At 50.6% G+C, this 520,803-nt stretch overlaps 6 protein-coding genes and 1 non-coding gene across 13 annotated transcripts; 2 read left to right on the forward strand and 5 right to left on the reverse strand.

The window, feature by feature from the left end:
- Nucleotides 1–6: 6 nt before the first annotated feature.
- SMYD5 (SMYD family member 5) lies at nt 7–13,539 on the reverse strand. Its single transcript, XM_090035120.1, has 13 exons — nt 13,411–13,539; nt 12,104–12,212; nt 10,606–10,745; nt 9,279–9,400; nt 8,271–8,340; nt 7,081–7,185; nt 6,178–6,240; nt 5,225–5,295; nt 4,616–4,722; nt 4,236–4,292; nt 2,238–2,332; nt 1,730–1,800; nt 7–991 (listed from the first exon to the last, which is right to left on the reverse strand). Exons 1-13 carry the CDS (start codon nt 13,504–13,506, stop codon nt 853–855), a joined length of 1,245 nt encoding a protein of 414 aa, XP_089891246.1. The 5' UTR covers nt 13,507–13,539; the 3' UTR covers nt 7–852.
- A 6,071-nt stretch (nt 13,540–19,610) lies between these two features.
- On the reverse strand, nt 19,611–28,255 carry LOC149869851 (homeobox protein notochord-like). The gene is made up of 3 exons (XM_090035121.1): nt 28,009–28,255; nt 24,706–24,914; nt 19,611–22,299 (listed from the first exon to the last, which is right to left on the reverse strand). Exons 1-3 carry the CDS (start codon nt 28,253–28,255, stop codon nt 22,141–22,143), a joined length of 615 nt encoding a protein of 204 aa, XP_089891247.1. The 3' UTR covers nt 19,611–22,140.
- Nucleotides 28,256–138,593: 110,338 nt separating this feature from the next.
- Nucleotides 138,594–216,992, forward strand: RAB11FIP5 (RAB11 family interacting protein 5). Of its 3 annotated transcripts, none has more exons than XM_090035122.1 (6): nt 138,594–139,068; nt 176,724–177,178; nt 178,867–179,584; nt 198,529–201,504; nt 210,035–210,221; nt 212,113–216,992. In XM_090035122.1, the coding sequence occupies exons 1-6, from the start codon at nt 138,710–138,712 to the stop codon at nt 212,323–212,325; spliced, it is 4,908 nt and encodes a 1,635-aa protein (XP_089891248.1). In that variant the 5' UTR covers nt 138,594–138,709; the 3' UTR covers nt 212,326–216,992. The 3 variants fall into 3 exon arrangements, with proteins under 3 accessions (XP_089891248.1, XP_089891249.1, XP_089891250.1); XM_090035123.1 differs by having other exon boundaries at nt 198,796–201,504; XM_090035124.1 differs by lacking the exon at nt 138,594–139,068 and adding an exon at nt 152,528–152,592 and having other exon boundaries at nt 198,796–201,504.
- On the reverse strand, nt 195,774–195,846 carry TRNAR-CCG (transfer RNA arginine (anticodon CCG)). The gene has a single exon. It is a non-coding gene; the product is annotated as a tRNA-Arg (tRNA).
- A 7,959-nt stretch (nt 216,993–224,951) lies between the features above and the next one.
- Nucleotides 224,952–436,222, forward strand: SFXN5 (sideroflexin 5). 5 transcript variants are annotated; one of them, XM_090035125.1, is made up of 16 exons: nt 224,952–225,067; nt 241,783–241,851; nt 265,768–265,845; nt 290,676–290,702; nt 292,758–292,812; nt 294,605–294,630; nt 298,822–298,875; nt 303,386–303,442; nt 305,368–305,433; nt 335,378–335,468; nt 352,962–353,077; nt 354,675–354,760; nt 386,600–386,717; nt 413,900–413,973; nt 429,451–429,586; nt 433,335–436,222. In XM_090035125.1, exons 1-16 carry the CDS (start codon nt 225,011–225,013, stop codon nt 433,572–433,574), a joined length of 1,350 nt encoding a protein of 449 aa, XP_089891251.1. In that variant the 5' UTR covers nt 224,952–225,010; the 3' UTR covers nt 433,575–436,222. The 5 variants fall into 5 exon arrangements, with proteins under 5 accessions (XP_089891251.1, XP_089891252.1, XP_089891254.1 ...); XM_090035126.1 differs by having other exon boundaries at nt 429,451–429,618; nt 433,335–433,510; XM_090035128.1 differs by lacking the exon at nt 433,335–436,222 and adding an exon at nt 431,658–431,844.
- A 2,335-nt stretch (nt 436,223–438,557) lies between these two features.
- EMX1 (empty spiracles homeobox 1) lies at nt 438,558–458,567 on the reverse strand. The gene is made up of 3 exons (XM_090035131.1): nt 458,082–458,567; nt 456,194–456,378; nt 438,558–439,316 (listed from the first exon to the last, which is right to left on the reverse strand). The coding sequence occupies exons 1-3, from the start codon at nt 458,419–458,421 to the stop codon at nt 439,149–439,151; spliced, it is 693 nt and encodes a 230-aa protein (XP_089891257.1). The 5' UTR covers nt 458,422–458,567; the 3' UTR covers nt 438,558–439,148.
- A 32,439-nt stretch (nt 458,568–491,006) lies between these two features.
- Nucleotides 491,007–499,128, reverse strand: SPR (sepiapterin reductase). The gene is made up of 3 exons (XM_090035132.1): nt 498,751–499,128; nt 494,862–495,152; nt 491,007–492,044 (listed from the first exon to the last, which is right to left on the reverse strand). The coding sequence occupies exons 1-3, from the start codon at nt 499,076–499,078 to the stop codon at nt 491,854–491,856; spliced, it is 810 nt and encodes a 269-aa protein (XP_089891258.1). The 5' UTR covers nt 499,079–499,128; the 3' UTR covers nt 491,007–491,853.
- Nucleotides 499,129–520,803: the final 21,675 nt, after the last annotated feature.

Genomic DNA, 520,803 nt, shown 5'->3' on the forward strand with positions numbered 1-520,803 from the left:
CAGCTCATTTCCCACTCAAAAAGCCTAAGCCCTGGGGACACCCAGAGAGCGGCCAAAGCCCTGCCGTGCCCAGCGACTCCCACGGGGCCTCTCAGCCCAGGGTGGGGGTCACCAGCGTGAGCACAGAGCAGGAAGCAGGTGGATCAGAGCCCAGGAGCAGAGACGTCCTTGTCCCCCCCCCCGCATCGCAAAGCTACTCAACCTGTCCCTTGCTGGTGCCCCGACCATCCGCCCCCGAGTGCTGCAGAGCTGGTGTGGCTGTGCACAGACCTCAGCAGCCTGACATCCTCCCTCCCCACCCAGCAAGGCGAGGGAAGCACCATCCTCCACCCATTGCACACAGAGCTGGAGCTAATTGCCCATGCACGTGACTGGTTCTAGCAGCCAGTCACCCCCACCGCTCTGCCTACATCAGTCTCCACAAGGTTAAACCTCTTTCCTCACCCACCCCTGCCCAGACACTCGGTCCCTGCCTCCCTAGTTGTCAGATTATCGTTGCATCAAATAGCGGCTGCTTCTCACTGGATGAGGCCACGTGCAAGGCCCTGCCCCAGCGTGTGGAGCTGCGTGCTCACCAGTGCAGGGGTCCCCCCCGGCCTGCCCCACACGCGGCTGTGATGCTCAGGTGCTGCGGCAATAGTGGCAGGACACTCGCGACCTGTCCAGTGCGTCACGGAGCAGCGGGGCTGATGGCCCAGCGGCATCCGCACCCAGAGCCCAGCCCTGCCTGACCATACGTCCCTCCCACCCCGCCACGACACCAGCACTGGGCAGTGCCAAGGTGTGCTCCCCCCGCCATGCATTCCCAGCCTGCTGGGAGCCCAAGGAGCCCCGCGCCCCCCAGGGCCAGGATCAAACGTCCGTCATCTCATCCTCCAGCTCCGCGTCATCCGTCTCGCCCTCCAGCTCCTCGTCCTCCTCCGATGTCACGTCGGGGTCTTCGGCTTGCGCCAGACACCTGGGGCACGAGCAGGTGAATAGGTAGTTTTCCCTGCGTGGGGTGGGAGGAGAAAGGAAGCCATGTCACAGGCAGCACTAAGAGCTTCCCACTCGAGACAGGGGGCTCCTGCCTCTCCTAGGAGCCGGGAGGGGCCCAGAGAGCAGGGCCAGCCCCGACTCCGTGCAGCATGTGCACGTGCCCATCCTGCTTGAGCACTGTGTGCATGCTGCAGGGGGGTGGTCACAGTGCCTGCCCACATACCAGAGGGCTGCCTGAGCATAAGCACACCCCCTGTACAGGCCTCCTCCTGCCCGTCAGGCTGAGAGCAAAGGCATCACATGCCACACCACAGCAGCCACCCTCTCCCTGTCTGGACACAGCCCTGCTGCCACACTGCATGCCCACTGTGGGTCAAGGCTGGCACAGCTGTGGCAACAGCTGTCCTGCAACACAGACAGGCCTGGAGAGGTGATGGCAGCAGGAAACACTGCGCCCAGGATGGGGATGGCATGGAACAGCTCCTAGCTTTCCCCAGTGCCATGGCCAGCATGGCTGGTCGGGGGAGGGATGTGTGCACACATGTGTGTGCACACGTGTATATGCTAAACCCACTCCGCTTCGCTGGACTGAAGGGCACATGGCTAGAAGATGCAGTTGCATGCAAAGAAAGGGTGAGCTGGTGGACCCTGGAAGAGGCAAGGATGCAGACGGGCATTCAGGAATCCCCCTGCCCCTCCCCATGGCTGCTTCTACCCCGGGGTTTTCTTCCCTGACGGTGCCTGGCCCTACCGGAGTATCTTGTGTCGGCTGTGCCTGCTCCGGTCCCGCTGGCAGCACTCCAAGTAGCTAATGCAGATTTCCTGTGAAGGCAAGGGAGAGGCAGCCCCACCTGAGACATGTCCCGTCAAATAAACGCCTGGTGCAGGACAAAGAGGGTAAAGGGGGCAGGAGGCTCTTTCCAGGACAAACCCAGCCATTCCCTCTGGACAAGGCACCGAGAGAGGACGGAGCCCAGCGGGCCTTTCTGCGAGAGGTGCGATAAGGGGGCAGGACTGCAATCTGTGGGCCCTCGAGCCCCCGTTTTAGTGGGATCAGTCCTCCTGGGCTCCAGGGACAACCACAGCATCCAGCGAGGTCCAGCGACCCCAAGAGGGAATCAGTCCTCAGCTCTGATGCCGACTGCCTGTTGGACCTTGGGCTAGTCACTTCAACTCTTCCTCAGTTTCCCCACCTGGACAGAATGGGCATCACCTCAGGTGGGTCCCGTGGGAGGAGTGGTGCAGGGTTCGGCCCTCACCTCTCCTGCCTTGATGTCCTCCAGGGCGGTGAGGTGGAGGAGGAAGTTGTTGTCCGGGAAGGAGGTCTCGGCATTGGGGATGCAGCTGTGGTTACCTGCCGCGAGGAGGAGACGGGCACAGGAGGAGAAGAGTTAAGAGGCAGTGACGGGAGTGCCCCAGACCTCCCCATCCCCACAGCCCACACGCGCTGAGCCTGGGCACACAGGAGGCGCCAAGTCCAAGCTCACCCACACCACTGCCAAGCCCTACAGTGTGGGTGAGGGGGACGCTGCCTGCTAAGACCTGGGCCACCCCACCCTCCCTTGCACTCAGAGCTACCAGACGGCCGGCAGGCAAGAAATGGCTTCTGTCCCTTCCACGCTGATGCAAAGCTGGGGCAAGAGGCCTTGGATGCTGAACCAGGGATACTTAGCCCATGGCTTCAGAGCTACATACGGCTCCAGCCGGCAGCTCCTGAGTCACCCATGGGTGCTGCAGGTTTCCCTTCAGAGCTGGAGGAGCTCCCGCGGGGCGTGCAGGTTATAGGGGCACCTTGGTTACTGGAGGGTCTGAACCCTGCCTGGGCTCCCCACACAGAGCTGAATGGGATCAGAAAAGATGGGGAACGCATTCCCCTCCTAAACCCCAGCTGCTTTCTCTGCCACAACCCTCTGCACCCTCCTCACTGCACCCCAGCCATGTTCACCCCCTTTTCCCCCCAGAGGGGATAACTTCTCCTGATTCCCTGAAGAGCCCTCTCTGCGCTGCCCCTCCAGAGCTCTGCAACCCCAGGTTGCCTTGCCACCAACACTGCACATCATCCCTGGACGCATCCTGGGGCCATTCAATGCCATTTTTCCCTCACACAAGCTGGCATGAGCCCTTCCCCAGCTTAGACCTAAAACAGCTTCCTCAGCACATTACATCTGCCCCCTGGCCTGCAAGAAAAAGCTAATCTGGGTCCCGAGGGACATCCTGTCCCCAAGGCACCCAGCATACGTCAGGCCCTGAGAGAAACACGATGCTTTGGAGCTCTCTTTAGCTTGAGGTCCCTGATTTGTCCCGTGGGGTCATTTCTAAAGCACTATGTCACGTGCGACAGGCAGCAGGTGAAAGGCTGCAATACCCTATCCGGATCATGGATAGCAGCTCACGAACACTGAGGTTTGGTGTAGCGGGTTGTCAGTTCGTATAACAGTCTTTATTTCCCTGGGGAGCAAATTTGCCCCATTTAACACAACTTGAACATCAGCAACCAAACAAATACAAACAATGAAGGGTTAACTCACACTCCGTGGTCTTTCCCAGACCCTGAGAGAGTATCCTGGCTCAATGCTGTAGTCTGTAGCCATCCCTCTCTCTAGCTTTCTTCCCTGGGAGCTTTTAACTTCCTCTGGGCCAGCCAATTATCCCATCAGCTGGCCCAGTCCTCCTAGGCAGGCCTGTAATCACTTTCTTATCCCCTGCAGCTGGGCTGCAGCCCCTGAGACCTGCAGCCTGTTAGTTAGTTTGTGGGGCTGGAAGTATCAGAGAGCTAGTTTGCAAACAGCAGCCTTCGAAAAATGTCCCAGATACCAGCACAGGTACTTGGATATGAGGAGGTAGATCAGACTGGGGCCAGCCCAGCCAAGGGGCATCTCTAAAACACCCAAATACAGTCAGCTTTCACTGATCCAAGCTCCACAGGACTGCCCCCCGCTCCTATATGCAAAACATCCAAGCATGTGAGCCTTTCATATTATAAACTAGCACCGAGAAAGAGGAACAGAGCCACAGAACAATACAGACCCCTTCTAATAATAACTACACGACAAACCCAGCTGGCTGGTGTCTCTGCATGCACCTCCCCACTCGTACACCTGCGGGCATGCACTTGTGTATGTTCCCGGTGACCAGGCTGGGCATTTACATGGGCTTAGGAACAAAGTGCAGCCCAGCCAGGGTCTGCTATGGCTGAACGCAATTAGCTCAGCCAGGGACATGGGCAGCACTGACCCCTCCCCTGTCCTGGTACTTACAGCAGCTCTGCAGCACGTACAGCCCCGATCCCTCGCAGTTCAGGAAGTCCCCGGTCTCTGCAGCAGAAAGGGGTTGTGATGGCACTGACAGCATTCCCCCCAGGCAAAGCACGGGCATGGGGCTTCGCCACGACACCCGGCACCACTGGGCTTGGAGACCAGAGAGCAGGCCCAGCACTTGGACCACCAGGTGGGACAACCCAGAGAACAACAGGCAACCCAGAAGGCTCCTGGCCCCCTCTGCACCCACAACATGGCATCCAGTATAGCCCATCAACAGCGCTGGTCCATGCAGCCCATGGTGGGGTCACACCCAGGAGCTCACCCCTCAATAGGCCCCCCTGGGAAGGTCGCCAGGGACCCCAGCCAGCAGCCACTACCTTTCTCGATGTCCTTATAGAGCTGGTCTATGAAGGCGTCCAGCTGCTTTCTCTCTTGTAGGGGCAGCTCCAGCGCATCACAGCCATGGACCCACTGACTCAGGGAGCTGGGGAAAACCGAACAAAGCATGGCTGTGCTTCCGGAGGTCCGTGCATGGGAAGGCCACAAAGCCAAGAGCACGGCATGTACTGTGAACACACGCGTCCTTGATAGCACAGGAAGGGATCGTGCCCAGCGGCCTGGACTTTAGCCGTCGCTCACCTTCTTCAGCACAGACCCCACTCAAAGGCCGAGCATCTCCTGCTTCCAGGGCTCAAAAGATTAAACCGTTCGCCAAAGCCACCAGCTTTGAGGCGGCTCACGCCTCCAGGAGGGGTTTGGATGCCAGTCCCAGCCCAGGTTACGGGATGAAGGGTCTTTCAAAGAACCCCAGAGATGCCGAGGGTCTCTTCCCCCTTTTCTATCAGGCAGTGGGGCCCTGCATAATTTCTCCTGATTCCCTGAAGAGCCCTCTAAGTGCTGCCCCCTCCAGAGCTCTGCAACCGCAGGTTGCCTTCTCACCAACACTGCACATCATCCCTGGATGCAACAGGCCTATCATGCCCTACCTGGTCCCGATGCCTTGGCCGTTGGTGCCTACCAGGGCAAAGAGTGACTGAAACCCTTTAGGAGTAAACCACTGTTGGAAAGAGAGACAGACACATGCACCAAGTGAGGCAAGCTGCAAGACTGCTGCCCCCTCGTATGCTACATGCAGTCACTGGCGTTAAGTGGGGGACTGAGGGAGGCGGCCTAGGAACCGTTCACCGATGCTGTTGGGGCTGTTAACAAGGGGTCTTGGCTCCTCTGGGACCTAGTTTCATCATCCTGCCATGGAGGCCTGGATACCACAGGGAGAAGGAACTCCCCAGGAGAGGACTCACCCTGGGGAAACTGAGGCATGGAGCATCACAGCCTCATTTCCAGCAGGGTCTCCAGCAGGAAGAAAGGGTCTTTGGATGCCTAGCCGGCCTAGCTGTAAACTCCCCCAGCAACGAGAAGCTATTCCTCCGGCTCCCGGGGTCAGGAGAGCACTCACACTTGGTCTCCCCTTTTCCTCCCCACATTGCTCTCTCTGCCCCGCCGGCCTTCCCTAGACAACTTCTCCCCGTTCCCAGCATTTGCAGCTGTCTGGGATGGACTGACTGGCTGGTGCCCACCCAGCCCCGGTCTCTCCAGGTCCCGCTGTCGCCAAGGCAGATGCCCATCTTGCTGCATTGCGGCAGGTTGCCTTTGCAACCACGGGGAGGGGGGGATGCCGAGTGTGTTCCACACAGGGGCAGGGCAGGATACCTCTGCGACCCCTCCCCTGAATAATTTATCCCTTTAGGGCTCGGGCCCCTGCTAGCCCAACTGAGGCAAGGCAGCAATGGGCTCTCAGGGGGATTCTCCCTTCTCCTTGCAGCCGGGAAGGAGGGAAGCGGAGCACGGTGCTCATGGGGGGCTGAGGGACAAGGGCAATGAAGGGGCTGTCCCTGCTCTGGGACCCCAAGGGCTCTGCAGAGAGAAGCTCCCCACTCACCCTGCCGAGACGCTCCTCATACAGGGCTTCTGCAAAGAGCGGCCGCAGGAGCTCCAGCTGGCCCTGGGGGGGCAAAGCAGCACAGTCAGGGCAGGGAGGAAGCCCGAAGGGTCCCTTGTCCCACTGCCCCCCCCACCACGCTACCTGGTCTGAGCCCCCCACCCTAGGCCAAGAGACATCCAAGCCCACTTTTGCTGGGCCAGTTGGGTAGGATGCTCTGAGGCTCCAGACCGTGCTGTTGTTGGGTAGCAGATCACGCTTTTGCTGGCTCGCTCCCAGCTGTCCTGGCCTTCCCGTAGCAGGTCAGCACAGGCCAAGCACGGAGCAGCCTCCTGCCACAGGGCATAACAGCCACAACAGCCGGCTATACCCCAAGCAGAACCGGCATTTTCTCCTGGACATCGACTGCTAGAGGCTTGCGCTTTGTTGCGGGGCTGCTGTCTCCCAGCACTGGCCTAATCCCGGACCATGGTGCTGGTGCAGCATGGCAGAGGGCTTGCACGCGTGCGATCTTCCACAGCAATGGGAGAGAAATTCTGGGATCCTCACAAGTTGCCCTCACGCAGCAGGGCTGGGAGGAGCCTCTTCCCGGCAAGTTTCTGGGTCCAGAGGTATTCAGCCTCTATCCCATGGGTCAGATCTGGCTCACGGAGGTGTCATTCAGCCTGCGGGGCTCCCCACCGGTTCTGAAATTTAGCAGGGGTGGGGGTGGACTGACCCCACACCACAACCCTTGCACCTGTAAGGCCAGAAGTTTGGGCACGGTGCCCTCATCCATGCTCCTGCCCGGGGTAGGGGGTGATGCTGTGTGACCTCCTCAGGTCTCCCACTCCCACAGCCCCGTTTATCTAGGATCCCATCCCCCTTAAGGCCCCAAGCACTGAGGGAAAGCACAGCCCTGACCTTAAACTTGTCCCCCAAGAGTTTGTGGATGATCTCCTCCTCTTCATTGGCCGTTTTGCTGCAGAACTGGGAAAAAAGCTTTATCCACCAGTCCTTGTCCTTGGCCTGAAACCAAAGAGCAGAGATTCACAGTCCAGCTCTTCCCTTGCTGGGGGTGGGGGTGGGGGTTAGGAGGGGCTGGGAGAGGTGGGATGGAAGTGATCCAGGGAGCAGGAGATGCAGGTCTGTGGGCAACCCTGACCTGACTGCTGCCATTTCCACAGGGATGTTTTACTCTGGGATTAAGAGAGCATGTGCCAGAGAAAGAAGGGGAGGATGGTGTGGAGATCCAGGTTCAAGTGCTACTGTCCCCATGTGACCCTGGGCAAGCCACTCTGTGCCTCAGTTTCCCCACCTGTAGAACAAGGACTCTTGAGGGGTGCTGCGAGGAGATCTGGGCCACACACTCAGTGCACAGCAACCGGACTATTCAAGAACTGGGCAAAGGAAGCTGGAGGAAGGGGGTACAGAAGCACTGGCAGGACAACAGCTTCTGTTCTGGGCAAATTTGGCCACCCCTTGCAAGGCAGAGGGGAGCCACCAACAAGGCAGCGCTTTGCCCCTCTATGCTTTTGCAACACAAACTCATGGATGCCAGCACTGGGTAGTTCAGCGGCTGCTGAGCACACCCTGGCACCACTGGAAAGATGCCCTGAGCCTGAAGGACGTGTCTCATGAAAACCACCAGAAAGATGCGCCCACCCCAGAAGAGTCTTGGGCTGTCTGCTCGGGGAACTCGCAGGCATGAGGGAGATCAGGGTTCAAATCCTAAGCCAAAACCATGAAGAGCAGGGACCTGAACCAGGGTCTTGCTCAACCCGGGTGCACGTCCGCAACACCAGGCTGCTCTACAATGCGTCTCATCCCAACCAGAGCTCTGTCCAGACTAATCTACCCCCACAGGCAGCTTCAGCATTTTCTGATGCCAAACTCTTTCATCAAAAATATCTCCAACCAACCAAGTCCTTCTCTGCCGCCCCTTTTCTTAGCACATAACAGTTGTGGAGATGGAAAGCAAGCATTGCACCTCATTAACAACAGGGACCTGTCATTCCTGCCCTGGCTGGCAAGCCGCCTTGTTAACTGGGAGAAAAGAGAAAGGAGATATAAAAGTGCACCTAGGTGCACAAGCAGCAAGCGGAGGAACGCACCTGTTTGACTGTAGCCACCATCCTTGCCATCAGCATGATGCTTGAAGTCTCTGGAGGATAATGGATGTTTCTGTAAGGGAAGGGAGAGACGGAGAGAGAGATGAGCCGAGATGTCCTGGCACAGAAAGGAAAAGCTTGATCTCCAGAAGCAGACAAAGGACCCCCACACCCCCACCATTTGTGCTCATGCATTATAGTGACCCAGCCATCCCAAAGATGGGCTGAACCTAATTCAGATATAACAGGTTTATCAGGAGAACGTGCCGAGTCCCTTCCCCTCCTATCCCTTCTCTGTCTTGACTATTTAGCCTGTAACATCTTTATTTTCTGCTACACATCCATGCAGCACCCGGAGTCCAGTTCTGACAGGAGACTGGGTGCAACGAAGGGCAACAGAGAAGGCAGCTGTCTGCGGTGCTTCGGAGAGGGCTGATCCTGTCTGGAGCAGGCGCTGGACTAGCTGCGACCTCCCAAGGGCCCTGCATGTCTATCAAATTTGGCAAGTCCTTGTTGGCTGATGGTAAAGGATGTGACTGGAGTGCAAGAAGTGGGGCTAGGTGCTACCTCTCCCTCCGCCCTGTGCCTCGATTCTTTTGCTTGGAGTCGGGGACAATCCTCCCCATTCTGCCTCACAGGGCCGACATGAAGCTCACTGCAGAAGCCCATGCATGGCCATAGAGAGCTGCTGTGTCTAACAGATGCCCTGCGGGTCCCTGCGGAGGGGATCAGGCCTCCTCCACCATACGTCTCGGCCTCTGTAGACCTGGCAAGGACTCTCCTTCAGCTCCAGCAGTACAGGCTTGGGGACATGGGGAGCAGAGTTGTCCCACGGCCACCATGAGGACAGTGACACTAAGGAGAGGAGAGGTGGCCTGGGGCGTCTTACATCATTACTGCATCGACCGCGGTGGTTGTGGCTCAGCTGTACCCAAGCACCCCTCTCCAAACCCTCCCAGCCCCACTCTTCCCAGGGCAGCCCTGCTCTCCACTCCTTAGTCGTGCCCCTACCTCCAGGCCTCCTGCAGCTTGTTGAGGGGATGCATGGGGTCCTCCCTGGATGGCCCGAGGCACAGGACCTGGTGGTACTGCTCCAAGGCAGACTGCCTGCACGCGGCACTGCAGTACGTCACCTGAAGAGCAACGGTGATAATGACCCACGGTCCCCATCGCAGGCCGTTCTTAAAGGCCAGCCATTTCTAGGGAGGTAGCTGTGGCAGGAAGGAGGGGTGTGAGGAGGGGATTCCTAGGAACAGCGGTGCCTCCGGCCTGTCTGGCTCCCCTTCGTGCAGTGATTCTCAATCGGGGTGCCAGGACACTCCGGGGTGCTTTGAGATCCTTGCTGCAGGGAGCCGCACCATGTTAGCACTGTTAGGTACACAAACATGATTCACACGATCAACCCAGGGACTTCATCTAGGAATCCAGAGCGTTCAAAAACCACGGTGCCCTGGCGCGGTCTTCCCAACTTCTTTGTAACAAAAATGGGATGGGCAAAATATGGCCTGCAGGTTGGATTCAGCCTGCCAAGGTATCTATCCAGCTCATGGCAAGTCCCTTGGACCTGCCCAGCTCGGGCATGGGGGGCAGCCCGGACCATGGTGCTTGTGCCTGGTCCCACTACCCACAGGTGCATGGTGGGGCAGTGGCCAGACTCGGCTCCCGACAGCTCACTCTGCCTGTCTCCATCTCCGCTGCCAGCCCCGCTGCCTGGGTACCCTGACCCATCCACGGCGCTAGATGGAGCAGGTGGGCAGGCAGGGTTTCCCAGGCATCATCCGGACAGATGCAACGGGGCCTCAGGCAAGCGGGGAGGGACTTCCAGGAGCAGGATGAGCGGGTCGGGGCCAGGACTGCAAGGGGGTGACAGCGCGGGGCTAGCACCATGATCCGCTCCCTGCACACCCCTGCAATGGGCACCAGGCCAGGTCAGCACCCCCTACTCCCCAGCCCACAACAGCTCACCAACACTCCTTAAGTGGCCTTCCAGCCCAAATCATTCCCTGTCCCTGCTCTAGGATTTTTCTCTAGTCAAAAAATGAGTGAAAACCAAGAGCCGGCATTTTCCGAGGGGGCTTCGAGTCTATCCAAGGGGGCCTTGAGGCTAAAAAGGTTGAAAACCGCTGCTCTAGTGCAAAGCGTCAAGCCTGGAAGAGCAGGGGCAGCAAAAGCACCCAGGGGACTCCTCCCTCGGACAGAAGCTGAAGGCTGCTACCCTGCGAGGGGGACGTATCCCCAGGCTAAGTGGCCCAGCGGGGTCTTGTCCAGCCAGCTGCTCTCTCAATCAAGAACTTAATGCACCCCCCTGAGAAAGGCAGTGAGGTTACCAGTGCTTTACCTGGCACTGCGGGCACTGCTGATGCAAGTCTTTCCGGATGCCGCACTGCTCCGGGTGAGGCAGCGCCTGGTAGCTCTTCCCCAGCAGCCTCTGCGCGTTCTCCTCCGCCGTCTCCAGGGCCCGCAGGCAGTGATCGCAGGCTGGGGGAGAGAGGACAGACCCAGCGGGCCTGGGCTTAGGGCTTCTCCTTCTAGAAAGCCTGGCTCCAGTAACGGCAGCGGGGACGTCCTGATTGGCAATAGCTCCGAGTCTGGACCGCAAACCCACTGGGCACAAAACAACCCAGCCTGCCCTGCCCCGCGCCTCATCCGGCTCCTGGCTGCGTCCGTGTCGTGGCCCGAATACCGATGTGTTCAGAAACATCCCGACACGCAGAGCCCCTGCTCTCCCAGGCTGCCGACCCCTCTCCCCACCTTCTTGGTTCTTTCTTTTCACTGCAGATCTGAGCTGGAAACCCTTTTTGCCCCAGTGGGAAGCCCCGACAGTCTCTTCTCATCTGTTCTCGTTGTTGTTTAGCCTTGAAAAGCATTCAGGGGCTGCTGGGACAAAAGGCGCCCTGCACAGCCACGCCATGCACCACAACAGGGTTCACTAACATCATCACCCAGACCAGTGAGGGAGTCAACCTTTTTGGTAGGCATGCCATAAATTAGCCACACACCCTCTCCAAGTGCCACTCTGATCCTCCCCCCTGCCTTATCTGCTGCTCTGCTTTCTACTCCCCACCCCAGGCTGCCACATGCCATGTGCTGAGGCCACCTGTGCCACTCGCTGGCCACCCCGATCTAGACAGACCAAAGCAACACGGACTCCCAGCTTCTTTGAGCAGTGATTTTATCCAGCTTTCGAATCACACCAGGGTTCCTGGGATCGGCATTTTTCTCTCTTCTGGTCAGCGGTCGAAGGCCAGAGCTTGGGAACGCTCCCTACTCTGGAAAGCGCTTGCACGGGTCTGGCTGGGGTGGAGGCAAAGGACGGCCAGGAGAGATCAAATCTCAACATCACATCTTCCTGGCCATCACCTTGCTCTTTGCATCCCTCGCTTGATTTCCAGAATGATTTGGAGGAGACATATCATAACCTGCAATACCTACGGAAGGAGGGTTTACACCCCCTCGAAGCTGAGGTGTATGGATGGCATAAAAGCAATTATTTTCAGCACGGACATCTGTCTTTACTGTACAACTCCTGCCCTGAGCAGGAAGGTGGACTCGCTGACCTCCTGAGGTCCCTTCCAGCCCTACCATTACTCTTTTAAACTACCAGCACCTTGCTTAATCTGGACCCAAGGCTGAATACGGCCATATGCAGCCTTCTAGCCCTGATGTGGCCTGTGGGCCGACAGGAAAATATACTTAAGGCTAAATATAAGCAAGAGGACATTCCCCCATGGGCAAGACTAAGGCACAGTCATATCTGGGTCCCTGCTTCCTTCCCTGGCTGCATCACCCCGCTCAGCAAATGGTCCTGGGGGGTTCAAGTCCAGGAGCACCCTTACCTTTGTAGTTGTACCACGCGTTCCAGAGGAACTGGGAAGACACCACGGGCTTCTCCATGAAGATCGTTTCCCCTTTACGGATGTCCCTGGTGGCAAATAAGCCCTTCCCCTTTGGATGGAGACACAAGAGTCAGAAGAGGTCATTTTGTGGGGGTTCCCAGGGCAGCTGCCCCATTGCTCTGGCTTTCTCCAGGTCCCAGGGACACTACTGCCATAGGTCCCCGTACCCACCGCACCAAGGTCTGGTACGCTCAGAGCATCCTACCCACTGCAACTAGCCCCACTATCATCTCGCTCCAAGGCCAGTGCCTGCCCTGAGCTAAATCCCCCCATCCCAAACCTGCGGGGCTTAAAATCCAGCCCCAAATGTGGCTCAAGTCCCTGAGCAACTCGACCCCGAAGTCCACAACAAACATCCCGCTGACCCCAGGAACGCCAGGCTCTGCCCTCCCTAGTGCCAGATGGGCTCTTTCACCCACAAGGACCACAACGTATTTTGCAAGCGAATTATAAAGGCTTGTTCTGTCCACCCTTGGGATGCAGAGACCTGCAGGATGGGATACGGTACTGGGCAGACGAGGCCCCTCCACCAATATTTCAATACACAGAGGATGAAACTTGGGGGACCGTGCACCCCAGTGTCCCAGTTTGGCCTCCATTAGTAAACTGATTTTCCCCTCTGTCTGCAAAAAAAAAAAAGGTCTAGGGCTGTCGTCACTGCAAGGCATTTGCTCTTTTCTTTTATGTTATCGCTGGGGATGCTCCGAGCCGAGAGTCCCTCCTACGCCCCGCAGGAATTCAGCTTGCAGGACCTTCCACCCTGCCTGGACAGGGTGTAAAACGGGGTTTACGCTCCCCTTCCCTGGGGCTGCTCCCAGGTGTAAAGTCATGCAGCACAGCACGGATGCAAAGCATCAGACCCCGCAGTGGCAGCTGGCCCCTGGGCTGAGATCAGCCAGGCAGAGCACAACCCAAATTCATCGCAGCGCAGAGAAGCAACCCCCAGACCCGGTATCAGAGTCCACAACCCCCTGCTAACACGCACCGCAGCCCTGACCCCCCCCTGCTTCCACATCTGGGCTTCACCCTCCCCCCAAATACATGCACAGCTGCAGGAGCGGGACCCCCAGCGCTGCCGAGCTGCAGCGAGGACGCGGGAAGGAGGCGCCCCGAGCCCAGGGGCGGGCAGGCGGCCCTGGGGAGACGCAGGCCGGGGCTGCACCAGCCAGGAAGGCTCCAGCTGCCCAGGGGCAGGGAGAGCGGGCCAGCGGGCTGCAGCCAGCGCAGGGCGGGGAGGCCGGGCCCACCTTGGCATTGTTAATGAACCGCACTTCCACCACCGCCCGGGCTCGGCCGGCCGGATCCACACAAAAGGAGAACATGTCACCCATGGACGCAGCCATCTTGAGCCTGCAACCTCCCAACTCTGACCTGCTGGGGAAGCAGGAAATCCTACCCCCTTCCTCCTCCTCCTCCTCCTCCCTCCCAGCCCCAGGCAATGCAAGCTGGGATGCAGAGGGCCAGGGTGCTCCCCCCCCCCGGGCGGGGACTGACTGCAGCAGCTGCAGGAGGGCCGGGCCTGGGCCTGGGCCTGGGCCTGGGGGGAGATGCAGGAGAGCGGCTGGGGGGGGGGCACAGCCCCAGGTGCTGCAGGCCAGCAACCGGAGGGGGGGGGGGGGCCTTCCTCGCCACACCTGCGGGTCGTCTGACATCTGCATTAATGGGAGCCGGGTTTAAAGGGGAATCGGTTAGGTGCACTAGACCCCGGCTCTTGCTTAGCACTTGCTTGCTCATTCTTTTATATATATATATCTATATAAATAGATATATATATTTATATAAATAAAGCATATATATAACATATGTAAAACTATTACATGTGCATATATAATTATTATGTGTGCGTATGTATAAGTATATATTGCCTAAGTTATGAAATAAAGCATATATATAGCATGTAAAATTATTACATGTGTATATATGTTATTATATGTGCGTATGTATAAGTATATATTGCATAAGTTATGAAATAAAGCATATATAGAGCATGTAAAATTATTACATGTGCATATATAATTATTATATATAATAATGTCCGTATATATTATATAAGTTATTTATGTGATTTAAAGATATATACAGGGGTGTAGGTTGTTGCCGTGTTGGTCTAAGGACACAGGCAGACCAGGTTCTTTGGGTGAATGTGATCTCTTATTAGACCAACTTAAATAGTTGGAAAACAATTTTTAAGCAAGCTTTCGGGTTCAAAAACCCTTTGTCAGACTAAGGAAGTTTCAGCAGTTTATTCTTTCTTTCTTTTATTAAATATATATACACATAGACATGTGTGTATGTGTGTATATGTATGTGTGCGTGCATGCGTGTATGTGTGTACATGTACATGTGTGTATGTGTGCGCGTGCATATGTGTATGTGTGTATGTGCATGTGTGTATATGTGTGCATGTGTGTATGCGTGTGGGTATGTGTATATGGGCATGTATGTATATGTGTGCATGTGTATGTGTGTTTATGCATACGTGTGCATGTGTGTGTATATGCACTTGTGTGTGTAGGTATTATAGAGCTATATAATATGAATGAAGGTGGCCTTAATTTGGTTTAGTTTTCGTTCAGCTGGGAGGGGGGGAGAAGAAAAGGAGATATAGCGATAGATACCAAGGACACCACAATATGCATGTCATTGCCCCAAAATACAATGCCGAGCACACAGGTATTTTGACTAGTAGGCTAAATTCAGCCTAGCTTATTTGACTGGCAAAAGATGGTTTCCTTCCTTTTCTTCTCTCTTCCCCCCCATCCCTAAAGTAAACTAAACCAAATTAAGACCACCTTCATTCTCAGTCAAGCCTGTCCCTGGAAAGCGTTTAATACCATTTATCTCATTCTCTTTACAAGTTCATTCAGATTCATTGCCCTGCCTGCCTCTGTGTGGACAAGCTCCTCCTGCAGAGGAAGAGCCGAGGTGGGGGGAGCTGGTCTCTGTTGGCTATTGCAGGTGTTTCCTGTGTAGACAGGCCCTTACAAGGCTCACCTGCTCTTTCCAAGCACCTGCTCCAAAATGCAGGTTGCTCTGACCCGGGCTGCTCTGCAACATGCAAGCAAAAGCAATACCACAGAAGGGTTACACTGCTGCTAGCTGTGACACCCCTGTCTGCCTCAGTTTGCCCTGCTATAAAATGGGTGTAATGCCTGTTAATTAGGCATTAACAAGCCATCCAGTCCTCCCACTAAGAGAAAGAGACTGCCTTAGCCCTGCAGAGCATGCAGCTTCAGGCTCCCAACTTTGCAACAGCTCGTGTGTACGTTTGCTCCATCCTACGTGCTATTCCAACTTAGCATTCATCATGTGCTAGAGACCTGGCAGGGCTGGGGCTTCGCCTCCAAGTGTGCATGTGGATTCGGGTCTCCACCCGGTTTGACTGGCCAGCATGGCACAAAACAAAGGCTTGTTTGCCATGTCCTCCTCTGTCTCATGGAAAACCTCATCCTGACACAGGGAGGAGTTTAAAAAGTAAAAATGCTGGGAGATGCTAAAGTATCCCGGTGTCCTGGGACTATGCTGCCCTTCTCCGCTCTCACAGGCCCAGGCCACCCCTGACACACATTTGGGTCCTTCCCCTGGAAGGCCCTGGGGCCCTTCTCCTCCATTCAGTATCCAAACCCCAGGCTTCCCAATGCATGAGATTCACTTTAAAATGATGCAGTTAAAAAAATAATCTGTTTGTTGTCTCATTTTGGACCCTGTAGGGTTCCTGTAGCGTCAGCTGTAAGCATTGAAAATCTATGAGTCAACTTCCCCCCTCCATCTACACCCCCCTAAAATCACCACAGGAACTTAAAACTCAGCAGATTGCAATAAATTAATTCTTTTGATCCATGTCTTCTAGTTCCCGATCCTGCCCAGGTTGTATTTCAAGCTTTTGAAGACTAGAAGTTTAGTCTTTTTTTTTTTTTTAAGGACAAGGGAGCGTGCCATGCAATCACGTGACTCTAGGAGCTGGAACTTTAAGGGGAAAAAGCCCCAAATCTTCGAGACTCACAGTGTATCCATTACTGTGCGGCTGGATGTTTTAGCTGTACACGGTGTCCTGTGAGGCACTGCCCGGAAAAGGCAGCGATCATCCCCTTGCTGGGTCTCTGTGGAGCTGTCAAGGGCTATCATGGACCGGATGCTCCAGTGATCATCCCCTTGCTGGAGCACCCGGCCCATGTTGGCAGGCAAGCATGGCTTGGACCCAGTCTGTAGGCACATCCTTTGGGGTCTGCAGAAATGCATCTCTGGGGGGGATGTCCCCTAGTTGTGATGGATTTTTTTTCCAATGGAAACTTGGTGGGGGATGTAGGATATGATCACCCAAGCTGGATTTCATCCAAGGGGCAAGAACTAGTCCCCTCATACTTTGGAAAGAGGCCAGGGACTTGTGAGTGGACATAAGGATGCCTCTCCCTATGGTGCCAATCACTGCACGCCCAAAAATCACTTGGATGCCAGCCAGTTCCCATGCAGTTAATTCAGAGAACCACTTGAAGACAATTAGTTCCTTGCAAACGGTAATTGAAGCATAACTTTCTGCACTGCACACGGGCTGTGTTCGACCTGCGATCACAAGCATCCTTGTGGCGCGCTTTTAAAAGACCTGATTTTCGGATCCTCCCTCCAAGCTGGCTTTGAGCCTAGCAGCCGTTTCTCCTGCCCTCTGATATGCACCGTAAAGAGCTAGTTAGCATGAACGCTCTCTGGCCGCTAGATGCTGCTACAGGCTTTTTTGTTGGGCATAAATGCAGGAAAAAGCCCTGTCATATTATGGCATAACACCAGCAGACTCCCTATGCCTGAATAAGGGCATTCGTGCCAGAAAGCTTGCAAAGAACATTTCCCCCAACTATTTAGTTGGTCTGATAAAAGAAATCACATCTACCCAAAGAATCTCATCTGCCTATGTCCTTCTGTCCAAGGCTACAGCCAACAACCCTGTTATATTAGGGGTGATATAGTAGGTCCTATCAGGCCTCAGCTGGGCAAGGGTTTGAGGCCATTGGCCTTTCTTCACACTAGGCTCATTTTATATCTGCCTTCCTATTGATATTACGTTCCAGTTTATGCTGCTGTTAAGTTCCTACTGCGTGCATTTTGGGTTATGGAGGGGGCGGTGGGGTGGAGCAGGACCATCTAGTGAATACGGCACTGAAAAGGGCTCAGATGGCTAAGTGAAATTCTTGGCTCTGCCACTGCTTTGCCGTGTGGCCCTGGTCATGTCTCTTCTCTCCTTGGGCATAATGCAGTGGTTCTCCGCTTTTTTGAGAGTTGAGACCCCCTCCTGGAAAGTGCCAGCTTCACTCTTTTTTGACCATAGAAATATATTATAGCAATTATTCTGCTGCAAAGAAGTCAGACACAACACGGCAGTGTTTTTGACTCTGAATATGTGAAACTCTGAAATCTCTGGGTTGATCTTGTGAATCATGTTTGCACACCTGGCAGTGCTAAAATGATGTGGCACCATGGGGCACCCTTGAAAAGATCTCAAAGCACCCCAAGGTACCCTGGTACCCTGGCTGAGAAGCACTGGCCACAAGGCTGACTTGCATGATCAAGCCTCTGTCACTATAGCTATGTAGGCAGAACACCAAAAGATAATAATAATAGCATAACGCAAAGAGCATTAAGCTAGCACAGGTTTTATTTCCAGTTTGGCCATACCTTGAACCCACAGAAAACAAGCTCAGCTGTCAAAAGCTCTAACAACAGAGTCAAGTCTGTCCCAGGGGTTTAGCTAGCACAGTTGTTCCTGAGACAAAGTCCATCTCCCCCACCAGATTTCAAGGCATGGGGGAGGTTACAGACTCTTGAAGTAAAGGGACCCACTTTCTTTTTTAATATGGGCAAAACAATATATAACTGTTTGGCTGACGTTTTCCAAAAAGAATAAAAGATCAGCCTCAGACATGGGTAAATTTCTGCCTAAACTTTCAAAATTTTACAAAGGCAGTTTAAAATGGTGGCTTAAAATGAATAGGGTTGGGTAACCTGAGTAGCGATCCATTCGTGGCTGCTGGTAACAGTCACTGGACATGGGTTTTGGAAACCTGGGTTCAAGTTGCCGCTCCTTCATTCAGACACCTGCCCCTTACTGGCATAAAAAAGAGGAAGATCTGGTCCCTAATCTGACTCGGGTCCTTATCGCACCACCTTTACCCTCGCCAGAGTGCTACAAGAATAAATGCATAGAGGATGGTGTCAGGTATCTGGGTTGCAGCTCTACTGCTCTAGTAGGAAAAGCAATCAGGCTTGTGACAGAGATGATATGTTTTATTAGACCAACAAGATTTTTACCAAAAAAAAAATTCTTTAATTGCAAGCTTTTGGGCACAAACACCCTTCGTCAGGCATTGGAGAAATGAAGGTGTTTGTGCCTGAAAGCTTGCAATTCAAGAAATTCTGCAAAAATCCAGTTGGTCTAATAAAAAAAATCACCTCTACCACAAGCCCTAGGAGATGGCATGGTGTCCAGATACCACATGGTGATTTTCATCCAAATATTTTCTTGTTTCAGCGTGGTGCTAACTTGGTGCAATAATTGCCCCAGAGGGAAACAGCTCCATTTGGAGACAGAAATGTATATAAAAAGCCCATAGAACAGACAGTCCCTCTTTCAATCTACAGTTGTGTGTTAAAAGTTCCTCCAAAAAAATCTTTTTTTTTTTCCCAAAAAGAGTTATATCAAAAATTATTTTCTGACTAAGACTTGGAGGGGGACGTTTTTCAAAAGCTAAATTACAATTTTAAACCAAAATATGTTAAAGTCATGGAGGGGAGGAGGGTTCCTTCCACTTTCCAATGCTTTGTTACTGGATTCTGACTGACAAATACCAGGGAAAGTAGTCAAAAGTAGGGAAGAAGCCTATTTTTCATACATGTATAGGCCAGCAGAAGAGTAAAATGTGGGAGAAATGTGGGCATTGTCCTACCTTATCTGCACATCAAAGACCAACTCCCAAAGACTGTCATGGACCAGAAGAACAGTCATCCACTTTCAGCTTCCTCTGTGCAAAAATGAAGTTTATTTTCTACCTATAGAGATTCTTTACCATCTTTCATTTACCCTGAGGAAGGGCATGTGTGCATGCAAGCTTGGAGGAAAAAAAATAAGGTTTTCGGCAATTTCTTAGTTGATCTAATAATAAAAGGCATCATCTCTGAATCAAGCATCCTAGAGTTTGGCTTTCCTTTCTGAGAAATGTGGGAGCCTTTTTCTCAAGCCCGTTCCTCATTAAAAGTTGTGGCTTTGGAACGTAATCAAAAGGACTGAAAGTGGAATTTCTCTTTTTGCCAAATATTTACCCTCACCAACATTTTCTAATAGGGCAAAAATGGGGAGAGGGGCAAGTCAGAAGTGGGAAAAGTGGGGAAATGAAAATTAAAAAAAATTATAGTAGTGTCCGTCATCCATCCCACCCCCCTGCCACCCCCTGCCAAACGTCCCATGAGGAGAAAAAAAAATCCTGCTTTTCAACCAGAGTTTATTTGTAGTGACAGTCTCTTAAAATGCAACGTGGCCCATTTTTCAGGCAATAAGCACATCTACTGCGAGACGACTGCCTTCTTCTGGCTGGACCCTGAACTTCTTGGGAGCATGTCATAGGTGCTCTAGTGCTAACAGTGAATGGAGAGTCTCCTTTATCCTGAGAGCTTCAGAAGCAAATGCATCTGTAGGCATATGGTGCAAAACGAGGCGAGCAAAGGTGGGGCAGGACAGCTGGCTATGCTTCTTGCACCCAGAAAGGAGGCATCTCTTAGCACATTGGGGTGTCTGCCTACCGGCTGAGTCATCTATGCCTGGAACGGGCACCCTGGATCACCAAGCAATCCCATGCTGCGTCGCTTGACCTTCTTGCAATGCTGCAAGCTTTGAGCACATGATCTTTCCTTCTGGATCATCCCAGGATCCCAGGGCCGCTGTGACAGCAGGAAATCTCTGCCTTGGACGTGGGGAAAGCAGCATACAGAATACCGGAGCCTTCTGCAAGGGCTGTGCAGGGCCTCCAGCCTCCATCCAACCTGCCCTGAACCACCCCAAAATGCACGCTTGTAAAGAAAAACACATCTCCATCCATATCCCCCAAGATACTCCCATCTTATTGTCTCTCCTTTAAAATAGACTAGACTTTATTCTGGTACAAAACAAATAAATAAATTACCGTTTCCCCAAATCGGGCTATTCCTAGGATATAAATAACACCAAGTGGCGGACAGGGTTCTGGTCCAAAAAGAGGCACAATAAGTTATCCTGAGACGCGGGGGCAGCCTGCTCACCACCCAACTGGGACAGAGCAGGTCAGACTTGGACAGATCCGGGAGCCTGACACGGTGAGCACCTCCAGGCAATGATGAGTGAGAGGACTGGGGAGCCTGTTATTGCTGGGAGCCAGTTTTCACTGCATTGTTAGGGGAGCAGACCTGAAACTCCCCTGGAATATCTCGGTGCATCCCAGTGACCGAACATCATAATCATAGTGGGAGCCATCACGTTGTATGCACAGATATACAGTTTTCTGATCTGGGTTTTGCAAGCCGAAAGGAAGCAAAGCATGCATGCCCTCAGGCTGCAGGGAGGTGCTCGGCTCCTAAGCTGGTGGCTCTCAGGCTTTCTAGGCTCCAGGCACCACTTGATAGACTGGAGGCACCTCTTGGAAAATGCCAGCTCCTCATTTTAACTCGTTAGTTTGCCTACAGGAAAATAATAGAGCAAGTCTTCTGTTGCAAGGAACCCAGGAAGACCACAGGCGTTCTGGGTGTCTTTAACGGTAAAAATTCCTGTTTGAAATCTCTGGGTTGGTACATCATGTTTGAAATGCAAAAATCTAGGACTCTTGGTTCAGAGATAATCCCTTTTATTTGACCAATTGAGAAATGGCAACAAAAAAATGATCTTTTTCTGCAATTTTTTTGCAATTTCTCAGCTGGTCTAATAAAAGGGATCATCTCTGAACCACAAGTTCTAGATTTTTGCATTTCTTTTGGTCTCAGAGCAACACGGCTACCAAATACATCCCTAAATCATGTTTGCCCACCCATCAGTGGCACCCTTGAAAGGGTCTCAAGGCACTCTGGTTGAGAACCGCTGCTCTAAGCCCGAGGCACTTACGGCTTTCTGAGAAAATTAATCGCGGCACCAAAAACGCCCTCACTTAGGGCCCGATCCTGCAGTCTCCTGGTGATGGGCCTGATCACAGAAAACTCCTCGAAGGCTGGTGGAGGTACGCCGCTGTAAACAAGGTCAGGATTGGGTCCAGCACAAAAGAGCAGCAGGATTGGGCCTGCGGCAAAGCTCCTGCTGAATCAACCAGGGCCCTGGATTTTGGCCTGCTGCTCCTTCTGCCCGAGCTCTGTCACAGCCCACTTATTTTATTGCAAATTCAGCAAAGCCCTTTTTTGTTTTGGTTTGGGTTTTTTTGAGACCTGAACATCACATGTAGACACGGAGTCAGCCAGGGGGAAAAAAAGTCAGGGAAAATACCATGCTTGATTCCTACTGCCCCCCACCCCCTGCTTCCAGGGCTTTGCTCTCTAGCAGCTCATTGGCATTGATACGACGCAATGGCTTTGCATGCACGGGTGTCCTGATGGGGATTTGAACTCCCCAAGGGGCAGACCCGTTCTCTAGACGTTCTGCGGGAGAGGGTCTGCGCTGTCCTGTTCGGCTGAAAAGAAGACACGCGCTCATGAGTTAGCCAGACTTATCCCCCGCCACCTTGTCACGGGAGCTGGCAATGCAACGGGACAAGCTCCAGGGACGGCCGCGTGAGGCTGCCGGGCAGGGGGCATTGCATACCATGGACTCGTCCCAAACATAACCCTGTATCCGCAGAATTCAGCTCGGCCGTTCAGTGACCCGGAGGAGCACCGAGGCCAGCCGGAGCTCCCTGCGTGCCCCAGTAGCTTCCTCTATCCATCACTCCCTGCACATGGGCATCAACTTCCTCCCACACCATAGCAGGAAGCTTTTGAGTCATTTAAAGCTCAATGTCCACCGCATCCTCCTCGGTGTCCTTGGTGTCCGTCAAGTCAGCGGAGACAGGCGGCGGCGCTCCAAACTGGGACAGCTTCGCTTTCTTCTGCTCCAGGCTCTGCTTCCTCCATTTGATCCTCCGGTTCTGGAACCAGACTTTCACCTAGGAGGGAACAGGCACGAGAGGCGGTGAAAACCCCTCGTTTTGCACCCGCCCCCGTGACCTGGGACTGGGAGTCTCTTGGCAATGGGGACCATGGAGACACTTAGTAATGGGAGCTGGAAGTGAAGGGGCAGTTGCTTTTTTGGGGGGAGGGAGTGGAAGGGGAGGGTCTCTTTACAGACATTGATGCAAGCCTGCACATCCCCAGGGAGGGAAACTGAGTCACACAGTGGTCACGTGGCTTATATTCAGCCAGTGTGGAACGGCGAACTGGGCCTCCAGCATCCAGGTTCCCTGTCCCTGGCTCCAATCACAAAACAACTGCTTCCCCCCAGGCTGCATCCTGCTTGTCCTCTGGTTAAATCCTAGGCTTCAGCACTGAATGAGCGACATCCTTGCCTCATTAAGAGCATGCGCTAAATTCCTGCCTGCTGGCACTTCACTCAGTGGGACTCAAACTCCACTCAGTGGGATTCAAACTCATCTGGAAGATAAGTAAATAGGCAGCCTTGTTGCCCTAGCTGAGGCATCTGGGTGCCAAACCTCAGCACCCTGGGGATTTCTTGGGCAACCATGGAACAAGGGGATACCTCCAAGGACAGGCCTGAGGATAGGCTTGATGTGAGCCAAAAGGTGGAGTAGGACACTGCAGTTAGCAACACGTGGCGTGGGAGTGACTGGATCCTCACTGAAGCCAACTGGAGTTTTGTCAGGATTAAGCCCTGGGACTGGGGCTCATACAGCTTGCTTTCCCCCCTCTCCCTTTTAGCAGTTTCATCCTTTGCCTATGGACCCTTTTCAGCTTCACCACATCAGAGAATCACAGGCAACGAGGGCAGGAAGGGAGCTCGGGAGGTCACATCGAGTCCAACCTCCTGCTCCAAGCAGGACCAGCCCCAACTACATCATCCCAGCCAAGGCTGTGTCTAGCTGGGGCTTAAACACCTCCAAGGATGGAGATGGCACCACCTCTCTGGGGAGCCTGGTCCAGTGCTTCCACCCTCCTAGTGAAACAGTTTTTCCTGATATCCAACCTCAACTTTTCTTGCTGCAACTCGAGACCATTGGTCCTCGTTCTGTCACATCCTTCCTAAATGTGGTGCACAGAGCTAGGCACAGTACTCCAGGTAACCAACACCAGGTAGAGCTGTCCTATCCCCTCTTGTGTCTTGCATACGATTCTGTTAAGGCAGCAGAGCATTGCATTGGCTTTTTATCCTGCCTTTTGGATGCTCTTATTATCCACAGACATTTCTTACCCTGTTTGCAGCCCACCAAGCTCATAGCCTCTTTGGGATCTTGTACAGATAGCTCCACAGGTTGGTGACTATAGGGGCCACGGTCTAGTCCACTGATTAGCAGGGATCCTGGTTTCATCCGATTTAAAATAATCCCCAATTTTCAGTTAAAAAAAAGTAATCCCGAATCCACATTTTTCTATGATTTAAATGAAACACCACTACACATACACACACATGTATAGATATACATACACATATATACATACACACACATATACACACATAGATACACACACACACAGATATATACACATTTGTGGCGTTTCATTTAAATCACAGAAAAATGTGGATTTGGGGTTACTTTTTGTTTTTAATAAAAAATTGAGGACTATTCTAAAATCAGAGAAAACCAGGATCCTTGATGATTAGGCATCTAGGGATTTAAATGCCTTAGCGTGATTAAGTGCCCGGTTCAAGTCCCTGAATATCCATTAGTGCAGCATTTCTCAACCTGCGGGTTACAACCCAAAAGTGGGTTGCAAAAATATATTAAAGAGTTATGAACAATCTTTAAAAATGGAAAATTTTAGAAGAGAAAAATGTGGGAAGCCATGGGTTTTCCCTTGGAGGCTGACAGAGCTCCAGCCTGCAAGGGGCTGCGTGGGGCCCCCCATGCCCCACACACCGGGGAGCTGGGGCCTGGGGGCAGTGGGTCAGGACTGGCCATTGATGTTTATAAATGGGTCCTGGTACAAAAAAAGTTGAGATCCCCAGTATTAGTGCATCTGCTTTTTGCAATACACCCTCCTCTGCCTCTTCAGACAGAGTCACAGAAAGCAGCGTGGTTGGATCCCGTTTTCCAGCGACTCGCGTGAGACGAAAGAGCATCGCACTTAGGCACCTAAACCCACTTGTGCAGCTAACTGGGGGAACGTGATGGGATCTCCTTAGGGAGCTCAGCCCCCGCTGTTCCTAGCTAGAATAAGCTACTTCCATCTGCAAAGGAAACTAGTAAGACCCCTCAGGCTACAGCACAGAGAGGAGGACCGAGACCATTTAGCTTGCCTATCTCTCCCATGGTCCTGCCCAGTGCGGGCAACACAAAGACATCTCTGCTGGAGCTCTGGGACCCCGGCCACATCCCAGCTGGATGCCCATTTCCTACCTGAGTCTCCGTGAGGTGCAGGGTGGCTGCCAGGTCCACGCGTTCTGTGCCCACCATGTACTGCTGCTTGAGAAACTCCTGCTCCAGCCTCTCCAGCTGCTCCGGCTTGAAGACGGTGCGGATCCTCTTCATCTTACAGGGCCCCCCTGACCTCCAAGGCACAGGAGGGCCAAGGGAGCCAGTGCCTACACAGCGAGACAGCTCCAGACCTGTGAGCAAGGGGCAGGTGTCAATAAAGGGGTGGCAGAAGCAACCAGACCCAAAATGCTCGCTCCCTATCCATGCACAGGACAGCACCCTTATTGCACAGCTTGCTGACCCTGGCTGCTCTGTTTCCCCACCTCCACCGAGCCATCAGGCCCTGAGACCACCCGTCATGGCTGGTCTCCAAGCACGGCCATCCTGGGGATGGAGAGGCAGCAGACAGCCACTGCCAGGCGGCACGACTTCAAGACAAAAACCGGATCCTGGTCGCGTAGCCAGCTCCAGAGTATACAAGTAACTAAGTCAGCAGGATCTGGCCTATTCCTAAACCACTCATCCCCAAACTTTGGTTGAGGGGCAACACCTTGCAAACACAGCGATGGGAGATGCTGCTTTCACTAATGAATAATGGAATAAAAATCTCATCAGAGCAGGGGCAACCTGCCCAAGCGCAGACATGACACCTAAGGCTTGATGCTGCCATCACACACACACACACACACACACACACACACACACACACACACACACACACACACAAAATTAACTTTCCTCATGTAAATAACCCCATTCATCCCAGAGGGACAGCTCCTGTATTAGAAGCGACGCCTGCATTTCTTTGCAGAGGAAGTGGGGAATGGACCTTAAAAAAAAATGCAGGCCTTGGTCTAACCAGCCTTGCTCACACAAGCAAGCCTTATTCACAAGGATCAGTCATCGATTTCAGGGATCCGCCGTCTAGAAAAACCGCAGAGCCAAGGCCTCCACTACATAGAAAAATGCAAAGTTAAATGAATAAAAAAGGAGGGTTTTAAGCTAACAATCAGGAGAACACCAAAGCCCTGGGTGCATCTGGATCCAAGGTGTTGATCGTGCCTAGGGGTGAAGACGGAGCTCAGGTTTTTCGGTAGGTTTGGATCTGGCAAGGTTCAATGCGCTGGGAGCACAGGGTTTTCAAGCAGGTTCGTCCACCAGAAAGCACTGCCCCACATCGTCCTGATCCTGCCTGGGTCCAGACACATTATTAGCCCCTTGCTCCTGCTCACAGCCCCACAGATTTCAGAGGGACCCTGCACAAATACAGCCATCGCCTTCATGGACCAGACTTCTGGACCTCACAAGGATGTGATCACCGCCGTCTTGAACGAACCTCCAAGTGTCCGCCCAGCTAGCAAAATGCTGGGCCCCTGAACGCGAGTGTCTTCAAATAAAGACCTTCAAGAACTGACAACAGCAAGCAAGCAATGAGATGCGTTTGCAAAACGATAAGCTGCAGCCTTGCACACACAAGTAGTGTAAGCACAGGGGTCCCTTTTTTCGTTTGTTTTTTTGGAAGTTGAGCGATTGCTCCTGGGTGAACATGTACGTGTGTGCACATGGGTGTACGCACATGCACAAAATCAGGGCCATCGTTTAGCAGCGTTTAGGTGACAATACCTGGCAATGAGGTGTTTGGGGCATAAATACATGCATTACCCAAGTCAGCCAAAGGTCTACCGGAGCCATTGGGTAAGGCGTGCCCACAGAAGAGCAGCGGGGAGTGGAAAACACATATTGCCACCTTTAACCCTCCCTTTGACTCCCAAGCCAAATGACCAAGGACAGCAGGGCTGGCTAGAGAAGACCTGCTCCCATCCAGGCAGGGCTCAGACTCAGGCCTCTGGAGCTGAAGTAACCAACCTGCCTAGGCATTTTACACGTATACACAGCCTGGCATGTGTACCGTACGTTATACATGCACACACATCCACACCGCCCCCCCCGCACCCACACCTGCAATAAAAATATGTAAAACCATCATAGCTATAAAATGATGCAGGGCAAGAATAAATTCCTGATAAAAAACACTCGTCGAGTAAGGCGCGGTACCCGTTTAAAATATTTGCGCTTAGGATGTGTGCAAGTTGTGTGGCCAGTTTTTCAGCTGGTAAATCCACACGGTTCGTTTAACTTAATGGCAGGCTGCTGATTTATACTAGGGGAAACGTATTTGTTCAACAGCAAATTGCACTGAAGTGACTTCGGTGCAGTTACTTGGTCCCCAGTGTTATGCCTTTGTGTCGGGATTTGCTGGATCACAGCTTTTCATTAAAAACGTTAAATTACAGCCATTTATCATTCCGAGTCATTTTTATCACTGGAAACATTTTCACATCAATGAATTCAAGCTCCCCGTGTTTTTGTAACTACATTTTGACCCTTCAGTTGTGTGAGGTATGATTCAGAATGCAAAATAGTGCCTTGCCATCAGTTTGTCCGTGGCCCCCCATATCACCAAGTCATAGCGCACCATATACCATGCGTGTCGCACCTCCTACCGGAGATCCTGCCACGTCCTCCTACGCGGCGTGACACTTCTATAAATATTTAGGCACATAAGCATTGTGCATAGTACTCTGCTCTTCATTATGACTGACTATGGAATACAGTCAGATACCAAATTAAATCACGCATATTAAATGGCTGCAGCAACTCGTCACGGGAGGGGGTTGCAGTGCAGCGGTTATGTCTCAGTCCGACTCTTTTGGGCACGTGGATCAAATCTGACTTCCTGACACGGGCAAAAAAAGTCCTCAGTGCAGAGGGCGCCTTTTGCTAGAGACACGGCTAAGGGACGGGAGGCTTCAGCCAGCTTCCAGAGGCCAGCGCCTGCCTTGTGAGCAAGGCTCTTCCTTGAGCTCGAGGGCTGAGCTACCTAAAAAGCAGCGAGGATTTCTTGGGGGATCTCTTTCCTTAGGGGCATCTCTTTTCTCTGAAGGCTCTCTTTCCCTTCTTCCTCGGGTGGGTTTCTTAGGGGGATCTCTGTCCTCTCTTTCCTAGGGGGTTTCTTAGTGGGCTCTCTTTTCTTCGGGGATGCCCGTCCTTTCTTTCTCAGGGGGAGCGCTGGGCTCCGGGCGATGCCTTTCCTTTTTTTCTTAGGGGCATCTCTTTCCTCTCTTTCCTTCGGGGGCTCTCTCGTCCTGGCGACACCTTTGCCCGCAAGGCGCCCCCCCTCGCGGCCCTGGGGACAGCGCCGCGCTCCCTCCGCCCAAGTGCTCGCGCCCACGCCGACTTCCCCTAGCCCCGCGCCCCCGCCCCCGCCCCCGCGGCGGCACTGACCTGGCGGCGCGGCGCCGGGGCCGGCGCCGGGGCCGGGGCCGGGGCAGAGGCAGAGCGCGGGGCAGGGCAGGACGCAGGCGAGGGGCAGCGCGGCCGCGGGCGCCCAGCGGGGCCAGGCGGGCGGCGGGGCGCGCGGCTCCGGCGCCGACAGCAGCGCCGCGATGCTGAAGGGCGGCGGCGGCGGCGGCGGCGGCACATCTGGAACAGCTGGCGCCGCAGCTGGCGCCGCCGGCCCCCGCCCCAGCATGGCCGAGCGGGCGCGGCGGGCGCGCCGCCCTTTATAGCGCGGCCGGGGGGGCGGGGGGGGGGGGGGCTGCGCGCGCAAGGGCCGCGGGGGGGCGCGCGCGGCACCGGGGCAGGCGCGCGCGCGGGCGGCGACTTGCGCGGGGCGGCGCGCGCCCGCGGACGGACACACGCGTGCAGAGGCACACGCCTGCACGCATGCCTGCACACACGCACGCACACATGTAGACACACGCGCCTACACACATGCACGCGCATGCCTACGCACATGCACACACACATATACACATGTAGACACACACCTACACACATACACTGCCTACACACAGACACGCGCATGCCTACGCACATGCACACACGCATATACACATGTAGACACACACCTACACACATACACTGCCTACACACAGACACGCGCATGCCTACGCACATGCACACACATGCCTATGCACATGCACACATGCATATACACATGTAGACACACACGCCTACACACATACACTGCCTACACACAGGCACACGCATGCCTACGCACATGCACACACACACATATACATGTAGACACACATGCCTACACACATACAAGCACGCATGCGCGCACATATACACACGTAGGCACACATGCATACGCACATACACGCATAGATAGGAAAGTGCCCCCCCCCGTAGATGCTACACACATGCACACACATAGGAAAGTGCCCCCCCTCCCAATGCTCACACCATGTGGCAGGGAAATGCATGCACAAATGTGCACAGATAGATGCACACACACATGCATGCGCAAAGACAGGAAGGTGCACACATATGCAGACACACACAAAGACAGGAAAGTATCCCTCGCCCCAGGCACAGACTTGCACCCTGCAGAGAGGGAAATGTACCCAGAAATGTGCACATAGGTGCACATGCGCACACATGCAAAGAGAGGAAGGAGCACACATACGTGTACACCTGCACACATACACAAAGACAAGAATGTGCCCCCCACCCCCCAGACTTGCGGCTAAGGAAATATACACACAAATGTGCCCAGCTGCACACATAGACACATACACAAAGGCAGGGAGGTACACACACACACAGAGTGGGAAGTGCATGTATGCACACCCCCCACAAAAAGAGAAAAAGGAGGAAGTGCACACATCCCCCTCCGCCCGCCCAAAGGCAGGAAAGTGTACACATACACACACAAGCACACAGAGATAGGAAGATGCAGCCCCCTCCCAGTGACAGGAAAGTACACACACGTAAGTACAACCACTTCCACACCAGAGAAAAGGACCCCCCCCCCCCGATTTCTGCCAGCAAACACGCACACATACGCCCCTGTATGTGCATGCACGTATCTGCAAGCGGGCACACAAAACACACCAACACACACAGGCTCACATATATGTAGTGTCTTACACGGGCACCTCACCATGCTCAAGTCCTTCTGCAAGACGGATTGATCCCCTGGAGCTGAGCTGGAACAAAGACTCAATATTTAAGTTGTAATGTCACTCTGTGTGTGCATGCATGCGTGTGCGTGTGTATTTGTGAGTGTCTCTCCTCCGTTCACATCCAGGATCTGATTTCTATCCCTCTCTCTGCCTGTCTGTCCACACATAAAACGGGGAGCAACAGAGTATGATGCACATAATCCCTTGGAGGCTGGAAGTTTTCAGTCATTTCAAGTATTTTATCCCTTTTCCCCCTTTTCTTTTCCTTCTGTCACTCAGAAGAAAACACACCTTCTGGTGCTGGTGCCCAAATCACCAGTCTTGATAAAGTCTGAGCCTATAAAAGTCTCATTTTGTTTTGTCCAGATATAAAATCGCAGGAAAACACATGAAATTTCTGGCTTTCATTTAAAACTAAAAATGAACTCTAAGTGCGAGTGAGCGTGTGTGCACGTGTAGAGGTGTGCATGTGTGCATAGTAAGAAGCCTTCTTAAACTGACCATACATTTCATTTACACCCATTTTAAAAATCTTTTTGCCTTGGGCCTTTATTGTAAAAGAGAATCCAGTTGCGTGTGCTTTTATACCGTGACTATTTCAGGGCAAATAGACACCATGAAAATACATTGGAATAATATTTATCATCTCATTAGGAAGTATCATGTTGCTGGATGCCCAGACTTGAGCCAAGAGAAAAAGAGAGGCAAAGAAACCCAGGTGAAACAAAAGAGGTGGTCAGATTTTTTTTTTCTTTAAAGCATTTTATTCTCTCTGGGAGCATCCTGACTTCTTTGACAATGTGGTAATAAATAAGTAAATAAATACAGCTGGGATTTATTGCTCCTTATTCAAATACAAGCCCCTAGTCTTGCAATCTTATACATACGTGTTTAATTGAAGTCACATGCTTGTGCTAGGTGTGTTCATAAGTATCTTGCTAAATCAGAGTCTCTGGCCATAAAAAATATACTCCCCAACTTCTCAGAGCTTGATGTTTTCCAGCACTGGTTCTTCTTTGATGTTTTGTAGAGGTCAAAACTCTGTTATTCCCCTGCCCAACTCCTATATGCCATATACTGGAGTGTGTTCTACTTAGTATGCATTACTTTTTATATTTAATAATAGTTAGCAACTACAGGTGTAATTTATGTGCAGTGTGTCATTACAAGGGAAGCATATAGCTTGCCCTAGTTCCTTGCTTTATTATTGTTAAGTATTTTTGCAGTGTGCGGAACAAAATGCATTGAACTCTCTGCAAGAAAAAATCCCAAAATTTGAAAGAATAAAGGAGGATTCTGCCTTTTACAACCTTCAGAGAGGTCCTGGTCATTTCTTTGCACATGTACCTTATTCTATAAACTCATCATTGTGATGCTATTATTATACTCATGATTAGATCCATAAAAGACACATTATATTGCGCTATCTGTTGCCACATGATTATAACTGTTATCCATTATCAATGCTATAAATGGCAGTTAATTAATCATAGAAGATATCATCCCACTGGCTTTTCCCCAGGCCTCCCCATTCATTTCTAACTGAGGATATGTCCGCTAAGTGAAGATGGAGAGGGGTAGGCGGGGATGGGTTGCGAGACGGGAAAAGATCTATAATAGCTTCTTCACACAAGGTGTCAGACAGGTTCTGCTCACATTAGGATAGGACCAGAAATGCAATATGTTGTGTGTGGTGTTACACTGGTATCTTGTACCAGCGAGATGCTGCTAAGGGATATATCAGGCGACTCTCCCAGCAAGCTGTGGATTGTACCGTCAGAGAAAAAACATGCACGCACGCACACCCCTCAAAAACGAAACAAGCTGCTTTGGTAAAGTGGGGTTTTACTGGAAAACTGAATCTAATTCAGTTTGTTTAAGTACCAAGCTTGGGCTGGATTAACCCTTTAGTGGGCCCCAGGCAAACGAACTTGTGGGCCCCTACTTAATACTGTGTATTTATATTGCTTGTATTCACTCAATAATTATAATATATGAAATAAGCAGAGCTGAGTTCCTTCTTCACTTCGGGCCCTAGGCATGGGGCTAGTTTGCCTAGGTGTTAAACCGGCCCTGGGTCTGGGCCCATGACCAGGGTCACCGTCCCTCTACTAGGAGAAGTCTGCGGCCTCAGATGCACAAGTGAAGGCAGAGAAGGCGACAACGGCCAACTAAACGTGGAGTGGCTGCGAGCGTGGACTTGGTGCCATCGCAGTCCGATGCTGAAAACCAGCCACCGAATCGGCTGGGGACAGGATCGGGCCCAACCCGGGGGATCGCTTCAAGTCTCAGGAGAAGACAGGTTCCCAGACAGCGGAGGGGAGCTCCCAGGGGCCAAAAACAGGCATTTGTACCCGAAAGCTTGCAAAGAAGAATGTTTTCCAACTATTTAGTAAAAGAGCTCACATTTACCCAACGACTCTTGTCTGCCTATGGCCCGACACGGTGCCCACCAGCACCCCAAAGGAGGGAGGACCCTGGAAACCCCGCGCAGGCCTGTGCCCCTGCCAGCGCTGTGGGTCCGAAGGTCAGAGCCGGAGGAAGGAAAAGGCTGCGGCGATGGGTGCGCAGGCAACTGGACAGCGCCAGCCGTCGGTGGCCACCCCACCTCCTGCCCCTGCCGGCCTGCAGAGCCAGCTGGCTAATGAGGCATTTTGTCTCCCATTAGCGCCGTGTGCGCTGCTAATGCATTTCTCTGCAGAAGCTGGAAATTTTCACTCGGCGGTGACAACTTGGGAAATGTAGCACCGGCCAGCAAGCAAAACAGGGGGCTTCCCTCCACCCCTCCCCTGCCCCGCAGGCACCTGCCGAGCCCCCGGCCCCCTCCCCACGGCGCTGCCCTGACTCCTGACACACGGCTGCAAGGTTGCGCGCTGGACCGGGGTCTGCTTCCAAACCCCTCCGCTCCCAGGCCAGGCGGCTTTCTGGCAGGGAGCTGGGGATGGGGGAAGATGAAAGCCTGCTCCCTGATCCTCTCTCTTTTTTTGTTGTTGTCCTGTTTTGTTTTTGGGGGCTGGAAGGGGGAGTTCCTTAGCACATTAAAAAAAAAAAAACCCTTTGTAAACATCCCCCCTGAGCAAAGAGAAGAGGGGTGAAAAGCATTTCCTGATAACTCCATTAAAGAAAGAGGCCGCATTAACATTCCAAGCACCTTGTCAAGAGATGAAAGTGGGGAACTTGAGCCCGGCCTCTCCTTGCTCCAGATGTTATTGTGGGCTCCCTGAAAGGGGTCCTTTTTTTTTTTTTGCAAAGAGACAAAGATGCTGCCCACTTCAAACGGGTCTAATTGATGCTAATAACTATTAGATAGAGTGGGAGCCCTTGTTTCTGCCTTGAAAGAGGGAAAGAGAGAGTGCATTTTACAATCCCCCTCGTACAAAGCTGCCCTCCCCTCCAAAGGGGGCTGCTGCCTGCAGAATTTTTGTCTCTTTCTGGCTGTTGATTTTCCCCCCTCCCCATCCCACCCTTTTTTTTTCCACCCTCCCGCTTCTTCTAGACACCCTGCCGCTTTCACTTGTTTGTCCATGAGAAATTTCACACCTAGCCTCTTTGGCTCAGAGGGCCCAGCTACTTTTCCATCCTGCTTGGAATGGCAGCCCTCCCTACAGGCAAAAATGCAGTCCGCTCCCCCCCAAAATGTGATCTGGGCATCTTCAGCTTTTCGTCCAAAGCTTGGATTGACAAAAATGTTCCCTGATCTAGCAGATGTTCTTGCATGGCATTTCCGGCCCCGGGCACCGAGGCAGAACAGACCGAACGGCGCTGATAACCGACAAAGCGGTAATTTTCTGTGTTGCCAAAAGTCCCGTTTGTCCCAAAATGTGTGTGGGGGGGTGCTACTGAAAGATTTCCTTAGAAATCATGATTCCAAGATTGCCTTGGAAAGCATGAGATTTAAAAAGCAAGACTGCTTTCAAAGGTCTTGTAAACTGCTTCCTGTGCACCCAGGTTTCACTCCGGCCCTTATGTCAGGCTTTCCCCTCATCGCAACAAGGACTAGAAACCTCCCGTTTTTGCAAATGGCAGCTGAGTTGCTCACGTCATCACGCGCCTCCAGTTGTGGGCTCCACTGCGCAGTCTTTTCTCAAGCACAACACCCACCTAAATCAGCCAGAAGAGTCAAAATAAGGCTGTATTTTCATTGTCAGACAACAAATATGCATCTTTATCCACGAATCATTAAGAGGTTGGACCCACCCTGCCATAAAGCCCTAATGAAGACAAGGTACTGGCTGCCTTACCACTATTATCATCATTATGATCATTGCTATTTGCATTTCCAAAGCACCTCAGCTTTGAACCAAGATCCTTATGGTACACAGATTGGAAAAGGGGCGCTTGCCCCATACGGTTTACAAACTAAGACTAAGCCAAGGTGGATACGTGGCAACAGTGTCAGTCAACACCTCCCCAGCAGCCCTGGCAGGGTCCATGGGCAGGGTGCGGTGTTGTCTGAGCTTAGCTCCCACTTGGAAACAACCATGGATGGGCTTTCTCCCTGCAGTGGTACAAATCAGGAGCAAATGGGCACGAGGGTGCAGCCGTGCTGGGGAGAGGAGATCTGTTTCCAGGCCAGTTTTGCAGGGCACGGGGCATTTTCCCACGTAACTAACCTAGCAAAACAGTGGTTTTTGGTGCCCTTTCGTGACGTGTGTCTAAGCAATGTGTAATGTGTACAAGTGCCCTGAGACTGCAGGAGAAGCTTCATATCCGATACTGCAGTGCAAATCTTTCAGCGGGGTGGGGGTAGATTTAGCAGCAGATATTATTTCCAGCATTTTATTTGGCTCCCATTTTTCTGCAGAAAAAAAAAAATCCCTTTGACCTCACCTGTCTGCCACGGCCCTGTCAGACCTAACCCCAGCGCTGTGAGGATATGCTCGCGCTGTGCCGGACACCGGACGGCGCTGACGTGGGAATCGGAAAGCCGTCGCCTGCAGCAAATCAGTGGATGCTACAAGTCGGAGCAGCGTCTGGGCGGGTATCAGCAGGGAGGTCAGTAGTGGTGTCAGCTGGCACTAAGGGGCATGGTACTAGCTCCAGCAAAGACAAGGCAAGATTCCCAATGACTTCCAGGAGAGGCAGGGAGGGAAATCTGGCAGGCACTGAAGGTGTCAAGAGTTCTGCCCTTGCCCTCGGTACGGACAGGATCGCAGCTATGGAAAGATGACGGTGCCATTTGAATTGCACCCGATGGCAAAGCAGAGCAAGTGCTGCCCTGCTGTGCTGACTGAGCCGGGGCTTTGGCAGCGCTTGAGTTCAGTAGGGGATACCTGGCCTAGCTCTGCTCTTCTAAGGATACTGGGTCTGCGTCCTGCTGATGATTTTTACCTGCTTCCAGTACAAGCACAGAGCCCTGATGACCTTGATTGCAGCTGCCAGGGCACACGGGATAGAAGCAGCTTGTGCTCACCTCCTTGAGACCCCCCCATAAAGCTCCAGGGGAGGGGGAGGGGGAGGGGGAGGGCAGGGGGGAGTAAGTGGAGGATAGGGAGACAGGTCTATAAGCTAATAGAGCAGTTCCAGGAAGCTTCTGTAGTTTGAGCAAGTTTTGAGGACCAGTCCACAGCCCGAGGAAGGTATATGTAGACCCTCCCGTGCCCTACAGAGGGGTCCTGCAGTGACCAGTAACTTCTGCCACCCAGACGTTTCCTGATGGCACCAGCTGAGGGTATAAAGCACAGACTCATAGTCAAGGAGGGCTGGAAGGGACCTCGGGAGGTCACATCTAGTCCAATCCCTACTCAAAGCAGCACCAGCCCCAGCTACATCATCCCAGCCAAGGCTTTCTCTAGCCGGGTCTTCAACACCTCCAGGGATGGAGACTCCAGCATCTCGCTGGGTGACCTGTCCCAGTGTTTCACCACACTCCTCGTGAGAACGTTCTTCCTAATGTCCAACCTCAACTTTCCTTGCTGCAGCTTGAGCCCATTGCTCCTTGTCCTGTCATCTGTGACTGCTGGGAACAGTCCAGCTACCTGGGTAGACAAGGCTTTGCTGCCTTCACACCCTGGGCCATGCATTTGAAGCTGCAGCTCTTAGGCTGGGTTTACACCTCAGCGGTTTGTTGCCACGGCGTGTCGGTGCTGTGAAAGGAAACCTGCCCGGGACAAACTAAGTCCAGGAAGTTTATAGAACTGCAAGTATACAAAACCATAGTCTGGCCAGGTATCATCCAGGGCAGTCAAACCTGGCTTCTCTCACAAGCCAATGAGATACTGCTACATCATTTGGAAAGGAAGATTTCACGGAACATCTCTGGTGCGCAGTATGATCCCGTAATGCAAGAACGGGGCATAAGGATCCATAATGAGTCACATCCATTGTACAGAGACCCAGGAAATCAGAGCTCATGGCTAGGCCATGTTGAAGGACTGGAACTGATCCAGACACCAAAGCAAGTGCTCCTCGGGGGACCAGAGGGGAGAAGGCTACTTGGACGATGAAGACGGCTAGGTGATGTCGTGTCAGACCTTTGGAAATTAAATATGGATGACTGGAGGACGAAGGCCCACAACAGATGGGACTGGACGAAGACGACAGAGGCAGACAAAGGCCTCTACGGCCTGTAGTGTTAAATTATTATGATTATTGTTGTCGTTTTAGTAGCTGTGTCAGCGTGACTCGGGGTCAGGTCAGGTTTACCCGCTACCGTAATTTCGAGTGGACGGTACTACCTGAAACTATTAACGCAAGTGCTGGGCAGTGGTTAAATAACCTGGAAACCTCTGGGGTGCTAATGGCTTGGGGCAGAAGAGCACCTTAGAGGGGATACTAGTCTTACCCTCGGCAGAGGAAATGCCACGGAAAGGTTGTGGAAATGATAGGGTAGACTGGGCTCTTTAACCCCGGTTGGCGGCCAGTCTAGGAGTGAACCCCAGCAGATGGACAAATGGAGGATCTCCTTTGCCCCGCCGCGAAGCTGGTTTCAAGCATACTGGCACCTACCTTTCCTTTGGGCTAAACCAGTATGGCCAAGTGGGGGAAACTGGTGTGTGGGTAACCCAGTGTCTCCACACACACCGCCCAGGCTTTTGTGTCCTGGAGAGGTCACTCCAGCTTTGCTTTATCTTTCAAGTGCAGATTCAGCATGGGAGGAAGCAAATATGAGTCAGAAGACCAGAGGAGAGGGATGCTACAGGTTGCCTCTGCCAGTGGGAGAGACTATTGTATCTCATGCATCAGCTATTGCCCGCCCAGGGCTGGTCTGCCGGTTTCAGTGGGCGCTTGGAGCTAAGGGAATGCCCCAAAAGCGATTGCACTAGACAAAAAAATTGGTGCAATTCTATTGTCTTGCAAGGTGAACAGAGGCCTGCCGGTCAGTGCAAGTAAGAAAAAAATCCCCGCTCCCCTCACCTGCACAGCCCGGCCAGCAGAAACCCGGCGGGCAAATCACGTGTGCCAGCAACGAGGGTGCATTTTACCACCAGGGCCTTGCTCTCTCCGGACCATCTGAATGAGAGAGGTCTTGAAATGAGGACTGTCTCCCCCCATGCGTGAAAGGAAGTGCAGAAAAGGCTCTGATGCCCCTGGGAGATTTAGTTTGCCCCATATGCAGCCTGTGCCAGCCCGCTCATACTCATCACGTGGTTGAGCGCTCACAGGTGGGCGTTGATGTGAGACCTTGTTGTCCCCGTGGGTTGGGTCATCTCTAGGTGGGAAACTGAGGCACCAATAAATGATGCGACTCGCTCAGGGTGACCTGGGAAACCAGAGCCCAAGGGGCTGGCCTAGATGACCGTGTGAAATCCCTTCCAGCCCTACTTTCCTATGATCACTGCAGATTTATTTGCTGCATCACAACCCAGCGAGTTTTAACCCATAAAATGTTCCCATCTGTCATTTCTGTTGCATGTCTTAGTGAATTTAGGACATTTCTGAATGTTGCAGCTCCTGGAGTCATGTAATGAGAGACTCAGTCTTCAAAAGAAAGAAAAAGAAATTAAGTCAATCTCTGGCCCTCAGAGCCACAGAGAAAAGCCTGAAAATATTACCCAAGGGCAACCTAACAGCTCCAAAACCTGAAAACCATTCAGAAGACCTGCTCTATTTGCTCCCTTTTAGATGTCACATTATTTTAGAGGGCCTGGCTCATGCAGTTTGGATGTGTGTGGTTGGTGATACTGGATGGTGGGTGGCACAATATAGCTCAGTCCTATTCTCCATCCCACTTTCTATACTTCCCTCCACCTCCAAAATCCAGGTTGGGTGTCCCAGGGCTGACAGGACATTTACAGAGCCAGCAAGCCTTGATTTTTGACAGGGACTGAGTGCTGCCTCCCGCAGGCTGTTTGGAAAGTATCCGCCTCCATGGATATGAATCCGCTCCAAATCATCGTCACCCTGTGTTGCAAAATCACCACCTGTTAGCCATGGCTGGAAGCTGCTAATGGCTGCAAGATTATCCCCAATTACTCATCACTCCTTAGTGCCTGTGTCTACATGAGCATCCTTTCTTGCATAATAGACTGATCTACTTCTCAGTAAAGTATCACCATCTACACATGCAGTCAATTGGTCTGCTGCGCAATAAATTTACTGCACGGTGGGCATGTCCACATGAGATGTTTTGTCTCCGTAGCAATGAATTAGCACCATAGCTTATTGCTACAGGGACATAGCATCACTGGGCATGAACTGTGATGGTAACGCTACTTCATGATAGCAATGAGCTTGAGCAAGTACTAAATGACTGCATGGTAACAACTGCACAGTCGGCCACGTGTGTAGATGCACAAAGTAAAGCCCAATAGCATTAATCGCATGTGTAGATGTGCGCAATGTCAAATAGGCATAGTTAAGCATGAGGAAAGCTGCTGATTATTAGTGATATTCAGCCTTTTGGCCCAGGGCTTTTTTTAGTGAATAAGCAGCTTCTCCTTGTGGTTCGTGTCTCTTACCCTGATGCCTAGGTATAAGCTCTGCTACTTAGCATGTATTGCACAAAATTAATGACTTGCCCTTTCATCTAGGTGTGGAAGGATGGTCATGAACTCACAATGAGGGCATATATGCAGAAGGATGTCCCCTCCATACTGAAAACAGACACTGGGTTTCTCTTGGGTCTGATTGTCCCTTGCAGCACAACAGACTGGGACAATTGTATTTGCACACCATGCAGCTTGAATGGTAATTAGCTCAATTTAGCTGCCATTGTCCCCGAGAAAAAGTGTTATCTCGGATACTTCATGGGTACTTCAAGTGGGACAATGGGATTGTACATCTGTCTGCAGGATCCGAGGATAAAAAAGCTTTGTCCAGAGAAAAGTCTGATATCTGCTCTTACCCTCATCAGTGTGATCCTATTCCATGCTGCTCAAGTCCATCGAAAAATGCAAACACAACTACTTCAGTGACATACTATAGTGTCAGCTTTAAAACAAAGCCACAAGAAGCAAAAAAGGAGGAGGCCCCACCCATCCTTTGCATCAACTTCTTTCCAGGACTCAAGCAGGGTGGAATAGACTCACGTTTAGGGGTCTGGCTCCACCGACACACACCTGACCAGTGGAATAAGGAGTGTCTCAGAGAGTTTCAGGTAAAAAAAGGCCATGGTGATGATCTAGTCTTGCTTTCTGCATAACCCAGGCCATAGGAGGTCACCAAGAATAAAGCCTGTGACCTTGGGTTGAGCCAAAGCAGCTCTGAATTATAAAGTAGTAGGGCTGGAAGGGACCTCCACAGGTCATCTAGTGCAACCCCCAATCTTCTAGCAAGGCATTCCCCCAAGTCCCGACGTTCAGCCACTGGTTTAATCTGGAGTGGATTAGTTTGAGATTTGACTCCTTTCAGACCAGTCATTCACACCCTAGGCATAAGTGACAATTAGCCACCTCCAATTAGCCACATTAGATTGCTCAGAGGCAAAATGTTAATTCGGAAACTTCACAGGTAGTTAATGCAGGACAATGGGCTTGTCCTCTGTAAACCTGGGATTTGCTGGGAGAGCAGGAATCAAATCCTTTGTCTGTTTTTAGTCTAAATTTACAGCCTACCTGAATCCAAATGCATGCTCAAGTGTAGACAGCCCCTAACTCTACTTTCCAACCCTCTCATTGGGCAAGGATCGGGTCATAGGTGGCCCATGATCTGGGGCCAGTACCAAGCTCCCTCTGAGACGCTGGGCAAAGTGCTGTCTCTCTCTGCCTCAGTTCCCCTCTGTCAAATGGGGATGCGGCTGCTTCCTTTCCCCTTCCCTTCATCTCCATGAAGCACAGTCCTCTGCATGGACCGTTTCTCCCTGTGCGCCTGGATAGAGCCGAGCAGAGTACGGCCATGACCTGGATGGCAGTTCCTCTGTCTTCAGCGCCAAGCTGCTTTGCATGGCCTGGAGATTACAGCTCAGCGGAGTGCATCTTTTTACTTCCATATTTTTTCTACGCTGGAAGACACAGCCCAAGGGAGACCTCCAACTCCTGGCTTGCAGCCATGTCACTTGCAAAATGCCCAAAGTTATTTTTTCATCACCTTTTGGAGCACGATCCAGGGATGGGCAGATTCCCATTGCCTCCTGCAGCCTTTGGATGAGGCTCCAGAACCGGTGATGATGCTTGGAGACCCGGCATGTGTCAGCTGTGCAGATCAGGTCAGCCCATGCGGCCAGGAAGGCAACACGCTTGATTTCAGGCCCTGGGGCTTGAGCTCCCTTCTCTTTCAAAGTGGACTAATTAAACTCCATCCCCCGGCTGTGTGGCCACTCTCATTCAGCATTCAAGTGGCCTTAATTTGATGTCTCTTAGTTCACTTTGGCAGGAAATTAAGCTAATTGGGGGAGGAAGGCCAACTCTCAGTCCAGATCAGTGTCTGCACAGGGCTTTAATTGCTGTCTAACTATTCTGCTTGGAAAGGGGATTCTGAATCTCTGCTCAGTGGGGCCATGTAGACAAGCCCTGTGAAGACAGAGGGTCCACTCCCAGCCTGTGTAGCTCTGCTTGGGTCTAAGGCTTGGCAGGATCAGGACCTCATTACGCCATAGTGCTTGCTATTCAGCAAGTCCCATGCAAGGCAATTCTCTTGCAGATGCAGGTCTTATGCTGTCACCAGACCCAATCCTGCTCAGTGCTGAGCACTCCTGCCCCCCACCCCCTGAGGCTGCTGGAGCCTCGTGTTCAGGGGATTTTCTAACGCTATTTCAGATGCACCTGGGGCATGAGCCCCGGTTTGGATGAGCTGCCGGTGCTTTTAGCACGGCCCTACCGAGATCAGGTCTGATTGACCCAGTGTTCATCAAGAAATGCAGCTGGTGTTCATGATAGCACCCATGGAGCTGAATCAGCATGAGCTAAGAAAGACACCTGGTGTAGACAGGATCTGGGAGCAGAGGGGATCCAGTCCTTGGGAGACCCCTCTCCATAATCGCTCCTCATCCAGATGGTGTCATGGTCTTCACCCTGCACACCTGAACGTATCTCATTGCAAGACTGGGCCCTTTTCTGTAGCTCTTCTCTTTGCTGGAAGTCAACACCTGAGCGCTGGGAAAGGCGCCAGGGTCACCCTTCTCTGCCCACCAACCCCAGACAGGCAATCCACAAACCGGGCCCGGTTTCAGACACTCCAGGCTCAAGGTGCATTGTCAGGTTAATGCGAGCTAAACGCTCTGGAAAGCCACTTAACCCCCTGGGGCTCTCATTAGCACTCGATAATGTGGTGCATCCTGTAGCTCTCCCTGGAGCACCTACTGCACTCCAGCCGCCCTTGGGCAATGCACCCTTGTCATGGCTCTAAAGACGAGGTTACAACAGGTTGTTATTCTGCAGCCCAGGGTGACCTTGCAAGGTGAGACTCGGCGGGCACAGCTACGCTGAGGTCTGCACTGGAAACAGCCCAGCCGCCCTGGCATGAACCAGCCAAAAAGGGCTTTTCCAGCACAGCTGAGGTCAGTCTCCCAAGGAAAATAAGAGGTACTGAGCGGTGCAGCTTGGCAGTGGCAAAGCTGCATAGCCACGGCTCCAGCTGGCATAGGAGTATCATCACCCTAATTGGCATTGCTGTTTCTGGTGTAGGCTGGAATATAGTCTGCAGTCTGAATACAGACCTTGGACCAAATCCTGCCCTCATTATACCCAGGAAAACTGAAGTGACGCAGGTAAAGGCAACTGATGGATATGTCTGGACTTGAGGCCTTTCTCTTGTCTTCGCTATCCCCAGTGACTACTGGGCATCTCACCTGATGTGATTTAGCATCTCTCGGGTGCAGTTCCTTCTCTCTCTTGCCCCCTCCCGCCCCATGAGGGCCGAGCTGTGCATGCCGTAGGCCATCCCAGTTCAGTGGGGCCTCAGTTTCCTTTTCCAAGTGTCCTCCACATTTCCGGAGAAAGAGCGGTTTGGAGAAGTTGGCCTCATGTGACGAGGAACAAGGCAGTTTAATTGATGCCTTGTCAACTTGAAAAGCATTTCTCTGGTCTAACTCAAGGTGCGATTTCCCACCAGTGCAGCTATCCCAGTACAGCGGACCACAGGGATGCTCGTATTGGGGGATAAACCAAGCTTATTTAAGTGTAGATTAAGTTATTTGGGAATTATGCTGAGCTAACCTGGGATAAACTGCTGTTAAACCGAAATAAGTGCGTCCACACGGGGGTCAGGTATCCAGGTTATAGCTGTATTGGTCTAGACCAGGAGTGGACAATTATTTTGGGCGGAGGGCCACTTACTAAGCCATCAAGGACTGCATGACAGGCAGCCGGGGCAGATAAATATTAATTTTCTAAATATTTAAGGAGCCCCGTGGGCTGGATAGAATGGCCTGGTGGGCCGCATCCGGCCTGTGGGCTGCATTTTGCCCGCCCCTGGTTTAGAGGAAAAAGCAATCAGGGCTCATGGCAGAGGTGATGTCTTTTATTAGACCAACAGGATTTTTGCAAAAAAAAAAAAAAAAAAAATGTAATTGCAAGCTTTTGGACACAAATGCCCTTCATGAGGCATCAGAGAAAAGATTGTAAAAGTTCTCCTGGGTAGAAATTAAAGTTCATATTTCACACAATTTCACAGAGGAGTCTAATAGATGGACAACTCCTCTGGGCAGGCAGCTCTTGTGCCCGAAAGCTTGCAATTAATTTTTTTTTTTTGCAAAAATCCTGTTGGTCTAATAAAAGCTGTCACCTCTCCCGTGAGCCCTAATTGCTTCCACACAGGGGTCTGCACCCCTTAAACTAGATGGGTTTAAAAAGCAGGTGATGTTGAGCTAGCGTATCTCAAGTCACGAAAACGGGACCACATGAAGGGTGCAGCTTTTGGGCATAGGCCAGGTCTGTCGGGATCAAAGCCAACATGAAGCAAGAGTCAAGGAGACTGCATGAATAAGTGGGGAAAGCTCGCGGGTTTGCCAGGCAGGACTCCTCCTCCTTTGGAAATACATTGGGGATGTATTTCGGGACAGCTCAGGCCTGCCGGGTGCCCGGACGCTGCAGAATTTCCCCTGCTCCATAGTCCTGGCACCTGGTGCAAACCCCACAGGCCAGTCCCTGCGTCCTTCCTCTCCGCCGTCACCTCCTGGTCGAGCTGGCCGGGCTGGCTTAGCAGCGAAGCCGGTAACCAGTGTTCCCTGCAGGACAAGGCCCAGGAATCCGGCTCATGGCAAGGGTCAGTGGGAACTTCACCCTGCACAGAGGCTGGTCTTTAATGTCTTCCCAGCGGCTGCTAATCACATTCAGGCCCTGAATAGAGCCGCACTGTATATGAACCTTTCAGCAGACTCTAATAGAGGGTATTAGAGGCGGCAGATAACTTTAAATTTAAAATTAATTGGGAATGATAAACAAAATAACCATTCAGGTAGCATTAGTACAGTCATGAGTGAGCCGCAATCCCAGGGCTGCCTGCCATTCTCTCTCCTCCTACGCATTGTTCCCTCCTCATCGGGATGCTAATGACCACAGGATAGTGGCTAAGTGGTTCCCAGACTCTCCTTGCCTAAGGGAAACAGCCCTCCACAATAGGATCACAAATTGTGGGGAGAAGCTGCAGGCTGATCGCATCAGAAACGGTGGAGGGATTTATCTTGCTGCTGGAACAATGCCGGTACGGTCTGAATCCCCGCTCCAAAGGGACACATAGCAGGGGACCTGTTGGGCTGCATCATTAAAAGCTGGCAGCATCTCTGCTGGGGACTCCGCTTTGTTCATCTTTCATTATCTGAACGCTCCTGCTCCCTTTCTTCCTTTCCCTCTTATTAAATCAATAGATACTGCTGCGGGGAGTGTGGGGCCCAGCCCAGGCCTGATCCTGAAGCTGCCTCCTCATGCCAGAGCTGTCGGTGGGAGACACTGGGCCCTGCAGCCATATATATATACATACATAGCTATATCTATATAGATAGATAGATAGATATAGATATAGAGAGAGAGATAACTGCACCCAGTGACTGCTGACTTGTCTTGGCATAATGGAGAGGGTGGGTTCAGGCCTTGTGTGGGCATCCGGGCAAGTGATGGGACGGGGCCGTCGTCACACCTGGCTTCAAACTGGAGACACGATGCTTGTCGGGTTATTGTTCAGGTTATGGTAACGTTATTGTTCAGGACTGAGTCAGGAATGACTCTGAGCGAACCCTGCACCAACAGCATAGCCCAGATCTGAGGTGGTTTGCTCAGGAATAGCAAAGCCTGGCATTGCTTGACTGTTTGCAGGGGGTCACCCCAACCAAGGGCTTGGGCCCCTGACCACAGTACAGCCTCATCAGGTCACCCCAGCTGAGGCATTTTCCCCATCATCAGCATGAATCCTAATCTTTGATTTGGGCCTGAGGCCAGGGCCATCATCCCCATTTCACAGATGGGGAGACTGAGGCATGGGCCAACTAAATGACTCACCCATGGTCACACCAGGCCAGGACCAGATCCCAGATCTCCTGCCTACTGATTCTGCCCCTTGCAAAAGCACCTCCCCCCACTTTCCTTCCGTAATGACATTACTCATTAATTGCTGTCATTAGGCCTTTGAGTGATACCATCACCAGTGAGTGCCCAGCCTGGGAGCCTGGCAAGCAGATGGACCCCAGCCTAATGGGCCAGCATTGCTGATTAAAGTGCCTCGGGCTGATGCCAGAGCCCTGGGGTCGGGGAGGCAGTGGTGTGACCCAAATGGGGGAGAATCCAGCATTGGGAGCTTTGGGGGCTGCAGCACCGAGGAGGGGAAATCTTGCGGGGTACATCCAATCCCCTATTTAACAGACCGCATAACCATGGAGCCTTGCAATGTGCGGGGCTTCCTCCAACTCCTCAAAGCAGCTGCTCTCATCTTGTTTCAGGAGCACACCTCGTTCATGATCGTAGCACAGCCCAGGCTCACCCCGCAGCGATGGGCAGCTTGTCAGCTGCGTACTGAAGGGTAGAGCATCCCTATGAACCAGACAGGGGACAACACACCTCTGAGCCCTGGAGCAACATCTGGAGAAGCTTTTGGCATCAGCACCCAGCTCTCCAGAGAACAAGGAGATCGCTCGCTCTCTGCAGCTCTGGGCTTACGAGCGCAGCAGGCAGGGAAGAGATGCTCCTGCCCCAGCTTGGAGGGGTGGCAGCTTGGGAAGCCACCAGTGATTTGGGGTCCCCAAGACGAGGCAGTGCGAGGATCTGCAGGAAGCGCAGACTCCCGAACCTTGCCCCACAGGAGAAATCGTGACATGGGCCCTAGGCTTTGTAGAAAACCTTGGTGCTCAGCACTGGGTGTCGCCCTCCTGACCGTGGCCATGGCATCGGAGAGCAGAGATCCCCCAAAAGCCATCCTCCACAAGGCACCGGCGCCACTAATTCACCTTCGTACAGAAGTCGCCGCAGAACAGTCCTGATTCTGAAAGCAATGGGATGTTACGCTGGTTCGTTAATCACATTACTGCAATTCCTACCACTTCAGGCCTGCAGATGTTGTGCCTGGATGATGAGTCTGGTCAGGAGTGTGAATTTTTCCCTGACTAATTCTACAGAACAACCCTCAATGCAGATGCACCTTTTCCAGAGTAAGGTTGTCGTGTACTGGGGCGGCTATAGCATCCTGATACCACTGCTCCTATACGCGGGGGAAGGAGGAGGTGGCTGTTGCCGTTTTTTGGTCTGGCATTGTTGAAGGGGAACAACTTTTGTGCGTAGATGAGGCCCTGCAGTCAATGGCAAAAGGAAAAGAAGAAGGCAGCAAGGCAGATTTGCACTTTATAGATTAGGGAAGATAAAGGACATTCAGTTGCAGGGATTATTGCCTTTGCTGGTAAGCAAATACCCTCCCAGCTGGTAAGGTGATCTCTTATGTAGTTTTAAAGCTCACGGGGTTGGTTTTTTCCCCCCCCTTTAAAATTAAAATCAAGTCCCAGCGGACACAGTTCTCGTGCCAGCGGAAGTTTCTGTTTTCGAGGGACGGCGGTGGACCGCGCTTTGGAGATCAGCAGTCGGAGAGCATTGGGACGCTGCCTGATTCAGGAAAGCAGAGTCTGCTCAGTTGTAAGGGACTCTAGGCGATGGCTTTTATTCCCTATAACTCTTTTTCCTTTCCCCCCCTTCCCCCCCCCCAAGCTCAGGCCAGCTCAAATGAAGAGATCAAATCCTCCTGAGCAGTGTTACAATCAGGAATTAAGAAAAAGAGCTGCCTCACCCTTTAACAAGATTACATGACAAGGAGGAGGCTGGGAACAGGGACGGCTGACCCCTTAACCTCTGTTACACGGATCAAGCCAAGCCCCTTATTTGAACCTTGTCCCCCCCACCCCCCCCAGCAGTCTGTCACCAGCGTTGGGCTGGATTTACAGGCCTCTGAAAGGGCTAATCCCATTTAGAGAAACCGAGCAAGAGGAAACCAGCCAAGGAGTAAGGCTGGGAACACAACCAGCCAGCGGCAGCTCTGATCTCAGATTAGGCACAAAGCTGCCAACAGATAGCAGGAAAGGATGTGGTGGTGGTGGTGGGGGGGGTGTAAAAATGAAGATGCAAAACTTCACGCGTGGGCTCAGACCCCATCCCCGTGACAGCCCCGATGTCCGAGCAGCGGGTATCCTTGTTCGGGGCAAGGAGACGACAGCTCCTCGCTGTGCAAAGGGGGTTGGGGTCTGATCTCAGCACCATCAATGGCTTTCCTCCAGATTGGCACCCCGGAGGGCAGAGGTCCTGAATCTGCACCCTCAAGGTCCAGGGCAAGGGCAGCATGTGCCCACTGGGCAGGTGCATTAGGTGCGGGGACCCGATCCTGACAGGCACTGCGCGGCGACTTGATGTCTAAGGACGTCCAGGGCAAGGGTCCCAGGTGCAGGATTGAACCCCTGCACATAGAAACGTGTGGGATTTAAAAGAGGCCGGAGCTCACCGGCATTATTATTGCCAGTGGGCGGTGTAGATGGGGGGGCAGGGGCTAAGTAGGGTCCTTCGCCCTGGCAATTGTTCTTGCTCTGGTGCTTGGTGATGGGATTAGCTGGTGGAAAGGTCTGGGAATGCAGAACCAGCTCCCCAGCCTGGCCCCGGCCCCGGTCCCCAGCACCCAGCACCCGCAGGGGATTTGGATGCAATCAGAGGGTGGAGAGCAAGCCTTGTCTGCAGAGGTTCAAACAAATTACAGGCAGGGCAGGGGGCTTCCTCTCTCAACCCCGGCTCGGGGCATCCCCCAACGCATTGTCCCAGGTCTTGGCTGGGGGCCCTGTGCCACCCCGGATATCAAGGCAGCCTCTCACCCCTTGTTAACGAAATAGCCTGGGCCAGACCAGGGGCTCCTTACGCACCCCGAGCCGGACTTGTGCTGCCTGCCATGGTGTTGCGGTGCTTGGACCCAGATGTCTGCACCATGCAGCCTTCAGAGCAGGGCTGACCCCGCTCCCCACACCTCCAGCTGGCCCCCGAAGGAAGGAAATCACATACCGACATTGCAGCCCCTTTGGGCACGTGGATAACACACGTCTCCCCCTGGAAGGAGCTGGCTCCAGAGCTCAGGATGGACCAGGCCTGGAGGACTTAACTTTTCAGCTGGGGTTTTCATTTAGCGGCACCATCCTTACTCACCCAAGTAGGAGTGGGCCCAGGAAATAAATCCCTGCAGTTTATTTCCCATGGGATTACCCAAGTCAAGTAATTTGATCTAGCAGTAACTTTCCTCCCAGTCTTTTGCAATCTTTGTACAATCAGTCATTTTTAATCCTGTCCAGTCTTTGATGTTGGTGGTCCAACTTGTCCTAGGTCGTCTTCCTCTTCTTCATCCATCCACAGCAGCCTGCAGCACGGTGTTAGCAAGGGTGCTGGGCCTTCTTGTTACATGTCCAAACCACTGCGTCTTTCTTCTTCTTACGATTTTGAGTAAGGATTCGTATTTGCCAAATAGCTTAGGGGAGCAGAAGTGGGCATGACTGTACCTTAGTGCGCTCTATCTGTCTGTCTGTCTGTCTAGATGCACACAGTTTGATCTATCTATCTATCTATCTATCTATCTATCATGTCAAAAGAGTCCTTTTCTCCCCAGATGCTTTGTTTCCATGCTTGTCTGCAAAGAAGCCACTTGGTACATATAAATAGAGAGATGTATGGGAATTAATAATCTAATTAAGATTAATAATCTAATTAAGATTCTCCTGCAAGATGCTGACCCCAGAGAGGTAGCACAGATGCTGACGAATGATTTATTGATGCCAGAAGGAAGGAAGGAAGACAGGCAAAGAGAAAGAAAGAAGTAATGCAATAGACCAAAATAGTAGCATAGACAGATAGATAGATGCAGAAGACAGAGACAGCAAAGCTCTGTAGATAAATTTCTTTCTTCTTCAAGCTCTTTCCAAACAGTGGTTTTAGCCCAGCTAAGAGCCATACCTAAGCCAACACTGTTACTGTAGACTACATGAAAAACAATTGGGACCCCCCCCAGTTTTCCAGGAGTTACTGAATCAGTCCCAGCTCATGGTGCAGCTGGCACTCAGCACATCTAGGGGCCACCCCTGAGAGCTGGGGTCTACGCCCTTCTACACTGACTCCCATTGACTCTTGATGCCCCAGCCTTGCTCTCCTTAAGCCTGCCCGTGCCTCGTGGAAGGGCCTCAGAGGCTGCTGGAAGTCGCGATCTTCTGTTTCACGCCCCCCAGGCCCTGTGTGCAGAGAGGGGAAACGTGTGCGCTGTAAAATACATGTGCAAATTCCTCCATTCCCAGCAGTTTTATAGCGTCCAAAGGGAACCTTAAATACTATTCCCCTGGGCAGCCGGGAAGTTCATTTCGTGGCAGTCAACAGTACGAATACCTATAATTAGCAACACAGGGAGCAAAGGGAATGGGGGTATTGGATATTGCGGGGCGTGAACCAGCACTGTGCAATCAGTCCCCAATTTCTCCACCTATGCCAACAGACCCCAGTGCAGGATTGGGCCCTATATATAGTCCAGGCCCGCCGCTGCTCTTCTGACTCCCATGAAAACCCCCGTGATTTCCATGGGACTCTGCATAAGACCAGGAGTTTGTTACCCTTGTGAGTAAGGGACTCTTTGCCTGGTGAGGACTGCAGAGCAAGCAAGCGCCTCCTAGGAGGGGTCCCCCAAGCATGGGCGTTTCTAAGCAGAAAGACCGTTCACAGTCCAGCTGGGTTGATGTGGAGGGGTCCCCTCCCATCCGTCCAGCAGCCAAATCGCTGCCCACCAGACTGTCCAGCTGGCGATGTACCAGGCAAGGTGCCAGGGAGCTTTCTCCACCTCCGGCCCCTCGGGCACGGTGACTGTGGCAAGACTCGACTCATTCAAAGCCTCCTGCTGTCTTGGGAGGAAGGATTAGTGCAGCGCAGCTGGGAGAGGTTTGCAAGCTGGCAGGGCGAGCCCCTGCAAGCACGTACAGCCAGGGCCATCCCCCCTTTGGGAATCAAAGTCACAGAGAAGGGGAGCTGAAGGGACCTCCGGAGGTCACATCTAGTCCAACCTCCTGCCTGCAGCAGGATCAGCCCTATCCAAACCATCCGGTATAAGTCCTGGTCTAACTTATTGGTGAAATGACAGTCAGCCCTGACACAACTGCAAGACAAAACACCCGCGCCTGCCACAGGTAAGCAGGGGCACCACGGTGGCCAACGTCCTGCTGCTGCAGAAGTTGTTAAAAGATCCAAGGAAGAGGGCTGTGCCCCCCACGACAGAAGAAGGCAAACCTCCCAGTCCGTACCAGTCTGACCACGGGGTCAAATTTCTTCTTCACCCCAAACATGGTGATTAGAGCAGAAGGGCATTTGAAAACTGTTGTCATGTCCACACTTAAGCGCCTTTTCTGCAAGCTGAATATGCCCAGCTCCTCAACCTCGCCTCGTGTGACGTGCTTTCCAAGCCCTTCATCTTTTTTGTTGCCCACTTCTGGACTAACGCTTCCATGTTCCTTTGAAAATGTGGAGCCCAAAACTGTGTACAATACTCTATATGAGGCCTAACCAGTGCCAAGCAGAGGCACAATCACCTCCCGTGTCTTGCACCTAATGCGTCTATCGATGCATCCCAAATCTGCGTTCACCTTTGGTGCATCACACTGCAGATTCATACGGAGTCTGGGACCCACCAGGACTCCCCAGTCCTTCTCCGTAGTGCTGCCATCCACCCAGGTGTCACCCATTTGTAGCTGTGGTTTTTCATTATTCTTCCTGAGGTCTAGCACTTTGCATTTGTCAGCCTTCCTCCTTGTGAGCTCCAGCCCCACTTTCCAATCTGTCAAGGTCTTTCTGAATTATGCTCCTGTCTGCCAGCGTGTGCCAGTTCTTCCTAGTTTCTTTGCATCGGCATATTCTGACTGTTTTCAGCATGGGGTAGACATGGGCATGCCAGACCTGGGCATGGGCATGGGGTAGACATACCAGGGCAAATCTGAAGCAGCATCACTGAAATCAGGGTATCATGAAATCTGTCCCATTGATTCCTGGATCCGGTCCTCAAGTGTCTTCAGACTATTATAACAGCCCTTGAAGGCCACAGTTGAGGTATAGACCTGAGGTATGTGACTGAGAAACAATCCCTTCATCCCTGCAGAGGCCACAAGCAGGGGCTCAGAAAGGTGGAGTGACTTGCTCAGGGGCACCTGGATGCTCAGTGGCAGAGCTCAGGTGTCCTGAGGGCCTGCCCAGAGCCTGAGCTGCTGGAAGATGCATGCAGCAAGCCCAGCCAAGCAGATACACACACTTAATCAGTACATTTAAAAGAAGCCACCTCTTTCTGCCCCAGAGGAAGCTGATCAGGCCAAATGCTTTGGGAAAGACGAACACGTTTTGGGCTCGAGTTTAAAAATGGGGCCAACCCCCAAGAATCAGTAAGTAGTATTTTTCTAGTGTGGACCAGGCCTGGCATTGTGGGTTAAATTCACAAGGACCTGAATCCAAATTAAGTTTCCCATGTAAGCACTGGGTGCATCCAGTTGCAGGACCGGATCCCAGCTTTTTGCCTTCTGGTGCAGAAAGCCAACAGGGGCTTTTTGGCCTCAGGGGAGTAATAAGGAAGCACTTGATACTAAATGGGCGTAGTATCAAGAGCTTCCTCCTTAACTGACTGCCAAGCAGGAATCACCACTGGTTTCAATGGAAACCCCTACCTAAAAATCAATGGCTGGTTGTTATTGGGCTCCCTGTCTTGCCTGCCTTTGGGATACTCCTTCTCCAGGGGTCAGAGCGCCATCCATCACTGATCGAGGGCCTGACTATCAGCAGTGCTAGGGCAGCCCCACTGATTTCATCTGGAGGGGTGGGAAGTGAGACCCCCACAGTGCTTCCCATGGGTACAATCCTGCTCTCAGGCAAGCCAGAAGGGAATTAGGCTACTGGTGTCACGGCGAGAAGCGCTAGTTAGGCTTCATGGGTGTTGGTTGTAGCTGTGTTGGTCTAAGGACATAGGCAGACATGGGTCTTTGGGTGAAGCTGATCTCTTTTATAAACAATGTATGAGGATCTTTATAGAAGATATACAAGGATCTCTTTATAAAAGAGATCAGCTTCACCTAAAGAACCGTGTCTGTCTACTTAGGCTTCAGCCTTTTCATTCCCACTGGAGCGCCTGGCTTGGACCTGCTCCTGCTCCTGCTCTGTCTCACCTCACCTTGTCCCTGAAGTCTGAGTGGATCTGGATCCTGGATCCCATCCAGGTGTGGCTCCTGGGCCACCCTGCCCTGCCCTGGCTGTGGTCTGGTTTGCATTTGTGATGCATTAAGCGCATGCCTAGCTTGTGCTAAGCTCACACCTGTCTGTACAAGGCCCCAGGTCCAGAGCTGCTGGGCTCTCACTGTCACTGCTGAAGAGTGCTCTTATCTCCAATGGACCTGGGTGTGACAGGGGACAAGAAGCTGAATATGAGCCAACAATATGCCCTTGCTGGGTTTTTTTGTTGTGGAGGGGAGGGGATTTTTCATGTCCCAAGCCCAATCAGCCAAATTAATTCCAAATCTATTAGTCAGAACCATAAATGGCCCTCCTGCCAACAAATATCCTCCACCCCTACCTGGGGCTTCATATGTTTCCAAATCATTTGGAGGGCATCCTGTATGGGTTTGGCTTAGGGTTCGGATGCTCCTGAGTTTCACTTGCCCTCAGCCGTACGGGCGCAGGAGCAAGGTATATGTTGCCTTTGTTGCCAAGAAGGCTAACGGCATCCCGGGCTGCACACGTACATTGGTGACACATAGCGGGTGCACGTGCATCCCCTGAGATCGGCCGTGTACCCCCTGGAAGTGCCAACCGCGAAACCGGAAGTGGCTTGGCGATGCGTCACTGGGGGACCCCCTCCCATCGGCGACCTGGTGCCCTCCCAGATTCGGGAGGCCCCAGTCGCCCGTGCATTGGTAGGATGCTGCCATCCACCCTCCTGTCTGTGATTCTGTGATTCAGTGTCATGGAGAAGGAGCTGAGGAAGCAGGACCTAGGTGCTACATGCCTGAAGCTACCATGGAAGAAGCTACCATGGAAGATATCCAATTCAGCTGTTTGAAATGGAAATTTTTCCAATTATTTGAGTTCGTCTAATAAAAGAGATCAGATTTACCCAAAGTACCTTATCTGCCTGTGTCCTTACAGCAGCACGGCTACAACCGACACCCCTGAAGCTACCAGGGATTTTTACAGGAGCCAAGCTAGAGTCAGTCTGGGGGCTGAGACTGCTGCCTGCCGGTTTGAGGGAGATGCCCTCTAAGTTTCCAGGGGATCCAGAGCCCCATGACTTAAATGGGGCACGTAAGACATTTTCAGGCCCTTTTGACACTCTTGGCAGGAAGGCCCCAGCTGTGGAGCCTCTGAAGCAACAGCGTCCGGCTCCCAATACACCAGTCTTCGCTACTCCAGCTCCAAACCGAACCAAGTGACGACCTGCTCCCTGCTTGCTGGGGGCATTCGCCCCCCCCAGCCACACCAGAGCCGCCCTGCCCTCCTGTCCAGCTTGCATCTGGTGCTCAGAAGCCAGCACTGCTCCGGGCTGTGCTGCAGGGCCGGGCTGGTGGCCCATTACCCTTGCCCACTCTGCAAAATACACTGCCTGCTCACAGTGCTGTGCACAAAGTAAGGGTCCCCATCCTCACTTCAGGGATCCTTTGACTCCCTGCCTCTGGGGGAAGTCAGGAGCTGCAGGTGCTAGTCCCAGCTCTGACTTGCTGCACAAGCTTTGCAAAGTCCTTTCTCTCCTCTTCCAACTTCGTGGGCCTCGGGTTTTAGACCCCAGGCAGCCTTAGGTACAGGGACCAGATGACTTTGCATTCCTACCTAGCCTAATGAGGCGCTGATCACAATACCAATGAGACCAGCTCTGGGAAATACATAGAGAAACGGGTCTGGCAATAGTCTGTTTTAATGAGCTGTTCAAGGGACATTGCACTGGCTGAGGTCCTTCCCCGGCCCGCGGTGGGAAGCCTGTGGAGAAGCTAGCCGTGACTGGGGTCACTGGGTGACATGATGTCAGTCGCACCCAATCAAGCCAAAATGCCCCTCAATTGTCAGAGGAAGACTAGAAGGAACCTAATCCCTCCAAGCCACCTGATAGGATTGTTTAAATGGTGGGTTACAAGGGAATCCACTAACACCTTGGTACCTTGACCGCAATTTCATTACCCTCCTAGCCTTGGGCTGTTCCCCCCACATGGCCCTGCTCATGAGCATCCACCAAGGAGTGAGGAAATAGCTGTTTCATCTGCTTGATTCACTACAGAACGTGGGGATATGAGAGCCATCTGAGAAGCAGCTAGAGACGAAGCAAAAATAGAGACTAATTTTAATTTAAAATTTAATTTATTTTTCTTTAATTTAATAAAATAGAGATTTATTTAATAGAGAAAGGGGTTGGGAGGGAGGTCGCTCAATAAATAAATGCAAAAGGGGACAGAAAAGCTAACGTTTCACCTGGTGCCCAGATAGCAGGGCCTGGCCGGATTGCAGAGAAGCGGGGTTTTATTTAAAAAGCACCAATTGCATAAATTATACTTTTTGCATTGCAAAAATAAATCACTGTTTGGTGCGTAGGCTCCTGGCCAGCTATGAACAGGGGTGGTGGTTGGGAACGTAGCACGGTAGAGTGAGCGGATGAGGGCACATCCTGATTGTCCACAGATGTCTCTTGGGAGCCCCCTTCCCCCTCTTTGCCGTGGCGGGGCTGGGAATCGGGGCTCCCCTGCCTGGCCCGTCTTCACCAGCTTGGCTTGCTGCTTTTCCAAGCTCCTTTTCCTCCACTTGATCCTTCACTTCTGGAACCAGACTTTCACCTATGGAGGGAAGAGAAAGGTTGGCTTTAAAAAAGCTACCCCCCATCCAGGAGCGAGCTAGGCCACGGCAAGCCAGGCACGCGCCGTCTACAATTAAGGGAGGTGCAGCCTCAGAAGATGGGGACAGAGGAGAGCTTCCCCCACCACCACCCACCACCCATCGGCCCGATCCGCTTCCTACCAAAGTCAAAATCCCTTTGAGTTTTGCTTGAGAGCAGGTAAATGGGGTACCACTTGCCTTGTGGCTGCACTAGCCAGATTCAAAAAAAAAAAGGATGAATTCTTGGAGGAAAGGGGCATCGGCACCTGTTGAACATGGGAGCGATGGGCACGGCCTCCGAATCAGACCGTCAATGCTGGAGGCTGCAAGCGAGAGAGGAACGGGGGGAAAACCCTGCTCAGACCCAGTTCACCCTCCCTGTGAGCATCTGTGTTGGGGAAGACCTTCTGCCCAGCGCCCTGCGAGTTTCTGCAGGGACTCGTCCACTATCAATAGCATCCAGTACGATGTGGGGTGTTGCACTGGGACAGCTGGGACTTGGGGAAACAGCACGGGGAAGGGAGGAGAAGAGAGTTAAGCCCAGAAGCAGGCAGGGGTTGAAGGCAAATCCCTGGACTCCACCTCAGGAGAGCTGGGCTCGACCTGTGCTTTCACCAATGTCCGGGCGGCGAGCGGAGAGCAGCTGGGATGGGGTGTGGGGTACCCCAGTGTTGAGACAGGGCCTTCCCCACTGCAGGCTTTCTACGAGAGAACGGGTAACTCATTTCTTTGCCTCCGTTCCCCCACCTGTGAACTATCCCCACCTCCGCCTGCCTTTCAGCTGGAAGCGCTGGTCTCTGTACCCCAACTGAAACCCCCGTGGTATTGAAAATTATCCTCTCTGCTACAGGGAGTCTTGGGACAACCTGTTCTCCTTTGTCACACGCAGCCAGCTGCTGCAGGACCTTCCTCCGCAGCCAGCTACCGGTTTCCGCAGGCTTTGGGGTAGCCCCAGGAAAGGGAGAATCCAGCCCCCAAAACTCAGGGCTGAGCTAAAGGGCCCAGCAGATGTGTCCTCCACCCACGCCCCGCAGGGATCGCAAGGACCCACAACTCCTCTACCTTTGCAGCCGGCGGCTCCCAGCCCCCAGTGCAGAGCGGCTGGAGCTGTGGACCCCCGGTCGGCTCCCCATCCAGCCTGGGCCAGCGCCCAGAGATGCAGCATCCAGCTTCTTCCTCCGCGGGAGGCTCCAGGATGCTATCTGGGGCTCCTTCTTGCAGCCCTCACGCAGGGCGCACATAAAAGCACAGGGATTGCCATTTCTTGGGTCAGACCCTAAACCCATCTTGCCCAGTGCCACACAGGAGCAGAGCTGGCCTGGCCGAGGGCAGATTCCCCTGCTTGCCTGGCTTGAGGACACGCTGCCCAGTCCAAGAGGCTGCCCTGCACCCTGCTGGGAACAGGGTGGGGATCGCAGGACCCCCTCCCCCTTCTCCAAATACACCCCTCACCCCAGCCCCCCCCCCGACAGGGGCTTGTCACCCATCTCTTTGCATGGGGGTTATCTGCTTTTGGGCTGTGCCCCTCATGGCCTGCTTAATAGCTACTGCTGCCCCTTTCCTCCAAGAATTTGCCCTTTTTCAACCTGCCTAAAACCTCTTTGTGAGGGACGGCAATGCTGTTACCCCCGGCTACAGAGAGGGGGAAACCGAGGCAGAGGAGGGCAAAGAGACTTGCCCAAGGTCACAGGGGGAAGTCAGTGGCAGAGCCAGGCATCCAAGCTGCTCGCCCTGGGCTGGGCGCCTCCCCTCACGCCTCCAGCCCTTGTGGCTGCTGCTACCTGCGCCTCGCGGCAGGCTTGGCTGATGGGATTCAGATGGTCATTAGGGTTTGAAATTCTTAAAATTGTACACCTTTTCCTAATGAGCTGGGAAAAGTCACACCTCGGGCCCTGGCCCCTGCGGGGGAGCCAGCCCCAGTCAAAAGCCTCCGACGCGGCTTTCTTTTTATGGGGGAAGGAAACGGGGCTGGAGGGAGAAAGCGAGCCAGGGCCCAGAACATCTGCGGAGCGTTTCCCCACGCGAGGCGGGGAGAAAGACCCCGACGGGTTCCCCTGGCGTCCCCCACTCCGGCCCCCCAGCTTGGGTTTCACTAGGTCCCAGGGACCTGACTGTGGAGGAGAGAGCCCTGCCACTACGGCCGGGCTGAGAAAGTCATTAAGGGGCTCGACGGAGGCTGCGCCTCCTCGGCTCTGCTTTGCTTTGCTTTGTGCTGACACCTGGGGTAAGTGTCCTCTTCCACAGCTGTGCGGGGAATGGGAAACACACACACACACACACACGGATGGCAGGCAGACGTGACAATTTTGGGGAGGGAGCCAGGTTTGCTGCAGCCCTCTGGCTCTTGCAGAAATGCTCAGGATTTCCCCCCTGTCAGAGGTTATAGGGCCAGTGGCTCAATTTGGGGGCATGCAAGGAGCCCAGGTCAGACCCTGATTGCAGAGCCCTCCACTCTGCATTGCAGAGGTAAAATGAGACTCCCTCTCCCCGGTCGTCCCCACCCTGGGCTCCTCGCACCCTGAGCAGGTAGAGCTCATCACCCGGGCTGCATCGACCCCGTTGGGCCGGCCGGCCCTGGAAGTCCCTGCTAACCGATGCCAGCGAAAGGCAGACAGAGCCAGGCCTGCAGCTGCCCGGTGTAGCTGCACATATGTTACTCTGCAAGGCGGCAGCATGGCTGAGACCGGTGGTGGAGCTCGCTGGCACGGGAGGTAGAATCGGCCAGGTTCAAAAAGGGATTCGACAGATTCGTGGAGGGCAGATGTTGAATGGAGCAGCCTGGGACGGGATGTCTCCTCTGAGCCCATGGTGATGGATCCCGGGGAAGGGCTGGATCGCTCGAGAGGCACCTTGTTCAGACTCCCTCTAAAGCACCAGGGGCCGTATTTTGCAGCAGGTGCACACATTAGCCCTGCACCCTCCCTGTCTCTCTGATCTTCTCCAGCCTGATCCGCTGCTCAGCTTTCTGCTCCCTGCCCGATCTGCCCTGTGCTACACACATACCACACAACACCCAAACCAGAGGTTTGCCCAAAAGTACCTGCAATCTGCCACTGCCAGAGACAGGCACCGTGCCAGAGGGACCCCGGGTCTGAGCTAGGATGGCACTGCCCCTGTTTTTAATCACTTGTTTTTTCACTCAGCGAAACGGGTCAGGGCAGAGCACCCGGCAGAGTCTAGCTCTGCTCCTCCACCAGTCAAACGATCCAAGTCTGGATGCGACCGTGGTGGATGGAGACAGGGACGGAGCACGGGTGGCACCATCCTACCTCTGGCGCGTGCTCCCCGGCAGTCATTAATGTCTCAAGGCTGCAGTTGCTGAAGCCATAAATGTTCAGGGTCCCTCCTCCCTCTTGCGGGGTTTCATGTCGTCTTGCATTTTATCGCCGGGGGCGCATCTGCCGGGGGCCAGTGCAGACGCAGGTGGTTGCAAGGGGGATGAAAGGGCAGCCTGGCAGAGCAGATTTGCCACGATTAGTTCTTAATGACGGCCCTGAAAGGCCAGAGATAAAAAGGACCATGGCCTGTTTAAAGGGAGAAGTGGGCCTGCTGGACCCATGCCGTTAGGAAGGACTTTCCCTTTTTTCTAAAGAGTCATTCAAGACAGCTCAGCAAACCCCTCTCCCCTGGAGCCTGTGTTAAACCTGTTCAAACCTCGCTGAGAGCAGGGACTCCCGGCGACCCCCCTCCACCCAACATCCTCTTGCAGAAGCAAAGGGCAAACACAGCCGTGTTTGAGCAGGGTGGGAAGGTGGGGGATGAAGGGAAGCCACATGCAGCCTCATCTGCTTTATTTACAAGAGATGCTTCCCTCTGTGCCCTTCTGACACAGCTCTGGCGCAGCCGGCTCCCGCCTGCCCTTACAAAATGCCCATCTCGCCCGTCCCACTCGGGCTTCTCCTCCTGGGTGTGAGCGGAGAGCTGGCACGTGGGGTTCAGTCTGTGGCCACATATCACCGTTTATCTGAGGCTAGATCCGACCCCCAGACAGCTCCCCTGTGCACTGCTCCACGTCCCAGTCCTACATTGCTCCGATCCGCTACGATACGTGTTTCCGCTAAACGGTTATAGTTCCCCTTGCCTTTCCCCAGCCCCTGCGGCAGGTTGGCATGAGGAACAGAAACTCCCTTTATGCACCTTGCCCTCGTGGACACTGCACCAGCCTGCAACAATTTGGGTCCTGGGCCGTGGAGTTTCTGATTTCTCTCGTCTACTTTCCGCACACGTGCAGGCTCACACGTACACCTCGGACCCCAGCGAGGTGGCACGACATCCCCCCCTTGGTAATAAAGTGCAGAGACATCTGTCTGCTGGCCTGCCCCGCAGAGCAGGACGACTTCCCTGCCTGCCAACCCATTCAGCTGCCTTTTATTGCTGGTTACAGCAAACAAATACAAACCAGGAGAACCAAGGGAAGCACAGAGCTACAAGCAGGGGACATCGGTGGAGAGAATCCAGGGCTGCATGGTGCAACTAGGTAGGAGACCTAGAAATGGCTTTTTGCTGACTCTCCCCCTTCTTTGAGTCTGCCCCGGTCCCGTGTTTGCAGCCTCCTGGGTATGTTTGTCTTGGAGACTGCTTTGGAGTGCCTTGGCTTCGTCTGAATAGGATAGACCATGCTTTAGCTAGGCCACTGGACCTCGCTGCAGGGAACAGGGGATGGGGAACGTATTGGCCTTTTGCAAACCCTGGCCTGAGCCCATCTGATTGACGGGCCTAACATTCATCCCCTAAAACCTTGATGGTTCAAGCAGTTGGGTCCAGAATATTTTCCCCCTCTGCTTCCCCAACGGAGCAGATCTCACCCCCTGGGTGGGCTGTGAAGGCAGACAGGAGCCCTCCCCATGGCCCATGCTAGTCCTCACGGGGCTTGTAATCCACTTGTCACTACAGGAGCCCCGCACTCCCCTCCAGCTGGACTGTGGACCTGCAAATGTTCCTGCACATTTGCTCAAAGGTACAGGGGGGAGGATTGTAGGTCTGCATAGGAAACCTCATTTGCTTGACTGTGGCTTGCTTGTGAGCGGGGCGGTCAGGCCCGGAGTGAGACTGTAACACAAAGGGCAATGCTACCTGCTTCTATTACAGACGCACCTGGAAGCCCTGCTGGTCTCGGTGCCTTACACACAGGCACCACCGTTTCCCTCTCCCAAAGATCCCAACCTAAATAAAGTTAATGCAAAGGGAAACAGGATAGAAGCAACGGTCCCATGGCATGGCAGGGGTAGAAACAGGAGCAAAACCCACATTTTCTGAGTCTTAGCCCAATGCATCACACCAGCTAGCAGGCTGCAGCTCAGTTGCTCAGGGCTTCCACATTTTGCAGGCAAGACCAGTTCCTTGTGCCTCTGGTGGCCCTGTTAGCAATCCCCTGGCCACCCTGTCCCACGTACAGGAGACCTGTATCACCTCTGGTGCCTGGGGCTTGTGTAGCCCATTATAAAACCCTTGAAAGCTGGACAACCCCACCGCTGGCAACCAGCAACTCTTGTGCGGAGCCTGAGCTTTTGGATTGATTGATGGGCAAATCACACAGATGCCTCAGGTAGCAATTTCCTAAGGGAATTAGGAGCCTAAGCATGGTTTCCAAACATGACCTGGGCATTAAGGAGCCCATTGCAAGTGAGGGGATCCCAAATATGGTTGAGCAAATGAGCAATAGGCCCCAGGAATCCCTGAAATTTCTCTCCCCTGTGCCTCAGTTTCCCTCTAAGCCTGGAAGAATGCCCCTTCCCCTCCAGCTTCAGCTTCCTCTGTGCAAAAATTAAGTTTATTTCCTACATATGGGGACTTTTTTTTCCCCCCCTTTTTTCTCTACACTACCTTGAACTTCCCCTGAGCCTGATGAAGCCCGAAAGCTCGCAGAAAAATAACTTGTTTGTTGTTTTTTTCGCAATGTCTCAGTTGGTCTAATAAGAGGTATTATTATTATTTATTTATATTTTAGTAATTTATATTTTATTAATACTTATAACTTATAGATTTTTGCATTTCCTTTTTACTCAGACCAACATGACTCCCAAATACACCCCTCCCTCTCCTTGAACTGCAGGGCTCAGTATGAACTCTCCCTGAAGGGGCCTGATTTCAGGACTTCCACAGCAATTACAATATTACACATCAGCAATTAACAATGACTCCCCCCGACACACACACACACACCTAGTAACAAGTGCAGCTGATGTACAAGAAAGCTTTGCCTAATTTTAACACATGGGAACTACAGTGCTGACACTTACCTCTGTGGATGGGAGTTTGAGGGGGAAGGAAAGGGGCTGCCCACCTCTGGCACTGGCATTGAGAGGGTTAAAGGGCAGAGGTACCCCCAGGTAATGAAGGGAAGTAGATGGACCTCCATTGTTCCCCTTAACAGGTCGGCAATGGCTGGTTTATTTGCCCAGCAATGCAGATCACCTATCAAAGGTGTGGCCGGAGCTGTTTGAATACAGGAGCCCATACCAGGATCAATAGCCCAATTCATTTTATTCAGATGGGGGAGCTTGTCAAAAGCTGCCCCTTCAATAGAAGCTGTCTGGGAGCCTGGCATTTCCCTGCTGTTTGTGTATTAACGGTCTGCTTGGGGCTGGGGAGATGTCCTGAGCCTGCCAGGCTTTGCATCTGGCACCTGGAGGCAGGATGAGACCCGCAGGTCTTGCACGCACTAGAAAGCGCAGGGACTATCCTACAGCAACAGTGCAGCTGGCCCTGCCTGCACCCCTTTGCAAGGCCACTAGGACTGAATCCCCTAGGAGTGGTAAGGGGAAGGGATGGTGCTGCCTAGAGCATGGGACCCTGGAGATCGAGGTGCAACTTCTGCCTCTGCCACCCATTTCTTGTGTGGCTCTGGTCATGTCCCCTCCCTTCCCTGCAAAAGGTGAGCCTTTGCAGTCTAGAGAGATGGGAGTGAGATGTCAGCATCCCTCCGCACTGCAGGAGCGGTGCAGACAAGGGATGTGGGAGAAGGTTTTGCCCAGCCACTGGCCTCAGCACTCAATAAAACAAGGCACCTCTAGAGGCCAGACCCCCAGTCAGTTTTGCAGAGACGGGGACACAGAAGAGCAGGTGCTGTGATCACAGAAAGGCAGCCAGGCCCCAAACTCACCGGAGAGAGGTCTGGAGGGTCAAACCAGCACAGAATCATCCTGACTGAGTCTCCTTGCTTTTCCTAGCTCTGTCCTTAGAAACACTTCCCCAGCTGCTCCCTGCCTCAGTTTCCTTATCTTTCCCTGGAGCATCATACCCTCCCAGGGCGGTGCCCTGAAGATAAATGAATGGATGTTGTTGAATAAGCCAAAAAAGGTGAAAAGTATCATGATTTGATACCAAGCCTCACATGCCCTCTGGTAATCTGGCCATTCAGCTCCTCAGCTGTAGCCTGCCTAATTGTCAGCTGCTGGAGCACTTCCATAATAATCATCATCTCATGACTGAGGCCTCTTCTCTCAGCCAGGGGCTCCCTGCAGACAGCAGCACCTTGGCTCAGCTCCACCCCAGACAGGAGCCTTCATTACTTAACAATTAAGAGTGCAATGGGGCTAATGGGCCCACCTGCTCCTAAGGTGGGGATGGGAGATGAGCTTAATAACAAGGGTGGGCATTAGCAAGCCAATGGCCTTGGGAACACGCCTCAGAAAGGAGCAGGTGAGGTGCTGGCTGCTTTGTGGATTGCCAGTCCAGCTGGGCTGTGCAGGCCAGCTGAGGGGCATCCTTTGCTAGGGGGTGAGGAAGGGGAGATGGAGAAATCGGGTCCTTGGGATGGGGGTTCTTAGGATTTCGGGCCAGTGTCCCCCTGAACCAGAGCTGTGGTAGCTGCCCTACCAGCCACTGGTGTACTGCCCGTGGCACCGCTCCCTGCAGCTGCTCCACACGCCCTGCTGCCGCGTGCATCTATTGCAGCTAGCCCTCCACTGCGCCCACCGCTGCCGGCAGTCGGGACACAGCCACCTACCCACTCAGTGCCCACCCAGGTCCATCCCAGAGCTTCCTCCCTAATAGCGACCTTCAGACCCACTGAGCATTGGGATTATCTTTCAGTAACTGATTATTAAAGAGATCCACGCCCAGCAAACCAAATCTCCCGACCCTATCAATGGGCTGAATGTGCCAATACTTCTACCCCAGGAAAGGGGCTGGTTCTTCTCCCATTGATTGCAGTGCTGAAGGGTCTGATTTTATAAAGCAAGAGAGTTAAATCCATTCAGATCTCACAAATGTGGGATGTGGCGCTCATTGGACAATGTATCAGGGTGGAAAAAAGGGAGAAAAGCACATGCAAGAATCTGCAGCAAGTTTGCCTGTTCCTCCATCATGCAATGGGTTCAATGTTATCCCCTCCTAGGCTCTAGGATGAGCCAAGCAAGCCTTTCTTCCATTCCCATGATTTTCTTTTTTAAAGGGAAAAATCCACAAAGCTTAGTTCAGTGTTTTTCAGCCTCTTTAAACACGAGATGCCCGTCCTGGAGGCTCCCCTTGTCCAACTTGAGCCTTTCCCCCCTGGAAAATGTCAACTCTTGGTTTTTTCACCCATTTTTGGAAGTGGGAAAAAAAGAAGAGAGTAGCTTTTTTTTGCTGCAGAAACTCAGGAAGACCACAGCAGGGCAGAGTGGTTGTAACACTGGGGATCCCTATGAGAAACCTCTGGGTTTATTTGCGAGTCATGTTTGCACACCTCGCATTTCATGGCATCCTATGACACCTGAGGTGCCCCAGGGTGCTGCAGGACCCTGGCTTCATACACCACCGGTTGCTGCCACCCTGGCTCCAGCAGTGATTTCTCCCAGGGTCCCTAGTGTAGACACCGCTCTGCTGCAGGAGTTTTTCTTCCCCCACCTTCCCTGAATGCCTTGGCTGCTTCACTTGCAGGACATGTGCTTTCCACCCCCAGTCCCACCAAGCAAGGGCAGCACAACTCTGCTAGGTAGACAAGACCTGATAAGGTAAAATGCCCAGCTTTCCTCATCCTGGGGGTGCCTGCTCCTGTCCTAACTCAGTGGGGTTGAGCCAGGGGGTGTTTGGCATGTCTGGTATAAACCAGGAGGCTCTGCTCCTGTACCTTTGGTGGCTGCATCCTCCTGGAGCCTTACAAAGTGATGATGATGGGGCCTCTCAGCCCCAGCGGTGAACATTGCGGTGAACATTTACTCTCAGGAATCATCCCATTGAAGTCAATGGTCTCTGTACCCTTGAGGACCTAGGAGAAATTTCCTCAGGGGTTAGTAGGATGTAGCCTGAGCAGAGACGAGCAGCAGGAAGAGTATGATCAGAGGATGCCACTGCCCTGGAGTTATCCAGGCTGCTACGAAGTCTTCGGGCTGGAAGAGACCTTAAACTTAAGGGGTCATCTAGTCCAGCAGCCAAGCAGAGACAGGATCAAAGATACCAAGAGCATCCCTGGCAGACATGCGTCCAAACTGTTCTTACAACCCTCCAACATAAGAGATCCCCCGAGGAAGCAGAGGCTCCCGAGGGAGCCAGTGCATTTCCCACCCCCGCAGCAAGAGAGGTCTTTTGAACCCCAGCCCCACTGTTCCCCTTTGCCCCAGATTAGGTGCTAGGGTTGGACGGGACCTCAAAGCATCGTCGAGTCTGACCCCCTGCCCATGGCAGGGAAAAGTGCTGGGATCGTGTAACCCCAGCCAGGTGCTTGTGCAGTCTCCTCTTGAAGACCCCCCGGGTAGAGGAGAGCACCACCGCCCTTGGGAGCCCATTCCCTAACCCTGAGGAAGTTCTGCCCGATGTCCAACCTCAGTCTACTTTCCATCAGGTTGTGGCCATTGGTTCTGGTTATTTCAAGGGGTGCCCTGGTAAACAGAGCATCTCCTATTCCCTGCTGCCCTCCCCTGATGAAGTTGTATACTGCCACAAGATCCCCCCTCCACCTTCTCTTGTGGAGAATGAAAAGGTCCAGGTCCCTCCGCCCTCTGCCTTTCCTCACAGGGCTTTGCCTGCAGGCCGCTGGCCACACGAGTGGCCTCCTCCGGCCCCTCTCCACGCTGTCCACGTCCCTCCTGAAGTGCGGCGCCCAGACCTGGATGCAGTCCTCCCGCTGCGGCCTGACCAGTGCCGCATAGAGGGGGAGGATCGCCTCCCTGGCCCTGCTCGAGATGCACCAGCTAATGCAAGACAAAGTGCAGTTAGCTCTGCTAATTACTTCATCGCATTGATGACTCGTGTCCATCTCGGAGTCGACAACGAGATCTCTTTCCGTCGCTGTGCTGCCTATCGGCGTGCTGGTGATTCCCTGTCCGCAGGTGCAGCATCCTGCACTTCTCCTCGTTGAACTGCATCCTATTATTCCCTGCCCACTGCTCTAACCTGTCCAGGTCCATCTGGATTTGGTTTCTTCCCAGCAGTGTGTTTGCTTCACCCCATAGTTTGGTGTCGTCTGAGAATTTGGACAGAGTGCTTTCCACGCCCTCATCCAGGTCCCCGATGAAGATGTTGAACAGTGCCCTGGGGGACCCCACTGCCCGCATCCCTCCAGGTCGATACCGACCCCTCCACCACCTCCCTCTGGGTGCGACCCTTAAGCCAGGTTGCCACCCCCATGACTGTGTCGTCGTCTATGGCACAGCCGTTCGATGTGTTTATAAAAATCGGATGGGTTACTATGTCAAGGCCTTCTTAAAGTCCAAGTAGATGACCTCTACCACGACTCCAGCATCTAAGCGTTTAGTGACCTTTCTAAGTCACAGGAAGAAGCAAGGTTAGTCGGGCAGCATCGACCTACTATGAACCCGTGCTGCTTGCATAATATTAGCCACTGGACTCCCACAAATGTGATTTTTTTCAAAGATTTTCCCAAGGATGAAGGTGAGACTGACTGACCTCTGGTTACCCGGATCCTCCTTCCTCTCCATCTTGAAAATAGGGACCACACTGGCCCTTTTTCAGTCCTCTGGGATCTCACCAGGTCACCACGAGCGCTCAAACAGCCGTGCCAGCAGCTCTGCTGTGACGCTGGCTAATTCTTCCAGCACCCGTGGATGGAGCGTGTCCGGTCCCGCTGATTTAAACCCATCCAGGTCCTCCAAGTGTCTCTTTACTAGGTCAGTGCTGACAGTAGGTGGGCTGGTGTTTCTCCTGGTTCCCCGTTTAGCCAGGAGGGTTTCTTGGCCCATTTGCCCCCTTTTCTACACACTGGGATTGCTTCCTTCTGCACCCGGAGGATCGCTCCCCTGAGGAACGACCACCCTTCCTGGGCCCCCACTTCGCCAATGCTCTTGAGCTTTAACACCGCACTGACTAATCTCCTCCAGCCTTTCTGAAGTTTAGCACTTCAGCCCTGCTGGTTACTTTTCCCACCCTTCGCCAGACAGTGAATTCAATCAATCGATGGTCGCTATCCCCTAGGTTGCCTTGTACCTGCGGATTCCTCCCCAGGTCGTCGCCCGTAGCTAACGCCAGGTCCTCCTAGTGGGACCGTATCCCTCCTGCGTCGGGCGCGGGTCGTGTACGCAGGTTAAGGACCTACGTGAGCAGTTCGATTTGGCTGACTGCCCCTCCCAGCAGATGTTCGGGTAGTGTAGGTCACCCAAGACAGCCGTATCTCTTGACCATACGGCCTCTGACAGCTGCCTGGAGACTTGCAGGTCTAGCTCATCCTCCTGGGGTGGCGGTCTGCAGTAGACCCCCACTACCAAGCCCCTTTCCCCTCGACCCCCTTGTATCCTATAGAAGATATATATTGCTCCTTAACGTAGAAAGCAACACCCCCCACCCTTTTTTCCCTACTCCATCCCATCTGTGCAACCTATACCCCTCAGTGCCTACTACCCAATCGTGAGTAGGGTCCCACCAGGTTTCAGTTAGCCCAACCAGGCCAAAGTTGCTGTCTGCAAGCAGGAGTACAAGTTCCTCCTGCTTGTTCCCCACGCTCCTAGCATTAGTGTAGAGATATTTAAGCCCCCCAGTGGGTATCCTTTGTACCCCCATGATTATCAGGCCCCTTAGTGCTGACCTGAGCTGATCCATCACCTGGCTTGTGGCTCTCTGAACCTAGGTTCTCGTTGTCCACTGCATCCCTGTCCCCCAACAAACCTGGTTTAAAGCCCTAATTAAGAAGGGTCCAGGGCTGCTCTGCCTCAACAGCCCCCATGCTCCCAGTTCCCCTGCAGTACTTAAAAGCTATACTGGGACAACTGGGTGTAAATTGCCCCGTTACCTCTGACTGCAGGGTAAGAGGGGCCACATGGACAGCAGCCACGGAGCAACTGAGCCGGGGGGGGGGGGTCCTCACCTTCCCTGACTTGCAAGCACACGAGCCGCAGTAACCGTGCACGTGGGCTCACTTGAAAGTACCTGCTGGAAGCAGGGTTATGAGGACCAGCAAATATCTGGGGACTACTGTCCACCCTACTCAGCCCTCCCCAGCAGACCTGACTTTGCCTGGTTTATACAGGCTGATGAGTTTGGAGCCTGGCCACAGCTGCAGCAGACTCATTACCAAAGCTCGTTAACAGTTTACAGCTTCATCCTGAGACACCTGAGCTGGGGTGAGCTAGAGAGGCTGCGCAGCCTGGGCTGGAGCTGTGTCACCAGTGCATCTGGGGAGATTTGTCCTGGCCACTGGTGCAGTCTGGGACAGCAGCAGCAGGAGTCAGTGAGCCATTTCAGCTGGTCAGGACCCATCCTGGCACTGGAAAAGCCAAGCCGCTAAGGGTGCTTAGCCCTGCTTGAAGCACAGGCCGCTCCCACGGGCAGAAGCCCGCTGCAAACCACCGAGACCACATTGCACGTGTCACACGGGGGAAACAAACACTGCTCAGCTCAGGAAAGCTTGCTGGTGCGGGTGACACTTGTGTCAGACACAAAACAGATACTGTGTATGTGGAGCACAACTTCTGTGCACACCTGTGCATGCAGGGAAGTGTTTCTCTAGTTGTGGTGAAGATGGATGTGTGCATGTATGTGTGTGTGATTGCAGTTAATGCGGCAGAAGCAATATCTTTTATTAGACCTACTAGATAATTGCAAAAAAAAAATGTTTATTTGCAAGCTTTTGGGCTCACGCGCCCTTCCTCAGGCAAAGGAGAATGCAAAGATTGTAAAATTTCTCCCAGGTAGAAATGTGGCAGGGCACAGTGTCTTAGGGTGAAGATGCACGTCACACTCAGCCCAGACTAAATCTGTAGCATGTTAAGCCATGTTAAAGTTAGCATGTGCTCTGAGCAGTCGCATGTTAAGGGTTAATAGCATATTTTGCCTGCTCAGGTCTGACTTGCTGGTGAACAGGGGCATGACTAGCAGCCAGGATACCTGAGCTCTATCCCTGCTCTGGGATCAGTGCATCCTGGGATGCTGGAGGAATGCATATTGTGTTTTATCTCTGTGGAGCCAACTGAAGTTACCCTAACATGAGCTAGGTAGCACCGCCCAGAGTTAACTCTCACCTGAAGCAGCACACATTTTGAGATGCCTAGAGGGCACATAGCATGATTTAACAGCTTTAACATGCAGATGTCTATGTTTTAAGCACCCTTAGTATGGTCCAAGTGAGAAGGAAGGAGCAAAATCTTAGAACAAGAGTCCAAAGGGCTATGCCAGCTGGGAGAGAGGAGTTATTTAGGGGGGGTCCCTGGGCATTGACCCTACTGGCATCATTGTGCCCTCCGGGGGCAAGAAGAGGGGCAGTCAGGTTGATAGACCTGGTGCTGGTGTTGATTTTGTTGGTCAACGTGAGCTGCTGCAGCCATTGCCTGTTTGAAAGCAAGAGCTGGCATGAGGTCTCCACGGAAAAGACGGCTTAGCTGGAGCTGCAGGCTCCAACAGCAAGGATCCCCTTGGGCAGACGTGGCTGGGGATGTGTGAGGAGGTCAGATCAGGGGTGGCACATCACTGGGGGTGGTGCTTCCTGCCAGGGGAAGGGTCCCTGTGGCTCAGGATCCTTCAGGCCAAAGGGAGGGGAGATGCTGCAGGAGTGACCCTATTTTCCGGGGCTCTGGGGCTGCTGCCACTTCCCATAGGATAGGAAGGAGTGGGATCCACCCCTTGTCCCAGCACACCTGGCTGCCTGAGCAATGGTTATGGTGGGAGGGGGCGGGCTTCCTGGTCCATCCCCCACCGCTTTCCATCACTCGCAGATCCTAAACGTGACGTACTGCTCACCCCTGTTTCACCCTCCCAGCTTCCCCTGCACTCAGTCACACGCTGACCTGGCCCCAGCCTCTCCCGGGGTCCAATCCTGCAGGAGCAAAGCTGGGCCGAGGCCTTGCAGGGTTTCTCCAGAGCAGCCCGCCGCCCCTCCTCGCCCCAGGCAGCGTGTTCCCATCCTATAAACACCTCCTCCAGCGCCGCGCTACGCATTCCTCCGGCGCTCCACACAAGTGCTCCTAATTACCTGGCCGGGGGGACAGGACCCGTGCAACCCACGTCAGCTAATGACTTTGCCCTGAGGTTCAGATCTGGATGAGGAGTAGGAACGTGGCGGGGTGGGGGGAACAATTCCCCAACAGCTGGGATTTGCAAATGGTATTTAAAGTAAGGAAAGCTCATGGTCAGGGCCACCCCCCTTCCCCCCCACACATACACACATACACAACCCCCAAGGCACAGCCAGCGTCAACACTTCAAGCTCTCACACCTGGAGCAAGGCCATTACGGGGTCTGTCTCTGGGCTGAGTGTACGCCCCATCTATTGTGGATGCACAAAGTCGACATTGGGCTGGGTTGTATTTTCTGTTGGTAGCTTGCTCCATGCACTGAACTCTTCAGTTCTGTTGTCAAGTGGTAGATGGGGACCGCTTTCAGTAGATGGGTACCCGGGTACCATTGCAAAGTATAGCTTTTTCCCTGCAGGAAGGGGAAACGAGGGCGATGTGATGAGAAGACCCATTCAGGTACAGCGGAGTCGGTCGTGGTACAACTGTTCTGGTGGAAAAATCATCCCTCTAAAGTGTAAGCGATGCATGCTAATGATGTGGCTCAGGACAGTCTGGCTGAGATCCCCCAAAGCTGCAAGGACCAAGTCAGCATTGAGACAGGCGTGGGTCACTGGGGGATGTCTCTGCTGCAGAATGGCTCCCAGGGACCCCAGCCCATGGCTTGTCCCCATATCACACCAGCTCTTTGTAGACTGTGGGCATTTGTACACGTGTTTGCACTGCAGCACTGGGCGCTATGGCACATGCATTTGTATAAATGGCGAAATGCATGAGAAAATGGCAGCAGCACACTTTTGAACTACAACACACCAGCTCGCATGCGGAGCAGACTCGATTAACCGAGTCTGCTCCAACGCCCCGGATCTCCGGCACATCGGAGCAGACAAATGTATGCATATGTGTATACCGTGTGTGTGTAAATGCCAATCAAGCTTGCAATTAAAGACTTTTTTTTTGCAAAAATCTTGTTGGTCTGATAAAAGATATCATTTCTACTACAAGTCCTGATTGCCTGTGTTGTCAGAGCAGTTAGTTTACAGATGAACCGGGACCAGAGGTAGATCCAGGGGGGCAGCAGCGGTGCAGTCGCATCATACTTTGATTCCTGCTCCACACACAGTTTAAAACTAACTGCCTGGCAGTGGCAGCAGCATTTCTATTCAGGCAGCAATGAAGGAGGCAGCTGACTTCATGGCTCATCATAATCTACCTGATACGGTTCTTAAATGACTCACGGATTTGGAATTGATTTGGCTTGGAACACAAAAAATATTCCTTAAAAATAAAAAAATAAAATCTACCTGATTCCTTCTAAACTTTTCACTCCACAGGTGTTAAACGCTCCCCTTTTTAACAGTCTTGCTGTTCCACCAATCGAGCGCTCTTTTATTCTGCAATTCTGCTGCCGAGAGCTGCTCCTCTGAACGCAGCTCCTATTTCACAGCCTGGAAGACTGTTTTTAACTTTAGCTAAATATATTAGGTCAAGTACAGAAGCATTAACTCAGGTGAACATCCATTCAGGTGGAAAAGTACCTTTCAGGGAAGCATTGGGTGCGCTGTCATGATGCTTGAGAAGGCTATATGAATGTGAAAGATGTTCATTTAATTCAAATGACAACAGGACTAAAGAAACAGCATCTTTCAGTCATTTGTTGCCTAGTTTGTTGTGTTTCCATAATAAAACGTGCGGTACAGCTAATGAATGCACAATCCAATGAAGTTACATATTGTTTTGTTTTCATCTCCAATTGAATAATATAGTCCTAGGGCCCTGGCATATTAATAAAGCGTCTAGTTTCTTTTTACCTGGAGGAAAATGTGTGATGTGTTATATGTGATGATGCACCATCCCATCTATTCTCCCTGTTTCAAAATCCTAGATCTGCCCATGAGTGGGCCTGTCTCTTCTACCCTCTGGGATTATGCAGTGCAGACATGGTCACTCCTGCCACAAGACCTGTGAATTGTAGGGTTTTTCTTTTGAGCAAGGGGTTTGCTCCGTTCAATCAGGACGTGCCTGTTGTGGAGGCTATGGTGAGCTCCTGACTACTCCCCTGGCCCCTAAGCATGGCAGGAGGCAGGGTCACCCACATAGTTTCATAGGAGTAGGGTCAAAGGGGATCTGAGCAGATCATCTAGTCTGACCCCCTGCCCTGGGGGTTTTAAACCCCCATGCCCTGTGCCGTGCTGTGTTACTCCTTGTGACCTTCCTTTGTACAGCGTCTTGCCACGTGGGGTTTCGGTCTGTGCCTGGGCTCCTGGGTGCTTCTGTCAGGCCAGCTGCAAATAAAAATTGCTCATAAAAAGGGAGAGTTTAAAGCATGGGTCAGACTGGCGCGGCCTCAGGGGCTCCTCTTTGCTCCAGAGCAGGGGCTTGGTCCTCTTTGATGCTCATCTGAGCATATGCCAGCATAAGAAATGTGGCAGCGAGGGCATTGGTGGTGCCCTTGTCTCCCTGCTCATCATGGGGATAGGGTGTTTCTGCTAGGGTGCTTTGGAGAGGCATCAGTGTTGATTTTTTTGGGGGGGCCACTGGACTTGATGGCTTGGGAGACCTTTTCTTGTGCTCTGCCCATATTCCCAGCAGCTCACAGCCTTCCTTGTCTGGAGCGGGGGCTTGCAGGGGGCTCTGTGTAGACCCAGTGAGACCCCCAATGCAGCCAGCAAGGTCTCGAGCTGGGTCCATCTTCATCTAGACCCCCTGTGCTCCGGGGAGGGACCATCTAAAGCTCTAAAGAAATCCAGCAGATCACAAGGAGTCCAGTCCTGTCGTTCACAGGCCACTGTGAGCCCGTGGGTCCACAGGTGCTTCTAGCCCCACGGGCAGCCTCTCCATACAACCAGCCAGCCCACAGCGTGCAATGGGCAAGGAGCAGAGGCAAAGGTTTTGCCACTTTCCAGGCAGGGAATGCAAAGTTAAAGTAGGTTCAGATGGTCCTTGGAAGAGGGCCGTGCCCCTGACGCCTTGGGAAGCAAAACCCATGCTCCCATCAGTGGTCACTGCCAGTGTGACACGGGAGGGCCGGTTCCTTCCTGACCTCGGCTGGAAAGGGATGCAGAGGGCGATGGATGACACAGCCTTTTTATCAGGACTTGTTCCAAAAACCACGGGGTGGGGAGGACTCTCGGGGTCATCCACTCCAGCCTCTGCCCAGACACAGCGTGCACCGCTCCAGCCCCATCCCAGACAGGTGTCTGTCTGGTCTCATCTGCAGCCCCTTTCCTGCCCAACAACCCCCTAGAAAATCACAGCACTGGGGCTGGAGGCCCAGAAAGGCAAATGGGCTGGCTAAACTGCGTGTCGTGGGGATGGAAGCTGGTGATGTGTTCACTAACTGACCAACGCGTGTTGCCCTCGCCTTATCCCAAAAGGCTGGTGACCGATGGTAGGGATTGCCATGATGCCAGGAGGCAAGGGGTATTCTGCCCTGGAGGAGGACTACTTCTAATCATACAATACTTGAGTCTGTTTTGATTAGGTACTTCAGACAATACAGGATAAAGGAGAAAACTAAATATGAAATGACAGCCTAAAAAAATGCAATCCTGTTAAACGCAGGTTCACCAAAATGAGCTTCACAGCTGCCTGGGGTGAGAGGGCATTGCCCAACATAGGAAAGTAGGGCTGGAAGTGACCTTACCTAGTCCAGCTTCTTGCTCAAGGCAGGCTCATCCCTGTCTAAACCATCCCAGCCAAGTGTCTGTTCAACCTGCTTTAGAAAGTTTCCAAAGATGGAGATTTCACAGCTTCTCCAGGCAATGCCTGACCACCCTCAGAGTCAGAAACTTCCTCCTTTTCTCTAACCTCAGTTTCCCTTGCTGCAATTTGAGACTACTGCTCCTAGTCCTGACCCCTATGACCACAGAGAAGAACCTACCTCCATCCTCTTTATATTCACGCTTCAGGTATTTGAAGACTGCTTTCAAATCCTCCCCCATCAGCCTTCTCTTTTCCAGGCTAAGTAGCCTTCGTTCCTTCATAAGTCTCATCATCTCTCAGGTCCCTCATCCATCATTTTTGTTGCCCCGTGCTGGACTCTTTGCAAACTGTCCACATCCTTCTCCAAGTGCAGCTGTGCGGGGCCCAAAACTGGACACCGAACTCCAGATGTGGCCTCACCAGTGCTGAATAGAGGGGAAGAGTCACTTCCTTTGCCCATCTCTCTTGGGAGATTATCCACCTCCCTCCTTGCCCTAACGAGCTCGGACAAGCCCACGCCAAGGGGCCCCCGCTTCCTTCCCTGCAGGACTCCCACAGCATCCCCTGGCCCTTGAGCAAAGCTCAGAGGTCTGTGCCCGGGGCTGGATTTGGGCATGGGGGCACAGCCTGCCTGAAGAGGGGGCAGGGACGGGGGCATCCTGCTTGGCGAGGACTGGGCACCTCAGGCCAGGGGCAAGGGGAAGGGTCAGGTGCGCTGTCCAGGAGGAGCCACCGCCTCGGCAGCGTGCGGGGCGAGGGGGAAAGTCCAGGTGGCGGGCGGCGGGGGGAGCAGGAAGAGAGGAACGAGCAGGATGAATTGGAGGAAGGCGATGACAATGGCCACATCTCCATGGAGACCGGGGACACAGAGGAAACCACACATCCACCTCAAAGGGACCCTCCGAGCCCTTGGCTGCAGCGAGCCTATTCAGCCTGAAATGTCTCATTAGCAGGCTATGGCCTTTCATGGCCGGCTATAGACCTTGGAGAGCTGCTGAGAAAGGCTGAATTAGTGGGACTAAGTGTGTTATAAGCTTGTCATATTACCGTGGAGGGCAGGGCAGTGGAGACCACACAGCTAGCCCCAAGATACAGGCCTTTTTGGAGACATTGAGCCGGGGGGGGAGGGTTGTGCTGAAGCAGACGCTTGTTAGCGTCTGTATGGCCCACGGTACACGAGCAGCATCTGCAATGAGAGCCGGGGTGGTGGGCATTTGCTTGCTTTCCTCTTCCCGTCGCGAGTCTGGTGGCGCGATGATCTGTTGGGACATCTGCTGGGAAGAGCAGTCAGCCAGGTCTGACCGCTCACTTAGTTCTTGGCCAGAGTGCAGGACCTCCATCGAACCCAGGGGGGGCACAGCCCCACCGGGGAGGACGCCTTGCTGGACCTGGTGCTGGCCACGGGCGACGACCTGGAGCGGGGGCTGCGGGTGCTCGACCCCCTGGGCGACAGCGATCATCGCCCGCTGGGAGTCACCATCCGGCGCAAGGTGGCAAAGGCCTGCAGCAAGGCAGCGGCCCTAGATTTCAGGAGGGCGGACGTCACCGAGCTAAGGAGGATAGTTGGAGAAGCACTGAGGTCCCGGGGGGGAGGGGAGCCGGGTGTCCAAGGAGAGCGGTCGCTCCTTAAGGAGACGATCCTCCAAGCCCAAAGGAAGATAATCCCAACCAGGATCAAAGGGAGCAGGAGAGCACACAAGCCTCCGTGGCTCACCAAAAGCATCCGGGAATGTCTCCTTGCTAAGAAGAAGGCTTACACCCAATGGAAAGAAGGGGTCATCACCAGGGAGGACTATTCTGTAGTTGCTCTGGGATGTAGGGCGGGGGGGTCAGGAAGGCCAAGGCAGAGATGGGACTGGGATTAGCTTCCCAGATTACGGACAATAAGAAGTCCTTTTTTAAATACATAGGGGGTAAAAAGAAGGTCCCGGGTAATGTGGGGCCCTTGCAGGACGCGTTGGGAAACTTGGTCGTCACACCAGACGGCAAAGCTAACATGTTCAACGATTTCTTTGCCTCCGTCTTCCTAAGTAGACACCAGGACAGCCACCTCCCTGCTGGGCCCCCCTCGGGCCCCGGGGCAGGCACACCTGGGCCACGGGTTAGCGAGGATTTAGTTAGGGAGCTTCTGGAGGGGTTGGATGTATTCAAGTCAGCCGGCCCGGATGATCTCCACCCTAGAGTACTAAAGGAACTGGCCGAGGTCATTGCAAGTCCCCTGGCATGGCTTTACGAGCACTCGTGGTGCTCTGGTGAGGTACCGGAGGACTGGAAGAGGGCCAGCGTGGTCCCCATCTTCAAAATAGGCAGGAAGGAGGACCCGGGTAACTATAGGCTGGTTAGTCTTACCTCCATCTTAGGCAAGCTGTTTGAGAAAATTATGCTGGCACACATCCAGGAGGGGCCAGCAGGGGACTGCATGCTTAGGGGCAACCAACACGGGCTCATCAATGGCAGGTCCTGTCAGACCAACGTGGTGGCCTTTTACGATCAGATCACCAGATCATTAGACGCAGGGGTAGCAGTGGACATCGTCTTCCTGGACTTCCGGAAGGCCTTTGACACTGTCTCTCACCCCGTTCTCATTAAGAAACTGGGGGCTGTGGTGTCAACACCCACACAGTCAGATGGGTCGCCAACTGGCCGGAGGGCCGCACCCAGAGGGTGGTAGTGGATGGGTCCTTCTCAACCTGGAGGGACGTGGGCAGTGGGGTCCCGCAGGGCTCGGTCCTCGGGCCCGCACTGTTCAACATCTTCATCAGTGATTTGGACGAGGGGGGTAAAAAGCACCTGCTCAAATCTGCTGATGACACTAAGATGTGGGGGGACGTGGGCATACTGGAAGGAAGCAACAGGCTACAATCAGACCTCGACAGGTTACAAGGGTGGGCAGACGAGATTAGGATGGGCTTCAACACAGACAAGTGCAAGGTGATGCACCTGGGGAGGAACAACCGGCACCATACCTACAGGTTGGGGAACTCCCCTCTTGTCAGCACGGAGGTGGAAAAGAATCTGGGGGTCATCATTGACTCCAAGATGAACATGGGCCGGCAGTGTGGGGACGCGGTCAGGAAGGCCAACCGCACCTTGTCGTGCATCCACAGATGCATCTCGAGCAGGGCCAGGGAGGTGATCCTCCCCCTCTATGCGGCACTGGTCAGGCCGCAGCGGGAGGACTGCGTCCAGTTCTAGGTGCTGCACTTCAAGAGGAATGTCGACAGCATGGAGAGGGTCCAGAGGAGGCCACTCGTATGGTTGGGGGCAGCAGGGCAAACCCTAAGAGGAGAGGCGACAGGACCTGAACCTGTTCAGCCTCCACAAGAGAAGGCTGAGGGGGGATCTTGTGGCCTGTTATAAACTAGTCGGGGGGGACCGGCAGGCGTTGGGGAGTCCCTGTTCCCCCGAGCACCGCCAGGAGTGACCAGGAATAACGGTCACAAGCTGGCAGAGGGGAGATTCAGACTAGACATCAGGAGGTGCGACTTCACGGTCAGGGCGGCTAGGCTCTGGGACCAGCTTCCAAGAGAAGTGGTGCTGGCTCCTGCCCTGGGGGTGTTTAAGACAAGGCTAGACAATCACCTTGCTGGGGTCGTGTGACCCCAGTACTCTTTCCTGCCATGGCAGGGGGTCGGACTAGATGATCTGCTCAGGTCCCTTCCGACCCTAGAAACTGTGAAACTATGAAACTATGGTTTGGGGCCAAGGGAAACTGAAGCAGAAAGAGGCAAAGTGACTTGGCCAAGGTCAGCACTGCAGTAGCGCAACAAGGAATAGGACCCCCTGGCAGCTCTGTTCCCAAGGGGGTGCTGTTGTCACCCTGGGACCCTTGGAGGCAAGGATGACGGGAGCCCCCATCCACACAGAAGGGGAATCACACTTGCTGCCTCGTGGCCTTTCGGTGTAGAGGTAAGTCTGCCTCCCTCCTTGCACTGAGAGGCTGGCAAAGGCCAGGATGGCTTTGCACGCAGGAGAGATCAGTATGGGCAGGATGCTTCCTAGGGAGGGGAGTTCACACGAACTACCAGTTCGTCCCCACCTCTGCTCAGGCAAGGCTTGACATAGGTCGGTGGGAGCAACCCTTTTTGGCAGGCATGACCCAGACTGGCCCCCCACACCCTCCCCAAGTCCCACCCCAAGCCCTTTCCCAATCTGCTGCTCTGCTTACTACTCCCTGCCCAATCTGCTGCTCTGCTTTCTGTCCCCAACCCAATCTGCTCCTATAATTTCTGTTCCCGACCCAGTCTGCGTGGCATGGGGGCATCTTTCAACTGGTCACTGGTTGCCCCGTCCAGTACGGCTGTGTAGAGCTGCACCAAGAGGGTTGGTTCAAGAAAGTGTCTCTGTTTCACTCCATGTGAGTAGCCCACACTCAGCCCTGACTCTCCTCTTCCTACCTGCATGGAAGTGTCTAAGCACCATCAAGTCAACCAGCCATGTCCAGGGCTGTGGTCACAAACAGAGAGTGAAGTTTTATCCCAGGCACTTTTCCTGCCCCGTCTCCGCCACTCCATGGATGTTCCTGAAACCAGGATTTTCCTCTCTGCATATGAAGGTAAAGAAATGGTGGAGGGGCTCTGAGCTAGGGTCTTGCTAGCGGTGGTGGGACAGAGGTCCCTGATAATAATCACTACATTTGGACTTCTCACCTTTGCTGTGGTGGGTGGTCACAATGGTTGTAGTGTCAAGGTCCCGGGGAACCAGTCTCTCGTTCCACCTCTGCAGAAAACCCAAGGTAAGTGCTAGGTTTTCTAGAGCTCCCCAGGGGTCCTCGCCTGCCTTGCCTAGATGTCAAAGCCAGCCCGTGCACCTTCCCTTGCTATAGGACTGTCTTTTCCAGCCAGAAGCTCTGGACCTGCGACCCTGAGCTGGGACAGGGTCCTGTGGGAGACCGACAGCTGGTGGAAAAGCTCACGAGGAATTAACAGGAAATGGATTTTTTTTTTCCCAAAATGTTTTTAAACACATCAATTGACGAAAAACAAGATTTTCCCCTTCCGGGACTTCTACACGTTGGTTATAACACAATTAGAGGAGCGAGAAGGGACCAACCATGTCATCTAGTCTAGGCCTCTGCAATTCTGGCAACCAGGTAATAAACATTTGTCTAACTGGCCTCCAAGGACCCCCGACCTGCACCTTTCCCACACATTACGACCACCAAGTACCCCATAATGAGGATCCTGTGTACAAAGAAACCCTCACCATGTGATGCAGCGAGACAGCTAGAGAGACAAGGGCGCTGGTTTGGCTGCTGTGATGGCAGGGAGTTTGCTGGGTGCAATGGGCTCAGATGCTGAGCAAGGGGCCATGCCTCATGCTGCAGACAAAGGCAAGAATATCCTTCAGGTCTCTGGGGGAAAATTCCTCCCTGACCCCAAGCCTGGTGACAGGGTTGACCCTGCGTGCAAGCCAAGCACCTGGGTGGGGGGTCTCAGTACCACCAGTGTAGCCCAGCCAATGTCCCACCCCCAGCTGTGCCTAACATCCGATGGAGGGAAGAGAAACCCAGGACCTAAGTCATGCATCTAGGGGAGGTGCGGGGAGGATCCTTCCCAGCCCCTACGGGAATCTGCTTTTTAAGAGAATTCCTCCAAAACACTCCTGAATCTCCCCAGAGCCGTCCTCCTTCAGAGGCGGAGCATGAAAACCCCAGGCATCAATTCCCAGATCTTCAAGTAAGCTAGGTGCCTAATTCCCTTAGGAGCATGAATACTTGCGGGGACCTGGGCCAGTTTGATACTGGACCAGTCGCAGACTTCAGCTGGGCACATCAGAGGAGTCAGTTCCAGGCTTTGGCCACCAGGGGGCACTGCTTGACCACTAATAAGGAATTTGGGGGGGGGAGGGGGTTAGGGACCTGGGCTCCCTAATCTGATCCATAAAATCCCTTCCTTGGAAGCCGGGATGCGTCCACCTCTTACGGCTCTGTTATGTGGGACCTGAGCTCCCTCACCCGCTCCGCCAGGGACCGTCTGTCACACAATTCCCCATGCCTCAGTTTCCCCAGAGGGAAAAGTTTTCAGCTAGCAATAATCGCGCCTCATTTGGGCTACGATACTGCCACTGCAAGGGGCCCGATCCTGCACCGTGCAGGGAGCTGGGGGAGAGTCAGACCCCACCACGGTGATGCATCCCTGCTGCGATACGGCTCCATCTCGACCTAGCGGTGCACCTCCCTCACCGTAGCTGCCTGGAAAGCTGCGCAATTCGTCCTTTATGTTGTAGCCGGGACCAGAAGTGCTCCGGGCTGTCCCCAGCCTGAGAAAACCTGATCGTGGCACCCCTTCCCTGGAGGTGAGGCATCTCAGGGCATGGCCCGACCCTCCTCTCCCCCAGCCAGAGGGGTGGGCTCTGCTCTCAGGGTCCCTGGCAGGGTCTGTGCTGTGCGGGCACCCCTCTGCTTATGATGCCAAGCCCCCCGCCAGCATGGCAGCCTGCACCAGATTGACCATCTCCTTCTATTTCCTGGATCAGACCCCTGGCACCCCACAGGGGAGGGGATTTGGGCCTGGGGCGTCCCATATCGCCCACTCTGGAATGAAGGGACTTTGCCTGAGTTTCAAATCAGGATTGTCGGGACCATGGGGCAAGCAGGCCTCTGCTCTTTGAGCTTGGGAAGGAGCCTCCATTGGCTGCTATCCCCTAGTTAATCCTCTTTGCCTGGTGTCTCTCCCAGCACTGCCCCCCTCCCCCCCTTCTACCTTCATATTGAAATCATTCTCCATTTGATCCACTGGTCTGGTCACATCCTTGCACAGCACCTGAGGAAGCGAGCTCTCACTCGCAGACTCTACGTCTCTCTCATTCAGTTAGTTTATAAGGTACAGCTCTGCCCCACCTTACCTGCCAATCTAAGGCACCGACCTGGAGAGGAAAGGTGCGCTGCGGCGTTGCCCGCGGGGTCGCGCTTGCCGCTGGAAGCTGTCCGAGGTCTCTTCCAGGTGCTGGGTAGCTCAGTGAAACCCAGTCACCCTGGCCTGCAAGTGGAGGGGGGATCACTCCTTCGGGGGAGCGATCCCAGCGAAGCAGGGTTACAGGAGCTGCTCGGGGGTCCATCCCCTGCCCAGCCTTCTCCCTAGCACAGGTCACCGTGCCTTCCCCATTGCAGCCTGCAGTGGAGGGATGCCTGAAGCTACGATGGGCCGCTTTGCACTGGACGGCAGCACCTGCGCGGCAGCAAGCGCCCCGAGATGTCTGCACCGTGCCTGCTGCACTGACACCGGGGGCTCGGGGAGCCCGAGCTGCCCTGCTTCCCGCGCACGCGTGGCAGGGTAATTGCCACCAGACATCCCGGACAGGGGCTCATCCATCACCTACATAAGAGAAGCTGCTGCTGATTCACCTCCCCAGGAGATCTTCAAAAGCGAACTGGACGCACACCTTGCTGGGGGTTTTGGACCCCCGCGGTCTTTCCTGCCCGGAGCAGGGGGGCTGGACCCGATGATTTCATGGGGTCCCTTCCAGCCCTAAATGTCTGTGAATCTCCAGAGTCTGAGCACCTTCCCCACCCTGCCTGGCGTGCAGCAGCCGGCCCCCAACCCCCTTTTCCTCCTCCTGATTTACCACCCAGACAGCATTTTCCACTCTGCCGTGCCAGGGGTCTGCCTCGTGCTCCTTCCCTATGGGACCCGGGGTTTGCTTTGTTCCTTTCTTCTCCCGGGCCAGGGGCTGCCATCTGGGCCAGGCGAGCACCCCCGCGAGGAGACGGGGGGCAGGCCCAGCAGCCCCTCCATCTGCCCTGCCCCGCGTGTCAGCGGCAGAGTCATTGCCAAATGCAGAGGCACCTGCTGAATTGATGGCAGAGGATTTCTGAGTTTATTTGTCAACAAGGAGGCTTCCCACCCCCCTTCCTCAGCCCCGAAAGCCCCGTTAATCTCGGCTACAATTGCAGTTTGCTGTGCAAACAGACTTCGGCGCGGCGCGGCGCCTGCATCCGAAATGGGTCATTTAGGAGCGCGCCTGTGGAATGCTGGGTAATCTAGCAAGTGAATCATAGCATCACTAACGCGGGATTGAGGCGATTTGGAAGCAATTGCCCTTCAATAACCCTAATCCTTGGCCGCGAATGGGGTTTTTAACTCCGGACATTATTGTCTATTGATTGACTTTTAGACAGGGGGATAGTGTAAATAGTATTATGTGCTGAAGGATTTTCTGGCCTGATTGCCTCGCTCCAAAGCACTGCCGCTGCTATGGGTGTCCTTCCCCCAACCTTGTATCCTCCTCCATCCCCCAAGCCAGCTGCAGAGGAAGTCCCAGGGCCTTACTCTGCGGGGTCAGGAGGGAGACATGGGCCCACACACAAGCAAAGGAAGGAAGTGGTGCAAGGAGGATGGAGGGCGCAGGGAAATGGCACATCTCGGCTGGAGATGAGCAATGCTGGGAGGGAAGCTGCGCTCTGGCAGCGAAGGGTGAAGAGCGGATCTGGTCTGTGCGGCGCCGGGCGGGATCTCACTGCGGCTCACAGGGAGATGGGTGTCTTGTGTCTGCCTTCATGGGAGCCATGGACAGGCAGGTTATGGGCAATGATGCCCCACATCTTCAGCACGCATTTCAAATGCATGACCATCAGCTCATTGCTCGTGAGCTGTTATTAATGACTCGTCTTTGCACCCTTTCCGCCCTGCTTCCAGTGAGCTGGGCCTTACTGGGAAAGGACATCATGCCAGGCTGTCCGTCACGTGCTTGGGGCTGGCAAGGGACCATGTGCATTATATGGTCTTGCCCTGTATCAGCTCCTCCAGCTATTTTACAGGCCTTGTCTAATAACTATTATATCAGCTCCTATATACAGGTCTTGTATTCTACAGCTAGCATTTCAGCTATTATACAGGTCTTGTTCAGGGTCTTCATAAAGTTATTAAAGTTTACAAGTGCACAAGGACTTTATGAAGACACTGTATAATAACTATAATATCAGCTACTCTACAGGTCTTGTGTTATACAGCTATTATATCAGCTACTCCAGCTATTATACAGGTCTTGACCCGTATCAGCTACTCCATTGTAACCACGTCCTGGTCGAATCCATCCATAAAAGTACCCAGACAACTCTGTTGCACAACTATAAGTCACTATAGCCTGAAGACACCAAAAGTACCCTAACTGGACACGGGGAAAGCAAGGAGATGAAGGCACTGTCAATGCCCCTACCACCATAAGGGTTGTTAAACATAGTCAAGATCCAAGGAAGAGGGGCCATGCCCCCCCCCAGCCAGCACCAATCTGACCATGGGGTAAAATTCCTTCCTGACCCCAAATGTGGGGGTGAGTCCGACCCTGAGCAGAAGGGCGAGACCTCTGGGTTTTAGCTCCCAGCCCTAGGAGAGAGCTGCAGGATCGTTCCCCCTTCCCAACACATGCCCAGAAGGAAGTGCGAGAGGTGAAAGGCTCTTGGTGCAAGGTCCATGAAGGAGCCAGTGTAGGGGCTTGCCTGGAGCGGACTAAGAGGCCTCACAGGGTCCCTAATCTCTGTCCGGGGGATGGCAACGATTGCTCTTCGTCTCCAAGTCCCTGACCAGTCCCCCCAGTTTGCTGCTCCCGTCTGCATCACTTCGGATCACGTGCTCCTCCCCACGCCTCCTCGGCACCTTTCAGCCAGGCACTAACCCATGGGATTAACCAGCCGCGGGTTTGTTCTCTCATTACTTTCCCCGGGGGAAGACCACCGTGGCACGCAGGTACCTAACATACATGTGAACAGGCACATGTGCACATGCAAGCACACAGGTGCAAAAATTAAAAGGCAAGCCCCAAACCACATTTAAAAAAACCCATATGATAGTGGTGGTGTCCATCTTATGATTTGGGGGTATTCTGAGGGAGGGCTAATTCATGATTTTTGAACATTTTGAGCAGGGGGCCAGAGGAGATGATCTCAGTTGTCCCTTCTGCCTTAAGCACCATACAGCTGCGTCTTCATTAGGAGAGGTGCGTTCAAGCCCTCAGGTGACGAGGTGGTCAGCAGGTTGCCCTGAGCTGCCAGGCTGTGTCTGCCCCCAGGCCTCACCAGCATCACTAGCATCATCTGAAAGCCACAGACTGCCTCGTCTCCCCTAGGATTTCTCACCCAGCCATGGATGCACTGCATTTTCCTGGTGAAGGCAGGGCCTACAGGTCTGCAACATCCAGCTGCTCCTCTCTTCTCTGACACTGGCTCACTGGGTGTCCTTAGGCAAGTCACTTAGGCCCGGGTCTGTGAGAGCCCCTGCCGTGTGCCAGGAGAGGCTGGGTGCCCGGTGGTGCCTAGCAAATTCAAACACAGCCTCAGTGTCCCAGACCAGCCCACTCCCTGGCTAAGGTCCCCTCCTGTAAAACCAGGGTGACGGCCAGGGCCACCGCCTACCATCCTTTTACGTTTTATAAACTACAGGCATCAACACCCCTCCCACCAGATCCCTAGCCCTCCTCCCAGTAACACACGGACGGACACCCCTGCTCCCCCAGCCCAGCCTCCCCCAGACAACTGGCCCAACCTCGTCTATCTAAACCCTGCCACCCTTCCTCCCAAAGGGGACCCCTCCTCCCCAAAACCCCCAACCTCCCACCGCAAAATACATCACTCTTCCCACCGAGCCCTCCCAATGGCAAAGTATAAATGAGTGCAATCTAAAACCCCAAATGCTCAAGTGCAAACCCCAACCTTTTTACCCTCAAAAGGGGAAAAGCCTGCCGTGGACACGGGCATCGACGTTACACGGATGACCATCAGCTAACGATGGTGATGGACAGCCACAGCAGATAAATCCCCTCACATCATGTTTCCCCCGTTATGTTTTAATGGTCTGCTGTGCTCAGCACTAATCTATCAGCCCGAGTCAAGGAAACGGTGGGATCTCTTTAAAGGTCAAAAGCAGCCAGTGCCGGAGCAGACAGGGGGAGGAAGCAAGGTTAAGGAGAGGATTTCTTTTTTCTTTCCCTCTTTCTGTAAAATCATAATAATAATACAAAAAATTCTCCTATTTCCTTTCCCGAGATTAATGATAAACGGTCCATCCCCTAAAAGAAACCGATAACACCTCTAATTTTACTGCAAGGCCCAGAAATGCCATTTCTACGCAAAGCAGGGCCCCAATAAGATGAATAGCGGCTCTTTTCGCAGGCGCAGCTTTGATAGAAATTTTTTCCCCCCCTCCCTTTTTGGTTTTAGACTGGAAATGCCCCCTGGAGCTACAAACAATGCACAATAAAGCAAAATAATATTTTAGTCAAAATAGGCAGACACCGCTCGCAGCCAACTTTCAAATTAGCATTTTGAGGGCAAATATGCAGACAATTTGAGATAATGAGGCCTGATTATTCAATCCAATGAATGTTAAATAGGGAGTGAGGGCTCCCGCGCCTTATCTCCCTGGCTTTCGATTTATTTTATTTTATTTTATTTTTAATCGGTTCACATTTGAACTCTCTATTTGTTTCAGCTCCCGCGCCCCCGCTCCGCCGCGTCCTTTCCCGCCTGGGCTTTCTGTGAGCACCGGCAGGAGGTGAACGGCAAAGTGGTGGGGCGGAAAGGGGGGGCGAGGTGTCAGCATTTTGCATAGGGAAATTGCTAGGGACGGGGCCCTCCGGCCATGGGATAAAGCAGCTCCTCACCCTGGCTGGCGATGGCGGTGGGTAGATAGCGTCCCTCCCAAATGAACTGGCATGAGCAGACAGCGGGGCCGTCTGAAAACCAAGCTCCTGCGCTCGTCCCCCCAGCTGTTTTCCTCCGCTTGGGGGGGGAAAAACTTCACGATAACTCTGTGCCCCTCTTCCCAGCCCAGACGGCTCCTGGAGTGAAAAGACCCCCATGTGTTGGGGGCATTGGGAGCGGGTTATGGGGGTCTTCAGCCCCTGCCGAGGGAGGAAGATCGGCCCCAACAGGCACTGCCCGGGGGTGGTGTGGAAGGATGGCTTCAAAAGGGGCCAAAATAATGTTAAAAATTATCCGTGTAAATATAATAATGATGATTTGGGGGTAACTAGGGCATGGGGGAGCCGGCCCCTCTCTGGACCTGGCTGCTTTTCCTTCCCGACACCCCGCTTCAGTCCAAAGAGTGATGGGGAGACACACAGACCATGACGTCCCACCATCCATACCTCCCCCGGCTCGGAGGGAAATCTCGAGCCAGGTCCCAGCTGCGGACATGGCACCCGGTCTGATTTGCTGATCCAGGTCACACCCGGCGGCCTGGTTCCTCCACATCGCAGCCCCGCAGGGGTACCCAGGAGCCTCCGTGCCGAGCGGTGCCTGCTCAGGATGGAGCCCCCCTCCTCCCCGCGTCTCTTGCCAGGCTACGAAGCACGCGGGGAAGGCGGGCGAGACTGTGCCTTCGAGTGAGTGGCACCGTTCAGCTGGCGCCGTCTCCCCGACATGTTTACTTGCAAGCTGTCAGGGAAGTGAGAATCCTCTTCAAAGTATGTTTCACCCAATTAGATAATTAACACCGGGTGTCGCGTTGCATTTTCAACCCGAGACTTCATCCCCCGCGCCCTGCCCGCGTCTTCCCCACCTGCAGACCTCCTCCGCGGCTGCCCCTCTTGCCCGGTGCGGGGGGCTGTGTCTCTCACCACCTGTTTCTGCTCTTGGAGCCTAGTGGGAGCCTTTGGGGGCCTGTGGGTAAACTAACCAGCAGGGCTGAAGTGCTAGACACCAGCAAGGCCAACTTCGGTTTGCTCAGGAGATTAGTTAGTGGGGCGTTAAAGCTCACGAGCATTGCCGAAACGGGGGGCCAGGAAGGGTGGTCGTTCCTCAAGGTGCATGAAGAGACAATCCCATTGTGCAAGAAGGAGGGCAAAGGGGCCAGGAAGCCCTCTTGGCTGAAGGGGGAAGTCCAGGAAAGCCTAAGGGCAAAGAAAGAGGCATACAGGCTGTGGAAACAGGGGGAGCTACCAAGGAGGAGTACAGCTGCCTCGGTCGCACGTGCAGGGAATCGGTTAGGAAGGCCAAAGCAGGATGAGATCCTAGGCTGGCGACAAAAATTAAGGACAACAAAAAGTCTTCCTTCAAAAGGAAGAGCAAAAGGAAGGTGCAGGGCAGCGCAGGACCCTACAGGGCAGACAAGGGCAGCTGGTGACAGAGCGGGGACAAGGCAGAGCTCTTCAGTGAGTTTTTTGCATCTGTATTTCCTAGACACAGACCAAGACAAGTCTCCCAGTTGAATCATAAATGCAGGAGGGACACCCGCGCACCAGCTGTTAGCGCAGACTTAGTGAAGGGGCACTTGGAGGGGCTGGATGTGTTCAAATCAGTGGGGCCGGATGAACTTCACCCGTGGGTGCTGAAGGAAATGGCCGGTGTCATAGCAGAGCCGCTGGCACGCCTGCTCGAGCGCTCGTGGTGCTCCGGTCAGGTCCCGGAGGACTGGAAAAGGGCCAGTGTGGTCCCTATGTTTGAGAAGGGGAGGAGAGAGAAACCAGGAAACTATAGGCCAGTTAGTCTCACCTCTGTCCTTGGGAAAACTCTGGAAAAAATCATTATCACATTTGTGGGAGCCCGGCAGGAGAAATAATGCTGAAAGGAAATCAGCACGGGTTCACTGCAGGGAGATCCTGCCCGACTAACCTTGTTTCTTTTTATGACCAGGTCACAAAATGCTGAGACGCAGGAGTCCAGGTGGATGTCACCTACCTAGACTTTAAGAAGACCTTCGACATGGGTTGCATCCTGTTATCGTAAATAAACCGACAGGCTGAGACGTAGATGAGGACATGGTGCGGCGGGCAGCAAATTGGCTTAGGGGTCGCACCCAGAGAGTGGCGGTGGACGGGTCAGTATTGACCTGGAAGGACGTGGGCAGTGGAGTCCTGCAAGGCTTGGCCCTTGGACCGGTGCTGCTCAATGTCTTCATTGGTGACTTGGATGAGGGTGCAGAGAGCACCGTGTCCAGGTTCGCAGACGATACCAAATTAGGGGGCAAAGTTAACACAGCAGAGGGTAGGGAATGGATCCAGGTGGATCTGGACAGGTTGGAAAAATGCACCGAACAGAATAGGATGCAGTTCAATAAGGACAAGCGCAAGGTGCTGCGTGTAGGGAGAGGGAATCACCAACACACTTCCAGGTGGGGGGCGGCCCTCTCAGCAGCACGGCAGCAGGAAGGGGTCTCGGAGTCATAGCTGACTCCAAGATGAACCTGACTCATCAAGGGGACAAAGGGATCAACAAGGCTAACCACACTTTATCGTGCGGGGGGTGACGCTCCCTCTGTGCAGCACTGGTCAGGCTGCCGTTGCAGTACTGCGTCCAGTTCTGGGCGCCGCACTTCAAGAGGAACACGGACAACCTTGAGAGGGTCCAGAGGAGCCCACTCGTCTGGTCAGAGGCCTGCAGGCAAGGCCGCGCGAGGAGAGACTGACCTTCGCAAGAGAAGGCTGAGAGCTGATCTCGTGGTTGCTATAAATTCATCAGGGAGGGCAGCGGGGAATAGGAGATGCTCTATTTACCACGGCGCCCTTGGAGTACCTAGCAACAAGGGCCACAAACTGGCAGAGAGCAGTTTTAGATTGGACAGAAGGAAGAACTGCTTTATGGTGAGGAGTGCCAAAATCTGGAACGGGGTCCAAGGGAGGACATGCTCTCCCCTACCCGGGGGGACTTCGAGAGGAGACTGGACAAGCACCTGGCTGGGCTCGTCTGACCCCAGTGCTCTTCCTTGCCCAGGGCAGGGGGTCGGACTCGATGACCTATTGAGGTCCCTTCCAACCCTAACGTCTATGAGGGGCTCCAAGTATCAGTGAAACTTGGCCTTTTACCCTTCTTCCCCCCCAGTCTCGGTGTTTTGCTAAAGCTGCTTGACAAACTTTGCAATTCATCTTTCTCAGGCTGGAGAAACTGCGGCACAGGCTCCCTTGGGTGCTACCAGATGAGAATATTGCAATTGCCAGACTGGAGCAGGCCAGGGTCCACCTACCCCACGGGTCTGTCTCTGACCAGCTACAAGCCTTGGAGAAGCTGGCAATGCCTGCAGGGAGCACTCCTTGCAAACTCTGCCAGAGCTGGTTCAGACTCTAAACCAGAAAAGCTTTTATCCCTTTCCAACTCTTCTGTACCTTGCAATGGCAAACAAAGCACCCAACTGCTGCCTGAAAGTTTCCCCTTTAATATCTGCAATGATAAGGACTGCTCTAGACACAGCACTTGCATGGTTGTAGCTGTATTGGCTGAAACCAGCTTAATTAAAGCGACACAGTCCTTGCATGGGGATGGGCTGATATAGCTTCATAGTTGTTAGCGGCTGGCAGGGACCATACAGATCATCAGGTCCAGCCCCCCCTGCACTTGGGCCTTAGGATCAGATGACCCCAGCAAGATGGATATGTGTCTAAAGACCCTTTTTAACAGCGGAGAGCTATACCTTTATAAAAACATCTCTGGACCAGCTGCTGAGAACTTCGCCAGGATCAGAGCAATATGAAAAGAGATGCTTTCAGTCACAGGATGTCTAGTCCACTAAGGGGAAAGCCATCCGAGATGGATCAGCCACTTCCCAGCTAAGAGCAATTAGCTCTGGCTCAGGTGATTATAAAAGGCCATAGCTGTCCCAGACTGTTGCACTGTCCAGCTATGGGAGTCATGGAAGACTCTGGCGCCGCCTTTCTGAATGATGACAAGAAGGGGACCGAACCTGCTCGTGCCTCAGTTTCTTCCCTGTGTCTGGAGGTATGACCTTCATCCCGGGGGCAGGGGCTGCATGCAATGCCTCCATCAAAGCGGAGTAAGGAAACAGAGTTCTTCTGGACAAAATGACCCTTTGGGGCCCCCGGCCCCTAAGTCTGTGCCTCTAACTGGAGACTCCCCCTTAGCAGTAGAAGGCCAATGACATGCAGCTGAGCACCGCAGCCCATCAACGGCAGGATGATGTCGTGATTACGGGGGGGGGTTAGTAAGTCCCCAGCAGCCTGGGGCGTATTTGTCCCTGAAGGAGGAGAGTGGGAGATACTTAACAGGTGTGCCTGTATCACTGAGCATCTCGCGTGTTGCAGTGAGTTCAAGCCTCAGTCCCCCCCCAGGCAAGGGACGGCGCTCTGCCGCTCAGAGGTTTGGGCCTTTGCCGAAGAGCAAGAAGTGCCTTGGCTCTGGTCTCTGTCCACTGAAGCAAGCCTTTGCCTGTGGGGCCCAGTGTACAACACAGCCCTTGTTCCCCTTCAAAGATAGTGTCCCTTTGATGTGTTAATTGGGCAGGGGCAGCCTTGTAAGTAAGGGGCTTGGTCGGAGCGGTGTAATTTGAGCAGCTGCTCCTGCCTTTGCCACTCAGCTGCCACATCTGTCTGTTTGCTGCGGTTGCTCCCAAAATCAAAGGAAGCCCCGGTCCTGCAGCCTGCTCTGAGCCTGGCTTAATGTTTAACTGTACAAATAAATAAAACAGCTTTGCAGCTTGCCCCGGGCAAAGAAAAACCCCAGTGGAAGGGAATATATCAGCTCCCCCTGCCTTCCCACAGCCTGCCCCTTGGAAAGTGTAATTTAATCAGCATGAGAAAATTAAAAAAGCATAATGAATTCATTAGGGCCAGCTTGCCCTCTGAGTCTCCATTGTTAGAGAGGTGCCTGGGTGTGCCTGTCCCGTTGCAATGCTTTGGAGACCGCAGGGCCACCTGCTGAATAACTCGCGGTGTGCTTCCCATCTCTGCTGCCCCTGGGAAGCTTTTGAGGATCCTTCATAGCAGCAGGTTGGGGCAAAGTGGAGAGGCTCTCTGGGGACATGGGTGAGAGCGGGTGGCCTTTCTATTAGGGAATCGGGGACCCTCATCCCCAAAAAACTTCACTTGGCTGTAGGCACCAAAGCAAATGGCTGTGTCCTTTGAAGAAGTCGGCCACTTATTTTAGATGGTAAATGGCCTTTAAAATATTGGCTTGTCACGGAGGATACGCAGCACTTGAGAATCTGGCCTCCCAGTTGCACGCTGGCTTCGGCTTCTGGGAACAGATCACCGACGCTACGTTAGGCAGGCGCTCAGCCACGTCGGGCGTCTTAAACATGGAGGCTAAGGGAAGCCAGGCTGAAGTCTCGCCTCCATTTGGGATGGAAAGGAGTTGGTTATTCTCCTCCTTCCCAGGACTCATGGGGGTTATTTGGCTTTGTCAAACAGGAGAGCTAGCTGAGGTTCCCTCCTGGCTTCGGCATCCATTGGATGGCCGCTCCGGTAGGAAATCCTGCAGGTTCCCCCTGCTATTCCCGTGCATCGCTGCACCGCTGCACACAGGCCTGTAAGGAGAGCGAGCACCTGTCCTGCAGACCCGACAGTCCAAAGAGACAAGACGGCGCAAGAGGGGGAGTGACTTGGCCAGGGCCGCACACAAGGTCAGTGGCAGAGCAGGGGTCGCGCTGTAGCAGAGCTATGCAGCTGCCCATCCGCCACGGTGCTGTGCAAGGGCATGATGCAACCAAGCCTTTCCCCCTTGCCGACCCCAGTGGTTAGTGTCCGGGGCCCGAGGCACCAGATCGTCAGACTCCTTCCTCCCGGGCTGCCACACGGCTCCACTCTTGGCACAACTTTGTGCTGAGGACCTGGGCTGCCTTTGCCAGCTACCCCCAGGTAGGAAAATGTGTGGCCCATTTGGGATACCCAAGCCAGCCAGTCCTCTGGCAAAGACTATTCAACCAGCAGCGTGCAAGTGGGCGTCTTGCCCAGTTAGCGCCGAAAGGCACGTTCTTCCCTTTGGCTTTCCAAGGTGGGGGTACCGGTCTTCTCACCCGGTTGTTTTATAGGCTGGGTGGGTTAGGAGGGACCTCAAGGGTTATCTTATCCAAACCCCAGATCCTGATCCTACAGCACAAAGTTCCCATTGACGCTCGTAAAACCAAAAGTTTGGCTTTTGGTGGTTCTGGGTCTTTCCAAGGCTTGGCCAGATGGTGTGAAGTCACGGGCTCGAGCCCTTAAAGCCAGATATTTTCAGCAATGGTTGTGGCCGCTGCAGCCAGTGGACCTTGCCCCAAAGCTGGGGCTGGTATGAGAGGGGCAAGAGCGAGTTCTGCCCCCTCCATGAGACTTGTGTCCGCAGAGCTGTTTAATTGCAAGTCCCGGGGCTGTTTGCTCAGTCAATCCCGCAGCTGCCGCCTCTGGGGCTCTCCTAGGTGTGGGATCCAGGGGCGCTGCGGCCATCCCCCCTTCTCCTGCCCACATTAGACTTGCAGATCTAATCCGGGCAACGCTGTCTTTGGCAGAGAGCTTATCCCACCCAATCAGGCCAGCACAAGGGCAGGCAGAAGGGGATAAAGCCGGTTCAAAGAGCAGGCAACAAACCAGCAGCTAATCGGAGGGCTTGCGACCTCTACCTTGACGCTGACCCGGGGCTGACCCTAACACTGAGCCCGTGGCCCCGGGGATGGGCATTAATGGACTGGGATAATGCACTCCCAGGGGTAACCAAGGAAACAACCATCGGCTTTACGTGCATCCCTTCCTCTCGTGCTCTTTGCAAATATAATGAGATCGATTTGCAACGCGGGAAGGAGACAAATCATCGCCTTCATGTCGGAGTTGCAGAACTTGGCTGCCTGTTGCGCAGTGCAAGGATTAGCTGTGCGAGACGGTGCTGCGAAGGCTGTGCGGGCACGGTGGGAGGTGTGGCGGCCGGTTCGCCATGGAGCCAAGGCCTCTGGGCAGTTTTACCCTTCCTGCTAGTTTACTAGATGCTGGGAGGGAGCAATGGTCCATCTAGATCGCCCATCTCTGACCGTAGCAAGTAGGAGATGCTGTAGGGGAAAGCACATGGGGCACGTCTAGTATGACTCCCCTCCGGTCATCAGCCACTGTTGGCTTATAGATGTTGGAGGATACATCAGGGAAGAAATTTTGGGCAGGGGCACAGTAGCTAGTGAGGATGCTCATGGTGCACACAAGCCCTGAACCGAGGACAGGCAGGACAGCTCACTATCCTGTCACCGAGCAGTGATGCTTAGGCTCCGATAACATAAGGTGAATGATGACAGGGTGACACTTTCTGTTAAAGTTAAACATCTGGAGGCAAAGGCTGCAATGGAAAGACTTGCTTTACTAGGTGTGTGTCCAGGGCCTAGACACTGGGGCTGGGGTCCCTGATGTTAACTCCTTTCGCTAAAGCAGTGGCAAAATAATAAAGCCTCCAGGAGAGAGCACAGTGTGTGCACCTCTATTTTAGCAAGCTGCTTCTGAACACAGAAGGGCAGCTAGGTTTGCAGCTCAGAGGCAGGTGGAACAATGATTGACTGGGGGAGAGGAGCTGAACCTGTCTACTTAAAGGTGCAAAACAGAGTAAAACCACGCCAAGTGCAGACCAGCTGTGCACCAGAGATGGTACAAACTGCCCAGTTTCTTTGACCACCCTGGATTTACCTGCTGCGACTTGGCCTTTCCTGCGTACCACATGCAGCATCTCAAACGTGGAGCTCTCTTCCCTGCTAATTGCTTGTCTTTCTGCAGAGCTTTAACATCAGTGCCTGTTGGCCTCACAAGTTCATGAACTTGCAGACAGGCCAAAATGCTGCACTCACCAGGCAGCTGTGCTGCTTTGAACACCAGGGATGCAGTGTCCTTTGCTGCTTTGCTGTGGTCTGTGGGGCCGTGGACACACGGGGAAGCCACGCGCCTCCGGGGTAGCCTCCGGGCTGGAGTTTGAAGGATGCGCTCCGTGTCTCTGTGCACTGAGCCTTGAGAGAAGCAGCAACATCCCGATGGAAAACATGTGCCCTGTGAATCCAGGCCACGAGCACAAACTCAATACATCCTCTGTTGAACTAACTGACTCCAGCACTTGGCCAGCTGAAGTGGCCACAGTGTTGTCTTGCCCCCAGAAAACCGCAGGAATTGCTACCCTAGCAGACAAGGGGTTTCAGACTGGAAGATGCCCAGGTGTGTGTTTGGCTTCCACCAGCACCTCTTCGTTGGTACAGACCAGTGCTGATAGGTATGCCCCTACATCCATCCACTGCCAGTTCAGCAATGCCGCACGCGAAGCGCAACTGAGGACTGGGAGGACAACCCAAGCCATGTGATACAGCCCACAAGGAATGGCCCTGCCTGTACGATACGCCTCCTAGTAGTTGCATGAAGGAGTGGTGAGATCTCACCAGGCAAACTTTCTTCAGGGACCAAGGACGCTTGCAGCTGGGAGCTTCGCAATGGCATCCCCCGCCCACTGCAGCAAACACGGCTCACACTGTAAATGCAGACGCGTCGGGAGCACAAGTGACAATCCAGAAGCGAGACCATCTCCGAACCCCCCAACAACAAGCGGATTCACACAACCACCCGCCATATGGCGTAAACAAAGGGAAGAAAAGAAAATGATCCAATTAGCACATGCAATTGCCAACTTTCAGACTACTAATCAGCAAAGCAACTGCCCTAGGTGAGAACCTATAATCAAGGAAGTAGCAAGATCACAACAATATAGAGACGTGCCCGCCTAGACAAGGGCAGATTGCATAAACAGAGGCGGGGATGGGGATTTTTTCCCCCCTCTGCTCTTTAAATCTCCTGGTACCTTTTTATGCAGCAAAGTGATTCAGCCTTTGACTATTGCAAGAAAGGCTCGTTTAGAGAAGGGTTACATGCATACAATGCTGGAGGATGGCATGTGAGTATTTCAGGGATGCCCAAGGTGCCTTTGCTATAGGCAGGAGAGACGTGTCTTGAGGAAGTAATAAAAGTGCCTCACTGGGTCTATGGAAAATGTTTCCTGCTGCTGAAAAGGACCCAACTCCAGAGCCACCCATGACCTCCCCACCGAATACAGGCACCCTGGGCAGTGCTGTGTACCATATTGTGCAGAAATAGCTAGCTAAGATAAGACATCAGAGACTGAATTCAACTGGCCCACCTGTTGTAATGGTGTGGCTGTAGCATCAATCCAGAGAACAGGCAAGAAGCATGTGTATTTTGCGGATATTGAGAGCCAAGTGAGTTCTCACTGGGTTTAACTGTGGTATAGTCCCTTGGTCTCACCTCCTAGCCCAGCCCAATCTGTGCCCAGAGCCCAAATGCCTCTAGGATTGAGGGATTTCATTCTCATGCATTTGGCCCCAGGAAGAAGAGGGCCAAATGTGGCCTGAATGCTCAAAACCAGACTGAGACCTACAAGTCTCCTATTACCCCGAGTGCTTTTCAGTGAGACTGGTCCCCAGCGCTGGTGTTATCACAAGTTCTGCCTGCCAGTCTCCTTCTTCCCCCGAAAGTTTTTTGGTCCACAGCCAGTGCCTGGCAGACCACGGCCATGTTAGCTGCAGGGCTGAGCAGGCAAGAATGGGAAGGGGTGTCGCAGTGAATCTAGCCCACCTCCCCTCTGCAAATGCTTTGTCCTTCTGTGCAGGGCTTTGGTGGAGAGGGAAGAGAGCTGGTGCATGTGTGTGAGAGCTAGAAAGAGAGAAATTCAACGATGGGCAATGACTTCCTGAAGATCAAACTTGCAAAATCAGCTGCCTGGGAAGCGCCATGGGTGGCAGCAGGCACCACACTCAACCTGTTTGTGTGCATGAGGTGTGCCTTCAATCAGCAGCTTCAGAGGGCCACTTTTTTCATCCTGGTCCATCCAAATGAAGCCCGTCCACTCATTCAGCTTCTGAAATCTGGTATTTGCCAGCTGTTTAATCACATCACCTGAGCCTGTGCTACATGTAGTACCTGCAGTTCCTTAGTGGTCCCCCATCCAAGAACCGGCCAGACCTGGGCTTGCTAAGCTTTCAAAGTCAAGCATGTTCAGTCCAGCAGAGTAGTCTGCTCAGTTTGCTGTTCCCCTAGCATTTACCACTCGCTCTCCAAAGTCCCCATTTTTCTCAGGTTCTCTGCAACACCCTTGTGTGCTTGAGGCCGAGGGACATGGAAAAGGTCATATGGAGGTGGGAGTATTGCAGGTTACAGCTAGGGATGTCATCTTTGCTCTCAGTTGTCAGTTTATTCATTTCTAGCAGATTTCCCTTCGAGCTTTGCTTGTTAAAAAAAAACAGGTTTGGTTTTGGGGCTTTTTTTTCCCCCCAAGCAGCCACATATTTCAGGAACAAACCCTGTTTATTCCCAAACCCTTTAATGCAAAGGTGAATGAATGCAAGAAGAAAAGGTGAATAAATGCAAGTGAGAAAACAGGGGAGGGAGGAAATACTTAAAAGCAAAACGTGGAGAGATGCTAAAAGGAAAGAAATACAATTACCGGGACAATAACAGAAGGCGACAAAGAAAAGGAGATACAGAAAGAGAAACGATAATCAGAAGAAAAGGAGAGGGGAAAACAATCAAAGGAAGGAAAAATAAAAGGGAGATCATGAATAAAGATAGACAGGGCAGGCGGGGCTGCACCGGAACTGCATGTATAATTGGATTTTGGTGCGTGCGTGCTGCGATAAGAGATTTCATGTGCTGGTATATTTTTTTTTAAATCTCTCCATTTCATGGCAAGATCTGAATACGGCTGGGCACAAGAGCATCAGGCTGGAAATACCTTGGGACCTGAGCTCACATCTGCTAAAGAGTGCAGCAAAACATCCCTTGGCTCCAGTGGGACAAGACGGGGTCTCACCAAAGTTGTCTGCTCATCTCTAGAAAACCAGTGCTTCCAGCACAACCCAGCAGCGGTGGTGACTAAGCACGGGTCATCCAGCGCTCTTTGGGGTTGTATGGCGGGTGATCTTGGCAAAGCCCCCCATGCTCCATGGCTTCAGCTGTCAGCAAAGATTCAGCTTTCGGACCAAGCCATAAAGTTGCTGAACTGGCATCTTGCTCCCTACTAGCATTTGGAGACTTTAGGGGCTGTCTGCAGTCAATCTACCGCCTCTGTCCTCTCCTTTCATTCACTCATGCAACAGAGTTTCTTTCTGAGCCAAGACGGTGGTCTGAGCTGATTTCTCAGTAATTTGTGCAGCCACGGAGAAGACCCCAGGGCAGCTGCAGGCTTGCAGACCTCCTGGGGACAGAGTAAGTCAGCCAGGGCTTGGGGTCAATGGTGGAAGATTTGGGGTAAAGGTTGAAGAGGATACAATCTGCTTGGAGGCCCGTGAAGCATGGGCCATGGTGTGATGCTGTTGCCCAAAGTCTGCTCATCATTAGGTGACAGGGAGGCACCTACTGCCTTCTTCCTGCTTCCAGTCCCTGGTTTTTGCTGGTTGTTGTCCTAGCACATAGGAGACGCAGGAAACAGGCAGAAGTACAGCTACTGCGGCGTACATGAGAGGGACTTGCCACTCTGTTCTCGTTGTTTCACATTTCTGCTCCCATCCTGCGATATGTGAAGCCAAGCCACAATGATTTATCCTCGAATGAAGCCTCTGAAGAGGCTGCCTGGCTCCTGCATGGAGATGCAGCCCCTCTACTCACCCCTACACCCTGATGCCCTCTACTGCACCATGCTGCCCCTGATCCTGCCCCACTGCCCCCATCCTGGCACGGACCCCCAAAGAAGGCTATCTGTGGCCCAGCAGTATTGGAAACAGCCTGGGGTGTAGCAGCAGCAGCACATGGCTGAGTCAGTGCTCCCCAAAGGATGCTTGGACCCCAGGTAGTCCTGCCGTGCTCCGGTGGAGCTTCAGTCATGCTCTGAGTGCTGAGTAGTTTTACTGAGGGCTAACATTTTTTTTTTTACTTGACTTACAATCACTTTTAGCCTAATATTTTTTTCATTGGCTGTCAGTAAATGTACTGAGCCTTGACGACCCTGACCTGTCTAGTGTACTAAGTAAGGCAGTCACCATCTGCCAGGGACTTGTTCTCAGCCTCTCCCCAAGTGGGGATGCGTATGCACAGGTGTGCTTCAGTTTGGCTTCTGTATCTTGTGCATGCGTGCATGCATGTCTGTGCACACGCTTGAGGCAGCGGGGTCTGTGATGGCCGGGGGTCCATGCAGAGAGTCCCTAGGGAGGTTCTGTCTCCCAACCACATAAGCCATACATGTGGAAAAAGTATTTGTGAGCTGAGGATGTCAGCCATGGTCTCCATCCTGGGGGTGGGGTTTGCATGCTCTGGGCCCTGCCTTGAAGCCTTGAACTTGAGTTGAAGTTTCCTAGGAAGCCAGAATGGGGAGCAAGAGTGTGGGTTTGTTAGGAGCCCACGTGGCTGAGGACACCTAATAGCATCCTTCGCCAGGTGATGGTTCCTGAGCACCGACAGCTTCACGCCCATGTCTTGGTCCACCCAGGAGCCGAGAAAGGTGCAAATTGTGGCGGAGTGCCGGGCTAGCGGCTCCGGCACCGCTTAGGGGAGCCGCGGGCTTTGCGGGGCTGTGCGAGCGCGCGGCTTGTGGGGCGGGATTGAGGTAGCTTTCTAGCCGCCCTCGAGGTTCGCCGAGTTGGCACAAGTAGACGGCTTAGAGTAAGTTGTTAGTTTTCTTTGTAATAAGTCTATAGGGTGTCCTTTGGTTCACGAGGTTGCAGAGCCAGCCCTTGCTCTCCAACAGTGGAGCTGGTCCAGAGCTAGGCGCTGCTGCCGGCCCCGTAGTCCCAGAACTGGTCAACAGCTCATAAATGGGATGTAGAGTACAAAACTGTAACACGGCGAGTCGTTGTCAATTGTCAGGTTTTTGAGGCCTTTGTCTTCGCTGGGGTACGCCCAGACGGGGAGGCTGAGAGCCGGTGTGTAGGATGATCAGGCCTACAGGGGTTTCCAGTTGTCGTCTCTGCCGCTTCCTGCTTCTTTGCCTCTTTTATAGATGTTGGTTGGACTGCCTCTGTGACACTAACTACGATATAAGCTAAGCATACAGAGATAGGATAATTTCTTTTACATAATAGTTATTAGGCAGATTCTCTACATAAGTTTCGTTTCTGCAAAACTGACACTTTTTAGATAAGAAGTAAAATTTACAGAGTACAGGTGTGTGGCCTCCTGCCAGCAGAGAACAGCACCAGGCGCTTGCTTAGACTAACTGTGAAGACTGCAAGGCAGCAGAAAGTGGTACCAGGCGCTTGCTCAGGCTAATGGTGGAGGCCTCAAGGTTACATAAATGTGAGAGTGCCGCGCGGCAGTTATACAGAAAGGGGAAAAGAAAATACTATAAAAATAATATAAAAAGAAAATAACATAAAACAGTTACACAAATAACTAAGGCCAAATCACCGTCTGGGGAAAGACGCCCGGGTGGCGCTATGAAGTGTCACTCGCAGGAGCTGCTTTGGAGGAACCAAGCCTGGGGGAGTATCCAAGTGCGCTGCGATGCTGCAGCCCAAACGGACCAGCAGCGAGTGGGCATCTTCTGCCAAAGAAGACTGCAGTGGGTGGCAAAGTCTTTGATAGGCAGCAGCTCTGCCGCACAGCCACAGCTAGTGATTTTTATGCCCATGCTGACCTCTGTCAGGGACCAGGCCCCGCAGTTGTAAGGACTTGCACAGGTGTGTGTGGAGAAGGGGAGGTGGAACAGCACGTCGCCTTCCCGAGTAGTTCAGTCTGACCATTTCACCCAGCCTGGGTCTTCACCGGGGAGAGAAGTGGGACACAAGAAGTGAGGGGTGGGCTGCTGTCAGGATATCCGTGTCCTTGTTCACTGGTGGAAGAAAAACATGAACAAAGGAGACTACATTGAAAAGTGTCGGGGCATCCAGCGACAACATGCACACTTTCCTGTGCAAATGTAGTGTGTTTGCCAATAATGTTTCACTGAGGAAAATAAGCAGGAGGCATTACTGCCTGACTGAACCTCCTTCTTCCCCTCCTGGCAGTGGAAGGACATGGACAGTGCCCTTGTCCCCCCACCGCCGCTTTGCATGTGATGAGTTAGGCTGGTTTTGATGCTTTGGCCATTGCGCCTGGTCATTGTACAAGGAAGTTGTTCCCAAAGTTTTGAAGAACAGGCAAATGCTTGTCTAAGATGGTCCAGAGAGAGGTAATCAGCCACATTAGTGTGAAGTCAGGCAGAAGACAGGGTAGATTTGCCCCTTTCATACTCATTAAATCAGAGATGTATAACAAGCTTGCATGAGCTTCATCAGACAGGGTTGATTCTGCTTTGTGCACAGGGCTGGGCTAGACCTGACCTCCTGAGGGCCCTGCTAGCCCTACTTTCAATACGGATTTATCCTTTTTCAAAAACACTTTGAGATCGGATGCTGAAAACACTGCATTAAAGAGCAGGGTGTCTTGATGACTGGTGTTGGTAAGATGGCTTGGGGTCTCTAAAAGAAACGAGCTGTAAAAAGGAAAAATATTCCAGGACTAATTTAAGCAAGGAAATAAAATAAGTTATGCGCAGAATTCACCGAGACTCCCCGCTACCGATCCCCCTTCCTTGCAGGAAGCGCACCTGTGCGGGCCCAGGACACGGGATAGTAATACTGTCCCACTCCTCCGAGAAGCAAGGAGAGGCAGAGGTAGCCGGGATTTCCCTTGCACAGAGCGCAGGGGCACCCTAGGGCTGACTTCACGGGGGGGTTGCACTGAGCGATTTTTGCTTTCCTCCTTTCCTGTTTAAGTTCCTCGCCTGGGCGTCCAAGCCTCCCTCTGCTTGGGGCTGTCCCGTGTCTTGTTCAAACATCCTGTATCTCCAGATTGCAGCGAGCTGTTAGCCGGGGGCTTCCTCCCACTCATTAGAGTCCCACCCTGGTCTCATTTGTAGCTCCCTTGTTAACTCCGTGGAGGCCCGAAACCACCCAGCAAGACCAGCCATCAAAGCATCAGGTGGCTCTGCCTGGGGGGTCTTTGAACAGGAGGTGTCAGGTCATTATCGCCCTGCTCGTTAGCATGGAAATGAGTGTGGGGCTGGCAGGGCTTCCTAAATTACAAGGGATACTGCTGCCCCTTGCATGAAAGGCAGGGCCCGTCTGGCTTGGAGGACAATGCCTGAATTACCCACCGCTTTTACTGGCCTGGTGCTTCCAACCCTGCTTGGCCCCGTCCCTCCCAGGCAGGGATTCGTGCCGGCCCAGAGCGGTTCTCCTTGATGTCCAACTGGAAAACTCTTCTTGGCACCACTTGGAGCAAGATCTTTCCATTTTGAGGGGTCTGAAAGTCAGCAAAGCAGCCCAGCCCAGCCCCATGCACCCACCATGCCTGTGCAGCACCGGCTCGGGGGGATAAGCATCCTTGGGCCATTCCCTACAGCATCCCAATGACCCTACCACCTCCATTTGGGTGCCAGCAAGACCCAAGCCTACCTGCCGTCACTCCCAGGGTCCCAGCACGAGATGCTGCAGCTGCTGTGAAGCCCAGAGCTGACCCAGGACTAGAAAGGCATTTGTAAAAACTCGCTGTTCCCTCCATATGGAGCGTAGGCTAGTTTTTGGGGGTGGGGATCCTCACATCCCCGGCTCCATTTCTTACTAGCCTGTGGACTCTGATTCAAAGATGACACTGGCAATGCTAATGTGCGGTATATAGGAATAAGACGGCATCCCTTTAAATAGAGCGTGAGCCCTCCGACGGTGTTTCAGACACCAGAGTTGGAGCCGCGGTAGGTATGCAGCCAGGCCTCACCTGTTTGCTTGCAGCTAGCAAGCCTGGCTAGTCAGGAGGTGGCCGAGCCCCTGTGGAAGTGCATGATGTTGAGTTTTGTAAAGAGCAAAGGATGTGGCAGGGGAAGAAGACAGGACCCCGCGCAGTGCAGTGCAGTGCAGTGTAGTGGGACAGGGACGGCTAAAAGGAAACCACAGGCCGGGGAATGTGAGCAAAGGATTTTGGGGACAGTGTGGGGCTAGCAGGGCTTCCTAAATTACAAGGCCCCTACTTTGTTCAGGCCCCTGGATCAACCCTCTCCCTGATGCTGCTCCGTTGCTCCTGCCTCCCTCCTGTCAGCTGCCCCATCCAGGGCTGGCTCCGCCGTGTGCACAGCTCAGCCTGTGCATTTCCCCTGCAGCCTCTGCCCTCTGCTTGGGCAGCTAGGTAATCCCAGCATGGGTGATGAGGAAACAAGTATAATGTGCAAGGATGAAAACCAGGTGGATGTGGACCCTCCCATGCCTATCTCAGTGCCTCTGACATGCATCGAGTGCAGGAACTGCTCCCTAGAGCACAGCAGTAACCCATCTACTCTGGTGCCACCGCCGAGCCGGCGGCTTTGGAGGAAACCTGGCAGTCTTGGTCACCCAGTGATCTGCCCTGGCCTGTCTCTTGTCAGGGCAGGGGGGTGTCTCGCTGGACAAATGGGTCCAAGGTAGTAATCCAACTCTGTCACTGCATGGCATTAGCCAGGTAAACAGCACTTGGGGTTTGAATGCTGCTGGCTGAGTCCAAAGGCAAACAATGAACGAATGGGTCTGTTCCACCTTTCATCAAAACCTGCAAGAAAAGGACGAAATACAAAGTACCCAAACAGAGTAAAGTAATTTCCCATTCCTTTTAGCAGCAGGGTATATTTCTAAGGGGGAAATTTTCTTTTCCTTTTTTTTTAAATGGGAATTTTTTTCATGTCCCCAGTCAAATCGGCCAAATCAATTCCAAATCCGCATGCATCATTCGAGAACCATACGTGGCCCTGCCACCAGCAAGCATCCTCCATCCCCACCTGGGGCTTCAGATACTTCCAAACCCTTTGGCGGGCGTCCTATGTGCAGGTCCAAGCCCAGAGGCTTGGCGTTTGGATGCCCCTGAGTTTCACTTCCCTCAGCCATATGGCCGCAGGAACAAACTACGGAGGAGTCTCCCATTTCCATAAAGTCCCTTTGGCTCGGATTTGGTTGGTTCTGGTGCTGATTTTTTTTTAACAATTTTTGTAGGCTGTGTGTGCTCCGATTTGGCTCCCAGAGTGTAGCCACTGCAACACGGAGCTCAGCTCGGGCTTACCAGCCTATGTATTCTTCCATCTTTGCAACCCACCCTGGCTGCCACGCCACATTTCTAGCAATGCCCACTTTAACATGCATCAAGCTCGTTATGGTACGGTGCCTGCAGCATGGACCTGCCCCGAGACTCCTGGGAGATGTTGGGAGGAGGCTTCTGCTGCAGACATGAGAGGCAGGCAGATCAGGTGGGTGTGAGGTCTGGTGCTTGGAGCAGGGAAGCCTGGTCCCAGGACTCCTGGGTTTCTTACCTACTGGGTGACGTCACACACGACACTTAGATTATACTCGTTCTGCGCAGCTTTAAATGATGTTGACGTCAGTCACGTGTTAAAGGGTTCTTGTCTGCACAACTCTGATTGGCCACTAGAGGGCAGGTGAGCAGGGGTGTGGCTAGAAACCAAAATACCTGGGACCTATCCCTGCACTGGGGATGGCTGGGGGGCTGGGAGCAGTGCATCCTGGGATGCTGGAGGACTGCAGATTGCTTGTTTGGTCTCTGCAGAGCCGACTGAAGTTACCCTAACACGAGCTGGGTAGCGCAGCCCAGAGTTAACTCTCACTTGAAGTGGTGTAGCTTTGAGAGGACGAGTTTTAACATGTGGATGCCCACATTTTAAGTCCCTTTAGAGTGGTGTAATTGCTTGCTCCTGGGGACTTATGGCTAAGGGCAAGCAAAACTCAGGGGCAGCCAAACCCCAAGCCTCTGGGCTTGGGCCTGCAAATAGGATGCCTGCTTGTTCTGGAAACATCTCAAGCCTCAGGTGCGAGTGGAGGATGTTTGCTGGTAGTAAGGCCACTTATGGTTTTGGATTTGGCATTAATTTTAGCTATTTTGGCCGTGGATACAAATTAAAAAAAAAAAGAGTGTAACATAGGGAGACAAGGTTCTTTGGGTAAATGTGATATCTTTTATTTTTAGACCAACTAGATATTTGGAAAAAAATGTTCTTTGCAAGCTTTTGGGCACAAAGCTTGCAAAGAATGATTTTTTTCCAGCTACTGAGTTGCTCCAATAAAAGATATCACATCTACCCAAAGAACCTCGCCTGCCTACCTCCTTAAACTAACACGGCTATACTCAGCAGCTAGGTGTAACACAAGTCTTCCTACTCGTTCCTGTGACCAACATTAGTATAATGTGAGTCTTTCTACTCATTCTTCTTACCTGTAGACACAGCCCTGGTCTGGCCTGAGATGCTTGTGGCTCTGCCTTCCTTTTTTCCGTGGCAGGCAAACAGTGCTGTGCTGCACATGGGGCATAATCCAAGGAGGCTAACATTCCCCTGGAGCTCTTCCTCATAGGAAAGCTTTGCCCAACAGAGTCCTTGGCTGAAATGGCCTCGTGCATTGTGCTTCACAGCCAGGGCTGCCTGGCCTCCACCCCCGAGGCGGTCGCCTTGCATTGGTGATGTTAGGTCAGTAGCCAAGTGCTCTGTGTCCAAACACAGGAGCCAAAGGCACTGGGATGGGGTGCATTTCTGTTGCATTTGTCACATTTTTTTTTCTTTTTAAGGCACTCTCAGAGGCATTGGGTGTTGGCAGCAGCCAAGGCTGGGGATTGACTGATCTGTGCCAAGGCTCCTGCTGGAATTTAAAACGGGAGGGTCTTGCTCCTCCGCTCCGGGTCAGACCGACGGCAGATCGGTACGCCTGCACTGTGCAGGAGGTCAGAGCAGGTGCTCTGCTGCAGTCTTTTGGCCTTGGAGGCTGTGAAGCCAAAGAAACAAGGACGTCATAACAACTAGCCCTGGGACAGCTCTGCCTGCCAGGTCCCTGCTGCTGCTTTATCCTGAGGCAAAACCCAGGGCCAGGTTCAGAGCTGTAAGCAAGGCCCCTTTCTAGTTCAAGCACATGTTACTTCAGGGCAGCCCTGTAGACTGGCGTACCACTCAGCACGGGCCAGATGATCAGCACAGACTTGCTGGCCTCAACCCATGAATGTGATCCTGTTCCTAGCCTCCAGCCCTGGTGACCGCCTCACTGCCCAGCCAGGCCTGGTCCACTTAAAGCTGCATCAGTTTAGCTGGCAGTGGTGTGCAAGCCAGTGCCAAAGCCAGTGTGTGCTCTGCTTTGGGGCTCAGACTGGCTACTTTTGGTTCCTGAAGAATGCAGCAGAAACTGAAATAATTCTGGTTTAAACCTAAGCCAGTTAGCGTCTGGGTGCAGCTTCCAGGTATGGACAAGCCAAAACACCTGGGATCCATCCCTGCACTGGGGAGGGCAGCGGGGCTGGGAGCAGTGCGACCTGGGATGCTGGAGGACTGCAGTTGGCTTGTTTGATCTCTGCAGAGCCGACTGAAGTTACCCTAACATGAGCTTGGTAGCACTGAGTTATCATCTTAGCCACACAACAGACTCAGATTAGGAGGAGAAATGATTTGCTTGAGTTCGCCCAGCAGGGACGGTCAGGACTGGCACCCAAATGTGGCAAGTCCCAGCCCTCTGGACCGGCTGCTTCTGTAGCCAAGGGTCTGAGCCCTTAGCCTGCTGCTGAGCTGGGTTGGGCCATGGAGCTGAAGAAACCGGTAGCTTTGTGGCATGCTCGATGCATTGCCCCTGTGCAAGCATGGTGCACAGGAGCAAGGGCAGGAGCAAGACCTCAGCAGACACGGAAGCCCCTCGGGGGTGCTGAGCACAGGGCAAGGCCCTACGTGGCCTTTCATCATAACTCAGTCTCCCCCTCCCCTCTCATTGTTTCCCCCTGTCCGGGGCCAGCCAGGCAGGAATCCACCGTGAAATCCTCCCATGGGCCCCCGCGGAGCGACATTCCTCTCCGCTCCGCGGCTTCATCCTCTCCCCGGGGAAGCTGCTCTCGGGAAATTAGCCCCGGATTTGGCTAAGAATCTCCTGGGGCTCCATTCGTCTCTGCTGTATCTGATCAGCTCCTATCCCCACCCCGCTTCCCAATCCCAGCTTGTGGCCTGGGGGCCGAACTGGGAAAGAAAACAGGAAGAAAAAAAGTTTCTTTCATTTCCCTGTAGCTTGAAGATGCCCGATCTTCCCTCGCCTTGTCGGACCCCACCTTCCCCTCTTCTTCCTCCCCGTTCCTTGGCTTCTGCTCTTGTGACCCCAGCAGGGAGACAGGACCCGAATTTCCTGGACACCCTAGACCGGTGGTTTCTTTGGTTTCACGGACCCCAGGGTGTGCATGCATGTGTGTGCATGCATGCGTGTGTGTAGCGATGGTGACAGAGCACTATTCAGTGTTTCATATATATTTGTAGATGCAGTATTTGTAGGTGCAGCATTTCTAACCACTGGCAGGTGAAGTCTTCAACTTCCCGCACGCGCGGTGACAGGTAAACCGAGTCACCCAGCCAGGGTGGGAGCCTGCGCTGGTGCTGCACACACGCTGGGTTGCTTGGAGGGAAACTGCTCTGGCAGGGAAATGCCTTGGGATGAACTGGCATCCCGCCACACCCTGCCGGATGGCTTCAGGTTGGCTCCACCATGTGTCATGGGCCCTCCGGCGATCGACCGATGGAGACCTACCCACAGCTCACAGGGCGGGGGCTCGTGCTTTCAGGGCCGGCGGATCCAGGGTCAGCAGCCAGGACTGCAGCACTCAGGCCAGTCCCTCTGGTGCTAGCTGAGGAAGAAGCCCAGGTCAATGCATCTTTGCGGCTCCTGAAACCGCCGCGCCTCCCTTCTGCAGCATAGGTCCAACCTTGGTGCGAGTCCGTCACGTCTGCCAGCACCGTGCACCCACAGGGCTGAGCCAGACAAAGCCCACGGCGTGTGTGTACTGACGCGTGTGCGGTGACGCCCTCTCACACTCCTGCACAGTCAGGCGCGGAGTAACATGGCGCAAAAGCATTCACGAACTGTCTGTCTGCGCACAGCTGGGCGAGGCCCACGGCTACGTCTCTATCTGATCGGCAGGCAATTTCCTGGCTCGTTACAGTGGGTGAAATGGGTATTTCCTAGGGGCGAGGCGGGGGGGCCTGGCCAAGATGCGGTGATGGCGAGGGCTGTTTCTCAAGGTTGGAAATCAGTGATCTGCGCTCATTAGGCAGCACGTGACCAGTGAGTTCAGCTCTCAGGCTGAGACCACAAGCACAGTGCTACCAAGCGGCCCATCCAGGGCAGGTTTCGGCGTGTTTCTGAGTTTACAGTGGGTGAGGAGAACAGTATCATGGCCAGAGAGCTACTCCTTAGCTTCCACCTGTGCATTGCGGCTGGCAAGGGGCACAGGGATGAATGCATTGCGGCTGGCAAGGGGCACAGGGATGAATGCATTGCGGCTGGCAAGGGACTCGGGGATGAATGCATTGCGGCTGGCAAGGGGCACAGGGATGAATGCATTGCGGCTGGCAAGGGACTCGGGGATGAATGCATTGCGGCTGGCAAGGGACTCAGGGATGAATGCATTGAGGCTGCCAAGGGGCACAGGGATGAATGCATTGCGGCTGGCAAGGGACTCAGGGATGAATGCATTGCGGCTGGCAAGGGACTCGGGGATGAATGCATTGCGGCTGGCAAGGGACTCGGGGATGAATGCATTGCGGCTGGCAAGGGACTCAGGGATGAATGCATTGAGGCTGCCAAGGGGCACAGGGATGAATGCATTGCGGCTGGCAAGGGACTCAGGGATGAATGCATTGCGGCTGGCAAGGGACTCGGGGATGAATGCATTGCGGCTGGCAAGGGGCACAGGGATGAATGCATTGCGGCTGGCAAGGGGCACAGGGATGAATGCACTGCGGCTGGCAAGGGGCACAGGGATGAATGCATTGCGGCTGGCAAGGGGCACAGGGATGAATGCATTGCGGCTGCAAAGGAACTCAGGGATGAATGCATTGGGGCTTCATATGAGTTACCTTCTTGTTCCCAGATGAAGATAATTATAGAATTATCTTCGGGAACCCAACAGGGCGATTGCAGGCTGTTATCAGCCCTACTTGATGGAAGGGGAGACCCAGGTGCGGGTGGATGAAGTGAGGAAGCGCAGGGGAGCGGGGAAAGGACCCCAGGAGTCCTGCAGATGCACCGGCGGGTGACAAGTGACAGAAAGGAATCGCGTAAAGCAAATTGGAGGCCGGACGGGGAGCTGAGGGCTCCTGCCAGGAGGCCGCTGGGTGGCAGGCTGAGCACACACAACGCCCTCGCCGGCGGAGACTGCACCGTGCCGAAGCAAAAACACCCCTGAAGGTCCCAGCACCAGGGCCTATCCCCCCCCCCCGCAAAATCAGTGGTGATCCCTCCCCCTTTGGCTGGTCCTGGATGGTTAGCGGCTGTCTGGACGTATTCAGAAGTGTTTCAGGTCTTCCATTTGTTGAATACTTAGCAAACCCAGAGGGTCCTGGCTAGTTTTGCTCTGGTGAAATAGGGCTGCAAGGACCCTCCAAAGGCCCAATCCGCCCCGTGCTCCACTGTGCAAGGCACTGTGCAAACATACTACAGAGACGCCCGCTACCCCGAGAGCTTCCCCACTGTGCACAGGTGCCTCCGTGCCTGGGCGCCACGTCCCCCCAGCCACCAACCCTCTGCACGTGTGTTTGTGCCAGCATCTGTCTTGTGCCATGCCTTGGAAACACAGTGGGGGCACATGGGTGCACATCGCCCGACTGGGTCAAGTCACGGGTAATCATGGATGACGCATCCTGATGGTACAGGCAGGAGGAGCAAAGCGTACCCACGTCCCTCTGACAACAGCTTCCCCGCCAGTCTCCAGGTAGTTATTTCAGGGCTCCCAAGTGGAACAAACCCTCCTGGCCCTGGAGGGAGAAGGAAAGAACAGGAGGAGGCATTAGACGGAAAATGACCCTGTTTCTATTCCAGTGGGTGAGCCGGGCGAGATGGAGCAGATAAAGCACAGTGTCCCAGCCCCGTCCCATTAGGCAGAGCCAGGCAAACAACTCCTAAACACCCCCTATCTCGTTTGAATCAGCCCATTTTCAAAGCAGCAGGTGCCTTTTTTCCAGGGGGTAGAGATCCCAGCACGATTAGCCGGCCGTGTGGGGGCTGAACATTAGCAAGCGAAATGCCCTATAATGAGCAAAGCCGACGAAGGCCCTGTTGGGAGAGCCCCAGGATCGGGCCTGAGACGGGGCCGCGTGCTGGGAATTTTCCTCTGCTGGGGCCGCAGAGGTTTCAGCTTGACCTTGCTTGGGGCAGGTGGGCAGAGGGGATTGCATCTGGACGTGCGAACGCCGCACCATCAAGGATTTCATTATTTTCATGATGAGGCTCATTGGAGACTTTTTACATTCCTTAATAAGAACGTCCTGGCTGCGCTCGGCTGGCTGCCTTATCGGAGCCGTCGCGCTTGCTTTCCCCCTCCTGTTTGATCTCAAACGGGAAATGCCTCCTGACGTGGAATTTAAAGTGTGGCAGCGCAGGGGGAATTAGACTTGGGCTTTGTTATCCTGATGGGCTGGGCTGGATTGGTGGCGGGGGGAGACAGGGGGTTAGTCTTCCTTCCCCTTCTGCCCCTGTGGGCTTTTGCAAATGAAAATATCACCGATGCACAAGCAGAGAGGAGGGGGACTGGACAGGCTGAGCTGCGTGCGAGATGCAGCCTTTGTGCTGCCCCCAGACACGGGGCTGTGTGTGCATGCGGGAATGTCGCACGCTGCGAGACCTAGGCTTCCTCTGGGCAAAGGGTGAGCGGAGAGGCCGGGAGGGGCAGCGTGGAAGAATCAGGTCCCCCCATGCGTCACAAGATGGCTTGTAGCCTCACGACACCTCTGAGCAGCAGGACCCTGCTGTTGCCACAGGTGGAGAGTAAGTGCCTCGCCCAAGGTCACATAGGGAGTCTGTGGCAGAGGATGAGCTTGAGCCCACGTCTCCCAGTGTGCCCCAAATCGGTGCATTAACCACTGCACCATTGCACAGAGTGTCACAGCTGCCCCCAAAACATGGTGCATCTCCATGCACACTTTTTTGGGGGTCAGGAAGGGATTTTACCCCATGGTCAGACTGGTAGGGACTGGTGTGGGGGACATGGCCCTCTAGCAGGGGTCTGTTGAGCGTCTATCAACAACCTTTTACAGAAGCAGGACATTGGCTGCCGCGGTCCCCCTGCTTTCCCTGGGGCACGTTCAGGTGTGATGTCTCGTGCTGTCGCAGGGTTGATGGTAGTTTCACTAAGAGGTTACACCGTGGATTTGTCTGGGATGGTTTGATTAGGGCTGATCCTGCCTTGGGCAGGGGCTTGCACTAGGTTGGACCTCTGGCAGTCCCTTCCAGCCCCACTTCTCCATGATCCATGATTATAAGCATTGAGTACCTGGTTACCTTGCTAAGCAGATGTTTCATCCCGGAGTGTCGATCAGAGAGTCATTAGGGTCCACGGGACAGTGTATCACCCCCACCGTCTTCAAGGCATGCTCGACTGCTTTCTTTACACCCTTCCCTTTTATTAACTCGCTTACTTCAATGCATTGGCACGCTTCATGAAAATCCCCATACACCTACGGACTTCAGCCTTTACCTGGGCACTTTCTAGGAGGCTTCTTCCGTGCCCGTACAAGGCAATGCTCGTTACACATTTCCCCTCCCCAAATAGGAGTGCGTGGTTTAGTCATCACAAGTTTTAGCCAGGCCTCATCAATAAGGCCCCAATAAGGTTTTGCAACTTGCTGATGACCTCAGCCTTTGCTAATTTTTGTTGAGACAAGAAGTGCAATGAAGTGTCGAGTGCCGGTGAAAAGGCTCCTCTCACCTCTGCTGCCCGGCAGTACGGCGGAGAGGGAAGTGGTCGGGGCTGTCGTCCCAGGAGTCCAGGCGCTGGGTCTTGGAGGACAGCTCCAAGTGCAGAGATGAATGAATGGCAACCCCATGCTGCAGACAGCAAGGAGGAAAGGTCAAGCTTGGTACTGGGAAGGGATGGGAGACCACAGAAATACTTTTGAAGTGGTCTCTGCCTGCCTCCATGTTTCCTGGTACACGTGGTGGGTAGAAAAGGAGAGCCCGGAGTTGCGAGCTGGGATTAGGACAAGGGTTGCTTCCCCTCGTGCCACTCGAGGCCAGCAGTGACACGCCGGTGAAAGCTACGGCTCAGACCAGCACCAAGCCCATCTCCTCCTCCAGAGCAATAGCAGCCCAGGATGCACCGATCGCTCCAGCCCCTGCTACCAGCTCATCCCTCTCCGGGCACTGTCACCTGGCCGCCCCGAAAACCTTGCAGGCTTTCATAGAGTCACAGAAAACAAGGGTTGGGAGGGACCTCAGGAGGTCACATCTAGTCCAGCAGGACCAGCCCCGACTACATCATCCCAGCCGAGGCTTTGTCTACCCGGGTCTTCAACACCGCCGCAGGATCACAGAAAATTAGGGTGACCCTTTGACTGACAAGCCAACTGCCTGGTGCCTGGATAACCAGGGATTTTCCCCTCCAGCCTAATTAAAAACAAGCAGTGACCTCGTTAGCAGTTGCTCCCTTGGTGATTTCACCTCTATTAACCTTTCTCCTGCAAATTAATCAGGTGATGTAACTGAAGCTAGAGGGTGGTGGAGGGCCGGGGAGTAGGTGCCTATTACTGTAACCCCCGTCCACGGTTAGAGCCAGGGGACCAGGGACGAGCCCGCTGCGGCGCGGAGAGAGGAGCCTGGTTCGCCCTAATCCACCTGGATTTTCGGCACTGCTGCTTAATTAACTCTCCTCTCCCGGCTCCAGGCAGCCAGGCCTGCACGGGGCTGCTGCTTCAGAGAGAGCTGGTCCTCTTCTCCCAGAGGGATCAGGGCAGCCGGTCTGTGAACCAACTGCTGCTCAACAATCGGGCCCATTGATGTCTCATGGTGCCTGGAGGACAGGGTGAACGGAGCTGTGCACCAAGCCAGGGGGATGCGATGACGAGACTCCAGGGACTTGCTGCCCGTCCTGCTGGGGAGTGGTCTTTCCTGCCCAAGTGCAGGGGGCTAGACATGATGACCTGTAAGGTCTCATCCAGCCCCTAAGAAACTATGCAAACTATGACTTGTGGGTCCTACCCAGGCCCAGTCGATGGACAAGATGCCTCTGTGGGTAGGAGCAGGGGCGACTGAGGAAGGGCTGCTGGGGTAGAAACCTTCTATAATACTGTAGCCTTGAGCTTGCATCTCCGTCGTGTAGCCCCCAGGCAAACCCCAGGGGAGCAAGGCACTCAGAACCTAACTAGACACAGGAGGTGCATTTCAGCCCAGACAGGCCTAGAGATCAAGGGATGTGACCAAGGTGCCACCAGGAGTCAGTGGCAGAGAGAGGACCTAGCCTCAGGCCTGAGGAATAAGACACCAAGATACCTCTGAAGACACCTTGGCGCGTCTCTTACAAGTTAACCTCCCCTGGCTTTTGCCCCTCTGGAGGCAGGGAGCAGCCCCACACCGGCATGCCCCCCACACCCTGTTCCCCCCATCCTATTCTGTGCTCCAGCCCTCCAGCAGCTCACGGCTCTTCCCAGGCCAGAGCGTCGTCTTCCCCCCGGGCTGGCAGGCCGTTGTGGGCTGGGGATTTGGACAGGAGCCGTGCCAAAAGAGCTGGGATCTCTTGAGTGCGTATTAATGACCGTTTCCAGAAGCAGGACCTCAGTCGTGTGGTCCCCCTCTTTCCCCGCGGCAGGCCCGGGTGAGACGTCCTGCATTGTGCAAGGAGTGACGGTCATTTTACGACGATTTTAGAATATGGACTGGTCTGGGATGGTCTGGATAGGACTGATCCTGCCCCAGGCAGGGGTTGGACCAGATGTGACCTCCGGAGCTCCCTTCCAGCTCCCCTTCCCTACGTTTCCCTATGATACTGTGATGAGTCTGCTTGGCTGCTTTTCAGCCTGAGGAGAAATGCTTTGGGGTCTGACCCCACTCAGGAGGCCAGCGCCCTCCAGAATGAAGGTGTCCGTTCTGTGCCAGGGCGCGATGCGGGTTTCAGGGGCTCGGAAAGCAACCTCCCCAGTACCCAGCAGGACAGAAGACCATAGAAGTCCAATCTGGGACCAGATGGAGATGCTGGTCCTGTCCCTTAACCTCTGCATGCCTCAGTTTCCCTGCGCATGGGTGGGGATAGAGACACTGAGCTCCTCCAGGGTCAAGAGCTGGCAGCACTTCTAGCAAAAGCGCTGTGCTGCCAGGCGATGGATGAATCCGCTTGCATTTGTCCATCAGCTTCCTGCCCCAGCCACGCTTAGGGCCTGTATGCAACCAGAGCAGACCCAGCAAGCAGCAGCCCTCTTGCGGGAACGGCCCCCTGCAAGTGGCCTTGGGTAGTGTTTTACCCGTGCCGTGCTGCTCGGGGCTGGACGGAGAGGAGCAGACACGCCAAAGAAACCTGGCCTTTCCATGCACTTGCTTGCTGGCTCTGAATTGGTCGTGCAGCAGCCCCAAGCCACATGTAGTGTCTGATCAGTGGGAGCAATGGGTGAAATTAACTCCATTTTACACCTGCATCTTAAAAATGAAGCCCCAGAGTGGGTGAGATTAACCCCATTTTACAGATAGGAAAACTGAGGGACAAGCTTGGATTTGGGCATGACTTTGGGCATCTCATTTGTCTCTCTGGATTTCCACCAGTCTAAGGGGGGTTGATTTTTTTCAGGCCATCCCAGAGGCATCAGCCACTGCCTGACTTCCCCAAGGTCACATAGTGAGTTTGTGTTGGGAGATGAGTGCCTGCCCCCCCACCTCCGTCCCCCCGGGGCCTGTACTGCAGGACCCTCAGCTCATCTGGATGTCATTCATCATCAGATGAAGTGGCCACAAGTTGTCTGTACTTGCACAAGTTGTCAGGCACTTTTGTCTGTACAGCGCCTAGCACAGCTGGGCCCTCATTCTCAGGGACTGCACTATGAGCACTCGTGAAAGCTCCTGGAGATGCAGCTGCGGTCCCGGGAAGGCAGAGGTCTTTGCTCACCTGCCTCATACTTGCACAGAGCTTTCTGCTCAGGCCTCCATAGTGACCTGTATTTGCCTGGGTAGCAAAATGCTCTGACAATTTTACAGCTGCCCCCTCCCTTTGATGCAAGGCGCTGCAATGCCTCTGGCTGCGGGGACAGGGAGATCAGCTGCATCGGCTGGGGGGGAGACAGCCTGCTGCCTGCGACGGAGAGGGCATGGTCAAACCAGGGCCAGGAGAGGGTGCTGTCGGCCTTTGCAGGCCAGCTCTGCTCCCAGAAAGCTCCAGTGAAAAGATCTGGGAAAATCCAGGCTGGGCGGAAATAGCGTCACCAGATCAAGTTGGTGTGTGAGCCGCCACCAAGCTGGGCCCAGAGCATCCTTACAAACAGGACACGGAGAACAGCTCGTTCTTCTTCAATGGGAGCAGATACGCCTTGGCTGACATCTGAGAGCGGTTCATAGCATCCGTGGAGTCTGCTCCTGCATAACCCACTGCCAACGAGACAGGAAACTGGGCAAGGTGGACCTGTGGTCTAACCCAGTCAATGGCTGTTCGTATCTTCTTACGTACCCCTTTACATCTATGTATGAACCCCCCTGCATCTATGGGAAAATCTAGGATTTTGAAAAGGAGGCAGAAATAGTGTGGCTCCTCATCACATGTGCCACAACAACTATTTCTCTCCAATTAAAGAGAAACTAGAAGCTTTGCAAACATGCTAGGGGACTGGCGCTATGCTATTCAGTTTAAGATCAAAGCAAAAAGAAATCTAACTCCTGGAATGTGCCCTCATTTCCAAAACCTTGTGTAAACTTTAGAAACACAGCAAACTGGGCCAAAAATAGTTAAGAGACTCAAAAGATGTTGTGTCATTAGTCCTGTGTTCCTTCTAGTTAAGCAAACGTCTCTTATTCAGAGTCATAAAACAAAATCTAGGCTTCTTGAGCCTCTTGACGGCGTCTCCAATACTTCACTGTCAGTCATTTTGACACCTGAGTTGATATGACCACACCGGAGTTAAGGGTTTTTAGCTAGGGGTAAAAGTCTGGGGGGGCTGTGAAAAGAGACATTCCCAGGAAGGGCTGACAGACAGCAACCCTGCAGAAGAAAGGATCGTTTGAATAGTGGAGCATCAAGACCATGAGAAAGGAGGGAGGGTTGTTAACACCTGTGGAGTGGAGAGAGATTAGCAGGAATCAGAGAGGTGATAAGGAGTCCTGAAGTCAGCTGACTCTTTCAGCACCGCCTGAAGAGAAATGCTGCTGTCCCTCCGAGGCAGCTGGCTTTAAAGTTTGGGGAAAGTGGGGGACAAAGGCGGGTGCAACTGCACTGCCCACCTGCCTCGCACACCCCTAGCTGCACCGTGCTGCCTGCTCCTGCACAGTGGCAGACATCGGTTCTCTGCACAGGGATGAGAGGTGCCGTGCGCTGCAGCCCCGGCCTGGGCCAAGGGTGGCACAAAGCACCTGGAGACCCCCCCGCAAGAAGCACTGTATGGCCGGGCCAAGGCTGGAGGTCCGACCTCGCAAACACTTACTGCCAGCATCTGACTTTTCCAGCACAGCCGCTGACTGAATGCGCATGTTACTGGCGGGGAGTTTGCAAGAGCCAGCCCTGTTAGTTGGTATTTCCACTTCAAAGCGACACTAGCTTTGTACATTTTTTGCCCTTAAGGGCAAAAGGAAAATACTGGGGCATTGAGTGGGCAAACACAGCGCTGTTGGGGAGGCAGCACCGCTGGGAAAAGAGAATCATAGAAAATTAGTGGGGGTCACATCTAGTCCACCCTCCTGCTCCAAGCAGGACCAGCCCCAACTACATCATCCCAGCCAAGGCTTTGTCTGCCCGGGTCTTAAACACCTCCAAGGATGGAGATACTACAACCTGTTTCAGTGCTTTAGTGCCCTCCTAGCAAGCAAATTCTTCCTAATATCCAACCTCAGCTTCCCTTGCTGCAGCTTGAGCCCATTGCTCCTTGTCCTGCCATCTGCCCCCACTGAGACCAGCCCAGCTCCATCCTCTGTGCAGCCCCCCTGCAGGGAGGTGGCAGCTGCTCTTCAATCCCCCTCGGTCTTCTCTTCTGCAGACTCAATCAGCCCATTTCCCTCAGCCTCTCCCCACAACTCATGTGCCCTGTAGGGGTGGTTTTGTTTTAATGCTGCACCTCAGCGGTGTGTCTAAGGTAATACATCACATGCTGAAGGACAGGCCCAAGAGAGACGTGAGTGGGGCCCAGAGCATCCCCCAGCTGGTGGGAAGCCCCTGGTTTAGGGCAGGCCTTTCCCTTTCACCTCCTGCCTCCAATTATCGTTTTCACTATCATCACAGCAGCCAGAGGGCTCAGAGGAGCCAGGCCTGTTGTGCTGGCCGCTGCGGCACCAACCCTGCCTGGACACTGCTTACAACCTAAATAGGCAGGACAGCCAAAGCAGGTGGAAACAGGAGGAGTTATCTCCATTTTACAGCCAGGAAAATGGATACCCAGGTTCCCAAGGGGCCTCGCAGCATCCCTGGCAAGGCCAGAAAATAAACCCTGCTCTCTGAAGCCCGATGCACAAGACCCTTTTCCCTTCTTTGCTGGAACCAGGTATAAACACGCCGTGGGATAAAGGGGGTCGGACACGGCTGAGTCGTTAGCTCATGCCCCAGCAGCCTACTTCGAACCTGGGGCCATGGCTGGAGGCCGTCTGGTCCCACCTTGCCTCACCCAGGGCCACCTCCAAGGTGCACCTGGACAGCCAAGGGCTAGACAACCCCCTGGGCACGAGTGAATGAGCTGAGGACTCCAGACGTGGCCTCCCCAGTGCTGAATAGAGGGGAAGCATCACTGCCCTGGACCTGCTCCTACCAACGCAGCCCAGGACACGGGTAGCCTTCTCGGCAACAGGGGTGCACTGCTGGCTCCCGTCCATCTTATTGCCTCTTGCTGGCTCACTCTGAGTGCTTGGACCTGCGTACTCGCAGCAGCTGTGGTCTGCAAGCTGCCTCCTGGAGCCCGGGTATGGAGCAGAAAGGAGGAGGCAGAGTCTGGTTTCAGCAGGAAAAGCACTGAGAGGTTTATTGTCCCTTGGACAGTGCCCCAGTGGGCTGGTTTAACAATCACCCACTTAGCCAGGCTTGCCCGGGGCAGGTAGTAACACAGGGCATCAATCAGTCTCAGGATCATAGAAAATGAGGGTGGGAAGGGACCTCAGGAGGTCACATCTAGTCCAACCCCCTACTCCAAGCACAACCAGCCCTACCTATATCATCCCAGGCAAGGCTTTGTCTACCACCTCCAAAGATGGGGAAAAATAAGTTTCCTTTTGCACCTGGATGGGACACGGGATGCAAGAGGTAAAAATAAAACTGATTATTCTGCTTCAGCCACCACAAGACAAATGTGACCATGCAGGGACTTAAACCCACAGTCGTCTGATCTGAAATCAGGTGCCTTATACATTAAGCAGGCAAAGGTCTTTGGGTAAATGTGATATCTTTTATTAGACCACCTAAATTTAGTCGGCCTAATAAAAGATATCACATTTACCCAAAGAACTCTGTGTGCCATGCCTATGGCCTTAGGCCAGCATGGCTACAACCAACTCCCCTTATCCATTAAGCACATGGCCCCAGTGATGTGCCCTGAGGTTGCTACACAGTCTGGCAACACCCGTATTTATGCCAGCTGTGCCCAGATCGCGTGCCAGCGTTTATCAATGTTTCTGTCGACACATCCCTTTCTACTGCTGTCCTTTGCCAAGTTCACACACCCTCATCTTTGGGATGGATGCAGGGGGTGCACTGGTGTACTTGCACCCCCTCGGATGTGCTTGCACCGGTGTACTTGCACCTCCTTGGATGTACTTGCTCGGGTGTACTTGCACCCCCTTTGATTCTTGCACCACCCACAGCTTAAAACCAACTGCCCGGCAGCAGTAGCAGCATCTCTGGTCAGGCAGCAGTAAGGGAGTCCATTTGGGCTTATTATAATCCACCTGATCCTTTCTAAACTCTTCATTCCTCAGGTGTGAACAAAACCTCTCTCCTTTGTTATGGTCTGGATGATCCCCGAGTCAAGCCAACATTTGCTCTGCAATTCTGCTGTCTGTGGGCTGCTCCTGGTAACCAAGCTCCTATTTCACAGCCCGGCTGATGGTTTATAACTCATTCCAGTGAAGCTCTGTTTCTTTTTGCTTCAATTTGAAGCTGTCCACTCCAGCCCTTGGGTACTTGTAAAGCTTGTAGTTTATTTTTAACTGGAGAAAAATAGGTGGCATTTTATACATGATGATGCCCCTCACTGTCTGCATCATCCATATTGGTTCCCTGTTCCTGCCTCGTTAATAGGTTCTTGCACTCTGGTTTCCTCCTGGAGTCCTCCAGCGACTGCTTCTTTGGGTCGGATCCTTTGCACATTTTTATTTTTCAAATAAAGAATAAATTTCATAGATTTCATAGATTTCATAGACGTCAGGGCTGGAAGGGACCTCGGGAGATCATCGAGTCCAGCCCCCCGCCCCAAGGGAGGAAGTCAGCTGGGGTCATAGGATCCCAGCAAGATAAGCATCCAGTTTACTCTTGAAGGTGTTCAATGTAGGTGCTTGAACCACCTCCGATGTCAGGCTGTTCCAGACCTTGGGGGCTCGGACAGTAAAGAAATTCTTCCTTATGTCCAGCCTGAAACGGTCTCGCAGGAGTTTGTGACCGTTCGACCTCGTCATCCCTTGGGGCGCTCTGCTGAACAGACGTTCCCCCAGATCCTGGTGGTCACCCCTGAGAAACTTATAGGTGGCCATCAGATCACCCCTGAGCCTGCGCTTTTCCAGGCTAAAGAGTCCCATGGCTCTCAGCCTGTCCTCGTAAGGTCTGTTTTCCTGACCTCTGATCATGCGCGTGGCTCTCCTCTGGACTCTCTCCAGCTTCTCCACATCCTTCTTGAATTGTGGAGCCCAAAACTGGGCGCAGTACTCCAGCTGTGGCCTCACCAAGGCCGAGTACAAGGGGAGAATGACATCCCGGGATTTGCTCGAGAAGCATCTATGGATGCACGCCAGCATTTTGGTCACTTTACTAGCTGCAGCATCGCATTGCAGGCTCATGTCCATCTTGTGGTCAATGATGACCCCCAAGTCTTTTTCTTCTGTAGTGCTAACCAGCGTAGCACTGCCGAGCCTGTAAGGGTGCTGCAGGTTTTTCCTCCCAAGGTGGAGAACCTTGCATTTTTCGGTGTTAAACACCATGAGGTTCTCGTCTGCCCATTTGCTGAGCTTGTCCAGGTCAGCCTGGATCACCCGCCTATCTTCTGGCGTGGATGCTTTGCCCCAAAGTTTGGTGTCATCGGCGAACTTGGCCAGTCCACTCCTGCCTCCAATGTCCACATCGTTAATGAAGATGTTGAACAGGATGGGTCCCAGGACAGAGCCTTGAGGGACCCCACTGGTCACAGGGCACCACGATGAGTGACTGCCATCAATCACAACCCTCTGGGTCCGACCACAGAGCCTATTTCCCAGCCAGCGGATCGTGGTGGAGCCAAGGCCACAACTGGGCAGTTTGGCCAAGAGGTGATCATGGGATACCAGATCAAAAGCTTTTTTGAAGTCAAGATATATGACATCAATCTCTTCTCCCTTGTCCAGGTGATAGGTCACCTGGTCGTAGAAGGAAATGAGATTGGTCAAACAAGACCTACCCGCAACAAACCCGTGCTGGCTGTCCCTTAGGATGTTAGCCTGGGCCAGTCCCTCAAGGATGGCCTCCTTAATAAACTTTTCTAAGATCTTCCCCAGGACAGAAGTCAGGCAGATGGGCCTGTAGTTAGCCGGATCCACTCTCCTCCCTTTCCTGAAGATCGGCACCACATTGGCCTTCTCCCAGTCTTCGGGCACGACACCAGAGCGCCAGGAGCTCTCGAAGACCCGTGCCAGGGGCTGGGCTATGACGCTCGCCAGCTCCTTGAGCACCCTGGGGTGCAGGTTGTCAGGGCCGGCTGACTTGAAGGTATCCAGCCTCTCAAGGTGTTCCTTCACGAGGTCAGCATTGATGGAGGGTAGGGGATCCCCCTCACCCAGATTTCCCTGTCCCATAGCAGGCATGGGCATCCCATGTGACTGATGAAAGACTGACGCAAAGTACCTATTTAATAGGTTGGCTTTTTCCTGGGCGTCCGTTGTCAGTTGCCCCATGTGGTTTAGCAGGGGTCCAACATTGCCCTTGCTTTTCCTCCGGCTCCCCACATATCTGAAAAAGGACTTTTTGTTGTCCTTGATGCCTGAAGCTAGTTGGAGTTCAGTTACAGCCTTGGCTTTCCTGGTTTGCTCCCTGCAACGTGTTTTTATTTTTTACCTTTCTTATCAGGTCAGTCAGCGGTCAGGGAGGCTGGCTCTTCCCCATCTCCTTCTCCGAGCCTTATCTTATCTCTAGCTCAGCTTAACCAGCAATCCCAGGCAGACCTCATGGTGGGGGGAGGCAGATACAGCACAAAGGGTCGCACATTTCCCACATGGGTGGAAACTTGATGCAACTCGGACACTCAGAATTGCACCCGTGTGACTGAGGCAGAATCTGGCCCTGGGGACACCGGAGGCTGCAGCAGCATCTCTGCACGAATAAAATCCCTTCCTGCCTCTGGTCTGGTTGCAAGGTAGGGAGGAAGCAGGAGGGAGTCCACAGAGACCCAGTCCAGACCAAAGCTGCTTCCTGCGCAGCACCAGCTGCAGCGACACGGATAGGGCTCGAGCGCCGCCTGATGTTTGCAGCCGCCGCGCCTGGCGCTGCTGTTGGCACTGGAAGCCGTGAGGCTCCTGCAGCCCGGAGCCAGGGGGTGCGGATCAGGCCCTGGCCCCCCGTGCTGGGCTGGCTGGGCCCGTTCAGCAAAACGCCCAGTAACCGTGGTCCTGACGTTGCATCCTTGCACTCCAAGGCGTGCCAGGCTGTCTAGGGACTTAGCAACTGCTCTATCTGAGCTGCCAACAGGGCTCGTGGGCACTGTCGAATAGTCCCAGGACGCTGCTGGCTTCGCTGCTAAGGGAGTAAACGCACAGCAGGAGGCTGCTGCCTGGTCACTGAGAGATGCGATACCTCCAGGGGATCCTTCCGTGGCTGCAGGGCACAGGATGAGGAGCAATGGCTTCAGGCTGCAGCAGGGGAAATTGAGGCTGGAGTTGGGGGGGAACATTTTGACTCTGAGGGTGGTCGGGGATTGGTACAGGCACCCGGAGAAGCGGTGGAGTCTCCATCCCTGGAAGTTTCCGAGAGCAGGTTGCACAGCCCCCTGGCTGGGGTGGTTGAGTCAGGGCTGATCCTGCCTTGAGCAGGGGCCTGGACTGGATGTGGCCTTGTGAGGTCCCTTCACACCTGACTTCCCCATGATGCTACAACAGGCAGTGATAGCTCAGATCAAGAACTAGACAGCGGGAAAGGAGAAGTATAGACCTGCAACAGCAGTGCCTGCCTGTACCCACCAGCCTTTATGAGTGTGAGCAGCTCTTGTGCTTTCTGGTGACTCTCACAGGACTTGGTGCGTCTTGTAAAGTCCCAGCTCTGGGAGTCCCGGGATGGTGTTAGCATCTTTTCTCTCCTGGTAAAGGAAGTGTTGGGCCCTCGTTCTTGTGGGGGACAGCTCTAGCCCGTGAGTATGTCCTAAAGGCTCAGGAGCCACCAGGCAATGAACAAGACCCTGGAGGCAAAGCAAACAAGCCAAAAAAGCTCTCTCTTGATTTTAGACTCCTACTTCGGGAGCGCTTTGGGGGTACGGCAGCACCGCAGAAATGACATGGTGCCGGGTCTGAATCAAGACTGTTAAAGGTGCTGGAGTCTGGAAACAGAGGGACAATCACAGCCTGGGGCCATCCCACTGCCTGGGGTAAGTGGAGCTGGGCTGGATTTGGCAGCTGGACACTTGTTGACTTTGAAGCCCGTGGGCCCATATCTACAAGGAATAAATGAGAGTCGATGTGCAACAAGTCACCCACCTTTCAGTGCTCTGACCCAGTCGGTCTCTAAGGTGCAACCCTGTCCTGCCGTCATCATCAGGTGTGTAGTGAAGCAGGTACACTGTCGGTGCAATCCCTGCCTTCCTCTGCAGGGAGAGATGAACCCTGAACTGGCAGGGAAAATGCTTGGGCCCCTCGGGTCATAAAGTTCAGTGGGATTTAATGTGTGATCCACCCATATTTTGTGGGACAGCTTTGTCACTTATTCTCTTTTTACTGCATCATTCATTGAATGGATGTGTGGCTGGGTTATCACGTGAGGCGTGATTAATGGGTTATCCAGGTTGTAGCCATATTGGACTAGAGGAAAAAACATTCAGGACTCATGGTAGAGGTGATATCTTTTATGAGACCAACTAGATTTGGCAAAAAAAAAAAATCTTTAATTGCAAGCTTTCTGGCACAAGCACCCTTCATCAGGCACTGGAGAAAAGATTGTAAAAGTTCTCCTGGTTAGAAATGAAAGTTCATATTTCATAGGAGATTTGAAGGTGGTAAAATCTCCATTTTATATGAACTTTGCCAGGGAGTCTAATCTGCATATAAAACAAACTTTTCCAAAGGGGAGATTTTACTACCTTCAAATCTCCTATGAAATATAAACTTCCATTTCTACCCAGGAGAACTTTTTCAGTCTTTTCTCTGATGCCTGATGAAGGGTGTTTGCGCCCGTAAGTGTGCAATTAAAGAATATTTTTTCCAAAAATCTAGTTGGTTTAATAAGAGATATCACTTCTACCACGAATCCTGAATGTGTAGCTAGGGCTTACGAGGCCGGTTCTCAGTGAGGCTCCCCAGGTAGCACCCCTGCTCTGTGCTTTCCCGGATGGGGTGGTCAGACCCGTGGAGAGTGCCCCCCTTGGCAGCACCCCCTAGTTTTACCGCGAATGACTTGTGGCCACTGTGCCAAATGACCTGCCATGCTTTAGTGCAGGGGTGTCAAATTTGTCAGGCCCCAAGGTCTGGATAAATGGCATGGGGCCAGTCCAAGGGTCGGATGAGCGGGGTGAGACCGATTCTGCAGGCTGGATCAGACCTGAAGGCTGGTCCTACCTGCTGGATTCAGCAAGCATCTCGGAGCAGCCCACCCCGGCTCCAGTGCATCCCATCCTCACCCCCTCCCCAAATCAACAGGAAAACGATGGGGTCACAAGCAGCAGCCAGTGTGTCCTCAGGTGGCAAAGGGGCTGTCAGGCTGGTCTCAGCCACTTGCTCGTGCCCTTACCTGCTGGCTGGCTCCCTCCAGAAGTTTAGCTCTGTGCCCATCGAACAGACAGCACCGCTCACCCAACGGGGTCCAGCAAAACATGGGAAGAAGTCGGCTAATCGTGGTCAGGAACAACAGCTCCTTGCTGCAATCAGGCACGGCTCCCTGGGCTGCATCCCCTATCCCTCCCTGTCTAGGTGCTGCACTGGGAAGAGGCGGGTCAAGGACTCGCCATCCCCTGCCCAGCTAATGCATCCCTCTGCCTTGTGCCAGGCAGCTCCCGGGGCTCTGCGGTTGCCGGCACGCTGCCAGGACAGGCTCGTGGAGCTCTGGCCTTGGCCACCAAGGTGGACGTCATCAGCAGGAGTCACTGGTGGGGCTTCTTATGCTGCTTGCCCATATCTTAGGGGCCTGGCCTGGCCTGTCATGTCCTTGTGTGTGCACAGCGCCTTGTCTTGCATGTGGCTGTGAGTGGCTCAGGGCAGGGATGCTCAGTCTGTACAGTGCCTGGTCTGGGACTGGGACTTCCTGGCCCTAAGTCTCTAATCAGTGCAAAGGGCTGGAAATGGGCCTCTTGAGAAACCCCGTCCCTCCTTGTGCAGCTGTTGGCAATCAAGACGCAGAATTCCCTTCACCCATAATTATGAGAAACACAGGCCTTGCCTCACTGCCAACCCTGCAGCCACGGGACCTCGCCCTTCCCTTTGCCAATGAGGAGTCCAGGCAGGGATTCTTGCATACAGCGGCACTCGAACTCAGGGCCAGGGAAACAGGCCCTGCTCACCCTCTCCCACTCAGCAAGGAGAGGAGGACCAGCCTGGGGGTCCCTGGGCCAGCTGGAGCCCATGCCCTGATCAAGATGCTCGCTGGTCCTCCCTGCCAGGGCTGCCATGCATGGAGCAGGAGCGGGTGGACACCCCAGGCAGCATAGCCAAGGCAGGCTATATTTCTTTGCATACCACATGCCCCAAACACAACACATGCCTTGTTTTTGGAAAGCCTTGCTTCTGCAGCAAGGTGGAAGGAACTTCTCCCAGCCAAAGCATGAGGTTGCCCCAGAGAAAAGGGCAGCGGATATCCCTCTCACCCCCTGAGACCTGCTCAGCCGCACCCAGGGTCCAGCCACCAGCCACTAACAGGAAGAGGTTTGGGGTTGGTGGGGCCTGGAAATGAGTGTGTCTCCGCCATCTGGCTTCCTGCCCTGCCTTCCTCCTGCAGCTGCTGCTCCAGCCCCGTGGCAGGCACTCGCCAGACAAGGTTCTTTGGGTAGATGTGATATCTTTTATTAGTGCAACTAAATAGTTGGGAAAAGGGTCTTTGCAAGCTTTTGGGCACAAACACCCTTCTTCAGGCATTGTGAGACTCTTGGACCACACAGGGCAAGAGCCAGGGAGTTTTCTGGCCAGCAGCACCCAAGCCAGCTAACCGAGCCGTGCTGCCCTGGGTCCCTTTGCTTGCATTTGTGCTCTACCCGCTATGCCCTCCAGGTACCCATGCACTCCCCTGACCGATGCATTGTGCTGGATTTTGACAGGGGAGTAGGGGTAGGTAAAACTCCTATCACTCGGGGGGAGATGCCCATAAGTCCCCAGGCACGGGTTCCCATCCCAAGCCCCTATAGAGGTCTCTGCCCATCTTTCCATCATTGGGTGAATGCAGGCAAGCGATGTTCCCAGCATCTCACATCACAAGCTGCAGTCAGGCAGGAACAGAGCCCCAAGGCCTGGCTTCTCCTCCCTTTGCAGTGCCAGCCAACACAGGCACTGTTTCTTCCCGGGCAGGTGGGATCGATGCCTGATGGGCAATGGTCTGAAAGCATGGAGCGAGAGGCGAGCTGAAGCGGCGGCAGCATTGATTTCAATGGGCTTGTAAGCAAAGAAGCCAGCTGAGCAAGTGCGAAAACCAACAACTAACTCGGAGGGTTTTGCTCTCCCTGCGGACGTGCGGTGTGTGGTGTCACATCCTTTCCAGAGCAGCGGTGGAGCTGCACACTCAAACAGCAGTGCTTGCCTTTGGGAGCGGGGTGAAGCATTGCCCTACCACCTTTACCGCGGTGTGGGTAGAAAGATGGGCTGGTGGGTAAAACAGACCTGTTTCCTATGCAAAGGGAGCAATGGATCCAGGCCCACCAGGAAACCTAGAAGCCTCCCTTGATTACAGGGAGGCCACCCGATGAAAAACAAGCAATTACTGGGGTCAACAAGTGAAAACCCTGGGATGGGAGTGAAGGGTGATAATGAGCAGGGATGCCACGCAGAGCAGAGCTCGCTGCCCCTTGGACATGTCCCAGGAGCCAGTGGATGTGTGCAGAGGAGTGTAAAGAAGCCAGCCCCAAGCACCCTGGTTTCCCCCAGCGAGGACCTTCTTCCTGGCCTTGTAGGTGAGTTTGGCCAGAAGCAGCAGGAGGTTGACTGGGAGGTCCCAGCACTTAGTAGGGCCACGGATGGGGAGCTAGCAGGGGCTGCAGATGTAGGTGTGGACCCAGGTCTCTCTCTGTTGGCAGCAGGGGCAGGTGTTGCAAGGGTTGACGATGCACGCACCCGACACATGCACCCGACGCACACCCACACAGGTGCCACCAACTTCCTGGTGGCCACAGGATCGGGGCGTTGTAGGTAAAACAGGAACGAGCCCTTGGAGCTGTGGCAACACCATGGGAAGAGCCCAAACATACGCTCTATCGCAGGACATGTTACACTGTGGGCTGGGGCATCACCTGCGCTCACAGGCTCTGTCTGTGCCTGGGACGGGGCTGGTTCTTAGCTTCTTGCCGAGGCATCTGTGCTGCCATGTGCACCGAACACGGACACACCTGCACTGGAGACTGCTGGAAAGGGCTTTTTCCCCCGCAAGGGTATTCTTCCTGAAGCTCAGGCAGGGCACAGCATGGTCTCCACCCTCTGTAGGGACAGTGCCTGACAGTGGCAACACGTCCATGCGTTGGTGGCATGTTGCTCCTTAGCCGCTGTTGCTGCTACAGGGTGTTTTATCTGAGTGCAGGGTGTGGGGAGGGTCCCAGGGAAGATTTGTTGCTCTTAGCAGGTGTTGCTGCAAGCAGGCTTCCACCCTGGAGCCAACCTCCTCAGGGTGCACGTGACACTGGCTGCACCAGCCTCTTCTGGAGGAACAAAGCCAAGATAGCCAGACACAGTAGCAAACTCTTCTGTGGTCCAGTCGTTGCGTCCTGAACCGGGCCGGGGTTATACAGCCTGCTGAGAGCCCTGTGCTCTTGGCTTCCCAGAGAGGCTCATGGCTGCTTGGTCCCCTCCATAGTCAAGGAGGAGAAGGTGCTGTGCTGAGGATGGAAGGGATCCTAGCATCAGGGCTGGATGGGGCCATTGCAAATCATCACTTAGTCCAGCCTCCTGCCCAAAGTCTGGATCAACCTCTACCTAAATATTTGTCTAACCTGCTCTTAAAAATCTCCAACGTGGGAGATCCCGTAGCCTTCCTAGATAACTTAGTCCAGTGCATGACCATCCTTATAGACAGTCAGGTTGCTTAATGTCTAACTTGGCTGCACTTTAAGCCCATGACTGCCTCTTTTATTCCTAGGGAACACAGAGATGCATTTATGTCCTTCTTCTTTACAGCAACTTCTTTACAATCTTGGCTCCAAACCTAATGCTTTCAATATTTCATAGATTTCATAGACATTAGGGCTGGAAGGGACCTCGGGAGATCATTGAGTCCAGCCCCTGCCCAAAGGGCAAGAAGTCAGCTGGGGTCATAGGATCCCAGCAAGATAAGCATCCAATTTGCTCTTGAAGGTGTTCAATGTAGGTGCTTGAACCACCTCCGCTGGCAGACTGTTCCAGACCTTGGGGGCTCGGACAGTAAAGAAATTCTTCCTTATGTCCAGCCTGAAACGGTCTTGCAGGAGTTTGTGACCGTTCGACCTCGTCATCCCTTGGGGCGCTCTGGTGAACAGACGTTCCCCCAGATCCTGGTGGTCACCCCTGAGAAACTTATAGGTGGCCATCAGATCACCAGAGCGCCAGGAGCTCTCGAAGACCCGTGCCAGGGGCTGGGCTATGACGCTCGCCAGCTCCTTGAGTACCCTGGGGTGCAGGTTGTCAGGGCCGGCTGACTTGAAGGTATCCGGCTTCTCAAGGTGTTCCTTCAGGAGGTCAGCATTGATGGAGGGTAGGGGATCCCCCTCACCCGGATTTCCCTGCCCCATAGCAGGCATGGGCGTCCCATGGGACTGATGAAAGACTGATGCAAAGTACGCATTTAATAGGTTGGCTTTTTCCTGGGCGTCAGTTGTCAGTTGCCCCGTCTGGTTCAGCAGGGGTCCAACGTTGCCCTTGCTTTTCCTCCGGCTCCCCACATATCTGAAAAAGGACTTTTTGTTGTCCTTGATGCCTGAAGCTAGTTGGAGTTCAGTTACAGCCTTGGCTTTCCTGGTTTGGTCCCTGCAGGACCAGACCAGCGCGGAGTAATCCTCCTTGGAGGTGAATCCCGTCCTCCATCCTTTGTAGGCTTTCCTTTATAGCCACAGTATGTCCACTAGGTCTCTGGAGAGCCAGGGGGGCTGCTGTGCCTTCCTGCTGCCTTTCCTCCGTGTTGGGATAGATTTAGCTTGTGCACTGAGGATCGCTTCCTTGAGGAGCAACCACTCTTCTTGAACTCCCATCTCCCTGGGGTCATGGTCCCTGAGGGCCTGACTGACAAGCCTCTTGAGCTTGTCAAAGTCAGCTTTTCTGAAGTCAAGGACTTCCGTGTTGCTGACTGACTTGCCAGCTTTACGGCGGATGGTGAAGGTTTCCTCCTGCCTTGTGCTTTCTAGCCCCCTGGGCATGCTATCCCCTGGTCAGGATAGAGTCCAGCCCTTCCTCGAGCTGAGCTGGGGGGACGGATCCAATACGTGTCCTCCACATGACACTCCTGTTTATACAGCCTGACAAGGTGACTGCCTTTGTTTCTGCAACAGTGCCGTGGGTGACTTGCTTGCACTCTTCGGTCCGCTCCAACCCTGAGATCCTTCCCCACAGCCCTGCTCTCCAGCCAGTCCCTTCCTCATCTGATGATTCCCACCCAAGCACCGCGTCACACCTGTCCTTGCTGAGCGGCGTCCTCTTGATTTCAGGCCAGTTCTCCCATTTGCCAAAATCATTTTGAGTTCAAATCCAGTCCTCTGAAGTGCTTGGAACTGCTTTGTGGGGTGATTTCATCTGCATGCCTACTATTTCTTCATCCAGGTCATTCAGGAAAACTTGGCTGATGCCAAATCCAAGAGAGCTGGCAGACCCTGTCTGAATACATCCTTCCAGCCTGACAGCGAGCCACTGATATCTCCCTTATTTGTCACATATTGCTCCCACATTTCCCCCAGAAAGTAGCAATTGTGGGGAGGGTGTCTTAAAAAAGGAAAATGATTCTGACTGGTTTGGTTAAAGGGAGATATCTCTTCATCTTCATCCTGCCTTCCCAAAACAAGACCAACTGGGCCATGTGCGGTCACTTAATGAGTTATCATAGGGAGGCTGGGGTCATGCCAAAAAATTTTTGCAGTCCAAGTCATCAGGCTGAGGATTGAGGCAGTATCATAATCAGGGCAGGTGGAAGATCTCTCCGGGATCCTCTACTCGGGATCGCTTGATCATATATTGACAATATTTCATAGAAACAGGACAGTAGCTGCCGTGGGTCCCCTGCGTTCCCTGGGCAGGTTTAGGTGTGAGGTCTGTGTTGTGTAAGGGTTAATGGTTGTCGTATGTAGGGTTTAGATGTGGTTTGGGTATTTGACCGGTCAAATCAAGTTCTGTCAAATATTTGTCAAAAATTGCCAAATAATACACAGAAAAAGCACAAATTTTCCATTAAAAAAGTGTCAAAAAAATCATATTTCTGCCAAGACAACTCCAAAAAAAATGTAGTTTTTTTTGTAAAAGGGCTATAAACTTTAAGGGGTCAAAAATTATGCATTCAATTGACCAGTCACTTGACAGATGAACTGACTGGTTTGCTATCCATGTGGTTTGCATGGGATAGGTTGGCTAGGGCTGACCCTGCCTCAGGCAGGGGGTTGCACTAGATGATCTCTGGAGATCCCTTCCAGCCCCGCTTCTCTAGGACCCTGTGACTCCAAGATCAGAGCCGGGAGGTCCAAGCAAGGCAAGGGCAGGGACTGTGGCGAGGCTGGGAGCAGGCTGGAGCAAGGCGGAGGTCCCGAAGCACACACAAGTCCCATCAGGAGGAGTTTGATAGTCCCCCCATCAGGGACTCATGGTTCCCATAGGTCCCTCCTGCTCCCCACCAGGGCCCTCACAGATGGGGCTGGGCTGAAGCAGGTGCCTGAGCAGATGCTGCAGATTTTGCCTCAACCTGCTGGCTTGGCTGTTCTGGGTTCGGTTCCAGAACCTGGCTGAGTTGGAGGTGCGCGCTTTGCAGATAAAATACAGTGCTCTTTGAGGGTGTTTATTCAACCAGTTTTCTACCCACCTCACATTAGTCTCATCTAGACCATATTTCCAGAGCTTGCTTAAGAGGACATCATGTGGGACGGTGTCAGAAGCTTTGCTAGAGTCAAGACACATCACATCCGCTCCCACTCCATGAACCACAGCAAAGCCGGGCCTGTTGAGCTGGCCGCTGCGGCACCAACCCTGCCTGGACACTGCTTACAACCTAAATAGGCAGGACAGCCAAAGCAGGTGGAAACAGGAGGAGTTATCTCCATTTTACAGCCAGGAAAATGGATACCCAGGTTCCCAAGGGGCCTCGCAGCATCCCTGGCAAGGCCAGAAAATAAACCCTGCTCTCTGAAGCCCGATGCACAAGACCCTTTTCCCTTCTTTGCTGGAACCAGGTATAAACACGCCATGGGATAAAGGGGGTCGGACACGGCTGAGTCGTTAGCTCATGCCCCAGCAGCCTACTTCAAACCTGGGGCCATGGCTGGAGGCGGTCTGGTCCCACCTTGCCTCACCCAGGGCCACCTCCAAGGTGCACCTGGACAGCCAAGGGCTAGACAACCCCCTGGGCACGAGTGAATCAGCTGAGAATGCAAACCCCAACATTGGGGTTAGGGAAAGGACTGTGGATGGGAGCACGGGTGCACGGACGCATCTATTGTAACGGGCGCATGGGCTTTAAATGTGTTTTAAGGTGTGTGAAGAAAAGCTTATGCTGGATGCTGTCTGTATATAATGACAGCATCCAAAAAAAAAAATTCCTGTTTTTCCAGGCCAGGTCTGAAACCGGCTGTGCAGCATGGGAGCAGGGCACCCAGCAAGGCAGCAGGGAGCAGCTGTGCCCAGGGCTCTGCCTCCTGTCCTCTCCCTCCCATGCCTCCGCCCTTTCTCATTCAAGCTGCCTCTCTCAGGTCTCCCTGGAAGCTCTGTGGAGGCAGAGATCGTCTCACAGGTCTGCTCTCAGGACGGTTCCCAGTGGCGCTGTTAGCAGGGGCTGCTTTCCACGCCGGAGCAACCCCTGCTCAGTCTCAGGGCTGCAGGACCCTATCCCAAGCTTGCAGGGGGAGACGGTGCTACCACTGCATTTCATGCACGGCGGCCTCCCCCAGCCCGGCAAGCGGCCTATGCATTGCCTGCAATGGCCGATTCCTTCCCTGCCCGGCAAAGAGGTATTTCTGGTTCTCGTGCTTGGCCAAAGGGCCCAGAAGAGGAGGTAAAGCTCACTCAGAGGCTTTTGGAGCACGAAGGACCAATGTGCTGATCTGACGTCCTGAAAAACTCAGGGCAGAGATTTTTCCCCAAAACCTCTGCAGTGGAGGGGACTGTTCCCCAGGCTTTTCGCATCATGCACTATCAGCAGAGGCAAGGAGAATGGTTTTACTCCACACGTTCAGTTTCTGCAATCCTGTAACAGGTTTGTAATGAGTTATTCTCAAGCCACGCTCCTCACACACAAACATATACACACCCTCACACACCCGCAGGTACACACACATGCGTGCTTTCAGAGAAGGTTATTTCAGTGCAAGCATAGTAAAGTTGTTCATGCCTTTGCTAACCTTGCAGAAGATTTGTTCCCACTTCACTTTGCAAGATGTGCTGTGCAAAGCATGATGAGGAGTGGCATTGACTTATTCACTATAACACAGTGGCTTGTAGCCCATGTTTTTTTTTCTGCCTTTTAATAATAAACCACCCTATTAGCCAGCTCAGGTACGTCTCACGTATACTAATATCTGCCTCTTCAGTAGCATTCTTCATCAGTAGATTTCCAAGCAGTTTACAAAGGAGGCCATCATTGTTATCTCCATTTTACAGACAGAGGAAGTGAGGCATAGAAGGGGAAGTGATTTGTTCACAGTCAGGCAGCATGGGTTAGTGGCAGAACTAGATATTGGTTGCAAAGAGGATGGAGCTGGACTGGTGTCGGTGGTGGCAGATGGCAGGACAAGGAGCAATGAGCTCAAGGGAAGTTGAGGTTAGACATTGGAAAGACCTTTCTCATGAGGCACCGGAACAGGCTCCGCAGAGAGGTGGTGGATCCTACATCCTTGGAGATTTTTAAGACCAAGTAGACAAAGCGTTGGCTGGGATGAAGTAGTTGGGGCTGGTTCTGCTTGGAGCAGGGGTTTAGACTAGCTGTGACCTCCTGAGGTCCCCTCTAGCCTCATTTTCTATCGAATCAATGCAGCCCAGGATGCTGGTGGGATTCCTTGAGGACCTGCTCCATGATTCTTCCAGGGACTGAAGTGAGGCTGACTGGTCTGCCTTTCCCCTGATCCTCCTTTTTCCCCTTCTTAAATATGGGCACTCTGCTTACCCTTTCCCAGTCATTCAGGACCTCTCCTGATTACCATGAGTTTTCAAAGATGATGGCCAGTGGCTCTGCAGTCTCATTCTCCAGCTCCATCAGCACCCTCATGTGCAAACTATCCGGCCCCGTGGTCTTGTACACGTCCAGCTTTTATAAATAGTCCCTAAGCTGTTTTTTCACCACTGTTAGCTGCTGAACTCCTCCCCAAATGGTGCGGTAGTCTGGGAGCTGACCCTTCTTGTTCCCCTTCACATCCCTTGCCAACTGCAACTCCAATTGCACTTTGGCCTTCCTGACTTCATCCCTGCCTGCCCGAGCAATGCTCGTATACTTCTTCCTAGTTAGTTGTCTAAGTGAATCTATGAACCCAGAGGTCCTGTATTCCAGTCCAGTGTCCTAGCCACTATACTATGCACATACACAACTCTTACCTGTAAACCCACCTCCTTCAACAGCAATGTCCAGAACAAAGATGCCCGCTTTTACCGTGTCTGCCCAACTTTAAGCACAAACCATCATGTCGGTTATGCTGCAACAAGCTCCAGCAGGCAGCATGTCCAGAATGCCGCGGAGGTTGATTGTGCGCCATACGTTAACTAATAAAACCCGTGCACGCCGTCATCCTTCCAGCCTTGCTTCTACTTCCCAGAGGAGAAGCTGTCAGAATAAGGCAGCAAATGAATCCCACTGATGGAGTTAGCCCTCAGTCACGCACCCGGGGAAAGAAACGCAAGAGGTCAGGGCACTGCAAACGGTGCAGTAGTGGTGCTGAAGGGTTCAGGCCAAGTCATGGGTTTTGCTTTACTCAGACGCCTGAACCCCTTGCATGATTACGGCCTAATGGACCCAAGAGATGCCTTTCCAGTCTTCCCCTGCTCTGGGGTCTGGGAAGCTTGGATGCTGAGGAGGATGAAGGGAGAAAGCTGTAAGCACGGACTTTACAAAGCAACAGGAACAATTGCTGTGAGACAGTCGGGGACCTGGAGAGGATATCAGGAGACAGGACACAACGTCAGGCTCAGCATATCCATCGGAGACCTCAGCCTCCTGGGAGCAGCCTGCCAAGGGTTCCCCACCATGACGGCTTGTTTTCCTCCTCCAAGGAGGACAAAGCAAATGTTTCATTAGGAGAAAGGTTTATTAGTTCCTTAATGACCTCCTAGTCTCAGGGGGACACAGGCACTCAGAGGCTCTGCTGAGGAGGGACAGAACTATCTACATCGGTGGTGTTCAATCTATAGTCTGAGGGCTGGATTTAGTCTGCAAAACCATGCCATCCAGCCAGTGAGGATCCTCAAGGGTCTAGAAGAGTGCCTAAGTCACTGGGAAGCAATCGCAAGCCAGACTGTGAACAGGAGGGTACTGGACTACAGCAGTCACAAATTGGGTGTAGAAAATGGGAGATATCACTCATGGGAGGTGCGCAGAGAGGAAGAAAGATGTGCTTCCTTGACACTGGAGAGATGAGATGCTTGTACACATCACGGGGCTTAATCCTTATTGAATTAAATAGGTTTATAAAATTTTAACTTGTTTATTTTGGCACGTCGCATCAGTGTTTGCAAGCGCTAGGTTTTTGAATAAATTAAGCTTTGGAGTGTCGCATCAGTGTTTGCACATACTTAGTTTTCAAACGAATTAAGCCTGGTCCCTGGCCAGCACTGCAGGACAGTGGGATGGTCCCACACTGCTCCCCCAGACCAGAGCCTCCACCCCATGCCCTGTCACGCAGCTGTGGGAGCAGGGAGCCAGCACACAGCACAAGAAAAAAAAAAGTGGAAAATATTCGAAAGCAGCAGCAATTCAAAGGGGTGAACTACAAAAATTTGCAGAGCCATCTGGTGGACAAAGGGCTCATTACATGTCTTTGAGTGCCTTTGTGTTTGCACTCAATGAATCCATGGACGCGATGCTTTAATTCACGATGAGCCAAACTAAACTACGTCTGAGGAGTTTTAGTTTAATGCACCACAAAGAGTTGTAAGGTATGCAGAAAACCCACTCAGGCAAATAGTCATGCCATTGCAGCGCAAGAAAGGGCAAAAAATGTGGCAAGTACAAATGCCCATGGGAACCAAGAGGCCATGAGTGCAAGAGCAATGCTGAAAGAAATTCCCATCAAAGGGCAAGGAGCTCCCTACCAGCGGGATTGAGAGTGGTTTGCATGCCATGCTTCTCCCCATAGGACCCCAGCCCTTCCCAGCAGCGTGGTAGGCGATGGGGATAACATCTGTCACACGGTGTTTGTTGTTTCTGCCTTGGCCCCGTGAACATGCTTTGGTTTTTATGCTTGCTTTCAATATGCAGCTGGTTGTTATGTATTTATGCTAGAGAAGAACAAGGTACAGGAGGGAACGCAGCTAGCCGGCAGAGCAAAAGACCACATGGGTTGTGTGATAGACCTTGGTTGCACTGTCCAGGACCACCTCCAAGTCAGTCCTGCCCAGGGGAGACAGAGCTGTGCACAAAGGCAATGTTGTCCACCCTAGAGTCCCACGTCTGAGGTCCTAGAAAACTTCAAGAGAAGGGCTGAGACCTTGGCAATCAATGGAAAGGCAGTTTTAGAGCCAGGAGCAGGTTTGGACTCCCTGTGTAGGCCAGTTGCTGGAACTGGACAGAGTTATATGATGTGCGCGAAGGTTACACAGAGAACTGGCAAGGCCTCAGAGCCCAGCCCTGTGCCCTTGTTATCATAGGGGTGGGTTCAGGTTGTCTAGCTCTTCCTCTTATAAAGCCTTGCTTTCATTTGCCTATAACTTTGCCAACTTTTAAAGATTTAAGCTGAAATTGTCCATGCTAGATGTCTACCCCATCAGGCTGCGGTGGAGGGCGGTGGGTGCTTAAATGTTGGATAAGACATTTTCTCAGCAGTTTCCCAGAACGAAGCCAGGTTTAAAAAAACATATTTGTTCTCTGAGGTAAAAAAGAAGCACGACTGCTTTCCTGAGAAGCTCTGTGCTTCGGGGCAGGAAATTGCAGGTTCATGAATCACAGATGGAGGGGAGGCCACGCCGGCATCAGGGGCGTGCCTTTTGCTGCGCAGGTGGAAACTGCAGCCTGGTTCGGTCCAGTCTGACACATCCCTGTTTGCAGAGACTGGTTGGAGTTTGCCAAATTCTGCTGTTTTCATTCGCATGGAGCAGCCCAGCCCCTCGGCCAGTGGGTCTGAGGCTGGGCTGCCCCTCGCTGAGCCCCTGAGCATCCTCCACCGCAGGGCTGCAGGGTCTGAGCTGGATTTCCTTCCCCGCCTCTGACCATCAGCTCTTCTTGCTGTCCAAGAAGTTACTCACGAGGCCTTTTGGTGCTGCCCGTCTCCTACTGGGGACTCCTCAAGACTTGGCAGCTCATCTTGGCCCCAGTGCCACCAATGCCCCAGGCCAGCTCTTCACCCCCCCAAGCAGCTGGTCCAAGTCCACATCGCATCTCACAAGTGCCTCTAAGCATCCCTACCGCATGCCACCCTTGTCCTCCTTGCCGTCTTGCACCCTGGCACAAAATGGAGGGCACTCCTGCCCCATGGAGAGTTTGGAGAACCCACGTGGGTTAGTCCTACGTGCCATGGCCCACGGGTGCCAGAAGCTGGTAGCTTGTCCCCAGAGATGTGGGCATGGCTGGGTTGGTATTCGGCTCGCAAGGTCTCTGGATACCTGCCGTGATGGCAGTGAGCAGGGGCCCGGCTGTGTGTCCAGGGCTGTGGGCCCTCCCAGGGCTTCCCCCTCACTGCCTCTGGTTGTGGTGATGCCCTCTGCCCCACGCATCCTTACAACTGCATGCCCCGTCGGGTGCTACCAGAGCCTCAGGGCCTCTTTGCCGTCTTTTTCCAGCAAGGTGGTGACCGCTTGGGTGGGGGGAGATGGATAGTGGGTGCTCTGTGGCAGGAGCCAAGCGGGGCTTACTTCTTGGGCGTTATCCTCTCCCCTCTCCTGGCACAGCTCTCTTGCACGATGCACCCCGGGTCTGGGGGGCCTCTGCTCCAGCTGGGATGGGGGCACAGCTGGGGGAGCTGAGCACAAATAGCCCCTGATCTCTGAACATTTCAGGGGCAGGGGCCTGGGTCATGCCCACTGGCCCCTTGCTGGACACAGCTTCTACATCGGGGGATTATTATTCTTGCCATTATTATTATTATCATTAAGGTATTAATGCTATTGCTGCTGTTATTATTGTAAGAATACTAATGATCACTTTCTGCTGCTTTGTTATTAGAAATGATCTTTAACTTAGTGTTATTGCTATTATTATTAGTATTGTCACTGCCATGAATATTATGATAAGAATACTAATGATCATTCATTTGTTGCTATCATGATTATCATGGCTATGATTATGATTAATAATACTTATTATCATTGTGTTTTAATTAATGTACATTGACTACTATGCATTAAACACATTCACTACAATGCATGCATTAATGAAACATACTATGCAATAATGCTATATAATATAATGTAATTAATGTATTAATGTGTAATATATATCCATTAATATATACATTAGTGCATTGTATAACATATTATAAATAATACATTAATGAATAATATGTAATATATAGTATATATTATATATCATTTATGAATGAATGATATATAAAATATATAGTATATGTAATTTATTGATGTATAGTAATGAGTATATATTTGAGTATATATATATATTATATACATATGTATATATTAGAGAATAATATATATTTTATAAATTAGAGAAAGAACAATGTTTCCAACTATTTATCTGGGCTAATAAAAGAGATCACATCTACCCAAAGAATCTTTGTCTGCTTATGTCCTTAGACCAACATGGCTACAACCAACAACCCCGTATTATATATTACACGTTAATACATATGTTATAGTAATACACACACACATATTATAGTATGTATCTAGTGTGTATAATATATATGTAGTTTGTATAGTATATTTACATATATAATATAATATAAATGTATAATATATGTAAATACATGTTAGATTATAATATTAGATTAGCTATCATATTAGATTATAACACACAGGGTGATAGCTGTGGGGCACGGAAGGAGCCATCTGCCTTGCACGAGAGGGCTGTTGCCTTCCAGGAGCGAGGATCAGAAATGTCGCAGCAGGACTCCCTAAGCTGGTCCGATCCGCCCCACTGACCATTACCCCACGCTCCTTGCCTCAGCTAGACAAGTCCAGGGGCTGGGGACAAGGGTCCACTCCACGAAACCACTACCCACCACAATGCACAGGGGGTGTTCAAAAAATGGACAGCCAGATTGGTAATGGCATCTCGCGACACCAGAGGTGTGTCAGAAAACCCAAGGGGTTTTTAGGAGTTTTCGTGTCTTTATGGGAATGCCAGAGGCATGGGAAACAGGCAGGAGGAACTGGCACGCCTCCTGCTTGAAGAGGATTTTGATCCGCTTGGGTTAACAGAGACATGGTGGGATGAGACACACGACTGGGCAGTGAATATTAAGGGCTATAAGCTTTACAGGCGGGATCAGGTTGGGAAGGGAGGAGGTGCAGTCCTCTACGTCTTTGGCGACGCGTAGGGGGTGCACGTGTGCCCCTTTAGATCGGCCATGCACCCCCTGGAAATACCAGCCACAAAACTGGAAGTGTGCTACTGGTTTTACCGCTGGCTCGGCAATTGGCCGCTGGGGGACCCACCCGGTTGGTGATCAGCTGCTGCCTCCCTCCCCCCAGTTACACATTTGGCTCCCCCAGACTCGGGGGGCACCGGTCACCTGTGCTCGAGACCCTCTCATGGGTCAGGATGCAAGGGAGATCAGGAGACGAAGACCCGATGGTGGGAGTTTACTACAGGCCTCTCTCCCAAGAAGAGGAGCGTGATCAGCAGGGATCCTAGTTAAAATTTGCAAAATTGCAAATTCTCTGATAAAACCCCCCAAATCCGTGCTGGGAGGACAAGGGCAGCAGTGTGAGGACTAACAGCCTCAGACCCCGCTCCTCCCCCTGCCCCTGCAATCAGCCACCAGATGACTTGGGAGTGCACGAATAGAGGTGCTTCCTTAAGGAGGCAATTCTCACAGCTCAAAAACAGGCCATCCCCATGCGGGCAAAAAACGGGAAAGGAGCCAACCAACCAACTTGGCTCAACAGGAATATTAGACAGCTTCTAAAAAAGAAAAAAGAAGCATAGAAACAGTGGAAGGAGGACTTAGGAGCCAGAGAGGAATGCACCTGCATCGCCAGGGCCTGCCGATGCGAGATAAGAAAGCCAAGGCAGGCATGGAGATCAAAGTGGCAACCGGAATAAAAGACAACGCAAAGTCCTTCTACAGATACACAGGGAGTAAGAAAAGATCAGGCTTCACCGGGGGACCCTTACTAAATACTCAAGGGCAGCCCACAGCTGATGCCTGCGAAAAAGCCAAACTCCTAATTGAATATTTAAATTGGTATTCCTGAAATCAAACGTGGGCTCGCCTGATCAGAGGCCCCGGGAGCATAGGGAAGACAACAGACTACACAAAATCAGTCCCGAGCGGGATCTCCTGCAACGCTTGGACGTCTTCAAGTCCTCGGGGCCAGACAACCTGCACCCAAGAGTCCTGAAAGAACCGGCCGAGCTAATAGCAGTGCCCCTGGCCAGGCTGTTTGAAGAGTCGTGGAAACTGGGAGCGGTCCCGGATGACGGGAGGAGGGCCAACGTGGTGCCCATTTTCAGGAGTGGGAAGAGGGATGATGACAGGCCTCGGTCCTGGGTAAAATCTTTGAAAACCTTATTAAGGAGGCCATCATTTGCAAGCTGGAAACGGATGGGGTGTTCAGAAGCAATCAGCACGGCTTTGTCGAGGGTAGATCGTGCTTGAGAAACCCTGTGTCCTTCTATGCCCCGGGAGCAGGCACTTGGATGAGGCACACATGGTGGATGTGACTTCAGCAAAGCCTTCCCACGGGATTCTCTCGAACGAACTTGGTGCCGGACTTGACCAGTCCTCAGCACGGCGGGTGGGCAACGGGCTCCCCGTGCGGGGCGATTAATGGGCCGTCTCCGTGGGGCCCGCCAGGGATCGGTGCTGGGACCCATGCTCTTTAACATAGTCGTCAGTGATCCGGGCGAGGGGTGGAGAGCTCAGTTATGAAGTTTGCGGATGCTACCAAACTGCGGGGAAAGGCGGGCACGCTGGAGGACGGGGGTCTGGGCAGGGGGCACAGCTGGGCGAAGTGGCATCAGTCGGGATAGCACACGGATTAAGTGCACAGTCCTTCACCTCGGTGAGAGGCGCCCTCACCGCGAATGCACGATGGGTGGCACAGCACCGGGGGGAGACTGGGGGGCTGCAATGCCGTGCAATGGGGTTGTGTACCAGGTGATGTATGCCCGGGAGGTGCTCCCAAGGGTGCCCAGAAGGACCCCCCCCCCCTGCCCCGCCAAGGGCCTGTGAGGTGGACTTGGGGAGTCACCCTGAGTGGGGGGCAGCAGGGAGGCAACAAAGGCCCCGGGGGGCGCGGGCCCCTGGCGGACTGGGGGAGTCGCCCCGAGCGGGGGCGGCAGGGAGGCGACACCAGGCCCCGGGGGCGCGGGCCCCTGGCAGACTGGGGGAGTCGCCCCGAGCGGGGGGTGGCTGGGAGGTGACACAAGGCCCCGGGGGCGCGGGCCCCTGGCGGACTGGGGGAGTCGCCCCGAGCGGGGGCGGCAGGGAGGCGACACGAGGCCCCGGGGGCGCGGGCCCCTGGCAGACTGGGGGAGTTGCCCCGAGCGGGGGCGGCAGGGAGGCGACACAAGGCCCCGAGGGGCGCGGGCCCCTGGCGGACTGGGGGAGTCGCCCCGAGCGGGGGGTGGCTGGGAGGCGACACCAGGCCCCGGGGGCGCGGGCCCCTGGCGGACTGGGGGAGTCGCCCCGAGCGGGGGGCGGCTGGGAGGCGACACAAGGCCCCGAGGGGCGCGGGCCCCTGGCGGACTGGGGGAGTCGCCCCGAGCGGGGGCGGCTGGGAGGCGACACGAGGCCCCGAGGGGCGCGGGCCCCTGGCGGACTGGGGGAGTCGCCCCGAGCGGGGGGCGGCAGGGAGGCGACACCAGGCCCCGGGGGCGCGGGCCCCTGGCGGACTGGGGGAGTCGCCCCGAGCGGGGGGCGGCAGGGAGGCGACACGAGGCCCCGGGGGGCGCGGGCCCCTGGCGGACCGGGGGAGTCGCCCCGAGCGGGGGGCGGCAGGGAGGCGACACCAGGCCCCGGGGGCGCGGGCCCGTCGGCGGACTCGGCTGGGGCCCGCGGGAGAGCGCAGGGGCCGCGGGGCTGCGCCTCACGCGCACGCGGCCGCGAGTCGCCCCCGAGCGGGGGGCGGCTGGGAGGCGACACAAGGCCCCGGGGGCGCGGGCCCCTGGCGGACTGGGGGAGTCGCCCCGAGCGGGGGGCGGCTGGGAGGCGACACAAGGCCCCGGGGGCGCGGGCCCCTGGCGGACTGGGGGAGTCGCCCCGAGCGGGGGCGGCAGGGAGGCGACACGAGGCCCCGGGGGCGCGGGCCCCTGGCGGACCGGGGGAGTCGCCCCGAGCTGGGGGCGGCAGGGAGGCGACACGAGGCCCCCGGGGGGCGCGGGCCCCTGGCGGACCGGGGGAGTCGCCCCGAGCGGGGGGCGGCAGGGAGGCGACACCAGGCCCCGGGGGCGCGGGCCCGTCGGCGGACTCGGCCGGGGCCCGCGGGAGAGCGCAGGGGCCGCGGGGCTGCGCCTCACGCGCACGCGGCCGCTCCGACGCTCCCGCCGGTGGGCGGGGCCGGGGCGAGGGGCGGGGCGGGGCGGCGCCGCCCCGCCGCGCTGTGAGGAAAGTTGCCGCGGGGCAGCGGGCCCTGCCGGGCGCTCGGCGGCCGCCGCATTGCACCGCCGCGCGCGTGACACCGCAGAACCGCGCCGCCGCCGCCCCGCCATGGCCGAGCCGGGCCCGGCGCCGCCGCGCTGGCTGCCCACGCACGTCCAGGTGGCCGTGCTGCAGGCGCGGGGCTTGCGGAGCAAGGCGGGCGCCGGCCCCGTCTACGCCGTGCTGCAGCTGGGCCGCGAGAAGTACAGCACGTGCGCGGCGGAGGGCGGCGCGGGCCGGGCGCGCTGGGCCGCCGAGGAGTGCGCCTTCGAGCTGGAGCCGCCGGACTGGGGCGACGGCGGCGGCGGCGGCGGCGAGCTGGTGCTCACGGTGCTGCACCGCGCCCTGCTGGGCATGGACAAGTTCCTGGGCCGCGCCACCCTGCCCCTGGGGCCCGCGCTGCAGGCCGGCCGCGCCCCGCGGGACCAGTGAGTATGCGGGCGCCCCTCTCGCGCAGACCCCCACGCTGGGCAGGGCGGCGCGGCGCCCTTTGGCTTGCACGGGTGGGTGCTCGCGGGCCAGCTTCCCGGGCGGCGCTGGACGCGCCCCATCACCAGCCCCGGGCGCCCTGGGGGCTCCCAGCCGCGTGACCAAGCGAGCTCCGCTGCTCAAGGCGCTCAGTCTGGTTCGGGCAATGTGCTTGGTTTTTGACGCGATACGATACCTTTATTGTGATGCCATCTCGCTCTGCAGCGCGTCTCGTTTCTTGCTAGCAGCTTTTTCGTTGATTAGCTTTGGCCGAGGAACCGGGAACTGGGACGAAGGAATGAAGTTCAGCCTCGTATCGTGCGCATTTTGGTCTGCCGAGGTGCATCTGCCCCTTGAGCCTCCGCTGTGCCGGGCACGAGCGCTTCAGCATGGGGCAGGGATGGGAGGAAGACTGAGGCTTGATGGTAGACACAGATGCAGCCTGGCCTTGCTAAAGGGGTCAGGCAGCGTCATGGTGGGTCCTGTGCCAAACGAAAGCCGGATAGAAGTTCGTTCTCGAGCAGTGTTCTGCATTCTCAGTTTTTATTGGATTTTTTTTTATTGAAGTTATTCCATTTTTACTGATTTACACCCATTTTTCAGTGTGAAGCAGTAAAAACCGATTGGGGGTGGTGGCAGCGGCAGCCGCACGTGGAGCAGGGACAAGGGGAGGGATGGTGGCCACGCGGGGGCTGGAGGAGGGTGGCTGGAGTCACCGCCTGGGGGCATGGGGCTCCTGGCTCTGCCCCCGGGAGGGGTCAGGGGAATCATTCCTGGGGCGGGCAGGTCCCAGTTGCCACCATGTCCTGGGCGCTGGGAGGCAGGACAGCCTGTCCCAGCCCCACTCCCAGAGGTGGGCGCGGCACCTGGCTGCTCTGCACGGGCCGTGGGGCTCCTGGCTCTGACCCCAGGCAGAGTGAGAGGGGCTGGAGCTGAGGTCAGGGTCAGGTCATTCCCCCCCATCATGTCCAGCCGTGTGCCACCCTCCACTTCCCCCAAGGGCCAGGGCAGCCCGGCAATAGGCTGCTGCAGCAGGAGGGAGGGGCGCAGTGCAGTGCATTGGCCACTCCTGGGGCTGCAGCAGGGAGCAAAGTGGGGGGAGCTGTCAGTGGGTACAGGGCACAGCTCTTGCTGCTCCCCCCCCCCCCGGAGGGCTCCAGGCTGAGGAGCTGCGCCAGGCATTTCCTGGGGAGTGTGTGCCCCCAGATCTCTGCGTGGGACTAGAGTAGGCTACCAGTGCTGGCTGGGGTCGGCGGTGGCACCGAGCTGTTCCTGGCACTTGAGGTAGACAGCAGCCTGCTCTCGTCCTGCGTGAGATCCGGGCACATGCACGCGCCCCCTGGGAAGAGCCTGACACAGCTGCACAGCGCTCCCCGGGGGGCATGTAGCAGCAAGGGCTGTGGCCTGCCCCATGCACTCACTGACTGCTTCCCCGCTTTGCTTCCTGGTGCAGCCCTGGTAGTGGCCAGTGGGTAGTCCCAGCCTTACTCCAGCCCCTCCCTCACCACCATGGAACGTATTATTATTTTCCCCAATATAAACCGATTTCTTTTCTTTTCTTCCTTTTATCCCCATTTCAACCTGGTTTTTACGTTTGGAAGATAAACCCTGAAAAATTCCCAGAATTTTTTTTTTTTTTTTTGAAAATAAAAACTGGAAAATGCAGAGCACCACTCTAGAGCTACTACACCTTTTCCAGCACTATCTTTTATGGCTGGTTGGCTCTTTGTAGCTGGATAGCCATTTTTATGGTGCGCTCATTCCTTTGCAGCGTGGCTGGTCTCAATTTATTGTGCAGTTGGCTGGTTAATTGCGTGATAGTTGCTTTGCATATGCGACAATAGTTGTGTTGTGCGATTAACTGTTGAATTGTGTAATCTATGTAATGTAGTGTGACTCCGGCCAGCTCCTGTTTGTCATGGCCCAGCTGGCCGTGGTGGACTTTTTGCTGGCCTAATGTAGGCAGCCCTGGAGGAAGACATGGGGATGCTTAAAAAAAGGGAAGAAGGGTAGGTTCGTCTGGTCTTACTTGCAGGGGGTGTTGGGAAGAGAGAGGAACTCAAAAGAGACCTCGTTAAGGGGCTTAATTCAAGCTTAAGTGCATGGCTAACGTCTTGCCCACGTGGAGGCCAGCTGGAAGGGGGATGAAACCTTGAGGCTGAACTGTTTTGGGGGGCATTTTTTTGCACGTTTGCAGCGCTGTTCGCCCTGATTTGGAGGTCTCGAGGTGCTGCTGTTGGAGTGAGAGGTCTCTGAATGGCACGGGACAGAAGCTGTTCTGGTTTTGGTCCTCTCCGCTGGGGCTGCCCCAAGCTGCACACGCGGCTTTGGGAGGTTTCACATCCGTGGGGTTAACGCGTGTAGACGCCTGTACCAGAAAGCATGGGAGTCTCCAGTGACCGTGAGCAGGATGTGGTCTATGACACATCTCCAAGCCCCTGTTTGCCCTTCTGCTTGCTGTGCCAGACTTGTCCACGTGGCCCTTGGGAGCCAGTGGGTTGGTATGAAATGGTGCAAAGTAATAAAAGTCTGGGGGGGGTGTTACTGGTTCTTCGGGGTCCTCTGCAGAGCAGCTGAAATGGCTTTCAGGGTTTTGGAGATGGGTCACACCCCAGCTTAGTCTTTGCAGATAACTGTGGGAGGTGATCTCCTCTTTCGAGGTACATAGCAGGCCTCTCTCAGACCCGGACATGCATCTTCTGCTGTGTGCCTTCGGGGTTATAGGCTTGCAGAAAATTGGACTGGGAGGGACTGGGAGAGGTCCTCTGGGGCAGGGGATGGAGCAGGCAGGACCACCTCTAGCCAAGTCATTCCTGACTATATGTCCAGCCTGCTCCAAAATCTCACCGGCGATGCAGATATTCACGGTCTCTGCTGATGACTTGTCCCAGGATTTAACTTCTCAGCGAAACTTGGGTCTGGTCCCCTCCGTGCTCCTGCTCCCTTTCGGTGCATCCATGGGACTCTGGTTAAGGTGCTGCAACCCCTGCATCCTTCCTGAGTTGGTGCTTTGCTGGCCGGTGTGCGGGCCTCGTCCCTGGATGCAGAAATGTGGCTGTTGCCCGCGTTTAACGGGATGCTCGAATGGGTCTTGCTTACTCTGAGGCTTATAAGCCCTGTCCCGATGCCGCTGAAGACGGTGGGGATCAGCATCTCCCCTGCATGCCGAGCCTTTTAGAAGCCCTTTGGAAGTGCCGTCCTTTCATGGGGATTCCCCACTGATATCCGCAATCCCCTTAACGCGTGCCGCACCGAGACGCAGCGAAGCTTTTCCTTGTCACCGGCAGGGATTGTGATACCAAGGGAAAGGCCTTCCCAGGGCCATTGCGTCTGCACGGTTCGTCAGCTGGGTCTGTAATCCCCGGGAATGAAATCTGGTTGAGACCTATTTTGTGTAGTCCCGGGTTGAAGCATGCTCTCCGTCAGTCGACTCTCCTGTTTTGCCCAGGATTGCTATTGACTTAACTTGTTTGTAGTCGGCCTGGATCATTATGCTTGTGCTTTTTAAACAGTGATGCGCTGCTCGCCCTCCTCCTGCCTTCTGGAGTCTCCCAGGATTTATGAAACGCTAAATCCAAACGCGCAAAGATCTCTTCTGCCAATTATTTAAGGATTCTTGGTTGTAGATGTATGTGGGTCTTCTGATTTTTTTTTCCTTCACCTAGGAGAGACTGGTCATCCTCTTTAATTGTGGACCACAAAAAGCATTTACTTCGGGTTTATGTAATACAAGCATGTTATCCTAGTCGTTCCTAATGCACAGTGGAAAGTCATTGAGCCTTTTGTGTCTCAGTAGCCGTTTCACCCTCTCCATCTAGTAATGCTAGGATTTCTCTCCTTCCAAGTATATTTAATCGCCCTCCCTTCTGCCCTTCAGGCTACAGACTTTCTGTTCCTGAGTCCCTTCCCTTATCTATTTTCTACCTGAGCCCTAAATCAATCGCAGTTTGCGTCGTCCCATTTTCTCTGTCGCCTTTGTATTTCTAATTGCTGCCTTCATTTTGCTGCAGACAGGCTGCTGGCTAAAGTAGTCCTCGTATTGATCATGGAGCTGTGGCTTTTTGGCCGGGGATCAGGCTCTTCCTTCAGAGTTCCCAGTCATGTTATTTCTGTCTGAATTTTACCTTGCATCTCCCTGTGGTTTAAAGCTGGTGGGCAGGGGGTGTTGGTGAGGACCGGTTGGGGTGCTTATATTGAATATCGTTCGGTCATAATGGCTTGTGTCTAGCGGCACATCCCTGGCCAGCGACTAGATTGTGAAACGCCCCGTACCCTATTGGGTTCAAGACCTTTTTGTGTCAGAAAATGCAAATCTATAATACCTAAAAATTTCCACCTGGAGCCAGTGTCCCTGCTGGGCTCAGCACTTTGTGTGGTCTTGTGATGTGCTTGTCTTCCTGAGCTATCCCTCCTGTCTGCAGGAGGTCGCTTCCTAGACTGGGGGGGCTGCCCTGCGCGGTTGGGGTTCCAGGGCTGGCGTGGGCCCCGTGCAGCCGTGCTGTGCATGCGGCATCCCTGTGGAAAAGGCAGGGAGTTTGCAGCTTGCATCTGGTGCAGAAGCTGTGCAGGTACGTGGCTCCTCTGAGAGCATTGCAGTGCTGGGGCCCAGCCCTAAGGAGGGAAGGCGATGAAGCCAAGAGTGCTAGGGGGTGGAGGGCTTCTCTCCAGAAGCCCACCCAGTCCCTGCATGTGTGGTTGAGGTGGGGAGAAGTAAGCCCCTGCTTGGGATTGCAACGGCAGGACCCTCTGCGCTGCCAGATGAGGTTAGTGCACCCCCCACACACGTTGCATTTAAAGGCCCCAAGAGAGCCTGGTTGTTCGGAGATGTTTCAGCAATGGGACATGTTGTTAGGAGCTCTTGAATGCAAGGGCCTGCCTGCCATGCTCCTCCCCAGAGCTGGCTGCATTTCAGCTTTTGGTGAATCAGTCGACTGGTGTTTTGAAGCGTGTAGGGCTCTCCAGTGCCCCCAGTTTCAGGTGTTCAGTGGTTGAGTTTCGTCTGGGTTGTGGGGAGGGAGTGAGTGGCTTGGAAGAATTTTTCTTCCAAATCTTAAGGTTTTTATAGGGGCTGTTTCTTTGACCCTTTAGATCATAGAATCATAGAAGTTGGGTCGAAGGGACCTTGTAGATCCTCAAGTCCGACCCCCTGCCTGGGCAGGAGAAAAACTGGGCTCAGATGACTCCAGCCAGGTAGGTATCCAGCCTCCTCTTAAAGCCCCCCAGGGTAGGAGCCAATACCACCTCCCTAGGAAGTTGGTTCCAGCTCCTAGCCGCCCTGACCGTGAAGTAGTTCTTGCGGATGTCTAATCTAAACCTCCTCTCCAACAACTTGTGGCCGTTATTCCTTGTTGTGCCAGGGGGTGCTAGGGGAAACAAGGTCTCTCCCAAACCCTTCTGGTCCCCCCTAGTGAGTTTATAGACGGTCACCAGGTCCCCCCTCAGCCTTCGCTTGTGAAGGCTGAACAGGTTCAGGTCCTGCAGTCTCTCCTTGTAGGGTCTGCCCTGCCGCCCCCTGACCATGCGAGTGGCCTCCGCTGGACCCTCTCCATGTTGTCCACATCCCTCCTGAAGTGCGGCGCCCAGACCTGGACGCAGTCCTCCGGCTGCGGCCTGACCAGTGCCGCATAGAGGGGGAGGATCACCTCCCTGGCCCTGCTCAAGATGCATCTGTGGATGCACAACAAGGTGCGGTTAGCCCTGCCAGCCGTGACCTCGCATTGTCAGCCCATGTTCATCTTGGAGTCAGTAATGACTCCGAGATCCCTTTCTGCCTCTGTGCTCTCAAGAAGGGAGCTTCCCATCTTATAAGTGTGCTGCTGGTTACTACTGCCCATGTGCAGCACCCTGCACTTGTCAGTATTGAAACGCATCCTGTTTTTGCTAGCCCACCCCTGTAACCTATCCAGGTCTTGCTGCGTCTTTCCCTCACCTCACCCCAGATTTTGCTATCATCAGCAAATTTAACCAGGTTCCTTTTCACCCTGTTGTCCAAATTGCCGATAAAGAGATTGAACAGTGCGGGCCCGAGGACGGAGCCCTGGGGGACTCCGCTGCCCACTTCTCCCCAGGTTGAATATGACCTGTCCACCATCACCCTCTGAGTGCGACCCTTCAGCCAATCTGCAATCCATCTGACTGTGTAGGCATCAATGCCACAGTCGCCTAGTTTTTTAATGAGGATGGGGTGGGAGATGGTGTCAAAGGCCTTGCTGAAGTCTAGAAAGACTACGTCCACAGTGACACCTGCATCTATTGCCTTTGTGACCTGGTCATAGAAGGCAATCACGTTGGTCTGACATGACCTGCCCCTAATGAAACCGTGCTGGTTGCCCTCGAGCATCATCTCTGAGGCCGGCCCATCGCTGATGTGCTTCATGATGTTCTTCTCAAAGAGTTTCCCTAGGATTGAGGTAAGACTGACGGGCCTATAGTTGCCTGGGTCCTCCCTCCTCCCTTTTTTTAAAGATGAGGACCATGTTGGCTACCTTCCAGTCATCCGGCACCTGGCCCGAGCACCACGAGTGCTCATAAAGCCGTGCCAAGGGCCCTGCAATAACCCCAGCTAGCTCCCTCAGCACCCTGGGGTGGAGAGTATCTGGACCCGCTGATCTGAGCACATCCAGCCCCTCCAGAAGCTCTCTGACCCGGTCCTCCCCAACCTGAGGTCTGGAGGCGTTCCCCTCAAGTCCATCTGGCATCGCGGTGGGGGAGTCCTGGTTCCTGCCCAAGAAAACGGAGATGTAGAATCGGTTAAAGAGGTCTGCTTTCTCCTCTGGCGCAACTGCCAGATTGTCCGGCGTACTTTGCAGGGGCCCCACGTTTCCCGGTGCTTTCTTCATCCTCCCTATATATTTGAAAAGGACTTTTTGTTATCTTTGATTTTGGACGCAAGTCCTAGCTCTATGTCTGCCTTAGCTTTCCTGACAGCCCCTCTACAGGCCCGAGCAGAAGAGGTATACTCCTCTTTGGAGACAGCACCCCCCTTCCACCGGGTGTACGCCGCCTTTTTGGCAATCAGGCATTCCCGGACGCCCTTGGTGAGCCAGGGGGGCTTTCAGGAACTCCTGCCCCCCTTGCTTCTTGTTGGGATGGTCACCCCTTGGGCCCGGAGTGGTCATTCCTTAAGCAGACGATACTCATCTTGGGCACTGAGTTCCCCTGCTCTCGGGACCCCAGCGCCTCTCCCACTAATCTCAACTCGTTGAAGTTGGCCCTCTTGAAGGCTAGGGCTACCGCCTTGCTGCAGGCCCTCGACACCCTGCGCTGGATGGTAAACTCCAGCAAGTGATGATCCCTGTCACCGGGGCGGTCGAGGACCTGGAGGCCCCTGACCAGGTCGTCGTCTGTGGCCAGGACCAGGTCCAACAGGGCATTTCCTCTGGTGGGACTGTGCACCCCTGAATTAAGTGGAGGTCCTGTATCTTGGGCAGGAGCCTCTGGGAATGGTCTGTCTTGGCTGACTGCTCCTCCCAGCAGATGTCATGGGTGACTTCAATTACCCGGACAACTACATCCCTTGCCTTAAGTGCCTCTGCAAGCTGGCCCGAAAATTCCCGGTCCAGCTCCTCCCCTTGGTTGGGGGGTCTGTAGTAGACCCCCACCGTTAAATCCCTCTCCCCACGGCCCCCTTGTATCTTGACCCAGAGCACTGCAGCTTGCCCCTCTGACCCCATTTTGCTGGCAGAGGATGTATATTGCTCCTTGACAGAGTGCCCACCCCCCCTTTCCTTCCTCCTCTATCCTGCCTGTAAAGCCTATAGCCCCCAATGCTAACTGCCCTGTTGTGGGATGATGTCAGGGTCTCAAGCTTTTCTTCCTAGCTGTTAGGGCTGGGGATTATAATGGGTGACGCCTAGTTGGCTCATGAGCCATGTCATGTTAAAAAAAATCATGCTGGGCTATAATAATATATAATTGTATATAAGTCACAGGAAGGGAGTTTTCCACTCTGTTCAGCCTCACCTGTGCATCCAGTTTTGGGCACTGCACTCCAAGAAAGACCCAGGCAAATTGGAAAGAGTCCAGCGAGAGCGACAAGTGATTTAGAGGCCTGGAAGATAGATGAATCTTGTGAGGAAAGATTGGAAGTGTTGGGATGGTTGAGTTTGCAGAAGAGGAGACTGGGGGGGGGATCTGGCGAATGTCCCAATGCAAAGAGGACAGCAATGAGCGCAAGAGACAGGATGATTCCCTGTCATCACATGACTCCAGGAGGTGGGTCTTGCACGAGCCCCGGGCACCGCAAGCCTTGCAATCCCACTGTGGGAGCTGGGCTAGCGTGGGATCCTCAGGGTTAAGAAGGGCTAAGGGGCCCCCGATTTCTGCACAGCTCCTTCCTCTTGCTCGGTGCCCATCGACAAGTGGGGCAACAACCGCTTCCTGCAGCCTGCGGTCGAGCAGCCTTCAGTCTCTCTGCAGCCGAGAGCCTGTGGTTAAATAACCCGGCAGGTTTCTCAGGATGGGGCAGAGCAGCTCTGCTGGCTCCGTGCATGTCTCCCTGCCACTGGTTTTTCTCCCTCCCTTTTCAAAGTGGCTGGAGAGGGAAGGGAGATGACCCACAGAGCTGGCAGGAAAAGGTCCAGCATTGGGACCAATTAGATTTTTGCAAAAAATATTCTTTAATTACGAACTTTCAGGCACAAACGCCCTTTATGAGGCATCAGAGAAAAGATTGAAAAAGTCCTCCTGGGTGGAAAAAAAAGTTCATATTTCGTAGGAGATTTGAAGGTGGTAAAATCTCCTGTTTGGAAAAGTTCATTTTATACGCAGATTAGGCTCCTTGGCAAAGTTCATATAAACCAACTTTCTTTCCCAAGTTTTTGGCTCGGTGCTTGGTTAATTTAGTAAAGGTTGAGAGAAGCAACCAGAAAATCCCCCCAATTGCAACCGCTCAGACCTCCGTTGCTCTGATCCGGGCCTGGTAATGGGCACCTGCCATCGGGGCAGGTTATTCCAGTGCGGTGGGAGGCAGTGTGCGAGAGGGGCGCGTGCCCGGCTGTTGCAGGGAGGAGGGACGTAGATGGGTCAGGACCTCACGCCTCTTGCACAGGGGCTCGTGCAGGCTCCAAGTCCAGCCCGGCACGCGGCCCACTGGGTTATGAGTGGGGTTGCACGAGCTGTCTCCATCTTCGAGCCCCTTCCCAGAGGAGTTGCCAGCAGCCAGGTCTGCTCTGGTCCCTCCTGTCAGACGGCTCTGCCCTTCTTCCCCATGCAGGTCCCACCAGCCAGGGTCTCGTGTCCGTCCCCTGCCGCCTGCCCCCCTCGCCGGGGAAGGTCTTGGCTCGTCCTCGGCCTTTGTATCTCCTTCCTATGGGCAGGTCCAGCTCTCGTCTTCCCTCCTTGGGCCGTTCCTGCCTCCGTGGTGCTTTTGGTGTCCCACCAGGAGTGGACTGCATCCCCCCCTCCCCATTTTTTTTTTTCCCCCTCCAAGATGCATCCTCTGACCCCTTTCTGTGGTCAGGCTTAGGAGGAATAGCCCAGCTCAGCACGTGGGGTTTCGAGGAATAAGAGCCCTCAGCACCAGGGACTCTTCAGAGCATCCCACCCCCACTTCCTACTGACCCCCAGTACGATTGCAGGGTGCACAGAGTGCGGCTGGGGTGGCGACGCACATGAGACTTGCAGTGGGCAGGGGAAACCAGGATCGCTTGGCCTGGTGTAGCCTCCAGGTGAGCCAGCTTCTCCTCTTAGCCTCAGTTTCCTCTGCTCTGGATAGGGGGGAGCATGGGACTGGATAGTCTTTGCAGGGCAGGCTGGGACCGGCGGGGTGGAAAGCAAACTTTCCAAACCTGTCTCCCCAGACCTGCTGGATTGCACTCAACCAGCGTGCTGGCACGGCCCTGGAGGGCTGGTCTTCCTGGGAACCAGACCTAGCTCTGCCCACCCCGCCGCGCATGGGAAATGGGCAGTTGCCACTCCCTATTCTGCATCCCGTTTGCTTCACTTCCCAGCCGGGGCGGTGCCGAAGCCTCTGCCTCGAAGGCACCCGAGGGTGTTATTTTTCGTGAGGACTTGCCCAAGCCAGGAAGTGTCTGGCTGCGTCGAACCCCTGATTAGCCAGCCGGCCCTGTGGGCTTGGGCTTGGTCCCGCTTGGCTCGTCTGGTTCTCGTGCCTGAGACGAGCCCGTGCTCTCTGCAGCCATGCCGTGGACTGGCAGTGCCGGGGGGCTTTGCAAAGCCCGGACCGAGACCCGCCACGTCATCGCTGCTGTTAGCCGGGAATCTGTCGGGGCCAAACGACCTCCTCGCTTGGCATCCCCTGCCCATCCTCCTCCAACCCCGAGCCACCCCCTTGTCCCGTGGCAGGGCAAGCACCCATCTCCCCCCTGCAGATCGGCAAAACCACTCCCTCCCGCTGCCCCAGTGACCCCGTTCCCTGCTCCCGAAGCTGGGCCAGCTCTAATCAGGCATTCAGCCTTGCTCACTGCCTGCGGTGACCTTGCTTTGTTCCCGTCTGGCCTGCCTGGTTGTTTTTCAGCCCTGCTTTCCTCTTCCTCGCTCAGCTGCCAGATGCTGCAAGCCCCGTGACCTTGGGACGGCGCGAAACGCTGCAGGTGCTGCGGGAAACGGCCTTGCATTGCTATGCTCCCGGGCCGTGCGGCACGGGCGCTTCGGGACCGGTCACCTGGGCGAGCGCGAACTCGGGGGAAGGATTTCTCCTTGGCGTGTGGATGGGGCGAGCGCAGGCCCAGTGCAGGGGTGGGATCCAGAGGTGCCCATGGTTTAATCCTGCCATGCTCCCACGGGGGATCAGGATTGAACGCTCCTGGATCTGACACTGTCTTAAAAGGCGACCCCAGCTTCTTCCATCCTGTGGTGAATAGATGGGCAAATCAGCAAGCATCGGGGCATGGCGAGGGCTGTGCTTGCTTGGAAAACAGGGAGGGATCCTTAGGTAGCGATGCTGGTCTGGGTTCAGCCTTAGGGGACCTTCCTGAACCCACTTGGCAGTGCCCTAAACACTCTGCAGTGTTGCATGTGGGGCTGGTGTTGCGGTACGGTCTGGGGCGGGGGCCAGGGCACAGCCTCGCTTCCTCCCTGCGCCACCGCAGCTTCTGCTTCCTCTCCATGTGGGCAGTCCCTCCTCCGGTGCCGTGGGCAGCGTCAACGCAGGGCAGGAGCCGTGCTGCCCCTGCACCAGCCCTTCCGGCAGCACGGGCGTCACCGGGGAGGGACCCTCCCTAGGTCTTGTATGGCTCCAGGGTGGCGCAGCCTGCATGCCTCTACATACAGCGCCTGCACCTTGCATTCGTTTCCTTGCAGCCTGGGCTGTAGACTGAGCCTGCAGCTGGGGGAAGGGTGGAAATCCTGCCTTACCTCTGCACTGCGGTGCATGGTGCAGTACAAAATTGGAAGGATAGCCTCTTCGGAGGCTGCTTCCCAGAAAGGGAATCATGTTGTCTTTGACTTTGAATGAGAGGGGGCCCCTAGAGTCCCTTCTCGTGCCCAGCCGTAGCTGCAAGGACCCATTGTATCGGCATGTTTGATTCGGAGCCAGGCTTGTCAGCACAGGGCTATCCTAAAACTGTCTTTTCTCCGGCTCCCATCATTGCGGTGCAGAGACCCATTGGCCCAGCTCCCTCTTCCTGGATGGTGGCTAGGGGCTGTGTTGGGCCCATCTTCTCCGTCCCCTCCTTGGCACTGCTCTCGTGCCCAGACGCAGCATGGGACTGAACGGGGCTGTACGTGGTGGGCATCCTTGTATGCAACTACATGCTCTATTAAAGCTGGATAGAGACCAGCTACAGACTTGTTACACATTTTCAAGCACTGCCTTTGTAGCTGGTTGGCTGTTTTTATAGCTCGATAGTCATTTTTATGGTCTGCACTTGAGGCCACTCTACTGTTTTTTGCAGTTACCCGGTTAACTGCATGGCAGTTACTTTGCACTTGAGGCTGCTCTAAATGTATTGCACGGTTTACCAGTTCGTTGCGCCGTACAGGTAATGTGCAGCAGGGGCCTGAACGTCAGACCCTCTTCTGTGGGCAGGGTAGCTTTGCTGTTGGGTCCCCTTCGGGCTGCGTTTGCATTTTTTCATTCCCCTCTAAATTGCTCCTCAGATACCCATGGCATTCCCCTCCATTGCAGATGCCCACAGCCCCTTCAGAGCCTGTGTGGCAAGCCCCTTGGACCACGAGCGACCTCAGTGCCGTGCCCCGTCGATGCCGAAGCTCCTGCAGCTGGGGGCCCGCGGGTGCATCCTTTGCCTTGGGGGTTTGCAGGCATGTTGCCATTTGTGTGTCCTGCTGTCCTGGCTCCGGCATGGGGCTGGAGTTAGGAAACCCGAGTTCCTGTTTCAGATATACGGCATGCAACCTTGAACGAGACGTGTCATTACCCCGCCTCGGTTTCCCCCCCAGGATAGAGGGGGGTGATCCAGGTCTTGTCCCAAGGCATCGATCCTGCTTGGCAGTGGGGGCTGGGGGCTGACTGGACCGTACAAGCAATTTGTGCACATCAGAGGCACTAAGCAAACAGTTGTGGGAGGCTCTTTGATCTTGGCTCTGGCAGCTGCTTGCATCAGGGGAGGCAGGGATCTCTGGCAGAACTGGGGCTCTTCATCTTGCGTTTCATTTTGGGCTCTCCGAAGAACCCCCAGGAGCGGGTTTTGCTTGCATGTCTGTCGCTGGGCTCCCACCACAGCTTGGCTTCTGCAGTCCCCGATGCTGCGGAGATCTTCGGCCGGCTGCTGGCTTTAGGCAGGGCGCGGCAGAGACTTGCTGCGTTATCTTTGCAAAGTGCTTCCATGCCAGGAGCCCGGCTTGCATGGGGCCGACGGCCTGTCTGGGCTGGAAAAGCACGGACTGGTCTGTGGGCGTGCAATGCAGTGCTTGTGTCGGCTGTGGGCCTCTTCCAGCTGGCTCAGCTAATTCCCAGCTGCGCTTCCCTCACACACCTACCCGATCCATGCACTTTTCTGCATAAAGGGGCACCCGTCCCAGTTGATTTTGTTACTGAAAACATCAGGGGCAAACCAACCTTGTGCTGCTCTGCTCCCTGCTCTCTTTTCCCTGCCTGCTCTGCTTTCTGCTCCCTGCATTATCCGCTGCTGTGCTGCCTGCCCCCTCTCCAGTCTGCCTGTGCCACGCGTTGCCCATCGCTGGCTTTAAATGCCACCCGCATTGGTACAAGCCTCTTAAGCGCGCTGCATGTTTCAACCCGACCGTCTGCTTCGAGACTTGCCTTCTGGGCAGCTGCATGTAAGGGACTGGATCTGTGTGCTCTGGGCCGAAGTGAACTCCCTTTTGATTGCAGCTGTCAGAGGGCTGCTATTAGCAGCCGGGAAACCATCCAGTTCCTGCTGTTTTCAAGAGCCGCTGTAAGAAGCCTTGAGAAATAAGCTGAGCTAGTTGGGTCCGGGGCTGCTCATACCACAGCACTGGCAGCGGTGGGTGCTTCACGAGCTCGTTCGTGGCTGGGGGCATGCTTTGGGGATGGACATAGTCCTCTTCTTGTCCGTCAAAGGGGGAGCACTTTGGATTTGGTAAGCTCTGTGTGAGTGAGCGGCAGGCAGACAATGCAAAGGTTATTCTAGGCTTAATTGCATGTCGGGGCTGTTCCCTTGATCTCTGGTCCCTGGCCTCTCCATTGCACTGTTTAATGATCCTCGTCTCTTGTGGCATGGCTTGCTGGAAGAGGCTTTCCTGCTCTGTCCCTTGATCTGAGCCTTGGGGAAGTCTTCAGGGCTGCTAAAGCAAACAGGGGGCTTCTGGCCCCTGGAAGGAGGACCATTTAGACCTCGGAGCTGGCTAGGAACAGCCCGGTGTTACCTGGGGTTCTGGGACCCGGGGAAGAAGGGGCATGGCAGGGACGCCAGTCGGTCCCACAGACTTTGAGAGCTGCAGGAGGCTAGACGAGGAGAAATGCCTGCGACGGGATCTGGGGATGGACACTTAGATGAGGCCCAGATACCCCTCCAGTGCTCTGTGTGTTAACAGAAATGCTCTCCTTTCCTTAAAGCATCACCTCTGGTGCTAGGGCTGGAGCAGGCCTCGCTCAAGGCAGAATCATCCTCGACAAAACCATCCCCCCCGTGTGTAACCTGCTCTCGCAGTGTTAAGGGATGGAGACTCTCGGCAGCCTGTTCAGTGTTTTAAACCGCCCTCAAAGTGAGAGAGGTTCTTCCTCATCTCCAACCTCCCGTTTCCTTGGCTGCAGGTTGAGGCTGGTGCTCCAATCCTGTCCCCTCCGGCCACAGGGGAAAGTCTACCTCCATCCTCTCTATAATTGACCTTCAGGTGGTTGGAGACCTGTTGTCAAATCATAGGATCCTAAAAAATGAGGGTTGGGAGGGAGCTCAGGAGGTCCCATCTAGTGCAACCCCTTGCTCCAAGCAGGGCCAGCCCCAACTACATCATCCCAGCCAAGGTTTTGTCTACCTGGGTCTTCAATACCTCCAAGGATGGAGATGCCCTTTCTGGGTAGCCTGTTCCAGTGGTTCACCACACTCCTAATGAGAGAGTTTTCCCTAATATCCAGCCTCAACTTCCCTTGCTGCAGCCTGAGCCCATTGCTCCTTGTCCCGCCATCTGCCCCCACTGAGACCAGCCCAGCTCCAGCCTCTTTGCAGCCCCCCTGCAGGGAGTTAAGGCTGCTATTCAAACCCCCTCGGTCTTCTCTTCCGACACGGATGTGGTGGCAGGCCTGTGTAGGAGTGCTCAATGCCAGGACATGGTGTTGAACCCATGCTCGGTTTCCTCTACAATAACAGAGACCTCATGTGTTGGTGGAGGGGACTGTATTAAAGCCCTTGCCGCCCTCTCCTGTTTGGGGACATGCCGGCGCAGCGTGGTGGCTCTGGTGCTGAGCTGATGGGATGACTCGGGACTGGCACCTGCACCCTGTCATCTGAGCCGTGTTTGTTTGCTACCCGAGACGGCCAGAGCGCCCTGGCAGGGGCTGTTTATCGAGGAGTGGGGCTTTGCTCATCACGGTGGCATCCGGCTCCTTCCCCTGCCAAGGACAATCCAATCCACTGACCTATATCTTTACAGGGCTGGGATGCCTCTGCTGACAAATGCCCCCGTCCTGCCGATGGCCTCTGCGTGAAAGCTGTGCCCCTTACAGTAGCGGGTGCAAAGCTGGGAGGGGGAAGCTGCAGGTGCACCCAGGGGTCTCTTTCCCCCTTGCTGATCTGTAGCAGCAGCAGGGAAAGCACCCAGCCCTCGCGTGGGGCCGGCGGGGTTAGGGAGCGCACCTCCGTGGCGCTCTGCACTATTAGTTTGACAGTGAGCAGGGTGTTTAATGGGAGAAACACTGGTGGCGAGATGAGTTGGAGGCAGCAGGGGAAAGTGCATGGAGGCCTTGGAGGGGAATGGGGCTGGAAGAGAGCATCCTCCCATGCAGCCCCATAGGCTCAGCCCTAGGTAAGCCATCTCAGACCGAGCATTCGTCCAGCCTGCACTTAAGACCTCTGCTGTCTGCTCTCAGCATGACGTTCGTGGGCCAACGCCCGCGTGGGCAACCCTCTGGGGCTGGAGCACATTGCATGCAATCCCGATGCTCTTAAGGCTTCTTCCCCAGCACAAAGGCACCGTGTTGCCTGGGTCTGCAGCCTGCTAGGAGGTGGATTTGAAGGAGTTGCCTGCTGACAGGGAGGAAGCCCCTTTCCCTGGCTGTCTGCCCACCCCATGGTGGGGCTCTGTGGACCCATTGCTCTGGAAAGTTAAGGATTAAACATTCGCCTACTTGGACGCAGTTCCTTAGCTCTGCAAGCGGCTCCTTGAGTTGATGGTGGGCAGGTGTGGCTCTTTCCCCCACGGGAGCAGCGGGCACTAGAGGTCTTTGGGAGAGCTGGCTCAGGCAGCTGCTGGGCCCAGATGCTGACCCTGCAGTGAGACCGCAAGGACAGTCTTTGCCCTCCTCTGTTGTGCTGGGCTCATCTGAAAGTCCCATCCCAAGGCTGTTCCCTGTCTCGGGGCATCAGGTTGTGAAGTAGGGCTGGCTGCACCTCTCGGTTTGGGAAACTGAGGCAGCATCCCTGCAGCTGCGTGTCCTGCCTGGCTTGGGGCTGGAGCAGAGCCCAGCACATCTCTCGGTCCCTCTGCTCCCCAGCGCCCACCTCGCACAGTGCTGTGTGTTAGCTCTCTCCTTACCTGGGACTCGGGGTCTGTAGCTGCTGTATTTATTTGCATAAAACACGCAACCCCAATAAAACACCTGCTTTATTTTTAGGAGGGAGAAAAGGTTATTGCAGTCTTGGCTGGCTGTGACATGGAGCAGGGTAGTGGCCACGCTCCACCCAGCCCGGGGTAAGGGGGTGATGCCAGGTTCTCCCCAGTTCCCGTGCTGGGCACTGGCATGGAGAGCAGGCAGGGGCCAGGGTCTCCCGAGCCCTCTGGTTGTGCCGAGGCAGTCCAGAGGAAGAGCTCTCCGATTTGGGTTCGGAAGGGACAAATATAGGACCAAGGGAAGGGATGGGAGTGGGATGAACAGGCTGAGCTGCCTGGGTCAGGAGGCTGGGGATGAAATGGGGCATGGAGAGTGGAGGTGTGTGGCAGAGACCTGGGGTTCAAGGGCAGGGAAACTGGAGAAGTGGGGAGTGGAGGAGAAAGCACAGGGGAAGGGAGGGATGGGCTGGGAGAAAGGTCTGCGGTGCAGGAGGGCTGCCACTAGACACGTGAGGAGAACGGGACTCTGGAAAGGGACAAGAGGCCCGAGGAGACGATGGGGATGGGGAAGAAGGTGCCAGGTTTGGTAGCCTGGGAGGACAAGCAGACCTCTGCCAGCTAGAGCCCCCTCCCTCCGGAGCCAAGATCTCCAGTTTGAATCATAGACAAGGAGGGTTGGAGGGGACCTCAGGACGTCGCATCCTGACCAAGCAGGACCAGCCCCAACTAAGCCAAGGCTTTATCTAGCCAGGTCTTCAAAACCTCCAAGGATGGAGACTGCACCACCTCTCTGGGTAGCCTGTCCCAGCGCTTCACCGCCCTCCTTGTGAGAGAGTTTTCCCGAATATCCAACCTAAACTTCCCTTGCTGCAGCTTGAGCCCATTGCTCCTTCTGTCATCTGCCTCCACTGAGACCAGTCCAGCTCCATCCTCTTTGCAGCCCCCCTGCAGGGGGGTGAAGGCTGCTATTCAATCCCACCTCGGTCTTCTCTTCTGCAGACTCAGTCGGCCTATTTCCCTCAGCTGCTCCTCACAAGCCTCAGCGCCCCAACCGTTTTTATTGCTCTCCACTTGAGACGCTGCCGTTTGTCCACACGTTCTTGCTGCTCCTTAGCTTTCTGCGGGCAACTCGCTGGTGGTGTGTGCGTGTGCAAGATCTCTGTCTGCTCTTCATGTTTGTAGAGGATGACAACCTACTGCTGCTGTCGGCTACTCCCTTGGCTGAGCTGGCAGAGGTTCTTGGGATATATTGTTTGGGGCCATGCTTGGCAGCCCTGTAGTGATGCCACATCAGAATTTGTTTCTTAAGCTTTCTCCCTTACAAGTGTGCTGCGAAGACGCCCTCTGGACCCCTTAAACCCAGCCCCGGAAAGCTGGGAACAGCATCAGCTCAGTCTCCAGTGAAGACGGGCTCGTGAGTCCTTTTTGTAAGGGCCCTGCCTTGTCTGCTGTGTTTTAACCAGCCCTGGGGATGGGGTAGAGCTGTGGAGCGAAGGACACGGTTCTTTCTTTGCAAAAACTCATGTCTGTGAAGCACCTGGGTAAAATCCTGACGGTGTATTGGTCTGCTGGGCTCATCCTGTGCACTGAATGAGGCAGAGTTCTTGTGGGGAGGGGGCATAGCCTGGTTGGTAATGATGTTATCTCCTATGGGAGAGGGCTCTTGAGGATGCAGGGGTCACCTTCGTTCCAGCTCATCCACGTTCCCTACATGCAAGACTTCTGCATCCCCGTGGAGGATGCGAGCGGGCGTCCCCGTGCAGGGTGCGAATACGAAGGAGCAGCGAACCGGGACGCGGCACCCAGAATCCTTTCTGTGATCTGCGGGGAGTCTGCACCCAGCTGACGTCAGCTTTGGCCGAGCACCGTCGGGCTCTGCACAGCGCTGTCGTCCGTCAGGCTCGGTATTGCTGCGCGCCAGCTTCTTGCAAGCAGCCCACGTCTCATAGAAACTCTCCTGCTTTCGGGAACCGTTCTCCTGGCGGGCAGGAGCCGTCTGTGCGTGCCATGTGGCCATCTTGGACGTGTCTGCTTGGCAGCAAAATTACCTTGGTTTTCCAAAAGCAGCCGGTTACTGAGAGCAGCTTAAACGTGCCCCCTTCCTGCCTCGCTCATCTGAGCTTGTCTCTCCCATGGGTCAGACAGTGACTTGTTTGTGAGTACCACGAGTTTCCCAGGCCTTGTCAGGAGGGGACCAGGCAGCTCCTGTGACTGAGGCTAGCTTTGCTACCTGCTCTCCTCCCATCCCCTTACTCCCTGCCACACCTGTGCTGGGAAAGGGGAAGAGATCCCTGCTGCTTGTGCAGGGGACAGACCAGACCTGGGGCGAGCACAGAGGCCCAGCTTGCCTGCTTTGGTCCATGTGAACATGTTGACAAGCACTAATTGTGGCATTTTTTCCCTCCTGCCCTCACTCAGGGCAGGCAGGGGGAGGTCAGAAAACCCCCAGCATGTCACATGCTGATACCTGATTTTGGGTCTGGCAATATTGGGCTGCATGCTGCTGAGCATGCAGCATACACCCCTGCTGGGAAGCTAGGTCTGATGTGGGTTGTATAGGAAACTGGATGTCGGGCAGGGTTGGCCCAGGTGTCAGTCCTGTCTCTGGCTGGCTGGAGGCTGTAGAAGGTGATGTAGGAAATGCTGAGCAGGACAGAGTGTGGAGCAGCCCGTCTCTCGCAGAGCTTGCACATGCATGTTTTAGCAGGCTTCTGGGGCAGCTCGGCTGGGTATGAGGAGTCCCTGCCATTGGGCGATAGCAGGTCTGGGTGGTTTCCACCCATTATTTGGGTTGAACTCGAGCTGCCTTGCTGAGAAATGGGTCATCCCTGCCAGCTGAGGGTCCTGCCTTGGTGTCCAATACTTGATGCTTTAGGGGGGGAAGTTTCCTGACCTCTTGTGCTGGTCGCTCTCCCCCTAGTAAACCCTGATGTAGACAGTTTTCTGGCGAATGCTGAATTTAAACTTGTTAGCCTTTCTGCAGAGGCAGGGACTTCCACAGGACAGCTTAACTTCGACTGAAATAAAAACGCCCTGTCGGCTCTAGCGTCTTGCCGTTGCTTTCGGGTTAATACACACCGACCGGCTGGAACAAGAGGTGCAACTTTTGCATCTTTTTTTGGAGGATGAGCTTCCAAGGCATTGCTGGCCTTGCATGCATCTCCTCTGAGGCCTTTGGACTGGCCCCGTCCGTCCGATGGAGAGCAACGGCATGTGTGCAGCCGATCCCATTTTAGCTGGAAAGGCAGCCAAAGGGAGGCGTTCATGAAAGGGAATAATTAAGGCATTTCCTCTTGGGCGGCGGGCCACGGCCCTGCTCCACAGCTGTTGCTAGCTCCGACCTGCGCGCCGCTCAGCTGCTCTCGGTCAGGTGGCCGTAGTGTGCCACGTGCGTGATTTACGGCCCAGAGCTGGTTACCGAACGTGCTGATGGGATGAACGAGCAATGGGGCATGCGCCTGCGAGCTGCTTCCTAGCCGAGCAGTTTAGCAAGGCAGCGGCATGTCATGCGGTCCCGTCGACACTCGGCTAAAAAACGACTTGACTTATGTCCGCTGTCCCGCGTGCGGGCCGCAGGAGTCGTGCTCGGCTGGTATCCGAACAGCCAGCGCTCCCCTCCTAGATGCCGTCCCTCCTTGCAGTCATTAAGGTCCGAATGCTTCGCATGCTTTGCATGCTTGTGCAGTGCGGTGCTTTGAACACTAATCTCTTCTTCCCCTTTATTATGTAAGGCTGCTGCAGACTGTAAACGGCTCCCGTGCCGTCCTGCGGCGCTGCTGCAGCGGCCTGGCCTGCTGCTCCGGGTTGGAGCTAAAAACAGATTTCTCTGGGGACAAAGCTTTTCTTCTGGGATCCTACAGAGGTTCAAGCCCGTTTTCCCACTTTTAAGTGTCTGAGATGACACTTCTTTGCCTGGGACAGTCGGGGCTAATTTGAGTTAATTGCCATTTCAAGCTGCTGTGCTGCTGAGCTGCAGCCTGGGACAAATGGGATAAACCCAAGGCTGGATTATTCCCCCCTTGGAGTGCACAGCGAGGCAGGACCCTTGGCTCAGCTAGCTGGGGAACCTGCTGCAGGTTGTGACTTGAAGGGGGAATGGTATGGAGAAAGGCCAGAAGTTTCCCCCCTCCACGGGGTGGATGATCGGGCTCCGTATTCCCTGCGGGGCTCGGTTGCGTGTCGGAGCTACTGAGCAAAAGTCCTGGGTCAGGAATAGGGGACTCTGGGCCATTGTATGCATGTTCAGAGGCAGCCACTGGCACGCCGATCCCAACATTGCTGCTCCAGATGTGCAGCTGCGAGGCAGAGCCCCAAATACCAGCCGCGTTCTGCGCCTTGCCACGGGCAAAACGGAGGAGGCTAAACCTCTGCTTATGCCCTTCCGTTGCGACAGCTGGAAACTCTCGGCTAATACTTCATCTGGTCCTTTCCTATATCGGCAATGGCCAGAAAAGCTGGCACCCCCCCTGCTTATTCAGTGCATCATTTTTTACAGTGGGTTGGAAGTGCTGGGGCTTTTTTTGGTCTCTTCCACTCTCTGCCGTTGTCCGGCAGCAATGCCTGGCGTGGGACTGATAAGGACCAGATGAGCGTTGGGCAAGCCAGGATCTCGCCCTGCCTGCTGTGTGTCCCAGCACCTGCTCTCCCATTACAATTGGGTTAATTAAGCATCGCCTCCCAGATATCAACTGCACTCTTAACAATGGCTTGGCAATAAAGGCTCCTTTCCACGGTGCGTCTTGCACGGCAGCTGGTCACGGTGCCTCCCATCACACTGGTTCAGGGGACTTGCCAAATGCCAGTAGCGTGGCCTTTCCTGCAGTGGCAGGACCCCGCGGTCTCTTCTGCAGCTCAGGGAGCAGGTGGGTGTCTACCGTAAGTTTAGGGGATGTGGTTCCTCCTTCATCCTGCCCCTCCTGCCCCTTCGCACGCAGGCCTTGGCACTGTGGGTCTAGGAAAACTGCTGTGGCAGCCACGGGAGCTTCTGCTGATGCTGGTCCACAGCTGCAAAGGGCAGGGGTTGTTGCCCACGGTGCAAGCTGCTCCAAATGCTGCAGGAAGACATGCAGTCCGGGGGCGCTGCTCGTTGCACCCCCTCCGTTATCTCCTTACACTCAGCCCCATGGAAAAGCCCCAGTGAAATCTTTCCTGGTTACCCCCTTCTTGTGTAACGCCCCAGCACTGGATGCATTCACGCCTGCCCCCAGTCAGTGGTTAGTAAGCACGGGCTGATCCAGCGTACTCTGCCTGGGCCCAGTGGCACCAGCTGTCCCTGCTAGCAGGGGATTGTGTGCTGCGGTTCAGAGTCCCTTGCTGCAAATGTGTCCCCCGAGGGGAGCGAAATGTTAACTCACTCTGCCTTTTTGGCCCCAAACAGACCTTTTTGCCCAGTTCCTTCCTATACAGAATAATCCCACTTCCCCGGCTACTTCTGCTCTGTGTGGGACACGTGGGGATAACCCCCGGCCTCATCAGCGGAGCAGTAGCTTTCCAAGGCAAATGGATGAAGTGGTGTTGCTCGAGTCAAGGCTGTGGTTGCACTATGAGCACACAACGAAGATTTGGGTCTCAAGGCCTGGAGGACCCCGACCCTACCCAGCCTCTGCTTCCCCTCCCCGAGTGGGGATTTTGCATCGCTGTTGTAGGAGACCGTAACTAGATAATGGGTCTCTGGTGAGCCGATGCTGTGGGGTGCCCCCTCCAGAGCTGGACCGACCTTGTCTATTGGCAGCTGCTACCCCCGGCAGCATCCCTCGGGAAGGGTGCCACGTCCTTAATTTGTGGCTGGTTCTCAAGTAAAAGGAGGGGCAGTGCCTTGTTCTGCTTCCTCCTGCTGATGGCTTTTGCCTGCTCGGGGAGCAGCATCCTGGTTGTAAAGGGACCGATATCCAGATGTGCTTCTGTCCGAGGGACCCGGGTCCATTCATAGCCCCGTACCACTCATGCATTGCCCGACCGATAGGTTGGATGCTCGGGTCCCTCGGCACCTGGGCACAGGCGGAGCCAGTGCACCGCTGTGCTCTTGCTGCTGGGTATTTTCTGATGGTTTTTTGGGTGCTGGGGAAATAGCTGCATGCACAGAAGTTGTGGTCTGTCCCCTTCTGGGCCTGAAAGCCCCTGACCCGAGTCATTCTGCAGGGCATTGGCCTCGCCTGGCATTTGCTCAGCCGTGCCGTTGCGAGTGCTGCAGGGAGGTCGGCATCCTGCACGGGATGCCTGCTCCCCATCTGGCCCTTCGGATGATGGAGACAAAAACCCCTGTCTGGGGTTTGGGTTAGTGCAAGGGAGCCGCAGATTCAGGTCTGGAAGTGGGAGTGAATGCTCCAAAACCTGCAGCCCTGGACTGGGTCCTGAGAGCGCGGGGTCTCTTGCCCTTGTTCGCTTGCAAAAAGAAAAAAAAAGGTGAGCCTTAACCTCAAAACCCACAGTGCTGGCTGCGAGGGATGGGGAGAGCCTCTCTGCTAGCTCTCACCCGGTTTGTTTCCCCAGAGTAAAGCAGCACTTCCAATGCGGCCCCTTGCAGCGGAGGGTCTGGCTGCCGTGTCCATCACTTCACCGTGCTGCGGCGGTGGCTGGCCCCTGGCCCCGCGTGCCGTTTGGGAGCAAAGAGCCGTGGTGCGTTCAGAGAGCTGCACCCGGGCCGTCGGATCGGAGCGCGTCTGAATCCAGCTAACGCCCTGCAGAAATGATCCTGTGTAAGCCGTTCTCAAAGGACCGGTCAGGGAGGAAAACCACTTTCCAGCTGGCATTATCTCTCCATTCTTCTCCTATCTGCTGGGAGCAGGCTGTGCTGTGAGGCCGCCTCTATTTATATTCCTCCCAGGCTCTGGGGAGCACAAGGAGCTTGGCTTACAACACATGGGCTTTTAAACCGAAATGAAATAAACCCACAGGCTGGAAAAACTTGCCCACGTTGGAATAACATTGCCTGAAACCAGCCTGTAAAATAAGTGACTTGCTGAGGTGGTTTTTCCATCGCATGCTTTTTAATTTTTTTTTTCTCCCCTCCTGAATAATTCTGGCTCATGTGCTCCTGGTTGCTCCTGTAAGAGGCATGTCACCCTGGTTGCCTCTGAACCAGCCCCTCGATGCTCCCCAGAAATTGGTGGTGGGGAACCAGCTCCCTTCCTCTCCGCATCCCAGGACTTTGTCTTTTGTGGGCTTCTGTTGCAGGCTTGCGGGAGATCCGCTTGGTTTTCCTTCCCTTGCAGTTGCAGTGCCAGGTGGCGAGGGAAATGGTTCCCAAATGGGTCTCTGGCATGTGTGTATTTTTTGGAAGGGGCTTAGGTGCAGAAGGGTTAATAGCACTTACGGAAATTAAGCTTAAAGTTGTGTTTTTGGGGTGGTTTTTTTTTGTTTGTTTGTTTGTTTTTTAACTCTCAAAATCATTAGGCCCTAGTAGGTGAGAGAAAGCGTGGAAGTTTTGATCTTGTGATTACAGATGCTAAAAAGATAGCAGGAGGAAATGTGTGTGTGTGCGCATGTTTTAAGTTTATAACATCATAGGTTTAAAAAGTGAAAGAGCCAAAGTCTGGAGGCCCGGACAAGACTCGAGGCCGCCTCAGTTTCTCCATCTGTGCAGGACAGAGCCCCCAGTGCTTGCTGTGGGGAAGATGCCTGCAGCTGACACTTGGGAACCCCCCTCCTCAAAAACATCCCCCCTGGAGCAATGAGAAGAGCAGTTTCTGTCCAGGCAGCAGCTGCCTCGTGAGCCTGCTATTCTGGGCCGGCGAGGGCCCTGCCAGCTGCACGGTAAAAACAGCTGAGGGTGGTGGTGGTGACTCGCACGGGGATTTTCCATCGCTGGGAGGCTCCGGCCCGTCTCCAGCAGCTCTGTGCAAGCATCACGTGTTGCAGACCCGAGTGGCTTGCAGGCCCGAGAAGCCAGAGCTGGCAGCTGCCAGGGGCAGAGCTGGAGCACATGGGGAGGGTGAGCAGCCCCGGCTGGGGGTCCTGCGGGACCCTAGAAACTTTTTTAGGGCTGCCTCTGTCCTGGCCAGTGGTCTGGAGTCAAAGGGCAGACTTGTCCCACAGCAGATGCAAAGTGGCTGTGCCGTGATGTCCCTGGGGGGTGGCGGGGGCCGTGCCAGCTTTCTCCTTTATCAGAGCATCTTATTCCCTGTCAGTGCTGGATGTAGCCCGGCCGGGCACGGTGAGGGGGTGTGACACCGGGCTGTGATAACACTGACAGGGTGCAAATATTTCCTAAGATCGTGGGTTTGGGGGATGTTGCCTCTCATGCAGCTTCAAGGTGCCTTCGAAGAGGCTTCTTAGAAACAGGGTTTGAGCTATTTTACCTTTGTCTTCTCTCTTCCCCTAAAGCCCTGCGGTAGCTATTCCAGGGGCAGAATGGGGATATAGATACCTATACCCATGCGTAGGTGGAGATAAATCCATATATCGCTATCCCGATTCTGTGTGTATACACTCCCGCCCCAGGGGTACGTAGTCTCGGCTGGTTTGACAGAGGATGTACTGAGTCTTGAGCAGACTTTCTCCTTCTCCAGGCACGGATTAGACCTGGGATTACTTGGGTGTTAAGTGACCCAAAAGTGCGTGTGTGTGCATCTCTATTTTTTTTTTTCTTCAGACTCATTTACTTTGCTCTGATGCTTGCCCTTCTCTTGCTGGGGATGCCGGAGTTGCCTGGTACAGCCGAGATCTGAATTGCTAAGTCTGAGAAACCTGCCCAACCTTCATCATCAGTTAATGAGGAGAGCGAAGGCAGGTGCTCAGTGCCTTTCTTTTTTCTTTTTCTTGTTTGCACGGGGGCTGGATGCACACTCCTGCAGCATTAGGGATGTTGAGAAGGGAGCCGTGAGGCCGAGTTCCTGAGGCGAGGAGCACTACTCAAAGGGCGGTGGTGGGAGCAGCACGCATGGTTTGTGGCTTTTGTGTTGAGCCGGCAGCTCCCCCGTAAAGACAGTCAAGGGGGTGCACCTGGAGATGAGGGGTTGCACCGCCTTGCAGCTCCCCATGGTCACGTTGCTGCCTCCCATCCCTTGGTTTCTACATACTGTGACGAAGGGCCTGAGATGCAGATCCTCAGCCCCTAAAATCAGACCTTCAACGTGTTGGTATCTAAATATTCATCCAGACCTTTCCAGGATTTTGTGGGTCGCCCGAGTCCTCTCTTTACTCCAGTGAGATTGATGGAGCCCTTTTTTGTAGCAGGGGAAACTGAGGCACGGAGGGAAGTGGCTGGCCCTAATTCACCCATGAGGTCAGGAAAGAGGCCCACTTGTCCTGCTTCGCCGTTCTGTGGCGGATGATGCTTCGGCTGGTGACAGGGTCCGTCGTTCCCTGGAAGGTATCGCAGGACCCCAATTTGGGGTCCCAGATGTCAGCAGACGGCCTAGCTGCAAGGGGAAAGCATTGATCTGCAGGCGTCACGCTCCCAGCATGACGATGAGCCTCGTGCTCCTTTCCGTGGCCTTCTTTATCTAGGTCATTCGCGCGCCTCCAAGGTGGCAGAGAGCCAGGCGCTGACCTGGAGCAAAAACTGGTCCCTCAGCATCCTCCCGCAGCCTCGGTTCCCGGACTCGACAGCTTCAGGGCACTTGTTCTGGTGCCAGGTGTTTTCCTTTGTTGGATGCTAGACTCTGCTTCCAGTAACCGCCTGCAAGCACCGCGTGTTATCAGAGCAAGCGCAATGGGGCTAGGGCAGGAGAAGGGAGACTTGCGCTGTCCTGGGGACCAGGAGGATGGAAATCCTTGAGGCTGTTGTAGCAGGTTCGAGGTTATTGCTTCAACTTCACACGGGTCTTTATTTCCTGGGCATGACAGCCTCTCGGGGACACCAGAAGTCAGTCCCACAAACTTAGCATGGTCCATACAGGACGCGCACAGTCCTGAATCTCCTCTAGCCCTGAGAAGCTGCCTCCAGCTCATGGCTGCTCCCTCTGCACTACCGTCCTCCTTCTCCATCTCGCTCCGACTCTGGTCCTCAGTGGTGCAGCTGCTTTGCAGCCTTGGGGATCTTTCCAGACCCCAAGAAGTAGTTTGGATCAGTTCAACCACCACTAGCCTGGTTCCTCTTTCCTCCCTGTCTCTCCCTTCCCTCAGGAGCCTTTTAATTCCCTGTGGGTAGCCAGTTATCTGCACCAGCTGGCCCAGTCCTCCTAGGCATGTTGTAATCACTCCCAGCTGCCTCCTTGTCTCTCTCTTCTGCTGCCCCCAAGGACGCAAGACTGATGAGCAAAGGCTGAAAGAACCAGAGTTATTTAGTTTGGAGAAGAAAAGGCTGATAGGCATTTTGATAAGTCACCAAATACCTGACGGGTGATTATAGAGGGGCTGGAGACGGGCTTTTCTCTGCAGCTGCACGAGACAGGACTAAGAGCAATAGCTCAAGTTGCAACAGATTGGAAATATGGAGGCACTTGCTCTTGTTCCCCAGCCCTCTTCCTGCCACCACCTGCTCCCTTGGCCCCCATGCCATGCATTGCAAGCAAAATCTGCAAGGGAGATCATTGGAGGCAGAACATTTTGGAGGGAGAATAAAGGGCCGGGAAGTTCAAGCTAGTTGGAGGTTGGAAGAGATGGAATCGAAGTGCGGCAATAATGAGAAGCGAACCCGGCAGAGACATCAGAGGTGAGTGACTGATGGCATTCAGACTCCTCGATGCTCAGCACCGGGGTCCCAACACTGCCTATGGCTGTCCTGACTCCGGTCCTGCTCCCTGCGTCCTAGAGCTGGGCGCTGCCTCGCTTGGTCTGCGTGCAGGGCGTGCCAGCCCCGGCAGCTGCTCTCTGCACTGAGCTCTGGCTTGCGATGGCCACGCCGACCTGCCCCGACGCGGCCAGGCAGGAGAGATGCAGAGCCGGGGGTCGATGGCTGAGTCTCCTGCAGTCATCCGAGCATTTCTTTCTCCAAATCCTCTTTGCTTAGGGGGTGGTGGTGGGAGCCCTGCAGGCCGCCAACCCAGGGACCTGCAGGTTACCCCCGCCAAAGAGGCCAGTTCCTCCGGTGAGCACGCTCAGGCCAGCGTTTGCTGGCACAGGTAGACCGTCACATCAGAGGCGTGCGTGGGCGATGCTCTTGGCTGTGACCCCGTCTGCCTGGCCAGGCTCTAGGGCTGCACTTTCTGCATGCCTTGCTCCCTCCCTATGCAGGGCCGTGGGACCGGCCGGCCCCTGTGTCAGGGCAGCGACAGACCTTTGAAGTGGCTTTAACAAGTTTCTGAGCTGCAAAGCTCCTATGGGAGCCAGGTTTTCACTGTGTTTTTGCAGTCCCACGCTAGCAAGGACTGGGGAGCAAATGCCAGCAGCGTCCCCCACGGCAGACCCTGCTGCAGGAGGGGGTCTGGGTTGGGCCCACAAGCTTAGATATGGGCTGTTGTGGAGCGAGCTTGATCCTAAACTCCCATTCCCCGGTGCTGTAGGCAATGCTTTGCCCTTGGAAAGTTTGCAGGCGGTTTTTGGGGGAAGGAGGGCGCAGTGAACGCTGCTGCCTTCCAGGCCATAGCAGGGAGCTCTAGACTGCCAGGCATAAACCTGTCCTCTTCGTCGTAGGGTCTGTGCTTTTCCCCCCCCATCCTCTTCCCCACAGACGGTTGCATCTTCGCTGTCAACTTGCATTGCCGCATTGATAATGTACCGCGTTGCCATTCAGTCTGGGGTGCTGGAGGCAGAGGGTTGTCACCTTCTGCAGCCTGGGTAGCATGAACTTGCCTTGCTTGGAGCCCCATCCTCTCGCTTTGTGTCCTCTCAAGCTTCCCAGTCCCTGCGGGGAGACTATTCTGGGTGTCCAGTCTCTCCTTGGCGGGCTGCAGCACTTGTAAGCCTGGGTCATATTTTCTGCGTAGGGAGTTTCCCTTCTGGCTTTGGCTTGCAGGCATTAGGGTCATGGCTGGATCCAGGAGCAGGAAGGATCGGGTGCAGGGGGCTGCGGGCATTGCCCTGTGCACGGACGTCAGGGGGACCCTCTTGCTGCTGGAAGCTGTGCTGTCCTGTCCTCGAGACAGCGAGGCTGGGAGTCATCCTCTGGGAAGTATGGAAAATAGGGGCAGGGCATCAGAGCTGCTGGCTGAACCTCTGTGGTCAGCTCGTGGCTTGGATCGGAGCCGGAGATGCATCTTCCATAGATCCAGCACTAATGTCTGTGGATATCAACCTCCCAGAGCAGCCTGAGTGCCCAAGGCTGGGGCTCGCTCCATGCTGAGCATGTGGCCCTTGTCCCAGCTTTTCTTGTGGGCACCTCGCCTGGATGGGCCAGGTCGGGGGGGGGGGGGGGCAGGAGGTCACCACGCTGCCTGCCTGGATGGAGCAGGCTGAGAGCCCTGTCTACAAGCACCAGCCTGGATGGAGCAGTCGTGCTAAGACCCCACCTAAGAGCTGGGGTAGAGAAAGGATGATTTAGCTTCCCTTTCGGTCCATGCACAGCTCCTGGCCAGGGATGGAGCTGCCCTTTGGTCCGTGCACAGCCCTGCATCCCCTACCAGGTGGGTACCAATAACTCGGAGTCTCCCCTGTGTCTGTGCACAGCACCACATATGCACGATGCTGCACATAGCCTGTGAGGACTTCTAATCCAAGCCCAAAAAACCCAGTCCTGGGTTGAGCGAGGGAGGATGGGATGTGGAGCATGGCGTGAATGGAGACCTGGCCTCTGTCAGTTCTGGGATGCCGTGATGTTGGGGATCGCTAGGTAAGATGAGGGACGGGAGGTGCAGGTTGGATGTGGTCGGGGTACTTGAAGACGTCCTGGGTCGCTTCGTGCATCGGGAGGGGACAGGGGGAAGACGCAAGAGGAAGATGACCACGGGTGCGTGGTGGCAGGTGGTGGGATGAGTGGAGCACATCTGCAGGTGCATCAAAGTGGGGACCATGGGAGAACAGGATGTAAGGTGTAGGGGGGAAGGAGGAAGGACAAGGTAATAGGAAGAGGAGAGCCCCTGTCATGGTAGGTCCTGAACTCAGTCTTTTTGCAGGGTCTTGCCCCTCGAGCCTGCGAGATTCTCCGGCTCTGTTGGGGAGCAAACGCTGCTTGGGAGCGTTTGCTCTGGAGCTGCTCCCACTGGGTTGCTTTCCAGAAAGGGGTGGAAACATCTGACCCTCCCAAACAGTCATGTGGTGCCCTAAATTTGCAGAGCTCTTGTAACACAGGGGAAGGAGGTCTGATCCAACTGGCATGAGACTAGCCACCATTGTGCAGCGTGCTGCCAAGGCTCCTCACCGAAGCAGGCGCTTGTCTTCCTCTTCGATGCTTTTTCTTTAAAACTGAGCCTGACGTTTGGGCTGTGTTTGTCTTTGCGCTTCCCCTTTTAAATGCAGCTAGTAGACGTGTTATGTTGTAAGCTAGCGTTGGCTTCTGAAACTGCCGGTTTGCTTTCTTATCTCGTATTGCTGGAAATAGTTCTTAGCATGACCTGCACGGATTATATTAGCAACATGCCCCCTTCTTTGATGCTTCTGTCGGCTAAAACCTGCATGTTGTGTCTAAAACAGCTGGAATTACAAAAAAACCCTGCATTAATGCAGCCGAAGAGAACCGTTGCTATCCAGGTATCAAGGCAGTTGATTAAGAGGCAGTTGTGTCTTTTTCTCTCCTTAGACCAGTGATTCTCAACCAGGGTGCCATTAGATCCTTCTCGATCCCAATGTTAGCACTATGAGGTGTGCAGACACTGACGAGAGAAACCCAGGGATTTCAAGCAGGAATCCAGCATGTCCAAAACACGCTGCCCTGCGACAGACTTTCCCAGTTCCTTACAGCAGAAGAATTGCACTTTTTTTGGGTGTTGCCAGGAGTGCCTGGAGCCTAACGAGGGGCGTCCTGAGTGACCCGGTTGAGAACCACGGCGTTGGAGCACAGCGCTGTCCTGCCAGATCGATGCACCCTGCCTCTCTATTACATGGAGATGTTTGCACTTAAAAAAAAGACTGACTTGCATGTCCCACAAGCTGATAGCCTTCCTCTTGCAGTTTGCCACATCCTTTCCATGAGGCCGAGCTCTTTCCAGCTCCTGTTGCAAACTGAGCAACATGCTCATAAAATCCTATTTTCTTTGGCCGCTATTTCCTCCAAACCATGTTGGAAAGATTCGGCGTGACTCACCTGCTGCTGTTTTCCTAATGGCTTCTTGGCACCCGCTGCCTTTGTTTATGTCCAGGGGCTCTGCAGAGGGCCGATCTTTCTCTTTCCCTATGCTTTTTCTCACCCCTGTTTTTTGCTAGCTCACATGGGCTAGGTCAGATGCTGCTCAAATGTAGACATTTTTTAGGCAGTAGAGCGCGCGGAGAGCATTGGGTGCCAGTGGGGAGCTTGCATCCATTGGGGATGGGCATTGCATTGGAGGGAGCCAAAGGGGCGAAGAACAAACGGGGTTAAGGAGCTGGACCGATGGATTTACAGCTGCTGAAATCAAGGGCAGTTTGGTTCTCCCCTGGATCTCAGTGGGATTTCCCTGGGAGAGAGAAAATAACCTCAGTGCTTGTGATGTGGCTGAGTACAGGGATGCAGAGACGTGAGGGCTGGGGCTGGGGCACAGTCGGCGACTGAGCTGGTGCTTTTAAGCGAGACCAGAGAAGAGGTGGGCGACTGAGCCAGGCTGCTCTGAGGAGGCTCCATCCTGCGCTGATCTGCCCGTCTCTGGGTGCTTTATAAAGGGGCTGGCAGAGACGAAGTAACTTCCCAAAGGTTGCACAGTTATTCAGTGGCAGAGCTGGGAAAAGAGCATCCCAGGCAGGCTTCTGCCGCCACTGCCATGGTGCTGTTCCCTTTCCCCTGGGGCAGGCACCCATTTGGGCCATGGGGAGGCTTCAAGAGCTTCATTTGTTCCTACCGTGCCGGAAAGGGTGTCGTCCTCTTTGGAAATTCCCTTTGCAAAGGTACTATCAGTAGGGAAGAGCTATCTCTTGCTCTGTTTCCTCCTGCTGTGGGCTGCCTGGCGCCAACAGACATGGCTGCTGCTCTCCAACTCCGCCTGGCTTGTATCGGGTGCACGAGGATCCTAAAGCCGATGCCGTCCGTGCTGAAGAGCGATGCACCTGATGCATCTCCCAGGGCTGGTGCGGGGCTGTTTCCTTAGGGACTTGATTCTAGGCCTTGTTTGCCCCTGACACAAACCTTGTTGAGCAGGTTCACGGGCAAACTTCAGTCGGAAATCTGACTTTCCTGAGGTCATAGAGTTGGAAACTACGCTTGGCTTAGAAGCAAAACGGACTTCGTGCTCCCGTAGCAGCTGGGAAGCAGTGGGCTCCAGCTGTGCTTCATTCCTGTTACCCACCCCCCAGTCCTGCTCATTTGGAAGGGATCAGCGGACAGCAAAGCGTGTAACCTGGGGTCTTTCCAGCCTGACTTTTCTTTCCACTGGAGCAAGGAACGGCCTTGTGAACGCACCAGAGACAGCAGTAGCCATCCTGGAAGGTGCGCGGGAATTGCTCCTACGTTTTTCCCGGGGTCTGTAGACATACTGGCTTGCAGGAGGCCTTAAAAGACTAATGTTACGGTGGAATGTGTGAGCAGTGATTGTTCACCAAAATAAAACCTCCCATGGGATGAGGCTATTTACTCAGAAAAGGTCCTAGTTAATCCTGCCCTCCTCCTCTTCCTCTATTTAAAAGGACCATCTGCTGTCAGAAAAGCACCCCCAGACCGTAACGCAAGCCTTTGATTGCGACCGACTCCCACGGCCTCCGTGGCAGCTTGTGGGAGTGCTGAACCATCCTCGGCGCGCGAGAGCGCTTCCTAGCATCCCCCCTGCCTTCCTTGGGTACCGCTGCTCTTCTGACCATCACATTGGAGTCGCTCTTTTGTGGCTCCAGTGCATTTCTTGGCTGACTTTTAATTGCTGACAGGTTTGGTGATTGCTCTTCCACATGAAGCCAGCAGATATGTGGGGGAGGAAGGTGGCGAGGCTCAGGGAGGTCAGCACAACTGCAAAAATGACCTCCCTGAACTGGTAAGCTGTGATCTGTTTGCGAGCCCCGTGGGTCTCTGTGCAGCTGTGGCTGAGCTATTGACAAGCTCAAACACAACCACGTGTGGGTTTTGACCCACCCTGGACTTTGGGGGGCCTCAGACACACAAACCACACACTGGCTTTCCTGCTGACGTCCTTTCTGGCTCGGTGCAGCCAGGGGAAGACGGTTTGGAGCCGGGATGGATTTACCCACGGCCGGGGTCTGTCCTATGAGCCCCATCCAGCCCCATGTGGAAGGATCAGGCTTCAGCTACACCATTCCTACGCAGCTGGATTGGGCCCCGGCTGTGCTGGCCTTGCATGCAGGAGTCCAGCCCCAGCTGGGCTAGCACCGCAGGCAGGATTGGGCCCATAGACCAGATCCAGACTGGGGAGTGCTGTGTGCTGCCAATTATAGTCCAGAAAAAAGTGTGCTGGAGGTATCAAAAGTTTGGGAAACATGGGCTCAGCTGGGTAGGGAGAGGGGTGTGCGCGGATGCGTCCAAGCGTCACGTTCCTGGCCAGGCGGGTGGGTTTGCCGTGGAGTCTGCGATCGTGAGGGTGTTGGCTCAGGCGCGTTCCTTGGACAGGTTATGCAAACCTCCTTGCTCTGGGGGACGGGGAGCATGGGGCTGGTTTTCGGGCCAGGCAGGCTCCTTGCGACGGATCCAGTGTGGAGGGCTGGTTTGGGGAGAGCACTGCGTGAGGCGGTGTGACCTATGTGCAAATGGACTGGTTTGGGGCACGCCACTTGTAGCGCATGGGTCTAACCCGGGGTGGGCAATTATTTCAGCCAGAGGGCCACTTAGGGAGTTTTGGTGAACTGTTGCAGGCCCCAGCCCTGTTGCACGGCTGGGGGCAGCGGGACCAGCTGCACCACGCGAGGCCGAGAGACCTGCCGTGGACCGGTGAGGATCCCTGATCTGGCCCATCCCTGGTCTAACCAGAGACCCACAAGCAGCTCTGCAGGCTGGGTGTTGGGGCTCCATGGGCAAGATGTGGCTCATGGACCATATCTTCGACAGCTATTGTAAATCAGTAATACCATGCCGTAGGAGAGCTGGTCGGGGCACTGCCCTTGCGAGGGAGCAGAATTGCAGGTGCTTGACGCACTGGGATAATTGCAAAGCATTGTAAGAAGGGGCTGCAGCCCTCCTTTCCCCTCTCTCCCAGGTCTTTAACCGTGCGGGGGGTGCCTGCTGTAGTAAGGGGATGGTTAGGGGCTGGATCCCTAAGTGACAGGCTTATAAGGGGGCTGCCAGTGGGTCAGAGGTCACTGCCCCCCAGAAACGTGACATCCTTGACTTGCTAGGGAGTAACACCGTTGTATGTGCGACCCCCTCCGTATGCAGTCTGGGGCCTCTTATGGGATGCCCTTCTCAGACAGATGTGGCATGGGCAGTGCTGCCAGTGTCAGGGAAAGCACTGGCACATCTGGACTGCCGATGCCTGTGTGGGAAAGTGCATTGCAGGCAGGTGGAGGTCTGTGAAGGGGGCATGACTTCTCGGCACGCCGGCCCTCGTGACTGCTCTCTGCGGACCTGCTTAATTGTACATTCAGCATAACTCTGAGCTTGAACCTGCTGACCTACCCACTCAGGCAAAGCAGAGCATTTTTGCATTGGGAGAGGAGCCTTAGAAGAAACATCCTGAAGTTTACCCATGTACTAAGCTACGTTGCATTGTCCACTGAGGTGCCTGGCACATCCAGTGCTCTGGCCAGGAGGGAGGCTAGTGTCGGGCACCGTGCGTTTTCCCCCTAGACAAGCCCAGAGGCAGGGACTTCTTGCTTCAGGGTGCCAACCCAACCGTGCTTCCTCTGCAGTCTCCTCCTCAGCAGCGTCCCTGGTTGCTGGAATGCGGCACTTGTACTTTGAGCTTGTCAGCCTGGCTCTCTGGCTCATTGAAATTGCAGTGCAGCTCTGTTCGACTTTCTCTGCAAAGAGAAGTTTAAATTGTGCACATTCACATATTCTAACACCTTAAGAAGTAGGGCTGGGGTGGGAATCTCTGCCCACTTCACACCCGCCGTCCCTCTGAGGGGCAGAGGGGAGTTGCAGCGCTGCTGATATGGAGCCGTTGCTTGGGCAGGATGTGGCAACGTGGCAAGAAGGGGCGAATGCTGCCACCCTCCAGCCAAACCGTGAGAGGGATGGAGCGTGGAGGCTGACCAGGGAGCAACACTCATCACCATCACTTGGGTGATCTCAGCGCACTTCTCTCTCGTGAGAGGCAGGGGCTGGCTGGGCAGTACCCTGCTGAAACGCCGCAGGCCCTGGCCAATGCAGAGGGAAGATTGCAGGCTGCCTAGTTAGCACTGGTTCCATCCAGAATTGCCCTAGCCGGAGCCTATGAGGCCTGATCACGTCACCCGTACTGCTAATGAAGTGGAGAAACACGAATGCCATGGAAGAGCTGACCCCCCTGGGCAAGCAGTGCAGGTGCACATGCCTTAAAAATAAGTGCTTTAGCTGCCTGGGTGCAGATGGTAGCACCAGGCGCAGGGCAGAGATTGCATTTTCTGTTCCTTACATCCTCACCCAGGCCTGGGAGACCCTGGGAAGCTTTGCATTCACTGGCAGGTGCTGCTCAGTGCCTACTGCACATGCTGTTGCCCGCAGCCTCCCTTCAAGTTGGCAGAGTCTGGGGTTTGGAGCCGTTCTCTTCCCTCCCGTGCTGCCGGGACTGTCGCATGGTGCCTGGCAGGACCTGTGTCCCGGGCCTTGCCGGTGCTGTCTGGCCCTGCTGGCTTGTTCTTTTTTCTTTTTAGCTCTCACCTGCACATGAAGCCACGGAGCAGGCAGAGCTGCGGGGAAAGGCGTAGCTGGCTGCAAAGCTGATGGGGAGGGGGGAAGATAGGCTCTGCAGACACCTGTCTGCTTCTGTGTCACATCCTCCCCATCTAGATCACGCTGGTGGCACCCGGAGAGGGAGTCTGATTGGCAGTAGGGGCATCCTCGAGGTGAGGGACCCGGGCCCTTCTCCAGGCGGGGTTACTTGCTTTGTGTAGCAGCTGCCCACACCCGACTCCCATGTGCGACTGAACGTGCGAGCTGCTGCGGAGACATCTCGGGCAGGTCTGCCTTGCATCCCCAGAGCGCACGGCCCTGCCTGTTTCCTGTGCACACCAGAGCTGGAGGCAGTTTCGGGGTGGCCTCGTACCACGGATTTGCAAACACGGAGCTTGAGAGCAGCGTGCTGCATTTCTGGCGTGGGCCGTGCATACTCTTCGGTGGGAGCCTGGCTTGGAGCAGCGAGGGTGTGCGCCCAGCCCGCTCGGCGAGGTGCGTTCCCGCAGAGCCGTTGTGCTTGGAGCTCTCCCAGGAGCAAGACCCCTGCCGTAGGACGCCTTGTTCAGCGCGGCTGGGCTGAGGGCGCGCAGGGCCGGCTGCCATCGAGCTCGGTGGGATTTGGCAGGGTTCAGGCCGTCTTGGGATCACGGCCAGGCATGCCTCCCCCTCCTCCCAGGGAGGGATGCAGCCCTGCGGAGCCGCTGGGCTGGGCGCCGGTCCCTCCCCGAGCAGGCAGTGCCGAGCCGGCCTTGTGAGCTGGAAAAACGAGGGGTTGGCGTCCTCGTTTTCTCTGATGGACTTTTGCTGGTCTGTTCGGGCGTGCTGATTTTTTTTCCCTCCCCTTTGCAATTAATGTATGATAACTAGAAGTTGTCTTATATTTTCCTGATTAGAGTAATGAAGCCCTAATGAGGAAGGATCCTTTGTGAGTCTTAGATAGTCAATCGGATGCACAAAGTGTGATTTTTAAACCATGTTTTGACCAGTCCTTGTTTAAGATGGCAGGGTGGAGGCTGTCTCATAGCCCCCGTAGCTTCGTTACTGAACGGACCTGGAGAACTAAAACCCAGGAAATAACCCTTCAAATGCAGTCCCGGGGCCTGTTGGGAAACGGTGTCTTTTGGTGCTGCCAGCATGCACGTCTCCGAATCTCCGCAGGCGTTTACTACGAGGCACAGGGGTCTGCAACAGGTTTCTTGCTACTTGTAAATCGGACAGAATTTCTGTGGGATGCCTCAGACACACGTGGCATTTCACATGGCACGCCCAGCCACTGTTGGTCCTCGTTTTGCCTGCATCTGCTGGCTCTTGTCTGCTGCCCTTTTGAATCGAAGCTCTTTCGAATCCTAGCTGCCCCCTGCCCGCAGCGGCCAGCTCTTGCTCTTTTGCTCAGGTGACATGGCTCCCAGCCCCGTGCTCCTGCGTGGTCCGGGACTGGGTTTCCCAGAGCGTCTCCATGGAACGAGGAACCTCTGCCCTTAGGGAGCAACATCTGTGTTTCCCTAGAACATCTGGGCTACTCGATGGGTAGCCAGTTAGCAACACATTAACATGTTCCCTTGCTTAGCAGCTGGGCATGGAAAGAATCCCAAGAGGTTTGTAATCAAATCAAGCTCTAGAAATTGGACTTCTCTTTTCTTAAATTTTTTTTTTCCTGTCCTGATTGGCAAAAGAAATCAGGGTAGTGGCGGCTGGGACTGGGGGAGGTGGAGGCACGGGGTGGCGGCGTGAGACTATCTAAGGCAGGTTCTTGAGCAAGGGTGGAAACGAATGTACTATAGCTGGTTGTCCAGAGCATCCTGGTGCAAGAAGAAGCCGTGATATGGATGTGGGGTGGGATATCTCTTGTGAAGAAGTAAGGGTTTCCTCCTCTCCAGCGACTAGGGATAGTGCCTTGTTCTCAACGTGTAGGAGGCCGGGTCCGCCAGCAAGTTGCTATAGGACTTTGAGGCTGTTTCTTCCTCTTTGGGTCTTTGTCCTTACAGGGAATGGGGGTGGATAAAAGTTGTCTCCCCAGCCTGGGGACTGGGAAGATCGATTTGCTTGTCCAAACCCAAGATGGTTGGACTGGTGGTTCCACAGAAGTGCGAGCCTAGCACTATACTTAATTATTTTGAGATTGATGCAACAACAAATATAACTATATATATTATAAATGTATAATATATATGTATTAAAATACTACATAGATGCATTAATATATAGATTTTTTCATAGACATTAGAGCTGGAAGGGATCTTGGAAGATCATTGAGTCCAGCCCCCTGCCCCATAATGCATATAATATAATATAATATAAATGCATTAATTGAGCCCAGCCCCCTGCCCCATAATGCATCTATTATATATCATATGAATCAAGTCCAGCCTCCCGCTCCATAATTCCTACATTATGCATATATTATATTAATGCACACATTATGCATTAGTATATTATGTAATAAACCGGTATACTATATATTGATATGTTATATAAGTATATTAATATGTATGTATTAAAATGTATATAAAACTATTTATAGCGCACTAATTTGCTAGAGTGTGTATACATTTAAAAAAACCCAACAAACTGGGCAAAAAATAGTTGAAAGATAATGTATCGTTAGTCATGTAGTCATTATAGTTAGATGGGCATTGATGTTAGGGGCTGGAAGAGACCTTACAAGATCATCAGGTCTAGCACCTCTGCACTTGGACAGGGGAATACTCTTAGTCGTATTTAAAAACAGAATCTAGCCTTCTTGCTCACTCAGTCACGGTTCGGCAATAACAAGCGGGGGGGTCTTTTCTCTCTCCTCTCAAACTCCAGGTGGTACAAGCTGCACTCCAAGGCCGGGAAGAAGGAGAAGGAGCGAGGAGAGATCCAGGTCACGATCCAGTTCACCCGTAACAACATGACGGCCAGCATGTTCGACTTGTCCATGAAGGACAAGCCGCGGTCGCCCTTCGGCAAGCTGAAGGACAAGATGAAGGGGAAGAAGAAATATGACCTGGAGTCTGCCTCCGCCATCATCCCCAGCAGCATGGGAGCCTTCGACGTGGAGGACTATGACTTTGGGGGCAAGAAATCCAAAACCAAGGGGTTTTTCTTGAAGAACAAGCTCCGCAAGTCGTCCCTCACTCAGTCCAACACATCCCTGGGCTCTGATAGCACCATCTCCTCCGCTAGCAGCAGCTTGGCAAACAACTTCGGCATAAGCATTAACGCTCCCGAGGTAACCAAATCCCCCAGCAGGCACAGCAGTCTGTCCACAGAGCGCTCTGGTAAGAAGATAAAGCTTTTTAGTCACTTTTATTAAAATAACAAAAAAGGGGGGGGCATTAGGACGTACTAGCTAAACACCTGGCTACAGAGAGCGTGTTCTGGATCATGCCTTTTCTCCTGAGGGGCATGCAGGCATGAAGGATGGGGTGCCAGGCGGGGCATGGAGGCACCAGCTATAGAGCTTCTGCAACGGGGCTCTTAGTATTTCGGTTCAGTGCCAGGCTGGAGACACCCGACAAGGTGCAGTAACCGCAAGGCACAGCAGTACACCTGGGGAGGAGGGCTCCTGTCCAGGGCTCAGCACACCAAACTACACTCCCGAACACGGTCCCCAAACCTGAGCTGGGAGAGCAGCACCCTTCCAAAGGAATAATTCTCTTTGTGGGGAGAGCAGGTGTCTGGTGAAGCCCATTTGGAAAGGAAAATGGTGCCATCCTATTATGGTGGAAGTGAGAGGAATGGTGGCCTTATACTATAGGGATGCTGGGTGCTGCAAAGTGATTGCATATAATTAATATATATATAATATAATGTACCCAGTGCCTGGATGTACAAAGCCCCAGGGCTGAACAGTGGTGGCTCTTTTGGGATGGGGTTCCTGCATCGTTTTATTGTCTTTACCTGGGATAAGGATGAGTGTGACAGCAGCTTTGATCCCCACATGCAGCGTATGCCTCTCAGCGGGGAGACCTGTGAATCCTCATTGAATGGGGAGATCGCTCTGATGTGCCTCGTTTCACGCTATGCCGTTCTCCTTTCTGGATTTTCTAATGATAGAAACCTGCTGGGTGTATTCAGCTGCTGCGTGACCTGGAAATAGGAATAAATGCATGGAAAAGTGCCGTCACATTTCCCCATCCCGTGTGGCAGCCTCCTAAAAACCATCACATTCCCGCACCGCAGTGGCGTAATGTATTGTATGGGTCCTAGAGGAACATTTCCCCCCTATTACGTATAACCCACACCTCAGCACAAATCCACTTATGATCCTTTTGGAGAGTTTCTTGCCTCTCTTACTGGGGTTTTATCCTCTTATAAAATCTGCAGTGAGATCATATTGGGAGGAAATGGTGTCACTTGTTTGGCAACGTGCTCATGTCCCAATTGCCGTCATTGTCATAGAAATCATACAGAGATTGGGACCTCCAGAGGTCATCTAGTCCAGCCCCCTGCCAAAGGCAGGATCATGCACAGCTTATGGTGACTTCATTACAATCCAGGGAAGACAGGACTGGAAAGAGGCTCTGTAGCCTTTGAGCACAGTCTCTAGCATTCATAGGCAGCCATTTCTCCAACGAGTCCTAAAAATGATGCCCTCCAGCCCCTTGTATACATTACAGCCACAGAAAAACACCCCATGTAGCAGGTAAAAAGCAGGGGAGATGAAGGCTGCTAGGTTGATATAAGCTCAGAGGATCCTAGGAAGAGGATCATGCCTCTGTGCGCACACACGCAGAGCCAGCCCTGCCAGGCATCAGACTGGTAGGAGAACAACCCTGTACCTTAGTCAAAGCTTAGTCTAGCTGTGTCCGGCATCCAGTTCTTCAGAGGAAGACACAAAACCCCTCCGTCAGGCAGCACAGTGTCCATGGAGGGGGAAAAGTTCCTGCCTGGCCTGGTGATGTTGCTGTTTGGCTCTGCTTCTTCCAGGCAGACAGTCTCATGGGTGCCCCTTTTTCTCTTCCAGTGAAAGACTATCTGCCATCTCCAAAACTGACCCACAAGCGAGCGTTCAGCGATGAAGTCTCCCAGGTCAGCACAGTACCCGAGTCGAAATCCATCCAAAGCCTGAAGCCAAAGAACGAGCCTGTCTCCAGGTCCTCTCTTTGCATCAATGGAAGCCACATTTACAGCGACGAACCCACACCAAAGAGCCCCATGTCTGCCCAGCAAAGCTCCTTGCCTCTGTCCGTGCCTCTACAAAATGTTGCCAAAAGGCCCGAGGAGGGTTTCAGCCCTATCCCCTTCCCCCCTGACTCCCAAGAGCCATCGTGGAGAGGCAGCAGCTTTGAGAAGACGCAGCCGAAGGAAGAGCCCAGGTTCATTCCCTCTCCTCCTAGCTTGGTATTGCAAGAGGAGCTCAAGGTCTCAACCAAAGCCGTCACCCTCAGCAACCACCTCGGCCGAGCCAGGATGGAAGAAGGTGGGCGTATAGAGACCAAGCCTGTGCAGATCGCCACACCGATGGTCTTCTCTGGAGAGCCTGCAAAAGAGGAAGGCAGGAAGGAAGACAAGAAGACAAGAGGTGGCCTCTTCCACCACAGAGGCAAGGCGGATGCAGGGGAGAAGAGCTTGGGGGAGAAGCAGGGAACCACCCAGGCTTCTCAGGTGATGGCTGGAGAAGAGAAGAGCAAGACCAGCTGGTTTAGCTTGAAGGACACCAAAGAGCCTTCTCAGAAACCCAGGTCAGTAGCACTGGGAGCGTGGACTGCACAAGCTGTCCTTATAATCTCACTCCAGGGACCACAGTAGATCTGCAACCAAGCTGTGTCCCCAACTTAGGCATACTTCTAGTCTTGGCTCAGATGACGTGTGGGGTGAAGGGGGAACGGCAGTCCTGTGGCTAAAGCCCAGGACGGGGAGCCCAGTCTGTGGGTCTGGTCTTGCTTGTGCCACAAGCCAACTGACGTAGGTCTGGCAAGTCTGTTCACCCTTCTGGGCTTGTGTCTCCCCGACTCTTTAATGACACTTGCTGTTGTCACTGGGGTGTGGAGGTATAACTCGGTAGCGGTTGTGAAAAGTACGCCGGGAGGTGCTTTGCTGCCCCTGGGTGTGGTGTTTTGGAGCGCATCGATATTTCTGAAGTGTCTCACCCCAGTCTCCCTCCCTGCCCCCTCCCAGTTGTGAATGCCTAATTGCTTTAACTCGTTTGTGATGATCCCTCCCTTCAAACCTGCTACGCTCCTAGCCCAGCACGTGGCACAGAGTGTCGTGGTTGAGCCTCTGATTATGTGGTGGACCTAAAAATCCTGTTCCTCACTTCCTCACACTTCTTAAATGATCCCTGCCCACCTCTGCATGTCTCTTCTGCTCCATTTGGCTGGCAGGTGTGGACACCGGGGTCTCCTAATGCATTTGGTTGGTGCTTTGAGTGTGCTGCGGTTGGTCAAATGTGTCTGTTCGTTGTGACCTTTCCCCTGCGCAGTCTTTTGGGAGCTTCTTGTTCACGTGTCCTCACTCAACCATTCCTAACCCATTCCAGGGAACCTCTCTTTCCTGTGTGCAGAGACTCGCACAGGAGCGTGTTCCTTTCTGATCGATGCATCTTTAGAAAAATAGACCACTCAGAGAGAAAAAAAAGATGCGGGGGCAGCAGTAAAAACAACTGAAAGCTTGGGGAGACCTGTGCAGGAGGAGAGAGTTATGGCTTTTGTCAGAGGTTAGACACTGTATTGGCTTTAACTGCATCTGTTTTGAAAGCAGATTTGGTTAAATCTCAGCAGACTTCTTACGGGGACTTCCTGAGGGGTTTAACAAACCTCATTTCTCCTAAATAAATTCCTTATCGGTATCATCTATGGCACTGGAAGGCACTGGAAGTTACTTTGTAAGGCACCGTCACATCACAGCTATGGCACTGGAAGGCAGGGGTGGCCGACCTGGAAGCATAGTGGCAGGTAGGGCAGGGAGCAGGAAGCGGAGCAGCAGACGGGAAAAGGGATGAGGGTGGTACTTGGGGAGGCTGCAGGATAATTCATAGCATGCCTTGGACCCGTCGCTGTAAGGCACTCTGCAAATTTAATGCAGGCTTGATGTCTGCCAGGTTCACAGAACAGCCCATTGAGCCATCCCGGGAGGGAGGGCTGGTTGCTTTGGACCCTAGCTTGAGGGACCAGGGACCGAAAGTCCCTGGGTTGACTGTAGGCATGCTTTGGCACAAGCGGAGCAAGGCGTCATAACAGCTGTGGCGCAGTCGCTTCAACAAACCCATGGCGCAGTCGCTTCAACAAACCCATGGCCTGTAGCTAAGGAAATGTTTTCAGTGCATGATAAAATACAGGGGTGTGAACATTTCTTACTTGTGGGAGCCACAGCATGGAGCCACGAGGCCAACAGGTGGGTCAGCTGCTGCATTGAATTAACAGGACAGAGGGGGTTATCACTGAACTCCCTTCCTTGCCCCCATTGCAAAGCGTCTGCAAGAACAGGGCTGGCCAAGTGATGGCCTCTGGACTGAATGGTTAAATTACGGCCTGCAGCGCTGGTCTGTGTGGCTGCTGGAGCCCAGGGGGTGAAGCTCACTCCCCTGCCTGCCACCAAATGCAGGGCCTTCATTTGCCTTTGACAACTAAAATCAACAGCAGGATAAACAGGGCTGTGAGCACATCTGGCAGCTGTGCTGGCAAGCTACTGGCTTGCCACCAGAGGTGGCTTGTGCTTCCCATGGGGTGCAGTGAGTTGGATCCCCCTGAGCTACTGTCTGCTGATGCCTCCCTGTTGCTTTTCACCATCCACAAGTGGCCTGGAGCAGTTGCGTCTGCTGGGGAGCACCCTGCCTGTAAGCCCCAGTGCAGACGCACGGACTCGTAAAGAACCAGCTTCTCCATCATGAGCTCCGCTGCATGGTCTGGAGGTTTCCCGGGGGTCTCCCCTTCAAAAAGAAAGCCGGTCAGGTTGGGCTGCAGGAACCACTGACATCCCAGATGAGGGCAACGAAATGCCAGGGCCCCAGGGAACTTTAGGACTATTTTTGGATGAAGCATGCCGGAGGTCCCTCTCTGTAGGAGGCGGAGGGAGACTTCCTTCCACTCATTGCTTGGGCTGCTGGAACCGTGGGGGTGAGTAGCTGCAACAGCTGCTGTGGATCCAGGTCAGGGTCCAGGCTTTTGGATGCAGAGTGAGACGTGAAATGAAATCCTTTGTTGGCGCCTGTTTGATGCCTCTGTGTATCATGTAAGCCCTGCTCATATGGGGGCCATAGATGAGTGCAGGGCAGCAGGCTGGGGCTGGGTATTCAGGATTTGTTTCCAAACCACAGGTCAGGAGGGCTGGTGCGTTTTTGAACTCTGAATTCCCATGTAGGGAGGTTTCTAGTTTTATCCTAACAAAGCCACTGCCTGAATGTTCCCCAGGATGTCACTATAAATAAAAACCCTGTGTATACCTGCTGGGCTTTCGGTTGTTGGCGTGTTGGTCTAAGGACACGGGCAGGCCAGGTTCTTTGGGCAGAGGTGATATCTTTTATTAGACCATTGGTACTGCTAAAGGCAAGAGGATTTGGGTGGGGAAAGGGTTGGCAAACCCTGATGAGTCGTTGGAAAAAAGTTCTTAGCCAGATTTTGGGTGCACTTTTTTCTGACTAATTAAAGATATCACCTCTGCTCAAAGAACTTTGCCTGCCTGTGTATACCTGAGCTTTCGTGCGTTACAGGTAAGCAGGAAAAGCCTGTGGGGCCTGAGTCCAGGTAAGGTGGGCATGATCTCCTTGAGCAGTGAGGGTCAACTGGGCAAATAATCACAGCTACACTTCTTTATTTGGGAAAAGGAGTATGGGCTGTGGTCAGAAAGGGCTTCATCCACCTCCCACAGGAGTCTGTCTTTTGGGGTGGCTGGGGAGAGGGGCAGCTTTTCATCCAACTAAGAGGAAACATGGCCTTGAATAGTCAGGCTGTGTCTTCACTGCAGTTACCCTGGGCTCGTAATCAGGGTTTGCCAACCTTTTCCCCACCCAAATCCTTTTGCCTGGGTTTAGCAGTGCCTTCAGCCTAGGCTAGCAAGCTTGATAAGATGCAGAGCCTGGTCTGCTCTCACTTAGCCTGGTAAACCACCCATGGGGCTGTGAGGATCCACTAAACCACACATGTGGGTAGTCCTCCCACACCTTCCCAAAATGCTGCTCTGTGTGCCTAGGAAGGCAAATACATTCTCCTATAATTCGGTGGGAAGGCATCATAAAGTGGCTCATCTTACACCAGCCCAAAGGATCACTGGATATGCTGCCTGGCATCTGGGTGAGATTACTGTAAGGGGGACTGCGGTGTAGTTGCTCACGCATTGAGGTAGGGCAGGCTGAGCACTGAGGCACGGGCACGACCCACTCGAGTCTAAATATGCAATGAAAAACCCAAGAGATTTGGTTTGTAACAGTCCCAGTTTTGAACCGGGAGCTCCGTTAGAGCTGTACCTGAGCATCTTGCTCTTCTCCCATGTAATGCTCAAAATCGATGACCTTCTACATTATTTTTACTTTCAAGCTTAACCAAGAAAAAAGGAGGTCAGTGAGCACAGATTTGCCGTGGTATGGTGCCAGGCACTGATCTCAACTCTGCTGGACAGACTAGCAAAATGATGGGGAGAAATTAAAATAGGTATATTCAAGGTTGAACCTCCCTTGTGTAGGTCGAGGCAGCCAGTGGCTGGGCCAGCTTTGGAGAAGGGGGTCTCATATTGAAGTGGACAGGATTACTTATAGGTAGTCCTGACGCCCCTCTTGAATGCTGTGTGGACTACTAACGGGAGATTTGATGAGCCCTGGAGAACCACGGGCTGGGATTTAAATGGCATTGCCTCCCCCTGCACATTTCTGTCTTGCCAGCCTGGAAGTAGGCGACTTGCAGATGTCCGGAGAGCTGCAGTGTATTAACCTTTAGCAATTCCCTTTCACCCGTGGCTTCAGATGCCACTCACCTGGAACGAATGAGCAGCTTTGAACACGCTCCATCACGTCTCCTCACAGATTATTTCTCAGCTGTGTTCTTCTGACGCGGCGCAGAACTGGAGGAGAAAATTAACAGGAGCCTCTTAACCAGAGATTCATAAACGCATGTGATGATGCAGTTGGGGCTGGTCCTGGTGACCCCCTGAGGTCTCATCCAACCCTCATTTTCTATGATTCTTTGTGCTGCCAAAACCAGCCTTAACTCTGCCCCTTTGGTGACATCCACCTGCAGCCTTCAATTCTGCATTCCTTACCTAGAGCTTTGTTGTGAATAGGAAAAAAAAAAAACCCTTAATCACTGCATGTTTCCTCTACTTCCCTATTTAATTAAAATCAAGCCCTTGCCTTGCGTCTTCTCCAGAGCAGCCTTATGCAGCTTCTCCACACTGGATCGTCTCCCAGGGGTCATGCTGCAGAGGTGAGATCAGGGCTATGGCAGAGTTGATAAGGTTTGTCTACATCTGCATTAGTTTCACTGAACAGCTACAGGATCAGCGCGTGCTCTGCTGCTGCCCCTGTCTTAAAGGCAAAAAGCACCTTGCTGTTAAGGCATGGGATGTGGATGGAAGCATGTGCAGTGGTAACACGCACAGCAATGGCCATTGCAGTTTTCACTCGGGATCTGAAGTGCGGGTAACCTTTGGCCTGCAGAAGAGAAGAGCCCGGGTCGTGTCCCGCGGGCTCTGCTTCACCGAGTTAGGTAGTTACTTCCTGCCCTCTTGGACCCCACTGTTGAGAAGGTTTGATTCTGGTCCTGGAAGCTCTTGCTCCATTCCCTGCAATAAGTAACTACTGGGATCATATTCCCCTGCCTAGCACCATCCCACTTAGCTGCAGGCCAACAAGACCCGTCTACATGGCATCATAGGAACACCGGAGTGGAGCAGGACCTCCAATCATTCAGGATTCCCCAAAATCACCACTTCAAACCCTCAAGCCCAGTTACAAGGCACAGAGCCAGGGACACCAAGATCCACCCTGCACCCTGCCCCAGGTAACAGCAGGGAAGATGAGGGCACTGCTGGGCTCAGTAGCCATCCCTGCCAGGTTCCCTGGATCAACCTTTCATGGGTTGAAGGCCTGTAATTAGAAAAGGGTTTTAGTTAAGGATTAATGAGCATGCAGCTGAGCAGGGGTCAGGAGGGATTTGCTTCACTCACCTTTCCTTTCTTCGAGCTGCATGGGAGTTTGCAAAAAGGCTTACCGCCATGGGACGTTGGTTGGCCAGCCCGGCCTGCCCCCATAACACACGGCTCTGAGCCCCTTTTCCCCGAATTGGGAGTCCCTGGCCCCCAGCCCCATGGGGCCCTTACCTGAATTTCTACCATGGCAGGGAGGGAGGGCTGGGAAATAGCCGCAGAGTGAGTCTCCAGGCAAAAGCTTCCCGTCTCCATTGCCCCCTCCCTGGGGGCTGGGGCTGGGGTGGGTCAGGCCAGGCTGGGGTGGACCCGGAGCTGCTGCTGCAGCGGGCGCTGGCTCCTCCTGTACTGAGGCACCGGTTTGCAGAGGGGCAGCCAAGGACCGGGGCTGATGATAATTATCTTATGGCTTTTGGAGGAGCTCTGCAGGCCAGGTGGGATCACCTGGTGGGCCAGGGATCGCGTGGCTGGCTCCGCATGCCGTGTTTTTCCTGCTCCTGGTCTGTGGTCTGCTTTGTGCTCTGCTCACTCCCCTACAGCATTGTAATCCAGACAGAAAGGCATGGGCCAATGGACTGGGCATAAGTCTGGGAGCCAGGATCCACGTCTTGCTCCCATGCTAATGACTGATTTCAAATGGATCATGAGGGCATATCCTGTTGCCTTAGCTGGTGCTACCAGAGGCAAACCCATCCACATTGGTGTGAGCTGAGTGTATCATTAAAGGGAGCTATGTTTTTGTGCTAATTGGTTCCATATACCTGCCCTGATGACCTTATCTCAGTAGTTTTCAACCTTTTTAGATGTAGAAAATGCCAGCTTATTTTTTCACTCATTTTTTGACTACAGAAAAGCACTGGAGCAATTTTTCTTTTGCAAAGAACTCAGGAAGACCTCGATAGGTCAGCATGTTTTTAACACTTGGGATTCCTCTTTGAAATCTCTGGGTTTATCTTGTGAATCGTTTTTGCTCATGTAACAGTGCCAGCATTGTGTGGCACCCCTGTAAAAAAAAAAAAAAAAAAAAAAAATCTCCAGGCACCCCAGGGTGCTGCAGCACCCCGCTTGAGAATCATTGCCTTGTTAAGGAAAATGACTAAGTCAGTTGTGTCGTACTGCATCCTCAGCACTAAATGCATCCCGCGTCCTAATTACGTATGTAGTGGTTTAGGTTTGCAACGTGGGATTGAATGGAAACTGGAGGAAGAGGTTGTTTATTTGCTCTCTGCAGACTTAAAAATGAGGATGTTTTGGAAAGAGCCATGGCCCATGGGGTTGGGGTGGTGTGTGAGGGAGAAGCTGGGTCTGGTTTATTTGAGGTACTGAAACAATTGGTTTGAATACCAAAAAAACCTTTCCTACGATGTTATCTAGTAACAGCAGGTTATGCTTCCTGTGCATGGACCTGCCTGATAAAGTCTAGTATGCTTCTAGGCTGGTTTTTAAGAGCGGAAGGGAGCAAGAAAGAAAAAATCCAAATATCTCTTTCCTTTATGGTAGAAAATGGGGTCCTGTTTTCAGTCACAGGAGGCCTTGGTCACAGGGAACCACAGCAAATAGTATGGGAGTGAAATACAAACCCTTTCCAAAAGCAGCCTTTACTTTAAGACTGTTTTTGCTGCCTTCAGTGACCGTGTTAGCAGCTCCAGCTGCTGCTGTCCTGGGACCTGCTGTTCAGTATCTCCCACAGGCTCAGTGCAAGATTAGTTTTTGCTCCCCACTTGTAGTGGATAAAACTTCTCAAGAGTGTCCGAGTGCTGTAGGATCCCATCTCCTGCTCAGTCTATGGGCCCTGGGCTCCCAAATCCTGTTTTGAAGATGGTCCTCAAATCTAGGTTTCGCTTCTCTTGTATATTTAGCAAATAAAACCCAACTGATCGGTGCCTAGTTGATTTTTTTTTTTTTTTTTTAATTTATTTTTTTGACTTCCAGCTTCTCTGTTGCTGCAAACTCGTGAATAAGCTCAGGTTAGAAGTGAAAAGTGGGCTCCAGCCATCCAGGGAGGGATGTTTTGGAGCTGCCTTCACCCGTGAGCTTGGTTGGTTTCTGGAAGGGATTGTATCAAGGGGGTGCCTGCAAAACCGGGGCTGGGACTTGAGCACAGGAGTCCCTCCCAGCCCTGTGTGTCTGGTTCGAGGCCGGCTCCCCATAGCACTGTGTGAACCGAATTTCAGCAACTGTTTGAGATCCCGGGGTAGGGCAGGTGCAGGGACTGGCCCAGGGCTGTGCAGGCAGTCAGTGGCAGACCCTTTCTGCTTCACTTCTAGTTTAGCTTTCTGGTGCTGCAAGCAACGGTGTTCCTTCATTCAGAAACTCACAGGCAGCAAAGGGTAAAGACATATGACTATCTTGCCACAAGGTAAAAAGGGAAAGGGGCTTTATTGCACACCAGCTACTTCACAATAGCTGCCTGCATGCTGGCTCTTGCCCTGTAGTAGCTTTTATGGAGGGCTGATTTACCCCAGATTAGCTCCTACTTACCATGGGGTTAGATTAGCGCGTGCACACGGGCAGTTAATGTGGAGCAACCAGAAGTGGTCAGGTCCCACCTCCTTTTCCCAGTGGTAAGTCATTTTTGTGTCTGTACCCTAAGACGGTTGGATTCATGCTCCTTGAGAGATAGACCCCCCCCACACACACACATATGGGTCTTCCTCCTGAGAGGTGGGCTGGCTATCCTTTCCACATTAACCTTCGATAGTTGGCAGAGAAACAGAGCTTTGCATCGTTATTTTTAACGAGATCAAGGGCATCGTGCATGGATCCTGTTACAAACAACTGTCACATAAGTGTCCCAAAAACTGGTCTTGCTAGTTGAGGACTGGGTATGTCTCTGGCTTACTTCATGGGACGGACCTGAAATATGGTGTAGCAAATGGATTTCAGGGCTGTAGCTGGGGAGCTGGGCTCCTGCAGCATTGCAGCAATTTTGTGCCAGCTGCAGGCAGACGCTCAGGCTTTATTGAATTCAATCAGAAAATTAAATCGCTGCAGGAGCTTCTCAGCTCTGTTTTCAATACCAGACTCGACTTCCTTCACACTAGCCCTGTACTTTCAATTGACAAATGATTCTTGGCTCAGAAGAGTTGTCAGGGGTCAAGCTGGAAATCTCTGTTTCTGTGGGAGTTGTTAGGGGCATTTTGGAGCTGGGAACCTGGGTGGGACAGCTGGCAGCTGTGGGGAATACAACAGCTGGAAAGGGGTTCTGGTTTGTTTTTTTTTGGGGGGGGGGTGGTTGTATTTTTAACAATAAAACTCCCATTCACAGAGCCTGGTAAAATTGTCTTGACAACTTACCAGCCCAGCTATGAAATCCATTCCCCTCCTCTTTGCTTTGATTGTTGCAGGCTATAAGGAGGAAGGAAGCGCATGTTATTCACTGTCAGCTGGTAGAGTTTTGAAGTGCCATTAAGATGGGATTAATGGGTAAATCACAGCTACAGAAACACCCTCATTAGCCTTAAAATGAAGTTGCCTTAAAGACACGGCAGTCTGTATCCTTGGAGAACCATGAACTATGGAGCAGAATCAGTTTGCAAAAGGTCTGGAGGGAGATAGCTGTTGAATAGCCTGGGGTGCAATATATTGTGGGCTGTGCCGGACTCATCAAGGTGTTTAGCCTTTCCCCCTCCAGCTTATTTAGCTAATCTCGGCTGTGCAGAGTGGATGTAAAGGGGGAATACTGCCTTGCTGGCATGTTAAATCTGCCTTGCTTTCTTTTATCCCGGGCGTGGGGAAACAAAATGGTGACGTGCAGGGGGTAGGAGAATTAGGCCCTGCTGTTTTTTCTGGGCCACTGACCCTTCTGTATGGCCAATAAAGCCCAGTGCCAGGTCCTTGAAACAAGATTTCTCAGAGCGCAGGGGGTGGCTCCATGTCCGAGAGCTGAAGCTGGGTGGGGATTACGTTTCCCATCTCCTGGAAGTGAAATAAGTGGGGTATGGCTCCCCCTTTTCAGCTGGGGAAACTGCAGCAAAGAGATCCCGGCCAGTTCTTCAACACCAGCTACTGAGCACAGGCGCCCACTTTTTTGGAGCAACTTGAGGCACCTTTTCAGCCTTTCCCATTTCTGGGGCTACCCTTGTCTTGCTGGACCTGCTGCACTGAGCACCTTCCCAGCTGAAGGTGAGCGAGTGCCCCCGGGAGCCTGACTCGCCCCAACACCAGCCGCCCAGGGGGACATGGCAGTGAGGATGTTGGGATGTAGCAGGGGCAGAGAAAGGGGGGAAGCTGCTTGCTTCACATCGGGGTGCGTGGGAGGGGGAAACCCGTCATGCCCTGTTCCTGGGGCGCCAGTGTGATTTTTTTGGGGGTGCAAAATGGAGCGCCAGAAGCACCCTGTTCCCCAGGGGCACTGAGCGCACAGCAGCCGGTGCATGCCACTTTGCTGGCAGCTCCCCAGAGCCCCAGTGCAACACGGGGGTCTCGTGCTGGGCATTGCATGAGGAGGTAGGGAGACATGACCCCTGTCTGCAAAGAGGTGGCAGCCTGTATGGAGTTGTCCTGACTGCAGCTCCCATGCGGCACCTCCCTTCACACCCATCCCTGCCCCTTAGCAAAGTGATTTCTGTCCTCTTGCTTGGTTTCTTGTCTGGTCCCTTCTCTGTGGGGTTTTCTCCTCTGGTTTAAAAAAAGCTCCCAGGGACATAACACCTGGGGGATGCTTGCTTTTCTCTAGCCAGGCTGGGCGGAAATGCCAGGGACAGCGGGTGTCCGGACAGCCCAGGAACCACCGAGGCCTGGGTGTTTGCTTCATCACCCAGGCTCTTCCCACTCTCACTGTGCCCCACATAATGATGCTCATGGATTCAGGGGCTGGTCCTCTCCATGTCTCTGCATGCACATGGTTGTGGCTTTCTCCATCTCCTTCCATGCAGGTGCTGTGCTCCTGGGGTGACAGCTGCTCTGCCAGGGGGCTGCAGTCATCCTGCAGCACAGCAAGGAGTAGGGGAAATTGGACAGTCGTTACCTGCCGGCTTCACTGTTCAGACCCTCCCACAGAGGGTCTTCAACCTCTTTTATTTATTTTTTTTGGCTCTCGTGACACCGAAATAGGATCTGAAACGATGCTAAAGAAGCAGGACAGAGAGGGACCTGCTGTTTGCTTTGGCTGACGGATCTGTGCCTCCCGTTAAGGGAGCGAGGTCTGAGTCAGCATCTTCAAAGCAATGCAAGCGGCGACTGCGTGTGCACGGCTCCCCCAGGCGTAGTGTGTTTAAGCTATGATCTGAGCGTGTGAAGGAAAAACGTTTCTCACGTGCTAGGGAGAATGGGGCTGCATGCTTTGGACCTTTTTGCGTGAGAGCAGACGTGAGCGTGGGATTACTAAGCGGGGCTCAGCAAGGGGAATCCAGGCCCTCGTGCCCAAGGTGGATGGCCACAGGGGAAGCTGTTTGCAGAGCACTGACCGGTGCTGGGTGCTTTGCAGGGGAAGTTTGGAGTCCCCTAAAAACAAGGGCAGCAGCTCATCCACAGAGAAACGTGGCAATAGTGAAGGGGGCAAAGCAAGCGGGGGATGGACTGAGTTCAAAGGTGTTCATTTTTTTTTTTTAAAGAAGAGGCAGTTTGGAGGAAGGTGATAGTGCTGCTGAACAGCTGCAGAGGAGAGGCAGATGAGTCGATGCCCTTTGCTCGGCTACCGAGGCCTTGAGCGAGTCTCACGTGCCCCAGTTTCCTGGCCTGGAAACAGAAGCTAAAAGATAATGCTCCTTCCCCTCAGCTGGGAGGAGCTCTCGATAAAGCTCCAAGCGCTGCTGTTGCTTCCCGAGTTTGTACTGAGATCGTGGGGCTGTTTCTGATTTCTGATAGGGCAGGGTGGAGTTGAGATATGGGACTTTCCCAAGAGCCTGGGGCTGGAGATAAAGCCATTTGACTGACTGCCAGCCAATTTATGCCGGACTTGCTAATGACCGCCCCATAGGAGCACAGCGAGTCTCGCTGATTTGCACTGTGGTGGTGCCCGGAGGCCTGGGGGAGATCAGGCCCTGCTGTGCTGGCTGGCTGTGCACTCTTAATAAAGAGTATTTTTAGCTCTCTTAATAAAGTGAGTTAGCAAGCAGGCCTGGCAGCTGGCCAGCGGCAGCAAGGAGGGGGCATGGCGGTCCGCAGGGTGCAGGGTCTGGTGATGGAGATCTTAGCGTAAAGCACTTGAGGGCCAGGCCTGGCTGGCACCTTCTCCATCTAGGCATGAGGCTTCGGGTCGGCATCCTGCATGTTCAGCATCCCAAGCTGGCGGTGGCTAGAGATTTACCAAATCCTTATGCCCGTGTGGTACCTTCTAGGAAAGGGGTTGTGCAGAGCATGCCATGCCACGCTGGGGTTTGTTCCTGCAGACAGGCACGTGCCCAGGTCAGGGCTTTCAGCCTCGATCGATAGCATGCTTCGTGCCTCGGTTTCCCCATCTGTGGAACAGGGATCATGTGACTGACGTCCCTTGAGGAGAGCTCTGAGATGTGCTGATGAGACGTGGTATGCAAGAGCAGGCTGGCCTGATCCTGGGGTAAGCATGGGTCATTTGACTGGCAGAGGCTGCCATGAGAGAGGCCCATAGCAAATTTCAAGAAGATGCTTGGAGGCAGGGGTGGATCCAGTTGCAACCCCCCACCTTTCAGACGACACCGGTGGAGTCGCAGTCAGGACTTCCTATTAGTCCCCAAAGCAGGTAAGAGCTCTCCTCCCTTCCCACCGGCTCTGCACCCCTTCCCTTCCCTCTGTGTCCAGCAGCATCTCCCCACCTGGCTGCCCCAGGGGCAGGGGGAGATCTGGAGCTACTCCTGCCCTCTCCACCTGAGCCGGGGACAGCAGCAGGTGGTAGCAATGGGCACACTCCTCCCTGCCAGCTCCAGAGCAGGGCAGGGAGGGAGACCCTGGTTGCCACTGTCCTTGGCTGAGTCCAGCTCCCTACATGGTCAGGTGGAGAGGGGCAGGGACAGTGATGGTGGGCTGGTGTCCTGCACTCAGAGGCGTAAGTAGAGAGACCAGTGAGGGGGAAGGGGTTCTTACCTGCTTCGGGGACTTTAAAAAGGCCCCCAGCTCCTGCTCCTGCAGGATGGGGTGCAGCCACCGCTGCAGCACTGGTCACAGCTCCCATACCCCTCTTTACAACCTCCTGGACCTGCCTCTGCTTGGAGGAGATACTGCATTTTTTTTTTTTTTCTTCCCTGAGCAAAAGTCCCTGATTAACGCCCTGTGGCGTTGGCCTCAGATAAACACCGGGGCTTCTTGGGTGCTCTGAGCAGACCTCCAAGTGCTGTCTAGGAAGCCAGCGTCCCCACCTCATCGACCGCAGCGCTGAGCCAGCCTGAGTGGATAGTAGTTGGCTGCTGGCTCCTCAGTTAGGAGCATAAACAGCATATTTCAAAGCGACTGGAGGCAAGACGGCCCGACCTGAGCTGTCAGGGAGCCAGCAGGTTGGAGCTCAGGCCCCGTTGTGAAGGTCCCCACGTCAGGAGGGGCGAAAGCTTCAGCGTGCTGCAGGTAACGCTCCGATGGGCTCCAGGGATGTGCTCCTACCACTGCCCCTAATTTGGCTACAGGCACCGAGCAGCTGGTTTTTTGCCTGCAAAATTAGCTTGACGGGTGAGTTGGGGTTATAAGACCTTTAAATGTTGGGACTGAAAACACCATGTTGTTTGCTGCTCTTACTAGCTGCACGGGACAATCTCAGGCATAATGTGGCCCCTTTTCCTGCCGGTCCCCGTGAAAGGGGTTGTAGGTCTGAGCAGCCTTTGCACTTTTTCTTCCTCTTCTGAGTGCTGAGAGAGCAGCGTAGAGAGGAAGGACCTTGAGGGAAAAGGGGGAAGGAAAGTTTCCTCCCCAGGACAGAAGGTGACTGAAGTTGCTGGTTTTAATTTAGGGCGGGAGTGAAAAATAGCAGGGTGTGTTCTCCCCTCCCATCCTGGCTTTTCTGGGCTGGATGCTGCTTGGAGCCTGATGTTGCCAGGAATATTCATAGCAACGGTTCTGTATTCACTGTGGGGGGCGGGGAAGATATTAGCAGCATTTCTCACTGGCTTCAGCATTTGCTCCGTCACGTCTAAAGACCCGACTAAGAATAGCATCTAGCTGTCAGGACTCCTGGGTTCTCTTCCTCGCTCTCGTGCTGATTTGTTTCATTTAGCTGGCTGGTGAACCTCGCTTTCTATCCCCATCTGTTATAAAGCTTTTCAGGCTTGAGATTCAAGGTCATTAATGATGTCTTGAGTTCGGGGCTTTGAAAATCCTGTGCCCTCAGCAGAGAGCAGCTTGCCCCGGCAGCGGGGCAGGCTCGCAGTCAGCTGCCTCAGCATCTTTTCTTCGAGCTCAGTCCTTCGGGTTGCGGAGAAACCTTCCCAGTGCGAGCTGAGTGAGTGTGAATTTGGTGGGGAGGGGGAGAGGGCACCGGTTCCCTGTGTCTGCAGATGGCCTTTTGCTGCAAAAGCAAAGCGGATGGCACTCTGCTTGCTTTCACTTCTGCTCTGTAGGACCCATGGAGGCAGAGGTGATGCTTCACCACCTGTCTCTCTCTAGGCAATTGCTCAGAGGACAGCGGCATGCCCCATCTGCCTGATCCCAACCCATGGATACCCCAGTGTGGCTGCTTTGGGGTCATCCCTCGGGCTGCACTTGGGCTTGCTGGAGACACAGGGCTTGAGAGCAGCCCCCGAGGGACGTTACAGGCAGCCTCGCTGCTGCATTTCCACATTTGGGCATGTGGGTGGGAAAGGCTGGCACTGCCCCTTATGGGAAACTGCCCTGTTGTGACATGCCCTTGCTCACTGGCACAGCAGGCCTGGAGGAAGTATTATCCTCCTGTTACAGGTAGGGCTCAAAGGAGGTCGTTGTTGCAGCCAGACTTGCAGCCCAGGTCTCCTGGCTCCCAGGTCAGTGCTCAGACCCTCCGGCTCCAGAGCACTTCAGTCTTCGTGGGAGATGCTTGCACCCAGAGGGTCTGTTTCGACATGGGAGGGAAGCAGGGGACAGCTGCCCACAGGAGAGATAAAATGTGTCTGGGGGAAGCAAGGAAACTTATGGGCGCCAAAGGACCAGGCAGATGTGAAGGTGCTGGGGGGCTGGAAATCATCATCATTCGTGGAGGGGGCATGGGCTTTCCTCAGCCGCGGGCAGGGTAGCTAGTGCATGGGGGCTCAATGATCTGCTCCCAGAAACGGGAGAAGTTATGGGGGTTTTGAATGGAGACGGTTTTCCAGTGTGGCTGTGCAGAGCACACGCTCCCTCTCGTGTCCGACTTGGTGAATGCAGCGGAGGAAATTTCAGCAGGAAATCTGCTTCCTGAGGGGTCCTGGAGAGCATCCATTTCCAAAGAGCTCGGTCCTTCGGCTGGAGAGAGCCCAGCCCAGGTTCAGGGGGTCCCTGGAGCCCAAGGAGCCTGCCTGTCCCGGCTGTGGAGAGAGGTCTAAAGGTACCTTCTCTCCGGGTTGTAGTGCCAGGCCTCCGTGTGTCATGCGGGGAGTAGCGCTGGTCTCAAGTCTGGCCGAAATGTAAATTGTCATCACTCCTGTCTCTCTCAGTTGGCTTTGCATGTTGAAAAACATCTTACGTGGCACTGTTTAGAAATGGATCCTTTCATATCTCTGCCAGAAAGATGCCGGAGGGGCTAGTGGCCATTCATGGGCTGGCTTGTAGAGAGTGAAGGTCTGTGCTCTAGCTCTGGAGGCAACTTAACCCTGTCCATTTTCTAGGCAGGGAGGCTGCAGGTAGAGGTCGGCAGTCCCGTCCGCCCGTGCGCGTAGATCGGCTTCCATGAGTTTCTGCTTTTCCAGGAGAAACGTGATGCTGAGTGCTTTTGGGGAAAAGCTGGCACGGTTTTGGAGGAGTCCGTACTTCAGGGCCATGCGTTTGCTCACTGTGACCTGAGCTGTTTGCAATGCAAAGCTGGCTGGGGCGCGAGGGGTCTGGCTCTGCTCGCACAAGCCGGATGCCATCTCTGTCCCTGCTGCCGTGCTTCTAGGAAGCAGCAGGGGGTGCCGGCGAGCTTCCTTGGCCCCCAGCACCAAAGTGCCAGCCCTGCGCCTGATTTTTAAGTGGAAATCGGGCTTTTCTGGCTTTCTGATTTTTTTTTCACCCATGTTGATCGGGTTCTGCCCCTTGATGAATGTGCCTTGCTGATTGGGAACGACACAACTCATTTTTGCGGCCAGAGAAATGCCATGGTGATGCCAACCCACAAGCAGGACCAGCGAACCAGATTCAACCCTGGGGTAGCAAGCAAAATCCCCCTTACGCCGTGAAGAAACGCTCCACGTGCTCAGTTCTAAAGGGCGATGGAGCTGGGGTGAGATGATGCTTTATAGCAGTTTTGGGGACCTCCTGGGGTGAGAGTAGACATGGCCGTGCTGCATGCTGGTAGAGCTGCTGCTCTGTTTAAGTGCAGAAAAGGGGCTCAGCTGGCGCCAAGGCCCCAAGCGTGAGAGGTCTGGGTTTTCTTGCCCTTTTTGCAGACTCCGTGCGGATGTGGCCGGGTCTCTCCCCACTTGTCCCGGTCCGTGCAGCACGGGCAGCAGGCCTGGTTCTCTGCTCCTCCCGTGTCCTGTGCATGAAAGTGATGCTGATACCGGTGATGAGGTGGATCACCTGTGTCTGAATTTTCCCATTAGGAAAGTAGGGATAAGGGCAGCGGGCATAAGAGAGGCTCTTGCTGTTGAAAGGGATGTCAAGGGCCAGCTATTGCAGCCCCCTGCTCAGATGCAGGGAAGCTGAAGTTACCTCGAAAGCAAAGACTGGCTCTTGGGATGCCTCCAGGCAGCAGTCGCTCTTGTACCCATGCCAATAAGTGGCGCAAAAAATTACTATTTAAATCGACCCAGGTGGGACTTGAACCCACAATCCCCAGCTCCGGAGGCTGATGCCTTATCCATTAGGCCACTGGGCCTGCAGTGGGAAAGTGTGCAGTGATAACTGTGCTGAAGTACAGTGTACTATGACTGTACTAGCTGCACTGGGTACCAGCGGTCTGCGCTGGGATCACCTTTACAGCAGTATAATCCGTGGTGTTTTTGGACACGGGTATAATTTACATTAAGGATCCAGAGGAGACAGACAATGAGCAGCTACTAGGTAGTGAGCTACTGCTATTCTTGGCCACTAAGCAAGGGAGCAAGTAACGGCTTGCGTGGAAAGAGCATTTGGCTGTCCCAAAACAGGAACGGACACACTGCATCTATCCCAGGGGAATTGCACGCTGCGGTAGCTTTACCCCTGACCTTTCCCAGGGTAATTCTCTGCTGGAATAGAGTAGGTTACACCCGGGTAGGGGTCCTGTTCTCTGTCGGGTCCTTCAAACTCGGTGTAGGTTTGTGAACAAACACAGGGACTGTATGCATCCAAGGGATGCTGGTAGCTGGAAACTCAAGATCATGCCTAAAGAAACCTCCCTGGTTCTCAGCCTTGCCCCTCTCCTGCAGTCCTCACCTCTTTTGTTTTTTCTTTAAAAAAAAAAGGCATTTCTCTCCTCTTTTCCTGGCATTTCGTGACAAATGCACGCGAACAGCCAGTGAGACAGGCTGTCCTGGAAGACGAGCTGTGCAGGAGGGCTTCTGCGAGCTCAGAGCTAATCCCACGGGAAATGCATTCAATGTAGTTCCTTCCTCTGAACTTCACCCTATGCACGGAGCATGATGGTTCCTGCGGCCTGTTGTGGCTCTGTCTCCCTCTTTGTGGGGCATGAAATTAGGCTTCATGTAATACACTTTGTCTGGACAACATGGGTATCTGATTCCCCCTGGCATAAGCTTTGATGTGCCCAACTGGGTCCATGCAGATGGATGTTTTGCATGGAGGCCCCTTGCCCTAGCAGTGGTGCTGGGCTGTTCTGTGGAATTGGTGTCCAGATCATTTCCATCTTTAATTGGGCTGGAATTGCTCATTGATGTAAATAGCTGCAAGCCCCAATGCCAGCGGCAGTGCCCCTGTATGCCCATTATTCCCTGTATCCCAACCCAATTCTGGAGTAGGGAACGAGCAACCTCCTGGGAAATGCACCTTCTCTCCCGTCCCCCGCTCTTCAATCACCCACGTGGCTCGGCACTGTTGTGCCCCTATCTGAAGGCTGGTGCTGGTCCCACGTGGGTTGCAGACCTCTCTGCGCACAGAAGCAGTGGGTGCTGCTGTATGGGCATGCCAGGACCTGCCAGCACAATGCTCTTGGGGAATTCAGGCTGTCATGTCCCCACATAGCATCCCAGCCAGAAAGACTCGGCCCCGGCTCCTCTACCACGCTCCAAGCCACCTCAAAGTAGTGTTTGACCGCTTGATTTGTCACACCCCCAGCCAGCTGAGCTGTGAGCAGGTCCTGGTAGGGGCGGTGATGTGCTCTGACATCCCTGGGATCGGGGGCAGTGAAAGTGCCTGTTACCTCCATGGCTGTGGGTGTGTTAGGCTGTTGGGGTGCACAGTCTCAGGCTCTGCATGAGCTATGGAGAGAAGGGACCTCAGGCTCCCACCCTGGTGCCTCTAGCAGTTGGCTGCTGCTGCTGGGTCTTGGCTGGTAAGTAGAGGGAGAAGCAGGCTGCGGTAAAAAAGGCTCTTCTTGTGCCTGATGCAGGGGACCCTAAGTAGTGACAGTGTGCCAAGTCTCTTCTCATCCTTGTGCTTCAGTTTCCCCTTCTGTAATGCACCCAGTGCTGCTGATCTGTGGCCCTTGGGACTCTGAGGCCGTGCTCGGGAGTACGGAAAGTTGGTGTTTGGGTGGAAGGCTCCATAAAGGGGCAAAATGGCCCCTGCCCTTTGTCAAAGCAGGGGATGAAACCTTGTCTCTATGGGCAGAGAGCTGCAGAGAGAGACCGGATTTGCTGAGGGCCTTGCAGTTTACTTGTACTCCTGTGGGATTTGGGAGTGCTCAGCCTCCCTGAGCCTTAGACCAGAACTGCCCTGGCCATGGTGGCATGGGGAGCCAGTGACAAAGCCAGGGCTTGAACCCAAAGCGCCAGTCCTGTGCTCTAGCTAGTTGCCGTCTCATAATAGCAGCCTACGATTCATTATCACGGCTCATTTCCTGACCAGGGAGAAGGGGAGGGAAGGGAAGGGAAGGGAAGGGAAGGGAGTGTGCTGAGAGCATTTGCACTGCTTTTTCAAGGTGAAGCAAAGCAGGCGGTCAGACCCCAGACTCTATCACTAAAGGCTTGCACTGCCACCCCTTAGTAACCTGAGTAAGCCAGGAGCCCTGCTGAACAGAGTGGGACAATCCCAGGCTCAGCAGGGCGTAACCGGCCTCTGATTGCAGACAAGCGAGTGGAGAGTTTGGGCCACAGGAGATGGAGCAAGGGATTTGGGTCTCGATGCTGCCCTGGGTGTCAGAGCTGTATATCATAGAGACAAGCCAAGGGGAGGTCCTAGATCTGCCATGAAACGAGGGCTGCCATTCCTGCGATGTTGGTGCATGCACTACCCATGCATTGATTTCATAGCCATTGCTCTGCTTGACAGGAAAGAAACGGTACATTTGCTCATTGCCAGACTGCATAGCTTGTAACATGCGTGTTTGTACTGTGTGTGGTGTCACGTAGAGCACTGTCATAGCATTAACCAGGAGGACTATTTTGTCTTCCCTCCACAGCCTGGAAGTGTCTCCTAAGGCAGAAACCAGCTCAGACGCTCCTTCTCACTTACCTCCTTGCTTCCCTGTCCGGTTCCCTTGTGCTGCTGTAGTCCATCCTGCCCGCATGCTAAGCACTAACCTTTTTGCAGCTAATGAAGAAAATCAGTTTGGATGCTTGTCCCCCACCAATCCATTCCTCAACTCCCTGCAGAGCAACCCTTTCTTTGAGGACCTCCTCGCTGAGCAGGTACTAAACTCTCCCTCACCTACTCACTTTTTCTCTAGTTTCCCGCCTGGGCCGCAAGCTACCACAGAGGTCGCTGAGAGCCTTTGTTCGTCTGCGGATTCTGGTCCCTCTGGCTCCATAACACCTAAAGACCCACAAAAGGAGTCTTCAGCCCAAAGCACTCGCATCCCAGTTCCAGAAACTGCTCCCACACTGCCAGAAGAGGATCCCACTGCTCCTCCAGCCCTCTCCGAGTGGGATGACACCTTCGATGCCTTTGCAACAAGTAGACTCAAGCCAGAAGTTAAGGAGGAAAGCCTTTTTGGGTCTCTAGCTATGGAGGGCATGGCCTACATCGATGACCTGGATGGGGCAAGCCCGACAGACCGTTGCACTGAACTTGTTCAGGAAAACCAGACTGAGATAACTAATATGGCTGAACCGCAAACTGATGATGAAGTGGCTGTAGGCCTAGAGACCTGGGGAAATGTCACCCTCGTAAAAGGCTCAGAGGTGGGCTTAGCGAATGCGGGTCAGGAAGCTACGCTGACGGAAGAGGTCACGTTGAGTCGTTTGTCCCCAGACGCATTGGTGGAGAGTGGGAAAAACAGCACCTCTCAAGTCTGGTTCTCTAGGTTTGCTCTTCCCTTGGAAATACCAAGGGAAGAGCATGCTTCTCCCCCAGTGACGGCTCAGACTGCTGCCAGAGAGGAATGGTACAGAGAAGACATGCATGGGGAAAAACCAACTGAGATGTACAAGGAGGAACCTACTAGTCCAGGGGAAGATAAAGGGACAACTGTAGGACAAGAGCCATTTCAGTGGCTCTCTGAAAGCGACCGGGACTTAGCTGCAAGTGGACAAAAGGGTCAGGAGAATGAATGCAGACAACGTATGGGGTCAGACAAAGGTGTCTTTCAAGAGGAGAGCAGCTCTCTGAGTGCATCACACATACTGACCAGAAGCGGCTTCGATTTGGAGAAACCTGGCGAGGTGCTTTCTGGCAACAGTGCTGCTGCCGTGCTGCCACCGGGGCGGCCTGAAGATGCAGTGGAGCCGTCGCTGACTGCAAGGGATCACGGCTCTAATAGTAAAGTGGTAATGGTGGGTGCAGTGCCGCCGGCCTGCGGGCTCCCAGCTAGCACACAAGAGGAGGCAGAGGAAAGCAATGTGCAACTACGTCCTGACTCTCCTGAGACACAAGAAGGCTCCTCTCCATGGACTGAGCCCCAGGAGATTGAGACAGAGAGTGACAGGGCATCTGGTTTGGAGCTGCATGTGGGGATGCCACCTCCTAAACCCCCAAGGTGGTTCACACCCTTGGATTTTAGCAAGGAAGATGACCAGGCCCATTCAGACCTGCAGAGGAGCCAGCGAGGGGTCAGAGGTGACAGTGAAAATGGGGAAAGCCCAGTGGGGGAAATGCATCAGCAAAATACTATTGCAAGCAGAGAGAACATGGCCCTGGCAGCACCCATCCCCCCTGCGCTGAGACCAGCAGTAATTGAAGCCAAAGCCGGGAGCATCCCTTTAATGGCTGAGGATGCTAAATCTGCCACTGAGGATCGGGCTGCTAATTTGGAGGCGAAAAATAATGAGTTGACGAAGTGGGACACCTCTTCTGGGGAAAGCCTGTTAGAGATAAATGAGGAGATGACGGGCGAGCAGTTCGAGACTTGCCCTTCGAAACTCTCCCTAGACGAATTAGGTGCCAAAGACGACTCGGACAAATTGGGAGCTGCAAATCCCGACTTCCCTGCTCGTCTAATTGGGGCTGCCCCATCACAACAGATCACCCAGCTCTGCTCCACTGGGCAGGCGGACAGCACAGGGGGGGGCTTGTCAGAAGCGGCACCAGCAGTCCCAGAACTGAAAGAAATCCCCCCTGCAAAGCCACACGCTCCAGGGGACCCTGACGTCTGCCAGCCTGTGCTGTTTTGGACAGCTCTGGAGGAGCAGCCCTCGGCCAGCCACAGCCAGGCTGACCAACCAGAAAGGTTAGGTCTCAGCAAGTCTCCACCTGAGCTGGCATCTAAATCAGCACAGAGAGATAGTGAGGAGCCTTTAGGGCATCAGGAAGGCCCAGGCCAAAGCCCAAAGAACGAAGCAGAAGCCCAGGCATCCCGAAGCGTGGAAGGGTTAGCAGGCTGTCTGTGGGAGCCGGAGCAGGGTAGCTGTTCAGCTAGGGAGGCCAAGCCATTACTGGGTCAGTGGCCTGCCCGCTCAGTAGCTCCAGTGATTGACTTCAAAAAGGCTGACTTCTGGAAGCAAGAGGGAGCAGAGGAAAGCAGTAAGCAGGATGACACCTGTACTTTGGGCAATCCCTTCACTCCCCTAGCTAGCCCTCCTGCCCCAACCAACCCATTTGTGGGAAAGCCACCCAGCACCCTCCCAGCTCCAACCACATCTCCTGAAATGCCTGGCCAGGGAGCTCTCCGCTTCATAGACCCTCACGAGGAGGCTGCTCCTCCGGGCTTCCAGCCCGCTAACTTCCCCGGGGACCGGCTAGTCGAGCATCCTTTCCTGCATGGCAAGCAACCCTTGGCCTTCTCCACACCTTTCCTTGTGGCTGCAACTAACTCTGAACAGTTTGACTTCCCTTCCCCGATCGTGCGCGCTACAACTGGTGGGGTCCCCGCAGTGACCAGCCAGGCAGCAGCCCAGCCCTACCCCTTGCCGCAGCCCGGTGGCCCGAAAGCCTCAACGCTCGTGGTTTTGCCCAAGGAGACACAGCCAGCTGAGAAGGCCTTTTTCCAGCCGACAACCAGGTGAGCACTCTGGGGAAGGCTGTGTGTGTGGTGGTAGAGGTAAAACTTCCCTCCCTTCTGCTTCTGGGCCTCTGTGGGCCCTGCAGATAGCATATCAGTTGGCCAAGGTTGTCCAGTAACTCGTGCGGGAAAGGATGTGGCTCCGGCCGTATGAGACCAGCCGCTACCCTCCTGTGTTTGCTCTGAACTAAAGCAAGGATTTCCCTTCCTGAATGCTCTGCCTAGGCAGAACTGCAAAGGCGAACAGTACTCAATTGGTTATGCCAGTGTCAGTGTCCCACTCTCCTCTCCTTGCCCTCTCCATGCTGCTCTTTCAAAATAGGTCCCTTTTTATACGTGCCCCTTGCGTGGCACTCCCCAGTCTTCCATCCATTAATGCTTTTGTGAAAGCTTCATAGCATGTTTGCAGCTGTTTCTTCCTACATTTAATTCAGCTTTGGTTCCTTTTTTTTTTTTTTAAATTACCATCAAATACTAAAATTCTCTTCTTCCCATAGCTAAAAAATGGCTCCATTCCACTTGCTTGAGTCCTCCAGGGAATCCTGTTGGAAAACAAATTGGATTTGACTCTGAATATGCAGGGAGCGGGGAGAGAGATGTTAGGGCTGGGTTAAAGGAAGGAAGATCCGGGACGGAGCTTGGACAGAGCAGGACAGGCTAGTAATCATGGTGGGTTTCACAGTTATTCCAGTTTTCCTGGAACAAGGAAAAGTCATGGGGATCCATCTATTCAAGGACCAAATTCTGCTCCTGGTTCAGAACGAGTGATGGGAACTGTGAAGGCTTATTGAGACCCTGATCTGCCTTACTTCTGCTATGGATGCAAAAAGGAGCGTCTGGGAGACAGTTCAGTGATTCTGATATTCCTACCAGCCTGAGAGGGTAATGCCTTTTATGCTTGTGAAGAGGTTCAGTAGATGTCTTCCTTTTAGGTCTTGTACTAAGGTGTTTTTTTTCCAAGTGTAAAGCTCACCTGAGTCAGGAGCTCTGCATTCAGATTGTTTCCAGGATTGGTCTCTCTCAGGGGGATTCTTTGTCCATTCGGTGCTTCCATCATGGCTAGATCTTTGGATCACTTCTAATGGGATTATTCTTCCTCTAACAGGTAATTTTGCTCAAAAACGGTTAAAAAAATACTTCTCAGATGATTCCTGCTGTGCTTTATGGAAAGAAATGTGTCCTGGGAAAAGGCTGTGTCCTGCTTATTTAAGAAGGCTGATGCCAGGCAAAAGGAAGTCATTGTATGTACAGCACACACTCATGGTTAATGGCATCTCCAGGTTTCAGACTGGGCCCATCATTCTAGGCTTTAGTTTCTTCTCTGTACAATGCAGATATTTGCTGGAAAGCCGTGACTTTCTAGTAGAGTTTGTTGAGGTTACTAGCTGAGAGAAGGGGTAGAAGAGCATGTGCTGCATGATACAGTGGTAAACTAGCAACCTCCTTTTTTCTGTTGGGCCCCCAACATGTTGTGTTTGGCAAACTGTCACAGGGCTTTGCAGAGTTCAGCAGCAGAAGGGATGGCCCCTTGTTCTAGATGACATGGGGCCTCTAGCCCTCCATTGGGGCATTGGTAGGATGATATTTGGCAGATAAAGAGTAAGATGATGCTAGATGGTGGTAGGATGATGGCTGGCAGATAAAGAAGAGTAGGATGATGGTGGTAGGATTGATGGGTAGGATGATGGCTGGCAGATTAAAGAAGAGTAGGATGATGCTAGATGGTGGTAGGATTGATGGGTAGGATGATGGCTGGCAGATAAAGAAGTGTAGGCAAAGTGACAGGATGGCCTTCAAACCTAGAGTAGGAGTTAAGTAGACCTAACTACTATCCACCAAATAGAGGAACAGAGAGCCTGGTGTCTGCGGAAGTTATCACAGGCCCCTCAGCTGTGGGTTGGGAGGTGGTGTGCGCCCATCCATGAGAAGGTCTGCTCCACCAGAAGTGCGACAGCCTTTTTGGGCAGCATGGCTGCTGGACAGATGGAGCAACTTTCAGCTAGTCACAGCTATAGAGGTGGTTGTTTGAAACAGCAGGGCTATGTGCCGCTGGATGTCTGGCACTGCAGACTAAGCCACTCTTCAGGCCATTTCCATCTATGTAGTAGCAGCAAGGGTATTTAGAAGATAGCTACTCTAGCAGTGAAGATGGAGCTACAACCACAGAGCAGACTTATGCAATATGGCCAGAGTAGAAATGGATATCTTCTCTCTCCAACATTGCTTTGGAGTCGCTCGTGGTTTACAGTGACTTCATGCAGATTCTTAGCAAGATTAGCTTGTTCCTGACTACTGTACCCCATCGTGAGCAAGGGGTGGATAGGCAAACCTGGCAGAACTTCCCCAGTTCTTTTCTACCGGTCCATCTTCTCGGCGCAGGAGTTAAGGTGTCTGCACGGCCCTCTCCCTCAGCAACGGGCATCCCTTTAACCACGGTGGTTCTGCTGCTTAGTGCTGTGCTTGCCAGGGTGGTCGGTAGGATGTGGTAGCAACTGTAGAGGTTCCAGCTGTGGCTTGCTAATTTAATGGTCCACATACTCTACAGTAATGGATGCAAGCAGTAAACAGAAGGAAAGTGGGATGGAGTGAGGAGTCAGTATTGTTAGTACTTAACCCCGGAAAAAAGTTTTGGTCTCCAGGAAAAATCAAGAAACCTTCAGCTGCAAACCTCTGCATGTCGAGTTGTTTTGGCTCTTTCTGGTGATTGCAGTGGAGACTATGATTTCTTTGGGTCCTTGGGTCTTTATTCCAGTTAGGTTGAGACTTATAAAGTCCAGAAGAGGAGCTTTTCACTTAGCTTTCAACTCCCATGTAACACAAACCAGAAAGCTGCAGGCTGTCAATCTTGCCTGTAGACTTCCTTATGAGTGAGCAAGAGGCCATGAGAAGAATCGCCTCCTTATTAATTTTTTGACAAGTGTCCTGCTATGCATTTAATTCTCCACAGCAGCTTCAAGCAGTTTTTTCCACCTCTGTTACTGATTTGTTTTTCTGGAAATATTGAAGCATCAGTGAACTTTCCTAAAAGCTTGTTTCTTGCATGGCAAATCTTTATTTTCCTGTCGATAGAACAAGATCATTAATAGGTTTTCTTTCACTGAAAAGAAAGTGACACCCACTCCTCAAAAGCAGGAAGAGGAGCGTTTCTCACTTTATCTTCTGTCTCCCTGCCCTTTGGAGACGCCCTGGAAATGGGCATCGCCTGTCTGAAGGACAACTCTTGCCTTGCTTCCACAGCCTGGGACATCTCTGGAGCATGTTGCAGACATGAGGTAGTAACGCATGAAATCTATTAGGATCAGAAATTCCTCCTTCTCCTGTGGGTTTGGGAACGTGCCATGTTCTGATGTGTTAAGTAGCCAGAATGCTTTTTGTTAAAGCTCCTGAGTTTCCAGGTCCTTCCCTGGAAAGGTCTGGACTGGTTTTCTTCTTCGTGCTTCAGAGAGGCCATGCTGGGCCCCTGAGAGCTGCTGCTAGAGTGCAGATTGAGAATTTTGCTCTTGGGTTGATATTCATTTTAAATCACTGTTGGGTAACAAGCCCACAGATACTAGAAGGGGCATTATGGCAAGTGTGACAGCTTCTGGACTCTCCTCCATTCAGATTCCTAGCAGCCCTTCCTAGGTCACAAGGTATTAGGAGGAATACAGCGTCCCGCTTCCTGAAGTTTTTGTCTGCCGATGTCCTTAGACCAACATGGCTATAACCTACACCCTTGCACACAAGGAAATGTTTGCCACAACACAAGTCATTGCTTTTACTTAAGTCTTTTATTTCTAGAATGAAGAAATCTTTTTAGAATGACACTGAAGAAGGAAAGCAAACTCTCTTGATCTGAGCACTGCTTCCCTTCACATGCTTCTCGCTCACTGCTTTTTCCCTCGGAGAATGCCTTGCATGCCTTACCATCAGCAGTTAGGACTTCACGGTACCTGTGCGATGGGGGCGGTGAACCCAGTTGCAGTTGAGGATATTGAGACACAGAAACTTTTAGAGATGTGCCCAGAGTTTCATGACCATCAGCACACCGGCCTGAGCTTAGACCTGGGAACATCTGACTTGTGCTCTTTTGGCTGGGCTGTACTCTATGTTGATAGTAGGAAAAAATTGCTGGTTACCAGAAACACTATAGCTGCCACCTTGAAAGGATTTGCAGGTGTCTTTTTAGGAGCGGAAGAAATCCCGACAATGATCCTGTCTGCTTGCCCAAGAAAACAGAGGATGCTGTGACGTGCTTTCTGCGCTCAGAAATCTTTTTGTTTTGAGCAATATCTAATGCTTGAATTTCAAAGCTACAAGTGGAATCATGAGGGAAATTATTCCAGTGGTTTGTTACCTTCAGGGCTGAGTCTGAAAGCTCAGCTGTTTCAAATACCAGTTTGTTTTATCCATAGGTCCAGCGCTTCTGACGTGGGTCAGCTGTGGCAACTAAAACAGGGGCAGCTTCCTAACAACTCCATTGGGAGGTTGGAGACGCTTGCAAGAGGCTGTTTTCTTCCTGATAGTTGGTCTCTTATGCAGAGCATGCTGACATGAAAGTGCCTGGTGGCATGGCGTTTCATGCAGGAATGCCCCTTACTTTTTTGGGTCTTGCTAAGCAAGGAGCCAGGTGGTCGGTTAACTTGGGGGGGGTGCTTACAGCCATAGCCAGAATTCTTCACCAGCAAGTCTGGGAGCTGAGGAAAGATACTGGACAGGGTCAGGGTCCTGCTCAACGCTTCAGCCAGCTCTGTTACTCTCCCCATAAATCCTTCACTAGGGCCATGCTCCAACACATCTCTCGTGCCCTGCCCAGCAGGGGAATCAAGGAACTGGAGAAAGCCTGAGCTGTGGGGAGACAAACTCTTTCCCCACATCCCAAAACATCTGGGAGAAGCCCTTGATCCATCTCAGAGAGGTCTCTGTTTGCATCTGGAGGCTTCTGCAGTCTCCTTCCTCCCTGCACAGCTTTAACAACAGGCCAGAGAAGAATAATGGTTGGGGAAGAGGTTGTGCCTGCTGGTGTGACTCTGCAAGGATCTCTCCTCACGGCATCTGCCCCATCTCTTTCTCGTCCACCCTGGTTTCTTGCTCTTTTGCCAACTGGGGAGAGCGTCATCCATTGCTAGGTGATCGCTGGGAAGTCTTTGACCAGGCTGAGCCCTCATTGAGGACACTAAGGTTTTGGGGCTGCTCATAGTTCTCACTGCCCAGACAGTGAAGCATATCGTCTGTCGTGTCTTGCTCTCCAGGCTAGAAGTCTTGGTCAGGGTGGAGCTGTGGTGTGTAAGACAAAACCCTAGCACCCTAACCTTAATCAGCTGCTGTGCAGTTGGGTAGAAGCATATCCCCGAAGCTCTGGGTTTAGAGCCATGGGCCTGAGCAGCCCCAGTCGTAGCCCAGGATGGCCCAGTCCTAGTTATAAGGCTGTTCTCTCATGCAGCCTGGTCCAACGTCTAGCAGATTGAGCAACGAAGGCTGAGTGCCAGCTCTCCATTACAGACACCCTGCCACCTGGAAGGGTATCAGTGGACTCACTTGGGATGCTAAAAGGATCTCCCTCTTTTTCCCTTTGCCACTCGAAGTCTGGGCAGCCTGGTGTTTGCAGGGTCCTGGCAGGATTTGTTAATGCATTAGCTTTGTAATGTTAGGGGCAGCTGACATTTGTCTCCATGAGAGCTCCTGAGACCAACCTGGCCAAACTACCCTGGACTGCAGATGCAGATTGACTTGGCCAACACCATCCTGAAAGGTGTTGAAAATTTCGGGTCTCTGAAAATTTCTCCCTGGTGCATAGGGAGACCTGCCAGTTATGTCTCCTCCAGTGCTGAGTAGGACTCAGATTACCAATTTTGGCTTCTAAGCTAGCGATCTCTGCTTATCCAGCTCCAAGCAGTGACCATAAGCATTACCAGACTCTACCCTGAGTAGGTGTGCGCTCATGGGACCTGAAATACAAGTAACAAGGAGCCAACTCTGATCCAAAGGACCAGTCTTGGAGGCCTAAGAAAAGGGACACCCTTCTCCTCTGCCCCTGAGTTTTGGGCCTGGGTCCCAGTGCCTCTGAGATGGCTGGCAGGGCAGCTCAGAGTGGTCTTTCAAAGGGCGTGCAGCTCTCATGGCTGATGGCTGAGTCTGATCCCTGAGCTAGAGTGCAGATGTCCATCCCCAAAGCATGTGCAAACTGGAAGGCTCCTTTCTGGGGAATGCTGCCATGTGCGAGATGGATCTGTGCTGGGATTTGAATGATCTGTACTGCTCTGAAAAGGTCACATTCCTCTGCCCTCTCCATTTCTGTTATCGTAGCATCCCTGGCAGCATTGCTTCAGCTGAAGTTTTGGTAGCTTTTGCAGTCCTTTTTTATTGCTAGGGGTAACTCAGTTTGGCTCCTAGAAGCAACTTGGGAGCCTTTTGGAGGAGTGCTTTTCAAATCTGGGATCCCCTGTGCTCTGTTGTCCCTCTCCAGTTTTCACAGCCTTGAAGCTAGATTACAGGCCTGGAGATCAGGAGGAAGAGGTTCCTGTTCCTGGCTCTGCCAGTAACTTTGGGTGCATGTTACTTCCCCTAGATGGGTGTTAGCTATACCATCTCCAAATGGGGAACGTCCTCACTTACCTCACTGGACTGGGCTTTGAACAGATGAATCCTTGCTGAGCACTGGCGCTTCTCTGAGCTGTCAATAATACATGCACATATGTCAGTTGTAGTCATGACTCTTCATAGTGTAGCTGCTGCACTTCCAGTGTAAGTATGCTCCATGGCTTTTTTTTTATCTTGGCTTTCTTTTCCTGGTTCTGATGTCAAACCTGGATAGTTATTGCACCAGCCCCGCTCTGCTCCACTGGAAGCTTGCAGCACAGCTTGCCACAGGACACTTCTCTTCCCGGTAGTTTGGAGGGGGGTCCAGACTACAGCTAGAAGGCCAAACAGATGCTAACCGAGCCCTGAAATGCAGCCTGTATCCACTTCCAGTAACTGCAGAAGAGGCAGGCTTGCTGGCTAAAACGGAGCAATTTTTTCTCATCTGTCAAAGAGTGCAAAGAGGCAATGTTGCTGTGTCCCTGTGCCTTGACTGGGGTGTTTTGGTACAGATGCTGTGGTGCTGAGTTATGTCATAGCCAAGAGCACTGGAAGGAAAAAGTCAGGGACTGTTGTTAGTGCAACTTGAATACCATATTGTCTCACATACAGCATGCTCCTTTCGCTGAAATTGGGGCGCATGTCTTAAGCAGGGAGCTGACTTTCTGCCAGGGGTTGGAAATACCCTGGCTGGATTCCTGCTTCAGAGTGCAGCAGCTGTGGTATTACTGTTCAGGCAGTGGAGGGAGTCATTTGACTTAATAGCTCATTGTTCTTCACTCTGCAAGTGTTAATGAATTGTCTCTCCTTTTTAATGGCCATGATGTTCTATTAATCAATTTAACTTTTGCTGTCAGCTAGCTGCTCCTGGCTTCTCTCTTTCACAGCCTCTTAGTTCTCTTTAGAGTCATAAATCCACCCATGGAAACCAGTTTTCTGCAGCAGCTAGGGAATCAGCTTTAGTTTTGCAGAAACAGAGTGAGTTTAGGCTCTATCCCTGCTCTGCAGCCCTAACTGTAGAAAAATCGTTATTTCTTCATTCAGCCATTCAAAAACAAGGTGCATATTATTTTTGGGCCAGTGTTGTATGTGAGAAAATATGGTATTTAGTGAGGTTTTTTAGTGAAACTTGAGTAGTCACACAGCTGGGGAAAATGTGCAATAGGCAACTTGCAGATTTTGAAGTTTGCAATAGTAACATAGCGCAATGTCTCCTCACTTAAGCAAACCCGTGCAAGGCACAGGACAAAAAGCTGTTTGGATAAGAGAAACGTTGACAATTTGTGATATCATGTGTAAAACCAGACTGCCCTGACCCATACAGACCTTTGCAGCAAAGCTGGAAGGAGAACAGTGATTGTACCATACCAGCAGGTGCAATGTAGTTTAAAAAAAAAAAAAAAAAAGAATTACTGTGTAGGTAATTGAGGGTTTGGATAACCAAAGCTGTCCTGTAATTAATGTAAGCAGTTAATTAGGCTGTCTCAAGGGCACCCAGACTCTGCCACAAAGTCCTTAGCTGTACAAGCAGACGGGAGCCTGCCATTTTTGCACCTGACTTGCACCAAATCTCCCATTGCTTCAGTGCCCCCCAGACCATGGCTTCCAGCACACAATGCTGCCACATTGAGCAGCCTGCAGAGACCATGAGTTCCAGCGTGCTGGGGCTTGATTTCCTTGCATTAAGCTGCAGCGTTGTGTCCTAGAGTCTGTAGTTTCCTTGAGTCCTGCTTTCATCTTGGAGGTCACAAGCTGCATTGGAGAGCACTGTGGGCTGTCTGCCAGTGGGCTGCACTTTGGTCACCCCTGCCCTAGGAGCCAGGATCGTTCAGTGCGGTTCGTTATGGGAGGTCTTGCTGTGTGACTGTAATGACAGCTGTGCAGCTGCCTCCCCCATCTAGGGCATATAAAACTGTTTTCCTCCCCTCAGCCATGTGTGCCATTAACTGTGTGTCTTTCTTGCTTTCCCTAGTCCTCATCCAGTGAAGCCCATAAGTGCTGCGGTGTCAGAGGTCTCCAGTGAGAAAAAACAGCACAGGTCCAGCTTGACTTCTGCCCTGAGCAGTGGCCTGGAGAAGCTGAAGACCGTGACAACGGGCAGCATCCAACCAGTGGCCCCGTCCACGCAACTAGAGAAGGCAGAGCACAAGAAATTAAAGGTAGGTGCATCACCACTGACTCTCATTCTCCTTAACTGCCAGTTTGCTTCTATCATATTAGTACTTAAAGGTGCTTGAAATGGAAGCCGTAGCTATCCCTGAAGTAGGTGATGCTTGTCTGCATGATGCTGTTAGATGGCTGAATCAGCAGAGCTTTGGCTGTTACCCGGTAGTCCTACCTCTAGTCTTGATCCTAAGTGCACGGCAGGATCCTAGCCTGGACAGAGGGAGCATGCAGTCTTTATCCTTCTGCTTCGTGATCAAGCCCCTGATTTCATTGCCTCCTGCTAAGCCGTGATTTACAGTTCACAAGGCTGCTTAGCTGGATGTCTTTAGCAGTGATTCTCAACCAGGCTGCCTTGTCAGCTTGGGGTGCCACAAGTTCCTTCGAAGGGTGTCCCAAGGTGTGAGATAAGCACAAGCTCAGGCTTGTCCCTACTTGGCTGACCCTCTACCCCTACTGCCTGCCCCTCTGCAAAGAGGTAAACTCTGTGCCACTCAGTTCACAAAAGTTATGGAGGGATGCCTCAAGGCCTGTGAGAGATGATTTGAGCGCCAAAAAATTGAACTAGGGTCATGTCTACACAGTAAGCAGACCATGCCAGGCAGCAAGGTCTTCATGTACCACATGCGGCTCCACAGGCACTGACTCCTAAACTGGGAGCATTGGAGCTCTCGGTGGGCTAATTAGCACAGGGGCTAGCTGATTGGTGCTGCCACTTGCCGGGGCTGATTACCTAATCTGGAGAAGGCGCTACATCCAATTCCACGTAGAGAGCTGCCCAAGTGGAGCAGTCACTGTGTTTTGAGGGGGTTGCTGCCAAGCACAGCAGTTCTCCCATCTAGTCAGAGTTGAACACTTTGCAGAGAGGAAGATGTCAGTGATGTGTCGAGTTCACTCTGAATGAAAATCCAAAGGGCTGTGTCTCTCCTGACAGATGCTTCCTGAAGTGTTGTGTGTGCCTTAGTTCTTCATAATGCAGGGCCTGTGAAAATTTGGTGTGGAGATGGGCACGTCGAAAGCCCTTGTGCTGTGTTGTGGATATGCACAAATACATCATCCCAGTGGGATGCTTGCATTTCCTCTCCCCCAGGCTATTGCATTCCCTGCCCCTGGTGTCCTGAGACCTGCTGTGTGTACAGTGTTGCCTGCTCCTCTATTTCACAGGAATACAACCCCTTCAGATGCTGTGCACAAACACCCCTAGCAATGCTCCCTATGTTTCCGGGGGTCTGGCTTACAACCATATCTTCCACCCTTGGTTCTCCGGTCTTTTATGATTCTGCTCCCCTGCATCCAGCTAGCTGCAACTTCCTCTCTCTCCCTTCTCATGATCTCCCCACTGTGGCTGGAAGAGTTACTGCCATCTGGGATGTGCTGCTGATTCTTCCCTATGCTCCGTGTCTGTTCTGCACAGTCTCTTGCATTGCTATTATCCATCCATACAATGGAAGAGTAAAACAATAAAAAAACACCAGTGCAGGAAAGGAACTATTTGGGCTATTAAACATTATTAGCACAAGAATAAATACATACACACTGTCTATAATAATACCTTTAGGATGAGAATTAGAAGGCTTCTTACCATCAGAGAAGGGAGATTATGGAGCAGCTTTCCAGTAGGAGCAGCAGGGGCAAACATTCTGCTTAAACCTAAAAGAGAGTATGATCAGTTTTTTAATAGGATTATAATGTAGCTGCCTGTAAGAGCAGGATACCAGACTCAGTGGTTCAGGTGGTCCCTTCCGCTCCAGTGTGACTGTAAAGTGTTGTAGGATGTTACTACCATAATGGCCTTATGCTGTACCTTGCAGCACACGTAGTCTGCGGTTGTGTTTTGCTAGTCACCTTTCACATCTCACTGGCTTCTCCTGTTTGCTCCTGCCTTAGGATCCTGCTTTGCCAGACCAGTCTGCCAAGTATTATCACCTGACCCATGATGAACTCATCCAGCTGCTGCTGCAGAGGGAGAAGGAGCTGAGCAAGAAGGAGGAGCACATCCAAGAGCTGGAAAACTACATTGACCGGCTGCTGGTGCGCATTATGGAACAGTCTCCCACCCTCCTTCAGATCCCCCTAGAGGAAACCAAGACCAGCAAGTAGCCCTGCTCCTCGGAGATCTCGTCAGCATCACTTGCCTACAGCGCTCCTGGAATAAACATGCAACACCCCCCCCCGACCCTTGCACTTACACCTCCTTTTGCAAGTAAAACACGAGAGAACTGTGGTGGCCTTGGCAAGTTTACAAGAAATTGAGCTGGAAAGATGATCTGCCTCTCCAGAGAAATGCGCTCCACCTCTTCCTGTCAGGCACAGAACCCAGTATTATAATACAGTCACCAATATCCTCCCAAAAAAATAGGCTTCTCCCCAGGGGCCAAGCAACAGCATGGAGAGGCACCATTTTGAGCAGAGTACCAGAGCCTTACGTCACACATGGGACTGAGAGTCTGGATGATGGAAATGTGCCACCTTGCCCTTGTTTTTTAGGCTGCTCCTTCAGCCCTAAACACCTCCATCCTGTCTAAAACAGCGTGTAGTTGCTTATGGAAAGCATTGTGAGCTGTTCCTCCTGCAGCCTCTGAGAAACCTTACCCATGACACTTAAGAGCTCAATGAGGATCTACCCTGTCTTGTTGCTCTTTCAACTGAGTAAGTGAAGTAAGGGACAGCTGTTTTTAGCTCCCTTGTATTATCTGATGGTTCCCTAAAGCAAAGGGTTTCCTTGCCATATAAGACATTCCTGCAAGCCCCGAGTACCCAGACAGATGGCTGATGGGGGCAGGAAACAACTCACAATGGTGAAACTGGATAAGTCTGAAGGACAACACGTGCATTAGGTGGCATATCATGTACCGCGTTTAGATCTGCACTGTGTCCGGCCAGGCTTTCTGCTGTGATGTGACTGTCTTCATTACTCAGCTTGACACACAACTTCACCCTGTATCCTACAGTCCCGGTGAAGAGACATGGTGAATTTTGTGGAGCCCCTAAAACTTCCTTTATGCAAATCTCCCCAACCCATTCCCGGTGGCAATGGCACCATTACATGCTGTGGACACTTGTTTCCATAGATCACTGCTGTGTCCTTTTCCATGCAGTATTATCATATCAGATTTCTCTCTAGTATGTACAGGGAGTGCTTTGAAACCACCATAGCCAGCTGTCTGCCCCTTTGACACAATCTGCTTACTTCTTTGTGTTTTGTGTCTCTTTTTGTTTTTAATGAGATGGAAAAATGCCGTAAGAAACAAAAATGTGTATGCAAATGAATAGATGACTGCCAACCCACCTCTGTACTTGACATCCTACTTGATCAGATGCCTGATGGACACCTTCAGTTGATCTTTGTAGTAGGCTATCAGTTCATTAGTACACGCCGACCATTATCAGCAGTACGACTGCAGCTCCATCACATCTATATAAGTATCCGGCCTCCAACACCCTTGGCCAGTCCCTAGATGTTTCTCTGGACCAACTCTGGGGTTGAACACTTTCAACACTACTTGTTCAGGAGGCGGTTGTTCTCTTAACAAGCTCCTGATCTGCTTGGGTTGTGAGTGATTTGTCCACCTGCAGCAGAAAAGTGCGCAGCAGTTGACTCTGGTGTGCAGTAGTGGTGGGGATGTGGGGAGAAATTAGTGCCATATCTTCTGTTCTTTGGTTTTTATCTCTGTAGGCTTCCTTTTCTCTCTCTGTTAAGGCACTGGGTGGATGGTTTTCCTACCTGTCTTATCGCAACAAGAAGCTAACAGAAGAGCTTAACACCTGGGACTTCCCCCGCCTTGACAAGCCCAAGATGCATTGTTCCTACCTGTCCCTGGAGCGTGTGGCTTTTCCTTCTAAAGTCTTCCTTTCTTTTTACTGTGACCTGCCTCTGTGCACACATGGATTTTACAAGTTGTGCCTTTTGCAACAGAACAAGGCAGTTTCCTCACTAAAAAGATTCTTTAAACTTAATTTTCAGTCTATGCCTCGCCCGACTTGGCAAAGCTTTCCTTGCCAGCTAGGGCGTGGCTTCCTAAAAGTCTTTGTGCTTAAAGCCAAAAACAAGACCTGTCCTAGTAAAAAAGTGGGCGAGTTGCTGTTGGTTGGAACACTTTGCGTTAGTCTGATGTAAATGATGTTGTGATTAATCTACGGATAGTAACGGAGAAGAGTGTACGCCAAGATAGACTGTGGCTGGTAGACCTTCTGGAGGGATACATCAGTAGAAGTTCAGTGGACCTGCTGGTACAATAACAAAGAGTTTGGTGTCCCGATCTAGCCCGTGTTGTATAAGAAGGAGGCTCTGCTGGAAATACTGGCTGTGAGTTCTTACTTGCCTTTGGTTGCAATAGCAAACTGACCCAATCTGAGGTTTTGCACTTACCTGCCTACACTGCTGTATTTGTGCATCTTGGGGAACGTGGGGCTATGTTTATATTGTAAGATTTAGGACTTTAAAAGAGGAATTCCACTTTTTTTTTTTTTTACATTTCTGTATATGAGTTTGAGTACCAACAATTCCTCTTTGCATGTACAATCAAAAAATTCCTCCAGGGAGAGTTGTGATCTCCCTCTGGTTGCATGCCTCTTAGAAAAGGACTTTCTGTTATCTGAATGGTGCGTGCATCCGTGCGTGCCAGGGAGAAGTTGCTTCCAATACAAAGTAAATAAGTAAAACTCTGTATACAAATAAAATGTGTAAGCAAGAAGAGGTAAAAAGGAGGGGCTGATCAAAGTCAGATGTACTGGACTGCAGCGATCTGTGTCAAATGGGGACTATAAAGGAGGGAAGTCTAGTATTTTATATCTGTGAGCATGAATGTGTCTATGTTGGGTCTTAACCAACATGTGCATAAAAGATACTTTCTGCTTTCTATCTGTCCCTTCTTGCTTAGGACCAGAACTGGCCCTCGATGGGAGAAGCCATCTGTTTGCTATTCTTTTCACATACACTGCAGAATACGAGAGACCAAATAAGACTGGGCCTAAACTTTCCTCCTGTTTGGCTTGGTCCCTCCACAGCCTCTTGGCTATTCCTGTAGGATTGTGTGTGAGTGTGTGTTCTCCTCCTGAGGACTCCCACACTGTAGGTGCTTTCCACACACCGCACATATGCTTGTGCATCCGCACACACACAAAGTGCCAGAGTTTTTAAACTTAAGCTTCTCTCTTCCTCTTCCATGATAGTTAAATCACATCTCTAAATCGCTGCCTGCCTTAGTCCGTTCTCTGCCTTTTTTTCCCCGAAGCTTGAGTGTTTTGCACATTCATATATTCATGTCCTCTCAAAGCAGAGCTGCATTGCATAGGACTGCACAGGACTGTGCCCTGTTTAATAGTGTGAGTTTTTTCTCTGACCTTGTCTTCCTTCTCTGTGCATGGTCTAACTCTGTACCCAGAAGACTCTAGTCCGTGAGAAACTCTTCATTCATGCTGGCCATGCTTTAAGAGGATAAAGTAAATGGCATGAAAACGATGACGCCCAAGGAAACATTCAGGATTTGGCAGACAGAGCTGGTTGGGCAACCCAACGTCTGAACTGAAAGTTGGTTCATGAGAGGGGAAGAAGGAATAAGGACAGCAACTGTGGCTGCAGGGAGTGTGCTGCTGCCCTTCCCTGTGCGGACATTGGTGTCACGTACTATTGGGACATTCAAAAGTCAGAGGTGAGGGAAAGACCCTCCTTGCGGATAATTCCTTTTCAATTGGCCTGTTTACTTGTGTTACAGTCAGCTTGTTGTTTTGTCCTCCATTGCTCCACTCCACTGCCCCACAAATCTTCCCCGTGTGATTCTCCTCTGCATAATAGAGCCAGGAATGTTAAACATGCCGTAAGTATCCGGAGACAGATGTTTAAGACCAGCCCGACGATTGAATTAACCTCACCGGTACCAGGAACAAAAATTATTGGATGAACCGATGAGAAGATAGAAGTGTCAGTATTTAAAAAAGGAAGGTGGGGAGGGAGGGGAGAAGAGTAAACAAATGTATTTGTCCTTAAAACTACTGACGCTCTTGTCCTGAATCCATCTCGAGAGATTATTCTGTGGAAACAAGGCATTGAAAGGATATCACCATTCTAATGCTGAAGCCTAAACCAGGAGTCCTCTGGGTGATGGCTGGTCCCTGCAGAAAGGATGATTTGAGTGCATAGGTATCACCTATTACCAACAGCAGTGGTTTTGTTTGCTTGGTTTTCAATAAATCTATTCCCATAAGTTATTTTTCTCTGTCTGATATGTAATCTGGCCCTTCCGTACACAAATGCTTCACAAGTTTCTCCACAGACATGCAGCTGGCCACATCTGTGCAGAGTTTTGTCATCAGCTCACCAGGTGAATAGGTTTTATTTTTATATATATTTTTAAAGGAACTCTGCCAAGCAATTTGATTTTTTTCTTTATTTGCTCTTCTGGCCTCAGGGGTTACAGGGTGTGTATATGTGTGTGATGGGGGGGCTGCCATGAAAGATGCCAAGTGAAGTCCTTAAACTGGAACGAACATGAAGGGCCACGGCTATCGAACAATGCCACGTGAACCCAGTAGAGTTGATCTTGTCTGTAAAGGAGCAGTATGTTCTGCGTTACAAATGTGTGCCCAAAAACAGAAGGTTAGTGTGTTCAAATGCGGGGAGTTGCTGGATTCCCTGTCCTTTATGTATATGGGAAGCGGGTCCTGCATATGTTTCTTTGTTTTAATAGTTGCAGCTAATGTTTATAAAAGAGCTTGTTATTTACATTTTAAGCACTTTAAAAAAATAAAAATTGTTCAAGCTGTTCCTAGACGCTTCTGATTTTTATTGCGGGTCTGTGTCAGTTGGCACTTGGGGAGCGTGGGACTCTAAGCAGATAACTTTTAGTTGGTAAAACAGGGCTAGTTTGCATTGATTCCTTCTTTTAGGAGTGTTGTCTACTTGTTTCTGTTTTATTGAGGCTGAGGGCCCTGCTGTGGAAGAAAGGTGTTTGTACAGGTAGCATTATAAAGGTGTGGGTTGCAAAAGGAAGCAGCAACAATAACACCAGGTGTATGGGGGAGAGCGCAGAGCATCGAGTGACCCAGTCAAGTTTGCTTGGTGGTTCATATAGAACTGAACATGAGACCAAGATGTCCTAGTTCCCTGGCCTTGTTTCCTGTTCTTGGCTCGCCTCTTTCCCACTGCATAGGAGAAAAGCAGGCAAAGCCCAGCCAACCCCTAATGCTTTCTCATGGCCAAAATGCTTTGGAATATGAAGGGGAACTAAAATAACTAAGAGTTGCCCAGCTGAAACCTCCTGCTGCCATCCTTCATATGGCTTGGCTGTGTCTTCACTTCGAACCAGTTCTGGCTCTAACCTGAATGCTGCCACGCTCCACCCTGCTGACCTGCATTTCGTGCTGCTTTAGCTGGAGGAGGTTACGGCTTAGTGCTCAGATGCTGCTTTCATTCAGGCTACCTGCTTTGCTATGAGGGCACAGTTTAAATCACTGGAGTGCCACTAGCTTTCCATTGTCTTCCTATAATTCCTCCCATATGCCCAGAAGAGCAGACGAGTCCTCCCACAGTTCAAGGGGAAAGAATGATGGAGCAGCTCAGCTTACGATGAGTGATGCCGTCAGAGGTACGAAATACCCCGCTGTGTGTTGCTGAGACCAGCCAAGACATTAGTGCAGGTGCACTAATTTGTGCAGGTCAGCTCAGGTGCTGATCAGCAGGGCTAACCACAGAGAAGACCCATCCTCGGAGATAAATGGTGGCTGGATGTTCAGAGCCAAGGGATAATGACAAACCTTTGTCCTTGTTTTCAAGTGTACTAACAATTTTGCTGCCTGTTATTTCAGACCATGTCCACTTCTACTGGGACGGGGTGTCCATGCTCGGACAAATCCCTCCTGCGAACCACCAACCTTACCTCTATATCTTGTTAAAGTGATTTGAATCTCTCTCGTGCCCTTGCTGAGGAACAGGAGGTGGCTTTAGATCAGTTTCTCCGTGCTGTAGTTTGCTAACAAGCCACTTGCCACCTCAGGTCTGTTCAGGGGTGGATTAAAGCAAAATGGGAGCTGGAGCCACTTGCACCACAGAAACCTTAGCTTAAGAGCAGGTTGCCCTTGTGGTCCCTTATTGGCCCTATGAAGCAGCATTTATTACGCTCAAATGAAGCAAGCTCCTTGGAGGTGCTTGTGAGGCAGAGAGTCTAGACCCCAGTAGAGACCTGGTTGTTCTGCCCCTGATCCCACAGCCTCTGCTTTCGTAGTAGAAGGTTGAGAGAGCACAGAAAACATTGGCAAAGCAACTATTTTTAGAGGAGAGGTTTTTTTGATGGAGTGAGAGTTTAATTAAGAACTGCAGGAATGCTATAAAGGGCACTAGCAAGGTCAACGGGTCTTCGGTAGGACGCATGCAGCCTAGCACTTGAGACCATTTATCCCTACGGGAAGAAATCTCTCTTCAGTAGAAGGACAGGATCATTTTTAGTAAGGAAGCTGGCTTGCTTAAAAGCTTCCTGTGGGTTACAGAGCCCATGCTTCAAGTACAGTGTTAAACTAGGGTTGCGATGTGATGAAGTTAGAAGTAGAACAATCTCCACCAAAATGCGAATGTTTAAATGTTTTTTCTGTCTCAGGTGTGTAGCCCACACACTCAATAGCACATTACAGGGCAGGTTATGTACAAGGGATAGCTGAGGAATGCCAAAAAAGTCATGATGCAGAAGATGTCTGCACTGAATATGAAGGACTGTGCAGCTGGGGTCCCAACATTTGCTCATTAAAGACTTAGTCAGTGGAAGTTTTCAGAAGAAAGGGGTAATGTCCTTCCATTTCTAGCCAAACTTAGCGAAGACCTTCTACTCTCCCAAGACCATGCTGTGCTGCTGCATTAATGTGACCCTTAGGAGAAAACAACTGCGTCGGCTCCTTGTTTGCAAGGCCATGTGCAACCAAGGCGAGGAGTGATATTTTTAAACCCTAGGTAACTGGTAAAATCTGCCTTTTTACAGCTGTTACCCCATGCAAACAGACTAGGTCTTCAGAAATCAAGAGAACAGTAATAATTCCTCATAATGGAGGCATGTTATATGTCAGGAGCAAGGGTGAGGCACTGCAGCCTCCATCTTTATGTCCTGGGGAAGGAACAACGGGCTTTTATGTTTCCCTATGTGTTTGTGGCAGGCTGGAGGATGCTACTTAGGGCGAGTCTTTCTTGAAGGAGAGGAAAAGGTGACTGAACCAATAGCTCTTTGGGAAAACAGCTCGAATGCTCTCTCCTGGCTGTCATTCTCAGTAGTAAGTCTGTGTCTGAGCCAGGGTCAGGGTTCAGGGTAAACAGGGATCACAGGACACCTGTGAAAACAGAGGGAGGCTGCAGCCGGGGAAGAGACTGCCCCTGTGAGGCAGCAACATTTACCAGACAAAGAGGGCATTAGAGCAGGGTCCTGCACTGCTTTCAGAGTGACACCCGAGTGTTTGGGCTAAAGCCCGGATGCCATTATTTCAGTCAAAGGCTGAGCTTGCACCAGGTCTCTGCTTTGTCCAGGGCATTTCCCCTCCTGAGCCTTTTCCTACAAGCTTCTTGCTTCTAATCTCGCCCACCTGTTAGGTTATCAATCATCTGTTTTTCTTGCCAAGGCCCTGATTTGTATTCCTCACTTTCTTCTCCTTGCTCTTTAAAACTAGCCTCCTGTTAAGTAAAGGGCTCCTCTGCCTACACCAAGGTGTTTAGTCCTAATCCTAGCGCAATGATCCAAGTGGGATCGTTTTCTGTTTTCTAGCTTGGCACCTGTTTTGATGCATTACATTAGGGCTGCTCAGGAAGCAGTTTTGGAGGAAACATGATTGTTTAGAGTCAAGAGGAGCAGAACTGACCCCATCTTCTCCCCCCCTCCCCCTTTTTAATGAGCGATTAAAAGACCGGCTTAGCTTTCACCTGCCACAGGGTAAGAGCTGCACATAGACAGTTAGTACAGAGCAGCTGAGGCATGGGAAGTCCTCACCTCCTCTGCATTTGCTGTAATTTGTTTGATGCCCTAAATCAGCAGTCCCTGATCTCTTTCAGTGGCAAACCCACTTGGGGTCTGAGTCTGTCTGCTACTCTTGAATTCCTGTGGAACTCATGACTTCATGCATTAAATGTCATAACTCCTTTCGGGGTCACGGGCCCTGATTTGCAAACCACTGCCTTACTTTCAGACCACCTGAAAACACTGGGTAAATCTCGATCTCTCTTGCACCAGGTACAAGATATGCCAGGGGTCATCATACCAGTGGATAAAAGAGCTTATGGCTGAGAAAACTTTTCCATATAAAGCTTCAGAGCCTGGATCCTATAGTCCTTGAGGAACTGAGGAATCTTTCCTTACCTGGCCAATCCTATGGATATTGCTGAAATGACAGTGAGTAAGTAGGTATTGTTGGCTCTTTAGCATGTTTAAAATACCTCTCTTTAATAATCTCGAGTGCTACTTATAGTAGTAGTGATATTTAAAATGCACCATTAGTGTGTGAGGTCCTGGGAAAATGCCAGACTCTTCCCAGAAGAAAGCACAACTCAGCCCTTACTACCCCAAGTAGCACATGATCTAAATGAGATCAACTCAACAATCAGGGGAAGATAAGAGGAAGGTAGAGACTGAGAAGCATATGACAGAGGATACAAACATTGCTAAATGAATTCCTCTACCAGGGAGTTCAAGGAGCGAGCAGGATCGGGCTGCTGAAACTCGGGGAGTGTCTGCCCCAGGGTAGCTTGAGAGTACAGGCAGCTCTGGGCTACCCATGCTCTTCCGCCTTTACACATGGATGTCTATTGCAAAATAGTGGCATAAATGAATACTGCTTCTTGTTGTGGACATAGATTTGGGCTTTTGTGGTGTGGCAAAGGGCATGGAAGTCTACTTGCTTCCACTTTTCTTCCTGCCATAAAAAGTTTTATTTCCTCTGCAACCAAAGTTCCTTCTTAAAAGATCTCTTCATAAAATAGGGCTGGAAGGAGACCTCAGGCAGCAACCCCCTGCTCAAGGCAGCATCGAGCTGTCTAAATCACACTAGACATCTAACTTATTTTTAGGCAGACAAGGTTCTTTGGGTAAATGTGATATCTTTTATTAGTTCAACTGAATAGGTGGGAAAATTGTTCTTTGCAAGCTTTTGGGGACAAACACCCTTCTTCTGGCAGTGCTTTGCTGCTGCTAGTGTTTTGTGTGCTCTCCTGGGTGGAATAGAAGCCAATACACAAAATGCAGGTCTGCAAATGCAGATGCGTGGCAGTGAAGATCCATAACTTATTCTTAAACACTTCATGAACAACCCACTTGCAAAATGCTGAAAATGTCAACTGTTGTTACAGGTAAATCAGGGAGAGGAGGGTACTGACAGTGTCCTGCCATTGCAAGGGAGGAAGCATCTGTTAAATGTGTCTGAGTGATTTGGTGAAGAGGACTGCCTGCTGCTGCAGAGAAAGGCACAGGCCCCCCCTCCCCCCAATCCCTGCCAGTCTGATGGGGTAAAATATTAGATGTGCTCAGCTTTTCTTTGATCTTCCAAAGTAGTATGGGAAGGCTGCCTATAAAGTTAGCAGCAGCATGGAAGAAGTAGGAATAAAGAAAGAGCTAAGATCCATGATGAGGGAGAAGGATGATGGGGACTACTATAATGAATCTATAGATGAGGTTATGATTAATAGAACAGAAGTGAGGGGGAAATGGAGTAAGGACAATGCAACTGTTACCTTGACCTTTTCCCTTTAACTGAACTGCAAGAGAAAGTCAATTCTGCTTTTTTCTTGTGCCACCCAAATGCCATCCCTTCCTTCCCCCTCATCTCACCCACAGCAGGATATTGAGTAACAAGCATGACATTGTCAGCACCAGCTCTCCCTAGCTGGTCATACACTGTGGGCAGGGTCCTTGCTGCGGGGTGTTCATGGGAGCTGTGGCCACCAACACCTTGACCCTTGATATAACTCCGGTAACAGAAGCATCCCGCCCCCCCCCCCCCCCCCCCCCCCCAAAAAAAAAATGACCCCCAGCTTTTAAAAACTAGGAGATTTAAGCAGACGATGCAGAGTTCTTTCATTTGCTTTCTGGGCTTTAAGTGTTTTGGTCCGACATTTTTCAAGACTTTATTTGTAACCATAAGGCCTAGGAACGTGCTCATTTTTGGAAGCTGAGACTCTCACAGAATCACTTCACTGCAGGATAAAAAAAGTTCCCTGTGAAGGTGCATCTGTGTAACCCACACTGTCCTCCAAATCACACATGGTATCATGCTCCAGAGTGCATTATAAAGTAGGATGCTCTTCTAAATCTACTTAACAGTGACCATTAAACATGCTGAGTGGGAAAAGGTTTGGGCTGTTTCCTCTTGTGCTTCTTCATGATGGTTTGAAGGGTTTGCTTGTGTTTTTAATCCTCGTTTTGCTTGTGTTATGCATTTGTTCTTTTTCTACCCTGAAAGTCTATGAAGGCCGGGAGAACTAGTAGAGTTAGGATATATATCCTCCCCCTGCCCCTCAAGTGCTTCATAGGTTTTGTAGTTAAACCAGCGTAAAAAAAGATTAGATTTGTAAATAATTCACTTGAAAAATCCCTTTCTCTGCCAATGACTTGGCTTTTAATCAGAAGTGATGTCATCATTCTTAAGCCAGGGGCTTTTGCTCTCTCCATCTTTCATGTCCCCAGCTGCAAAATAAGGTAATGATCATTCACCTCCCTTTTTACTTGAGAAATAATGGTAAAGAAGAGTTGGTGTCTAAGTGCTATGTCGACTTGATGTTCTGTTGCCAGATTTTGTCAGACCTCGCCTCATTGTCATAGGCTTATGAGAATCGAGCTTGCTTCTGGTCCCGAAGTCTCTCTCGTGCTTGCACGCACAGCAAACAAGTTGTTAGACCAAGCGTTTAAAACTTTGCGTTAAAATGCAAATTTATATTTGAGCTGTAATATTTGAGCCTTGCCTGCTGTACAAAGAATTGCAATACTTCTTCCAAAGAGATATGACTGCTGGGACCCTGTCGATGGATGGATGCCTTTTGTGCCGTCTGGACAGTGGATGATTTTAACGTGAGACGCCCAATTCTGCAAAAGTCACTGGCTGCTTTTTTGTGAAATTTTTGGGGGTTTTCTGGTACTTTTTTTGGATCAAAACCAAAAATGTGAAAACCTCCTGAATCCTGAAATACATGGCTGAAATTGGAAATGTTTCCATTCATCTCCCCTTCCACAGGGACATACAGGAGCTGTAATGTGGCTCCCCCCGACCTGTCTCCACTCCTCAACTGGGTCTTCCCTGACTCGAGCTTGGCACCGGGCTCCTTCACATCGCGGCTTTCCCACCACCGTGAAATGAGACCTCAGTTCGTCACGGGAAATATAAATATAATCCCTGCCCAGAGATCATATAGCACCTGAACTACAACTCCCAGGAGGCATCATTGCAGCGTTGAGCAACTGATTTCCACTCCTCTCCTTTTTCAAAATAGAAGGAAACGGACAAAAACTATGCCATTTTTAATTTTTTTTTTTTTTTTTTTAATCACAGAAAAGCCCATTTTCTGACCCGTTCGATTTTCTTAGTACTCAGCTCTGCTGCTCCTAATTTTTATTTGCTATCCTAGTAGGCGGCTAGCAAAGAAAGATCCCTCTCTACTGGATCTTCATCTCCAAGGTCATTCCTGGCCCGTTACTGCTCTCGGGACACCTGATTTATGTCCTCATTAGTCATTTCTGAATGGATACGTTTCCTTCTCTAGGTTAAAAAGAGCCTCAGGAACACCGCGGTGTGCCTCGCTTCCCCGGGATCCTTGGTGTTATCTCGGTTTGTTCTTAAACGTGGACGTGGTGCGATGGCTCAAAGCAAACCAATGTTGGAAATGCAGATAGGTGTTCCTGTAGCAATGCGCTATAACGAGGCAGCACGCTGTAATATGGCGTTGGCGTCACGGTTTCTGCCAATGGACGCTACAGCGCTGTAGCACGTCACTGCTGCGCCGTGGCCTCAGGGTAGAAAAAGCAGCAGATTTGCCACGCAGGCAGGAAGGTTTTCCCTTTTGCTCCCCTGAGCCACCGGGGGCACGGCCGTCTGAACCCCGCGCCCCGCGGCTCCTGGAAGGTGGGTCGCCACCCGAACGGGGGCCGCAGCAGCAGCAGGTGGGGTCACGGGGTGGGAAACTGTGGGTTGGAAGTGTGGTGCTGTGCTGAGGAAATGGGGCCGTAAGTGGGGTCATGTGGAGGAAACAGGGCCACGAATGGGGTCGTGTGGAGGAAATGGGGCCATGCTGAGGGAACCAAGCCATAAATCTGGTCATGCTGAGGAAATGGGGCTATAAATGGGGTCATATGGAAGAAATGGGAATGTAAATGAGGCCATGTTGAGGACATGGGGCCACAATTGGGGTCATGTTGAGGAAATGGGAACATAAATGGGACCGTGCTGAGGACAAGTTTGGGAAGCACTGCCCTAGCCACCTCCTCAGCCGGAGGGGAGAAACTACATCCCCCACAATGCCCTCGCCTCCCTGCCTACATGTCCCACAATGCAGCACTCCTCCATAGGCGCTTTCCGCCCCGGGACTTCATTTCCCAGCATCCCTTTCCCCCAGGTTCCATCCCCCCCTCGCCCCGCCACAGCCACAGCCACAGCCGGGGGAACTACACATCCCAAGATGCCTCCCTGGCCGGGGGCGCTAGGACTCCATCCCCCAGCATGCCCTGCCGCGGCTGCGGTTGGCCGCGGCCAATAGGAACGTCGCACGGGGACGGGCGGGGCGGGGTCGGACCGGGCGGCGGGGGAGGCCGTTTAAAGTGGCGCTCGCGGCGCGAGGGGGATGGCGGAGCTGTCGGACTACCCGCCCTTCCAGCTGGGGAAGCCCCGCTTCGAGCAGGTAGCGCGGCCGGTGGGGAGGAGAGGGAGCTATCCGGGACCGCCCCCCACCTCCGCCCTGGGGGGACGTAGTGTCACCCCCACTGTGGGGAGCCCCCTGCTCCCTCAGCCCCGATTGGTGGGATTCCCCCACTCTCATTGGCTCCCCGCGGTGTCAATCTTTGCGGTTGCTCTGGAGGCGGCTGGGGATTGGTGCTGCGCCCCCCTAGGGGTGGGTGCGTGTGGGCAGCAGGCATCTCTCCAAGCCCTAGGGGTGGGTGTCTGGAGGAGCCCTGGGGAGTCAGCCTCCACTTGCCTCCCAGGGTCTGGGAAGTGGGTGCAGCCTTGTTTCACATGCAGTTTGCACCTTGCTCCATAGGATAATCCAGTAGCCCCATTCCCATGGTTGAGCAGCATTGCAATGGGATGGGGGTGCTCTCCCCGCCCTGTTCTGAGCCCCCTGGTACATGGGTAGGAGTGTTGGCAGCATATGGAGGGAAGCGGTTCTTCCCCTCTATTCGGCACTGGGGAGGATACATCCGGAGCCCTGCATCCGCTACCAAAAGGATGTGGACACACTGGAGAATTTGCAGTGAAAATGGTTGTGGGGCTGGGGGACGTGAGTTGTGAGGAGAGGCTGAGGGGAATGGGCTGATTGAGTCTGTGGAAGAGAAGACCAAGGGGGATTGAGTAGCAGCCTTCACCTCCCTGCAGGGGGGTTCAAAGAGGATGGAGCTGGACTGGTCTCAGTGGTGGATGACAGGACAAGGAGCAATGGGCTCAAGCTGCAGCAAGGGAAGTTGAGGTTGGATATTAGGAAAAACTTTCTCACTAGGAGGGTGGTGAAGCACCGGAGAGGCGGTGGACTCTCCGTCCTTGGAGGTGTTTAAGCCCCGGGTAGACAAAGCCTTGGCTGGGATGATGTAGTTGAGGCTGGTCCTGCTTGGAGCAGGGGTCGGACTAGATGTGACCTCCTGAGCTCCCTTCCAGACCTTATGGTCTCATCCTGTGCTCTTTGTCGGATGCAGTCCTCTCTCCGCTGCTTGTACTTTTGTGATTAAGATGGCTTGGTAAATCACAGAGAGAACAAGTTTGAGATGTACATGACTTTTCCATCCCATTTTCCAGTCAGAAACAGACATCAGATGACTTCATTTATTTATTTTTTTGGAAAGCAGAAAAGCAGGAGTAGTTATTTTATTGCAGAAGAAACACTTCCAGAAGGAGCAAATGTTGGCATGGTTCTTTTAAGCCCAAACCTAAATATAAGTCTTTAAATGCCAGGAAGAGAGTTTTACCCCATGGTCAGATTGGCGCAGACTGGGGAGGGGGTTGCCTTCCTCTGCAGTGCGGGGCCTGGTCTTCCACTTGGGACCTCCTGAGCGTATATTAATAACGTTTTGTAGAAGCAGGACGGTGGCTGCCGTGGTTCCCCTGTTTTACCTGTGGTGGGTTCAGGTGTGAGGTCTGTGTTGTGCCAGGGTTGATTTATGTAGAGTTTAGATGATGGCTTTGTATGGGATGGTTTGGACAGGTGATCCTGCCTTGGGCAGGGTCGGACTAGATGTAACCCCTGGACATCCCTTCCAGCCCCCACATCTCCATGCTTCTATGCTGATTTTACTAGAATAGAGCTGAGTTTGTTTTCTTCCCTTTGACTTTGAAACAAACGGGCTAATTTTTCCACCAAACGCCTGGGCGGCCTTGTACAGTTCTGTTTGTTCTCTTTTTAAAATGGCTTTGGGTTGAAATTCAGCACAAAGGTGCAATTGGCTGTGTAAGTGTCTGATTTGTAAATTTCTAAGGAATACACCTGTCCAGCCAGGCTGGACCAGAGCAGAAGCTCATCTTGCTCTGTCCTGTTTCTGACCTTGACAAGTTGGAGATGCTGTAGAGGACAAGTATAAGGAAATGAGGCAGAAAGATCTGCCTGTCAGACCCTTAGTAAATCCTCTCTTACTTTAATGGCCCCCAGTAAACCTATTCTCCATATATTTGTGTAATCCCTTTTTTTGCGCCCAGTTATGATTTTGGCCTCCAAAATCATCCTGTGGCAGTGAGTTCCACCTGTTCACTATGGATGGTGTAAGACACTGATGGTTGCAGCAGGCAGGGACTAATGTAAGTAGGGTGGGGTTCCCCCACCTGCCCCCCTGTCACCCAGTCCAGAGCTGGGCTAGGAAGCCCTGTGATAAAAGATGCCAACAGTCTGACCTCAGCCCAGGAGCTGCTTCAGTGCAAGAGCAGGGAGGTTTCTGTGGGAGACTGAGGAGGACCAGCCCCTGGTCTGGTGAAAGCTGGATGATTTTTCTTTTCCTGGATCTCTGCCAGGCTGGGTGGGGAGGATTTTTACCCTCACCCATTATAAAAACCTGTAACTGCTTTGAGGGAGCTGTTCTGGTTCACTGCCTGAAATGGCCACTTAACTATCTAATTGTTTGTTTGCACGATCTCTGTTCTGCCTTGTCAGGTACAGGATTTATGTCTATAAAGGCTCTGTTGATAACCATATGTTGGCTATCCTGATACTGCTTCAGCGCGAACGTGGGAGAGGGACATGCGGAGCATTCAGGAATTTGCAGAAGCATACTGCATGTTGCAGTGCAGGCAGCAGGTTCCTCCATTTCAAATTTTCCCTTCTGGTGGGTGCTAGGTAGGTAGGAAAGTCTGATGCTGACAGACACCGTGGCCTATGTGAAATACGGAGGCAAAGAAAGCTGGTGTTAGTTTTGGAGCTGGGAGGGTTGAGTTGCATTCACAGCTCTGCCATTTTGCTCCTGCAGAGAGACGGGTGGATTTTGTTCTTTGGAATCTCCTCCGGCTCCTGGGTAATATTTGGCCTACAAAAACTTTCTTACATCTCATACAAATCCAAAAAAAGATCACCTGCAAGATTTCTTTCTTCCCTCCTAGACCATCACAGCAACATCCCCTCAATTGCTGTACCATAGACACTTCTTCTTTGGTAACTATAACCATAAATGTTTTATTCTTTGGAGCAGTCAGGATCTTGTGATAGAGGTGATACCCTTTATTATTTGGAGCATGCTCCAGCAATTGCTAGTTTTGTTTTAACAAGCGAACCAAGAGTTAATGACAAGTCTTGCCTATTCCTTTGACTTATCTGTCTCTGCTCCCCTCTCCTCCTAGCTCATTGGGAACTTGTCACTAAGGCCATAAGGCTTCCAGAGACTTTTTTTTTTTTGCTCTCCCATTTTTAATCTGGACAGGATTGCAGTGTGACAGCGAAGTTGCCAACCAGTTGTCTTGCTAATTGCAGATCTCAGCTACCCTGGACTGGGTTTTGGTTTTGAGTATTTCGTGATATCATGCAAAGTTCAGTTGTTTGATGGCCACCTGCTACCAGAATCTGAGAAGCAAACTTACCTTGCTGCTTCCCTGCTTTGTTTCCCAAAGGAAGGGCAGGATGAACCCAAGACAGGGAGGAAGAGGGGTTGGACAGGGAGGCAGGGGGCCCGGGGAGCTACAGCAAGAACCTCGTGTGCAGCAAACGGCGTTTCCACCGTGCCAAGAACCTGCTTGTCTGAATAAACAGCGGGATGTTCAGGGTGACCAGAAAGGCTCTTTAACGTGGGGAAAAGGAGGAGACGCTCCCCAGTCTCCCTTGTAGACACCACAGATGATACCAGGCACACTTGGCAGGCCGTCAGGCACAGAACCAGGCGCATTCTGCTCATTAAGGAGTGATTGTCATTTGCAGCGATGTTTAGCAAAGGATTCAGAAGTGGGTATGGCAGGATGTTAACGATCACGTACGCACTTTAGCAGAGCTGTCCTCGCCTCCCCGGGGCCTGCTGTGAAAGGAGCTGGGTGGGGTTCAGCCACGTGCCAGTGGACGCGTTCCCACGCCAGCAGAAGTTCCCTTGCTGCAGGGCCCTAGGTTAGCAGAAACTGGGCTTGCACTAGGAGTAGAGGTGAACCTCCACCTTCCTCCCCTTTCAACCCCGTTGCAAAGTGACTTGATTCTTGTGGTCCCTGGTATATCTGCTAACCAGTGGCACATGCCTAAGGGGAGGGTACTTGGGTGGTGGTGGGGTGCCCAAGACTGGATGGGCAGAGGGTGTACCCACGCTCGAGCAGAGCTGGGGGCTTGGTGGAGATGACCCTCTGCATGTGAGCACGGATAATGTGCCAATGCTTTACCCGCCGTGTCAGGTAGCCCTGCAGATCTAGGTAAGACGGCAGTTAAAAATCCTAGTGAGAGCGTCCACTTACCAACAGCAGGAAATGCCGTTTTTTAAATCCCCTCTCGGTTCCCTGGACCTACCCAAAAGGATGGTTTTGTGCTATATTTGATGTGGGTTAAGAGTTCCCTGGTGCAGGGGCCTGCTTGGGAAGGGACATATATAAAGCAATAGGGATCATTATGGCCACATAACATTGCCTGGGATCTACACGAAAAACCTACTTCTTTCTGGTGACATTGTTCTGTCTCTTCATAGAGATGCTGGCTAGCAACAAACTTGTGGCCCTTTTTTAAGTGGAAATCTGAATAAAGCTAGAGATACAGTTGAGCTGTATTAAGAATCTGTGTCCTTGAGGCAAAACCCAAGGAAAGACTGCCTGCTAGGCAAAAAACCCTTCAAGTGACGATCTTGCATTTACCGGGGAGTGGTTCATGGGAGATGAGCTGGTTTTGAGCTCCCTGTTCTTTCTCGGAGCTCGGGGAAGGTTGTTGAACACAATTTAGCATAGCTGAGTGCAGCCCGCTGGGCCCATCTGTACCATTGCAAGTGATGAAGCATCCCCCTTTTTCTCCCCACTTTCTTTTCCAGTTCACCTGCTTTACTGGGATCATGAACTCTGCCAAATTTCCTTGTTGGGATTTGTTCGCTGCCTTCAGATCTAGGTTATGTGGCCTCTTGGGCAAAAATGGCCTGCTTCTGAGGTAAATGGAGCCAGAAGGAAGTTAATCATCAGAAGAAGCAACTCTACAGGATATAGTAAAATCTCCCAGCAATTATAGACCCACAGTGAATGGAAGTCCTCTTGAAAGCCCCATGCGGGGGACAAGAGCCAGGGGAGAGGTTGAATGGATCTCCCCCAAATGCCTGAAAGCTTGCAGAGAAGAATGTTTTCCAACTATCTGAGTTGGTCTAAGGACACGGGCAGATAAGGTTCTTTGGGTAAATCTGATATCTTTTATTAGACCAACTCAAATAGCTGGAAAAAATTCTTCTTTGCAAGCTTTTGTGCATTCGGGGGAGACCCTCTCCCCTGGCCCTTCTTCTTCAGGAGGGCTGAAGCATAGTGGCTGTAGTACTCGAGGGGATAGGCAGGAGGGCTGCTCCGCATTTTCAAAGCTCAAGGTCTCCCCACTTAGGGAAAGATTGAGAAGAAGCTGATTTTTAGACAGCCCTCTCCCTGTCCAAAGCTGGTGGTAGTGCTGGGAGGAGTGGGCTGCTCCTGAGTGCTTGGGACAACAAATGAGACAACAGAAGGGCTGTGCATCCAAGGTTTACAGCTTGGGATTGGAGTGGGACCCTAAACACAGGGCCTTGATAGCACCCATGGGAAGTGCTGGACCTGCCTCATTGGGAGCAGACGAGCTTCTCCTCGTTCATGTGGTTTCTCAATCTTTATTCCTTGCAAAGGCAGCTCATTGTCCCTATCTGAAGACGAGTGATGTGTGCAGCCAGGCTCTAGATTGGGTGCAGATTGTTTGCCAGCCAGGAGCACTTTGCCCCATAAAATACTTCATTAAATTTTAAAGCTAGTGTGAAAGTCCAGTTCCCACTCAAGGCCTCCAAGATTAAAGCTTTCCGCTGTAAATGTATGCGGCAAATAAGGCTCCTCCTCTTCCACAGGCATTATGGGGCCAATGCATTCTTGCATTGTTTTGTTTTTTTAAAGCCTATACCACAAATTATATGTGGCTTCTGAATTACTTTGCTTTATATATGCACCTGAGTTTCTATCTTAAAACCATTTTCAGATGCACTTAAACCCGAGTGTAGCAAAAGCGCCTGTCTGCTGTGTGCATCCATGACCAAAGGGTATTAACCTAGTATCTAAAATCTGTTTAAGGTGAAGCTGGCAGGAGGTCAACAGGCCTTTGCTACTGTCATGTCCAAATGTGGCTCTGAACAAACGCAGAAGACAGGACCTGTGTCTAACCTGACTCTGTGCTGCTCGTGTATTGCTGCTAAAATAAGACTTGTTTGCCTGCTCTCCCTGCTCCAGACCTGGGACTGAGGATGTTGCATGGGGACAGGGGATGCCCTTGGAGCAGGGGTGGGCAAAGTACAGCCCATGGGCTGGATCCAGTAGGGGATACATGGAGAGAGTCTCCCTGGTAGGTCAGCCCAAATAATAGCCCACCCCTGCCTTGGAAGGTCCTTGCTGCTGTATTTCGGGTCTGAAGTGTATTGACTAGAGCAGAGTGGGTACGGTTTATTTTCTGGCAGCTGCTTGAAGAGCGTCACCAGAGCCTGATTCACTCTGACCTTGTTGGACTTCAGTTTACTAGCTTAGTTTTGTGTAGCCAGCCCAGCAGATATTGGATGGTGACACCTTTTTATTGCTGCCAACTTGGGCTGGATTTAAACAAGAGAACTACGGGTCTCAGTCTCCTTGGCAGTAGCTCCTAGATGAGGGGTCTTGGCCAGCCTGAATTCATGAATTGCACAGAAATTCAAGGATAGCCAGTAGGGTTGTAAGCCAGGTTAGGGTCACTGGAAGGGGCTGAGAAACACTGTTCTTTGGCCTTGTACCAGTTTAGTTAAGTCGGTGTGAGCCCATGTATGAATTCTTATTTGAGGTTGGAAGTGGTTTATTTTGTTTTGCTTAAGCCTCTTCAGATTTAAACTTCTCTGAAAGAGGTCTGCTTTAAACTCAAGCCTGTCTACTCAGCCTTCTGCACAGGCTTAATTAATTAAATTGGCTTTTAAATAACACCTTCACTTAGGCTGGTGGAACTGCATGTAGGCAAGCTCTGTCTCCTGTTACGTCTCTGCCAAACTAACTGGTTCCCCCCGACTCCGCTTGCCTACCCGAGTCCCAACCCTCCAGCCCACCTTTTGTTGGTGAGCAGGCGATTGGCTTAAAGAGGGTGATAACCAAGTGTTGCAATTGCTCATTTATCCACTTTCCTTCTCCTTCCCCCCTAAATTTCCAGAGCCTGCAAGAAGTGTTTTCCTTCTTGTGCTACTTATCTAGAAGCCAGCTGGATCTCGCATGGCCTATAGCACAGTGACTTAATTGAATCGGAGCTGTAATGCACCCCCTTGCTCCCTATGAACCACTGTGCCACGTCAAGGAATTAATATTCCTAGCCACTTTTCAGACCTAAACTCTGCTTGTGGGTTGGTGAGAACAGATACTAAAATAGGCTCAATTAATCACAGCAAAATTGTGTTGTTCGGGTTTTTATTCTTCCAGTGAACTGTTTACTACAACAGCTGCTAAAAGAATAAGATGGGAACCAGACACTCTGTGCCTTTTCTTCTGGTACCCAACGAGCACTGAAGGTCAAGTAAATCTATTAGCATTGTGGTTTTTAAACTGCTCCTTGCATAGAGCTAAAATTGTGGGCAATTATTTCCTTACTGGAATCTGCAGCAGGCAGAATTTCAGGTCGCTGGAAACGATGTTTGTCGAAGAAGCGTTAGTTAATGACAGTCTGGGGCTGATTGAAACGTGGCACAAGTGTGCGTGGGAGAGTGATTGGAAATGAGAATACAGCAAGCTCCTGGCACTCTGCAGTGGACAGCTCCACAAGACAAAATTGCTACCACTGCGTTGGCTTTCTCTCCCACCAAATTGGTAGCCAAATTCTCATGCAGGATCCTGCAGGGCAGCTTCAGACCTCGGCTCCTGCAGGTAGCCAAGGCAGCAAGAGCAAAGTGAAACAGCCCAGGATTGTCCTCCTTTGGTTTTGCTGTGCTGTGGGGAAGAGCTATCTTTGTTCTGCTGTGTGCAAGTGGTGCTATTTACTGCACCCTGGTTGCACTTCAGGATTTGCTCTGTATTTGCTGGGAGAAAGCAAAAGACAAAGGGTAGTTCCCTATGTGGTCTTTCATCAGCACCTTGGCATTCAGGCCTGGAACAGTGCCTTAAGTTGCTGAGTTATTAGCTACTGAAATTATTGTAGTAGATAGTGGAATTACTGTACTAACACTTATGCTTTTGGATGGCATAAAAGGCCTTTGCATTCCTCTTTCCACATTCCTCTTTCCAGCTGACAGCAGGCTTCTGTGCCTGACTCTGGAGAGAGGCCAGAGAAGGACTCTCCTATTAAAGGGGGCAGAGTGAGAGAGAAACTTGCACAGTCCAGCAGTGGAAGGGCAAAGAAGGAATCGGACAAGCTGGCTGAAAGAGGTTTCCGTAGGTCATCCAGTCTAACCCCCAGCCTAAGGCAGGATCATCCCTATCCAGACCATCCCAAACAAATCCATCATCTAACCTCTTAGCAAAACTACGTGGTCAGCCCAGACTGTTTGCCACTAGGGCTTCTTACCATTGCAAGGGTTTTACAGTGAAGATGTTGAAGTACCAGTGAGTGCATTGGGATAGCTGATCAGTCAGTGTTTCTCTTCTGTTAATTCACCAAGTTCCTAGAGGACTAGTCTGCATCTACCAGTGCAACTGCAGTGCAGAAGTCCAGTTCTACCTGTCTTGAATTCATTCACACCCAAGGCCCATCTGCAGCCACTGATCTCTCCTTTTGCAGCATCAGAGTTGCACCACTTCTGCTGAGCTGAGCCAGACTTGGCAAAGGCAAGTGAAGTGTCCCATACCTATTGGATGCCATGATCCCTTCCGCACCTGCAACCTTCCCAGGGGGTGCTTTGCCTTCTGGGGGCAGAGCTGCTGTATGGATGTCCACAACCACCAGCAGCATGTAGGTATACGCATGCTCTAGGGCAGGGTTTGGCAACCTCTTGCTGGCGTGGGCTGTCCTTTTCAATCTGATTGCTGGAGGTTGCTGACCCATCCTCTAGGACCTTGGGCATAGTGCCTGTCTTCCCCCAGGTGGTCTGGGAGCAGAACCAGAGAAGTGGAGGCACATCCTCACTGTTTAAAAGTGGCATTAGAGTTGGGATGACCAATGCCAAATAGTGTTAGTTGCGAGGTGGAGGGCTGGAGAAGAATAAGGGAAAACTTGTTGAAAACCTTTTCTGATTCATTTGGTCTCAACTGGAGTAAACTATCTTGTCTTATCAATGACAAAACCTTTTGCAGAGATCAAGTATCATTGGGTGTTTTGGGGCTCTAATGCATTGCCCAGTGAAAAAAATACTTGTAACTTCTCAGTTGGTCTAATAAAAGATATCATCTCTGAACCAAGAGTTCTAGATTTTTGCATTTTTATTTATTTATATATATTTTTATTTTTTGGTCCATACAGTCACACCCCCTGCAATGCCACACACATGGCATGAGATGCAATTGTGGGATCGTGCATTAGATCCCATTGCACCTTATTTTTGATGCAGGGAGCCTGGGATCCCTCTGTACCGGTTCCCATGGCTATAAGTCCCGCAGCTGACAGGGCTCCTAGCGGCAGCATCATCCTCCCTACTGCCAGCCCTGCAGCTGATGGGACTCCCTGCCACAGGGGAGCAGCTGGCCACGTGTTCAATTAATGGCGTGATAAGAACAAGCTACCAAGTTACTACACGCTTCTTGTTTTATCACACCATTAATTGTTCGAACGTTTAGCTGTGTCGCAATTTAAGGCATGATTAACTGGTTAATCACGCCTTAAGTATAACGTGTAGTCAGAGCCTATGAGATGCAACGCCTTGTTCAATCACAGCTGAAAACGGTGGCAGAGTGGATCCTTCAGCGAACGCAGCAAGTCAGCAGTTCTAAGTGCCAGCGTATAATTCGGACCAACTCCTTGTAACCTTACTGATGACTTACCTCTTGCTTTTCATGAAGAAGTTCTGCACTGTGCTTGAAGATGACTCAGACTAGATACGTAATGTCGGTATGAGTGGTGGGGCTATATTTATGGCTGAATAGGCACGCTGATTAAAAGTAGGGTGGGAGAGCAAAGCTTAGATCCAATTTGGAGCTGCCCCAGTGCTTGAAGGTCAGGATCTGGTGTCTGATGTGAGCATATCAGTGTAAGCATCCACCCTGATTTGCTTTTACACAGCTTCTTTGCCCAAGAGGCTAAATTGGTGGCATTGGAGCCAGAGGCTGTGCCACTCTTGGAAGGATCTTGCAGGACCCCAGTGAAGAATCACTGGTCTACAGCCTGTAAGACGGTGCTGCTCCCTATTCATGTTCGGAAGGTTCCCTTTGGCCTTGGAGTGTTAGAAATGTAACTTTACTTTTACATGAAAGTTTGCTTTTTGCCCAAACTGAAGACTTTTTACCCCTTGATCTGGCAGGGAAAGCATCCCAGTCACCGAATGTAAAAAGAAGAATTTTCAAGCCCTGCTTTTATTTATTTTATTTTGGTTTAGTTTTTGAAAGAAGTATATATTTTTTTTTTCCTGATCACTAACTCTCTCATGTAAGATGCTCCTGGCTTAGTAGTGCCTTCTGTCCACTTGGTTTTTTCCAGCATTAAGTAGTTAAGTTTTGCAACAAGCCTGTGTAATAGAGACAAGATTCCTTGTACTGAAACCGAGACAAAGGAACGAAGTGACTTTCTCCAAAACTCAGGACTTCTAACACCCGCTCCTATCCTCTAATGATCTAACCTGACTGCAGCTAGGGTGCTTCTCTGCCTGGAGCTACACTTTATTTGACTGAGAAAAGCTTGTTTTGGTTATTTCAGAGGGAGCCAAGTTTGTGTGTATGAGGGGGAAGTGTTTTTCACCAATTACGACTTCTTCAGATGCTTGATTAACAAAGCTGCTCTTTAAAATCTCGGCCTGGATGTGGGAGTGACTGAAGCTGAATGCTATTGCTTTGAAGAAACTTTAGTTTAGAGGCAGCAGGTGTTTGAATAGCTCACCTGTACAGGCAGTACGGTACTAGCCTGAGTCTTAACGCAGCATGGAAGTGGGTCATTCAAATTGACATGTCAGCATGCAAACCCAGCCTGTGCCATTCGTCCATCAGGAAAACCTCCTTTCCACAAAGCAGCAGGTGATCCTGTTTGTTGGAGTCCATGATGAGAGGAGGGACATTCATGAGACCTGGTCTCCGCATTGAGCCTGCCCAGGAAAGCAGCATGTTTGCCTTGCCTTTGGCCAGCAAAGACTGGGCAGGATTCCCACCTCCAAAGCTGATGGAAGAGAGTGCAAGTGGTTAGTGTGAAAAAGCACGTGGTCTTAAAGCAACGTCATCCATCACGCCCCATGAAAGTGTCTTTATGAACTTGGGGGGCAGGTTCTCCACTGCATTGTCCCCTAGCGGGCCCATGAGGAAATGTGGGATTTACGGGAGCTATTGCCAGAGGTCATGACTCCAAGTGGGGTCCCAGTGCTCAGAGAAATTAATTGCAGAAGTCAACATTTGCATGCAAAATGAGGTTGTGAGCCTGCAAGGATTGGAAATTGTTGCATTAAGATTTGTTGGGGTTGGTGTAGACACGCTTCTTCCAGAAACAGGCTTGTGGGACAGCTCTACCTGCCCCACACCAGTTCCCGGGAGATGCCGTGCTGGGTCAGACTGGGAAGGGATGGAGCATAAGCCATCTTTCCTGCCAGCTTTAGGGTTATCGAAGAACCCTAATGAGACATGAGAGCACGCATGTGCTGCAGCCCTTCCCAGCGTAACTGTGCATAATGTGTTTGGAGAAGACTTACTTGCGGGCACCCGGTTGAGAACCATTGAGATAAACTAAAATGGCACAACACTGGTTCTCAAGTGGGAATGCTGCCACATTTGAAGCTGGGGAGGGGTGCCCCAAGTATAAAAAAAAAAAAATTGAGAACCACTAGCATAGAGGTAACAAATGGAAGGGGGTAGCAGAAGGGGTAACGTGGGTGGACTACTTTCAGAGTGAAGGGAACAAATCGGCTGGAGTGGATTCTATGCTCCGTCTAGAAACAAAATTTGAATTCCTTGTAATTTCTTTGTGGCATTTACAGTTACTGGAATGATGGCATATATTGTTTGATATCTGCATTTAACACGCACAGGAGGGCTGAATTATCCCTTGCCTTGCACCTTATCATTTATACCTTCACAATGTGGACATACAGTACTGCCGTTCAGTCCTCTAGCATTTGCACAGACATAAGATGACTCAGGCTCTGGAGAGATTGTGGCCTGGTACTCCTAAAAATCCCCCCACCATTATCTTGTTTAAATCATGCACATTACATTTTGTCTGAATGGCTTTCCTGCTTTTTAAAGCTTTGCTTAACCAACCCAGAAGGAAGAGCAGTGAGAGAAACCCGACAGCAAAATGGTACATGCAGATGAGAGAAAAAGTGACATGACTAATTTCTGTTACATGCGGTTCATTAATGAACAGCTGGGAAGTGCTCAGGTTCTGCGGTGATGAGCGCAGTACAAGAACAACACGTTAAAAATACATTACAATCAAATTACGTTGTAGAGGGAGGGCTATTTTGTCTTTTCTTTTTTGTTTTAATCACCTAATACAAAGCTTTGATTTTTATTTTTATTTTTTTTTAACTATCAGTTTCAGTCTGCTTTGCGGATGGTACTTCAGTTGTTGTTTTCTTTTTAAGGAAAGATTTATGTTCTCACTGATTTGATATTACCCTTCAAAACGCATAGATTTATACCTAAACAGTGCTCTTCCACTAGATTTGGTTCATGTTTTTGTGATCTTGGAGAAGGTGCTGTGACCATATAACTTGTTTAAGGAGTCCTAAGGTGGCATGTTTTTAGACTTTTACTAAGTTTACACTTCTAGTATGATATGGGAATGATATTGGTTATGTGACAGATCATTTTTTGCTCATAGTTTGCAGAAAGTGTTAGTGTGGTAAGTGGGATTTATACACAGAGCAGCAGCATATAAAACTATTTTATGAAACAAAACAAACTTAAATATTTACTGCATTTAAAACATCTCTGATCAAAACGTATTTCTTATTTACAATTAAACAATTCATAGAATAGTGGGGTTAATTCTAGTCAGTGAATTAAATGGATTATTTCAGGTTGGCCTGGGAAAACTTTCAGGTATGCCAACGTGAAAGGGATGGGATCTTAAATTCCCACTTATTTAAAGACCTCAAAAAAGATCCCATCTCCTAGGTTACCTAAGCCATTCTTCAAACTTTCACAACTAGTTGATCTCATCCTCACCCTTGTTTTTATTCAGGCTGAATTTCTGACTCTCAGATTTAGCAAAATAAATGTAAACATTTAAGAAGTTTAAAATAAATATAGGCCTGAGCATAATTTCTTAAATTCAGATTCTTAAAAAAAAAAATCTTGTTCTAAAACAAAAAAATTAAAAAAAATCTTAACTTCTCTTAAAAAAAAAAAAAGCTGGATTATTTTTAAATTGTGTATGGTGAGGGTTTTGTTTTTGTTTAAATCAACTTTGCAAAATGCAAGCTCTCAAAGGAAGTGCCAATTTAATGTTGCCTCTGGAGCCTTACTTTGCCTGCCTTGAATATGTATAGATTGCAATAATCCGTTGAATTTCCAGTCCTTCATGAAAAGTATGGTGGGATTAGACTGTTGCTCATTGAAACAGCTATCTGCATTTTCGTAGCAGGGGTAAATTACCTGGCGTTTCCCTGTTCTCATTCTGTAAAACCCTGAACCTTATGGGCTGAAACAAAAAAGAAAATTCTGCCTGAACACTTGGTGTGGGATGCTTCAGCCCAAGTGACTAAAATTTGGCAAAGTTTTATAGGCAATTGAAAACAGGGTCTTATAATGGAAACTGTTGGGTGACGTTAACTATAGGCAGTGGCAACACCCCTGACTTCAGCAGATGAAAACCAAACTCAGGAAGAATTAGAGTAGTGGTTCTCAACTAGCTTGGAGTTGGGGCACCCCTCCACAACTCCTTTGAATCTGGCAGTACCCATGGTCCAGAGCCACTGTTGTGCTTCCTCCGTTTATCTCCATGCTTCTCAGCTAGGCTGCTCTGAGTGTCCAGGCACTGTAAAGGGCTGCTGCAGGGTCCCATCTGACCCCCTCGGGTGGACAGCACAAAGGCCAGAGCACAGCCTTTCCTGGTCTTGATGCCACGCACTCCTGCTGGGAACAGAGGGGTACAGGACAGTCCCTATTGCTCAATGCACCTGTTTCCATTTGGGGTCGGACTGAGAGAGGCTGTAGGAAGAGTGCAGGCTGCATGCATGACATTTCAGCCTGGCCAATACAGGACTCGCGCTGTGGCACCCCTGGATCGGGTTTGCGGCACCCCATTGAGAACCACGGGACTAGAGCAAATGCTGCTTTTTTCCCTTTTAGATTCCCCTGGTGGGAGGGGGAAAGGGAATGGTTGTTGGTGAGTTCCCCTGTAAAAGCTTTAGCCCTCTGGCTTTTTGCAGTTGTCTGCACTTTCAGCTGAACAAATAGGTAGCCTGTCTGTGCTGGAGGTGCACTTTGACCTGGATTTGACTAGGTCTTTTAAAGCACTGATGTTGGGACTGCTGCTGAATTGTTCAGCACATGCGCACTTCCCAGAGTGTGGCTGACCAGGAACCGGCGTTCAAAGTCCATTTGACTCAATAAACCCTGTGTTTGGGACTGTGGTGTTCTCTGAATAGGAGAGCAGAGCCAGTAGGTCTCCACCTAATTTGGGAGTTAGGGTGCAACAATATGCATAACAAAGTCATGCCAGCTTTTCACTGTGTTTCTTTCCGGCAATGTTTTGTCCTCATTCCCTACCTTTGCTTTTCTGTTTGTCTTTGTATTGCATGCTCTGCAGAGATTTGTCAGCCTGTATGTCTAGCACCCCTCATGGGGCCCTGATCCCTGCTGGGGCATCTGAGTTCACTAATGGAAACATTTCCTGATAACAATTCCCGGCCTACTGCTTTTTGCGGAGACCTACTACTCAGTTTAAGTCTTCCTTGCTTTTAAAACCAGCCATTGGCTCACACAAGTATTTTGAGAGTTTATATATGAATAACTACATTGAGTCTTATGCTATGGTTTTGCATCGTGAGATGTTTGCGGGGGGCTCTGCTAGCCACTGGAGTGCAGGAGCTATTGAATCCAGACATTAAAGAGCAAAAAACCCCCCAAAAACGCTGAACATAATTTTAAGGGCAGCTTGTTCATTCGACAGCAGGAGAACTTATCATAATTATCGCACTGATGTTGTGAGAAGCTTTTCTAATCTCAGGATTTTCATCTCTGCAGGTGTTCATGTCATAGTCCCTGTGAGATGGTGTCTTGTCCTGCACGTGCCACATTTGGGCTTTGAGTAGGTGGCCAGCATGCATTTTTATTGGATGTCCCATTCAAGAACCTAAGGACAAACATGAACAAACTATCCAATTCCACCCACCTTTTACACACGCATTAAGACTGCTTAATTCCTGTTCTTCCTACTGCTCATGTTGGCTAGCACAGTGGGACCCTGTTTTTGTTGGTCTCTTGGCAGTCCTGTAATACACACACAAATACAGGGGCATCTTCCTTCCAGCACATGTACTGTTAAACACCCTTCCTCACCCTTCACATCAGTTAGGAAACCATTTGCTTCTATTAATGTGTTCAGATCTTAGTGTTTGGTATGGAGGTGTGCCCTAGAAGCTACAGGTTTCCATGTAGAATATGTCTGGATAACTATGTCCCAACTGAGCACTGCATTTTCAAGACTTGTAGTCTCTAAAGAGAATGGTGCTGTATGCACTGTTATGATTTTTGATTTCTAGCAATGTGCCAAAATGGTACTTGGTTAAGTTGTTTTGTACACCCTGACCAGCGTTAGTGAAACCTGCAGCCCTGTAAAACCTTTTTAGTACTTTTTGTATTTACTTGCCTACCACGTGCACTGTTTCCCAAAAAGTCAGCCCTCCAAAACCGGAATGCATGCCTGAAGTGGAAAGGCTGATCTCTTTTTCCTTGCTGGAATAGAAAAGCATGGAGACCCTGCTCTCTAACGGCTTTTGGCATGCCTGCTGCTTTGTTCCTGGTGCTTGCTGGGCCAGAGTGGAGTTGTTAAGCTGCTAAGGATTTGGCAGTAGCTTTTTTTATCTTGGTCACCTGAAAGCTAAAAATGAGAGAACTTTAATTAACTTTACCTGTAGTGTGTACTTTGTTTGGTGTGGTCAAGACTGGGCACATCTACACATTCATTAATGCTCCATAATTACAGCGCATTAAATTTTGTACCTGTAATAAATGCGCCATAATCAGCACTACTGCGCATTAGCACAGATAAATGCTTTTTGTGTGATGCTTAATGCCCATTGGACTAATCTACTGCACATTAGCGTGGTTTTTGCCAGCACACTAATGTGCAGTAGAATTAATCCAGTGGGCATTGCGCGTCTCTTATAGATGCGCTCTCTGTCTTGTTTCCTGGTTCTAGTATGTCAGCAAAATGCTTGTCTTTTTAAGTCCCGATCCTGCAAGTCCATTCACATGCAGTCCCTTGCAGATTGGTGCCTTCTAGTTTCAAGCTCCTTTAAGGGACAAGTTGGAGAAAAAGAAACCTGAGAAGAGATCTGCATTAGGTTTGGAGAAAACCCGTACGTTTTGACTTCCTGATAGTGACATGGATGCCAGCTTCAAGGCATGCTATGCAGAACCTCAGAGCCTTTGCTGGGTGACCCGCTCACGCTCATCCCTTCACAGCCTTCCATAATGCCCTGGAGTACCCTTTTCCAACCATGTCTTTCTCTCCCTGTTCTCCAGACTTCGTTTTATGGACGATTCCGGCACTTCTTGGATATCATTGACCCACGCACTCTCTTCGTGTCTGAGGTAATGAATATACACATCTTAGTCTCTGAAAGTACCATTTCTTAGATGGGAACATAGGACCTGGGGGGTGGGGGGACTCCAGGGCCATTGTGTCCTTTGAGTTTGGTTTAAAAGAAAATGCTTAAATGCAAGAGTCAAAATCATAAGTGGTGTTCCCTTAATAAGGGCCCCGTTGTATCAAGTGCTAAGGATGTCATTGGGTGCTTAGCACGATTCAAGATTGTTCCATAATGGCACAAAAGCCAGGAAATTGAATCCAGTTCTTCCTGTCCAGCCAGCTGAAGTAAAAATACTTGTTACATACCTCACCTAGCTATTTAAGGTTCTCCAACAATGAGGGAAGATCTGATGTGACATTCCTGGTGGTTTTAAGGTTAAAAAAATGTAGAAAACTGATTCAAGACGTCTTGCAAGAGGAGCACAAATCCACCTTGATAAAATCTGTTACAGTTATTTGGGAGAAATGCCTGTACAAAATTAATTGTAGTGATCCTTGTCGATCATTTGTGACTCCAGATCCAATTAAATTTGCTTTGAGAGAGAGAAAAAAGCTGTGCTTGCTTTGTCAGTCCCACAGATTCAGCCAGGGATCTGCAACTCAAATGAGGTCTCTGCTGGGTCGTGCATCATTGCCTGAAATAAATGTTCTGCAACTGGAGCTTAGTTAACAGTGCTGCTGATGCTGTGTGAGTCAGAACAGAAAGTAGATCACACCCCTAGTAAAAAAGGTATTTTTTGCCATTCAAGTTAACAGATGTAGCTATGAAGATGCACAGGATCAAATCTTTTTTTGAGTATGAAACTGGCACTTCTACATAGTAATTATCCTGGTTAACTTTTCTGGCTCATGTGTATTTAATTTTATATTGACACGGACTTTTTTGCATATAACATTTCATAAATGTTAATATATTTTTTTCATAAGAAATGTTTCTAATTGGTTTACCTTAAGCAGTGCCGTATGCCACTGTTTAAAGGATGAGACGATGAAAAATGCATACTTTTTTTTTTCAGTGGCAACTACTCTGCTATCCAATACAAGATATAGATGTAGGTATATATTTAATTTTCAGCGCCTGGTACAGGGGTACATTGTACATTAGCAGCTAAACTATCCATTAGTGTCCATGGTGTGCCTTACTTGTTTGTCTTTTTTTCATACCCTGATGAAAACATACCTGGTAGGCTTTTAAATGTTCTTCTAGAATTGATCGGCTTTCTTCAAAAACATGAGGCTAAGATATATTGGAAAGTTCCTCTCCTTTGGATGTTTGCCCAAGAACACCACAGAGAATAATACTGCAGCTCTTGTGCTATAAAATTGAAGATTATAGCTTCACTTATACAAACACAAGTTCAAATGAAATATGAAATCAATTTTCAAAAGTCGATGTTCTCTGTGTGGAATGATGTCTGTGGAAATAGCCTGCTAGAAAGAGAGAGTTTCAGCTCGCATGGAGATTTCTGCAAGCCATTGAACTAGCAAGAGGAAATGGACTGAAAGAGAGGATGACTTGAAAATTCAGTGAAACTTGAGTTGCTGTTTAATGGGAATGTAAGCAGTAGATAAAAACCCCTTCAAATGATGGGGCTGATCCTGTGGCTGTTTTGCACCAAAGTTTGTGTTAATAGATGCAAAGCAATGCATACTGCAAGGATTCCTTTTCCCATGTGCATTTGGGAATGAGTTGGGAATTGTGTGCAAGTTCTGAATTCCAGTTTGACTCTGTGAACTCCTCACATGTGATGGTCTCCACAAGCAAAATGGAGTTTGCAAAGAAAGCACCTTTTCTGCTCTCTTTTTACCTCTCCCATGATGAAATGCTGAGCTGTAGTATTGCAGGGCTAAGCAGTCTTCCCAAATGGATGGGTAGCTGATGGGGTCAGCTGGACTGAAGGGGTCATCTGATCAAGGGGACTGGGCATTTATAAAGAAGAGACTTTCCCATTAGCTGTTTCTTATAGAGGAGGAGACCAGAAGCAGAAGGCATCGTGATCCTTAAGGTCAGCAGAGAGCATCCTCCTGCCCGTACCATCTGTGCACCAAGTTCACGTGGCCAGAGTACATGCAAGGTTGTTCCTGGTACTTGCTCCTCAGCTTTGCAACTTCTTCCTCCTTAAAGCCCACCAGAGCCCAAACCTAGACTTTTTTCATAAGTGGTGTAAGGTGTGGCTCAAGCAGGCTGACCGGGGATATTGTTTGGGAAACTGCTTTCTCATGTGGCTTATCTGTTTTTATAATTCGCTTGTTTTTATTACTCCTGAGCCTTTTCTGGGGATGGTGGCATAGGAATCAAATAAATAAAGGATGTGCAGAAAGAGAAGCTATGAGGGAGACGCGGACTTCAACACCCAAGAGGACTTTATTCAAATCCCAGAGAGTGCTCAAGTGCTAAGGAGAATGAGTCAGGGGTGTTATGTAGGTGTGTGATCATCTTGTCTAGACTTGTATCTTATCTCTCTTGTTCTCTCAAGTAGACCTTGGCAGAGTCTGTGTGCTTCAACTGGCATGTCCCTGGAGTAGTTAGCTGTAGACCAGAGTGCTCATATGGGTATTGCTGTAGGAAATGGCATGCATAAGGAACCAAACTGGGGGAGTATTGGGGGAATCAGCTCTGACTGGGGGGGTAGCCAGAGGCAGAGGAACCATGATGTCCCATTTCTGTGCTGTGGTAACAGTTGATGTCCAAAACTAGTGTTAGACAGGCCAAAGAAAAAGACTGTATAGGAAGTGGAAGAGCCCATGGCTTCAGTGTCCTGGGACTCGGACACAGCAGCCTGGTCCATGCCCAGCTTTGGAAACTCTTGTCAAGTTGGGTCTGAGACCTGTGTTGCTGCATGTGCTTTGGGAAACTCACACTGGGAAGGATTTGGATGAACTAAAAAGACATGTGGCTCCTAATTTGCTTGTCTAAGTAAGACCAGAAATGGACCCAAGAAATCCAACTCCTTCCACCCCTCAAACCATTAAAAAAAAATCCAAAACCTCTCTCTACATCTTGTGTGTGTGTATATAGTATGTAAACTATATATCTCTATATTTCTATGTATCTGAACATACACATAAAAGGAAATTGAATTAAGCTCCCAGCTTTTAGAAAGAAATCCCTAGCAGGAATTATTTCCTTTTACTAGTTATAGCAAGGTCCCCTAATTCCTGCTGTTTAGCGACTAGGAGGGTAGCCTTGGAGAGCTGCAGTGCAGAATAGGCTGCTAAGGAACGGTCAGCTGCAGAGAAAAGCATCAGAGCAGATGCGGAGAAGAGCTTCAGGCAGGTATCTGCAGCAAGATGCCCTTCAGTATGCCACAAAGGCTGTGCTTTGGCAAATGGGTAAGCTAAGAAGGAAATGGATGACAGCTGGGCAGGCTGCAGGAGGAGTAATGGGCTAAACAGAAACCCCTGGATCAGTCTGAGGTCAGGTGCCCAGAAAGGGGTGGAGGCCAGCATGCTTCAAGCCTAGGTTCAGGGCCAGGTGGTCAGTCTGGCCCTGAGCTGGAGAGTGGAAAGCACTCCTGAGGGTTGTTGCGAAGGCAGGGGACCTAGCTAGCCCAGGGATCCAGGGAAGCCGGAGGGAGACTGGAACCTGCTGGGACCTGAAGCCTCAGGAGACCAGAGGTTTGAGTGCACCTGATAAGTGTGGAGACCATGAGTGGGATGCCTGGTGGGGCTTTCCATGTCATAAAGGTCAAAAGCCCCCATAGAGCCCTGCCAGGGTCCTGCATAGGCTACTGTTGAGGTGGGGCCGGGGTCCTGTGCGATGGTGCCGATGCCCAGATGGTGCCCTGCAAGGATCTGGGACCCAGTGGGCTGTGTGTGCTAGAGCCAAGATGGGGCCAGGGGCCCAGTGCATAAGGAGAGAAGGGGCTGAAGCAAAGACACAGCCTTGCTTGGGCCTGGGACCCAGCAGACTGTGGGCTAAAGCCAAGCAGTTCATCGGCTGAGGGTAATAACCCAGAAAGTCAGGGACTTGAGGGCTGAGACCAGGCTAGGGCCAGAGGGGCTGGGGTAGGCAATTATTTGGGTTGAAGGACTACTTAAGGAGTTTTAGTGAACTATTGCAGGCTGGCAGAGGGTGCTGACCCAGCCCTGGACTGGGGTGGGTAGTTGATTCTGCCTGGCCCCAGTCCTGTCTGCTTCACACCCACTGCTGGGGCTGTCAGGCAGGTTTGCATGAAGACTGCCCCAGGACCCCTGCATGCAGGCTGTGTTTGGGTAGGTGGATGGGATGCACCCCCAAGCAGGCGCAAAGCGGAGTCTGGGAATGGGACGGGTGGGTGGGGGTTGGGATCAGGTTGTGGCGACAGTGCAGAGCCGGGTCCCGGGGCAGGGCTGTGATATGCTCCTCTTACGTCCCTGCCTGCAGAACTGGTGCCTATTGCAGGGATGTGTGGGGAGCAGATTGCAAGTTTGCCCTGGGCCCTGGTCCCATGCCGTCACCACTCCGTAATCCCAGCCCTGGCCCCTGCCTACCTGTCCCGCTCCTGGATGCCGCTCCCCATCTGCCTGCCTGCTCCATATGACTGCCATGGTGGTGGATGCAAGGTAGACAGGCCAGGGTGCCCGGGCAGCGGGGTCAGGTCTGGTGGTGGCAGCAGAACTGACAGTGGCACCTGAGGGATCCGCTGTAGGCTGGATCCAGTCCATGTGCCATATTTTGCCCACCTCTCACATAAGGGAATATATGCAAGGCATGGAGTGGCTTTGAGGGAGGTGGGGGCAGGTGGCCACATTTCAAGCCGTTAAGGCAATTAAGGCCAGGACAGCAATGATTGGGGCAAGTAAACCAGTATACAGCTATGTTCCAGAAGAGGCCAGAATCATCTTTAAATCAACCCCCCTTTAACGTCTCTTGCTGTCCAAAGAGTATCCCATCCCTCTCTAAGTCTCCTGAAGTTTGGCCTGCAGGCTGGACTGATTTTAAGTCGATCAGATCTAAATCATTGATTTAGTATGGTGATTTAAAAGCCTGATTAAATTTATTCATTTTTTTTATCAGCTTTCCCTTTGTATTTTTTTTCTTCTTTTAGGGAAAGGTGTATTTTTCATTGATTGCAACAATTTAAAACATGTTGATTTACAACCGGGTAGTTTTTTACAGTAGGTTTGTATACATTTCCTGGGTACACACAAATATTTGGATTTTCAGAAATCCAACATTTTTAATATGCTATAAAATGGTGAAATATATGTGTGTTCATTAGATGATTAACTCTTTTTGCTCATATTTGTGTCAAGCTGCAGTAAATTGGCAACTTGAATGTAATTAAACACACACAACCAATACTTTGAGTTTATTGAACAAAACTTCCATTTAGACATAGAAACTTTTTTTTTTAATCAAAACAGAGTGCACATTTGCAACTAAGTAATCTATTAAACACTAGTATTAACTGTTATAGTATTAGAAGTGTGAACTGTGGTTAGTGGGTTTAAACCAGTTACTCGGGTCACCCTGGGGAAAATTTTCTAGAAATCTTCCCTGCTAACACTTGATTCCTGCTGGTGTAACCCCTTGACTTTGTGTGCTGCAGTATTTTAATTTAGAGACATGGATAGAGCACTTATACACAGATACAAACATTAACTTTATATGCAAAGGGACCAAGAAAGGCCATTTAAATGAATTGGCCAGAATCATTCAGAAGCAGGGGGTTGGTAGTTACTGAGCAGATGGTTGTTTTTCCCTGAGCTGGAGAATAAGCCTCCATTATGGGTACAGAATCATAAACTTTCATAATCTGAGCGCTAAGATAGTCAGAGCTCAGGGTGAGATAATAAAACAGGAATTTGATACTATTCAGGTTGGCTTGGTGGATAACCTTGATCAAGGAGTACACATGATGGTGTCCAGCACCTGTGATGACTTTGGCTGATCCTTTGCATCCAGTAATATAGACCTTGCAGGGTCAGGCCCCTAATGCATGAATATTGCACCATATTTTTAAAGCTTGATCTCAAATTAAGGCCCTCCCCCATTCTTGTATAGAAGAAAATCAGCCTTTAACTCCAGAGTTTTTAAATAGAGGCTCATTGACTCAACATAGTATAACCTATTAAAAATAATAATATATGTATGCTTTAGTCTATGCTGTATTAAATTTTGTTTTAAGATGGCTTATTTTAAAAAAGGAAAACAATTATAATTTAAATAAAAATAAATTAAAAAGCTGATTTTTAAATGAAGAAAAAAATCCCTCTTTAAAAAAAAAAAATCATCATTAAAAATGATCATCGTGGTTTTTAATCCACCATGATGGCTTGTCTGAAGGCTGTGGAACTCCTTGCCACAGGACACAATACTTCCTGCCTATGAGCTTTTAGTTTTATAATATTTTGGTTTTCTTGCATGGTCTTATTCCTGGTTCTTGAGACAGAGCAAAAACTTTTGATGTACCCTGTCCAGCCCATTTAGTTATGCTTTGGCATCTTTTTGTGATTTAGAAGACTTCTTCTTCATATGAAACCTTGTCCATGTCTCTTAATACCCATCACTTTTATTTGTACTCCCCTTTCAAAATCTGGTCTCTTATTTTAAGGTGGGGTGCCAAGCACTGCACTCAAAATGAGAGCAAATCGTTGATTCCTTTATATTTAAAAAACAAACGGACAAAAAAACACACACAATCCACAAACTTTCCTGTATTAATCTCCAGTCCATTCCTTGGCGATCCTAACATTTATCACTTTTTCACTGTGGTATACGTTGATCTATCCATGGTATGGCCAGGTTTCTTCCTAGACCTAATACAGCTGATTTAGAAATACAGGGCTCCTGGCGTGCCTTTGTTTTACAGGTGCAATGGGGTACGATCCCCAGTCCCACACATGCATGGCAGGACAGGGATCAGAAATAAGATCCCAGTTGCACCCTTTCTACTTGCCAGTGCAGGGGGGATCCTGGGATCACAATTCCAAGCTCCGCCTTCATTGGAAATTTTAAGACAGGTGTCCAGAGGTTTGGAGCCGGAGCTGGAATTGGCTGATTTGTTGACCCTGGTCCAGGACCTTCAGGGGCCCTGCTACATGGCATCTTAAATTGAACATGTAAACCAGCCATAAAAAATATTCTGTGTTATACACAGAACCTATATATGGTAGAAGACATAGGAACAGTTGCTTCCTCCCACTTCCACATCCCCCAGTGTATCACTCTGAAATTCAGCACTGATAAATACATCTGCCCTCCAGTCCCTGAGCTTAGATGGAGTCCATTCAAAGTGTCTCAGTCTTCTGTGTGCTAACTATAAACTTTCTACATCACTGTTTGTCCTCATCCTCCGGTTGCTAATATGTCAAGTAGTATTGGACCCAGAACCAAACCTTGAAACATTCAGTTTTTAACCCTTTTTTTCTTCCCCATGATACAAATTGGTAGTTTAGCTGCGTTTCTTTATGCTTTGTTGAAAGTTTTTGATCGACAATACTTGACCCCCTCACCCTCTGAAGTCCTCATCGAACACCTTTTGAAAGGTAAAATAAATTATGCAAATTGACTGACATTCAAAGAAGTCTCATGAATTAATAAGATGTTATTTCCCTCCGAGGAAGCATGCTGGCCAGACCCTATCATATCCCAGCCTTGCAGAGATTCCTTGGCAGATTCCCAGAAAAGGAAAATGCTTTGACCCTTCCTTTAATGTTTTTGGATTGAATTAGATTGAGGCTTTGAGCCATTGGGAGTGCATCATGAAGCCAACACCAACACTTTTCTCCCCTGGGAATCCATCCTGAGAAAACAAGTATTAATAATCATGGATCAGATGAAGTGCTCCTGCATGTACAAAATCTGCTTTGTTGGTCTACCTAGTCACTGCCCTTTATGTGTCTGTTATGCTGCTTTGAAACACTCTGGGTGCAGCTAGGGAAAAGACATTCAGTTCTGTTTTATAGTGTAAGTTGTGTAGGAAATCTAGAAAATAAAAGCTAACGAATACACCATCTATGGAAAGCTCTTCCTGTTGACAGATGGCTGCATCTAGGGCTTGGGGTTCTTCCCAGGTTGCCAGTGGATTGCTGTGTCTTGGAGAAGCCCGCTCTCTGAGGGAGAAAGTGGACAAATGAGCTTTGATTATTATTACATTTTCCTAGTGATTTCAGTCAGCACTTCCCCCCGCCCCCCTTCTCTTCCCCATTTTCTGGACTGTTGAGCAAGTACCACCTGTCAGGTCAGGCCCTTCTTGGTCTGCTATCTGGTACCATGTAAACCAGTGTAGCCTGGTCCATGGTTGGGTTGTCAGCGACTAAACCAGCACCCCCACCTGGGCTTCCCTGGGTGAGGAGGGTGTGTGGACACCCAGCAGGACTAAAAACAAGACCTGCCAAAGGGCGGATGAGCTCCTTGCAAGCCAATGGCCATCCATACCTGAAGAGGAGATGGGCACCACCAGGTCACTCTGCCCACCAGTGATGCACAGCAACTCAACTGGGGGTGCTGCAGCATCTAAGGTGCCCTGACAGTTGCAGTGGCCTCGGGATTGACTTGAGCAACTACCTTGCCATGCTTCTAGATGCAACAGCACTGACCCATGGTTTTGTCCAGCCCACTGATGATTTTTTGAAGAGCTTTAAGCAGAAAGTGACTATGCAGCTACCAAAGCTGCAAGAACATACGTTTCCAGATCACAGCATTGTCGGAATAAATCTGGGCTTCTGAGGATGCAGGTTCTTAATGCTTATTTAGGGTCTTGCTTCTTCAAGGCTTTCAAATAGTTATCTCCCCTGTGAGGCAGGCAATGAGCATTATACGATATGATAACTGCACTTTTAAAGTAGTGAAATGATAACAAGACAGTACCTGGTCCTTGCACAAGAAGTGGCACAGAAGACTTGAGGTTTCTGTTCTCCAATTCTAGACTATGCTGATCTTTAAGTCCAAAACCCACATCGGTTCATTTAAAAATATGGATTTCATAGATTTCATAGACACTTGGGCTGGAAGGGACCCTGGAGGATCATCAAGTGCAGCCTCCTGCCCAGGCATTTAAAGTGGGTGTTTGAACCACCTCTGGTGGCAGTCTATTCCAAACCTTGGAGGCTCAGACAATAAAGAAATTTTTTCTTATGTCCAGCCTGAATCGGTCGTGGTGGAGTTTGTGACTGTTCGATGTTGTCATTCCTTGGGGCGCTCTGGTGAACAGACATGTTCCCTAGATCCTGGTGAACACCCCTAATAAACTTATAGGTGGCCATCAAATCGCCCGAGCCTGCGCTTTTCCAGGTTCAAGAGTCCCATGGCTCTCACCCTCTCGTCATAAGATCTGTTATCCTGATCTCTGATCATGTACGTGGCTCTCCCCTGCACTCTCCATCCTTTTTGAGTTGTGGAGCCCAAAACTGGACGCAGTACTCCAGCTGCAGCCTCACCAAGGCTGAGTACAAGGGGAGAATTATGTCCCAGGATTTGCTTGAGAAGCATCTATAGATGCAAGCCAGCATTTTGGTCGCTTTACTAGCCGCAGCATCGCATTGCAGGCTCATGTTCATCTTGTGGTCAGTCATGACCCACAAGTCCCTTTCATCTGTAGTGCTAACCAACATAGCACTGCCAAGCCTATAAGGATGTTACAGGTTTTTCCTCCCAAGGTGGAGAACCTTGCATTTTTTGGTCTTAAACACCATCAGGTTCTCATCCGCCCATTTCATGAGCCTGTCAAGATCTGCCTGGATCACCCTCCTGTCCTCAGGTGTGGATGCTTTACCCCAGAGTTGGGTGTTGTCGGAGAACTTGGCCAGTCTGCTTCTGACACCAATGTTCACATCATTGATGAAGATGTTAAAAAGTAAAGGCCTTGGGACAGAGCCTTGAGGGACCCCGCTGGTCACAGCACACCATGATGATTAACTTCCGTCAACCACCACCTCTGGGTCCTACCGTGGAGCCAGTTCCCCTGCCAGTGGATCATGGTGAGGTCAACTCCGCAGTTAGCCACTTTTGCCAAGAGGTGATCATGGGATACCAAATTGAAGGCTTTTTTAAAATCCTTGACTTCAGAAAAGCCAACTTCTTTAACAAGCTCAGGAGGCTGGTCAGTGAGGCCCTAAGGAACCATGACCCCAGGGAGAGGGGAGTTCAAGAAGAGTGGTTGCTCCTTAAGGGAGCAATCCTCAGTGCACAAGCTAAGCCTATTCCATTTTGGAGGAAAGGCAGCCAGAGGACACAGCAGCTCCCCTGGCTCTCCAGGGACCTAGCAGACCTCCTGAGGATAAAAAGACAGGCCTACAAAGGTTGGAGGACGGGATTCACCTCCAAGGAGGATTATTCTGCACTGGTCCGGTCCTGCAGGGAGCAAACCAGGAAAGCCAAGGCTGCAACTGAACTCCAACTAGCTTTGAGCATCAAGGACAATAAAAAGTCCTTTTTCAGATATGTGGGGAGCTGGAGGAAAAGCAAGGGCAACATTGGACCCCTGCTGAACCAGACTGCGCAACTGACGCCCGGGGAAAAGCCAACCTATTAAATGGGTACTTTGTGTCGGTCTTTCATCAGTCCCATGGGACGCCCATGCCCGTTATGGGACAGGGAGGTCCGGGTGAGGGAGATCCCCTGCCCTCCATAAATGCTGACCTCCTGAAGGAACATCTTGATACCTTCAAGTCAGCTGGCTCTGACAATCTACACCCCAGGGTACTCAAGGAGCTGGTGAGCGTCATAGCCCAGCCCCTGGCATGGATCTTCGAGAGCTCCTGGCGCTCTGGTGTAGTGCCCAAAGACTGGAAGAAGGCCAATGTGGTGCTGATCTTCAAGAAAGGGAGGAAAGTGGATCCAGCTAACTGTGCCATGTAAACCAGCCTCGCTTCTATCCCAGGGAAGATCTTAGAAAAGTTTATCAAAGAGGCCATCCTTAATGGACTGGCCAATGCCAACATCCTGAGGGATAGCCAGCACCAGTTTGTTGTGGGTAGGTCTTGCTTGACCAATCTCATTTCCTTCTATGACCATGTGACCTATCACCTGGACAAGGGAGAATATATTGATGTCATATATCTTGACTTCAAAAAAGCCTTCGATCTGGTATCCCATGATCACCTCTTGGCGCAACTGGCCAATTGTGGCCTTGGGTCCACCATGATCCGCTGGCTGGGAAATTGGCTCCGTGGTTGGACCCAGAGGGTAGTAATTGATGGCAGTCACTCATCATGGTGTCCTGTGACCAGTGGGGTCCCCCAAGGCTCTGTCCTTGGACCCATATTGTTCAATATCTTCATTAATGATGTGGATGTTGGATTCAGAAACAGACTGGCCAAGTTTGCCAATGACACCAAACTTTGGGGCAAAGCATCCACGTCAGAAGACAGGTGGGTGATCCAGGCTGACCTGGACAGGCTCAGCAAATGGGCGGACGAGAACCTGATGGTGTTTAAGACCAAAAAATGCAAGGTTCTCCAGCTTGGGAGGAAAAACCTGCAGCATCCTTATAGGCTTGGCAGTACTATGCTGGCTAGCACTATGGAAGAAAGAGACTTGTAGGTCATGATTGACCACAAGATGAACATGAGCCTGCAGTGCAATGCTGTGGCTAGTAAAGCGACCAAAACGCTGGCTTGCATCCATAGATGCTTCTCAAGCAAATCCCGGGACGTCATTCTCCCCTTGTACGTGGCCTTAGTGGGGCAACAGCTGGAGTACTGCATCCAGTTTTGGGCTCCACAATTCAAAACGGATGTGGAGAAGCTTGAGATATGACATCAATCTCTTCCCCTTTGTCCAGGCGATAGGTTACCTGGTCATAGAAGGAAATGAGATGTGGGTAAGTCTTGCTTGACCAAACAAACCCATGCTGGGTATCTTTCAGGATATTGCCTTCAGCTAGTCTGTTAAGGATGGCCTCCTTGATAATCTTTTCCAAGACCTTCCCCAGGATAGAGGTCAGGCTGATGGGCCTGTAGTTTGCCGGATCTACTTTCCTCCCTTTCTTGAAGATCGTTTCCCATTGTGCCTATCTAGTAGAGATTTGTGTGTCAGGATTAGCTAACGTTGCAGGTAAGCCTTAAAGAAAAGGGATTCCCTATGTGCTAATTTATTTAATGATTGATATATATATTTATATTTTCTCCCCTGATTAAACTTGTCTTGGCAGCAACACATTTCAAACTTTTCCAATAAGCAGAAAATGTGCTATCACTAAGATTTGAGCCTGCCTAGCTTTCCCTTCTAGGCCATGAGAAACCCCTTGTGGGGTGCTATGCCTATTTTCTGAAAAGTGTGAGGTTAAAATGATTGGAATAATACTTTTAATTGCTATGTAATTAAGCTCCATCGGAGAAGCAGTGGGGATCAGCAGGTATTTTTATAAAGCTGACTTACTCCATGTGACATTAGCCTGGACAGACTGTTAACACACTGCAGGAAGCTCCTTCATTTGGAGAACACCGTGGGTCTTATAACCTGAAGCAGAAATAAAATGAGAATTAAGTCAAGTTGTATTTGCAGCAGCTGTTTTTAAGCTGTCTTCTCCTGAAGAAGAAATCTCTCTCTGGACTAGTAGTCTTTTTAAAGGACTTAATCCTGCACGGTCCAGGGTAGAATTGGGATCAGAGCTATGTAACTGATATGAACAATCCTTTCTTACTCAGCAGATTGCCTGGCTGTGCTTATTCAGCATCACATCTGCTGGCTTTACTTAACAAAAAAGTTTCTGGCTCTATTGCTGTGGATCCAATACAATAGATCCAGATGGATGCAAGTCTGTCTTGTGTCTCATCGTGAAAAATGGGACCTTCAGTAATTTCTGGTTTTCTCAGAGCACAACTGGACTTTCAGGACCCTGGCTGACTGAGAGGTGCTGGCAACTAGGAGCAGCACCTTCCTGCTTGTACCCAGGCCGCTCAGAGCTGAAGCTCACCCCTGCAGAATGCCAGCACAGGGCACAAGCATCACATAAGTCGGGCTTAAACTCGGGGCTTGTTTTGCCAAGCAAAACCAAAGTGGTCCATGCCGTAGGGTGACGTTCACCATGTGAGTGGAGCTAGCATTAGTAACAAGTACGAAACTTGCCATTTTCCTACCTGTAAAGTTCCTCTTCGTATTGACTCCTAATACAGTAACGCTGGAGGGATCTCTCTTTGTGTTGGCTGTAACTGCAGTTCAGGTGTGCCTGTGTGGCTTTTCAGCATGATATGGGTAGCGCTGTACAACAAGAGCTTTCTTTCCAGGAGCTGTAAAATGGATGCTTCAGAGACCCCACGGTGAATTCTCCTGTTAGCTTCACCAGTATAAATCTGAAATGCTTCCCTTGAAACATGCATATGCTCCTCCCCTTCCCCCAGGGGTTTCTCGCCAGGGCTCTTCAAAAATAAATCTTGGTCATGGATGGTCCATCACTGCCTTGGGATAGGAGACAAAGGGACAGGTCTTGGTCTTATGGAAGTCACAGATTCGCAGAAGTTTAGGGCTGGACGGGACCTTGTGAGATCATCAGGTCCAGTCCCCGCTGCTCTGGGCAGGAAAGACTGCTGGGGTCAATAATCATTGCAAGAGCTCTCTTTAGTGGGTATTAGGGGATCTGGATAGTCTGTGTACTAGTACTCTGTACGATGCAAAGCTTGAAGGGCTGTTTAGAGAGATCTCCAAGAGAGCTTCCCAGTGGACACTTATGGCTGCTGGATCTAAAGCACGTTGGAGGTTTGGGCTTCCTAGGCTGCGCCTGGGTAGTGCACTGGCATATGTCTGGGCTACAGATGGTCTTTCCAGCATACCTTTTGAAGTCCTGAAACCTGCAGTCTGAATGCATAGGCCTTGACTGGTGACTCCTCAGTAGCTTAAGCACATGCTTTCTCTGAGATCCAGCCTGGTGGGCACTGCCTTACAGTTTACATACAGGGCACTCTAATTGCACATACGGGCCAAGCACATATTGCTCAGAGGCCGTAATGCATGCCAGTCCATTCACAGCCTGCTGCTTAGGATATAACAGACCTAACTTAACTGCTTTTTGGATAAGTCATAGCACCTTTCAACCTAGTTGGCTCTCTGTACTTTGTTTAACTCCATGATAACCGATCCCAGAAAAGGTGAAGGGGAAGTGTCTGTCAAAAGGCTGCTGTTGGAAGCTTTGATCATAGCCAAAGCCAACCGTACATGTCAATGGATTATTCTGTACCTAACGAGCATCGCAGCTGCTGTTAGAGCTGCGGTACTAGCTGCCCACAACCTGAACGGCTTTCAGCATTTTCGATGTTTCTCATAGCAATTGTGAAACAGGCTGTTAGAAGTCTTGAATAATAAAAGCTGGTCAGTTTGTGGGCAGCTAATACCACAGCAGTGACAGCAATCGTGGTGGGTTGTTCTGTGCTTAATGAGCGTTGCTTGTATTTTAAGTTTGTGTAAATGCCTAAGCATTTTTTTTCACTCCCAAGACTGTACACTTAAAGGGTGTGCACTGAATGCGTGATGTTGAAACACCTAACACAGAGACTTGCATTATCAGAATGAATAAAATGTTCGTGTCTGTACGACAGTAAGTATTTTGTGTGAATCTTTGGTTTCTCTGGTACTCCTTAGTGGTGTTTTTTTGACAGGAATGAAAGGGTCGAGCTGAGTCTCTTGTGTCCACAATCCTTCCTCACCTGTGCATGGCTTCTACTCCAAATGCCAGCTGAGTCTGTGCTGCTTTTTTTTGCACATTTTAAAATGGCCAGTGGGGAACCCTTTCTTTTATAACCTCTGTTTGTCTGATGGCTCCCTGATCAGCATAAACAGGTAATTAGTTGTCAGCAAGCACTTGCTAAGCAACAAGGAATTGGACTGAGGCAGAGGCATCCTTTTGTCAGATATTCAAAGCTTTTGGTCACTGCTGTAATATATAGTGGATCTGGGAGGCTTGGTATTCCTTACTCATTCCTGACCCATCCAGTCCCCTGTGAGTGAGTGGAGCTGTAGCCTGAGCCTAGCTTATTGTTTCATAGCTAATTTTAAGTGTTCTAGCATCCATCTGGCTATTCACGTGGTCTTAAATGGCTGTGCCTTCTGGGGATATATGATCATGAGTGGTCCAAGTGTTGAGACTGTTCAAGTAGGAGATGCCCTAGATCAGGGGTGGACAAAATGCAGCCCATGGGCCAGATGTGGCCTGCCAAGCCATTCTATCCGGCTCGTGGGGCCCCTAAGAAATTTAGAAAAGTAATATGTCATGCAGCCCTCGATGGCTTGCCAAAACTCAGTAAACGGATATCTGCCCAAAATAATTGTCTGCCCCTGCCCTAGATGCAGCCTTCTTCTCCCTCCCCCTCCCCATGGTATAACAGCATTATCTTCAGCATTGTTTTAACATATTCATAAGTTATCTAGATAAAGGGGTGAGCAGTGAAGTGGCCAAATTTGCGGATGATAGAATTAGTCCAAGTGGTCAAGACCAGAGCAGACTGCAAGGAACTACAGAAAGATTTGGCTCTATTGAGTGAATGGGCAACTAAATAGCAGATGAAATTCAGTGTTGATGAGCAAAAATAACCCAGACTATACATACCTATGACAGCTTTACATTTTGCTGTTTCCGCACAGGAAAGAGATCTGGGGGTCATTGTGGGCTGTTCACTAAAAATACCAGCTCAGTGTTCAGTAGCCATCCAGAAGACAAACAAAATGATAGGGATTATGAAGAAGGGACTTGGAAGCAAAACTGAAAGTATCATGATGCCACTTTTATAAATCCATGGTGCATCCAACCTTGAATACTGCGCTCAGTTTTGGTCCCAGTATCTCAGAAAGGATATACAGAAATTTAGAGACTGTGTATATAGAAGAGCAACAAGGATAATTTAGTGGCATGGAGGGGCTTGCATATGGGGAGAGACTAAAGAGGTTGAACCTGTTCAGTTCAGAAAAGAGATGCTTGAGAGGGCGTATGATAAGGGTTTGCAGATGGTGAATGATGAAGAGGAAGTAGAGATTTATTATTTAGGTTGTAAGTTTAAAACGAACAAAAGGAAGTTCTTTTTCACACAGTATGTCATTAAAATGTGGAACTCGTTGCCACCAGATGCTGTGGGAGCTGACAGTTTACTCTGATGCAAAAAGGGATTGGACAGATTCTCGGAGGAAAGGAGCATCAGTAGCTATTGAACATGGGAGTGAGGGGCCCAGCTTTTGAATGGGGACTTCTCAGACCCTAAATGCTGGAGGCTGCGAGTGGGAGAGGAACGGTGGAGAAAACCTGATTGGAAGCAATTCACTCTCCTATTCAGCATCAGGATATTGGCTGAGATAGACTTATGATCTGACCCAAGATGTGGCAGTTCTTATGCTGTTCTTATGATTTATTTGTGTGTGCTCCGATGCCTTTAACTTCTCTGCTGCTGATGCTGCCTCCCAGAACTGACCTCGGTGAGTGTTCACTTCCCAGAAGCAATATTTAAATTTATTCAGTGTAAAAATTGGCTTTATAGGGTGGCTCAAGCCTGTTTTGCAAGCCAGAGAAAATGGCTTACCTGTATGCTGTAGGCCTGAGGCTCAATCACAAGGCAGAAGTCAGCCTGCCGTGAGAGTTAAGTGGCTGGTCCCAGTGATGTGTCAAGACTGATGTACCCAAGCAGCGCATGTATACAGGTGCATGTGTCCTTTGCAGGTTTCTGTGAACGTGCTTGTCGTTGCCCCCTACCTGCTTTGTGCAGGGGCTTGTTCTGAGGCAGAATTTCTGGTTATTTCAGAGCGTGCTTAAATCCAAGTGCATTCGGGAGTATTGTGAAGGAAAATAGCATCGATTTGAAGGGAAGATGAGATTCCAGTAAACAGTGGCATTAGGAGGGTAATGTTGGGTGGTTCGTGCTAATTTCCTGGAACAACAGGCCTGAACGTGATCAAAGCAAAGCCAGCAGCTGGCATTGTCCTCAGCCTTAGCCTGATCAAATGTGTTGCATCAAGTCCTGGGGTAGTTTAGCTATTTCTACCCCATCGTTGCAAATGTATTGCATCAAAAAACACTGAGATCAGGCAGAGCTGTTCTAAGGACTGCTCTGAGGTCAGCAGTAAAACCAATAACCTGCAGAAAAAGAAAGAAACCAAGGGCATACAGCAATAAGTGACTTCAGCTACAAGTGTGGGATACAAATGCTGCCTGGCTGGCATGCATGGCATATACCATAAAGATAAGGTAAAGCTGTGCATTAATTACCATTGGCAGATTCAACAACAAAAGGTAACTGTCGATCCTTTTGTGCATATTCAATACACGTGTATATCTCACACCTAGCAAGTAAATGTAACACAAGGTGTATCTGGGAGAGCTGGCACCCTTGGGTGCTACAGTGGAGGTAGGGGAACTGGAGGTTTTGCCATGGAGAATGGAATGGGAGTAGGATGTTGCAACAGCCAGATGATCGGTCCCCTGGCCATGTGGACTGCAGATTTATGTGTTGAGCAACGATGCAAAGCCCTTAATTCAGCAGTGGCTGCAGGGCCAGGAAGGGTTAACCTGCCTGTCAGTGGGGAAGCAGAGCAGGGGCAGGCATGAGACCCCTGCCTCCATTGCAGCACCCGGCTTTACTGAGTATAATAAGCCCAATGCTATCCCCAACAACCAGCTGTAGGAAAGCTAAACTGGGCAGAAACTACCATAAGTGTCATAAATAATACTGCTATCTCCTATGCAGTGTTTTTTGTAGACTTTCATCCTGGTTGCAATAAAAATCCTGGGGTAGTTTAGCTATTACTACCCCATCATTGCAACGCTTGGGAGCTGGGCTGAAGTGGGTGCCAAGGCGCATGGTTGACAGCTCAGAGACTGAAGTTTGAGGCTATAGCAGATGCACTCACAGGGCAGCTGTGTCAGATCCCAACGAATCTGCTAAATAGCTTGTCACAAGAACACAAAAAAGGAAGGATCGCAATACTTTGCGGATTTAGGGCTGGGATAGAAGTGCGAGTTAGCGTGATTGGGGTGATGCATAGCTTACCTCTACTAGCAACATCCTACTCTGTCTTTTAGGTGCCTAAATATGATCCTCTTCCATCCTGACAACCCATTGACACAAGGTGGGTGAGCCCTCCTCTCCTCACTGTTTTCTTGTGATTTAGTCTTACTGCTAAGATGAGGGCATGTTGCATCCACTTTTGCATTAATAGGATTTCTCAGGGACTCGAGCATGGTGGAACAAGCTTGTACTTGCGTGCCTAATAGGCGGAATGGGATTTGGCCCTCCGTGTCCTGGTTTTCAGAGAGATGAATAATGGATGCTCTCAACATTTAGAAGGGCACGAGGCGTTGCCTGTCCGCCTTAACCCTGCACGAGCAACGTTTTGGGGGCAGTGGATATTTGATTAATACAGTCTGAACAGCTCTAAAGCCAAATGGCTTATGTTTTTTGCTTGTTACATGATGCTCTTCAGTTCTCTTCTGCCTTCTGCAATCTTTAGAAATGTTTGGCAGTTTTGTCCTGGAACACTTTCCTTTAAAGAGGGCCTTTTTTCCCTGCTAAGGCTGCATTTTTTTAGAGCAAAAATTGGGCTTTTTTGTTTCTGTTTGTTACCGTACTAAACAAGATGGGATCTGGCCAGGGTTGTTATAGTAACTACTAAGATTTCCTCAAGAGAAGAGGAAAAAATAGAACACAGGCCCATTCATTTATTACTTTAGGTTTTCATTCAAAGTTGCATGCTGTTCTGTGTAGATAATTTGCAAGGCGCACAGGGTAGGTAACTTCCAGCGACAAAAACACATACGAATAATGAATCTGAATGGCTCTCCACAGTGTTGAGTTTGCAATATGATAGCTTTGGAGGAAACGCTGGTTTTTGTTCAGGTGTTTTTGGTTTTTCACTTTTGGAGCTTGGGTTGCCATGTCATTCTCCTGACATCTTCCTCCTTTATACCCATCATAAATTAGTTGTCTTGGGAAGAAACGAATTGCAGAAGCCAGCTCCTGTAATGGTAAAAACACAAAAGCCGCAACCTTTTTCTAAATGTCTCTGAGCCCCTTTTTCTCAAAAGCTGCTGCCAGTGTTTTTGCATGCACCAAACTGCCCTTTATTTAAAAACAAACAAACCAAAAAACCCCTCAACAACAACCAAAAAACAAATTAATTCTAGTAAGAGAAAATTGGTAACATGAACAGAATATTCATTAAAATTCTCATATTTTGTCTTGTTAGAGTGTGGCATAAATTCCAAAATTATGTGGTTTTAATAACTGTCATTTTTAAAGACTTCATAGGAAAACTCTACAGAACTTTCCACATAGAGTCACAGCCCGTACGTCTCTGGTGATGGGACTCACCAGCATGGCTTTATTAAAAATAAATAAATAAATAAATAATTTCTCTCCTTAAGATTTATAATCAGAACCAGAAGGTCCAGAACAAAAGCAACAAACTTTTCTGCACGTTCCTCTTGTGTAGGTAGTGCTTTTGAGATCTTTGACAAATGACAACTTGTATACATGAGCACTGAAGGGGTCTCGCATCTTAGTATTTAATTGCTGTTATGTGCATTTTTTTAAAGAAATCTGCTCCTTCCAAGGAAAAAAAAACTTCCAGGAAAAGACTCTTGGCCCCTCACTCGTGATTCAAACTGATTGACTATGATGGGCTGACTCTTTGGTTAATGGCGAGAGGAGCATTTTAAAGTATGGGTCTCATCTGTTCCAGCTGTGCCAAGAGTGGTGCACAGCCTGGCTATGGGGGCAGTCCATAGCCTTCAGGACAGGATGCAGTGTGTCCCTCTCCTATTCCTGATGCCCCCTGTACACCTTGCTCCCATGCAATGTAATCGTTAGACACGCTTGTTGTCATGGTGACTTCAGATGACTGCACTAAAACACACTCTAAATACTGCAAAATACGCTCAAAACATGCTGTAAAATACTCCCCTAAAATATGCTCCAGCACGCAACCCAGACTAAAATCATAAGATCTCTAGGATGCTTCTGAATGATCCTGGAGAAAGTGGGCAGGCGCTGGAGAGATTTTACATCTGACTTGTGTTGTCTGGGAGGAGACCAAGGATGACCAGATGGCACGCCTTGAAAACCATACATTAAATAAATATATATTGATTGACTTGAATATCACCTGTGGCTGCTTAGCTTATTTATTAATATTCGAGTAAGCCAAAAGGGGCTGCTAGTAAAAATTAGGTAAAAAGTGGCTGGAGAAAAGATGTCTCTGAGACCAGTGCCTAAAGCCTTGGAGAGAGCAGTGACTGGACTGGTAGTAAGATGTCTCCAGTAAAGTTAACAAGCTTATTTTGCAAAGTAGGAGACCTTAATACTGACAGAAGCTAGAGGAAACATCTTACCTGTTTATAGAGAGAGCCTGGATCAATTGCCAGGAGTTGATCAGGAACAAGCCCAGACGAAGAGAGGTTGTTTGAAGGGGACTATGAAGTGGTTGAGCTGGCCCAGTACCATTAGGGGGAGTGATGAAGGTCTAGGTATGTAAACCTACATATAGACACGTTTTTAAAATCCTCATGCACTTGTACTACACAGTGTTTCTACGGTGAAGAAAAGAATTGCACCTTGTTTTGGAAAGACTGTTTTTCCCGTGTACTTCCCAAGCAGCAAAACTCTCTAGACCTGTTGGATCTGCTCAAGGTTTGCACAGGGCTCTACATCCTTCATCATAGAAACATAGAAAATGAGGGTTGGAAGGGGCCTCGGAGATTGCAGCTAGTCCAACCCCCTGCTCCAAGCAGGACCAGCCGCAACTACATCATCCCAGCCAAGGCTTTGTCTAGCTGGGTCTTAAACACCTCCAAGGATGGAGACTCTACCACCACCTCTCTGTGGAGCCTGCTCCAGTGTTTTACTACCCTCCTCGGGAGAGAGTTTTTCCTAATATCCAAACTCAACTTCCCTACCTGCAACTTGAGCCTATTGCTCCTTGTCCTGCCATCTGCCCCCACTGACAACAGTCCAGCTCCATCCTCTTTGCAGCCCCCCTGCAGGGAGGTGAAGGCTGCTATTCAGTCCTCCTCTGTCTTCTGTTCTGCAGACTCAGCCCATTTCCCTCAGCCTCTCTTCACCAGTTATGTCCCTCAGCCCCTCGACCATTTTTGTTGCCCTCTGCTGGATTCTTTCCAATTTGTCTACATCCTTTACGTAGTGGGGGACCTATAACTGGATTTAAAGATTATGGTCTTGTAAATAGGGGACCCAAAACTGGATTTGTAGATCATGGTCTACAAGTTGGAGAATTGTGTGGTTCTGCCCCAAGAGTGGAAAGCTGTAGGGGTTTGCTCAATGCAGCTAGCTTGGAGACAGCACCCCCCTGGAAAGCATGCGTAAAGAGAAGGTGGCTCCAACAGTCACGTTTCTTTAAGGTTGTTGAAACGTTTCCTGGATTCTTTCTTTCTTCATGTCTTCTGAAATTAAGCCTCATTAGGTTACTTTGCAAAGACTGCCCACTTTTGCGCTTGCTTATTAGCAGCTATTCAACAAGAGCTAGTGAGGTATGTAATACATGTTCACATATTTTTCTCCCCTGGTATAAAATTAGCTTAGCGTATGCAAAAATGGGCAGGAATCCAACCACAACACATTTGCTCTGTAGAGTGGTTGGACTGCCACTTCTTCAAGTGCTTTGTGTACGGCATGTTTTAAAGGCACTAGTCATTCACTTATTGCCAATTGCAGGTTGGCGTAACTGCTGGTATTTCCAAGAAAACAACAACGTATTCTTTGATGTTTGCAATGAAAAGGAGGAAAAATAATCTCCTTGCAATTAGTCTAACCCACAGAAGTCCAAGCTAGGCTGTAATGATACTTGCCTAATTTGCAGGGTTGTTGTGAGTAGCAAGCTCATTAATGGTTGTGAGGTGCTCTGGCACAATGGTGATAAGAGCCCTAAGTACCTACGTAGCTTATAATCAGATTTCATAATATCCAGCAAAAATGTTCTACATTTTCAAGCATTCCAAGCAGTCAGCATAACTGCTCCAACAGCACAGGGCTGTTTATAAGTTACTTAAGGGATTTTAGTCTATCAGCCTTGAATTTCCAGCATGGGTATCCTTCCCGCAGCTAGGCAGTCTCAATGATGTGCCTGTTTTTAAATAATTGTGAAGCACTTCCCATGTCCTGTGACATTTTCTACAGCCTTGCTCCAACTCTGTTTGGATTCTCTGGCCAAGCACTTAGCCACTTAAATCAGCACACGCAGCTTGACTCGTTCTTCGGCAGGTTGGACTAATTAAGAGATTTTTTTTCTCCCCCCCTCCCCTTTTCATTGCCAAGATCAAAAGAATCAGCCTCTGCGTGTCTCATTTCAGAGCTTGAACGATGAGATTATTCTTCCCTTTTTTACTTGGCTATATAATCTGAAAACAAATGGATCTCTCTGCTGGTCTGTCAGCAACGTGCAACTGCCCAGCTGTGCTAATTTGAATACATGAGGTCCCATGAAAGCTGCCTTTTAGGGCAGTCTGAGGAAGTTCCTATTCCACTACATGCATGTTATAGTGGGTGGGCTTTTCAGAAGTCCTTGGTCTAATTCTGCTGTCACTAACTTGCTGATGAAGCTCTCCTTGACTTTGGTGGAAGCAGAATTATGCTAAGAATGTAATTTTTTTTGAGAATCCCACCCAGGTGCATGTATAATAGTCATCATTTAAAATGTTATCATTTGCCAACTGTTCTCCAGAGTGGTTCCTGAAATCCAGTTGGCAATATATGAAAATAGCAAAGTGAGAGATGTTTTCAAAGGTGTGATCATAACTGATCACTGGTTTATGACTTTCCTGGATTTGGATTGTCATGATTGCCATGTATTAGCATCTGGTACCACATCTGTTGAATCAAGATTTATTTTTTGTGAATCCTTATCTAATGGTGGCTTAGCTATGGCATATACCGGGTCTTGCATTAGTTGTAGCATCAATGTATTTCAATCACTGGACTTCCCTCCCCTAAATTAACTCTTCAGATGACTTTGGGTATTGGGTCTTCTGATCTGGAGTATGTCATGGTCAAACTGAAACTTCTAACATGAGTAAGAGGTGATTTAACCAGACTCCACAAAAATGCAGCGAGGCAAAGAAAGGGAGAATGACTCTACCCCAGGGGAAGGGGAGTCTGACAGGGATGCATCCTGGGTTCCAGTCCCTGCCCAAGGGCTGTCTGTGATTTTTTTGAATGATTTGTTTTTCACCTAAAATGCGTATAGAGTCCAGGTGAGTGTCCTGACTGCTCTTTCTCCCTCTTGCTCCCTCTCGTATCTTGGATATATTGGGTTTTGCTCTCACTCCTTCACATCAGCATTAAGCAGGGTCACTGCATTAGCTTCAGTGCATTCGATGGCAGAAACTACACTGACTAAACTACATTGCCTTATGCAGATGTTGCTGGGAGCAGACTCAGACTCTGTATAGCATTCATAATAGTTAAGAGCTGATTTTGATTTCGCAGCAGTGACTGTGCATGTGTGTTTTTGGGGGGTGCAGGTTCTTTTTTCCCCAAGGATCTAAATGATGTCTATTAGCTCTTACTATACTTTTGAAGGCCTCATCTTTCAATCCTGTAGTCCTTATGGAAGAAAGGTCCCTCCAGTTGGCATTTGATAGTTTCTGGAGATCATGTTTGATGCGTGGCGTGACCAGGTTTCTTGCAAGTACTTCACCAGTTGTACTGTGGCTCTGTTGTCTCCTGGGGAAGACGAATCAGGTTCATCACAGTAAATGTGAGGTCTTCAGGTAGACACGTGTTTGGTGCTGCTAGTTATGGCAGCTCCATTTGGGTTCAGTTTTTTACGTGTACGCCATGTTCTGGTGGAAGATGATGTGTTCTATTTCCAAAGGAGTTTTTAGTACAGATCAAATACAGATAATACATGCATTTTATATAAAGACACGCCCATCCTCGGGACTATGTGAAGAAGAATGTTTTAAAAAGTGCCTGCAATCACGTTCCCTGGATTCACAGCCTTAGATGTGTGTGTGCACTGCAGGCTCCGATTTTTCTGATCGTATTTTTTGTTTTGTTTGTAGAGTCGTCTAAAAGAAGCAGTGCAGTTGCTGGAGGATTATAAACATGGGACCTTACCCCCAGGAGTCACCAACAAAGAGGTAATATAAGATCTGTTGCTAAATGGGTTCCCATTAACTGGATTTCCACTTAGGCCTGGGCAACTTCTTTACCAAAGTGAGAGATGTTTTCAAAGGTGTGATCATAACTGATCACTGGTTTATGACTTTCCTGGATTTGGATTGTCATGATTGCCATGTATTAGCATCTGGTACCACATCTGTTGAATCAAGATTTATTTTTTGTGAATCCTTATCTAATGGTGGCTTAGCTATGGCATATACCTGGTCTTGCATTAGTTGTAGCATCAATGTATTTCAATCACTGGACTTCCCTCCCCTAAATTAACTCTTCAGATGACTTTGGGTATTGGGTCTTCTGATCTGGAGTATGTCATGGTCAAACTGAAACTTCTAACAAGAGTAAGAGGTGATTTAACCAGACTCCACAAAAATGCAGCGAGGCAAAGAAAGGGAGAATGACTCTACCCCAGGGGAAGGGGAGTCTGACAGGGATGCATCCTGGGTTCCAGTCCCTGCCCAAGGGCTGTTTGTGATTTTTTTGAATGATTTGTTTTTCACCTAAAATGCGTATAGAGTCCAGGTGAGTGTCCTGACTGCTCTTTCTCCCTCTTGCTCCCTCTGGCACAATGAATTGTGAATTCTTCGTGCAAAGGAGCACTGGGCATATACTAGGAGATGTTAGACATCTATTCACTCCAGGATAATCTGTGACCCAGTGCATGTGGGTTTGAAACCCCTTTGGCAGAGGGAGGAATCAGGCTTGCATGAGCGCCCTAACCAGAAAATGAAGAGAGCAAGTGGCAGCCCCCTCAGTATCTCCTTCTCCAACCACATTTAAAGAAGTTAACAGTATACATTTAAAAGTACTCCACTTATGAAAGGGAGGGTTGTCAACGTCAGGAGGAGGCTTAGCATTCTGGGTCTAAAAAAAGACCATCTCCTCCCTGCCATTCTGCGTAAAGTGCCTAAACCCTAGAGATGGGTATGATCTAGGCACATTGCTGTGCCTAGTATTTCCGTATTGCCTTCTCACTCTGTACTGGCTTTGGAGCCCACTGATGCTCCTTAAATACTACATAGCAAACCTAGGAGCCTAGATCTGGGATCTGGATTCCAGGCTAGGGGATCCAGACACCTAAAAGCTAAGTGTTGCAATACTGAGTTCTGCAGTATAGAGACCCACTTTCAGATCTAGCTTTTTAGATCCACCCTGGACTAGTGTGCCTTGGCTCGACAGTCCCGACCACGTATTGCATATCTGCTCCTGTGTGCACACCCCATACTTTCAAATATGCCAGCAAGACCACTTGGAGCTTGCAAGGCAATTATAACCTCACTGCTGAAGACTGAGCTGAAGCAGTCATGGAGCAGTGCCCTGGGCTTTTTTTCACCAGCAAACTTCTGGATTTGGTATGTGCCTGTGGGGTATCCTTGGGAACGGACAGCTTGGACATGCCACCTCCATACTGTAGTTATGCCCATTGTGTCCTAGCTCCCCTTTTTGATATGAGGGTAGTAGCACCTACCCTGGGCTCTCATGAGGACTGCACACTAGTTGCACACTGTTGATAGATGCTATATAAATAGCAAAGCTCAATAGAAAATTTTGGAAGGGCCTCGTTGGATGGGTCTGTATATACAGGGGCTTATTTGGCCTGCAGCAATCGTACTGGCATATATCCCAAGAATATAACAACAGAAATAGCAATGCCATTTTCACTCTTCCCAGCACGTACACCAAGTATGTTTTTAAATTTTTTGCGTCTCATGTATTGCACCTGAAGAATGTATAGCAGGAAGGCTGTGCTGCCAATAAGTTTTAACTTAGTTTAGAACGTGGCTCGTTCTGTAGTCATTCTTCACTGTGTTGGGAGTGAGTCCATAATGCAGTTTTCACAGGAGGCAGACCTGTCCCCTCTGCTTGCGAGCCTCTCCCTAGTGGCAAAATGCCCCTCTAACACCAGAAGTGTTTGTTCTGAACATTTCTTGCCTTCCAGGTTCTTTGATCCTGTTATTGTCTTGGTTTTCTTTCAGATAGCTTGAGTGGAAGGCTGAGTTTGAGGAAATGAGAAGAGCAGAGAGCTGCACAGTAGGGAACATGACCTTAGCCTGCACCACATATCTGAGTCCGTTCCCACGATAAGCCCCTCTGTAGTGGCAGGAACCCCCTGCTCTGCTGGCAGAGTTACAGTACTTCTACCAAGTGGAGTGAGGCTCCTGCCATTAACCAGCAGACAGTTACAGGTGCATAAAGGTACTCCTATGCCTTCAGATGGCTTCCGCAGTCTTGTATGCATCTAGTGCCATCCCAGGCTGTAGGGGAGCTGTGTGAAGCTGCCAAATGGGCACACATTCTGGTGGTTTGGTGGTTGTACCCCCTGCTATCTGCTGCCAGATATCCTGGTGGCTGCACGCAGACGCAACTATGACTCTCTCCACCTCTGGTGTGAAACTGAACCAGAGGATATTCAATGTATTGGGCCGCTCAGATGCTGGCCTAAACTTTTCATTCTGCACAATGAAAGGCTTACGCTGCACACAGAATTAATTGCAAGCTGCATAAACCCATTCCTTCTTTGTTCTCTCTTGCATGTATCCTTCCAGTCGCGGCACTACAAGTGTGATGTGAATTTTTACTAAACAAGTCAGAAGAATTCAGGTGTCAAATAAATGTATGGGCACAGAGCAGGGTGGGAAGGGAGGCTGAAAATGTATTGAAATGAAAAAATTAACACAAGGATGTAAAAATAACTTCTTTGTAGTAAAACTCAGTGCAACAGACTGACAGTGTTGGCCTGGATGCTCCACCCCGTTATCAGCTGTTGATAACGCTGGGGAATGATAAATGGGTTCTGCTGATGCACTAGGGCAGGTGGCTTGTTACCCATCTGGGTAAGGAAGAAAGATGTGGCTCTCTGGACGAGGGATCTAGACTGGGATGAGCAGTCTTGAGGAGGAAACTGAGGAGCAGCCACTGAGCCCAGGGAGAAGGTTTGACCTGAACCTGTTACTGAACATAACTGTTAACTTTTGTCATCATAAAGTTTTGGACTTTACACAGTGTCTGGATTATCTTGGGGAAAGGTTCTTGCCTTTAGAGTTGTTTCCAGATCTGGCCAAAACCTGTTTGTCTTTGGGCTGGAAAAAAGTATGACCCTGGTAACTTGAGATAGAAATGAGGATGCTGAAAGTAGATCGGGCTTAAAACTTTGGCTTTTTATGGGACAAGACTTGTCATTAGACTTACTCCATCTGTGTATCAGTTTTGGATGATCTCTTCGATAAAAGATGAGGGGGAGGTTTGGCTGGATGGAAAGTTTGCCCTTCCTAAATACAACACAAATGTGCCAGATATACATAGCTGTAAGCATGTCATTAATTCCTGATCCATTTGCAGAGCATGCAATGTGCCAGTCGCCTTATTCAATGGGGGAGGGTTTTGAGGATGTAGACTGCTTGCACTCAAAGTTTCCCTACTGGTGAAACAAGAAAGTCAAAAGAAGATATTCCCCCAACCTGGTGTCTAATTTGTGCATGTCATGACTGCTGCTCTTATCTGGGTGGAACTAGGTCTATCGGCATTATTTGCTTGCACTTTCACCTTCTATAGTGACTAGTCTAGAAAGAGGACATTGCCAGATTTTGTGGAGATGTTCCTTTCATTCAAGTGGTGATGACGTTTTTGCTAAAAAGTTTACTAAAGAGGCCATCCTTAATGGACTGGCCGATGCCAACGTCCTGAGGGATGCCCAGCATGGGTTTTTTGCGGGTAGGTCTTGCTTGACCAATCTCATTTTCTTTTATGACCAGATGACCTATCACCTGGACAAGGAAGAAGAGATTGATGTCATATATCTTGACTTCAAAAAAGCCCTCAATCTGGTATCCCACGATCACCTCTTGGCGAAACTGGCCAATTGTGGCCTTGGGTCCACCATGATCCGCTGGCTGGGGAATTGTGGTCAGATCCAGAGGGTGGTCGTTGATGGGAGCCAATCATCTTGGTGCCCTGTGACCCATGGGGTCCCCCAAGGCTCTGTCCTTGGACCCATATAGTTCAACATCTTCATTAATGATGTGGACATTGGCATCAGAAGCGGACTGGCCAAGTTTGCCGATGACACCAAACTCTGGGGTAAAGCATCCACACCTGAGGACAGGTGGGTGATCCGGGCTGACCTGGACAGACTCAACAAATGGGCGGACGAGAACCTGATGGTGTTTAACACCGAAAAATGCAAGGTTCTCCACCTTGGGGGGGAAAAACCTGCAGCATCCTTATAGGCTCGGCAGTGCTACGCTGGCTAGCACTATGGAAGAAAGAGACTTGAGGGTCATCGTTAACCACAAGATGACCTGCAATGCGATGCTGCGGCTAGTAAAGCAAACAAAGCACTGGCTTGCATCCATAGATGCTTCTCAAGCAAATCCCAGGACGTCATTCTCCCCTTGTACTCGGCCTTGGTAAGACTGCAGCTGGAGTACTGCGTCCAGTTTTGGGCCCCACAATTCAAAAAGGATGTGGAGAAGCTTGAGAGAGTCCAGAGAAGACCCACGTGCATGATCAGAGGTCAGGAAAACAGACCTTACGCCGACAGGCTGAGATCTATGAGGCTCTTAAGCCTGGAAAAGTGGAGGCTCAGGGGTGATCTAGTGGCCAACTATAAGTTTATTTGGGGTGACCACCAGGATCTGGGGGAATGTTTATTCACCAGAGCGCCCCAAGGGATGACGAGGTCGAACGGTCACAAACTTCTGCAAGATCATTTCAGGCTGGACATAAGGAAGACTTTCTTTACTGTCCAAGCCCCCAAGGGCTGGAACAGTCTGCCAGCGGAGGTGGTTCAAGCGCCTACATTGAACACCTTCAAGAGCAAACTGGATGCTTATCTTGCTGGGATCCTATGACCCCAGCTGACTTCCTGCCCTTTGGATGGGGGGCTGGACTAGATCATCTTCCAAGGTCCCTTCCAGCCCTAATGTCTATGAAATATATTAAATAATTTGGAGTAAAAGATTGTAAAAGATCACATTGTCTTTCTGATAGTCATGTAGTCAGCCATAGACTATACAGTCTATAGGTTGGAACACATCACTACAATTATGCATCAAAAGGCTGGGGCAGGTACTCAGTGTTCAGCTGCATTTTCTTTGTCTGGGCTCTTGTTGGGAAGAGTTCTTTATGGCAGACCTGCAACTGAATAAGTGTCTTAATTAAGGAGGCTTTGATGAGAGGTGAAGAGGGACATTTTACAATGTTTACAATGTTATTAATAAGTGTCATGTATTTTGCATCAGAATTGAGATGGCCTGCATGAGCTGCTGGTCTTCCTAATCAAAGTAAAACCTAGTAATCCTTCTATAGCAAATAGAAGTATTACAAGGTAAGGGATTTGCAAAAGTTTTAATTTATCAGTTGTTTGAACAGGCCACAGAGGGGGAAATAATGAGGTTCTAGACTAGAGAATAGCTTTTTTAGTTAAACACCTTATTCAAGTCTTTGGCTTGGCTTTTTTGATGGAGTGTTCAGTTTTATGTTACTCTAAACCCTAAAGTCTCCAAAAATACTTTTTCTCCCCATTTAATGGCCATCACCAGGCATGCCCAGGCTATAACTGAAAGCATAACAATGGCTAAGCTTAATTTGTTTTTGTTACCTGTTAAAACCATTAGCGCACTTATAAGATGGGAAACTCCCTTCTTGAGAGCACGGAGGCAGAGAGGGATCTTGGGGTCATTATTGACTCCAAGGTGAACATTGGCTGACAATGCGAGGTCACAGTTGGCAGGGCTAACTGGACCTTGTCGTGCATCCACAGGTGCATCTCAAGTAGGGCCAAGGAGGTGATCCTTCCCCTCTGCGACACTGGTCAGGCCACAGCTGGAGGACTGCGTCCAGTTCCGGGCGCCGCACTTCAGGAGGGATGTGGACAACATGGAGAGGGTCCAGGGGAGGGCCACCCGCATGATCCAGGGACAACAGGACACCCTACAATGAGAGACTGTGGGACCTAAACCTGTTCAGCCTCCACAAGCTGAGAGGGGACCTGGTGATTGTCTATAAACTCACAAGGGGGGGCCAGAAGGGTTTGGGAGAGACCTTGTTTCCCCGAGCCCCCCTCCGCATAGCAAGGAATAACGGCCACAAGTTGTTGGAGAGGTGGTTTAGATTAGACATCCATAAGAACTACTTCACAGTCAGGGTGGCTAGGATCTGGAACCAACTTCCAAGGGAAGTGGTGCTGGCTCCTACCCTGGGGGGCTTTAAGAGGAGGCTGGATACCTACCTGGCTGGAGTCATTTGAGCCCAGTTTTTCTCCTGCCCAGGCAGGGGGTCGGACTTCAAGATCTACACGGTCCCTTCGACCCAACTTCTATGATTCTATGAAAATAAACTCACTAGATGAAAAATGGAAGTATAAAAGTTGATACAAAATTCTGTAATGTTAAATATTTTCTCAGTAGTTTTATCTCCTTGGCGGAGCTTTTAAAGAGGAATTTCTTCTTCAAAATGTTCTGAAGTGGAGCAGCCATGGATCTTTCCACACAGAGATGATTTTCTTTAGCCTTAACCGCACTCTGCTTCTGTTTCCCCTGACCATCCGTCCTTATGAGGTAGCTTCCAGAGGAAACGCTTCTTGTTACTGTCTGTGGGAAGGTTCACAGGTTGGCTGCCTGTGAATGAACAAACAAATGAAGCAAAATGGTCCATCCAACAAGATTAATACAGATGCAAAGCGAAATGCTCAAGACTGGGAAATGTCAAAGTTGCAACCAGCGTCCAACTTTAACTGCTCTCTTGGCATGTGCATTAGGGCAGATCTCGTTACCAGTTTGCTCCCACTTGCGTTAGTTGAATGTCTGCCACCTCCATATGGTGCTCTCGCTTCACCAGGCTGTATAGATGCTTACTTTTCTTCTCCTGACTCCTCTCATGGGGTGGTGGTCCTTCCCCGACCCCTTTTCTTCTGCTGGCTGTCTTCCCCACTCCCCATCTTTCCATAGTTTCTCCCTCTTTCATTCTCTTCCCATTACCACGTCTTGACTTTGTGCTACTGGTGACATGTGACTTGATGTCCATTCAGACCCTGCCATTTCCTATAACCTTCCCTACAACCACCTCCAGCCCTTCTTTTTCAAGTCTTTCTTGCATCTTCCTGTGCCTTTGTTCCCTTGAAGACCACTTACTAGATTCTTGTTACATCAAAGATCACTGCGTTCATGGCTCTTTTCCTGGACTTTTAGAAACTTCGGGTCCCTTTTGCACCCCACTTCTTTAGTGAGGTTCTCCTATGGCGACCTCTTACAGGTATTCGCTATTGGGGTAGCCCACAGAGAAAGAAGGATAAAGGACGTTGAATTTTTGGTGTTCCCAGCCCTTGTTTTCTTCAGCTAGTACTCCCTCTGCCCTTTTCTCTCCACGCCCCTTCCGTGGAGACGTTCCCTTTTGGAGCTGGTTAGGAATCTTCTGGCAAAAAAGCATTGTATAGGGAAAAGTCAATTTTATTTGTTTGTTTGTTTGTTTGTTTATTTTAATTTAAAAACTATGTGCAGATGTTTTGTCCCAGTGTCAGCAAGGGTGGAATTTCTTGTTTGAAAGAAAAAGACTGTCTGCACCCAGAACAGCCCATGGATTAGTGGTCTGGACACTTGCGTTAGGTTCAGGGAGAAAGGTTTGAATCTCTTGTCTCACCTTGGCTGGGAGCTGTAACCTGGGAGATGAGTGTCCCCTTCGCAGCTGTTGCCTGCTCTGAAATGGAAAGGCTCCCTGGTGTGGGTTTGGGAGGTTTTTTCTTTTTAAATGAAAAAAAAATTCAAGGGGTCTTGGGCTTGTTTCAAGGTCAAGTGGGGAAAAGTGGTAGTCTCAAACTTCTGTGTAATGGGACAAGCATTTCCCACCCAGCTCAACTCCTCCTATCTGCTGTCCTCTCTAGCTTTGACTCCTTTGCTCTCCATGGCAGCCCTGTTCCCCAGCCAGTTCCTAGTGCCAGGTTTACTTGATTTTTATCCTATGCATTTTCATTAGACTCTCCTGGGAGCTGGAATTAAAGCCTAGGACCACCACCTCCCACTGCTGCCTTCACCACTGGACTTGCCGAATCAGGCCCTATTTTGTCTCCTCTCTTTTTTCGCCCCATGAGTCTTGCCCTTTTGGCTGCACGGTCTCCACAGGAGAAACAGAAGATCTCCCTATCTAGCCTAATCTGTAGATAGTTAGGATGCTCTCCTGGGAGGTGGGAGATCGGAGGTGTGGGTTTAAATCCCCACATGTTGAGGAGAGCTAGAATCCGGTCTTCAACTTCCAGGCCAAGTGCTCTAACTGGTAGGCTTTTATGCAAAAGAAGGGGTGGCAAAACCACCAGCACCTCCCAGATAGGTGCCTTGCCCTCTTGGGAGGAGTGGATGCTGTGGGTATAAATGTAAGCACTTGACTCCAGGTTGCAAGCTCTGAGGAGGCAGTGGGTGTTCAGACGCAGCCTTGTGCTTAGTGTTTATTCTCTTGATTACCCCTAGGTTGCTCTCTGCTCGGCGTGTAGTTCTCTGCATTGCTCTCTGCAGATCCCTGCTTTTGCTATGTAGGCAGGGGTCGATGCTGAGGATCCCTATTCCGATAAGACAAGGCAAGGCATCATTTTACTAGGCATGTTGAGGTCTAAAATGGAAGAGGCTGTGAAGCTGACCACTTGGCTTATTCAGTGCTCAAAGTATGTTCAATAAACCCCCAGCAGAGCTGTCCAGCTTGTTTTGGGAGTAACGTTTGCTAGTCATGGCTGTTCGGATAAATATGAATAACCAGTTTCATTCAATTTAATAAAACCCTGGAAGAAAATGTCCTCCATGGTGCAAAGAAACTCACTCTATGGTCTGGTATTAACCTGTCAATGGCTCTGTTTTAGATTTCTGTATTGGGTGAGATACGGTTTTGTCTGGGGCTCCTGAGTCACTGAAGTAGAAGAGGGAACCTGGCTGATGTGGAAATATCTTGCTCGCAAGAGGTTTAGGACTGAAAACTTTATTCTGAAAAGTTAAAATGGAACTGATGAGATCTCAAGCTTCCTGTCATGCCTTGTCGTCCTGTTAAAGATTAATAAGAAAGCTACATAACTGTCTCGTAGCCTGGAGTGCCCCTTGACACCTGTCGGCTTTCCACCTGCTCTTGGCTCTCGTGAGCTCCCATTTCTCGAGTATCACAAAGTCTTTTTTTATTTGCATTCATTATAGTCTGCTAGGCCATGAGAGAGCGGTAACAAGTCGCACATAAATGGCCCATTCCTGCAAGACCTTTCTGTGAACGCTCCCACTGACTCTCGGAGGCTAACGGAATTGGGCCCTTCGCTTGAGACCGGTGGCTGGTGATATTTGAGAGTGGGTAGGTGAAAATGATACACACAAGTGTGCTTGGAGCCAATTTGCAGCAGAAGGTATAGACTGTAACATATCCAATGCGAAACAGGGCAGCCAATTCCCAAACTGCCTCCTGTGGGGAGCCTTCACCAGAACAAAATGAGTTTTTGCGCGAGGGAATACTGCTGTATAAGGATAGCAGCTACAGTATCCGTGGGCTGAAAAACACAAATCAAAGTGGCACACTTCTTAAAAAATGGGCATTTTCTGTACCTGAGGACTGGCGGACGCATCTATGCTCCAGTGCTCGAAAGGCTGCACCAACTGCAGACGTACCACTGTGGCTTTCGTCCTTTATCCCCAGGCTTATTTGCCTCGTTTGGCTAATTTGTACAACTGCATCTGTGTCCTCTATGTGCAAGAGTCCCTTTTCCAACCTGTCCAACAGACCAGCACAGATTGGAAGAACAGATTGATGCTGGCATGTCAGCCGCAGTAAAAGTTAAGAGAAGCAGCAGTCGGTGGCTACCAGCGACATGGGAGAGATTTAAAGAAGCTCTGTTTTACAGCACAGCTGCTTTGGTGTGGGGGTTAGTGTGCTCAGTGCTGCACATGTAGGCTTTATAGGGAAAATGGGTCCCCCTTGCAAAGAGCATGACAGACATGCATGACTTAAGTAAGGCCCAGTAACGTCTGTGTGCTATTTAAAGGACTGCATTAAGGAATCAGTGCTGTTTCCTCGAGACACATTTTCAGGACTGCAATATCCCTGCTTCCCACCTCCCTGGAGTGCTAGATGTTTTGTCATCTTAAATCTTTTTGCTTTCTCTGCAAAGGCCATTCCCACAATAACAGCCTCCAGTGCAATAGCTTCCCTGTTTCCACCCCCCGCCCCCAAATCCTGTACCTAGTATGTCCAGCAAAACACATTTTCCCCTTTGTACCTTCAGTGTCCTGACTTCCTTTTGAGCAAATTAGCATGCAAATGGATCCTTCCTTAGTCTCTCATCAGTAAGGGAACTAAGTGATTATTCTGTCATACGTGCATTATGGTACCGTGCAGAGGCCCCAGCCTGGATCGGGGCCCACAGTTCTCTGGCTTTAGCCAGATCTCATGGTAGGAATTGGCACCTACATGTAAGCCTATTCCATCCTGCCCAGATTTAGACTTGTACAACATGAGGGCTGGAAGGGACCACAGGAGGTCACATCTAGTGCAACCCCCTGGTCCAAGCAGGACCAGCCCCAACTACATCATCCCAGCCAAGGCTTGGTCTAGCCAGGTCTTCAACACCTCCGAGGATGGAGACTGCACCATCTCTCAGGGGAGCCTGTTCCAGTGCTTCCACCCTCCTAGTGAGAGAGTTTTTCCTAATATCCAACCTCAGCTTCCCTTGCCGCAGCCCGAGCCCATTGCTCCTTGTTCTGTCATCTGCCACCACTGAGGACAGTCTGGCTCCATTCTCTTTGCAACCCTCCCTGCAGCACGTTAAAGGCTATTAAACCCCCCTCCCCTGCAATCTTCTCCTCTGCAGACTAAATCAGCTCGGTTCCCTCAGCCTCTCCTTACAAGTCCTGTCCCCCAGCCACACAACCATTTTCATTGCCCTCCGCTGGACTCTCTCCAAGTTGTCCACATCCTTTCTGCAGTGGGGAGCCTGAAAAAAGCATCAACTTTTCTACTTTTGTAAAAGCTATCATCCTCATCTTGACTAAGTTGCAAGGAAGTGCTGAGGAGGAGAGGAACATAGCTGCTTTTTGTGTTAATTGCTTTCCAGGGTCTGGAGCAAGGTGGAACAGGACCTCATTTAGGCACTTAATTCCACATCGAAACCTGGTAAGTGGAATAGGATGGTGGTCTTATGGTCTAGGTTGAAGAGACATGCACATAATTTCCTGCTTGATTATCTACAGTGATATTATTTGGACCATCATTACCCTCTTACTTTAGACCAGTGGTTTCTTATCCTTCCAGCCTGCGGTTGAATCCAGCATGGGTTCAGTCTGTGAGTGAGATCCAGCATGCTCGCCCAGCCCCAGGGTCTGGATGACACAGTCCAGTGCACTGGGCAAGAAGTTGAGCACCACCGCTCAGAGCTGCCCATGCTTTTATCTGAGACTTAGCCACCAGAGAGGGGCAGAGAACCGCTGCATGCACTGCCAAGGCAGCTGTGCAACAGGAGGACTTGGCTCACTGTGCGTCGGACGACGACTTGTAAGGTTAAAGGCTAAACACACCTCAATTTTGCATGCTGTTTTCTCTGCCATGTGAACCAGATCTGTTTAAAAAGTGAAAACCAACCATAGGGTCCTGCAAGAAGTTCATGGAAATTCAGATTTCCCAGGTCATAAGTAAAAGCACTACATGCTGGATTCTCATCTCTCTCTAGTTAAGTGCATACAGTTCTGTGGGATCAATTCTGTGGTGCAGGGACTATGTCTTCCTGTATAGCTGCAGCACACAAGCTCATTTGCGTTGCCATAAATAATATAAAGGAAACATCTACATGTTCTTAATACACCGATCACAGCAGCATTGTGGCACCTGGATAGAGATCACCACCACCACCTTTTTTCTTTTATAAATATATATATAATATTCTTTCAGTTCATCACCTTTTGGAGCACCTGAGCTGCAATCTCAACTTCCTGTCCCCACCTTCCACCTTAACAAAAGCATCAAGGAAAGAAATGGGATGATCCACAGCCAGAGCAATGCGAGATTTCAAAACGCTTGCTCCCCTCCTCCAGAGCCAGATGCTCTCCCCCTCTCCCTCCTGGGCACGTTGGCTGAGCATGCACTGTGGTATATCAGTTGTGACTTTTTTTCACTCTGAAGCCTTTCCAAATGCAGTTTTGGCAACTTGCTGTTTTGAAACTGTTTCATTTCTTCCCCATTAGTATCAGTGAAGTGAAAAGAGACTCACCAGCTTAATGGGCATATATTTATTACTGTGTTCTTCCTTCAATCATGTTAGCAGCGGGAAGAGCCACTCCTGCTGTCCCAGACACAGAGAACAATGAATCTATTGGAGTCTAAACAGCATCCCTTTTGGTGAATAATAGCTTTTCTTAACACTGTTGATGAAGAGCGAAGAGGTCCATTTGCAGTAAACTGTACTTTTTCTTCCTTTTTCCCCCCCAATCTCTTGCTTACATTTTATCAGAATGTTCTATATCTGTTGTCCTGCTGATCCCTTTCCTTTCCAGAGATAGCAGTGGTACCTACTTCTTCCTTTTTTTGATTCCTGGCTGTAGCATCGGGGCTGTTCGCATGCTGGGGTAAGCACAGCCTGGAGACCGGGCCTGAAATGTTCTACCAGCACTAGCGAGACTTGGGGTTTGTTTGCAAGGGAAAATCAAGAAAGTTAAAGTGTCCCAAGAAGAGACGTGCTTTCATCCCACGTAAACCAAAGCACAGTTACATCCTTGCACAGCTGCTTGTTCCAAAGCCATGCGACTTGAACTCACTTGGGACACATGCACACTGCAGCGGCTGACCGCCACGCCACGCTGCTCTGCGTGCACTGGACCACAAGCAGTGCAGCCACAGTTGTGCACTGTTGAGATTGGGCTAATTAGTACTGCTGAGGGGCAGTAAGCAGAGAAGCTCAGTGAAGATAGAGAAGGGAGAGGCTGGGGGTGATGCCTTGTTCTGCCCTTTCCTTCCAAATAGGAAGGACCACGCCACCCACAGCAGCACCATCCCTTTCTTTAGAGGCTGTCGCACCAGGAGTAGTTTTGGCATCATGTTTACTGGAGCCATGCTGATATGTAGGCCCTGGATGCACATGGCTGGGCCTCCTGCACTGTCTTTGGGTACTGCTAAAGTTTTGAGGGTATCATGCTGGGAGGACACCTCCCCGCTTTGCTTAAAGAAGAGGATAGAAGTCTGTAGCCTTGTCACCCAAGCTCTAGACTTTGAGACTTCAGTGAGCTCAGAGTGGCAGCAAGAGACAGTCTTCTAATTAGGAAGTAGCAAGGTGCTATATTAAAGCACCCTATCTTTCTAGGTAGGCAAATAAATAGGAAAGCATGGTGTGGCCCTTGCTGGCAGTGACCACTCTGTGCTGGAAACCAGGTGTCTTCTCATCGTGTATTTTTAGTGGCATCTGCGTTCTTCTGACTCTGAACCAAATAACCTTTTTTTATTTGTTTTTTCCTCTTCTTCTATAAAATGCTTCCTATTGCGACGCTGCGTGGATTATTTAGCTAATGTTTATCAAATCCTGTGAAGCTGTAAAGTGTTATCTAAGTGCTATGAATTTTTTTCATCTTATCATTTAGGACTTAATTCTGCTGCCCTCAGCACTCATTTTACGCCAGTGTCAAGCTGCAGATTTTGATGCTGTGACTCTTGGTGTACATCAGTGTAATTCAGGGGGGGATCAGGCACTTAATTTGCAGTAATGCGGTATAAGCAGGCACTGTGTCAGTGTTCCCACATGGCTCTGCCAACACCACCTCCGCTATTGAAATCCTCAGGTCTCTCAAATGAGCACAGGCTCCTAAATATGCAGAGTTACTTGGCAGCTTTGTGATTCTGACAAGTGGCCAGCACGTCTATGCCACCGTGCCTTCACAATACTGAAGATGGGAAGGATGGGCAATTTCCACTGGGGTAACTGGTACAGTGCCAAGGTCTCACTGCAGAGCTCTCTTGCTGATTCACCTGGGCATCAGATGCAGGATTGTGTACACCAGTGTTGAGCTAGCCCTGCTGACTTTGCTCAAACTTCATGGGTCATATGAGCTCTAAGGAGATAAGAAAGTTAAATATTCCCTAAGGTGAAAGGCATTAGGGGCAGGGGCATAAAGTCCTACAGGGACCATCTGAGCTAGATGCGAAAGTTTAGGCTGCAGGTTTGTGTGGCATTCTTGTTCAAGTTAGCAGTGAAGGCAAACCCTGGGAGAGAGTTAGTTAGAAATCGTTCCCCTATACATATAAACTATATTGAAAAGAGTGTGCGTACACCACCCAGCTTTAGCAACAGAAGGGCCAAAAGGCAAAGATGTTCAACATGTTAAAAGATCATAGACTTTTTGTAAAGGGTTGCAGACACATTTGACTTTGACCAGAGCCAGCAGAGCTCATTTACCTCAGCTAATCAAATCGTATTTTTCCATAAGCCATTTCTTGTTAATATGAGCATGCATCTTTTGCATATATGGTTCAGTAGTATGTTAAGTTTTATCAGTCAGGTTGTAGCTGACTTTGATGTTTTGAGCCCCAAATGCCATGTTAGGAAGCAGTGCTATGCTGACTTCATGCCTAGCCTAGGCAGCTGGCCAATCTTAGACTCATAGACACTGAGGGTTGGGAGAGACCTCAGGGGGTCACATCTAGTCCAGCCGCTGCTCAAAGCAAGGCCAGCCCCAACTACATCATCCCAGCCAAGGCTTTGTCTAGCCGGGTCTTCAACACCTCTGAGAATGGAGACTCCACCACCTCTCTGGATAACGTGTTTCAGTGCTTTACTACCCTCCCCGTAGAAAGTTTTCCCTCATATCCAACCTCAACTTTCCTTGCTGCAGCTTGAGCCCATTGCTCTGTGTTCTGTCATCTGCCCCCGCTGAGAACAGCCCAGCTCCATCCTCATTGCAACCACCCTTCAGGTAGCCAAAGGTTGCAATTAAATCCCCCCTCAGTCTTCTCTGCTGCAAACTAAATAAGCCCAGTTCCTTCAGCTGGTCTTACGTAGTCTGGAGAAGAGAAGATTCCATCTCCATCTCTTGCTTTAAAAAAAAAAATTGTTGAAGGCACTGAAAACAGTGTAAGAACACTGTGAACCAAGGGCAAGGTGGTGGCACCTCTAATATTGCTTCTCAAATTGAAGTCTGTCCTTAACATCTGCTGGATGTCACAGAGCTATGCACGACAACAACTATCTTTGACTTCCCATATCACCTTCCAGTTGAAGACATATGGTGCCTTTATCAGCCATTAATTAAACCTGTTGCCACCTCCAGAGACTGAGCAATAGTATCACCATCTTTTACATAGACACATACAAGAACAAGGAATTTAAGGATCACATTTTTAATGTTGGGTGCCTAAAGTTGGGCTGGAATTTTCAAAGACACCTTAAAAGTAAGCATCCAACTTCCACAAAATTTCCACCGGCATTCAAGGGGCTTTAGGCACTCGCATGTCAGATTGAAGACAATGGAAGCTCAACACCTCAGGGTAGCATAGGTCCCAGGTGTTGTAAGTGAGCACTCAAAATTTCAAGTCAGTTTGGAAAGTTGGTTCATAGTTCTGTGGCAGATGTGGGACATCGCCTGTCTCTTAGCGTCTTATTTTAACTCTTGGCAATACACATCTCCATTAGTTAATTCCATGGTTCCCAAACAGTGCTCTGTGTATTGCAGTGGTCTGTAGCTAGCTTGTGGATTGCATTAGATACCAGCCTTTCTAGTGATTTCAGCAGCAAGTTTGACGAAGGTACGTGGTGATCTCTGAGAAATGTTGAGGTTAACAGTGTGGGAGCCATTGGGTTAATGTACACAGATAGAACTTTAACTTAGTGCGGTTGTTTTTATTACTTATTGTTAAGATGGTAGCACCTCTTCTTCAGGGACTTGCAGTCTGTTTGAAATGATTCTCAGTATACTTTCCAGGCACAGTAACTTATCCCTTTGATATGGAAACTTGGTTGATTGCACCATTTAAGCTGTCTTCTACTTTCTAAGGGGTGTCCCAGCCGCCTGCAGGGGGTTTAGATTGAGAGTGTGGTTGGGGGTAGAAAGGTAAGAAAGATTTATTGACTTAAGAAAAACACAACTACGTGTAGTAACAAGACAAACGATGACAGACAAAAGCAATTCGTGTTGACAACTTATCAGTAGTCCCTCTGATGCCTGATACACAGCAAGCTTCTCTTTCCACAAAGTTCAGCGAGGTCCAGCATCCCCGAGTAACGCTGTCTGAGGGGTGCTGGGAAGGACCCTGGAATGCAGTTCTTGGGCTCCTCGAGGTCCATGGGCCCACTGATCCAGGCAACAGCTAACTAATCCTTTTCACAGAGCTGCATCTTCCTTCTGAATGGTTTCCAGATATTTCAGCTAATTTATAGCTTCTGAAGGGCACTGATAACATACGGCCACTTAGATTTCTTTTTCTTTAACTGTCCTTAGACTGACCAATAGCAGTACAAGCCTTGCATTCCTTTGATAATGTAATTTTAACTGTGCCACAGGGCCTTACTACTTCTAGGCTTTGCTAAACTTACTAGGCCTTACTTTATACAAGGCCTTACTACATTTTAAACTATAATTAGGCTTTTAGCAACAACTTATAGCTTAATATCTAAAAAATACAGAAAAACACTTGGTCTAATCTTCATAGAGCCTTCAGCAAGCACTTTTATTACACAGACATACTTTTCAGCTGCCACAAGGGGACTGGCAGAAAGAACAATTGTTCTGTGACGTTCTCTGAAAGGTGATGTACATGATGGCACCTGGCTCTTGTATGCAAAACAAATCATAGAAAATGAGGGTTGGAAGGGACCTCAGGAGGTCACATCTAGTCCAGCCCCCTGCTCCAAGCAGGACCAGCCCCAACTACATCTTCTCAGCCGAGGCTTTGTCTACCCTGGTCTTCAACACCTCCAAGGATGGAGACTGCAGCACCTCTCTGGGGAGCCTGTTCCAGTGCTTTACTACCCTCGTAGTGAGGAAATTCTTCCTAATATCCAACCTCAGTTTCCCTTGCTGCAGCTTAAGCCCACTGCTCCTTATTCTGTCATCTGCCCCCGCTGAGAACAGTCCAACTCCATCCTCTTTGGAGCCCTCATTCAAGTAGTTGAATGCTGCTATTAAATCCACCCTCAGTCTTGTCTTCTCCAGACTAAATAAACCCAGAGAAGAGAAGACTGGGGGGAGATTTAATAGCAGCCTTCAACTCCCTGCAGGGTGTTTCCAACAAGGATGTAGCTGGACTGTTCTCAGTGGTGGTAGATGACAGAACAAGGAGCGAGGGAAGTTTAGGTTTAGGTCCTGACATATAATACTTTGCAGGCACTTCGCTGAAATGCTTGGGATTCAGCGTGGGATAGATAATCCAGGCTTTGTTTTAATAGACTTTTTACAGCTTCCAGAGTGAAATACAACCGGTACTTTCTGACTGGGTGCAAACTCAAGACTGCTATCTTGTTAAAAGTTGAGATTTCATAGGAGCAGGTGGGATTTTGTGAAAGGGTGAAAGAAGGGGACTAACAGGTTCCAAATGGAACTGTAATTTCATTGTCCAGAGAAGCAGAGATGATTAAAAATGATTCACTCCTTCCCCCATCACCAAAGTTTCGCTTCAAAGCCTTGTCTACTCTAGGGGAAATTGTCCCCGTTTGTTGAGCCAGTTCTGCTATAGGTTGGCTGCTCGCTTCCTACATTCTGGGAGCATTTACATGAGACACTTACTGCGCATTAGCCTAACAATGCTGCGCAATAGCGTGGCAGTTAAAAACTGCTAATACCCTACTGCACAAAGTGCAGTAAGCGTCACTAAAAAATGTGTGCCAGCACTACTGCGCAGTAATTCTAGTTACTGCTCATTCAGTGAGTACTTTTATATTAGGGAAGTACTAAACTAAAAGTGCCGTATGTAAGGCACATTAATGAACGTGTATATGCTCCCTCTAAGCGCTCTGGGTTCTCTTACCCTACTGGGAGCAGATTTTCAGACTTGTCCGTACATAGTTTTATTTACTGTTTCTGAATAATCGTGTTCTTCTTGTTTTCTTAACCCATCATTGTGTTAACCTAAGGATGAACAAGGAACACGTATTCTGGAGTAAGGCAAAGCAAAATGCAGTGGTACCTTAGAGACTAACTGGCTTAGAGAGGCATAAGCTTTCATAGGCAATAGCTTACTGCGGAGTAAGAGTGTTTACATGTGGAGTTTACTCTGGAGCAAAAGTGTTTACATATGGAGTTTAATCTGGAATAAATCAGAGGCGAGCAAGTCTTCACTGGCAGTGCTTGCTTGGGGTGGAGGGAGTGGCTCTAGGTCTCTAGTGTTGCAAACACCAGTGTGCAAAGCAATGGGAAAGTTTTGCCAAATGTTCCTGGCATAGACCGAGTGAACAGAAAACAATCCTGTCTCTGGGATTCTAAATGTTAATGCAGTTAACAAAAAGGGGATTACTCCTTTTTAATTATGTAAATGAGACGCTTGCTATTTTTACAATTCAGAATCTTAAATGATAGATTTGCGGTTGATGCATCTTTGTATGTATAAAGTGGAGAGCTGCTTTCAAGTGTTCCTTATAATTCATTAGAGCCCCTCCTAACTAAAGCTGTTAAATCAGTGGCTTGGACCCCAAGGGTTTCTCAGGCCTGTATCTCAGCTGTGCTCTGGGTCTTCCAAGCCTCAGCTTGGTTGACACAAACACCCAGCCTGCAGGAAGCCAGGGGGTTGGACCACCGCTTTGTTACACCTGGGACTCTTGGAGCCTTGTGTGACTGTGGTGGCTGGTTGGGAGGAGGCTGCAAATGCTCTGTTCCTGACTTGAAGCCTCCTTCCCGACCTACACAGACTCCCAGTTATCTGATGGCTTGAGGTATCTCCCCAGGCCTTATGAGTAACCATTGGAGAGATTTCTGTTAACAAGTTTTCATGTTTCATCCTATGAAGCAGTCTGGTACGTTAATAATAAAGTAGCAGGGATCCTTGACTCTTAGAAGAGAGGAATAGTTTTGGAAATGATGGGTGGAAACGTTATTATCTGGCTGAGTTGCTCTGAAACCATTCCTTGAGGCTCCGGCAGATGAGTCTTGGAATTAGCTACTTCACAGGTATGTCTGCATCTGGGGAGAGCAATTATTTGATGTGGAGGGCCATTTAGGGAGTTTTGGTGAGCTGTCGTGGGTACGTCAGCACTCATCCCTCCAACAGCTCACCCAGACTCCCTAAGTGGCTCCGCTGTATGCTGAGCTAGATGGCTAGGATGGGGCTGCGGGCAGGTGGGGAGCAGCATCTGGGAGTGGGATGGGGGGGTGGGGCCAGCGCTGGGATCTTGGGGCCATGACAGCATGGGGCCAGGACCAGGATAGCCACAATCTGCTTCCCTCATGCCTTTGCAATGAATGCCTGTTCTGCAGGTGGAGGCATGCAGGGAGTGGGTCACGGCCGTGCTCTGGGCCCTGGCCGTAAGCTATCACCTCCCCGCAATCTCAGGGTCTCCATGGAGAGGGGCCAGGATCCACATGAGCAGGACATGTGGCCAGGCGGACAGGATGGGATTGTGGGCGGGTGAGAAGCTGCCTCCGAGAGCAGGTCCAGGACCCAGGGCAGAGCTGTGATGTGCTCCCCATACACCCCTGCCTGCAAAACCAGTACCCGTGCAGGGATATATGGGGAGCAGATCACAATTCTGCCCCAGGCCCTGGCCCTGCACTACCACTGGCCCGTGATCCTGACCCTGCCTAGATGCCACTCCCCACTTGACAACAGCCCCAACCCATCTGCCAGGCTGTGCACCCTTCCTGCACAGGTCCTGCCTCTTGTGGAGGGTGCAGAGTCAGGGTGCCTGGGCAGCAGGGCTGGGTCCAGTGGTTTTCAACAGCTGGAAGTAGCTGCTGCCGGGAAGTGAGTCTAGCTGTGCTGCCACAACCCTGCTGTGCACCCAGGGATTGCGGGACTGGCTGCATGCCGTGGGCTGAGCTGCCCCCCTGTGCTTGGATTAGGACCCACTACGAGCTGGACAAAATCCCTTGGAGGCTCAAATTTGGCCATGGGGCTGGATTTTGCCCACCCCTGGTCTATGTTGTCATGAAATGGGCGGATCTGCAACTTTATAGGATGACAATGGCCAGGCAGAGGTCGGTTGCCACACAGAATATAATGTCTAGCAACAAGGGTCTCTGTTCTTCTTCTAATGGTTCGTTGGTGCAAATCCAAGTAGGAACAAACTTGTTATTTGCACCAAAATTGGAAGGTATCAAGCCCTCAGAGAGGGCACAAACTGCAGAGTGACTAACGTATAAATTATTAATGAATGTATGAATTATCAGGGTACGCTAGAACCTATGGAGAAGTTGATTTCCTGTTGTAGAAGACCATCCTCAAGTAGTCTGCAAGAGGTCTGATTCTAACGTAACTGAAATCATCGTCAATGTAAGGTAGCGCCATTACATCAATAAGCTTGCTCCAGATTTACAGTAGCATAAATGAGATCAGAGTTTGGCTGAATCTCTGAGGCTGGAAACAGACATCTTTGGAGCATTACCAGCTGTGCTGCAATTATGTCATACCACAGCTGATCTGCTTCACAGGCATCTAACAGACATTGCTGGAGCTGTCATCACACAGGGTCTGTCCCTTGCCCCTCCCAGGGCTTCAGGGGGCCAATTCTGGAGGGAGAAAAGGGCCATGAGTGCCCCATCTTGACTTGAGGTACGTGTCTTCAAACAGAGAAACCCCTGCTTGCAGATGCACCCCCATATCGGTGCATTGGGATCTCCCAGCAGGGGATTTAAGTACAGAGTGGGGAACTCCTCTCAGGGTACCCTTTTCTCCTTGCATGTGATGCCCTGACCCGTGGGTAGCAGTGAGAAAAGCATGCTGCGTACCAATGCACTTATGCTGCCAACCCTGGGTTGGGGCCATGTGAAAGTAGAGGGGGAACTCTTAGGGGAGCTCCCTCCTCTGCTTTTGCAAACCCATGCCAAGGGAATGATTTCCCCACCAGCATTCAGAGACATGCCTGGCATATCCCCAGCTGGGGGATTCTCCTGTGCCCCAGTATGGGTTCATCCATAAGCAGGGTTTCCTTGACTAAACACACACCCCAAATCAGGTTAGGGCACCCAGGACCCTTTCCCCCGCAGAATCAGTTCCATGAGGTTGGGGGAGTTTCTGCCTGGAGCAACAGGTGGGTCAGGGTTACCCCAGGCAACAAAGGGCTATGATGTCTGTTCACTCAGCTCTTGTGCCACTATAAAAATTTTTATGATGGCACAAAGTCAACATCTGTTTGCAGCCTAAGATGACCAAAGACAGCCCAAATGGAGTCCCTACCTTCAACTGAGATTTGCTGTTGGAAACAAGCCACAGATGGGCAAAAGCAGCTACTTGGCTTGCTGAAGCCATTGAAGAAAGATGATGGTGATGAATTAGATTTTAAAAAAATGTGAAAAATGAGCTGACAGAATCTTTTGGTGACTCATCAGGTGCCTCTTGTAATGTCTCTTTCTGGGAAGTGACAGCAACCCAGCGCTCTGACAGTATTTGTACTGCAGCAGGAAAGTGCACTAATATTGGGATGAATTAACATCATCATTTACCTGGACCAAAATATCCAGCCTGTTTTTTTCTTCTGGACTTTTGCCCATTGCATTGACATGTCAGCCAAAAGGGGAGCTTAAAGCCTGCACCCCCGCCTCGGCCCATGCCAGCTAGGGTAAAAACGGGTATTGGATTTCTCTCAAGTCAAAGCCTTTTCTCCTGGGATCCTACAGATGCACAAATCCATTGCCCCACTTTGAGTACCTGTGAAGTATCTAAGATAAAACTTCGCACCCAAGCCAGTTGTGACTAATTTAATTGCCATTTAAGCTGGTGTGTAACCGATTGTCCTGAACCTGTTTTGATGCAAGTCAAAGCTTGGGACATTGAGACCTGAAATAAATCCAACATCTGTTTTTTGGGGGTTTTTTTTTTTTAAAATCTTAATTGTGCTTTGCTGTATAACATGTTTAGAACTGGTAGAAATACCTGATGAGTTTCGTGTTTGAATGCAGGTGACTTTTGTCTAATATTTTGAAGTTCAGCTTTTTTCCCTTTAAGTACCTGTGAAGCATTTGCTGCAGTCTGGTATAAACGTGGGGCCAGTTTCTGCTACCCTTCCTTCTCGGGAGTTGGTACCTTACTCCCCATTAATGTTTGTGTGAGAGCAGGACCAAGTTCAAAGTGAAGGAACGTGGCAGATACCTGGTTTAGAAAACCTAAACCTTAAGCCACCAAACCACCAACTTGTACACACAGCTTGGAGAAGATGGTTGGCTGAATGTGAACCAAAAGAGCTAATGTCATGTTTGGCCTAATAAACAGGGGCCTATTCAGTAAGAGCAGCCAGGTTTTGTCATTACTGTTTTGGGGTTAGAAAGCTGCTGTTGGGATGCCTTTGTCCAGCTCAGGAAAAATGTTGGACAACTGGAAATTGTTTAGAGAAATGCTACAAGAATGGTTAAAGAACTGGAAAATATGCTTGATGCGGATGTGTAGAGCTGGCTCCATTGAACATAGCTAGGGGAATGTTAAGGGGTAACTTGATTCCCATCTCTATAAGTACCTACATGGGGAAATGGAAAGCTTATTTTGAACAGTGAGGGTAATTCACGATTAAAGCAAGAGTTGTGATGGATTCTCCATCTGCTGAAACCTGCATCAAAGCATGGATGTTTTTCTAAGATGTACTCATGTTAAAGCAAGAATTACATGGAGGAAGTCTTTTGGCCATGCCATGTAGGCTGGGTTACATCCATGGGGGCCAAGCCTTTTTGGGAGGCATGTCAAAAATTAGCCCCAAACCCTCCCCGAGTGCCACGCTGATACCCTTCCTTTACCTAGTCTGCTATTCAGCTTCTTGATTGACCTGATGCTCTGCTTTCTGCTTCCTGCCCTATCTGCCACTATGCTGCTGTACCATCCCTACGTGCCACAGACACAGGCTATGCATGCCACTTGAGGCACCCATGTCACAGGTTGGCCAGCCCTGGGGTACGTGGTCTCAGTGTTCCTTCTGGCCTGGAAGTGATGGATTGCCATCTGTCGCATCCCATCTTCCTTCCCCTTCCTTTCCTTTCTCTTAGTAACACTTACTTGTTGCATCTTTTATTTAATGTAAATCGTGAGCTGTTTCAAGCCTGGACCATGTTCTTCTATATATTTGGCTGAACAGGGCCCCCACTTGAGGTCTTCGGGCATGACTATTACAAAAAATAATAAACGTGGGTGTGAATTTTCGTGATACTTTCCTTCTCCATAAATGTTCTTCAGTGGTGATTTGGTTCTGTTGCACCAGTGTTTGTAAAAAGCAGCCACTGGCTTGCTCATGTTGTTGAAGCTAGTGTAGCCTTTCTGCCGGCCACTGGTCTCCAGCAGAAAGGGCCGAGTTCCCATTTCGGGGTACCTCAGAAATTATACCAGTGGCTTGAGCCCCTGGTATAATGGGAACACTAAATTTGCTGGGCTTTCCCATATAAACAAAAAACCCTCCTTGCAAGCAGTGTAAACACAAACACTCAATTCATTACAGAAAATGAAACAGAACAAAAGAAAACATGAAATATAATTTTAAAACACTGTTAAGCACAAAGCAAAATCTATAGGTGGCATCCTCTTGGGGAGGCTTCACCCATGGCCAGGTAGACTGGGACCCCAATCGTATTATTCCACCCAAGGCTTGTATTGCCAAAGCTTCCAGGACTCCCTTGCTGATCACTTTGCTCTAGAGATCAATACCCCCACTCAAGGAAAAAAAAAAGTGGGGGAAGGGGGGAAAGAGGGAGGGAACAGGAGTCTCAAACTTCAAACTTCAAGACAGACTTTCTTTCTCTCTACTTGAGGCTTTCTCGTGACACAGCTTTTGCTTGCCTCTCCAGTGAAGTGGGGGCAGACCTGCCCCCATAGGGAGCAGGTTTTCTAGCTCCCAATTCATCTGTGCAGCTCTCAGCCACTCCAGGAGAAAGAGAGAGAAACCTTAGTTGAGTTGTTCTTGTATCCCTGGTGTGGCATCACCCAAGCCGTGTCCAATTAGGGAGTGCCAGGCTTCAGCCTCTCTCTCATTCAATTTGCCTGGAGGATCTTTTGCTTTCTCCGGCTAATGAGGCAAGTAGCAGATTAACTGCTGAGTAATTACTGCACCGTACAGCACATGTAAATGGTTGACCAGTTTGCTCCCAGTCAGCCAGGTAGCAGGGGGCAGGAGATTGCTCCCTGACCCAGGGAGCTGCCTGCTGCCATCTGGTGGCACACCCCAGGTGGAAACAATGTCCCCCTGCCCCAGCAGCAGGGAGCTCCTGGTCCCAGCTCCTTGACTGGGGCAGAGGGTTTTGAAAGAACTGCAGGAGAGGGGCAGGTCCTAGCCCCTTGCCCGACCAGCAGATCAGGGGGAGACTAGAGCTCCCCTTGGCTGCTGTAGGGGGCTGGTGCAAGGCCAGAGAGGGTAGGAGCAGACTGCAGCCAGGAGCAGCAAATCTACTCCTGAATTCCCGCTCATGTAGACACCTGCCCAGGGTGGGTTTACTCTAGAGTAAGCCCACTCCATAGCATCTGCATGTGTAGATGCGCCCAGTATGGATGAAAATGGAAGAATAGGTCGCTACGTCTTAGATACCTCTAAGAAGTGCAGAGAAGTAGCTTCTTTCTTGGAGCAATTTTCCTTTCTTTATTGTAATGGGTCAGAGATCTGATGTTTCTGATTTTGTATGAACCTTTGGTTCTCAGAACATGCAGCTCCTGTGATGATGTCTTTAATGTTCTCTCTTATTTTTTCTAGCTGTGGGGAGCTCAAAAAATAAAGCAGGTAATGTGATTTTAAATATTTTATTTCTGTTAAATGTCACTGTTTCCTATCTGTTTTCTATAAATGGGGAAAAATGTGTTGCTCTTCTCTCCACTGCAGGTTTTTCAGCTGCTGTACTGTCTTGCCAGAGAAAATGCATATGCTAATAACATGTTTCTGCCCAAGACTCTTAATTTTATTTTAGTGTTTATGTTTTTGTGTTGTCTTTTTCTCCCACCTATCTAGCCAAGAGACTTTTGGTCTCCACTTTCTCACTGAGTAGTTTAATCATTCTTCAGGAATGATAAATTCTGCCATATTTTCACTCGGAACATCCTGAATTTCTGCCTGATTCTCACCACATGTACACCAGTTTTCTGTGGTGATGTAGCCTCACCAGCTTGGATCCAAGTCTAGCTTAAGCTAAGTGAGTTATGGATGGCTGGGTCACGAGCAGAACAAGCAGGTAGACTCCCTTCAGTTCTTGATGTCCACAGTGTAAAATAAAAAAATAAAAGACCTCCAACAGAACAACAAACCACAAAAACCCCTACAGTTGTCTCCTGGGCCTGGGAGTCTCAGCAGAGAAGCCAAGGCCTGTTAGCATGAACGCTGGACTGGTCTCAGACCCTTAGAAGAAATGTTATGAGCCTATATTGGAACCAAGAGGATTCTTCTGAAGACTTTTTGTCATCAGCACCAGCTGACCATGCCACTGCAATTTTAGTCCACCTCTGCTGGATTTTTGTAGCAAAATTCCCAGCTGTCCCTAGTCCTGACCGTCAAATGGTTGTACGTAGGAGTAGGCAAAATCTTCCATTATTGTTGTGAGAGATGGGTACTGTGTTCACCCTCCCTTCCAGAAAAAAATGTATAGCTAGATGTAGAGGGGGATGGGCCATCATGTTTAAAGTAAGGAACCGTTAAATAAAATCCATCATTTCAGAACATGTGCTTTTAGTTTTATAATTGCAAGAACTTCTGAACAGCTGCATTTACTCAGGGAACCCAAAGGAACTTTTTGGAATAATTTTTAAATCTGTCCTGAGCAGTTGCTTAGAACGGATTGGTTTTTTTTCTTCAAAAACTTCCCTGTGTCAAGACCAGAAATGTATGCATAGAAAAGGCCAGCTGCCTGGCCACTAATTCAGCTGCTAGCTCTTGTATAGTCCACTTGCCAGGAGATGGGAATAACTCTCCGGTAAAGGCTTGACTGGAATGAAATTAATTTAGTCTTGAGGCATGGACACCTGACACATTTATACCAGTTTAAAAAAAGTAGCAGACAGATGATGAAAACCTCTGAAGTCGGGTAACTTCATCCAAACCTGGTATAGACTTACCGCTGCACGAATTGGCTATAAACTCTGCTGCTGTAAGTTACACTGGTTTAAATTTCTTCTGCCCAGAGCTGTCCTAGGCTAATTCTTTGGAAAGAGGCCAGTACCTGTTTCCCTGTTGCCTATTGGTAAGGCGCACAAATAGGCACTGACTGTGTGAACTTGGAGGATTGTTGCATGTCTGTCTGTTCCTGATTTGGGTATAACTTGCATTGGTATGCAAAGCTCATATAAATGACCCTCTGGGGCATGTGATTGTTCCCTTCACACCCAGATTAAACAGCCCACCATCAAAACTGGCCTTTTTCGCAGATACAGTAGAGACATCAAGTAATGAATGGGATATAGTGACTGAATACTTTTGTCCTAATGGGTAGTTCGTAGTTAAGGTAGTCTGGATAGTCTTTATGGACCTCACTACTGTCCATAATAATCCACCCTTCAGTCTTTCCAGCATTTCCAGTCTGTCACTTTTCAGCAGTATTAGATAATGTAAAGGACTTTTAAAAAAGGGCAGGAAAGCTAAGTCGGGGTTGGCTTTCCAGCAGACTCCACTGAAAATGTCGAGCCCCATGCAGCATGCTGTCTGGTCTTGTGTAGACATGGGTACCTGTGCACACCTGCCCTCTGGTTAAACATACTCAGTAGAAGGGAAGGCAGGAAAAGGGTCAGCCTCTCTCCTGTTTGCCAGCCATCTCCATGCCTTCATTCTTTCTATTTGCTGTTTGTTTTCTAGGCCATCATACATCCTGATACAAATGAGACTATCTTCATGCCTTTCAGAATGTCAGGTATCGTATATCCTCTAACCAAGGCATTGATCTGTCTGATTAATCTTACCCAAAATAATGCACTAGGTGTTGTTCCATTTTTGCCTGTGTCTGTCTGTCTCTCTTCTCAACCTCACCTAAGCATCTGCATGTAGCTTAACTCATTTTTAAAGTGCACGTGATCTTAGTATTTAGGCTTCCTTTACTCAAATGTCAGCATTCATTTTAACCTCAGGGCCTGAAGAAAAACCTACTGCCTAAAAACCTCAGTGCTTTCTTGAGGGATGGGTCATACACTTGGGGTGATGTGTATGGATCCACCAAAATTGAGTTTCACAGAAACCACAAAAAACAATGTCTTCGATTGCCGTGATTGCTGGGAAGTCCAGCATTGGCTGTGATTTTCCTGCAAAATCAACCAAATAAAAAAGGGGCAGTGGCATAGACGGAGTGAAGGTGCCCTTCACCAATCAGCAGTGAGGGGTGGGGCCACCACAAAATGCCCGCGAAAGCAGCACTGCAGCCTGCAAGGGGGCCACAAAAAACCCTTTGTCTCACCGTGACTTACGCAGGTCCCTAGTGATGAGCATAGTGCGAGAACCAAAGTAGAGCAGTAATGGAGCAAGACACCAGCCAGGCCAGCCCAGGGGTGAGCTGCAACCATCCTCGTCCTCCTCTTCCAGAGTCTGTCTGCACCACTTTTATGATGTACCCTAAGCGAGCTGCACTGGGCTAAGGGAATTGCCGCTGCATTATAATTAAATCAGCTTTACCTCTTTCCCTCTCTTTCTGGTGTTCCCTCCTTCAGTACAGGAGATGGCCTGACCAGGCAGCGGCTCCTGATGGCAGGGCTCCTTGGGCAGTCCATGAGGACAGTGCCTCTTAGATGAGACCTTCCTCTTGTTTCAGAAGTGCTGGGGCATGCGATGCAAGGATCTGTGCATGTGATCAAAACAGCAGGATTGATGCCTTCATACTCCAAAACCTTTTGGAGAGGAAGGGCAACTAGCTGGGATAACTCACAGCAGCAGTGAGCCAAGACTCCTGGGTCCTATTCCTAGCTCTTCCACTGAACTGCTGTATAATTTTTGATAAAATGATCCAGCTCCCTGAGCTTTGGTTTCCCCATCCATAAGCTGGGTTTGTGAGCATTCCCTCCCTTGCTGGAAGATGCCACTGAAATGAAACAGCCTGTGAAGATGAGAATCTGTAGCAGAGGGCAGCATATGAAGCACCTGATGACTTTGGTTTGGGATAAAGACTTGTCTCTAAGAGAAAGTTTTGCTACTCTAACTGTACTGGAATAGCTAAAGCAGCAAGCAGTCCACACCCTACACCCAGCATACTAGATTGCTTAAGTGCTTTTATTATTAAAATTTACTGGGATTTAGAAAGAGAATCAAGCTGTGCCAGTATAAAGTGCCTGCACACCAGTACAATTGCATTTGTACTAGGGTTTATGCCAGTATAATTATATTAATTTAAAAAAAATCACTCCTCTAGTTGACATAGTTATATAGAAACAGCTTTTGTAATGTAGATCATGACTCAAATCCTAGGGAAACTCTTAAAACACATGAGGAATACAGAGGATGGGGCAGACAGCTGGTAAAAGCAGTAGGACCACAGTATCAGTTTTTCCCCTGAATCAGGAACAACTCCCCTGAGGTTAAATTGGCCTGAAACTAGTGTAAGCAGTGTGCCCAGTGTCTCGCATCCTGCCTTGGTAGCAGTGTTAGCTCTTTCAGGTGTGATTATCCCCTGAAACTGTATTAAAATGCATATATCTTCTCTTTTCTGTTTTTCTTAATAGGTTACATTCCTTTTGGAACACCCATCGTAAGTATTTTAGCATCTCTCCCCACTTTGCCTGAGTGTAACAGGAAATGCATTTTTTAGCACTCGCATAGAATTCTCCAAATTCCACATTACTTGGCTGTGACAAATTCACAAAATGTTCACACCTTTCCCATCACGCCTTAGCAAGGGTTTCATTGTGCAAAATGTGCCCTGATGGATCGAGATTGTCATGTTTAAGGTTGTTTGCCTGTTACATATTATTCACCCCACAACCCCCCACTCCACACATGCACTCCTGCTATTTTTGTATTTTGTTTCTGCTTTTTGTTTCATCCTTCATCTGACTCCTGCTCCAAAGAAGAGGCCAAAGTACAGTGAACACCTGTGAAGCATAGCCTTTGCAGCTCTTGCTTAGGTCCTTTCTCCTCTTGTTGAGCATGCAGCCTCTTCTGAAGGGCAAGATCAGTAAGGGCCCTATAAACCCGAGAGCCGCAGCTTCCTCCTTCTCCTCTATACGTGTTTCTTTCTCGCAGTGAAAATTAAAATCCTTTCTTACTATAGCTAATGATCCTTCACTGCCCATTAATTAGTTTCTGCTACATGTGCCTCTCGTTCACTTTTCAGTTTGACTCTATCATTTGTTTTGAATAATGATCTGCTTGATGGTATTTCCCTTACTGAAGCAGCAGTTAAACCATATGCTCTCTGTCTGAAGTGGCTAAGTATTGAACCCATTTTACAGATGGAGAAACTGAGGCAAAGGGGATGGTCATAAAACTAGTTGTTGTCAGAGCCATGTTTTAAAAACATCTGAGTCTGATCTGGGCTTCACACTTGCTCAGTCCACTAGCCTGTGCCACTACAGTGCTTTATAAGTGGCCTGAGGCACACGGCACATGCTCTGAGGAAAGCAGTCTTTCTCAAGGAGGAAGTTAATGTGGCCACAAAAGCTACAGGTGAACACCGTTATTGTTGTTTGTTGTGGTTGTATGTACCGTTTTGGTGGTAATTTGCGTGGGGCATTCTAGAAGAAAAGGTTAAACAAAAACGAGTGAGCAATGAAGTTGACAGTGAAATCGGCCCAAATCCAGAGCTGTCAGAGGAGCTGCGAGCTGTCACATGAGCCCAGTTTCACTTGCTGCAAAGGATAAACTGGAACCTCTTGTCATTTAAGGAGGGGGAAAAACCATTTTCAAATGTTAAAATTAAAATGTAGCTTTTATGCCAATCGATCTGTGAAATTTAGTGACAAAATTGGCAGCCTGCTCTAGCATAAAAACTGTTTGAGCCTTGCATTGAGCAAAGGGGGATGGGATTTCCTCAAGTGAAAAGGCTGTGGGGCTGTCTACATTGTACCATTTAGGCATGCAGATAAACCGGAGCTACCTCGAGCAGGTAAGCTCAGGTACTGGAAACAGGCCAGCTACGCTAGCACGGGGCTCTGCCAAGCTGACTCCTCCTGCTTGCCTAGGCAAATTAAAATACATTGTCTAGTGCAATGCAGGCATAGCCAGTGGGGCAGTTTTCTGGTTCTAGCCAAGAAGAAGCCATCAAGTCAGGAGGTGGCTTACTCTCATTTACTTAATCGTGATGAATGACTTGACACTGGTAGGAGGCCAGAGGTTTCATTCCTGGCTGTGTCACAGACCTGCAGGATATCCTGGGCAAATCACTCCTGCAATCCTGCCCCATTTGCAAAAGGATGGAAGGCACTTGCTTCCCCTTGTAAAGCACCTGGGGAGTAATGCACAACAGGCAAGTGCCATCAGACCCTGGTGGTTTGGCCTGTTCCCTAAAGCCTGAGCTCCTGGGGCCATCTGATTATGCGGGAATCTGATATATGGCTGTGCCAAGAGGCTGGGGAGCTGGACACACGAGGCTCAAATGCAAGGGAGAAAATAATAAATAAAAAAAACCTGCATGCTTGAGTGATACTGTGGATGGCAGGGACCAGAGAGAGGTGGGTGGGTGGCAGCTCACTCTCAGTTTCTGAACGCTGAAGTTGACAATACTGGAGCAGATAAAAGCTGAGTTTTCTTGTTCACATGGAATCACAGATAAATCCACTTTCTGTAACCACCAGGCAAGGACTGGGGGTTTGCAAACACAAAGAACCCGCTCGCAGACTCCTCTCATTGTACCTCTTTTCCAAATCAACAGCTCTTTAGGGGAAAATCTCTCTCCTGTGGCTTCAAGGCCACTGACAACCATTTGTACCTGCCAGCCAATTAAAATTGGTGGTTGATACATTTCTGGTGTTTAGGGTTTTTTTTTAAATTTTGTTTTCCTTTTTAGATCCTTTTTAAAAAAAATTCTGACAGTAATTAAAAGTGAAGCTGTATGTTCCTTGACAGACTCTTGCACATATGGAGAGTTTGCATTAAACGTGCCTCTTTCAGTCATGCAGATTTTTGGGTGTTCTTTATTTATTTCCTATTCTCCCCCTCCCTCCTTCTCCTTTCTTTTTTTTTTTTTTTTAATTTTTCTGAGCTTCAAAAGATAAATTATTATCCTGGCAAGGGGCCTCTTCCTCTAACTCTCTTTAACCCAGTTGACCCAGCGCTAAATCAAACTTGGTGTAAAGAGGCGCAACTGCGGTAGAAACCTCTAAGCTAAATTCATTGGGAGTGGATACTATGGCATGTGTCTTTTGGGGCGTGAAGAGTCGATTCACGTGAGGTTCCCTGGTTTGGGGTTCAGCAGATGTAAGGCAGAGGTTAGGAGGAAAAACGGCTAATAGGAGGGCTCAGACTAATCCAGCCCAACTGTTCTCGTGCCCTTTTTCAGGGTCTTTCTCTCCTGTGCAACTTCTATAGGTTGCAGCTTATCTCCCCTCCCTGTGACAAGGGTTTTTTGCTGGCGGCGGGAAGGGCATGCTATTATGGAGACTTTTACTCTTCTTGGCTTGTGCAGGAATAAAGTCAGAGGAGTATCCAATGGCCTGGTCCAAAGTGAATGAGAGAGTCCACTGCATTGTAGCCCAGAGGGAAAAGTGCTACCAAAAATAGCATCCCACCATTGATCAGTCAGATTGGGATCCTCCCTTAAGTAGGTCATTCGCACCCATGCAGGAGAAGCACCTGGCTTTCCATTTGGCCATGTTCAAAATAGATCATCTTCACATTATGGAAACACTCTTGTCTGTCTGCAAAATTACCAAAGAATTAGGGAACTTAAAGGAAAGAGAAGACAGCATTGCAAAGGAGTGATGCTTCAGACCTGCCTCTTAGCTGGAGGTTCATTTCCCAAGGAAACGTTTTGAATGGGTTGGCTTAAGTCCTTCCTCCCTATATGCTCCTATCTCCTTTCTTAGTCCCTCGCACTGCAGCACTTTTTTCTCATGGAGGCTTTCCATTGTACCTTGTGCATCCTCCAGTGGAGAGTGGGCTCTTTAAGGAGTTGTAGGTTTCTCCTCTTTTTCTACCCCATGGAACGGACTTTTTAACACAAGGACATCCAGAGTGCTTGTAGCTCTGGGCAGAATGTATCCCCTGCTTCCAGAGGGCAAGCCTCTGCTCTCAGACAGCAAAATCTGATTTCTTTCACATTAAGCCCCAGGCTGTCCTCAAAGGCCACACCAACCCCCCACCCATGCCCAGTCTGCTCCTCTGCTTTCTGTTCCCTGTACCACTTGCTGGTGTGCTGCCTGCCCTTTCCTGATGTGCTGCATGCCATGCAGGCCACCTGGGCCACTTGTGGCACTTGTACCTGCAGGCTGGCCCCCTCTGATTTTTTAGAGAGATTCCATGAGGAATTTCTATCAAATAGTTGTTCATTGTGTAACTTTTGGCGGTGAGTTGTATAAACTGTGTAACCTCTGACCGTGAGCTAATCTTCAAAATGACAACACTAGTTGTACCTTACCTTTCTTGAACAAGTTCCATCTGAGGCTCTCCAAGCATATTACGAAGTCACCAAGGCTCATGAAACCTTATGATCTGAATAGTTGCCCCCATTTTACAGATGGGAGGATTGAAACGAAGAGAAAATAAGAGGGGTTTAGTGAGTGACACAGACGGACAGAGAGAACCCTGCTTTGTAAATGCCTATTGATTATTTTCTTTTAACCATGCTCAGGTTCTGGCATGGGGTAGCTCATAAATACTGAAAGACCAGATAGATTTTCCATTTTCTTAGAAGGAAACTCATTGTTTTAATGTATAGAAAGCACAGGGAGGAAACTGGTGGTGTATTTGTGCTGCTACTTTTTTTTTTTTCCGTGTTTTCCAGGTTGTTGGTCTTCTCTTGCCAAACCAGACGCTGGCATCCACTGTTTTTTGGCAGGTAACAATCTTCTGCCGCAGCATTGAGTCTACGGACTACGTAACAAAAACAAAAGCATCGTTGAATTGCATCTGCGGCATGGCCCCCCAAAATCAAGACCATTTGTCTAAGGCACATTCCTGATTACCCTTCTCCATCAAGAGCGTCCTAGTTAATAAGAAGAGGATATGGCTGGATGTAATTGGAAACTTTGGGGTAGGAGGAAAGTATGCTGCAAATAAAACCCCTGGGGCCTGGCCTGGCCTGCCACTTGTGTCATCATTTACACCTTTGCAAAGGTTGTGTGTCACATGGAACTAAATGTAAAGGGCCGCGTTTTACCTGTGCTTCACCCAGGTGAAAATGATGACACCAGGTGCAATATCCATTGAGGATTAGACCCTGGTTGCTACCACCTCTGCTGTTCTGGGAGATGTTTTGGCAGGTAGATCTGGCTCCAGATTGTATATACTTTGGACAAAACTCATCTACAGGGCTGGGGGGTCCTAAGAGGTCTCTAATACAGTAGGTCTTCAGAGGTCACTCTGGGCCATACATGTAAGGGACTCTAGAGCTGAGTTCCTTGCCAGTCCTGCCTGCTTAGTACAGTACAGGAGACAGGTGGGGCCTTGGCTAATATTTTGCAGTAAGTTTTTCACTTAGTTTTTCTGTGCCTGTGGCAGGGGGAGAGCATTTTAGCCACAGTAAATATCCCAGTTTAGGGGCCACTGATGTTTCTTTCTTATCTTCCTCTGTGACATAGGGCATGTCAGGGTGTGATCCCTTTCTTAGGATCAACTGAGAATATTTTCCCCTAATATTCTCTGCCAGTGCCCTTGTCTCTCTTGTCCTTAACATGTAACGTGCCATAGGTCTTCGGATGGGTGCTTTGTGTCTGCACTGTGAGGTAGGGGCTGACGTAGAGGCTCTTGTAGCTCCTGTTGGACAAATGAATGCCTGCGAAAGCAAGGGCTGGCCTTAATGACCTGGAAGGCCCGTTGCAGTCCCCTGTTCCTTTGAAACAGTGAATACATCCAGTTAGAAGCTGGTTTTGCTTGGTTAAAATTTTTTGTTTATTGAAGTGAGGCATGGCATTAAGTGCCACGGCATTGAGGTCTAGTCTGAATATACGAGCAATACTCGGATTTTGTAGGTTTTAATTTGAGCACAGTAGATTATGACCACATGCTTTCAACAGCTAAAGCCAGGTCTTGTATGGTGTGCGACTTTAATAGCACTACGGCTAGAGACGTGTATATTTGTTTGCAGCTCCTACTGCTGTTATCCCCGAGGACTTGCTGTTTAGTCCAATGCCTGCTGAAGTCAACTGCAAAACAGCCATTGATTTTCAGTGAAGCAGTGGTACTCTTACTTAGAGGAGTAGTCCTTAATCATATTCTTATGTGAGCACATCCCACTGATATCAATCCCCACCTCCTCCCTCTCCTGCCAGTCCCTTTGCAGAGTCAAGGGAAAATCTTGTATTTCTTAGGAACACAAAAGGTTCTTTTCTTAGCCAGGGCTCTGATTGGGAGCACAGGACCTTTTTGAGAATCGCATAAAAGGCCAGTTTTTCTTACTCGCAGCAACATACTGTACAGTAAGTCTCGGGAAAATCAGTGGCAGTCCTCAGTGCAGCTACTCAATGGAAGGAAGGATGGCACAATCTTTATTTGGAACTGAAAAGAGTATTTAAAAAAAAAATCAGCGGTCTGCAGGAGCATGAGAGGCCAATTTATAGAGCCACACCGACTTCATTGGTGATTACATGCACTTGCACAGCAGCAGAGTTTGGCATGTGAAATGTAGGATTCTAGCTGCGTGACAGACTGTCAGATTTTGTGTCTGGTTCCTCAGATGTGACCAGATGCAGAGCTGGCCAACAAGAGAGGGGAAGGGCTGTAGCCCGCAACTGTGACAGCCTGGATCACACTTAGGGAGTTGCAGTTCTCTCAGTGGTTCTCAAACTTGCTAGTCATGATGACCTGCTGGACCCACCGTCAAACCGCATGGCCTCAAGTCACAGCATTAGCATCCGAGGTTCATTTTGGGAGTCCTCACATTGAATTTCAGGTGCCCTCTCTGTTTTATAAAACAAAAAGCATGAGGGATACCAGACTTCCCAAAGAGAGAACTTATTTTTCTCTTCCAGTGGTGTTTTCTCCCTCTGCTCCCCTCATCCCCTGCATTTTTTTTCTTCCTCTGCCCTGCCTCACCATTAGCTTTTTGATTCTCTGTTTTGGCCCCTTTCTGTTCCCCTTTTCTGACTCCTTTCTGTTTCTTTCCCCTTTTCTCTCTTTTCTTTGGTCTTGTTTCCCAGGTTCTGAGCAGCAGCTGAAGAAGAGCAGCCCCATGCACCTGAATTGACAATACTTTAACCACAGCACCTTGAATATGCACGTTGCAGTCCAGGGCATATCAGGCCCCAGACTGAAATAAGCAGTCATCGGAGCAGCAACAATGGGACCCACTGAAGCCTTTTTGAGTCCCACTCTTGCTGAAGGAAAGGGATGCTCACAATGCCTTCCCTTCAGTAGCTATCCCCCAGAAGTAGGGCCTGGGCCTGACTGCCTGACCCTCTGGCAACTGCAAATGGGGGAGCAGCCATCCAGGTGCCCCCTGAAGAGCCCAGAAGGACATTAGTCAGCCTTCTCCAGAGACAGCGGAGCCAGGGAGTGGAGTACAGAGCTATCCCCATTATAAAGGCTGCTTAAGGTAGGAAGAGGATGAGGCAAAACTTGGACCCATTTTATGTATTTGAGCTGACTGGTAGATGTCATAGAGCTTTTGCACTGTGACTGCTCCAGGGCTTTCCCTTGGGTTCTTGAAACTCGGTTCCCACTGTTTGGAGGGTTTCTTACGAGCTCCCACTGCCTCTGGACCTCTCCTACAGTGTCCGATAAGTAGAGACCAGCAAAGATGCATGTGGACACCAGAGCAGAGTCGGTTTCTATTGGCAAAAAGTATCTCATATATTTATATATTTTTAAACAAACAGGATGAATTCTAGTATCCCACGGGTTTCTTGATGTGAAAAGTTTGCTGGTAGTGCTTTCAGATCACCAATATTGCTTTACCCAATATGGCCTTTCTCTGTCAATGTCTGCTCTCATGTAACTGCTTTTGAAGCCTTTCTTTCCTTTTAGGTCCTGGCCATTAGCTGGACAAGCGCCAGTGGTATCGTACTCTTCAACTGAAGTGTATTACTTGTGGTTCCTGCCATGTGAAAAGAACCCAAGTTCTTTTCATTCACAACTTCTGCTGTGGATAAAGCACCTCAATTCAGGAACATGGCACTACTTTCCTGTGATTGCAGGCAATGAAGATGAGGATGGAAATATCAGTTAGACGAGCCTGAAATAGCAAATAGAGAGCCCTTTGTGATCCCTGAACAAACGTCCCCACAGTTTGAGAGCCACTGAGTTTAATGAATGGTTAAAGAACTGGTTGCTTGTTGTCCTATCCTGCCATTTCCAGAAGGTATTTACTAGAACAGAGCAGGAAGAACAGTCTGAAGTCACTACACAGCATTGATGCTAAATGCATAAAAGGAAAGGGAGTTTTAAAGAAGATTTTGATCTTTCCAGTGCTAGATCACTTTTTATCATAACATTTAAATATTAGTTGGGTCTGTTTTCTTGTGCGTGCAAATTTAGTGCTTGTAACAAGGGAAAGTCCAAAGACAGTGTGAATTGCAGAATAGAAGGCATAATGTCAGGAGTGGGCATCGGATAGTTAATAGGGGCAAGGGGACACTGGCCAATGGTCCACAGAGAAATGAGAGATGAGCCTTTTTATTCCATTCAGAGCTCCATCTAGAAGGCATGAGTTTCTATCCCTCAAGAAAAAGATAGCTGTGGACATGTTTCACTACCTGTATGTACAGTGCTTAGCACAGCAGGACTCTGGAGTCTGTTGGACCCTCTTGGGTTTACTGCAAGAACAGCAGTAAATAATAGCACAAAGCCATTATTTTACCCTTGCTTCAATAGGAAGTTGAACTTAAGCTTACTGGGTTTCTTTGGTATTTTAAGTGCAAGAGGAAAGCTCCTGTGAGTAGGCGACTTTGTAAACCTTTAATAAAAGCTTCACTTCAGCATCTAAACTATCTGACAGTGTCCCGCTTAACCAGTACTATAATTAGCATCTGATCTGTTGTCGATTGTAATTGGTTGAAAGGCTCCCCTTGACTTGAAAGAACATCAGGTGAGACCCCAAATAGGCACAACACCTTAAAAACACGTCAGTGAGGGAGGAGTGTGTGCACGCATGTGTGGAGGGAGAATAATGCACATGTCTGCAATTAATTTTCCTCTCTTCACCATCACAGATGTATAACTGAATTCTCTGGCTTGGGTAACAAAATATATCCCTGCCCCAGTAGGGGGTATAATTGGATAAGATAGAATTTCCTGTCTGTGTGTGTATCGTTTGGGTTTTTTGCAGCAGTGGTAGGGATGCTGGTGCATTCATTTTTCCCTTCTGTAAACAGTTGTTTTATTTCTCCCATCTCCTTTTGTTTCCTTTTCAGTGGTTGAACCAGAGCCACAATGCATGTGTCAACTATGCAAACCGAAATGCAACAAAGGTGAGCAGTCTCTGCACGTGCAGTTTGCAATGGGTCTGATCTGTTGTAATGATAAAAGCATAAATCTGGAACTTCAGGGTAGGTGCTCACAGGGATTTATAAATTGCCCTTTAATCTCTTATAATGACACTTTAAAGTTGAAGAGTCTATCTGATAAGTAAAACGAGTGTTGTGTTTTCAGTCTAGTCCTTGGTTTTGCCTTGCTCCAGTCTACAAAGCATCCTAAATATTAGCACAGAGAAATTTGAATCAGAGTAGCAGGGAGTTACTGGTCTGAATTCAGGTGATACAGGCAGAAGTCTGCTCTGCTCTGCTCTGAATAGGAGCTCAGTGGGAAAGTTGTTAAAGCAGGTTTTGTAACCTGTAGCCCACAGGGTATTATCAGTAGCTTGGCAAGTTAGCTGCATGGTGACTCAGCCTGATTGTGCAGTCTCCTAGGCTGCCCTCCATTGGAAAAATGTAACATGTAAGGGACCTTGATAAAGTTTGGGTTGGGTACTAGTTGGGTACCTCTGGACTCACCATGCCTCTGGACTCATGACTCCTTTCCCCAGTTGATCTACCTATACAAGGGTGCCAGGTGATGCAAGCAACATGCTAGCCTTATTGCTTCCTGGTGTAGTTTTGGCTGTGGAAGTACGCATCTTAACAACACTAGCCCAGTGACCTGCTAGGCTTGGATGGACTTTTGTGATGTGCATAGCTTCCCTCTTCCAGACCTTGCAGGTCCTAACTTACCTCCTTCAGGGGTTTGATATTATGCCTAACTCAAGTAATGTAACAATCTTCCTCCAGATTTGGAGACCTTGGTTCCAGACCCTGGTTGCCTCTGCTCAGAGATACTTGAATCAGTCTTGTTAACCCAGCCAGCCAACAAGAACCACCTGCTAGGATGAGCCAGTGGTAGTCCATCTGCTCCTTCACACAGGTTTCGAGCATGTGGCAGCAGGATGACTATCCCTGGGAAGTGCTGAAAGGCTCCTTAGTCTGCCTGTCCCTTTTCCTAGAGGAATATTTCCTGGACAAAGTTTTCAGACGAAGTGTGTTGGTATCCCGTGACCATACAGTTACAAATGCTCTTTTCTGAAGAATGTTTAAAAGTGGGGTGGCTGGGCTTCTTCCAGATGGCAGACCTCTCTTCTCCAGTATTTATCCTAGTCATCAGTTTGTGTGGATGAGTCTTTGGGGTTTTTTTTTTTTAAGATCTTGTTCTTCTGCAGGGCAGACCAGTGTCCTGTCTCAAACTGCTCTTTGCCATTGGATTGAGCCAGTAGAGAAGTCATTTCTTGCCAGTCAGGCCTAGCTTAGCCTCTAGTAAAGAAAAAATAAATCCCTTAACTTGGACTTTTTGGGGGAAGAAAAGACCACACAATTGCACATATGACCCTTGAGTAGGACTTGGGGGATAAGTACTTTCCTCAGTTTACCGTGCTAGAGAGATCCCTGTCACCTGCTTCATAACTAGCTCCTGGTTCTTCCACACCAAGTTTTTATGGTGTTGCATCAATTTTCACAATGTCATAAGATATGAAGCTGTGTTAGAAGCCATCTGATCTGTGCATGAAATGTTGATGTTGAAAAGAGTTTTCAAGTCAAGATAACCGACAGAGGACTAATAGTTCAGTCAAATGGCTTTGTTGTAATCATGTTAGCATCTCTTCTATTTAACAATACACTTACAGATAACATTCCCAGGATAAAAAGTGAAGAAGTTTCTCGTGTTAGGTGTTTTTCCAAGCCCTTTAACTTATTTCATTAGGTGGCAAATCCTCTTGTTTTTGCCTTCCTACTAGCTAACGGAGCCACATGTGATGTAGCAGGTGTGGCAGAATGAAACTAACTTTTTTGTTTTAATTGAGAAATGTCATATTTATTTAAATAGCCCAAACTCTGTGTTGAAACTATGTTTTTTCTTTTTTCCAAAGCCTTCTCCGACATCCAAGTTCATCCAGGGCTACTTGGGAGCTGTCATAAGTGCTGTCTCAATAGCCGTGGGTAACGCTTTAAATACATATTTATACATCTTTCTTAAAATAGTAACTTCCCCCAAGTATTAACACTGCAATGTTTTTTGGGAACTGCTGTATTTGAAATGGCAAATGTGTTTCATGTAATAGATTTGATTTAGGATGAATGTGAAGAAAAGTTTCAGCTGTCAGGGCTTTCTGCCCATGTATGACCAAGCTTTGCAACAGCACAGGTCTTCTTCCAATGGATAAAAATAGTTTTTAGTACTTGCTTTCTGAATTACACACTACTTGTATTTCTGCCAAATTAACTCAAGTTTACCTATGCTTGAGTCAGCCCCTGTCAGGTTAACCAGCTTCAAGTAAGAGTTGACAATGCCAGAAAATAATATGGGCTTCAAGAAATAATTGTGTTATCTGCTGTGCTAACTCAACCTCTGCTCCACTAACAGACTAGCTGACCCAGGTTAGGAAGCACCATCACATGTCCAAAGGGTTTTGCATATGGACAGAGTTTGAGCTAAGGGCAATGCTTCAATTATAATTGGCGTTACAGCTGCAATAAGGACAAAACCTTAAGAACACACGCCCCTGATATCAGGGTTTAACCACTGGATTTATCATTTTTAGTCTCCCAAGATGCACAAGTTCAAATCCTCAGGTTCTTACCTCAAATCAAGTAAGAACATTTTCAGAAAGAATTCCACTATTTTGCTTTTCATGGTGGACTTTCAAGTAAACCCTAAAACACCCAAGATCTCCCTCCACCCTGCCACTTAAACGCTAGAGATCACATAGCACCTCCTGTAAGGAAAAGTTATTTCCTTGTCCCAGCTGAAACATCTCCCCACTTCTTGCTCTTAAGCAGCTGCCAGCAGGCTTCCACCCTTCCCAGTAAAAATGGCCTTTTTCTAAAGTACTGCATAAAAGTCCTGTGTTCAGACTTTGGTATCAAGCTCACCTGAATGAGGGCATCAGGATGGGATGTAGAGTTGATAAAGGCCTTTGGAGTTGTTGGGACTGGAAGGCAGAATCTACTGTGTTAAACTTCCTAATAACTTCTTTACCATGTATCTCTTCACTAGACAGTTAACCTATGTCTGACCACCTCGGTTAATCTAGGATGCTGTTACTCCGCAAGGTCACCATGTCTGCTTTGGTGCTGCACGATGATGGGTGAAGTGCTAGGACTTCCTCTTGGTGCTTCACTAAGCAGTGATGCCCTCTGAATTATTTTGCACTAGATTATGGGAGAAGTTGTCTGACCTTCCTAGGCTGCACTGTAGAAGTGTTCTTAGCCTGCCAGCTCAGTACACTTCAGTGATTCTGGCTTGGCACTCTGCATTGCTGTTTGTGGCCTATCCCTCTCAGGATAACAGGTTGTTCCTTTGTGCTGGCATTAATGCAACTCGCATCTTGGCAACAGGGGACAGATAGAGAGAACGAGGCATGGTAGAAGGCATTTTGGCAGCAGCTTCGCCACCTTGAGAAACTGGCAGGCTTTGCTGAGGTCACTGGCTGCAGGCAGAAATGGTAAGAGTTGAGACAGCTGATGTGGATTTTAAGAGAGTGAATCTCCCTACCCTGACCCACAGTGCTGAAGCAGGACCACAAGAGTGGAGAGGTGGTGGGACTAAACTTGGGGTAACCAGCACTGGCTTCAGAACTTCTGCAGGCAATCTCCACAGAGCTGTACAAGGAACTTGCTCTGGTCCTGGCGTGCCAGGATGCATGGATGAAGGAAAGCATATGAGGCCAGGAATGGCTAGCTGCCGCCAGCTCAAAGTGGGTTCCAGACTGCTACCAACCAGTGTCTTAACAGTTTGGCATTGGCAAGGTAGTTGCTGGTGTTGTGCGACTCAGTTGTGAGTAAACCACAGCAACAACTTGATGAAGATTGCTAAACCCCACCTCTAAGAGTTGGCTTTGAGCAAATGGGATTTCCAAACTGTGCGGGAGCTCTCAGTGGTTCACATGCCTGCCTGATGTCTGCCCTCATAAGGAGTAAGTGAATTTTTACAGTAGGAGATTCGACTTGCTCATTATGTTGATCTTGGCTCACCACAAAGAGGGAGAGAACATTGGTACTGGGCAGGTAATGTGCTAGGAGAATTTATAATACCTTATTGTTCTCAACATCTGGCATTGGCTTTTGTGGGGTTACATTTTGGGGGGAAAGGCCAAGGACCTTTCAATAGAGATAGCATAACATTACTTTAGGCAGTTACTTTAGCTTGCTTCAGAGCCTCAGATAGAAGAGGAAAAAATACTTCCAGGCCTCTATTCATCTAAGGTATGGAAATCATTGCCTGGTGGGTGATGACCAAGTTTGTCTGAGGAAGAAGCAGGGAAAGACTGAGAGTTTTCTCCTTCCTCTTACTAAGAGGCATCAAAGGAAGAAAGAGAACAAAGAGGATTTCATGGAATGGGCCATGTTTGTATTTCTCCCTGAAGGCAAGTTGGGGATTATATCTGAGGGAAGAGGGTAAGGATTGGAGGCATAACTATCTTGGGCACTGTGGGAGAGAATAAAGACTTCCTGCATAAGAGTCATGAGAGGATGGTGCAGAACAAGATGAAGAGCAAGGAAGACAAGGGGCTTCATGTGACCCATGGAACAAGCGTTACCAGATCTTGGGAGACACAGAAAGGGGTAGCAACTGCTTTCAGCTTCTGTGAATTGGAAATACTAATACATTACAGGGACCAGAAACATACCCCACAAACTAGAAGGCTGGAATTGTATAATGCTAAGGAGAGGGGCTTTATGCTCACCACACCAGAGGACAGGGCAGTCTGTCCTGAGGGGGAGAGGGAACCCATCTGATGCCCAGACCTGGAGTCTGGTGAGGTGTGCTGCTTGCCTGAAGCTTGAATTCAGGACCTGAAGAAAAGATTGCCGGACCTCCTCCATCCATCCCTCACCTTACCCTTTCATGCTTGTCTTCATGGGAGCCAGTGATACTGCCAGAAATGACCTTGAATGGATCAAAGGAAACCACAGGGTTTGAGGTAGGGAGATAAAGGAGTTTGAGACACAGAGGGTGTTCTCATCCATTTTTCCCATTAAAGGGAAAGGCCCAGGAAGGGACAAATGCATTCTGGAAGTAAGCACCAGCCTTAAAGATGTTGTTAATGGGAGTGCTTTGGATCCTTTGATAACAGCTGACATTCTGGGAAAGCTGTCAAAGGATGGGCTTGATCTAAAAATTGGGAAGATCATCTGTAGGCATCATATGGCCAACCTGTTGAAGAGAGCTTTAAACTAGGTCCCATAGGGGTGGGATGAAAACCCACTGGCACCTTGTCTTCAGTGTCAAGAGCCCAGGACTGAGAGAGAGAGCCTAATTCTCAAGATGAGCTAGTACAGCAAAAAGGTGCAGGAGGAAAATGGGCAAGGCAAACTGCAAAGTATCTTTAATGCATATATGCAAATGCAAGAGGTATGAGGAACAAGCAGAAAAATCTGGAAGTCCTAGTATGTAAAGAAACAATGACTTGTTGCTACAGAAACTTAGTGGGAAAGCCCCTATTATTGGAATAGCATACATTGTTTCAGGATAAGTTTTGCAGAAAAATTAGGTGATATTGCATTGTCACAAATGTGTCGTATTCCTTGAAAAATAACATGCATTGCTTAGAATTAAATGTTTCTTCTAACAATGTCCTGCATCTTAAATTTTAGTTTAAAAAGGGAAAAAGGCAAAAAAAGCTTTTAAAAAATCTTCTTATGCCCCAAAGAGGTTGCATTCTCGTACGTATGTCTTTAATTGCTGTTTTATTTTTTTTACTTAAATTGAGATTCAGAAAATTTGGGTGCATCTTAAATTCAAAGCATATGATATATACTTGATATGATATCTGATATATACTTGCATTCAAAGGCATGTGATCTATGCTTGATTCAGCTGAGGAATCAAGTGGCTGAGAGAGATCTTGGAGTCATAGCTGACTCCAAGATGAACATGAGCTGGCAGCGTAATGAGGCCATCGACAAGGCCAACGGCACCTTGTCATGCATTAGCAGATGCCTGACCAACAGATCAAGGGAGGTGATGCTCCCCCTCTATGTGGCATTAGAAAAGCCGCAGCTGGAGTACTGTGTCCAGTTTTGGGCGCTACACTTCAAGAGGGACACAGAGAATCTGGAGAGGGTCCAGAGGAGGGCCACTCACATGATTAGTGGTCTCCGTGAAAGACCCTACGCGGGGAGGTTGAGGGATCTGGATCTCTTCAGCCTTCATAAGAGACAGCTGAGGGGCGACCTTGTAGATGCCTACAGGTTTATTAAGGGAGGACAACAGGGAATTGGAGATGTGCTATTTACCAGAGTGAGGAGTAACTAGGAACAGTGGTTACAAACTAGTGGAGAGTAGATTCAGGTTAGACATTAGGAAGACATTTTTTACAGTAAAGGTGGCCAGAATCTGGAATAGGCTTCCAAGAGAGGTGGTGCTATCACCTAACTTGGAGGTCTTCAAGAGGAGGCTTGATAGTCACTTGGCTGGGGTCATCTGACCTCGGTCCTCTTTCCTGCCGGGGCAGAGGGTGGGACGCGATGATCCTTGGTGGTTCCTTCTGACTCTACAATCTATGAATCTATGATTCCAGGTAAAGCAGGTAACAAGGCTATTTAAAACTTATGAGAAAGTACTGTTGTGGAGATTTAAATTCCCTCAGAACTGTTGGAACTTAATATAGCAGAAATGTCTGTTAAGTTCTTAACGTGCACGGACGACAACTTTAAGTTTCAGAAGGTTGAGGCTACAACTAGGAGGTTATCGGTCTTGGATGTCGTTCTGACAAATAAGACGCAACAGGCTGTGAACATGAAGGTGACATGAAATTTGAGAAGAAACAAACACAGCAAGATAGAATTCATGGTTCTAAGAAAGGAAAAAGTATGAGAGTGTCAAAATATGGGTGCTGGACTTCAAAAGAGCAGAGAACCCATTCAGAGAAATAATAGATTAGATCAGATCTCATGAGTACAGACTGAAAGATGAAGGGGTCCAGGAGGAAAGACAGTTTCTAAAGGGTGTAGTATTGGAGGCTCAGCAAGAAGCTATTCAAACACAATGGCAAGATCAGTACTGCAGAAGACTAATGTGAATATGTACATTGCTTCTTAATTACCTGAAATTCAGAAGAAAAAACATGCAGTCAGTCCAAGGAAGGAGAAGTCACTAAAGGTATATACCAAGGAATAGCAAGAACTTACAAGGCAAAAGCAGGAAAGCAAAGGCAGAAAATGAGATACAAGTGGAAAGGGATGCTAAAGAAAACAAGAAGGGGGTCCTATAAGGATTTCAGAAAAGAAAGGCCAAAGAAATGTGGCCCATACTCAATAGGGAAGGTGAGGTATTATTGGGTGACTCAAGCCAGAGCTGCTTAATGACTATGTTAGCCTCAGTCATTACAAAAATAAATAAATAAATAGCGAAGGAAGTGAGCTGAGGAAGCGCACGTGATGCCAGAAAGCTTGTCCAGTAGTTCTCCCAACTATATGTTGATTCGTTAAAAGATTAAAATCCTTGCTTCTCCTACATTTCTTGGACTGTCCCAGTGACAGCACCTCTCCAGACCTACTAAATAAGTAAGCTGCAACCAGACAACTAACAAAATGAATATGGGCAAAGAAGGAGAAGGGTCGCAGATCAGAATAAGGAAAGCAGAGGTCAGAGAGCTTTTGACAAATTTGAATGATTTCAGTTGGCAGGTCCTGATGAGATTCACCCCAGGGTGCTGGCTGAAGAAATCTCAGAACTGCCGGCAATAATATTGACAGAATCATGGATGACAGACAGCTTATCCAGATTGGTGCCCATCTTTAAAACAGGGAAGAAGGAAGGCCTGGGGAATTATTGACTGGTCAGCCTGACTTCAATACTTGGGAAGTTTTCATGGAACAAATTATAAAACCATCAATTTGTGAGCACCTGGAGGCAGAAGAGGTGATCAGTAACTGCCAGCATGTGTTTGCTGAAAACAAATTATTGCAAACCAGCTAGATCTCCTCCTCTGGGGGGACAGAGATTTGCCGAGTTAGTCTGAAGTGGGGCAGAAGATAGGGCAGGGTGGCACCTCGGAGACTAACTGGCTCAGAGAAGCATGAACCTTTGTGGGTAACAACCTACTTCATCTGACAAAGTAGGTTGTTGCTTGTAAAGTTCAAGTCTCTCCAAAACAGTTAGTCTCTGAGGTGCCACCCTGCCCTGCCCTCTTTGCTGGGGTAATTCATTTGAATGAGGAGAGGAGTATGATTTACCTGAACTTTGGTTAGGCTTTGATACAGTTCACCTGACACTTGCATAAGTAAAACTGAAGAAGTGGGCTTGACGCATAATTGGCACCATTAGGCAAGAGGCATAATTGGTAGAATCGCAACAGCCAAAGTATAACTGCAAATGGATCCGTGTCAGAGCGGCAGTAGGTTTTAAGTGGGGTTCTGCAGGGTCTGTTCTGGGTTTGGTGCATTTTAACTTTTTTATTGGTGACTCAGATGCAGCAATAAAGAGTTTGCTGATCAAGTCTACAGATGACAAAACTGGGAAGGCTTGCAAGCACTTTGGAGCACAGGATCCGCATTCAAAAGGGTCTTTATAAGTTGGAGTATTGGGCTCTAGGCAGTGCATTTAATTTGGCAGGGCCAGAATCACAGGGCGGGATTGTGGGGGCAGGGCCCGAGGCAGAGACGCAATCTGCTGCCCACCCATCCCTGCAATGGGCAGCGGTTCCACAGGCAGGGGTATGCTGGGTGCAGATCACGGTTCTGTCCTGGGCCCTAGGCCCAAGATCCCGGTCCCAGTCCCGGCACTGCCCACCCATCCTGCTCCCAGATGCCACTCCCTGCCTGCCCACAGCCCCATCCCATCCACCCAGCTGAGCACACCATGCCTGTGTGGAGACCCTGGGATTGCTGGGTGGTGACAGCACGAGACCGGGGCCTGGTACAGAGCTGTGATCTGTTCCCTGCAGAACCGGCACTCATTGCAGGGACATGGAGGGAACAGATCACGGGTCTGCCTCAGGCCGCAGCCCTCATGGCCCTGCAGTCCTGATCCCAGCCCCGTCCCTGCTTGCCCATGGCCCATCTGGCCGAGCATGAGCCACTTAGGGAGTTTTGGTGAGTTGTTGGGGTGCTGACTGGGGAGGAAGTGCTGACCCAGCCCACAACAGCTCACCAAAACTCCCTGTGACCCTCCAGCCCAAATAATTGCCCACCCCTGCCCTTGTGCAAACCCTGTCTACCTCATGCTGCAGGCACAGCCCAGACTCAGTGGTATACCAGCTCATCCCCAGTGCCCATTCTCAAATCCACCACACAAAAGGTGCAGAGTAGCCTCTGCCGGGAACTCAGGAGAGTGAGGCATGGTTAGGGCACACTCAAGCCCTGTGGCTCCAAGGCATGCCAGACAAGCTGTTCAGGGCCATCTACATGGGGTTGCTCACTAAAATGAATCCCAGTGGACTAAGTGTGAGTTTAAAGTGGATTAGTTAAACTGCATTAAACTTCTGTGAACAAAGTGAATTAAGATAAGGTACGTTAAGGTCACAGGCAACCAGCTTGATTCGAATTTGAGCATTTTATTTTGCAACAAACCCCAGGCTTTGCAGACTGACAAGTCCGTTGTCCCATGTTAAGTACCTGTGAATTATCTGAATTAACACTTTGGGTTAATTTGAGTTAATTGCCATGTAGGCCTTATGTAAGCTATGATGCAAGTCATACCCTGGACTGATCAGCACCATGTTAGATAGGACTGATTAGTGCTGCATTAAACTGCTTGTCTGATTTTTTTTTTTTTCTTTTTTTCTTTTTTTAGTCTTTAATTCTAAGAGTAAAAACAGATGATTCATTTCTCCAAGGAAAAGCCTTTTATGCAGGGGTCCTACAGACTACAAGCCCATTGTCCCACTTCAAATTCCTGTGAAGGTTGCAAGATAAAATTTGCTAAGACTTTTCAGGACAGTTTTATAGTCACAGGCTAATTGCATTGTGTGGCAGCACATCTGAAATGGGCTATCCTGCTCCTCTTTTTTCCCCAGGTTTTGATTCGGGTTACTTGGGGTATAAACAAGGTACGCCCGTTATGCCCATGTAGAAGAGAGAAAGTCATCTAGCTGTCTACATTGAGTATCCACATGGAAAATTCAGTGTGCAGCAACTAGCACGCTATAAACTTACCCTAGCTCACTGCCTGTTAATGTGACTATGAAGACAAGTCGTTAGTGTTAGTGAGCATTAACTGTCCTCCCAGGGTGCTCCTATAAAGTAGCACTTACACTGTACATTCACACCCACACTTGCTGCACACCAGCTTCCTTCTTGTAGGCGAGGTCTGAGAAACTTCTACTGAGCAAGGGTAGGGCGCTTTATAGACGCAGTGATTTTACATAAGTATCTGTGCTAACAATCAAAGTAAACTTTCTGAAATAAGTATCCTACATCTTTTTATTTAAACAAAAAATAATTTAGAAGGAACTTTAATTTTTTGTTCCCTGGGATTCTGAGGCCTTAGCCCTCATTAACTGATCTCTGCTGTCAGTTAATAGCAAATCACCTCCCAGTGTGAGCCTATTAGGACTAGATGACCTGAAAACAAGTGCCATTACCTCCAGTGGTCTGCAGAGACCTTGTATTAATTAAAGCAAGTCCCTTCCATGCTTGCAGTCGGGAGAGAGAACTGGTGAAAAGGTCAGGAGACATCAGTTGATCTGAGGTTGGTTTTCCATCGTTTAAAATACTACTTGTATTAAAGTAATAGCAGTGTTTATCTGAACCCAGTGGCCGGGTAAATCTGGTTGCACCGGTGTACTGAAGACAATTTGGCTCCAACTTTTTAGTAATTAAAAAGCTCTGTAACACTCATTAATCTTCTCTCCGTTAATTCATATTGTCCTCATCACAAAACAGCATTTTTTGGTCTGAGCTGCCCTGCCCTTTTTGGTTCTCATGGATCCAGTTCTGTTCTTGGCCCCTTGACACTTGTGTAACGTCCACTGCTACACATGGCAACTTTATATTTGAATTTGGTTTTTACGGGCCTGGTTTCCAAGGGCAACGGGGATGAGATTTTCCATTTTAAAATTTTATTCTGGTCTCATTGCTATGTATTTTTTAGGATGAGGTCTTTTCTGTGGAATCTATTTAAATACACTCGGGTGTTTCAGAAACTAACGCAATTTCAAAATAGAACCAGTTTATATGCAACCATCATTTTCTGGACCACATCTTCTCTGCGTAGTTGTAAGCAATGGGTGCATTTGACAGTGTCACCATTAGTGTTCCCTGCTGCTGTGTAGTTTCCCACTTTGTTGCAGACAGGCAGCGTGGGAAGATGTTTTGCTGTTAGTCTCTGAAACACCCTCAAAAAAATATTGTGCTCTAGCTTATAATATTGCACTTGAGTGGTGTCGGTGGAGTTACTTTACAGTAAGGGAAGTGTGAGGAGAATTAGGACCAATATTTTCATTTATTCTTGGTGAGCAGGTTCTACAAGCAAGGCCATCAGTGGAAGGAGTATTGTCTCACGGCATGTGTTTGAGCTTGGGAAGGATGGCACTGTAGTTGGAGAGCTGACGTGGGACTCAGTCTGGCTTCCCCTAGGATCTTGGGACCCTCACAGGGCCAGGCTGTACTTGGGAGCACTACTGTGAAGTGCACCCTGCCCACTCCGGTGAGTGCATGTGTAGAGTTGAGCTGCCTGCTTCAAAGACATCGAAATCAGTGAAGCATGCAGCTTCCAAGAACAGGTCCTGAGAAGATGAAGGACACGGCTGATGTTCAATTACTACAGCTCCGAGCAGCGCTGTATTTGCAACACACAAGAGGCTTAGCGTGTTGGCACCCATGCCGTGCCACATTAATGCGACTACAACACATCTGAAAGCTTTAGGATGTTGCCATCAGTGATTGTCTTCACAAAATCCACCATCTTAGTTGGAAAGGCAGAAGAACAAATGCCAACATTGTGGCTCAAGCAAATACCAGCAGCATTGAAGTCATATTTATACATCACCAGCTCCATTAGACAAGACGCGTCATAAGGATGCACGACAACCAGATCCCAAAGCAAATCCTGTATTCCCAACTCACTTATAGTCACCACTTCAGAGGTGGGCACAAGAAGAGATTCAAGGACACTGTGAAGGCCAGTGTTTGGTATTGATGTGAATAGCTGGGAGACGCAAGCACTGAACCATCCCCAGTGGTGCTGCGGTGTACGACAAGGCATTGATTGTTTTGAGCAAACTCTCTTCACTCTGGAGCTGGATAAATGAGAGAGGCAGAGGTAAAGAGCTGTGACCTGACATCACCAGGATCTACGCCTTCCTCCTGCAACTACTTGCCATGTCTGCAGTCAGACACGCAGGTCTCAGATCAGCCTTCTCTGTCATCGACGGACTCACTGATGACTGACTTTCCTGTTGTACTGGACCACTGTCAGAAGGAAAGCTAGATTTGCCCCTTTATGCAGCACTAACTAAATGGGGGGGAGAAAACATGCACAAGTATTCGTGAACCCAAGTTCACTTCATCAGATGCTGTGAAAGGACTTGCAGCAAGCAGTGCATAATGAGAGAGAAATAAGAATATGAAAGACAAGGAGTGAAGGGGGAGCAGGGAGAGAAGGGGTGCAATGCTAGAAGGGAGAAGCAAACTGTGAGTAAACCCATAGAAAAAAAGGGGTCACAAAAGCTAATCCAGGTAGTGAGATAAGAATCCATAATCCCCGTTTAAACCATGCTTAACACAGTCCAGTTTGTGGATGATTTCTTGTTTGGCAACTTCTCACTCAGACTAGTTTTTAAATGTTTTTGACCCAACAACAGTAATCCTGAGGTCAGCAATGGGGCGTTCAGGGAGATTGAAGTGTTTTGGCACAAGCTTTTGTGTCTTTCTGCAGTTGATGTCAGATCGGTGTCCATTCTTTCTTTACGCGTAGAGATCAGGATAACAAAAAATTGTTTTTCGGATATATAGGGAGTAAAAGGAAGGCCCAGGGCAGTATAGGACCACTACTGAACTGGCAAAAGCAATTGGTGAAAGACAGGGGGGACAAGGCTGAACTCCTCATTGAGTTCTTTGCCTCAGTCTTCCTAAACGAGGGGCAAAAACAAGTCTTACAATGGGTTGGTAGAGAGACAACAGCAGGGTGCCAGACTACCACGTGTTGACCCTAAGATGATGCAGAGTCACTTGGAAGTACTGGATGCATTTAGGTCGGCAGGCCCAGACGAGCTCCATCCGAGGGTACTGAAGGCACTGGCTGATGTCATTGCACAGCCACTGGCAAGAATATTTGAGCACTCGTGGCGCACGGGCCAGGTCCCGGAGGACTGGAAAAGGGCCAGTGTGGTCCCAATTTTCAAGAAGGGGAGGAAGGAGGATCCAGGCAACTACAGGCCAGTCAGTCTCACCTCCATCCTTGGTAAAGTCTTTGAAAAGATATTAAGGCTCATATATCTGAAAGCCCAGCAGGAAAAATTATGCTGAGGGGAAACCGGCATGGGTTTGTAGCAGGTAGATCATGCCTGACTAATCTAGTCTCTTTTTATGACCAGGTTACAAAACACCTTGAGACAGGAGTAGAGGTAGATATCGTTTACTTAGACTTCAGGAAGGCCTTCGATACAGTATCCCACCCCATACTGGTGAATAAATTAAGAGGCTGTGGCTTGGATGATTACACAGTCTGGTGGGTGGCAAATTGGCTGGAGGGTCGTACCCAGAGAGTGGTGGTGGGTGGGTCGGTGTTGACCTGGAAGGACGCGGGCAGTGGGGTCCCGCCGGGCTCGGTCCTTGGACCGATGCTCTTCAATGTCTTCATCAGTGACTTGGATGAGGGAGTGAAGCGTACTCTGTCCAAGTTTGCAGACGATACAAAACTGTGGGGAGAAGTGGACACACCGTATGGCAGGGAACAAGTACAGGCAGACCTGGGCAGGTTGAACAAATGGGCAGAAAACAATAGGATGCAGTTTAACAAGGAGAAATGCAAAGTGCTGCACCTAGGGAGGAAAAATGTCCAGCACACCTACTGCCAAGGAAATGACCTGCTCGGTAGCACGGAAGCGGAAAGGGATCTTGGAGTCCTAGCGGACTCCAAGATGAATATGAGTCATCAGTGTGACGAAATCATCAGAAAAGCTAACGACACTTTATCTTGCATCAGCAGATGCGTGACAAACAGAACCAAGGAGGCGATACTTCCCCTCTATCGGGTGCTGGTCAGACCGCAGTTGGAGTACTGTATCCAGTTTTGGGCACCACACTTCAAGAGGGATGTGGATAACCCGGAGAGGGTCCAGAGAAGGGCCACTCGTATGGTTAAGGGCTTGCAGGCCAAGCCCTACTAGGAGAGACTAGGGCACCTGGACCTCTTCAGCCTCAGCAAGAGAAGGTTGAGAGGCGACCTTGTGGCTGCCTATAAATTCATCATGGAGGCACAGAAGGGAATTGGTGAGGCTCTGCTCACCAAGGCGTCCCTGGGGGTCACAAGAAATAATAGCCATAAGTTAGCAGAGAGCAGATTTAGACTGGACATTAGGAAGAACTTCACAGTTACCGTGGCCAAAATCTGGAATGGGCCTCCCAAGGGAGGTGGTGCTCTCCCCTACCCTGGGAGTCTTCCAGAGGAGGTTAGATAGGCATCTGGCTGGGGTCATCTGAACCCAGCACTCTTTCCTGCCTATGCAGGGGTCGGACTTGATGATCTATTGAGGTCGCTTCTGACCCTAACATCTATGAATCACCCTGTCTGTCTGATGTAGATAGCAGGGGGGGATTGTAAGCAGTGATGGTGTATATGACATTGGTAGACTTGCAGGTGAGTGAACCTTGGACATGGTACTCAGGTCCAGTGATGATGTGGTCTGTATTGATGTGGGAACACAGAAGGCTTTGGGTCCTTTGCAAGGCCTGGTGCTTCAGTGAGGATGGGAGTTCATTAGTCTGTTGTTTGAGAGACACTGTTTGAGGCTAGGGGGCTCTCTGTAAGTCAGGACAAGTTTGTCCCCCAAAGCTACCTTGAGACTGTCATCCTTTTCCAGCAGGGGTTGGAGGTCATTAATGATGCATCTTAGGTGTTCAAGCTGGGGGCTTCAGGTGGCAGCCAGAGGGATTCTGTTATCCTTGTACTAGAAGACTATCATCCTTGTATCGAGGGACTGCGTTCGCTGCTAACTTCGCTGCGTACTGGGTGCAGATGAAGCATGGTACAGTAGAACCTGCGTCATTTCTTCCAGGGTGGTTCCAAGCCTGTTAATTCACGGCAGGTTGCTAAATTAAGAATCAGCTACTCGGCTATTTGCTGCAGTCTTCACTTCAAAGAGTGCCGCTTCCTCATATAGCTAGAGTTCATCAGTGGTCCCATGCCACTGGTTGGAGAAGCTGTACCTTTGAAATAAAAGCCTCAGAAAACAGCTGGAGCTCTCCATGTGCAGCTCTTGGCTGCAGTTCTGTATAGCCCTGGTAGTTCACAAAACCCTCATCTAGGCGGAGGCGCTAGGAACTGAATGCTGCAAAGTATTTAGGGTCTAGCGTATGTCTCTTTATGTCACTGTCTGCTGCTATAATTGAGGGGTATAGACATGCCCAGTGCATTTGGAGGCTTCTGATTTACTGGTAACTAGTTTTTTTGTTCCCCCATCTGGGGGGTTAGATTATTTTTATTATGTTCTCCAGACGCTTGCCAAAGCAATCCTTCTCTCAGTCTTTTATTTTGATTGCTTTATAAGCTTAACTGCTCTTCTGAACACTTAACCAATAATTGTTCTTTTTCACCAATCAATTGGAGTCTTGTTTATTAGAGCTTATTTTCTAATATCTGGCTGCTGTTCATGATGGTGATGTGTGAAGTGCAGTTAATACCAGCTGGTTTTCCTAAACAAGACAGACAAAGCCAGGGGATATCAACAGGATTTGAAAGAAACCAGGCATATTTTTAAATGAGCGTTTTTTTCAGATATTCTGAGTCCAAAAACTGTAATAAATCAGAGGGGTTGACGATGATTTGAAAACCCTTCCCTGAAAATATAAACCCACATCAGTAATTTGTCCAGCTGTTGAAAGGTAACAATGTTCTGTAAGCAAACAGAGTTTGTTAATAAAAATAAATAAATAGAGACATGTTCACAACGATCAAAATATCATTGTTAAAAATGGTATTTAAGTGCTAGAGCCAAGCTTTCCACAAGTTTTGGGGAGGGCGTTCTATGCAAGGTTTGGTCTGAACTTGTTGCTAATCCCTATATTAAACTGTGGACTCTCACTCCAGATTAAGCCAATCGTGGTGATAGGCCAGGGGCAGGCAAAATACAGCCCACGGGCCAGATCTGGCCCACCAGGCCATTCTGTCCAGGCCGCAGGGTCCCTCTAAAATCTAGACAATTATTACCCGCCAGTAGCTGCCTGTTCGAAAACTGACCAGGCACCAGCGGCACAAGGTACCGACAGCACAAGCCACTGGCTGCAGCAACAAGCAGCTCGAGCTCTGGTTACAACACAACCAACCCAACCCCAACCTGATCTGCCCTGCTGGACCCCCACCCCTCATAAGCTTCTGGCTAGGAGAGGTTTCTGCCCTGGTGACCCTGTGGCTGATTCCCAGCCCTTCCTTGTCTGAGAGTTGAAATACAGGTAAGACATGGTGGTGGGGAGGGACCACTGGTGGCGTGTGTGGAGTTAAGATAGGGGGTGTGGGACTGTGTGGGGGCTGTGCGTGGGTGTGTTCAGAGGCATGGTGCAGGATAGGGTATGTGGGAGGGTGTCAGTGTGTGTGTGTGGATATGGTGGGGGAGTATAGGAGTGTGTGCGGGGTTATATGTGTGGGTATGTGTAGGGGAGCTGTGGTAAGGTGTGAGATTATGGTGGGGGGATGAGAGTGTGTGTGGAGACTGTGGGAGGGTATGGGTGTGTGTTGAATGTATGGTGGGAGGTGGGGAGCCAGCTCTCTCTGTTGCGTCTTGGCAACGTGCAGTCCCGGCTGCAAGGCTGGGACCCATACGGTGCAGCATGAGGCCAGCTTAGCCCAGTCTGGCACAATACAGTTCCAGCTGCAAGGCATGTCATGGAGCCAGCCTGGCCTGGTCCAGCCCAGCTGTGGCGTATGGTTACCAGCTGCAAAGCCAGGGCCCATGCAGCCAGGCACGGAATCAGCCTGGCCTGGCCCAGCCTAGAGTATTGCGTCCAGTTTTGGGCCCCGCAATTCAAAAAGGATGTAGAGAAGCTTGAGAGAGTCCAGAGGAGAGCCACGCGCATGATCAGAGGTCAGGAAAACAGATCTTACGATGACAGGCTGAGATCTATGAGGCTCTTTAGCCTGGAAAAGTGCAGGCTCAGGAGTGATCTGATGGCCACCTATAAGTTTATCGGGGTGACCATCAGTATCTGGGGGAACCTTTGTTCACCAGAGCGCCCCAAGGGATGACGAGGTCGAACGGTCATAAACTACTGCAAGACCATTTCAGGCTGGACGTTAGGAAGAGTTTCTTTACTGTCCGAGCCCCCAAAGTCTGGAGCAGCCTGCCATCGGAGGTAGTTGAAGCACTTACATTAAACACCTTCTCAAGTAAATTGGATGCTTATCTTGCTGGGATCCTATGACCCCAGCTGACTTCCTGCCCTTCAGGCTGGGGGCTGGACTTGATCTTCTGAGGTCCCTTCCAGCCCTGATGTCTGTGAAATCTATGAAGCCCCTCCCCTCCCCTCCCCTCCGTGCCAGGACCCGTGCAGCACGGCATAGAGCCAGCTTGGCCTGGCCTGACTTGTCCCAGCTGTGGCACGTGGTTCCCTACTGCAAGGCTGGGACCCACGTGGCATGGCACAGAGGGGACAGGCCAGGCATGGCTGGCTTCATGCCACGTTGTGTGGGTCCTGACCTTTTAGCTGGGAATTGCATGCCACAGTTGGGACAGGCCAGGCTGGCTCCATGCCACACCATGCAGCCTCCAGCCTTGCAGCCAGAACTGCGTTGTGCTGGGGGGACTGGGCCGGGGTGGCCTCTTGCCACGCCATATAGGTCCCTGCCTTACAGGCAGGAACTGTGCACTGCAGCCAGACTGAACGAGTGGAGCTGGCTCCCCACCTCCCACCATACCCCCAACAATCACCCACACCCTCCCACAACCCCCACACACACTCCTGCACCCCTCACCATATCAGCACGCACACCATCGCCCTCCCATGTGCCTCACCCCCCACCATACCCCCAAATACACTCGAACCCTCCTACAGCACACACACACACTTCCACCTTCCCACCCCTACCATACCCACACCCACTCCAACCACATACCCCATGCTCCTCCACATACCCTCACCCTCTCCCATACACCCCACTTACTGTACACACACCCTTACACTCCACCACACCCTCACACCCACTCCTCAACTGCACAGCCCCCACATACACTCCCTTACCCCCCACTCCCACATAATATACAAGAGTAAGAGTGTATTTTGAGCTATTATGCAATTGCCTCTAGATATATTATGCAAACACATGTAAATCAGGACAAAATATTTTTTAAAATAAAATTAAAATAATTTTTAATAGCTGTTTGATTTATTTATTTTTTAGTATATCATTTGGATTTTTTTTCCAGTTTCAAGATGGCAACCCCCTCTCCCCCAAGGAGTACTTCTGGGGCAAGGGGAGGGACTTCTGATGGCAAAGATCAGGGGTTAGGAACAAGACGTGGGGCGGCAACTGTCACAGACAGGGCTACCCATGCGGCCCTTGATGACTCACCAAAACTCCTTAAGTGGCCTTCCAGCCAAAATAATTGCCCACCCCTATGATAAGTTCACTTTATGGGTTTAAAATGGCTTTTCCAAGTGCACTAATCTTTGCCATTAAAACAGGCTGGAGGGCCCAACTCGCTAGGAATAACTCAATATGAATAACTTGTCTAAAGACTGACAAGAAGAGGGGCCGGGGTTGGTTGGGTTCAGAGACAAAAACACCTGGTATGATTTTAAGGGGAACAGGAATTATTTTTTGTGGAATATGGGGGACTTATTCACTTAGAGTTATTCAGAGTGGTGGGTTGAAATTAAGAAAGGGGAGCTTTAGGCTTAACATTAAAAAAAAAAAACAAAAACTTCCTGCCAATGAGACATCTCAGGCTACAGGATACTTTCCCTTGAGAAGCAGTGCAAACCTAACTCTGACTGGACACGCGTTTATTTAAAGCAGTTTGAAAAACAGACCTGAAGATGTGAGCTTTACACTCAGAAATTTTCCTCTCTCAATCTATCCCAGCCATGCCCACAAAAAACCACACATGCCTCTCATATTTCCTGAACTAACCTATTTTTGATTTTTCAAGTAGGTATTTCAGAGAACTAGAAAATGACCCTCGAATGGAATTTAAGAGTAGTTAAAAAAATCCAAAAATAATGGCTGGAAGATGGAGAAAACCCGAGCACAATGCAAGCAAGACCTGGTGCCGCTAAATAGTTTTCTGTGTGTTGACAAGATGTGCGGCAGGTGAATGGTGTTTTGGCGCCAAGCTGTCTTACCCTTTCTGGGCCTGCCTCTCTGCTCCCTTACCCTGCGATAGCTCCACTGGCTTCAGGGTTTTTACTCCCCACTTAAACCAGTGCTAGCCAGCGGAAAATCAGGCCCTATCTCTCTCTCCCTCTTTCCAAGATCTCTGGTCAGTGATTTCCGAACTGGCAGCTCTGCTCCCTGCAGTGTCTACTATGCCCAGCTGCTCAGCCCAAGTTGTTGTCTGGGCAGGGGTCTGCACTGGCTCAGCAAGCCACAGAAAAGCAATTAGCAGGTGAGAAGATTTGTTTTTCTGTGGCTTGGCTTCCCAGTATGGACAATGGGGCTGGTTAGCAGTAGCAGCCCAGGCAGGCAAATGGGAGATTAACAGCAGTGAACAGAATAGACTAAATGGGAGAAAAAGGGTGGGGAAAAAGCTGGTGAGCCTGGGAAGAGAAGGGAAGGGAATGAGGGGCTCCCTTGTGAGATAAGGTGCTTCAGGCTTGCCAGAAATTGTTGGCTTGCAGCACTCTTGGTGACAGTATTTCAACTGAAGGCTCCAGAAGGTGGATTTAGTCATTTCTGAGTAGTGAAGGTGTGCCCAGGACTGTAGAAGGGCTCCCATCCAAGGAGTTGGCTTCTTGCAGTCACTGTGGCTCTGACTGAATAGACTTGGAGTCGGTTCAGGTAGAGGAGGCTTGCAGAGGCCTTCGTGACCGGGAGGCAGGAAGAGTTTCCAGCCACAGGGTTGAGTCAGACTCGCTTTTCACTAGTTGCAGGAGCTCTTGAAGACGAGTGCCTTGCAACTCCTTCACTTTGAGGATGGAGAGGCAATGGGACTTGATCCAACACCAGTAGGTCTTCAAGGCCCTTGCAGAGTTCAGGGAGGTGCAGGGGGTTTCCTTGGGCAGAAGCTGGAGAAATGCATTTCTGGATGAAGATAAAAAGAAGCTGAGACATGTGAAAGTCCAGTGTTCAGGTTTCCCCTGTCCCCTTTTGTAAAACAGAGTAGGTGATTGCCTGTGAAATCCCTCACCCTCTAGGTCAGTACTTTCCAACCTTTTCCAGTTGCAAGGGCTATGGGACCAGGATCAGGGCTAGGGCCCACAGCCCTCCCCCCCACCCCCCCCCACTAGTGCCTGTGAGGTGGCAGTTGCTGTGGCTGGAGTGGACCACAGAGCCTGACCACCCTCTTCCTCCATAGGCAGCACAGCCAGAGCGGAGCCCATGGGGGTGTGGGGGATGGATACAGGCTCGGGCCTCCCTGCCCTGCTGCCCTCCCCCTAGGGGCTTCTGTGGCCCAGAGGGCAGGACCCACATGCAGGAGGTCAGGGAGGTTTTGTGCAACTGCTGGGAGCTCCATGCCAGCCGTGCCACCATGGTGAGGCACCCCCTGTTTGCCCAGCAGCAATGGTGCAGAGTGGTGCTACTGCCAGGTGGGCAGGGGGCACCTTGCCATGGAGGGGCAGCCATCATGGGGCTCCTGGTGGTGGCACCAAGCCTCCCTAACCTGCTGTGCTGTGAGGGAGGGCAGTTGGGCAGGGATCCCCAAGCCCAGCAGGCAGCTTGCATCCATCCCCATCCCATGCACAAATCTGTGGGGCATGTGGCCTCCCATGTCTCCTTCCCCAGGAATGCATGCAGCGGCAGGGAACCAGTCCCTCCACCACCTGCTGGGTGAGCCGCCTGTCCTGCTCCCCCAGCCGGGCTCTGCATTTCAGCCCCAGGCCCCGGGCACTGGCCCAGCTGGGTGGCACACCCACCTCCAGCCCTGCACCACCTCCTCCATCCCTCCCTCCCTCCCCAGGGGGGCCTCAGTCTGCCCCCGCTCCCATAGACTTACCTGTAGGGAGCTGCAGGAGGGAGTGGCCTGGTGGCCATGTACATGTGTGCACGCAAAGATGTATGTGGCACCCGTCCTGCCTGATTGCCCTCCTCCCACTCCCTCCAGCTCCTTGCAGGCTGGAGCACTGCCAGCCTGCAAGGGGAACCCTTCCTTTCCCACTTGTTTTTCTCCTTTAAAGGAGAAAATCTACATTTTTCCTCAGAGAACAGAAAACCCAGATCCTTATATAATCGGTCGACACTGTCGGGTGTCTTTGCAACCCCCCTTTTTATCGTTGCAACCTCAAGGTTGGGAACCACTGCTCTAGGTAGAGACAACTGCTGTTGACATCTGTGGATCTGCGTGGTTTATACGAGCCAAGGGTCCGAGCTTCCAAGCTTAAAAAAATCAGGAGGTCAGCAGAGAAGACAGCGGGATAAGATAGCCAGGAGAAGATGCTGCAAGAGATGGACTTTACCAAAGCGATGCTTAATTCTCCGAGCAGGAGGGGAGCTTGGTGCCTGGATTTCTTCTGGAAGGAAGAAGAAATACTAGCGAGCAAGGCATCTAATGACTGGTTGAGAGAGGGGGAGAGCGGAGGCGGGAAAGCCAACCTGGATTCAGCCCAGAACTCCAAAATAGGTTGGAAAGAGAGAGAGGCAGTTTTCTAGGAGATGCCTTTGCAAAAACTCACTGAAAATTGTGAAAAGATCCAGGAAACTGGGCACTATAAACACTCCTGCAGCAAAAACGAGAGAGTGCCTTTCCTCTTTTTGACAGCGTTCTGAGATCAAGCAAGTGGGAGCCTGTTTCTGTAACCACGTAGGCAGAAGATTCACCAGGAAAGGGAGACCTTGGGCACCTAGACTCCCCCCTTCCTGAGGGATTATCCTTGTCTCTGAACTACGAAGTCTGGCTCCCTCTTGCTTGCCGTCCTGGCCCCAAAAATCTTGCACTTCTGCCTGCTCGCTGGGCCAGCATCAGCAGGAGTAACTCAGTAACTTGGTGGTGAGGGTGCTGTCTTAGGAGGAGGAAGTATGAATCCCTTCCCACTGAGGATGGCCCACACCTCAGTCTCTCAGTTCCTATGTCCATTAGGCTATTGGGCAATTAGACTCTGTTCAATAGTCTGTTGGGCAAAAGATGAGTGGCATCACCCTTATCCTAGGATATTTGGATACAAATGAACAGAAAGGCTTACTGAGCAGCTCAGACTCTAGAGTGGGGTTGGTATTTGAGACACACACTTGTGTTTAGTATTCCCACTGGGCTAGCACGCAGGCCTTCTGAATCATCCTTCAGAGGTGTGTGCCTCTCTCCATTGACTCTAGGGAGCCTAGGCTTGGACTCTTGTTAGGATTGTTAGCCTAAGGCAGGTAAAAGAAAGTCCATGCAGAGTAGTGTATAGGAAGGACCTTTGAACCAGCATTAACACAAAAAGGCCCTGTCTACTTCCTGCAGTGAGCAGTATCATGTGAAGTTTTTCACTTCTCCTATTTTTCTTTGGCAGAATTTCTTAGGTCTCCCAATTATGAAACATATGGTTATGCTTGTTCAACTGTTTGCCACTGTCATCATTTGTTCACTTCCTGTGCTCTGCCGCCACACGTAAAGTTGGCATCATTCTGATCCCACAACAGGGTGACCAGTAAGTTGCACCAGGTTCACACCTGTATAAATGCAAGCAGAGTGAAGCCCTGCATGCACGTCTGCCTGTATGCATGTGTGTAGCCTCACACAGGAGCCATCAGTAGCAGCTCTTCAGGTCACACTTTGTGGGCAGGTCTACACGTGCGTTTATGCCAGCTTAAATTTACTGCACAGTAAATTACTGTGCAGTAAGTGGAAATAGGCCAGCCTCTACAAGTACAGACATTAAAGTGCATTAATGCTGTGTGTGGACTGACTTGGGACCTGCATGATGGAGGTATCAAATTTACACTCAAGTCAGATTAAGTCACCATATTTACTGTGAAGTAAGGGCATGCATGTGTAGACACATGTCCTTACCGTGCAGTAATTTTGGCCACTTCACAGTAAATGTGCACGTGTAGACGCGTCCTGGGGCCCTATTAAATCCCTTCTTGGTGAAAGTAAAATCACGTGTGTTAAATTTGATGTCAATCGCAGCTCTTTGTGGGGTAAGTAGTGAATTTCCAGGCAAGCTGAAAGTAAATCCACTCCATTGTTAGGAGTTATGTGACTGAGCATATGTTTGTGAGAGCACGCTGACCTGTGCTGACTGCAGGTTGCTTGCAGCTTTCCCCAACTTATAAAAGAAAAAATCCTGACAAGAAATGTTCAATATGCTTTTGTTTGTACTATATGAGAATAATGTGCATCTCCGTTATGTGGGAAGCATAAGGTCTGTCTGTTCATTTATATGTTTTTAAGTGCTCGGGTTTTGTAAACAAAGTGACAGATAAGTACATTGTTATCACTTAGCAACCTTAAATGGATTCTGAAACAAAAGTGATTTTTGTTTTGGTGTATAACAACCAGAATTGCATGCAGAACTGGTGCAGGCATTTTCCATGTGGTTTGACCACACACAGCTTCAAGTTTGCAGTCTTTGAGAGCAGGGATGTTTTAGCTGTGGGTGGAAGGAGTCATGCTTTTGCATCCAGATTCAATCCCTGACGTAACGACTTACCCAGGCATGCTGGCTACATAAACATTTCCGTTTCTATACACTTGGAGACATTTGAGCGCCTCTTCCCAGGCAGCTGTGAATGCCCTTGTGTTCAGTGAATGCACCATAGTTTTATGGAGGTGTCATTGCTGCCTTTTCCCCTGCAGCCCCAGATCCTCACTTCCAGCATGTACCCAGGTGCTGGCTGGGTGACTCCGCTAATTTTTTGTGCTCCTGTTTTGTTTTAGTGTCTGGCAGTTTAAGAAGCAATGAAACTAGGCAGAATGGAGGGAAAATAATGAAGAATTTATGCTTGAATGCTAGTGTGAAACAGCCTGGACAGAATGTAAGAGAGAAGCATAGTTTTTTTTTTTTTCAAGATTACCTTCTATAGTTGGCTGAGCAATGGAGTGGAATACACTTTCTTGTGGAGGAAATGTAATAAAAGGATCACTCCACATGCTGGGATGTGCTGCTGAGACTAGAGCCCTTGGCATTGCTCGCCTGCACTTGCACAGACAGCAATGTCTCCACTAAGGACCCTGCCTCTAATGGGCAATCGTTCACAGGCATTTTTCCAGGTTTTTGCACATCATTTACCCAAAGAATTATGTCTGTCAGGCAGCCTGTGAATGTTAGGTCCAGGATGGCTGCGTCACCTGTGCTAGACTTCACTATATGGAGAGAAGTTTTCAGGAGACATTCAGCCAGGTCCTTTAGTATATGAATTAGTCCCACTGAAGTTAAATCAATGTTTGATTGTATGAAAAGCATTGTCCTGGTGCAACGTGAGGCGTGGATTTAAACAGATGCTGTTAAACTGTTGCAAAAGCTGTTGTGGTATAAAAGTATCTTGCACCAGTTAGAGAGTCAGGAGCTTCCGCTTGCACCAAAGCATGCAGGTCCTCAAACCGTTTTATGCCAGTTTAAATGTGTCTGCCTTAGGTTGTCATATACTTCCCATCACTGTCGTATCTTGAACACCTCCCAGTGTTTGCACTTCCCCTCACAACACCTACCTGAGGTCATTTGACATCTGAGAAATTGAGGTGGAGAGATGGTAAACAATTTGTCCAGGATCATGGGGGAAGTCTGTGGCAGAGCAGGGACTTGAACCCAGGTGTCCCAGTCCCTGAGGTGTGTCTTAATTACTAGGGAAATCTCTCCTTCCTCTTCCAGTTATACCAGTGCAGCTTTCCTATGTAAAGAATTAGAGAGCAGTATACAACAGAGCATTTGGACAGTTACACATAGCTTTCGTTTGAGCTCTGCTTCTCACCAGAGCATAGCGTGGACGAAAGCCCATGCCGCTCTTGGTGCTTGCTATACTTTGTGAAGCCTACAAAGTTCAATTCCTTAAGCCAGATTTGCCTGGAGGTCCTTTATGGCAGTGGTTCTCAACCTTTTTTGTACCGGGACCAACCCATTTGGAAACATCGATGGCCAGTCCCAACCCAGTGCCCCTCAGTCCCGACCCTCTGCCCTCCATCTCCAGGCATCAGCCTCTCAATGTGTGGGGCAGGGGGGCCCCAAGCAGCCCCTTGCAAGCTGGAACTCTGCCAGGCTGCAAGGGAAAAGCCACAATTTCCCATGTTTTTCTCTAAAAGAGAATTCATTTTTAAACTTTGTTCATACATTTTTTAAATTTGTTTGTGCCCCTTTCATACATTCTTGCAACCCACTTTTGAGTCATGACCCACGCTGCTTTATGGTATGCTGTTCAGGGAATGGGTATCACTGAACTCGTTTTAGTAACTGTCTCAAGAGGGTGCTTTTAGAAATCATGGCCAGACCTTGCAGCAAGAGGAAGGCAATATTTATTTCTTTTATTTGGCACTTGGCTAATATGAGCCAAGCCTTTGATTCTGGCCCATATTAGCTGCTTGTTCATATCTGTTAGATGCTAGAGCCTACCTTTTAAGAGGGATGAGAAGGGAAGGCATAAACATCACTTGAACGGGGATGATCTGGTACTCATTAAGGAACGGGGATGATCTGGCATGTTGCTGCAGTAGGTTCAGCTTCTCCTAGCTACCCGTACATAACACGCTCACAACCTACCTGTGCGATCCAGTCTTGTGCTCTCCACCTGTAGTGCCACCTTGGTGCCCTGTATGTCTCTTCTTAAATAAAAGTCCAAGCTTCCTTCCCTCTAGTAAAAGGAACCCCTCCTAATCCGTACCATCCAGCCGTGTCCCTTTCTTCATTCAGATCACCCCAAACACTCACTTCTTCCGTGATGCTCACAAGCAGAAAGTCCATAATAAAACTACAGTGCTGAATAGGAGGAAATAACTATTTCTGGTGATTCCCTTTCTGGGCATCCAAGGTCATTGTGGCCACTCTGGGCGCATCTATATATGTGCTTTAATGCACAGTAAACTATTTGACTGCGTATTAAAGCGTCACATAAAAAAGTAACATTATGCTAATGCTCAATAAAATAGCTTACTGCACATTAGGTATCACTAAAACATGCGAATGCACTCCTGTGCATTTGCACTGCTTAATGCGCATTAATTTAGTACTTCACACTGGAGGTACTAAATTTAATGTGCAGTAGAAACATTGCATTAGTGCATGTGTAGACATGGCATCTGAGCCTGGCTTCTTGGGATTAAGTTCTTCAGGTTAGAGACTATTAGTACACTCTTCTCAAACCCTAAAGCAGAGGTATTGTTAGCTCCCTGTCTTCACTGTATCTCTTATTAATGTAGCCGATTGCAAGGTATTCCTCTCTCCTGGCCTCCTTCCCCACCCCAGCTCCCATCACACACTCGCTCACACACACAGACACCATTTTTCACTTTCCTGTCTAGGCGAAGGCGCCCCTGCGGATTTTTCTAATCCCAGCTCCCTCTTCCTGATAATTGTTTGTGAGCAGTGTGGAGTGACTACGTTGACAGGCTGTGAATTTGGTGCGATAGCCCGTAATCAGTTTGTGAGACCGCGCGGGAGGCCACCCACTGCCCTCTGGACTATCTGCCACTTAGTGCAGTAAAGAAACATTTAGAACTGGGAGGAAGTCACTGCAAAGTAGGGCGAGGGAAGGGGGGAGAATGGTCCCTTGTCTCCTCAGATTACCAGTAACAGAGACCCAAGAGTGGGAGGGAAAGCGCCAAGTGACTGAATCCAAGAGCAGGCAATTAAACTTCCTTTGTCTGCTTAACTTGTGTGTGGCAGGACATGGCTTTGAATCCCAGATCTCAGCCCTGAGCAGATCCCACCCTCCATGGGCTCCCTTCTTTTCTAATAGTTGGTAGGGTTGGTTTTTTTTTAAGTTTGTAGAATTTTTTCTGATTGCTGTGCAATCCTGCATAACATAGGCTAGCAAACTTAACTTCAGCCTCGAGCTCACAGCTTCTGTTTTAAGCTACCACATCTATGAGAGAGCCACTGGCCGTCTTGTCTAAGGACTCATCAACAATTGGATGTTGAACTGACTTCAAGTTTCATGATGTGGTGCAGTTGGGGCAAACTGTTTCCAGAGCTTGTCCCGATTCAAACTCTTATTCCCGTCCTGGTAGGGGATACCCTACCGTGATGCCCGCTTCCATGATGCCTGCAGGCAGAAAGTCCAACCCCCCCGATCCTGCTGGGCATTGGCAAAGCACTGCATTGGCACAAGAAGTGAGCGTTCGGGGGCGAGCTGAATGAAGAAAGGGACGTGGCTGGCTGGAATGGATCAGGAAGGGGTTCCTTCACAAGAGGGAAGCTTGCACGTCACACTCGTTCTTCCACGTAGCTCCTTATCTTTCTGTTTAGGCCTGTGTACACAGCACACATTGTGCATGGCACAGGGATTCCTGTCTCGAGACCCTCCACTACCTGTCTGAGCCACCAAATCAAGTCTCAGTTTTCATTGCCCCATATCTCTATCCTGCTTTCACACAGCATCCCACCTGGGCTCTCTCCCCACTTCTTTCCTGCTCATGATCTCACCATTTTCTTCAGCAGAGAAAGGTCCATTTAATAGTATCTCTTCTACCTGCCTCCTTATTTGCTTTCTTTAGTGTCAGCTCTGATTCCAACTTTTCTCTTCTGCATTCCTCTAGTTTCCCCTGGGCTAAATCCTCCAACCTTCACTCCACCTTTACCTTTATCCTTGTCTTGCTGTCTTCTCATGAACCTCTCCCCACATGCCACTCCTCCCCTTCTAACTCAGGCATGTGCTCTGCATCCTCATTCTCTTTTGGCCCTTTCATTTGCTCTTCTCTGTGCCACAGGTTCTGTCTTGCACCCTTTGAGGCTTTGTGCTTTCTCAGATATGCTTGCAACTCAGAGGTGGAAAGCGAGGTTTGAATCTCCTTGCCAAGACAATGGCAGGCATTTAGGTTAAACATCAACAGTAAGCTCCACCTTAACGTTGTTGGAATTGGCGGACTGAGCTGAATTTAGTTTAGTGCCCTGGCTCCAGCAGCAACCCGTACCAGATGCTACAGCAGAAGATGTAAGCAGCCCTGCAGTAGGCTGATGTGGGCTACTCTCTGTCCTTCTGTTGTGCTCCTAAACCCTAGGGACTGGCTTTTGAGAGGAGACCAGGTGCTCTAGTTCGGGACTGCTCAACCTTTCTGTGCCGTGGGCTGGATGGGCAGTGCCCAATCTGTCCGCAGGCTGGATCTGGCCATTGAGCCCCATCCAGCACATGGCATGGGTGAAGCTGGGTTCATTCTGGCCATGTGGGAGCAAGTGGGGCAACCCAGTCCTTGATCCTGATCCCGATCCAGCTGTGTGGTGGGGAAGGGGGCATGCCCCAGCTCTGATCTGGCCATACGTGGGGAGGGGGAGGGGGAGAGGGAGAGGAAGAGGGGCATGGCTCACTCCCAGTCCAGCTGGGTGGGACTTTGAAATTTCCCCCACTGCCAAATTCCCTGACCTGTCAGGAGCCCCGTGGACTGGCTGGCATGTCTCCATGGCCAGATTTGGCCTGTGGGCTGGAAGCTTAGCACCCCTGCTTTAGATCCTTAATATCTTTTTCTTACATAAGACCCATCTTTAAAAATGAAATAATCTCTTCTTTCAAGGTGAACCCAGATACTTTTTTTCTCTACCATTTCGAAAATAGTCACCTTAGACGTGGGTACTTGGTGTGTGTGTGTGTGTGTGTGTGTGTTGCTCTTGATTTGCAAGGAAACAAATAAGCGGCTTATTGAGAACACCTGGTACGGCCAACCTTGGTCAATGTTGTTGTTTAGATTTTTTAGATTTAGATTTTTTTTTAAAGGCCTTAAAATGTTATTTAGATTTTTTTTTAAAGGCCTTAAAATGTTTTCTTTGTAACTTTGGGGGCTAAAATTCCTTTTTCCCAATGAAGTGTCAGTGATTATTACATAATCACTTGACTCCAGGACCTGGAGCTTTAAGAAAGCCTTCACATTTCATAACAACTCACGATAAAATGGAAAGCGTTGATGAGACTTAACTGTTCCTGGCACCTGGGTGACAACCACTGGCAAGGAAAAGGGTTAAAAACCTCTCATTAAACAGGATGGGGTTTGCATGGGGTGAGGACCTTTTACCTGAAGTAAAACATAGACCCAAGAGAAAGCAGCGTTGTGTTCACACTGCTAAGTAAACAGTGTAAGCCCTTTTGTGGTGGGGGCAGAGACTGTCTCTGGCTATAAACGGACATTGTTCTTGGACCGGGATCGACTGTGCTGGGATGTGTCCCCGCGCAGCTGACCCTCCTCACTGGCAACACAGATGTCTCCTGCTGTCCCTCAGGGTCAGGCCCCTGCCACTCACATGGCTTCTGGGGCCTGATCATGTCAGACAACTGCAGGAGGAGGACCGGATTCAGAGCATGCCTCTGCAAGTGGAGCACAGGTTGAAGCATGATAGCACAGTACACACACTCAAGGAATCCCCTGCCAGCAGATCTGCACGGTGTGTGTCTGCAAGCGGAGAACCCAGGAAGGCACTCCCAGGACTTCAGGGACCTGATCCTTACATACCTCAGGAGTATCCATGCATGGGATCGGGCTCCTGAAGCCCTAGGTGTGCCTGCCCAGGGCAGCTGGGGAGCATGGGTAGCTCTGGGCTGGCCATACCCTCCTGCCATAGAGCAAACAGACATCCACTGCAAAAAAGCAGCACACATTTTAACTATATATTATTACAGCCACAATTTTATGCATTTGTAGCGCTACAAGGGGCATGGACATCTGTTTGCTTGGGCTTCATGCCACCATAAGAATTTTTATGGTGGCACAAAGATGATATCTGTTTTCAGCCTTTGTTAGGCATTCGTATATTCTAGCATGGTGGGGTCCTGATGTGCGACTGGTGTCTTAGGTGTGGTTTATTATTAGGCATAGATAATTAGACATTGCATTAATATAAAAAATAAATATACTTACTGCCATGAGACTCTGTGGGATTGTCTACATGTACATTTATGCTGGCTTAAATAAATTACTGTACAGTAAGTGGGAGTAAGCCAATGTCTATATGTGCAGGCGTTAAAACGCATTAATACTGTGTGGGTGTCACAGATGGAGGAGTAAGTGCTTCCAGCAGTGTACTCCCAGGCCCAATGGGCGCTTTTCTGCTGCTCTTCCACATTTGCCTTTGAAGTCTTCACTACAAGCAGAAGAATCTGATAACCAAGCAAAGCACAATATGTCTGCAGATTAAGTAAACCGATATATATATAACTTCTGCCTTATTGCTCGGGCAGTAGCAGCAGCCAAATGATCAGAAGTTTTCCTCCTCAACCCCCTAATTTTCAGAGGCTGGCAGCCTTTCTAAAACTTTCATATTTGGGGTTTAAATTTGGCAGGGCTTGGGATATCTGAGCAAACACCACTCGGCTGAGGATGAGAAAAAAAGAGATGCTTTTTTCCATTATAACAACAAAAAATGTTATGCCTTCTGCACAGTGCTAGAGCCAAGGTAGCAGGTGACAGTGAAATGGGTCCATTTGGCAGGTGTATGTCCATTAGGGTACAGAGGTGCCCTGTCAGCATCTGGTGAAGATCTGCTTGGATCTGGCAAAGTCCTAAGGGTTTGATAGTTATTATTGCGCTTGTACATTGTTCAAACAGCCAGAGGTGCTTTTCAGCCTCTCCGAGTAATCCCAAAGAAAGCGATACGCGCTGTGCCTGCATGTGAAAATAAGAACAGGTTGGAAAATGTTTCCTCATCTTTAGAAAACTTAGATATTTTTGCATAAAGAGGAAAAAAAATGAAATCCCCCAAATGAAAATTTCTTGGTAGATTTTTTTTTACCTCTTTTGGCTAAACACAGGATAGGAAATACAGGAAACTGTTTTCAGCCCCAAATTTCCTATTTTGATGGGTTTTGGTCTCCAGATAAAAAATCAAACACTTGAGGAAGGCAGATACTTCTTACAAATGTATTTGGTGAGTTGAGAACCCGGTTTTCTACTGAAATGAGTTTAGATGGAAAATTTTTGGCCAGTTTATCTTGTAACCGACATTTGTCGCCCTGCTATTGGCTGGACAGAGACCCTGACAGAAGCCTTGTGGTTACAGATGTGAAGCTAATTTTACTTCTTAGTTAAAATGCTACAAATAAAATGTTAAAGTTGGTTAATTTACTGCTTGCAACAGTTTAAAGTGTTACAAATAATAAAATGCAGAGAGCTCAGTGTCATTAAATCACTAGAGGATGCTGCAAAAATTGTGTGGTTATAATAAGCTGTCTGTCTGTTCACTGTATAGCTGAGGTGTAAAACAGTGAAACCTCTGTATTCACTAGACGGAAGAGCTGCAGATATCAGAGCAAATCTGACAAAATTCCATTGAACTGGATACAAAGAGAAACCAACCAGAAGAGATGAGTGAAACTTTCTTTTGGTGGAAGCGAGGGAAGGGAACACCGGCTAGGTTACCTTGCTTGGCTGAGTTTTGGAATGATTTCAGGAGCAAAAGGCCTCTCTTGTCTCCATTTATCAATGTGAAGAGGACCTCTTGGTCACTTCAGGTCTTGGAATTTGTTCCACCCCTTGTAACTAAGTCCATCTTTCTGTTTGATTTCTCTGCCTAAAGGTGGGCCTTAATGTTCTGGTTCAGAGAGCAAACAAGTTTACCCCAGCCACCCGTCTCTTGATCCAGAGGTTTGTGCCATTCCCTGCTGTAGGTAAGACAATACATTTTCTCTCTACTTTGTGTGTTTGTGATACTTATCTAACTATGGATTCATGCTCTTCCACCTATGCAGGTAGTTTCTGTCTTCGTGACTTGCGCTGCCATTAGAATGCCAGGCAAACCACATTGCCAAATTATACAATGAGTGGTTGGGATTATGTTTTCCTAACCAAGGAATTTACTGTTACAGGGGGACCTTGATGTTGGTTGCTAAAGAGCAGTCTATTTGGGTCACTCATGCCATCAAGAGAAGATTGGGCTCTTCTGAACTCTACCTTAGGTGATCGTATAGCCCTGTCTTAGAGCAAACAAACTCTAACACCTGCTGTTTATGGACCGTGGTTTGGTTAATAGAAAGCACTTGCAAGGTGTTACCAGGCTGACATGTTTTGGTTTGTATCTTTGAAATATCATTTAGGTCAGGAATTGGCAAACTACAGCCAGATTTGGATCCAGCCCATGAGGGTCTGATTCTGTGTTGGAGCGACACCAATTTAAAAGGGACACATTGGGCATGTCTACACATGTAATTACATGCACCTAAACTTAAAGCATTTTTGTTTAAGGTGCATTAAGGTGATTTAGGTGCGCATCTACCCATAGACACACTAATGCACATTAAGGTGCATTAAATTTAGGCTGGCATAGCCATGCCGCATTAGCCCACATGTAGCCATGCTAATGCACATTAACGCAGAGTGCATCCATTAATACACACTGCGTTAATGCATATTAAGCACGTACATGTGGGCTACTGTGACTTAGCTATGCCAGCGTAAATTTGGTTTTTGCTTTAAGCAGGTATCAAATTTAGGCAGGATTAGCTTAAAATCAGGATTTTTAAGACATATTAAGGGTGTGTGTCCACACATGTGTGCCCTTAATGCATCTTAAAAATGGCAATTTTAGGCTAATCCCCCTAAAGGGGCCACATGTAGACAAGCCCACTGAAGCAACAATTTAAAGCTTTCTGATCTGTGCCCTCACCACCAAATTTGCCCTTCCCTATTAGCGTTCTGCATAGCTTTCAGTGGAAAGGGGCACAGAGCAGGGAGGAGATTGGAGTAGCTGGGGAGGAGGATTGGCAGTCCGTGGTGGTAGCTGGGTCACAAGTGTCCAGCCTGCTGCTCAGAAAAGTTGCCAGCCCCTGACCTGGGTGAAGAAGGCTGCCTTTTTAAGTGCAAGAAGATTTGGAACTGTCATTAAAGTATTCCAGAGCGATGAGAAAATATTACAGAAAGAACATGTTTTAGTAACGGGTAACAAGTTTCGAGGGCTGAGATCAGAGTGCAGGGATCTGCACGTGGTGCAGTTATTTAAGGGGTTGCTGTCCAGTGCCCGTCTACTCTTCCAGGCAGGGACCATCCCATTTCCTTGTAAAGAGGGAGGAGCTGTTGAACCCCTTCCCTTCCCCGCCCATTAGACACCCACATTCATTTTGAATAGCAGTAGTGAGAACTAGGTGTTAATGCAGTAGCCAGCTGCTTCTGGAGCTCTGCTTTCAAACCTACTTACAGGTTCCAAGTGAGGCAATTATTCCTGGTATTAACCTCTCCTTGGTGTTTAGAAAAGCACAACGCAATTAGCAGTAGAAGCACCAATTCCCAGTGAGATCTGGCGCAAATCACAACCGGATTTGTAAATGGCCTTATATTGGGGCGTCTTATTTTTTTAAACTCCCAAGTTAAGCATGCTCTTTAGAGACACCGAGCACCTTCAGCTCCCACCAAGTCTGGCTGGAGGAGAGGATGAGCTGGCCTTTTAACAACTAGGCCCAGAGATTCTTAATTTGGATGCACAGAAGTGTACACACTCATCAGGATCTGGGGGAACGTCTGTTCACCAGAGCACCCCAAGGGATGACAAGATCTAACGGTCACAAACTCTGCCGCGACCGATTCAGGCGGGACATAAGGAAGAACTTCTTCACTGTCCGAGCCCCCAAGGTCTGGAATAGACTGCCGCTGGAGGCGGTACAAGCACCTACTTTGAATTCTTCAAGACACATTTGGATGCTTATCTTGCTGGGATCCTATGATCCCTGCTGACTTCCTGCCCTTTGGGCGGAGCGCTGGACTCTGATCCTCTGGTGTCCCTTCCAGCCCAAATGTCTGTGAAATCTATGAAGTCTGTGGCTACTGTTAGAAGTATTGGCCTTGACCTTTTTGTGCCTTTCAGGCTTTCTGGTCTCCCCAACAGCCATACCACAGACAGACCGACCCTGGATATCTGTTCCGTGAAGCTCTTAGGACACTTGGCAAACACAAATAATGATCATACTTGTCTGCCTATAAGACGGGTTGTGTGGATTGCTTGTGGTGCACTTTAAACCTGAACTGTTCCCCAGGCTTCTGTAAAGCAGTTCTCCCTTTTCATCCGGGAAAAGTGTGACTCCTTCCAGGACCTCAATAGGCAACAACAGTTGTAAATGGTATATTTTATGCTGGGTAGAATGTATATGGTGTTGGTTTAGGATCATAAGCAAATAGGACTGGAAGGGACCGCACAAGGTCATCTAATCCAGCCCCTGCTCAAGGCAGGATCACCCCTGACTAAACAATCCCAGCCAGGCACCCATCCAGCTTCCTCAGTTCCCAAGCTTGTGGGTTCTCAGTGGGTTCAAGGTGCCTATACCCAAGCAAATGCTCCTAATCTCATCTGAAGATGGAAGCTAAGCAGTCCTGGGCTGGGTTCATAGTTGAATAGGAGGCTCCCTTGTATCTCCAACACCTGGGAGTACAAATGAAGGAGCTGTGGGTGAATGCTAGGGCTCAGATCCTGCTCCATCTCTAATACGTTTAAGGCTAGGAACATATATAACTTTGAACCACTTTACAGCGGAAGGGAGAATTTCTGCTTGGGTACAGGCATGAGCTGCTCTAATGTCACTGTTACATCTGCCTACTCTCATAGCAGTTCAAGTAAACTAAATCTCTGTAAATATAACTCTTTGAGAAACAGGTAAGGCCACAACCATTTTGCTGCAGCACAGGAACATGCAGAGGTAATGGTTACATCAGAACAACATATAGCAGTGTCATTTCATAACCATGCTATTGTAGTGTCTGGGTGTGTATGCCCTAGGTAGCACTTAGATTTTTTTTGTTATCTAAGCCTCTAAGGCTGATCTTTTCCACCCTGCTCAAGTCTTGGAAAACACTTAACCCGTATGCTTTTGTGATGCATTGGTGTATTCTTCCAATCACTATTTCACACAAAATGCACAAATAACATTGGGAGCTGGGGCCAGAACCCAGACCTCCCTCCCTGGGGCGAGTTGTCTCCACTGGGCTACAGAATCAGGCTCTCTCTTCCCTTCTGTCCTAATCTATGATACTTGCATTCCTGTTTCTCCAATAATCCAGTTTCAACACAGGGCATGGAGGAAGTCCTCTGTTCTGCCAGCATATAGCCTGGTGTTTAGGGCACTCATGTGGGAGATGTGGGTTTGAATCCACACCATTTGGCTACCTGAAGAGAAAGCTGTCATTTCACCAGCTTCCTCTTGACCAAGCTTGGCATCAGCTAACTCGAGATCAACTCCTGGTATAGGCAGATCTCCTCAAGGCATCAACAGGAGATCATGATATCAGAGAGTGCAGCCATCCTTCAGACCGACTGGACTAGTTCTGTGATGTGAGTTGAAGAACAAGACCTCAACATGTTATTTAAATATCCAGGTAGTAGCCAAATAAGCATTCAGTCCTGTGAGGTGCTGGGAGTCCACACCTGCATTTTGGAAATGAATTGGGAATTCAGGAGCTAGCACTTTGCTGCACAATATAAAGGGATTTTAGTGTAAGTTAGAATCAGGCCTTCTGGGATTCAGTACGGACTTAAATGGTACCTAAGCCTAGCACAGACTCTGCACAGAGGTAAATCTAACCTTTAGAGCTAAGCAAATTATCCATGATTGTTAATATTCATTGGATGATTTTTTTGTGTTGTTGAAATGATTGCATGTATTCATCACTCAAAGCTCTTATATTTCTCCAGCATGTGGCTCTCAATCAGAAGCCCATTCAGGAATTGCACACTTCTAAAGGAAATATGCAGTTCAGACGTAGCTACCAGCAGCTATTTGATCAGTCAGTCCCAACACTCACAATCACGAATGCCTGTACTGCTGAAGATTCATGTTCATGGCAAGTAAGCACAGAGGGTCAGGAATACAGCTGGCTGAATAGTCGTACTTGGCCTTTCCCACTATTCATTCAATTTGACTTGAAGCTGGTACGAGTTCTCATACATCACAGATTGCCATTAAAGTCATGCTCCTCCTGCACTGGCCAAAGAGAAGAATAGAGTTCCCCCTAGTGCACTGTGGCTGTAGGAGGATATTGTACCAAGAGGGGGATGTGTCTTTCGAATTGCTGAAGATTGTGGCAAAACAGCCTTGTAGCAAAGGAACTGTTCAAAGCTGTGGCAGAAATTGTGTCAAAAGCAGGAAGCTTATTTCTCAAAGTTTCCATCCCCAACCAGTTGAAATAATAGTAAATATTGACTGACCATAAAGAATGACAACCCTAAAGCACTTTGCATTCAAGATGTATAGTATTGCTGTGGGTTGAATGGGAGACAAAATCAAGGGCCTAAATCAACGATAGACTTCATCCTTATGGTAGCAAAAATGGATGCAATGCTCTTGCTGAGGGAATACCAACTTTTAGGAGCTTCCTATGGAAAAGGGCAGAACAGTGAGAATAGTGGGCATCCCTCTGCCCCTAGCTCTTTGGAAGCACAAAATGAAACTATGCTGCAGTTTTGTCATTTTAATAGTTTGTTCCAGGAGGGGAAACCTACCTTGAGGGGAGACCTACCTTGGAACAAAGGTGCTGCCTGTGGTGCAGTGGTGTTCAGCTTTTTGGCCCTGTAGGCCAGATGAGTGGTGCAAAGCTACTCTGTGGGCCAGTTTGGGCTCTGGGACCCAGCACACTCCCCTACACACCAGAATTGCAGCCTGGGGGCTTAGCACCATCCCTTCCCAGCCCCCAACACTGGGTTTGGGCCCTAGAGTCTGACACCGCTCCCTCCCACACCTTGGATTGGAACCAGGTGTCTCTGAGCTGCCCCTGCCCAGTCCTGCATGCTGGGATCCAGCACCTGACCCAACATGCAGGGCCTGGAGATCCCCGCGGGTCTGGAAATTTGGCAGCAGGGGTGGAGCCACCACTCCCTCACTGCTAAATTTCCAGACCCGGATGACACAGGCCCACAGGCCAGATCTGGCCCACAGGCTGGAGGTGAAGCCCTCCTGCTGTAGAGCAGTGTTGTCCTTCTGTTGACCAGTTTCAGAGGGTTGTGGGCTGTTGCCATTTGGAGGAGAAAGACCAATGCCATCCCAAATGTCTTTGATGCAGTCCTGCTTGCTGGCAAAGGATGTATGAAGTCCTGTTTGCTGGATGCAGCAGAAAGCAACCAAGTGAGTGCTCCCCTGCTTACAATCCCAACACCCTTTTTCCGGCCAGCACTTGGCCCCAAATCCTTCCTTTGTGCTTTTCTCAAGGCTGCATTCCTGCTAGTTCCCGAAGAGTGTGCCCTTGGCTTCTTTCTTGCTGTCTTCACTGTCTCCACTTAACAAACTTATGAAAAAAGGATGAGGGCAAGAGACCCCAGGGACAGAGGCATTGCCACATAGCAGCAGCTCCATTGCAACTACCCATGCACATCCATGTGCCCCATGGTGGTAGAAGCTAAGCTACAGTAACTTACCCTGATTTCACTGAGGGTCTGAGCTGCTGTGGTTAAACTTCTTACTGTGGATAACAGCATGTGCATGCTGACTTGGAATGCAACAGGGCCTGTGCAGCAAGCCTCCGCTCCCTTTACCATGCAGTGCATGATATGTCCATATGCTCCTCCTTTGCCCTGTCCCTTTTACAGGCACACAGACCATCACAGAACAATAGCTAGGTATCCTCTACTGCTCACCTGTGCCATTGTTCTGTGTGGTGACATGTGCCTTAGTTTGAGTGGAGCCTGATACTGTTTCAGCTACTTACACCCATTATGGAACCACCTTTCTTACAAGTCTCTTAGATAAAGGGCCATAACTAAGCCTAGCATTCCTTCCCAAAGTTAAACTTGTGCAACCACGTTTTCTAGCTCTCTTGGAATACAAAAAAAAAGAAGATATCTGAGTATCTTAAAAGACTAATCACCAGTCAGGAGCCATTGCTGACCTGGATAATGATTATTGCAGCGATTCCACACATTTAATGAAGCTTCTTCTATTTCTGTAGCAGGCCATTAAAGTGAGAACTCTTTAGGGCTTGGTTCAGTTTTAAAGCTTCACCCAAGTTGGTTCTTCTGCTGACTGTGCATCAGACAATTTTCATCCCCGATTTAGACTGCTGCTCAGCGACAGGTGAAATTCTCCAGCCTCTGCTAGATAGCAGAAGACAAAGAAGCATACATTTGCGGCACTGGTCAGGCCGCAGCTGGAGGACTGCGTCCAGTTCTGGGCGCCGCACTTCAGGAGGGATGTGGACAGCATGGAGAGGGTCCAGAGGAGGCCGCTCGCATGATCCGGGGGCAGCAGGGCAGGCCCACGAGGAGAGGCGACGGGACCTGAACCTGTTCAGCCTCCACAAGAGAAGGCTGAGGGGGGATCTATGGCAGTTTACAAACCAGTTGGGGGGACCAGCAGGCATTGGGGGAATCCGTGTTCCCCCGAGCACTACTAGGAATGACTAGAAACAACGGTCACAAGCTGGCGGAGGGGAGATTTAGCCTAGACATCAGGAAGTGCGACTTCACGGTCAGGGCAGCTAGGATCTGGACCCAACTTCCAAGCGAAGTGGTGCAGGCTCCTACCCTGGGGGGCTTTAGAAGAAGGCTAGATGAACACCTGTCCGGGGTCATTTGACCCCGTACTCTTTCCTGCCATGGCAGGGGGTTGGACTTGATGATCTGCTCAGGTCCCTTCCGACCCGACCAACTATGAAACATCCAAAGGTCTGGAGCCCAGCCTTCAATTGTGCCAGCAGGCTGGCGGTACGCAGGTTACCTGCACATACAGCTTTCACACCTTTTGTGCCTGATCACTTGTACATGCAAAAAACAGGACATTTGTGTGCAAGGTGCAGAGCTGAATTGTTAGCCCATGTAAAGCATGAAGCAGTGATCTGAGCATTCACCTGGAAAGGGAATTGCTGCTTTTGCTGGATCATTTGCTGTTTTCAAATGGGCCTTTGGGGTCAGTTGAGGAAAAGTAGTAGGCTTGCCCTTCCTGCCCTCAACCCTGTCCTTCTGTCTTCATTGCTTTCAGTCATCTGTTTCCACTTACTAAGTGTTGCTTTCTGCTGAAAAGTAAGTAGGTATGGTCAGTAGTCCCTGTCCCGCATTTGCTTTTGTTCTGTTTGTGATTACATAGGTGTAAATTTCATTTATTTTCATGGTGTTTCAGACCTTTTCTTGGTATCAGAGAAACAGCCTGTTAATTGCTTTCACTTGATCCCTGTGTGCTTGTTGCTGTTGTGATTGCTTTCCTGTCTTCCTTTCCCTGCTTTACCCTCCTGTATGTCTGACTTCTGCATGTAACTGGCTAAATCATCATGCTGCATTTCCCCTGCCTACACACTACAATTTTATCCACACTTGACTCTTCCCTTCCCAACCATCAGCATAGCATAATAGGGGCACAATTTCCTGGAGCTGGTGCTGCAGTGTGTGTGTGTATGTCTGTATATGTAAGTACAAAGTATATTAATAGTATATAAGGAATGGCAGCACTAGTGACACACATGAACAGGGGTTCATGTTACAAGTCAGTCAGCTGTTGGCATCAATGCTATTGCCTCACAAGCCAACTTAGTTTGTACCTTCTTCGGCAGACCTGCCAGGCTCGTTATTCTTACCTCTGGCACATGCGCTGTGTGTGTTCGCAATGTAGCTGTCAAAGAGTGGCAAAGTGATTATGCCTGACGCAGTAAAACCTATCTGAGTGTGTAAGGTCAGTGCCATCCTCTGAACCCCCTCTTGAACATAAGCACATGCCCCCGGAGCAAAGCAAAAACCTCCAAGCCTTTGACACTCTTCTAGCCTGGCATATTTGTGGAAAACGGTATTTCCTGAAACCATAACTCCTAGAACTGATCACAGAAGGTATGGGGCAAGGCAAAGGAAAAGGGATATTCTTTGGAGGTATCAAGGATCAACGCAATCCCCAGTGCTGTGGTGTCAGGATCTAGTGAATGCCAAGGCCAGCTAGTATGTAACATTTGACCTGGCAGTCTAAATAGCGGTCTCATATTAAAAACCACATCATTCTCTCCCTTTTGCTGTCTGGTGCTCATCCGGCACCTTTGCTGAAGACTCTTGAGATTATTTCACAAAAATAAGCTTTATAATTTTTTACAAGTGGGGCAACTGAGGTATGTGGCATGGTTAAAATAACATACTTAACATCCCACAGTGGACCAGTGGTGGAGTCTCCTGACTTTACAGTACCCTACTCTCAACAGTAGACCATACTTGTTTCCTCTCGTGCTATAATTTGATCCATCCAAATATATGTGTGCGCATACATGTGTACTCATGTGCATGTGTAATCTTCCTGCAAAAAACCCAGCATGGAAATGCTGCCAAGAGTTGTCAAGTAAATCTCTGGAAGTGAGTGCTTATTCAGTGTGCTGGCTTGGGGTGGAGTGAGAGAGGAAGCTATTTGATATTCACCTGCTATGCTTACTCCGCAGTCTGTTCCCCTTTCCCTTATCCACTGCACATGGTTCATCTGTACCGAATGAATAACTACAGCGCAGGACCCACACAAAGAATGAGGCACAGGTCCTGCTGAAACAAAAGCCTTAATCATGTAATTACAGACACACAGCACACACCAAAAGGGCGCAAGAGTAAATTTTATCTGGTTCATCATGGTTAACATGGCCATTTCCTGAACAGCACAGTTACCTTGGAGAAGTTTATCCCAGATTAACAGTGTAGTACACTTTTGGAGTAAATCAGTCACAGTAAACCTGAATGGATACACAGCTGCTCTCTCAGAACTAGTTTTCATAGGACTGAAGTGATGTAGCTGCAACAATTCATGAAATATATCAGTGCAGTGATGCTCAACCTTCCAGCCCCTTGAACCACACGAGTGGTACGGGACCAATGCATAGGCTGAATCCTGCAGGCAGAGTTCACCTGTGGGCTATATCCCACACAAGGCTGGAGATATGACCCCACAAACCAGCCCAGCCATGTGCACTGGGCTGACCTCACCCATGGGATCCGGCCTGCCCACTAGATCTGGCCATGGCGCATCCTGCACATTGCCACAATCTGGCTTGTGGGGCTGTGTCTTCCAGCATGCCGGGCTTCCCATGGGTCCAGAAATTTAGCTGTAGGGGAGCAATGGCAGTGGTAATTCCTGTGGCTCTGGACAGCCAAGCACCACTGTATACAATATGAATATAGTAGCTTTCATCAGTAAATGCCATTACAGTGCCTGCCAGTAGGTTGCAGAGGGGCTGGCTGGCATTGAGCAAAGGTGGCAAGATGACAGACACACGGCTGGTACGCTGGTGTAACGTATACAGGTGTGCAGTTATTCCTTACTTCCTGTGGGATAATTTTACTGTGGGCTGGAGTGACGCCTGCGCTGGGCAAGGGGGGTGGACCTGATGACTTCATGAGGTCCCTTCCAGCCCTACTGGCTCCCTGTGATCAGAGACCTGACAAAGAATGCCTTGCATTTGAAAGCTTGTCTAACTTTATTGCAGCTGCATAGTTGGTCCAATAAAAGAGATCACCCTAAGAAATCCTTGCCTCTCACATCATTTCTGGGCCATCATGGCTACAGCATCACTCTTACTCTACCTGGGTACATCCACCTGAGACGTTTACTGCCCATTTAGGGTGCAGGAAACTCATTAACTCTGCTGTAGGTTGGTACTTGTAAATACAAGTGCTATCCTGTGACGGCTTTCTTTCATGCATAGCAGTGCATGTGTAGACGCTGATGGGGCTGGTTGGGGCAGGAGGGTGCTTCCGAGTGAGGCTGCCTGCTGGCTAGCCCCACACTGAAGCACTTCCGTGCCCTAGCCAGGCCCTCTGAGGCACATTGAGCCAGGCCGGAGCAGCCCTGGGGTGGCAGGCTGACACCGGGACCCCCTGCTAGTTGGGGTGCACTGACAGGGTTCCAAAGCTGATTGCTCTGGAGTAAATTGTTCCCAGGCACATGTTCAAACCACATGCTTAGAAGCAAAAAAACTCTAGAGTAGTAAACCCTGGAGTTTATTCATGTGCACGAATTGCACATGCAGATGTGCCCCCTGTGACGTATACTCGCATTAGGCTGTGTAGCATGTGTCCAGTCTGCTTTTACTAGAAAGTAAGGCATCTTTGGAGTGCTTTATTCTTTAATGCCTCTACTATAAGCTTTTCAGAGCAACCTCAGTTATGACCTAAAGGTGTATGGCAAGCAATAATGAAATGTCCTGATCTGCATAATCTTTGCAAATGGAGCAGGATTCAATGCCTAGTGAAGTCCATTAGAACTTTTTCTGTTAACTTCAGTGGTTTCCTGAGGTTGTGGGCTAGTCCCTGAACAAAAGAGAGGCCTGCAGAGCTTTGCCTTATTCATCATGCAGATAGAGATTCTATTATCATCTCCTTCCCTGCTTGCAATGGCTCGCGTGATCAGAGCCAGCAGAATGCTAGAGACTACGTGGCACCTGATAATGTCCCCTCGGATGCACGATACTGATGGGAACTGGGGAAGAATGTTGTTTAAAACACCTGTTGTCCAACATCCATGCCCTAAGCCAGTGGAGGCCAACCTTTATGGCAGACGGGCCACAAATCAGCCCAGTACCTTCCCTGAGTGTCACTCTGATGGCTGTCCCCTGCCTGATCTGCTGCTCTGCTCTCTGCTTCCCGCCCTATCTGCTTCTGACCTGCTGCTTGCAACACACCAAGGCTGCCACGGCTGGCCACCTCTGCCCTGAGTAATTTTGGGCAGATCACTTCTCTTTTCTATGTCTCAGTTTCATCAGGAGCAAAATAGGAGTGATGACAACCTCCCTTTTGAAAGGGACCATGGATGGAAAACACTAGGAGTCATTACGTTTTTATTATTAAATCCCTAGTGCTGTGGTCACATAGCTCTTCCTGTTCCAAATCTATTTTCAGTGGGAACTTTTATTTAACTGGGTTTTTTTGTTCGTCATTAAGATGGTGTTAACAGAGGGCAGAATATTTGAAAGCCAGATCTTAGACCAGGCTCAGATTAGCAACATAGGCAGAAAATCTCTGCCACCAGGTTGTTCTATTTTTACACAGAGGTGTTAGGAGAAGGAGGTTAAGCTGGTGTCAGAATTGATTGGGGACCCATAATTAATTTATTTAGCCCTTAATTAATTCTCCAGTTCTTACTTTATTTGTGTACTGTCATGCTTAATTTGTATGCCAGGACGTCAGGGTTCCTCCTCCTAATTGCTGCTGCGTTGTTTTGAGAGCTGTAAGTTATTGGTTTGAAGACCTGGGCAAATTGTTTAATTAGAGATGTACTTTTAGATTAGCTTTAAACTACCAGCCTCCAGAAAGGAGCTAGATTTAACCTTTTAAAGAGAGGAGGCCAGTAGCTCAGCTGATGTAAGTCCCTATAGCTCCACAAGGATTAAAACAGTTTAAACCCTGCTAGGGCTCTGGGCTCTGGACTGCCATGCTGATTCTCATTGGCTTCTGATCTGGTTGGTCTTTTGTGCATGCCACCAAATTGGCCTTTAAAGTGGCTTCACTGCCCTTTTGCACTGCTTTAATGGCATTGCTGCTTGCACGCTCAGTGGCGTATTCCACTTTAATGGCGTTGCTGTTTGCACACTCAGCAGCATGTTCTGCTTTGAATTACTTTGTTAGGTAGCAAGATAAAACACCTTCAAGGTGTTTTAGTTTGCTACATAACAAAGTTCAACAATGCATGGGGCGCTGGAGCCGATGTGCTCAGGGCTTGGCAGGCTTCCAGTGCCCTGTGCACGGTCCCTGCTGCCTCCTCCCAGCGGCAGGGATGATGCAGGGGTGCTGGAGCTTACCTGCCTCTCCCACAGCAGGGGGTAGGGGACAACCGAACTGCCGCTGGGTCACGTAACCCCCTGAGCTGTAGGGGACCCCGAGGTGGCGAAGAGCCTGATCTTTTCTTTTCTTTTTCTTCTGGAACCTACCTGCCTGCTTGAGCGCACGGGGTCCCAGTGCTTCCCTCTGTGGCTGCAGAGCTCCTCAGGCCTGCCTGGGCCAGGTGCCACCGGGGGGAACTGTCATGAAGGGAAGCACCAGGCCCACTGGCAACTTGCCCCCCACTCCCTGCTGCCAGAGACGCAGGTAAGGATCGGGCCCCCACCCTTGTGTACATGCCACAGGGGTTTAGTTTGGTTTAATTCTCCCTAAATTGAACTAAACCGAATTAACCCCCCGTGGTGTGTACAAGCAGCCATTCTGGTTCAAAGGCTATTATCTTTTATCCCAAACAAATGATGGAGCCCCAATGAAATGCATGAGCCTCCAGCTTGAAAGGCTCCTACTGTCCTGCACATCGCAGTATGGTTCATAACCCAAGGCTGCAGAGGGGACCAAATCTGACCACCCATGCACTGGAACCTGGCGTAGCCACCTTGGGGGGTAAATGCTCATGTGGCTAATTTGCACTTGAGCCGCACCAATGTGGCTGCATGCACATTAGTGCTGTACTAAGGTGTGTTTGGTGCTAGGATTCCCTGGGGGGAGGGCAGGGAGGAACAAGCCATCACCTTCCCATTTTCCTTAGCACTGCAGGGGGCTGTACTAGTCTACAACTTGTTTCTCACTGCACTGTAGGAGACATTGTCCATCTTTTCTGGGCTCCTGTACAGAAGTCTTCTTAGCCTGCCAGCCCAGCAAACTAAAGGACACCTCGATAAGACTCAGTTCCACACTGCTGGTCCTGGCCTTCATCAAATGGTTAGCAAGGGAGGGATTCACCTGAGACTGCTGGCATTCATCCAGTTCTTATTTGGGGAACAGCAGGCAATTGCAGGGTATGACATGCACTGGAGGGCATTTCAGCAGCAACTTGTCACCCAGAGAAATCAGCAGCAAGTGTTGCTGAGACCATGCAGCATGATGGATGATCTAGGTGTTGGTGGATCTCCCCATGCTGGCCGTCTGGAGCCAAACCACATCATCTGGCAAACCTGCAGCGACTGACGCTGGCTGCAGAACTTCTGCAAGAGGAACGATACTGTCATGGACCTGGACAAGGAGGGTGTCTGAACTTGACACCAGGCAGAGGGAGGCTACACCAGCACATAGCAGGTTGCTTTTGCCATCTGGGAGCTGGCTGCATTGGCTAGCTACAGGTCGGTGCCATTTGGCCTGGCATTGTCAGGTCAGTTCTTGGCAGTGTTGCACTGCAGGCGTGAGATTCAGGTTGTTGCTGTGGTGAACTCACAGGTGGTGAAGATTACTAATGCCCATAACCGATAGCTGGCTCTGAGAAATGGTGCTTCCCAACTGTTTGGGAGCCATCACTGACACACGCCTGCCTGCCATTTGCCTCCACAAAGCGCACGTGAATATTTTAACCTGAGAAGAAAACGCGTGCTTGTCACACTGGAATTGTTGGACAAGAAGAAATCACGTATAATAACGATGGATGTACCAGTAGGATGTAGGCTACCATGATATTCTTAGTATCTCATATATTCAGATTTGGCCAAGAAGAGACATCATTTTCTTCCAAGATATGGATTTCAGAGGTTGTCTGTGCCTGCTGTTATCTGGGGAGACCCCAGCTAGCCTCTCCTCCCCTGGCATGTGAAGCCCTGCCCAGATGGGAGAGAACCTCCTCAGAGAGGATTCATTACACGTCAAGCTGTAGCAAGATGTGGACTGTGCATGTACCCAGCTCAAGGCAAGATGACTCTTCCTACAAACCTGTCTTGAACCCAGTCTTCCCAGGGGCAGTCGTGTCCTTGTAGTCCACTGCACGCCATATACGAGGATAATGGAGAATTTTCACCAGGACTACGCTGAAGACTGCTCTGCTTTCCAGGCCTAGTGCAAGCAACTGGAAAGTGTGCCTCTGATAATTGGCCTGTGCTCAGAAGAGAGGCAGAGAATTCAGAGTTACCTTGCCTGCACACATCCTCGCTTTGCGGAGGGAGAGGCTGATGGAGGTGCTTTGAAATCAAGATAACTAGGTTGTCAGGACATAGAAGCTAAATCTTGAGCTAACGGACGTCTCCACTGCTAAGAGTCATTCTCTGCAGTAATCTCCTCAGTGGATTTGGAGTGTTGTTTTGCAGCGTGGCTGCTGTCACCTGCATGAGATGAACTCTTGCAGGAGCTGACTCCAGTACTGACAACTGGGGTTACTTCAACAGTGAAGTCTCAGCAGAAGTAGACTGATGAGAGATTGCAGGCTGGAGCAATGATCATACATTAGCTTTGCTCTCGCGTGTATCCTCTTTTGAGACCAAAAGCACTTTACAGTGTTTCATTATGCCTGTTTTACAGGTGGGGAAACCAAGTCACAGAAGAGTTATGTGAGTTGCCAAGGTCAGGCACTGACTCCACAGCATTACTCCAGCCTTCTTGCTACCTGCAGCTGTTGCCCTGTGCTGGAGCGTTGCCAGTTTAATACACGTTTGTGGAATTACATTTTGCATCAGTAAAATCGGCACCAAAACAGTGAGAAACTCCTGTTGCCTTTCAAGTAGGAGTCTGTGGTTTGGTCCCAAAGGGATCTGCTGCCCTCTGGGACTTCTCAGGCTGGGAAAAAATTATCTCTGGCTCCTCTTGAAAACTGCCGATTTATATAATGAATGTGCCCAGTGTTATTAAAATAAAAATAACCCCTAGAGCAGGGGTCAACAACCTTTTGCTGCTACCTGCCACCACTCCTTGTGGTCTGAAATCCTACCAGGGGTCCAAATGTCTTACACCTGTGCTTACCCTCGCCACTGATTCAAGTGGCTGGCGGCAATGGAAAGAGTTAAATTTGGTAGCCCATAAGAGCAGAGCATGGAGGGCTGGAGTGTCAGCAGATGCTGGATAGAGAATAAATGGAAAAAGCAGGTCCTAGGACCCTAGGGATGCTGCCCCTGCTGCTTAGGCTGCTGTCTGTGCTTCAGCGTGGATCCACCCTGTGGTTCATCGGTTGCCAACCCCTGCCTTATAGATTCATAGATGTTTAGGCTGGGAGGGACCTGAGCAGATCATCAAGTCCAACCCCCTGCTGTGGGCAGGAAAGAGTGCCAGGGTCAGACGACCCCAGCCAGGTGTATGTCTAGCCTCCTCTTAAAGACCCCCAGGGTAGGGGAGTTCTTAGTACAGGTGATCAGTGGAGCTCCTCAGTGGTACACGTCGCAGCAGGCTTTTGTGTCCCTCAGAGGCATTGCTCTGACCTCCTCTTTAGAGAACATTTACTATATAGATTGATCTGAAAGAGGCCATTTGTGATTCCATTACCATGTGCTTGTAGGAATCCTGTTGGCCCATATAGCTAAGCTCTTGGTTAAACTCTGCATTAAAAGCCATATTTTATGCATATGACTTATAAAGAAGTGGGGAGACCAAGAAATAAAATGACTTTCCAGCTCTTAAAATAGATAAAAGTGGTAGTTACTAGCATTGAAAGACTAAACTTAAGAGGAAGGTTTTATTTTTCCAATTATTTGAAGCCATTGATTGTCTTTGTTTGCATCTGGATCCACACCTCATCAGTCTATACTTACAATACTTGGCCTTTCTTATGAGTGTCTCTCATTAGATTTTCAGTAGATTTCTCATTCATGAGCCTAATGCTGACTTCACTGCCATTGAGCTGTTATAAGAGCAGGAGCAGGCTTTGTATCTCATTTGTAGGCTCGTTCTGCTCTTTGTATACCAGAGTTGATGTCTGTTGTTCATAATCTTTCATGTAGGTGCTGATGTTTCAAAGGCAGGAAGGAAGATGGGAACTTATTTTACAAAACCAGCACAAAGGTTGCTCACCTTGGCCTTCTCCCAGTGTACCTGACAACCCCAAACCTTTAGATTTTAACTTCTTAACTAAATACATCTTCAGGCATCTTTAATGCTGGGGGAAGTGTGCTGAGTTTGCTGCTCTGAAGTCCCAGGGATGCAGTATAGATATCCATCTGCGCCCCTCTCCCTCCCCACCCTTGGTACCTTCAGCTGGTATTCAAGGGCTTTGTAAAGATGTGAAATCCCTATTTCAGAGTGCCATCTCTCCCTATCCTTGCTATTTAAGCTCCTTTCTATTTAGGAGCATTGTGAGCAAGATCTTCTACATAGAGAAACCTCATTCTGTTCCTTCCCCATCTGACTTGCCTCTTTAGCCCCAGAAGCATGGAGGGCTGCCTCCATCCCTACAATGCTGCTTCCTTCTTCTCTCAACTGTAGACCAAGCTAAGTAGTATTGATTGCAAATGGCACTGCAAATCCTGGTGCATACATGCAGAGCAGAGAGGGATCAAACTCATTCCTTGTCAATCAAGTCTTGGAGCATTTAGGTTAGAGTACAGACAGTCAAAAAGCCCAAGGTTGAGTGGATTCAGTCTTTGCAGGTTGGCCTAAATTGTGTAGGTTGAACTGATAAGCAAATGAATAGACTTTCACTTTTGATTCTGGAAATGCAGCCACATGCCTTAAGTGGCCCAGGCCAGAAGCCGAGGGGTGCTAGAGCGCACCTCCCTGCTCGGCTGGAGTAGACAGCTTGGGCCCGTGCACCCTGCAAAGCAGCCTGGGATGCTGTGAAACTGTGAGTTAACTTGAATCTAGAGAGGATCTGGGACAAGTTCAATGAACTGATTTAACCTAAATCAGTTAAGCCTGATACTACATCCACCCAGATTTATCTTAAACCAGTTTCAGCCATTTTGAAAGCAGGTTATGTGCATTGAACTTCTGTCATGTTACAAATTTGAAAATCAAGATATTAAGCACTGGGGGTTTGGAGAATGCCTAATTTGAGTATCAGGCAAGTTGCTGTCTTAAATTAAGAAAAATAAAGGAAACCAAATCTAAGCATCTGCTTTTCATTTAAGGCTATCAACTCATAGTGGGAGTTCAACAGGAACCAGGTTAACTAGGTGTACGCAAATGTGAAGTAAACCTGTTTTAGTTAGATGCCCCCAAACTTTGCATGTGTGCATCAGAGCAGATCTAAGACACCTAAATTTCATACCTGCACTTCAATGAAATTGTTTCCAACAGGTTTCTATCACGTCAAATTATTTTGTCAGTTAAAGTGCATGCTTTCAGTGCATTCTCCTCCTCTCAGTTAACTGGGTGTAATGCTGATTACAGGTGTGAACCCCTCCACCTTCAGAAACCCCACGGTGGAGGTCAGAGTGCACACCTGGACAGCCCTACTGACCAAATGGATGTTCCTGCGAGCAGGCACTGGTCCTTTGATTTTCAACTGGAGTGTCAGGGTGGAAAAGTGTCCCCTGGATCCTTATGGAGGCAGTACTGACCTTTGTGATTTTCTTGCTCTCAGCTAGTGCCAATATCTGCAACGTAGTCCTGATGAGGCACACAGAGCTGGAAGAGGGGATTGACGTCCTGGACAATAATGGAAACATCGTTGGATCTTCCAGAATTGCTGCCAAACATGTATGTACCTATCATGCTCCATGCAGCCACAAGCACATGCATGCACAGAGCTGGCTTTTTAGGTCTCTCAAAACCCTTGGCTGTAGGAACTCTGCTTGGATGTTTCTAAACCAGAAGAAGCATCTCAGCTTCTTTAAAAAAAATAACTAGAAGTCCTGGGTCTTATCCATCACCCAAGATGTGTACAGACAAACACAACAGGGTATTCCCATATCCAGGGACTTTGGGGTACACCAACCTAGAGGTAACAAATGAGATGCCTAGAAGTGACTTTGGAGCATTTGAATCAGTTCACTTGATTGGGCTGAGCAAGGGTGCGAGTGGAAAGGGTCAGTCGAAATAGCAGCCACAGTTCTGATTGTTGTCTGACCGGAAGAACAGAAAAAGGTGTAAGGGGGTGCAGAAGCTAGAAGTGAAACTGGACAGCTTCAGATTCAGAATAAGGTTTGAGCTTTTAGTAGTGAGCATGATTTAACACTGGATCAGTTTCCTTCAGAACATGGTAGACTGGCCTTTTCGTGACGTCTTTACATTGCTGGTTCTCAGGCCCCCCTCGGAAAATGCCAGCTCTTAGCTTTCATTTGTTTTTCGCCTACAGAAAAATAATAGAGCAATTCTCTTGTTGCAAAGAACTCAGCAAGCCCACGACGGGGCAGAATGGTTCTGACACTGTTTGAAATCGCTGGGTATATCTTGTGATTATCCTGTGAAAAGTGTAGGTGTTTGCGCACCTACCAATGCTAACATTGCACATCACTCTTAAAAGGATCTCACATCACCCTGGTTGAGAAGTACTGCTTTACACCAGCCAGGAGATCTGGGTTTGTGTTATGCAAGGGTTAGATTAGAGGATTATAAAGATTAGATAATCCTCTCTGCCCTTAAAGTTGCTGAATTCTTCTTAGTAAGATCTGATTATTCCTTCCTGTCTGAGGATTTCTATGTGGAGAAATCCACATTTCTGTGTGGATTTCTATGTGCCCAGAAGCTGGTGTTGAATAGGAAGCAGAGAAATAACTTACACCTTTTTACAAATGAGGAAAGGTGGTTTTCTAGCTGAATCGCGATTTAACCCTTGCCATGCCAAGCTGTATTAACAACTATGAACCAAGCCTTTAGGAGGAGACCCCAGCTGTTTTTATTCACTTGCTCACACCTGGCTTACTCCCCCCGGCACCTTCTAAACTCTGCCATCTGCTTGTGACTGCTTTGTGACTTTTCTTATTCTCTTGTTCTGATGTATCTTTGACTCTGAGCTTCCTCTGACTGTCAAACTGAAACATGTTGTTTCCAAGTGGGTTTAATCTGAAGTGTAAATAATAGAGTTAATAATGTAATATGTAGGGCTCAGTTGCATTGATATAACTGAACACAGATCCAGGCCCATAATTTGCAGTAAAAGGGCAAAAATCTAGTATATGCAAGTAACTGGTATAGAGGTTGGAAAGTATATTCCAACCAGTATGCATACCATAGAAATGTCAGGGATGCTATTTCTTTCCCTCTGGGTTGACTGCTCAATGGAAGCAAATACTGGGACACTTCTAAGTGTTTTTTTTTAAATACATATGCCTACATTTTTCTTCTTAACTTCCAGGCACTGTTAGAGACAGCCTTGACTAGAGTGGTCCTGCCAATGCCTATACTGGTTCTACCTCCAATTATTATGTCCATCCTGGAAAAGTAAGTATTGGGGGATGGAGGGTGAAATTTAGAGGGAAAGGTTTTGGGAGGAAACGGGCTAAGATGTGCAATTTAATGTGATTTAAGAGGAAATATTCTTACCAAGCTGGGCAAGGACAAAAATATATTAAAGTGTTTTGCAGTACATGTCCACGCTAGGTTCACCAGGGGATGGAGACAAAAGTTCAGAGGTAAGTAAAGAGCCAGAGGACCTGGATAAAACCTTACTAAGGAGAAGCAACAGTGAAAGCCTTAGCAATGTTCTCGAGAAGATAGGACTAGCAGCTAGATACCTGAAGTGTTTATAAACTAATATGAGAAGCATGGGAATAAACAGGGAAAATTGGAAGTCCTAGTACAAGCACAGAATTATAATGTAATTGTGATTATGAAGACATGGCAGAATAGTTCACCTGACTGGATTATGGTCATAGATGGGCATAGTTTGTTCAGAAAGAACAGGCAGGGAAAAAAGGTGGATGTGTTGCCCTACATATAAAGGCTATGTATATGTGTTCAGAGGTGCAGTATAAAGTGGAAGGCAGGTGTGTTGAAAGCTTCTGGGCAAAGGAGAGTGTTGAAAGCCTCTGGGAGAGAAGCAATGGGGATGTCATGGCGGGTATCTGCTACAAGCCACCAAACCCAGGGGGAGGAAGTGAATGAGGCCTTCTTTAAATATTGACAGAAGCTGCCAAATCACAGGGCTTGGTTCTCCTGGGGGACTTATTATCGGGGCATCTGCTGGTAGGAAAACACAGCAGCACACAAGCAGTCCAGCAAATTCTTGGAGTGTGTTGGCGATAGCTTTTTGACGCAGATGGTAGAGAGGCCAACTAGGGGGGAAGCTCTTCTCAACTTTCTGCTCACAAACAGGGAGGAATTGATTGAAAATGTGAAGGGGAAGGCAGCTTGTATGACAGTGGGTGCATCTGCACATGGAATTCTTTCAAAGCAATAAGCTCTGGAGCTGTTTGAGCTGGAGTAAACTACTCCCGGGTGCAGCATCTACAAGTGTACTGGGGACAGCAGCAATCTGAGCCAGGGTGAAGAAGTTTACACCAGGGCTGCTCACAGGGTGTAAGCAGGGTGGCAGCAGCGGGCAGTGGAGGGGCTGGCTGTGGCACAAGGGTGCTCCAAGTGCAGAGTTGTGTGACTAGGCACCAGGCAGGAGTTTGGCCCCTGCTGGCAGGGCTGACTGGGCACAATTTATGCCTGTGGTCAGCATCTACATGTGCATTTAATCTCAGTAAATTACCCTAGCATAAGATAGTACTGTCCCCAACAGTACTATGTTACTACAGCATTAATTAGTTTACGGTGGTCTAATATTGTCACACATGTAGATGGTGATGCTTTACTCCACAGTTAATTAGTCTCCTCTGCAGTTAAGTGCATGTGTAGATGTGCCCAGTGACTACAAAATGATAACAGTTCAAGATCCTAAGGGGAGGAAGGACAGAGAACAGCAGAATAAGGACACTCAACTTCAGAAAAGCAGACTTTAGCAGACTCGAGGAACTGGTGAATAAGATCCCCTGCTGAACAAGTCCGAGAGGTGAAGAAGTCCAAGAGAGCTGGCTCTACTTTAAGAAGGTCCTTTTAAGGGCTGAGGACCAAGCTACCCCAATATGACAGAAAAATGGGAAGTGCAAGAGGAGCTCAGCCTGGCTTGACAGTGATCTCTTCAACAAGTTGAAACTCCAAAGGGAATCCTACAAAAAGTGGAAACCTAGTCAGGGTTCTAGTGAAGAGTATAAGACATGGACATGCAAGAAGAAAATTAGGAAAGCTGGGAAATGATTTGCAATGCAGCTGGCAAAAGACCTGAAAAACAATAAAAATGGATTGTACAAGCATGTCACAAGTAAGAGGAAGACTGTAGCAGGGAGCTTAAGGGAAGGCAGGCTGCAGGAGAAGCAGGTGGAGACCAATGAAGGGAGCCACATGACCCCAAAGGGTCCAAGCTTGGAGGATATAAGCCCAGGGCCTGAGCTGGACAGGCAGTCTTACCTGAAAGCCATGGAGAGAAGAGCTCTTGGGCAGAAGGGCTGCAGCAAAGCTCCTGACTAACACCTGAGTTGGGGTAGGCAACACCAGTACTTTAGCGATTGAGATTGTAGGGGTGGTGGAGGCTTCAACTGGCCCAGGAGCGGGGCCAAGTCCTGAAGGATAGGGGCCAAGGCCAAGGAGCAAATCCACGCCTGCAGAATGATTAAAGTGAGCAAGGTCCGGGCCCCACGGCCCATGAGGGATGAGATATAGGGTCAGGCACCCATTGCCCGGAAGGGATGAGAATAAGTAAGACCAAGAGCCTGTAGCCCAGGACAGGTGACATCTACTAAGGAGATGGAGGCCGGAGCCCTGGTGGGGTGGAGAATTCAGGCTGCAACCCAAGAGGGGAGGTAGAGAGGCCCAAGCCCCGGGGAGGGGTCGGGGTGGAACAGTTAAAAGCACTAGGGTTGGATGCCCCAACAGTGGCAGAGGCTGTTCTGGGCTTAGAAGTCCACACTGACTGGAGTTGACACTGGGGCTGAAGGCCTGTAATGAGGGGGACTGGAGGCCCGTAGATAAGAGATTGACTGGGTTGGAAAGTGGAGCTTAATGCCCAATGATTGGTAATATCTGCAAGGCATGGGCATGGCTAGAAGGGGAGATGAGGCCACGTATTTAGCCTTTAAGATGATGAGCAGTGACAGGTGTGTATGAGATCTTGCTTGGAGAGCCCTGGGGCAGTCTCCCTTTTTCTAAAAGCATAATTACATCAAGGTGTGGCAGGAGAGTCAAAGGGGAGATTGCCCAAAAATAGTAAAGGTGATAGGGACTGAGGGGTCTCCCTGGGGTGGGACCCTGAAGAAACCAAAGAAACCGTAGGTCCCTTAGGGAGTATAGAAGACTATCTAGTTATGGATGATGGAGAAAAAGCTAAAGTATTTAATGCTTTTTTTACTTCAGCCTTCACAAACAGAGGCAGCTATCAGATGACAAACATGTTTGGCGGTGAAGATAGGGATGGAGACAAACATCTTAGAGGAATGGCAGAACAAGTTAGGGATTACTTAAAGACAGATGTTTTCAAGTTGCCAAAGCTGGAAATTGGTTGAGGTCATTTCAGAGCCATTAACAAAGTCTTTGAGAACTCATGGAGGTTGTGTGAGGTCCCTTCAAAAAGGGCAAATCTAGTATCCATCTATAAGAAAGGGGAGAAGGACCATCTGGGGACTTACAGGCCAGTCAGCCAGACCTTGATACGTGGGAAGATCATGAAGCAGGTTCTCAAGGAACCTATCGTGAAGCACCACAAGATGATCAGGAACAGCCAGGATCAGTTCACCAAGAGCAAGTCTTGCCTGACCAACCTGATTTCCTTCTATGATAGGATGACAGACTGTGTGGATGGGAGAGAGCAGTAGATGTGATTTAGACCTTGATTTTAGCAAGCCTTTGACACTGCCTCCCACAGCATTCTCACGAACAAGCTAAGGAAATATAGACTAGAGAAAGTACTGTAAGGTGGATACATAACTTGTTAGATTATCATGCTCAACAAGTAGTTATCAATGGTTCAGTGTCTAGTTGGGAGGAGGTATCAAGTGAGGCTCCCCAGGAGTCTGTCCTGTTCAGCATGTTCATTAATGATTTGGAACATGTGATTAAGTCTGCACTTGGCAAATTTGAGGATGACACTAAGGTAGTGGAGTTGCGGACCCTCTAAAGAGCGGGGCAAGGATCCAGAATGACTTGGACAGACTGGAGAAAAGCTCTGTCATCAATAGATGAGATTCAACAATCCAACATTTGGGATGGAATAATTGAATGCACAGATGCAGACTGGGGAATGACTAGCTGGGCTGCAGTAATGCAGAGAAGGACCTGAGGATTACAGTAGACCATAAACCGATTATGAGCCAACAGTGTGCTTTAGTTGCCAAAAAAAAGCCAGCAGTCTATTGAGTTGTTTCAACAGGGTTGTCACTTGCAAATTGGGGGAAACTAATTTTTGTGCTGTATTCAGCACCGGCAAGGCCTTACCTGGAGTACTGCATCCAGTTTTGGGCTCCACACTTCAAGAAGGATGTGGATAGATTGGAGAGAGTCCAGCACAGAGCAACAAATATGTTTAGGGGCTTAGGAAGGAAGATTTACGAGGAAAGGCTGAAAGAACTAGGATTATTTAGTTTGGAGAAGAGAAGACTGAAGGGGGGTTTGGTAACAGTCTTCAAATACCTGAAGGGTGAATATAGAAAAGATGGAGATGGGCTTTTCTCTGTGGCCATAGGGGACAGGACCTGGAGCAATTGTCTCCAGCTGCAGTAGGGGAAATTCAAGATGGAGATTAGGTGGGACTTTCTAACTGATTCAAGCCCTGGAACAGGCTACCTAGAGAAACTGCAATCTCTGTTCTTGGAAGTTTTCAAGAGTGGGTTGGATGGACAGTTGGCTGGGATCGTTTAGTCACTGATGATCCCGCCCTAAACAGGGGATGGACTAGTTGACCTTGTGAGGTCCCTTCCAGCCCTACTTTCTTATGGTCCTCACTACTGTCATCTCACTTTTGGGGCCATTGCTGCAGGATAATGTACTAGTATTGTTATTATTAGTAATACTTTATTTTAAAAAAGGAAAGGAAAGCACAGTTGCTTTTAAATCTTTAGTCATAAGGGGGTTTACCTGAAGCTCACTAAACTCAATGGAAAGAATCCCATGGATTTCAGTGAGTTTGGGATCAGGCCTAATTATCAGCCACTACATGGAAGCCTGGGTAGATTGGCAACCTCACGTGTCCTGTCAGCGTTATGTCCTGGAATCCATGCAAGACTCTGCTGTGATGTGCGTCTCCAGGGTTTTCCAGTGCTCTTTTGAGAAATGCTAGATTTTTGGTAGACAAGGTTCTTTGGGTAAATGTGATATCTTTTATTAGACCAACTAAATAGTTGGCAAATTGTTCTTTGCAAGCTTTCGGGCACACCCTTCTTCAGGCATAGGGAGAGTCTGCTGGTCTGTGTGTGCTCTTTGGTAGCACTTCATGGGTAGGCAGTGGAACAGACTGCCTAGGAAAGTTGTGGAATCTCTATCACTGGAGGCGTTCAGGAAGAGATTGCATAAGCATTGGTTGGGGATGCTGTAGGAGTAGCTATGCCTAAGCTAAGCTATGGGTACTTTCCATGCTTCTGGTCTTTGCTGGTTGCTCCCTGGGGCCAGGAAGGAAATACTTTCCTGTCTGTTGCTATATGGCAGGGGTTGAGGGGGGTCCACCTTCCTTAGAAGCATTGGGTGTTGACTGCAACCAAGGCTGAGGATTTTGACTAGGGTATGCCAGTGTTTCTGCTAAGACGAAATCCAGAGGTTCCTGGCTAGAGGTTCTTGCTTCTCAGCTTAAGGTCAGCCTGATCGCCACATTGGGGTCCAGAAGGGATTTTACCCCATGGTCACATTGCTACGTATGGACTGTGGAGGGGTTGATGTCCTTCTGTAGCAGGGGGCATGGTCCTCATCCTTGGATCCCTCAAGTGTATTTTAACAACCCTTGCAGCAGCAGGCCAGTGAGCACTTTTGTCCCCGTGCTTTACTGTTGGCAGATTAAGTTGTGTGATAGGCTTGACTATGTAATTTTATGAATAGGTTAGATAAGGATTTATATGGAATGGTTTAGATAAGAGATAATCCTGTCTTGGGGAGGGTGTTGGACTAGATGACATCCAGAGCTCCCTTCCAGCCCTACTTTACTGTGCTTCTGTGATGGTGGGAGGGACAAGGTAGCATTTTCATTTGCTGTTTAATTATTCTGCATTAGTCTGAAGTCAGGCAGAAGGCAGGGTAGATTTGCACTTTAGAGACTAAATCTGAGTTGCATAAACTCCCTGTGGTCCCTTCGTAGCATCTGATGAAGTAAGCCGCTGCTTACGAAAGGTTGCGTATCTCTGATTTAGTCTATAAGGTGCAAATCTACTCTGCTTTCTACCTGATTATCCCATGTCACAGCATTTTAACAATGAAAGATCTGCTATGGGTCATTGAGTAGCCATATGGAAGGTACCCATAGCATTTGTCACCCTGTGGTCCAGCATTTCTGCTTGCTCCTTTGCTAAGGTGGGCAGGCTGTGACACTGTTTGGGCAGCAGATGGTTTCTCTTTGCTGGCTTCTGAAAAAATCTTTCTCCACTAGAGAAGAGGCTGTACGCTACTATCCCAGCTGTACCTCTTATTTGGTCTTGGTGGTCTCCAAAGGGGCGGATGCCACCTGCAAAACCTTCTGACGTGGATTAAGAGTGTCTCAGCTACCTTTGTTCAGACAGCTAAGCTGGGAACACTTTTTGAACCAATGTTAATGATGGCATCTCTAAAATATTCCACGGACAAAGTAAACAATAATTAGCAGGACTCGGTACTGAACCACAGCTTTGGTGAGCTGGAGCTTTGTTCCTGCTGTGTAAATGCTGCTTGGCTGTGTGAAAATTCTCTCTCCTTGTTAATAGGGGCCATAAACTTTGGTGCTTGATCTGTCTGGTGGGGGGCGGGGATCTGTATTGAAAGAAAGGAAGAAAATGAAAAGCACTGTTTTATATTACTGTAGCAGAACTTGCCAAGACCGGAAACCTGGTGGGCTTAGGTGCTGTGTGGGTGTTCAAAACGTGGTCAGTCCCCAGTCATGCCACTTGCCATTTCATTCTTAATACATACATGAAATTTTCTTTGTATAAGGAGGCCAGGGGAGTAACTTGAAAGCCTCCAGGAGGGAGCTGGTCCCCGAGGAGCAGTTAGCCCACTGTCCTTTTCTTTCTGGACATGCTTTGTATGGAACTATTGTCTTGCGCAGAACAAAATTAATCTAAATATTCCTCCCCCAAACCCCCCCCCAAAAAACCCAACCAAAAACAAAAAAAACCCCTGAATATGACTAAAATAAGCAGGTCAGCCTGTGTTGTCTGATGAGCTGTAAAACCAATAAGCTGTGTGGCACATACAGAGGGAGTGTGAAGATCTTGTGGAACTTCTGATTCCCATTTACTCAAAGATTAATTTGTGAACCCGACTGTCGTGGCCAGATTCCATCTTGGGTCATTCTGGCCCAACCTTAAAATGCCCTCTGCTATTTGAGTGGCAGTCACCTTCAAGACCCTTCTCTTCATGACTTTGCTGTATCACATCTTGCTCTGGGGTCATCTCCTCCTTTTCTCTCCAACACCCATGTGCACATACACATGGGACACACAAACAGAGAAGCAAAGCGCCAGGGGGAACGCACTGCATCATGACAGCTGTACACACACATCCCCCTGGGCTGTGCATTGAACAGCAGGCATTTGGCAGCGTGAGAGAATTGTCTTTGTGTTGTCCAGGGGTAAATTTGCTGCTTCTGGGGCAAGGCTGCATGTAGGGGCAGGACCATGTGTTGGCAACTTTGGGTTGGGACATCTTGACTTGCCACATTCATAAATGCACGGGCTCAGTGCCTCTTGCTGCAGCTTGCACTTGCTGAGCTGTAGTGATCTTGTCCCACAACCAGGGTCTGCTCTCCATGCTCTTCCTTTCTCTGGCTCTTTTCTGCTGCATGGACTTCACTACAGCTGGTCTCTCCAGGGACTCTTGCTTAATAGTTTGTCTAAGGCCATTTTACATTGTAAGAGGCTTCCTTTTCAAATAAACTCAGAATTGAGAGTGTCTATGGAGAGTTTTCTCAGATGCAGAAAAGAAAAGGCTCTTTCAGGCCAGAACAGGCTTCATAATGTGAGCTGTTTCACACTCCAGTCCTCACGTCTTTAGTCAAAGAAGCCATCCCACTTTTCAGCCGGGCCGAGGAGCTACTTTCTCAGCTGCTGTGACCTCTGTTTCTTCCTCTGAGCTGCAGGTTTTAAGGACAAGAAGTTTGGCACATGCTACAGAGGAACTATAACCATATTCTTCCATCCCCGTTTTTGGCAGGTATGTTGTACTTTCCCTAGCAGCCAGGGTAGGTATCACCATGGGCCAGCATGGGTGAGCTATCCACTTGGCACGTGAAGTATCTTTCTCCTCACACCAGGAATCCACAATCCACATGCTGATGGACATTTCTGCTATGCAGTAAGTCAAAAGATGGGAAGAAGCAAAGTCAAAATAAGCAGGATTTGGTGTATTTTTCATCAGATTATGCTGTTGGGTGTAATGGTGAATGGTTAAGGCATCTCGGGTGTAATGGTGAATGGTTAAGGCATCTCGCTCAGGATCTGGAGATATTAGTTTGGACATCATTATGGACTAATGCTGAAGCCCACTTCAGGTTGACATAGCTGTCCATAGAAGCCTGCTCATTTACGCTGGGGACTCCAAGACAGCTAGATGCAGTGGTGGTCACATTATTCCTTGTGTGCATTGGCTACAGAAGCTAGTGCACTTTAACTATACTAACCCATTGAACTGCCTACCCTCACAACGTACCCTCCTCCAGGCCTTGGTGATGATAAGAGACTGAGGGCAGCTACAATGTGGATGAGGCCATCAGAAGAATCTGGTCTGTTGCAATGGGATCCATTTGGACCACACATCTCAGACTCAGTTACTGTAAGGTCAGTGTCTGTTTGACTTTGAGTCAACTCTGCATCATTCAGCCTCATCTTGCTATACTGCCACATCACCTTTGTAAGTGTAGTTAGTATGCCTTGTGCCATGTTCTCTCCTTTTGGTTGGGTTTCCTTGCTAAACTACAGTTTCCAGGATGCACCAAGCAATTTAGTCAGATGGGAGACTGCACTGCACTGTGGGAGATGTAGGTCGGCCAAGGGACCTGGCCCTCAGCAGAGAATGAAGACCTGAGATGCTTGAACTGCAATTCCTGAGAGGCAGTGCAGCAGTAAAGGAGATGCAGATTCTTCTTCAGCAGTCCCTTTCAGTCAAGGATGATTGTCTTCCACGATTAACTTATTGGTGGGTCCAAAGTTGGCTGACAATCCAGGATTGACAAACCCTGTTGCAACTTGGGCATGTGTTTCTGTGCAGGGTGGATGGCTCCAGAGTCTTGATTTGGCCCACAACACGCTGTTCCTGCCACTCCCACTTTTCCATCTCCTCTAGTTAAAGGTTTCGAAGTACTGAGATCCTTGCAGCAGTCTTCCTCCATTTGGGGCATTCCTGAGCAATAGACTCCCACAAGCTGATGTCAATGTTGCTTTTTTTTCAAGTTGTCCTTGAGGACGTCCGTGAAGTGCTTTCTCTGCCTTACTCTTGAATGCGCCTTGACTAATCTGGGAGAATAAACCTTGCTTCGGGAGTCTGGAGTCAGACATTTGGATGATGTGGCTGGCCTAGTGAAGCTGATGTTGGATAAGCCTTGATACTCATGGTGTTTGCTTGTGAAAGGATGCTAATCACAGAATCACAGAAATGAAGGGCTGGAAGGGACCTTGAAAGATCATCAAGTCCAACCCCCCTGCTCTGGGAAGAAATACTGCTGAGAACAAATGATCCCAAAAAGGGGTCTGTCCAGTCTCCTCTTGAACACTTCCAAGGTTGGGGACTGCACCACCTCCTTGGGAAGTCTAGTCCAGATTCTGGTCTGTCTTACCATAAAGAAGTTCTTCCTTACATCCAACTTGAAACCATCCTATAACAGTTTATGGCCATTGCTCCTTGTCCTGCCCTGGGGCGCCCTAGTGAACAGTTTTTTTCCCAGTTCCCAATATTCACCCCGACATACTTCTAGTCCCCCCTCGGTCTTCTTTTGCCCAGGCTGTACAGTCCTAGATCCTTAGTCTTTCTTCATAAAGTCTGTCCTCATTTTTGTGGCCCTTCTCTGGACCCTTTCAAGATTCTCGTCTGTTTTGAAGTGCAGCACCCAGAACTGGACACAGTCCTCCAGCTGGGGTCTCACCAGCACCAAGGAGAGAAGAAGTATCACTTCCTTAGTCCTGCTTGCAATGCATCAGCTAATGCACCCCTGTATGCTATTAGCTCTGTTGCCTACAGGGTCACATTGGTGGCTCATGTTCATGCTGTGATCAGCCATAACTCTGAGGTCCCATTCAGCCATAGTGCTGGTCAGGACATCTCCTCCTAACCTATAGTCATGTCACTGGTTACTTCACCCAAGATGAAGCCCTCTGCATTTATCCTTATTGAACTGCATCTGGTTCCACTCTACCCACCTTTCCACCTTGTCCAGGTGCACTTGGATCTGCATCCCATCCCCTAGCACGACCACTTTTTCCCCACCTAGTATCGTCCGCAACCTAGTATCAGCTGCAGACTTGGCCAATGTGCTTTCCACATCCTCTTCCAAATCATAGATAAACACATGAAACAGCCTGGGGCCAAGAACTGAACCCTGCAGGACACCATGGGACACCTCCTGCCAAGACAATACAGACACGTCCACTAATATTCTTTAGGTTTTACCCCTTAGCCAGTTCCCAACCCACATGACTAGGGACTCTGCCAGCCCACAATCCCCCAGTTTTTTTATAAAAGCATCATGGGAGACCATATTGAAGGCCTTTTTAAAATCCAAGTATATGACATCAACAATGCCTCCCATACCTAAGTGGTTCGTTGCTTGATCATAGAAGATGAGGTTGGTCAGACACGGTCTGCCCACAATGAAACCACGTTGGCTGTCCTTCAGCATCGTGCCTTCTGCTGGTCTCTCACAAACGGACTTCTTGATAATTTATTTCCAAAATTTTACCCAGTATCAACGACAAACTGGCTGGCCTATAGTTTCCTGGATCCTCTCTCCTCCCATTCTTAAAAATTGGCACCACATTGGCCCTTTTCCAGTCTTCCAGGACCTCTCCCGAGCACCACAAGTCTTCAGATACCATGGCCAACGGTCCCACAATTACCCCAGCCAGTTCCCTCAACGCTCTCGGGTTTAGTCCATCCGGTCCTGCTGACCTGAAGACATTCAACTGCTCTAAGTGCTCCCTCACCAATTTGACACTGACCATTGGTTGGCAGTCACTACCTCCACATCTGTCCAGTATCAAACCAGGCAGGCGACTGCTATTTGCATGCAGGAGCACCGATGCAAAGTATTCATTAAAGAGTTCAGCTTTCTCCTGATTGTCCGTTCTTAGCTGTCCCATCCCATTCTGCAGGGACCCCACGTTTCCCTTGGTCTTCCTTTTGGTCCCTGTATACTTAAAGAAGGACTTCTTGTTGTCCTTGATTTCAGTTGCTGACCTGTTCTTGGTCACCGCCCTTACCTGCCTTATCCTCTCCCTACAAATACGGGCTATACTTGTGTATTCCTCCTTTCTGACTACCTCTTGTTTTCATGGTCTGTAAGCCTCCTTTTTCTTTTTTAAGCACTCCCTGACTCCTCAGATAAACCAAGAGGGCTTTCCAGTCCATTTCCCACCTTTCTTGCATACAGGAATGGACCTTTTCTGCACTTTGAGGATTGCTCCTTTGAGGAACAACCACCCTTCCTGAACTCTGTTCCCCTCCAGTTCCTGTCCCCAGAGTTTTCTTCCACTGTTTTCCTAAACTCACTGAAGCCAGCCTTCCTAAAGTTAAGCACCTCTGCCATACTGGCTGACTTCCCTGCCCTACGACGGATAGTGAATTATTTCATCTCAGAATCACTATCTCGTAGATTACCCTCAATCCTCGGATCTCCCACCAGGTTGTCCCCTTTGGCTAGAACCAAATCCAACAAAGTCTTCCCTCCGGTCAGCCCGTTCACCTCCTGTACTAAATAAGGTTCTTCCACATAGGTCAAAAACCTGTATGACCAGTCAGATCTGGCTGAGTGCTCCTCCCAGCAGATGTCAGGGCTATTGAGGTCACCTATGACAACCATGTCCCTTGAATATGCAGCCTCCACCAGCGCTCTGAGTAGTTCCAGATCCAGCTCCTCCTCCTGGTGTGGTGGTCTGTAGTAGACACCTACCATCAAGTTCCCTTCTCAGCATCCCTCCCCGCCATCCCCAGTATCAGGGTCTCAAGTCACTGTTCTCTCAAACCAGTTTGGGCCTCTGAGGAGGCATACCACTCCTTTACATGGAGAGCTACACCTCCTCCCTTCTTCCCACCCAATCCCTTCTGTACCCAGCCTGTAGCCCTCTATGCATACAACCGAGTCATGCCCAGCATCCCACCAGGTCTCCATTATTCCAACAAGATCATATTCCCTATTTGCTAGCAGGAGAGCCAGTTCCTCTTGCTTATTCCCCATACTCCTAGCATTTGTGTATAGACATTTAAGTCCCCCATTGGTAACCTCCAGTTCTCCGCTAGCCCTCCATCATTCCAGTCTCCCAACACTGCCCTCACTTCCCTCTCTACGTCCTTCCTGCTTGACTGTTCCCCTAGCTTGCATTCCCGTCTGATCACTCATCCCTGGGATGCACCTGATTTAAATCCCTCTCCAGCAAGTCAACCATCCCGGAAGAAAACATTTTCTTCCCCCTTGGTGTGATGTGGATGCTGTCTCTTCCCAACAAGCCTCCATCCCGGACTAGGGATCTATGATCATAAAATGAGAAACCCCCGCTGTGGCATAGATTCATAGATGCTAGGGTCGGAAGGGACCTCAACAGATCATCGAGTCCGACCCCCTGCATAAGCAGGAAAGAGTGCTGGGCCTACATTACCCCAGCTAGATACACATCTAGCCTTCGCTTGAAGACCCCCAGGGTAGGGGAGAGCACCACCTCCCTTGGGAGCCCGTTCCAGACCTTGGCCACTCGAACTGTGAAGAAGTTCCTCCTAATATCCAGTCTAAATCTGCTCTCTTCTAGCTTGTGGCCATTATTTCTTGTAACCCCCGGGGGGGCCTTGGTGAATAAATACTCACCAATTCCCTTCTGTGCCCCCCGATGAACTTATAGGCAGCCACCAGGTCGCCTCTCAACCTTCTCTTGCGGAGGCTGAAAAGGTCCAGTTTCTCTAATCTCTCCTCGTAGGGCTTGGCCTGCAGGCCCTTAACCATACGAGTGGCCCTTCTCTGGACCCTCTCCAGGTTATCCGCATCCTTCGTGAAGTGCGGCGCCCAGAATTGCACGCAGTACTCCAGCTGCGGTCTGACCAGCACCCGATAGAGGGGAAGTATCACCTCCTTGGACCTATTTGTCATGCATCTGCTGATGCACGATAAAGTGCCATTGGCTTTTCTGATGGTTTCGTCACACTGCCGACTCATGTTCATCTTGGAGTCCACTCGGACTCCAAGATCCCTTTCCACTTCCGTGCCACCCAGCAGGTCATTTCCTAGGCTGTAGGGGTGCTGGACATTTTTCCTCCCTAGATGCAGCACTTTGCATTTCTCCTTGTTGAACTGCATTCTGTTGTTTTCTGCCCACTTGTCTAACCTGTCCAGGTCTGCTTGCAGCTGCTCCCTGCCCTCCGGCGTGTCCACTTCGCCCCATAGCTTAGTGTCATCTGCAAGTTTGGACAGAGTACATTTCACTCCCTCATCCAAGTCGCTGATGAAGACATTAAAGAGTATCAGTCCAAGGACCGAGCCCTGCGGGACCCCACTGCCCACACCCCTCCAGGTCGAAACCGACCCATCCACCACGACTCTCTGGGTGCGACCCTCCAGCCAATTCTCCACCCACTGGACTGTGCAGTCATCCAAGTCACAGCCCCTTAACTTGTTCACCAGTATGGGGTGGGATACCGTATCAAAGGCCTTCCTGAAGTCCAAGTATACGACATCCACCCCTCCTCCTGCGTCGAGGCGTTTTGTAACCTGGTCATAAAAAGAGACTAGATTGGTCAGGCACGATCTGCCTGCCACGAACCCATGCTGGTTCCTCCTCAGCATAACTTGCCCTGCTGGGCTCTCATCATCTCCTGAGCCTCCAGTTGACCTCTTCAATAAAACTGTCCCTCCAGGGGCCCTGACTCCTGACTGGGAGGAAGGAAGAGAAAACCATCTGCACCCCCAACCTCTTGAGCCCAGCCCCCAGAGCCCTGTAGTCACTCATGATCCACTGAGGGTTGTCCCTGGCCATGTCATTCGTGCCCATGTGGATGAGCAGAACGGGGTAGTGGTCAGAGGCCTGGATGAGTTTTATAATCCTCTCTGTCACATCCCAGATATGGGCTCCTGGAGGTAGTCCACTACCACCACCCTACATCTCCTATTCTGGACAGGAGCTTGCCTCTTTTCCTCCTCTGGAGCAAGTGCCTTCAGTCCTTCTTTTATCAGTGGTGCAAGGGTCTCATACCTGTTGCACAGGGGAACCGAGAAATTGATGCATCTATCTTCCCACTGGATTTAAAAGATCTTTGGCAGTATTGTGGTACTTCTCCAATGACTTGAGGTGTCTTCTATACATTGTCTGCATCTCAGCTCCATTCAGTAAGGTGGGGATCATGACTTCTTGATAAACCATAAGCTTGGTTTCAGGTCTAATGTCACAATCTTCGACCACCCATTTCCTCAGGTATCCTAAGGCTGCAGTTGCACATTTGAGGTGGTATTGAGTTTCTTCATCCATGTCAGTCTTTTGTGAGAGATGGTTTCTGAGGTATGGGAAATTCTCAGTGTTCTCCAGAGTCTCACTATGAATCTGAATTACCAGAGCTGAGAACTGCTTATTAAGAGCTTGTTGATGGAGGACCTTAGTCTTCTGAATGTTAAGTGACAGTCCCATTTTCTTGTATGCCTCAGTAAAGACACTGATAATTGCCTGAAGGTCTGCTTCTGAGTAAGCACAAACTACAGCATCATCAATGTAATGGAGCTCAATGATTGAGGTTGGAGTGGTTTTGGTTTTGGCTCAGTCAGCTGAGATTTAAACAGTTTACCATCCATTCAGTAGTTTAGCTTCACGCTGACTGGAAGCTTGTTAGTTGTAAGATGTAGTTCTTCCTTCTTCGGCAATCCTTTGCAGTAGAAGATGATTGTCTTCCACGACTGTCTTATCTGTGCATCCAAAGATGGCTGATGAGGCCTATCCAGGATCAGCAGACTTTACTGCAACTCGGACATAAGTTTCCATGTAGTGTGGGTGCCCTTGGATTCTTGATTTGGTCTGTGGCACATTGTTTCTGCTGCTCCCACTTTTCCATCTCCTGTTGTCATGAGGTTTCGAAGTATTGAGATCCCTGCAGCAGACTTTCCTCCATTTGGGGTGGCTCTGGGCAATAGTCTTGCACAAGTTGACATCAATGCTGCATTTTTTAAAGTTGGCCTTGAGGACATCCCTGAAGTGCTTTCTTTGCCCTTCTCTTGAGTGTACACCTTGGCTGAACTGGGAGAATAAAATTTGCTTCAGGAGTCTGGAGTTGGACATCCAGATGACATGACTGGTCCAACAAAGTTGATGTTGGATGATCATCACCTCTATACTCATGGAGTTTGCTTGCAAGAGGATGCTAACTTTGGTCTATCTGTCTTCTCAGTGGATTTGAAGGATCTTCCGCAGAAAGTGTTGATGGAACTTCTTCAACAACTTAGATGTCTCCTGTATGTTGTCCATGTCTTAAGGGCAAGGTGGGGTTCACAACTGCTTGATAAACCATGAGCTTGGTTTCAGATCTGATGTCATGATCTTTGAACACCCACTTCTTCAGGCATCCAAAGGCTGCACTTAAATGTTTGAGGCAGTGTTGGATTTCTTCGTCGATGTCAGCCTTCTGGAAGAGATGGCGTCTGAGTACAGGAAATACACTCTATAGTCTCACTGTGGATCTGGATTACTGGAGCTGGGGACTGTTCATTAGGAGCTTGTTGATGGAGGACCTTAGTCTTCTGAATGTTAAGCATCCGTCCACTTTTCTTTTATGCTTTGATAAAGACATTGACAATTGCCTGAAGGTCTGCTTGCACACTATAGCATCATCAGTGTACAGGAGCTCAATGATTGAGGTCAGGGTGGTCTTGGTTTTGGCTCAGAGTCAGCTGAGGTTAAACAGTTTACCATCCATTCGGTAGTTTAGCTCCACTCCAGCTGGAAGCTTGTTGGTGGTCAGATGTAGCATCGCAGCAAGGAATATGGAGAGTGCTGGAATGACGAGTCAGCCTTGCTTAACTCCTGTCTTAATCTCAAACGGATCTATGGTAGATCCATTACTGAGAGCTACTGCTCACATACTATTATGGAGCAGGCAGAAAATGGTGACAAATTCTGGTGGGCATCCATACTTCAGAAGGATCCTCTACAACACTTCTCAGCTGACAAAGTTGAAAGCTTTCATGAGGTCAAAGAAAGCCAGCTTATGTTGTTTCTGGCACTTCTGTTGCAGCTGGCAAGCTGTGAAGGTCATGTAAATTGTGCCTTTCTCTTGATGGCCTAAACTCACACTGAGGTTCCAGGAAGAGCTTTTCAGCAAGTGGAAGGGGATGGTTCAGGAGGGTTTGCTCAATAATCTTTCCTGTGGAGGACAGCAAGGCAATCCCTCTGGAGCCTCCACAGTCAGACTTGTCTCCTTTCTTGAAGGTTGTCACAATCATGGCATCCCTGAGGTCATCTGGGATTTCCTCATCATTCCAAATCCTTAAGATGAGGGCATGGAGCTGTGATGTCAGCTGTAGGTGCCTTGTTGTTCCTCATGTACTTGATGGCTTTCCTCACTTCATCAAGGTTGGAGGGATTCCAAAATTATTTCTGACTGGGTGTTACGGGATGGAGTTGAAAACACTCTCATAAACAACTGAGTCTCAATTGAGAAGGTCTTCAAAGTGCTCTTTGCAACAGGCATTGATGGCTCCCCTCTCCTTGATCAGGTTCCCTCTGTCCTTAGGTCTCAAGGAAGTTGGTCCCCAAGTGCTCAGAGCGTAGATGGCTTTGGTGGCACTAAAGAAACTGTGCATATTGTGGTTGTCAGCAAGATGTTGAATCTCCTTCGCCTTGTCTTTCCACCATCTGTTCTTCATATCGCGGGTCCTCCTTTGGACCTCTGCCTTGGCTTGTTGGAGATTCATTTTCTTTTGCTTGAAGTTGATGTTGTTCTGCCAAGCACAAAAGGCCTTGCACTGGCAGTCGATCAACTCTTGGATCTCCTGGTCATTCTCATCAAACCAGTCTTGATGTTTCCTGAAAGAGAATCCAAGTGTCTCTTCACAGGCACTGATAACAGTGTACTTGAAGGCACCCCAAGTACTATCAACAGTCTCCCATTACTGTTGATTGGAATTACATCAGTTTTTCATTGAGACGATAGTGGGTTTGATTGGGTCCCTGATTCCTTTGATGTTGATCTTCCCTTAGCATTGCTTCTGCTGCAGCCGTTATTTGGGAGCCAGTTAGAGTGACCTAACCAAGCGGATGAGTTGGTGGTCAGTCTGGCAATCATCATTTCCAGATTAATATTGAACTGATTGGAAGCAAAAGCAGTTCAGTTCAGTTCAACAAATCAAAATAAGTTTAACCAAGTCTCATCAGCTTGGAACAAAATATTTCAACTTGGTTTTCCCAACAAAACCTTCAACAAAATTGACATTTCCCTGTTGGGATTTTCCTTTCGGCAGAAACTGTTCTTCATGAAAATCAATTTTGATGAAAGCTTACCAACCCAATCCTGTATGAGTCTATTGATCTGTCTGCCTACCCACTGTCATTCTGGCTATAGTGGAAAGCTTTATGCCAGTCACAGCAAGAGGTATGTTATGTGTACAGTTTGATTTGTAAAACCACTCATTTAAAAATGAGGAGGAAGATGGCTTAATCCTTTGATTGATAAGGGAGACCTGAACTGAACCCAGGTCTGAACTTAATAGTTTCTCCCTAAATTTCTGATGGATTTTAAAAAGAAGTGACTTTCAAATGTCAACCTGAACCTCATATAGAGGAGCATGTGTATATTGGTACTACCTTGTGGACTTCAGTGGAGCTGTTTGGACTCATAACAGTCAAGGATCTATCTGTAGATGTTTTTTCAAATTAAAGCAAAACCAATACATCATTTTTTTTGTCTCTGTATTGGAAAAGCTTATTTTAGTGGACGGTTCCTGGTCGGCGTCTTCCCACTTGGATCCGGGTCTTTCATTTCTCCCAGCCATCTCTCCATCTGCATGTTTTAGCTCCCCCAGCTGCCTCTCGCAAATCTTGTGCCATTTTTTTTTCAGCTCTCTTGGCGTCTCTCGTCTCTTTGCCTGCTGTGTATTTTAACTCCCAGGGCCTTTGTTCTTTGCTCTCTAGGCAACTCATTGTTACCTCCCACTGCTGAGCTCCTCAGTGTTTCGTTCTTTCACCATGTCTCATATGTCTCCTGCTGCTTGGATGCCGTGTTCAAGCATCCAACATATAGAATCGCTGTTTATTTTGAGACTGCATATGCTGTGCGGGGAACACAATGTCAGCTTTTTTTGCACAGATGTAGTCTCATTTTAAGTTGTATAAATAATACCTATATTGACAGCTTTAATACGGAGAAATAATGTTTCAGCAGCAACCATGAAAGCAAGAAAATTCCAAGTATGGGACATAGGTCTAGAGCAGAAGATGGGATGGAAACTCATTTGGAGTTCCTCTCGCTTGGGAGTCACTGGAGCAGATGCACTGCCGGGTAACTCTGACTGCTGTGACGTCCCACAAGGAAGGAATTCATTCCTCTCATTCAGTCCTCTCACATGTAGTCTCTAAGGGCACCTATAGACGTGCAGCGAGGCTCCTTCAGTGTGCTGTTATGCAGCACGTTGGAGCAGACTTGATTAATCGAGTCTGCTGGAGTGTGGTAATTACTGTGCTCCAGAAGACTCCAGTGTCACATGTATCAGCCTCCCCACTCTGAAAAATGGCAGCGGGGGTACTTTAACTAAAACTCATTTGACGAGCTTTAGTTAAGGCATCCCTGCCACCATTTTTCGGCATGGGGACACCGATACACGTGACATTCCGGGCACTTTAATTAGAGTGGCTCTCAGAGCTGCTCTACTTAAAGCACCCTCCCCACTACCCCACTCCTGGCGCACGTCTATAAATGCCCTAAGAAAGCACCACCTGCCACACCCACGTTCCACCCATTTTCCCCATCCAGTTCGTCATTCCTCTCACTGAAGCGATGTCTTAGAACCCATTTGCATTATGGATTATAATCCTGTTTTTAAACACAGTTGCAGCCAAACACGGTAGATGTAACATAGCTACAAGCTGAAGACCTGCTTGAAGTTCTCATCAACCTAATTGGCACTAGGTTTAGGCCTCATGTTCAGAGAGGCTTCATGTTCACAGGCCTGGGAGAGACCATTGTGTTCATCTCTGTGATCTCCTGTGTATCAAAGGCCATGGGACTGTTCTGAATTAATTTCCGTTTGCTCTAGAACAGCTCAGTTCAGAAGCAGTGACTAGACTACCTAAAGCATGGCTAGGGCCAACACCAGGCCTAAAATCCCCTGTCTGCATTAGACTAAGTAGCCAGTGTAGCAGCGTCTGTTCTGGAAAAGCAGAATAGTTATTGCAAGCACAATTCAAGCCATATTGTAAATAGGAGCTTATATTGCAGGCTTATGCTGCAGGTCACAGGACTGTTGTCAGCTATTGAGATAACTAAAGTATTGGAAGACAATGCCCGCTAAGAAAGTTAGTATGATGTAAAATAAATCTCTGGGGAAATACATAGGTGTCTACTTAGAATTTCATTTGCATCATTGCACAGGTCCGTGCAGGGCAGAACAATAGGTTGTATTGTCATTATATGGGTATGAGCACAGTTGGTCTGCATGCTGCTTGTAAAGACATGGGGCTAAGTACTCTGCTGGGGTAAATTGCTACGACCACCATAAAATCAGCAAACTGTGCGTACTTTAGTGATCCTGGCCCATGGCCCTTGCCCAACCAGCTCATAGACCAAATTAGTGGTGTTTAACATACAACCCATGTGCCAGACACAGCCTGCCAGGTGTATTCATGTGTCCTGCATCATGTAATGGGATTGTGAAGACTATCACTTGCCTTTAAAGAAAAAGTGAATATTTTGGCTTTTGTCGCTGTGAAAAACCCTCTTCCAAACATAGAGGGCAACCAGTGCTGCAGTATGTTATGGAGGTAACTCCTCTGCCCTCTACAATCAAATCAGCATGTCAGTCTCAAAGCCCTGATGATGTGCTAGAGTGAACATTAACCATTTCATTGATCATCATGAACGGCTGGTTTCCAAGCATAAGAGGAAATGTGGAAGAAGAGACGAGGAGGATGGGGGAGGACAAGGGAGAGCTGTGGAAGGGCACCTAGGCAGAAGACAGGGTGCAGGAGTTTGAAGTGAGCAGATAAGGGTCTAAGATTTCTAAGGGTCCCAGAGCTGTGCAGAGCCTTGCAGACGAGGCTTGAACACAATGCAGAAGGGGAGTTGAGGGGTTTGAAGATGGCAGTGGCATGGCAGGAAAAGAAAATGTTCTGGGTCGCTACATTTTATATCGAAGGTTAGCAATGTACAGCCTACAGGCTGGATCCGGCTTACCAGGCCATTAGATCTGGTGCGTGGAGCCGGGGCTTCAGTGGCAGGGGTTTTGCCTGGTGGCTGAGTAGTTGGGTGGCAAGGAGCTTCCCCATGTCACACCGCAGCCAAGCGGCAGTGAGAAGCAGCAGTAGCCGGGTCCTAGCACGTGGGCACCTGGAGCTGGGCCATCCCAGCCCGTTCCGTCAGGGCAGAGTGAAGAAGAGCTGGGAGCATGAGGCTGTAGCATGCATTTCGGGGGGGTATGTTTATAACAACACGCTGCACTTTGCGATAGAGTGCTTTATAAATAGGCAACCAGTCTCTGCATGCCCTGGTGCTTTCCCCCTATTTACTTAAGTTCTTTTAAAGCAGGATTTATTTGGCATAGTTTGGTGCAACCATCATGGCTACAGCCGTACAACACTGTGAAATTCTGTTAGTGTCATTGGAGTCCATTCGCCTCAAGACAAGTCTTCTCACTGCAAAACCCACCCCAGTTGCTACTCCCTGGTACCCGATGGGCCACCTTGGAGAAATGTATACAGCTTCTGAAACTCATCTGTCTCCGTTGGGCCTGTTGAGGGAAATTAATGAAATGGCATTGCTGCCTGCTGAGTTCATACAATCATAGGCAATGAGGCTGGGAAGGGACCTCAGGAGGTCACATCTAGTCCAACTACATCATCCCAGACAAGGCTGTGTCGAGCTGGTACTTAAACACCTCCAAGGATGGAGACTGCACCACCTCTCTGGGGAGCCCGTTCCAGTGCTTTACTACCCCTCTCATGGGAGAATTTTTCCTAATCTCCAACCTCAGCTTCGTTTGCTGCAGCTTGTTCCTGTTGCTCCTTGTCCTGCCATCTGCCCACACTGAGAACAGGCCACCTCCAGCCTCTTTGGACCCCCCTGCAGGGAGGGAAAGAAAATGTTCTGGGTTGCTACATTTTATATCAGAGGTTAGCAGTTGAAGGCTGCTACTCAATCCCCCTCTGTCTTCTCTTCTGCAGACTAAAGCAGTCCAGTTCCCTCAGCCTCTCCTCACCAGTCCTGTCCCGCAGCCCCCCAACCGTTTTCATTGCCCTCCGCTGGACTCTCTCCAACTTGTCCAAATCCATTCTGTAGTGGGGGGCCCACAGCTGGACACAGGACTCCAGATGTGGCCTCCCCAGTGACGAATAGAGGGGAAGAGTCACTGCCCTCGATCTGCTGGCAGCGCTCCTCCCCACGCAGCCCAGGATGCCGGTCGCGTTCTCGGCAACAAGGGCACACTGCTGGCTCCTGTCCAACTTATTGTCCACTGTCACCCTGGGTCCTTTTTTGCAGAGCTGCTGCTTAGCCAGTTGGTGCCCTGCCTGCACCGGCGCAGGGGATTGCTCTGTCCTAAGTGCAGGACCTGGTACTTTTCCTTATTGAACCTCATGAGATTTCTTCTGATCCAGTCTTAGTCCATAGATTCATAGAAGTAGGGAAGGGACCTTGTAGATCGTGAAGTTCGACCCCCTGCCCTGGGCAGGAGAGAAAACTGGGCTCAAATGACCCCAGGCAGGTAGACGTCCAGCCTCCTCTTAAAGACCCCCAGGGTAGGAGCCAGTACCACTTCGCTTGGAAGTTGGTTCCAGATCCTAGTAGTGCCTTCAGATGTCTAATCTAAACCTACTCTCTAACAACTTGTGGCTGTTATTCCTTGTTACCCCGGGGCGGGGGGCGCTAGGGGGAACAAAGTCTCTCCCAAACCCTGCTGGTCCCCCTTAGTGAGTTTATAGATGGTCACCAGATCCCCCCCTCAGCCTTCTCTTGTGGAGGCTGAACAGGTTCAGGTCCCGCAGTCTCTCCTCGTAGGGCCTGCCCTGCTGCCCCCTGACCATGCGAGTGGCCTCCTCTGGACCCTCTCCATGCTGTCCACATCCCTCCTGAAGCATGGCACCCAGAATTGGATGCAGTCCTCCAGCTGCGGCCTGACCAGTGTCACATGGAGGGGGAGGATCACCTCCCTGGACCTGCTTGAGATGCATCTGTGGATGCACGACAAGGACCGGTTAGCCTTCCTGACCACGTCCCCACACTGCCGGCCCATGTTCATCTTGGAGTCAGTAGTGACTCCAAGATCTCTTTCTGCCTCCGTGCTCTCAAGCAGGGAGTTTCCCATCGTGTAAGTGTGCTGCTGGTTCCTGCTGCCCAAGTGCAGCACCCTGCACTTGTCAGTGTTTTTGTTAGCCCACCCCTGTAACCTGTCCTTCCCTACTGACATGCTCACCTCACCCCAAATCTTGGTATCATCAGCAAATTTAAACAGGGTGCTTTTTACCCCCTCGTCAAAGTCACCAATGAAGATGTTGAGCAGTGCAGGCCCGAGGACTGAGCCCTGGGGGACCCCACTGCCCACATCCCTCCGGGTCGAAAATGACCCGTCCACCACCACCCTCCGAGTATGGCCGTCCAGCCAAATTGCAGTCCATCTGACTGTGTAGGCATCAATGCCAAAGTCACCTAGTTTTTTTATGAGGTTGGGGTGGAAGATGGTGTCAAAGGCCTTGCTGAAGTCCAGAAAGACTACATCCACTGCGACACCTGCATCCAAGGCTTTTGTGACCTGATTGTAGAAGGCCACCAGGCTGGTCTGACAGGACCTGCCCCTAATGAAACCGTGCTGGTTGCCCTTGAGCATCATCCCTGGTGCTGGCCCATTGCAGATGTGCTCCATGATAATCTTCTCAAAGAGTTTCCCCAGGATTGAGGTAAGACTGATGGGTCTATAGTTGCCCGGGTCCTCCCTCTTCCCTTTTTTAAAGATGGGGACCACGTTGGCTTTCTTCCCATCATCCAGCACCTGGCCAGAGCACCACGAGTGCTCATAAAGCCATGCCAGGGGCCCCGCAATAACCCCTGCCAATTCCCTCAGCACCCTGGGGTGGAGAGCATCTGGACCTGCTGATCTGAGCACGTCCAGCCCCTCCAGAATCTCTCTAACCCGGTCCTCCCCAACCTTGGGCCTGGCGGTGTTTCTCCCGAGTCCTGGAATCCTGGTCGGGGAGTCCCGGTCCCTGCACAAGAAAATGGAGGCGAAGAATTTGTTAAAGAGGTCTGCTTTCTCCTCTGGTGCAACCACCAGATTGCCAGGCATATCCTGCAGGGGCTCCACATTACCCCAGTACCTTCTTAATTCTCCCTATATATTTAAAAAAGGATTTTTTATTATCTTTGATCCTTAGAGTTCCTTAGACTCTGACAGATCTCCAGCCTCTGGGGCATCTCTCAGCACCACCAAATTCCCTTTCTGATATCTGGGAACTCGGAAAGCTACAGGCAATCTGATGCTTTCCTTCTAGGCAGCAAAGTGTCTTTTCATCCCATCCCAGACATGCAGATGCACCTTTCTGCATGTGGAGGAACGCAGAGTTTCTCCATGCTTATAATGAAGAGTTCCCATGACAGTTTCTCCTCTCTCTGTGATAACCTAGTGTCTTGGAGGGGAAGGGCCAGTGAAGCAATGGAGTGTTTCCTTCCAGTTATATGGAAAGGCTGTCTCCTAAGTCAGAGCCAAGAAGAAAGCAATGCCTTGTGGCAAACAGACTTCAGCCAGAGATCTTTTCTTGAAATCTTTATAACACGTGGGTAGTTTAGGGCCATTTAGGGCTTGGCTGGTTCTTGGGGAGAATTCTAGTATTCTGTTTTTTCTGGGTCCTTACACTGGAGCCACTGCCGTGGGATCTGGGTGTCTTCCAGCAGCGCATTAAGCAACACAGCCAACACCTGGCACACGTTTGTTCTCTGATCCTTTCCTCAGGAGGAGAGGTATACAGAGGAGGGTGCCTTGTTTAGGAATATATTTTGTAATAAGTATGCACGTTGCTGTATGTTTTAGTCCATTCCTAGCAGCTGACCGATCACCAAAAAGATTATGCCTTCCTAAACAAGTTAGTTTCTATGGTGCCACCTTGCCCTGACTTCAGTGATTTCTGGTAGAGAAAGGACGGGAAGGTCAAAGCAATGCACTTTGCATTGCCCTTTAGTTCTTAGGAGTGTCCATTGCCGTCTCAGTCCAACCCTTAAGAAGTTCCTTCGTGCTGAGGGACAGTTGTTGACTATGGTCTTCACCCCAGAGCTTTAGTTGTTCTTTTAGGTATCCTGCCCCATGGAGCCTGCAGTCAAAGGCCGGATGGGGAAGAGGGAACAACAGGAGGCAGTTCATGTGCAAATCAGTTCAGTTCACTGAAGGTTGCACCACATTTAGAGCAATGGTTCTTGAACTTCTGAGACTCGAGGCACCCCTCATGAAACTCAGAGTACCCCTGGAGAGTTTCAGGGCCCTCCTCCAAAAATATCAGCTCCTAGATTTCACTTGATTTTTGACTACAGAAAAATAATAGAACAATTCTTCTGTTGCAAAGAACTCAAAAAAGGTCACAGCAGGTCAGAATGATTTTAATACGGGGGTGGGCAATTATTTGGGCTGGAGGGCCACTTAAGGAGTTTTGGTGAGCTGTTGTGGGCTAGGGGGTGGGTGCTAACCCAGCCCTATGCATTTGGAGGGGAAGCAATTGGTCCTGTCTGGTCCCAAGCCATCCAGCCTGCACCTACCACCGGTGAGACCAGATGGAGTGAGTGGGCACAGCCTCTATAAAGACTGGCCCAGGACCCCCCACAGGCAGGGCATGCTGCGCCAGCAGATGGGATGGGGCGGTGGTCGGGTGGGTAGTGGCATCCAGGGTCAGGGTCAGGGCCAGGGCAGGGGCTGGGATCGTGGAGCAGTGACAGCGCGGGGCCAGGGCCTGGGGTTTATAGGGAGCAAATCGCAGCTCTGCCCCATCCTCATACTGTCACCACTCCAAGATCCTGGCCTCAGTCCATGTCCACCTGTACCACTCCCAAACACCCCTCCCCACCTGGCCACGGCCCCGACCCATTCACCCTGCCAGGCACGTCCTGCTCCCTGAGGTCTTGGGCCAGTGTCCCTGGAGATGCCACCCATCCGCCCCCTCTGTCCAGTGCCCCCAGTGGTAGATGCAGGGTGGACTGGCAGCAGTGGCCAGGCAGACAGTCCAGCCGCCACATTGTCCCCATCCTGCTGCGTATCTGGGGGTGGTGGGACTTGTTGCACATATTGCAGCCGGGGCATGCAGAGCCAAGGGACCCACCACAGGCCAGATAAAATCCCTTGGTGAGCCGGATCTAGCCTGCAGGCTGTATTTTGCCCACTCCTGTTTTAATACTATAGTTTCCTTTTTCAAATATCTGAGTTTATCTTGTGAATCATGTTTGCAAACCTAACAGTGCTAACATTGCGTGGTACCTTGTGGCATCCTTTTAAGGTTCTCAAGGTACCCCAAGGTGCTGTGGCACCCTGGTTTGAGAATCACTGATTTAGAGAAATTTTAAGTACAGGCAAGGTAGGGGGGACTCAGGGAGAAAACACCATGACCAGCAGGCCATGGGGAAGGAGGCATAGACGTGAATGGGAAAGGAAGAGACCAGTGGTCAGACAAGGCTGGGAAGATTAGCAGAGGCAAGGGTTGTGGGATAAGCAAAAGAGGGGCACAGTTATACCTCCCAAAGGATGAGACTTCCTTCTGTCTCTTAACCTCCAGGTCAGTCCAGAGTCTGACGTAGCAGGTGTCCAGGTTTGTAAGTGAAAAGAGCTGAGCTGTTAATGTGATGCCCATACCTCTTGCCGTGCCTGAGTCCCACATGCCAGAAGTCAGGACAGATCTTTTTTTCAGTTTGCTTTTGGGTTTGAGAAAGGGCGGGTTGTTTTGTGGATTTGGGGACTTTTTTGTTTGATTTTCTTTTTTTATGAAATGTGGAAAATCCTGCAGTCCCTTGCTCTCGTGACACCTGAAGCAGACAAACAGCTAGACCTCTAGCAGCACAGGGCATCCACTGAGCACCCCAAAATGGACAAGGAAGGCTTGTTGGGCATCTGTGGAAGCCTCCCTGGGAACTTGTTTAGAAAATAGTGGATATGCAGAAGCAAAAACCAAAGACATGGGCAGTTGCCTGTGCCAGAGATGATTTAGGGGGTGGGGAGAATCACCCCAAGCCTTCCTTCATTTTGGAGGTGCAGGTTTAACAAGAGCTTCTACATAATCCCTTCTGGCCTCAGTTGTGTTTCAGGATACCCAGGACTAACCCACAATAAATTAGCATAACGTCTCTGCCCCACTGTAATTCTCTGTCTCTCCTAATGTACGTATTAGCTATGATCCTGTTTATACAAAACACAACAAAACCCACTGAATCTGTCAGCTGGGAGATTTCGGCTAACTCCTGTCATATTTAGTTTAGCATCTGACACCTTCTTCTAGGCAAATACAGCTCTGGTTCACTGAACCTGATAACTCCTTTTTAGTACAGCAAGTGACTTCCATATGGAATAAATTACAGTACCTCTTGAAAAACGCCAGAGGCAGCTGCCAAATTATGCAAAATTTAAACCACTAATGAACAATGTGATGAAAGTTGAATGAAGGTGTATTTACAAGATCTACAACACACTGTCTCCGTGGAGCAGATGTACTGTCTGCACAAGCATGTATGCGTGCGCACGCGTGTGTGTATGTACACCCACACACACACATATACATAAGTATATAAAAATGGATTCTTTAAGGTCTTCCTATTATAACTGCATTGATCTCAACCATAATTTAGACATGAGATCAGTAAGCCAGAAATGCCCTGTGATGTAACGAGTTTGTTCCTATCCACTGTGTATCAGAAACCGGTTGCAGAAAGAGCAGGCACCAGGGACTTTAGAGGAGAAAACGGACAGATCTGAGGAAGGGAGGGAGGGAGAAAATTTTGCACACAGACAGCATCTTCCAAGGACCAATTTACACACGTTAATTGTTCTTCACTGTCACGGCTGAGGCAGTGCTGCTGCGTATGCTCCAGAATCGGAGTACATAAATATTACAACACACTGCAGCAGCTCACAGAGTCTGAAGCCCACATTTCTTGAAAGTGGCTTCTAATTCCAGGTGATTCATCTTTTAGGTGCCCCGAGTGAGGTACCTCTAGACACATTTGCCATTGCCCTGCCCTTTATATCGTGTTTGCACCAGTGCAAAATGGGTATGAAGTATTGCCATTGTGATTTTGGGCATGCTTCACGCTCACTTTGCCTGCACCAAGGTATACGTGACAAGATGCAGGGAATAACATTGAGCCCAGTGGGTCTAAAGCCTGGCACCCAAAAGCTGGAGCAACTCACAGTTAGAAGCCACTGAGATCTAGGCAGAGACAGGTTGCTTTGGATCACAAAGGGCGCAGTGGGGGTATCTATACCCTTACTGGCATGAAGTAATGTCAGATTTCTCCGGTAGCTTCAGTAGAAGTAGTGATAATGTAAGGTGCTATACCTCAGGGCCCAAAGGATTAGCAGGGCTTAGAAATCCTGATCCTGGAGTGCTGTGCTGTAACCCTCTGAGCAAAGCCCAGATCTTATTCCTGGCAAAATAAAGGAGCTCTCTATTCAATAAACAAAGAATTGGTTTTATATTGGCTATGTAATGACTTTGCAAACAGGAGGTTGTAAAACATCCACCCATTGAGATATGGTATGGGGTATGTGTATCTGCTGGCAGGATACTTGCGGTATTAAACAGTTTTTCATATGACTCTCTGCAAAGTGCTGTGGATCAGCAGTTCCCAAACTTTTTCTTATTGTGTACTCCCTTCCAGATTTACCAGCTGCCCATGTACCCCTACCAGCATACATTTTATATTTTAACTTCCAATTAGTATTATAATGAAAATTAAATCTGCCATTACACAATTTCTCCCGCGTATCCCCCAGAGATACCTATGCGTACCACAGTTTGGGAACCCCCGCTGTAGATAATATGGTGCTGGATTTTATTTTTAAAAGTGGTTTGAGAACAAGGATTCCAGGGGCAGAAGAAAAGTGACCCTTCTGACTAATTGTGAGTCATTTATACTGAACTTCACAAATTTTAAAATCCGAGTCCCAATTAAGACATTACACTTCATGTGTTAATTAGTTTCCCCCCCACCCTCCCTTAAATCAAGCTATAACTCTTCTTAATTAAGAGGTTATAGCCATTGTAATTTGAACTGGCCTGAGTTTAAAACACTCCTGGAAATCACACCTGGGAGCTGTACCAGTGATCATTTTAAATTGGTGTAGTTTTTACTTGGGTGATTATAAGGACCCCAACCGGGCAGTAATTAAAAAGGGTGCAGCTTCTAAATGAGAGTACCAGAGCGGCGTAAGCAACGATGCTTCTGCTCTAAACTGTACTCCGGGGGGGCCAGGAGGAGCCTCTCAGCAAGGGCTCTAACAGATTACAACATTTCAAGCACAGGCCGAACGCACCAGTTCCAGCCGTCTCTTCTCTCCAGCACAGAGGGGATTAGTTATCCGCTTTGCGTGGCTTGTGGTCCTTGGTGGCTCTGTTTGCAGTAGGATGGTCTCAGAACTAAATTATATTTTAATGCAAGGCCCAACCTTCAGCTTCTCACTGAAACAGAGCTCCTCTTGACTGAATTGCTTCCTAAGCTACTGGGTGGATAGCAGAGGCTTAGTGCATTTGCAGGAAGCAGTGCCACCTCCTTGTTCGTGAGGAGTTAGGACTGAGCCAGTTTATGTCAGTTCAGGGTCTGGTTCTCCTCTTCTCCCTCCAAGCTTTTCTCTAAGGACATAGAAAAATGCAGCACTTGGTCATCACCATTAGTAGGGAGCAGAGGGTCTCAGTTTCTTCTCAGGCCACGGCTGGGTGTGACAAGCTACATCACTTGCTGCCATTAGAAGCATCGTAAAAGCATCTTGTGCATGCTCAGACTAAGCAGGGAAACAAATTTTCCTTCAAGTTTTATTGAAAAGTTCGGAACGGTGATTAACATGAAGGGTAGGAAAGGTGGTGCAGTTGGGTATCTGGGGCTGTGGACTTGGGAGAATAATGAGCTGTTCCCAGTTCAGCCACTGCCCTGTTCCAGGACTCTGAACAGGTAGTTTTGCTTCTCCACAACTTTGTGTTCCCTCCCACCCTTTTTCTGATGTCTTGGATTGTCCTCTGATCACGGCAGGGGCTGTCCCTTATGCATGGCTTCTCTGCAGAGCAGATGCAGGCAGTTACCTAAACCTTTCCCCTAACTTCTCTCCCATCTACACACACAGCCCAGTCTTGGGGATGCTTTAAACTCAGGGCCTGGTCTGGGTGGAGGGGTATGAATTAAACTTGTATTGATTCTTTTGCTCAAGCAGCCAACCATTTGCATTACTATAAGGACTTGGGCCAAACCACCCAAGGGCTGACACTCCTTGAAGGCCTTCCCTCAATTCCCCTTCTGTTCCCAGAAGGACAGGCAAGTTCTCCTCTAATTCACTGGAAGTGAATCAAAATGATTCAGCTTCATGTAGCCCGAAGAACAAGGGAATTTGCCCGCAGAAGCTGGCAGAGGACACAAGGGTGATTTGCAATACCAGTGAGGACACAGTAATTGGCTGCAGGTTTACAGTGTGGGTGCTCACACCCAGACTAAGCTAACCCACTTGCTCAGACCCACCCCACATCATTCAGGTGAACCCTGCAATGAAGGTATACCCAGTGGGATAGACCTCCACCTGTTAAACATCTGTATAAATCCTGTTCCAGCTCACTTGAGTCTCTAAAAAACCATGAGCACAAAAGTCTCCTCACTGCCTGTTGTGACTTGGTCTACGGGCAGAAGTGAAGACATGTTACAAAGCAGATGTATTAACAGACTCCAGCAGGGTGGAATAGACTCATGCTTACAGATTCAGACACCTGAATAGGGTGAATAGGACAGGATCCGGCCGTAAGCGTCTGTGCAGCACCTAGCACTGTGGGCCTCTGATCTTGGTGGTGGTTTCTAAGTGCTGCTGTAATACAAATAATTGATAATAGCTTAAGGATATGGACAGCTACTTCATTGGGCCCACTGAGCCAGAGTTGGTATAGGTCGGGCCAGCTGAGCCAGAGTTGCTGTAGGCTGCCCAGAGAATAGTAGGAAAGCGACCAACAAAAAGTCATGTATTAAAATAGTTCCACCCTTCGTTAATGCATCCACCTATTTCATGCCGAAGTGATACATCCAGGTGAGCACAAGTCTAAAATGATACGGAGGGAGAATCCGGCCAAAGGACAGTTCCTGGACCTCTGTGGAGTTGTTCATTTTCTTGATCATCGTCACAATATCTGATTCCATGTTTCTCACAGACCCCCTCTCACATCATCTCATTTCCCGTAGAGTCCTGTAGCTCGCTAGGGAAGGATCCCTTCACCATACAGCTTTAAGGCCCTGGTATCGAAGGTGCACCAGGTTGGGATTGGAAGGAGCGTGTTGGCACTAGAGCTGCAGCAGATGGCATTTTATCCCTTCCAAGCCACTCCAGGTTAAGGAGTTCATAGACAGCCACAACTTAGAGCCTGGGACCTACTTAAATCTCAGTTTTGCGATTTTCACAGAAACTGGGAAACGGTGATCTTTGCCACTGCTATAAAAAATGGCATTGGCTGAGATTTACCAGGATATCAAACCAAAAAAACCCAACTTAACCCAATAAAATGTTGGCTCCGCAGTGGGAGCCTGCAGTCCTCATCGCCTCTGAGGCCTGGCCTTGCAGCCCGCCTGGAAGAGGAAGGCGCTGGCTAGTAGGTCGGCACGAAGGGCAGCCGTCAAGATCGCGGCTGCCCCCTCGTGCTAATCAGCACCAAGGGGCAGGACAGCACTGGGGCAGTCAGCAGTCAAGATGGCAGGCGGCCCCTCCTCCCTCCTCCCTGCTAATCGGCACCAAGGGCTGGGGCCACTACAAAATGACTGCGAAATCTTTCTCTGGGCTGTAGCCAAGCTGCAAAAATTGCTTTCTCTTGCCACGAGTTAGGTAGGCCCTACTTATAGCAACTCCCTAGGTTATGCCAGGGGCACAGCAGCTCCTGACTACACCAGCGTGCTGGGATGTATCTGTATGTGCTGTGCCTCTGGACAGCTTGGCATGAAGTCATATCCAAGGTGTCCAGTTTACATCAGCCTGCATGCATCCCTCCTGAGTCTGGCCCATTCACTGTAATAATCAGGGCTGCAGGATGAGTCCCTTCCCTCGGCTGATATTTGCATTGGTCCAAGGTGGGTACCTGTCTCTCTGCTTTGGGAGTGCTGTATGTCTGTTTTGCACGTGACAGCATATGGCAGCACAAGATGCAGAGCAGCAGTGCATAAGTCTTTGTGGGCCAGACTGTGATCCCCTCACTCCTCTGGGAACGATTCCGGTTGATCTCATTCAATCTGCTCCTGGAGCAGGTTCCCACTGATATGAGAAGGGGCAAGAAAACTTCATCCTTTCTCATGAATGATTTGGTAGAAGGAGTTTTTAGGTCCCTGAGCCAGGACAGACGTCCCATCCTGAGGTGTGGGTGGGCTGAGGTGAGTCGAGGAAGGAGCCAGCCAAGGGGGAGTATCTGTTCCACCCTCCCCTAGACGGTTGTAGCAGAGCACCCATGTTTGTATGGACAGCAGTGCTTGGTACTACTAATGCAGCCTCTCTTCTCCTTGCAGGACGTCTCTCCTGCGATCCCATCCCCGGATGATCCTCCCAGTGCAAAGCCTTGTGTGCCTCGCTGCCTTTGGCCTGGCTCTTCCTTTGGCCATCAGTCTCTTTCCACAGATGTCTGAGGTCAGTATATCTCTGGTTCATGTCACACTGAATAGCATGAGACAGAGGGGCGTCACATCCCTGCACATCAACATGCCCTCTGGGCTAATTTTTGTCAGGTGATCAGAGATCCATCCTGGCCAGCAACAGGGACTAAAACCACAAATCTGAGCTTTTTAGAGCAATCCCACAGCCAGAGGAGTCAGTGGAGTCAGGTCTATAGAGGACACATTCACTTGCGTCTCTGGGGAGTGAGAGAGCAAGTTTGCAGCTACAAGTCAGGTACATCGAGACTGCACCACATTACAGTGTTGACTCTGTCAAATGCTATAAGCCTGCTGCACCTTCCTGTTTGGACAAAGTCAGTTCCTGTTTCTTTGACTCGAATATGGTTGATTTTGTTAAACATACAATTTCCAGTGTGCTCAGCATGTGGCAGTGCTTATATTGTTAGGAGCAATGGCTGGGAAATGGGGCATTGAGATGGATACATTTTCTACTGTCATCTGAGTTTCTGTGTCCCATAGCCAGTGAATGGATTGTGCAATAATATTTGCCCCAAGTGATAAAAACAAGGGGAATTTTGATGTTATTGTTTTGGTTACAAAGGATTTGCAAGGCTTTGGATCAAAGGAACCGTGATCTCAAAATAGCCCTTGACAGAACTGAGCAAAAGGGCTTATGGTCCACTTCAGCATCCTTTTGAGCACAAATACATGGCAACACATTATATACTGCCCCCCCTCCCCGACTTCTGTTCTCCCATAGCAACTGCCTGGTTCATCATTCTCCAGTACTTAAGCTTAAGCTTAGGCTACACAGCAGTCAGTTTTAACACCTATTAATTGCAGGGAGGAGTGAGACACAAAATGCTTGAAAGAAGTACTGAAATATGATGCCTGGAAAGCCTCCTCTCTGCATGTTCTTAAAGGGTAGCTCTCATCAGACAAGGAACTCTTAAAATGACGTTCTTCCTTGATCAGTAGTTCTCCATATTTATTCTTTTTCCATGTCAAATGTGCTCCGTTTACAAGTCCAGCAGCATTTATATTTCTAGATGCTGGCCATGAACAGCCCACCCTGGGCTCTAAGAGTCAGTCTGGGTTTTTTCTGTCTCCCTTACCAGCATCTGCAGTCAGAACTGAGCTTCCTATTTTGTTTCTGATCCATCAGGCTGAATAAAGTCCAACTCATTCTGCTGTGCCTTGTTGTCCATGGGGGAAACTTGTCTTAGTCAGTTAAACAAGCAACCATAAGGAGTAGACCCACAAACACCCTTTCTTGAGATTTCCTAGAGCATTTCTCCATTTGATCTTTGAGATTGACTCGTTAGGGCAGGGAGAGTCTTGGCTTTATGCATTGTACCACACTGTGCCCACTGTTGGTGCTTGTTGATAATGTTAAGTGAGAAGGATTCATTTCATAAAAAGCTACATTTCAATGCCACTTATTCTGCATCTCATATGCCCACCAGCATGCAGACAAAAATGAGATACAGAATAAGTGGCATTGAAATGTAGCTAGTAAAGTAAAACCAAAACAAGGGTACAGCCAAAACTGCCGTTGATGTCACTTAGGCCTAATTTCGTTGGGTAAGGTACGGGTACTCGTTTTTGAGAAGTGTCAACTACTCTTAGATGACTTGTAATTTATGAAACGAGAAGGCACAGTTATATTTTAGTGCCCTGTATAACAGAGGGCAGAGAACTAACTTGAAATGTCTGTCTCCATTCTCTGTATAATCATTCTTCAGGGGTTTGAAGATTGTTATCAACTCCCCCTCAGTCTTCTCTTCTTCAGACTAAATAATCCTAGTTCTCCCAGCCTTTCCTTATAAGTCTTGCTTCCCAAGCCCCAAAACATGTTTGTTGCTCTGTGCTGGACTCTGTCCAATCTATCTACATCCTTCTAGAAGCGGGGGGCGCAAAACTGGATGCAATACTCCAGGTGAGGCCTTGCCAGTGCTAGATAAAGCAAAAAAATCACTTCCCGTGATTTGCAAGTGACTCTCCTGCTGATACAGCCCAATAGTCTGTTGGCTTTTTTTGCGACCAGAACACAGTCTTGGCTTATATTCAGTTTATGGTCTACTGCAATCCCCAGGTGCTTCTCTGCAGTGCTGCAACCCAGCCAGTCATTCCCCCGTCTGCATTTGTGCATACAGTTATTCCATCCCAAGTGCAGGACAGTGAACTTGTCCTTATTGAATCTCATCTGATTGATTGCAGACCATTTCTCTAGTCTGTCCAGGTCATTCTGGATTCTCGCCCTGACCTTCAGAGGGTCTGCAACTCTGGCTACCTTAGTGTCAACCTCAAATTTGCCAAGCACACGCTTAATTCTATCTTCCAAATCATTGATGAAGATGTTGAACAGTACAAGACAGAACAGACCCCTGGGGAGCCCCATGCAATACCTCCTCCCAAGTGGACATGGACCCATTGAGCACAATCATTAAGCCCAATGATCCAACCAGTTATCTATCCACCTTACAATACTTTCATCCACTCTCTACTTCCTTGGCTTATTCATGAGAATGTCATGAGAGACAGTGTCAAAAGCTTTGCTGAAGCCAAGGTCTGTCACAGCCACTGGTTTCCCCCAGGCCACATGCACCAATCCACAGCCTTGTCATAGAGGGAAGTCAGGCTGGTCAGGCATGACTTGATTTTGCTAAATCAATCCTAGCTGTTCATGAACACCCTGTTCTTCTGTAGTGCTTCGCACGAGATTCCTTGAGGACCTGCTTCATGCTTTTCCCAAGTGTCAAGGTCAGGCTGACTGATCTGTTATTCCCTGGAGTCTCCTTCTTCCTTTTCTTATTAGGTGGGCACTATATTTGCCTTTTTCCAGTTTCATCAGTGCCAATGGCATCTTCTTCTACGTTTGTTGACTAGACTGAAAGAACCATTAGGGCTTGGTTTTGTTACCTATTTAAGTCACCCTTTAATCTTTTCTTCTTTTTTTTTTGAAAAGTTTAAATAGGTTGAGCTTCTGTATCTCTCGCTTCAGTCATTCATGCAAGTCTCGTCTGAACGTTTTCCAATTTATCATTATCTTCTTTGAATTGTGGACACCAAAACTGAGCATCATATTCCTGTCATGGTTCCAGTAGAGGAAATATATCTTCCCTAATCCTACTCAAGAATCCTGCTGATGTATCTAAAGATCATGCTCCCCTTACAGCTCCATTGTTGAAAAGTAGGCAAATGTAGGAACATAGGACTAAAGGGGCTTCCAGAGCCATCAAGTCCAGTCCCCTTGATTTGCAGTCAACCACTAAATGAAGGAATCACCATAATTACTGCTTCAAACCCTTACCCACAGCCACAAGAACCAATATCCCAAACCCCAAGAATGCCCTTCAACACGCCGTAAATGAAAAACAGGGAAGATGCGGGCACCACCAGTGCCCTGGCACTGCAGTGACAGGGAAGTAGTTAACAGGCACTCAGAAAAGTGCTAGATCACTGGAAAGTATTGTTTGTGATGTTTTCACTTGATGGGTTACATTGATGTTAGCAGCCATGTCTTTTAAATCGTAAGGAAAAGTAGTGTCTGCCTTCAAAAAGAAAAGTAAAGTTGCATACAATGGGGAATTTTGCAAACATAAAAATTACTTGAGAGTGACCTTCTAAAAGCAACTGAAATGTTATCTACAGGGTAAACATGACTCATTGCTGATTAGCAGATAAAACAGAATGATGTGCTCTGCCCACGCATGGTGTCAGTGAAGGGAAGCCACTGCAGCCAGTGGTATTGCTCATTACCATGTGAGTTCTCCGCTCTGCGCAGCCAGAGTCCTCCTGTCTCAAGAGAAAAAGAAAAATTAACTGAGGACTTAATTTTTTGAGCATTCCAGTCCTGTCAGACCCCCTAGTCGTGAAATGATGTGTGTGTGCATTTATTGAAGGAGTTGTGAGTGGGTGTAAATCCCCACTTATGACAAATGTAATTCAGCACTGCTTAATGGTTAATGAGGTTTAGAACTGTTCCACGTCAGGTCCTCTCTCTAAACCCAAAGTCTTTTCAGAGCCAGTTCCTTACAATCTTGAATCGTTCTCCTGCCCAGCCCATCAGTCCTGTTTCTCCATTTGGGAGGCATCCCTAAATGGTCTGAGCAAGTGATGTGTTTGGTTTATGAGCATGCACCAAAACTTGGCAGGTTATTTCCTGTGCTGCGTATTTCAACATGACCTTTGTCTCATGACCTTGTTTTTTATGACTGTAATAGGTTTAAGGCAGCCATAGACTAAGCACTACATAGGCAGTGAACAACTCGACCCACCAAGTATCACAAAAGTGAGTGCATCTGAAACTTGTTTGGGGCTCACGCCTGGTTAAAAGCAGGGCCCTTCATGTTCCAGATTCTGCAGATGTGGAGTCCACTTCTCTCTACAGAATTGCACCCTAGGATTGCAGGGGGAAGGATTGTACTCTCAGTGCTTCTAGCCTTTATGTTTGGGAAGATAACCACAAAAACAGAAGCCAAATGTAAAAGAATGCAGTGGTGTCTTCCTGGGTCTTCAGCAAGCCTAAATCAATAGCTCTCGCTTATAGTTACTATCCCGTTCATCTCAAAATAGAGGGTTAACTCTGAAATCTAAATACAGCTATCTGTGCCTCATCGGTAAATGGCTCACTTGGGTGATTGTAGCAGAAACATCCAACTAATATGCTTATCCCTAAATTCCAAACACCCTCCCTCTATCCAACTGTGCTACCCTACAGCCTCCATGCACGGCCATCCTCAGCACAGGTATGATCACCAGTACAAATGCCAGTGCCACTTCGAAACCTAAAAAGGGGTATTGTGTAAATTAAATTAGGCTCAATATCAGAATCAACATCCCACAGGTTGCCTTACAGATTTCTTTGTCCACTTTCATATTTAATTCATGTAGTACCATCACTTTCAGTTTTAAAGAAGGTGCTACAAAGAGAGCTACAAAGTTCAAGAGCCTTGCTGCAGAACCTAGGCCCAGCAGGCTGTGTAAGCTGATTATAAGGGCAAGCCCTGGTGGAAAAACAGTACTGAAGCATCTGGAAAAGGAGCCAGTGACAGGAAGACCCTTCTACCCACGCTCTGAACACCCATGCCCCACTAAAGATTAAAAGCCTCTGTTAGCTGGGTAGATGGAAGACGAGCCATCCCCAAGAAAGCAACTGAATGGAACTGAAATTCTTCTCTTAAAAATAATCTTCCTTTCAGATCTCCAGGACAAGGGGAAAAATAACTAAAATTCAAGGCTGAGCTATTGTTTTCCAATCTGTTTTAGCCTTCATCTTGTTGGCAGGCTGCATTAGAAAAGCAAAAGGTTAATGAGCCAATGTGCAGTGGGATTATTGCAGTAAAGATGACAGTGAACCAGTAATTACTAATTAGATGCAGTTTAACAGGAGGAACAAGTGAAATCTCCTCTTCACCAACTGTCAATAATTAGCAGATTTGGTGAGGTTGAAATGTGTCCACAGTTAAAAGGCTGATTTTTTAATGAAATGGCACTTGACAAAAGAGCTGTGTGTAGGTCACAACCATAGCCCTAGAGAAGCTTCCTTAGACCATACTTAGGAGGGAAATCAGATGCAAGGCAGCAGGGGGTCCCCAAGAAACCATCTCTCCCTTCGTGTTGCATTGAGGGTGGGAGAGGTCCTCCACACCAATTCATCCCAGCTGGATGAGGAGTCAGGAAAAGAATTTGCCAGTTGCTAGGGGAAAAAATGCCTAAGTGATGACAAATGCTGTGGTTCCTCTCTGCCTCCAGGCCTGAGGGACATATTCTTGAGATGCTGATAGCCTTAATTGGTTTCAAAGTTTTTTGTCCAAAGCCTTTGCTTATGGTCAAGGTTGGCCTTTAAAGCAGCTCTTCCTCTGGAAAATGCCATGTGGTCTTTAATGACTCGCTGTTGTTCAAAACGTTGAATGCATATGCCGTCCAAAAGACTAGGCTGCATGTGCCAACAGCTGGCGTCGTTCTGGGACAGGGGTTTGGTTCGGACCCCCAGGGAAGAGTTCTGTCTACAGGGTGCGTCTACATGGGACACTTAATGCATGGTAGCCTATTACTCCTGTGTGGTGGTATGCAAGGCAAAAAACATGCTAATATGCTACTGCGCAGTAGTATTAGGTTACTGTTCAGTAAGCATCACAAAAAAACCATGTGCCGCCACTACTGCGCAATAGCACAAGTTACTGCACATTTAGTTAGAACTTCATTAAGCAAGATCTAAATTACTGCACATTAATGAACATGTAAACACACCCATATAAACTTAAGCGCAGCTTCCTACAACATTCAGATGTTGTCTGGAGATCTCCTTCTCTGGTCTGATGCAGCCAGCTAATGAAGTCTGAAGGGACTTCACTCCAAGGTGGTAAGAGTACAATCCAGCTCAGTGACTTGTATACCAAAATAGCTTTATTTTGTTATATCAATTCAAGATTACAGCTGTAGTTTATGAGCTGACTTGAATTATAATTTGAAGCTCCCCCAGTGATGAATATAGCCCTGCATCTTGGCTGGTCCTGCCACTGATACAATCTGTGCTGGGCTGAGATAAAAGCTCTGGGATTTGGAAGTGCAATGAAACCCATTTTGGGTTTCGAATGGGGGATGATTGGTGACAAGGTTCATTTCGAAAGCAATTAGCTAGAGGTGGCCTAGCTCCCCTCTGAGGTCGGAGGATAAATGAGTGGTCCTCGTGAGGTGAAGGGCAGCAGCCTGATCCTCCACCTGAAGTGGAGAAATGAAGGGAAGGGGAGTGATATAGCTTTTGCTTTTGCCATAAAAGAATGTCATCCCACTGGAACAAGGCTGGATATCAGCATATCAGACTCGCATGTAGGGTGCCTGCTTATCCTGGACCGTAGGTGGGGAATGGAAATCCAAGGAAAGTGCAGTAGGCGAATATTGGAATATTGGTTTTCACGGGGAAGTTGTGAAGCTTGTTTTTTGGTCTCAGATATGTGACTTTATGGCTTTATCTAGCTTGTGACTCATGGGTTTCATCTGAGCTGAGATTTGATGTGGAGGAGCTGGCAGGACACAGTCTGCTGTATAGTGACAGAGGGGCAACATTGGGACAATGACTTGTCTGAGTGATGGAGAGATCTTGTCCTTCCAGTTGGGCCACTCTATACTTTTAATTAGACATTTGACACAGTCTAATATAGATGGAAGGATGTATCAGCTCTACCAGTGCTTTTGATGCAGTCTACACCAGTAGCCTCTAGGAGGGGTCGTGGTGTAGTAGTAAAAGATTTGGGACAACAGGAGACTGGTGTTTTCTTCCTTGGTCAGTCCCTGACGCTGCGTGACCCTGAGCAGGTCACTTCACACTTGCTGTGATTCACCTTCCCTATCTGTCAAATGGACATAACTTGCAGGCTTAACAGAGCAGCTCCAAGTCCTTGACAAAGCACTTTTCATCCTCAGCAATGAATTCCTCTGCGTTTTCAGTCCTCTGCTCAGTTGCTAGTTCGTATTAAGAGGGGCTGTAAGAGGCATGTTGCAAAGTCAGACATGTGAGAAAGGCTGCAAAGAAAGAACTGTGACCTGGTGGGGCAGAGGGAGTTGCACCAATGCCTGAGGCTGCAGAGCGTGTCAGGAAAACAGGGCCCTCAGAGCAGCGTAGTCCCCTGGTCAGGAAGGTTTTGATCAGCTGTGATTTAAAGCAGGAGAGTTTTTGGCTGCTCGTGTCTCTGACATCTTGGTTTCCCCACTTCCTCCTCCTTCCTTCCATCTCTCCCTCTGACTTTCCCCCTAAATATGAAGGCAAAACAGAAGCAAAAACCGGTGGAGTTCTTCATGCAGATGCTCTCCCTTCTCTCCCCAGCTCCGCCGCTCCTTATTCTCATCTGCACCAGCTGTTCCTCTGTCAAGGGCAGGCTTCGCAGGCCTAGCATGCATTTCCCGAGGAGCCAGACTTGGCATGCTGCTTTTCCTTTGTCCTTGCCCTTTGGCCTTCCCTTTACACCTTCGCTCCTCGACAGCCTGGCATCTGCAGAACACCTTTGCTGCAAAACCAGCCAGGGCAAAAAAAATCACAGTAGCTCACTTCCTGTAGAGCAGATTCCTCCAACCAGTGCAGCCTCTAATTCCCTCTAATTGAGATGCTCTGGAGGGCGGCTGTCTGGGAGATCATTGGCAAAGCAAGGTGCTCTGAATACTCATGGCAGTCAAAAGTCCCCAGAGCATTTGGCTGCACCCATGTGCGCACTGGTATCACAAGCTGTGATAGGCATGCTTTTTCAGTTCTCCCAGGAATTAAGATGCTCTGTTACCCATAAGAATCAGGAAAACTTTTCAGTACCCATTCTGGTGCCACCCATACCCAGTTCCTCCAAACTGGGCCCATCCCCTTCAGCTTCTCCTATGTGAGGTCTCCATTCTCTCTAGTCCTCTCTCCCCTCCTGAGCTTCCACAGCAGAAGGGACCCTGCTGAGCTGAGCTGAGCACCTGCTGCCTCTGCATGTGCCTTTCTTGTCCATCCTGCCTCCAGCCTGCATGTGCGGAAACCTGCACCAGAGGTGGCTGTATTTCAATGGCAGATTGGCCTGCAGGATTTGTCTAGGGAGCTGTTCCCAAATCTTACCGGTGTTATTGCCTCCATTATCTGGCAATACCATGTGATGTTATTTCAAAATGGGTTTCCAAGAATGTAGCCGGGGTGCAAAAGGGGGAACACAGCCTTATCACGCCAGTTGCCTTCTCCTCCTCCTCTTCTTCTCAGTTGGATGGCGTCCCAGGTGCCAACCTGTGGGCATTCACGTCCCAGAAACAGCACCTGCTTCTGCAGAAGAAACCCCTCCTGGGAGTCTTTCTCATGGGCAGCCAGTGGACTCTCTCTTTGGAGCCTGGTTAGCACTAGTGGAAACCTAGGGAGCCCAGACTTCCTGCTGAAATCTGTGCATTGCTCTTCTGATTCCTGTTCCAACTGAAATGAAGCCCTCATTGTTGTAGGATCACACTTCTGAGCAAACCTTGGAAAGAAACTGTTAGCATTTATGGATCAAGAGGACTAGAGATCCTGCTGTCTCTGGGCTCTGTCTGCATGTCTGTCTCTGGGTTTTATACCATGGTATATAGGATCTGGGCATGTTCCTGTGTAAATCAGTAGCAAAGGCAAAAGGGGTATAATGTCTCCCTTTTGGGGAATGAATGATAAGCACTAGTTTAAATCCAACCCAGATTAATAGCAGCCTGAAGATATTTTCTGATGGCAGCTTGGCAGGCTGTGTCGGTCCAGATCCCAGAACAGGTGTCTGCATCCCAGAATCAGCCCCACATCTGGCACCAATATAGTCCTCAGCTCCATCAGGATACTCAGGGATGGGATTTGCTGGAAGCTGAGCTGCCACCCTTTTCCGCGGTGTCCAGCGTATGGGAAGTGTGTCCATGCTGTGCCTGTGTTACAGAAAAGGAGGAGGGATTTTGTCATCGCAGATGTCTCTTCCAACATCAGTTGTTCTTTGAAAGTTACTGAGAACATCGCAGCCACCGAACAAGGAGGTTGGATTTACAAACACTTCTTTGCACCCTGCCATGCAGTTATTAGGCACGCTGACATTTCTCCTCCCAAGAACGTGACAAGTGAGCAATGTTCAGATTGATTCAGAGACCAGATTTTTATGCCGCGTCCCCCAGAACGACTTTGATCTGTGAGTGGGCTGCTCTGCCTTGCCGAAACCTGTTTACAAGAGTGGGTTTTTGTTTCAAGGCCCAATCTGCAGGTATACTTAGCAAGAATGAAAAGTTCTGAGCCCCGTACAGAATTGGGCCCCAAACCTATAACCTTGACCCATGGACCAAAACTTAGTTTGAAGAACAGTTATTTGAAGTGTTATTTCAAGCCCCTTTGTGCTGCATAGAAGGCTTCAATAGCAGTGTGGGAAAGGGATCTGGTTTCATGTTTATACCTCCGTCCCTGGGATACAGGTTCAAGTATGTAAACTATCCCTCCTGCAAGCACAGGCTTCTGCAGGTGTGTGGATGCTAGTGGGCATAAAAAACATTCCTGACACCATCTCTTTTGAGGAATCTTCACCTCCTGACGGCTATAAGCCATTAGGAGTCAAAAGAAAGAGCTGACATCCGACATCTCAAGATAAACAGCTAAACATTAACCCTTAAAGAGGCTTGGAAAACATACTTAAAAAGCACTTCAGGGAAAGAAGCCATTTTTCCAGGGCCTGCTAATTGCCTTATTGCTCCAGGACACCTCTCAGCAGTCCCTACCTCAAAGAGCCGGCTCTTGCAGTATATCAGGAGTGGCTGGAGCACCGTCTGCAGGTGCAATGGCCCTGCCCCCTCCAAGTGAAGAATTAAGGCCACAAATCAGGCTAGGGAAAAGGGGAAGCCCAGCTGTTCTGAACTTGCCTGCCCTTGGACTACTTGATTAAGGTAGAAAGCTTCCAGATAATAAAATCCAGTTTCCCAAGCCCGAGGTGTTGTCCTGCCGTCAGCAGTAGGCAGTGTAGGTCATCATCCCCATTTGCTTTTCAGACCCTGTGACCTTGTGATACATTTCTGCTATTCCCTCTTTGTCGTATCCAAGCAGAAGTAACACCGCAAAGGCTCAGACCCTCCTTTAAATCCTATAGCATCTGTCCTGCTTCCCTTGGCCTTCCTTCCTAGTATGCCAGGCAGGGATTTCCCATTCCTGCTAAACAGCAGTGAGCACGTTCCCCCTCCATGTAGCCTGTGTTTGGCCATCTCATTAGGGTGGACTTAAACTGGTTGTATTGCTTCTTTTTAACCAAAGGGAAACATTGCCACTGTCAGAACCACGTGCTGCTGATGCTGCAGATGGAGAGAGAAAAGGAAGTTGTTATTCACTCTTCCATCCTTCAGCACTTCAGGAAATAATGGCACTTTCTTGAAACATTGTTATTTCATTAGTCTTGGGGAAAGCTTCCATTGTATCGTGTTATGTCTGACTAATGAATCATATTAAAATAGCATTTTCAAGTATATAATCTGCGCTATCCCATGGCACTCTCACATGCCCTGTCTTTGAAATGCACCCACCTTTGGAGTGTAATGTGACCCCTGTTTTACCAACGTTACACACCAGCTGAGGACCAGAAGTGAAGTGTGCTCTCCAACTGAATGCAATGGGAGCGAAGGAGCTAGCTTAGCGGGCTGCAAGCATGCAGCTGGAACTTGATAATTGTCCACATTGGTTCAACAGGGATTCAGAGGAGGAAGCACCACTAATTGAACCATCAGTGCCACTTCCTGTACAATTGTCTGTCCCTTTGCGGTTTCCCATGTACCAACCTCGTGGTCTTTGGATGCTGTGGGATTGGCAGTCCCAGGGTGATGCTGCACATTTGGAGAAGATTCAGAGGGGCTGTTTTACAGGGACCCTGAGTAGGCCGGTGCAAGGAGATGAGCACTGCCTTACGGTTAGAAAACAGCCAGGTTCAAGCATGTTGTGATTTCTGGCTGCAGAGGGTTCAGTGCAGCCAGGGTCCAATAGCAGAGGCACTGCCACCGGGGGCCCGAGTGAGTCCTGAATGCTGCGTCTGGGCTTCATTAGCCTTTCTCCACCAGTGTCCTTGTGAGCCACTGAGGGACTTAGTTACTGCAGTAACCTGTGGAAGTCTTAAACATGAAACCAGGTACCCGAAAGCTGAGCTGTTATGGGATAACAAATCTGCAGGGTGCAGAGCATGCATGTAAGAGGTATTTGTCAGTCTTCAGGAACCAGGCAGACACATGTTTAATGGGTGAGGCTACCATGCAGCCTTACGTGCCTGCTGCCAGGTATTATTTGCACACCTCCTATCATTACTATTATCAATCACTTCTATAGTGCAGAAATGAATGTGCTGCTCAGAGACAGAAGGTCACTGCCAACCGGATGGTAATTCTGCTCTCCAAAGCCCCAGCCATCCGGAGGCTACACCTTACAGACTCCTTGAGTAGCAGCCAGTCTTTTTACCCAGCCCTCTGAGCTGAGTCTTCCCTAATGCAGAAGCAAACCAGAGTTTTTATAAAGGGCTGCATTATACCAGTTTTCTAAGAGTCTTGAGAATATTCCTGTTCCTAATATGCATGCCCCTCATGTCAGCCCCGGTGCTGCCTACATCTCGCACTTCATGCTCTGTCACAAGCAGTGACGTTTTCTAGGTATTGCACAGAAAAGTCAGCAGATGTGACAGAGCATACTTAAGCATGTGGCACCGACGTGTCGCCGCGGCACTTTCCACTGAACAGATGTCACCAGTGGGGTTATGCAGGTTGCCCACGTTAAAACCCTTCCCTGCCTAAAGCTTCTGCTTTCTACTGTCTGACCCAGTGTTGAAGCCAGCATCATCTCCTCCAAACAGATGGAGATGAATGCTGGTGGCCAAAAGCATCAGACGTGGGTACCAGGCACAGAACACGCTTCTGAAATCTTGAGAGCTCAAATGTCCCAGAGATTCAGCTTTTGCTGCTTCTACTTTGATGCTTCAGTAGCATTTGTTTTTTAGGAGTAACACTTCTATAAGCCAGTCCTAAATAAGGGTACAGCCGTACTACGGTCACATAGACAGACCTGAGCTATCTTTAAGCTACATACTACTAAACATTATGACCACAGCAAAGTGGAGTTCACTGCAAGCTATACAACGCATGTGAGTACTTACCCAGCTTCTCAGGGCTTACAGCTTCACTGAGCCCCTCGCTGCCCCAGCTATGAGGTTATCAGGACCCACAGTACCTAGGTACACAGGCTGCCATCATACCATTGCCTGTGGTGTATTTATACCCTAAGCATCTGTGGCCAAAATGATACATCCTTGCACATAATGACTCACTGGATGGAAGCCAAGCCCTAAATTTAGTGACACTTGCGCAAAGCTGCTTCAAATATTTCTCGTAAGGACATAGATGGTCATACTAACAGTCCAACCAGGACAGGATCCTGTCTCCAACAGTGGCAGCAATAGATACTTTAGAGCAGGTGTGTTCAATCCCCAGCATGTGGGCCAGGTCCGGCCCACTGTGTCATCTGACCAGTACCAGCAAGCAGAGTATGATCCAGGCCGTGCACCAGCCCCAGGGCATAAAGCCTGAGCTGCACCTGCTTTAGGGGGAGAGTAATGAAGAGGTAGTGTCTAGAGTGATCTGTCTCCTGCCAAAGTCTCCCTGACACCAGCTATCATTGGCTCCAGGATGATAAAACATGCATCCCTGATTGCTCGATATACTATTGGTGGACCCTTCCTCCGTGAATTTGTTGGATCCCTTTCTGAACCTGTTGGCTCCTGAGGCATTGAGTTCCACAAGGTAACTACACAACACGCCATCAACTTCCTCTCTGTTGCTCCTGCTTTCCACTAAGTTGAGTGAACTTCACCAAGTAAACTGAGATTTAAAGGATGTTCCTCCTCTCTTAGTAGATGTACATCATTGCGCAAACAAGATCTGCAGAGAAACGTTGTCCCTTTGCAACCAAACTGGAACATCCAATAGCACGCGCTGCCCATACACCATGGATTATAGAAAGAAGCAATTCCCCGGCCACCAAGGTCTTGTGAGGCAGGATGCCATAAATCGCACATGTTCCTTACAGTATTTAGATGTTGTCTGATTTCCACCTTTACCAGCTCATGGCTCTTTTTGATGTCAAAGCACATGAACAATGCAGAAGGCTGTACTGTACACCCAGAGTACAGTTGTGTGCTGAGTGCCTCAAAACCAGGCAAGATTCGATTCTGGGTTTTGATCATGGATTTCACTATAGCCCATTGAATGTGCCAGGGCAGTTGTAGCACATCCATCCCAGAAATCCAGCGCTGCCTGTGTGTGGTGCTAGGACCCTGGCACAGAAATATGCGGCAGCATTTTTAGTTCTTGCTTGTATGGGGAATTGGGAGGGAAGGTGACAATTAGACTCTGCCAAGGACAGTGGAAAGGATGAATCTCTCAGTGCTTCCTGGCTGCATGCTGAATTTGAAACAGCTTCCACTAGAACAGCCTCCCATCCTCTCTACACCCTGCCTTCCTTCCGAGCCCACTTCTTCCACAAAGCCTCCATGGATGTCCAAACCTGGTCTCTACTGATGTGCTGTCTCACGGCTTTCACAGCATGTCAACTCACCGGGGTACGGGGCTTGGCTCTGTGCACAGCTTGCGGAGTGCTTTGTACCCTTGAGGGGCTGAATCCGGACGAAGGTCAGGTGGGTGGGCATTGCAGGTACCAGCTCTAAAAAGTCAAATAGAGCCCAGTGGGTCCAGGAGAGGGGCAGGGACTCTCATTTCTGTATATTGACTGTGTTGCCAGCACTAGCCTCACTGGCCAGGTTGTGTGATGACTTTGATGCCAATTGAGGTGTTTTCACTGAAAACCCCCATGTAACAGGCTCTTTCTTCAGCCCTTGAAGAGCCCTTTGAGCTCTCTCTTTCAACCACTGAACCTGGGGGCTAGTTTCTAGCCATCAGTGGCAAAGGAGGAAAGAAAGCATCTCAGTGATTTCTTGCAAACTCAAAAGTCTCTTCACTTTCCCTCCATCACCACAGAGTATTGAAAGCTCTTAGGGAATGTCACTCCTCTGTTTAAAATTCCATACTTTAAAGTGTCAAGCCAAGGGGAATGATCAAAGCCACGTTGGAAAGAAATGAGTCACTAAAACCCTCCATAGTGCGAGTAATCACTGCCTAAATGCCTCAGCACCCGGCAGGTGTGCAGCTACCTTTGATCCCTGCATTTCTCGGAGGTCCAGTCTCACTTCTTGCAGTGACCCAGGAGCACATAGCTGGTTGCGCTTTTGTTTGGGAAGGAAACAGCAGCAAATCCATGGTACCCTTCCCTCTGGTACAGCCACGCACATGTTACTATCCCACATGCCACAATCCATCCAAGCCTCACCACGACAGCAGGGGTAAAATCCAGATCTGCCCTAACGACCTTGATTTGTGCACAATCTCTGTTCAGTGTGAGCTGTTTGAGGCCCATGATACACGTGGGAAGTGACCTGACATCCGTCTGGTCGAGGGCGACAGACTGTCTCTACATTGGCCCATTCATTACAGTCTCTTCCATGATTTATTTAAAGAAGAAGCCACGCTGCACCGGGGAAATTCACTGTGAAAATACATTAGCGTCTTCTCCAGGTTTTCACTCTACGTGTAACATGGATCTAAGGTCAACACGTGAGATTTTGCACAAAGATCCAGCTGATCCTCGGAGGTCAGGGCAAGTAGCTGATTTTGCACTGTGCGATGTCATCTGGACTTTATGCGTGTATAGCCCAGGAACGAAGACACTGCTTTGAGCTCCTGTCTCTCGCCTGTGGTGGAGAGGGCCAGTCTGCGTGGCTTAGTGCCTGTTCCTATATATTCTTCCCCTGAGGGGTTTACTGCTGGTTCTGGCACGTTTAGTCTACAGGAATTTTGCATCTCTCAGGCCAGAAGATTTAGCTGTGCAGTAGAAATGGTCTGAAATGTTTAAGCCAGCCTTTTCAAAGCAACCGTGGGTTTAGGAATATCTCCAAGTTTGGGTCTGCTTTGAAAACTTGACTCAAAAACTAACTTGTTGGGTCTGTTGTGTCTTCATGCCATGTTTTGGATTTGCTTGGTTTAATGAGTTAAAAATCTGTTTCTTTCTAACAGCTAATCCAACAAACATCCTCATCTCATGTTCTCATGATCAGCAGTAAAGACTTAGCAGGAGCAGGTCCCGTCCATTGTCGCTAGACCTGGGCGAGCAACTTTTTTTTTTTCTGCTTCATGTGCAGTTACGAACATTTTAAAAAGTGTTTTATTCTGTGTCTATCTGAAACCAACTTTTTTTTTTTTTAATATTTGGCAAATGAAAAGTTGGAAAAAAATAAGGGTTTCCAGTCAAATGTTTCATTTGATCCCAAGTGAAATATTTTGTTTTGATTTTTAAGCAGGTTTTTTAAACTTTTTAATACAATTGAAAAATATTTGTCAATGAAAAGTCATTTCAAATAAAAACCGGAATGTTTCAGTTTGGAAATGTCAAAAAAAGAAATGTTTTGACTTTTTTCAGATTTTTAGCACCCAAAAAATCAGCAACGTTAAAAACAGATTTCTGAAATATTGCCACTGCTGCATCTTTCACTGAAAAAGTTTGGCCAGAAAATGTTTCCCAGCTGTGAATCCTACATTCCTGCAATCCCAATATCTTCTTCATATTTTGCTCTTTGGCCTTGCATAAATGTCACTGCAGGCGAAATGTGGCACTGCCCACTGGAGTTTAGTTAACAGTTTGAACCAGATGTATTTAACACTTCCTCTCTGAATGAGGTAGTCTCTAAAGCAGTGGATCTCAACCTTTTAGGATTCAAGATACTTCTTGAGAGCTTCAAGGCACCCCTACCTAGCTTGAAGGCTCCCCTTGGAAAATGTCAGCTCCTAGTTTTCACTTGATTTTTGACTGCACAAAAATCATAGTCATTCTTCGGTTGCACAGAACTCAGGAAGAGCAGAGCAGAGCTAAATGTTTGCAACACCAGATTACTTTTGTAAACCTTTGGGTTTATTTTGCAAATTGTGTTTGTTAGGATTACAAAGGTAGCAAAAGCTTATTTTATCAGCAGAGCTGACTGTCTGGGGAGAGGTGACATTTGTATAGCCCCACTGCCAGGGCAGGATAATACCATTAAACAATGCAGAAAACGGTGTCTCTGAAGAGGACTTTGGGGGGATCATAACCTGATGAACATGAGCTTCTGAGGTCAGGTAATGTCAGAAAAAATGTCTGGATGTCCAAAAAGGGGAATATTGAGTAGAAGAATGGAGATGTGGCTCCTAGAGGCAGGTGATTTTTTTTAAAACCAAAATCACAGTTGACCTGAAACTATGGTTATTTTTTTTAACCAAAGTCATAGTTTCAGATCAACTGAAACTATGAGTGAAGTCAGGTCACGTTTGGCAAGTAATAGGAACCAGGCGCAAAACTGGAAAAATTATTTTGTAAAAGTTGAACATTTCCAAAAGGGAATGTTTTTATTTATTTATTTTTTGTCAGCTTGTTAGTTTTCCAGTGATATTTTTTATCTGAAATTGTTTTTTTTTAAAGGAAGCTTAAAACCGCCTAAGGAAAGTCCTGAAAACAAAATGAAATGTTTCATTTTGGGTCAATAAAACAGTAAAGTCAAGATAAAATGTTTTTATTATTATTTTGAGAGACAAAGAATTGACCTGAAACAAATTTTTCCACAGGTTTTTTTCCCCCTTTTTTTTTGTACAATTTTCCAGTTTTCAGTTTTTGATGAAAAATTAGGTTTTTGTCCAACTCTAGTTAATAGCACTGAATATAGCAGTGCAGAAATTGTTTCAGGATTATCATCTCCAGGGTTCAGAAAAAAAGCTATCATGAATGATTCGGGGGTGTAGGTTGGTCTAAGGACAGACAAGGTTCTTTGGGTAAATGTCATCTCTTTTATTAGACCAACTCAGTAGTTGGAAAAATTGTTCTTTGGAAGCTTTGTGTCCCAAAGCTTGCAAAGAACAATTTTTTTACAACTATTTAGTTGGTCTAATAAAAGATATCGTCATGAATGATTGGAGGTCTGGAGAATTTGCCTTGTTGTACAAGACTTAGGACACTTAATCTGTTCAGTTTATCAAAGAGGAAATTAAGAGGTGGGTTTTTAACAGTCTGTAACTACCTTCATGGTGAAATTTCCAGTAGTTGAGGGCTTTGTAATTGCAGCAAATAAAGATGTAAGATCCAAAGGATGGAAGTTTGAAGTTAAAAATAATTCAGACTGAAATGCAGGGCAGACCTTATGGGGAAAGACTAAGGGACCTGGACTGTTCAGCCTGGGAAGGAGAAGACTGAGGACTTGGTGGCCGTCTATAAGTATGTCGGGGTGACTATTAGGAACAGGGAGAAAAACTATTCATTGGGGCACCCCAAGGGAGGACAAGGAGCAAAGGCCATAAACTGTTAGAAGATGGTTTCAGGTTGGATGCAAGGAAGAACTTCTTTACAGGAGGGAGACCAGAATCTGGACTAGACTTCCCACGGAGGTGGTGCAATCTCCAACCTTGGAAGTCCTCAAGAGACCGGACAGACCCCTTGCTGGGATCATTTGATCCAGCAGTATTCCTGCCCAGAGCAAGGGGGGTTGGACTTGATCGTTCAAGGCCCCTTCCAGCCCTTCATTTCTATGATTCTGTGTGATGCAAATTCTTAACAGTGATGGAGAGTCGAGCCCTGGGTCAAAGAGAAATTCATCCTCACTCAGTCTTTTCCTGGAGGCTGAACATCTTTCTAAAATACTGCTGTGATTTAGCCATAGATTGCTGGGCTTAATGGTTCAGTCTGCAGGTGAGATTCTCCAGCCAGCACTATGTGGATGGTCACAATAGTCTCTTTTTACAAACACATTTGCTGAGTGAGCTTTTGGGAAGGAGAAGACTTTTTTTCATAGGCTGAAAAAAGCACCAGTGCAAGATCAAATGGGTACAAGCTGGCCATGGTTGTATTTAGATTGGAAAGTAGAAGATATTTTTTCAATTATCAGAGGAGTGAAGTGTTGGGATGGGCTTTGAGCTAAGTACTGGGGGCAAAGAACTTGAATTGCTTTAAAATTGAACTAGATTAATCCAGGAAGGGAGGGCAGGGAGCTCTTGGGTCAACAGTCGGCATGTACATGTGTAGAATTGAGTATTTGCAATCCCCATGTCAGGGCATAGAGGTAACCCAGCATGGGAGGTGTCTATCAGTCTTAGCGTTGGTCACCTGTAGGGGTTATGAAGGATTTTTTTATTCCCCTTCTACCCTCCAAAGGCTTTATTTTCTCCCCCTTCCACTGACCCATTGGGACCCTCGCCACAGCTAAGACTGGAGCCTTTTTACTGTGGTGTACTTGTGCTCCAGCAGGTACTTAGAAAATGCAGAGGGACATAAAACAAGAGGGTCTTGCTCTTCTCATGGTCAGGCCCATTGCCATGTCTGGAGCTAGCTGGATTTTTTTCCAATGACTCAGATGGGGGGATTTGGATTGGAGATTAGGAGACACATTCGGACCGTGAGAGCGGGCAAGCATTGAAACAGGCAGCTAGGGAAGCTGTGCAATTTCCATCCTTGGAAGTTTTCAGGAGCAGGTTAGACAGACATTTGGGTGGGATGGTTTAGTCAGGGATGACCAGAGCTGGACTAGATGACTGTGGGAGGTTCTCTCTAGCCCTACTTTCCTGTGCTCCTATGCCATTGCTACAGGGTGTTTTGGGGGTTCTGGGTTTCTGTGGCTTGTAACTGTGTGTGAGGTTCGAAGCAGTGATTTTGGGGGATCTTCAGACCAATGGCTGCCTTTGTTCCTCATGTTTATTGTGATTTTCTTGATATTTTGGGTAGCACCTGGACGCCTTGACTAGGGCAGAGCCCCACTGTGCTAAGCACACAGGGAGCTGAGGAGGGAACTGGGCTGATTGAGTCTGCAGAAGAGAAGAGCGAGGAGGATTGAATAGCAGCCTTCACCTCCCTGCAGGGGGGCTGCACAGAGGATGGAGCTGGGCTGGTCTCCGTGGGGGCAGGTGACAGGACAAGGAGCAATGGGCTCAGGCTGCAGCAAGAAAAGTTGAGGTTGGATATTAGGAAAAACTTTCTCAGGATGAGGGTGGTGAAGCACTGGAACAAGCTCCCCAGAGAGCTGGTGGAGTCTCCATCCTTTGAAGACCCAGTAGACAGCCTTGGCTGGGATGATGTAGTTGGGGCTGGTCCTGCTTGGAGCAGGGGGTTGGACTAGATGTGGCCTCCTGAGGTCCCCTCCAGCCCTCGTTGTCTGTGATTCTGTGATACTGCGATGAGGAACAGAAGGGAATGAAAATGGCATCTTCATCCTGCCCTCCCCATTCAAGCAAAACCTCCTCAAACATCCTTGAGCTTCGTCTCAGGGCAGGCTCAGGCCCTCTACACACTATCAGATCCAGCTTGACATCCATAGACTTGCAAATTTGCCACAATGAGAACAATAGTATCATGTCAGGGCAGCCTCTTCAAGGGCTTTTGCTTGAGCCAGTCCCTGTTTCCTTCCCCTGGTGATTCCTAACAAGAGGAGCAACGTTTAGTGTCATCAGAGCCCTCAGCTGGAAATGCTCTTTGATCCGAAGTTTCAGTTTTGTCCCTATTCACCACGTGCTTTCATTTTTTGTCAGTTAGAAGAAAAAGGTCGGATATGAACAGAGAGAACTTGAGAAAAGTCCCAGTGTAAATAGACCATCTTACCAGAGAGGATAATAGCCTACTAGATTTCTTTGCCATCAGTATGGCAAGATAGACTGTGTGTGTTCAGCATGCCCGCAGTGCCACCCTTGCTTACATGAGTATGGTTGGAAAGTTGTAGCTATGATCGTCCAGGAACTGTGCGAGAAGCAAGGGTTTTTTCATGATACCTTATTCTGGACCCTGTATAGTTGGAGAGATGCTTGTATTAGATAGTGAGCTCTTTGTGCAGTACCTGGCACTATGAATGTCCAGTCCTGTTTTGTACCTACTGGCACTACTGTAATAAATAGAGCACTAGGGATCCTCGTAGGCTCCAGCTAGACTCGACTCCAGCCTGGTTTGCTCAAAAAGGCGGTTTTCTGGGTGCACTGTCCTCCTCCCCGGCGAGCGTGTGTCCAGAAGGGACCATTGCAATCTTCTCACCTGACCTCCCGGAGGACCCAGGCCCCGTCTTTTCACCCACACATTTCTGCAGCAAGCCCAGAGCTTAGGTTTCAGTTAGTTCATCGTCGTCTCCCTCTACCCCATCCTGGCTAATCCTTGTAAGAGGAGATGACCAAACTCCTTACTCCCTTCCCCACCTCCTCATGAGGCATCATCAGTATGTGGTGACCCTCCCCCTTCCAAAATTGGCTGGTTTTGGGGTTTTTTTCCTCCTTTTTTTTCCTTTTTGTTGGCTGAGTGATTAGCTGTTCGCCAAATCCATCTGCTCCTGTCTCCCCTAGCTGCCTTCCATATCATTACAGGCTCCCTGGCAGAAAGCCTAGACCTGTCTCCCTCCCTACCCCCTTAGGAGCACATTCCTTTCTACACCTTTTCCCGAGCCGGGATAGAAATGAGTATCAACCCCAAACAAAAAGCATCTGCTTTCTGCCTGCTTCTGCTTCACCGGCCGCGCCTGTACGTTACACCCGTGTCAGCAGCAAATGCAAAACACACACAACCCCCCACCTCGCAGCCCCGCACGCAACATGGGCTGATGAAACTTTCAGCGCTGGGAGCCTGCCTCGCACTCTCTCTTTCCCTGTCTCCACAGTGCCAGCTGTGACCACCGCACCATTTGTTCCTCCAGCCCACGCCAGCACTCGGAGCCAGTTCTTTATCACCCCAATTAGCCTTGTCTGTACTGATTAGCGGAGAGAGGCTTCCACGGCAGGGGAGAGATGGGGGGGATAGGCCTGGCTTGCAGCGGGCACCGGTGAGAGGCATTCCCTTTCAAGTGTCTTTGTTCCCCTCGAGGGGTAGGTTTCACTGGGTCAGGAGCACGACCTGGGAAGCAGGTCTGTCACGCTGCCTTCGTTACCTAGGTTAGGCTGAGTGATCAACAGATGCTTGAATAGAGACGCCGGGCATTTTGTAAATGCACCTGGTTGTTGCAGAGAGTACGCGGCCCTGTGAACGTGCATCAAACCGCTGTACCTGCGGGAAGCGGTGCGTGTAACAGGAGCAAGAATTGTACTGCCCATTCCCTGATGTGTTTGGAGATGCGATGCGCTGTTTCTCAGAGCAGATCCTGCTCCCCTGGGGGAAGTGGGGGTGGGAAAGCTTCAGCAGGAGCAAGGTCAGGTTTTGCCCCTTCTCCCTCTTTTGCCCCCACGGTGGTGTTTGCATTTCAAGTCACCACGGGAAGAAGGGTGCTTGTCATTCTGCCATCTTGGGCCACGTTCCCTTCCTGACCACACAGTCCTTGGTCAGTCTTGTTTCAGCTCTCTCTGCATGGGGAAGCTGCTGTTATTTGCACGGCGTCTCAAGCTTTTATTCCACCCCGACCTGTCTCACTGTCACTGTCCATGTTGAAGTCCCAGACACCCGAGCAGCTGTCATCCAGCATTTCGCACAGGGGGACAAAGGACAGTCCCCTCCCTGCCCAAAGATCTGGCCTCCCATGTGGGAGAAGGTAGAAGGCAGCGTGACACCTGGGACTCAAACAGGGCCTTCTGTTGAGGAGGCACCGAGACTTGGGTGGGACCCGGAAGACTTGCCTCTAACCACTTGCTAGGACTGGATTATGTGTCCCTTTGCAGCAGGCATATCCTTGCCCACAAAGGGGATTCTCGGGATGGCTGTGATCAAGGAAAGGCCTAGTAACAGAGGGAAGCCGTGGTCATTGCCAAGGTCCGGAGCAGCCGTAGAAGTTTGCAGTTGGAAGACCTCTGCACCAGTGATCCCACTCTTATGCAGACCCACTGACATTTGGGACTGGGTCCTGGAGGGGCAGACCCCACCCTCCTTACTGTGGCAATGTAGGAGCTTCCCCAAGAGGATATCCACTTGGAGAGTTCCCTCTGAGCTGCCCTCACGGGTTGGCGAAGCAGCCCTCAAGTCTCCACGTCCAGTTCGTGGCTCAGGATTCAATGGGGAGCCAGTCTGAAGGGTACAGCAGGGGGCAGGGGGTGTTATTGGCTCTCTAACTTAGCGAGCAGATGGGCTGCTTCAGTTGCACCAGTTGGAGCATTTTCAGCACACGGGGCTTTGTTCCTGTATAAAATGAGCTGCAAGAGCCAAGCCCAGAGGTCATGCATGAGTCGCTGTGGCCAGGCCCGTGCCTGGGTGGTGGGGCTGCTGCTTTCTGTCTACACACAAGGGGAGGTCAGTGCCATTCTCCCACCATGACTGGGTGTTATTTGTGGCTCCAAAAAGACCTCACATCCATGGATGGATTCAGTAGGCACACCGATGTCCTGGATGTAGAGAAATCCAGTTCTCATGGAGCGTTTCACTTCTCCCGAGGGTCCCACCTCGGTTTTACCTCATCCCCCCCATAGCCAGCTGCTCTTCGTTCATAAACTAATCTTGACTAGCGCCAAGGGAGCTGCAAGAACGTGCTGGTTGCTTTCAATGGGAAGAAGCTGTAGGACTGGGTGTGTTCTCTGTATCAATGACATTTCAGCATGTGTTGTCCCACCCACATTGCCAGTGCCTTCATGCAAGTGTCTGGCCATATAAAGAAGAGGGTTGATCTTTGTGGGGCTTCAGAGGTGGGTGCACTGGTGTCCATCAGAGCCCTTTGGAGTTTCTCCGTCGTGAACTACCAGAAGTATCTATAGGTATCTTGCTTCACCCCCCACACCTTGGAGGCAGGACACAAGTATTTGGGGTTGCCAAATACTCTGCCTTGCAGCAGGAGGAGTGGGGATGGACTGCCCCTTTCTATCGTCCCTGGACCATGAGTCTCAGAGCTGTGCCATGACCTGAAGTCCAGGGGAACAGGAGCCAGGACTGGCAGTCAGTACAGCAGCAAGCACCAAACGGTGTCAAACAACACATTCACCAAGAAGGCAGGGATAAGAGTGTCCTGCGCATCAGAACCTAAACTACAGGAAAGGGAATGAGGGAGGGTGCAAAACCCTTTGCTATTACATTTGTTACTGACCTGTAGCTCCACTGCCTTAATTCTGTTTCACCTTAGTTTTTAATATCTGATTTTCTACCAAAGGGAACGACCTCTCCCCCCGACATCTTTCTGATAAATACATCTCTGGTGTCTTAGTGAAGTATATTATTCATTTACCTGCCTCAGTATTAGATCTGTACTTCTGGGAATGTCTGGGTGCCTGAGACTGGGGGACAGTGTTTATAGAGTCCCTCCGTATGCCTTTCTGAAGTCAACCAGGAGTGCATTTTTGCCTACAAGGTGAAGCCTTGGGATGACCATCCCCTGCCAGTCAGGAAAGAATTGACTCCTGAGATCTCCAGGCATTTATTTAAGATTTCCTGGGCTTCATGGGGTTATGGGTGGGCCCAGCAATGAACTAGAATAAAATATACACAGCACCACCCCAGCTATTTGGCACTCCCTTTATCACCTGCATGAGCAGCAACATTGGCGAGGCCTCACCTGGAGTACTGTGTCCAGTTTTTGGCACCACTTTTAAAGAATGGCATGGACACACTGGGAAGAGTCCAGCAGAGAGCAACAAAAATTATTAGAGGCCTGGGAAACATGACTCACAAGAAGCTGAAGAACTAGGATTGTGTTTCCTGGAGAACTGAAAGCTGAGAAGGGACTTGATAACAGTCTTCATAAACATGAAGGGTGGTTATAAAGAGGAGGTGATAGACTGTTTTCTGGGGCTACAGGGGATGGGACAAGAAGCAATGGTTTTATATTACAAGTCTTACATTGAATATTAAGATCTTCCTGACTATGAAGGTTATCAGCACTAGTAAAGCTAGAGAGGCTGTGCAATCTCCATCCTTGGAAGTTTTTAAGAGCGATTTTTAAGACAAACAGTTAGCTGAGGTGGTTTGAACAAAGGTGAGCCTGCCTTCCGTGGGAGGCTGGACTAGACGTGACCTCCTGAGGGCCCCACCAGGCTCCTTGTCCATGATTTGGTCATCTCGGGAGAGACAGGTGAACAACCGGACTTTCCTGTTCTGTGGATTCATTTTCTCATCCTTCTGCTCTGCATTCATCCTGGTCAGAGACCTCTACTTCTCCACTCTCTGCTTGACTCCAGCACCAGCCACTTTGACTTAGCTACCACCTTTAATCCCCTTCTGAAGTCCTCCCTGTCCCACCCCCATGTCCGCATCCCTCTCGGTGCAGTATCCTGCAATGCAGGAGTGCTTCAGCTGTGCCAGGGAAAGCGGGCAGGGTGATGTGCTGTACTGCTTAGAGGCGCCAGAAATGACTGTCTGTGCAGCCAAGGAGGCCTAGGGTCTTTGAGGATGTCTACACTGGGCAGTGCCGTCCCAAGGCACTGATGGTCCATTATGGAGGGTGTTGTGCAAAGCACCCAGCAGGGATATGGACTCACCCCCCAAGCTGAAACGCAGGCTCTCCCCAGCCCACCGCCACATCCTCCAGGCTGCTGCCACTTTATCCTTGCCCTGTGGGGGTCTCAGGCCATCAGGTCTGTAGAGGCCAGTATAGTCACTCCATTTTCACCCATGCCAGCCTGAATCAGCTGCAGCACGTTGTACCAAACCGCGCTCCCCTGCGTCGTCACCGTGCGATAAAAGTGGTGCCTACGGCTTTCCTCTCCATCAGTGCAGCTGCCCAAGGAGCTGTGCCTCTGAGGCAGGGTGCATTTCCACTCCTCTACAGTGCTGACCTCCCTGCATACCTGTGCTACCAGGGCAGAGGATGAGGCCACGGAGGTTAGTTCAAGGTGACCGCAGAAATATTGGCTTCTCGTTTACCTGGGTCTTTAGTGAGGTCATTCTCAGGCACGTCCCAGCAGGGCGTGTTTAATAGTGACCAGTGAAACCAGGTGACGTGCGCATGCAAGCTGTTTCCTTTCCACACCTGGAAGGAAGACAACAGAAAGGGAAGCTTTAACGGAGCCGGGCAGATGAGAGTTAATCGTCATCTCAAAATGGCGACTGTCCTCCAGTGCTGTTAGAGTCGCCTTCCCTTTACCTTTGTGGGCAGCTTCTTCCTATGATAATGCTCCTCTCTGTGTTTCAGTAAGAGAAGAAATGGTGAAGTTGCTAATAATGGCACTAAAAAGAAAATATGCTACATCTGTTATGGATAGCAGTACAAAATTAGCTGATCACACCTCTGACACCCAAGATGTCTTCACTTAAAATACTCATTGGCTTACTTTACATAATTTGCTGATTATATTTAAAAGAAATACAATTTTGCAATTACTGTTCTTTCTGGTGCGCTATCTATGCATCATTTTCTTTTTATGTTTATATATTTCTCCTTCATTAGTGCAGTCTGAAGGGTGATTAGATCCCTTCAAACATTTTACAGAGGTTAAACGTTGATTAAGATTTAATTATTACTGTAAATAGCTTGGAATGACATATGGTGCAAAAACCTGACATATGTGCATTTGAATAAATGAAGTGCTATTTCCCATGATGCCTCAGTAGCTGTTTAACAGCTTTGCTGAAGGGTTATGTTGCACCTCATGTTAAGATTGCTTTGATGTTATATTTTGTTGGGTTTTTGCAGCTGAAAGCTAAGAACAGTTTTTCCAGTTTTTAAAAACATTGAATATTTTAAATACCTAAATTGTTTTGCACAAATTTTTGCTAATTTGTCTAACTAGGTTAAACATTTTCAAAAGCATTTAGATTTTAACGTGGGTTCTTAGCATTGTGTCAGCTACAGCACTCATTAAACGTATAGGATTTTTAAAAATATGATAGTGGGAGGTGGCCTGTCCTGTGTTCTGGGTGGGATCCTGGCCTAGATTGGACAACAAGAATGCCCCGATCTTTTCCTCCTGATGCAGTGGTTCATACTATTTTTAGATCCCAGAAAAGCTTTCATCTAAGTCTGTCTGGAGCAGCATAAAGGAGAGAAGACAGAACACCGCTGCCTCTGCAAAGCATAGCAGAGAGGATCCACGGATGCATTTTGCAAAGACTTTTTAAGACATATTATTTCATCTGTTAGAGCACATGACTTGACTTGGTACTGCCATAGATGTGCATGGTGCTTTACGAAGAGAAGAACAACTTGGCGTAAAATTGTGGTCTCACTGAAACCATCGACCCTTTGCCACTAAGGCCAGGATTTCACCCGTGGTACTACCCTGAGAATTTAGGATCCTGATCCTGGCATTGGACCTACACAGGCAACCTCTTGCTCCTGGAAGAAGCCCCGAGGACCTCACTGGGTCTCGGCAACTCTAGCTGTAGGGTCAAGGAGTAGGTAGGGAGTTGGCATTAATCAAGGCTTAATCAGAGCAAAGCCCTCTGTGGTTGGGGGATAGGCATTGCTGGGTGCAGCGTACCGTTAGTACTGTTCATTATTGCAGAGCCAAGTAGGTCTGTTGGGCCTGATCCTGATCACAGGCCATTTTACATTGACCTCTGTATGGGTTACACCTGATTAACAGGCAGAGATGAGATCAAAGTTAAGCTCATATACTTCCCTATAGTTACCCCAGATGGATGCCAGTGTCACTGAGATCAGAATAAAGTCAATGAAATGTATGTTCTTAGCCACGTACGACTTCTGTATATGTATTTTATCACTTTACCTCTTCATTTATCAACCTCCCAGCATTTCTAACCGGGTCTTCTCTTTTATTTGGCAGATTGAGACATCACGACTCGAGCCAGAAATCGCAATGGCCACTACCAGTAAGACTGTTGTCTACAATAAAGGATTGTAAGTGGAAGTGGATCCTCTCTGCATGGAAGATTTGGGGAGGGGAAAGGAAAAACTCGCAATTACTACTGGGGAGGGGAAAAAAGAAAAAAAACAAACAGCAAACAATAGAACTCAGAGATAGTAACATATTACCACCCTCGAGAACGGGGAGTACATTAACACTTTCAGAGAACTGACACCTCGCATCGGTCGAAAAGATTAATATTAAAAGTTTTAAATTAGCAGCAGGAACAAAAAAAAATGACATTCAAACACATTAGAGAACTAGCTGACAAATAATGTTCTGAATTTACAGCGCTGCGTGGAAGGAAGTTTAATGATACATGTGTGCGGTTATGCCTAACTCTGTGTGAAGGTAGACTACACAAGGCAGTTTTGGTTTTAATAAGAATTAAATCTCCACACTGTTGGATGCTGCACAGACATAATTCCACAGAAATCGATCGGTGCATGAATTAGTGCTTAGATAGGGTGTCTGATGAGGGTACAGTATTGATTAAATGTCAGTCTTGCACCAAGAATCATAAAGAACGGGGGGGAAAAACAATTCTCCACGTTTAGATTGTAACATTTGGATTTTAATCAAATAGTGCAATGAAGGTCAGAGCCTGTGTCCCCTCCCTCCCTTCCCTGCAAACAACTAGAGTGGTTTTTTTGCCATTTCGTAGACTTGCAAGAAATTCTGTGTGAGCCTAAGGCATTGGTATAGTCTATAATGGACAATTGCCCAGTTGCAAAACCCAGGGCAGGAAAGAAATCCTCTAGTGTAAAGAAAACAGATCCATTTTTTAACTTTGCACAGATCTATAATTAACCAACTTCTGTTCTCATTTACATTGACAAACACCGGGAGTAACTTTCTGTTGGCTGCGGTGAAGTCATGCTGTTAGAAGAACTGAGAGCAGAATACAGCCTCGTAATGAAAGGCCCGATCTGGCATAAACGGTCAGAGCCCCATTGGTTTTATTGGAATTCTGCTGATTTACATTGTCTGAGGGTCTGAGTCGCAAAGTCGACCCCATCCTAAATCCCTTTTACACCAGAGTTACTGCAGCCAAAGGATGCAGATTTCTGATTGGGGTTACGTTGATTAGAATTTGTCTTGCTTTTGCATTTTATCACTGCAGAAGATGAAAATAAAAAAGATCTTGATCAGAAGCCAGATGCAATGGCGAGGGGCACAATCCAAGTGCATGCATTATACTAATCTGTTTGGGATTTGGGGTTCTTCGGGGGTGGTGGTGGGTTGTGCAAGGGAAATCCAATTGCCACTGATGTAGAATGTATATAAATGGCGATATATGAAAGTAAGAGACCTAAATCATCAGTGTGTTACTTCCATTTTATTGTTTGTCTAACTCCTCTCTGGAGTCACACCAGTGTGCAATGAGAGTTACTCAGTCATGGGTCAAACCCCAGGGGCTGATTCTGCTCCCGTGCTGGGGGTAAAATCAGGGGTAACCACACTGGAATCAGTGGAGTTACACAAAATAAAAACCACTCAAAGTGGGAGGAGACTCTGTCTCACAGCATTTTGTCCATCCCTAGGGTGGTGAGTACGCCAGATCATGCTCTCTGTTGTGCTAGTGTAAATCCAGAATCATTTCACTCCAATTGATGAAATCATCCTGGATGTACACCCTAGTAACAACAGAATGAGACGGCCTCAGTTTCTTCTAATGCACTAGATGATATGAATGTACACCTCACACCAAGTGAGGTAGCCCACTTCTGCTGAGTAACAACCAGGTATAAGGCATTTAGGGAAAAAAGAGACTGGAAGAGTTGTGTTCTGCCAAAGCAGAGGTTCACAGTGAATAGCAAGGATAGACGTAGGTGCTAAGAATGGTTGGTGGAGCCGATGTGATGAAGCACATTCCTCCAGGGCACAGGTTTCAAATGGACACATCGGGCCTGTGTCTCCACTTACACTGTTGTATATGCCATTGTGACTTTACTGGTAAACCTGGGAGAGAAGCAGTTAGAGCCCAGCAGTGTGACTGTGGTGTGCACCTCGTGTGAGCCCATGCAGAAGCATCCCACTGAATTATACACGAGACATGCTGGGCTTGGTCTTCAGCTGGGGCACAGTGGTGTAGTGCTCTTGAGATCAGTGGATCTCTGCTGATTTAGCCCCTCTGATTTAGCCCAATTTCTGCACTCTCGCACTTTGTGTCATCCTTCACACCAGCGCCCATGCAGGTCAGTCAGAGACTTTCTACTGACTTCTTCAGGCTTAGAGTCAGACCTAAGGCAAGTGCCCAGTTCCGACCAGTTTGGCTTGTTTGCAGCCAGCACCCACACTGGTCCGGCATTTAAGGTGACACGGGATGATGCAGTCCAGAATCAAGCCCATTGATCCCAACCAGTGTGTAACTGGATCACGGCAGCAATGAAAGAGAACACAGGCAGGCTTGCCTCTCTAGCTGAATAAGGCAGAGAGAGGGCCAGTTTCTGTTAACTGATGGGGTGCCGAAGTGTGAGTGTTTTCCACCTCGTTCAAGTCCTGAACATCCAGTCATGTATCTACTTTTGGAACACGCCGTCATCTGGCACTTAAGACTCATTCACAAAAAAGCAGTGCAGAGGAGGAGGAAGGCACACCCAGCTTTTGTATTAACTGTACTCAAGCAGGATGGAAGAGTCGGGGTTAAGTGCCTAAGTATTTTACATAGCTAACAGGTGGAATAGAGTCCGGCCCAGGATGTGCAAAGAGGGGAACACAAAAACCCAAGTTGCTGGAGAGCACTGCAAACAGAGCTTTGCACAGAAGCAGATCACCACATTAGCACAGCAGAAAATGGGACTTTTCATTGCTGTATTGATCAGACTCGAGACAAATCCGGTTCCCAGAACTGGCGGACACTAGTGCATGTGTGCGTGCGCACGTTGTGGAGAAAAACCATGTGCCAAATAAACGAAACAGCTAAACTGAGCCTCAAGTTAATCTGAATTTTCTGATGGTCCTAAGGAATGTGAAGCCAAGTCGCATCTTACTGTAGAGAGGGCAACCTGCCTTCTTCATTGTTCTGAACTGAAATGAAAGTCGTGAAAAAAATCAGCTTCTCGTGTTAGTAGTGCGAGCTGTCCTGGTTGTGTTTTTCTGTCAGCACTGATCACTTTCTGTGCCACAGGGTTTTGTCACCGTTTGAACCATCCTGCTGAAATCCTGCCAAGATCGCTTGTAGGAGGGGTTAACTGAGTCATCTGAGACTGGGGAGGGGATGGAAACGAATACCTCTCTTTGCAGTGATACTGCTCGGGGGGAGGTGGGGATGATTTGTTTTTACACCATAATTACTGATCAAAGATTCCAGTAGCTGTGAACTCGAGCTACCTGCCGGGGCTGCAGATGGCGTGAGTAATGCTCAACATGCACAGTTAATTGCAATGCAGGGTAGAAGAATATACAAGGATTTGCTCGCTGCATTTTTTGTAGTGAGAGATACCTGAGGAAAGAAGAAAACCCAGCAAGTGTTGCATATGTTAAAAGTCAAACTTTGTCTGTTTTTCATGACGAAGGCAGCAGGCTTCAGTTCAGTGCTTCACAGGTACTTAATAGAGGCATTGCTGAGGATTGCAGTGTTTTAAAGGAAAATAGAACTGGACCTTCATCTTAAATTTCAACCAGAGGGCCAGTGCTGGTTTCCCACTAGTGTAAGGAATAGATCTATTGATGTCAAAGGAGTTACACTGCCTGTCTGGCATGAAGGGGGATCAAAATCCAGTGCCAAGGCAGAAGAGTGACAGCAGAAGGGTCAAGAGGGATGTCCCAGATTGATTTTCCTCCACTGAATCAGAGCAGGGGGTCGGACCTGATGATCTAACAGGTCCCTTCCAGTCCTAGAAATCTATGAAATCTATGAATACCTATCAAATGTACTCACTTTGCATGTAAGAAAGTGGGGTCTACATCGACGTCAGTGAGCAGTGGGGCCAGGCTGATTTACGGCCACGGGAGAGTTGACTTGCCTGTGCTCTACCCCTGATTTCTGCAAATGCACCCTAGGATCTAAAAGGCAAACACCTTCTTCTCTCCCACAGGTTACATCACTGCAGTGAGTCAGGACCTGCTGAACTCTTGTCAGCGAGATGTGCCAAGCGTATTTTCCCCTAATTACAGCGCTAACAGGAGTAATCAGACAGACAGCAGGCGTGTCTACACAAGACGCTGACCGTGGAGTTGTCTAATTAGCTCTGCAGTAAACATCTCAGCGTCTACATGTGCAGCCCTACTGGGCAGCAGTAAATGAATACCAGTGTAGGATAGTATTTGTAAATAAGTACTAGTGCACAGCAACACGTGTAGGCACTGATGGGGCTGGCTGGGGCATGAGGATGCTTCAGTGTGGGGGCTGCCTGCCAGCTAGCCCTGCACTGGAGCTCCCTTGTGCCCCAGCCAGTTCCTCTGCAGCCATTGAGCCAGGTCTGGGCAGCCCCGGGGCGGCAGGCTGACCCCCCAGACCTCCTGCTGGCCAGGGCTGCAGCAGCCCAGCTCCACGTGCTGCGGTTCTGGGCACAGGTTCAACCGGCTGCCTGGGAGCAATAAATTCCAGCGCAATATGCGCTGGAGTTTCTTGCTTCAAATTAATTACATGTGTAGACGCACTTAGTGACCCTTTAACACGGATTAAGTACTAGCAATGATCTCTCTTTCCTAAACCTTATTAAAATAAAATGCAGACATTTCTTATGTTGTGCTTAACTCAGGAACTTAAACCAGAGAGGAACTGAGCATCTGCTACTCACTCCTATGATTTCTGCTAGAAGTTACAGGTCCCAGCACCTCTGGATTTCACCTACAGTGGATATGTTTGATTTCAGAAGAAGGAGATAACAATTAGCCTGATCTAAACTTCTCTGGATGTATCACCTGCCCATTATGTTATATATAGCCACAAAAATATTACGACTGTTTTCTGGAATGGTCCAGGTCCACTCAGTTATTTGGAGCCCATCTCCCACTGTAATAGTTACAGCTTAAATGGGAGTTAGGACCTGAACCCCACTGATATGCCTGGCTGCCAGCTATCAAGCCCTCCGTTTTGGGCGGCAGAGGCTGCAGTATGTGAGAGATGAAACGCACACCGTGCTCTCTCGGAGGGGATTTACTTCTCTTCGTCCTTGCTCGGTTGTCTGAGATCCTGCCGTCATTATGAGAAACCTACAGTGTCTTTTTCCTCCAAGGAGCATGCTGCCTCGTTCAATCTGAGTGACAATTGTCTGTGAAGGGAAAGTAAACAAGGAAGGCAGAAAAGTAAAGGACCTGGAGGAAGGCAGCATGTGCATGTCCTCTGTAATGCGCTGCATGTACTCTGCGGCAGAATGCAGAGCAGGCAGACGCCTTAGAAATGCATAGGCGTGACACCTAGGAAACAATTGTAAGAGGGGCACCATTGCATATTTTACAGTTTTCCTTCAGTTGGACCAAACCAAACCCCTGGATCCGAATACCTTCAGTGGTGAAATATTTATGAAGCCAAAGCTGAACGTGAATTTTGGAACAGAAAGCCATCTCGAGTAGCAGCCTTCCTAGGACTGCAACCAATGTGTGTGTGATTAGACCTCGAGGTTACCCTCTTGGCTTAGTGCTCCGGTGACCTGGAGTAGCTGCAGAAGTGACTCAACTCAGTCCTACCAGGAGCCCTCCTCTTTTCTTCCCCTTGAGTTAGCTGGGGGAACAAAGAGTGCTTGATGCCAGGATCCAAACCATCAGGTGACGGTTTTAAGTGACAGCGCAGCCATAGAGAATCACAGGGGCAGTTTCTCACGGAGTTGCAGAGGGGCAGTGCGAGGAGGAGTTCCTCTTAATCCTTGGCAGTAATAGTTTCCGTGGCTGCTCACCACACTTCTAGATTCACACTCCCATCTTCCTAGCAGAAGTGTTAGCAGCACTGGGCTCTTCCTGAGCAGGTGACAGAAGCAGGTGCTTCTGGAAATCCCATTAAGCGGACGGAAATCATCCAGCTACACAGACGGCACCTGCCAATGTACCTGTTATGCAACAGATTTTCCACTTCCCAGGGATGGAAAGCCAGGTTCACTGCTTCCCTCCCTCCCTCGGGGGTTCTTCGTCACCAGAATACCCAAAGCCACTCAGCACATCTTGTCTGCACTGCTCCAGGTATTATTTGTCCCTGGATGTTGCATTTGTGGCCCTCACCAACAGGCAGGCTCAGGGGATCTGAATTGGTGTTGAGTAAGGCAGTTAATATCCAACTGTTGTCTGTAATACCTCCTGCTAGACATTATGGCTAATAAGGGTACTCCTCCCAGCTTGGTCATGAGGACTAGCTCCATTTAGGAAAGGCCTAATGCCTCTGTGGTGACTGGGCTGAACGAGGCACGTCTGGTCCATGATGTGGAGACATCTTTAGCAGGGCACTCAGATCAGCCTCCATCAGCAAAGGCCCAGTATATTCCTTAACATCCATTGCAGAAGTGCCTGGAAGATACCAGCCATCAGCATGGGTCCTCTGCAGGGTGGACAGCTGCACGAGGGGGGAGATTTGGGGCCATTCAAGGAAAAACCCATGCAACCAGCCTGAGGATGTTGGAGATGGATTTGCCCTGTTGCCAGAGATTCACATCAGGCCCTGGCCACATCCTGATGAGTGGGAGCAGTTGCTAGGAAGACTCCAAGACCTGTGAGTGCAGAACTTGGAGCGATGCAGCTTCCAGCTCCCAAGGCAGCTTCTGCACACTTCTCCGCCCTTCTTCTTCTTCTCATGTCTTTGTCATAAACTAGATGTTTTCCAGAATCATGCACAAGCAGTGGCTCTTTCCATCGCTACAGCGAGGTCCTTCTTCGTACGGGTCTCACCAAGGAGTCAGCAGATGAGTATGTGCTCCGTAGCCAGCACTTCACTGCACTCGCATATACTTGTGTCCTTAGAGTACTCTCATTTGATCATGTTTCTTTTTGCTCTGCGCATTTGCGTGCAGAGGTGATTCAGGCATCACCATGTTGGCCAGTCTAGATCTACCCCTCTTAGCAAGCCCTTCTGGGGTTTCAGGTCCATTTTGCAGCACCTGGTTGCACGTAGTTTTTCCTCCCATAACCTCAGTCGCACCCTGTCAGCCGTTGTGTCCAATGGCACAACACTGGTCACAAAACTCATTCATGTTTTAAGCCATGTAGTCACTTATTTGTGATCACAGAGTGGATATCTGGGGTCTTCTATCTGCCATGATCTTTCTCTTTGGCTCGCTACCTTTCCTCTGATATCAGGTAGTGCGGTGCCAGCCAGTAGGTCCAGGCTATCTTTTGGAGTTGGCTTTAGACATCCTGTTGTTTCATGACAGCCGCTGTTCCCAGACTGGACATGCATACTTTGGAGTGGAGTAACACAAGGCAGTAGCAGTGGTTTGTAACGGAGCTAGGTTCACGCCCCACTTTGAGGTGACCAACTTTTACAGTAAGTTGTTGCAGGAACTGACTTTCCCTTTCATCTTCTCTGCATGTGCTTTGAACGGAAGTGTTTGGTCCAATGTAACTCCCAAGTACACAGCATTTGGGTGATTAGTCAGTGGTATTCCAGCCCAGGGGATGTTTAATTTCTGCTTGGCTTCTCTGTGGCATAGGTGAAAAGCTGTGACCTGTGTCTTGGTTGGGTTGGCGCGAAGCTGGCTCTTACTGTAGTCATCAGAGAGGTTGCTCAGTGCACATGTCAGTGCTCTTGACAGTGGCAAAGTCCTTCTCTTGTGACGTGATGCATAGATCATCAGCATTCATCAAGCTCCTCGTATTACTGTATGAGTTGGTCATTGGTATATATGTTAAAAAGGATCGGTGCTAGCATGCTACCCTGTGGAAGGCTGTTTCATGTCATCTCCAGCGCCTCCGTTGCTTGCACACTTCTACTTAAAAAAGTCTATTCTCCAAAAGAGATGGGATGAGCGGCACTAGGTGGTAGCTGTGAGTCATACTGTAGACTTGGCAAGTGGGTTTTGTTGGTTGACTGTGTCATATGCTGCCGATAGGTCTACAAATACAGCACCTGTTGTCATCCCTTTCGCAAATCTATCTTCTATATGCTGGGTGTTGTTTAGGATTTGGCTAGGTCAGGACTTGCCTGGTCTAAATCTTGTTTGTTCTGGTGCTGGATGCTGTTCAGTGTGAGTGAAAGGTGATGGAGAACAGTGGTGTTGGCTGTAGTTGTGTTGGTCTAAGGACATAGGCAGACAAGGTTCTTTGGGTAAATCTTTTATTGGACCAACTAAATAGCTGGAAAAATTTTTGATTGAGAATAGGGAATTTGTAAAGCAGAAAAAGATGCCACAGAAGTGACACTGGCCTATAGTTCTCTGGGCCAAAAGCATCCTTCCCTGGTTTTAAAAGAGGTATCACATGGACTTGTCACCATGACATAGGTATTCTGAATAATTGTTAAAGAGGCGTAATACCCATAACTTGGTTGCAGGACCAACGTGTTTGATCTGCCCCATGCACATGTCATCAAGACCAGCTGCTCTGCTGTTCTTCGAGTGACTTATTCCAGTGTCAAGTTCATCTATCACAAATAGTTACCACTCTGAAGTCAGTTGGTAAAGGGAGTAAATATACAGGAGAGGAGGCATCCTCTCCCTGCAGCAGAGTGGAGCAATGGGCTCGCTGCAGCAGGAGGCACCCTTGCCTTTTGGCTTCATCTTCAGTATCTGTCGTGGTGCAGACTCCCTGTAGACTTGTGCCCACCAGACACCAATGCAGGCCCCTCCTCTGATCTTGCTGTTCATACACAGTGACCAATCCCCAGCCTTCTTGCCTCCTCTTCTTGGGCATGCTCTAACTCATTTTAAAGCAGGTTTCCCATTTGAAATCAATAGTGAGAGCCCCTCAGAAATGGAAAACCTGACTCCCTTTTTACTTAAGTTGCTGTAAACCAGGAGTAGAGCCACTGGAATTGATATTGAGAGACAGCCTTGCTGTTTTGCTTGTGGGATTTTATGCTGTTCAGAGTAGAAACTGTCTATAAAGTACCAAGTACTTAGTAATAGTGATTTGTGTTGTGACAACGCTGTACAGCCCCGGTACGGAGCAGGAAACCATTGTGTCAGGAGCCGTACAAACAGAGCAATGAGAATGGTCCCATGTCACTCTCACCTTATTCCAGATTTATCTTCACTGCAGTCAGTGCAGCTAACCCGGGATAAGCATGGAGAGGTAGCACGTTGCACTGGGTCAGATCTATTCTTAAATCTATTCCCCAACTCATTGTTTGATGAGGTTTGGACGGGATTTGGATGGCAATGAAAGTAGCAGAATGGTTCAGCAGAGACAAACCCAAAATTAATGCTCATGTATTCGATTGCCTAAGAAACAAAGAGTCTTAAAAGACCAGTTTTGCTTGCTGTTGACCTGTAGACGACTTCTGTACTCTTCATCGACTACTTGAATCTTGTACCGCAGACATGCTGCTCATGCGTAGAAGGTGGCAGAGCCTCGCGTTGCTGTTTTTGCACTGTATATTCCCTGTGATGTTCCCTGGGCTCCAAGTGGGCCTGGTATCGATTGTCAGGAACTGTGAATCTCCTAGTTTATTATGTTCGGGTGTTGTTTACAAAGAGGCGTGACACGATAATGTGAGAAACAGGATCGGCTCCAGAAGGAGTCGGGAACAGTCGAATGTACTGGACTGCTTTGCAAAGCACTGTGTGTACTCAGAGTGTCTAAAAGGGCAGGGATTTTGCACACCTGAGATGTCACTCATAAAGTCATAGAGAAGGAAAGGACCTCCAGAGGTCATATAGTCCAATCCCCTGTCTAAGGCAGGATCATCCATGTCCAAACCATCCTACACAATCCATGATGTGACCTCTTCGCAACACAAGACGTATCACCATAAAATGCTGCCCATAAAGCAGGGGAGCCAGAGCAGGGAGGGGCCCAAAGGCAGGTACCCAGCAGCTCCCCAATGTTGGGCCCCTTTAATGCATCTCATGTTTGGTCTCCAAACTCTGAAGCAGGATCACCAGTCGCATTTGTTTTTCAAACAGAGCTGGGCCTCTGTTTAGGTGATAAAACCCACATAAAGTCCAATCCAAACTCTGCCCCCAAGGTCTTGTAAATTCAGAGACGCTTTTCTGACTCCAGAGGACTTCTCTGCACCGGAGATCAGAATCTGGCTCAAGTCAAACTGCAGCAGGATCAAGATCGTACATGCTCAGCAAATGCATAGACTTTGCTCTTTGTACAGTAGTGGAAATTAAAAGCATGGCACCAGGAGACTGATAGCGCATTAGTACTGTTTATTAGGACAGCAAATTGTGCCAAAAAGAATACACACAACAGCTAATGATAACATTATGCACATTCATTTAATAGCTAATTAATCTCTCTGACTTTCCTAATATACAAAAGGAACCTGGAATCTGTGAGAACGACACAGCCATTTGCATTTATTATTTCCTATAATTGGGGAAGTGGGAGAAATGGGAAAAAAAACACATCAAGTTGTTCACCTCTGCAGATAATAATAATGAGATGATCATCTCCTGTAGCTTTTAATTAGAAATGTAGCAGTTAATTGATTTCTTGGGCATGTTAATTAAGAAATAATGAGGACCAGGTTGCAGCAAAAGAAGCCAGCGAGAAGTTTGATTCCCTGGTGGAAGAGGTGTTTGTGTCGTGTGCTCCTCCAGCCAGCTGGTTGTCAACTGGAGCTCGGGAGGGCTATGGGGGTACAAGCATGTCCTGGACCCTGACGTACTGATTAAGAATACCTTTTCCAGGGGAGAAGCAGCAGGAGGAAGAATGAGGGTAGAAAATTTCCATAGAGCTCCTCTTGCCACTGTCCTGAATGAGCAGTTTCCATCTCCTTAGGGGCCCAAGCAGGCACAAGCCTCGGTGTTGGCTCCTGGGGTGTCTGCGTGGCAAGTCCACCGGTCTAGACAGAGGCCTGGACACCCAGAGCAAACCTTCTGCAAGGAAACTGCTGCCACCTCACCTTAGCCACAGGGTCTTCCCGTCTTCCTATCCCGCTTTCCTCAGCTGGCCGCGGCCGGCGGTCACGAGCCCACCTTGAGGCCGGTGACGAATTCTTGTCGCCTGTCAGATACACGACAGCCAGCCTGTCTCAGCCAGGTGACACATCCAGCCAGATCCCCAGGACGGCTCCACAATCTCCAGTGGGACTTTGCACGTGTGCAGCAGCTGAGACGCTGGCCTGCAGAGTTCCCCTTACCGCTGCATCAGGACTTGCAAGCAATAATGTCAGTCAGTCACGTGACAACAAAATCTCGCCGCTAAGAGAGCGCGCTGCGAAGTGCTAACCTGCTACAGGCGTCATCCTGGCTTCCAGCGCAGCCCGGGCACAAAATCAGCTTGCCTGGCATGGGAGCCGGGCAGTCCAAGGCTAGTCAGCCTCGCACCCGCTGCCTGTCACAGCTTCTGGCCTCTAGTTCCCCGCGCTTCCTCCAGTGAAACAGCCTCGCTGGGTTCTTGTCCATCGCAAGAGAGATGTAGCTTCTTCGTGCCCATTTGCATCTGTGTCTTTGGGGACCAGGCCAGGCTCCTCGAGCTTCTCCGGCCGTCTTTCTGTTTCTGGGTTCGTCCCCTATTCGTAGGTTGTCTCATTAACTAGAGCCCAGTCCCACAACTCAGGCAAAACTCCGGTTACTCAGCGGTTACTTGTCGCTTCTTGTCTGCGCTTAAGAGTGCGAGCGCTACAGAGCAGGGCCAGGTCCCCCCAGGGTGTAAATTAACCTCGCTCTGTTGACTGCATCGGAGCAATGCCACCCACTGAGGATTTGGTCCTGTGCTTGTCTTCCCTTTTCTGCAAAGCACGACGCACGCTTACGGTGCTAAGTGAATAATGCTCACCGTACCGGTGAAGCCCGTGGGAGTTCTGCCTCGGCAAGGACTGTAGGAAGTCACTTCCAGCCCCCTCCGTCTTCCTGATCTAGTGAACCCACTTTTCCAACACAGCGTAGGAAGATTTTAAATAACCCAGAGCAGGTAGGGGGCATGCCCCGTTTCTGGGTTTATGTCCGCAACACAGACTGTAAATACACCAGTGACACAACTGTACAAAACTGACCTTGTAGAGCACTGTAGATCTCAGGGTAACATCAATGCCACACACCAAGGTAGTCGTAGCTGTCTCTTCCTTTACCCCTTTCTTTTAAAAGCTTGTGACCAAGAACTCAAGTTCTGTGATGTGCCACTCACAGGCATTCGGGGAGTTTCTGGGTGCTGTCGAGCATATTACAGCGAGAGCTTCCCCGCAGAGTGACGCTGAGAACAGATCTCATTAAACTACCAAGAAACTATTGCAAAGGGGGCAGCTGTGCCAAGGAACTAGCCTGATTAGGAATCACTTATCGGTGTCGCGGGTACACAAGAAGTGATTTCCCATGAGTCCTGATAGTGCTGGTTATTTACAGACCCTGAATTCTCTCTGGTTTCCTTTCAGAAATACCCTTTTTTTCTTCATGTTTTGTAAATGGTGTCCTCATGTAACCTTAACCTGTCTGACAAATCACTCTCCAGCACCCCAGCCACTCCAGTCTGAATGCACCTTATAATTGTATTGAATGGCAAACTGTAAACCATAAGAAACACAGGGGTATTACCTTTCCAAAATGTCACTTGTCTTCCAGCCGTTATTACGATGTAACTTTACAAGCACATATACCTCTGTCAACTTCGATCGACTTTGAAATGCGCACAGTGTCTTTTTAACCTTCTCAATAGATTTATCGATCACAACACTTTATGTAACACTTCTAAATGTCTGGAATAAAAGCGAATGCATTTAAAGGATTAGGCTGCCGCTTGGTTATTATTTATGTGATTATGCTTATGAGAGATGCAGGGGCTTAGTGGAGCAAAGAGACACACTTGGCTTGTTATTGTATATGCCAGTGGCCACGTGCCATTCTGAAGTGTACTCTGTGTGTGTGCGCGCGCGTGCAAGCGCATGGTCTCATGTGCATGTGTATTCCCTACTGCCTCTCCTGGGTGAAAGCAGGTGTGTGTGTGTGTGTGTGTGTGTGCGCGCGCGCACACAAACACACCTTCCTGCCTCCTGCTGGATGAAATCATACCTGCTTGTGTGTATGTGTGTGTACATGTATTCTCCGCTGCCCAGCGAAATCAGGGCGGTGGGGATACGAGTTTGCCTGCACACTCGCACAGGTTTGTGTATTCCCTGTAGCTTCTGCTAGATGAAATGGGATGCCTCTGCGTGTGTATGTGCGTACACATTACTGCCAGCTGCAAGCGGGGAAGTCTGTGTGCACACACGTATTCTCTGACTGCTGCGTGAAACCAGACATGCCTCTGGTTATATGTACCTGTGTGCCACGCTGCCCCCTGCTGAATGACATCAGACCTGCTAGTGTGTACGCATGCTTGTGTGTGTGTGTGAACGCACACCCCAGGTCACCCCGGCCGAATGTATGAGGCAAGACCATAACATTTTTCATCCATTAAAAAAAAAAAGATGTCAGAGTTCGTTCCTGGGACCAGTGAAGCGATATCCCCTGTACTCGCTCCTAGCAGGAGTAACTCCTCCCAGCGTGGCCACGTGAAAGCAATGTCCGCCGGGGGGGTACGTGCAGGAACTCAGCTAACCTGACCGGGATGAACACTTAGTGTCATTTCATTTTAATTGTTCAAGAGGTTGCTAGTTAATCTTTTCACAGAGCTTTCGTAACCCGATGTCTGCGTTTGTAAAATACTAAGGTTCATGCCCACCCCAGTTACTTCCAAAATGAGTTTACAAGGTAAATCATTGCCTCGTTTTTACCAGGGACGAAGATCCTCCCTCCCGTTGCGTGAAGGGTGAGTGGGAGCAGCTTGGCATGAAACTCCCCCCATGCAGAGGGGACGGGTTCAGACGGGATTTCTATTGGTGCCTGACTTTGGGTTTGAAACGTACCTGGTGCCTGGGACATGCTGACTTGACCCTTTGAGGTTAGGTTTCAGGATCTCCCGAGCTGCGGAGCATGGCGATCGCTGCATGCCAGCACTGGATCCTAATAGTTTGCCAGGTGAGTTTGTGAAATTTAAACCCAGGTATCACCTAGAGCAAAGTGTGCCTTGTCTCTAAGAGAAGACAATCCCCACTGCATGGGGAGAAAAAGGAGCAGAAAGCCAAGGAGACAGCGACATGGTTACCACGAGGAACTGCGCTGCTTGTCTATACACACAGGCTGCAGCCTGCTAACCAAGCCGGTGTAGATCAGTTTGCCTAAGTTGTAATCCAGTATAGCATATTACAGTCCAGGAACGAGAATGAACACGGCACCTTTCTGCCTGTGTCCTGGTGAGTTATTAAGTGTCTGCAGTACTCTATGCTGCTTCGTGTGGGATTTTGAATCAAGTTCCACGATGTCCAGAATATCTAAAGCGGACAAAAGCACTAGGATGAAGCCCATGGTCAACAGCACTGAGGGTGATTAAAATGAGCTTATCCTTCCTTGCCATGCTGGGAACCTGGTGTGTGGACCCGGTCTTAGCACCTGTCCCTGCTCTGAGTTCAAAGTGCAGACACAGAGCAACAAGCAAGCAGGTCTCAGCAGGCAGAAGTGGAGATGATCAATTAGAAGTTGCTGGGCAAAATGCAGGAAGGAGCCCAGATTATCCCAATAATCCCACTATTCATCCATGAGGGAAGGAGCCTAGATTACCCCATTCTGATTGGCTGGTCAGGCTGCCATAGCAATGATGTAACCATATACCAATCTCAGCGGAGACCCTGGTCACACCAGTAGACCGTTCCCTTGCACCTTTTAGGTTCGTTAGGGGAAAGTTAGGGGGAGAAAGACAAGGCAGACTGTGGCGCGTTGGGAGGAATGTCAGGAGCCCACAGCACCAGTTCGGCCCACGAGCTTCCCCAAGGGTGAAGCCCTCTAGACCCCTTTCAGCCCACAGGATTGAAGAGCAAAACCCTTGGCTTGCTCAGTAATGCAAACTTTGGCTTATACAAGGCAACGAGTGGAAGGTGCCCGATTCACCGGGAGCGTGGGTTGCCGAGCAGCTGCATTCCTTGGGATGAGATATGTGAGGAATGGAGATAGATAGCTCAGAAGGCAGCTTAGAAACCAACCAGCCAGTTGCATATTCAGGGGAGCTGGAAGAAGGCCTTGGTCACCGCTCTCCTTCCAGCCCCATGGGTCAGGCCACTTTTCACAACGGAAGGATACATAGGAATAGCTCCCTAGGACGTGCGTACAAAGGAGACAGCTGAAATCACCAAATTCACCAAGGGGCCCACATCTTAGTCCATCATCCAGAGCAGGGCTGTCCCCTGCTTATATAGGCACAAGGGTTTGGCCCGTGCATTGTCATCCAGCACAAGCCGAGGGGCTGCCGCCATCTCCCATTGGGAGGCATTAGCTGTAGCCTAGCAATTCCCACTGCAGGCCCTGGTTTAACAGGGAATAGAGACCTGTGGCTGGAGGGGACAGTAGCAAGGCCTCATCCCCGGGTGTTACACAGCTGTCTCAGCCCCTGTCTGTTCTGCGTAGGTTCTTCTGCTGCATTGGCCTCCGTAGGAGTGGGGCGTCTTCAAGAGGACTGGCATGGAGCCTGGCATCATTCGTGCCTTTGGTCTCGCATCTGGTCCCTAGTGGAAGCAGCATCAGTGCCGAGCAACTTGTTCCGGTAGGAGTTGTGCGCTGCGTTGTTGTTCAGGGGTGAGTTTGTACACCGTGCATTGATATTGCAGAAGGCGCAGTCACATGTGCTCCCGAAAGACGTTGGGATGGACTTTGGTTCCTGGGGGAATTTGCTGCACAGCCTTGGGCCAGAGCCTTGCAAATTCTGTGTCCACCACACTCCCTTTCCACCCCTCCCCAAGAAGTGAAGTTGCCAATTAAATTCTCCTCCCGGTGCTTCTGCTCTTTTAGGGTCCCAGGCCTGAGCACTTTGCAAATAAGGAAAGAGCCATTGAGCTTGATTGGGAATGTCAGGGAGCACAGGGCTGGTTTGATGTGCTCCCAGGAGCTTGTCTTGCTTGAACTCCACCCTAAGCCATGCCGGCTTCTTGCCCAAGTACATCCCAGGGATGGCAAGGTAGACTGCAGTGCTGTGGCCCAGCTAAGAGCACAGTCCAACGCGAGATGGACTCAAATGCAAGAGCATCGCTCTGACAGTGGGGCTGAGGGCAGCTACTCCTACCTTTTACCGTTTTTCCCCCCTGCACAACCTAAGGATGGGCTTGCAAAAAGCTGTGGGTCTCTTTAAGAGGAAAACAGTGGGGTCTGGGAGCAATTCCATATTATGTGACACTAAGCTGTGCAGTTGAATATCTGCCCTTAAAAAACAACCTCTGGCGGCAAGTGCGTGACTCCGTCTACAGAGCAGGGGGTAAAGAGTGAGTCCCTGTTAAGCATCTTTGCTCTAATCGAAATTATAGCTCGGTAAAGCACCAGCCCATGTGAGATCAGTTGGGCCCTTGGAAATTAAAGCTGGGACGACCTCTTCTCTCCCATTCAGGCCTTTTTTTCAAGGCTTAGCTACTCCACGCCCATCTGTCCCCTGCTGCTCCCAACTCTCCTGTTCCCTGCGATCTTGTCTCCAGTTCATTTGAGCTGTCCTCAGATGCACACGCAGTCACTTCATGTGATCTGTCCTACACACAGTCACAACCACAAACACACACACAGAGAGCCCCCTTTCCCAGCAGGTAACACGCCATGTGTCAGCAGCAACCTTGCTGCCAGGAGGCTTCTGATTTCCAAATTATCCATTCACTTTCTCGTCCCACCCTTTTGCTCCCAGTCGCACCCCCATCGCCCCAGGCTGTTTGCACCCGTCAGGCCCTTGCAGACAGGCATCAGCTCCTGGCCCGTCTCAGTGGCGGTTCCCATCAGGGCCATGTGTGTCTCGCTCTTGGATGTCATCTGTTTGTTTAGCGCTTGGTGCTTACATGGCTTGTCCTGAGAGCCCCTGGGAAGACACCTGTTCAGAGCCTAAGCCGACAGCTCTCAGGACCTCGGGCTGAGCCCCTGGGTCAGTGGGACAGAGCGCTGGCGGATGTGTATGTGTACGTGTGTGTTGCGGTGGAGTGGGGAGGGTGATGATGGGTGCGTGACCCCTGGCAGGGCCGGAGAGAGGCATTTAGTAACCAGATCTCGGAGCAAATTCCAGAGCAAACCAAGGAGTGAGAAGTGGGGAGAGAGAATTGGAGGCTCCTAGAGCTGCTTGGGCCCGTGCTAATCCTGCCGCCTGTCTTGGAGGGGGATGCACATGCAGGCGATCACCCTCCTGATGACTGGCTGCATGCCCAGGACAGCAGGCTGCAAGGGCGATGCAAGAAGAGCCCCATTCGACCCTTTGGAGTGCAACAAGCCTTAGCACGGGGCTTGGGGGCGGGGCCCTGTATAGTTTATGGGGCAAAGCCGGGATCCCAGGTCTCCCATTGGGGTGAGGTGTTTGCTTGCAAATAAGGTCCCGTAGCACAGCACGGACCCTGGATCTCTGAGCTCCGGGGAGCTGGGATCTGAGACCTTGCGGGAACCTCCTTTGCTGGGCACTGCTTCACCTGGGGATGGCTCAGAGAGGGCTGACCCTGCCTAGAGCCCGGGTGGGATGAGATGTGACCTCCTGCAGACTCTGCCAGGCCTCCTGTCCTATGCTTCTCTCTTTCCTGGCCGGGAACAGCAAACCGGTTCCTTCCCAGGCAGGCCGGTTTGCAAAGCTAACCCCAGAGTCAGGACTCTGCCTCCTCCAGCAGGCACCAGACCCCCTCCCCTGTCGGACAGTCCCACGGCACTTCTGGAGCGGAGCATGACCGACCCTGCAGGGCCTTGGAAGACGTGATGAAGGAGCGGTCCCGGCCGAGTAAAAAGGCTCTGTTAACACGGCCCTGGATCCGCTGGCTGCAGTGCCTCCCTTTTATCAGCCAGCCCAGGGGACTCTCACGGTGAGCGGAAGGCAGGGTTGTTTTGGGATCGCCTCGCCCTCGACATTCAATCCCTGGCGCAGGTGTGAAGAGCAGCTAAGCCATCACCCCCTGCACATACCTGCCATACCTGCACCAGCTCCCCCCTCCCGCGCCCAGTGCATGGCTCGGAGAGACCCGCAGGGGCTCAGACCGCTTTGTCTCCTGGCTATGAGGAGGGTGGGTGACACTAATACCTTCGCGCTTGAGAACAAGAGCAACCAAAAGGCTTGTGTCTCCCTACAAAGGGACACTGGCTTAATGAGATGCTATCTCACTAATAGCTGCTGTGCCGGAGGGGGGAGAGTGCAGAAAGCACTTTGGGGGGGGAACAAGCCATTTGAGGGTGTCTCTGACTTCACAGACATCATAGGCATCAGGGCTGGAAGGGACCTCGGGAGATCATCCAGGGTCCTGGCAAGTGGCTCGGACAGCTTAGTTCTCCCAGCCCTGGGAGTTTGCAAACTGGTGCATCCATGAGATTCAGGTCAGGGGGGCATTAGCAGCCCAAGAGGGTGCCCCAGGTATTGCCACATCAAAGGTCAAGGTGGGATGGAGCAGAGCCCTGCTGCATCTGCTGGGAAGGCGCCAAGCCCACAGGGCCTGTCTACACTACGGCAGTCATGGCACCAAGACAATAGGTCCTGCCCCTCTGCTCTTATCAACGTGAATAGGGAGCGGTGAGAGCACCCTGGGGGCACCACACTCGGGGCCTAGGTTTCTGGTGTGGCTTGGAGCACCCACACTCATTGCATCCCCAGTGGCTTAATTTAGGGGTGCACAGAAAGTGCTGGAAACATCAAAGAGGCTCCCGCAGCCGTCTCATGCCCCTTCTCCCTGTCTGCCCGGGTCAGTCTGCACCCAGAGGTTGCATCCAGGCTGAAAAGTGGTTAGTCGAACCAGAGCAGATGCCCGCATGGACACCCCATGTCACCCACGTGCTGTCCACTTGGCTTATAGTGGCCAGGACTCAATTGAAAAACCCAGGTTGATTAAATTACTTGAAGGTCTTAAAAGATGTAATTAAATTGTCATAGTTGTGTTGGGGGAAGGTGACTGTGCCTGCGAGATGGCATGCACATGGGAAGGGAGATTCTGGGAAGGACAGGCATGCTCCTCACATCATGGGCTCCTCAGAGAAAGGACCAGCTCTTCAGTATGGGTTTGTGCAGGACCTAGCACATGAGCCCCTGATGCTAATGCAAAGTACTTCCATGAGATATGGGCCGGGAGCAGAGCTGTGAAATGGTCAGCTCACTACAGCCATATGGTCTGTCCCCTTCTCCTCTCCTGCTATGATCGGGAAGCTGGCTAAGCCCTCTTCTGCAGGGTCATAGACTTGGCCATGTTCATCTTTCTGGGGAAAAGTCTGTTGCTGAGCTGCAAAGAGAAGTTTTGGGCTAGGGCATGAGGTGGAAAGTTTCCTGGGACGGTGTAATATTTTTTCTTTCTGATTTTTGACATCAGGAATCCAAGTCTTGTCTCGCCTCCTTCTCCCGAACGTCTCCATGGATGAAGACAAGGGGACTCCGGAGTGATGGTGCACAGCAGAGGGGTTTCCAGCTGGATCATGTTGATTTGGGGGCCCATTTCCCTGAATGCAAACCCCTTTTCAACTCAAACAACCGATCAACTAGCTCCTGCATGCTCAGGCATGGATGCCGAGGTAACTCTCAGACCCAGGGTTTCCCAACAAACCCTCCATGATCTTGGAGAGGAAGAATTTGAATCACGGCCAGCACTACGTTCCACCCGCCTGTAACAGCTCTGGGGTACAAAGCAGGTAACTGAAGCCTGGTACCAATCAGGACTGGTCCCCAGGCCCCCCCAGCTACCCTGGCAGCAAGAAGAACATAGGACTATCCGACTAAGCAGCAGCTCTGCAGAAAAGGACCTGGGGGGACAAGAAGCTGGACAGGAGCCAGCAGCGTGCCCTTGTGCCAGGAAGGCGACCGGCATCCTGGGCTGCATCGGTGGGAGCGTTGTCAGCAGATGGAGGGCAGCGATTCTTCCCCTCTATTCAGCACTGGGGAGACCACATCTGGAGTCCTGTGTCCAGCTGTGGGCCCCCCCACTGCAGAAAGGATGTGGACACATTGGAGAGAGTCCAGCGGAGGGGAATGAAAATTTTTCAGGGGCTGGGGGACAGGACTGGTGAGGAGAGGCTGAGGGAGCTGGGCTGATTTAGTCTGGAGAAGTGAGGACCAAGGGGGATTGACTAGCAGCCGTCACCTCCCTGCAGCGGGGCTGCAAAGAGGATGGAGCTGGGCTGGTCTCAGTGGGGGCAGGTGGCAGGACAAGGAGCAATGGGCTCAAGCTACAGCAAGGGAAGTTGAGGTTGGATATTAGGAAAAGCTCTCTCACCAGGAGGGTGGCGAAGCACTGGACCAGGCAACCTAGACAGGTGGTGGAGTTTTTTTAGACCCGGGTAGACAAAGCCCTGGCTGGGATGATGTAGTTGGGGCTGGTCCTGCTTGGAGCAGGGGGGTGCACTAGATGTGACCTCCTGAGGTCCCTTCAGCCCTCATTGTCTATGCGTCTAGGATCCAACACAGACCGTGCGGGACCATACAGAGGCAGAGGGGCCCTTTGCCAGGCCATTTCATGAGCTTTTCCATCCCAAATTCACCACTCAGTCTCCAAGTCGTTGCTGCCGGGCGTTCACAACAGACACAGTCCCCAGCGCTTTGAAGAGACCAGGCAGCATCTCCTGCAGGGCCAACCAAGGCAGAAGGACAAGCAGGCCGAGGTGGGCAGACCAGGAGACGATCGCCCAGTCTGGTCCTGCGGCCCATGCAGCAGCACCTGCCGAGGAGGTGGCTCGTTAATGGTGGACCTGGGTCGTGAGGTGTGGTCCGGACTGGGAACACCAGCACCAGGTCCTGTCAGCAGAGATGCACCTGAACCACCACCCCGGGGGATGAAAGGCTTCGTGCCCCATTGCCAAGCCCCTGGGACTGTCACAGAGCTGTGGCAACGGCGCAGCAAACACAACCCCTCGAAGCAGCTGCTCAGCCCTTAGCCATTAACCCAGCGCCTCTCCCGGGCAGCTCCCACATGGGCAGAGCTGGGACTCAACCCTTGGGCAAACAAACCCAGAGGCCTCTGACCCCTCCCTGGCCTCCCCCCGTCTCAGACATGATTCCCAGCAAGGCGAGGAGACATCAAAAGTCTCGGGGGAGCTTCGCAGCGGCTGGTAATTCTTAATCGTGCTTAACGAGCCCTGACAGCGCAGCCCAGCATAGCTCACCCCGCAGTTGACTTCCAGCGGGCAGGTGCAGTTTCCCAGGCCAGCCTTGTTCCCAGGCCCTCACGCCCCCCTTCAGGGCTCTTGAGCTGGCATCTCCTGACCTGGCAGGACGTAGTCTCTGCCACCTTAATGGCAGCATCTTTGGAGCAGGAACAGCTCAGTGCCTGCACACTGACCGATGCCATCAGCTGACCCTGGCACCCTTGATGTGCCCTTTACTGGACGGTTCACAGATGTGGCGGAGGGAGGGGAGCCCATCAACCCGCTCCCCAGCACCTGCCAGCCGTGGAAGATGCCTTCGCCTGGCTTGCCCCCGGGAACATTGTGCTGCTTGTCCCCAGACCAGCTACAGCAGCCTCGGCCCGCGCCAGCAGAGCAAAGGGACTGCGGGGAGCATGGCAGCAGGAAGGAGTGTAGGGGCTGGCATGCCCTTATCCTGGCCCTTTTCCTGTCAGCTGCCCCCCAGCAGAGCAGGATCCATCCCAGCCAGTCTGCCCTGTACAACTGGCAGGAGCAGGTCCCGGGCTGGGAGAAGCCCAGCACGTGGCACATAGCGCGGGCTGCACAGAGAGCGCGGGAATGAGTCGGTCATGACTGCATGTTCCCTTCTCCTTCGGACACTGCCTCTGCACCCCGCTTTCCAGTGTCCCCTCCTTGCCAGGTGACCACGCAGCTACTCTGCCCAACACCAGCTGAATGCCGAGTCCGTGGCCAGATTCACTGATGGCTGGTGCAAACCAGACACCATGCGATCAAGTGCGGCCGGGGACTCACCCTGGAGGCGAGTCTGTTTGATGCTCGGCTCAGGTCCCGTAGATAGAATGAATGTGTGGGGGATGGATGGGGAGGGAGAGACAGAGAGAGGAGGTGTGGAGCTAGATGTAGAGAGGATAGAAGTGATGTGTGGAAATAGAGAGACGGGACGTGGGGAGAGAGGACAGAAGTAATGTGTGGTGGGAATGTGGAGAGAGAGAGAGAGAGAAAAGTAGCATGGTGGTACATCTTATACTGCTATCTATAGAGAAAGATGATAACTATATTGCTGTATCTATAATATTTGTCTTGATAGATAGATAGATAGGTAGATAGATAGATAGAAAGAAAGTAGCATGGTGGTACATCTTATACTACTATCTATATCTAGAGAGAGAGAGATGATATCGGTCTATGGCTGTATCCATAACATTGGTCTGGACTGGGAACACCAGCTCTGTATATATAGGAGAGAGAGAGAGAGAAATAGAGAGATGTAACACGTAGGGGGAGAGAGAGAAACTCCTATCCATGGAGAGGCCTCGTCTCCCTGTCCCTGCCTGGCCTTTGGGGTTGCCGGCCGGCTGACCCCTGCAAGAGGGGTGGGAGGTGGGGGTCCGGAGCCGGGGCGTGCCGTACTGTGCCCTGGGGCCGCCCAGGCCTGCTCCAGCCCGGCGGGCGTGCGGGGAGCAGGCTGCACCCTCCTCCCCCGTGCCGCCCCGTCGCTGTCAGGCAGAGGAGCTGCGAGCTGCCCTGTCTCACACAGTAGCTGCGAACCGCGGTGCTGTCACTCACGCTGACATTGCCAGGATAAACAGAATTAAGATCTTATCGGCAGCAGTGCAAGCGTCTCCAGTTTCCCTGCTCGTTCTCGGCGCGGCAGAAAGCCCTGCGTTTCCCCCCAGGCCCGGCTCAGGTCCAGAGCAGAAGCCGCCGGGCAAGTGGACACCAGGGCTCTTGCCGCAGCCGCGGGGGCAAGATTCAGGTGATGCCGCAATGCTCAAAGCAAAGCCCCGGCGGGCTGCCTCCCCCACTCCAAGGTGCGGGCCCCGCTCAGCCCTCGGCGGCGGTGCAGCCGGCCAGGCCCAGGCCTGCTAAGTGCAACGGGACTCCCCAGAGAAGGGAACAGAGGGGACGTCGTCCACAGCTCCTCCTGCCTGCATCTCCGCCACGGGATCTCAGCTTCCCGAGCTTAGCCAGGCCTCGCCCTCTGCTGAGCTGTGAAATGGATGTCCATGAAGGACCTGCCAGAAATGACCAGCCCGGTTCACCGAGCGGGTGAGACCGATGCCTAGCAAGGACCGCAGGACCTCAAGGCTCCCGGCTCCTGGAGGGACCGGCCCAGACCCTTGGACCAGACCCCCCCATGGATATCCTGCGCTGTCTGGTCCACAAGCCCAGCGTATGGTGGGAGGATGCCCTGAAGACACAGAGCCAGTGGCACTGGGCGCTCAGCAAACCACAGGGCAAAGTCCGGGGGCTTGTGGGCAGGGGCAGACCCAGAAAAGTGATGGTTGCGCCTGTTGTCAGCTGGGCACATGGGGAAATTTAAAATCCATCCTCCTGCCCCCACCCCAGGGCCGAGCTGCCCCATCCCCACCTGCCAGCCCTCCAGAAACTAGCCTCGAACGTGTTCGTCGTCCGCGAGGATTCACCCAGGCTCTGGAGCTTTCACAGCAACTGTCCGCAGTGGTTGGCCACCTAGTTTTCTCCTCCTCCTTAGCTGAATGAGCAAAACCAGTTTTAAAAAACAGGAGTGTAACAACTGCAAACAACACAGTTTGGGGGGGCTGAGGGGGGAAGGTCCATGAAATAAAAACCTTCCAGTTTTGGGAAGAGTTGCATGAATAGCCGAAACCCAGGACTCAGTACAATGGTACAAAACCCACGCTTAGCTCCCAGCTGGCCAATGCTTTTCATTGAAAAAAAATATGTATTTTAAATGCATCTTGTCCAAATTAAAGGGGAAAAAAGTGTCACTACAGCAGTCTAACTTTTTTTTTCTTTATTTTTTTTTTTAACTAAACAAAACAAAGAAGCCGCCCTCGGGGCTTTCAGTTTGGTTTTCAGAGACCCAGAAAGTGAGCGCCGAGGTGAAAGGACACAAAAAAAGCGATCAGTTTGTTTCATCTTTCGGGTTGAAGAAAAGCTAAACCGTCCACAAAAAAACAAGCCAAAAAAACCGCACGGGATTAAATAATTTTGTGGATTTATTTTTCAAGGGGAAACAAATCAGCTTTTCCCACCACCGCTGATTCAGGGGGTTAACAGGAGCTCCAGGGTTAGAATGATGCTAAGGCCGATTCAGAAATAACCACATAAAGCCCCGAGCTTCAGGGAATGACTGAACCCCGGGCTGACTGCCTAGAAATACCACCCTCCCCTCCCAACCCCGGCCCTCCCGCTAGACCATCCCCACAGCTGTGGGTTCCTTGCTCCCATCCCTGAAATACGGGTCTAGCTACGACCAGGGACCACAGAGCTGATCCTCAGGGCCGCGGACTCAAGAGATGCCCCGGGTAAGAGCTGTGCAGACTCACAGATACCAGGACTCGGCCACAAACCCCGCTGCGGATCAGGCTTCTCCGTGGATTGCTCCACTCCACCTCCAAAGTCTCTGCCCCCTCAACCTGCGCTGGGAAAGGGTCTGGGAAGCGTGACGCATGCCCACGGACACCCACTCTCCGTTGAGCCCATTTTGCTTTTATTACCACGCAGTAACGCACGCTACAGCTGTTGACGACCTACGACAGGGACCGCACACGCACACACGCACAAAACAAAAATAATAAGTTAAAATAAAAATGTGTAAAAAAAAAAAAAAAAAGAGGGGAAATAAAACAAAACAGAAAAAAAGGCAAAAAAGGAAGGAACAGAAAAGGGTTGTGTACATGGAGCTTCTCGGTGGACATTTTTATTTGATCTTATGGTTGATGGACGGCTTCCAGAGGCAGGGAAGGGCGGCTCGGTTCGTTGCCTCGGAGCGCGCAGTCTCTGGGTTGGCGTTCCCTCGTCCTCCTCTTCCTCCTCCTCCGTTGTGCGGGAGCTCTCATTTCCAAAGGCCGCCCGGTGCGCTGAAGAGCTGAACCGTGTGATGAGGGAGGAACTGGGCGGTCGGCCTCTCCTTTCGGCCTGGGCACCGCGGAGGAAAGTCAGCGGTGGTCGCTTGCTTTTGTCTGTGTGAAGTCTCGAGAGTCTGGTTTTGTTCCCGTCCCGTATTTCCCCCTCCTCCCCCTGGTTCCTCTCATTGGTTTAGTCGCCGGCAGCCTGTCCCCCGGCTAGTCATTGGAAGTGACATCAATGTCTTCCCCACTGGACTGCTTGGTGGCGATCCGCCATCTATTGATGTGATGGGACCCCTTCTTCTTCTGGTCTGACTCGGGGCCTTCCTCTTCCAGCTTCTGCCTCTTGTATTTCGTCCTTCTGTTTTGGAACCACACTTTCACCTGGGCGAGACAAAAAGAGGGGCATGGGGGAGTCAGTGGCTCGGCTCGCATGGAAATACGCTGGGGCTAAGCCTAAGCCCATCCTCCGGACTGGCTCGCTGCAGACCCTCTGCTTTCCCCAGCCCACCACTGCTTCTGCCTCACATTGATGTGAGGCTTTGGTCTTAATTAACTTCCTTTTCCCCCCCAGAGTCTACTGATTACCAGTGAATAATAGGCAGGCAGCACATTGGCAGAGCCTCCTTTGGAGACTCGCCAAACATCTATCCCAGGCTACAAGTGTTCAAAACTGTGTCCTGCCTGTAAAATCAGTGTGTGGCTCCACTGTGGTAACTCACAATTCCCATCTCACTGCAAAAGCTCAGTGGCAGCTGGGCTGCTCTACACCGTTGTGTCAGCTACAGATACAGATGTGGAATCAGCCACCCCCTGGCTGATGCAGCGGTGCCGGCAAGACCTTTGGTGTGGCTGCAGCTGTGCTGACAGGAGATGGCTTCAGGCAACTTAGAGGGAAGTTATATGTACACTGAGCTCTGTGTGGACACTCATGTTTTGAGTGCCCTTAGCACAAGTAACAAGCTCCATGTGGACACTCGTGTTTTAAGTGCCCTTAAATGCTTCTAAGGGCGCTTAAAACACAAGTGTCCACATGGAGCTTGTTACTCATGCTAAGTGCCCTCTGAGTACCTCAAAGTTATGCCACTTCAGGCAAGGGTCAACTCTGGGCTGTGCTACCTAGCTTGTGTTAGGGTAACTTCAGTCTGCTCCGCAGATACAATGAGCAATTAGCAGTCCTCCAGCATCCCAGAGTGCACCGCTCCCAGCCCCCCACCCACTCCCAAGCAGGGATAAACCCCCCCAGGTGTCCCAGCTCCTAGCCACGCCCCTGATTGCCAGCCCTCTAGTGGCAAGTCAGAGCAGAACAGGCACAAAACGGCATTTCATAGATTTCATAGACATCAGGGCTGGAAGGGATCCCAGAGGATCATCAAGTCCAGCCCCCTGCCCCAGGGGCAGGAAGTCAGCAGAGATCATAGGATCCCAGCAAGATAAGCATCCAAACGTGTCTTGAAACTGTTCAAAGTGGGTGCTTGAACTGCCTCTGGCAGCAGGCTGTTGCAGACCTTGGGGGCTCGGACAGTAAAGAAATTCTTCCTTATGTCCGGCCTGAATCAGTCACAGCAGAGTTTGTGACTATTCGACCTCGTCGTCCCTTGGGGCACTCTGGTGAACAGACGCTCCCCCAGATCCTGGTGGTCACCCCTGAGAAACTTGTAGGTGGCCATCAGATCGCCCCTGAGCCTGCGCTTTTCCAGGCTAAAGAGTCCCGTGGCTCTCAGCCTGTCATCGTAAGATCTGTTTTCCTGACCTCTGATCATGCGCGTGGCTCTCCTCTGGACTCTCTCAAGCTTCTCCACATCCTTTTTGAATTGTGGAGCCCAAAACTGGACGCAGCACTCCAGCTGCAGCCTCACCAAGGCCGAGTGCAAGGGGAGAATGACGTCCCGGGATTTGCTCGAGAAGCATCTATGGATGCACGCCAGTGTTTTGGTCATTTTACTAGCCGCAGCATCGCACTGCAGGCTCATGTTCATCTTGTGGTCAATGATGACCCCCAAGTCTCTTTCTTCTGTAGTGCTAACCAACGTAGCACTGCCGAGCCTATAAGGGTGCTGCAGGTTTTTCCTCCCCAGGTGGAGAACCTAGTATTTTTTGGTGTTAAACACCACCAGGTTCTCGTCCGCCCATTTGCTGAGCCTGTCAAGATCTGCCTGGATCACCCGCCTGTCCTCAGGTGTGGATGCTTTGCCCCAGAGTTTGGTGTTGTCAGTGAACTTGGCCAGTCCACTCCTGACACCAATGTCCACATCATTGATGAAGATGTTAAATAGTGTAGGCCCTAGGACAGAGCCTTGAGGGACCCCACTGGTGACCACGCACCAAGATGACTGGCTCCTGTCACCCACCACCCTCCGGGTCCTGCCGCAGAGCCAGTCCCCCAGCCAGTGGATCATGGTGAGGTCGAGGCCGCAGTTGGCCCGTTTTGCCAAGAGGTGATCATGGGATACCAGATCGGAGGCTTTTTTAAAATCAAGATATACAAGGTCGGTCTCTTCCCCCTTGTCCAGGTGATAGGTCACCTGGTTGTGGAAGGAAATGAGACTGGTCAAGCAAGACCTACCCTTAACCCTTTGTTAACTCTTAATGTGCAACCACTCACAGCACGCGCTAACTTTAACACTGCTTAACGTTCATACAGGTTTAGTCTGGTCCAAGTGTGATGTGGCACTGCACTCCTAGCCTGGTTCATGTGGCGAGGTGGTGCTGGAGAAGGGCTCTGTGCCACGTCTCCCCTGGGAGGCCCAGGCAGGCCCAGTGACACAGGCTCCAAAGTGCAAACAAGCCCCGAGACAGCCACGGATCGCTTGTCCCGGGACGCAAGTACCTGACCCCTGGGCTCACCTCACCTAGCTACAGCAGTGATTCTCAACCAGGGTGACACAGTGCAACACACCACTTGCCTGGGTAAGTGTGCAGACACTGATGCACAAGTTACAAGCTAGACTCAGAGCCTTCCAAGAAAGATCCACAGTATCCAAACCATCCTGCCCCGTCGGGTCTCTCTGAGGTGTCCGTGACAGAAAAATTGCTCTAGTATTTTTTCCTGCAGGCAAGAAACAGGTGAAAGCGGCCTGGGGCTAACGAGGCCGAGAGGCACGGCGCGAACCCAGCATGCAAAACACAGTGAAGCGTCTCCGCCCGTGCAAGCAGCAATCACAAGATTAAAACTCTTTATTTTTCTGCAGTGAAGACAGCCTTCAGCGTCTACCAGGTCACATGCTAGGGTAAGCCACCAGTTTGGGAACATGCCCATGGGGAGAGTCCCAACCCGTCATCACAAACCTGCCAACTGCTCCGAGTTAACTGAGGTTTAAAGAGCTGGTGTTGGCAAACCTTTAAGCCAAGGGCACCGCGGGCTGCCGACGGCTCACGGATCGGAGGGGGTCTCTCCCCTGCCAGAATTAGCTGCTGACCGTTAGAGATCGGCAAGGCCATCTGATTGCATTTTGCCGCCAGCGGTGCAGGCACCGGGGCTGCACTACCCCGCGGAGGGCGGGAGAACGAGAGAGAAAGCGAGAGCAGAAAGTGCCAGCCCAGGATCGCAGCGCCCGAGCTGAGCGATGAGCTTAGGGAAACCTCCACTCCGCAGGGGCAGGGGGCGGGCATCGGAAATGTGGGTAGCTCTCCCGGCGCTAGTTCTCGTGCCCGTGGGTTCAGAGTCAGCCGGGAAAGCGATGCAGCTGGAGAAGGGATCCCGCCCAGAGCAGCCCAAGAGGCAACGAGTGGCACTGGGGTCTCAGCAGATGCAAGATACAGGTGGAGTTTCTCGCAAGGGAGGGAGGAAACCTCTCCCTGGGGCCTGCCAGATGCATGGGACACACACCGCGGGGCCTCCTCTCTGCCTCAGTTTTCCCACCTGCAGCATGGGCAGCAAGGCAAGGGAGCAGCCGTGCTACCCACGTATTCCTGGCTGCTCTTGGGAGCTCTCCAGCGCCCGGAAGCACAGGCCCGGGGCGTAGACCAGCGCCGGCTCACGGCTGGAGTCGAACTGGCCGCTCCCAGGCTAGGGGGCTGGTGCAGCCCTGCGGGAGAGCCCCTGAACCGGGCCTGGGACAGCTCGGTTGCCGCCAGATGGTGCTGCCGAGAAGCCTGGCCGGCCTCCGCAGCCTGCAGCCTGCCCCCACGCATCGCTCCTCCATGGGCTGCTAGCAACAGGACAGGCTGCATATGCCCGTGCGTATAGCAACCAGCAGAAGTACACATCATCGCAGCGCCGGCTCAGGTGAGCCCCGGGCGGCTGGCAGGGGCGCGCCGCGGGCAGCGGGTGCTGTGGACTGCGAACCGGTCTCGTGCCGTGTAGTAAGAAGCATCATCACCATCACCATCATCGTCGTGCAGCTCTGTCCCCTTTGGGATGCTGGCAGCCTTCGTGGGGCACCCTCCAGCGGCTGCTGGAGGAAACGGAGCCGTCTCCTGTCATGCAGATCCAAAGAGCTTTTATCCCAGCTCCGCTGCTCCGTCCACTTAGGAGGAAATTAGCTGCCTGCTGCAAAGCACAAGCAAAGTTGAAAAACCACGGCCAAAGGAGAAAGAGCTGGATCCTGATCTCACGGGAGCCAAGAGCAAAACCACCCCTGAATTCAACAGGCCCTTTGCTTCTCCACCCCAGGGTGCCTCGAGATCCCTTCAAGGGTGCCACACAATGTGAGCTCTGTTAGGCGTGCAAGCAGGAGCCACAAGATAAACCCGGGGTTTTCACATGGAAATCCAGAGCGCTGAAAGCACGGGGAGCTGCTGCGGGTCTTGCTGAGCTCTCTGAAAAAGCAGAATGGCTCTGGGATTTTCCTGAGCAAAACCTGAGAGCCGGCATTTTCCAAGGGGGGCTCGAGTCTACCAAGGGGGTGGAGGGGGTGCCTGAAGTCTAAAAAAAGTGGCGAACCCCTGATGCGCACAGTCCACGTGGTGAGACAGGCCAGTACTCAGGTGCCAAACTCCCCTGGAGGGCCAGGTATCTAAAGCTCTTTGAGGCTTGGAGGGCTTAAAGCCCAGCCCTGAAGGGTGACAAATGATGCATTAAAGATGATGCGGCAAGGTCATGCCAGGACCTGTTATATTGACCTGTGGGTGTGTAACACTATTCTGTGTACACGCACCTGTGGATGTGCACACATGTGCATGTGCTGCCAGGCCGGGCGCTCGCGTGGTTTATTGCATTGCGCTAAGAAACGTGTTGCATCCGTCCTGCTCCTTCCAGCCACGGCGGTTAACCACGGCCTTCGTGCCCCGGGTCGGTGCAAACGCGGCACTGGGCGTTCCCCGCTCCCGGCGTGTCGATGGGAAGGGATCGCAGCCCGTGCGAACGCACACCTGGCCCTTTCCAGGGCTCGCCCCGCTGCAGCCCGCTGAAAACATCGGTCAGGCACCCCCGCCTGTCCTGCTGCAGCCCGGGCGCTGCACGGCTCAGGGCACCTGCCTGGCTTGGGGCAGCGAACCTCGCGACTGTCCTGCCACTGCCTCCTCACAGGCCCGCGGGAGAGTCGCTTAGCCGCCACGGAGCCTGGGAGCTGGCCAGACATGACGGGCAGGGGACCGTCGCGGCAGCCAAAGCTGTTGCCCATCTGCAGCACTCCTGGTTTTAGCAGCACGGAGCCCTCCACGTCTTCAGCTCCGGCGCTCGGGCTGGACTCAGCGTCTTGCTCGCAGGGTCTGGCTTGACCATGGCCCCGGGGTCTCATCCAGGCATTGCAAACACCTTCACTCCGGCCACCCTGCCCAGGCCATCCCAGCCCCCCAGCAATCCGGTCTCGCCCGAGGGCCGAGTCCCAGGGGACGGCGCGGAGCTGGGTGCGGGACAAGCCAGGACTGGGCTCTCCAACGTCTCCAAGGGATTTAGACTCCAGGAGGTTTGGGAGACAAAGTGCAGGAGATTCGGCCGGCGTGAACAGGACGGTCCTGTTCCCCAATTAGCAGAGTGGGGGGGGTGGATCCGGGTACTCTTAACGGATTTATTTTTATCAGAAGAGGGGAGAGAGGCAGAGGGGGACTGAGACGGTCCACACCGCTGTGTTTCACAGCTGTGCTCCCAACCGGCCCCTGGAGAAAACATTTCCAGGCCTGGGGTGCCCCAGGCCACGCTCCCCACTCCCCCCAGCACTTCCCCGAGCTCCAGCTCAGCCACGGCCCTGCCCACGCAGCGCCCGCGGGTGGCACGCGGCCTCTCTCAGGATCGGGCCCAAGGGACGTCAAGCAGTGCCCTGAAGTCAAGGCCAGTCCCAATTGCCTCGAGGTCTCCGGGGTGCCATCTCCCCGGTCTCTCTTCGGTGCCGGATTCCCTGCATAAATGACGGCTGATTTTTCTCTCTCCGGTGCCCTATCCTGGGCCTGGCTGGTGGGTTTCAGCTCCTCCAGAGCCACACGCTCGGCTCCCCGAGAGCAAGGCAGGGCCTACTGTCCACACTGCACAGAAGGTAATGTCGGGGGCTTGATCCGAACTCGCCTCCCCTCCCGCCGGCTGCAAGGCTCCTGTCCCCCGGCGCCAAGTGGAGTGAGACGCCGGGCAGCTTTATTTCAGTCTCCGGCATCAGCAGGGAGCGGCGCGGATGTGTGTCCCTGTGCACTGAGGGCTGAAAGTCTTCATCGCAGACTCCCCTGGGCACGCGCAGCACCTTGCACAGCACGGCCCAGTGCTGCTTTCTAGCACAGTATGGACAAAACGGAGAGCACAGGCTGCAGCCTTGGAGCCAGCGACAGAGGCACTCGCACCACTTGCAGAACAGGCGTCAGGCGGGGGACGCGATGCTGGGCCAGGTCCCCTGCAGCATGACGGGGTGCTGGGGAGCACGCAGCATCCCGGGGAATGTGGCCCTTTGCTGGCCGTGCCCCCCCCATCCCTAATCCAGGGGCAGGTCATGTGCACGGAGGACCCCTCCACGCTCTGTCCATGCAACAAGGGAGGAGGGCAAAGCTGAGGAAGCTCCTCCACAGTCCTCAGCCTCTCCTGGAGCACACAGAGCTGAAAAGCTCATGGCACAAGATCCCCTCTGCCGCCCTGCTCCTGCAGGGCCTTGGACAGCCCGCAGCTGCCTGCCGCCCCGTTGCCCCAGGGGTAATACAGCGGCAAGGCCTGGCTGCTGCCAGGCAGGTGGGGCGGCTCTCCCCAACACCTGCCAAGCGCGTCGCCATCCCCTCTGGAAGGCCAGCGCTGCACGGGAGAGCCGAGGGACCGTGGCGAGAAGAGCGGAGCTGGGATCCCGACCCCCTGAGCCTTCGCTAGCTGCGGGCAGCACTGCATAAAGGCTTTGGCACTGCAGCCGCGCCTCTTCCAGCTGCAGCCGGTCAGGACAGTGATGGGACTGGGGGTCCTCTGCGGGCAGAGAGGAGACATGCGGGGTGCAGACTACAGCCTGGGGGAGAACAGGGCCTCAGCAAGCGACAGAGCCTGGGGAGGGATGTCCGAAGGCCAGGGAAGGGAGCGTGTGCACCTACCCAGCTCCTGGGGGTCAGGCGACCCGGCTTCCCCACAACCCACTCCCCTCGCACACACGGCCTGGGGACTGAGCAGCATGCACTGCAGCTGCCGGGACAGCCTGCATGAAGATTTCCACCCCGCCTGAAAACTCAGGACCTTGTTTCTCAGAGGGCGTCTACATGGGCTTTTACGTGCTCCTAAACTTAATGCACATTAGCCTAATGCGCATTAAGGCAATTTAGGCACGCGTCTATGTGTGCATGTGCTAATGCGCGTTAATGGGGTGTGCGGACCAACTTGGGACTCAAGTTAGTTCCCAGTCAATGGACACACACCATGTTAATGCGCATTAGCGCATCTACACGTTTGCTAATTTAACTATTCACACATAATTCTGATACCTACTTTATGAAGGTATCAAGTTTAGGCTTAAATAGCCTTAAATTGCCATTTTTAAGGTGCATTAAGGGTGCACACGTGTAGACATACATACAGGAGTGGCAGGCAGCCAGAAGGGACCAGCCTCTCGTGACACCGGAAAGTGAGTTACACGCTTGTCTCGTGGGGCAGCTGGTGCTTCTGCTGGACACACATACACACACAGCTCTCAGCCCATTTTACAGCAGAGACATGGAGGCCTGTGGTCCCTGTCACACTGGGACGCTTCTGGGACTGAATGCCTTTATAATGCGGAAAGCAAAATGTTCCCACTAGCCCCTGGCACTTGGACTGGGCCATGACAGCTACAAAACGAACGCAATGGAAAGGCCTGGTGGCCATCATCTGCCTCCAGCTGCTTGCTCCCTTGGCCGGCACAATGTCACTCCATGTGGGGTGTCTGGCAGGGCCCCTGATGCCGACAGGGTTTGTGCACCTCGCAGCCACGTGCGCACGAACCCTCCCAGGCAGTAGGGAAACTCGGAGGTGCCCAAACCTGAACTCGGGTCTTTCCAAGCTCCAGCAGGTTTGCAACCCACCACCCAACCCTTTCTCCTTCCACAGCTGCCTGCCCCCGCTGCCATCCAGAGCACCCTTCTGCCCAAGTTTACGAAGAGGTGGAAAAGTGATGGAGGAGGAGAAAAATGTCCAGTGTCAGGAATGTCTAAAGCAAAGAAAAGGTCCCGTCTAGTCTGGAGGTACAGGGGAGGACCCGGGTGGGTTGCAAAGTGAAGCACACCCCCAGCGTGACCCCCACCCTGGGACCCTGTTAAAGCCATGAGCCCCAACCAAGTCAGCCAGGCTGAAGGTGCCCCTGGAAAACCAACAGCACCCCAGGGTGCAGGAAACCAAGATGCTGGTTTGGTTTGGGGCCTGGTTCCTGCCCAGTGATGCTGAATCAATGCCCTGAGCGAGCGCTTTCCCGCTGGCCTCTTTCCCCAGGGAAATCAAGAGTCCAGCGGTCCTTGTGATCCCTGATGATCCCATGATCCCTTCACACAGGAACAGGGGTGATCTGGCCGGATCCCTGTCTTCTGCTCCCCGTTATATTTTCACATCATTTGGACACAACACAAATTTGCTTCCTGGCTTACTTTGTGTGCCTTGCCACTTGCCTATTTTCCACGCCACCGCTGGCTGTGGTTCTGCTGTGGGCAAAATCATTCCCGCCCCTGGTTTCTAAAGTAATACCGAACCCTCTGCTTGGAAATATCCAAGTCGTTTCTTCTCTTCATAGGGATGTTTTGTGGCAGTGGGAGATAGTGTAAAAACTGCAAAGAATCTGCCCGTTGGCTTCCTTTTAGGGCATTTTGTAAAACACGATATATAGTGAGACTTACACTGAACAACCACCAAGGCTTTCCTATAGCCTTAACCTCAGAGCATTTATAGAAGATGTGTACATGCGTGATTATGGGGCTCTCGAACAGTACAGGGAGGTGAGGCCAGGTAAGCACAAACAGTATTTAAAATAAAAAAAACATTATCCCCAACGTATAGGCAAGGAAACTGAGGCACAGAGCGATTAAGAGACTGCTCAGAAATCAGATTCAGGTCTGTATCCTCTCCTGAAAAGCCGCCTCGGTGGCAGCTCTCCAGGTGCTAAACAGCACCTCCTTCTGAAGGGGACTCGGGGTAGAGAAATCCATTTTGACACCACAACTGCCTGGAAAATGAAGACTGCTTTGCCCAGGCAAACCCTCGTGTCGGGCCACTCTCACGTCGGTGACAGTGGCTCCCAGGAAAAAAAATGAGCATCTATGAGACAATATGGAATAAGTTGTCCTTATGAAATCCCATCCTGGTTGCAAATAGAAATCAGTTTAGATCTTCAAGCACATGGTTTTACTCCTTCCTCCCAAAACAACACAACCTCTGAGCATTAGCCATTGCAGTGCTTGAATTAAAAATCAACCCCACATTTGCAGGTTCAGCTTCAGGAAAGGCAGCTTTTTCCCCCATAATGTAAATCAATAACTACAGATAAAGACCTGGCCTTGCACAATCCCTGGAACAGGCCCCCCAAAAGGTGGCGGAGTCTCCATCCGGGTAGACCAAGCCTCGTCTGGGACGATGTAGTTGGGGCTGGTCCTGCTTGCAGCAGGGGGCTGGACCAGATGTGACCCCCTGAAGTCCCTTCCCACCCTCCTGGTCTGTGATACTATGATAATCTCCCCCAGAGACCCTAGAACCAAGGGCAGGACCCAAAGGGTTAAATGCTCTAAAAATACAAAAATGAGAACTACGCCGAAAACCATTCTGATGTGCTATTTTTATGGCATGCCCCAAAACACTGCCTGTGCAAGAGCCAAGACTGTTAGGCCCTGATTATAAGCAACTCCACACATAAATAAAGTGGAATTGTTACGGTTCCTTTGGAAGATTACAGATGCCGACTTGGAATCACAGCAGCGCAGTATTACAAGGCCAGGCAGTCTCCATCCAGCCCCTCTCACGGCGGTCTTGACTTCTGCGCCATCTCCAGGCCACGCGCTCTGCGGCCCATTCACATGCAGAGCAAGAGAGCCGGTTTTCAGCCTCTGCCCTTCCGATTCGGCGAGCGTGCCTTGCTCTCAGGCCAGGAGAGGGAGGGAAGAAAAACTCACGCTCCGTCTCCTCTGGTTTCAGTCGCTCCGAGGGGAGCCGTCGTGCTTGCAGTTCTCAGGCAGTGCGACCAGGCTGCCTGCTGTTGAAATGCAAAGCAAAAAGAAACTCAAAAACCCTCCCCAAAACAGTAGAAAAATCCAGGCTGCCGGTAGGTCAAACCTGCAGCCCGCTCTGAGCCAGCTGCACTGTCGCTGCCTCCTGCGCAGAGTGAAAGAGCGCGTCTGCCGGCGGCGAACGGAGGTCCTTGTCTACGTCGGGGATGTCAGAGGCAGCAACCCGCAGGCCAGATCTAGCCCACAAAGCCCCGTCGTCTGGCACCCCGGGCCTAGAGGGGACCGGCGTGCTGCTGGCCCCGCCGGGCCTGTGCACAGAGCCCAGGACCCGCGCTGCACGCCGTGCCCAGCACCCCCAGCCCGAGCTGGCCCAGGGTGGGCGCCGCGTGCCGCTGGACCAGCTGGAGCGCCCACCCCGCGTCCCGAATGGTCCCACGGTCTCGGGCCAGCCAACGCGAGCGCCTCCTGTGCTGGATCCGACATCCAGCTCGTGGGGCTGGCCCAGTGCCATTCCCATGGACCAGCCCTGCACCACGCATCTACGGGGCCCGATGAACTTGGAGAAGAGGAGGGGGAGAAGAGGTCGTCTGCCCTGATGCCAACCCTGCTCTGTGTCGCGGGGTAGAAGCCGGTACCACACCGCTGGGTTCAGCGCTGCCGATCGTCACGCACTCCCCATCCATTGCTCACGGGGCCAGGAGGAGTGTCGAACAAACCCCGTGCCCAGCGGACTTCTCTCCTTCCCATCGTTGCCCTGCCCGACTTCGAGTGCTAGCCCTAGCTCTGCGTGAGCCTGGCAACAGATGCTTAACGAAACTCTGCATTTCCCCTGGTGTCGCCCTGCGCTCCTTCTAGCAGACGAGAGCCTGGTCAGCCCGTTCCTCTCTGCCCGTGCAAAACAAGCAGGCGTGGGTGAAACAGGAGTAAATCATACATGTCCACACTGGTTTAGCAGCATTTTTCTCCTCGTCCTCAGCACAGCAGTATCCAGGGCCTAACGTTCGGTCCCTGCTTTGTGAAATCTCACCAATCTTTATTGCGCTGGGTCTTTAGCTCGCTGTAAGCAAGGCTTGCAACAGTCCCGGGAGAGGGACAAGCTGGGAATCAAGCGCGGTCAGTATAAGGGGGGTTCATTGCTGTGGCTGCCAGACCACGGTTCTCGAGCTGCCAGACCAGATAACGCTACGAGCGCCTTCGAAACAGTCTCCCGAAACCAGAACGAAGGTCTCATGGGAAAGACGGACAAATAATCAACGAGGTGATTAAATAACGGTTCTCAGAATTTGCAACCGAGCCAGAGTTTGCCTTTGGCCGAGTTCACGGCCAAGCGCAAGCTCGCCATCTCCATCTTACAAATAAACTCTTCCGGCTTCACTCTTCGAACGCACGCAGCGCCCAAAGAGCGCAGGATGCTATCGCACGAAGGTTGCAACGGGAAACGCACAGACACGAGGACGTGAAAGGGGCAGGGAGGCATTACGGTCAGAGAAGCAACTGTGAAACGCCAGCGCCTTCCTACCCGGCAAATCCACTCCCTCTGCATTTCTGACATGAAGCTGTTGCTAAATAAAGACTTTGCTCCTTTTTTACTCCAGTTGCACGTGCAAACCACCGGTGCCGCAGAGAGGGCCTCGGCTCCCCGGCAGCTCACGGGGGAGGAGAGTTGCTCCCCAGGTCCCGGGCTGTGTTCCCGGTGACAGGGCAGGAGTCAGGCTGCCCCCGGAGAAAACTGGACGTAGGGTCGCCGAGACGGAAAATAAAGAAACCTGCCAATGTTTTTCCAAGGGAATCATTTTGCAGAGCCCAATTGCCACGGGGAATTACGCTCTTGACCAGACACTTACAAAAGCAATAAAATCACCCGGATTCAGGGCGCAGCAACCAGGAGCACGGCTGAGCTCGAAGTTTCTCCTGGGAGTGCTGACTCACTCCCGCTGTCGACATGCCATTGTTTGCACTGGTGCTGTTCTCTTTAAACGCACGCCGGATTCAGGCGGCTTTCGGAGCAACGTAGACGACAGCGCAGGCCGGGTCGGCCATGCGGCCACGCTAGAGTCAGTCTGGGAATCGCAGCTTTACCGGCCCTGATTTTTAAGTGCCGTCTGCATGAGTCCCGACTCCAGGCTCACGCCGCAATCCCTTCCCCGGCTGCCGGGCGTGTGTTTTCCCAACTTTGCTACATGACTGCTAAGATTTCATAGCAATAAATCAGCTGATGAGAATGCACACTTTCTTCTCCGTGTCCACCACGTGCCTGCCACCACGAGCGTCTGTACTGACGCAGGAAGGGCCTGCGTGTACCCGACGCACCAGGGACAGCGAGATGGGACCTTGCATCCCCCAGTGGAAATCATGCCCCTTTTCTCCAAAACCTACCCCCGGCCTCCAGGCCCAACTCTCTGCCCCAAGCCTCGTGTGACGCCAACACCCACTGCCATCAGTGGGACTGGGAGCGAGTCCAGCCGTGGCCCTCCGTCCCTCGCCTTTGCAGCCAGCCAGACCCAAAGGAGGAAGAAGCGCAGACATTTTCCCCCCTGACGTCATACATCTTGCTCCAGCTTCCGAGCATGTAGCACGTGTCTGCTGGGAACCCACGCACCCCCCTCCCGACCATTTTACAGACAAGGAAACTGAGGCATGCCTTGCCCAAGGTTTCCAAAGCGGGTTTGCACTCGAGAGCACCTGGCTCCCGGGCCTGTGCTCAGGTCACTTCCACCACATGCAGTCGTCTCCCCTCATCTTTCCATGTGCGGCCTATTCCCCCCCAGCAAAGAGCTGCGGGCTTCGTGGGTTGTGGTTCACACCGTTCTTCCTGTTGCAGGTGGGGAAAAAATTTTCCCTGCGGAAAAGAGAGGGGCTCGGGGCCCTAAACCACAACTCAGTGGGGGACGGGCTCCCCCCCCCAATTCTCAGGAGCACGCACATCCCCCTCGACGAAACGGCTCGCACGCAGCTAACCGCGACACAGCGGCGACAACGCCACCGCCCAGAGGGACCCCCTCCATCACACCCGTGCCCCGAGATGCCCACGGGGGGGAAGCGGAGGAGCTGCTTTCGTCGGGGGGTAGCATGGAGCATGTGCAAAGCGGAGTTGGCCGAGTTGTGCCTGCCGTCCACACCCCCACCGGCCTGCACACCAAGCCACAGCCCCTCCTGGCTGCACCAACACGTCCACACCCCCCTCCACAAAGTGACAGACGCCACACGCGCACACGCCCGCATCGGTGCCACGTGAACCGCGTCTGCTCCTGCACACGTAGACACAGATACCTCACCAAAAGGACCGGGTGTCCAGCAAAACCCCACCGCCCCGCTTGCACAAACCGATGCACACAGTGCACAAACTGCGCAGACACCATTCAAACCCGCGACCGTGCCCACGCAAACCCACGCGGGCACAGCGCACTAGCAACACAGACACCGGGCACCAAGGTCACACACACGCGCACACCAAGTCCCCTTCTCCATACGCACGCACACACAAACCACGCGCACTCGCCTCAACATCGCAGACAAAACCACAATCCTTCCTGCGCACGTCTCAACGTACGCCCCCACGTGATCCCGCGCACACCTTGGCATTGGCACAAACCCACAACCGCACACAGCTGTGGCCAGATGTTGCGCTTGGCCTGGCGACTTGTGTTCCTGTCCTCACCGCCAGGCCTGTACCTGGACTCCTGGCGGCCCCGGGGAAACTTTTAGTGTCGAGCCCCCCTTCACCAGAGATACTGATAATAAGACTTGGACCACGGGGAAAAATTACCGTTTTCGGGTCCTCTTTCTGCCTAGGCCCCGGTTCGCCCGTGCCTGTGCCCGGCTCTGCTCCCCTCAGGTTTGTTATCCGTTAGCCCAATTAAATGGGAGCCAACAGCCCTACGCTACAGCCCGTGCCCCGAGGAGACGCCTGGATATCGTGCCCAGCCTTCGCTGAGCTGGGGCCCAAAGGGAAGGGAAGGGGCAAGGATTTCCTCGAGCCCCTCAGCCTTCCTGGGGGCCTGCTCCAGATGTGGCCCACCAGTCCAGCTGTGCACAGCTCCAGGTGCCTCTCTGCAGCTGCCTCCCCAGAGGAGGAGAGGAGACAGCTGCCAACCAGCGTCCCAGAAAGGGTCTAGGTGGGGACCGGAGGTGGGAGCCGTCGTGTCTCTCCCCCTTGGGCTGGTCGAGGCCCCGGAGTCGAGCTGCTGAACGCGGCGAGGGGGGAGGGCTCGTTGAGGCAATTAGCACTTCCCTCATCTGAAATAAAATGTGTGCACGCGCGCGTCTATATGGGGCTGCGCGTTTCTCACACGTGCGAAAGTGCGTGCCTTTTATATAAGAGGGACGTGTGGGTGGGGTATTACATATAAAATGGTGCCCGCGTCTCCCATATATCGTCTACGAGGAGGGGACGGGCCGCGGTGTCGCCGCGTCTCGGGTGGGAGGCGTGCGCGTGTACGGCGGACCCCGGGCGTGTGCACGCGTGACATCCGTGCAACCCGGACCGTAGTAATGCATGCAATGCTGCGTCGTGTGTGTGGTGTGTGTGTGTGTGTGTGTGATGCGAGCTGGAGTTTTTCATTCCTATTTTTAGAAGAGTTGGTTGCCTTCCCTGAGCAGCTCGGGCCTTTGGCTGCTCGTCAGTAATCCGATGCCCGTTCGCACGATAATACACATATTTCACGTCCTGAGTTGGTCTCCCTCTCCTAGCAAGCCAGGACTTTCTTTCCCCACCCCTTGCACAATCAGATGCAGCTTTCAAACAACCACGAAGCTAAATGGGGGTAGGGGGGAGTCTGCCTCTGGTTCAGAAACTCTACGTAATCCTGGGAAACGGCTCCGATCCTGCATTCGGGACCCAAACTCCCCCGCCGAGCGGCCCGAGCTACCGTCCCCTGGTTGGGGCTAGTAGCACCCTCCTCCTCCTGCCCGGGGTGGGACGGCTGCCGGAGCGAGGTGCTGCCGAGCGCAACAAAAGGGACGGCGAGCCGCCCCTTCCCGCTGCAGGGTTTGCTCCGGGGGGCAGTCTCTCCCCCCAAATCTCTGACCCGGGCTCATCCGGGATGATGAATAATCCCCTGCTAAAAAACGACACGACGTTTCCACCGGATTTCGAGAACTAAAAATACGTGTGACGGCTGAACGCAGTCTCGAGCACAAGACACATTTCTCCCTCTCTGTCCGTCCGTAAACAAGCCCCGGCTCCCAGATCCAGAGATACGGGGCTTTCAATTTTCTGAACAAATTGCAATTAGGCCAGGGGCAACACGGGACAATCCCAAAGACTCTTTGAACCCTCTGGGCAATATTTTACTGATACCGCTTTCCAAACTAATTGGCTTTTTTCTTTTCATTACCCTCTCGGAGTTTCTCTTAAAGCCGGCTGCCGACATGAATAATGACAGGAGGCACACAGCGGCATGTATGACGGCAACCGCGGCAAAGAACGGCTTTCTCCCGGCCAAGTTTTGACCTCTCTCACAGGCTTTAGGACAAAGGCATTTGAACCGATTGGTCCCGGTTTATACGCTTCTCTTTTGTTTTCAAATATACAATTTCTATATTTTCTTACATATAATATAAGGGGAAAAACAGCGACTAGACAGAATAAATGTCAAGCATTACAAGCGGTTCTGTGCAGAGCCAAACCTACTAATTTAGTGAAGCGCGAGTCTGGACACAGACCTGACTATTGCTGCGCCGTCTCATTGATATCGATATCTGTCTGCTCCTATTATTCTCCTCTGTTAATGCCCCCGACACATCTTGCGACAACTTTTGCCGACGAATCCTCCCAAGAACCAACGTGTGCAGATACGCGGCTGGGCTCAGCCCCGTGCAAATATTATATCTAAGTGCACAATAACACAGGTTTGCACAGAAATTAGCAGTATTCCAGAAAAAGGGGGGGATGCACACATGGAAAATTAAAATCTCTGCAGTTACACTGGACCGGAGAACAAAACCGAAAGGAGACAGACGTCCCCGAGTCAGGGAATAAATCAGCCTCTCTCCCCGACAGCCGCAGCGAGAAACTTTTCCTATCAACAGATTATTCCACAATTGTGCATTACGGGCAGTTTAGCACCTTCCCTGCAGCACCGAGCAGCCGGCGCCGGTCGAGAGGAGAGGGAATATCGCTCCGATACAGTCTGCATATTTATTTACTTGTGGGGATTTTATCTCTCTGCTGCATGTTTTTTTTCACCCACATTGAATCCTGCGTTCTTGCCGTATTTCTTAACGCTGGAAGGCGAATTGCCTTGCAACAATCTTCTCTAAAACTGGCAAGCCGAGATCAAAATAAATCTCCACCGCCTTTTCCGCACAGCCAATTCGGGGGGACGTTTCTTTGTATCGGCCTGGGCGGCAAAAAAATGATCAAACCGTGTGGGTAGGAAGAAACACCGTGGGCTCCCGCCGTGCCCGTGGAGCGGCCGCAGGCAGCCAACGACACTGTCATCAGCATGGCATTCGTTATCAAAATAATGGGCACGGCATCGATAATAAGCCGCGGACTGGGGCTGCATTTGCCAGGGATTTTGGGCGGGGGAAAAACGGCTTTGCAAATATTTTTACCGACCCCCCCGGGCTCGGGCAGCGGCTTACAAAGGTAAGGCTAATAAAAGCCCGCCTCGCACCAGAAACGTTATTCCGTTCTTCCTGTTAAAAAAAGCTGCGGATCCCCGCGCGGGTGAGCAGGCCCGCGGCGCTCCCGCCCGCGTCCCGCAGCCCCCCGCGGCTCCGCGGCCGGCGGCGGCGGGGCTTACCTGGGTCTCGGAGAGGCTCAGGCTGCTGGCCAGCTGCTTGCGCTCCGCGCCCACCACGTAGTGGTTCTTCTCGAAGGCCCGCTCCAGCCGCAGCAGCTGCGACGGCGAGAAGGCCGTGCGGATCCGCTTGGGCTTCCGGGCGAAGGGGCCGTGCAGCAGCAGGCCCTCCTGCGACACCTCGCTCCCTGCGGGCCCAAGCGGGGTCAGGCGCGGGCCGGCCGAGGCCCCGCGCCCCGGATCGGGGCCCGGCCCCGCCCCGCCCCGCGCCGCGCCGCGCTGGTGCAAGCCGGACGTGTCGGGCACGTGCGGCACGGGCTCCCCCCCCCACACACACACCGCGATATTGTGCGGATGTTTGCACGCGCACACACTCGCAACCGGATCGTGGGTGTGTATTTGGGCGCGCGCGCGCAAATCAAGGTATTGTCTGTACATTTACGCGGACGTGCAAAAAGACGCACACACCGGTACTGCGCGTGTATTTACACATCCGTGCATGTGCGCACAAACCACGGTCCGGTGTGCATTTTTGTACACGTGTACAAACACACTCACAACGGTATTGCGCGTGTATTTACACATCCGTGCATGTGCGCACAAACCACGGTCCGGTGTGCATTTCTACACGTGTACAAACACACTCACAACGGTATTGCGCGTGTATTTACACATCCGTGCATGTGCGCACACGCCACGGTACCGTGTGCATTTTTGTACACGTGTACAAACACACTCACAACGGTATTGCGCGTGTATTTACACATCCGTGCATGTGCGCACACGCCACGGTACCGTGTGCATTTATACACGTGTACAAACACACTCACAACGGTATTGCGCGTGTATTTACACATCCGTGCATGTGCGCACAAACCACGGTCCGGTGTGCATTTATACACGTGTACAAACACACTCACAACGGTACTGCGTGTGTATTTACACATCCGTGCATGTGCGCACACGCCACGGTACCGTGTGCATTTGCAGATGTGTATTTCTACACGTGTACAAACACACTCACAACGGTATTGCGCGTGTATTTACACATCCGTGCATGTGCGCACACGCCACGGTACCGTGTGCATTTGCAGATGTGTATTTCTACACGTGTACAAACACACTCACAACGGTACTGCGTGTGTATTTACACATCCGTGCATGTGCGCACAAGCCACGGTCCGGTGTGCATTTACAGATGTGTATTTCCACATGTGTATCAACACACTCACAACGGTATTGTGTGCATTTACACAGATCAACACACGCTCACAACGGTATTGTGTGCATTTACACAGATGCATCAACACACACTCGCAACGGCACTGTATGTATATTGATACACACCTTTATATGCACACGCGCCACGGTATCCCGTGTATTTATACATGTGCACACACACGCACAACGAGATTGTGTGCATTTATAGGTATGTGCAAGCGCACGCACAACGACATTGCGGGTATATATTTTGACACACGGATGCGCGCACACGTGCCGGGACGGTGGGGATTTCGACACGTCCAGACACACTCGCCGCGATCCCGTGTGCATAGGTAGGTACCCATGCACACCCACCGCGGTGCCGTGTGCACGCCTGCGTGTGCCCGCGCGCCCCGCGGCGTGGGGCGGCTACGTACACACGTACACGTGGGTGAAGCGCGGGCAGCCCCGGGGCAGACCCACGCGCACCCCTCCGCGCCGGCCCGCCAGCTCCTGCCTTGACCCGGGAGCGAGCCCCCGCGCCCGCGCCGCCCCCAGGAGCCGCGGACGTGGCACGCACACGCGCACGCACACGCGCACGCACACGCGCTGTCCCGGGCCCGGGCCGACAGCCTCCCCCCCGGGCGCGCAGCCGCGCGGGGCCGGAGTGCGGGGCGCGCGGCCTCACCTTGGAAGCGGTGCCCGAAGAAGCGGTTCCGCAGCACCCAGGGGTAGAAGGCGAGCGGGTCGCGGGGCGGCGAGCCCAGGAAGGCGGGCGGCGGCGGCGGCACGAGCGCGTGCGGGTGCGGGTGCGGCGCCACGGGCAGCGCGGGGTGCGCCACGGCCTCGGGGAAGACGAGCTCGGGGGCGCCGTAGAGGGCGCGGCCGGCGCCGGGCAGCCCGTGGGCCAGCGCCTCGGGGTAGCCCAGCGCGGCGGCGGGGCGCAGCGGCTCCTCGCCCGCCAGCGGCGCCTCCTTGCCCACCAGCGCCTCGATGCTGAAGCAGCGCTTGGCGGCCGGCGGGAACATGGCCGGGCGCGGGCTGCTCCGCGGCGGCGGCGGCGGCGGCGGGAGGAGGGCGGGCGGCGGCGCGGGGAGCCGCCCCCACGCACGCACCCACCACCCGCCCCCACGCACCCCCGCCCCGGGCGCGGGCTGAGCCGGCTGCGCGGCGCCCCGGCCCCAGTGCGCGCCGCGGCCCGGCCGGAGCGCTACAAATACGGCCGGCACCTGGCGGCGCGCCGCTGATTGGCCCGGCTCACCTGCCGGGGGGGCGGGGGCGGCGCATCGCCGGCAAAAGCCGGACTGGAGCCGCGGAGCAGCCCCGCCCCGCCCCGCCGGGACGGGCGCAAGGGCGGGCCCGCGCCGCCCCGCGTGGGCCCCGCAGGCGGAAGACGGAGGAGAACTTTCCACGCGTTTCACGGGGCGGGGTGCCATGCTGACAGCGGCGGCGGCGGCAGGCAGCGGCATCGTCGTGATGATGGTGGTGGTGGTGGTGATGTATTTTATTTTTTTTTCACGAAGAAGAAGAAGTTTCCACTCTTGCTCCACGTGGCGGACCGCGCGGGACGCGCAGCCCCGCGCTGCCGCAGCGCCGCCGGCGGAGCGAGACGCCGGGCCGGGGAAGGAGAGGAGCAAGGGGTCGCACCGGCTCCGGGGCGGGAGACGCCCCGCCGCCCCGCGCGGCTGCGGGACGCGGCGGGGCAGCCGGGCCCGGGCCGGTGGCCGGCGGTGCGGGGCTGGAGAAGGAAGAAAGGAGACGCTTGCGCCCGCTCCGCGCGGTTAGCGCTGTGGGGTGCGACGGCTACGATGCCGCAACCACAGCAGGAGGAGGAGGAGGAGGGAGAAGAAGACGCGTCTTGTTCCTCGCGGCCGACAGCGCGGGCCAGAAGTCTCGGAGCGCGGATCACGAGACCTGCGGGGGTGCCGCGGAAGGAGAAGCGGGAGTGTGCACGGGGCTGACTCCGGGGGCGCGGGGCGGCCCCGGCCCCCGCAGCTCCGGCCGCCGGGCGGGACCAAGGCGGCCGCGGCCCCGCGACCCCGGGCGCCCGCCCGCGAACACCTGCGGGAAGGGTCAGCACAGCCCCCGGCCTGGCAGCACGAGCAAATACAATGATTTTGAAAAGCCTCGCAAAGCGCCTCGGCTCCGGAGCCCGGGCGGAGCGGGGCGAGGAGCGGAGGCAGCGGCGCGGGATGCCGGCTCGCCCGGGCTCGCCGCCTCGCCGTGCACGTCCGGGTGTGTGTAATCTATACGTGTGTGCGTGCGTGCGTGCGTGTGTGTGTCTCGCCGCGCTCTCTATAAAGACGAATGCCATGGAAACAGCAACGTCTGTGTATCTCCGGCTGTATGTCGTTGTCGCCGCGGTCGTGATCGTCGTGCTCGACACACGTACGGGCCGGCGCCTCTCCCGCACACGCGGACCGGTGCTCTGGGGACGCCCCCTCCGGGCACGCGTGTGCCGCCGCCCGCTCCCCCGTCCTGCACCCCGCCTGCAGAGGGGCCTGGCGGGGGCAGCGCTGCGCGGGCACCGGCGCCCGCCCCCGCCCCGCGCTGCTCTCTGCGTCCCCGCCACCTGCGCACCGCGCACCGCACGCATGCACACCGCACACCGCACATCGCACACACTACACACCGCACACATGCACACACACGCACACCGCACACACTACACACCGCACACATGCACACACGCACACACGCGCGCCGCACACACGCGCACCACACACCGCACCCATATGCACACACGCGCATGCACACCGCACACCGCACACACGCACACCGCACACACGCGCGCGCGCACCGCACACCGCACATCGCACACACACTACACACCGCACACCCATGCACACACACGCACACCGCACACACTACACACCGCACACATGCACACACGCGCACACGCACGCCGCACACACGCGCACCGCACATATGCACACACGCGCACATGCACACCGCACACACGCACACCGCACACACGCGCACCGCACACACGCGCACCGCACACCGCACCCATGCACACACGCGCGCATGCACACCGCACACACGCGCACATGCACACCGCACATCGCACACACTACACACCGCACACATGCACACACGCGCACATGCACACCGCACATCGCACACACCGCACACACGCACGCCGCACATATGCACACACGCGCACATGCACGCCGCACACACGCACGCCGCACACACTGACACCGCACACGCGCACATGCACGCCGCACACACGCACACACGCACACGCACCCCGCCGGCGGGACACCGGGCTTCCGGCTCTGCTCGGGCCGTGTCTGCCCCCGGGAGCCCCCTCGGGAGAGCCGAGGGCCCTGCGCCCCGCCCCGCCCCGCCCCGCCCGGGTTTGGCCCGGCTGCGGGATCTGCGAGCTGTTCAGCCGCAGGGATGGACGGAGGCCCAGGGGCTTTAGGCGCCCGTGTCTGCCTGGGGAGGGACCCTCGCTCCCTGCCCCGTCCGCAGCAGCTGATCCTGCCATCGCCCCCGGGGGAACCACCTCTCCGCCCGCCCTGCCCCTGCGGGCCCCGCAGACCCTCTCCCGGCTCAGGCCGCTCCCTGCCCACCCCCACTCCGCCACCCCCGGCCCTTTCTCCTGTCCTCCCCCCCGGCTGGGTGCAGGGACTTCTCCCAGCTCCCGAGCTGGAGGGACAAACACGAGTGGAAGGATGTTGCTGAACCTGGGCTCATACGGCTCTGCTACTGCCTCCCTCAGCCCTGGTCATGTCTCTTGCCCACCTCCTTGTGGGACCGGCAGGGCTACCTGGGACTGGAAGCAGGGCTCACAGCGTGACAAGAGTAGGTCGTAATTTAAAACGGACCCAAGGAAGCTCTTCTTCTCCCCGTCTGTCATTCAAGTGTGGGACTCAGTGCCACCAGACGTGGGGGAAGCTGAGAGTTGAGCCAGATGCTCCAAGGGGTCGGGCTCAGTCTTGGAGGAGAGGGGCATGGGTCAGTACTGAGCCCTGGGGGCTGAGGATACGGCCTCTGAGTCAGACCTTGAACGCCGGCGGCTGCAAGCGAGAGAGAAACACCCTGGTCAGCCCCTCTCTCCCTTTCAGCGTTGCTCTGCCCGCGCGGCGCAGGACACTGGGCGAGGATCCAGTCCAGATGTCCTTCGCTGGCTGTCTTGCCCCTCAGGGAGCTGGGGAGCACTCGGAGAACCTGGGTCCAAGGGGGCTGCAGGAGCGCCAGGCATTTGGCCCTCGCATGGGTGGTACTTGGTCAGGCTGGACCTCAGGAGCAAAGGGCCCGTGCCCGAGCCCAGCAGGGAGCACGCTCCAGGGCAGGCCTGCTCACGGCGTCCTGATCCCCCCGCACACCACCCAGCCTGGCCCCATCCCGACGGTCTCCGTGCTGCCTTGCACGAGGCAATCCCGTTCCCATCACCCCCGAGGCTGTGGTTCCTCCCCATAGCCCCTGCAGCCCCTCACGCCATCCTCCAGGCCTCGGATTCAGCAACAAACCAGGGCTGTCGAGCTCACAGAGGGACTCAAACCCACAGGGAATCGACAACAACGTCTTCAGCCCGGTGGGGCCGGTCCTGCTCTGAGCAGGGGTTGGACTAGATGTGCCCCCCTGAGCTCCCTCCCAGCCCTCGTTTTCTGTGATTTTAGGAGTCTATAAAGCTGCGAGAACATGTAGCATCATCCTCTGAAATGCCTCCACTATTAGCAAAGCCATTCAGAGGCATGGAGGACAGGAGGGACCGCTGCAAGCACCGCGTCTTTCCTCCGGCGCAGGAAAGAGCGGAGAACCTCTGCCCTTCATTTCTGCCTCAAGCCTGACCGATGTTTTGAGCGCCAGCACCTTTTTGAGATTTTGATACAGGGGGAGACATGGTTCGTCTCCTAATCTTGGGCTTTCCATGCGCCTAATCCAGCGATTAGGGGTCAGGGTGCGTGTGGCTGCTGGGACGACAGCGGCTGTCTGCCCCGGTGCTGATGCTGTGCTCAGTGCCTGCAGGATAGAAGTCAGGATCCTTTAGCTGCCCTGTAACGAAAACAATGAGTTTTGTCCTGAGAGCCAAGGTTTTGCATCCAGGCTCTGCCATATGCAACCTTGGTCAAGCCACTGTAATGGTGCACTGAGTCCAGCTTCTGTAAAATGGGCGCATTAGCACATCCCTGCCAGATTTGACATCACTGGGCCTTAGGTTCCCAATGAGATGCGCATGCGGCTTGCAAATGGACGTGCTGATGCTAGCGCACGGCGGGCTGGCACGAAGCAGCCGGCCATCTCACAATGGGAGAGGGGCACCCCGCGCTTGGGGGGCCAAGTAGGCAGGGGTTACAGGCCGAGGGGTACCGTGCAGGCCGGCTCCCTGAGGCTGGCAGAAATACCACTGCTTTTAGCTCTACCTTAGCCTAACCCTTGGATCCAGGGACCTCCTACCTAGGGCCCGATTCTGCAACCCCCGCGCCGTCGGCCCCCTCTGCGAGCTGGGTGCCAGAAGGCACTCAGGGCTGGAGCAGAAGTGAAACGGGCCGCGGCGCTAACAAGAAACCGTGTGGGGTTGCGTGCGCAGATAACCCACGGAGCCTTCCTGCCACCGTGGCTGCGCACGCGGCAATCTGGCCATGCGACAGGCCTCCGCTCTTCGCCAGCTCCTCTGACGGGTCTGAGGCGCCCCCACGCTGCAGGGATCGCTTTGGCGCTCTGCGCCGGGGAAGGAGCATCTGTCCCCCGGTTTGCGATGCAGGCAGCAGGCACCGCACTGACGTTCAAGCTGAATGCACTGCAAGGTTTAGGCAGGACCCTCCTGGATACGCCTCTCCTCCCTCGCCCAGCACCACCTCTGCGCCCCTAGCTCTCCCGCCAGCGGGAGGAGAAGGGCTGTTCATTTCTTGAGCTCTCGAGAGACTCTTCAGCGAAGATGCTCCTGCCTTTATTCTGTGTGCTTTTTGCATGCAAGATGCCCCTGGCAGCACAGCGTACCCATGGCAGTGGTAGGGCCTCCTAGGTGCGGGCAAGCTTGCTCCGATTGCAAAGCTGGGGCCCAGCATCTCTCTCTGAACGGGAGTTTTGGCCGAGCGAGGACCTTCACAATTCCCTTTGTAGGTGGGCTTAGTACTGAGGGGAAGACGCTTCACCTGAGGGGGCCCTACTCAGCGCACCCAGCATAGGTAAATGTGCTGCCCTCCCCCTGCAAGGTTTTTTGCGACAGAACGATTGCCTGGGGCTGCATGAGACTCCAGTGGTAACTCCCGTCCTGCAGGAGCATGTCCCGTTTGGTTAACACCAGTGTGGCTAAGGGAGCCTGAGAAAGGCATTCAAAGGAGCAGCTTCCATCAGACCAAGTCGGGGTCTTGCCCCCGTGTCTGCACTGTCAGGAAGCCCCGGGCATTCATGCAGGGATCTGCTTTTACCATCCCCCTTGGAAAGCTGGACCCGATGATCTTGTACGGTCCCTTCCAGCCCCAAATGTCTCTGAATCTATTGGAGGCTGGTCGTGCCCTGGACTTGCAATCGCCTGCGGGCAGGGGTGCTATGCTTGATAAATCAGTGGCCCATCACCGTCGCTGCCCACCCCCGCTGCCATAGGGCAGCGTGCAAGGGGGTACTGCTTGGGTGCAGGAATGGGACTGTGCATAAAACAAAGTTTTCAGACTCAGACAAACAGGATTGTAATCCCACCTCCGTCTCTGGGAACCATGGGATGGTCACTTCCCTTCTTCAGGCCTCTATTATGTCCCCGGAAAGTGGGTAGAATAATCCTGGCCCCAGATTTGCTCCCACAGCATTTGTCGCTCCGTGCTCATTGAACGCCTCTGGCACGTTCCCGGGTTTGATCCTGTTGCTTCGTAGCAACTTTGCTTCACATCTGGCTTGCAGCGAGGAAGCTGGCCGCAAAACCCAAAGGGCATATTGCTACCTATGAATAAAATTACCCATTGAAACCACGCATGGAGGGGCATGAGTTCTCCATCACGCAGAAGCCTGTGAGCCAGGCCTGGCTGTCTCTCTAGAAGAGATGCTGTAGCTCACCAGGCAGTATGGGCGCGAGGCAGGATTCCCGGTGGATGTTATGGAGGGGGTCAGTCTGGATGTCTCATTTTACAATCCGTGAATCTACCAGTCTTCCTCCTGGATTTGCTTGGAACTGGTCTGAGGGCCCCTAGATGATTCATATATTTATTTTCCCTGTTGCCATATGAAAGGCAAACCAAGTGTGTTTCCATCTGAGACTGCTAGGTGCTTACAACACTGACATTCTCAATGAGAAAAATAGGCAGGGAGGCATCTTAGCAGCAGTTTTATTGTGTTAATAAGTTTGGCGTCTATAAGCAACATATGTAAATGACTGATATACTGTCTTGATGCCATTTAACATTATGTTGCGGAGGTGATCGGGAGCCAAGTCTGCAGCATTTCGACTACTGTGCCGGGAGCTGCCAATTTTTTTTGAAGTTTGGATTTTTAATTTAAACAAGTTAGCAATCTGCCCGCGCCAAAATAATGACTCGGACCCGTCCGTCTCTGCTGCTGCTTCCTGGGAACGTGGGTAAATATTGTGTTCATTTCTTCCTCTTCTTCGCTCGAGCTTGAGAAGCCAAGTCTCAGGGAAGAATCTGTGGAGACGCTTCAGCCTCCCCTTGCGTTTGGAAAGGATCCCTTGGGGATCCAGGTTTCTCCTCTTAGCCCATTGCACCCAAAACGGTTACTCTCAGAGTAAAAAAAATATTCATCCATGAGTAAGCACTAGCCTCTGCCAGACCAGCAAACCCCCATCGGGAGGGTACAGTTTCTCTTGGCAAAAGGAACTCTTTTGCCCTAAATTTAAACCACCTTGCTGGAAAACACAGATTATATGGGCAAGCAGACGTACCTAGCAACAGAAGTCGGAGGTGTGCACGTGTGGTTTTTAGCCAGAATAACTCAGTTGGCAAAACTTTCTTAACCCAGGTCAGAGGATCTGAATTGAGTCGTAGCTCACGGACGAGCCAGCCATGTTCACCCTTGCTAGCCTCGCCTCGTCGGAGCCTGGCTGCTGGTTGCAGTGGATGCCAGGGATGAATACGTGGGTCCCCAGATGTTAAGGGTAGCGATCTCTCTTTTGGGGGAAGAGGTCCCGGGGCCAGCTGCAGCGACAACGCCTGAGCAGAAGTGTTTTTTGGTGGCTGCTTCTGCCGCTCCGGAGCAATGGTCAAGCCCCTCTGCGAGATGGTCTCCTTCCCTTTGCAGCGAGTCCAGACCCTCCTCTGCAGAGAGACAGAGAGATGGCAAGGAAAGAGTGAGGAAAACTCCAGCAGCCTGCCAAGCGGAGCCATGCTTGTCAGCAGCAGAGATGCCAATGTCTCCGTGCTTCCCCTTTTCAGGCTGGGAAAAAAAGGGGAAAAAAATGCAGTTAGTTTCTCTCTCTCTCTAAGTAATTTTCAGTGAATTTATGTTGAATCGATGGTTTCTTGCAGTCATATGGATGGCAGGCTCCCAGCCATTATTAGTGTAAACAGATTTGTGCACAGTATATTTAGCTATTCCATATTGCTTTTAGGAAATGTGCACATTTCAATGGCATATACTTACAGAGGGCCATACTCTGCCATTGCTCTGCAGGTGGGGATTGTGCATAAAACAAACAAGCGGTGGCACACGCCTGCCCAGAGCTGTGTGCAGCATCACGGACAAGCCTTGCACCGAGCGCCGGAGGCAGGAGACAGGGTCTCCGCTTTCCTCCCCCGCATCAGAGATTGGCCAGCTAACGATACCGTGGCTGGATCCATCGATTATCCGTCACCCGTTCAAATGAATCCTGAATAATCTATTCATCTGTAGATCCAATGCAGTGGTTCTCACCTTTTTTAGACTCAAGGCATCCCTCGTTAGACTCAAGGCCCCTCTTGGAAAACGCCAGCTCTTTGTTTTCATTCATTTTTTGACTACAGGAAAATACGAGAGCAATTCTTCTGTTGCAAAGAGCTCCGAAAGACCACGACAGGGCAGAAGATTTGTAACGCTCTGGATCCCTTTTCGAAATCCCTGGGTTTATCTTGCGAATTGGGGTTACCTACCGAACAGTGCTAATTTTGCGTGGCACCCTTGGAAGGATCTCGGGACCCCGCAGCACCCTGGTTGAGAATCACTGACCTAACCGCACTTTCCAAAGGTAGGTCCGTCTCGCCAGCCTCCTCTCCGAGATGGAGCAGACCGACCCGCTCACCGGCACGCCGAACGTCAGTGAAACGGAGAGTCGTGCAACCCGGGCCTTTGTCTCTCTGCTCCATGGTGACAAACAAAACGTGTCTCAAATGTTGTCAGACGTGTCTCAGTTTATATGCCAGTGCCTGATTTCTCCCCACGCCCGAGGGTCCAGCAATGAAGCTTTGAACCAGGTAGTCTGGGAAGCACAAAGGACAATGCAGTGGGGCTGGACAAACGCCAGGTTTACACTGGTATAATCAGTGTTACACGGACGTGGAGAAGGCAACGGCCAAGCCACACGGCTCCCTCGCCTGGGTAACTTCCCTTAAGCAGAAGGAGAATTTCTCAGGTACACGAGTCCACCACTGTCAGCTACATGGATGTCGACGTTGCCGGCCATAGCTGTTCTGGGGTGGCCACTTGCTAAAAGCAAACAGGCTGTGGGCTGCCCCAGGGCGTGTATTTGTCTGTGCCTGCTCCCGTGAAACCCCTTGCTGAGGTCAGTCTCAGGGGGTAATTCAAGCTGGAGCCTTTTACTTCAACCTTTTTGTACCGGTGCATTTTGCACATCTCTAGTGCATTGCCTCTGGAGGGTGATGCTGTTGCTATAATAGGGGCATTTATGAACGTGTGCGCGGGCAGGGGGCTACAGAACAGCTCTAACATGTGAGCCAGGTAACTCGGAGCTGGGCGCCGCGGATATCCATGAGGTGAAGCCCCCAGCATAGAGGAGACCTCCAACCTTTCCTCTGGGTCCAAATGGGAAAGAAGAACTGTTCAGCACAAATAAGAGCAGAGTTGCACGTATAACCACATGCACAAAACCCTTGGTGTGAACACGCATGATTTCATTCTCCAGACTGAGCCACGGGACTCTGTGGCTACAGATGTTTCACCAAAACCACAGAGGAGGCATTTTGGCAGGTCAGCATCTGCCTACCCCAAGCATAACTGAGGCATCATTATCATAAAGAAGAATGAATAATGCCTCTTAAAAGAGATCCTTCCTGTGGCCCATCCTGATGTGAGCATCTCTGGGGAAAGCAGCCTATAGGCAGAAAGTCAAACTTCACCAGCAGAAGGCGGATTTAGGATCTAGCCCAGCATTTAATTTCCATTACTTCATGGGCGCATTTACACACACCGATTTAAGGTGCATTAGTAATGTTTAAGGCAAATTAAGGGCACGGGTCTACATGTGCATGCCCTTAATGCACCTTAAAAACGGTGATTTTAGGTTATTTGCGCCTAAATTTGATACCTGCAAAAGCAGGTATCACATTTAGACACGAATAGCTAAAGCACCTTAACGCATGTGTAGAAGCACTAAGCAGCATTAACGCTATGTATGTCAACTGACTTGGGACTAACTTTAGTGCCAAGTCGGTCTGCACACCATATTAATGTGCTTTGAGCGTGTCTGCGTAGACACACTCCTAAATCACCTTAATGCTCATTAGGCAAATGCACATTAAGTTTAGGCGTGCAAAAGAACACGTGTAGATGCACTGCACGTTTCTTTTTTTTGGTCCAGTTTTGCTGCTGAAATCTCGCCACAGGTCTCAATAAGGCTTTCCCTTTAATTCACATGACAACCTTCCCGGTTTACTGGACAAACCGTTCTCAGCAGAGTCACAGCCCCTGCCCCTTTTCAAAGTTTTCTTAGTCTGATACATTTTGGTGGAATACGATACCATCCACCCAACCCACGTGCTTGCACCTGGATATATTTTTGCCCACCATCACTGCAAGTCACACGTATCATTATCGTACTAATATTTTGAGAGGAGTTTTGGCGGCACGTGCTTACACTGCGCGTTTGACCGCACTTTGCACATTGTCACTTCCAATGTTTTCCCTGCTTTAGTTAATTAAACCCCGTTCCTGCAATTAATTTTGCAGGATGGGCTCCAGTCACTGAACAGCGTTGATGGTCTCAGGGTGGCTCTGATGGTGTCAGTCTGAACTGAGACTTTTGGGGCCAGAGCTGGTCCCTTTTCTCTGCTGTGAGCATGAATCTCTCCTCGTATCAAGAGAAATGTGAAAAAAATGAAGGGAGGATGTGTCTGCAAAAGCCCAGACAAGCAGAGCTCTCTGCGAACCTGGGAGGACATTTTCTGCCATCCAGATCTCCAGTAGCTATGAAGCCAGCCCTATGGGAGTGATGGCAGGCTGTCCCAGGTGGACACAGATTTGGAGCTGATGCTCTTCCTTCTTTTCCTGGGAAGGTTTCCAGTTTTCAGCTGCCAGCGGGGACCAGCAATGGGCTGGGTTCTGCCTTTCAAAGTTACGGTGGTGAAACAGCAAGTGGTACCTGGGCCTCATTTAGCGTGCACAGGTCAAAAGACAGGCCGCATCCTCAGCTGGCCCAGCCAGGAGTCCAACGTCAATGCCCCCGCACCATTGACACCAGCCTGGGGGGCCGCGTCGGAGAAGTTCCTCCGAGAAATCCCCCCCAAATTGTGTTTTGGGAGCGGGGGGGGTGCATGGGGAGGGAGTGTAGGGTTACCGGGGACTTGCTGAGGTTCACGGCTGCAGGCCGCTTGATTGCAATCGAGGGAGCCATTCCTGGGAAAAAAGCAGGATCGGGCCCTTCGCTTGCACAGCTTGGAGAAAATTTTGCATCGTCCTAACAGCGTCCCGGGAAACAGAAAAGACCCATTTGCCCCGAGCCCGCGCCCCAGCTCCCGGGACGCAGGTGTGAAGCAGGGCGGCAGGCTCGAGGCCGCGGCCGGAGCGAGGGGCTTGGAGCACCGGGAGAGGCACAGAAATCGTCACAGCAGGCGCGCCTGCGACGGGGCAGCAGCGAGCGAGAGGCGATCCGCAGCTGAGCCGGCCTCTGAGCCCAGCGGAGATGGTGAAAGGATTTGGGAAATGTCTCACCATGGCTACCCAAGGCCGCGAAAAGTATGCCAGCTCTGGGGGGTGGAGTCTAGCAGTTCGGGCTCTTTTCACAGAGGGAGAAAGCCAGAACATCAGGGCTCTGTTATTGGATGTCATAATCCCCCTCCCGAGAGTGTGAAAAATCAATTAGAAAGAATTAGTGATGTGCGGGAGCTGGAAATGGGGATTGCGCCGGGTGAATGGGAGGCCCTGTCCTGCACAGCGTGGCTCAGGCCGGCCCTCCTGACCCGGGAGACCAATTCTGGTGGCTTCAGTGCTGAGCCTGGCGGTGGCTCACCCCGTGCAGAGGAGTGCAGCTTCAAATGCAGTTTAAACCCTGGAAATCAGGGGCTTGAGTCTACTTCTGCATGGCTCATCTCACACCGACCTGCCTCGGTCACTCCGGGCTTACTCAGTATAACTCACATCGGGCCCAAAGGAGCGCTGGGAGCAATAGGGCGGTCATTCCCCAGGTAGGGAAGATAACGTGATTGCCCACTAAGGTTTCCAAACCGGTTTTATTTCCTCTTGACAGCCAGGACCTGCCTGGATGTGGCCCAGCGATGAGAGAGCCCATGGGGCGGCTTCCCTGCGCCCTTCCCCACGAGGAAGCTTCGCTCCGTATAAAGCACCGGAGAGGAGCTACCGGGGGGAGATGGGGAATTACCAACCTCCTCGTTATTCGCTGCTAATAACGCTGCACTTCTCTCCTGTGCACGGAGGATGCCCATCCGTATGGCGTGCTAACATGTGTAGGTGCATCTGAGGGCCTCTGTGGGATAGGGTGTCTGTACGCGACAGCTCGCTGAGACGAGACGGGAGATGGGAGACTTCCCGCTAGACGAGATTCGTGGCTGGGGGGAGCAGCAGAAAAACAAGTACAGCTGGGCTCGGTGTGGCAGCAGGGACCCGATTCAGGACAGGGCTTGTGCGTGCGGTGGATGGAGTCTCTCTCTCTAATCAGGGCATTAAGTATGCCCCTCGTTAGCATCAGCCAGACTTAAAACCACGGACAATTGCAGCACTAAACAGGGCGGCCGTGCTGACCTGGGACCCTAGAGACTATACCAGTGCATCGCAACCTTTTCAGACCGGGGGCACCCCTCAGGAGTCGTGAGGTCCTCCTTGGAAAATGCCAGCTCTTCGTTTTCACTTGGGGTTTTTTTAGTAGAAAAACCCTAGAGCAATTGTGCTGCAAACAGGTCTCAGAAAGACCATAGCAGGGCAGAGTGTTTTGGACACTCTGGATTCCTCTTCGAAACCTCTGGGTCTATCTTATGAATCGTGTTTGCCCACCGTACTGTGCTAACGCTGTGTGGCACCCAGGGTGCTGTGGCATCCTGGCTGGGCATGCAATCGGGATCAGTCATGGAGGGGCAGTGGACTGGGGTATGCTATCATCGTGCAGCCTCCACAAGCAGGACCGAGTCCCTCGTGTCTGTGGTTCTCCGCCCCGTGTGCTCCAAGCACGCACGCACGGCCGGCGTAGCATGGGTTGTGTGTGCACACGCACTACTGATGTGAGCAGCACGGGGAAACGAAGCCCTGCGTTGTGACAGCTGGGGTGGTGGACTTGCAGGGACCCGCTACATCGCCCCGGCCGGCCTGCCGGGGAACCGAGGGAGTCAGATGGGGACAAGACTGATCTGTCCATCTCCAAGTTCGCCCTGAAGGGTAACCCATGCTTTCCTGAAAGCCTCATCAGAAATAACGAAGCCCCATGTAATTTAAGCCCGGAGCCCAAAGACACCTGGTTCAAAGGCAGCGTCGCCTTGTGACAAAGGCAGGAGGTTTGGTTTTGCAACCCGCGGCCCCTGGCAGCTCACTTCGTCGTGCTGTGCCTCAGTTTCCCCACCGCCCACTTCATGCATTCGTTCGGCCCCATTTGTAAAGTGCTCGGAGGTCCTCGGCAGAAGGTTTAAAACATTGCTCTTCTCTCAAAAGGGTCCACGTTCCCCGCAGAATCACACCTGTTGCCAGCCAAGCCCTTCCCTTCCTCTGGGTCTCGTCCAGAGCAGGTCTAGGCAGAGGGAAGGAATATTCCCAGGTCCCTCTGGAAGCAGTTGTCTACCGGGTCCCGCCTCTCCCAAGCTTCCTCTAGGGTCTCGCCGGCTTCAGACCGAGCGCTCCCATTAGCATTTAAATGAAATTATTTTGTACTGCAAGAGAACGCAAAGCAGGAACCCCTCCCCTCGCCCCTTCGCCTCGCCCCGGACGGATCAGCCCTGCCTGCAACACGCAGCTCCACCGGGCTTTGGAGTCCCCGGGCAGCAAGAGTAAGTGGGCTGGGGTCTCGCCTTGACGCTGGGGCTGGGCGACTCCGCCAGGAGGGTATCTCACACCGCGCCGCCGCTTTTCTTCCCTTCTCTTTCACCGTGTTAAAAAAAAAAAAACCCAACAAAAAACCAAACGCCGATTAAAATCCCCCCTTTTTTTTTTATTCACCTGCCCATCTTTCCTCTGTCTCCGTCTCCCATTCTATCCAAACTCATAATTAATCGCTCAAGGCAAAAGTAATGAATGTTAATTGGCCATCTGTACAAAGACTAATTAAAATCTACCATGCTGGGGATTAAAACATACCTATAGCAACTGACTGAATTGAGAATGAGACAGAGGAGAGATTGAGAAAACAGCTGAAAGGCTTGTGCAGAACACAATTTCGCTTAGGTGTGAGATGAGTTGCAACTTGGAGATCTGAGATGCTTTATTAAAGGCAGGGAAAGAAAGAAACTTCTCTGCTCTGAGCTGATCTGGGAGATTTTTTTTTCTTCTTGCTTTAATGGGAATAAAACCCCCACGAGAGAGTTCAAAGGAGGCTCGAGTTACCGTAGGCCCCAACATTTAAGTTTTTGTTTTGATAAAAACAATGGACGGCACCACAGAAAACTAATCGACGAACAGAAAATGTTTGCACGATCGCTTCCTGAAAGGCTTGCTGAGAAATGCCTTTTTTCCCCCTTTTTCGTTCTGGTGCGAACAATCCCTCCGAGGGGACCCAAAGCAACAGGCCGGCGCTAGAGGCCCTGACCGCAGAGCTGACGCACCAGGCACGGGGGAAACAACCGCCTAGCATCGCCCGCCTCGGGCAGGACTGAGCCCAAACCCTCTGATGTCAATAGGCAGATCCCTACGGACTTCAAAGGGCGCTGAAGTGCCAGCTAGGAATAAAGCGATTGCCAAATTGAATTAGACCTGGGGTCCAACCCAAGCTGGGTCAGCCCCGTGCTAGAAGCAACGAGGAACTCCACCATGGACAGGCTAGACTTCCCTGCACACCGTGTCTTTCTCATCATGCCCCTGAAGCATCAATTTTAAAACTCAAATAAATCCAATAGATTAAAAACTGTTTGGCCTGGACAAAAAAACCCCAACCCCTGCAGCCTGCTCCCTGACACACGGACCCAAACCATCTTGGTGTCTCCTTCTGGTCCCTGGACTGGTGGCATCCGCCTGTCATCTCTTGTCTGCTCAGGCTGGGAGCTCTTTGGACTGCGGCTGTCTCATCATTGCTCACGAGGCTCAGAGTTGGTGTGTAATACATCATTATAATACATTTGATTGCTATACACATCTACATCCACACCCACATATACATGCTGTTCTATTTTGACGGCTGCGGCTCAGAAAGCTGCAATGAAGCCCCTGAGATAGTTTCTCCTTTAGCAGCATTGTCCCTGAAACACCCCCTCCTTGGTGCCAGCTCATGATCCTGCTGGAAAAGGGTTAAAAGACCTCAGGCGTGGACTCCCGAAACCACCTGTGGAGCACTCTCGGCAGGTCAAAGGCCTCGTAGCTGCCCCGGACATATTATTTCATCCGCGTTTAAAGGAAGTGGGCGTGGATGTCTGGGAAAAGAGGATTTAGAGCATGGGCAGGGCTGTCCTCAGGGAGGAGACTCTAAGCTATGGTTTAGCTATTTGATCGCTCTTTCCTCTGTTAACAAAGCAAAACCTGCAAGCCAGCAGCCTTGGATTTGGAGCACAGCACCTGACCACGGGGCGATTATTTACAAGGCCGACTTGTAAACAGAGTATTGCACATCTAACTCTTGGAGAGCCTTCATTCTCCTCCATCCGTCCCAAACATCAAGCCAGCGAAGAGCCACCGAGAGCTTCAGTCCCTCTCAGGAGATATATTGTCTTATAAAGAAGATGGGCAATGACAGGATAAATGATTATAAGAAAGAGAATGACAGACACAAAAAAATGCATGACCAGAACAACAGTTATTTACCGGGTCCAACAGTGAGTGCATCTTGCCCGGTCTCCTGTGTCAGAGGCAGAAAGCAGATATGGAAAGGGAGAGTGAACTGGATATAACCCGGGCTTTTTCCACTGTTTCTCCTCCACTTGCAGCCTCCACCATTTAGGGTCTAGGAAGCTCAGAGTCAGAGGCTGTATCTATCACTTCCCTGCTCAATAACTCCCGATGCCCCTTTCCTCCAAGAATTAGTCCAATCCCTTTTCTGACAAGTAAAATGCAGAAATTGGAAAGTGCAGAAATTAGAAAGCAGCAACATTATATACAACATTTTGCAATGCCCTGCCCTGGGAAGTTCCTTTCCCCATTTCAGGGGTGGGGATGCCATGCCATGCCGGGGCTGGGCCCATCGGTACACAGCGCGACAGTACCCGGGGACCAGCCCCCGGCGTCTCTGAACGCCCGACATATGTGAAGCGGGGGGTGGGGGGGGAAGGAGAGGAATTGCAAATGGGCACAATATCTGCTAGCCCAATTAGTGCGACATTTCCTGCAACACGCTAGATGCCAAGCTCTGCCCACCCGTACAGCCACACTGCTACCGCACTGAGGGCAGATACCATGGTGATGAGCAGATTTCTAGCTTTGGATAGGCAAGGCAGACGGACGGGTGGATGGATGGCCAGGCAGACAGATGGAAGTAAGGTGTGAAGGACAGATAGATAGATAGATAGAAAAGTAGCATGGTGGTACATCTTACACTACTATCTATATCTAGAGAGAGAGAGAGAGAGAGGATAGCGGTATATTGTTGTATCTGTAACATTGGTCTGTATATATAGGATAGATAGACAGATAGATAGATAGAAGTAATATGTGAAACACAGAGATTTGGAAACTAGGATTCAGGATATGGTCATTTGCTTGCTTGCTTGCTTGCTCTCTCTTTCGCACACGCACATGTGTGTGCACACACACGTGCACCAGGAGCGCGCCCAAGGCATCAGCACAGTGCAGGGGCTCACACATCGCTCTGGGTAGCAGCAAAACTCAGCCCTAACCACCAACTTGCCGGGAGCCCTTGGCCAGTGGCTTACGCTCCCTATTCCCGAGAGCCGGGACAGCACAAAGGGACTGCACCTGCCTTTGTGAAGGGCTGTGAGCTCTGTGAACGGGAACCCAAGGAGGCCTTTATGTGAATAAAAACCTTCCCCATTGATTTTCCAACTCTGCAGGAGAAAACCCCAAGGTCAGAGAAACCCCCAAGGTCACGCTTCATCAGAGTCCCGTGGCTCAAAGCTGACACAGTCTGTGGGCAGCAGTAATTAGGTCAGGGTGAGAGGGGCACCAGCCCCAGGTGCTGATTTAGAGGGGGTGCCACTATGCCACCTCCCTTTTCCCTGGCATGCACAGCTGGGCAGAGGTAGGGCCATGCCCAACAGTGTATCTGGCTTTTGGGGGGGCTGGGGTGGAACGATGCGCCTTCCCCCCCGGGGGGCTTTGCCGTGGGAGGCCCGGCCCTGCCTCCAGGCACATGGGGAGGTGAACAGGGAACCAGGAGCAGCAGTGGCAGCAGCCCAGCCCATGCGCTAAGGCAGCAGCAGTAGCAGCTTCTGGTCAGTGAGGAGTGCCCGAGCAGGTAAGACTCCTCCCTCTCTCCCTTCCCTGCCTTAGTGATCAGTGCCGTTCCTTCCCCTTCCCTCGCCTTATCCTGCTCCAGGCACTGAAAAAGCTCATCATGCCTCTGGAGGGTGGTTTGGCGGTCTCAGCCCTGGGGTCTGTTACAAGGCACGCCTTCAGCAGAGAGGCCCAGGACTGGCAGGCCGTTGCTCATCCCCGCAGACCTCCCTGGCTCAGCCACTTACAAGTTAACCATACGGGCTGACGTGCCCTGAGTTGGGGGTTTTCCTCCAGCTGAGCCCTTGGGGATAGTTGGGGAGGTAGGTGGCTGCATTTCAGCAGTGCTGGATAGTGCTAGGGTTCAGGGCCTGAGCACGCTTACCGTTCATGGACTCCAGCAGTGGGTCTCGCTGGAGCTGCTCTTCACCTATTAAGCACCTACGTATAACCCTATTTCCTCCTGCTGGAGTCCCTCCACTGCCATTAATGCAGAAGGCAAGCGAGGCCTCCTTCTCACTGCTGTTTTGTGACTCAGTGGTGTGCTCCCAAAGTAGAAGCAACCATGGGATTTCAGGGACTGGAGCAAGGTGGGATAGGATTGCACTTAGGTACCTATCGGATGGAGCAGGTTCTGCTTTTAGCCCGGGGGGACAGCGAGGCCCGCATGCAGGCCAGCCCCTTACAGGGGAGGCTAGGGTTTTACTGACCAAATATTCACTTTATGCAGATGTTTTTGCATACCGGCACCGGGGAGCATGTGCAAAGTGCGGCTGGAGCTCCTCGAAGAAACGGTGACGGGAATTTTTTGACACAAGCAAAACAATTCATTTCCCTTCGCCTCACGCTGAGCAACATCTGAATTCTTTTGGCTGAAATTCTCCCCAAAAGCTCAGCTGGAGGAAGACACCCAATGTGAGACACTTTAGTCCGTATGTTGAACTTCTAGGTGGCTGGGAACAGGGCCTTTGAATGGGGAAATGTTGGACAACCTGGATGGAAGGTGGTGCGGGAAGTTGCAACAACACGAAGTTCAAGGGGGAAAGCATGGGATCAGAGGCCTGATTGATTGTGATATGTGGTGTCTTTACCTTGCTGATTCTCAGCCGAGGTGTGATGGCACCCTGGGGTGCTGTGAGATCCTTTTCAGGGTGCCGCAGGTATGCAAACCCCTGCACTTGATTCCCAAGATAAACCCAGAGATTTCCAGTAGGAAGCCACAGTGCCTAAATCACTCTGCCCTGCTGTAAGCTCTGTGCAGCTTGCTCTAGTATTTTGTTATAGACAAAGAATGAGAGACAACAAAGAGCTGGCATGCTCTGGAGGGGGCCTGGGGGTCTACCGAGGGGTGCCGTGGGTCTACCGAGGATGTGAATGACTGGCTTAGCCAGTGACTTCCCTTCTCCGTGCCTTCACTTCTCTCCTGCCCTCATCCTTTGAGACCCTCAGCTCTTTAGGGCAGGAGATGGCTCTTATTGTGCTCTGAAGAGTACAAGGGGGCCCTGGCCACAGCTGCAGTGTCTTGGTGCTGACACAAACCACAGCCACGAATAATTCTGGATCAAACCATGCTCATGCATCTGGGTTCACTCAGACAATGCCAGTAACCTTTGTCTAGAAAGGATGTGACCACGGCTGGTTTGGTGCTTGAGAAATGGCATTTATTACCTGCCGTTAACAAAGCTCTGCATGGCTGGTGCAAAAGACCATTGAAAGCAACCGGAGAGGGCAGAAGCTGTCCGTTGTCCTTCTCACAGGCACGGGTTGCGGAGTTTGGACGATGGTAGCTGGAAAGCAGGGGAGGGTGGGTGAAAGGAGGCCGTGCACCACGGACTCTCGCTTGCACCGAGTTCAGAAAGCCTCGTGCCTTGGCCTGGTTTTGGCAGAATGCCCCGTGTCACCCCCACAAGAAATGACCGATGGTGCCCGGTGTTGCGTACAGCTCGCCTGACACGCACGCTCGCATCAGGCACCTGGCTATGACAGAACAACTCCCTTTCCCCGTCTTTGTCCCCGTGGTGCAGAGAGAGCGGGGAGGCTGGCTCCCGGAGCAGGGCAGGGGTGGCGCGACACTGGCGGGTGGCGCTCAGGTGACCCGGGTGCCTCTTCCGCACCTGAGACAGCATGGGACTTTGGCTCGGCCGGGGACACATGGGGCGACACCGCTGCGATTCCCTGCCTCAGCTTTCTGCTTTTCTACATGTTTGCAGGGTCCTGGCAAAGGGAAGTGCACCACGGCCCGTGCGCTCGCAAAGGATGGGCAGGCGCCGTCAGCCCAGGCCCCCGGGAGCAGCAGGACCCAGGCCATCCACTTCCAAAGCTGAGGATGGGGGGAAGGAGCTGAGACTTGGCTGCTGTCTGCTACTGCGGTCTATCCAAAAGGCCTTATCCATTAAAAGGGGGTGACCTGGGCAGGCAGGACGCATGTCCTGAGTGTCACCGAAGTAGAAAGGCCAGGAGCTCAACCCACTTTTGCTGCCCAGCTCGTCTCAATTCCTTGGGACTCATGTGGCTGAACGAGCCCTTGCAGGGTGCTCCCAGGCAGCTGAGGGCTGGGAGCAGAGCAAGGGACGCACCTTTGTTATCTCCAGCTATTAGCCATCATGTCCTGTAATGTAGGTGCTGATTAACAGGAAGCAGGTGAGAGTGGAAACTGCGGCACCAGAGACCCAGTGAACATAGACACACATGGGCAGGCTCAGTCACTGGCGCCTGTGGCTCTGTTTTTTTGCAGTTGCCCTCCTCATTCATTTACTCTGCGTCTAGTTACACAGTGACCGGCAGGCGTCACGCAGCGAGAGGCTTGCAGGAGAGACCCTGGGTGCATCTCACCTGCTGACATAAAGAGTTGGGAGGAAGGCTGCTTCGTGGCGTGCTGCTGCCTCGAGCCCCATCCACGCTCGAGGAGTTTGGAGGGGCGTGATTGTGGGCTGCTTAGCTGCATTTATTGCTTGTATGCTTGGCTGGCGTAACACAGCATGGCTACAGGGACTTCGGGTTGAGACGCCGGGGGTCGGGCCCAGACACTAGCGAGGCAGTTCGTGTCAAATGCTGGGCAATGCTTCTGCAACTTTTAACTTGGTGCACATCAGGTGGTGGCAACATGCACCGGGAGAGCCTGTGACGCATCACCGTCCAGAGGCACGGAGAAGGCAAAAGCCTACTGATGCTGGCACAGCTAGACCTCAAGTGGGAAAAGCCCCTGCTTTGGTCCTCGGCGGCTTTGGGGAGCGATGATGACACCTGTCAGTTTGTAGCACAAGTGACAACAGGGCGGTCTTCGTCGGACCTGGGCCTTGGGAGGAACCAGGCTTTACAAGTCCAACCCGGAGCTCCGTCTCCATCCAGAGATTGCCAGCAAAGCGGGGATTAATTATGGGGGTGGGTTGTGATATCCCCAGGGCATACATGCACACTGGGAACAAGGCAGCATCCCCCTGGCCAGTCCATAGCTTTCACTCACACGTCGCTTGGACTGCAGAGCCCTGGAGCAGAGCCCGGCTCTTCGGTACGTCTGTGCAGTTGGATGGGGTGGATGCTTATCTTGCTGGGATCCTGTGACCCCAGCTGACTTCCTGCCCTTTGGGCAGGGGGCTGGACTCGATGATCTCCCGAGGTCCCTTCCAGCCCTGATGTCTATGAAATCTATGAAAAGCAACGATAATACCGCCAGACTGGATTCTGGACAGGATCATCTAGGGCCACCTCCTGCAGAGACCATGCTGGGGGATTTCATCCACGCTGCTGCCCAGAAAGCAAACAGGGAAGACAAGTCAAGGCATCAACCAGAGGGGAAACAAAACCAAGTGGAACTGATGATATTTGCAACTTCCTCCCCAATTCTGGACCAAAGCCAGGCCTACAAGACCCCTCCGTACCGAGGGAAACGAATCAACACATTCAGACCTGGAAAAAGAACGTGGGAGCTTTGCCCTGAGATGGTTTAATTAATAACTGATCATTTCTGAAACGGGCCTCCATTAACCTCAATATAGCCTACTAAATAATCACTCATTAAAGGCATTGAAGTCATGGGGAACAGCACAGTTTACCAGATAACTGATTGCTCCTTTGCTCTAAACTGAGTTAATCTGTTATGAGTCTCTGCTTTACTGACCAACCACATGTTATATATTACCAGCAGGCTCTCCTGCAATAAAGACAACCTGCAGCTGTTTAGGTTTCTTTTTATTAGATGCGAAGGCATCCACAAATGGATGGAGGGAACAAGAAGAGGACAAGGAGAAAGGACCAGAGCAAGGGTGGGAAAGCACTGTTCTTTCTGGGAGCCCCCTTGGCCCTTTTGCTGCGGACTCTCGGCTTGTATTTGATGGAAGATTTTTCCCCTGATGGAGCTGCACCAGTACGGCTAACTCAGCCCAGTTTCATACCACATTGTGTACTGGTGCACTGTGTGCATCTGCATCTCTGCTGTCCATTGCTGTGCAGTTTATAGTCATACAGACTGCAACAGGCTCTCAGCAAGTGTTCAGGCTTGGGAAGACACGAATGAGGTATTATTATGGTATTCACTTGAATCTAAGATGACCCCAAACTTAAGATGACCCCTCCCCACAGTAAATAGAGTCTATACATGGAAACATAATTAATTTGTTATAGTCTGGGTAGGGGCTGGACTCCAAACTACAGCAGCCACCTGCTCCCTGACTGCCCTTGCACTCAGTTCTAGGATAAGGGGCATTTTTCTCCATGTTAACTAGGGGAGAAACCGCATCTTAGAATGGAGTAAATACGGTAGCTCAGGTTGCACATGGTTTTGTGGAGAAGCAAGAGTTGGTGGGGAGTTTTCTGACAAAATAAAGTTGCATCAGAAGATTTTGGTTCATTGAGCCTGAAATGTTTTGCCCCAAACACATCGGCTTTGAAGGTCTTTTGTCCAACTCAAGGCGAGGTTTGGAGAGGGAATACAGCCACCAGACCTGGAACCGTGCACCTGGCAGGGCGCGGAGGGGTATCCCCTAAAAAACCTGGGGTCCTGGCCCTGAAGCAGAACCGGTCCAGAGCAGACCAGGAGCCTTAAACCCTGAGAGCCCCCGCTCTTCCCAGGGCTCGGCTCCTGGCTCCATACAAGAGGCCAGGTCCGAACGTGCAGGCGGCTTGGTGCTGAGCTGCGGCAAGCAGCGTGGGAGTCTCGTAGGTAAGTGAGCCCACTGCCTGCAAATCTCACCTGTCAGCTCCAAAGCGGCAATGCTCATTTACAGCAGCTGAGTACTTGGCCCGTTCCCTTTACCTTGCCAGGGGCTCTTTACTCAGGGAAGGTTTCCTTTGCCTTTGGCCTGATACTCAGAGGTGCTGATCACTCATGGTCCTCACTGGAGGGAGTGGGTGAGGTAGATGCTCAGCTTCTCCGACTACCGGGCTTTGAAATAATGAAATTGGCTGTGCACTTATTGCGAACAGTACAGAAAACTCAGCTAGGATTTTCTCCGCCTTGTTCGTAGCAAGAGGAGCCGGCACCTGACCCCATGTTTAATATGCTGGGGCAAAGACTCTGATTCGCAGCCTGGTGACACCCTGACCCCAGGGCAGCATGGGGTCAGCTGCCTAGATTTGCGTGTGCCCCCTTTTTAATTTGGAAGGGTTCGCGCTGCGACCGCGAGGATTTGGCAGGGATTTAGGCAGACTCATCGGCTCAGTCGCCCGCGGGGACTCACGCTCGGCCGATCCCAGCAGCCGCTTCGGCTGCTTTGCAAAACAAACCTTGCCCAGGCGGCAGTCGCCAGGTGTCAGGTGGCTGTGCTGGCAGCCGACGAGGCGGGCCCGAAGGAGGTAGTGTGTCTAATGGTGAGAGCAGGGGCTGGGGGGTGGCATGTCTGGGCTCTGAGGGGGGACCTGGGCCACACTGCTTCAAGCAAACTTTTCAGTCTCTCCACATTTAGCCACCTTGGGAGTATCAAACTCACCCCAGACCAGGTCTGGGGCACAGAGCTGTGTCGTTTGCCCCGCAGAGTGGCCTGGGTGGTAGCACTCGTGGTGGCAGCATTAATTGCCGTGGGTCCCAGAGCTGCAGCAGATGACACAGCTCCGCTCTAGGGATCCTGCCTGAGGGCAGGAAATAGGGAGGTGGGATAAGCTGCAGCAGCGTTCATTGCTGCAGTCCCAGGAGCCGCGGCAATGAAAGCTGCCACCCTCGCTCGGCCACCGAAGCCCAGTGCAGCAGCAGCTTGAAGGGCTGGATAGTACCGCTCGGCAAGCCGGATCCTTGTCCCAAGCCGTCCCTGAGACCCCAGAGCTACGTGGACCATGCTCACCTCTCCTGCGGACGTCTCCCCACTGCATCAGGCGATCTGGGATTACACAGCTGGCCTGCAAATCAAACCCCTTGGACTGGGTGCTGCTGAGTTGCTGTCCCCACATCGTGAATGGCACCCTCTTGCTTTCCTACTTCGAGCACCAAGGCCGCCCCCGGGGCAATTAAGCCGTGGCCGTGGTCTAAAGGAAAAGCAGAGACCCAGGGGGTAAAAGCCATGGGTCAGCCACTACCTGAGCACATCTTTTCTGGTTACCCCGTAAGTGCTTGCCATAAGCTTCCTTCCACCTTCCCCAGGTTTACCTGGCATTAGCCCCTGACAGAGAGGGCACCCTGCACCTGGTGGACCTTGGCTCTGGTCCAGTCTACAGGGGAAATCAATCCAGCTAGTGACAAAACTTAAACCGCATTGCTCGACATCCAGCTTTGTCTCCACTGTTCACCAGGGATTACGGCAGGCCTGGCGCACAGACCTCTCGCGGCTGTCTTGTCCTGCGTACGGCTGTTAAATCAGCACTCCCGCTAGACAACCTTCCTCCCCGACCCAGAAGTTTGGCGGAGCCGTGGTCTGGCCCGCAGGAGGGGAAGCGCGGGGACGCTCGGAGAGAAGCTGAAAGCGATGGCCGGGCCGGCGGGGGAATCCTCCTGGCTTCACTTCAGTCGCACTTGAGGCACGATTTCCATGCTGGCTGCCATCCCTCCCCCAGCCGGGTCTCTTGGAAACCCACACCCTTCAAAAGGGAATGCAAAGCATCGGCACAAAGGGAGAGGAGGAGATGGCTCTTGTAGCTGGCACTCCCAGAGGCCTCCCAGTTGTCTGTCTTCTCTGTCCCAGTCTGGCGGTGATTAGAGGGGCGGGAGAGGGCTTGGCAGGAGGTTTGCTTTGCGGTGCTTTCCAACGACAGCTCTTGAGTTCATTTCCATAATGCAGGAGAAAGGGCTCTGCGGGCTCCCCCGGGCCGGGGGCAGCTACAGGGGAGCAACTACAGCTGGGAAGGGTGGGAGGAGGAAGCTGGAAAACCAGCCAGGGCACTTCCATCGCTGCAAACTCAGGCCAGCTGCCCGAGGAGGCCAGGGCTGCAGCCTGCAACAACTGCACGCACAGAGGAGTGGATTTTGGTACGAACTTATCTCCATCCCTCCCCCCAACCCCCCTCCTGTTCAGCCCCACGTGAGCGACAGCTGTTCCCAGTGATTGACGGTGTCAGTCCATGTAGCATCACTTCCATTCGACAACAGCGCGATTAGCAGGGCAGAAATCCCATCTGACGGGGGAAGAGTCGTGACCCGGTTTTCTGGGGGGAAGCCACCCCCTCTCTGCCAGGTCCCACAGGGGGAAGAAGACACGGAGGAGCTGAAAAAAGCAGAGGCTGTTGCGGGGAGCTGTGCAGGGGGCTCCGAACCCCGAGCAGGAGCAGGCTGCGAGCCCCCTTTGTAGATAAGATCGTCTCGCTGCGATGGAATGAGAGGCAGCCCCGCCGGTGGCACGCTGCCCTGCCAGCCGGGGACAGCTGATCTCCGCCAGGCCCAGACGCTGCTCTGTCTCCAGCGGGTCTCTGTGCCCCCTCGCAGGAAACCTGACCCAGCGGTGCAGGCAGCTGAGCTGCAGGCTCGGAGGAGCGCGGCTGGACAAACAAACTCCCAGGGCTTGCTTCCACAGTGGGGGTGGTGGAGGAGAAAAAGGGTGGAACAGGCTTGCTCTTAACACAGCGTATGGAGAGCGCCGGGCCTAGTACCACAAACTAACCAACATAGCACACAGGGGGTGCATTTACACGTGTGCATTTACTGCGCAGTAACCAAAATAACTGCACGGTACTGGCACGCATCTATACGTGCATGCCCGTACTGTGCAGTAAATATGGAGACTTATGCCAACTTGAGTGTAAATTTGATACTTGTATCATTCAGATATCAAATTTATACCCAATTAGTTACTTCAGAGTAATGCACATGTCGTTGCCTTATTGCACACTAACACTGTGTGTGTGGACTGACTTGGGACTAAAGTCCAACTTTAGTCCCAAGTCAGTCCATATACAGCATTAATGCACTTTAATGCCTGCACATGTAGATGCCAGCCTATTCCCGCTTACTGCACAGTAAATTGAAGCTAGCCTATTCCCACTTACCGCACAGTAATTTACTGTGCAGTAAATTTAAACCGGCATACATGCATGTGTAGACATGCCCAGTGAGGACCTTCTAAGGGCTGCTGGACTTCTTAAAGGGCTACTACCCAGTTCCTGCACAATGCAGCAGCCCAGGAGCCCGTGACTAAGTCGCAAAGATCAGCTCCTGGCCATCTACCATTGCTGAGTGGTAGGTTACAGAGGAGGATTTCGGCACAAAGTCTTCTCTGCTTTTATAGGGTGAGGGCTCCAGTCTTGATGCCACCGAATACCCAGGGCAAAGCCCCATGGCACAGAAGTGCAGGCATCATCACTACTATTCACTGTAGACCAGCTGGAGCCTCACATGGCTATTTAGGAGCAGAGCCCTCCACAAAGCTTAGCCCCCAGTCTCCCCCACTCTTCCCCTGAGTCCTTAAGACTGCCCCTCCAGCCATGCTCCATAGTTCCCCCCTGCTGCCCTCATCCAGATGCCCCGACTGCCCCCACCTCTGCCTCTGGTCATCAACAGACCATTCAGCTGCCCAGGGAGGCTTTAAAAGGGGTAAAGCTGGCAGAAGTCCTGGCTTCAAGGGATGCTGCTGAAATACATAAGCCCTCCCCAGGGAGCTTGGAGGCTTTCCTTCCCCCAGGCCCGTGACCTATGCTCTGTGGTCATGTTGAACCATTTTTTCCTTGCACATCCTTTTTTTACTCATAAAGTTTATTTCCTTCTAACTCCCATCCCCTTTTCTCAGAGGACAATGCTCCACAAAAGAGCATGGGGCCAGCCCAGCAACGCATCCAGCCATGATGGTGTCTGGAAGTGCAGGGGCGAGAGGACCAACGGGTTGTGTGCAATCCGCGCAGCAGGCTGTACCCTCTCCCAGGACACGGGACTACCACCGGCATTGCTAACCCCAGCACCTGAGAATCGGGAACCAGGCCCAGGAAACCCAGGAACAGCATTGAAAGAAAACTCCAAATTGAAGGGTTTTAACCATATTGTGGATTCATGCTATTCACTTTCTGGGCCTCAAGGCTTTCAAGAAGGTCCCCTGCCAAGAATCTCAGGGCTAGAAACTCGGGGTGTGTTTATTTTAATGGACACCGACTGCCTCGGGTCACCTCATGACTCCAGGAGCTGGAGCTTAAAGATTAAGCACCAGATCTCCTGGAACTTGTGCAAGCAGAAGAGCTGGTAACACAGCCTCATTCACTTGCAGCAATCATCAGATATGGACATTTTTACAGGCTAGCAAACCCTTCCAGCTCAGATGAAACACAGGATTGGGCAGGGACTTCTCAGTGATAATAGCAGGACAGAGGTCAGCATGGGACCCGATCCCCCTTATCACGCCTCCTGTGCCAAGGCAAGGCACCCAGCTGGGAAGCACCGGTGGATGCTCACCCTGAGCCCGGGGAAGTGGTGCATTTGTTTACAGCCTTTCTGGGAAACGAGTGGCTCCCAGGAAGCTCAGGCGGGAGCGGGGGACCCCTGGGAACAGAGACCCCGCTTTGGCACCCCTGTTTGCAGAGGTGGAAAGGCAGTGGTAGGGGAGCTGTGCCACCCAGCGGAGAGAGCTACAATACCACCCTTTCCGCGACGCATCTAATCGGGGGACGAGTCAATAGGGCACATGGCAGCCTGCAGCTGAGAGCCGCATCCGGCTCGCAGAGGCGTCCCCCTATTTCAACAGGGCAAAAGCAACAGCAGCTCTCTGGCAGGGTCCCTGGGGTATTTGCACTAAAAACAGCAGCCTAGTTTTCCGTGCAAAGCCATCCCCATCCCCTCAGCAAGCTCCGCACTCTCCTACCCTTTCCCCCTAGGGAGCTGTCTCTCTAAAGAGCATTTCTTCCCCACTGAGCCTCCAGAACTGGCTTTTCTCTATTTCTCTCACTCAAGACCGTTCCCAGCTCTCCTTCCTTCCCTACTGGGTTGCTTCCTCTGCCCCAGTTCCAGTTACTTGGGCCCTGCAACCTGCGGCTTGCTGTTCCCTGGTCCGGAGGTGCCCCCTGCTGACAAGATGTCAAATGGCAGAAAAGGAAGGACAATATTTTGCTTTTTTGGGATGCAAAAATCTAGAACTCTTGGTTCAGAGATGATCCCTTTTAATAGACCAAGACATTGCAAAAAAATGTCTTTTTCTGCAAGCTTTCGGACTTTTTTTTTTTTTTTGCAGTGCCTTAGTTGGTCTAATAAAAGGGATCATCTTCAAACCAAGAGTTCTAGATTTTTGCATTTCTTTTTGTCTCAGACCAACGCGGCTACCAAATAAATCCCTGAAACATTGCTTTTTTGGATGCACTTTTCCGAGCACTTTGCAAATGGCACCATGGGGGACAGGAACTCTTGCTGGTGATCACTGCTCCCTTATCCCAGGAGATAGCGGCTGGGTACCCACAAGGTGCCAGGATACTCCATCCAGACCATTTCATCCACATGAGAGTCGGAGCAGGGGAGATGTTTGCAAAGATGTCAAGAGGCCACATTGGTGTTTGCAACACTCAGACATGAACGTGAGGTCTCCAAGGGTTCATTTGACCCAGGTCACATCCCGTCAGTGGGAATCAGTGCCCAACACACATGAATTTGCTCTTTTCAGAGCCATCTAAGGAGGTGCTAGAAACCTCTAATTGCTCCCTCCTGATTTGAGGGTGGGGTTTGGAGTTTCAAAGTAGCCTGAATCCTGCCAGACTCCTCTCCAGAAGTAGGACATGCAGATCCCAACATAGGCCAGGGGCAGTTGTGAACAAAGCCACTTCCCTGCTCTCCTCCAATCCAGCAATCTATCATGCCTCTCTGTCACCTCCAGGCTCGACATTTCAATACCTTCTGCCTCAGACTGAACCAAAGGCCAGGCAAAACGTTGGTCTAAACCAGCGATCTTTAGACGGGCACCAGTCAGCAAGAGTTGGGTTCAGTTTGGGTCCAAATGCCAATCCCATCATCTACCACTGTCCCTGAGCAGGTATATCAGTGAACCTTGCCATGTCATGCCTGAAAGGCAGGGAAGCATTTGCTTTCCAGCGGCAGGAGGGGAAACTTGTGGTCCAAGAATTTCTTCACTGAAAAATGTTTGAGTCTAGTTGATCCTGTGCTGGACTAAGTGACCTCTCCGAACCTCTCCTATCTCTACCTCTGTGGGGCTCTGAAAGGTTTAAATAAAAGCCACCACTCAAGTAGTCTCACTGCACTCCAGGGCCATGTCTAGCTCTGGCCCCCAAATCTGTATAGCTCTTCCTCCATCCCTGAACAGAAGAGCCTGTCACAACCATACGTCTTACCCCAACCCCACACGCAGAGGAACTGGGATTTCTCCCAGGAGATCAATTGAAGAATATCTTTTAACAAGCAAGGCAATCTTGTCTTAGACTCCAAGGGATGGCAATTTCACCCTCAGCACAGTCCAACATTCAGCTATCCTCGCAGCTAGGAACTGTGCACCTCATTTCAAGGTAAATGCATCTAACTTCCTCCTTCGGCAGTTCTGTCTGGTTATGGCGGGGTTGCAAATTCCCCATCAGACAAATGCCTACACACGGATCAAGTCTCCTTCCAGCCGTCTCCTTGATGCACGAGATGAACTGAGAAAGTTAAGCCTCCCACTTTTCAGGCCTTTATTTCTGAGAGTCACCTTTGAGCTCTCTTCAGTGTTGAATACAAGAAAATACGACCCGGCACTGCACGGGTTGGACCATGGGTCCATCTTGTCCCCTCTACTGTATCACAGGGGCACAGAGCGGATGCTGAACGGGAGAGTGAACAGGGGATGACCAGGGTTTTCCACTACTCCTCTCCCACTTACAGCCTCCAGCATTTAGGGTCTAGGCCAGCAGTTTCCAACCTTGGGTTCACAACCCCATTTGGGGTCGCAACAATAAAAAACAGGGCTGCAAAGACGCTTGAGAGTGTAGACCGATTATGATGAATACACTTCCTGCTTATCAATACGCAACAGTTCAAATGATTGAAAATGTTTTTAATGAAAAATACAAAGAGCATAAACATTATAGTGCCATATTTATGACGCGTTGATCTTGTCCGTATCGTTTTGGGGGTCAGAAAAAATGTCCAGTGTTTAAATGGGGTTGTGCTGAGGAAAGGGTTGGGAAGCCCTAGTCTAGGAGGCTCTGATTCAGAGTCCATACCCCTAACGCCCATGCTTGATAGCTGATGATGGCCCTTTCCCCCAAGAAAGTCCCTTCTTGAATCTGGTTAAGCTGTCAGCATCCATGACATCTTGTGGCAATGAGCTCCATGCTTTAATTACACTGTGTGTGAAAATGAAGATTTGAGACTTTTAAGGGTGGTTGTACCTCTTAGGTTCGATAGGCTGAGGTCTCTGTACTGCAAACACTGAGTCATGTCTAATTGTTTAGGAGCACGCAGTGCTACGCTCACATTAAGAGTTAGGACACTGCAGCCAGAACGGCATTTCCCCCCAGACAGGGCTGAAACTGCGTGTGATCAGACTGACCGCATCACTGGCCAAAAGCCAGACTTGCCAACAAAAAATTCATGCAAGTTGGCAAGGCTACAGGCTTGCGAGTATCAGAGGGCTGCCATCAGCATGGCACTGGCAGCACAGCCCCAGGTGAGACGTTACATAGGGCAGCATGTTCGTCTCACACGCCTGGCAGACCGATGGTAAAGGCTATGCCACACCTTCAAATTGCAGTCGGATAGAAGTCAGCTCTAGAGTTGTGACACATGTTCAAGCACTAATTTATAGCTGCGTGGCTCCTTTTATACCCAAATAGCTGTTTTTAATTGATTGATAATTACTTTCTGACTGGTCTAGATTTACTATGCAATGTAACCAGTTCATTGTGTGATAATTACTTTGCACTCATAGCCTGCCTTACTTTGCATGTGTGGCCAGTCTAAATTTATGGTGCAATTAAACCAGTTAAATTGTGCAATATATATAACTTGTAGCAGGAGCCTCCAACACAGATGTGGCACCTGAGTCAGTTTTGACAGACCCAAGTCAAAAATGTAGGTGTGAAACAGCACTTTGCACAAACAGCTTTTTCCTGGAACGATGGCAATTAACTCAAATTAGCCTCAACTGGCCCAGGAAAACATTACCTTGGATGCTTCACAATTGGGACAATGGGTTTGTACAGTCTGTAGGATCCCAGATTAAAAGGCTTTGTCCTGGAAGATATCTCACACCTGTTTTTACCCACAGCTGCGCAGGCAACACTTTGTAGTGCACACCAGCCTAGGTCTGCCACTGCTATAAGCCTTTGGAAACAGGGACTTGTAATGGAAACTGCTGCACAAACTTCACTCCAGGCATCTTTGCCATCGCTAACCAAATAGCAAAGTGCACAAGAACTCATTTCTTTTGCCACCCCTTGCCCACAGACTCCTCTCTCACCAAGATGCTCTGGGCATTCAGGTAAATGGAGACCATTTATCGAAGCCACCACGGGGTGGCAGCTGAACTGCACGACTGCGGGACAGCAGGAATGGGTGGATGCAAAAACCTTCCACTGCTTTCATGTAGTGTAGCGTCCAGGAGAAAGGATGGGGCCAGGCCTCTAAGCTGTGTGGAAACCCACTAGATGTCTATTTGTGCCACTTACAACATTGGTGGTAGTGGGAAGGTGGGATCAAACCCTGTCGTGGGATATTACATAGCATCTTCACCTGAGATCTGACAGCTGCTGCTGCCGTGATGCTTTAGTTTGTAGGTGCAATCCAGTGCAATGCAGCACACTCATGTTACCTTAGTGTAAAGCCAAGCTCTAGAAAAGGGGCGAGTCTGACTACATTAGGGATCAGGTCATAGTTGGCCCGGCCTAACCATTAGGCCAGAGAGGAGGCAAGGGCCAGGGGCTGGGTCAGAGCCAAATTACCAGGTCCAAAGGGAAATCCAGGGGCAGAGTCCAAAACAGGTCAGGGTCACAGGCCAAGAATCAGATGCTAAGGTACCAAGTCCAAGGGATAATCTGCAAGCCAAGGTCCACAACCAGAGCTGAGCAGGATCAGGAAGCAGATCCCTGAGGAAATTCAAAGCTAGAGGTTTTGGCATCCTCTGAAATAATGAGCAGGAACGTGACCTGGTTTGCAGCAACAGTAGACAAAGGTTGTAGCACCCAGAGTACGCCTGCCAGGGCCAGCAGCAGGTGTGACCTGCCCAATTCACCTCCCCTGGATATTAGTGCTGATCTCTAGCAGGTTAAATGCTCTGAGAAACACGCACCTGATATATGTCACCCGGAGGGATCTGACTTGAAATGGGAGAAACTCCCTCCCCCTCCCCCCCCAAACCCAGGATTTTTATTCTGTTATAGGTGACGGTGCTTGGTATGGGGATCTTAGAAGGAATGAGCAAGGCAGGGAAGCTGGAATATGGTGGGGTTTGAATGCCTAAGGGGAAAAAAAAGGCTGAAAAAGAAGTAACCCTGTTTGTGTTACAAATTCATTTATCCTTAAAATAAAAAGCCAACCCCCACCTCCACAGTGATTCTGGAGACTGTGCTGCAGAATTTGCAATGTCCAGCAGCTTCCTTCCTCTTTGTTTGGTGATGAGGGGGGGATAATTTGGCTGAACTGGCCCCTGCTTTGTTTTGTCCTTGATGAAGTATTCACTCACATGAATGCTGTGTGCGTGGAAAAAAACAATACTACAATACGGACTGCTTTCCCGACGCTCAAATGACTGAAATTCAGTCACCAAGAAAGAGGCAGAAGCTGGTCCTAGCTGTCACTCCTCACTAAAACAGCTTGTGTTGTACGTGGAGGGAGAAACATAGTTAGAAAAACCAGTTATGACTGCGTGTAATGCAAAGTGCCCAGTGAATTCAAATGCCATAAACAAGCACCTTTCCCAGTTTGTTCCAAATATGACTTCTCCAATCCAACGGTGTCCTAGATTTATGCTTCATTAACAAAGACATTAATAATGATACCGTCAAGCTCATTACAAACCTTCCTTGGCTCCACGGCTGAACCCAAGGGTGAAAAAGACGGCTTATGCCTGACAAGTTCCTCTTCAGAGATCTGCTCCTGCCTCCTTTATATCTGGGGAGTTATGAGCAGAGATCCTGGTTTTCTGATAAAAAAAAAAAAATCCCCAATTTTCAGATTAAAAAAGTAACCCCAAATCCACCTTTTTCATGATTAAAAGGAAACACCACTATATATATCTCTATACATTAGAGATATCAGAGTCCACCCCCTGAAGCGCCTCAGCCATCCTGTGCCTTACCACACTAGCACCCAAACACACCCCAAGGGCACTGGGCCTGCCATCTTCCCCGGAAAGGAGCAAGGCCCTCCCCAGCGCCCCGTAACACCTCAAGGAATGGCTGTTGAACACAGCATCCATCCAGACCACACGCAGTGAAGACCAGGAACCAGAACCTCCTCTTTATTTTTTTTTCAGCAATGGTACGTGTTTCACAGAAGTTGGAGGAAATGCAAATCAGTAAGAGTCTGATCACAAAAAAGCAAATTTCGAAGGCACACGGCTCCAGTCTTTTTGGAATGACACACTAAGCACGTAGGAAGAGACGGGTATAAAGAAGGCATGACCGATATCTTCAACATGCCTAAAAGCCTGAAGTAGAAGGAAAAGAGACAGGGACTGAAGATAAGGAATTTAAAAGCAGCAATGCAGCTCTGATCACCACACCTGCCACCAAAGAGGCGTGCCGAGTGGAGGTGCATGCAGCTTTGCTGGCAGAACGGGCGTTCCCAGCAAAGCTCTGTAGTGTCTGTAGATATGTTGCTCCCTATCCATGTGCCACAAGAGAGTACAGCTCTGTTACCCCAATCCTCCACTTCCCTTGCAAACATTGCCGTGTCTCTTCCACCTGCCTTTAAATCCCCGATCCCATACACTGTTCTGTGCAGGGGGGCACTGACCCAGGCAGAGCAGCAGGAGGACTGGATGTTTGCCAGCTCCTCAGGACAGAAATCAGACTTTGCTGATTTTGGCCATAACCATCCATTCTCTGCCTCTGTTTGTCACAAAGGACAGAATAAGTCTTCCCCACCCCTGTTGTGCTGCTAGGAAGTTCAGTTCGTATTCGCAAAGCCCCCAGAGACCCTCAGATGAAAGATGCTATGAAAACTGCAGCTCCCCTGTGACGCAGATATTCCAACCCATTGCACGAAGGCTTCTGGAAAGTAGGTGTTTTACAGGCAACTAAGAAGCAGAAAACTCAGCACTGGGGAGAGAAGCAAAGAAGACGAACGTTCAGCTTTCGTAGAAGTCTATGTGCACCCCGGAGCTGAACGTGTCGTCCAGCAGAAGGCTCACTAACTTCTGAGCAGACACGCTGCAGTCCAGCAGCTGCCCGCTCTCCTTGTGGTCAAAGAAGAACTGGCGCAATTCAGCATCTCCCGTCTTGGTGCGGGCCAGCTCCTGCATGTCTGTGTCCAGAGGACCTACAGGAGGCAAGGAAAGAGTTGTGTGACACGTGGAGGGCTGGACCTGTCAATCGTTGGGATATTCTGTACCTGGTTAGCTGGGGCATCTCGAATACGGGGGAAACAGAGGTAACGTCGTTGAGCCAAATTCAATTCTCTGCACAGAAGATACGTCAGAGGCCCTACACTTGCTTTTGTTAGGAACCTAGGATTAAAAGAGCCCTTCTGGGCCATTCAGACCTTTGTGTTAAGTTGGGAGTCTTTTAGGTTGCATTATATTACCTTTGGTAAGCTTTTAGCTGTGTTACATTAGACCACACTAGCATCGGTGAGGCTATGAGAAGCAGTGTAAAGGGAACCGAGTCATAGGTGAGAGAAACTTCTTGAAAAGACTAACCCATCTCAGGGTATCAAATCTCGATTAAGGGTTCAGGTCAGTACATTCCAGCTGACCAACAGGATGACACTAGGGCATCTCCTTTCTGACCACATGCGTCAAAGGTGCTATCCAGAAATGTGGGAAAGTGGATAAAAAGAGGCTCAGTGCTTTGAGACAGATTCTTCTGGCTTCCTTTGCTCAGGTTCCTCTCTGCAGAAATAACAAAGATCCCATGTCTCGTAGCAAATTTGGGTAAGATCCCCCTAGCAGGCTAGCCACCTGTGAGCAGTTCTTAAGATTTTAAGATGTCGAGATTTTAAGTTGTAAGACTGCTTATTTCTACTTGGGCCATACACGGATACATAGGTATATACGGTGTTATTTTGTTAGCAATATGCATAATTGGAAATTCTAATAAAGCTTGCTTCTAAATCCACCCCACTGAAGTATTTGCTTTGCATGAGAACAGGGACTGTCAAAAGAAATCCCTCAACCCCCCCCAAATCTACTCTAGGGCCCCTCTACATGAGTGGGTAAAGGTATGACGAGATCTAATACACGATTCACACAATCACACCTGCTGCCATGCCGCACGGGCATGGCAAGGGGCCTGATTGTGTAATTGTGCGTTATATTCCATCATGTCTTATTGCTGGCACAGGGGGAGTCTGATCCTGCTCCTCCTGCACTGGCAAGGAGCAGGATCCCATGGCTGAGAGCCTCACGCACCCCAGCTGAGGGGCCCCCAGCTGCAGGGGCACCTCACTCACCTTCGGGGCTGGAGGACTGCCATTGCAGTGATCTCCCCGCCCTGGGGGTACATGAAGCCCCTGGGGAGGTGGGAGAATTGCCACTGGGCAATCCCCTCACTCTAAGGGTACGGGAAAGGGCATCAACGCCCCTAAACCAACTCTTGCTCTCCCCACTCACTCCCCAATCTTAGCAGTAGTCAACATCCCAATGCTTCAAAAAACAGGAAGGAGAAGGCAGGGGGAAACAACACATACAATCAATGAGTTGGAAGGGACCTGGACAGATCATCTACTCCGACCCCCTGCCATGAGCAGGAAGGAGCACTGGAGGTGGCGGGGGTCATAAGACCCCAGCCAGGTGCCTGTCCAGTCTCCTCTTGAAGATCCCCAGGGAAGGGGAGAGCACCCCCTCTCTGGGAAGCCTGTTCCAGGCTCTGGCCACCCTCACAGTGAAGTAGTTCTTCCTAATATCCAACCTAAACCTCTTCTCCCTCAGCTTGTGGCCGTTGTTCCTGGTGACTCCAAGGGGGGCCCTGGGGAACAGACTTTTCCGGAGTCCCTGCTGGTGGCCCCTGATAAGGTTGTAGCAGCCACAAGATCCCCCCTCAGCCTTCTCTTGTGGAGGCTGAACAGGTTCAGGTCCCGTCGCCTCTCCTCGTAGGGCCTGCCCTGCTGCCCCCGATCATGCGAGTGGCCTCCTCTGGACCCTCTCCAGGTTCTCCACATCCCTCCTGAAGTGCGGCGCCCAGAACTGGACACAGGACTCCAGCTGCGGCCTGACCGGCGCTGCATAGAGGGGGAGCAAGACCTCTCTGGACCTGTTAGTGATGCCCCTGTTGATGCAGGACAGGGTGCGGTGGGCTCTGCCTATTGCTTCATCACGTTGGCGACTCCTATTCATCCTGGAGTCAATCCTGACTCCAAGATCCCTCTCTGCCCCTGTGCTGCCAAGAGGGACAGACCCTAACCTATAACTATAATGCTGGTTCCTTCTCCCCATGAACTACTGAAGCTATGGGAAGACTTCCTATAAAGATCAATGAACACTGGATCAAGCTCTTATTCTGGAGTCAACCACAGCAGAGTCAGGCCTGCAGTTATTGGGGAGCAGGTTGTCAGAAAAGGAGGGCAAATGACCAGTCCAGTGCTTCAGAAACCCAAGTCAATACAATTAGCGAGGTGGCAACAAGAGGGGATGCTTTAGCTGCATTACTGATGACCCCTCATATGACTTATAATCGCCTGAAGGACCTAAATTGTCACCACCTGTGTCTTTTTCTGCCTGTACTTCTGGCTTTTTTTTCCCCTTTCCCCTTTTATAGGTTGAGGAAATCCTGACCCAGCACAGGGCCAGTTCCAGGAGCATATGGTTTATTTATGTCCGTATTTATTACAAATGAAAAGCAGTTCTAGCTAAAGGAGAAGTTCTTAAAAATAAAAATCAATATACACCAAACAGGAAGGAAAGCAGTAAGAAACCCCAAGAGATTCTTAGACCCGGCTGGACAGCTGTTTTTTACTGCTTTTTGTTTTTTTGTGAAGCAGCACATGCCTACCCAGTCTTTCTGTAGCAGACCCACGTTTCTCCTGCATTCGCAACACCCAGTGGCTCTGATTCTCCAACAAGGCAAAGCGGTGTAAGCGCCCAGCACTGGCACTCAGACCCAGGGGCTCTGCGGAGGACACAAGGAGGGCAAAGCTTACCTGGGGCATAGTTGAGAACTCGAACGTCTGGCTCTTCGAGTGCCAGGACCTGGAACATCATGTCCCGTGAGGCCTTTCCAGTACAATACAACGTCCAGCTCTTGAAGGGCTTCAGGGCACACAACGAAGAGATGTTAACGACTGTTCTGTGCAAACCGGGGCGTTTTCCAAAGGCCTTGAGGATAGAGGAAGTGAGGCAAAGCGCCGAGGTGACATTGAAGGCCAAGTAGCTGTTGACTTCGTCTGGGCTGGTAAAATCCACAAAGAATTTGGAAACGTCTCCAAGAGACCCTGGAAATGGGGAAGAACATTAGCACACATGTGACATTTGCACAGCGTTTGATACCCGCAGAGTATGGAAAAGAGTTCAACTAAATCCACTCTACCATAGTCCTGTAAGGTGCTTTTAATTTGTATGGAGGAAGGAAATGAGGCAAGTTATGTGATGTTACCTTGTGGACTTGTTCAATATTATACAGAAGCCTGGTCTATAGTGGGGATTTGCCCCAGTCATGGGCATTAAGGTACCTGCACCATGGGCAGAGCAGGAGCTTGAGGAATTTGCAGAAGGAACGATCTGATATTGTTGTCTGTAATAGCAAGGGACTGGAAAGAACAACCTAGGATGCCCCCTCGAATCCTACCACCCACCCACCAATGCAAAGTCCCAGCTGAGACCAGCAAAGCTGCTATTTGAACTGTTGCTTAGTCGTAAGAAAACAGCAAGAATTATTGTTTGCTATGGCTTTGCCCCAAGGCAGCTATGTTGGTGGAGGGCAGCTGCTGGCCCTGATGTGAAGGAAACGGCCAGACTCCATGCATGGCACAGTCAAGAAGCAGACTCAGCAGTTCATGTCCAGTCCCGCATTCAGTCTACATGGCCTAGAGACCAGCAGTGGTATCTCTTTTCCTTTGCCCATCAATCACCCCTGTTGTTCTGGCAGCCGGATCATTTGCAGTGCTCCCCTCAGAGCTTGCCACTAAGGTGCCCAGAGATAAAATTAATGCAGGCGTCTTTCTGAAATAAGGTCGTTCCTATCAATTTAACGCCAGCTAACAGTGCAAGATCTAATCACAGCCCCTCCTTACTGCTATGACAGCACTAATGAAGAGATGCATGGATTTACTCAGTTCCTCTGGCTAATGCAAGCTAGAGCTGAGTCCACACTCGTTACTTGAGGAGTAACAGGGAAGCTTCAAAGCTCATTGATGTCAGCAGGGATCTTTCCCCTGATTTAATAGGCTTTAAATGGGCCTTACAGGGCTTCTATGTTGGATTCTGGTCTCTGCAGTCTTTTCAAAGCCCAGGTGTATAAGCAGCTTCCAGTGACCCTCAGCAGGCACCAGTGGTGTGGCAGGGAAGAGACTGTGGTCCTACAAACAGACCCCTCTGCATCGACCTACCTGGGTGAAGGGAGGAGGACTAGACTGGGGTCCCTGCATCCAAACTCTTGGTTCCCTAGGAACATGCGGCCAGCTGCCAGGATATTTATTTTCACCCTCTCAGAACCACACACACACGCGTACGTACACACACACGCGTACGTACACACACACACGCGTATACATATACATACATGGTTTTCAAGTAACACCTTGTAACCTCAGGGGTGCTAAAACATTAAAATCATCTCTCATATATATGGTTATGCTTACGTACATACATACGTACGTGTGTGTGTGTATATGAGAGAGATGATCTTAATGTTTTAGTACCCCTGAGGTTACAAGGTGTCACTTGACAACTCTCTCCATATATCTACCCTTTCATATTAATGTCTATAGTTTATATACACACACACGCACATACATACATATATACACACATACTTATTCTATTACCGAGAGTAGGACTATTGAAGGACACCTGCTCGTTAAGCAGGAGCCTATTTAGTATGGCTCACGCATTTCTTCTGGGATTACAGCCTCATTGTGCGCTGTTTCACTTCTGAATTTGGAGCGTTTCCATGTCACTTAGTAAACTGAGAGGGGGAAAAAAACACTTTCCCCACTGTCTTATCGACAGAGAGAGCAAATACGGCTTATACCAATATAGAGGCAAAAGAATATAAAAAGCAAGTGTGATCTTTATGTTTTAGTAACCCCAAGGTTACAAGGTGTCACCTGAAAACTCTGCACGTCCTCCTTCATATTAACATTATAAGTGTTTTTCAACTTTGTTGGGCCGGCCATGTCATCCGGATGTCTGACTCCAGGCTCCCAAAGCAAGTTTTATTCTCCCAGCTCAGCCGAGGCGTATGCTCAAGAGGACGGCAGAGAAAATGCTTCAAGGCTGTCCTCAAGGCCACCTTAAAACAAAACTGCAACACTGATGTCAGCTCGTACCACCCCAAATGCAGGAAGTGTGCTGCAGAGATCTCGGTACTTTGAAACCTCAAAACAAGAACAGGAGATGGGAAAGGAGGAGAGGCAGAAACAGCACGGCACAGTCCGAACCGGGAATCCAGCGCCACCCACCCCACACGTCCGAGCTGCAGCAGAGCCTGTCAATCCCAGATAGGCCTCATCAGTCATCTTCGGACACACAGACAAGACAATCATGGAAAATGACCACCCTCGACTATGAGGGATTGCTAAAAAAGAGTTTTTCATTGACCTATTTGGCTTTGAATTGAAAGTCCTCTTTTTTTTTTGGCACAGTCATGCGTCACTCCGTGGCCTAACCCACCCTGACTCGAGATACAAAGGTTAGAGGAAGGAACAGATGTTGTATCCGCTTGAAGGGACTGCAATCTGTGAGCAAGCAGAGCATTATGGTTAACCAATCTTCCTAGTGCATAAACCACCCGTTGCTTCTGTTGCAAAAACTACCACCCTTTTTTCACTTTTAGTTCTTGCTATCCTGCGATTATCTGAATTGCAACAGGACTAAGAGGCCCCAATCAGCCCTACCGTGCAAAGTGCTGCACAAACCAATTAAACCACAACACCTACCCCAAGCAGCTTACAGTCTAAAGTCCAGATCTTCCACTGAAGTCGTCACAAACAAACTCCCAGACAAAAGACAGTCTGTTTTTATAATGGCACACGTTAACAGGGATACAGGCCACATTTGTGGTCAGGAAGGGGTTTTACCCCAGGTCAGATCAGTAGGGACTCAGGGGGGTCGACGTCCTCTGTAGCAGGGGCCAGGCCCCTACACGGGCTCTCTGCAGGGTGTGCTAACCACCTTTTATAGAAGCAGGACGTTGGCTGCCACGGCTCCCCTGCTTTTCCCACACCAGATTAGGGGGATTGTCTCTCATGTCAGGGCTGACGGTTAAGGAGTTTAGAGTACGGTTTGTAGAGGACAGCTGGGCTTCCAGCGCAGCAATCCTTTGCCTCTATTCAGCACTGGGGAGTCCTGTGTCCAGCTGCGGCCCCCCACTACAGAAGGGATGTGGACACACTGGAGAGAGTCCAGCGGAGGGCAGTGAAAATGGCTGTGGGGCTGGGGGACAGGACTGGTGAGGAGAGGCTGAGGGAAATGGGCTGATTTGGTCTGCAGACGAGAAGACCGAGGGGGATTGAACAGCAGCCGTCACCTCCCTGCCGGGGGCTGCAAAGAGGACGGAGCTGGGCTGATCTCGGTGGGGGCAGGCATGACAGGACAAGCAGCAATGGGCTCGGGCTGCAGCAAGGGAAGCTGAGGCTGGATAGTAGGGAAAACTCTCTCCGGAGGAGGGTGGTGAAGCACCGGAGCAGGTTACCCGGAGAGGCGGTGCAGTCTCCATCCTTGGAGGTGTTTAGGCCCCAGCTAGACAAAGCCCTGGCTGGGACGATGGAGCAGGGGCTGCACTAGATGGGACCCCCCGAGCTCCCTTCCACCCCCCTGCCCGGGCCTGTGGGACAGGGTTGACCCCCCCGGGACCCCGGGCCGAGGGGTTACCCGCGTTGTTGATGAGGAGCAGCCGCTCCAGCCCAGCCTCCCCCGGCAGGTCCCGCACGGCGTCCCGCACCCGCTGCAGCCCGGCGGCCGTGCCCAGGTCGGCCGGCACGCACTCCGCCCGCAGCCCGGGGCAAGCGCCGCGCAGCTCGGCCGCCAGCTCCTCCAGGGCCCCCCGCGCCCGCGCCACCAGCACCAGCACGGAGCCGGCGGCCAGGCGCGGCGCCAGCAGCAGGGCCAGGCTGCGGCCTAGGCCCCGGGACGCGCCGGTGAGCACGCAGGCCGCCCGGCCCAGCGAGCGCGGGGCCCTAGCGCCGCCCTGCGCCGCCATCGCGCCCGCTTGCGGCCCGCGCTGTGAATGGGCCGTAGCACGTTCCGCGCCGCCCCATTGGCTGCGCGTGTGCCGCCCCGCCCCGTGAATGGACCGTGGCACGTTCCGCGCCGCCCCATTGGCTGCGCGTGTGCCGCCCCGCCCCGTGAATGGGCCGTGGCACGTTCCGCGCCGCCCCATTGGCTGCGCGTGTGCCGCCCCGCCCACGTTCCACCGCCCCCGGCGTCCGGACCGCCCCGGCGTCCGGAGGCCCCCGGGGCGACTGGCTGCTTAACCCTCGCTTCCTCCCCCCCGATTGAAGGACGATTTCTGCCCCGCGGCGGGTCGGCTGTCCCTTCATTTGACAATGATGGCAACCCCATGGTCAGCAAGCCCTCGGTTTGGGGGTCATTTCTGCCCCTTGATTTGAGGAAGATTTTTGCCCTCTGGCTGTGTAGCCCTTAATTCAAGGACGAGTTCCATCCCATGGGCAGCTGGCCCTTGATTTGAGGACGATTTCTACCCTGCGGTCATTTAGCCCTCGATTCAAGGACGACTTTTACCCCGAGGTTGGCTAGCCCTCGATACGAGGATGATTTCTACCCGGTGGCTGGCTAGCCGTCTTTTCGAAGATGGTCAGCGACTCAGTCTTCGCAGGCAGGGTCAGCTCCCAGACTCGTCTCCCAGCTGTGGTTCAAGGTTCACTTGCGTCAAGACACATCAATGAGCCGTGGCAGAGATCATCCTCCAAGCGAGGGACTGCTGATTCTTTACACAATTAAGTTACGATATAAAGTACTGTTCAGTCATGAAGAAAGACGTGGGTGGTTTGTCATTTTCTATCGTGTTATTCTGTTACAGTTAATTAATATTTTCTCCCAAGAAGGCTGTCCAGTCACTAATCGTAGCTGCTCACAGCCTCCCAAAGGGAAGGACTGCGGGTATCTACCCTAGCACAAACTACTGGCCAGCACGGTTGGTCCATAGAGTGCCAATGGGATGAGAAATTATTCCAAACACGCAAAGTCTGATCTTGGTCTTTGCATTTTGTGTGGACGGGCAGCCTCAGGAAGGAAATGCCTTTAGAAAGGAAGCTGCAGCATTGCTTTGCTAAAAATGAATAACCCAGCCTCTTTGCCCAAATGAGCTTCTCCTTATTTTTTTGTGGGCTCTTTCAGCCTGGAACTGGTTAGAGATCCGTCATCCCGACAAATCTGGGCCACATGGGGGGTGATACCGTCTCACCCCATCTTCCCACGTGGGGCAATCTGCTGCTAAGCCTCCTAATGTAGCCACAAAGCTGCGTCCTCAGCTGATGTAAATTACTGTGGCTCCATTGAACGTCCGGCATTGACACCACCTGAGGATCTGGCCCATCACCTCTGAATAGGTATGGGTGCTGGAGTTATAAATTTGGCCTGAATGTGAGATGCCAAGAGATCTCAGAATCACATTACAGCTGGATGTGCCCTAATTTTGCCAATTTGCCATGCATTTCTAATTTCTCAGTGATTTCCTAGAAGTGATTTGTGGTTAGCCCTCTACAGAAGGCTTCAGTGTTTGAAATAACATCTCTATTACTTCCTTGTCTGATAGGGGAATAATGCAGTATTTTCACTTCTTTTCCTCCCAAATCATTTTTCTTCCTAATAATTTCTTTGCTTGCTTTATTTTATTACCAGTTGCATAAAGTACAGTCTCACAAAGTACAAGCTGGCAGACTCTCTCTCTCTGAGTGGGTTTCTGGGTTGTGGCAGTTGCATTATTTATCATCTAGCATGAGTATGGCTGAAGCCTACAAAGGACGGAGGGTCACATTTATAAAAATATTTCAGTGGCTGAAGATTTAAAGAGGCATCAGCTTTATAAACATGTCTAGGCACCTAACTTCCATTGATTTCAGTAACTAATGTGAACTGAGATTTTTTTTTCCTCGTGAAGAGTCAGGTTGTGACAATAAACCCTTCAATCCATCCTGCTGGAATATCTTTGATCAGAAACAATCAGAGGCTTGTCAAATCAGATGGGTGTGCTAAACAACCTTCAGACAAATTGAAAGGAGCAATTAAATGCAACGTTATGTAGTGACAGCTAGAAACACTAGAAAGCAACTGCCCAAAGTGCCTGACCACATGGCAAGGCCAATTAAAGCTAACTAGTGTGGGGTCAGGGGTGGTTTTTTGACTGGCTGTGAGTTCAAGGGTGAAGGGATGGTTGCAGCCATGTGTAAGTTGGTGCAATAGATGTAGAAAGCTGAGAGAGAAAGAGAGGGAGCTATCAGGAAGAGGGAGCTATCAGAAAGTCCCCATGAAGGTCCAAGGAGTTGGAAATCTTGGGAGAACTGATGTGATTGGCAAGAAATTGGGAGCAGGGAAACTGCCTGCTCTCAAGTGTTCAGGGAACCAGACATCCTGCCTGTTTTTCTTTCATAAATGGGATTGCACAGAAGAAATACCTGACAGAAAGAAAGAACCCATCAAGGCCTTAGCTATTTGTCTGAGCCAACAGGGTCAGCAAATCCTAGCTAGGACAGCAGTAGGCTCCAAGTGCAATGTACATGTAGGATAGGCCATATTTTCAATATCTGTATTATTTATGGAGTATGCCAAAATATTCAATGGCTCCTAATGACATTGGGCATCTCTACTTTTGGATACCCAAATACAAGCACATTACAAGGGGCATGATTTTTAGTAGGGAGATACTCAGGATTTTCTGGATTTCTCCAGAGCACATACCTGGATGGATCCTCAGCTAGTGTGAGCTGGCACAGGTGTATGGAAAACAATGGAGCTACGCCAATGTAATTTCACAGTCTATGGTACTATTTCTCAAGTAGGGTGCCATGGTAGCCTGGGATGCTGAGAGATCCTTTTAAGGGTGCCACAACTTTAGTGCTAGTAGGTGTGCAAATAACCACAGGTGATTCACAAGATAAACCGAGATGTTTAAATAGGAATTCCTAGTTTCAGACCATTCTTTGATCTCTTGTGCCTTTCTGAGTTCCTTGCAGCAGAAGACTTGCACTACTATTTGTCTCTAGTCCAAAAAGAATGAAAGCTAAGAGCTGACATTTTCCAAGAGGGGCCTTGACTGTATACAAGGCTGGTCTTTTGTAAATATAGGTATCAGGTAGCTAGGATCTGGAACACACTTCCAGCAGAGGTGGGCAGCCGCCATCTCCAGCAGTCTTTAAGTGGAGGCTGGACAAATACCTCATTGAGCTCGTTTGAGCCCAATTACCTCCTGCCCATGGCCCTGTCCGGACTTGATGATCTGACTGGTCCCTTCCGGTCCTTCTTTCTATGAGTCTGTGAGTCTATGGTCCAAGGGCTTGTCTACACATGTAACTTCACTGTAATGGCTCTTCTAAAATAATTGTGTAAAGATTAGCAACCCATCTTTACTCACGTATTGATATGAATTATTCATTAATGATGCAGCATACCTTTTCTGGTAAATTGCCAGAATGAGCCATTGCTACCGGGGCTGCTGGGAAGTGGCTTCTGGCTGCTGTGCCACCCCACCCTGCTGTGTGCCCAGGGGTGGTGGGACCAGTTGCAAGTGCCCTGACCCAGGCTCCCCCCTGTGCCTGGGCCGGGCAGGACCAAGGGACCTACCACAGGCTGGTTAAAATCCCTTGGCAAGATAGATCCAGCCCACAGGCCATATTTTGCCCCCCTGCTTTAGAATAATGTGTTACCAAGAGGAAGAAAACCAAAGCTCGTTACTATATCCTATCCTGACCACTTCCATGGGGAATTGCTTTTACTGTGTCCTAGTTTCCTTTCCTTAGACAACTCTTTTGTCAAGGCAAGACCCAGGTTTTATGCTTGGGATGAGTTCTTCTTTTGATGTTGCTGGTATCTGTGACTTTCCTATCCAATTGGTCAATGCCAATAACACATTATCTGTTTCTTTATCTGCAGCATTGCCTAGTGTCCTTGCGTCCTTTGGGACACAATGGCATTGGTGCTCCTTTGTGCTAATTATATGCTTGCATATATGTGCCAGTCAGGTTCATATGCATTATTTTCCTCCCCTAATTAATTTAGTTATGCAGTCACTTGAGGACCTGTTGAATAGCACCTTATGCCATAAGGTTCAGGGTGTCCAATTTGCAGCATTTGTGCTGCAAGTGGCAGAGACAGCCTGTGCGGCATGTGACAGATCTAAGAGGAAGCAGCAGACACAGCAGCAGATTGGGCATGGACCAGAAAGCAGAGTAGCAGATTAGACAGGGGAAAGGGATCAAAGTGGCATTTAGTTTGTGGCACACCTGCCAAAAAGAGTGATCACTGCTTTAAGTAGTCACTGTTGACGTGGGTTGGAAAACGCATGCACTAAGGTGCTACTTGCTGGGCACATCTACACATCCATTTACTCTGGCATAGATTTACTCTGGTCTAAACTACTCTGGATTAAGGATTTTTGGGCATGCGTCTACAGATGCGGGAATTAGGGAGCAGATTTGCTGCTCTTTGCACCAAGTTTCCTTCAGCCATGCAATGGCCCCTGCCACCATCAGGGAAACTATAGGCTACCACTGGGTGCTAGCTCAGAGGCTAGCAGGGAGCACCGGGCCAGGTGGCAGCTGTCTCCTGACCCCAGGGAGCTACCTGCTGTTAGGGCAGGGACAATGCCCCCCTGCCCTGGCAGTAAGGAGCTCTTGGCCCTGACTTCCCAATCAGGGGCAAGGGACTTGGAAAGAGCTGGGGGCAGGGGGCTGCGACCTACCCCATTCCTGCAGCTCTTTCCAAGCCCCATGCCTCGATCACTCAATTAGGGCATGGGGCTGGGACCTGTCCCTGCATGCCAGGTGGAGGCTGGGCAACTTGTTCCCCACTCAGCTCTGTGCGTGCAGAGCTGGGGGGCATGGAACAAGCTCCCCAGCCTGTTCCACCCCCAGCTCCACACTCATGGAGCTGGATGGGGAACAGGATCCCTGCCCCTCCCCTGCCCCTGCCCCTGCCAGCAGTCTGAGCTTATCTCCCAGCCTGAGCTTCGGGGTTGTGGGGTTTGAGATAAGGGTGTCCCAGCGGAGCCATGCAACCATAGAGCTCAGGCTGGAAGACAAGGCCCCATGGTCGTGGAGCTGGTGCTGGGAGATAAGGGTCTCCTAGCCCCCTACTCCACAATCACAATGGTGGAGCAGGGGCTGGGAGATAAAGATCTCCCAGTCCCTGCTCCCCAGTTGCAATCTTGGAGCAGGGGCCTTGGAGATTCCTGCTGCCGGGGCAGGGGGACATAGTCCCTGCCCAGGCTCCTGTAGCAGGGCCCACCCCAGCAGCAGGCAGCTCCCGGGGGCGGGGAGCTATCTCTTGCCCCCTGGTGGACGTGTGATCAGGAGCAAATTTTGCTCCTGGCCAGGCATCTACACGAGCGCTACAGCATCATTACTAAATTTGCTATTTGCATTTGCAGGTAGCAAATTTACTCCAGATTAGGGAGGTTTCCTGCAAAGTAACCGTGCGCATGTGTAGATGTAAATTATATTAATGCAAAGTTAAGCTCCTTCTGTAGATGCACCCACTGTGAAGAAGAGGATGAAAATCTAGGCCTTTATCAGTAATGAGTAGTTTAATGGCAGGACTTGTAAGATGCTGTCCAGCTGAGTTCACTGTACTATACAGCACTCTTGAAACTTGCCCAGCACAGTTCCTTTGTATGTGTGATTCACTATAACTATGAATGACACTTAAAATAATTCTGGTAATTATGTAGCTTTTGACATTCAGGTAATAAACATTTGTTCAAGCATTAAAAAATGCTGAGTTTATTGATTGGATATCTACTTTGGACAATGTACTATCGTTTTACACAACCACTGTGGGTAGTAAGTTGTTTTCTAAAATAATGTGGACTGATTCTTATTTACACTAAAAACAAATGGTGCAAAAGGATTTAGAATAGAGATAGTTATGATTTGCTTCTATTTTGTAGTCTTTCTAAAGGCTTCTAAAGTTGCAAAACGGCTACAATATAAATGGAAAGCAGGCCCCCTCCTTTTTATTATTTTGGAACCCAACTTATAAGGGCAGCATTACTGTAGCTGCCCCTTTCCTCCAACACTCCTGATGATAATTTATAGGCGATGTGATGTGTGATCTGTTTTTCCTAGTGGCAGCAATGTGAGTAAGACACGTTTCTTTGACTCTGGGAAGCCAAGCTACCCAGGCTGGACTTGACTGTACTATTAGAGTCAAGTCCACGCTAATTTTTACCAGTTGAGGATCTGGGTTACAATGGGCATGAGGTCCCATAAAAAATGAAGGTGCACGACCACCTCTTTGTGCCTGAAGGAACCTATTCTTGGTTCTTGCTTTATAGCCAGCTTGCTTGCTTTTGGTGGTGTGGTTATTATTTATAGATATGCCTGGTATCACCTGCTAGGTGCTGGGCATTTTACAAGGGTAAAAGAAGGCACAGAGCAAAGCTTCTGATGGACAAATTAGGTCCATCAGTGTGTGTCCGTGCTTCTTGGCTTCTTTTAGAAATTGCTTTCAAAAGAATATTCTTTCTAAGACATACTATCCAAGTGCTGGGGTTCTGCCAGTTATTTTGCAGTTGACTGATATGTGGTATAGGTTCAAGCCCATCGCTTTCCCCATCCTAAAATCTGTCCAGCAGAATAAGCTTTTCCCAAATATATATCTTTTTAATTCTTATACACAGGGCTGACTCTGATTTATATCATGAACTCTCCGATAAAGACCTTAGGTTTTCTAGCAGACAGGTTATATTGTCTTAGGTAGCTTGACATAGGAAATGAAGAAATTTCTGTACAGAATGAGAGCTGTGGTCTATCCCTTTCGGTATCGTTACTCTGATGCTGTTTAGTGCCAAACAGTTCAGAGGAAGATGCTATTCGGTATTAGACAGATGTTGGATGATCCGTTCTCCAGTGATAAATTACCTCATATTCCTTAAGATCCACAAACAGAGGTTAACTCTGCAGCATGAGATTTAATATCTCTTCTGAAATGTCTGGCAGCATTAACGCTCATAACTCTGGATTAAAGCGATGCAAATAAAACTAATACAAAGTTAAAAAAAAATGTTTTTTTTTGGTTTGCAAGCCAAAATAAATCAGGAAAAAATCAATTTATCTTTGATCTGAAACAAAACACAGTGTTTTTTTTAGTGAAACTTGAAAACTGGTAGCAATTAATTTTGAAATCTCTGAAATGTGGTGGGGAAGAGGGGAAGAGGGAGAGGGAGGGGGGGTTGACTCAGAATGAAAAAAATGTTTTGTCTGAGGGTCGTTTAAACCCTTTGAAAAATCTTAAATATAAGGTTTTTTAAAAAGGTTCAGTATTTAGTTTTAAAATGTGAAAATGAAACTTTATATTTTTCTGAACACTTATTTTTTACCTGAAATTATTAGATTTGATTGGGATTTTGATTGTTCCAAAACTGCATTTTTCATTTAACTTAGCATATGCCAAAAGATATGCGCAGCACAGGTCTACTGCAAATAGTCTTCTGATCCATATGAACACCTAATCTATCTTTGATCCTTACTAAGTGTTTGATTTCAGCACAAATAATAAATTCCAAAGTTTACTTAAGCATTATGGTGAAAAGTATTTCCTTTTTCTGGTTTTAAATTTGTTCCTTTTCTATTTCATTTACTGTCCTTTTACTGTTATGCAGCAAGTCATAGAGGGCAGAAGCTTCTCTCAATCATTCATCATTTTATCATTCCAGAGCCTGGCAGCCCTCACTGTAAAGTCATGTCTCCTGATGTCCAGCCTGAAACTTCTCTCTAACAATTTGTGGCCGTTATTCCTAGTAACCCTGGGTGATGCCCGGGGGAACAGAGCCTCCCCCAGTTCCCACCGGTCCCCCCTGGTCAGTTTGTAAATGGCCACCAGATCCGCCTCAGCCTTTTCTTCTGAAGGTTGAATAGGTTCAGGCCAAACAGCAGGCTGTTTGTGCTTAGGCTGTGAGGACTTTGGGGCAGGAACCATCTTCCTGTCCTGGGTTTGCACAGCCCCTAGCACTATGGAGTCTTGATCCATTATGAGGCTTCATAATATTGTAATACATTATTGGGAAAGGCACCTGTTTGGCTATTGCAATACAATATTGGGAAAGGCACCTGTTTGGTGTCTGGTGCATTCACAGATTATTTATGCATCTCTCTTCTTGTATTGCCCTTCAGGGTCCCAGTTAATCTGCCCTGTTTATTTCTGCCTGCACAGTACTTGTGAATTAAAGTCTGTCCCATATCTCAATTTGAATGGTGCATTTTATGGCTTGATTATTCTCTGCAACTGGTGACAAAGCATGTCGGTTGATTGGATTAATTAAAATAATTTAATTATCCTATATATGAATTAAGGTTAATTCTATTTCTTAATGAGGCATAGCTAATTTTATTATATTTTTTTGCAGCTGGTGATAATGAATGTATATTGATCCGGTGCTTAATTAAAAATAATTTGATTTGTCTTGTTGCTTTGCTTTGAGGCATGTTGAGGAATGTTGTGTTGACTAATTTTGCTGCTTTTATAATGGTGTGTGTTAGCAAGGAAAGGGCTGTGGGGTCCTGGGTGATATATGTAGCTGCTGGTTGGTAGTAAAGAAGGTTAATTGCAGCACAAATGTCTCTTTGACTGCATTGGAGTTGTGAGTTTACTTCTTATCTTTATCAGATTTTTTTTCAAGGAGCTCTTGTTAACACTATTCTGCCCTTAATACAAGTGATGGTGTTACAGTAGCCCTAGGATCCTGAGCTGGATCCCTGTCTGTTACCCAATGACTATTCAATGCAAAATGCACAAATAGCATTTCTGTATCTATTAGAGGGGCTTATCAGTTGGTTCCCATGAGGACATTACATTGATAGTGTACTGACAGAGGATGCAGAGGTCTGGCTACATGCAAGACACCAAGACCCTGTACAGCTACTGGGGAAAAGACCTCACTGATAGAAAAAGCTTTACACTGTGCCAATATGTCTTTGCAGGGGTGGCAAGCATGAAGCAGAGTAAACTATAGGGCTGTGGCCATGAATGCCACCTTCGGATGCCTACCCAAGATGCTGTAACATCTATAAAGGATGAATGACAGGGGGAATCACTAACTTGGGCTTGCCATATTGAGAGACCATTTATGTTGCCCATACCCTAAGTAGTGATTGTAGGGGATTGCATAAAAGAGATGTTACATATCAACACATTTGCAAACTGAAACTTGTAAGAGAAAATATTACAATAAACCCTTGTGTCCACTTGCTACAATTAACCCACAATTTCAGGTGAGCCCTTGCATGCATATTATTATTAATACTGATTTGTATTATCAGATGTGTAGGTGGCCCAATCCTGGACAAGGACCCCATTGTGCTAGGGCAGGGGTTCTCAGCTCCCAGCCTGCAGTTTCATGTCATGAGGCCCTCAGAGCTCCCAATGAGTCTGAATATTTGGTGGTGGGGAGTGAGGCAACCTTAATTGCTGCTGCATTGCTGCCAAATTTCCAGGCCCCTGGGGATCCCCAGGCACTGAATAGCATGGCTCTGTGCACTAGATTGGGAGCACAAAGCTGAAGATGCATTGGGTTTGATCAACCACATAGGGACAGGCTGAGGCATGGGGGCCTGATCTGGCTATGTGGGCCTGGGCCAAGACAGTGTGGGACCAGGCCGAGATGGTGCAGGGCCCACGTGGGGCTGAACTGAAGTGAGATGGGGCCTGATCCAGCCCCATGGGACCCAGTGTTGGTGCCAGTCTCAGCTTGTGGAGTGGCCCCATGCCACTTAGCTGGTTCATGGGGGCACATGTTGAGTGCTACTGTGCTAAGGCATTCCACTAACATCTGATCTAACATTGCTGATCTCCCTCTAGCTGTTTGGTTGAACCACAGGAGTCCAAGGAGAACCTAGGTGTGCTCTCATTACTCCCATTGTGGAGCCCTTACAGAAATCATCCTACCCAAGAAGAACTGAGACCTCAAAATAGAATCAGGCAAGCAGAACTTGTTCTATACTGAAATAGTCAGGACACCCACACACAACCCCTGGTGCTGTTTGTACCAGAGCTATATTTGTACATTTGTTCAGGGTAGAAGGAAAGGTCACTCAATGCCATTCACTACCAACTCAGGCCATCCAGTTGGCTGCCTGCAGCACCAGCTCCATGTTGTTCTTCAGGAGATATCGTGCTGGACAGTTCCTGCGGGACACTTAACAGTGGCAACAGTAATTTGAATTACTTCTCATTAACTTTACTATCTGGCCAGTCTATCATAGTCTGCAGAGCTTGCCAGGGTAGCCCCTGTATCTCATTACAGCTGTGACTATCCTGTTCCTCTTGGGAGCTCTCCATATGCCACTAGGGTGGAGTTTCAGCTGGGCTGTTTTCCAGCTAGAGGCTAAACATAGGCTTTGTATATGCACATACAACTTGGCTGAATTCGCTGGAGTTGAACCACTTTGCACTAGCTCTGAATTTTGCCCTTGAAATCTATGTAGCCCAGAGATATCATAGGTATTGGACTCAAAGGAATGCAAAATATGTATCTATTAAAATATATAAAACACCTCTTTTATTTATTTTATGCAAAACACTCATCTATTAAAATATATAGAACACCTCTTTCATTTATTTCATGCAAAAACACTTATCTATTAAAATATATAAAACATCTCTTTCATTTAGCTCCATAAATGTAATAGGATCACAGATTTTAGGGCCAACAGAGAGCATTAAACCATCTAGTCTGATCTTCTGCATGTCAAAACCCATAGATCTTCATACCCTTGTGTTAAGCCACTTGGTGTTCAGTTAATTCACCTCTTTTGGGAAGCTATGTCATCTGGTTTGGAAAACTCCAAGAAATGAGGAATCCACCACTTCCCTTGGGACCTGGTTCTAATTTCATTTGAAAAATAAACTGCAAAAAATCCACTCTAAGTTGGCTTTTATTTCCATTTGCTTCCAGTCCTTCTAATGGCTGGCACAACAGTTTGTCTTCTACCCCCATCTTCCCTTGGTCAGAGAAAAGGAAATACAAGTTACACAGGAAAGTTGCATCCCATGCACTTACTTCACAGTGGGTACATCTACACTATACACTTTACTGCACAGTAGAGCTAATGACTGCATAGTAGGCATCATCATCTATATGTGCTGATCCTTACTGCTCAGCAATTTCCTCTGCTTGGCAGTTAATTTGCTACCTGGAAATGCAAGTAGCAAATTAACTGCTGAGTAATTACTGCACGGTACGGTATGTGTAGATGGTCCACTGGAAGGAAATTTTCTCCCAGTCAGCAGGGCAGTAGTGGGTGGAAGATGGCTCTTTGACCCCAGGAGCTGCCTGCTGTTGGGGTGGGCTCTGCCACCAGAGCCCGAGCAGGGACAATATCCCTCTGTCCTTTCAGCAGGGTGCTCCCAGCCCTGACTCTGTGATTGCAATCATGGAACGGAGCCTGAGAGCCTGTTCCCAACCCTAGCTCTACACTTGTGGAGCAGGAACTGGGAACAAGCTTACAGCCCCCGCTCCACGATCACAATTGTGGCGCAGTGACTGGGAGCACCCTGCATGGGGAGAGTTCCCCACCCAGCCCGGAACTGGCTGGGACCTGCCCCATTACCAACACAGCTCCCAGGCAGCCCTGGGCTACATGGGGAAGTCTGCACATGCAGCCTGGAGGTGACTGTGGACTTCGCCAGGCAACCCAGGGCTGGTTGGCCTGGTTGCCGAATGGGACGCATGGGACTTGGAAAGTGCAGTGGGAGAGGGACAGTTCCCAGCCCCCCACCCCGATCTGTCGGTGAGGCAGCTAGCAGTGAGCTTGCAGCTGGGATCACTGCTAGCTGCCCACTGGCAGGTTGGAGCAGGAGGCTGGGACCTGCCCCTCCCCTGCAGCTCTTTCCAAGATCCCTGCCCCTATTTCAGGGAGCTGGGGCTGGGAGCTCCCTGCTTCTGGGGTAGGGGGACATTCTCCCAGGCCAGGCTCCACCACTGGAGCCTACCCTGGCAGCAGACAGCTTCTGGGGGCAGGAAGCAATCTCCTAGTCCCCACCAGGAGACAGCTGGCTCTTGGCCCCATGCTCCCTGCCAGCCTCTGGGCCAGCACCCAGGGGGAGCTTAGAGCTCCCCCTGGGAGCTGCAACAGGCTGGTGCAGAGACGTAGCTTGTGGGAACAGTCTGCTGCCAGGAGCAGCAAATTTGCTCCCAAATTCTCACATGTGTAGTCATCTGCCCAGGGTGGGTTTAGCCTGGAGTAATTTACAGTAAATGCACCTTGCAGAATTTGCACATGTAGACGCTCCCTGTGATGCTCCAAAATTCCCTTACTACCATATAGCTATTTCTGATCTTTCAGTCCCTGCACAAATACACATGGGTAGGATGCCAAAATATGCAAACACAAACCCACCCACTCTCTGCAGTCAGCTCATCCAATTGCCTCCAGACCGAATCATCTTGCATTGCTCCTGCCAAAGTAAGTAAAGGGCAGGGGGTTACATGAGTGTGAAATCACTGCAGCAAATTGTGAATGTGGCAGGAAGTGAGCAAATAAAAAACAGATAAGATCAGACTTGGTGGAAGCAAGTAGAAGGGTGGCGGGTTCTTTCTCTTTTTAACCATCTAAAAAATTGGCCATTCTTTTTTCTGTGGTAATTATAGACATAAAAACTTGAGAGGAAAATTGCAAATTAAGGTAAGCCAAGTTTACAGACTGCTCTAGATTCTTCTCAGCTGCCAGGGATTCAGAGGATAGTAGGGAACTCAGTTCAAGGTCCAAATTTTAGATGTTGTCAAAATAGGATATTTCTTGGTCCCCATGTCCCTTCTCGACCTGCCTAGAATTTCAGAATTTCTCTTGGAACAGAAATTTCAACTTGAATCAGGTATATTTGGGGATCCACTAGGTACGAGAACTCGTAGGACATAGCAGCTGACGTACTACCAACATACGCACTATGAACTCAGATGCTCCTGAAATGTTACCCAGCACATAACAAGGTTCCATGTGCCATCATGTCCACTGCTGCATCAGTTACCCTGGGGAGGTGCAGTGGTATCGTGTAACATAGATAGGGATGGGTGAATGTGTATCACTTTTATTATCAGAATGTATTAAATAGGCAGAGATGGAATTAGGGCTAGCTTCCCAGATTAAGGACAATAAGAAGTCCTTCTTTAAATACATAGGGGGTAAAAAGAAGGTCCCGGGTAATGTGGGGCCCCTGCAGGACGTGTTGGGAAAAATGGTCGTCACACCAGACGACAAAGCTAACATGTTTAACGATTTCTTTGCCTCCATCTTCCTAAGTAGGGACCAGAACAGCCACCTCCCTGCTGGGCCCCTCTTGGGCCCCAGGGGAGGCACACCTAGGCCAAGGGTTAGTGAGGAACTAGTTAGGGAATTTCTGGAGGGACTGGACGTATGCAAGTCAGCCGGTCCGGACGATCTCCACCCTAGAGTTCTAAAGGAACTGGCCAAGGTCACTGCAAGTCCCCTGGCACGGCTTTACGAGCACTCGTGGTGCTCTGGTGTGGTGCCAGAGGACTGGAAGAGGCCAACATGGTTCCCATCTTCAAAAAGGGGAAGAAGGAGGACCTGGGAAACCATAGGCCAGTTAGTGTTACCTTCATCCTAGGCAAGCTGTTTGAGAAAATTATTCTGGCACACATCCACGAGGGGCCAGCAGGGGACTGCATGCTTAGGGGCAACCAGCACGGGTTCATCAGTGGCAGGTCCTGTCAGACCAACCTGGTGGCCTTCTACGATCAGATCACCAGATCATTAGATGCAGGGGTAGCAGTGGACATCGTCTTCCTGGACTTCCGGAAGGCTTTTGACACGGTCTCTCACCCCATTCTCATTAAGAAACTGGGGGCTGTGGTGTAGACACCCACACAGTCAGATGTGTCGCCAACTGGCTGGAGGGCCGCACCCAGAGGGTGGTGGTGGATGGGTCCTTCTCAACCCGGAAGGACGTGGGCAGTGGGGTCCCCCAGGGCTCGGTCCTCGGGCCCCCACTGTTCAACATCTTCATCAGTGATTTGGACAAGGGGGTAAAAAGCACCTGTTCAAATTTGCTGATGACACTAAGATGTTGGGGGACGTGGGCACACTAGAAGGAAGCAACAGGGTACAATCGGACCTAGACAGGTTACAAGGGTGGGCAGATGAGAACAGGATGGGATTCAATACAGACAAGTGCAAGGTGATGCACCTCGGGAGAAACAACCGGCACCATACCTACAGGTTGGGGAACTCCCCTCTTGTCAGCACGGAGGCGGAAAGGGATCTGGGGGTGATCATTGACTCCAAGATGAATGTGGGCCGGCAGTGTGGGGACGCGGTCAGGAAGGCCAACCGTACCTTGTCGTGCATCCACAGATGCATCTCGAGCAGGTCCAGGAAGGTGATCCTCCCCCTCTGTGCGGCACTGGTCAGGCCACAGCTGGAGGACTGCGTCCAGGTCTGGGCGCCGCACTTCAGGAGGGATGTGGACAGCATGGAGAGGGTCCAGAGGAGGCCACTCGCATGGTCGGGGGCAGCAGGGCAGGCCCTACGAGGAGAGGTGGTGGGACCTGAACCTGTTCAGCCTCCACAAGAGAAGGCTGAGGGGGATCTCGTGGCCTGTTACAAACTAGTCAGGGGGGATCAGCAGGCATTGGGAGAGTCCCTGTTCCCCCGAGCGCTGCCAGGAGTGACCAGGAATAATGGTCACAAGCTGGCAGAGGAGAGATTCAGATTAGACATCAGGAGGTGCGACTTCACGGTCAGGGTGGCTAGGGTCTGGAACCAGCTTCCAAGAGAAGTGGTGCAGGCCCCTACCCTGGGGGTGTTTAAGAGGAGGCTGGATGAACACCTTGCTGGGGTCGTTTGACGCCCGTACTCTTTCCTGCCATGGCAGGGGGTCGGACTCGATGATCTACTCAGATCCCTTCCGGCCCTAGAAACTATGAAACTATGAAATTATGAACTAGGAGCCTAACGGGATCCAACAGTGCAAACACTGAACAAAATGATGGTCCTTGTTCCAAACAGTTTTGTATTTAAGTGTGTGGATGTGTTTTCTTCAGTCCTGGGTAATTTGAGTGAGGGCACACAGCTCACACATGTGCCAGAAACATGCACTAGAGATGGCGGAGGTCTGGCCAATTACAAGGTGCAAGAATAAGTGACAGGGATGGTGCCACCAGGCTGGATTTTCCTGGCCTACTATCCTGGCAAAGCTTTGAAAGTATTGAGGGGAGTAACATGCGACACTTCAGGGGGATATATTTCTACCAGTGCTTCATACAGAACCTCTGGGCTGCACAGCAAACAGAGAAGCTTTCAACAACCAGAGGCAGGAGAAGTGGGGAGCCTGGCAGTCTTTTTAGCTGAGATATCTGATGTCTTGCCAGCAGTGTGTCTAAAAGAGATTTACTACTGCCAGGTTCAATTTGGGACCAGTGAGGCTGGGGTTTTGATCCGAAAAGCTTTATAGAAGAATAAATGACAAGAACTGGAAGAAACAGTTAGTTGTCAGTCTGCTGCTCGGTGGAATTATCATGGGACACCTGAAACAGGAGGGAGCAATAAAGGGAAGAGTCAAGAGATTACAAGACTGGAAGAAAAACAAGTCTGTAGTCCTTACCTTGTTCTGGGTTTGGCAGAGTGAGAACTTCACCGTTCATTTCACTAATCCTAATGAATGCTCCCGATATAGCACTTTTCCTCCCAAGATACTAAAGAACTTGATAATCTATCCAAACTATAGCTACCATACAGAGCTCACTCATCTGTTACTGAAATGCAGGAAGAAACATGATCATTATTTAACAGAGCTTGGCAATACCATACAATAGTTAAGGCCAGAAAGTAAGGAATAGCTTCACTAGATGAAACAAAATCTTCCAGCTGAGTGCAGGAAGTTAGGTCTTACTCTTTTTTTTAGCAGCATTTAATATTCAGCTTCAAATCTGCATGCAATTAAAAAAAACCTACACTAGATGTCAGTGACATTTTAAATCGGAAGCGCTTGTTATTAGCTGTCAGTTTTTGAATGAGGACTCTGTAATGCCAAAAGTTAAAGCTTATGAAAAGGAAAGTAAGCTTTGTGTTCTGTTAGCTTTGCAAGAAGGTGGAAGTGAAAGGGAAAACTGTATCTGGTCCATCCCAGGAGAAGGACAAATGAAAGGGGGAATTCCTTTTGCCAAGACTGAGTCTGAAAAGATCTACGTGTAGTGAGTCATTCTATAGGGGAAACAAGTGAAGATTTTTACTTGTGCATTTTTGAAAGTATATGGGGTCGATGCACCCTTAGAGGCAAGCTGATCACTGCGTTTTACTGCTGATCTGAAAATGCATGCCTGTGACAGCCTAAGGGTCTGTGCACTGTATATAAAATAGCCTAAAGAAATTAAATTCTCATAGACACAACTGTGCTTGTACTGCTAGCAGCAGCTTCTCACCTCAGGATAGATATAACTGAGATTAAAATGGTCCAGTGTAAGGCATAAAAATGGTTAGCAGAGTAGGGGATCACCATAACTAGATCTATGATGAAGAAGACAGGATACAACTTTTTGACCACCTGCTGATGGATGTAGGAGCCTTATATATATCCAATAGCACAGAACAGTAGTTTCTTGAGTGCGGTAGTGCTATTGTATTTTAACATGAGTGGCATATCCCTCCCAGAAAAGGAGGCTCTGATTATATCTTTAGGAAGCATTTTACAGGGGACAAGGCTCAGAATGATGTATGATGCAGATGCCATGTCATATAATCTCATTCATAAATGTACTGAGCTCTGTCTTGAAAGCAATAAAGTTTTTTTGTCCTCACTATTTATGGTTGTTCCAGAACCTGACTATTCTACTGGTTAAGAACCCTTTTCTGATTTTCAGTCCAGATTTGTTTGTGGCTTTATATGCCAGCCTTGATTGTTGCTCTTGTTTCCATGACTATTTAAGGTGTAAATGGGCCAGATCTTTGGAAGAGAGGAGCCTGTGGTTTTGTTCCTAATCTCAGCATGTTCATCTTCCTATCCAAAGGTCATTCTCACCATGGGCAGTCATCACATTCCCACACTCCCTATGCAGCACCTAATTACCCAGGTATGAGTACAAGGGGGTTGATGTCCCCTAAATGTCAGCAGATCACTCAGCAGTTACAGCTGCATCGCCATCCAGCTGTATCACTATTGATGCTTTCATACCAGTGACTGCAATGAGGACAGGTATACAGGCACAGCAGGAATCTTTTCTTATGCTGATGTCCATAGAGAGAAGGGAGGTGTATATACGACATGATATCTTGTCATATTATAGACCATGGGGTATATTTTTCTCACTCATGAATAGAGACTTTTTTGCCACATTCCCATCTATTGCTGTGGCTGAGCCATATTGCCCACCCAGAGGTGCAAGAGAGACTCCTAGCTCTGGGTGGAATTTAGGATAATCCTGTTCAGTCCTACTGTGGGTATGTCTACACATGCACTGTTACTGTGCAGTAACTTAGGTTACTGCACATAATTTAAAATTACTGCACAGTAAGGGTACATGTCTACACGTGCATGCCCATACTGTGCAGTAACTGTGGTGACTTCTGCTGTCTTGGGAGTAGTTACTGCACAGTAAGACACATGTAGACGCCTTACTGCACAGTAACCCTGTTTGTGTAGTTGGACTTGGGACTAACTTTACTCTCAAACTGGTGCACATGCAGCATTACTGCACTGTAATGTCTACACATATAGATGCCAGTCTAAAAACTGCTTACTGCACAGTAACTGACTGCACAGCAAGTTACTGCACAGTAAATGCACATGTAGACATGACCTGTGGAATCATAATATCGTAGACCTTTCATCCTGGAAACTTAATGATGAATTTACTGATACCTGGAGTTCTGCACAAGAGATAAAAGCCTGATAAATTATCTCTTCTGCTTCTTCCTCTGCAGCTGCTCTGCCTGTCTACACTTCGTTCTTTCCTTTCCTGGCACTCAAGGACTCTCTGAGGTCAGCAGAATTCACTATTAACCCAATTCTGCACAATTAACTCACAGCTGTGACTGCCTCCATGGACTGCCTCCGAACCTTGCGAGAATTCAACTCTGAGGTCCCAGAAAATGGGTTGGTTTGGTGGGGTGTCTCTTAGGAGTAGTGCAAATTTAGAAATTCTTCAGCTGAGTGTCAAAAAACAAGTGGTACCACTGGGCCTTGTCTCTATAATTAACTAAACTGGAACCCCACATCTGAAACTTCTCCCCAAAACTTTAGTATCCAGACCTCAGTTCAAACGTTGTGACTTTAGTCTACCCTTGCAATATTCTAGTCAGTACTCAATGTTCCTTGTCAGTAATCTATTTGGATGAAAGGAAAGCACAATAAAAAAAAATGAACAAAACAAGAATAATCATAATTTGTATAATTAGATGTATAGGTAAAGCTTGTTTTTACAGGAACTTAGAGGATATGTCAGTAATAACAGAAGGCTTAAAAATATATTGTATTTTTTATAAGAAACGTGGATACAGGACAGCACTTGAATTACAGGTAACAGACATTTGGACGTTGGAAAGTTGGAATTTACCTGCATGATAAATATATTCTGAAAACTCAGATATCTTGAGTCCATCATAGGCCATTGATAGGTAATAGGGAATACATATTGGAGGAAAGGTTATTAATACATGGCAGTAATTCTTAAAAAGACCTAAAGTTGTTAGGTTTTATTACTAGGTAATTGGATATGCAAATTTGGGATACATATGCAATTAGCATAAAAACTTTTTGTTGATTAAAAGTGAGCCTGTCAAGGGTTAACCTGGGAGAAGTAAACGATGCAGCTGCAATGAACTTTTACACACCCAGAGTAAAGGGTAATTCATGGGGCTGGAATTTATAGCTGTGTAGCACTGCAGTTTTGCTTTTTAAAATACCACTTACTTTAGAAATCTCACATGTATTTATTTTCAGATTTCAGGTAACTTGCTTAGGGTGGAGAGGACAGATTACATGCAGTTCACTTAAGAAGTTTCAACTATGTCACAAGAGGCTTTAAGAGAGAGCAGAGGGGTAGGAAACAGCAGGAAGTTTGGAAAGGTGGAGAAGGCTGAAGAGAAAGTAATCAGAGAGCCATAGGAGCTGCAAGACTCCAGTGCAGTCAAAGAAACCATGTGGGAGTGACTAAGCAGCAGTGCAAGGAAACTGTTAAGGGACTGAACAATGCAGAACATGGGGGAGAATGAGGGATCAAGGCTTTGGAAATAAGTGCTGGCTGACAGATCATGCAGGTGGCTGTCAGACACACACAGGGGAAGAGAAATAAGCAAGCTATGTCACCATCTGCCACAGTCAAATAATGTCTGAAAACCCACTGAAGAAAATGATGGGGTTGGGAAGAATATACCAGTACAGAAACATGTGCTTGGGAAGCCAGGCAGAATGGGATGGAAGTCATCAATTCCAATACTTCTGTGCCATCTGTCACTTATGGTAACTTTACCTGGTAGGTCCTTTCCTCTCCTCAGGTGGGCTTCCCTTCTTCTGAAGAATTGTTTTCTTGAAACCTTTTTGCAGTGGGATTCTTTGACTGCCCAGCAGGGCCACAGAAAAGTTCCCAGTCATGCTAAAGATGAATCTTTCTCTGTTTCATTAGCCTCAGAGAATGAAACTCCCCAGTTCACTTTTCCTGGCCTCCCTCTCTACTCCACTCTCATGTTCCCAGATCTACACTACGGGAGCATGTCTACACAGTCATTAATGTGCAGTAGTTACTGTGCATTTACTTTAGTACTTCCTTAATGAAGTACTAACTAAATGTGCAGTAACTGCAGTTTGTACTGCCTTAGTACTAACTAAATGTGCAGTACCTACAGTATGGCAAAGTAGCACCTGCACATGGGTTTTTGTGACTGCGTGGTAGCTAATTAGCATGGTTTTTGACCGGCATGCTACTGTGCAACGCTATTAGGCTACCATGCAGTAAATGTCTTGTGTAGATGCATCCTGGGAGACGCACTTAAAACCACTTGGAAATTAAGCCTACATTTTTCCTATTTTGGTATGCAAAGTTAGTCTCCAAGTGTATTATGAAAGAGAATTGGTAGAATTGCAAACAAAAATGCAGAAAAGACAGTGATTTCCAATAGATATTTCTGCCCGTGTTTTAGAAAATAGAAGATGAGGATGGTGGTGATAATGAAACATTTCCTATCCCAGCAGTAATTAAGACGTTAAGCAGTATTTACCAAGGATAGCATTTAAACTCAGCAAGTCCAGACAATTTGTGTTCAACAGTTTTATAAAAGTGGGTCAAGGAGCTCTCTGGACTGTTTTTGTTGATGACTAATTGGTGTTGAAGCACTGGGAAGTTTCGAAGGAGCATAAGAAAGCTAATGCCGTATCAATATTTAGAAAGGGAAACTTAGATAATTATAGACTAGTTCACCTGACACTGGTCCTGTGCAAAATAATAGAATGTCTCAAAAAAGATTTAGCTAAGGAATTAAAGGAGACAATATATTTAATGCCAATCAACAAGCTTTTATGGAAATAGATCTTGTCATATTAACAATCTTTTTTTTTGTTGGAGATTATGAGTTTGGTTGGTAAAAGCTAAGGGTATCAAAGATATGGCCCATGGACCAGATCCAGCCCTTGGAGCATGCGGGGTGCCCTGGATAGCCCTGCACACCACAGGCAGTGCATGCTGCAGTTCATGTTTTGGAAGGGCTGAGTGACCGCCACATGCAGCACAGCCCGGAGTGGCCATGCGTTTTTCTGTTTCTCTGCGGCCACACTGCCCATGGTGGCCACTCTGGTGCTCCAGGGACATGTTGCCTGTAGTGCCCTCTCTAGGACACAGCCCAAAGCAGCAGAGCAGCTACCCAACACAGCCCTGTAGTGGTGGAGTGCTTGCTGTGTGCAGCAGTCCCAGAGTGGCCTGAGCAGGACTGTGCCAGATGCGGCTCCTACTCCAGCCACTCCAGGACATGTGCTGGTCTGTGGGTCTGATCCAGCTGCTGGACCAACCCCGTGCCAATCATCCAGCTCACAGGTCTGGATAAATTTGATACCCCTCATAAAGGAGATAATGTTCATTTAATAGACTTCTTTTAGGCAGTCCACTTAACACAGCATGGCATTTTGATTAAGACATGAGAACTATACACAGTCATCACAGCACACATTAAACAGATTAAAAAGCAGCCAGTTTACAGGTCTCAGCATGTAACTGAAAATGGGGAGGAGGCATGTTTCAAGTGGGAGACATCTGTTTATGGCCTTAAACTATTTAACATTCTTTTCAATGACCCAAAAGGAAATATAAAGTGATTACTGATAGATTTGGGCAGCACTAACTAATGAAGGGGATGTCTTACGAGTACTGTGCAATCAGGACCATTTGGTGGCTGTCAGGAAAGCTAAGGCGGACATAGAAGTAGGGCTTGTGTCCAAAATCAAAGATAATAAAAAGTCCTTTTTCAAATATATTTTTTTATTTAAAATAGTAAGCCTTTGACAATTTTAGATGTGATTTTGGGGCCTGGGTATATCTATATTTTCTATAAATAGTAGAACAAAAATATATTCTGATTCTTCCTCAGCCTTACCTGATCAACTGTCTAAAGGACTCTTGTGAGCATTGGCAGAGGTAAGCTGGTATGAGAGCTGCTCATTCTTGCGCAGGATTCTTATGTGGCAGTGCAGTGACTCAGTATTTGGGTTGTAAACACTGCAGGAGAATGTTTACATGCAAATAAATTTCCATTT

This window comes from Crocodylus siamensis, chromosome 2, assembly GCF_052110815.1.
Source record: "Crocodylus siamensis isolate JL-2025a chromosome 2, ASM5211081v1, whole genome shotgun sequence".
NCBI lineage: Eukaryota > Metazoa > Chordata > Crocodylia > Crocodylidae > Crocodylus > Crocodylus siamensis.

Coding starts and splice junctions, on each gene's coding strand:
- SPR (XM_090035132.1), bottom strand. CDS start 499,078: ATGGCGGCGCAGGGCGGCGCTAGGGCCCCGCGCTCGCTGGGCCGGGCG. Junction 495,153..498,750: donor GCTCCTCATCAACAACGCGG/GTAACCCCTCGG, acceptor CCCCATTTCCAG/GGTCTCTTGGAGACGTTTCC. Junction 492,045..494,861: donor AGTTCTCAACTATGCCCCAG/GTAAGCTTTGCC, acceptor TGCCTCCTGTAG/GTCCTCTGGACACAGACATG.
- RAB11FIP5 (XM_090035122.1), top strand. CDS start 138,710: ATGGCCGAGCCGGGCCCGGCGCCGCCGCGCTGGCTGCCCACGCACGTC. Junction 177,179..178,866: donor TCTGTCCACAGAGCGCTCTG/GTAAGAAGATAA, acceptor TTTCTCTTCCAG/TGAAAGACTATCTGCCATCT. Junction 201,505..210,034: donor TTTTTCCAGCCGACAACCAG/GTGAGCACTCTG, acceptor TGCTTTCCCTAG/TCCTCATCCAGTGAAGCCCA.
- EMX1 (XM_090035131.1), bottom strand. CDS start 458,421: ATGTTCCCGCCGGCCGCCAAGCGCTGCTTCAGCATCGAGGCGCTGGTG. Junction 456,379..458,081: donor CTTCGGGCACCGCTTCCAAG/GTGAGGCCGCGC, acceptor TTGGGCCCGCAG/GGAGCGAGGTGTCGCAGGAG. Junction 439,317..456,193: donor TGAGCCTCTCCGAGACCCAG/GTAAGCCCCGCC, acceptor TGTCTCGCCCAG/GTGAAAGTGTGGTTCCAAAA.
- LOC149869851 (XM_090035121.1), bottom strand. CDS start 28,255: ATGCTGGGGCGGGGGCCGGCGGCGCCAGCTGCGGCGCCAGCTGTTCCA. Junction 24,915..28,008: donor CCCCGGCGCCGCGCCGCCAG/GTCAGTGCCGCC, acceptor CCTTGCTCACAG/GTCTGGAGCTGTCTCGCTGT. Junction 22,300..24,705: donor TGCACCTCACGGAGACTCAG/GTAGGAAATGGG, acceptor GTTCCCTCCTAG/GTGAAAGTCTGGTTCCAGAA.
- SMYD5 (XM_090035120.1), bottom strand. CDS start 13,506: ATGGCTGCGTCCATGGGTGACATGTTCTCCTTTTGTGTGGATCCGGCC. Junction 7,186..8,270: donor TGGTGGCTACAGTCAAACAG/GTGCGTTCCTCC, acceptor CTTTGGTTTCAG/GCCAAGGACAAGGACTGGTG. Junction 5,296..6,177: donor ATGAGGAGCGTCTCGGCAGG/GTGAGTGGGGAG, acceptor TCTTTCCAACAG/TGGTTTACTCCTAAAGGGTT.
- SFXN5 (XM_090035125.1), top strand. CDS start 225,011: ATGGCGGAGCTGTCGGACTACCCGCCCTTCCAGCTGGGGAAGCCCCGC. Junction 386,718..413,899: donor TCTTTCCACAGATGTCTGAG/GTCAGTATATCT, acceptor TTTATTTGGCAG/ATTGAGACATCACGACTCGA. Junction 429,587..433,334: donor GTGCCGAGCAACTTGTTCCG/GTAGGAGTTGTG, acceptor TTTTGACATCAG/GAATCCAAGTCTTGTCTCGC.